General features: G+C 39.3%; 1 protein-coding gene and 2 pseudogenes across 1 annotated transcript; 2 read left to right on the top strand and 1 right to left on the bottom strand.

Moving 5' to 3' along the window:
- Nucleotides 1–101,689: 101,689 nt before the first annotated feature.
- LOC149198939 (Transducin/WD40 repeat-like superfamily protein) lies at nt 101,690–478,526 on the top strand. The gene is made up of 10 exons (XM_089402230.1): nt 101,690–102,252; nt 102,361–102,460; nt 148,995–149,055; nt 149,266–149,561; nt 243,302–243,441; nt 287,505–287,579; nt 288,334–288,424; nt 385,814–386,017; nt 477,879–477,923; nt 478,116–478,526. The coding sequence occupies exons 1-10, from the start codon at nt 102,007–102,009 to the stop codon at nt 478,199–478,201; spliced, it is 1,344 nt and encodes a 447-aa protein (XP_089258356.1). The 5' UTR covers nt 101,690–102,006; the 3' UTR covers nt 478,202–478,526.
- On the top strand, nt 152,423–153,551 carry LOC149198941 (threonine--tRNA ligase, mitochondrial 1 pseudogene; annotated as a pseudogene).
- LOC149198940 (putative trehalose-phosphate phosphatase C pseudogene) lies at nt 340,432–342,254 on the bottom strand (annotated as a pseudogene).
- Nucleotides 478,527–576,716: the final 98,190 nt, after the last annotated feature.

The following is a 576,716-nucleotide window of genomic DNA, read 5'->3' as shown; positions in this document are numbered from 1 at the left end:
ACCCTAGCTAATATGATGGTCATGCATTGATGCAATTATTGATATATCTCTATATGTTATTATGGTTATGTCATACATGCATCACGTTGATTTGATAATCTTGTAGACAATGTATCCTACCTGAATTATGCTAAGATACATTTATTTATGGTGATTTTGTTTAGCTGGCATAGTATGCCTTGGAGGAAAGAGATCGAATGGCTAGCAAGGTGGTACACTGCATAGAATCTCCCTATGAACCAAATGGGAAACGTGGTGTGGGGCACTCTTCTCACTTGGCAGACACATTGAGAAGCCTGAAGGAAGAAGTAAGGAGTTTCAAATCAGACAATGACAAAATCATGTAGGCACAAGAGAAACATGCAGAGGTGAATGCAATATTACTTCAGAGTTTGTCAAATTTGTAGCGACAGGGAGCTCTTCGAATCAGCCATGGACATGAGGAAAAAACTAATGGGGCATATGGCAGCAGGTCTCATAGTAGACATAGGTCAGGTAGATCTAACACTATCAGAGATGGCAAGATGTTGGACACTCTGAATAGGAGGGGTGGCAAACACATGTATTACTCTAGTTCTGGTTCTGATAAACATCATGATCGTCATCATTATCATCCGTAAATAATGAATGATAGGGGATAATTTCCAAATGAGTTCAAGAAGGTGAAGCCACCCACCTTTGATGGAGAGATGAAGAAATCATAAGATGCAGGCACTTGGTTGCTTATCATGAGGAAATTCTTTAGATTTTATTATTACTCAAAAAACATGAAAGAAAGGATAGTGTTTTTAGTCTCAAAGGTAAAGCGGATATTTGGTGGGAAGACGTGAAGAACATCAAGGAAATACATGTGGATGTTTTGACTTGGCATGCATTTGAAAGGCTCTTCAAGAAGAAGTACTTGTCAGAGAGGTACTATGATGACAGAATTGAGGAGTTTTATGAGTTGTGGATGGGTTCTATGACAAATGAGGAGTATACTAGCAGATTTTTGGAGTTGTTGAGATATGTGCCTTGCCTCAAGGAGGAGAAGGCCAAGGTTAAGAGATTCATCAGTGGATTTCCAGTTGCATACAGAGACCTGATTGAGTTCGATGAGCCTAGATCGTTGGAGGAGGCCATCTAAAAGTTGAAGCATTGTTATGAGCAGTCAAAGCACAACGTTGAGCCGAAGCATGACTCGAAGAGAAATGACAAAGCTAAAGGAAAATGGAAACAAAAGCAAGGAAGACCTCAAGATACAAGTGAGAAAGATAATGAAGTTCCTTACAAGAGATTCAATACAGCTGAGAAGGGACATGGAAAGCAACAACTTAGAGGCAGTGGTAGGGAACCATTGCAGTGTTGGATATGTGGTAAGTATCATCATAAAAATGATTGTCTGTAGTATCAGAGTGGTGGTAGACCCCAAATATACAGTGCTTAGGAGGAACATATAGACGGTGATGTTGGCCATATCATTCCTCAGATCTATGCAGTTGTGGACAACAGGTAGGGGGATCATCAGACATCAATCATTGAGATGGACAGTAAGTTTTATGATCAAGTTGTTCTATTTTGATTGATCTTGGATCTAACTATAGTTATATTAGTCCTAACCTGGTGCATAAGTGTGGTTTGAGGAAAGAAGTGCATGAAAAATCTTGGTTGGTACAGTTGGCTATAGGTACAAAGAAGCAAGTTCACCACTGGGTAAGAGCTTGTGCATTTGATTTAAATGGTATGCCCATAGCAACGTATTTGAATGTATTTCCATTGGGATCGTATAGTATGCTTTTGGGTATGGATTGGCTATACCTTCACAGAAACAAAGTGGATTTCTTTGACAAGGCCATTGAGTGTGTGGATGATAGTGGGGAAAAGAGGACCTTGTAGGGAAAGAAGAAGCCTACATTAGTGAGGATGGTTACCGCTATGCAAGCTAAGTGTAGTTGTAGAAAAGGTTGTGTGATTTTTGCAGTACACATTTCCAGTGACAAGGGTAAGAAGGTTGAGGATGCATATGTGTTAAGCAGGTACCCAATTTTGCAATAGTTTCAGGATGTATTCCCTGAGGACACTACAAAGTTGCCACCTCACAAGGAGGTAGAATTTTCTATTGAGTTAGTGCCAGGGGCAGCTTCAACATTGAAGGCACCTTACAAGATGAGCACACTTGATTTGGTAGAGTTGAAGTTGCAACTAAAGGAAATGCATTGATTACAGGCAGCTGAATAAGGTAATGATCAAGAACAGGTACCCTTTGCCGAGAATTGATGATTTGTTTGATCAGCTGAAGGGAGCGTAAGTGTTCTCTAAGATTGACTTGAGATCAAGATACCATTAGGTACGCATCAAGGAAGAGGATATCTTCAAGACCGCATTCAGGACCACGTATGGGCATTATGAGTTTGTTGTTGTTCCATTCAGTTTGATTAATGATCTAATTACATTCGTTTGTTTGATGAATAGTGTGTTGCGTCCTTATTTAGACAAGTTTGTTATTGTATTCATCGATGACATACTGGTATATTCTAAGAATGAGGAAGAACATGTCAAACATTTAGCAGCAGTATTGAGGTTGCTAAGAGAGCATCAGTTGTATGCTAAAATTAGCAAGTGCAGCTTCTTTCAGACTGAGGTACATTACTTGGGACATGTTGTCTCCAAGGAAGGCATAAAAGTAGATCTAGAAAAGATAAGGGCCATCATGGAATGGGCAGCTCCTAAGAATGTAGATGAGGTGAGATCATTCATGGGATTGGCAAGTTACTATAGGAGGTTCATCAGGAACTTCTCACACATTGCATATCCTATCACATCATTGCAGCAAAAAGGTAAGAAGTTTGAATGGACGACGGAATGTGAAGATAGTTTTGAGCAACTTAAGCAGTTTTTGACACATGCACCAATGCTAAAGATTGTGGATCTAGACAAGGAGTTTGTAGTGTGTATAGATGCTTGCAAGAGGGGACTTGGTGGATTTCTCATGCAAGAAGGACAAGTAGTGTGCTATGAGTCACGGAAATTGAATGAGCACGAGAAAAACTATCCAACGCATGATCTTGAGTTAGTAGTGATTATACATGCATTGAAGATGTGGAGACATTATCTTATGGGTAGGAGGTTTACATTGATGAGCGATCACAGTGGGTTGAGGTATTTGTTTGACCAACCGAATCTAAATTCCAAGCAAGCTAGATGGTTGGCTACCCTTAGTGAGTTTGAATTCGAGATTAGATACATCAAAGGGAAGGAGAATCTGGTTACATATGCTCTTAGAAGGAAGGTACATGTAAATCATATAGAAGCTATAAGCTCCTATGGGACAAAGTTATAGGGTAGGATCTTGCAAGCAGGACAACAGGATGACAAATACATGGAGATCATGCATATGTTACAACATAGTACATGCACATGTACAGGTACAGGTGATCAGGATGCAGATTATCATCTCACTGTAGATGGCTTGGTGAGGTTTTGAGACATGATCTATGTGCCAAATTACAGTGAGCTTAAGAAGCATATCTTGAGGGATTTTCATGTGAAACCATATTCAGTTCATCCATAATATCAGAAGATATTGATGGCAGTGAAGAAGTTTTACTATTGGCCGAATCTGAAGAAGGAAGTGACAGATTTTATGGCTAGATGTTTATACTGTCAGTAGGTAAAGGCGAAATGTAAGCATCCAGGTGGTCTACTACAACCTATAGAGATTCCAAAACAGAAATGGGAGGTCATTTCCATGGATTTCATTACCGGTCTTCCAAGGAAAGTGAAACAGCATGATTCTATCATGGTCGTGGTTGATAGGTTGAGCAAGGTAGCACACTTCATTCTAGTGAAGACTACATATTCAACTAGTGAGGTAGCACAAGTGGTCATTAGAGAGATATTGAGACCACATGGTGTTCCAAAGAAGATTGTGTCGGACAAGGATGCAAATTTTACATCCAAGTTTTGGAAGGAGCTATTTGCAGGCTTGGGTACAAAGTTGGCCTTCAGTACAACTTATCATCCGTAGACAGATGGTCAGACAGAGAGGGTCAACAAGATCTTGGAAGATATGTTGAGGATGTATGTGATGCAACAGCAAAGGAAATGGGTAGAGTATCTACCACTGGTTGAGATGGCATACAACAATGGTTATCAGGAGTCCTTGATGATGAGTCCTTTCGAGGCATTGTATGGACAGAGTTGTAACACTCCCATTAGCTGGAGTGATCTAGTGAACAAGGTACTTATTGGACCAGACATGCTGACGGACATGGAGCAAGAAAGGCAGGTTATAAAGAAGAATCTAAAGACAGCACAACATAGATGAAGAGTTATGCATACCAGCACAGGGTGTTCAAAGAGTTTCAAGTTGGGGAGCATGTGTATTTACACATCAAGCCCAAGAAAATATCTTTGAGGATTGGTTCATGTGCCAAGTTGGCACCATGGTATTGCGGGCCTTTCGAGATCCTTGAGAGGATTGGACCAGTGGCATATCAACTTGCACTGCCTCCAATAGTGAAAGTCCATGATGTTTTCCATATTTCATTGCTTAAGAAGTATATAAAGGATGTTGATCATGTTATTGATTGGTCTGTATTGCAGGTGGAGCAAGAAGGAGAGTTCCAGTCGGAGCCTCAGTGCATATTACAACGAAAGCATCTCATGCTTAGGAACAGATCCATAGAGAAAGTTAAAGTGCAGTGGAAGCAATTTAGGCCTTAGGAAGCTGCATGGGAGATGGTGGGTGAGATGCGGGCCCTATATCCTTCATTGTTTCCGGTTAAGGCAAAGCAGTTTTGGTTTGATGTTGGTTTATGTTTGGCATATGTTTGTTGATGTTTTGATATGTGTGTGTGTATGTGTGTGTGTGTGTGTGTGTGTGTGTGTAAATACTGCCATGAGATAATTTATAAAGCTCCAAGAAGCAGTATGGTTGTTATCTTGTCATGTTGTCATGATGTTTTTCTTTTGAGCAGGTCTTTCATTGTAAACATTGCAACAAGCTAAGTTATAAAGTTTCATAGGCAGTATGTTTGTTTTTAGCGGTTTGGCTGAGGTCTTGGTGTGGTTTAACACCGAGGAAGGTGTTCCCCAAGAGGGAGGGTTCTGTAACAATCGTGGTGAAAATTTCATGTAATAAAAGTTAATAAAGGCAAAATAAGACCACGGTTAAGGGACACTTATTCCAAGCTGAATGTTGGGCAAAGATATCCTAGTTGGCATCAGTGGATGTGTGTTTTGGCTAAGTAAAAATGAAAAAAGCTAAGGCAAGGGCATTAAAAGGCAAAAAGGCATTTTGGCACATTTATTTATGAAAATAAAGGAAATTAGGAGAAAAGTAAGGTGAAAGGTCACAAGTTGCATGTGAGGAGGAAATTGAAGGAAAATAATGGAAAATGAAGAAAATAGAGGCCTCATTCATAAAAAGTATTCTAGATCGGTTGGTAACCTTTTGCCAATTAAAGTTTGGAGCTCTCTCATTAATCTCATTATTCACTCTCTCTCTCTCTCTCACTCTTGGTCACTTAGAGTTTCTTGGAGCACACTAGTTTGGAGCAAAGGAAAGGAAAGGAAAAGCAAGCAAGGATCAAGGAAAGGAAAGCAGGATCAAGAAACTTCAACAAGAATACTTGCAAGTAACCTTTTTCATGTGTGATTTCCTAGTTGGTTTGGACATGCATGGCTTTTTAGGTTGGTGTATGGTTCTCCTTTTGTTGGTGGCATGGTTTTGACGAGTTATGATAGTGGTTTTCAGTCTAGCCTAGCCTTTTTTTGGGATACCATGGTGTGTTGGGATGTTTATTTTGGTTTTTTGAGCTTTGGAATTACCGGATGGATTTCCGAATCCAGGGTGGAGGTGGTCTCAAGGTTCATTCCCAAAGGGCTAGGAATCCCTTAACCGGTTTTGGCGAAATACATGGTAAAGCCCGAGGGAGCAATCTTGGTTTAGGGCCTAATGATCTAGGTTTGGATTGTAGTAAAGCTTGAGAGACAAGGAGACAAAAAATTCCTCAAGGATAGTGATGGATTCCAGATGGCATTCCAAGTTCTGTTTGGCAGTGATCAGAGCACCGATTTTGGTGTGATCACGGTTTGATGAGGGTGGAGGTGGTTTAACCTCTGGATTCCCTTGGTTGTTCTTGGATTGGTTGTTCTATGAGATCCCATATTCATGCTTGGAATATGACACGGGGTGACTGGCTGAAAGAGAGATTTGGTTTAGCCACGTCTATGGTCAGGTGGTACATGGAAGTCCAGAACCTGGTTGGATTTGCCTATTATTAATAAAAGCTAAATTCTCTTACTTTTGCACTGATTTATATGTGGATTTAATGATTGCCATATCTCTGATATTTCTATGGTTTTATGTTTGTTATAAGCATGTTTAAATGATTGGTTCATGTCATGGTTATTCACGTATTTACTTGTAATTGTTAAATTGATGGATGCATACCTAATCGATGATTTAATAGTTCAATGGAGAAGGAGGTGATCCTTCTAGTTATATTTCATAAGTTATTTCAGTCATTTATGCTTTGTCTTGTATCCTAGACCTGTAGGTTGCATTGATACCAAGTGTTTGATAGAATGTCTGTCCCGACTGGGGATGCTCAAGCCTAGTCTCGAGGTTGATTTTTGATTGATCAGCATTGTTATCATGTTTTTAATGAATTCTAGAAGTTACAACAAGTTCTGGGCAGAGGCCAGGATTTTGGGCTAGAAAAGTGGCTTAAATCCCGGGGTCGCTGGCACATAACTAGCAATTTTGGTCCACAGTCACTAGCAGGCAGGCCTGTGAGAGTGACTTTGGGTTGTTGGTTGCTCCCTTGCCCATAGTATGAGAGAGACTATGGCCTAAGAGTTGTAGAATAGCAGTGGGACCCAGGGACAGGTTGTCTCAGTGGCTTACTTGTCTCCTAAGGGTTCTGTTGATGATGTTGCATGACTGTATGTGATGTTCCATTGATTCCACTTCCTTAAGGTGACATAGGAGGTCGAATCTTATCATAGTAGCCTCTCTTCTCATGTTTACCCCTGTTGGCATGGTTATTTTGGGTAGACTTGGGAGGGGATGTTACATATCTGTTGTATATACGTTCCAAAAATAGGAAAATAGTTTTGTTGATAAAATTTAAAACTCTGTATATGTTGCTAAAATAGATTTTTGTAGACAAAAAATTACTCGTGACAAAGGAAAAACTCAAAGGAGGCATGTTGAATGAAAAATGCAGGGAGCCAATTGCCTTTACATTACGCTGTGGACATGAAAAAGCTAATGTTGAGAATTTGTTTGTCTTGTAGAACCCAAAAAAATATAGTAGCTGAAAAGAAAAAGAACTGAAGCAAACCGACAAATATATGCTCATCAGATAATATATGCTAATAGAAATGAGAGTTGTGTATGAAGACTGATGTGATAATTATGCCCATGGGCATATCTAGTGGAGCTTGATGATGCCCTCATAGTTTTCTTTCATTTCCCACTGTCCTTTATTCAGTGCTAATCCTATCTTAGAAAGTTGATTAACTGATCGATTTTGTTTTGTGTAGATGCATGAGAAAGATATGTGGGAAAATACCTTGTTTTTTAAAGAACATTTTGATATAATGGAAGGATAGTGTATTTTCCTAGAAACAACCTTTGGAACAGATTAGAAGAGCTAAAGGTTCCTTTTGAGTTGAGAGTTGCTGCTATAAGGTTATACGAGAATGTAATTGCCAAGTTAAAGAGCAATCAGGGGTGGTCGAAAGATATTAAGTGTAATATCGGAGTTAAACAAGGTTGTCCTCTCTCCCCTACCCAATTTGGCATTTACATTAACAAGCTAGAAGGTTGTTTAGAGGAAGCAGGATGTGCTGGCACGATCTTAGCTGGGATAGTCATCATCCTTCTTCTCTACGCTGACAATATTGTTCTTCTTGCAAGGTGCCCATCTGATCTTGATAAGCAACTTATACTTCTTAAGGATTTCTGCTCTACCATGGGTATGATTGTTAACACTGACAAAACAAAAGTTATGATTATCAAATCCAAGAAGGACACTTATGCTAATTTTATGATTATCAGTTTCAAAATCTTTGTTGCAATATTGACCTTCCTAGCCTTTTACGTTGTCAAAATTATAGTGAGCTCGTGAGGCTTCTCTCCAAGCTTTTTGAGCATAGGAATAAAATCTTAAATCAAACTAAATAATTCGTTTCTTTAGGTCCGATAGACCAAAGTTTGGTCTCAATGGACATTCACCATCATCATCATTATCATTTTTTTAGCTTATAGGTTCCTTGCATCCATTTGATAACAACCAAGGAGTCTCTGTATATATGAATCTCAAAAAGATGTAGTAGAAATAATTTTAGAGCTAAAATCTCTGCATGGTTATTTGAAGCATGCCCAATGTTACATGAGAAAGTGAAGAAATGAGAGCTGGTGAGATAGATGGTGCTTCCTTATCCTCCTATAGATGGAGTTTGTTATGATGCCCCATCAAAGAATGCCCATGGTTTGTCTTTAAGAATTTCCACTTCATTCCTATGCCAAATTTGAGTAGGAGCAAGAGGTTTCATAATAGGTGATAATAAAGCCAAACTATTCACAACCACTCTAAGAAAGGATTGTCCTTGAATTTTGAAAATGGAACTATTTCTCTCTCACCAGATGCCCCAACAAACAATCAGAGGGAGTGCTCTTATGCTTTTAGGAAGTTTCTTATCCAACCAAGTTTTAGGCACATCCACTGAGACCGCATTCCATCGATGTAAGTTACCAATAGTTTTCTCAATTTCACTCCCAACTTTGACAGTAAAGGGGAAATTTATGAAAAGATGAGGAATGTCCTCAACATTTTTCATACAAAGAGGGAATTTGTTGGTCCCAGAGAAGGACATTTTTTATTGGGCGTGTGTTATATTATTTCCACGACTAGCTCAATGTGTTGTACGTTGTGTCGAGCACAGCCAGAGGTTCGCAAGGGGGGCGGCAGCCCTTTTGCAGGGGGCGCTACTACCCCCTTGCACGGGGTCCGGGGAAACTCCCCTGGATTTTTTATTTTTTTTTACAGGCCCAATGATGGGGAGCAGACCCAAAGATGGTGGGCGAACCTACCCATGGTTTTGTGCGTGGGTTTTGCACATGGTTTTGGGCATGATGGTTTTCTTCCCATGATATTTTGTAGATCTGGTCAAGGGAACTACGATTATGTTCTAATAGAGGGCTATGGATTAGGGTTAATGAATGAAGATAGTTATCGATCAAACGAGAAAATTACCTAGTACCCATTTTTTTGAGATAGCAAAAAATCACTCGATTTTGAAAAATGGTAATTCAGAATACACCTTTTTTTAGCATATTTTTGGTACTTTAAATTTTTTTATGTATCAAGTATGAACAATTTTTTTAAATGTTAGTGATTTTCATGTTGATTTTGAAAAGTGTTGATACAACATCAACACATTTTTTTAGTGAGCTTATTTTTGACACTTTAAATTTTTATATGTATCAAGTGTGAACAATTTTTTTGTTAGTGATTTTCATCTTGATTTTGAAAATGCCGATTAGCATCAACCCTTTTTGTGAAAAAACAAAAACAAAATTAACTTGTAAAAAATTAAAAAAAGTTGAATAAAAAGTTAACTAAAAAGAAAGATATCAAAAAATAAATAAATAAATGGATCTTTTTCAAAAAAAAAAAATCTAGAACATTTTTTTTAAGTTCAGAAAACAAAAAAAAAAAATTAAAACCTCATTAAATATATATATATATATATATATATATATATATATATATAATTTAAATTAAAAAATATTAAAATTAAATAATTTAAACAAACAAAATTAAAAATAAAATATAAAAAATAAGATTTTTTTATAATAATCTATAAATTATAAATTATAAAATAAAATAAAAAACAAATTTAAATTAAAAAATAAGAAAAAAAACATTAAAAAATTAAAAATTAAAAAAAATGTGCCCTCCCTCCCTCCGCCTCACCCCACCATCGCCCTACCTCCCTCCCCCTTCCCATGCCCCTTCGCTCCAAGCGGGCGAGGAGGGCGTGCGGGGAGGGCCGAGTGGGGAGGCGAGGGGGGTAGGAGGGAAGGGGTGGACGGGGGTGGGGAGGCGAGGGAGGGGGCAGGGAAGGGGTGGACGGGGGTGGGGTGGGGTGGGGAGGAGAGGTAGGGGGTGGTCAGGGAGTGAGGGCGGTGGTGCGATGAGGCGGGGGTGGAAACGGGGAGGGAAGGAGGACGGCGGTGGGGTGGGGCAGAAGGAGGGAGGGCACATTTTTTTTTTTTTAGTTTTTAGTAAGCGTGTATTTTATATTAATCACATCAGTATTATTTGGTCAACCTTTCGAACCAGCTAATGTGGTTCATCCTCGTAATAAAAGTGAAAAAATCTATAGATCCTAAAGAATAAATAGCAAGGAAGCATCAAAGTCCAGAATTAGCCGTTAGGAAATTATTATTTAATAATTAAATTAATTTATTTTTAATTTTTAAATTCCAATTAAAACTAGTTGTTATAAACTAGTCGTTAATTGTTTATATAAATATTTAATTATTTATTTATAATATTAAAATTATTATACATATATTAATTATTATAATATCAAATAAGAACTTATTTATTAATATTATAAAATTATTATATATGTACTATTGATTCTATTAACCAATTTTTATTTATAACATGTCGAATAAAAAACATATAAATAATGATGTTGATGATGATGATGATGGTTAACGTCCACTGAGACCAAACTTTGGTCTATCAGACCTAAAGAAACGAATTATTTAGTTTGTTTTAAGATTTTGTTTCTATGCTCAAAAAACTTGGAGAGAAGCCTCCCGAGCTCACTATAATTTTGACATCGTAAAAGGTTAGGAAGGTTAGTATTGCAACAAAGATTATGAAACTGAGATCTAATGTGGTTGTACGTGGGGCACTCTAAGAGGAAGTGATTTTCATCCTTGATGTTCATATTCTCACAGAGATGGAAAATCCTTTCCATCCATGGTATTTTAGGAACTGTCCAACGACCGATTTCACTATGGAGCTCATGAGAGTTCGTTCTAATCTTGGCTATATTAATTTTCTTCTTTGAGCTAGTTAAAATAGAGGGATACTTTTGATCTTCTAGGTTGGGGTTGATGACCTCCTTATAATATCTTAATTTTCTTTTAGCTGCTAAATCTTTCTCACACCACATTTTCTCTTTGAACTTAGAAGTAACAATATTTTTAATGTTATTAATGTTTTGCAATGCAACATTATCATCAATATCCCAATGGTTTAGCCAGGCCCTGGGGTCCTTATACCAACCTCGTTTGAGCCTTAGGTGGTTTTGGCTGGAAATTAAAGCTAGCTTAGGAAGTATATGGTCTCTTATGTTATTGAGTTTGTGCTTGTACAACAGAAGCCTAGTCATAGATAGGCTCTCAATAGGGGAAAGACCCACTTCTATAAGGAGAATAGGATAGGGTGTATTGCTTTTAATTTTGAGGCTATACGTTATAAAACGCTTCTGGATTTACTAAATCTTTCTCCAGGATTCTCTAGAAATGCTGCAACCCCAAACCTCACATCCATATAAGATAACAGAAGTGACTAAAGTTTCAAAGAGGAACTTCTTTCTATCCCACATTACAAGGTTTGTTGTTTTACAATTATTTTCAAGACCAAAATAAGCTTTCCACCCCTCATTAATCCTTTTCTCAATGCTATAGTTCTAGTTGAGCTTGTGATGAATATCAATTCCTAGGTACTTGTAAGAAGACACTTCCTCCAAGTTACTATTGTCATACGTAAAATTAGCGTAAGTGTCCTTCTTGGATTTGATAATCATAACTTTTGTTTTGTCAGTGTTAATAGTCATACCCATGGTAGAGCAGAAATCCTTAAGAAGTCTAAGTTACTTATCAAGATCTGATGGGCACCATGCGAGAAGAACAATATCGTCAGCATAGAGAAGAAGGATGATGACTATCTCAGCTAAGATTGTGCCAGCACAGCCTGCTTCCTCTAAACAACCTTCTAGCTTGTTGATGTAAATGCCAAATAGGATTTATCATTGCGGCATTCCTCCACAATGATCCTAAGCGTAACGAGGTGGTCTATTGTTGAGTGTTGCCTTCTAAAACCCGCTTGGCCTTTAGCCTTCTTACCTTCACTTTCAAGCCATATGCTCAACTTCCTTTCCAAAATAATACCATATAACTTGGCTAAGAGAGGGCTGATCATAATTGTCTGATAACTAGAGGGGTTATTTGTATCCCCACTTTTAAAAATAGGGATAATGAGGCTCTGAGTCCATGGTTTAGGGAACCCTTGCTTGACCGCTTGATTGAAAATCTTGTGGATGTGGGGGATGAGGACATGACCTCCGATTTTTAAGATTTTCACCTGGTAACCTTCAATGTCCTTAGCTTTCCCATTTACCAGGCATTTAACCCCAAAATCAATGTCTTCTAATGAGAAAAATTCTTTCGTTTTAAGCAGGGTTTCAAAATTATCCATGACATTTGGATATTCATAGAGCTTTTTAAGATAGGAATTCCAATCATGTAAAGCAATTTTATTATTATCTTTAGTATTCCTAGTTAGAATCTGCCTCTAGAATTTATTAGGAGCTACCTTAAAGAGGTGTAATATAATCTACCACACTGCTACCAAGCCCATGGATGCTGGTCATCTGGCTAGAATTGGGCCACTTTTTTAGACCGTTGCAAATTATGAGATCCTGAGGACTACAGAGCTTGACTAGCTTCGACCCAAACAAATTCTCCCCGAGGTCTTCAAAGTTCCTTTTATACCGGCTAGCCAGAGTAAGGTCTTTGTCTAACCAAAGAGGATTAGGGTTGGAATGATTGCTTAGAAGGATAGCTTGGTTTCTTGAAGTTCGAGCATTAAAGTCACCCATTAAAAGGATATTATCTTCATTCCTTAGGCTAGAAATATCATTATCTAAACCATTGTAAGGACTATTTTATCTAGATTCTTTTTCTTATAGAAGTTAGAATCGATGGGGAAAATAAAAAATTGCTATGTAGGTCTTTTTATCATTAGTGTCAGTAATCTCTATCCTACTATATTGGTTGTAAGGGTCGTTTTTATAAATCCTAGCATGGGGGGAGATGTTCTTCTTAATGTAACAAGCTATACCCCCAATGCCTCTACGGGAGGATCACTTGTTCCAGGTAGACCATAGTGCAAAGCCATCTATGTTAGGGACCTTAGATTCTTTGTGCTCCCAAGTTTCAACAAGCAATATAATATCAACATCATTCAAGATCCAACTTAGCTTGGGGCCTTTGTTCCATGGAAAGCCCCGATAGTTCCAAGAAAGAATCTAGAGCATGTTGAATTGCTATTTATTACTATCTTTTTGGTTTCTATCTCGAATAACGACTTTTCTATTTATGATTATTGCCCATTTTCCTTCCTTCCTAGCTTCTTTTACCTTTTGAACCTTCTTTCTTAATTCTGCTTAATCTTCTAGAATGAGATCTTCATTTATAAATATTCTCGTTCCTTTTAGACTTGAGGTTTTACTAAGTATGTCATACTTATGGTCAATAAAGCTCACATTTATTCGGATTAGCCTTCCTTTATTCTTAGTTCATTTCCCCAACCTTGTTGCTTCTGTGAGGCACATTGTTTCAATTTGTAATCTATTGTGTAATTCTGTTTGGGCTATGGCTAAAGTACCCTCATCTACCTCCTCTTTCAAACCGAATTTTTTAAGGTTCAAGGCCCTTTTGTTATGCTCATGGTCTAATTCTATCAATTTTTTCATTTCATCTTTAATTGGTTTGATATCTAATTTACCTGTCACACAATTTAGGGTGAGGCGACTATTAACTTTTTCTTCTAGTTCTTTAATCATGTCCTTCATTTTAAGATTGTCTAAAGTATTAGCCTCTCCTTGTTGGGATGTTTGGTTCGCATCTTGGTTTTGTTTTTCTATAACCTGCAACCTAGTCTCCATTGCCTCCATTTTATTCTCCAATAGTTCTATTTTATTTTCTATTTGTTTTCGGATCTTGTCTTCAAGAGATGTGAATTTATTTTCCAGCATGGCTTCTAACTCTGTTCATAACTTGACTTCTCTTTCTTCTCTACGTTTCTCTAAAGACTCTGTATACTAATAAAGGATTTGTAGAGTAACTGTGCTAGGTCTACCTTTGGTAATCTTTGGTAGCTATGGTGAATTATTCATACTTGAAAATATATGAACAAATATGTATTAGAAAAAAGATAAGGAACTAAATAGATTAATAAAATATAATAATTTATTAATAATATTAAATTATTACAAATAAAAAAAAAAAAAAAATAATATATATACATATATATATAAACTGTTTGGCAGTTTTTTCCAGATCCCCCTCTAATCTGCGGTTTCTTCCAGATCTACTCCAGATCTGTGGTTTCTTCCAGATCTGCGGTTTCTTCCAAACGGTGGCCAGCTATATATCTTCCAAACGCGTGGGCTATATATCTGCGGTGTGATATCTGCGGTTTCTTCCAAACGGTGGCCAGCTTCTTTTCAGCTTCATGTGTATCTTCTGATTCTGATGGGTCTTGCGCAGTGCGAATTAGTGCCTGAGCTTGGAACGCTTCAAAATTTTGATTACTCTAGCAATAACCTCACACCATCGACTACAGATGGATTTTAACGCTTTCTTCCTCTGGAGAAATTATTGCGAATGCGTGGGCTCCAGATCTGCGGTTTCTTCCGTCTCTGCATGAGCAGATCTACGGTTCCATAAATTCTTCTAATGCAGGCACTAAGAAAGTGTGGGCTCCAGATCTGCGGTTTCTTCCGTCTCCACATGAGCAGATCTGCGGCTTTTGCTTTTGTTTACAATTTAGTTATTGGACAGATCTGCATGTATATGCGAGATCACCGTAGATTTGGTTAGATATGCATGTGAAGAACCCAGATCTGTGAGCTATTAGCTATTGGAGGTGTTTTCTACTATTTCTTCCGTCTCTGCATGAGCAGATCTACGGCTCTTGCTGCTGTGTACAATTTAGTTATTGGACAGATCTGCAGTATATGTCAGATCACCGTAGATTTGGTTAGCTCCTGTGGCCTTCTCTTCGGCAATCTTTTATACTCAGCAGGAGAGCATTCTCCAGATGGCTCCTAGCTTCGCGAAAATAGTTGTTGGCTCAGTTCCGTACGCCTCTGGGGGGCAAGCTCCAGCCCATATCGTCAGTGAAGCCCCAACTCCCACTGTCCAAGTGGTCCATGCCTCACTCGATGAGGCTTTGAATTTCTCTAAAAGTGCTCTAATATGTCGATTCAATGGTTTTTGGCTGCAGCTGACAGCTCTACACAGTCGGATCTTGGAGGTATGGAAGCCTCTAATCCCTGATGCAATTAATATCTACCCCTGTGCTAGGAGTTTCTTTATAGTAGATTTTGAAAACCCTGAAAGTAGATAATGTATTCTAGATTTTGGCCCTTGGTTTTGGGAAAAATCAGGCCTATTCATGAGGCCATGGAACCCATCATTCGATCCCTCAACAACAGTCATAACCTCAGCACCAGTTTGGGTGAGATTGCCAAACCTACCCTTGCATCTCTGGAATTTCTCTTCACTAAAAGCCATTGGAAATGCAATTGGAAAATTTTACTGCAGGTGCCCAGAAACAGAGGAATATGCCAAACCACCTACGCACGCATATGTGTGGAAATGGACTTCAGCACCGGATTCCTAGCTGAAATACACCTAACAAGTAAAGACTATGTGTGGAACCAGAAACTCGATTATGAAAGTGTCCTCTTCAGGTGTCGATCCTGCTTTGAGATAGACCACCTAGCCAAAAATTTCCCAAAAGCATCCCAGAAAAATTCTGCTAGAAAAAATCACCACAGATCTACATGGTGGGAAGGAGCACAAAAAGAACACTACATTGTCATCAAAGAGGAATACTCTCGAGAAAACTCTGAATCACAAGAAATCGAGCAAGAAAGAAACAACTCTCAAGACAAGAAAGGGGGAAGCCTCGCCCAAAAACAAAAGAGTGAACTCGACAACCCCTCAAGCATCAACAGTTATGAGGACTCGAATACCGCACAAAATAAATCTTCATTTAACAGCAAAGCAGATCTCCTAGACCAAACTTCTTCTCCGACTATCTTCAAAAGGACGAACACAGTAGATCGCGAAGCTAAGACACCAATGTCCCAAGAACCAGAAGAGATGAAGGAGATGCAAGATAAAGAAAGTTGGAAGACCGTAGAGAAAAAAAAGAAAGCTACAACACCAATCTTGCCAAGAAAGACGAGGAGCCAGACAATTAGAAACTAAGAAAATTATAGGTCCGATAGACCAATTTGGTCTCAGTGGACGTTAACCACCACCACCACCATCATCATCATATATATATATATATAATCTTACTTGTTTTGAATTTTAATCTCTTTTTTTGCAATTATTTAACCTTATTTTTAAATGAGGTTTTTATTTTTATTTTTATTTTTAACTTAGATTTTTTTTTAATCTATTTTTTTCTTTTTTATTTATTTAAATTTTTCATTTTTACAAGTTAAATTTTTATTTTTATTTTTTTGTCATGAGTTGTCCCCTTACCACCTTGGTTAGGCCTCGGGGTGGCTAGGGAATTTATTTATTTTTTTAAGATTTTAAATTTTTTTAATGTTTTATTTTTTTACTAAAAATGGGGCCTTATTAACTGAACTAGTACATTACATATGTTATAGGGTAAACCAAAATCCCTTTTGTTTACCAAAAAATGATCCTGAGGCATGTGGGTTATGGCCCACAAAACCTATCGGAAGCGTTATTGACTTTAAACCTTTAAAACTCGAAACGATTCACTCTATCGGAATATATGGATTACACAGGAAAAACACAGAAACTCGACCCACAACACTTAAGGTCGAACTTCAAACATTTTACACCCGCAAACATAAATATCGGCGGGTCCGCACTTCCAGTCCATCGTCTGCCCCCTACGCTCTCCGAACACTGATCTCCGATCGGCATAATCTCTGTCGTCCATCTCTTTCATCGATCCAACGGCTGTCGGCATAACGCTTAATCGCATATAAGTGTATCACCAATCAAACAACTTGCACGATGGAACCTCCACCATTGATCTACACCTCGTGGATCCAACGGTCCGCGATGATTTCGGGTGGATAAGTAGTACGAGGATTAACCGCCGAAAAAGTGGTTTCCTCTCTCCTCCTCGCTGCTACGTGTCACTTGATGAGTGGAATCGGAGGCCTTCCTCGAAATACCGGTTACCACTTAGACCTTGCCCGAAATACCACTTATGGTTCGAGAAACCACTTCCCTCGCGAATTAACTTTCGCGCTCTTCCGCCATGCGAAGACCGTCGATCTATCCCATTGGACAGTTCTCGTTCCTTTCCGCCTACGTTGTTGATCTTCTACTTATTGATGGATTTACGCTCAAACCCCAGTTTCTCTACCATACTCCGTTTAACACACAAAAACTTATTAACAGTAGTTCGTTAATCAATGGATCACCATTGATCCTTATAGTGATCGATGGTCGATCAAACCTGCAACACTGGCCCATTCAAACGCTTTATATGAAATACGCACACAGGCTATCTATACAGTGACACACAGGCACACAATTCAACACGGAAACACATACTTTCCAGAATCGGTCCACACGCCACTGCATCCCTGGTCTTCCTCTGTTGATTTCAACCAACTGCTCAAATCCAATGGAATACTAATGCTAATACAATCTGCAAACTGCTGCCAAATAACAGGCAAACAGTTTAGGCTTCCCTATCCTCCCGCCTGTCTCCTGAGCCTCTTTGATCCATCCTGTCAATCCATCGATCCCTATCTTTGGCAGCCTGACAGAGACAATCCTCTAACAGTTTGCCTGGTGGTAACAACTCCCAAACATGTCGAGTGTCCCTTTCCTTATTAATCACTCCTTCATTCGCCAAACGATCAGCTAACATGTTATCTTTTCTTTTCACATGGACAAAGCTTATAGTTTTTAAGGTTTGCAGGTGGGTGTAGATACAATGAAAGACCTGCAATAGCCTCCAGTGTTTCGACACTTTATCCGATGATGTACCATTGCATATTTTCTTGGCCGCTCTAATAATCAATTCTGAATCTGCTTCAATGATGACATTGTGTGAATTTGAATCCACCAATATTTCCAAGCATTGCTCTAAGGCCATGAGTTCCGCCATGTTATTAGTGGCCTTCCCCAAGTGGCCATGAAAGATCTCCTTTATTTGACCCTGTTCATCTCTTATAACACCCCCAAAACCAGCTAACCCTGGGTTGCCCTTAGATGCTCCATCTATATTGACCTTTAAGAAGCCATGTGGAGGAGACTTCCAAATATTTATATCTGCATTTGTTTGGCGCACACCTTTTATTATGCCTTGAGGGCTTATAGACTAGAGACCCAAATGTAGTAGAATACATGCATCTTGGGGCAGAGGAGGGTCCTTAGAAAGTTTCCTCAACAAGTTGTTGACTGTGTCTTTGAGCTGCCTTAAAATTTGGTCAATTATATGTTGGGGCTTGCTTGCTTTGTTCTTGAAGATCCGATTATTGTGTTCTTTCCAAACATCCCAGATGACAAAGCCTGGAACCAGAGTCTAGGCTTTATTAATGATTTCATTCCCTGAGAAGTTTTTCCTCCAATTCTTCAAAGTGTTGGAGATGCTGAGTCTATCCCTATCAGTGTGCCTAAAGATTGAGGCCACCCATTCCCACACAGTAGAGGTGAAAGGGCAGAGGTTGAGAAGGTGATCCATCATCTCCTCTTGTGAGCCACAAAGGTAACATTTGGATGGTCCAGTGAAGCCTTTTTTAAGGAGGTTCTCCCAAGTTAAAATTTTCCTTTGATGAACTAGCCAAATAAATAACTTTATTTTCATCTAGTGGGGGCTCTACCAAAGATTCTTCCAAACTTGATCAGGGTTTAGGTAATTAAATCCTATTACTACCTGTTTAGCTTCTTTGAGGTTAAAGTTTCCTTCTGTGTTATTCCCCATCTTAGTTGATCAGGCAAGGAGGATACCAGAATCCTCCTATGCTCTAGATCCTGAGCAAGAGAGTCTGCCTGGGCCTTCAGAGGGCTCTCTTCACTGTGGCCTAGATCCTTCCAAATTCTCCATTTTCCATTGTTCCTTACCTAGTCCCAGAAGTCATTTACCATAAGTATACCTTTGTTGTCTGTGTCATTTTTGAGAGCTGTTAATTCCTCCTTGTACAAGTTGGGTTCCTGTTGCCAGTTATCCTCCCAAAATCGTGCTAGCTTCCCAGCTCGAATCTCCCAGAAACTATGTTGCTGAACAATGCCTTTATTTTCCCAGGCAAGTTTCCAAATGTGAGAGCCCTGAATCTGCCTTGAAATTCTAATGTGATCCTTCTCCTGCCAATTCTTGGCATATTTTTGTTTCCAAAGCTTAGCCTAGGGAGTTGTCGATTCCTTGATCCACCTCCACCAGAGTTTAGCTCCTGAAACTCTGCTGAGGGTTTCAGGATCATGAAGCCCCAAGCCACCATGGCTCTTGGGTTTGCAGATCTTGTCCCAGGCTACTAAAGCCCATTTCTTTTTCTCTTCTCCTCTGCCCCATAGAAAATCCCTTTGTATGCTCCTGATCTGTTGCTTAATTCCTTTAGGAGTAGGAAGAGCTGAGAACATGAACACAGGAATTGCCTGCAAGACAGCCTGTGTGAGCACAAGGCACCCCGCTAAATTTAAAGACCTGCATGTCCATTTTCTGATCTTGTCCTGAAGTTTATCTATTATTGGCTCCCACACTTTCTTGCTCAGAGGTTTATCTGTGAGCGGTATGCCTAGATACTTGGAAGGTAGTTGGTCCCTTTGAAACCTAAGAATTCTGCTGATGTTTCTCTGAATAGCAATGTGAGTGTTAAAAAAAAAACTTTTGATTTGTTGAGGCTTACCTTTGTACCAGCTGCCATAGCAAAGTCATTTAAAATATGTTTGATTGTTCTGGCTTCCCTGACTATGGGTATGCCCTGCAGCATTGTGTCATCCACAAATTGTTGATGAGTGTTTGCCGCTCCATCCAAGGTGAATTTGATACCCTCGATTCTTCCTTCATGTTATAGACATATTTGGGCACTGCAACCCCAATCAAATATGTCCATAAACCAAGGGCTTCTAAGTCCCTAAAAGTGTTGTTTCATACCCTAAAGGAGCAAGGTCAACTGATTACAACATCTCCCAGAAGTTCTCCCTGAAAAACTACTCAGAACTGGTCAAAACTGGACCATCTCACCTGCTCCATGGTCAAGGTGCGATGCATCTCACCTAATGCACACGGGGGTGCTATGCATACTGAAAATATCTTCTATAGGGTGCGATGGGCGAGAGTAGACAAATGGCAGAGACAGTTTGCAAGGTGGATGATCATGGAATCTTCCAGAAACTTCTCCTGTGACACTTGCCTCTCTGAATTCGCCCAGGTATGAGTAAGAGATCATGAAATATCCAAGTGGAACCAAGAACTTTTAGAGAGATGACATTAATCAAAACCCCAGAAGCTGACTTACCCACCTGGAAAAATCTATATATGGATCCCTCATCCTAGAGATCCAAAGGCTGGAATTTTGTATTTTTGTAAGGAAGTGTTGTTGGTTTCTCTGTGCAACATTGTTGGGTGATCTAAGCTTTTCATGAGGTGAAGAGGGCTTTCATGCTGGGAGGATGGCGTTGGGTCAGACCAATGGGTTGTAATCCTCTCTTCTACTACTTCTATCAATAAAGCTATTTGAGTTTTCCTCCATATGTTTGTGTATCTCTGAATCTTGTCTTGATATATGCATTTGTATGGTTAATATATATATGATCCTATATTTTTTATGGTTATAGATCTCTATGCTTTGATGGTATCATGTTGCTTTGACTCCACAGGTGTTCTTTGAAGCGGAACAAGGGAGGAAAGAGTGGTGGATTTCTGTCAAAGGGGAAAGGAAACAAGCAAGGAGCCAAGCGAAAGACTGAGGTTGGTACTCTCTGCTTCTTTCTCATCTATCTCTCATAAAGGAAAACACAAGTAACTTTAGTTTTTTTGTTTCTAAGATAGCTACCCGTCTTAGTGGGACTAGCAGCTCTGAATGGACACTAGTTTTCCCGATAAAAAAATGGTGACTCCGCTGGGGAGCGAATAGCTTGTTTGCTTGTTTATATTTGTTTGCTTTATAAACTACAGACGGAGCCTGAAGTTAAGCCAACTAGCCTTCGAACTGCATTTGCTATGCAAGTGAAAAGTAGATCAATGTTGCTTCAGTCCATCTCTGAGTTTTGTTTATAAACTGAACAACCAACTTGCAAACATCCTAAGTGCCCTGGTGGTAACTCAAGTAACCTCATTAGATTAGCCCCTACACTTTGTATTTACTGACTATCATTAGCTCAGCCTAAATCCCTGAACTAAGCTACAAACTGTGACCAAAAACCAAGTTAAAGTCTCGTCCCTGGACCATCGCACTATCTCCTTTTGACAGTCTGGATGCATCACACCTCCCGTGTGCAGTAGGTGAGATGCATCCCTGTTTCCCTGTGTTACAGGTGCAATGATCAGATAACACTGTTTCTACCTCCAGATTTTGGTTTTTTCTTCATTATCTTCAGCTTTATTCAGGAGTTTTGTTGTCTGTGATCAGTATACCACTGTTGAAACTCCCTTCCTTTGCATTATTCAGCCTCCATTATACAAAGAATTGTGAATGTTTTTATGTATTTTTTTCCATTTACAGTTCTCCTTTACAAAAAAGTAGCTTAATCGAACTGTCGTCTTTTGATTTGGAAGTGTCGAAAGTGTCATTTTCAGTCAAAGAAAAGGATCCTACTCTTTTTGATGGTTGATTACACTGTTACTCTTGTATTTGATTTGAATTAATAGTATTTCAAGTGTCGAAAGTAGTTTTCAAATTGAAGTTGAAAGTGTCGCTCTTAGCCTTCCTTTCGTTTTTTAAATTCGAAATCGCAAAGTGTCGTCTTAGCCTTCCTTTCGTTTTTTTAATTTGAAATCGCAAAGTAGTCTTCCTTTTGTTTTTTGAATTCAAAATCGCAAAGTATCATCTTAGTCTTCCTTTCATTTTTTCAATTTGAAATCGCAAAGTGTCGTCTTCGTCTTCCTTTCGTCTTTTGAAGAGAAAATTGTTAGTACGGTCGCTTTGAAAGAAAAGATAGTTCAGATTTGTACTTAGCATTATTTTTGTCATTCACACATTAAGAAAGCGAAAAACAAATACATGCATGTGCATTTTCATTTAGACTGCTTGTTGGTTTTGATTTAGGACAGTGCATCTAATGTGTGCTCTCTACTCTATGTTGAAAGAATTTCGCTCCTCTTTCCTTAGTAGCTAGGATTTTCATTGCAAAAAGAAGAGTAAACAACTGTTTATCATCTTAGATTGCATATTTAGGAATTGTATATCTACATCACGTGGTGAACCTTAAAGGCAAACTTCTTAAGAAAGATCAACTGTAAAATAAATTCAATGAACATAAAAATTCTTTGGAACCTAACGCACAACATTTAGAAGTCTAGGCTAGAGACGTATTCCGGCGTCGTAAAGCTTGGTAACTATCACTTTCATCGTAGGTTGAGTGATTCCTCCTCTTGGAGATGACAAGTGCAAGTATGGACTTGTTCTCCCATGTACCGTTGAGTATATATTGGGAGACCATAATAGGCTATATCCTTTATCCTTAGGAAGCCATGTCTGCCGCCTTATCGATCGCAATGCACTGAACACAGCATTCGGGAAGATTTATTGTTGTACCGTAAAAAGTATTCTGCAGTTTTGCGATTGGTTTGGTAATCCCTCTGTCTAGATTTCTAGAGTAGTCACTTTCGTTCCTTTTTAGACTCCTTAAAAGAAAAGGTCCATCTGAGCACTTGTCACTTCAGGCTCATTAAAAATCGAAGGCAACTAGAGTCATCTTTAGTTTTTTCTCGACTCTTAAAAATTGAAAAAGCAAGTTGTGTCAAAGCGTCATAAAATTCATTTAATTCGGAATAAAATTTCCCTTTCTATTTTTAGTTGATCAAGTAATCCGCAATAGTGGAAGAAAGTCAATCAAAACCCCATCATTCGCGGAGACTAATGAGTCAATCGTCTTTGACTCCGGAAACGAAACCATTACAGGCCAAGCGAACTCATTTAACTGGGTCAAAGTCTCTTGATTTGTTTGAAAATTATGTTTCAACATCCTCAAAGACTCCAGTTACTCTTACCATTTCTGGTATCCCTGCCTCTACAGAAGAAGTTCTACAGTCACAAGAGGACATTAGAATTGATCCTAGTGTAATAGTAAACACTTCTATTCCTGAACCAGCTCCATCTAGGGCCGATTCGAAACGTGTCACCCCTCCAACATCTGTTGCTGCAGAGTCTACGCCTTCTTCGGCACCAGAGATATTTTACGGACCTGACGGTCTACCTCTTCCACCTAGATTGATTGCTATAGAAGAGATTACGGAGGATCTTCCATCCAGTACCCCATTGCATTTTGGAACTGGGATCCACCTATATCCTTCTACTTCAGAAGTTAGTCTCCCTTCATCGCAAGTTCCTGTAGAATCGCTAGGAAATCTTTTGGATAGACTCGATATGTCTGAACAACCGTCGACATCTAGGACTGTGTCATCTGACACAGCAGCAGCAGAACCTCCTGCTGCTACTCCGACAATGTTCGTTGGTATACCATCTGTCCCAACTAGTTCTCAACCACTAGATGGAGTCCACTCAGGGACTGTTTTAACAGTATGGTCTGTTCCCATTTGTTCGTCTGAAACCTTATCTGGAATCTCTTATGTTGAGTCTCAGCAAATTGATCCTTCACAACAGTATCAATTTGGGCAGTCTAGTCTCCAAAGGCCAATTTTCCCTTTGAACACTAGATTGCAACCATATGGGGGGCAATATGCCTTTTCATTGTTCCCTCCGGGAGAACAACCATATGAGAGTTCACAACAGAATTTGGGTCAGGCTGGAATCACATCCAGTGGTTGGATACCAATACTACCTCAACAACCAAGGGTTGTATATTCTATACAACCAAATCAACCTATGTCGAATATTACCACTACATCGGCTATTGTGACGGTGTCGCAAGTACAAGCGCTGCCTATTGTATGTCAACCTCCAGTCTCTCAGGTCGTAATACAACAGCCTTTTGTATCCATGACACAACCACAATCGCCGATTGGTGGCTCCTTAATTGGAGCGACCCAGGCTCAAACGGGTACTATCACCCCTCATCTTGGTCAAACATCCAGTATTGGAAAACAACAAATGGCTTCACAACCATGGCTGGTACAATATCAACAACCGCAATTCCAACAAGCTTACCAAGAACCTGAGCAACAAAGCTTTGCGGGTAATGGGCAGTCGTATATTCAAAACGGTCACCATCCATCATATCATAATGGTTATGCCCATCAACCTTAAAAAATTTATCAGCATCAAATACATTATGCTGGTATGCAAAGACCCACTGCTCAAGCGATCCCGTCCTATCCTGGGTATGCTTCGCCAAACCTGAATCAACAGTTGCCTTTCGTAGCAACTTTAGAATTACCAGATCTGAATCAGCTGACAAATGATCCAATTGCTTACGCCCCTTGGTGGCCGGTGATTCCTCATAAACTTCCATTAGATATTAGTAAATTCAATGGAAATTCGGGTGAAGATCCGTCGAATCATGTGATGACCTTTCATCTGTGGTGTTCGTCCAACACTCTCAATGATGATTCGATTAGGCTTCGCCTTTTTCAGCAAACGTTAACTAGTCCGGCAGTGAAATGGTACATCGAATTGCCTAGAGCTTCATTCGATAACTTCAGCACCCTTGCCACCACCTTTTTAACCCATTTTCAGTTACCAATAAGGTACGAAACAGGAACGGAGTTTCTTACCAATTTTAAGCAGACGACAGCCACTCACATATCTGATCATATTCATGAGTGGTGATGTCGTCGTCGAATGGTAAAAACATTTGTTCCTAATCAGCTGCTAACTGAATGGTTTATTAAGTCATTGTTACCTTCTATTACAGAAGATGTGGCTAAGGGGGGAGTTGTCACTGAAGAGCAAGTCATTGCTCGTGCGCAATATCTAGACTTGATCTATACTCTGTCTGGCACACTCTATGACAAAATTCCTGATGCTCCTAGACCATATTTTTCCATTCCTCCTCATCCTAAATAAAACAAGGACTCTCATGCCGGTGACGGCGTGATTGGAGCCTCAAATACGCAAACTACAAAGGCCTCATCTAGTAAAGCCCTTACAGTTTCCAGTAAAAAGGCAAATGACAAACTTCATGCCTCGGAGGTTAACACCGTGTCGACCGACAAAGGCAAAGAACCAAAGCATCTAGGGGGCAAGAAGAAAGGGAAAAGCAAAAAGAAGAAACAGGATGATTCGCCTCCTGAAAACCTTGCTGGGCAACAGAAACCTCGTCATCCATGTTACATATGTGACGACGAGCATTTCACGAAAGATTGTCCACATAAAGTTGAGGTTATGAAATTTTTAAAAACTTCAAATACCCCAGCAGTGTTGACTAATCCATTTCTGAGCCCAGAAACATACCTGGTTGCTGTTGATCATGCTTCCCCATCCCAGGTGCTTATGTCGTCCATTTCGAAACAGCAAAATGATGCTTTGATATCGACAAGGAATAAAGGTTATGGGAATCCACAGATGTCGAACAACAAGGCTACAGATCAACCTAGTAGTTCGACAACAACTTCGACCGAAGTTGTGCCACCCATCATTCCTAAGTTAACAATAAAACCGCTAAAGGGAGTAGTATACAAATCGACATTTAATCCTCGTGCTCGAGCAACACAGAATTATAATATAGTACAGGATCTGGCCCAATCGCCATCCGCTATGTCGACACTTGAAGTGTTGCAAAATTGCCCCTCCCAAAAGCAGGCTCTATTATCAGCGATAGGTGGGATTGACCGGGCGGATTCCAATCTTGTGGCCTTTAATCATAAAGGATATGAACCTCAGTTACCAACTCAATTCGCTTTCCTCATTCAAGTGAAAGCCCTCAACAAAATTGTTCATCGAACAATTATTGATGAGGGGGCATCTACATTTATTATGTCAATGAGTTACTGGAAAACTTTAGGATCACCACCCTTGTCAAGATCATCAACAACATTAAAAGCATTTGATGGACGAACATACACCCCGTACGGGATATTAAGTAACTTGCAAGTTGAACTGGGGGGAAAAACAGTAGAAATTGATGTTGAAGTTATCGATTACAACATCTTAATGGGAAGGCCCTGGATTTACGTTATGGCAGTTGTTGTGTCAACATACTTCAGAAAGATTGAATTTCCTTTTCAAGGAGGAATCACAATCGTTGACCAACAAACCTTCCTCCCCAACAGTTCACAAGTTACGGGAAGCATTCCAATGATCCATGGAAGCTCTCATTCGCTTCAAAATATCGGAGTAGGCCTCCTAAAAGACCCTACTTTGATGGGTACTTTTGCCCTACCGCCTTCGAGTAATCTGGCGGAAGTGGTCACGATGGAAACATGCAATATGATATCTTCTATATCTAAAAGATTCAGAAGATTCTCGAACATTTTGTCAGCATGGATCATCGCCAGGTATTTCCCCCAAGCCCAATAGAAATATTGTACCAATCAATTTTCTTGGCCTGGGGGGCAAACCCAAATCAACGCTCATCAAGTGTTTGGATAGATAGGTCTAAGGAATATGGTATCTCTTCAGATCCTTGGTCACATGTACATTCTACAGACGAAGGAATCATTCAGTCAATGATGATAGGAGAGGCACCATGGGAAGATTACCACCATCATTCCCATCTTCTGGATTACCACAAAGATTATTCCAGCGACCTTAATCATCTTTCAGTTTTTTATTTTCTATCAAATACTGTAAATATGGTGGATTCCGAGGACGGTTCCTATCCTGTGTCAACCTCATTAAAAAATGAAACAACTCCCTTTCCAAATCGAGTCTTTGATTACGATCTCATAAAATCCAGGTTAAGTCTTTCAAAGATCTTGAAGGTAAACCTTCATCCCAACCACCAAGTTGAATGCAATGAAGCTCGGGGGGCATGCACCTCGATTTGCGTCATTATGCTGGGGGCATGCGAACTTATCACGAGCAGTTTTACGCGAAGTTCAAGCTCGTTAAAAAATAAATCTAGCAATGAGCATATGTTCCACCAGAGTTTAAGCTCATTAAAAAATGAACCCACCTTCGGTAAATAACCATTGCGATCGCATTATCATCGGCTTTTGAACCTTGGTCGTGTTCTTTCCATCGCCTCCACTCTTTTTTAGCCAATCATATGCCTCCATTTGATTGTTTACCCCTTTTGAGGAACAGCTGAGACGAGTGATCCTATTAGCCACCTTCTTTACACTGTCGTGATTGAAAAAAGTTCCAAACATTACCTGGAACCAACTGCTATCCGAAAACATCACTCGTTCCTCAAAAAATGAGTCTCCTTTAAGCTCTTTTCATCTGACTCGTAAAATATGAAAAGATTGCCAAGCAATTGGCCTCTCCAGCTTGTTAAAGTGACCAGAAGTGCTATCCCTCCTCTAGATTTTAATCTTTTTGGACCTGAAGGATCATTACACAAAAAGATCGAGCGTTTGTCTTGTTCAGCTCTTTAAAACAATCGAAAAGTCATCCCTTTCATATTATTTTACACTTTTTCGGACTTAAGGGATTATATTACGAAAAAGGAATGTTGGATTTTCCTTTCCGTCCCTTTTCATACTCTCTAAAATTGAAAAAGGACCAAGTTATCTTTGTCGTTAAACTCGTTAAAACAATAGCGACAAACTTGTCCATGCAGGCAAGGGCGAGTTTCACTGTCGCTAAGCTCGTTAAAACATAGAGACGGGTTTGCCCAAAGGCAAAATTATAGAGAAGCATATGTTATCCTCCTCAAGCTTGACATAAATAAAGAGGTACTGGTCAAAAATTACTCGTGAAAAATTAGGAAGAAAACTTGAAGAAACTTTATTGGTAGTAGGTCACTCTTGAACATGACACTTTCACTCCGTCACCATGATTGAGTCAGGTTGGGTTATTCCGTTCACTAGTCATATCACCATTGGTCCAACGTACCATCCATTTTTGGGGTTAACGCTACCAATCCATTTCAGTGTCGCCGATATGTTCAAGAGAAGTTGCTCAGAGAATTCACCAACCCAGCGTGTGTCTCATCCGTTGCAATACCTTCACACTTCATTCATTCATGAATGCCACCCTGAACCTTGTATCATCAGATCGTTTTCACCTCCACAAAATCATTTGCTTCGTTCTGTGTCGTAGATGTGGGATTCATTAATGCCCTCCTATGACGAGTGACTTCTTGTCGACATCAATTCATTTTCCAAGAAGTCGACCTAGGAACAACCCTTTCAGTACTTTGAAGCTTGCATGCCTCAATGGCAAGTTTCTCACTTCCGATGACAGGTTTACATTAATGGCCTTTGACCGAAAGATTTTTCGTGGTGTTCGACATTGACTCATGTATTCACACCACGTGAATTGTACTGCAGTACCTTGAGGGTCATTATCATTATCGGTGATTCCTCTCGCGCCTGTTAACAGCTTACATCATTGGCTGGTAATCAGGTGATGTCTTTCCATGTTCGATGCCAGAACATCTTTTCACATGGATCGACTTGTACTTCGGGAAAAGATTGAATGAGTTTTGAAGACCCCGGATCTAGTTTCATCCATCTGGGCTGCGATACATTCAGGAAAATAAAAACATCAAATATACATCATTGTTGCACAGATAATCATCCAAGCCAAAGGATGATGGCTCTACCAGAATCATCATTCTGCCACACAGACGGTTGTCTGTCCTATGTAAATGAGAATGAATTTATAAAACTCAGCATGGGAATGCCTGCCTTAGCTAGATCATGAAAATATTATGAAGATAATGTATTGTATTGTATCTTATTACAGGTCGCCTTCCAGTTCGAAAAACCTCGGATCCTCATGATAAAGCATTTCACCCGACATCTGAAGATTTACGACCTCATGCTTTAGGGGGCAACTGTTATAGACATATTTGGGAACTGCAACCCCAATCACATATGTCCATAAACCAAGGGCTTCTAAGTCCCTAAAAGTGTTGTTTCATACCCTAAAGGAGCAAGGTCAATTGATTACATCATCTCCCAAAAGTTCTCCCTGAAAAACTACTCAGAACTGGTCAAAACTGGACCATCTCACCTGCTCCATGGTCAGGGTGCGATGCATCTCACCTAATGCACACGGGGGGTGCGATGCATGCTGAAAATCCCTTCTATGGGGTGCGATGGGCGAGAGTAGACAAATGGCAGAGACAGTTTGCAAGGTGGATGATCATGGAATCTTCCAGAAACTTCTCCTGTGACACTTGCCTCTCTGAATTCGCCCAGCGATGAGTAAGAGATCATGAAATCTCGAACTGGAACCAAGAAATATCAAAGAGATGACACTAATCAAAACCCCAAAAGCTGACTCACCCACTTGCAAATATCTATATATGGATGCCTCATCCTAGAGATCCAAAGGCTGGAATTTTGTATTTTTGTAAGGAACTGTTGTTGGTTTCTCTGTGCAACATTGTTGGGTGATCTAAGATTTTCATGAGGTGAAGAGGGCTTTCATGTTGGGAGGATGGCGCTGGGTCAGACCAATGGGTTTAATCCTCTCTTCTACTACTTCTATCAATAAAGCTATTTGAGTTTTCCTCCATATGTTTGTGTATCTCTGAATCTTGTCTTGATATATGCATTTGTATAGTTAATATATATCTGATCCTATATTGTTTATGGTTATAGATATCTATGCTTTGATGGTATCATGCTGCTTTGCTTCCACAGGTGTTCTTTGAAGCGGGATAAGTGAGGAAAGAGTGGTGGATTTATGTCAAAAGGGAAAGGAAACAAGCAAGGAGCCAAGCGAAAGACTGAGGCTGGTACTCTCTGCTTCTTTCTCATCTATCTCTCATAAAGGAAAACACAAGTAACTTTAGTTTGTTTGTTTCTAAGATAACTACCCGTCTTAGTCGGACTACCAGCTCTGATTGGACACTAGTTTTCCCGATAACACTTCAGCATTTGCCATTTTAATCGCTCTGTCTGGCACTTCCATCGTGAGAAAAAAGAGGAAGGGTGAGAGCAGATCCCCTTGTCTGAGACCTCTGGAGGGTGTGAAGATTCTTGAATGAGTGCCATTAAGAAGGATGGAAAAACTGGTCGTGGTAACTAGTGCCATAACCCATCTTATCCAGTTGGTCGAAGCCATATGCTCTTAAAATTGCCCTTATATAAGACCAACATAGCTTGTCATAAGCTTTCGCTAGGTCCAGCTGAATGATTATACTAGCTTGTTTGTTGCTTTTGAGAGAGTGGACCACCTCATGCGCTTGGATGATGGTTTTCAGGATTTGTCTTCCTTCCACATAGCCCATTTGCTACTCTGAGATGAGAGCTAGTAAAAGGGGCTTGAGTCTATTGGCGATCACCTTGGAAATAATTTTATACACCACATTGCATAAAGCTATGGGTCTGAAACCATCCGATGTCATGGCTTTTTCTTGTTTTGGGATCAAAGTTATGAAGGAAGCATTACAAGCCTTAAGAAACTTTTTGGATCATCTTGAGTCTTCCACCACCTCAAGGATATCATGTTTGACTGTTTTCCAGCAGGCTTTGAAGAAGTCTACATTGAACCCATCCGGACATGGAGCTTTTCCATTTTGCATTTCATTGATCACTTCACTAACATCCTCTTCCGACACTGGCCTGCTAAGGTTGTGGTTGTCCTCTCTGGTAACCAGCTGAGGGATATACTAAGTGAAATGGCTGATGAACCTGGATCTATCCTCTAGAGGCTCCTTTGCTATACTGAGGAAATGTTGTACAAGGACAGATTCCATGTCTTCATGAGAGACGAGTTCTCTCCCTTGAGAATCTTTAAGCTTTTTGATTTTGTTGTGTGCCCTATGATCCATGGTGGATTTATGAAATAACTTCGTGTTTCTTTCTCCCTCGAATCCTTGATTTCTATCTCCAGAAAATCTCCTCTTGCAAGCACCTATCTTCCCATTCTTCCTGCAAAGAATCAGCTAGCTTTTTCCGCTCCTCAGTAAGGCCCTCTGTGATGTTGATCTGATTGATCTCCTGGTTTCTGCTCACCTTCTCTTTTGGCTTTGAAGATATTTCCAAATTCCTTTTTGTTCCAATATTTAAGCCTGGATTTGATATGTTTAAGTTTATGTTGGAGTAGGAACATTCTAGTGCCTTGAATGTTCAGATCCTCTCTCCACCATTTGTCAATATTACTTGTGAATTCAGGGTGAGAGAGCCAAGCATTTTCAAACCTGGAATGTCTATTCCTTGGTGTACCCATAAAAGTGGCTTCCAGCTGTACAGGCCAGTGGTCCGAACCTCCAAAGGGAAGAATAGAAGCTGTCATGGTAGGGCCTGAGAGAAAGAGGTCCTCTGAAATAATAAATCTATCTAATTTAGAGGTGACTTGTGAAGCCCCTCGCCTTTCGTTGTTCCAGGTGAAGGTCCCATTTATTGTTTCAGTGTCCACTAACCCCATGTTCATTATGAAGTTCTAGAAGGCCATGGAGCCTCTGCCTAACTATCTGATACCGCCTTTTTTCTCTGTAAGAGATCTTATCATATTGAAATCTCCTGCAATGATCCAGGGCATATTAGGGTGTCTTCCTCTTAGTTCCTCAAGGGAAGAGAGAAGCTTGAGTTTGTCTTCTTGCTTTTGAGGCCCATAGACATTTGTGATCATGTATATCTCCTTATCACCTAAAGGTTGACATACCAAAGAAAGATAGTTCCTAGATGCCTCAGCATCTAGGATTCCAAATTTATGGGGATCCCACAGCGTGAGAATCCCCCCCCCCGGTTGAGTTTTTTGCTTTAACCTCTACATACTCATACTTGATTAGCCATTTATTATGGATTTCTCTAATCTTATCCATTGAACATTTTGTCTCCTGAATAAAAACCATATCCAGTTTTTCTTCTTTTATTCTATTACTAATATTTCTTTGTTTCCTTATATTTCCTATGCCTATATTATTCTAGGTTGTGAGCTTCATTAAGAAAGGTTTTTAAAGGAATAACTGGTGAGATCTTTCATCTTACTTGAGTTAATCAATAGTTTCCCACATTCGTTCAGCAACTCCTTTTATCTTTTTCTTCCTCTTTTCCTGCATGGGTCCTTTAGAGATTGTGCATGTATCTCCTCCATCATCTTGACCCCTCTATGCTCTTGGATTTCATGATTTCTTTTGACTCCAGATCCCTTCAATTGTGATATCCATAGGAAGAGTTGTTGAACCCTATCATATTCCTCTTTTGGTAGGGAGTCCACTCCTTTGGTCGTCCCTTATTCCAGAAATTTCTCTAGATTTAGATTTTCCCTATCTAGAATCTCCTGTAGCTCATGGTCCTCCTTTCCCACCTCACTTAGAGTCATCTCATGGTCCCTATTTTATCTCCATACTACTTGGAATATCCTCCTTTTGCTGGCTGTTATCTATGATATCTTCCATGTTGTCATCCCTTTCCTTCTCAGTGATAATGTTCTCCATTTCCTAGTTTGTTTCTTTATTTCCTTCTTCTTCTTCTAGGACCTTAAAGCTATTATGGCTCGGTTGTCTCTCCTCATTGGTCTTCTTTTGCAGCCGCTTTCTGCCTTTCCCTTTGCCCCCAATCTTGGTAAAACCCTCGGGATTTTTATCCACAGTGGTTTTCACATTTCTCTCTGCGTTGTTTGTTGGGCAGTCTCTATATAGATGCCCATGCTCATCGCATTTGCGGCATCTATATAGGATGCGCTCATAGTTCATCGCCTGCACCCACTCTTCATCATATACTTCTAAAATTATCACTTTCGGAAGTGCTCCAGATAAGTCCATTTCCACACATATCCAGGCAAAGGAGGTGTATTTTCCTTTCAGAGTCGCATCTGAGATCTTTAGAAAATGCCCCAGTTTGTTGCCTATTGTTTTCAGAGATTCTGGTAGCAATAATCCAGAGGAAGGGAGTATAGTCTGATCCATACCGGTGCCGATGTGAATGTCTCGCGTTACCAGACAAAGTTCATCATCCATGGCCACATGTAAAGGCCTGTCGCAACATGGAAATATGGTCCTCCTTCAAACACTTTGTCTTTATCCTCTAGGCTTGTGAATACTACTATGAATAAACCCTTAGATCCCAGATGAAGGTGTATTTACCCTTTTGGCTTCCACTGGCTCCTTATCCATACGTGCAGCGCCCTCTCCATCGACCATATCCCCATGAATTTGCATATGACTGCATATTCCGTCACATGATCCCTATGCGCTTGTAGCGTTGGGTCGCTTAAGATGACCCGAGGAACGATGTTCGACTTGGGTTTGCAGACCCCAGTTGTCCTAATGGGAGTAGGTTTTTTACTGCTACCCCCTTTTTCCTCCTCCTTACTAGCTTCCTGCTACTCGCCTTCCTATTCATGAGGTTTGTTTCTTCCCAATATTTTTGTGTTTCTTGCCTCTGTTGCCTTCTCCAGAGGTTTCTTGAAACGCTGCTTTCCCACGTCCTTGCTTCTATCCGTAACTACTTGACTGTAGGAGGGAGCAGCACTCCCCCGTGTGTCTCGCCATGGTGCCCAACGCCAACCCTAGATCAAGTTGCAGAGCTCAATCAATCAATCTGATTTTCTATTACCTTATAACAACCTTAAATCATATATTTTTTTATGTTTTATTACTTCTTATTATTTTTTAATATATATATATATATATATAGAGTTCGTGTTAATGTTTGTCTACCAACCTGATCTCATTATGTGCAATTTGATAGTTGATTTTAAATTTTTCGTTATAATGAATCGAGTCCGCCCAACAATGTGTTAATTTCATGGTTGGTCTTTAAGTTTTCATTACAATGGGTTGAGCTCACCTACACTGTGTGTCAATATGATAGTTGATTTTTATTTTTATTTTGCAATTTATCAAGTTAACTTAGGCTAAGATTTTAAAATCTCTATACATTTAGCATTTAAAACAAAAAAATTACTCTTGGTATAATAACTATTTCATTTAGGTGTTCATTTTTAAAGTTTTTTTAGTCATAAATTTTTTCCATAATGTCATGCTTGAAATATTTTGAAAACATAAGATTGCTTTGTAGTCATAATCTTTGGATTTAATTCCATTGTTGAAAATTTGTCAAGATTTTAATGTTTTTCTAACTCGTTATATTCTATCTTTAATGCTATGGTTGAAAACAGTTATAAGCATTTTTCTTAACACCGTGCTTCAAAATTGTTGGAATTTTAAGATTTTTCAAAGAAATGATATTTTAAATTTAATTTCATGCTGAAAAATCATCGGAATTTTAAGGCTTTTCAAAGACGTGATATTTTATCTTTAATGTCATGCTTGAAAATCATTGGAAATTCAAAGTTTTTCAAAGTCATTCTATTTAATTTTTAACGTCATTATTAAAAAATGTTGAAAATGCACCCTGAAAAAAATAAAGACGTTATTCGACATCAACACTTTTCGATTTCAAGGTGTTTTTTGCACCAAACAAAATGACTTTTATTGTTTTTTACTGTTATTTTTAAAAAAATATTGAAATTTTACTCTGAAAAAAAAAATGGTGATGCAGAATCAACACTTTTTATTTTTGGGTTGTTTTTTCATGTTTTTTGGGGGTTTTGGGCTCGAGCACCCGTTTTGAGGTAATAGTTCCCTTTTGACCGGTAACTATGTTAATGTTTCAACATGTATATATATGTATTGTAAGATTGAAAGATATATAATGAAAAAATAATTTGGTAGTCCCGGTTTTGGGATCTAGGGGAAAATCTTTGAGTATATTCGTTTTATGTTCTTGCCATTTTATATTTTTATGTTTTAAGAATTCATTTGCAGGTAATTTAGGAACATAGTTAAAACCTACATTTGGAATTATAGATGTTCTGACTTCAAGGGGACGCCTTTGTTGCTGAGCAATTTTGCTCAGGCTTGTGGTAGACCCTGTTCAGTGGGGGATTTATAGGATCAATTCTTGTAATGATAGAAGATTGCGAACAATGGAAAGATAGAGATCAAGAAATTTAATGGCCATAGTTTTGAGTTGTGGAAGCTCAAGATGGAGGATTTGTTGGTGGATCGAGATTAGTGGATTGTTGTAGATCCAGACATGGTACCAACAAGAATGTCAACAGAAGACTAAGCGAAGTAAGATCAGAAGGAAAATAGCACAATGCGATTGTGTCTCTTAGATTAAGTATTGTTAAATGTATCAGGGGAAGCTACAGTGGAGGATTTGTGGGACAAGTTAGGGACTTTATACCAATCTAAGTCTCTGGTAAACAAATTGTTCATGCGGGAAAAATTGTATAACTTGAGGATGAAGGATGGAGACTCGCTGACAGAGCATCTAAACGCCTTTAATACTGTGGTAAGCCAATTGTTATCTGTTGATATAAAATTTTCAGATGAAGATATGTGCAACAGTTTATTTTGTTCTCTACCAGATTCGTGGGATAGTCTGGTTGTTGCAATAGGTAGCAATACAACTACCTTGAAGTTTGATGAAATAGTCTCATCCTTGTTGTCGGAGGAGATGAGATGGAAAAATATGGAGAGCCAGAATGGAGATGCCTTGTTTGTACAAGGACAATCCCATAAACGAAACAAAGATGAATCCTCGAATGGGAGATCTAAATCTCGAGAAAAACCTGTAAATGTGTGTTGGAAATGTGGAAAGGAAGGACACTGTAAAAAGGACTGTAAATCTAAAGTTCTTGAGAAAGGAAAGGGATTTGATGATGTTCCTTCTACAGAGGCGAAAACCACCTCAGACGAAGGTGGGGATGTGTACTTGGCTTCTTATTCAAGTACACATGTAGATCATGAGGCATGGTTGATTGACTCAGGTGCATCCTTTCACTTCACTCCCCATAAGGAGTGGTTATGCGAGTATAAGAAATATGATGGTGGTGATGTCTTCTTAGGGGATGACAGGAAGGCCATAATTATTGGATGCAAAAAATTCAAGTTGAAGTTGCAAGGTGGAAGGGTTAGAACCCTTCTTAGTGTTCTGCATATTCCTGCATTGGCTAGAAATCTGATTTTTGTAAGCAAGATGAATGATGTAGGTGTAAAAATAGTGTTCAAGAAAGATACCTTCGAGATGGTTCGAGGAACACTGGTATTGATGCAGGGAGTTCAGATTGGAACTGTGTTCAAGCTTTTGGGTAGCACTATTATTGATGGGTGCAACAATGTTGTGGTTCCCGAAAGTGGAGAATAAAATCTAAAGGTCTATGGAGAAAATACCATGTTATGACATCAAAGACTTGGACATATTGGAGAGAAGGGCCTTCGAATACTACATGGTAATGGTATGGCAAAAAGTATGTCTAATTTCTCTTTGGGTTTCTATTTTTGTGAACATTGTGTATATGCGAAGCAGAATCGAGTGAGTTTCCCCTCTGGTGCTAAAAGGGAAAAAGGGTTATTAGAGCTTGTGCAAAGTGATGTGTTTGGACCTATTTCAGTTCCATCACTGGGTAAATTTGTGTACTATGTCTCATTTATAGATGACTTCTCTAGGAATACATGGATATATCTCCTCATGAAAAAATCTGAAGTCTTTGGCAGGTTTAAAGAATTTAAGGCTCTGGTGGAAAATCAGACAAAGAAGAAGTTTAAGGTGTTGAGGACAAATAATGGTGTGGAGTTTTGCAAAAAGGAATTTAAAGAGTTTCGTAAGAAGTGTGGTATAACGCGATAGAAGACTACTCCATACACATCTAAGAAAAATGGAGTTGCAGAAAGAATGAATAGGGCGTTGATGGAAAATGCAAGAAGCATGCTTAGTGGCTTAGTGGTGTCGGGTTAGGACAAGAATTCTTGGAAGAGGCAGTGGAGACTGCATGTTACTTGGTTAACATATCACCTTCATCAATGTTGGAGGATAAGACTCCACATGTGTTATGGACTAGTAAGAAACAATCTCTTTCACATATGATGGTATTTGGCTATGATGCATACGTACACATTCCAAAAGAGAAAAGAACCATGTTGGATAGTAAATCTGAAAGGTGCGTCTTTATTGGGTATAAGAATGGTTTCGAAGGTTATAAGATTTGGAACCCAAAAACAAGGAAGGTTGTGTACAACAGAGATGTGGTGTTTAGAGAGGTGAAAGATGTTATTAAACATGAAGTCCTACCAAAGGAACCTGAGAAGGTAGAGTTTGAGCTAAAGGAGGAAGAGTCAAACTCTACAACAAAACAAGAATCAGAAGAGGAAGAGCCATAAACTCCAATTTTGAGAAGATTAATTTGAGAGAGAAGGCAACCAGAAAGGTACAGTCCATATGATTTATGTTCAAATTTGTTTTATCTATTACTGATAATGATCCCATAAGTGTCAGGGAGGCAGTGGATTCAGAGGATGCAAACTCTGGAAAGAGGTCGTGGTTGATGAAATGACATCTTTGGACAAAAATGAGGCTTGGGATCTGGTGTTGTCGGTTGGAAGGAAACCCATTGGAAGCAAATGGGTGTTTATTAAGAAGATGAATGTTGAAGGCAAGGTGGAAGAATACAAAGCTCGACTGGTAGCAAAAGGTTATTCCCAGGTGTCGGGAATTGATTTCGGTGATATTTTTTCTCGTGTTGCCAAGTTAGCTTCTATTAGATTACTTTTATTTGTTGTTGTTGCTTTTGATTTTGAGGTAGAACAAATGGACGTGAAGACAACATTTCTTCACGGGGATCTGAAAGAAGAGATCTACATGAAGCAAATAGAAGGCTTTGCAATGAAGGGTAAGAAATAATTGGTATGCAAGTTAAAAAAGTCTATGTATAAGGTAAAACAGTCACCAAAGATGTGGTATCAGAAATTTGATACATATATACGGGGACTTGGCTTCATAAGAAGAAAAGCAGACCACTGTGTGTATTTTAAATTAATTGGTGACCGTGTTATTTATTTGGTCTTGTATGTGGATGATATGTTGTTGATTGAAAATGACAAATAAATTATCCAGGATTTGAAGACCCAATTGTCCTCCAAATTCGACATGAAGGATCTTGGTGCTGCAAACTGTATTTTTGATATGGAAATTAAATGAGATGGGGCAAAGAGGAAGCTTTGGTTAAACCAGAGGAAGTATGTTGAGACGATATTGTAGAGGTTTAATATGCAGGATAGTAAACTGACAAAGGTTGATATTCCTGTAAGTGTAAAGTTATTTGCTGAATAGTGACCCAAGACACAAAAGGAGAAAGAGGACATGTCCCGAGTTCCATACGCGACAGCTGTTGGTAGCTTGATGTATGCAATGGTCTGTACTAGACTAGATATTATACATGCAATAGGAATATTGGATAGGTTTATGTCAAAACCAAGGAAGGAGTATTAGACAATAATGAAGCGGGTTTTCAGGTATTTGCATGGCACTAGTGATTATGGTATGTGTTACCAAGGAAGACTAATATTGGATAGAGTTTTGGACATCCGTGGATTTGTTGATGTAGATTGGGCTAGAGATCTAGGTTAGACACTATCTACAAGTTGGTATGTGTTTAACCTATTTGGAGGAGCAATTAGTTGGATGAGAACGAGACAGTCTATAGTGGCTCTTTCAACTACAGAGGTTGAATACATGGCAGCCACTCATGCAAGTAAGGAAACAGTTTGGTTGCAAAGATTATGTTCAAGTATAGGGTTAGTACAACGGGCTATAAGGATAGACTGTGACAACGAAAGTGAAATTTTCATGGGAAAGAACCATGATTATCATTCAAAGACAAAGCACATTGATATTTAGTATCACTTTGTGAGGGATATGGTTGAGGACAAAAAGGTGTTGCTGGTAAAGGTGGACACTTTGAAGAATATTGCAGATGCATTGACGAAGCTCGTGAGTACTGAGAAGTTTTCTTGGTGTAGAGAAATAATCAGCGTTGCAGGCTTGGACCAATGACTAAACTCTCATGTGACCCCCTGTGTGGAAATAAAACAACAAGTGGGAAAATGTTGGGTGTATGTTATAGTCTTTCCATGAACAATGTGAAATGTTGTACGTTGCGCCAGGCGCAATGCCCCATGAATTTTATTATCATTTTATGCGGACCCAATCATCTAAGATGGACCTTATTGAGCCCTGTAGAATTTTTATATGTAATGTTTGAAGATGAATATGGTCCCACATAGAAGCATTTCTCAACATGCTCAAAATTTCGCTATCTCAGATACTCATGAGATCAGCGCCAAGAAGAAGAGCTCGTCACGCTAATTTCGACAGTAGATCCGATTTCAGAAATGGCCTTCGTATGAGAAAGAAAAGGCATCTTGAAGTTTTCCTACAAATAGGTTAAAAGTCAAAGTCAACGTAGTAAAAGTCAAAAGGTGAACTCCTGGTCAAAGTTTTGGCAATATGATGCATGTGTTGTACTTGATGGCAACCCACTTGTATATGGTAACTATATGAATCTATAGGAGAGATATCAGATGTGACAGAATGCATGGCAGTTATGTTTACAGATGTGACAAAATGCATGGCAATTCAAAGGAATCAGTTCAGAAGTAATGTACAATGGAGAATCACATTATAATAGGTCTATTCAGAGGGAACAAGGTAATGGTACAAAAGAATAAGACGAAGGAACAAAGGACTACAGATCAGAATCAAATTATTGAAGAAAAGGGACATTATCAGGTATGTTAAGTTGTATACACGGGTTCACTATACAAAAAGAGTGTGTACACGCGGGTTCACTGTACAAAAAGAGCGTATACATATGCACGCACTTTCATAGAAGAAAAAGCGTGTATGGGATGAAAAATTAAGGAAATTAAGGTGAAAGAATACCAAGGGTCAATACCATGGTATTAGCCCACAATATTGAGCAGAGTAACGACTATTTGATCCTGTCCAAGAATACCACGGGTCCTAAGTGGTTTTGGTCCGAGGTATTGAGAAAGGCCTAAAACTATATAAGGAGGAGAAGATCAAAGGGATAAGTGCACAAGTAATGAATATCCTATGAAGTGTTAGATCAAAAGAAAATATGCATGTTATGGGTTTCTGATGCTTTGCTTGATCTAGACTAAGTATGCACCTGATTGTTTGATGATGGACGAGATCTAATGATGGATCAAGATCATAATGACTTATCTTATGTGATCTGATAATGGACATGCTAGATCTGAATGTTAACGAATGTTTTATCCTTTATATGTCATGATCTGGGTATGGTTGAAGTCTGGAATGGTTGCGAAGTCATAAGTAAGTATTTGCAGATCTATACACTGGTTCGCTTTGGTGAAGTTGCACATACATGCTGGTTCGGCGCTTCCAAGTAGCGTATGCAAAACAAAAGCTTGATGTTCAGGGATGACTAATCTATCAGATAAATGTTGTTTTTCTGTTGTTGTTTGTCAATGATGTCTTCTTAGATCTGAAAGTAGAACTGAATGTATAAGGAAATTGAGTCTAATTGATTAATTGATAGAGAAAGGAGGGCGATCCTTGTTGCTATCTATTTAGAACTCTGTAATATGACAATAGATCTTCAGAATGTCACTGAATGGTATAGTTTGTGGTTCAAAGGTTTTATGATTCAGTATCTTTAGAGGCATACGCAAGTTGGGAAAAAGGAAGTAGCGTATACCCACAGGTTTTCTTCATTGAAGGAGCGTATACATTTTGACACATGCCTTTTTGAGGTTGCAGTTAGTTCTGGTTGTCAATACAGTGTTCTGGGTTCATATCTGTGTACTGGTTACAGTGATCTGTCTGTTCCAGTTGAATTTGATTAAGTTTAAATGAATGGTTATTTCTGTTGTGTCAAAGGTTCAATGATTGTTTGATTCAGTTGTGTCAGAGGTTTAGAGGTTTCAGTGATTGATTGTTTCAGTTATATCAGAGATTGATGATTGGGTTTCAGTGATTGGTTGATGCAGATGTATTTGATGGTTGTATTGCAGTGGTGATTGATTTTGAGCTTCAATGTTACTAATGGGTCCAGTGTGAAAATTTGATGAAACGTGGCCTTCATATTGTAGTATTGTGTACCAGGAGTATCTAGTCTGAAAATTAATGAAATGTGGTCCCTAGAGGATACTAAGGGTTGGAGCCTTCAGTGAGGAAGTTGAATTTTCCTACCAGTAGTGGCTGGTGATTTGATCAGGGGGTTGGAGCTCCCTTCCAGTAGCAGCTGCAGAACAAGTGAAGGTTGTAGCATTTTATAGGTTGGAGCCTACATACTAGTAAACATATCGGCTAGTACAAGAACTAGAGGGGTGTAGCTCCCTCCCATTAGAAGTTGGAGAAAGAGAGAAGGTTGTAGCCTTCTGCAGGTGGGTGCCTGCGTACTGGTATGAGTCTGCACCAATATAAGATTGTACACAGATTTTCTTATTAATAAAAGAAGACAGAGACGACAACAACAGGTGGTTTTCACCTACATTGGGTTTCCACCTTAGATCTTGGTGTTCATGTGTGTTGCTTATGTGTGATGGTTTATTCTGTTATTACTGCACATGGTTACTATTTAATGTTTAATAAAGTACTGATGCACTGATTAAAGATCAACATATGATGAATTAAATGAATCATAAGTTCATTAGATATACATTGGTTACCTTAAGAACAGTTGTGTGGACACGCGAGTTCCCTTCACTGAAGTAGTGTATATAAATCTGATTATGGAAATGAAAAAGTTATTGATTTGTAAATACGAATTCACCCCCCCTCTCAGTATTATTCCCAACACAAAGTTCATGGTTCTGTTGACACTTGACGCTCCCAGATTCCGCCAAGTGGATCCTTCTGGTTTATCGAATTTTTATGTTTATGATTGGTTGGTTTATTTTAATTTAACCAATAATGGAGTGCCACATGGGCCAATGATTGGCTACCACGTGGCCTCCTCTTGGCATACTAAAACTTTGGTTATGAGTTTACAGGGCCTCCACGGGATTTGAACCACGAACCAACACTCAAACATCCAAGCTCTCTACCATGCCACCACAACTTTGCTTTGTTAAAGCACTGGGCACAGTTTTCTATTTGAATGGGAGTTGTTTTATATGTGGTTAAAATTTGGTGAATTTCGCCACACTTGGCATCCCCTCCAACCTAAATCAAAGGTTTATCGAATATCAACATGGAAAATTTATATTATACGTTGCAACCAAGTCCGATGGCGCGGAATAAGTTATATGGCATCAGAGCATATCAAAACTTGGAGCGGGAAATGTGGCAGCGGAGATGACATATGGCACAAAGAAACCATTATATTAAACCACCAATCCAATGATCTCCAAACTTGGCATGAGACCATCGCATTCCAGTGGCATGGTATCACAGTTGACGGTGAAATCCAAGTCAGATGTGCCACAGTTTAATGTTATGCCACGATACAACATTTCAACTATAGTTATTATATGCAAAATATGTTATAACTATATGTTTAAATTGACCAGAGGTAGTTATGGTGTGGAGAGTATAATATGCCACCAGTCTCATATGGTGTGGAAGGTTGAACCATGGCGTAGACCTATATGCCAAATATGTTCGTCATTTAATTAAAACCATAGGTTTTCAACCATAAAACGCCACATAGATTAAAACAAACTCTGATATGTAATGCATTAATGCTATATGGTTTTTAACCATATGGAAATGCGCCATTTTTAAAACCATGTTGTAACGTTGGCAAACCATATTGCGCCAACTTCATATCTGTTAAAACAGATTACTATGTATTGCTATTTTGATTTAATTCGAATAGCCAAATTTGTAATGTTATTATAGCAACCAAGCTCGAAAATCTTATAAAAGGTGGGCATAGCACTAAAGAATGGACAAGCCAGTCGAAGCCATTCCAAGGCCATTTAAAGCCTTTCGAAGCCATTCAAAGTCAGATCTGAAGCCATTCAAAGTCAATGGAAAGTGCAGCCTAGAGTAGTATTGAATTCTAGCTTTGTGTCCTAGAAGGAGTTGAGAAATTGCACCTTCAGAACGAGAAGGGAGTTGTGAGGAGCACAACTTGAAGCTGGTGGTGCGAGCCATGTTATAAACTCATTTTGTAATTAGTGTTACGAAGTCATATAGAGACCGAAATGGGCACTTGAATAGCCGAAACCGGGGTTCTTGTGTAGTCCAAACTCATCGGAAGAGCCTGATCGTCAGTTGCAATAGATGATTCTTTAAGAAGTCAGTCCATGAACCGTGGTCTCTTCAACACAAGTTGAGACAAGTATTTTAATGATGTATAATTGATGCATGAATGCTCCATTTCAGTAGAGGTTTAGAGTCCTTGTAAGAGACTCTTGGTTTTGTTGTACATGACATGTAGATTGCAGATTGTCAAGTATATTGAGAGAGTTCTATGTAGGAGAACATTTCCGTGCAAAGGAAATAGCCACAATTGTAAAACAACAAATTGATGTACCTCTTTTCAATAACTGAAATATGAGTGACCTAGACTTTTGAGCAAGGCCCAAAAACATAGTCCAGGAGGGGTGAACTCTGTCACCAAACTTCGTGTTGTTGTTTACATGATTATTTATGTTATGTTCTTAGTGGTTAATTGCACTTGTGAATTAATTCATGCATGAAGGAACTCTAAATTATCAAGAGGTTCTAAAAGACCCATTTTCAATATTGTCAAAGTTAGAGAACGATCTTCTTTTGCAATTTTCAGATCATTTTTGGTATCAAAGCAGGTTCTCACTAAAGTGCAAGAATGGGTAAAAGCATTAGGCAGATTCGATTGCAAGAACTAGAAGAGTTCAACCAACAATATCAACAGGAGAACACTACATTGTGACGCATGGTGCAGGCATTAAAGGAGGACAAGCAAATACTGCAGGCGAAAATCAAATCCTTGCAGAAGAATCGAAATAGGAGCAGTCCTTCAATTCGAAGTCCATGCACTGTAGGAAAAAATGAAGTCTTGTCACTTCATCAGGAAGATGAAGACAATTCATCTCTATCTACCACTCCAAAGGCAGAGTCAGTGGAAGAAGCCATTAGTATGTTTTCCTCACCTTTCAAGGAATTTCCTTATGTACCAGCATCTACAGGAGATGATTCTGAGATAGAGAAGGATGAGGATTCTAGTGAAAATGAGATTGGAAAGTTCAAGAAACATACCAAAGGAATGGGTATGAGGTTGATGAATAAGATGGGCTATCATCAAGGACAAGGCCTCAACAAACATGGCCAAGGAAGACTCCAACCAATCTCAGTGCAGGAAAGTCTGCAATATGAAGGATTAGGATATGACCAATCACTATGTGAATATTGTGGGAAGAGAGGTGACATCACAGAACGACGTTGGTCCTTACATCCTGAGCTCATGCCAAAGAAGATTCATGATCAGAAAGGTAAACAGACGAATCATTCCAACAGTGATTCAAAAGGTGAGTCTTACAATCAAAATTTTATGTTGAAAGTCATTAAAAGGATATATCCATGTAATTTATGTGGGAGTAACACACATTGTGTGGAGGAATGCTAGAATCATAAGGTTTACATAAAGAAGGTGCATGCGACAAAGAGTCATCTGCGGAAGGATGACGTGACCCTGCAAGTAAAAAAAAGACTGGGAAAGACTTTGATACAATTAGGCTATAGGTTTTAATCCTGTACAGAAATTACATGCATATGAATTCTAAAACATATAAAATAAACAATGCGAGAGCATAACACATATACACAAAGATTTTCCCCTGGATCCAAAAACCGGGACTACCAACTTGATTTTTCATTGTGTTCCTTTCAATGTTACAATACATATTTATAAATGCTGAAGCATCCAATACCATGGACCAAAAACCATCGCGTCCAAAACCATGGATCGAAAACCATCGCGTCCAAAACCATGGACCAAAAACCATCGCGTCCAAAACCATGTGCGAAAATCACGCAGAAAACCATAGGTAGGTCCGCCCAACCTAATATAGGGTCCAAAAAGCAAAATTTTATGACCCCATAGAGGGGGGTTACCTGCACCCCTCAAACTCCCTGTGACCCCCCCGCTACGCAATCGACGCAATGAAGGGGGGGGGCTCTGCCCCCCCTCTAACCCCTCGGTTAACTACATGGGCTAGTCGTGGAAAGAATATAACAGAACCCAACATTCTCCCACTTGTTGTTTTATTTCACAGGGGGCCACAAGAGAGCTTAGTCATTTATCTAGCCCTACAACGCCCATTGTTTCTCTACACCAAGAGAACTTTTCAGAGCTCACATATTTTGTCAATGCATCTGCAATATTCTTCAAAGTGTCCACCTTTACCAACAACACTTTTTTGTCGTCTATCATATCCCTCACAAAGTGATATTGAACATCAATGTGCTTTGTCTTTGAATGATATGCAGGGTTCTTTGCAAAGAAAAATGCACTTTAGCTGTCACAGTCTATCCTTATAGCTCCCTGTACTAACCCCATACTTGAACACAATCTTTGCAACCAAACTGCTTCCTTGCTTGCATGAGTGGCTACCATGTATTCTGCCTCTATAGTTGATAGTGCCACTACAGATTGTTTCTTACTCATCCAACTGACTGCACCTCCAAATAGGTTAAACACATACCCACTTATAGATCTTCTCTAATCTAGATCTCCAGCCCAATCTGCATCAACAAAGCCACGAATATCCAACACTTTGTCCAATCCTAGTCTTCCTTGGTAGCACAAACCATAATCACTAGTGCCACGCAAATACCTGAAAACTCACTTCACTGTTGTCCAGTGCTCCTTCCCTGGTTTTGACATAAACCTGCTCAATAATCCCACTGCATGTGCAATGTATGGTCTAGTGCAGACCATTGCATACATCAAGCTACCGACTGCACTTGCATATGGAACACGGGACATGTCCTCTTCCTCTTCTTGTGTCTTGGGAAACTGTTCAGCAAATAACTTCACACCTACAAGAATAGGAACCTTCACCAATTTACTATCTTGCATATTAAACCTCTGCAGTATTGTCTCAACATACTTCCTCTGGTTTAACCAGAGCTTCCTCATTGCCCGATCTCTTTTAATTTCCATGCCCAAAATATAGTTTGCAACACCAAGATCTTTCATGTCAAATTTAGAGGACAATTAGGTCTTCAAATCCTGGATAATTTCTTTGTCATTTCAACCAACAACATATCATCCACATACAAGACCAGATAAATAACACGGTCACCAATTAATTTAAAATACACACAGTGATTTGCTTTGCTTCTGGTGAAGCAAAGTCCTCGTATAAATGCATCAAATTTCTGATACCACTTCCTTGGTGACTGTTTTAACCCATACAGAAACTTCTTTAACTTGCATACCAGCTCTTTCTTAGCCTTCACCGCAAAGCCTTCAGGTTGCTTCATGTAGATTTCCTCTTCTAGATCCTCGTGAAGAAATGTTGTCTTCACATCCATTTGTTCTACCTCAAAATCAAAAGTAGCAGCAATAGATAAAAGTAATCTAATAGAAGTTACCTTGGCAACAGGAGAAAAAATATCACCAAAATCAATTCCCGACACCTGGGAATAACCTTTTGCTACCAACCGAGCTTTGTATTTCTCCACCTTTCCTTCTACATTTGTCTTCTTCGTGAACACCCATTTGCTGCCAATGGGTTTTCTTCCAGCCGGCAACTCCACTAGATCCCAAGCCTCATTTTTGTGCAAAGATGCCATTTCATCAACCATGGCCTCTCTCCAGAGTTTTCCATCCTCTGAATCTATTGCTTCCTTCACAGTTTTGGGATCATCGTCAGTAATAGATAAAGCAAAATTTGAACAGAAAGCAAATGGACTATACATTTCTAGATGCCTTCTTTCTCGAACTGATCTTCTCACACCCAGAGTTTGTGGCTCTTCATCTTCTGATTCCTCCTCTATTGTAGAGTCTGATTCTTCCTTGTTAAGCTCAAACTCTATCTTCTCGAGTTCCTTTGGTTGGACTTCATGTTTAATAACATCTTTTACCTCTCTAAACACCACATCTCGGTTATACACAACATTCTTTGTTACTAGGTTCCAAAGCTTATAACCCTTTAAACCATCCTTATACCCAATAAAGATGCCCTTTTCAGATTTACTATCCAACTTGGTTCGTTTCTCCTTTGGAACATGTACATATGCATCACATCCAAATACCCTCAAATGTGAAAGAGAGGGTTTCTTACCCGTCCATGCCTCTTGTGGAGTCTTATCCTCCAATGCTGATGAAGGTGATCCGTTGACCAGGTAACATGTTGTCTCCACCACTTTTGCCTAGAATTCTTGTCCTAACCCGCCACCACTGAGCATGCTTCTTGCCCTTTCCATCAACATCTTGTTCATTCTTTCTGCAACTCCATTTTGCTCAAGTGTGTATGGAGTAGTCTTATGCCGTGCTATACCACACTTCTTACAGAATTCTTCAAATTCCTTGCTGCAAAACTCTCCATCGTTATCTGTCCTCAACACCTTTATCTTCTTCTCTGTCTGGTTTTCCACTAGAGCCTTAAATTCTCTAAACCTGTCAAAGACATCATAATTCTTCTTAAGGAAATATATCCATGTATTCCTTGAGAAGTCATCTATAAATGATATATAGTACACAGACTTACCCAGTGATGGAACCTTCACAGGTCCAAACACATCACTATGCAAAAGTTCTAATATATGTTTCTCCCTCTTACCACCAGAGGGGAGAATCACCTGATTCTACTTCCCATATACACAATTTTCATAGAAATCAAAATCCAGATAGTTATTACTCATACCTTCTACCATGCCTTTACCATGAAGTATTTGAAGGCCCTTCTCTCCAATATGTCTAAGCCTTTGATGCCACAACATGGTCTTCTCTCCAGAGACCACTAGATTTTCTACTCCACTTTCAGGAACCACAGAGCTGTTGTACCCATCAACAACAGTGCTACCTTGCATCTTGTACAGAGTTCCAATCCGAACTCCCCACATCAATACAAGTGCTCCTCGAACCATCTTGCAAGTATCCTTCTCGAACACTGTTTTTACACCTGCATCATCCATCTTGCTTACATAAATCAGATTTCTGGCCAATCCAAGAATATGCAGAACAACCGGAAGTGTTCTAACCCTTCCACCTTGCAACTTCAACTTTACTTTTTCAAGACCAACGATTCTAGCCTTCCTATCATCCCCTAAGAAGACATCACCACCATCGTATTTCTCATACTTGCAGAAGCACTATCTATGGGGAGTGAAGTGGAAGGATGCACCTGAGTCAATCAACCATGCCTCATGATCTACATGTGTACTTCAAGAAGCCAAGTACACATCCCCAGCTTCATCTGAGGTGGTTTTCGCCTATGTAGAAGGAGCATCATCAGATCCCTTTCCTTTATCAGGAGCTTTAGATTTACAATCCCTTTTGTAGTGCCCTTCGTTTCCGCATTTCCAGCACACTGTTGTACCTATGAGATAGTAGTAGGTCAGCTACCAATGTCAGAGCATCTAAAATAATTGTTTTGGGGTTTTTGGTTTTAGTTTTGAAAGACCAATGAATGAAGACAGATGTAGAATTGAAATACCTTATCCTTTGGGTTATATTAATATCTCAGCAAAGGGCTGCTATAAAGCTTTACACAATGATATAGATCAAAAATAGTGGTGAGAAGAAGACAACAAATAATATGATTATCACAATTTCCAGACTGTAAAACAGAACAATCATAAGTATGAAAACCTTCTAAACTATGTTCCAAAGGTTCAAGGCAATATACTTAAGCTTACATAAGATGCTGATGATTTATTGATTAGAGGGGATTAGCTAAACAAACAGTTCGTTAATCCATTCTCTTAATAGATTATCACTTCAAGAGCTTATAGGAATAAATTAAGACACAATTATTCATACCTAGATATCTGTATAAGTCATAAGCATATGAAGAAGAACATAATGATTGAAAACTGGAAAAAATTATAGGATAACACAAACTGTGTAAAACCAAATTTAGAATCCTCTGCTTTGTATTAAGGTTCCAGAAAAACTGAGTACATCAAGTGTCTAGAAAAGCTTCCTTCAAAGGTGTAACCAGGTTCAAAGTAGAATGAACAGTCACTACTTAACAAGTAATGAATAATAAACCTTGAACTTCGAACCCATAACAACTCGAGAAGAGAGTTATTTATACGATAATGAAACTAAGGAAATATCCTAAAACTGATTAACGTTTATTCTAGGAAAGGAAAGATCTTCATACAAGAAGATAGGGGCAACTGTTGAACTGCTTCTTACTGCCCCTTTTATTCAGGTTGTGCCGGCTTTGTTGTTTGATTTTTTGTATCCTTTACGTTGGTGAATTCCTTCATTTGATCTTTCATCTGATACTCTTTAAACTCTGTGAATATCCTTTGACCCTGCTAAGTAACCTTTACTGTGTTCCTTTTTACTTTTACTGTGCATTTTATGTTTTTCACTGTGTTTTTCAACAGTAAATCCTTTTAGATTTATCTTCAAACTGTATGCAGGCTTTTTCTTTGTAAGCCTGGAACAGAAGTCTTTACCTACAAAACACATAAATTTGCCATGTTTTCCTTTCTCTTTTCTCCTGGCATCCCATGTTAGAATTAGATCACCTTCCTTAAAGTCCCTTTCCCTGGCTCTTCTGTCAAACAGGGTCTTCATCTTATTCTGATATTTCATCAATTTGTATTGAACTTCATCTTTGTTTTCATTAAGTTCAATAATCTGATTTATTCTTCTTGAAAAATCATCAGGTTCATCTATTGAATCCTGTAGGAATTTTAAAACAGGGAAGGCCAAATTGGTAGGGAAAGCTGCATCTTTCCCATAGAATAATTGAAATGGAGATTTGCCAGTTGATCTCTTTGGAGTAATTCTGTTTGCCCATACTGCATAAATCAAATGTGAATTCCAACTCTTCTTATGATTAGCTAGAGTCTTTTTTATTACCTTTACCAAACTTTTGTTTGATGACTCTACAAAGCCATTACCTTGAGGGTAGTATGGAGTTGAATGATGTTACAGAATCTGATATTTCTAGCAAAAGTCAATCATTTAACACTAGAAAAATTTGTTTCATTGTCAGTGATAATTTGAGTTCAGCAACCAAATCTAGATAAGATATTATCCTCAATAAACTTAATTACTACTGAATCAGTGGCATTTCTGACTGGAATTGCTTCCACCCATTTAGTAAAGTAGTTTGTTGCAGTGAGGATCCATCTATGTTGATTACTTGAAGTGGGGTGAATCTCTCCAACAAAATCTAATCCCCATTGAGAAAAAGGTGTTGAAACTGTTGATGGAATGAGTGGAAGAGTTGCTAATTTTTGTTTACCAGCAAACATTTGACAAGGAACACAACCTCTGACCTTTGCCCCTACTTGTAAGAACAATGTGGGCCAATAAAATCCTCCCCTCAGAATCTTGTATGTTGTTGCTCTCCAAGCATAATGTCCCCCACAAAATCCTGTATGAAACTGATCAATGATTCCTTCAGTTTCTGATTTTGTTAAACATAATAACAAAATATTCAATGGATCTTTCCAATATAAATTTACATTTATAATGCAATACTTGTTAAGATTAGGTATGTTCTATGCTAGAGCAATTAATTTAAATTTTCACAGTTAGCAATCACATCAACATTATGATAAACTGTAGATAGAACATAAATATAAATCGCAGAAGACAAGCCAAGGAAAGAGGACACAAGATATGGCGCAAGCCAGGGACAAACCCCACAATGTGTGGGGAAACCCTCTGATCAAATCTTCTTTTATCTTCAAAATTCAGCAGAGAGAGAGAGAGAGTACATTTACAACAGAAGTCAACACTTTGACTTATCCGGATCTGAGCATAGATCATTTCCTATTATGATGAGATCAGTTGAAGACATTCTGCTTCAACTGAATCTCCTAGGTGACGACTTCACCTATCCATTTCGTTCATCTGTTGCACCTTACAGTGTAGCATCATTATTATGCATCCTGCATATTCATGTTGCTCATGATCACTGCTGCCCATACATCAAGTTGTCCATGACTTCATACTTCAGCTGCTCATGCATCATCATGCTTCATGCTGCCCATGCTGCCCACGATCTCATAATGCTGCTGAAGGATTTTATAGATCCTCTTTGCCACAGGAATACGTTGATAATACATAAGCCAAGGATCTCCTCATTGAACCCTTATCTCATCATTGAGTCATAGCAAGACAATAATTTGCTTGACTGTGGCTCCCAGCAGCTTCACGCCTTTACTGTGGCTCCATGCATTGTTCATGCTGTGGCTTCTATGTTGTATTCTCCATGCGTATATCATGCATAGAGTCTTCATGCTGTTCTTATACCATGGTGCAGATATCAGTCACCTTTGACAACGGATAGGGTTTATGTCTGCGCGTATAGTATCCATGCTGTGCATATACTATGATGCTCATGATGCTCGGCATATACATAACAACGTATATGTTAATGTCTGCGTATACCATGATGCTCTGCACATACATAACATATGTTAATGTCTGCGTATACATTCCATGACTGCGTTATTACTGTATACATGATAGCGTTGAATGACATCATTGAATTTCCTTAACTGCGTTATGACATCGTATAACCTCATTATGTACAACGTGTAATCCATCGTGGACAATGTGAGAGCTATATATAATCTCCAGCGTAAGAATATCTCTGTCTTCCTTTGCCTGCATATCTTTATGACTTGCATATGCGTCTTCATTGTCAGCAGAGACTACGTTATTACTGTATACATGATAGCGTTGAATGATATCGTTGAATTTCCTTAACTGTGCATTATGTAATGTAGAAGAACAACTCTTTCAAATATTTCCTGTCTTAGTTCTGCGTTTCTCTTACTGAATCTCCAACAACCTTGGCTTAGTTTTGTGCATAAGCAATTTTTATATCTTGACCACGCATGTCCCTACAAACCCCGATTGTTGAACTGTGTTCTATTTCTGAGTCTGTAATGCACACTCTCCTTTGTCGTATATCGTTGGCTTGCGTTTTAACCTTGGGTGGACTTCGTGCGAACCCGCACTACCAATGCTCTGCGCATTTGAATGACAATTCATTTCATGCGTATTACTTGGCCTGTGTCCATTACAACGTTAAGATTCTCCTCCTGATCAGCGTATAATTGTTGCGGCTCTTCAATATGACAACGAAGCAGATTTATCATGAGACAGTCTTGCGTGTAAGGAACAGCCTATTCCCAGATCTGCGTATCAATGTACAACATCAGCTTATTCCCTAATCTGCGTATAAATGGTCTCCATTAACACCGTACAAGATCTCTGTGTGCATCCTCATAAGCCTGCGGCTGCGGCTAGGGCATTACAGCAGTTAGGGCATCATAGTGGCAACTACTCTTATCATTTTCTCCTTCTCCAAAAACCCAGACGTAGAGAGGAGATCACCTAAAGAGTGTGTGTAAATGATATCAATTCCTCATCTATTTATACCAAAACAAGGGTGATGAATAGACACGTCGATTTGGCTTCTAGAGCCTACATAAGAGCTGGTCGGCTTGACTATAATTACATAAACAAAATAAATTCATATCTCCATAAATACTTATCGGAATCGGATGATCTTTGGATCAATCCTACACCTCTCGACGAGAGGGATCCAATAAAAATATCAGCTACCATAAATAAGCCGACCCACATGGAGTTTGGCCCTAGTTTCCAATTTAACACTCCCTCTCAACTAGGGAGAACTCCATCCGCTGATCCATATGTCCGATTGTACTATCTCGGCCATCAGTGCCCTGCACTGCTTTGCCCAACTCTGCTGGCTCTACTCAGCTCTGCTGGCTTTGCTCTGCTCTGCTCAGCTCAGCTCTGCTAGCTCTGCTCTACTGGCTCTGCTCTGCTCTGCTCATCTCCGTTGAACTATGAAGAAGAAGAATTGATCGAGAATGAGTCATATCATTCTCCACTGACCTAAAGTCAGTCTCAGAGTGCATACCACTAGTCCCAGACCAGTCTCAATTAACCCGAAGTCAGCTTCATAGTAAGTACCACTCCTACCACTGGTCCCAGACCAGTATCGCAGTCTCAGAGAGTGTACCACTGGTCCCAGACCAATCTCAACCGACCTGAAGTCAGCGTCATAGTGTGTACCACTCTCATTGGTCCCAGACCAGTACTGCACTGACACGAAGTCAGTCTCGGAGTATGTACCACTGGTCCCAGACCAGTCTCAGCCGACCCGAAGTCAGCGTCATAGCATGTACAACTCCTACCACTGGTCCGAGACCAGTATCATTGATCCCAGATCAATGGAGGACATCCTAGCGTAGGGAGTACGGTAGATACAACGATGCGTCCATCGGTATTACTATGGTCCCTAACTTCATTTCCCTGCTCATTGATCAGATGAGAGGTACTTCCCATGACTCCGAGACTGCATGGGTAGGAAGCCTCGACAGGAGAACTTAATCAATCCTGTCCTCATAGGAGAACACATCAATCCTGCTACAATTGCCATGGAGAACACATCAATCCAGGCTGCCATGGAGAACACATCAATCCAGGCCTCACAGGAGAACACATCAATCTTGCTACAATCGCCATGGAGAACACATCAATCCAGGCCTCACAGGAGAACACATCAATCCTGCTACAATCACCATGGAGAACATATCAATCCAGGCCTCACAGGAGAACATATCAATCCTGCTACAATCACCATGGAGAACACATCAATCCAGGCCTCACAGGAGAACTAATCATCCTGCTACACAAGAGAGCGAATCATCTTGTTTCAGTGCGCACCACCAGGGGAGGGTGAGTCACCCTGTGGTCGTATGTTGCTCCAATAGAACTGCAAGCCCCCCAAAGCTCCTAGAGCTCAATGTATGCAGCATGCAGGACCCTTTTACAAAGGTCTCTCGACGACTCCAAGTCGTTCGGGAAAATCACAAATTTGATCTTTCCTCAGGGCTCTGTCCTGTACATCATCTCAGTGTGATGGAGCCTCCTTGATCATCGACTTACCATATCCCAAATAAGGCAGTAATTGATGTCTATCTGCTGGAGCAATTGTCAAATACGGGATTCCTCAATAATCGAATCCCATCTCTGGTTGTCACAGAGATTCACAGTGGTATTCATCATGTGTACAAACAGCTCACTGAAGAGCTTCAGCAACCAGACTGCCTCACAGAAGGCCATACTATCAGTAATGTATTCTGCCTTGGTGGTGCTCAGAGTCATCGACTTCTGCTTCCTGCTCATCCAGGATATCAAGGCAGATTCCAAATAGCACTGAGAAGTGCTCTAGTGATCCTCCATACTTCCTGCCCACTCATCATTCGAATAATCATGTGGTTTCATATTTCTGGCAGTGTATCTCAATTCATGAGAGATTGTGCCCTGAAGATATCTTAGAAGATTCTTGGCACCAATCAAGTGAGGCTCAACCAAATATGAGCTCACCATGCTAACTGCAACACAGATGTCCGGACGGAGGTTCTCCAAGAATATCAATGCGAATGAGTTTATGAAACTCAGAGGCATTTCCCAAATCTGGTCCGACATCATTACCATATAACTTCTGAAAGTTAAGATCCTCAAGGCAGTCACAAGCTTGCACCTTATCTTCCCACATTCAGAATCCAACTCCCTCTGTCTCCTATAAACGAGAGGGTCTGCACCTGTCAGACATAGGTGCCGGTACGAGAGGTTTATCATCCACAACCTTCGAGTAATGGTTTGGATCGGTTTCACTCCTAGTGAATCTCAGCTGCATTAGACAGCTATCAATCCTCTCATATTATGCCTGAGGTGTTTTTCTTCAAGCCATAGAGGGCTTTCTTCCACCTGTATACATGAGATTCCTTGATCATGATTCTCAAACTCCTCGGGTTGTTCCAAACCTGTGAACCTGCTGCATGAGGGAAATGGTACCCTTATAATATTTTCCTTTGGTACATTTCAGACATGTACCTTCATGCTCCTTTTAGAATTCAGGCATCCAAGTCACCATCTGACTCACAGACCTCCGATGCTGAGTCAATGGACATGGTCCCCAGTGGACTTCCTGCAACTTGATACAACCCTGAACTCAAAAACATCTTTAAAATATCTATTTTCAAACACGTACCTTTCCATCGATAAGTGCCACCCTGTAACCTTTGACTCCCATTTCGAGATGGACATCAGGTTCGATCAGGTACATAAAATAGATTTTGGGGTTCCTTGCTTTCCTGGAAGAGTCGACTATTTCCTTGATGACCTGCATTACCCAGTCATTCTTTTGATCATTGAAGATGTCCCAGGAATGATTGTTATCTTCATCAAGAGATGTGTCTCTGCCATTTGGACACTCCTTCGCATAACGGCCGAACTTATTTCAACAAGGCATTCGCCTTTCCTTCCACCCTTAGATCTGAACTTCCCAATGAAGTGATCATAAGATGGACCATCAAAATCTTCCGCTGCGCCATTCTGATGACATTCTTTGCTTTGAATTCACCCTCGGTGAATTATGAGGAACCCATTGATCCTTCTGTCTTGTCCCAACTGTCTTCGGTGATTACTATTTCACTCTTGCTTGGGCATTGTCTTCACCTCAGCTCCGATACCATGTTAAGATTAGGTATGTTCTATGCTAGAGCAATTAATTTAAATTTTCACAGTTAGCAATCACATCAACATTATGATAAACTGCAGATAGAACATAAATATAAATCGCAGAAGACAAGCCAAGGAAAGAGGACACAAGATATGGGGCAAGCCAGGGACAAACCCCACAATGTGTGGGGAAACCCTTTGATCAAATCTTCTTTTATCTTCAAAATTCAGCAGAGAGAGAGAGAGAGTACATTTACAACAGAAGTCAACACTTTTACTTATCCGGATCTGAGCATAGATCATTTCCTATTATGATGAGATCAGTTGAAGACATTCTGCTTCAACTGAATCTCCTAGGTGACAACTTCACCTATCCATTTCGTTCATCTGCTGCACCTTACATTGTAGCATCATTATTATGCATCCTGCATATTCATGTTGCTCATGATCACTGTTGCCCATACATCAAGTTGTCCATGACTTCATACTTCAGCTGCTCATGCATCATCATGCTTCATGCTGCCCATGCTGCCCATGATCTCATAATGCTGCTGAAGGATTTTATAGATCCTCTTTGCCACAGGAATACGTTGATAATACATAAGCCAAGGATCTCCTCATTGAACCCTTATCTCATCATTGAGTCATAGCAAGACAGTAATTTGCTTGACTGTGGCTCCCAGCAGCTTCACGCCTTTACTGTGGCTCCATGCATTGTTCATGTTGTGGCTTCTATGTTGGATTCTCCATGTGTATATCATGCATAGAGTCTTCATGCTGTTCTTATACCATGGTGCAGATATCAGTCACCTTTGACAACGGATAGGGTTTGTGTCTGCGCGTATAGTATCCATGCTGTGCATATACTATGATGCTCGGCATATACATAACAACGTATATGTTAATGTCTGCGTATACCATGATGCTCGACATATACATAACAACGTATATGTTAATGTCTGCGTATACCATGATGCTCTGCACATACATAACATATGTTAATGTCTGCGTATACATTCCATGACTGCGTTATTACTGTATACATGATAGCGTTGAATGACATCGTTGAATTTCCTTAACTGCGTTATGACATCGTATAACCTCATTATGTACAACGTGTAATCCATTGTGGACAACGTGAGAGCTATATATAATCTCCAGCGTAAGAATATCTCTATCTTCCTTTGCCTGCAGATCTTTATGACTTGCGTATGCGTCTTCATTGTCAGCAGAGACTACGTTATTACTGTATACATGATAGCGTTGAATGATATCGTTGAATTTCCTTAACTGTGCATTATGTAATGTAGAAGAACAACTCTTTCAAATATTTCCTCTCTTAGTTCTGCGTTTCTCTTACTGAATCTCCAACAACCTTGGCTTAGTTTTGTGCATAAGCAATTTTTATATCTCGACCACGCGTGTCCCTACAAACCCCGATTGTTGAACTGTGTTCTATTTCTGAGTCTGTAATGCACGCTCTCCTTTGTCGTATATCGTTGGCTTGCGTTTTAACCTTGGGTGGACTTCGTGCGAACCCGCACTACCAATGCTCTACACATTTGAATGACAATTCATTTCATGCATATTGCTTGGCCTGTGTCCATTACAGCGTTAAGATTCTCCTCCTGATCAGCGTATAATTGTTGCGGCTCTTCAATATGACAACGAAGCAGATTTATCATGAGACAGTCTTGCGTGTAAGGAACAGCCTATTCCCAGATCTGCGTATCAATGTACAACATCAGCTTATTCCCTAATCTGCGTATAAATGGTCTCCATTAACACCGTACAAGATCTCTGTGTGCACCCTCATAAGCATGCGGCTGCGGCTAGGGCATTACAGCAATTAGGGCATCATAGTGGCAACTACTCTTAGCGTTTTCTCCTTCTCCAAAAACCCAGACGTGGAGAGGAGATCACCTAAAGAGTGTGTGTAAATGATATCAATTCCTCATCTATTTATACCGAAACAAGGGTGATGAATAGACACGTCGGTTGGGCTTCTAGAGCCTACATAAGAGCTGGTCGGCTTGACTATAATTACATAAACAAAATAAATTCATATCTCTATAAATACTTATCGGAATCGGATGATCTTTGGATCAATCCTACACCTCTCGACGAGAGGGATCCAATAAAAATATCAGCTGCCATAAATAAGCCGACCCACATGGAGTTTGGCCCTAGTTGCCAATTTAATAGTACTTGACTGATTTTAACTTTAGGGTTTTACATTGGGTCTTGGAGAATGATGCTGGACACTCAAAATGGATCAAGAAATTTACAATATCTTGATACCAGTTTGACAACAAGAATTTTTCATCAATGTGTATATGACTGATCTACTCTGAAGGTAGAGGTTCTTGTGGATTCTCCCCTTTAGGATGAAAGGAAGGTTCTCCCCTTTAGGATGAAGGGAAGGTTCTTGTGGATTCTCCCCTTTAGGATGAAGGGAAGGTTCTTGTGGATTCTTCCCTTGTATTTCTAAAACAGAATTGATTCCAAGTACTTTGCAGTTGGATTCAGCTAGAAACTTGGCTAATCCTTGACCTTTTACTAGCTTGATAGTCTTGATAGTTAGATCAAATTCCAGAATTTGAGTGATCCATCTACCTCTTTTCCCATCAGTGTCTGGTTGGATTAGGACAATTTTCATAGAACTATTAGGGACATAAGCAGTAATAGGGGAATGTAAGACATACATTATGAATGATTTCAGGGTTTGAATGAGGGCATAGGCTTGCTTCTCAATGATGTCATACTTAAGCTCAACATCTCTCATAACCTTGCTGAAAAAGGCTATGGGTTGATCATGGGAATCTTCATTTTTCAAAAACATTCTATTCAATATTGTTATGTCCATATCCTAACGTAACATTTTTTCAAATATTTTTTATTTTTTGACTATTATATTCTATCTTATCAAAACCAAAAAATGCTACAACATTGGCTCCAACTGAGGACTACTTTCTCTTGTAGAATGCAGAGAACATGCAGATCCATGTGCCTTCTCCTCGGGCTATGGAGTCCTTGCTGTAAAGAAAATCACAGTGAAATCTTGAAAAGTAAAAGAAAACCGGAGTATTTACAATGAAAACTATTTCAACTTCTTAGTACTGAATGTAATGTTTGAGAAACCTTCCATTTACAGGATAAGTGGAATATAGCCCCTCAAGATTCTGCAGCACAAAAGTGTTGTTACCCTTCACTTCAGCAATTGCTAAAGGTCCAAACCATAGATTGTCAAATTTGCCATGCTTTCCTTTCTCTTCTCTCCTGGCATCCCATCTTAGAACTAGATCACCTTCCTTAAAGTCCCTTTCCCTCGCTCTTCTGTCAAACAAGGTCTTCATCTTATTCTGATATTTCATCAATTTGTATTGAACTTCATCTTTGTTTTCATTAAGTTCAATAATTTGATTTATTCTTCTTGAAAAATCATCAGGTTCATCTGTTGAATCCTGTAGGAATTTTAAAACAGGGAAGGCCAAATTGGTAGGGAAAGTTGCATCTTTCCCATAGAATAATCGAAATGGATATTTGTCAGTTGATCTCTTTGGAGTAATTCTGTTTGCCCATACTGCATAAATCAAATGTGAATTCCAACTCTTCTTATGATCAGCTAGAGTCTTTTTTATTACCATTACCAAACTTTTGTTTGATGACTCTACAAAGCCAATACCTTGAGGGTAGTATGGAGTTGAATGATGTTACATAATCTGATATTTCTGGCAAAAGTCAATCATTTTAACACTAGAAAAAGTTGTTGCATTATTAGTGACAATTTGAGTTGGGCAACCAAATCTAGATAAGATATTCTCTTCAATAAACTTAATTACTACTGAATCAGTGACATTTCTGACTGGAATTGCTTCCACCCATTTAGTAAAGTAGTCTGTTGCAGTGAGGATCCATCTATGCTAATTACTTGAAGTGGGGTGAATCTCTCCAACAAAATCTAATCCCCATTGAGAAAAAGGTGTTGAAACCGTTGATGGAATGAGTGGAAGAGCTGCTAATTTTTGTTTACCAACAAACATTTGATAAGGAACACAACCTCTGACCTTTTCCCCTACTTGTAAGAACAATGTGGGCCAATAAAATCCTCCCCTCAGAATCGTGTATGTTGTTGCTCTCCAAACATAATGTCCCCCACAAAATCTAGTATGAAATTGATCAATGATTCCTTCAGTTTCTGATTTTGTTAAACATAATAACAAAATATTCAATGGATCTTTCCAGTATAAATTTACGTTTATAATGCAGTACTTGACTGATTTTAACTTAAGGGTTTTACACTGGGTCTTGGAGAATCATGCTGGACACTCAAAATGGATCAAGAAATTTACAATATCTTGATACCAGTTTGACAACAAGAATTTTTCATCAATGTGTATAGGACTGATCTGCTCTGAAGGTAGAGGTTCTTGTGGATTCTCCCCTTTAGGATGAAAGGAAGGTTCTCCCCTTTAGGATGAAGGGAAGGTTCTTGTGGATTCTCCCCTTTAGGATGAAGGGAAGGTTCTTGTGGATTCTTCCCTTGCATTTCTAAAACAGAATTGATTCCAAGTACTTTACAGTTGGATTCAACTAGAAGCTTGGCTAATCCTTGACCTTTTACTAGCTTGGTAGTCTCGATAGTTAGATCAAATTCCAGAATTTGAGTGATCCATCTACCTCTTTTCCCATCAGTGTCTGCTTGGATTAGGAAAATTTTCATAGCACTATTAGGGACATAAGCAATAATAGGTGAATGTAAGACATACATTCTAAATTATTTCAGGGCTTGAATGAGGGCATAGGCTTGCTTCTCAATGATGTCATACTTAAGCTCAGCATCTCTCATAACCTTGCTGAAAAAGGCTATGGGTTGATCATGGGAATCTTCATTTTTCTGTAATAGAACGACAGCAAGGGTTGTTTCAAAGGCAAAAGAGAAACCAAATGGCTTAGTATAATCAGGGCTGGCCAAGGTAGGAGCTTCAGAGATTGCCCTTTTTATTTGTTCAAATGCATGCCTAGAAGAGGGAGTCCATTTGATTTCATGGTCCTTTCGGAGCATGTTAGTTATATCTTTTACAATCTCTGCATATTTGGAATAAACCTCTTTAGAAAATTGATCTTGCCTAGAAAAGCTTGAATCTCCTTCTTGTTTCTAAGTAAGGCCAATGTTTCAATGGCAAATACTCATTTGGGGTCAATTACTACTCCCTCCTTTGAAATTATATGGCCCAACAATTTTCCTTCTTTGACAGCAAACAAGGACTTCTTAGGGTGCAATGGTATTCCAAATTTTCTACCCCTGTCAAAAACCTTCATCAAGTGCTTTAGATGTTTCTGATCAAATTTAGAAAACACAGTTATGCCATCAAGATAAATAACCACAAATTTATTTACCTGACCCATAAAAGATATGTCCATAGCTCTCTGAAATGTTGCTCAAACATTGGTTAAGCCAAATGGCATCCTAGCGTACATGAATGTACCCCAAGGTGTACTAAAGGTTGTCTTCTCTTTGTCTGTTGTATCAACATTCACCTGATTGTAACCTGAAAAACCATCAAGCATAGAAAGTCTTTGTGCTCCTGAAACCATTTGAAGTAACTGATCCATTTTGGGCAAAGGATAATTATCTTTTAATGATGCCTTGTTCAAATTTCTAAAATCCACACAGAGTCTTATTTCTCCATTTTTCTTTCTAACATGAACTAGATTTTCAACCCAATTAGAATATCTAAGAGGGAAGATGATTTGAGCATCTAGCATTTTCTTAATCTCCCTTTCTATAGTTGGTAGAAGGGCTGGATTTATCCTTCTAAGCTTCTGTTGATAAGGTTTTGCTTCTGGCTTCAAAGGAATCTTATGTTGTATTAATGAAGTATCATAGGTCTTTAGATCAGCATAAGTCCAAGCAAAAACATCCTTATAATTTTGCAGTAACTTAAGATATTGAGCTTTGATCTCATGGTCTAGAGATACACATATTTTGATGTTTTATGTCATCTTCTGAGGAAATGGACTGAGGGTTTTGAAAAACATCATTTTGATCAAACAATTTTTCTAAAGGAATGAGTCCTTTTGGAATAAAATTGTTATATAATTAAATAATGTCATGATTAGCAATTTGGGTTTTAAAATCTGAAGTATCATTTCCATCTGCATTTTCACTTATTTCAGTTCTATCTTCATCAATTTGTAGAAATGAAAAATCATCTATTACTTGTAGAATGATTTCAAATGTTCATCATCTTCAAACAATGTTTCAGATTATCTGAGATAGCTGGCCTATATTTGACTTGTATCTGATAGAGTACATCAGTATGATCATGAATTTTAAAAGAGCTAGCAGAGATAGCTAAGGCATCTGCATGAATATTCTGATCTCTGGGAATATGAGTCAAATTAAAAGCATCAAAGAAGTTTTCAACTAAATCCCATACTTCATTTCGGTAGGACCTAAGTCTAGGGTGCTTGGTCTGGCAAACATTTCTTACTTGCTTAACAATAAGTTCTAAGTCAGCAAAGACACCTAAGTTTTGAACTTTTAAGCTTTTGGCTAATTACAATCCTAAAAGGAAAGCTTCATATTCAGCCACATTATTTGTAACTTCGAAGTCTAATTTACATGATTGGGTTATATTTTCTTTTTCAGGTGAAATTAAAACTACTCCAGCTCCTGCCCCATCTTTCGTGCAAGAGCCATCAAAGAACAGTTTCCAAATATCAGTTTGGTTTGGTTCAAGACTTTCAACTACCTCTTTAATTTTGACTTGAGTTTTATGTTGGTTTGAAGTGAGTTGAAAACAACCAAAGTCTTGATCTATTGCATAAATTGGATGGTTCCTTGGCTGGTCAGTCTTACAAACAGTATGTACAAATCTTACCTCTCTATATAATCTTAATTGCTCTCCTCCATAAACAGGAATAGTAGCATATGACATATCCATCTGTAGAGTTCCCCCTAATTTGGCACAACAAGACCTAGAAAGGAGCATTCCAAACTTGGGAGGGATATGTTAGGATATTCCGACACATAGGAAATAGTTAAGTTCAACTTGGTCTAGTATAGAGTTAGGTAAAGTGTGTTTCTTTACCGTTGTACATTTTGTAACTTACAATCCGACGGTCACGATATGTAGTGATCCGACGGTTCACTCTCTCCTCGGTATTACCGACACTTGATCCGTGGCTTGACACCCGATTGGTCCATGAGTTCTATTTAAAGCGCATGGAGGGTCATTGTTCGGGTAATCCGTGCATGAGAGAAGCTTATGTAAATTTTCATTCTTTGATTAATAAATTGCCTGTAGTAGCCACGTTGGCGCAGGCCGTGGACTGTTTCCCTCTTTGAGGGTTTTAACCATGTCAAAAATACTGGTGTATTGATCTAGGATCTGGTTGTGAGCGGTGTCCTTTTGGTGTTCTTTCTGAGGAACTTACCCTGTAAGTTCCTACATGGTATCAGAGCTATTTGAGGGCCGCGTCCGTTGGTGATCCAAATCTGAAGCCGGTAGAACTGCATGCGGCTGTCGTTTCCTAGATCTATTGTTTCTGACTGCTTTCGGGCCGAGAGGACTGCTCTGTTGCGTTCGGAGCATCTGTTCCAGTGAGGAACCCCTTTCGTTTCACGCGAAAAGGTTTCCGGTAGCCCTAGCTGCGTCATTTTTCAGATCGGGAGGTATACAGTGTTTTTGCAGTTTACTGTTATTTTCTCTCTGCTTATTTCGGTTTCGGTTTATTTAGCCTTTTTTTTAACCGGATCTATACCTTTCATTTCTGCGTATGCTCTTTGCCCTGCGACTCTGTGCGATCTGGGCAAATCAGAAACAGAAAGGAAGGATTTTTCTCATGCGTATGCTCTTTTCCCTGCACCTTAGTGTGATCTCGGAAAATCAGAAACATTGAGAAAAATATTTAGTTTTTCGGCTAAAGCTAACTTTGAGATTTTTTTTTTTAAAATATCTAGCTTTTTGGCTAAAGCTAACTTCGAGCCGCAAGGTTCGTTTTTCTTTGCATATTCGTGTTGGGTTTTGTGTTTTGTGTTTTGTAGGGAAAAAGAGCTTTCTCAAGGCAAGCACGCAAACCAAGCCCCCCCCCTCTCTCTCTCTCTCTCTCAAATTTTTTGTATAGATCAATTGGTTCAAAGCTATTTTAAGAGAGTAGAGGTCTTGGGTTCAAGTCTCCGTTTTGTGGGGGCGGATTTTTTCATTCCCGCACATTAGCGCACTTTGCCGGCAACTTCAACAATTTTTTTTCAAAAAGCCATAACTTCTTCATCCGGAAGCCTTTTTCAGAGCCGTTTTTTTTAAAACAGCCTAATTTTTCGAGATCTATCCATTGGAACACTTACTTTCAGCATCTTTAGCTTCAGTTTTTTTAAAATGGAGAGTCCATGCCAAGTCATTCTTGACAGCACTAACTACTTCCAATGGATAGCCTACATGGAAGATTTACTTAGAAGTAAAGGTCTCTACAGAATAGCCACAGACCAAGAGAAGAAACCAAAAGATGAAGACAAGGCTGCAAAATGGGAAAATAGACAAGATCAAGCACGTGGTTTGATAGGGATGTCTATTTCTCCTGATCTTAGATTCCATATTGCAGAACTTGAGACTCCTCATGAAGCATTGGAAAAACTCACTAAAGTTTTTGGGATTAAAAATGAAATTAGAGCCCATCAACTTGAAAATGAGTTGCTTACATTGAATCCTAATAATTTTTCTTGCATTTAAGATTTCTTGTCCAAATTCAAGACCCTTAGATATCTTTTGGAAGGTGTTAAGGTTAAGAAAGAAGATAGTAACCTTATTTATTCCATCCTTGCTAAGTTGGGACCAGCCTACTCTGTATTTGTTTCCACCTTCCATTCTACAAGGGAAGCTTTCATTTGTCAAGGAAAAGACTACAAGGCCCCTTCCTTTGACTCTTTTTGTGATTCTTTAATAAGAGAACAAGAGAAACTCTTACACCTTGGTCTTCTTAATCTTGGAAACTCTTCCACGAAAGCGTTAGCCGCCCAGCAGCAACCAAATTCAAAGAATCCTAAGAAGTCATATCCTCAAAAGAATGGTCCTAAACCAACTCAGCCTCAAAATGAAAGATCATTTCAGCAAAATGATAAGACCAATAAAAACAAATGGAAGAAGACTGATAGACATTGTAACTTTTGTAATCGAGATGGCCACTTAGAATCTAAATGCTTTAAGAAGATGGAAGCCTTGGAAGCCGCAATGAAGAAACATAACATCCATGTGGAGCATACTTCAACTTCAACTTCCGGAATGGCACTTTCTGCATGTGTTGTCAATCATCTCAGTCTGGTTATGCATTAAATGTATCTTCTTCCTCTCCTTCTCATGAGTGGCTCATTGATTCTGGAGCCTCTTATCACATGGCCAAAAACCAAGCCATGTTTTCTTCTTTAAATGATTGTAACACCAAAAATATATATGTTGGTGATGATAGATCTCTTAATGTTGTAGGGACTGGAACTGTTCATCTAGACAATGGTCAGTTTAATGATGTATTATGTGTTCCAACCTTATCCTGCAACCTTCTATCTGTATATCAGATAACTCATTCAGGTGAAGGTAAAATTGTTGAATTTTCACCTCATGATGTTGTAATCAAGGATCTAAGAGATCCTAAACAGATTCTAGCTACTGGTATTGCTGATGATTCCACAAGGTTGTATAAGTTTCACAACTTTGGGTCATCAAATCTTCCCTCAGTATTTGTTGCTCATAATGATGAAGTGAGCAAACTTTGGCATGAGCGATTTGGTCACTTAAACTATCGCTCCCTTCAGCATCTATGTAAAGAAAATATGGTGACAGGTCTTCCTATGGTATCTTGCAGAGATGGTGTTTGTTCCGGATGTGTACTCGGAAAACATCATCGGGACAGTTTTGACAAACGTGCCTCTTGGCACGCCTCAGCCCCTTTACAGCTTGTGCACAGTGATTTATGTGGTCCACTTCCTGTTGCTTCATTCTCTGGCTGCAAGTATTTCTTAACTTTCATTGATGATTTCTCCAGACGCACTTGGGTATACTTCTTAAAACTCAAGAGCGAAGTATTTAACACTTTTTTGGCCTTCAAAGCCTTTGTTGAAAAACAATCTGGACATCAAATTCTTAAGCTAAGAACTGATAATGGTGGAGAATATGTTAAAAACACATTCATCAACTTTTGCACCGAAAATGGAATTCAAATGCAACATACTGTTCCATACACTCCACAACAAAATGGTGTAGCTGAAAGAAAAAATCGCACCTTAAAGGAAATGGCTAATTGTATGCTGCAATCTAAAGGACTCAGTCTTAGTTTTTGGGCCGAAGCAATTAATTGTGCAAATTATATAATCAATCGCACTCCTACTAAGGTTCTAGAGAATATCACTCCAGAAGAAGCTTGGAGTTCCATTAAACCAGATGTAAGTCACTTTCGTGTTTTTGGAAGTGAAGCATGGGCCCATATTCCAGATGAAAAGCATAAAGCTTTAGAACCTAAGAGTGAGAAATGTACTTTTGTTGGATATTCTGAAGATGTAAAAGGTTATAGACTTATTCCATTTAAGTCCAAAAATGTTATCATTAGAAGAGATGTAAAATTTAATGAAAATAAATCGGCCTGCGAGCCTAGTCCGGCGGATGTGCCACCTCTTCCTATCTCTTCTACTTTTGAAAACATTTCTTCTTCAGATGATGAAAGTGAGGATGATAATCCTCCCCCACCTTCTCAGGATCCTCAACTTCCAAGATGGGTCCGTGCTACTCGGGATGCAGCAGGTGATCTTGCTGGTGATCCTACAGATCAGCGACGTACACGTTCTCAGTTTGAAAGAGCCTCTTCTTTACTGGCTCAAGCTCCAGTAAATCATGATCCTGACACTTTTGCAGAAGCTTCAGGCCATCCACATTGGGAAGCAGCTATGAATGAAGAATATCATTCATTGTTGGCAAATGATACATGGGATCTTGTTCCTCTACCAAAGGGACGCAAACTTGTTAGATGTAAATGGGTTTACAGAACCAAGTATGGACCAGATGGGAAAGTTGATAAACATAAAGCTCGTCTTGTTGCTAAGGGCTTTTCACAGGTTGAAGGCATTGACTACACTGAAACCTTCTCCCTGTTGCAAAATGAACTCTATCCGCCTTGTTCTTTCCCTTGCTGCCTCTTTAAAATGGGAAGTCCATCAGATGGATGTTAAATCTGCCTTCTTGCATGGGGACTTGCAGGAAGAAATCTATATGGAACAACCCATTGGCTTCATACAAACAGACTCCAGCCTTGTTTGTCGACTTAAGAAATCCCTTTATGGTCTCAAGCAAGCTCCTCGAGCTTGGTATGCCAAAATGGATGGCTTTCTTTTAGAATCTGGCTTTTCTAGGTGTTATTCTGACAATACTGTCTACACCAAGAAAGTGGGCAACTCTTTTATCATCCTTGTTCTTTATGTTGATGATCTTATTCTTACTGGTAGTGATCCCAACCTTATAAACCATGTGAAGTCCAGCCTTAAAAAGAAATTTGAAATGACAGACTTAGGACACTTACACTATTTTCTCGGTCTTCAAGTCTTGCAATCCAAGGAGGGTATTTTCCTTTCCCAGTCCAAGTATGCTTGTGATATTCTTCGTCATTTTCACATGGAAGACTGTAAGCCAGACCCTTCTCCCTTTCAGTCTGGAGTCAAACTTTCAGTCTCTTGTACTTCTCCTGAAGTTGATGCTACCTTATACCGTCAACTTGTAGGAAAACTCTTGTATTTAACCCATACTCGTCCTGACCTTTCCTTTGTTGTTGGCCTTGTTGCTCGTTTTATGCAAAACCCCGTGAAAGTCATTGGAAAGCAGCCAAAAGAATACTTCGTTATGTTCGAGGTACAATACAGTTTGGGATTCATTACAGTGCCAAAGCAGCTCCTCTATTAGTTGGTTTCACTGATTCTGATTGGGCTGGTGACCCTGATGATCGGAAGTCTACTGCCGGTTATGTCTTCACTCTTGGTTCAGGACCTATTACATGGGCTTGTAAGAAACAGGCTGCCATTTCTCTTTCGTCAGCAGAAGCAGAGTATCGTGGTGCCGTGGAAGCTAGTAAGGAAGCCTTGTGGCTTCGTCAGATCCTATCAGAGTTTGGCTTTGAGCAGCAGCATCCAACCACACTTTGGTGTGATAATCAAAGTGCCATTCACTATGCAAAGATCCAGTCCAGCATCAGCGCAGCAAACACATTGAACTACACATGCACTTCATCAGAAAGCTCATTCATGACCATGTTCTTGAAGTGCAATATTGTCCAACAGATGATCAGGTTGCAGACATCTTCACAAAGGCTCTCACAGAGGCGAAGTTAACTAAACTTCGATATATGCTTGGAGTTCAGGAAGTTGTCACTAAGGGGGGATAGGCTCTAGTGCCTCCTTCCTTCTCCTATTGTGTCATATTTGTAAATCCTTCAATCCTATCCCAAGTTGTTCTTAAGGGGGGATGTTAGGATATTCCGACACATAGGAAATAGTTAAGTTCAACTTGGTCTAGTATAGAGTTAGGTAAAGTGTGTTTCTTTACCGTTGTACATTTTGTAACTTACAATCCGACGGTCACGATATGTAGTGATCCGACGGTTCACTCTCTCCTCGGTATTACCGACACTTGATCCGTGGCTTGACACCCGATTGGTCCATGAGTTCTATTTAAAGCGCATGGAGGGTCATTGTTCGGGTAATCCGTGCATGAGAGAAGCTTATGTAAATTTTCATTCTTTGATTAATAAATTGCCTGTAGTAGCCACGTTGGCGCAGGCCGTGGACTGTTTCCCTCTTTGAGGGTTTTAACCACGTCAAAAATACTGGTGTATTGATCTGTTATCTGGTTGTGAGCGGTGTCCTTTTGGTGTTCTTTTTGAGGAACTTACCCTGTAAATTCCTATAGGATATATGTGACAACAATATCAAGTACTACACTTTTCACTGGAATTTGGGCAAGGGCAACCACTAGATCCTTGATCAATCCTAAAAAGGGCACCCTTTTAGAATCAAAGGTGTACAGGTCATGGTAGGATTTAGTTATGTCGAGTTTCAAATGGTCCATGATAGATTTTGGCATAAGATTGTGTGATGCTCCTGAATCAAGCATATAATTATACAACATGGAATCATTTGTTTTAAGAGTTACATGGAAATGAGGCACTATCTCATCTATCATGTTTGAACTAGGGCCAAAAAATACTGCTGTTTTTCATCTTGCAAACTTATAACATCACCTTCAGCATCAACCGAGGTATTTTGTATCCATTTTGTGACTTGGATTTTGTAACCAGGGTTTTTAGAAAGTTCTGACAATGGAATTGGGATCTTAACCCTCTCTAATTCTTTTTCAACATTAAATGTAGTCAAAATGTTTTTACTAGTTTGGGTAGTATCAATTGACTGATCTAAGGGCTGAATAAGAGTTGTTTGAGCTTCAGCAATTTTGGTACATGGTTCAATTATTGGAGTTTCCTTTGGAGGTCTCCTAGGACCAGGCCTAGGCCTAAGATCATATCTCTTGTTTAACTCTGCAATTAAAAATTCAGAGAAAGCATGATATTTAGAGACTTGTGAAGCTTCCTGATCTTCTTGAACCTGATTTTGTTGTGAGAGAGGAATGATGGTTGTTTGATTGGAAGAAGAATCCATACTATTAATATCTTCAGTAATTGTCATAGTATTATCATCAGGTTGTTGGTCATCTATCAATAGAGGAGTAGGAACCTGTTGATCATTGCTAGGTCTCTGAAGAATTTGTAGTGGTGGATTTCTTTTATACTGACCTTGATTTTGATTTTGGGGTCTAGCAACTGTTTGTTGTATTGTCCTAGGTTGGGTCTCAATCTTTGAAATCCTATTTGATAGGTTTCTAAGAAGAGATGTTATTTCATCTATTTTTTAGTCTTCTGATTTAGTCTTAGAGGAACTAGAGGCTTCTTGAACAGATTTGAGTTTTCTTTGGGCTTTTTCTTCCTTAAGTTTTAAAGAAGTTGAGGCTACCCTATTTGCTTCTACTTCTATAGCGTTTGTTTGCATATCTTCAAGATTTCTTGAATTTATCTCTCGTAGCATAACAACAAAGTCATCATCAAAAGCTTTAGAAAATCTAGACTTAGTTGTTGCTACAGGGGGCTTACAATCAGCAAGCATTTTGTGATAAAGTTTATTGAATCTTTTGATAAAATCTAATACTGGTTCACCGAAGTTCCTTTTAAGCTCTTCAAATTCTATGAGGAAGTAAAGAGGATCCTTTTTCACACCCCATTGATTTTTAAATATGGTTGTAAGCTCTTCCCAATTTCTAATGGAAGCTGCTTGTAACTGCCTAAACCAAATCCTCACATTTCCTTCAAGTGACTGTACAAACAATCTCATATAAACGTTTTCTTGTTCAATATTCATGTTGTCTGCAAAGTCTAGGAAAGCTTGAAGATGGTCTTCAGCTGAGGGACCAGTTTCTCCATTGTACTTGGGAAGGTATTTTAAGTATCCAGTTGGGAATGCATCAAGGTTATTAGGTAAGACTAAGGCAGCATATCTAGCCTGTACAATAGGTCGGAAAGCCATGACAACAGGTGGTGTATGAAGTGCTTGAGGTGTATGAGGTTGTCCAGGTGGAGTATGAGGTGTTTTTGTGGATGTAGAGGATGAAGAAGAAGTAGAGGAAGAAGATGGTGATTTAGGAGTTGATGAACTAGTTGGAGGTGAAGGAGGAGGAGATCTCTTGAAAGACTTCAAAGGAGTCTTAAGAACTAACTTTGGGACCTGTAAAGGAATACCTTCTTTTGTTTCAAAGAGAGGATTAGAATATATAGAGAAGGTCTCCTTAGATTGTTTAGAAGAAGAAGCTTCAGGTCGGTCAAAAATGGAAGGAAAATGATAGGTGGTAGGGGATATGAAATATGTGGGTTTATATTCTGGTAGATTAACACCCAAATCAGATTCAGTTTTAGGTGATCCTGGTGGTAGTTTGGGTACTGGATGACATTCTAATGAATGAATAAGGTAGGCTGACTTAAAATCAACTCCTCTGTTTAGAAGTTCAGCAACCATAGGTGATAAATGGGAGTAATCAGGATCAGATGGGATATTACTATAGGTGTCAAATGATTCCAATTCTTCAGACTGTAGGACTGAAGAGGAAGAAGAAGATGGATGGTGTCCCCTTTTAGAACTGGCTTTTTTCAGAAGCCTTTTAGGATCTAACAGAGGACTAACTATGTCAGCTTTTGAACGAGATCTGGTATGTTTAAAAGGTGCCAACTTGGGAGCGTGGAGTCACCTAGGTGAATGATTTTGACCTTTCCAAACCTTTAATCACCTTAAAGGAAAAGAGTGAAGGAATATCGTTGTCCCAAGGGAAACTTAAATGAAATTTGATTCCCCGATAATGGCACCAGTCTGATGTTGTACCTCTGAGATAGTAGTAGGTCAGCTACCAATGCCAGAGCATCTAAAATAATTGTTTTGGGGTTTTTGGTTTTAGTTTTGGAAGACCAATGAATGAAGACAAATGTAGAATTGAAGTACTTAATCCTTTGGGTTATATTAATATCTCAGCAAAGGGCTGCTATAAAGCTTTACACAGTGATATAGATCAAAAATAGTGGTGAGAAGAAGACAACAAATAATATGATTATCACAGTTTCCAGAATGTAAAACAGAATAATCATAAGTATGAAAACCTTCTAAACTATGTTCCAAAGGTTCAAGGCAATATACTTAAGCTTACATAAGATGTTGATGATTTATTGATTAGAGGGGATTAGCTAAACAGACAGTTCATTAATCCATTCTCTTAATAGATGATCACTTCAGGAGCTTATAAGAATAAATTGAGACACAATTATTCCTACCTAGATATCTCTATAAGTCATAAGCATATGAAGAAGAACATAATGATTGATAACTGGAAAAACTTATAGGATAACACAAACTGTGTAAAACCAAATTCAGAATCCTCTACTTTGTATTAAGGTTCTAGAAAAACTAAGTACATCAAGTGTCTAGAAAAGCTTCCTTCAAAGGTGCAACCAGGTTCAAAGTAGAATGAACAACCACTACTTAACAAGTAATGAATAATAAACCTTGAACTTCGAACCCATAACAACTTGAGAAGAGAGTTATTTATACAATACTGAAACTAAGGAAATATCCTAAAACTGATTAAGATTTATTCTAGGAAAGGAAAGATCTTCATACCAGAAGATAGGGGCAGCTATTGAACTGCTTCTTGCTATCCCTTTTATTCAGGTTGTGCTGACTTTGTTGTTTGATATTTTACCCCTTTAAGTTGCTTGATTGTTTGTATCCTTTACGCTGGTGAATTCTTTCATTTGATCTTTCATCTGATACTCTTTAAACACTGTGAATATTCTTTGACCCTGCTAAGTAACCTTTACTGTGTTCCTTTTTACTTTTATTGTGCATTTCAGGTTTTTTACTGTGTTTTTCAACAGTAAATCCTTTTAGATTTATCTTCAAACTGTATGCAGGCTTTTTCTTTGTAAGCCTGGAACAAAAGTCTTTACCTGCAAAACACATAAATTGTTAAGAAAACCTAGGTGACGGAGGAGGACATCAATGGATTTATTGAGCTCGAAAGGATATGGAAGGAGTCCAGAGCATATCAGAAGGTAAAACAATGGCTTTATTGGTCGCAGAGGCTTATGGAGGGTTTACTGTGAAAACGGGTGAAACAAAGCCAAAATGGTGATTTTTATGTTTAAACTGAAAAATGGCTTCTTCTTCTTCTTCTTTAAATATGGGGCAAAGTGAACAGTGGTCATTTTGTCCTTATGCGGAAGTTGGTTTTGGTTTTCATCGTATCGCTTTATGAGACGCCGATTTTGAGAGGGGTCACCCGAAATAATCTGAGCCTGACATGTAGCAAAGGGAGGTCAGTGGAATACCGCTTTTCGGGCGGGTAATGCTCGTACAAAGAGCCAACCCGAAATCACTGAGGGTTGTTGGATTTGAATGCCTTAGATCAGACAGTGATGGAGTGAAAGAGCAGCGTGGAAGGGCACATTCGATTAATTATGGCGGCATGGCTTTATTTATGGGTTAAAACTGAGATTAGCGAGGTTCTTTGTTTAAATCATAGAAATGATTTAACAAAGAAATCCTTCGCAAAACATGGTAATGCGGACTTGAAAAAATATGAACTCGAGCGGATAAATGGCGTTGGGTCTGGGTTCCCATCGCATATCAGAGATCACAATAGCAGAGGGTGTGGTTTAGTTGGGACTTGTGATGAGGGTGGATGCGAAATGGGAGATGAATTATGATATATATTGCATCGGGTCCATCGCGCATCGCATATCGCAGTGCAGAGCATATATGTTACAGTTGGGACTTATGATGGAGGCAAATGCAAAATGGCATTGAACTCTGGTATATATTTGCGTCGATTCCGGGCCCATCGCAATTGCATATCGATTTGCGGGAAGAGTGGATGCACGTTAAAAAGCTTGTGATCTGCCGATGCGATGTTTTATTAAATATATAGTTTTTATAACAAAATTAGTGGTTTCGGGTTATTTAATAAAGGGATTAATAATATATGGGAAAAGAGAACTTTTAGGGGTTTAATACTATAAGATAGAGTTAATATGAAAGATGATCGGAAAGGGGAAATAGACTAAGTATAATTCTTTTTATGAGTTATTTTCTTTCACATATATGCATCAATACTTAGGCTAAACAACTTTTTGTGGGTTTTTGGGTAAAAGGAGATTTAGCATGGGGCTTTTCACTTTTCCTAAGCAAGAGGAGTTTTAACCTTAGGAAAAGGGGTTTTTATGGAAAATGAATGAATATGAACTGTATGAAGGTGGGAAAGGGAAATTAATAAATATAGGGATGAATAGGGATGAGGGAAGTTAATTAATTGATCTTGTAGACCTTCATTTGCTTTGTGTAATTGCCTCATGGACATAGAAACATATAGTAAAACATGATAAATGTACATTTTGTCCAATCAGTCATCATACTTCTGCAACCTTTCTCTACTTACCCTTTGCTTATCCTATCATGTTTTCTTCATTTAATGAGTGCATTTAAGCTAGCAAACCCTTTTCCTTTCTTTTTATTTTACAAAAGCAAACTATCTAATTCTAACCTTATAACACCCAAGGGCTCAGATTAAACTGATGAGCACCTTATTATTCTCTACCTAACCACTGATCTACCAAGATTAAACAGTTTGGCCAGATCTTTATTCTCTAACTATAACATCAAATTTAAAGCATGAATCAGTCAAGATTAAACTATTTGACTGTCATGGGTTGTGGCATTTATGACAAGCTGTACACAAACATTATTTTGCAAAAAAATAGTAGTGGCATTTAGACTTGCTCACTTTCAGAGTTTATTTGTTTTCTTTTCTTTCTAACCTAACATTTTCTTTTTGCCTTGATTTTTTAAGGCATCTAACCTAACATTTTCTTTGATATGGACATCATCATCAAGATATTTTTTCAAAAACATTCTATTCAATATTGTTATGTCCATACCCTAACTTAACATTTTTTCAAATATTTTATTTTTTATTTTTTGACTATTTTATTCTATCTCATCAAAACCAAAAAATGCTACAACACACACCACCTTTACAGGTTTTCCTGGAGATTTAGATCTCCCACTCGATGACTTATTTTTGTTTCTGTTCTAGGACCGTCTTCGTACAGACAAGGCATCACCATTTTGGCTCCGTATTTTTCTGTCTCATCTTCTCCGTCAGCAAGGATGAGACTATTTCATCAAACTGTAAGACAGTTGTACTGCTACCTATTGCAATAACTAGACTATCCCACAAATATGGTAGAAAACACAACAAACTGATGCACTTATCTTCATCTGAAATTTTAATATCAACAAATAATAACTTACTTACCACAATATTAAATGCGTTCAGATGCTCTATCACTGAGTCTCCATCTTTCATCCTCAGGTTATGCAACTTTTTCCGCAAGAACAATTTATTCACCAGAGACATAGATTGGTACAAAGTCCCTAACTTGTCCCACAAAGCCTTCGTTGTAGCTTCCCCTGATACATTCAGCAATACTGAATCTGAGGCAAACAATCGTATTGTGCTCTTCGCCTTCTGATCCAAATTCTTCCATTCTTCATTAGACACTCCCGTTGGTTTAGTACCCGGATCTACCGCGATCCACTGATCTTTAAACACCAATAGATCCTCCATCTTGAGTTTCCACAACTCAATACTCTGATATTAAATTTATCAATCTCTATCTTTCCACTACTTGCCATCTTCATTCACCACTAGAATCATTCTCGCAGATCTCCCACTGAATAGGTTCTACCACAGGCCCGAGCGAAACCCCTTAGCAACAAAGGCGTCCCCTTGAAGCCAAAAACAACTCTGATACCAAATATAGGTTTTAACCATGTACATAAATTACCTACATACGAATTCTAAAACACATAAAATAAACAATGCGAGAGCATAACACATAAAACACATATACATAGAGATTTTCCCCTGGATCCCAAAACCGGGACTACCAGCTTGATTTTTCATTATGTTCCTTTCAATGTTACAATACATATTTATACATGCCAAAGCATCCAATACCATGGACCGAAAACCATTGCATCCAAAACCATGTGCGAAAATCATGCACAAAACCATATGTAGGTTCGCCCAACCTAATATAGGGTCCAAAAGGCAAAATTTTCTGACCCCATAGAGGGGGGTTACCTACACCCCTCAAACCCCTGTGACCCCCCCTGCTACGCAATCAGCGCAACGAGGGGGGGGGCTCTGCCCCCCCTCTAACCCCTGGGTTAACTATGTGGGCTAGTCGTGGAAAGAATATAACACAACCCAACATATGCAAAAGCTCGACTTCGTCGAAACTGAGCTTGGAAAGATCCAACAAAAAGATGACCAGAACAAATTAAGGAGAAAGAGTTTGTTTACAATGCAAGTTGTAAGGACATTCGAAGAGCACATGCTCGATGATTCCATCAGAGTCGACACCAACACCAAAAAAGTAAGAGGAAGAAAAGCAAATTGGGGAGGAAAAATGCAAGTCTCCAAAGAAGTCTCCTACTTGGAACTAGGCAGATTTCCTGCCATATGTGTAATTGCCTAGTTGAATCTGTAAATAGGGTCTAAATGGTTTTTATATTGATGCTTGAATGTAATAAATTCATGTTTGTAATAAACTTTTGGAGGTCCAAAAGTCCTTTTTGTTGGGAGGTATGATCCAGGATGGATCTTGTTGAGTCCCGTCGAAGTTTGCTATGTAATGTTTGAAGACCAAGATGGTCCTAGATAACAACTATTCTCTACAGATCCAACTGGCCTTTATCCTGTTCCAACTACTACTGCAACAGGTCATCCTACTGCTCCAGGTCCTACGGGTGGTCCAAAAGACTATACAGGTCCTCCTCTGAAATTACGGATATGGAAAACCCCTCCTCCTTGGGCCTGAAGTAAAAGGCCCTTCAGAAAAGCTATAAAGCCCTCCGGGAGGAGGGGGAGGGAGCGTGAACCTAAAACATCTAGAACATATCTAAGATATGAAAGAATTAAGGATACCTACAAAAAGGACTGATCCAATCCAAGTGCCAAGATGAAGAGTTTGTCACACTGATTTTGACAATATATCTGGTTTCGGAAATGGCCTTCGTATAAGAAAGAAAAGGTATCTTGAAGTTTTCATACAAACAGGTTAAAAGTCAAAGTCAACGCAGTAAAACTCAAAAGGTCAACTCCTTGTCAAAGTTCATGGTTCCATTGACACTTTGCACTCCCAGATTCCGCCAAGTGGCTCCTTCTAGTTTGTCGAATTTTGATGTTTATGATTGGTTGGTTTATTTTAATTTGACCAATAATGGAGTGCCACGTGGGCCAATGATTGGCTGCCACGTGGCCTCCTCTTAGCATACTAAAACTTTGGTTATGAGTTTACAAGGCCTCTTGATCTAGGTGGATATTGGTGGCCACCCGCCATTTCCACTTGGACCCCCACCATTGCTTCTTTCAGTTTCCTTAATTGTAGCACAGTTTACTATTTTTAGCAATTTTTCGAGTCCTAAACTTTCGGAGCCGTTTTGAAAACCTAAACGACATTTTTTTTGGAAATCTACCACCAACGATTTTCTGTCTAAAATCGTCTTTTTCGTTGTAGTCCTCAGAGAGATATTTCCAACGGGCTATCATGTGCATCAAATGGAGATAATATGACCAAGTCACGACCCCGGGAAGTTGGCTATCCAACTCACCCCAACGGGGCCCATAAACTCTTGGTGTTACATCTCCTCGAGTTAGGGTTTTCTCTTATTGTTCAACAATAAAAAGGCCCTTGAGCCTCATTGTAGTTCAGTTCAGAGGCATGTAGCCGCCACATCTCTTCTCAAAGATAAGCTACCATCGCCCTAACTAGTGTATTTCCATTTCTGTTTGTAAGCATATTTCATTATTTTACATTAATGAACTGAAGTACTATTTCCGTTGCATATCTGTGTTTATGGTTATCTCTGTAATTTGTTGTGTTCTTGTTTAAATCCAGATCAGTGGTATCAGAGTGGTTTGCTTTTTTTCTCTGTTTTTCTTTGCATGTCCCCAACGAGGTTAGGATATAAGGAGTTAGGGCTTGAACTGGTCGAACCTTTGCAAGACCAACCTCGCAAATCCCGACGGCCTCCCATGGCGGATGAAAAGAAAGACGAGGGGGTAGGAGATCCTATCAAAATCTTGCTTGAGGAAGCCCTCGAGTGACAAAGGAACGCGATGATGGACAACTTTGCCCAGATCCTTCAGTGGCTACCCAGGGGTGATGCGTCGGCTTCCAACAACTACTCTGGAAACGCCACACCGTTTAAGGTACAAGCTAATTTTGAAATCCCCATATTCGAGGGTCAAATAGACATAGATGCCGTCAATAAATGGTTAAATCTGCCAGAGGGTTATTTTTTTGTTCATGATTTTTCTAGTCGGGAAAAGATTATTTTCGCTCTTCTCAAAGCAGCCCCCCACATCAAGGACTAGTGGGAAACCTACTGCGAGCAGAAGGATGAAAGTACAGGCTCACTATTTTCAGCCGCACCCACTTGGAATTCATTCCGGGATGCCATCAAGGAGCAGTACTACCCTGTCGGAAGCTATGAGGATCAATACATAAAGTGGACCACGCTGCAGCAGGGAAGGGACCAAGATGTGCCGGAGTTTACCAATATTTTCCATACCCTTTGCACAAAGTTGGGTATCAAGGATTCGGAGCAGCATTTGGTACTCAAATACTGCGGCTGCCTGCACAAGTACATCTAGGAAGAAATAGAATTCCTGAACATCTCCTCACTCGGCACGGCATACCGATATGTCGTCAAGGTCAAGCAAAAGTTTAAATAGAAGAAGCGAGACTTTGGATCTACGAATCCAAAGCAAGGGAAAGGTGCCCCCAAACCACAGAACAAAGGACAAAGCCAAGGCAGGGTGGCCCAAGACAACCCGCCAAAGCTGCAAGCAAAGAACAGCGCCGCGAAGCCGAAAAAGGACACGGGAAAGTGGTGTGAGTTCCATAAGAGCTCCACTCACAACACAAGTGAGTGTCGGGCCAAGTAGTCACTAGTGGCCGAGCTAAAGGTTTCAGAATCAGATGCATGTTCCAACTCTGAGTTAGAACCCGACAAGGGTAATGACAAAGGGAAGTAGATTATCGATGCGAAGCCCAACACCACCATTGCCACCACGAAGATCTAGAAGGAGGAACCTGAAGATCCAGAGGAGGAGGAGCATCTCTTCCACTCTCAGATGTGGGTAAAGGGCTCCCCGCTATAGTTCATTGTCGATAACGGGAGCCAAAAGAACCTCATTTCGGCAGAGGTCGTGAAGTGGCTGGGCTTACCGACCACAGCACATCCACAACTGTACACCATGGAGTGGCTTCACCAAGGACGAGATCTTCGCATGAGCCAGCAGTGTCACCTTCCATACAACATCAAGCCCTTCATGGATGAGGCATTGTTTGAGATTGCTCCCCTTGAAGTTTGTGATGTATTAATAGGACAACCATACTTGTGGAAACGAAATGTTGTGTATGAATCAAGGCCCTGTGCTGTTATTGTTACTTTGAGAAATAAGTTGTATAGGATACCGAGGTAGCACCGCCGACCGCCATCTCTTTGGTTACTAGAAAACAATGCAGTAAGCTCATTTCCAAAACCGAGAAATTTGTTTTCCTGATGAGACGCCCTCAAGGAAAGAAGAAGACGGTGGCCACGATCTCTAGAGAGGGCCCCTCCGTGTGACAACTACAGATGGACAAGGTCATGGAGTAGTACGAGGACATCTCCACCTCCCCCGCAGGGGTTCCTCTGCACTGTCAGGTCAAGCACTGCATCGATTTGACCCCAGGTGCATCGCTGCCCAATGGACCAATCTATCGACGCTCTGTTCTAAGAACGATGCAATCAAGAGGCAGATTCAGGCGCTGCTGCAGAAAGGTCACATCCGTCCAAGTTCATCGCCCTGTGGGTGCCCGACCGTGTTGGTACAGAAGAAGGATGGGACGTGGAGACTTTGTATTGACTATCGGGCGCTGAACAGGATCACTGTCTGATCTAAAAATGGGGCTCTTAGGCTTCTTATCGAACTTACAAGAACCTCTCCCACTTCCAAAGCTTTAAATTTCCCAAGTCTGTTTGATTAACCAATGTGGAAATAAGAAATGCTTGTAAATATGGGTGTATGCTGGTATTTGTTTTCAGCTAATTATTTACTTTAAAAACTGTTGTTTGTACTGATATGGGAAGGTACTTAAACTGATATATAAATGCATATAACAATAGTTAAAGCAGCAGTAAAAACAAACACATAAGAAAACAATATAATTGGAGTTCACCCTGATATCTTTAGCTACGTCTCCTTGAGCTCTAATCAACTCGATTAGGCTCTCTGGGATTATGGCTTCAATTCTTTTACAAGTGCTACACTTAACTCGAATGTTTTATACAGGAACATTGGGCTCAGAACATCATCTTATCCCTTGGCTCTTGGAGCTCTTCGGCTTTCTAGCTCTGGCTCTTAGCTCTGGCTTTGGCTCTTGCTCTGGCTGTGGCTCTGACTCTAGCTCTGGCTCTGTGGCTCAAGCTCTGGTTCTAGCTCTCAGCTCTCGCTTCTGGCGCTTGCTCTGGCTCTTGGCTCTAGCTGTGGCTCGTGGCTCTTTGCTCTGGCTCTTGGCTCTAGTTGTGGCTCGTGGCTCACTGCTCTGGCTTTTCTAAGCTCTTTCTCTCAGCCTTTGCATGCCTCTTTGAGTCACTCGACCTCCAAGCAACTCCAACAATAATATATGTTGCTCAATTGAGCTCTTTGGCTTTTCACTCGACCTCCAAGTGGCTCCAAAGATTCTCTGCGCATTCCATGTTTTCTCGCTCTTTTTTCTCTTCGTCTATGCTTTCAGCTCTCTCGTTCCCTACCTCCATCCGTTTGAATCCCTTCTTTCGGCTATTATAGTCGATGCAACACACCTCACAGGGAAATGGCCACCTGTTCCATAACGGATAAGTGTCAGGTTCACCAGAAACACTCAATCGTTTGAAATGGTCTTTATTTTTGTTTACTCCAAGAATGCCCACAAAACACGAATCTCTGCCAACTCATCATCCACGTCGGACTTCAAACCTTTATGTGTCGTAGCTTATTTTCTCCATCAAATCCGGTCTCCCATCGGGTGCAACTTCCGCCGTTAGATCTGGGGCCTCCAAATCCGATGGTTATCGCTCTTATCGCACGGTTGACTTGCTCGGACGTTAGCTCGCGATGAGAGTGGGTTTCTCTCTCATTCGCCGGACATGCGTCATTCGCTAGGTCCTGTGACAAACCCGCTTATCGCCCGAAATGCCTCTGATATACCACTGGTTTTGGAGCACGGGACCTGCCGTCTGTTTTTAACGCTTTTCCCATGGTTCTCTGGCTTCCCTTTTGACCGAGCGCTCGGGGCCTTTCCATTTCGAGGGGTTTTGCCCAGCGATGCGCTAATCGCACATCAGAAACGACCTCCATTTTCTGATCTCGATTTTCCAAGTGCTAGTTTGCGCCACTGCACGGTCTCCATGGGCCTCGGTCAGCGTGCTTTGACCGAAGGTCCTTGTTGCTCTGTGCTAGCTACAAATTGTTGTTGTTCAGAGGTTATTTCTGATAGGCTTCAACATCCACAAGACTTTAAACTTCGGTATGAGTTTTTACAGAGTTCGAGTAGCTTTAAGAGAGTTTAAGGATCCAAATTCGAATCACGCCTTCCCACTAAAAGGACTTTTGGTCCACCAAAAGACTGATATACTAATCTGAGCAGTAAATGAGAGTAACAACACCCTCTTCTTTCAGCCTCCCTACGCTTGCTTGCGCATAGTGCCTCTGAACCAAAATCTCTGACCACTTCCCTTCTTAGATGGGATGGTCATCTTAGGAAGCACTGTTTTCCTCCTTGACTTCATGCAGAACTTCTGCTATGAAGTTTACAGAAGGTAGTTTGAACTTCTTTGCCTTGATCCTTGATCCAAGGTGGCTCAAACAAATGTGAAGTACATATGCTCCACAAAACTTTCATTTGTACCTGTTTGAAAAGCTGCCAACAACAACTATTAACAAAAGCAGGCATACAGACAACAACTGCATGGGCTAACTCCTGCCTTAACAAAGAAACATATTTCACATCTTGTGAATCCTTCCCTGTCTTATATCTACATACAAATGATTAACTAGATAACAAGCCATTAAAACATGCCTTTACAACAAATGACCCTTCAAGTCAAGCATGTAGGAAAAAGACCTTTAGGACTCTTTTCCAAAAGATGAAACACTTCATCCTTATCTCCATTTTGGAAACCAAATTAACTTCCCCCAAGCCAACATTACATGCATCTCATACTCACGCATGCATTCCATCTATCAACTTTCTCTTAAGTACATTGTACTTTCGAAGCTAAGATGAACACATTGTTGCAGCAATAGAGTGAGTTTCCTACTCAACTTCTTTTTATTACCATTTGGTAAGATCTTGCAACTTGCATTTATTCCACAAGAAATGCAAACAGATGCATCACTAGACATGCAGCCTTAATTGGATAAGAATTCTAACCATTTCTTACCAATCCATTTCAAAGGTCCCTCCTTTGTTTGCACATCAACATCAATATGTGAATCATCCTAAACCACATCAATCATGGAATCTTTATTTCCATCCCTGCCATTTTCTTTTTCCACCTTCTCCTTCAGCTTTGGTGGAAGCAGTGCTGGATTGAAAGTCCAACACCTTTCAGTAAGATGCCCTTGCTTATGGAAGTAAGTGCAACACAGGTGCATCCTTTTGACAACATTATTTGCCTTGTCCTATGGGCCTTTGGCTGCTTGCTTCTTTTCCTTCAAAATTTTCCTGTATGTGGCCATCCTCTTCCAACACCTAGAAACATAATGGTTATCCAAACCACAAAAGGAACATGCAATTCTTTTTCCATGCTTTGCAAAATCAAAAGGAATGTGTTTAGAACCAGATTTATACCTGCCTTTTTCACCTTTATTGCCTTCATGAGGAGGTGAAGCAAATGAAGAAGTGGCTCCCTTTGGAACACCATCAATTTCTTAAAGGCTGTTAGAGTTTCCACTACTCTCTGGTTCAAGTGTATGCTTCTGAACACTTGCATCCTGCGAATGATGTTTCGAGCTATTGCATTCCTCCTAAATACAATCCTCACACTTCTGAGGTATAGGACCTACAATGAAACTCCTTTTTGGAACTGTTTCAATGGCCTTCATGACAACTTTGGAATTCTCTCCATAAGACTGTCCATAGCCAAGACCCAAATACTTAGGCCTTTCCTCAACCATTATTGGCTCAACAATACCTTGTGCATGTTTGCCCAATCCTTTTCCTTCATAGCCCATCTTGGACATTAGCTTGGAACCTATGCCTCTGGTATGTTTTTCAAAAGAACCAATATAAGCATTCTTAGAAGAATTTGAAGACAAACAGGAATGGTTTACCTCTTCTTCAAGCTGATACTTGGCCAAGGCTTCTTTTGCAACAAAGAGTTGTGACTCCAACTCATGCATCCTTTTCAGGTTCATACTTGCAATATGAAGTTGCCTCTCCATTTCTTGCAATTTGCCAGAAAGCATCTGCTTCTCTTCCTCCACGGAATTCAACTGCTCTCTAAGTATGCTACTCTTCCTTCCATCCTCATACATTTCTCTCACCATATCCATCATGGTGGACAAATCTTACTTCATGTCTCCATCAAAGGAACTTCGGGAGCAAGGAGAATTTGAGAACTCACTTGTAGAAGTTGTCATTTTCAAAATGCACAAAAGAACTTCAAACAAGATTATTAAAGAGTTTATCCAACAATCTTTTTGCAACAACCTTTTATGCTTCAAGGATTGCCCTAAGGTCCTGTGGGATAGAAGAATGCCTTCAGCCCTTCTTCCTTCTTGTCCTTCCTGGATTGAGCTATCAATAGCTTTCCCTTCACCTCTACAAACTCAAACAATAGTCAGTCTGCAACCAAGCATACAATCGATGAGGCAATCAATCCTTAACTGTCAAAACACCTTTCAGACAAGCAATCTTTGCCCTGTCAATCAAGCATTCTATTACAACCTTCTTTGAAGGTGGGGTTAATCAATCTTAAGCTCTGATACCACCTGATCTGAAAATGGGGCTCTTAGGCTTCTTGTCTAACTTACAAGAACCTCTCCCACTTCCAAATCTTTAAATTTCCCAAGTCTATTTGATTAACCAATGCGAAAATAAGAAATGCTTGTAATGCTGGTATTTGTTTTCAGTTGATTATTTACTTTAAAAACTATTGTTTGTACTGATACGAGAAGGTACTTAAACTGATATATAAATGCATATAACAGTAGTTAAAGCAACAGTAAAAACAAACACATAAGACAACAATATAATATGGAGTTCACTCAGATATCTTGGGCTACGTCTCCTTGAGCTCTAATAAACTAGATTAGGCTCTCTGGGATTATGGCTTCAATTATTTTACAAGTGCTACACTTGGCTCTGGCTATGGCTCTGACTCTAGCTCTGGCTTTGTGGCTCGGGCTCTGGTTCTAGCTCTCAGCTCTCGCTTCTGGTGCTCACTCTGGCTCTTGGCTCTGGCTCTGGCTCGTGGCTCTCTGCTTTGGCTTTTCTAAGCTCTTTCTCTTGGCCTTTGCATGCCTCTGTGAGTCACTCGACCTCCAAGCAACTCCAACAACAATATATGCTGTTGTCAATTGAGCTCTCTGGCTTTTCACTCGACCTCCGAGTGGCTCCAAAGACTCTCTGTGCATTCCGCGTTTTATCGCTCTTTTTTCTCTTCGTCTGTTCGTCTATGCTTTCAGCTCTCTCGTTCCCTGCCTCCGTCCATTCGAATCCCTTCTTTCAGCTGTTACAATCGCTGCAACACACCTCACAGGGAAATGGCCACTTGTTCCATAATGGATAAGTGTCAGGTTCACCGGAAACACTTGATCGTTTGAAACGGCCGTTATTTCCATTTACTCCAAGAATGCCCGCGAAACACGAATCTCTGCCAACTCATCGTCCATGTCGGACTTCAAACCTTTATGTGCCATAGCTTATTTTCTCCATCAAATCTGATCTCCCATCGGGTGTAACTTCCATCGTTAGATATGGGGCCTCCAGATCCAATGGTTATCGCTCTTATCACGCGGTTGACTTGCTCAGACGTTAGCCCGCGATGAGAGCGGTTTTCTCTCTCATCCTCCGGACACGCGTCATTCACTGTATGACATCGCTGGGTCCTCTGACAAACCTGCTTACTGCCCGAAACACCTCCGATATACCTCTAGTTTTGGAGCGCGGGACCCACCATTTGTTTTCATTGCTTTTCCCATGGTTCTCTAGCTTCCCTTGGGACCGAGCGCTCGGGGCCTTTCCATTTCAAAGGGTTTTGCCTAGCAATTGTGCTAATCGCTCATCAGAAACGACCTCCGTTTTCTGATCTAGATTTTCCAAGTGCTAGTTTGCGCCACTGTGCGGTCTCCATGGGCCTCGGTCAGCGTGCTTTAACCGAAGGTCCTCGTTGCTCTGTGCTGGCTACAAATTGTCGTTGTGCAGAGGTTATTTCTGATAGGCTTCGACATCCACAAGACTTTTTAAACTTCGGTATGAGTTTTTACAGAGTTTAGGTAGCTTTAAGAGAGTTTAAGGATCCAAATTCGGATCATTGTCCGTAATAGGTACCCGATCCCACGGATTGATGACCTCCTGGACCAACTAAAGGGGGCAAAATATTTCAGCAAGATCGATTTGAAGTCAGGATATCATCATGTACCAATCGAACCCTCCGATGTGTGGAAGACTGCCTTTAAAGCCAAGGAGGGCCTTTTCGAATGGTTGGTTATGCCTTTCGGATTGACGAATGCTCCTGCAACCTTCATGAGGCTAATGGATGACATCTTATGGCCAATCACCAACTCATTTGTAGTGGTATACTTGGATGACATCCTGATCTTCAGCCAGAGTTGGGAAGAGCACCTCTACCACATCCGACAGGTTCTCCAAACACTGCGGCAACACAAGTTATGTGCCAATTTGGAGAAATGCACTTTTGGCATGACCCAGGTTCAGTATCTAGGATACATTATTGATGAACAGGGGGTGCATATGGATACAGCCAAGATCCAAATTCATTCGGGATTGGCCATCTCCTACCACTCTGACAGAGCTTCGCAACTTTCTAGGTCTTGCCAACTTCTATCGCAGGTTTATGTTGAGATTTTCTCATATCACTTGGCCCTTGAGTCAAGTCACCAAGGGAGGAGCGAAAGCAAAATTCTTTTGGTCTGGATCTCAACAGAAGGCATTCACAGAGTTGAAAGATCACCTTTGCTCGGCACCAATGCTCACATTACTAGACTTGCAACAACCATTTGGGGTCGAGACAGATGCCTCTGACTATGCTATTGGGGCGGTCCTTACTCAACACGGGCATCCAGTGGCATATCACAGTGAGACACTTTCAGACACAGTCCGGAAGTATCCCACTTATGACAAAGAGATGTATTCCATTGTGCAGGCTTGCCGACAATAGAAGCATTACATTTTTGGGAAGGAAACGATCATCCACACAGACCACTGACCCCTGCAGTGCAAACAGACCCAAGGGAAATTGCAGAATGATCACCATCAGAAGTGGTCCACATACCAGCAACAGTTCCATTTGAATATCAAGTATAATAAGGGCAGCACCAATAATGTTGCAGATTGCCTCAGTCGACCACCGATCATGGCGTTAACCATCGTGCTCGACTCTTGTGGGCACAAGACTTCTGATTGGCCACTTCTCTACAAAAGCGACCCAGAATTCGGCCACGCATACCAGACACTCTTGGAGGGTCAGCATTTTCCTGATTTTCACCTCCAGGATGCCCTGTTATGCCACCTGGGTCACCTTTGTGTTCCTTCAAGCGAGCGTGCCAAGATGATTTAGGAAGCACACTACAATCGCGTTGCTGGGCATTTCGGGGTCGAGAAAATGGTGTCAGTACTGCAAAAGTATTTCTATTGGCCGAATCTTCGACATGATGTCGGGAAGTACATCAAATCATGCACTTCCTATACCATTGCCAAACCGACCATCAAGAAGCAAGGCCTCTATATACCGCTGCCTACCCCTATTTGACCTTGGGAATCCATCTCCATGGATTACATGTCAAGCCTTCCTTCCACTAAGCACAGAAACGACTGTGTTTTTGTGGTCGTCGACAGGTTCTCGAAGATGGCCATTATGGCGGCCTGCAAGAAGAATATCATAGTCGAAGCCACTGCTAAACTCTTCTTTGAATGAGTGTGGGTACACTTTGGGATCCCACAGTCTATCATCTCAGATCGGGACAACAAGTTCCTCAATACATTTTGGTCTAGTCTCTGGTCAATGTTGGACACCAAACTCACTAAGTCCACAGCCTTCCATCCTCAAATTGATGGCCAAATAGAGGTTGTCAACAGGATGATCGTACACATTCTGCGCATGTACAACTCAAAGCATCCATGCACATGGGACGAGAGCCTCCCTTATGTTCAGCACAGCTACAACCGGGCTCCCCCCATGACTGGCCACAACCCTTTTCAGGTGGGATTGGGATTCCAGCCACTATGTCCCATTGATGTGGCCATGCCATTTGCAGCTACTCACGTAGATTCGGCTAATGTCCAGTCCGAAACAGATAAAGCAAACAGCTTCATTGAGCACATCCAACATATTTGCCAGCAGGTCCATGACATTATGGAGAAATCAAATGCCAAGTACAAGTAGCGACATGATCAACATCCGGTGCCACACAATTTTCAGGTGGGCGACAAAGTCTGGTTGCATTTGCAAAAGGAATGCCTTACCGAAGCCTATCAGAAACTCATACCACTCCAATATGGTCCTTACACCATTACCAAGGTTGTGGGAGACAATGCACTTGAGCTCAACATTCCCCCATTCCTTGGCCTGCACCCAGTGTTCAATGTGGATCGCCTTCGACCATACTTTCCACCATTACTAGACACATCCAACATTGCAGAACATCTCACACCCATAGAGTTAAATCCAGATTGCATGGAACAAGATGCAACTGATCGGATCATGGACACATAGATCAAGCACACTCGCCAGCAGAATATCCAACTGTATCGAGTTGTCAAAGTAGGCTAACTCCTTCACCAGGGCAAGTGGCTCACCAGGGACCAAGTTCAGCAGAAGTTTCCTCATCTCATGGAGGAACTCAACACAATGGGGACCATTGCTTCCTAAGGGGGGAGGAATGATCCAGGTGGATATTGGTGGCCACCCACCAATCCCACTTGGACTCTCACCATTGCTTCTTTCAATTTTTCAGTTTCCTTAACTGTAGCACAATTTACTATTTTTAGCAGTTTTTTAGGTCCTAAACTTTCGGAGTCGTTTTGAGGCCCTAAACGACGTTTTTTGTTAAATCTACTGCTAGCGATTTTTTGACTAAAATTGTCTTTTACTTCGTAGTCCTCGGAGAGATCTTTCCAGCAGGCTATCATGTGCGTCAAACGAAGATAATATGACCAAGTCACAACCCCGGGAAGTTGGCTGTCCAACTCACCCAAACGGGGCCCATAAACTCTTGGTGTTACATCTTCTCGGGTTAGGGTTTTCTCTTATTATTCAATAATAAAAAGGCCATTGAGCCTTATTGTAGTTCTATTCAGAGGCATGTAGCCGCCACATCTCTTCTCAGAGATAAGCTACCATCGCCCTAGTTGGTGTATTTCCATTTATGTCTGTAAGCATATTTCAGTATTTTACATTAATGAAATGAAGTATTATTTCTGCTGCATCTCTGTGTTTATGGTTATCTCTGTAATTTTTTGCGTTCCTGTTTAAATCCGGATCACCTCCACAGGATTTGAACCACGAACCAAAGGCCAAACATCCGAGCTCTCTACCATGCCACCACATCTTTGCTTTGTTAAAGCATTGGGCGCAATTTTCTGTTTGAATGGGAGTTGTTTTGTATGTGGTTAAAAGTTGGTGGAGTCCACCACACTTGACAGCCTCGCCAACCTAAAGCTATGGTTTATCAGCTATCAACATGGCAGAGTTATATTATATGCTGCAACCAAGTCCGATGGCGCGGAGTAAGTAATATGACACTAGAGCATATCCAAACTTGGCGCGGGGAATGTGGAAATAGTGGTGACATATGGTGCAAAGCAACCTTTGTGTTAAACACCAATCCAACAATCTCCAAACTTGGCATGAGACCATCATATTCCAGTGGTATGGTATCACAGTTGACGGGGAACTCCAAGTTAGATGTGCCACGGTTTAATGTTATGCCACGATCCAACATTTCAACTATAATTATCATCTGCGGAATATGTTATAACTATATGTTTAAATTGGATAGAGGCAGTTATGGCGTGGAGAGTATAATATGCCGCCGGTCTCATATGGCGTGGACCGTTGAACCATGGCATATACCTATATGCCAAATACGTGCGTCATTTAATTAAAACCATAGGTTTTCAACCATAAAGCGCCACATAAATTAAAAAAACTTCGATATGTAATGCATTAACGGTATATGGTTTTTAACGATATGGAAATGTGTCATTTTTAAAACCATGTTGTAATGTTGGTGTTATCACTGAAAATGTTGTTGCCAAAAATTTTTAGCCTAGCTTAAAGACAGGGTGTTTTCGCAGCGCCAGAATTCTTTTAGCAGCTTCGCAGCGCTACATGTTTAGGCGGTTTCGTAGCGCGCTACAAAATTGGGGATTGGCTCGAGCTTTCAGCAGAAGGTTCATATACTAAATTTTGATGATAAGGTTCCTGCCCGAATGGTGCTTACTACTATTGACACTGCAGTGTTTAGAGCCACACCAGAGCCTTCTTGGTCCATCACAAACAGTTGTTCAGTTGCAGCTCATTAAGATTAATCTTCAAGAGGAAACATGTTTAATAATTACTTCTTTTGTGGCTGAGGGCATTATGGTAAATCCTGGTGATGTTTTACCCAATACTTCGGTGAATGCTCTTTACTTCGGTCTCAAGGAGATTGACCTTACAATTCCGGTAGATGTAGCAAAGCTAGATCAAGACATTTGCAAAATTGTTGATAACTGCTACACAGGAGTAAGACTTCATGTTCAAAGATTGATTTTTATACAGTCATCATATGTGTCATTTGAACTTCTCAATCTTGAAAAAGATCCAGCTTGCTTTTCTCTTTCCAGAAACATGTTCCTACAGTTTTAGCAACTTGTAAAAGGCGAAAAACTACACTTGTGACAACCTCTTTACCTCCACATGTTCTACCACGCACTGTACATACACTGTTGGAAACAGCAGGAAAAGATGCCCAGTGGAGCTCAGGAAAAGAAGAGCATTCAACTAACATTTTCTGCTAAAGGTACCGGGGGAATATCATTATGTGTAAGGAATGGAAATGAGTTGCCCTTCTGTATCACTCATGTTCCAAGTTGGCGGTAATGCAACCTGTCATAATATGGGTGCTTGCAAAGAGACGGTTGACAGTTGTACAAGCAAAAGTTGCGGTGGTTATGAGGTGAACATAATGCACTTTCAATAGGAACCGCCATTCCAGCTCGTTTGTCTGGCACCAACATAAGTGATAATACAAATGGCGCTGGAGGAGATAGGATTCTCTTGGAGGAAACAACAGAACTGTAATGATTGATTCTGAAAGAAGAAGTGCATGATCTAAGTGACCCAAATCCTCCAGCTGCAGCGAAGCTAGATGGTCCGGGTAGTGGAAAGCCAACACTCCATGTAAAGTCACCCATACAAATTCGGGAAACAGCTAATGGTGGAATAAATCTTACAGGTGTAACAGAGATAGATGTCACCGCTCAAGAAGAAATGGCTTCTGTTTTAGCTCAAGGGTCGTTGTGTCGAGCTACTGGAAGCACTAACATGAATAATCAATCCAGTCGTTCTCATGCTATCTTTACAATCAACATGGTGAATACGAGGAAATGGGATGCGACATTAAGTGGTGATCCAGGTACTGCAGAAGATCGGTGTGAAGATTTTCTATGTGCAAAGCTTCACTTAGTGGATCTTGCAGGTTCTGAACGAGCCAAGAAGACAGGTGCGGATGGTCTCCGTTTCAAAGAAGGTGTTCACATTAACAAGGGTTTATTGGCACTTGGAAATATCATAAGTGCATTGGGAGCGCATAAGCAAGGGCCTGCAACTTTAGTCTTCGGAACCAACAGAACCGTATTTGTCATCTCAAAATTGTGTACAATAATAATGGGTATTTGTTACAGTCAATATGTTCAGTTGATGCAGAGTGTGATAAGGTATTGATTGTATTTTTATTCTGAACCGTGGGTATCAGAGAAAACGCAGAACTAGGTATCAGAGGTAGCCAAGAAGGTAATAGCAATCGGTTTGGATCCTCGTATGGTGTTGGAATTGCAGCGCAGGGTACAAGGCACAAGCAGTGCCATTCGGCTGCAGGCCATTCAAGGAGATGTTCTCAAATGTGAACTGCCTTATTTCGATGTGTGCGTGTAGCAAATATTCCTTACCAGATATCTTCTCCGTTTACATTTAAATTGTTATCACACAGACCAATTTTTAGATGTGCCATTATCATGTTCCAAAGAGAGTTTGCTATGAGACTTGTTGCAAATCCAGGAGATAATTTGTATTGCCGGCTTTCAGTGAATACTAAATTGCTAGCTCGTGTTTCACATCTCTTCAAAGTTGGCAAGAACAATTTCAGGCCTCCTCCAAAGGTTGACTCCTCGGTTGTACTTATTGAACCCTGTAATCCTCTTCCTCCAATTAGTTTCAAGGAATGGGATGGCATGGTCCGTCTCTGTTTTAATTGTAAAAATAAGACTTTAGGGGCGATCTTTAGGCAAAAGGCTATCTTATCACTACTGAAAAAGAACTTCAAGACATTTCAAGCTTTGCAAGAAGCATGCCAGAAGACAAATGAGTCTGAGAACAATTCCAGAAGATATGGATATTCTCGATGAAAAATTGCTTGAGAATATTGATGATACAACTGTCAAAAGTTTGAATGGATGCAGAGTTACAGCACAGATCCTTCAGCTAGTACCCAAGATTGAGAACTTCCGTTCCACCCTGAGATGTATCAAGTTTTGGGCAAAGAGGAGAGGAATATATTCACATACTTTCGGGTTTCCTGAAGGAATACACTGGGCTGTGCTTGTTGCACGGGTTTGCCAAATGTTTCCAAATGCCACCGCCAGTATGCTGGTTTCAAGATTCTTTTGGATATATGCACATTGGCAGTGGCCAACTCCAGTGACATTGGTGGAGACCCAGCCTGATTATTCTGATGGATCAGATAGACATCACCATATACCAATTATCATACCAGTGTACCCCTATAGTTGCCGCAGTTACAATGTTACAAGAAGCACCCTACAAAGACTCAAGTCAGAATTTTCACGTGGCTGGGATGCAATAATGAAAATGGAGTTAAATTGGAGCACCTTGCCAAATAGTGGTGACTGGAATGTACTCTTTGAACAGTTTCCTTTCTGCTCTAGTTATGATTTTTTCATTCAAATCCATGTTACAGCTTCAGATGAAGATGATTTTCAGAGTTGGAGAGGGTGGTTTGAATCACGTTTCCGTCATCTTCTCTTGAAGTTTGAAAAGCTTCCAGCATACTGTGATCCAAATCCATACCCATATTTTGACAAGAATCTAAAGGAAGCCACCAACAGGGTAGTTTTTCCATAATGACCAATAGCAACAGCTGCAACCAGTGGGTTTGTCTACGATGGCAATATCCTTCAAATGGTGAACTGTGAAGCCTAGCAAACAGCAGCTATTCAATTTTGTGAGGAGTTTAGAGAAAAACTGTGTTTTTTTTTTAAATCACACAGCAGTTTCGTAGCGCGCTACGAAACTGCTGTAGGTGGTGTTTTTAACATAAACAGGCAGTTTGGTATACAAGCGGGAATTTTAAAAAAAGTGAGACACCTGTCCATCATTACAGCCTACAGCACATTAAGAACGTGGCAGCCCGCTCTTTTTATTAAAGGATAAAAGCATACTCCTTAGGATTTGAATATGTTGAGGCAAATCAAAGACCGACAAACAGGGGCCTATGTTTCAGGGTAACAGAAAGATATGTCATTAAAGACAAACATGGAGCATTAAAGTTTCATCACAGCCACCGCCAGAAAGTAAGCAGATGTCAAAGAATGAAGTTCATTGTAATTAAGGCCATCAAAGCTACCGCTATAGTAATCCACTTGGCAGAGAGTGAAGCTTGGTTGTAATAAATGCTTTTTCCAGCATGATGTAGAATTAGAGTTTTAATTGTTTTAGGAGTCCAGAGCTATCAATTAGTAGGAAAGTGGCTTTTATTAGTTAGTTTAAAAGTGAATAGGTGCCATTAGGAAAGGACTTCGAATTCCCCTCAGAGGAATCGGAGTCAAGTAGGAGAACTTTATAAATAGCTGAAAGAGAAATAAACAAAGGGTTGGATGTTTTTAGAAAAGACTGTTTTGGTTTATGTGAAGCAGATTACAGTAATAGAAAAACAGCTGTTGTTTCTTCTCAAGATTCTCAATAGATCATATTGTTCAAATGTATGGTGGTATATTCTCTTAGTGTTCTTTTTACAGTATTGTTACAGCATAATCACTCAGAATTCATGTTTAATGCTCTGACTTCCTGTATGCTTGGCAAGCTGTGGTTTTGTAAAGTATGTTTGAACATCTGATGTAAAGAGCCTTGACTTCCATGAAAAGACAGTGCTTTTGTTTACTGAAATGTATGAGACTCCATAAGCCCAATGGGAAGCAATTCTGTCCAGCCAGCTTATTTTTCATGTGTCTTGTAAGAGTTAGCCATCTTGTTCAATATCAATAACCTATGAGAGAGCCCTCTCAGACTAAGGAGGCTAAGCCTTAGTTAAGAGCCTGGTTTGAAATAGTTTCATGAAATCTTGCTAGGTAGCAGCCCTTAGTACACGATTTTGTGATAACATTTTGGTGCGTCTGCCGGGAGACTGAAGATTACTCACTCCCGTAATTTTAAGATTGAATTTCTGAAGGTAGCAGGAGTTCAAAGAGGTTTTCGAGGCTGCAAATCTACCTTGGCGACTCCATTGTTGAAGAATTCAAAGTTCATACATTCATGGTGATTCCACTGGAGTTATGAAGGACCCAGAAGCTGCCGTTCTTAGTTCAAGGTATGCATGCATAGATTTCTCAGGAATTCATGGTTTCCCAAATCATTTTCCCAAGGATGCATATTTTCTAAGGAATGGTCCCAAATTTAATGGAAAAGATTTGAGTTTAACTCTGAAGCATATCTTAGATTTCTGTCATTTTGCTGAGCTTCTTAGAGTTAAACATTAGGATGATTGCATAAGGTTATTCTATGATTCACTTCAAGGGAAATGCAAACAATGGGTGGAAAACTTTCCTGTCAAGACCTTTGGCTCATGTTTTTGGAGGAATGGATAGATAGGTCAGAGTTGGTGGCAGACTCTCCCTCAGTTGCAGATTTTAAACAATGGAATAATGATTATAGCAAAGAAGAAACAAATGAATATTTTTCTTTGTCCTTGTCCTCATATTTAAAATCCTTTGACTGCAAGGCAGAGGATAAGATGAATTTTTTTGATGAATTTGCCAAAGACATTGAGAAAGACATTGAAGGTTTAGAAGGTCAAATTCAGGCATATAGTTTTCATGATCATGATCATTATTTTCAGAAGCTTTCTGTGACAGAACACAAGGAAAGAATGCTGGTTCCTTTTTCTTTTACGCTTGAGGAGATGCACACTGCTGTTGTAGATCAGTTTGCACAGCCAGAAAGTTACAAGAAAAATCAAGCTGATCGTGTATTCTGGGATCCTATAGCTGATTACATGGAAGAGTTTTACTCTCCAATGTTTCAGTTTACTTATAAAGATCCGAGACAATTCCAGTGGCAGCAGTCATCACAATACCATTGTAGCTCTGAACTCCGATGCAGCCAAAGGACTCAAATGTCAGATAAGGTAAATGATTGGCTACATTGGAAATTTCATATTGATTGAGCAGAAGGAAGTTGAAATTGTTAGGGTAGGTAGGTATAGGTAAATACAAATAAGCTCAAGGTCAACTGAGCATTTTTCAGTAGATGTAGCTTTCTTTCTCCTACAGTCATGCTTGTTAAGCAAATTTCTGTTTGTCATAAATGGGTAAGGCACTGGACCTGCGAGTTCTTAGTGTACCACAAGGGCACACTATCCCAAGTGGAGCCACTGTTATCACTGAAAATGCTGTTGCCAAAATTTTTTAGCCTAGCTTAAAGACAGGGTGTTTTCGCAGCGCCAGAATTCTTTTAGCAGCTTCGCAGCGCTACATGTTTAGGCGGTTTTGTAGCGCGCTACGAAATTGGGGATTGGCTTGAGCTTTCAGCAGAAGGTTCATATACTAAATTTTGATGATAAGGTTCCTGCCCGAATGGTGCTTACTACTATTGACACTGCAGTGTTTAGAGCCACACCAGAGCCTTCTTGGTCCATCACAAACAGTTGTTCAGTTGCAGCTCATTAAGATTAATCTTCAAGAGGAAACATGTTTAATAATTACTTCTTTTGTGGCTGAGGGCATTATGGTAAATCCTGGTGATGTTTTACCCAATACTTCGGTGAATGCTCTTTACTTCGGTCTCAAGGAGATTGACCTTACAATTCCGGTAGATGTAGCAAAGCTAGATCAAGACATTTGCAAAATTGTTGATAACTGCTACACAGGAGTAAGACTTCATGTTCAAAGATTGATTTTTATACAGTCATCATATGTGTCATTTGAACTTCTCAATCTTGAAAAAGATCCAGCTTGCTTTTCTCTTTCCAGAAACATGTTCCTACAGTTTTAGCAACTTGTAAAAGGCGAAAAACTACACTTGTGACAACCTCTTTACCTCCACATGTTCTACCACGCACTGTACATACACTGTTGGAAACAGCAGGAAAAGATGCCCAGTGGAGCTCAGGAAAAGAAGAGCATTCAGCTAACATTTTCTGCTAAAGGTACCGGGGGAATATCATTATGTGTAAGGAATGGAAATGAGTTGCCCTTCTGTATCACTCATGTTCCAAGTTGGCGGTAATGCAACCTGTCATAATATGGGTGCTTGCAAAGAGACGGTTGACAGTTGTACAAGCAAAAGTTGCGGTGGTTATGAGGTGAACATAATGCACTTTCAATAGGAACCGCCATTCCAGCTCGTTTGTCTGGCACCAACATAAGTGATAATACAAATGGCGCTGGAGGACATAGGATTCTCTTGGAGGAAACAGCAGAACTGTAATGATTGATTATGAAAGAAGAAGTGCATGATCTACTTGACCCAAATCCTCCAGCTGCAGCGAAGCTAGATGGTCCGGGTAGTGGAAAGCCAACACTCCATGTAAAGTCACCCATACAAATTCGGGAAACAGCTAATGGTGGAATAAATCTTACAGGTGTAACAGAGATAGATGTCACCGCTCAAGAAGAAATGGCTTCTGTTTTAGCTCAAGGGTCGTTGTGTCGAGCTACTGGAAGCACTAACATGAATAATCAATCCAGTCGTTCTCATGCTATCTTTACAATCAACATGGTGAATACGAGGAAATGGGATGCGGCATTAAGTGGTGATCCAGGTACTGCAGAAGATCGGTGTGAAGATTTTCTATGTGCAAAGCTTCACTTAGTGGATCTTGCAGGTTCTGAACGAGCCAAGAAGACAGGTGCGGATGGTCTCCGTTTCAAAGAAGGTGTTCACATTAACAAGGGTTTATTGGCACTTGGAAATATCATAAGTGCATTGGGAGCGCATAAGCAAGGGCCTGCAACTTTAGTCTTCGGAACCAACAGAACCGTATTTGTCATCTCAAAATTGTGTACAATAATAATGGGTATTTGTTACAGTCAATATGTTCAGTTGATGCAGAGTGTGATAAGGTATTGATTGTATTTTTATTCTGAACCGTGGGTATCAGAGAAAACGCAGAACTAGGTATCAGAGGTAGCCAAGAAGGTAATAGCAATCGGTTTGGATCCTCGTATGGTGTTGGAATTGCAGCGCAGGGTACAAGGCACAAGCAGTGCCATTCGGCTGCAGGCCATTCAAGGAGATGTTCTCAAATGTGAACTGCCTTATTTCGATGTGTGCGTGTAGCAAATATTCCTTACCAGATATCTTCTCCGTTTACATTTAAATTGTTATCACACAGACCAATTTTTAGATGTGCCATTATCATGTTCCAAAGAGAGTTTGCTATGAGACTTGTTGCAAATCCAGGAGATAATTTGTATTGCCGGCTTTCAGTGAATACTAAATTGCTAGCTCGTGTTTCACATCTCTTCAAAGTTGGCAAGAACAATTTCAGGCCTCCTCCAAAGGTTGACTCCTCGGTTGTACTTATTGAACCCTGTAATCCTCTTCCTCCAATTAGTTTCAAGGAATGGGATGGCATGGTCCGTCTCTGTTTTAATTGTAAAAATAAGACTTTAGGGGCGATCTTTAGGCAAAAGGCTATCTTATCACTACTGAAAAAGAACTTCAAGACATTTCAAGCTTTGCAAGAAGCATGTCAGAAGACAAATGAGTCTGAGAACAATTCCAGAAGATATGGATATTCTCGATGAAAAATTGCTTGAGAATATTGATGATACAACTGTCAAAAGTTTGAATGGATGCAGAGTTATAGCACGGATCCTTCAGCTAGTACCCAAGATTGAGAACTTCCGTTCCACCCTGAGATGTATCAAGTTTTGGGCAAAGAGGAGAGGAATATATTCACATACTTTCGGGTTTCCTGAAGGAATACACTGGGCTGTGCTTGTTGCACGGGTTTGCCAAATGTTTCCAAATGCCACCGTCAGTATGCTGGTTTCAAGATTCTTTTGGATATATGCACATTGGCAGTGGCCAACTCCAGTGACATTGGTGGAGACCCAGCCTGATTATTCTGATGGATCAGATAGACATCACCATATACCAATTATCATACCAGTGTACCCCTATAGTTGCCGCAGTTACAATGTTACAAGAAGCACCCTACAAAGACTCAAGTCAGAATTTTCACGTGGCTGGGATGCAATAATGAAAATGGAGTTAAATTGGAGCACCTTGCCAAATAGTGGTGACTGGAATGTACTCTTTGAACAGTTTCCTTTCTGCTCTAGTTATGATTTTTTCATTCAAATCCATGTTACAGCTTCAGATGAAGATGATTTTCAGAGTTGAAGAGGGTGGTTTGAATCACGTTTCCGTCATCTTCTCTTGAAGTTTGAAAAGCTTCCAGCATACTATGATCCAAATCCATACCCATATTTTGACAAGAATCTAAAGGAAGCCACCAACAGGGTAGTTTTTCCATAATGACCAATAGCAACAGCTGCAACCAGTGGGTTTGTCTACGATGGCAATATCCTTCAAATGGTGAACTGTGAAGCCTAGCAAACAGCAGCTATTCAATTTTGTGAGGAGTTTAGAGAAAAACTGTGTTTTTTTTAAAAATCACACAGCAGTTTCGTAGCGCGCTACGAAACTGCTGTAGGTGGTGTTTTTAACATAAACAGGCAGTTTGGTATACAAGCGGGAATTTTAAAAAAAGTGAGACACCTGTCCATCATTACAGCCTACAACACATTAAGAACGTGGCAGCCCGCTCTTTTTATTAAAGGATAAAAGCATACTCCTTAGGATTCGAATATGTTGAGGCAAATCAAAGACCGACAAATAGGGGCCTATGTTTCAGGGTAACAGAAAGATATGTCATTAAAGGCAAACATGGAGCATTAAAGTTTCATCACAGCCACTGCCAGAAAGTAAGCAGATGTCAAAGAATGAAGTTCATTGTAATTAAGGCCATCAAAGCTACCGCTATAGTAATCCACTTGGCAGAGAGTGAAGCTTGGTTGTAATAAATGCTTTTTCCAGCATGATGTAGAATTAGAGTTTTAATTGTTTTAGGAGTCCAGAGCTGTCAATTAGTAGGAAAGTGGCTTTTATTAGTTAGTTTAAAAGTGAATAGGTGTCATTAGGAAAGGACTTCGAATTCCCCTCAGAGGAATCAGAGTCAAGTAGGAGAACTTTATAAATAGCTGAAAGAGAAATAAACAAAGGGTTGGATGTTCTTAGAAAAGACTGTTTTGGTTTATGTGAAGCAGATTACAGTAATAGAAAAACAGCTGTTGTTTCTTCTCAAGATTCTCAATAGATCATATTGTTCAAATGTATGGTGGTATATTCTCTTAGTGTTCTTTTTACAGTATTGTTACAGCATAATCACTCAGAATTCATGTTTAATGCTCTGACTTCCTGTATGCTTGGCAAGCTGTGGTTTTGTAAAGTATGTTTGAACATCTGATGTAAAGAGCCTTGACTTCCATGAAAAGACAGTGCTTTTGTTTACTGAAATGTATGAGACTCCATAAGCCCAATGGGAAGCAATTCTGTCCAGCCAGCTTATTTTTCATGTGTCTTGTAAGAGTTAGCCATCTTGTTCAATATCAATAACCTATGAGAGAGCCCTCTCAGACTAAGGAGGCTAAGCCTTAGTTAAGAGCCTGGTTTGAAATAGTTTCATGAAATCTTGCTAGGTAGCAGCCCTTAGTACACGATTTTGTGATAACAGTTGGCAAACCATAATGCGCCAACTTCATATCTGTTAAAACAAATTGCTATGTATTGCTATTTTGATTTAATTCGAATAGCCAAAGTTGTAATGTTGTTATAACAACCAAGCTCCAAAACCTTATAAAAGGTGGGCATAACACTAAAGAATGGACAAGCCACTCGAATCCATTCCAAGGCCATTTAGAGCCTTTCAAAACCACTTGAAGTCAGAGGCGAAGCGCCTTTCGAAACCACTTGAAGTCAAAGGCGAAGCCATTCGAAGTCAGTGGCAAGTGAAGCCCATAGTGATATTGAAGTCTAGCTTTGTGAGCTAGAAGGAGTTGAGCAATTGTGCCTTCGGAACGAGAAGGGAGTTGTGAGGAGCACAACTAGAAGTTGGTAGTGTGAGTCATGTTATAAACTCTTTTGTAATTAATGTTCCAAAGTCATCTAGAGACCGAATTGGGCACTTGAATAGCCGAAACGAGGGTTATTGTGCGCTCCAGACTCATCGGTAGAGCCTGATCGTCAGTTGCAACAACTAATTCTTCAAGAAGCCTGTCCATGAACTGTGGTCTCTTCAACACAAGCTGAGACAAGTATTTAGATGATGTATAGTTGATGCATGAATGCTCCATTTCAGTAGAGGTTTAGAGTCCTTGTAAGAGAATCTTGGTTTTGCTATAAATGACACGTAGATTGCAGATTGTTAAGTATATTGTGAGAGTTCTTTGCAGGGGAACATTTTTGTGCAGAGGAAATAGCCACAACTGTAAAATAAAAAATTGATGTACCTCTTTTCAATAACTGAAATATGAGCAACCTAGAATTTTGAGCAGGGCCCGAAGACGTAGTCTAGGAGGGGTGAACTTTGTCACCAAATTTCGTGTCGTTGATTACGTGATTATTTATGTTATGTTCTTAGTGGTTAATTGCACATGTGAATTAATTCGTGCATGAAGGAACTCTAAATTAACAAGATGTTCTAAAAGACCCATTTTCAATATTGTCAAAGTTAGAGAACAATCTTCTTCCGCAATTTTCAAATCACCCAAGGATGGGGGAAGACCCAAATATGGTGGGCAGACCTACCCATGGTTTTGTGCATGGGTTTTGCACATGGTTTTGGGCATGATGGTTTTCTACCCATGGTATTTTGTAGATCTTGTCAAGGGAACTACAGTTATGTTCTAATCCAGGGTTATGGATTGAACTTTATGAATGCTTCGACATGTATACATATGTATTGTAACATTGAAAGATATATAATGAAAAATCAATCTCATAGTCCCAATTTTTGGATCTAGTGGAAAATGTATGAGTATATTTGTTTGATATTTTCACCATTGTATATTTTTATGTTTTAAGATACCAAGGTTATGAGATAGAGATTCAAGGTACCTGTTCCATTCTTCAACTAGAGCCCCCTCCAGTGGAAATTCCACAGACTGCTTCCAAGCTTGGGGACCCATAAAACCCATTTGAGTAGATGCCTGGTGAATTTTATTTATATAAAATATTGTGGCAAATGCACATAGATGAGTTACAAAAGTAGATAATCCTTGTAGTGCGAGGGAGTTGTAATAACTTGCTATTCATGATTTAAAATTTCAAAAACACCTAAAAAACCCATTCATAGAGAGATTTACCAGATACAAAAGGATTAGGACCCTCAAAATTAGGGAATTGGTTGGTTGACAATTTGCCCATAAATTAAAAAAATCATTTTTTCCCTAATTGGGTAGCCAAATTGGCTTGGGAGTCAGCTAATTTGTTGTTATGTCGTTGCACACAAAACCATTCAATCTTATAGTCTATTTTTTCAACCAAAATTCTAATTCTGCTAAGAATGACTTCTAATATGATATCTTTGCCTTTGTTCCAAATCACACATGTCTCAAGATGATAAAACAATCCCCTAGAACAAGAAAATGCATTGGATGGAATATACATCGTAGAAAAGTATACATCTTTGCTAATTTGTTGAAAATAACTCATAGTTGCCATGCATACCATCCTTCAATTATTAAAAACTACCCCTTGCACTTGCCTCCCCTCAAGAAAAACAATACTCATCTCTTTTCATAATTACATTACTTCAATTTCACAATACAATATTTAAGTATTCTGTAATATCCAAACTTTACTCCATTAACCCAAATTAAATTACAACCCTAATTTATTAATCAAAATGAGCTTCCAATAAATAAAAACCATTAATTAAAAAAACACATAATAAACCTATTTTTTATTTTTTATTTTATTCGAGATCTTTATTCCTAAACATCTAGTGTTACCCTCCATACCTCCCAACATAAGAGGTGTGCTCTCCCTAAACCTACTTAAAAAATACAACACATTTTGAATATAAATTTTATTTTCCTCACAATAATGAGGTGAATAGTAAAAACCCATTCATTTGTTTTCTATATACTCACTATAGTAATGTTTTATGCTCGAGGGGATGTATAAAAATCCGATCTTCTTTTATGGCAGAAAAATATCGTACATCCTACGACTCTCATGGGGTGAGAGTGATCTTTTTACTCTTAAGATAAGTATTTAAGTGCATGTAAATATAGATTTGAGTATATTGAATATATTTAAGACCGCAAAACCACATGTAAACTTTGATATTTTTAATGTTAAAGATTATAGGAAAAAATATAAAATTTCATAGCAATAAAAATATTTTGAAAACGTTACCCATAATCATTAAAATTAATTGTTTACTCACGTTATTCATAATGATTAAAATTAATTGTTTACTCACGCACAAAATTACAGACTATAAAGAAAGGCATGGAAAGGAAGGCTAAATCAGGATTTTTGTTCAAATTTGATTTCTCCTCCACGGACTGGACGCGTATGTGAGAGACCCTTGCCACCGCTTAAATGTCACCGGCATTTTGTTAGCTGAAAATTTGATCTCTTCCTAGGACGACGAAGGAAACCAGAGGCGTATCTGCGTTCATTAATCTGGATTCATTTGTAATTAAAAAGCGTACAGCTCTGGTTGCCTAAAGTTTGCAGACGCTAGTTTTCTGCAAAACGTTGGAATCAATCGATCCGACAAGCGATCAATTAAGAAAGATCAGTATTTGACGCGAGTATTGATCTTATTGGCAATGACTTCTTCAATGGAAACACAAGCATTTCCACCGGTGAGCATTTTACTTTCAGGTCTAATCGGTGGGTTATCGGTAGCATTATTTTTCGCTTTCTATCTCAGAAGAAAACGCAATGAAGTGAAGGCGGCGGTGGCCCAATTGCCTCCGGAGGTCACCAATAATGACAGAGCTTCCAGGCCTTCAACCCACGCCAAGAACAAATCTCATTCTCACTCCAAGCCTCATGCTTCTGCTGCTGACAAGGTGAACACCAAATAAACCCGAAGTTTTTTAAGTAAGTGAATTTAGAACCTCAATGCTTCTGTGATTTAGGGCTTTGCTTATCGTTGATTGTACACGTGGCAAGCGCAGGGGCGACGTCACCACCCCCTGGATCTGAACACGCTGAAGGGACATGGTGATGCAGTTACATGGCTCTGTTTCACATCAGATGGCCGAAGTTTGGCAACAGGATATTTTATTTGTTTTCAACATGCCGCAAATGGGATTAGGGTTTGTTACGGTATATAAATTACTTGCTATTGAGCATTCCATATCAAGAACTGGAAACTTTTTACAATGTATATGTATTCTTAAGTAGAAGGCCGAACCTCATGCTGTTTAACCGGGGTATTCGGCAAGGTAACCACTATAAATATTTTTTCATTTCAATGTCTTGTTAATAGATTCGTTAAGCGAAGGGACAACAAGGTGGGTGCAGAAATCGAGAAAACACGTTGGGTACGATCAGTAGAAAATATCTTTAACCAAATGATGGTTCTGTGAGTCCTTGTTTCAGAAGTTGCACGACGTTGACATTTTGGAGACCTTTTTGCTGCAATCATAGGACTCTATGAGCTGGTTCTTGGTTGTCTTTGCACAACTCATGCCCTTTTGGACTTTGTTAGCGGTACTACTGGGGTTAAGCAGGCTGCAGGGGTGTCCTCTCTCTCCAACTCTGTTTGGGATTTCCACGGATGAGTTAGAATCTTTTATTAGGGAGCACATACAAGATGAGGATGGCCGTTCTCTAGACCTATGATAAAATTCACTGAGAGCTCTTTCCCATGTTGACTTGGTATGGTTAATGATTCTAGAAGGCCTTTCGATCATCTCTCCTTTGTTTTGTTGGAAAACCAAACACTGCACCACATATTTTTGAACATTGGTTTCAAGTTCTTCCCCCCTAAAATCCTTCATCATTCTATGATAAGTTGTCAAAAATCCCAAGTGTCTCACTGTATGAGAAATATGTAGTTTGGAAAGAACCTTGTATTTGAGTTGGGAATTCTTAATAAATATTAAATATAGGTAATCATTATACCAAAATGAATCATTCTTCAACACAAATTTATTTGATGCACTAGGGTCCTATTGGTGGTGTTGAATGAGTTTCCCTGCATTATTGGGTTCTTGTCATTTTATCCTTTCTTCTTCTCCCCATTCAACTTGTAAAACCGATATAGCATAGGGTAAGATCTTTGTGTTTTTAACCTTCCTTGAATGTGCATCTACCACTACATTTTTTCCTGTTTTATTGTAGACGATTTCAAAGTCATAATCTAGCATCTTTGTCACCTATTTTGTTGCTCTTTTGAAGATAGTTGTTGTTCTAAGAAGTACTTTAGACCATCATGATTTGTTTTTACTTTGAAGTGTCTTCCTATTAGGTGAGGATTCCTTATCTTAACTACATACATCATGGTCAACATTTCCTTCTCACAATTGGGTTTGAGTAAATTCTTTTATTTAAGTTTGCGACATTCAAGGGCCTTCTTTCTTGCATTAAAATTGAACCAATTCTATGCCTTGAGGCATCACACTCTAGAGTCTGTAATAAAGGTTTTTGTGAAGTTAGGTGTGGTCAAAACAAGAGGTCCATAGATGGCCTTCTCAAGCCATTCAAAGGCTTGGGTTGCTTCTTGAGCGCAAGAGAAGGCATCCTTTTGTTGATTTGCTTCTCATTACATCTTGATTTGTGTTATTGCCAAGTCGTCCTTTAATAGCAAGAAACCTATTGTTGGTGCAGTGATCTTCCATTGCTTGAACCTTAGTTTTTCCTCTCAAGGGTGATGTAATGGATGGAGAATGATACCCAAATAACGCCTTAAATGGGGACATTTTGGATGAAGTATGAAAGGAAGTGTTGTTTCTCCATTGTGTCAAAGGTAACCATTTGACTGACTGATTATTAGATGTAAAGCAATATATATCATCTTTTAGACATGGTAAGCAATATATATCACAATCTCAATTTGCCCATCAAATTGGGGATGGCAAGATGAGTTGTGAGCTAATTGAGTACTTTATAGGCAAATAGGCCAATCAAGGTCCATACTTGATATGAAGGGATAGGTTTTGTAGATTTTCCACGAATTTATGAACCTAGTTCTATTCATGAGACACACAAATTCTCTACTAGAGTGTAGTAGAATAAGAACAAAGAATAAAACACAATCACACAATTCAAGACACAATTGTTTTTTTTACCAGGGAACTCAATCGGGAAAACTCTCTGCTTGGTGAGAGTTTTATTGATAGACAAACTAAGCAATTAATCTCTTACAAAATAATTGTCTCAATTTGAAAATAACCTAGTTTTCCTACCTTGAACCAGGCTTGAAAACCTTGCATGACTGTTGATCTTTGCTGCCATATACCAACATGTGCACATGCTTTTCTTGCGCACTATTCCTCTCACAAGCTCCACACACAAACTTGTGCTTCCTATTGCTTGGTCTCATCAACTTGTGCCCACTGAAACAATGATTAATCTTGTGCCTTCACTCCTTCTTTTAAAGGCAATTCAAATGGTTAAAATTAGTGAGTTTCTAATTAAGGAGTTTGCTTTTGTGATTGATTGAGCTAGCATGAGTTAATTGTTCATGCAACTCGTCCTATTTCAAGTCAACTACTGTTAAAAATAGCAAAGGAATGGATTCCTTGATTTGTGCCTTAATTCAAGGAATTAAATTTGTGATCTTAATCATGCACGAGTTCCAGTGATGAGGACGAGTTCAAGAAGCAGTTTGACTAGTGCGAGTTTGTGGAAGATCAAGTTAATTGTCTTCTAGTGTGATTTAAATTGAGAACTGAGTGAACAAGTGGAGTTAGCCTCCTAAAATTTAGGAGGATCCAGTTAACTAAGTGTGTTGACTTTTGTTAACTAGAAAAGCTCCAGTGCAACTCCTAATCTAGAAAACTCACTAACAATGGCCTAATCGAAAAACTTATAAGGAGAACAAAAGCACACAATTGATCAATCAAATCTTAAGCACAAATTTATGAGCAAGAGAGCTTGTGAGAGGAACAAGCAAGAGGATATATCTTGTGCGAATTGTTGGAGGAGAATTTCCCTTGGGAAATAGATCAGTAGTCTTTGGGGCAAATCTATGTGTGTATGTCTTCAACATGCTATGGTAAAATTATTTTAATGATTTGTGTTTAAATTTCTACAAAGTTTTAATTTGTTATTTCAATAGGCATTTGGATTTGTTGTAGCTTGTTTGTTTCTATATTTGGATTGGGAAACACATTTGATTAGGCAGATCTAGTGGATCCTTGCTTGGACACTAGACTCCCCTTTTGCTGTGCTAACCCATCCCTAATGAAACTAACAAAATCTTTCGAAGTTGTGTAGAAAATATTTTTTGATCAGATATTGACAACTTGGGGAAATTCTTGTTTGAATCGGCCAAGTATTCGAGCCAGGCATTTGGGGATGTTCTTGTTTGAACCATCCATCTACTTGACCCATAGCAACTAAGAACCCATAGTGGGACTTCTAAACGCACATTATAAGATTTCATTGAAGGGAGTTTCTTGCCTCTTACTCTACCTGAAAGAATGTTGAATAAATTAATTCACATGGAGCAAACAGCTCAATGATAATACAAAGATATTTACAAGAATAGAAACATCAGGTTTCTATGTAGAATATAGAACAAACAGTTTCATCTAAGAAACTGCTAAAAGAATAAAAATAGAAACATAGAGGCTCAAAAGTACTGTGAAGGTTAGCCATAAGAGCAAAATTGACTGTAGACTGTTGTCTGTTCTTATGCCTAGAAGTTCTACCTTCAAGGAGCTCATCATCCCGGAGATCACCTATGGTTTTAGCCCACCATTTAGGCCGAAGAGAAGAAGAACCAATATCAGGATTAGAGGAACCAATATCAGGAGGAAGAGAAGCAGGCTCAAGAGCAATAGGAACAGCAAGAGGGGGATTAGCTTCTGGAGGAAGCTCAGATAGAGTAGTATCAAATCCTGATGCTACATCATCCCTCCCATCAGATGGACTGACTGGAAGAAGAACACTGTGAGGCGGATCCTCAGAGCGCTGCTCAGAAGAAGAAGACTGAAAAAATCCTCTGTCTTCATCAAATACTACATCTCGACTGAAGCTAAGTCGACCAGTGGCTATATCTATCAGCCTATAAGCCTTGTGATGATCACTGTAACCTGTCATCATGAGTTTCTGACTTTTGGAATCCAACTTAGATCGCTTAGCAGATGGAATCCAAACATATGCAACTGAGCCAAAAACTTTGAGATGACTGATCTTAGGCTTACGACCAGACCACACTTCTTCAGGAGTCTTCCCTTTAACAGCCTGAGTAGGGGATCTGTTAAGAAGGTAAACAGCAGTAAATACTGCTTCAGCCCAGAATTTGTTTGGAACACTCCGGTGTTGTAACATGGAACGAGCCATTTCAACAACCGTGCGGTTGCGACGCTCGACAACACTGTTCTGCTGGGGAGTGTAAGGTGTGGTTAATTGACGTTTGATGCCATGAATATCACAGAAGTTGGCAAAAGCTGAGGAACAAAATTCCCCCCCATTGTCGGTCCTAAGGGTCATGATATTACAACCAGATTCGTTTTCAACTAAAGTTTTAAACTTCTGAAAGGTACTAAGAGCATCAGATTTATTTTTTAAAAAATACACCCACATCTTTCGACTGAAGTCATCTACAATAAGTAAAAAGTATTTGCAAGCAGTGATAGAAGCTGTATTCATAGGACCACAAATATCAGCATGAAGTAACTGAAGTACCTGGGATGCGCGCCAAGATTCTCCATTTTGGAATGAAGACCGATGTTGCTTTCCTGCTTGACAGGCGCTGCATACCCCCAACTGCTGAGTCTGAATATCAGGTAATCCTGACACAAGTCCCTCCCGAGAGAGCTGAGAGAGATACTGCATATTGAGATGCCCATATCGCTGATGCCATAGAGTACTGATGGGAGAGACACGTGCTGCTAGAGCCACTTCTGGAAAGTCACCGGTGTCAAGTAGCCTGTATAGACCATGGTCCTCTAGGCCAGTAGCAACTGTTAGACTGGTCTCCCTGTCAATGATGGAACACTTGTGTGCACTGAACACAACATCAAGCTGAGGAGAATTCCTCATAATCTGACTGACAGAGAGCAGATTAATCTCCATACCAGGAACATAGTATACATTGAGAAATATGAGCGTTCGTCCACCAGACTGAATTTGAACTGTACCCCTGCCAGCAACATTGTACTTTTCTCCTCCACCAAATACCACTGAATCACTGAAAGGTGAGAAGTCAATAAACCAGTCACGCCTGTGAGAGAAGTGGCGTGATGCACCAGAATCAATGTACCATGCAGAGGAAGGAACATGTTCTGAAGACCTTTTAGCCATAAAAGCGTAAAAGGCAGAATCTGTCTGCTCGGAATGTTCTGCAACATTTGCTGTCTGATGTGGCCCTCCCTGTTTCTTTTGTTCAGAAGCAATCCTCTGCCGGCAATCTTTCTTCATGTGACCGAACCTGTGACAGTAATTACACTGTACACTTTTCTTCCTGGCAGGATCAAAAGACTGAGATGAGCCTTTCTGCTGAAAAGACTGAGAAGACTGATATTTTGCAGCAAATGCATTTTCCGAGGATACTGATGAAGTACCACTACCAAACTGCTGTTTCCACCTATCTTGCTGCAGAAGTTTGGTACATAAATCTGGAAACTTCAGATCAACATTTGTGGTGGTAATGTTGAGAGTTTCGATGAAGTGTTCATACGATTTCGGTAGACTTTTCAGAGTAATGACTACCATATCTTCTTCCTCCATAGTCCGACCAATAGCTTCGAGCTGATCTCGAATGTCTTTAATTTTGTTGAGATGTTCCTGTAAAGACATATGGTCATCCATCATGATGAAGAACAACTGATTTTTGAGAAAAAATGCTCTGCTTTTGTCAGATGTCTCATGCAGTTCTTTCAACTGTTGCCAGATTTCGGCAGCGGTCTTGCCAGAAGGAATCTGTGGTAACTGATCATCAGCGACAGAGAGCTTGAGAAGCATAACAGCCTCTCGATTTCGATCATCAAATTTATCTTGATCGGTCCCAGCTGTACCGGGACGAAGCTCTTTGCCCAAAATGAGCTGATCAAGACGCCTGTATTCAAAAATGGTCAACATTCTTTGTTTCCAAATGTTATAGTTGCTGCCATTAAAGCGTTGATTTCCTTCTAACATCAGATTGGTGAGCGTGGCCATTTTCTTAAAGAAAATGCAGAAGACTGATACACAAAAAAACTGTAGCTGCCTGTTTATCTTGATGTAAATCAAAACAGATTTTGTTCTGGGAAAAAAATTACCCAGCAAAAAAAAAATTCTCCCTGTCTAAAAAAAACAATACAGCTGTAGCTGCACCCTTCTTTAGGCAAATACCACAAGACAGAACTTTAATGGATGTAACAGGTTCAAGTGTGAGATTCCAGTTCTGAGATTTGTCCTGAGGTAAGCACAAGTCTGACTGCTGCAATGTCCAGGCTATAAACAGATAGTTTTTCTTCAAATCTGAGTTGAAAATGGAGGCTGTCAGGATCACTATGGAAAAAATTTCGCTGACTGGAAAACAACTGCCGGCAGACAAGATTGTTTTTTTTTTTTTAAAATTAAATACATGGATTGAAACGGACCCACGTTCTCTTCACAGCTTCACGTCTTTCAGTTCTACGATATATCAGCAATGATTTTTAGGTTCTCACGGTTCACAAAACAACAAAACATATGGACCCACGTCTTCACGTCTCAGACCCACGTCTTTACGTCTTCACGTCTTCACGGTTTAATGTTTCACGGCTCTTAATCAAAATATGAACCCACGTCTGACAGACTCTGAGATTACGCAGCAGAGAGCATGTACTTAATACAAGAGCTATGGCAAAGGAGTTGTATTTCAACAAGGATGGCTCAGCGACAAAAAAAAAATTGCAGACGGGTGTGAAATATGTTCCCACGTCTTATGGCTTCTCGTCCACAGTGCCGCGGAATAAAAACTCGACAAGCGATTTGCTCTAAATCGAAGATCGAACAGCATATATATATGAAGTTTTATTCATCCACGCATTTTTTAAATAGTTTGACCATGAAAACGGATGGGTTTTGAGCATACCAAGGTGAGAATTTAAGCACGCAGAGATAATAGCAGACGCTGTATCTACAGGTGTATAACCCGCAGATGTATCCACGACTGTGAAGAAGATAACCGGTTTTGAAGCACGCAGAGATAATATCAAACGCTGGATCCACAGATGTATAACCCGCAGGTGTATCCACAGGTTTCACGACTTTGAAGAAGATAACCGGATTCGTCAGCAAAAAACAAAATCCCGCTCCCACGAAGAGAATAACCGGATATGTGTGCGATTGTGACAGAAAAACGCTTTGAAGAAGATAACCAGATTCACCGTGAGAACTAGGGTTGAATACTGAGATTTCACGGGCCACAAAAATAAACAAGACTTCAAAAACAGATAACCTGTTCAACCGATAAATCGACTGCTGCCCCCAGATTTCAAAATGCCGGATTTAATTTCAAGAAAATTTCACGATCCCGAGTACCTCCACAAAGTTAATTCCTCATAATAAAGATAATGCAGGAGAAGAATCCCTTTCTGTATCGAGATTGACGACTGTAAGCTTTTATCACAATGAGCAAAGCCGAAGCTAAGACTCAGTGAAGGCTGCCTGGCTTACAGAGGGCTCGACCTTAGAAAGAAATGAAGAGGATAGCTGATCAAGAAATCTACAGACCCTGAGAGCAGTTTCGAAATGAACTCCTGAATTTTTCAGACTATGAAAAATTATTTCGAAAAAAATCCCTGTGCTCTGATACCATAAAAGAATGTTGAATGAATTAATTCACATGGAGCAAACAGCTCAATGATAATACAAAGATATTTACAAGAATAGAAACATCAGGTTTCTATGTAGAATATAGAACAAACAGTTTCATCTAAGAAACTGCTAAAAGAATAAAAATAGAAACATCTAATAGACTGAGCATTACTAAATAGAGATATATTCTAATACTACCAAGATTACTCATTTTAAAATTAAGTCTTTTACTTATTTTAAAGTACTTTCAGTTATCTATCCTCTATTTTTAAAGCTATATTATCTGATCTATGGGCAGAGGTGTCCTCATACCCATAGCTTAGACTTGTAAATTATTTGTAAATGTTGTAAATATTTTCCAACTTTGTATATAAATCTAACCTGTTGTCCATAGTTTTGTTTATTTTGTGTGTGTGTATATATATATATATATATTGTTTTGAAACTAATTCAATTTTCAGATATGAAGACAAAGAGAGGGATTTTTTTTCTATTTTACTTGTAGGTGGATTGGTTGGGCAATCAAAAGTCTTTTAATTAAAAACCCCTGCTCATTTCCATTAAAATCCTCTTATCTTCAGTTTACTCTAGCCACTAGGGTTTTGTAGGTCTATGAGCTTGAAATTGAAAAGACGCTGCAACCATAGGGTCATGTTCTAGTCACCAAAGCAAATGGTTTTAATATCTAATATTTTTCGTGGCTTATAATTTTGTTGAAGATCTTTAGGCTAGTCGCAACCCGTTTTTTGGCATAAATCTACTAGGCTTCAAGTCCCTTAGGGCTTTGATTTTGCATTCAAAATTTTATGCTAAACTCTTGGTTTGCAGAGATAATCGACTCTTTTTTAGGGTTTAAAGGCCACAAGCCTTTCTTTGAAGAAATCTTTTAAAAGCTCTTGAAATTTAAATTTTGGTGACCTCTTCCTTAACCTTTTGCAAGCCGTAGGCTTTTGTGGTCATTATCTCCACTAATCTGAAGCAAAATTTTGACCTAGCCCTTGTAGGAGAAACCACAATTTTTCCTTACATCTAGAGCGAAATACTTTAATCATTTGAAAAAAAAGAGGGTTTCAAATTCGAGTTTGCAAAGATCTTTAATTTGACGCTGTTGAGAAATCCAAATTGAAATTCTTGCAGGTTCGGAAAATATTTTTGGAAACACCAAACACCATTTTCTCCTTGGCCATAGGCCATAAGAGGTTCTCTTCTTCACTATGAATTTGTTTGAACGTCTAGTAGCTTGAGCCATTTTCCTTTCAGCGGCAAGCATAAGGGCTTCTCCTTTAATCCCTTGCATTCTTGCCTTGAGCTTTGACATCTAACATTTTGAGCAAAGGAGTTTGGAAGGTTTAGTGAAATTCTTAAGCTTGGATGTGAAAATTTATTGGAGCGTATTTGGAGAAAATCGATTTACTTTTGAGGCAAATTTTCATTATTATAAATTTTAATCATTATTAAATTTTTTCTTTTGGGAGAATTTTTTCTCATTAATATTTATGTAAAATCATTTTGAAATTATTTCTCTCATTTTCACCTTAAGGAAGGGGTATTAAAAAAAATCATCTTGTAAACCCTCCTTAAAGGTCTCAATGCCCTCACATCTATATATAATTCGCTTGTCGTCTGAATTCGGGGCTCCCTTGGGTTGATATCACTGTCTGCCAGCAACCACCACGTTCGGTCACCAATCGAGTTTCGTCCCTGTCACACAAGATGCGATCGCCACTTTCCATTACCTTGTTGTTTATTCCCACGCAGTCGTTACTCTGTTGCTACTCACCCATACTGACCACCCTTACACACACTGCCCACTCTCACCAGCAACCATCGTGCCGCCATCTGCTTTGGAGCGTTATCCGCTCAACCACCTCTGCACTCTGCTTCGAACATCCTTCGAGTTTCAGAGACATTTGCTCGAGAAAAACCTCCAACCTTCTCTCTGAGCGCTCGACATTCAACTAAGCAGACACAACCGCCACCAACCGCTTGTGCCAACATCACTGCTCCTAAACCGCTGCTCTGCCATCCACCAATGCCTAACTACCTGTCATCACATCGTCGCCGAGCCCTCTACTGCTTTCCTCGACAACCTAACTCTCACCTGCCCACCCTACCACCAAATCACATTTCACATTCTCCTTTGTCTTTCGCGTTGCAGTTGGCACCCCGTCCTACGTACCTCCGCCTCTGCACAGTCATCGAGACGTCCTACGACTGCCACTTCCACTGTCTCTCCCACAATTCTTGTCATCTACCTTACCTACCCAACAACCACCTTTTGTATCCATTGCCGCTCAACAGCCACAGCTCGACCAACTACAAACTATATGCTGCCAGTAGATACTCAATATTAATTTTAACGTGTAACTTGTGGAGGCAGTGACACGTCATTGTTTAAAAATAAAAATAAAATCGATTAAGTTATTGAGAAGCATACAACATCGTGGGTACCCATAGCCTAACCAAAATCACCACAAAAATTTAAGAAGTCTTCGCAACCCTTGACAAACCATTGTGACTGTTGCGGCCCAATTAACTTACGATTCATCAACACCTTATAGTATATAAAAATAAAATTAAAAGTACTTAAGGTTAGAAGGGGATTCAAGTTTCCAAGGGAAAGTTATAAAAGAAACTTATTAAAGGGTTATTTAATCTAATATTATTGATTGAAAAAAAAATTACTTAGTATTATATTCGGGCATTATACTCCTAAGGTTAGGAAATTTTTGGAAAGGATAAAGAAATATCAATATTTTAAATTAATAAAAAAAAAGTGATCTAAAAAGTATTTAAATATTCAAGAAGCAAATGGAGTCTAATACAAAAATGAAGGCCATAAGATTCCTAGAAACCTTACCCAAAGATGGTAAAGCGCTATTTAACATTAAAGGAAATCTCGCAGGAAAAGATGTTATTATTTCTATTTTTCCGGCAGAAGATGCAAATTATATAACACCTAAAATCGCAAACCAATTAGTGATCCCGGAGACAAATAGAATTGAAAAATTAGACTTTTTTCACAATAAAATATATGACATAGCCAATTTGTAGTTAAACATTGAAGATTATACATTTGTATCGCAATTCTCAGTTCAAACCTTCTGGAACAATCAAGGTGATATTATTTGGGATCACCCTGGATGGAAATGGTAGGATCTGTCATCTTAAATACGAAGAAAAAGTTTCTAACATATTTTTACAAGAAGAAAATAAGACTCCAAGATGTTACACTGAAACCAAATTCAGTAATGCCAGAAGATATATCCGATATTTCAAAAGTAATTTCTCAAGAAGGAAAAAAAGTATTACAAAATATGCCAAATGGAATTGACAAAATCTCTTTTGACAAAAATGAAGAAGTTTCTCGACTTAAAAACCATAGTGAAAAATTACTAACGCAAATTAAGAAACTTAAGGATGATAAGAAAGCATTAAAAGACAAGTTGGAACAATTCACTCGAGAAGAAGTATCAAAATCCGCAGTCGTAACAGTTCAAGTTGATGACAAAACAACAAATATCGATCCAGTGAATGTCACAACTTAGGAAGAAGACAAGCAAGTTGAAGAAAATACGCGCTTGGACGTTGCAGTTCAGACGATAAACACCCCAAGTGAAGGTTTGGTAACGAACTCAACAACATCATCCCCTGAAATAAATAAAAAAATTCCACACACTTAATAAGGGAGTTTCAAACCAAAAAAGTTCCCTATCGGCACCCAAATCATGAGAATAGACAAATCAACCATGCTATGTATCGGGACCATTCAGACCAGAAACAATAAATTGATGTTCCAGAGAATAATGACATAACATCAATCCAGTGTTATGCTAACAAGTCGTTACAAAATTCCAGTGATCACAATACTACATAGAAGATTAATCTAGGATGGTATGATCCCTTCTCAGTGCGATGATTTTGTTTGTCACTTAGAAGATCATATCAGTGTGTATCGACAAAGATTATTGTTTCGAGAGAGAAAGTCATTTGAAGCTGAAAAAGAGATCAAACCTTTTTCATCGACAAGCTTTGAGGACAAAGCTTTTTGAGGAAGAAGACAATGTTACGAATAAAATATATATAAATAATGTAAAATAATGTAAATGATAATAAGTATAAATAATTATTAGTTAATTAGTAATTAGGTTGAAGAGGCATGTCTAAATAGGACATGACTTTCCATGAAGAGACACTTGCTTGGTATATAAGCAAGCCTCTCGTTCTTATTGTAAATCATTCATTATCATTCTTATTCACTCATTTTAATATATAATATTTGTATCCTCATGGATATATTTATATTCCAAGTCTTCTAGAGTAATTAATTTATAGAAGGAACTTTGTTTGTTTCAGAGCTGGTACGAAACACTCCAAAACAGTGGGGAGCTTTTGTAGGGACATTGGAGCTTTATGGGAGCTTTGCGGTATAGAATGTGGGGTTTCCAGTGCTGGTTTCACCTGGGAACGTTGATTGGGAACCTGTAGGGGCTCCCATTCATTGAGGAGTTTCCCTGTGGGGGCTGCCATTCATCGCATTTTGCGCCCATTCTTTGCAATATAGTATTTTTATGGGCCGAGTCTAGGATTAGTGATGGGCACACTGTATACAAAACATTATAGTATAGTATAGTATTTAAACGGATTAGTCATGGGCTGAGTATAATATAGTATAGAATCAGTGATGGGCATACTGTATACAAAACATTATAGGATCATTCTAAGACTTCAACTATTGTATATAAAATAATGTATAAACATATATGGTTAAAAGAATATTCTCTGAACTGAAATTAGTTTTTCGTTTTGCAATATAGTATTTTTATGGGCTGAGTGAATGTATAAATACTTTTGCATGCGGCACTGACTTTCCTTCTTCAATTACTCTTATCAAATTTGAACCTAGGTATTAAGCTTTTCTACGAATTTTAATTATATTAAATTTTAATTTTTAATATATTATATTATTCATTATTGCCGCTCCCAACTTGACATTTCCTGTAAATTTGGGCAAAGCTTCTAGCCGTACTGGATACTCGTTCCCACGTACCCAAAGTACCCACGTACCAGAAACCCGTGCAACATAGAATAAAATACATTTTTTTTTCTTAGGGGAGCTTGGGATCAATTCCCATGGCGTCCCACCCTCTAATTTGGTAGGGAGTTTCTACGAACTTGCTAACTTATTGATTAGGTCTCATTACTAACTTCATTTTGCATTTATTAATTGTGCTCATTTGCTAATAGCGTTTGAATCATTTAAATTTTGTCTTGATCTATCTATATGGTGGTTTCATTAGCTATTTAGTTTAATTTGCATTTTAATAATTTGGTCTACTTTGCTAATTGATATCTCCATTGGAATTATTTTATAGATCCAAATTGCATTGTTTATTGGGTAAACTTTTACTTGCTTCATTAATCATTGGCATAAGATAATCCTATTATAGTGGAATAAATTGTGCTCAAAGAGCTAGTTAGTGTTTTAATCAAGTGGAATGGTATTTCCTATTGATAAATTTTAAATACGTTCCCATTTTGGAGCATTTTTAATCTCATTGAAGCACTTGATTAAGACCTCATTACTAATTTGCATTTGATCTCATTTACTTATGCTTTATTGAGAAATCCATAATTGCTTTTTTGGAATCATATATATATTTTTTAACAAGATCGGGTACTTATATATTAAAAAAGCTTCAGAAGAGGGACAAGTCCCATTACATATGCTTGAGGTAGCACAATGGAATTGGTGCAAAATGGGCATGTAGTCCCGAAATCCAATTCACTGTTCTTGTTTTTTAAAATTTGAAAGAAATAACGGCTATATTGTCGTAAGAACTGACCTATAAGCAAACCGTATTTACAATGCATGTGGATTTATCACCAGAACTGGTTGATCGAGTTATCTGTGGGCTATTCTTTTTTATCATTGTTCTTGGTGGATGCTTCCCCTTGCATGCTTTGATTCAACGTTCTTATGTGACTGATTGCTTCTTCCAAGTGATTGCATTTCTCTTTGAGGCCTTCTATTTCCGCCTTGCAGAGGGCGCAACTGCTGTTGGTTACAACGCGATCCAATGGGTTTTCTGACATTGTTGAAGTGTCTTTGATTGGCTTGTTGATCTTGTTTCGGAACTTGAACAGCTTACTCCAGAAGGGAGAATGATGATCAACAAAAATTCTAAGAGTTAAAGACAGTCGAATCAAGATATTGAGGACAAAGGAGTAGTCCTGGGAGGGGAAAATAAGCAACAGATCTCCGGAAATTGAGATGAGCGGGAAGCAATTGATCACAGGGAAGGGGGAGAAGCTACCAGGGATGAGCTGTGGAGGAAAAGAGACAGAGGAGAAAGCGAGGGACGCGGGGGGATGGAAACAGAGTGAAGAGGGGACAATCCACAGAGAGTCAAACGCCGAGAAGTTCGAGTGAGTCTGGTTCACAGAGACATACCAGAAGTTAGAGGAAAAATAATAAATACAATCCCAGCAGGCGAAAACAATACCTCTCAGGACTGGCAGAGAGGAGATGACTCTTCCACCGGGACTGCTACAACGTCTAAAGCGCACAGCAGGCGGCCTGATTTGGAAGCAGCACGAACTCGAGCCTTTGCCAAGCAAACAAAGCACTCCAACCTTAATGCCACAGGCGATGAGATTCTGAAGGAACCATCGCTCCCCGGGCTGCTTATAAGCCCGCTCTTTCACCAGAGCCTCGAGAGGCGGATCATCCTGCACTGAATTGCACCTGTCCCGAGCGTCATTTCAAATTTTGCTTGTGCAGTCTCTGAAGATATCGATGCCTAAATTTTGAATGTCCTTCCCACGAGACTCTCCCAGCTCCGTCATCCAATGCAGATCTTCTCTATGCCTAGAGATATTCCTGACTGTTCTAAAGATATGATAGAGGGTAATGTCAGTGCTGAGTAGTTCGGACATCCTGCTGCTTTGTTTGTGGGAAGCAGTCTTTTTGCTGAGGTGACTGATGGAACACTGAGTCACATGCCCAACCACGAGGAGGGACAAATTATGGAATTGATTTTTCATATGAACTATTATTCTCTTGAACCTGCCCAATAGGTCTGTTTACTGCATTATTGGCTAGAGAGTCGGCCTTAGTGTTAAAATTTCTCATGACATGTTTATATTGGATGATCCCCAGTTGTTTTGTGTTTTCCACGATCCTTTGCTTAATTCTATTGAGGGCCTGGTTTTTGAAATCTCCCCCTGATTCCATAGCTGCGATTATTATTGCTGAGTCGCCTATTATAACTGGGTTTTTAGCTTGGAGATTTTTAAGAATGCAAGTGCCAAGGAGCAAACTATAGGCCTCTGCTTTGTTGTTTGTCATATTGCCCAGTCCCCATTCGTAAGTAGTGATAGCTTTCCCCTCTTGATCAGAGATAGTTCCCCCGGCTCCTGCTTTACCGGGGTTATTTTTGGAGGCACCATCGAACTGAAGGGTGAAAGTCTTTTGGTCTTGTATCCACTGTTCTATTTCATTTTGGGTTCCCCTGAGTTTCCATTCTTTTTTCCTTTTTCCTGACTTTGCTGCCACTTGTTTGTTCATTGAGTAAACCAACGGGAATTTGTTGAACCATTCTTCCTCATCTTTCTGCCAGTTGATATGATCGATTTTATACACTGAGTTGGCGCTGATCATTTCTGCAACTAGCCCCAAAGTTTTAGCCAGAATGAGTGTTGGGTTTGGCTTTTGGTTTTTGAAGATACAACTATTTCTAGAGAGCCAAATTTGCCAGCAAAGAGCAGATGGGATGCATTTCCAGATTCTAATAATTATGGATTTACCTTTTTTTGCATATGGATAGCCTTTTTCCCAGTTTCTATTTAGAGTTGTGAGCTGATCAAAGTTTTCCATAGGTAACCTCAAAGGACTTGTAATTTGTCGCCAACAGTGCTGAACAAAGGTGCATTCAAGGAATAAATGTTGACTGCTCTCCTCCTCATTGCGGCATAGACAACACATTGATGGCCCTTGAATCCCTTTTTTCTTGAGATTTTCAGCAGTGAGAATTTTACCCTTCAAGAGGGTCCAAGCGAAAATTTTTATTTTTGGAAGGCATTCATTCTTCCAAACTGCTGACCGAAGGTTCCAGTTTTCAAGGTTGTTGCTAGATTGTAGGAGCTGATACCCGGCTTTCACTGTAAACTTCCCTCTGCTTGGATCCCAAACAAAGCTGTCTTGGGAGGTTTTATTTGTTGGGGCAGCTCTGGTCAGTGTTATTTTCAAATCAGCCCACTGATTTTTTAAGTGGTTTGGGAGAGGAAGGTCCTTCCAGGCGGACCAACAATTTTGATCCCAGACCGAGATGTCATGGAGGGAATTTAGGCTTTTTGCCTCCATCCAATTTTTCAAGAGTCTATACTGCTGATAATGACTTCGTGGCTCCGAACCCATTATTCTATCTGTCCATAGATTTATATCTTTTCCATTTCCAGGGATCTTTGAAATATAATTTTTGATTTGAGGAATGACCTTTTTGATAAGTCTCCATGCTTGAGTGCATGGTCTTTCCGCGATCAGATCAGAGAGAATCTTTGAATGCTGTCCATTGAGGTATTTCTTCAGTAGGGCCTCGACCCACCAGCTGCCTTTTTCCATTAGCATTCTCCACACAAGTTTAAAGCCCATCGCTTTATTTGTTAAACTTGGGATCTTGATAGATATGCCTCCTTTTTCGAAGGGAAGGATCACCTGTTCCCAGTGAACCAGACTGAATTTTTTTGTGTCTTGTTTCCCTCCTTGCCAGAGAAAGCCTCTCATGATTAGCTCCATTTGTTTATGGATGCTAGCTGGAGCCAAAGTAACAGCATACTGATAAATAGGAAGGGCTGAAAGGAGAGCTTTAATGAGGATGGTCCTGCCCGCTAAATTTAACCACATCAGCCCCCAGCTTTGAAGGTTCCCTCTCATTTTTTCTATCTGCTTGTTCCAAGTCTCGGACTTGACCGCTTCCTTTGCCAGAGGAAGACCAAGGTAGGAAAAATGGCTCCAGTTCCTTTGGACCGGGATATCCATGATTTGTGAGATCCTTTGCATTACTTGGAGCGAGACATTCCAAGTATATATTCTGCACTTCTTATTGTTAAGCAGTCCCCCTGAGACAGCCAGGAAGGTATCAAGAATTTTCTTGTATCTCCTAGCTATTAAGTTTGAAGCTCCTCCAATTAGGAGAGTATTATCAGCAAAGAGCGAGTGATTGATTTCTTTTATTCCTCTTGCTATGCTGATGCCAGTTATCTCCCTTTTTTTCCTTTGGTTTTCCAGATGTATGCTTAAAGTTTCCGCCATGATGATGAAAAGGAAAGGGGAGAGAGGGCAACCTTGTCTCAATCCTCTGGAACTTCGAAAGTAGCGGCTGGGCCTTCCATTGATCAGGGGTGCTATCCAAGGATTTGAAATGCATTCCATTATGATATTGATGAATTTGTTAGAGATTCCAAACTTCTGTAGTACAGCCACAAGGAATTGATGGCTGACCCTGTCAAAGGCATTTGCCATGTCAAGTTTAATGACCATGCCTTTTTCTTTTCTTTGTAAACTGCTGTGGATGGCTTCTTGCACCAGAATAACATTATCTGTTATCTGTCTTTTTGGGACAAATCCTCCTTGATTCTCTAAGATGAGAGTGGGCAAGAGCTTTTTCAACCTATTTGCCAAGATTTTTGTGACAATTTTATAGGAGACGTTACAGAGAGAGATGGGTCTGAAATGGTCAAAAGAGAGGGGGTTTGGCTCTTTGGGGATGAGCGCCAAATGGGAAGTTTTTGTATTTTCTCCCATCTTGTTTTTTTTGAAAACATTTTTAACCATCCTGATAAGATCTTTCTTTATTATGTCCCAATGAGTCCTGTAAAAGGCAATGGTGAAACCATCTGGCCCAGGAGCCTTGTCTGGCTGCATACTCCACGTAGCTTCTCTAATTTCTTCCTCAGAAACATCCTGTTCCAACTCGCTGTTTTGCTGCCCGCTGATTTTACATTCCAACAGAAGGAGAAAATCCACGCTGTCCATAGGCTGGGCAGCAACAGATAAGAGGGATTTGAAATGGTTATGGGCTGCTTCTTTGATTTCCTCTTGCTCTCTTACTTCTTTCCCCTCAGCAAGGATTTTGTCTATTTGATTGCTAGCTCTTTTGAGCTTGAGATTATTATGGAAGAAAGATGTATTTATGTCTCCCGCTTTGAGCTAGAGGCACCTCGATTTTTGTCTCAGGTCCTCCTCCTCATTTCTGTTCTGATTGTATAATTCCATGAAAATTTCTTTTTCCTGGGCTTGCTCTTCCTCTAATGTTTGCTGGCTTTCCTTTTCCTGGTTCCATTTTTCCAATTTTCTGTGCAGCTCGATTTTTTTTTATTTTTCTCTGTTATCGCATTCTCTTTTGCCCACTTTTTGATCGCTGTTCTTAAAGTTTTTAATTTGGATTCCCAAACAAAGTGGGGGGATCCAATAACTTCCATCTCCCAAATGTCTTTGATGATCTTGCTGAAGTCCTCCTTGCTGTCCCAATTTTTATTATATTTGAATGGGATTGGCCCAAAATTTTCTATTTTGTTTAGAATCAAAACCACTGGTTTGTGACCTGAGGCTATGGCATGGACGATCTTGCTTTTTATGGATGAGAATCCTGCTGCTATACTTTCATGAATTAAGATCTTGTCTAGTCTTTCTTTGATATTATGAGTTCCTGCTCTTTTGTTGCTCCATGTAAATTTTCCATTACATGGCGGTATATCAATGAGTTTATGGGCTTCTATTATTTCTTCCAAAGCAACTCTTGATGGGTCAGTGAAATATTTTCCTCCCATCTTTTCTTCAATGTTCCTTATTAAATTCAAGTCACCTCCCAAAACTGTCTTACTTCTTTGGCATTCCTGCATCTCTGATTTAATAGAGTCCCAACAATAGGCTTTGTCCCTGTAATGATTTGGAGCATAAATGTTTAACACTGTGAATTCTTCATTTGTGATTTTGTTTTTGAGATCAGTTCTGACCCACCAGTAATTTGATTTTTGACTGATGAGGTCCCATTTCCTCTTGTTCCACATTGTACCTATTCCTCCTGAGGCACCCAATGAGTCTGTTGCTGTTCCTTCAAAGCTTTTATGTTTTTTTATGAATTTTTGAAAATCTTGGTTGGACATTTTGGTCTCTTGGATCAAAAAGATATCTGGCTATTCTTGACTTATGATATCCCGCGCTGCGTTGGATTTTAGAGAGGAGCCCAAACCCCTATTGTTCCAAAAGACCAAAATCATTACTCATTTGATTTTAGGTGAGCCCTGCTCTTCTCCTTTATCTTCTCCTCGCTTCCTCTTTGCTTGGCCAAAAAAGAGTCCATCGGTTGTTGAGTACCTGTGGCCATTTCTTTAGCTGTTGTTTCATCTCTTATTTCTTTATTCGACTTCCTGCCAGCTTTTTTTGGTTGCTCTGAGGTGTTGCTTGCTTCTTTGACTTTGTTTCTTGTAAGTATACGGTCTATGGTGGGAGGAGGTGAAGGAAAGTTCTGAGTAGGGGAGTGTATAACTGCTAGAGCTTTGTCTTGAGAAGGAGAATGGGGGGATGAAGGATCTTCTTCTTCCAGGGATTCGAAAGGGTTTGATGATGAGGGTATTGGCTGGGTCAAGATGGGAGGGGGAGAGGAGGTTGCAGCCTGGTTTTCTAGGGGTTGCTTTGGTTTTGGACCTGGTTGCTTGGGGTTTGTTTTCTTTTTTTTTTTAACTTGCTCCCATGTGTCTTCATTGGCTTCTGCATTCTCAGTCATTTCAGTTTCTTTTAGTTTACTACACCTATTAGCAAAATGACCATATTCATGGCATACCTTACATTTGAACGGGATTTGTTCGTAGTCCAGCTGCTGAATATGGGTCCATTGGTCCACTTTGATCTTGATTGCTTCCGGGAGGCCCTTCCCTAAGTCGACTTCAACACAGATCCTGGCGCATGCGTGCATGTTGTCCTTTGGTTCGCATCTGTCAATGTATTTTCCAACAACATTTCCTATTGCTTTAACTGATTCATCTCCCCAACAATGGAGAGGAAGGTGAGGCAAACGAACCCAAACCGGGACTGCATTAGGTATATCCATTTCTGGGTCAAAATCTGGTGACCATCTGTTCAGGTAGAGACCTCTCGAGTCCATGAAGTAAGGGCCGTTTCTGAAGATGAGATTCCGGTCTTCTTTGGTTTCGAAGAGGAATGTATAGTATCCTCTTCCACAAAATCTTATTGCGATTTTCCCTTGAATGTTCGCATTCCAGTTATGCTCCACCCATTTCTGAACAGCTCTGGGAGAGGGCCACAGTCCAGTAAATTGGCCAACCAAACCTCTCTCTGCTAGAGAGATCGCTGCTTTCCTTGGAAGACAAGGAGGAAGAGAAATTTCTGGGATATCAGCCAGTTTTTTAACAAACTTTGAAGCTGTGGGTTTGTTTCGTGTGATACCATTTTTAGAGATTAGAGAGGCGAAAATCACGGCTTGTTCATTCGAGTCATGCAGCTGGGAGGAGTCACTCCCAGCCATGAGAGCCAGGGGGCCAAAAAAGATCCAGCAGCAGCACTGGTCGGAGGAGGGAGGTAGAGCCCGTTTGCGGGGATGCCAGGAGTGGAAGCAGAAAGCCCAGCAGCAAGGGCTGCCAGGCAGAGGGCCTGCAGAGGGTTGCGAGAGCCAAGGCTAGGCAGGGGCGTGGGAGCTCCAGTTCAAAAACGCGCAGTCATCCGAAGAAACATTCTTGAGTTAATTTCATTTTTTCTCATATTAATACTCTAAAACACATCCTAATTTGAATAAATTGAAATTGAAATTGTATTTTGTTATTGATACATAAACTTTTCACTTTTGAAGCATTGTGGTTGATCTCATTTGGGGCATTTGTTTAACATTTTGCATTTCCATCTAGATTTTAGTTTTGCATCCTTAAAATGTACCGCCAAGCATAAGATTGGTTGAATAGAGAGGTAGGCCCTTACTCAATGGTTAAAACAGGTGACTTTGTAGTTCTCTTGTGGGCAATCCCCTGTAGGAACAGAGACACTTGGGTTGTTAGAAAAAAAGGAGGTATCGTTAATGAGGCCTTAGCTTCCTTCCTTGAAACTTCTTTCTACAACCCTGTTTAAGACTAATTTCAAAACAATTGAGGAGAAGGATTTCATCTATATTAGGAATTTTCAATAAAATCAACCAGGTTTTTGCATTTCACATAGGTACATCTTACATCTTCATTTTGTATTTCAATTGATTATCTAAAATTGGAATTGTGAGCTTAATTTATTTACTTGCTATTCTTACACTATTGTACTTGTCAATCTCATGCTTGTTATGTCTTGAATGTTGTGTCATTGTTGAGCATCCTTTTACTTAGAGTACAAGCTTACATTTTCTTGCAAGTTATATTTTATTGCTCATATTCTAGTTGTTTTAATCTCTTGATTTCTTGTACCAACACTTTTTCTTGCGGCATTGCTTATTTTGTAATTTGAAATATCATTATCTTAGATTGTAAGTGTTATAATTCACCATTGAGCGTTTTTTTCAATGTTGCACAAAGCGCGATCGAGATTTAATCGGCGCCGGGAAAAAAGCGGAAAAAATCGTTAAAAGCGGGAAAAAAGCGGAAAAAAGCGGGAAAAAAACGTTTGGCACAAAAATATTCATTTTTTTTCATTTTTTTTCAATTTTTTTAATATCTAAACCATCTACAACATAAAATAAATACATTGACACATAAATATGATAAAAAAACTAATATATAAGATGTTTAATATCATTTCTAGCGCTAAAATCACACATAACATTGAATCATGTCCTGAATAGTAAGTCCTGAGTCCCAACTCAGCCTCAAAATATCAACAAAAAATATGATAATGTATCTCATTATGTCATAATGTCATATACAATAAAATGAAAGTCTAATCCTATTGATTTCCTCCAGCTCCTCTCCCTCACCTCTTCTCCTCCTCCTCCGCGCGCAAACAGCAAAATGACATTAAAAAAATCGATTTTCGCCTATTAAAAGCCCGTTGCCCCGTGCCTCTGCGATTTTTTCTATAAAAATCGCTATAAAAAAAAGTCCGCGATTTTTTGGTATAAAAATCGCGATTTGATCGGGCAGAGGAAAAAATCGCGATTTTCCGATAAAATCGCGATTTTAACAACACTGGTTTTTTTAAGGCACTTCTATGTCATATTTATCCTATGTTTCCCTCTCTGATCTTAACTAAATCTATCTTTCACATTGCTCATAAATAACTACACTTGCTCTAATTAATATTCAAGTTACACTAATAATAATTACCTTGCCCTTAGTCTCCTAGGACTTGTTGTTCGAACAAGTTTTCCCCTTCATCATCATCTTTAGGGACTACGCCCCTTAGCTAGTCTAGAGATAGAGTGAGTAGGGATTAGGTGACAACCCCTACTCAGAGGGTTGCGCCTCTAAAATTACACTTGCTGGGATTAAGATTTTGCCCACATTGAGGTGTAAATTTTAGGTGGCAACAAAGCCAAAGTAAATTTGCCAAACAATTGAAGAGAAATATATATGTTTTAAAAAGAATGATTTAAAAAAAGGGCTCGATTTAAAAAAAAAGAAAAGAAAAAGTAAAGGGTAGTGGGTGGTGGGGGAGGGGTGATAGTATTGACGACCCACCTAGCTAGTGTAATAGTTGGTATTCGCAAGATCGAGCAACTTGTAAGGCGACGTTAGGGATTGTCGGAGTAATGCTAAAGTAGAGCTGACAACCCAGACCAACACATATCTAACAATGGGGGAAACAACCACAAATTTGTTAAAGCAAACAAACAACGACCGATTAGTCGTAGAGTTGTCAAGAGATTTCGGGACAGGAGAAGGATCGAGCCGCAAGATTAGGCCAACAACGAGGTCGCAGAGAAATCGTGAACAACAATAGCGGTAGAGACTTAAATGCACCACTGTCAAGCACTCAAAGATCAGGATGCTGATGTGATAAGCCGCGGGTAGCAGGTGCTCAATTGATTGACGCGTCAAACGTGAGTAGGTGCACCACGCGTAGTGGGCGGAGACTAGATGAGGTTTGGCAATTTGGGTCACCTAGTAGGGGTATAGGATTAGACGTTGGGAAGGTGACAAAGCCCGATGACGACAACAATAGACAACTACCAAGCTTGCAAGCCACGATCAATAGCTCCATGAGAAGGAAACCAGGGTGGCACATGCACATACAAAGGTCAAGGTGGCAGCTTGAGGCAAGTTTGCATGAGGTTGTTAGCTAGACAGGCCCAAGGCTGCCGGGAGCAGTTGTTGACCACTGACACATGGGACAGTTTGAGGCTAAACCAACTCCAAAGAAGAAAAGTGGCAGGGCTAAGGGTCGTGACGACAAGCCGAGGAAGTAGTTGTGAGAAGAGTAGGTCCATTCGTGGCAGAATTGTGGAAGAGGCCTGTTACCCACCACCTGTGGGTAGTGCATATAGGATTTTTGTTTTGTTTTTCTCCTAGATGGTCGTCCTCAACCGACAGGCAACAACTCCTTGTAGCCCCTAGATAGTTTGATGTGCCATTTTCTCCACCACATGAGTCAACCATGTTTTCCCTCGCCCATCTGTTATAAATGTATGTTTGAAGGTGAGCCTCCTGAGCCCAAAGGTATGACTTTTCATTGGTTTGGTTGAGTAATTTTGTTTACTTTTCATGGGTAGTTTTGGGCATGGATTGGTGGGGGGATTTAGTGGAAAGAGTGGGTTAGTTTTGTATTCTTGTCTCTACTGCTCGATTCCGTGGTTACCCTTGTATCCTAGTCCCGTGGGATCTCCTTTACTAGCCATTGGCTTCAGGGTTGGCACTATATGGGAAATCTTGATTTTGGTTGTGTGGTCTTGCTTCCGGACTCCATATACATCACCCCTTTCCACTCATTTTAATTGCATTCATCATTTTTCCCATCCTTGTCTGCATGTGTCCATTGGGTCCACATAGGGTTAGCCTCCCCCTCCACTTGTCCACAACTTGGGTCAGGCCTCGAACGATGCCCGGGAGGTTGATGCAGCTAAAAAGAAAATAAAAAAGCTTAATTTGACCGCTCTCAACAGGAAAGGTACCACAAAATGCAAAATATGGTCGGGACACAAATTTAGCGCGTGGGAAAAGTCCAAACATGAGCTCTACCCCTTATCCATGGCCATCACCCTAGTTCTTATGGGCCCTAGATGAGCCCCCTCTATCATTAGGGAACCCTTGATTTTGGTTGCGTGGTCTTGCTTCCGGACTCCATATACATCACCCCTTTCCACTCATTTTAATTGCATTCATCATATTTCCCATCCTTGTCCACATGTGTCCATTGGGTCCACATAGGGTTAGCCTCCCTCTCCCCTTGTCCACAACTTGGGTCAGGCCTCGAACGATGTCCGGGAGGTTGATGCAGCTAAAAAGAAAATAAAAAAGCTTAATTTGACCACTCTCAACAGGAAAGGTACCACAAAATGCAAAATATGGTCGGGACACAAATTTAGCGCGTGGGAAAAGTCCAAACATGAGCTCTACCCCTTATCCATGGCCATCACCCTAGTTCTTATGGGCCTTAGATGAGCCCCCTCTATCATTAGGGAACCCATGATTGTCCCAACCCCTGGTGGGTGATGAATCGCCCCACATTAAGGGGGTAGCCACTGCTACATATTACACATCATGCTCTCATCCCCTGGAGCCTAGAGTAGCTATGAAGAAAAATCAATAAAAGGAAAAAGGCATATGAAGAAGGGTGGAAAAGCAAATGCCGGGGTAACACATGTACCACGATTTGCTCCCTCCTACACCTACATACCGAGGTGTGGGCTTCCCTTATTATAGCTATTCATGAACCTTGACATGTGATCTGGATGATTCCTCTGATCCTTGCTTCATTCCATTATTGTATCATTTGCCACCTACCACTTAAAGGATGTACCATGGACATGTCCCCTGCTTTATATTGATTTTTGGTAGCATCGGATGTGCCCTAAGTCTCAAATTTCGCAGGGAGGCTTAGACACATGCATTTTCCAATACCCATAAATCGCTTTGGGAAATTCCACCCGTAAACAGTTTATTAAAATAATTAATTATTTTTAATGGGTCCCTAAGTCTAAACTTAGGAAATTAAAATAATTAATGGGTATTAATCTAAATTGTGGGTGAAACTTCTTGAAGAAGGCGAAGATCAAGTCAATATAATCCTAGCCATTAATTAGAATCTAATTTGGGCCGTTGATTGATCAACGAGAGGATTATAAGGGGAGACTTGATGGGCACTTGGAGAACACATAGAGGAGGGATCGGAAGTTCGATTTTATGAAGCAGAGCAGTTGCCGGAGAGATTTTCGATAGTGATCTTTTGCAGAGAGGGGCAAAGATAGTATCTGGTGAGGAGTTTTTTCGTGGGCCAGAGAGTGTAAGGCAAAGAGGACAGAACGACGTCTAGAGAGAGGTCGACGCTGGCCCATGTAGTGCTGACCCAGTGGCAGCGTAGAGCCTAGAGGGAGATCGAGTTTCCTGCTGAGGAAATCGAGTTTCAGAAGCTAGGAGTTGGGGTGTGAGACTGGGAGGCTAGAAAACGAAGTTTCTGAGCAGTAGAGGATTTAAAGGAAGAGCAACGCAGTCCCCAACAGAGGTGCCGTAGAGACTGCGTAGGGTTGACGCAGTTTTGCGCAGAAGGGACACAAAGCCTCTTTCCAGTGAGGTCAGGGTCGAATTCTTCCAGTGATAGGGTGAGAGCATCTCACTACTTGTTTTGTCTAGTTTCTCTCTATATCAGATAGCCACTTGGGCATCCAATGAACTGTACTTAGAAGTTACTACTGCTTAATAATAAAACCCTCAGCTGCTGCACCGGTTTTCCCACACTGGGTTTTTCCGGGGACATTTGTCCAAAGATAACTGTATAGATGTGTTGTATATTTCTTTCTTGCTCAGTTTCTTGTTTCCACATTTTATTTAAATGGTGAAGGCTGCAGTGTATTAGTTTCGGTGTTTACTGTAGGAATAGTAAATAATTTGTATTGTAGTTAACAAATAGGAGGAACATAAATCAGTTGCTGCAGTAGTGATTTGGGAGTCCGAATTTTTACACTTTAGAGGTTGAAACCACTTGATAGGGTCCTTGGTTAACCCACTATTGAGCTTGGGGACACTTGTACATGTCAAAGCTCACTATGGAAGGGCATGCCACCATGAAGTGCCCCATTGATCCCATGATTTGTAAGCTTTATTACTTGAGTATTCTAATGACTTGTTGTATTGGAGGGCAAGGGGACGCATTGGATCTTATGTAGGATTGTAGGTGGGTCTTCATTTGGGGCTTGGTCTCCTTATACGGGGTCTTAGCCCTCTAGAGGGCCACATTGACACTTGTAGGGTGAGCATTGAGAACCATGGGTCTCCGCCATAACAAATATTACTTCATGGATCCCCAGCACCGATCACTGTTTGCTCATGTTCCACCTTTTTGGATGAGAATGATGCACTTGGTTCACAATGCCCAACTGGCTCCACACTTCCACCATACACTTGGAAGATGTTCTAGGGTCTAGATGATGTCTCCCGTTGTAGAGGGAGGGATCACATCACCATCCTAGTCCGTACATATGGTCTATAGACATTTTCGATCCACCTGGAGATCCATGAGGATGTCCTTGTGCCCCCACACCCACTTGGGAGCACCACAGGTTCTTGCTTGGAAAACAAGGGGCCAACCCCTTGTCCACTATGTTGGGACTCCATTTTTACATCAAGGCACCCCTTAGACTTCACTAGGCCTCCTCAAAGGCCCAACGACTTAGTTTATTGATCATTCAACCCTCTTGAGAGGCTTATTCTTATGTTATTGAGCTATTTGGTGGGCTTGTCACAAAAAATATTGTTATTATGCATATTATTTTATTTTAGGGGCTCAATTAGGCCAAATTAGCTAAATCTAACTCATTAGACATTGTATAAATAGATGAGAGGTGATTCATTCTCATCATCAATTGGATTGGGTTATTTGCTCTTGTGAGATTTTTGCTATCCCTTTTGGAGAATGAGTTTGGATGTTATGGATGAATTTTGATGTTTGGATATCTCTCTTGTGTGGGAGCTTCATTATTGGCATAATTTGATGATTGGATATACTCTTTTGTACATGTAAGTGCTATTTTCATGCTTATTCTTGTTTTTTACTTTTTCACATGAATTTTGCGGGGATTTTTGCTATACAAGTCTGAAATTTACTGTTTTTTTATACGAATTAGTGGAAATTGTGATCTTTTATAGTGTTGCATCATCTCATGGGCCATGTATGAATGGGTGAATGTTCCCATAGAATTTGTGATAAATACATCTCGATAAGTCATCAATTCTTGCAAATCGAAGTATAAAGTCTTTGAAGCAGCTGCGCTCATGCCCTAATGCCATGCGAAGTTGTTTTAAGGCCTCCTTGATTGGGCAAAATCTTTCCAAACCATAAATTCTCCTTGATTCCATCTCTCCCAAAGGACAAGGCACTAATCCTCCATATGTGATCACTTTTAACGCTTATTCTTTTCACCTCCCTCTTTTTCTAGTCCTAACCTACATAGGTCACTTAGGGCATCAATTATCTCACAATCTAGCCATTCAAACACTTCAATTTTTGGTCCACAACTGTGCTGAGGTTTGCTCTAGAGGTCTTCCAAATTTGAAGCAAATCTGATGGTGGGATCTCGAGATATAACAAGCTCTAACTCAAGGACCATTTTTTTGCCCTAGTTTCCTCTTGGTTAGTGTCCTCATTAGGATCATTTAATTCAAACCTCAAAGAAAATTTGTTCTTTGATTCTCTTCTCCCTATTTAGGTCAACTCTCTCATTGGGTGATCAACTCCATACCCTTGACCTAATTTTGGGTTCGCTTGGTCCCGTGTGGTCCCACTTCTTATCAAAGCTAATCCTTTAAAAACCATTTAGAAACCAAGTTTCCACAAGGATTTTGAGGTCTAGGAATCTCCTTTGCAAGTCATACCTTCAAACCCTAGCCCCTAAAATCCTCCTAGCCCTTCCTAGAGAGCCTTTCACCTTGCTTCCCAAGCAAGCAAGCCACATATTTGAGCCTCTCTTGTGAATAGGCTTTTGGGATCACCTTTCATCCTATCATTGATATATTCATTATAGTGATCCTTATTATATTGGGTCTCCTCCCATCGATGGAAGTTCGTAAAGAGTAGGGAGCCTTAGTTGAGGTGACAGTAGGCTATTGCTGCATTGTTGCCCCTTGACTTAGTAGTTGCTCTATAGGATCCCCTCCTGGGATCCCTACTAGTTTGGGTGGTAACAAGGCCCGTGTAGGATAATCAATTGGGTTGAGGGCGGATTGTAGGCACATGGACAACTTCTAGGAGTTGCGGGGCGAGGCGACGTGAGGTAAGGCGCAATTGATAGCGAGAGTTGTAGGCATATAACCCTGTTGGTGCGTGGGTGAATCTGGCATAAGGACACCCACAGGGAAAGCTGACAGTAGCAATAGGGGCATCTACATAAACAAATATAAGATAGTAGAAGGTTGTGGGGTTTCAACAACTATAAACATGACGAGGAGCACAATTTTCTTCTTCATCAATTGAAGTTGTTTTTGGCAGTTTTTAATCAGTTGGATAGGGATGATGACTGGTCTTAAGTTTGAAGATTGTTTGGATGGCTTCTTTAAACTACAACATTTGGAAGGAGAGGATTGCGTTGGTGTTAGAGGAGAATGAAATCTAGGAGTTTGTGTCACAAATTTAGATTCGTCCTACCAATGCAGCACTTCTAGCCACCCATAGTAAGAAGGACATGAAAGATAGGAGGATATCTTGGATGGAGTGAAGGACCACATTATTCCTCATATATTTGGGAAGAAAATTTCCAGAAAAATGTGGGAGGCATTGACCAACTTATACCAAAGCGGCAACTAGAATAAAAAAATGGTGCTGAGAGAGAAACTCAAGGGTACCAGGATGTCCAAGAATGAAATCTTTTCTTCTTGTCTTACGAAAATATCTCGAGTATGAGATGAGCTTGTTGCATTAGGGGAGACAATGTTAGACTCGGAATTGGTAAGGACAACTTTGAATGAGTTCACAAAGCGGTGGGGCACCTTCATGAAAGGAGTTGTGGCACGGGAGAATATCTCAACCTAGGATAGGTTGTGGGATGACTTCATCGAGGAGGAGACTCGTGACAAGGCACTACTTGGCAACCAGGTAAAGGGTGAAAGGGATGAGGAGAACATTGCTCTTTCAAGTCATGCATGAAAGGGCAAGGGGCTGCCAAACTGAACAAGAGAGGGAGGATCCTCTAAGGATGGGAAGAAAGACATGAGCAAGGTCAAGTGCTTTACATGTCACAATCCATGACATTATGCAAGCAAGTGTCCAAACAGAAAGAAGGGCAAGGGAAAGATAGCCATGACAACCACTGCACAGATGGACGAGTTAGATGAGAAGTTTGAGAGGAACTTTACCTTTGTGTCATGCCTTTTTTGAGACCATCACGAATGATGCATGGTTTGTAGGTAGTTGATCATCTCGCCATATGATGGGAATGAGGGAAGTGTTCCTTAGTGTTTCATAGACAGGTTCATACATGCATGTGAAAGTTGGTGTATACCATACATGGTGAAAAAGGGGTTGGAACAGTGTTATTCCATCTAGAATCAAGAGGACCTTTGGAGGTGGCAAAGGTGTTATATGTCCCAAAGCTAAGGAAGAACTTGCTCTCAGTCTTAGCTCTAGAGGACAATGTTATGAATAAATATTCATAAAACTACATATATAAATATTCACAAATAAAATATTAACTTAAATGTTAAAATCATTAAATGTTAATAATTAATAATCTAATTAATTAAATGTCCATTAATTATGAAAGGACATTGTTTATTAAAAGGCATGACTTTTAAACCTTGTGCCCTGTCAACACCTATTAAGGTGAACCACCCAAGGCATTGTAACCCATCATTAAGGAATCAATATTCAGGTTTAATAAAAAATAATTATAAATTTACAAGTGTAAATATGAAGAAAATACAAGTGCATATGACTGATTCTCTTGTTCCAGTGGTATCAAAGCAGTGCCTTCCTCGGCTAGTGGTTGCACAAATTCACTGTGTCATTGCCATCAAGTTCACTCGTCGTCCGCTCACTCTCCATCGTTCCCCGTTCGCTGTTACTCCCTGGTCACCACGTCGTTCCTTGCCACTGTCATTCCACCATTTACTTGCGACCTCCATGACACCCTTCCCACAATGTTTGACCCGACCACGATTCCCCTCTGTAGTCACCATCTTACTGCACTAACCCTGACCCGATGAACACGCCGACTTCATCTCCTGCCACCGTGACCTATGATCCTCCAACCACAACACAACAACCACCCGACCAGTGTTGTCAGTCTCGTCCACGCTTGTACTTGTCTCGTTCAAACCGCTGTCTTCCTTGACAGTCCAACATCTGATATCCCAAGTCACGTCATCTGTCATGTCTGTCCAAGTCAACCGTCATTCCATTTCATTTGATTGATTTATAGTAGGTATAATAATAAGGTTTAATTATTAAGAATTATAATTAATGTAATTCATAATTATAATTAACTCGATCGTTCCATGCATTCGAATCGGTGTATATAGTGATAGTGTTTAATTATAATTAATATAATTCATAATTATAATTAAAAAAAATCCTAATGAAAATTATTTAATTATTAATTTTTTTTTGGTCTACTAAGAAAAAAGGAACAAATGGGGAGTAGCAATGACGAAGCAAATTCAAGGAAATTTGAGGAGGAAATCCACAAACTATGCCAACACCTTGACAATGTCGAAAAGAAGCAGGAGGAATTTGGGAAAGGCCAAGAAAAGATAATTAGCAATCAAGACCAAATAGCGATTAATATAAAAAATAGAGAATAGATGAGCTAGTTTATGGGAGGAGTCAAGCCACCTTTTAGCCCTTGAAGCACACAAGAGTCACCACAAAGTCTCAAGACGCCAAAAGGCGAAGTTTTCCTAAGCCTCGAATTTTTGTCGATGCATGAAATCCCACGAATACCGAATATGTAGTTCTAAGGAAGTCAGTACTATACAAAGTTTCTTGAAAGAGACTACCACATTATATTATATTGTTTTTCATTCATTGAATCCATTGTTTCAATTAATTTTTGACTTAGGAATCACTTATTGGTTAGCACCTTCGGTACTAACACAATTATTATCTTAACTAGGAGCAATAAAGATAATAATGTCCCTTCCTACACATGTTCCTTTGATTTTAAATAGTTCATGAACAATTTTGCTAAATGTTTTTAGGAAATCTTCCATTACTGGTATGTATTTTGCGTTCGCTCAAATTTTCGTAATAATTCACCTTAAGATTGGTACTTATAACTTGTTTACCGTCCAAACGACATGATGCTTTTGCAAGGGAAGTGGTATTGTTTTTTTTTTAACTCTGCTCAATATGACTCTTTTATACTTTATTAAAGATAGTTACCTTTTTTTTTCAATCTTAAAAGGTGTCTAGCATAACCTCTAATGTTCACACACACACACATAAGATCCATTCACCTTAAAACAAGTGTTCCTTCACTCTTTTGATATTTGCCTTGTATACTTTCTTTATGTAAATAACTTTATATTTCCCTCATTACCTTATATTTTACTCACATACAGATAATATATATTTCGATTATTTTACTCAAGTTGTACTCAATTTATGAACCCTGAAAGTGTTTTTGGGATGGCGTTGTCACCTTTTATTGCTTGGCTTGAAAGGGTGTGATTATTGGTCAACTGACTCATGAAATTCACAACTGAGTAGTCACGACCTTCGACTTTTCTTATTAATGTATTGGCCTTGGCGGCTCAACTATGACATGTATGGCATATTTTGTTAGGTCCCTATAATACTAGTGTATTCCCTCATTGTTATTGTCAATGTACCCCCTTATTGTATTGTTGTGCCCCATGTAGTCCCCATATTGTTATTATTGTGCCCCATATTGTTATTGTTGTGCCCTTACATTATTATTTTTATGTCGACTTTGATTATATTGTGACCCCTTAGACCCCTATATATAGAAAGGAGGTCTTGTCATTTGAATCATCCAAGAATTGTTCATTTATGTAATGAAAAGGAGGTTGCCCCCTCGAAGAGGCTGATTTTGAAGTTGTTGATCTATCTTTTCTTCTATTGGTTGCATAACATTTGGTATCAGAGCTTTGGATCCTAGGGTTTTGCTATACGACAGAAACCAACCTCAGAGAAAGAAGAAATGAATCCAACGATATCTTGTAATGCATTGGCGGGAATTACCACTCCTCAAACTTTCAAGATAGAAGGGCATATTAAAAAGAAAAAGGTCATAGTTTTGATTGATTCAGGTAGTAACCATAATTTTATTCATTAAAAGATAGTCAAGGAATTGAATTGCTTCCTATATCCAACACCAAAGTGTCAAGTGATGATTGCAAATGGAGGAACCATAAATTGCCCTGGAAAGTGCTATAATATCAAGCTATCCATGGGAGAACTCATAATACATATTGAATAGTTCAATGCTTTCCATTCCAATGCGGGGTGCTGATGTTGTACTAAGAGTCCAATGGTTACAATCTTTGGGTACTATAACTTTTAATTTTCAAGAACTTTTTTTGGGAAGGAAAGGATGTTGAATTAAGAGGCCTTGTAGGGAAACTAGGAAAGATAAGCATCTCTAATAGCACGACCAGGCTTCTAAAGAAAGAACAATGGGGCATAATTGCACAATTATGTTCACTAGAGGTTCAAACAATGAAAGCATTTATTTCTCTAGATATCCAAAAAGTCTTGGACAATCAATTCCAAGGTATTTGAGACCCCCGAAGGCCTCCCACCTATTCGTGATCATGATCATGCTATCCATTTGATTCTAGGAAGTGTTCCTCCAAACATCAGGCCTTACAGATATCCCTATGCCCAAAAGAGTGAAATTGAACATATGGTTGCAGAAATGCTAGAGGCTGGTATAATTCAACCTAGTCAAAGTTCTTTCTCCCTGCTCCAGTAGTATTGGTGCACAAGAAGGATGGATCATGGCGCATGTGTCCGGATTATAGGGATTTCAACAAGCTCACTATTAAAGATAAATTTCCCATTCCTCAGTCCTGTCATTGATGAATTATTGGATAAATTACATGGACCAATTTACTTCATCAAGTTGGATCTTCGTCCAGGATATCATCAAATAATAATGAAGACCGAAGACATTCCGAAAACAACATTAAGAACTCATGAAGGTCATTATGAATTTTGTTATGCCTTTTGGCCTTATCAATGCACCTTCTACATTTCAAGGCTTGATGAATTCCATTTTCAAACCCTTCCTTAGAAAATCTGTGTTAGTACTTTTTGATGATAGACTAATCTACAACAAGTCTTGGAAGGATCATGTTCAACAAGTTGATAGGGTGCTCAAACTATTGGAGGAGAAACAATTATATGCAAAAACATCCAAATGTTTCTTTGGAGTACAAGAGGTGGAATATCTGGGTCATAGTGTATCTCATGAGGGTGTTAAGGTAGACCCTAACAAAATTAAAGCCATTAAGTAATGGAAAATCCCCACATCCATAAAGTATTTGTGATGATTTCTCGGGTTGACAGGGTATTAGCGCAAGTTTGTTAAGAATTATGGGAGAATAGTTGCACCTCTAACAACATTATTGAAGAAAGATGCATTTTCTTGTACTCTAGAAGCAACTAAGGCCTTTGAACATCTTAAAGAGGCAATGTGCCAAGCACCAGTCTTAGCTACGCTGGACTTTACAAAAACATTTATTATGGAGTGTGATGCCTCGGGAAATGGAATTGTGTTGTCTTAATGTAAGAAGGAAGACCCATTGCTTTTGAAAGTCGTCCAATTAAAGGAAAGTATTTACACACAGCTATTTATGAGAAGAAAATGTTGGCAATACTACATGCACTTAAGAAATGACGACCTTACCTAATAGGAAGATACTTCAAGGTAAAAACAGGTCATGATAGTCTTAAGTACTTTTTAGAACAAAGATTATCTTCTGAAGAGCAGCAAAAATGGGTCACACACAAAGATGTTGGTTTTCGACTTTGAAATCATCTACAAAAAGAGAAGCAAAATGTTGTTGCAGATGCACTCTCAAGAAAGGATGAGGATGTGGAAGCATTTCTTTGTGCCATTTCTATTATCCAACCAGATTGGATAACCGAAGCAAGGGATGAATGGAAGAATGACAAAGAAGTGTGACACTCATTCCAACGTTGTAGCAAGATCCTAATACATCTGATACATTTAGCTGGAAAAATGATTCATTATGGTACAAAGATCGCTTATACCTTTGTAAGAATTCCCAACTCAAACAAAAGATTCTTTTGGAATTGCACATCTCTCCCTTAGGAGGGCACTTAGGAATTTTAAAAACTTACTACAGGGTTAAGAAGGAATTTTTTTGGGATGGCCTTAAATCTGATATTTAAAAGTTTGTGGCAGGATGTCTGGTTTGCCAGCGACAATAGACCAATGTCATCAGAACCGAACCGAAAAACATTGTGGACCACAAACCAGTTGGAACCAGTAAAAAACCGGTTTACCAAAAACACATAAAATATTCATATTTTAAAGAAAAACATATATATTCATGTGCATCCATATGAATCCAAACCATTTATATACAAATATGCAAAAGTTTTCATTTTCATAGCATGTAAGGGTGCACATAACCAAAATAGCATTGAGTGCAATCCTTCTGTAAACCGAAAATACATCAACAAATAGGCCTTAGATGGCCTCTAGCATCCAAAAAAATCGTGTTACAACAAATGTCTACATATCATCAAAATCATTGCCTATATTGGGGTCTTCGCCATCAATATAACCATTTAGGCATTAAAGTAAGATAGAAAAAACGTAGCATGTCATGTCACGATTTTGTTTGAGTGATGGGTACATTTTTAGTAGAGTCATGGTAGAGGAGTTAGACAACCAATGCCACTATCATCAAAGTACATGGAGGGCTTGGTGCTCTTTATTAAATACTAGCTCCATACCCTCGTACATGACAAAATCCAATGGAAACGTTGCAATCCCCCCAATCCTGAAATCCTGAAAAACTTTTAAGTCTGCTGGATTTTGAGTGAAATCTAAAATTCTACTTTCTCCATGTGAAATCCAATTACGTTGGAACCACTCTCAAACATCCAGAGTCATTTCATGGTAATTTTAAAATATTTATGTAAAATGATGAAAATGAAAATTTACTTAAGAATTTAACATTACCATGAATTGCATAGCCAACTAGGACCATAGACTTGATTATTACGCTGAGGGCCATAAGCTTGAATATTAGGTTAGCCTAGGGGAGAGTAATCAGTGTGCCAACTAACTAAAATATAAAACAAAATAAAGGCAATTTTTTTTGCACAAAACCGGCCCTGAACTAACCGATTCAGTGAAATAGGCCGGTTTGGTACCAAACCGGTCATTTCCAGTTCGGAGGGCCGGTTCGGACCGATTTTGCCTCCAAACTGGTCGAATTGGTCAGTTTTGCCGAAATTGGTTCGGTTCTGATAACATTGCAACACACTGCTTTGGTTGATGGTAGTGGTGGTGGTTAATGTTAGGATGGTTGCAACTGTGTTTATTTATTAATTCTTTTATTCATAAATACATCTTTTTTTTTTTAAATAATAAAACTTCGATCTTTATCTTTATTTTTTAAATAATATATCTTTACTTTCTTCTCTTTTTCATTTGTAATCTAGAATATTTGGAATATAGTAGAAGAATCCTTCTATAGGAGTATTTATATATATATATGTAAACTGTATGAATGAATGATATGGCTTGGTTACAAATGTAGGTCCCGTCTATATACCCGAGGGGTGTGCCTTCATGAACATTGACATCTTTTGAGACACTATTTCATAATTAGTAAGAAACAAGTGATCTACATACATCACCAAAATGAGTAGATTAGTGCCAACAAATATGTAATATAACTTAGAATCCGCTTCACTTTTAAGCCCATACTTTGCAAATATCCATCTATACTTGAATATCGTGCTTTTGTTGCTCGCTTGAGTTCAAGCAAGGCTTTCTTAAGCTTGCAAACATGGGATTCTTTCCCATTTATTTCAAAGCTTTAAATCTACTCTTTGTACACTTCTTCCACAATGATCCCATCAAGGAAAATCATCTTCATATCCATCTAATGTATCCTCCATCTCATGAACGAAACTAGGACATAACTGCTCTAATGGAAGTGTACTTGGCGAATGGAGCAAATGTCTCTTCATAGTCGATTCCCTTTTTCTAGAGAACACTCCCACCATCAACCTTTTTTTGGACTTCTCAATGTTGCCATCTACTACATGCTTGATCTTGTAGAGCCCCTTGAAACTCACTATCGATTTCCCCTTTGAACTTGGTACTATTGTCCCAAGCAACACTCTTCATGATGGAGATGTACTCCACCATGACATCCCACCATACCTGTTAGTTTGCTAACTTTTAGAAGTTGGAAGGCTTGGAATCTAGAATTTTTCTCATCAATGCCATGTATTTCAGAAACTTTGTCAGATGTCTGCTCTTTAAATGTGCTCCAAGTGCCTCAACATGCTACTAAGCATCCCTCAATGGCTGAATGAACCATAGAGGTGACTTGGTAGTAGTGGAAGGGCGTACCTCTCCCCCTTTTCAACTAAAGGCCTTTGTATTGCTTTGAATATCATTGGTGACCTTGGCTTGACCTTCAAAGCTTCTTGCTCCTCATCCTGTGTCACTAGAATAGAATCATGAGACTTCTTGGATGTAAAGTCTTCTTCAAACTTTACATCCTTGCTCGCTATTGTCTTCCTCTACTTTGGAATATAAACCTTGTAAGCTTTTGAATCTCACTATAACACAAAAATACACCCTTCTTATTGGAGGGTTTTAACTTGGTTCTCTTCTCTATCTATCAATACATGGATATAAATTGGACAACCAAAGATGCGGAAATGAATCTTCTTTGGCTTCGCATCAATGAATGCTTCTTTTGGTGTCTTGTCCTCCAAGATCCTGTGAGTACATCGATTATGGATGTAGATTGCTATGTTACATGCCTCTGCCCAAAGAAACATCGACAAGTCTTGGTCATGTATCATGGCCTTTGTAACCCTTATGATAGATTGGTTCTTCTGCTATGCAACCCCATTCTATTGTGGGTTCTTCTTCCTTGTTTGGCTTTCAATGAGAGCTTTGAACTCATGAAATTTTTGTTAAGAAATTTACTGCATAACATAAATAAATACCGAGATGAATAAATATAATATTAACCAGCAATAACCATAAACACATAAACACAAATGTTTATCCGGGAAAACCCCAAATCCGGGGAAAAACCCAATCATAATGAAATTTCATTATCCTTGGCCAAAACCCTGGCCAATCCGGCCAAGTGAGCCTTCACCGCTCACCTCCAGGCCTTGCATTACAATGAAGTCCTTCCAGCCTTTTATAAGCTCCATTACATATAATACCACGGGCAGAATACCATGGGTGCACAATACCATGTGCCCCAAAACCATCACTGTTTAACCTGGTCAACTTTGACTCTATCCTGAGTCAAGTTTACCTAACAATATTCCCCCCTTAAACTTGACTTGGGGTTCCTTGACTAACTCCAGCCAAACCTGCTAAGTGAGATAATCCCGCTCACTCTAGCTCTTACCCCCCTCAGAGTTTTTACCCGAGTATTGTTAACCCGACGTCCCCCTATCACCTAGGTCTAACCCAGACTTTACCGGTGATCACCGAGGGGTACACATGCCTTACCAGGTCTTACAGTAGTATGCCCATTTACATGCAATAATTTTGACTTCATTAAATTTTTTTTTGTTTATTGCTGCTGCGATTCTGATCCATCCTCTCTCAATTTGATTTTCTCAAAAACTTCTATCAAACCGCTCCAACTACAAGTCCGACGAGAACCTCATAGATTCCAGCACCGGTGGCCTCACATAGCAGAAAACGAACAATTTTCAAAGCTGCATGAACAATTTTCTTCTGCTGACCTTCTTTAAATCACCACATGGAACAATTCATCAGCATGTTCCAAACCGGTAAATATCGTAAATGCACTACCATCTCTGGCAGTTACGGCACTATCTTCCGCACATTCTCCTTGAGGTTCTTCTGCGTACGATTGTTCCACCATTATTTTCCAAACCCAGATTTGGAAAAACGCTGCATTGATATCATCAAGCACTATAAACCCCTGGCATCAAAGAATCCCTTTGAAGCCAATATCTGGCTCTGATACCAGTTGTTAAGAAATTTACTGCATAACTTAAATAAATACCGAGATGAATAAATATAAAATTAACCAGCAATAACCATAAACACATAAACACACATGTTTATCCGGGAAAACCCCAAATCCGGGGAAAAACCCAATCATAATGAAATTTCATTATCCTTGGCCAAAACCTTAGTCAATCCGGCCAAATGAGCCTTCACCGCTCACCTCCAGGCCTTGCATTACAATGAAGTCCTTCCAGCCTTTTATAAGCTCCATTACATATAATACCACGGGCAGAATACCATGGGTGCACAATACCATGTGCCCCAAAACCATCACTGTTTAACCTGGTCAACTTTGACTCTATCCTGAGTCAAGTTTACCTAACAATTTTCTAAAGACCTTATTTTTGGTCTTTAAGAAGTAGATCCAAGTCTTGTGAGAGAAGTCATCAATAAATGAAACATATTACATGCATTTTATAATTGATGCTATTGACATTGGTCTATAAACATGCAAATGTAACGCACTTAGAATCCCCTTAGACCCATGCTTGCTGCTTGGGAAAACAACCTTGGCATGCTTGCCAAACATGTGCCATCTACATACTCCTTGCTTCTTAATAGTGAGCTTTGGAAGTCTTGTGACTATCTCTCTTAGAATACACAACACCTTGTGAAGTAGGTCACTGTTATGCATCGGGGCTCGAATGGGTTCACCTTGCAACTTGTACAAATTACTTTTTCTAATTCCTATTACCTGAGGTGTATCTTGGATAGAATCCTTTGACATGACAAAGACTTGCTGGTTATTGAACTGAACTACGAACCCTTGTCTTTCATAACTGAAACTGAAAGCAAGTTCTTCCTTAGACCTAGAATAAACAAGAGATTGTTAAAATCTAAAGAATTACCTGAATTGAGTTGGATAGAACACCCACTACTGGGTATTTGGCATCATCACCAAGCTCAACTTGTACTCTTGAGTGTTGCTTCTTTAGACTAGAAAATAACTGTCAAGCCAATGTCATATAATGAGATGTCACATGGTCCACATACCATGCATCCCTGGGAACCATGCTATAAAAAATGCAAGATATCATTGAGAAATCCTTCTTGAACTTCGCAACAAACTCATTCATTTGATTTCTTGCAAGGCCACTACGTACTTGTATTGTTTCTTCTCATTACCCTTCGGACATTGATGCATAATGACCATGTTTGTGACAAATGAAGCACTTGATTTAACTCAAGTCCTTTCTCGCATGTGAGGTTGACTCTTTACTCTTTCCCTTACTTTTGATGGGTCTTTTACCTCTGCTCTTATTCGACGGGCCAAATAAAGCTAGGTTCTTATCACCACCCTTCTGCTGGCCTGCGACTCCATTCGAGTCTCCACCTAGATATAGTCATCTCACAACCTCTCAAAATTAGGAAGGTTCTCATGAGAATAAATGCATTTGACAAGTGGTTCATGTTGCCAATCAAACTAGTAGGGGACCTAAGAGGGGATCCTGAAGGGGTAGCTACTAGATCAAGGGAAACGATGGAGACTTAACCCGTTGTCACCTCAGCTAAGGCTCCCTACTCTTTACAGACTTTCACCGGTGGGAGGAGACCTGATGTATAGAGAGTCACTTGTGAAGGATAGATCAACAATGGATATGAAGTGACCTCAATGATCCTTTCCTAGAACGTAGTCAAGAGTGGGGCTTGCTTGCTTCTTAAGCAAGGTGCAAGGCTTTCTAGGAGGAGGAGGAGGTGAGGATTTAAGGGTTAGGTTAAAGGAGTGTGATTTGTGAAGTTGCTCCCCAATCCCTAAAATCTTTGCAAAACTTGGATTCCCGAGTTGTCTCTGAAGAATTGAATTTGATGAGAAATGGGACCACATGAGACCAAGTGTACCCAACTTAGGTTAAGAGGAGAGTGTTTAGCAACCAATGATGATTTTAACCTAAACAAAGAGAGGAAGAGGATCAAAGAAAGAATTTCCACTTAAAGATGTCAAAATGAGGTGCTAGCCTAAGGAAACCTAGGGCAAAGTTTGATCTCAGGGCTAGGGCTTGGGATATCTCACAATCCTATCGTCAGAATTTCTTCAAATTTGTAGGAGACCTTGAGGACACACTAGCACAAGAGAGGTCGAGATCGAACATTTTCTATGGGTATTTTGTCGGGGAAATGATGCACTAGGTGACCCAGGTGGCTAGACCTAGAGAGGAGGAAAAGGTGCAAAAAATATGCTTTACGGTGATCACCTGTGGGGGGCCAATGCCCAATCCTTTGGGAGAGATGTAGTCATGGAAGATCAAGAGTTTGGATTTATTTCCACTTGTCAAGGAGGCCTAAAAAGCAACTTCGTTGGGCATTAGGGCTTAATGGAAGATGCTTCAAGGCTTTATACTTTATTCAACACTAGAGAGGAGGAGGAAAAGGTGCAAAAAATATGCTTTACGGTGATCACTTGTGGAGGGCCAATGCCTAATCCTTCGGGAGAGATGTAGTCATGGAAATCAAGAGTTTGGATTTATTTCCACTTGTCAAGGAGGCCTAAAAAGAAACTTCGTTGGGCATTAGGGCTTAATGGAAGGTTCTTCAAGGTCTTTATACTTTATTCAATAATATTTGGTGACTTATCAAGACAATGTTTCTAGGAACATTCATTCATTCAAACATGGCCCATGCATGATATATCACTATTTAGAGATTCAATTTCCACAATTTCGTTCCAAGGAAAGCGCAAATTTACCCTAGAATAGCGAAAATGCCAATATCATGAATGCAACAATATAGAGAATCAAAATAGCATTAACATAGTACTTACATGTAAGAAGAATATATCCAATCACCAAGATATGCCAATCATAGAAGCTCCAAGACAAAGAAGATTAACCAAACATTGAAATTCATCCATTCATCCCAAAAATCTCATCCTCAAAAGGTAGCGAGGATCTCACGTGTTGATATGATCCAATCCAAGTGATGATCCAAAATGAATTCACATCACTTCTATTTATACACTTCATAGGAGTTCAAATTACCTAATTAGGCCTACATTAACCCCTAAAATGAAATAAAGTGCAAAATAACTAACTTTTGGTGACAAGGCCACCAAACTAGCTCAAAAACAAAATAATAAGCCTCTCAAGAGGTCAAATGATGAATAATACATGTCTTTGGGCCCTCCAAGAGGCTTGATGAAGTCCATAAATGCCATACTGATGAATAGGACTCTCAAAAGTGATGGAGAATGGGGTGCCCCCTTGTTCTCTAAACAATAAACTTTGTGGTGCTCCCAGTGGGTGTGGGGGCATCCAAATAATCTCATGGGTCTCCAAGTAGATCGAAGATGCCTGCAGGCCATTTGTAAGGTTTCAGATGATAATATAAGTAATGCCACATCAGCATACAAGTCCTGGGTCATCTGCCAAGTGCATGGTACAACTGTGGGGTCGACTGGGCATGATGAACCAGATGCATCTTCCTCATCCAATAGGTGAATCTCGAGCAATCTCCGACCATCTCTGGGGATCCATGGGTGCTGTCTACTGTTGTGGAGGCCCATGGCTCTCTACACACACCCTACATGTGCCAATGTAGCCTTCTGGAGAGTTGGGAATACATGTATTGCCGTGTTCATTAGCTCTTCATTTGCAACCTTCTCCCAACTGCTACATGTTAATCAGGAATCTGTCTCCATAAGGTAACTGATGATTGAGTCTGATCTAGTCATATCAAGTCCTTTCTCGCATGTGAGGTTGACTCTTTACTCTTTCCCTGACTTTTGCTGGGTCTTTTACCTCTGTTCTTATTTGATTGACCAAATAAAGCTAGGTTCTTATAAGTTATCAACACCGTTCTTGTTGGCCTGTGACTCCATTCGAGTCTCCTCCTAGATATAGTCATCTCACAACCTCTCAAAATTAGGAAGGTTCTCATGAGAATAAATGCATTTGACAAATGGTTCTTGTTACCACTCAAACTAGCAGGGGCCTAAGGAGGAATCCCAAAGGGGCAGTTGTTAGATCAAGGGGAACGATAGAGACTTGGCCCATTGTCACCTCAGCTAAGGCTCCCTACTCTTTATAGACTTTCATTGATTGGAGGAGACCCGATGTATAGAGAGTCACTTGTGAAGGATAGATCAAAAATGGATATGAAGTGACCTCAATGATCCTTTCCTAGAAGGGAGTCAAGAGTGGGGCTTGCTTGCTTCTTAAGCAAGGTACAAGGCTTTCTAGGAGGAGGCGAGGATTTAAGGGTAGGTTAAAGGAGTGTGCCTTGTGAAGGAGCTCCCCAACCCCTAAAATGTTTGCAAAACTTGGATTTCCGAGTTGTCTTTGAAGAATTGACTTTGATGAAAAATGGGACCACACGGGACCAAGTGGACCCAACTTAGGTTAAGAGGGGAGACTTTAGCAACCAATGACGATTTTAACCTAAACAAAGAGAGGAAGAGGATCGAAGAAAGAATTTCCACTTAAAGATGTCAAAATGAGGTGGTAGCCTAGGGAAACCCATGGCAAAGTTTGATCTCAGGGCTAGGGCTTGGGATATCTCACAATCCCACTGTCGGAATTTCTTCAAATTTGGAGGAGACCTTGAGGACACACCAACGCAGGAGAGGTCATGAGATCGAACTTTTTCTATGGGTATTTTGTCGGGAAAATGATCCCCTAGGTGACCCAGCATGGCTAGACCTAGAGAGGATGAGGAAAAGGTGCAAAAAATATGCTTTAAGGTGATCACCTATGGAGGACCAGTGCCTAATCCTTTGGGAGAGATGGAGTCATGGAAGATCAGGAGTTTGGATTTATTTCCACTTGTCAAGGAGGCCTAAAAAGCAACTTCGTTGGGCATTAGGGCTTAATGGAAGGCACTTCAAGGTATTTATACTTTATTCAACAATATTTGGTGTCTTATCAAGACAAAATGTTTCCAGGACATTCATCCATTCAAACATGGCCCATACATGATATATCACTATTTAGAGATTCAATTTCCACAATTTCGTTCCAAGGAAAGCAACAAATTAACCCTAGAATAGTGAAAATCCCAATATCATGAATGCAGCAATATAAAGAATGAAAATAGCATTAACATAGTAGTTACATGTAAGAAGAATATATCCAATCACCAAGATATGCCAGTCATAGAAGCTCCAAGACAAAGAAGATTAACCAAACATTGAAATTTATCCATTCATCCCAAAAATCTCATCCTCAAAAGATAGCGAAGATCTCACATGTTGATATGATCCAATCCAAGTGATGATCCAAAAAGAATTCACAGATGATCCAAAAAGAATTCACATCACTCCTATTTATACACTTCTTAGGAGTTCGAATTACCTAATTAGGCCTACATTAGCCCCTAAAATGAAATAAAGTGCAAAATAACTAAAGTTTTGTGACAAGGCCACCAAACTAGCTCAAAAACAAAATAATAAGCTTCTCAAGTGGTCAAATGATGAATAATACATGTCGTTGGGCCTTCCAAGAGGCTTGATGAAGTCCATAAGTGCCATACTGATGAATAGGACTCTCAAAAGTGATGGACAATGGGGTGGCCCCTTGTTCTCCAAACAGTAAACTTGTGGTGCTCCCAGTGGGTGTGGGGGCATCCAAAAAACCTCATGGGTCTCCAAGTAGATTGAAGATGCTTGCAGACCATTTGGAAGGTTTCAGATGATAATATAAGTGATGCCACATCAGCATACAAGTCCTGGGTCATCTCCTGAGTGCATGGTACAACTGTGGGGTCGACTGGGCATGATGAACCAGATGCGTCTTCCTCATCCAATAGGTGAATCTCGAGCAATATTTGACCATCTCTGGGGATCCATGGGTGTTGTCTACTGTTGTGGAGGCCCATGGTTGTCTACACACACCTTACATGTGCCAATGTAGCCCTTTGGAGAGTTGGGAATACCTGTATTGCTGTGTTCATTAGCTCTTCATTTGCAACCTTCTCCCAACTGCTACAAGTTGATTAGGAATCTGTCTCCATAAGGTAATTGATGACTGAGTCTGATCTAGTCATCTCTATGAATTTGAATTTGTTCAGCAAAACCATATTTTTGTTCATGTTCCCACTCTGGTAGAGACTTACTAGGGCATCGAATATCCTCTTTGTTGTCTTTTTCTCGGATATATGAGGGATCGAATGATCCGTTATGGCATCCAAGATCATTCACTTGGCCTTCATTTCCCTCTTATGAGCTGTTAACTGCTGTGGATATGTAGGCGAAGGCATAATGTTTTTGACAATATCCGTGAGATCATTATCTTATAGTAAGATTGCAACCTTCACTTTCCTTGATAAGAAATTTGAGGCACCATTCAATCTGTCTTCAAATCTGAGGCTAGCTGATGCCATATTTGAGATTTACTGCACAAACTATCGAATCTGAATATTAGTTTAAAAATCCTCTGATCCCTGCAGTTGATTTACCACTGCAAAACCTTGTGAATCTCTGTTATGAACAAAGTTCGTATAATCAGAGGAATGCTCTGATACCAATGTAACGAACAAAGTTCATATGAACAACAGGGGCACTTAGAATATATATATCAATGTTGTTAAAATCGCGATAATATCGCGATTTTATCGGTTTAGCGCGATTTTTTCATGGAAACGAGAATATCGCGAGTACTACTCGCGTTTTTTTTTATACGCGATTTTTTCGGAATTTAGCGTGGAGGGTCAGGGCAGCGCGGTTTTATAAGCAAAAAAATGATTTTCTTTTTTGATTTTAACAACACTGTTTTAAACCCTCGTATGAGTTTTAAGGCTGGAGTGGGAGTCCCTGGGCATATCGTGTTATGGATTCTCGCATAGAGCCATTCAAAATGCATTTGGACCAGTATTCAATTTATTGCTATTTTTCTTTAACAGTAAGCTCCCTGCGCCCTCCCTTATGTTTTATTGGTCAGAGTGTGGTCATTGGACATATCATTTTAATGATTTTCACCAATGCTGAAATTTGATGTTTACCCTGTGTGTTAACGCTCCAATATTTTTACTACATTTCAATATAGATTTCCATTGCTATTAACTTATTAACTTAGGTTAGTAGATTTACAAAATTTCACGAATATAATATGTATAAATTGGTGGGGTTTTTAATTTAATCATCGATATTAGCAATTTTTAACATATTATTTTAAAAATATTTAAAATAAATATTAGTTTTTAAAAATTACTCTGGCAGTTAGTAAAACCAATCTAGATTCGTCATAATCCTGGATACATTATTATATTTTTTGTTGATATTTTAAGGCTGAGTTGGGACTCAGGAGTCAGGTATTACTATTCAGGACATGATTCACTGTTATGTGTGATTTTAGCACTAGAAATGATATTAAACATCTTATATATTAGTTCTTTTATCATATTTATGTGTCAATGTATTTATTTTATGTTGTAGATGGTTTAGATATTAAAAAAATTGAAAAAAAATGAAAAAAATGAATATTTTTGTACCAAACGATTTTTTCCCGATAATTACGATTTTTTCTGATTTTTTCCTCGCGCTGATATTATCCCGATAACGATTAATGCAACACACACACACACACACACACACACACAGATATATATATATATATATATATATATATATATATGGGACCCTCATTTATAATCATCTCATATCTTCTGTACATTTCTTATATAATATATATTACTGGTCCTGCAATGGATACTTACATATACCGGATATTCTGAGTATTTCTGTTGCGTATACGAACTTTGCTCGTTACAATCTCAGTCAGAGAAATAGCTAAGATGCAATGTAAAAATTCCAATCCTGGATGTCTCTACGCCTACGGACCAAAATATATAAAACTGCAAGAACTAGGCCTTTGGGCCTTTCTTAACCTGTAAAAAGTCGCATTCACTCCTGCAAATTGCACCTGTGTTTACTACTCTTTACACCTTTTCAGATGATCCACCAGTCAAAACTATATTCCCATGGCTGCCACTCGTTTGGATAATTCTAGCTTGTCTGTAGGAGCGACAAGTATTTCTGCTCATTCTCACCTTTTTACGCATCAAACTGTGATTCAACAAAGTTGGAACCAGCAGAAAAATCAATGAACAATAATTCAATCTCTTGGATAGATTATAGCTATAAGTTGTTACTCGGAGGCCTTTCTGATACTTGATGAGTTACTGTGATTCTTCTTTTGAATAAATGTGGAATAGATTGTATTGCTTTGGAAATTGTGCTTGAAATAAATCAATCTCTGTTATTTCTCATTACGATACTGCCAAATGTAAAGTAATTGATGAATCTTCATTTAATGCATATGTTCAGCGTCTAAATTGATCCAAGTCCAAATTGTTTCACTGCAAAAGGCCTCATTTTGACTTGCCTTTATCTTGTGTTTGCACATTCTTTGGTTTTAGGGTATCAATTGATGTAGAGTCAGGTTCTGTCACTTCAGAATACCTCATCTTGACTTGCCTTTATCTTGTGTTGATCAGTTGTCCAGTTTTTTGAATACTAAGATCTACGTTTGTGGCAGCTTGTGCAGACAGGGTAGTGAGGGTCTTCAAATTGGATGATGCTTCAAGCAAAAGCTTCAAGTAGGAATGTTATGATTTTTATTATCTGCCAATCTTCTCTTTTGTTGTCATGCATTACATTAACATGGTTTGAAATTACGCTCTTCAATTCTTGATCATGAATTAACATTCATTTGCCTCCCCTTTCTATGCTTTGGATGAAACCTCCATTTAGTAGTTGCTGCTTTTCAAATATTCCTTTTGTTTGATAATCAATTGAGTTTTGGACAGATTTTTACGGATCAACATGCCAAGTGGAAGTCATCCTGTAGCTGTTGCATTTTGCAAGGAAGCATCACAACTAGTTGTCGGAGCACATAATATTTCTGGATCATCCTTATACATGTATGCAGAGGCATCAGGCAAACCATCTGAAGAAGCAAATCAGCAATCCAAACTACCCCTGCCTGAACTGAAATGGGAGAAGGACCAAGTGCATGACAAAAAGGGAATCTTAACTCTTTTTGGCACTTCTGCAACATATGGCAGTGCTGATGGCAGTACAATCATTGCTTCATGCTCTGAAGGTACATATTTCCTTAAACTTCATTGCCTTATGATGGATTAGTTTTCATAACTTTGTTGTTTTGAATCTTTGACTTAATCTAATTTTTTACAGTTAGTAGGAGTGTAACTTGTATTCTATTTTTTCTTCACTGTTAAACTGATGTGAGGAGAGAATAGTAGAAGGAAACTCAATGCTTGGTTGATACTCCTTATTTGACCTTGCATGCATAAAGGAGACCATGTCTAAAACTCAAATGCTTAAATGACCTAATCACTAATAATTTGCATTATTTTATTATCCTAACATATTCCGTTACTGGTACCACATTAGATAACTTCAGGCTAACACCTAACCCTAAATACTAATAATCATTGATTCGAACTCCCTCTTTAATGGCCATTTTGTTGTCTTATACATTAATCTCTAAAATTTACAAATATTTCTTTGTTAAGAGGTTTAGTGAAAATATCGTCATTTCATTCTTCAGATGAAAAATGTACTAGTTCAATTTGGTCTCTTTCTTCTTATAGTTTTGTTATTTGTTTGTTTCTTTTACAATAGCCTTGATCTGTACTTACCCTGCAGTGGCTTCAAATTTATGTTTTCTTTATAGACCTGAGAGTTAATCTCGGTAACATTAATATTTGAGTGATGACAAGCAACGGAATTTCTACTGAGTACTGGTTTTGGCCTTGAACAATAAGGAACCTTGTCCTATGTTCCCCTATTATACTCCCTGTAACAATTTACAATCATGTTTGATGACAGATTCTTTTCTCCATTTGACTCTGCTTTGCTCATTATCAATGGCAATTTTAACTAATTTCTGTTCTAGTGATATATTTTTCTGGGACATGCACATCTTCTCAGAGAAGTGATGATTTTTCATTATTGTGAATGGGAACAGAAGGAATGATTTAAGCATAATTTATACTGTGGTTGTTATAGACGCAGGGCATTTCAATTAGTGGAGGCAATTCAGTTTTCTTGCAGCTAAGGTGCCTTTGATTAGGTTTTATTTGTGTCATTTTTATTGATTAGTAGTGGAATGATTTTCTTGGAGAACTCTGATTTACTGCTTGCTTTACTGTTGTTAGTGTCTTTTTTCAAGGAAGACCTTGTGGGAAAACCCAAGGGATGCTTCTCCATATTTTTAGATGCCATCCTTAGTAAACTCATTGGCGACCTTGTGGGAAAACCCAAGGGATGCTTCTCCATATTTTTGGATGCCATCCTTAGTAAACTCATTGGCGGAGACTAGCGCATCGTACCTGGAAGTATTCAAACCAACATGGAGCTAGCAAAATGCCTGTCTAATTATTTGGCAATATTGTTGCATCCACAATGTTTATTTTAGATGGCCACCTTTGAAAACATTTGACCACAAGATAAGATAGATAAAATAAGATAATATTATTAATATCCAACAAGTGATCACTAAAGTAGGTCAAAGGGACTGCTGGGTACAATAATGTCAAGGCAAAGTGGCTATGCTGAAGCAGTTCCTATAAAAATAGAATGTAGAGAGCAAGAATGGCATTCTAATGTAAATAATGTGGAGACAATATGCAGACTCCATAACTAGAGGTAACTCTGAGAGAAAGATGTACAATTGTTATGAATAAAATATATTAAATATAAAATGATAATTGTAATAGTGATTAGTTAATTAGTAAGTAGGTTGAAGAGGCATGTCTAAATGGGACATGACTTTCCATGAAGAGGCACTTGCCTAGTATATAAGCAGGCCCCTCATTTTCATTTGTAACATCATTCTTATTCATACGTTTTAGTATATATTCTTGTATCTCAATGGAGATCTACATATTCCAAGTCTTCTGGAGTATTTAACTTGAATAACAAACTTTGTTCGCTTCATTTGGTATCAGAGCTGTTCGATCATTTGGCCGCTTAACTGCTGCACAAGAGTCTCGTCTTTCGATCTGGGTCCTTAGTCGTCGAAATTCGTCAACTTCGTTGCCATTGAAGCGTTTCACTACAAGCTTTTGGAATTCTCCATTTTCACCTATTGGCCCTTGGCCATTTAAAAAAAATAAAAATCAAAAGGAAGCAAAAAAAAGAAAAGAAAACTATATATATATATAATTAAACAAAAAAAAGAGTTGAAAAAATATAAAAAAATATAAAAAAATTATATACATATATTAAAAAAACAACAACAAAGGCCATCTACAGTTACCAGCCGCCGGATAGCGTCCAGTCGCAATCCATTACCTGACAGGCCGCTAGACGCCACACACAACCCGCCAAACAACTGACACCAAACAACTGAAGCAATACGTCTTCCTTGCTTGCTCATTGTCGCCTTCCTTGCTCATTCCACCGTTGTTTCGCCCAACATGGGTTTCCGAACAAAACATCGTTGCAAAACGCCTACGCCGCCGTCCGAAGCCGTAGCCTACCATTACCCCTGCTTTTGTTCGTGTTGATCTTCCTTAGCCCCACTGATTCCACTCGAGCCACTCTTCTGCCCACCATTGTAATTGTTGGACACCTAATCCTAAAGGGTTAGTGTGGAAGCCGAAAAGACTAAGCAGTCCAAGAGACCTTGGGATCTGAAACCCAAGAGTCACAACATTGTTTTATAAATGTACATCTCCTGTTAATTAAAAAAATGAACTCACATGATTTATCTTTCCTATTCTTTGCTGTCCATGTGTGTTTAACATGGTATCAGAGCCGCTTGTTTTTCTGTGGCCTGTTATGTGCATGTCAGTCCTGCACCTCTGCCCATAATCCTGTGTCTGAGCTGCCTTGAATAGCGCTGATGTGGTCTTCATTATCTCTGTCACTGTGTACGTTTCTGTTGCTAACGCGCTACTCCTGACTGACATCTCTGTATCTCTGCGCTTGTCAGCTATGCGTTTTATATATTCTGCCATTCTCAGTCTAACGCTCAGCCTGTCGCTCTCCCATCGGTTCCGCTGGTCGCTCTGCGCTAACTGTTCTAACGCCTCTCTTGATTATTTGACTTCTCAACGCTCACTGTGGTGACTGTGCGCTCAAATCAGTTATATCCTTGCTCCTGAAATTACAGTGGTTTGATGCTCTGCATTATTCTATGTAACACACTATCCTGCGTGCTACTCCGTGACCTGCACTCCTGGAATTTTGACAGTCTTTATTGACGTAATTACTCCTCTGACAATCTTAGCAGTCTTAGCCTTTGGAATCAGAGAAAAGGGGCGTAGAACTGTAAGGAGACTCTTCAGCTCCTCCCCCCGCTTCTCGTGTGTGAGGAGTGACGGCTCAGAGCGTTTGTCACTCGAGCCTAGTATTACTCGAGGCCATACTTGGTTCTGTTGAGCGCATGCTTGCAATACTTTTGGAGCATTATGCAGGGAAATGGCCTTTCTGGCTCAGTCCTCGGCAGGCAATTGTATGCCCGGTGTCAGAGAAATCTTCAGAGTATGCATTGAGAGTTCGTGATCAGATTCATCAAGCTGGTTATTATGTTGATGTTGATACGTCAGACAGAAAGATTCAGAAGAAGGTCCGGGAGGCACAGCTAGCACAATACAACTATATTTTAGTTGTTGGTGAAGAGGAAGCAAACACTGGACAGGTTAGTGTTCGCATCCGAGATAAATCAACACATGAAGTAAGGAGTATGGATGAACTTCTTAAATTGTTTAGAGAGGAGATTGAAGCGTTTCATTAGCTCAAGGCAGGCTAAGCTGCTTAGAAAATTATAAAATTTCAGAGTTAAAATTCTCCTCGGTCTTTATTTCTCAGCTAATTTTGTTGCCCTGAATTGGAAAGAAATTTTATATCATATTTGGAAGTGAAGAAATGCACAATGTAGTGTAAAAACCTGTGTTCTCTGATCAGGAAATGTATATCAAGGTTCAGGGTTTGACCTGAACCAAGTCAAAGTTCTTATTGATGAAATTTTGTGTATTGATGAGTAAAGTGACCACAGAAATATAAAAAATATTTTCCGATATTTTTTCTTGAATTGGCTAATAAGGGACGCCATTCTTGTTTAGTCTCCGATATTGATGCATCTTTGAGCTGCTGCTACAGTCCAGTCCCTTCTTTCTGAGGAACTGCCATGGAAGATTTACAACTGAAGAAAAACCAGAGATTCGTTTGATACTGAGCGTTATTATTGTTGTTGCAAGAGAAAGCAGGAGCGCAGAACTAAAGAACCTGAACAACACTTTTGAGGTAGCATGGTTACACAATGATATGTGAAACGTTTTTGTGCGCTGTTTTTTAAATATTGAAATGCGCGCTGTCCAGTGATATCTGAAACTATCATATGATCCTGCCATTAGTTTTTGCTTCTCAATTTTTGCACATTTGCCAAGCACTTGGGTGTGTATAAACTACATATCATTGTCAGCTTTAGTAGAGGAGGAAAAGTGATATTTACCCATGCCTTCCACAAGGATTCTGGAGAGACTACTTTACTTATAAATGAATAATATGCAGTGCGGCACACAGACTGGTTTTTGAGGACCCACAGAGTTTTTTGGATGCGTGGATCTATAATATCCTTGGAGGAGTATGCCAATTGTATTGTTTGATGCAAGGAGTGTTGTTGACTGTTTGCATTAAACAGAGATTAGATTTAGAGATTTGATATGACAGTATTGACACATTATTCTTTGTAAATGCCTATGATAAAGCATCTATTGAGTTGGTACTGCTGACATTGTTGATCTATAGACATGTATTGATGAAGTGAAGTATGATTTCACATTCTAGGGTTTCAGAGAGCTTGATTGTAATATTTTATACTGCACACTGATCATTTGCTGACATTTATAAAGGATATTGCTGTGTACTGTGAGTAGATATTATTTTTCTGCATTAAGACAGATGGCCAGAATCAGTGAAGTATTAGAGTTCATGAAAACTCTTATACAATCTACTGTTGATGACACATTACAAATCAGCAAAGGATCTCTCTCAAAAATTCAGACATGCTTATATAATGCACAGGAAAATATTGAGTTTTTGCAGCTTGAAACAAAGCTACAGCAAGAAGAATTAAAACAAAGGAGTCATCATTCTGAACCTGTTTTTGTTCAGAACAGTGAAATAGACTCCCATAAGCAGCAAGTTCATTCAGATCCAGAATACAATAAAGCAACAGTTGTACATACAGATGCAGAAACCCAGACTGCACTTCCCAAGCCCATCATCAGACCTTGGGAATAGCTTGTCCACAACAAGCACAAAACTGGTCTTGGATATGACAAGGACTTGTCCTTTCATATTCCAGAATCCAGACTATGCCAAGCCCATTCAGTTTCAAAGTGCTGGATTTATTCATGACAGTTCACCTGCTCCTCATGACAGTTCACCTCCAGCTGTTCCAGATTCTGCCCCTCTTCCACAGCAACAACAACAACAAAAACAACAGATCGTGAAATGCCAACACTGTGACCGAGTTGGCCATTTGAAAGATCACTGTTTTGATCTTCATCCATGTAAGCACTGTCATAAAACCAGTCATTCTTCACACAGATGCTTCAGAAATAAACGTCCTGCAAGAACAAAGATTCATCTTGGATGGATCGCTTCTTGGCAATGGGCATCAACAGCCAAGAAGATATTCCAAACGCATGTTAAAACTTGTTCTAGAGTATTGAACAGTCTTGCAGTTGAGTTTTCTCCATCATCTCACCTTGTATCTGACAGGGGGGGAAATGATGGTCATCTACAAGCTTCAAAGTCACATCAAGCGAGCCTGAGCCACAACCTGCCACACCAGTTTCAGAGTTGTAGCCAGAGACAAAGATGCCCGTGAACACAGATTGAGAACACTTCCTCTAGCAGAAGACTCCAGCTTCTTGCCAGTTTTGGAAGAGTTCCAGGAATTGCATTAAGCATTCCAGAGTTGTTGGTTATCCTTAAACCATCACAGGTTGAGACTTCCCTTTTCAGGTTGAAGTTTTACCTTTTATGCGGGGTGAGACCTCCCTTTTATGGTTGAAGGTTTCCCTCTTTAAAACAATAGGATCACTTCCTCTAGCAGAAAACTTCAGTTTCTTGCCAGTTTTGGAAGAGTTCCGGGAATTGCACTAAGCGTTCCAGTGTTGGTGGTCATCCTTAAACCACCGCCCTTTATACCAACATTTCAGAGAGCACATTCAGCCTAATGCTGCCATGTATTTTTTGCACATTTTGTATTACAGCTCTTTTCTTGGACTCATACATAACCCTTCGGATTAAGGGGGGGAATGTTGGACACCTAATCCTAAAGGGTTAGTGTGGAAGCCGAAAAGACTAAGCAGTCCAAGAGACCTTGGGATCTGAAACCCAAGAGTCACAACATTGTATTATAAATGTACATCTCCTGTTAATAAAAAAATGAACTCACATGATTTATCTTTCCTATTCTTTGCTGTCCATGTGTGTTTAACAGTAATTCCCAACCGCGTCTGCATCCCTGTGCTGGTTCACTCACCATTCGTCCTCTCCATCGAGCACCTGCTAACCGCCCTTGCTACCTATCCGTTGCACCTTGTCCTCAACCCTGTGCGCTGCAAAAACCATCCCTGTTTGTTCAGTACTCATCACCGTCCCAAAATTTGTTGACCGCCACCGCAGTTTGTCAACAATTGTCATCGTAACCCCCATCTCCTGTCACAGTAACTCCCGTCTCCACCTCTCGCGCTTGCCGTGCGTACCCCACATGTCACATTGTTTCCACTGCCCAATAGTGCGGTCCGTGCTCTGCAGATTATGATCACTGGCCCAGCCTGTCAGAACTCTACTTAGTCAAAATCCTTATCACCGTCGTGCCGCCGTTCTCGCGACAGTCCCCGTTGACATTTTATGCAGGAAAAATTTGTGCTGCAAGATGTGTGATACAGTGTGTGATATGTTACACTCATTGGGAAAATCAGATCACCTTATCACACGCTGATACATATATTACCATATTAAAACCCATATAATTTAATTAAATTTTATCAGTTAGTTTATATAAATTGATTAATCTATTTAATTAATTTAAATACCAACGATGTAATTTAATTAAATTTTATTAAGTAATTTATATAATTTGATTGATTTAATTAATTAATTTATAAATTATTTAATTAAAAAAAGTATATATTATTATTATTAAAAAAAATAAATCCATTTTTGAAGGAAAATGGGGTCTAATTTAGAAACAAATAAAGGAAAATTTTCCTATAAAGGTATTCAAATTGTAGATTTCAAATTATTTACATTAAAGGGGTGTATCCAAGGGAAAGAAATTATTATAGCTGTTAATACAAATGCTGAGAATAATTATATCAATATTAATTTGGCAAATCAACTATTAATTCTAAAGCCAAATATAGGCGAACGAGAAAGTCTTTTTGGCGGAAAAGAATATGAAATTAATGATTTACAAGTGACAATTGATCATTATGAGTACATATCTCAATTCCATGTCGTAACTAGGTTTGACAAAAAGGTTGACATAATTCTTGGTCGACCTTGGTTCAAGGAGTTAGGTATGTTCATTTTAAACACAATTTTTTTTTAGATGTTTCCTTACAAGAAAAAGATTGTCACGTTCCAAGACATGACAACATCAAATTGATAATGCCTTTAGCAAAAGATCTTAAGGATATTTCGAAACTAATGTTTCAAGAGAATTCAGAAACAGTATCAAAGAAGCAAAGAGAGCTTGAAGAAGTCATATCCAACAAAATTAAGGAAAATTCATGTTTGAAGGAGCATAATCAGAAGCTACTTACACAAGTAAGAAAATGTAAAGCTAAGAAACACCAGTTAGAACAAGAAAATGAGATTTCTGAAAAGAAACTCAACGAGATTCTATTAGGAAAAGAAGAGGAAAGTTTATGCGTAAGGAACCTTAACCACAGGTTATTAGAACAAATCAAGTGTTTAAAAGTTGAGAAGCTTGAATACCAACATAAAGTTGACTCAGAAAATGAGGAACTTTCACGTCTCAAAAACCATAATCGAATTCTACTCGTTCAAATTAAGAAACTTAAGGATGACAAGAAATCATTGGAAAACAAGTTAGAAGAACTTATCACGAAAGAAGTATTGAATGTAGTAGTCCAAGTTGAAGAGAAAGGAATAAATACTCATTCCAGTGAATATCACAACTCAAGAAGACGACAAGCTAGTTGAAGAAAAGATACACTTAGATGTCACAATTCAAACGATGAACATCTCAAGTGAAGGCTCTGTACCCAACTCAACAACACGCCACATGAAGTAAATCAGAATATTTCCAGACACATGATAAGGGAAAGACAAACCAAAAGAACCCCTTATCTACATCCGAATCACATGAACAAACGTCTCAAACAATCTACAAATCTGTATCACTCTGAACATAAAAATTATGTTCCGAAGACTATTAATGCCAGTACAATTCAGTCTTGTGATAACAATTCACACGAAGTATCTAGTAACCACAAGATTCCTCAGAAGATATAAGGACAATATGTGAGGGACAATATTCCCTAAGAGTCTTTGGCAAATAAATCTTTGATTTCAGATTCTCCAGTCTTGTTTCTTTTAGGTGGAGCTTCTTTAACAACATTCACATGTTCTCTTTCTCTCTTCTTATTCCTTGGATCTTCAGGACAATGACTTTTGTAGTGATCCATCTTATGACAGTTGTAGCATTCAATTTTGGATAGGTCAACTTTCTTCTTTGATCCTTTGAACTTCTTGAAGGTTCCCTTATTCTTGTGATCAATAGAATAGGCATTAGAGGTATTTTCTTCTTCATCCTCCTTGTTAATTACTAATGATATTCGAGCTTCTTCTTGACTGCATGCATTCCACATTTGTTCAAATGTTGGAGTATCCTTCCAACTGTTAAGTCCTGATGCAAAGACACTCCAAGATTTTGGTAGTCCTAGAAGAGCAGTAATTATGAGCTCCTTTTCTGGGAACTCCATCTGTTGCTTGGAGTTCATCTCTGATTCTAGATATCCTTATAAAGTAGGATGATACAGTATCATCTTTCGTCATCTTAATAGTCCTTAATTCATTCTTGAGGCTTGTTATTTGACCAATGTTCTTGATGGTGAATAATTTGGAGAGAGCCTCATACATTTCTTGAGCGAAATTTATGTTGGATATGTATGGAATTAGGTTGTCCTTAACTCCATCCACTATTAGGTTCATAGCCAAGATTTCGGTTTCTCTGGACTTTTATTTCTTTGCTTCATTTGTTTCATTTGTAGGCTTTTTGATTTTTCCTTTAACAAGATATAAAAATTTGTTCTTTTCGATGATGAGATCTATCCTCTTTTTCGAGGCTTTGTAGTTAGAGGCTCCTTCTAGTAGGCTTGTTTCTTTATATGGTCCATTTTAATGCCCTTTCTTTGATATTTTTTTCCCTCAATATATATTCAACTTGCCTTTTTCTTCCTTCTTTACCTTAGCTCCAATACCATGTTAGAAAATCGGAAAGGCAAAAATATTTTCTTATATTGATAATTACTTGTGATATTCTTATCTTCTTATTAACTTTATGTTTTTCTTTTATCTTCTTTTCATCAAGCAATCATCAAAGTAAAACATGAAGATCAAGGAAACCAGATGTAGACACTCAGCCAGGGCTAAAACCCCTTTATAGGGGGAACCCTCATTAGAACTCTTCCTTCAGTAAATTCAAATCAAGATGAGATAGACCAAGACCTTAGACCAAAAAACCTTCCTCCACCAAGTCAGCCTTCCAATATGATTCAACAACCTTCAATAGTTTCTTCTTGTCCAACAACTTCAACTCGGTGACAATCCAAAAATTCAACTTCCTAGCTTCAGAACTTTGACCCCCAGTAATAAAATTTCGGCCCAGCAATAGAATAGAAGTTTCGACCCTTCCAGCAGCTCAGTAGCTTCACACGTGTGAGCGGGAGAGAGAATTTCAACTTTTTGTGCTTGATAGAGGCTTCCTTCTCCTTCACTAACCCTTTTCACCTTATTCCTTGAATTTCACACTTTTTACTGTCCCTAGCAATTGTAGATCGAACTTGGTGAGTGAGTGCTCCAAATGAGGTCGAGTTGTTGCCTTTATATAGTAGTTTATGCCCTTTAGTTAGGCCGACTTGTTCAGTTTGAGGCCGACTTGGTGGAGGATGTCTAAATGACCTATTTTATATTAAAGTAAATTTCTTTCTTGACAAATAAAGCCCAAGAAGGGTCTTTTACAATATGACATGGACAAAGACACTTGACATAAACCCTAGAAGTCTTCAATGGATGCTTTGACCTAAAAACAATTGACCCAAGCATGAAACCCATGCTTTAATAAGTCTATTTTATTTAATAAAATTTCTTTTTCTTTCTTTTGACAAATACATTACATCATGACTTAAATACAATTATGAAGAGCAACACTAGTTACATTCTTCAACAGAACGTGGGGTCTCATTCTTGAAGGCCGAGGCACTGTCTTCATATCTGGGCAGTGTATCCTTGTGGAAAGTAGTTGGGATGTTCACTGTGTGTTTATACTTGTGTTGACAACCATCCTACACTAGATTCATCTTAACTTTATGCATTGAACGCTTGTCCAAATGACCTTGTAATGTTTATTAACTGTTGCTACATAATTTCTCGGTTGTTCGAAAAGGAGAAATAGTGACTTAAGGACCGTCCCTTCAAATTTTCAGTAATAAACATTATGTTGGGTTCTTATTCTCACTTTCAATGCAATATATATATATAGTGAGGAATACTATTTCCAAGTTTAGTGTGTTATTTTGACTGTTGGGTTGAAATTTGGTATAATTTATTTGTGCCATTGTTTTCATGTGTCCAAACAATAAACACAGAATACTCATAAAGGAACACATTAAATTTAGAGCATTTAGTGATATTTGGGGTCATTTTCCAAGAAGAAATTTTACATAGAGGTAGAGCTCATGCTTGGCTTTTGCCCATGTGCTAATTTGTAAGTCCCAACTATCTTTTGCATTTTGCTTTTTCTTTGTTTTTCTTGTGGCCATTATATGTTTTCTTTTGTTTCTTTTTGCTGCATCAACCTCCCAAGGTGCATTTCCAGGCCCTACCTAGGTATGAGGATGTATGGATGCCAAATCCCAATGAACCAATGGTTAGTTGAACTCGAAGAAGGGACGTGGAAGAAGGGCTTGTAATGCAACATGGAAAGTGGTAAGTATTGAATAGGGATAGATGGGACTATGCTATCTCAATCATAGTTTCCTAAGTAGTGTCCTTTCCTAAAGCCTTGGGCCATTAGGGGAGGTCCTATTGGACTGGGATTGAAAATTGACTCCCCATTTAAGGTGAGGGAACAAGAGTGTGGCTAAGACCCTTCTTTCTTAGAAGTTATCCTGTAATCCATGTCAAAATGCCCAAATACAATTAAGCAAAGCACCAATTTGCAAAATGAGTAAAATACCTTTTGATTAGAAGCCCAACTTCCAACATGTTATCTTGACAAATGGGCGAGGAGACATATGACTGATGTAGGTGGTGGAGATATGAATGGCACATCGCATTGGCTATAATGTGGTTGTCAAGGGTTGCCGGTTGGAAGAGATGAATAGGAGAAAAAATTCTCCTAGTGGTTGTTGGAAACACTAAAAGCGGGGTGAATCAATATCACCATTCAATAATGCACAACATAAAAGAAAATACACAAGATATTTTAGGTGGAAACCCATCCAGGAGAAAAACCACCAAACACTTCTGTTGTAGCGGCTACAACCACCCTCCAAAATTTTGGCTTGCATGCAAATTTCAGAGCCTACCTTGGATCCTGTGATCGATCGTTCCTTGGTCACTTGTTGGTAAGGTGATGATCTCAAGCCTCCTCCTTGATCTTAAGAGTTGTTCACGTTCTCATCTTTATGCAATATGTGTCATCTTTGGGCATAGGGATTGTTGTTTGTCACGCAAAGGGAATGTTGTTTTGCTTCAAGGGAAATCTTGTGCGTATGAGTTGTTTTCATTACATAGACATGTTTCACACTCACTTCACGCACTCTTGTCACGAAGGTTTGTGCATCAAGCAGAGTATGTTTTATACATTCTGGATGGTCTACGTTGTATCACTAAGTGTTTGTGTGTGATCATAGTCGAGTCCTATCATTGTTTACATCTGTTTCACTGATCTCACACTTAGCCAATTTCCCGAGCAACCTAGCCTCATCTAGCTTCCCGGAACTGTGCACTTTGCTTCTACAACCCTTAAGCTTTTTCCCTTGCCTGCTGGAACTGCGCAGTGCGCACAGACCCCAGCCTCCCTTGGCGTCCAAAACCGTGTAGTGGTTTCCTCCAGTGTCCTTCCCCAGCCGAAACCCATTGTCTTTAGAAACTGCGCAGTGTTGTCCCTCAGTTGCCTAGCCAACACTGCTCTCTAGAAATGCGCAGAGCATTCAGACAACCAACACTTCTATCCAAAAATGTGCAGAGCAGTTAAGCAGCCAACACTGCTCTCCAGAAATGCGCAGAGCAGTCTGGCTGCCCTGCATTTAGAAACTACACAGAGGAGTCCTCCGAGGACCCCATCTCGCAACAGTGTCTTGCATCTCAAAACTGCGCAGAGTAGGCCAACAACCTTGCTCTCAGAATGGCGCAAAGCAGGCAACCCTACCTTGCTCTAGAAAACTGCGTAGATCATCCTGATAGCAGCCATTGTCTGCTGAAATTGTGCAGATCTATCTCTCTCAATGATTACAGGAAAAAATGACATGCTAGATCACTCTCAATGAGTTGAGGAGAAGGAACAAGAAACCAGGGTATGATAAAAGACTGGGACCTCATGCAAACTCTGTCGGATGCATCATCATCTCGAGGGTGAGTTGGTAAGTAAAGAATATCTTTTGAAGTACATCTCTTAGTGAAGCTTGAAGGACTGCTTGTCATTGTCATATCATTCTGTCTTCAATAACATGCATGTTTGCAAGCACAAAATCATTTCATGTGTTTCCTCTACGTGTCTTGCTTCCTTTTCGCTTGTTTGACCAACTGTCTTCTTTGGCATGTTGATCGCTATGTCATGCTTGCGAGTTTGTTCTGGCAATTTTGAAGGTTTGTCTTTGTGTGTATGAGTTGTTTTTGCTCTGTCGACATTGGTTGCACTCACACACAAAGTTGTAAACACTGTTACGCAAGTGTCGTCACGGTCGTTCGAAGACATATTTCAACTGTTGCACTTGTCGCTCTCAACCTTCGAGTCAGTCTCATTGAGCACATGTTGTCTTGTTGGTTTGAGGTGTCTTGTCGTCAAGTCGTGCTAAGTGTGTGATCACATTGTCATGTATGCACGAGTACACTTGCTTTCACACTTGGTCAATTTTCTTGAAAATCTATTGACCGGACAACCCTCCGTCAATCGGACCTGATCTCATTGACCTTGCACTGCTACCTAGAACTGCGTAGAGCTTGAGGTTGTCCTCTGGGCAACCTGCTCTGCAGAATTCTGGAAATGAGCTAGTTGACTGACTCCCAAAACTGTGCAGAAGTTGTCCTAAAAACTGATCCAGTTTGCACTTCCCGCAAGACCTCCCATCAAGCCTCCCGTTGGTCAACCGAAAGAAATGACTTGAGCTGTGATCTAGGGTTTCACTAATCTCCAAATTGCGCAGAGCTGTCCTACCAGCCCTTCTTCCCCGCTTTGCAACCAGCTCAGGAATTGCGTAGAGTTGTCCTGTCCATCCCTTCTTCCCCACTCTCCAACCAGCGCAGAACTGTCCGGGCTTGGACTATCTCTCAGGATTGTGCAGTTTTGACCAGCAGCTCCCGCAACCTGACTTTGTGCTCCTCTAGAAAACTGCGCGGTTTTTTTGCCAGTGGCTCTTGCTGCCTGCATTGTCTTCCCTAGAGAAATTGCGCAGATCCCAATTGGATGACTTGCCCAGTGCTCCCTTCAGAAATTGCACAGTTCTGCTTCCCAACTGGGTTTTGCCCTGCAGCTGTCACTGTTGTCTCGGATTGTGAAAATCTGTCTCCCAGTGACATCTGCGCAGTTTTTCCTGACAGTGCTCCAGAGCCTCGCATCCCGGCTTGTGCTGTGCTCCTACAGTCTCAGTGCCTTGTCCCTCTCCCAGTCACTTGCACCGAAATGGAAAACAATGCATCATGATAGACTAGGAGATTTTTTGGATTTGATGTTGTCTCGTCATGAGTGATTGCAGGAACAGGTACATCGATGAAACATGGTGCGACGACGAATGGGATGGAAAAGAGGCGCATGCTAGAAGACTTGCTCACGGTCAAACGAACACATGAAGCACATCGAGCAAGTGAGTGAAAGGGACACATTCACATGCACCATCAAGCAAAGACCAAGACCATCGAAGACCTCGCACACTTTGCCATGCGGAGGTGAAGACATGTTACATCGAGAGCATATCATCACTCAGCAGCACAACAACTCGACACAGACACCACAGTCAGCTAGTACATGTCAACAGTGTCATGTCGAGTTGTGTCATGAGTTGTCTCGGTCACATCACTACTATGGGCCATATTTGTTGTAATCAATGTAATGTAAAGTGGAAGTCCAAGAGACCCACATATAAAGTCAAAAAGTCATAGGAAGTCAAACAATCACGAGGGAAGTCGAAGAGTCACAAGGGTTAGTTATACCCCCTTGGCTATATATACCCCTTCATTGTATGAGCAAAGGAATTTTCACCTTGGCTCCTCCCACATAGCCTTGAGAGTCTGTAGTCTGTTCTTTGAGGAGCGAGGAGTGGCTCCAATGTCCCACTACTGGGACTAGTGATGTATGGTGTACAAATGTGTCTTGGATCTTTTGCTTAATTCAGAAGCCTGTCTAAGGCCAGCACATTTTCACGCATGTTTTGTGTTAGTGTCAGTATTTGCATACTGCCATCAGTGATCAAAAATTTTCTTTTCATATCATATTAGTGTCCCATTGTGAAATTTTTATCATTCCACTTAGGTCATCATGTAAAAATTTACTCACTGATGGTAGCCTAAGTTAAAACCCCATCCCCTCTCAAAAATTGATATTTGCTGGCCCACCTTCATGTGTCTTGCTGAGCATACATTGACTATAAAAGCTCATTTCATCTTGTTTTGTGTCAGTCAAGTCCACCTAGAGTCCAGTCATTCAAGGTTCCATTAGGTCACTTGGTTTCATTTTCCAAGGTCCAATAAAACACCATTTCACTGCATAAGGCTAACAAAGTATGACAATAAAGCAAATAATATCCCCTTTTCAGTTGAATAAGGGTTTACAAGCATGTAACCATGGTTGCTAAAGTTCCAATTTTGATTTTAAGTAAGAATTTCATTCTAGTTTGTAATTTTATTTCAAAAAGAGAGATGTAATAATTGTTATTTATTTATTTAATTTATGTTTATCATATGTAATAAGTCACTGTTCTTAGCTGTTTACTCAAACTCCATTGCCAATATCATCCAAACAAAAGTCAAAAGTGAACATTGCCAAAGCTTCAGCATCATCCACGTGCAAAGAAAAAAGTTAGAAAGCAAATTAGCAAAAAGGTCAAAAAGGGGTCAAATGAAACATTAGAAAGTGGGTTTGAAAAGCAAAAGATCAAATTCACTCACCTATAAAGGACTTCTTGGCTTCAAATCACCTTCATTTGCCTCCTAGCACTGATTGAGCAAACCCTAAGAGGGCCTTTTCACAGTTTAGGGCAAAAATCAACGTCACAGAGCCGGCTGTGCGTTTCCTTCTGGCGCTGTGCGTTTCCTCTTGGCGCTGCGCGTTTACCTGGCGTTGCGCGTTTCCTTAAGGCACTGCGTGTTCCCTTAAGGCACTGTGCGTTTGCCTGAGGCGCTGTGCACTTTGCATTGGCACTGCGCGTTTGTCTAGCAATGCTCCAGTCACCTCCTCAGCTCCTCCAAAGCGCTTTCGACCTCAAAACAAGTAAGTAGCAGCTAAGGGATGTGCTTTTCCTCCTCCTTAAGTCAATTCCTAAGTGTTTGAAAGGTTTTGTTGAAGATTTGGTTTAATTTCACATTTAAACCCTAGATTCCCCCAACACTATCCTTATATTCACAATCCCTTTCATACACTCCCCTATACCTTTCTTCCCTTTCCCCAAACCTTTTATATCCCTTACTCGCTAAACCTTTATCCCCAAAACCCTAAGTCCTAGGTGCCACAATAACCTAGGCTCCCAAACCCCCTACATTCCAAATATTTTCCCCCCATCCCTAAACTATCATACTATTACCCTATATCCCTCTCCATTCCATGTGTCCTTTCACTCATCTCCCTCACATTACCCTTCCCCATTCCCTACTCCTAAAAAGCCACATTCCCACTACCTTATACCCCCTAGGGTTTGATACTAAACGCCATGGCAGAGTAGGAATAAATACCACATAGTGAGGAAGAGGAAATAGATAGAGAAGAAGACAGGGAACATAGGAGGCCACACAAAGGAGGTTAGATACATAGGTTTGAGCCCACAGATCTCAAGGAACTCTTAGCATCCCTTATGATTGTGACATCCTTCAAATGGCTAGGCTGATACGATTTCTGTGAGCAAGTTCAGGCAATCCAACATCATCTTGAGTTGACTAGGCTCTTCATCTCTAAACTCCAAGACAACCGGGTCACTCTAGCAGGTGTCACATTTACCCTCTCTACTGCCATTATGTCAGCTGCCATTGGAATCCCAGATGCTGGGGAAAAATGGTTTAAACAAGGTGATTTGGAGAGGCATTATTATGGGCCTTGCATGAAACCAAGGTACCGAAATGAAAGAAGGGGCTATTTTCCTTTTTCACACCTCCTTGACAGATATGCCCCAATGATGAAGATTATTATGAAATATTTTTCATGTGAAGGTAGATTCTCCAGGGTCTATTCTTACCATATCCGGCTTTTAATGCATTTCACTAGGGTAAAAATGCTCAATATACCCTACTATCTTTTTCGGAGTGTTGAGTTTATGGCCTACAATGTCCAAAGAGGGAGTACAAAGATCAAATGAAGAGCCTATTTCATCATTCCCTCGTTAAAATCATAGTCCTTTACCATCTCAGGGAACTCAACATTGCTTGGAGCACCTTCATAGCTAATCCCATATTCACTCATGCATCTGCTCAGAATGTTCAAAACATCCCTTCATCATCTCTTCTTTCCACCTCCATTCCTCCATCTCAGCCCATTGAGCATTCATCCTCATCTGATGAGTCAGCCACACCATCACCTCCATCATCGCCATTTCATGAGCCTATTCATTTACCTAACAGAGATGAAAGCAGAGACCAAGAGCACATTGAACATGGTGAGGTCAGCAAGTCTAAAGGGGCTGATTTGGGCACTGTGACACATACCTATTAGAGGGGACATAAGCAAGTGTTTGCCCCACAGATTGTGGGAGGGGCCTTGCCTTCTTCATCATCAAAGCAGGTACAAAAGGGCAAGGAAAAGGTGACAGAGGCAGAGATCCAGCAGCAGGAGGAGGACCTCCATGAGACAGAGCAAGCTTTTCACTTAGTTGACCTAAGTGAACACGATGACAGTGAAAACACAACCATTGTCATCAAAGAAAAGGAAGCACTCATCAATGAGCTCCAGGTCAATTTGCAGAGGGCAAAATATATCATCACATACTATGAGCAAGAAAACAAGCAGTTTGAGACCAAACATGAGCTCATGGAGATTCAGCTCATCAAGGCAAAGAGGGAGGCTGAAAAGGCCAAGATTTTACTTGATGGAGCATATGGAGAATATGAAGACTAGCTGGAGGAACAGGTGCCAAGAAGAAGGCCAAGGACTAGAGGGCTAAAGAGAGCATTGGAGCTAGAAAAACAGAGAGAGGCTGAACTAGCTAATGAACTCACCCTAAATGAACAATTTGCCAAAATGGTCAATGAGAACCAGGAGTATTGGCTTGAGAGGGTGAACCAGTGTTACTTGGGAGCGGGAGCGAAAACGGGTGCGGGAGTGACATTTTCAAAAGCTCCCGGTTTGGGAGCGAATCCTGGAGCGTTTTTTATATAATATATATATATATATATATATTTATATTTTTATATTTTGATACATATATGTCAACAAAAACATGTAGAATTATGAATTAGATATAAAAAACATAAAAAAACATAGATTGAACCATATAACAACAATCATCTAGAAGTTATAATCTTCATCAACCACGTCCACAAGTTAGTAGCATAGTAACATACAACATATTGAGTCTCATGATTCATCAATCTTAAAGTTTCAAGCTTTCAAAATTCAATATATAACAATTATCATCATTGATCACCAAAGTTGAACTTGTAAGCTAAGTGTAACCATTACAACAAATAATATCTAACATGAAATGAAATGTCATAAAATGAAATGAAACAACTTTCAACTTTCATGAAGCATCATATTCATAATTCATTACTAATGAGTTATAATTGCCAACTTCAAACGTAAATTGTCATATATGGTTTAAAAAAATATCATAATAAATATGAAAGAGTCAATAGTTATAAAAACTACTAGAAACTAGAAAAGACAAGTAAATCTATTATCTATTGCTTATGCTTGGGCCTCTTGCCAGCACGAGAAATGTCTAGATTTTAATCTTGTTGGAAAATTAGGATCTTTGTCATTATATCACCCTCTAAGCATTAATAGCCAGAGGTATGTTTGTCATTACCTCTGTATCTGTATGGGATCTTTGTCATTAATATCACCCTCTAAGCATTAACATAAGATAGAAAAAGCATAGCATGTCAAGTCAAGATTTTGTTTGAGTGATGCGTACATTTTCAGGAGGGTCATGATAGAGGAGTTCAATAACCAATGTCACTAACATCAAGATACATAGAGGGATTGGTGCTCTTGATTAAATACGAGTTCCATACCCTAATACATGACAAAATTCAATGGAAACATTGCCCTGAAATCCTGAAAAACTGATAAGTCTGCTGGATTTTGAATGAAATCTAAAATTCTACTTTCTCCATATGAAATCCAATGAGGTCGGAACCACTCTCAAACATCCCGAGTCATTTCATGGTAATGTTAAAAATTTAAGATGAAAATGAAGATCAAGGAGAATGTCACTTTTACTTCAAGAATTTAACATTACCATGAATCACATATCAATACTAGCGCCATAGGCTTGATCATTAAGTTGCCCCACTCAAAACTTATTCGTTTCTTTGAAAAAAAATTGCATTTGGAACATTTCTGCGAACAAAAATTGCAAAAAAGGCTAAACGCTCTTGAAAAGGCAGGGAGCGCGCTCCTGACGCGCTCCCGACCCGCTCCCGCCCGGAGTGCAGATTGGGAGCGGGATCGGGGGGGGGGGCGCTCCCCCGCAACACTGGGGTGAACACTCATCTTGAAAACCTCTTAGACAATGCCAAAAGAGACATTGACATTCAATGAAAGATGGCAAAGTATTATTGCCGAAGAAACCAAATAGCAAGGGCAAAGCTCAAAGCTGCTAGGGCAAGAAATGAAGTCCTAACTCACCACGAGGAGAAAAAGAATCTTGACATACTTGCAAAGGCTTCACTCCATGCCTAGCCACCTCAAACATCAGTGTCTTGAACAATTTTGAAAACCCTTGGCTCAATGTTTGTCATCTTGCCTTTCCTGTCTTTCTAAGGCAATTTTTATATCAGCAGTTCTGTCAAACGCGCAGTGCCTTAGGCGTTGCGCACTTTTTGGAGGAATGGCCAACACCATTGGATTCAAAAGGGCCAAGACATCCAGGAAAACCATATTTTTGGCCCTGGAAAGCAAAACTGGTGGGTGGAAAAGGCAAAAAAACCACCTAAAAATCATGTTTTTGCCTCTTTTCTGGAGCAGGCGCTGTGCGTTTGAGTAGTCTTGGGAGAATGGAAGTTTGGAGGGGAAAATCAAGCCTATTTTGAAAACCAAGGGCAATTTTGGAAGCTAGACAGGATAAGCTTTCCAATGAGCTATCATGGGCTAGATTTGGACATCAGGAAGGTAGGGAAAAGTCAGTTTGAAGATGGCGTTGCGCGTTTGACAGTCAGCCCAAATTTTCACTGTTTCTCTCCAATTTGATTTTTACCTATGGGAAATTAATGTTTTACTGATGTGATTGCTAAGGATGGTGTAATTATTATGTTTTTACCTATGAAACCGGATTCGCTCCAACTAGGTGACGTGTCTGAATCCCACGAATCAGACACGATTCGTTGGAGATTCGAATCTCAAAATGGGACACGATCAAATCCCGGTCGTGTCCTGTTAGGACACAACGTGTCCCATTTTGGGATTCAAATCCCAAGAAGTGAAAATTGCAGTACTCTATATGCATCGACTCTCGAGTCTAATTAATCTCAGCATTAAGGGTGGTTATGGACACTTTTCAAGTTTATGATGCTAGCATTAATAGATTCCTGTGTTGTAAAAAGAATGCTACAGTTCATAGCCTAGATCTTTATTAAATAAGTATACACTTGTGTGAAATCCTACATGTTGTGTCTACACTGCTGAAAGAATGGTGATCATAATCATGAATTAACTTTAGCTATACGTGCCACAAGAATGCATCACAGTCATTGAGTGGCTGATTGTAATTACTATGTCTAATCCTGGGCTGCAAGAGCATAGATGTATATATACCTAGTTATTTTATTAACTGTTCTTGAACACCTATTTGAAACCCAAATAATACAAATGATACCATGTGAAGTACGAATAGTTCACCCTGTGTGCAATTCTGGAAATTAATCTCTTGTTGGGCAGAACATCATATGTTGCTATAGTCTCTACAAGTTTAAGCATATAAATATTACAGTGCATAGAGATATGAATGTATAGTACGCCCTCTCATAAATATAGTTATATGTAATTATTATTTTCTATTTCTATTTGCCATTGGCATTGCACTACCTATGTAACACATTTTGATTTGATGACTTGATGAGAAAACTACAGTTGTCAGTGTCTTTATCTTACTATCTTGTAAGTTGTCTTTCATTTATGAATCATGATTTATGTGACATGTATTTGAATTTTGTATGTACTATGCATGCTATAATGTTACTAACTTACTTTGTAAATAGTAAAACTAACATCTAGATGAAGATCTATGTTTGAAATCAATGAATTGGTATCATTAATGAGAATTTGTGTAAGAAATATCTAATTTTTAATATATATATATATATATTTAATAAAATAATATATAACGAATCCTACGTGTCCTGTTCCGGGGGGTCAACGTGTCCGAATTCGACACTCGAATCCCCGTATCCTACGAATCCCAAATCCCTGTGTCAGGTGACTTAGGTTTTTACTATTACCTAGGGTAAGTGCATTAGGTAAATAGCCTCCATGACTTGTAATGAATCAGTTTGCTTGAGTTAGGGATGAGTCATTTTGACCACCCTACACTCTAGCTATCAGTTCAGTTTTTGTTGCAACTGCTCCTCCTCTCATGGATTCGACCCCTGAGGCTAGGATGAGTTGGTTTGAGGCCTATATTATGTAATTTCTCAGTCATTCTATAGGTTGGACTCTATTGGATGTTGTACTAGTGTTTTAGACTTTGGCATGGAATATATTGGATGAGTTGCAACTATTTTGGTGGGATTCCTGTGGCATGGTATTTTGATATTGTTTCTTCTTCAATTACATGTGTGTGAATGTTTTGTACCTTTCATGATCCATTTCACTTCTAAATATGTTTGATTTTCAAGGTGTGATAAGCAGAATACATCTTCTATGCTCTGTTTTGGGAAAATCATCATAATTTGTTTCATTTCTTTAGTTTAAAAAGAATTCATGATTTTCATGCTCTTTTTAGCACCTCACTAGTCTAAACCATTTCATCACTATACTACAAAGTGTTAAAGTAACTTGCCTACCTTGCCCCATCAGATGTCTGCAATTCTGATTCTCTTTTGCCCTGACCTAGTTCACTCTCTGACCTAATTCACTCATCCAGTGACTACCCCAACCAAATCAAATCAAACAAACCCTGAGCTACTATATCTAGCCTAAAACCCTAATCCATCCAGCCCTCCCTCGCCGGCTTGGTAGGGCTAGCTACCAAGTCAAAAGATTGGTCTGTGGTTACCTCAACTAGACTCTTCTTCAGCCTTGGAGATCCGGAGGACTGATAACATTTTGTATCCATTTGTAAGACTATTCTTTAAACGTTTGTAATGCATGTTTGCTTAACATGTACTAAGATAGTTGAACTACTTGGTTATTTTAGTACTCATATTGTTGAAGATGTGTTGTATTGTTTATCATTGCTGTCCCGTCCGTGTGGACTACTCCGCCGGACATTAGACAGACCATCTTTGTGTTTTCTTGGTTTTAACGACTGTCACCCCCATGTGGACTATTCCGCTGGATGGTGTACATGTTTTCCCTTGAACTTTGGTTTTCACGACTGCCGCATCCGCTGTGGACTATTCCGTTGGATGCTGGACAGACCCTTGTTGTTGTTTGCGTGTGTTTCTTCCTGGGTTGGGACTATTCCCTCTCATCAAGAGGCTCACTTTACCTCCCCCTTTTGACAGTAAGAGAACCTAGACACAGAGTTACATTAAGCACTCACCAGGCACACTCACCTTGCTTTCTTGAAGTTACAAGCATAACACTCTCATGTGCTGAACAACAAGAGCTAAGGCAAATCTCTAAGATAATGGCAACCGGGCCATCGTACCGGATGGGACTCCTACACCAAATGGTGTGAGGTCTAGTTGGGACTTCATACCGGGGAGATCCCTTGAATGTTGGCGGGTCCAACACCGTCAACAACTTCTTAATATAGGTCTTCAAATATTTGCATCAATAGGAAGCTCCAACTTCCAATATTTCTCCAACTGCAACTGGAAGGAGGCTCCAATCCCTTGATTTATCTGCTCTAGCTAAAAGGACGCTCTAATGCCCTGGTTTACCAACTCCAAGTAGAAGGACACTCCAAGGCCTTGGTTTATTAGTTCCCATTGGAAGGATGCTCCAACACCCTAGTTTACCAGCTTCTACTGGAAGGATGCTCGAACGCACTGGCTTTATCAACTCTGATTGAAAGGATGCTCCAACATCCTAATTTTATCAACTTTGACTGAAAGGATGCTCCAATGCGCTGCACAGGCTCTAACCTGCCTTAGCACCACCTCGCTGCCCTAAGATGTTCTTGGGCTCCAACACGAAGGAGATGTTGGACAGGTTTGTCATTGATGTCAATATGATGATCACCATTGTTGAAGCCCCATGTAAATGGTGTCATCTATGATGGCAAACCCTATTGATGACTACATGATTCCATAGCTCTAGAAGATGCCCTAGCCCTAAATTGTTGATGCAAGCCCTAAACTTAATGTTTGATATATGATGCCCTAGGCTTGTTGAAGATTCCCCAATCCTAATAAATGAAGAACACATGTGAAGGAGCCCTTATCTTTCAAGTCCTAAAAAAACTATGAAGAAGAAGCCCTAGTTTTGAAGCAGGGCCTAATGGAGGAAGGACATATAAAAGAAAAACCCTAGCATAAGCCATTGCATGAAAGAAACCCTAGGTGTATGAAGAAGAAGCCCTAGCATTATCCAAGACATATGATGAAACCTATGAAACCGGATTCGTCCAAAACCCTCGACGAATCCCGAATCGGACACGATTCTGTCCTGACACGTGTCACTCTGCACGGATTCGTCGTGTCATCTTGGGGCACGTCGTGTCCAGGGCGTGTTCGAAAAAGGGAAAACGTGTCACGAAATTTGAGAACGAGTCCTGGTTTCCGGTTAGTTTTTCGGGCTGCTGCTAGGTTAAAAAGCGCTGTTGTGTCTCCCATTTGACCGCAATTGCAAAGGAAACACTGAAACAGCGATTTGGCAAACCCGATTCACCAGTTGCAGCGAGGAGGACCGCATTGCAGGTTAGTTTGCAATTCACTGTTTTCGTTTTCAGTTGTGTACAGCCGCCAGCATGAATACCACCAAGCCGGCAAGCCCACGATTAATCTCTTACTAAGTTACTGGTATATATATATATATATAATTATATACCAAGTTGGTGAAGATTAGAACGAGCAGACATCAATGTATAACAACCTTGCAAACAGCCCATGAAAAAAAAGCATGAAACATAAAACAGGTAAATGGTTGAGGTAGGAAATATGAAAGTAAAGCAAATGCTAAAGAGAAACAAAGGGAAATGTGACAATGCATCCTGAACAGATTTTGATGGATATGTCTGGCCCATATCAGTCATTACAGGAGCTAAAAGGAAGAGACCATAGAGATAGGATAATGCTACAAAGGATGCAAGATAATCAGCAAGTTGAAACTAACAGAATTCGGGCATTGAAGCGGGCCATCAAAAACAGTTTCCATGAGAATCTGTAGTGGATGGATTGAAATCAAATATCAATAAGAAGATAACATGCGGGACAACAGATAAAAATGCATATCAGAAGTTAAAGAATCTGAGCAGATACTATCCTTTGAGTAAGCAGGGCAAAACAATAACTTCTGCCAATTAACTAGAAGTTAATGAATTTGAACAGATACAAAACTTTGGGTAAGTGGGTCAAAGCAATAACTTCTGCCAATTGACTAGATTAAACCATAAATGAGTCTCGGTAGAAAAAATTTCAGGCACCCATCTGCAACTCAATAAATATTGGCAACTTTTATATTGAAATTATGTGATTAATGGTTAACAAATTTGGCACCCTCATGTTCCATACAGAAATATATGAAGGACATCAGACATGCAAGCTAAGCAAGATTTTGCTTGCACACAAATCTAGATAAACCAACATACAGAAGAAGCTTCAGATTGTTGAGAAATCAATATAAATTAAAATTTGTATAAGAAATATGCTAATATCTAATTTTTAATGTATATATATATATATATTTTTTTTTAAATATATTATAAATTTATATATATATATATATATTCAATAAAATAATATATAACGTGTCCTAACGTGTCCTGTTCCGGGGGTCAGCGTGTCCCGAATCCGACACCACGAATTCCGAATCCTACGTGTCCCGAATCCCCGTGTCAGGTGACAGAGGATGAAACCCTAAAGGCTGCCATGGAAGACATTCTTATGAAAGAAAAAATATTATTATTGACATTAGAGACAATATCCTGGAAAACTTCTTGTACCAGTTTGTAGAGGGCTTCAAGCCCTTTCCAATAAGTACTTGCCCTCTAACTCCCTGTCATTGTGGAGATTTCGATTTTTGAAGTTAAAACATGTCGAAAATCAATAAAATGTGCAAGGCGACTTGAGTAGGCTCTAATGTGCCTTTTCCAATAGTCATGTCCCTTCAATATAGCAAACACGTATACGTACAAGCTCAGACTCATAATTTTGGGCATCAATTTGGAGCTGGTTATAAAGGAGAAGTGCGAGCTACAGCAGAGGAGGTCGAGTTTAGCTAGAAGAAAAAATTTGGTGCTATTTGGTGATATTTTTTTTGGGACTGTGTTGATTCTTGAAGGTTATTGGACTGATACTTGAAGGTTTCTTTGGGCCATTTGTGAAGAACTTTGGGAGTTCTTTTTCTTGCAGACCTGTGCTAAAATCAGACTGTATCTCTGCTCTCTTTTTTTTTTGAGACCTGTGATAGCCCTGTTATGTGCCCATTTGGATCTGATTTCAGAGTTTAGTAACTGTAATTTTTGGCCTGCAACTTTGCTCTGTAGCCCTGAACTCGCTCTGGCTCAAACCTGCACTTAATCCAGACCTACAGTGGCTGTACTGAACTTGGACTATGGCACTGTGGATCTAATTCAGACCTATAGTGGCTGCTCATAACTCGGACTCTGGCACTTGACTGTAGAATTTTGGAAAGGCTGTGACAACAGTAAATTATGGAGAAGTGTTGTCTCTAAACAAACTTAAGGAGGTTTAACACTTCGGACCTGTACTAGAATTGCCTTCAAACTCGTGGCAGCAGACCTAAGTTTCCTCTCTGTTATGTGTCTTGAACATTCATTGCAGCATGCAACTGCAGACATCAAAGACATCAGAGCATCATTGGAATCCACTTGAGAAGCTGACATAGAGGAGCTTTTATTAAAACTTTTGTTGGAGAATTGTTGAAGGCATTCCTTGAGGACTTGTTGATTTACTGGCCTGGAGTTGTATTGAAAATTTCTCATTGAAGTAGTCCTATTGAAGCAGTCATGAAGGTGCTGCATTGTTGAAGACTTGATGAAGTATTGTAGCAATTGAAGACACTTGCAAAGCTAGTCCTTTTAAGGAGCATATTGGAAACTATCTTGGGCATCTTGTAGACTTGTCAAAAGCCTTTGAAAGAATTCTTTAAAGGCTTGTTGAAGCAGATCTAGTGGAGTATTTTTGAAGCTCAGAGCAACATTGTGAGAGCATCATTTGAAGCAGGCAATTATGAAGTACCTTTGAAGATTCTTGTTCAGATCTGTTTTGAAGGCATTCCTTGGAGCAATCCTTGAAGAGCCCTTGAAGAAGCATTGAAGAATTCTTGAAATTTTTTTGGGGTGATCTGCTAAGTGATGACAAGACAGTATTGGAGACAGTTCCATAAAGCTAGATTGAAGCTGAACTTGAGAACTTGTTGAAGACATTCTTGGAGACACCTAGTAGAATTGCTGGTGTTGACCTTCATCTTTGGAGCTGAACTGAAGAATTGTTGAAGATCCCTTGCAGCAGCCATTGAAGATTTGAGATCTTGTTGAAGCAGTCCCCAGAGTATTGTTGAAGCCTATTGAAGACATTTGTTGAAGGATCATTGAAGACTCTCTCGTTGCCTTGGTTGAAGACATTCTTGGAGACATGCTTTGAAGACCTTGTGGAGATGACATTCAGGACTTGTTGAAGATGGTTTTGGAAGTCTTGAGGAAGCACTGAAATTACCTTGAAAATTGAAGCAAATTGAGAGGGTTGGAGCCCTAGAGGATTGGAGTCCTCACACAAGGTTGGAGCCTTGTGGAAAACCAGGTTGGAGCCTAAATTTGGTGAGAGGAATGAAGTCTATTAGACCAAGTTAGAGCTTGGTGTAGTACAGTTTGGAGCTTGGTTTGAAATCAAAGATTAGAGTCTTCATCTAAGGTTGGAGCTCTAAAGGAATTATAAGATTATTGTTGTAAAAGAGGATTGGAGTCCTTGTATCATTGTTAATCAAATTATTCTTTTATTGTATATTTTTGTGTTTTGATTTATTAAGTGATCTTAATTGGAATAAAATAACAATTGTAAAATAAATACTAATTCACCCCTCTTAGTATTTTCAACAGGAGACTCCACTCTCTGCCTCGCACCACCCTGCCACCCTTCAATTCATCACAACGGACCACGTTTCATAATTTTTAGACTGGATCCACCTATGCTCAATATCAATTACAGAAACAAACTGCAATACAATCTTTGCTCAATCAAATCTGCTTCTGTTTGATATGTACATCAAACCCTAACTTCATAAACTTGGTTATCTTTTGCTCAAGTTGCATCAACCTGTCATTAAACATCCAACCATATGTCATTGGTTCAACAAACAAGTTAGAAGCATAGTAAACACTGGCATTCATCAACTGCCCACATAGGCCAATAACATTGATCAACAGATTTTGTCAAATCCTAACTCAACAGTAGCATATCAAACATGCATCAATACTGTATTAGAATCCCTTGCATCAATGCACCAGTAGTATATCACACCAAACTTTTCTGCAATTCAAACTTTCTTTGTTGTCTCACATCCTAGCTGTTATGATTAACAAAATGTAAGCAAAATAAACAACTCGACAAACAACCCTATAGGGTCACTGCGATCAGCAAAATACTTAATTAATTAATAGCCCCAGACCTCTGTCCTTTGCCTCGACTCTCAACATACACATCAAACCCTAAAGGATCAATTCTTGCTCAACCGTATATCAGCATGTAAACTCAGCCAAACTAACACATACTAGTGATATGACAATAGGAGGTCTGCAAGTTAATGCTCGAACTCTTTGCAATGGTGAAATATCAACTCCTCTCTGGTGATGTAGCGAACAAGGTTCGTATACTTTAGCGGTATGTTCTGATACCAATGTAACGAACACATTTTGTATACTTAGAAGTTAAATACTCCAAAAGACTTGGAATATATAGATCTCCATTGAAGATACAAGAATATATATTAAAATGTATGAATGAGAATGATGTTACAATTGAGAGTGAGGGCCTGCTTATATACCTTAAGCAGGTGTCCCTTTATGAACGGTCATGTCCTTAGGGACATACCTCTTCATTAACTAATTAATCATTATTTATGGTGTGTTATTATTATTTATATTTATATCTTTATTTTATTCATAACATTGCCTTCCTCAAAACATTTTGTCCTCAAAGCTTACTAACGAAAGGGCTTGATCGCTTTTTTGGCTCAAACGTCTTTTTGTCACAAAACTGTCATCTTCATTGATATAAGTTGATATGATGCTCTTAGTGATAAGCAAAATTGTCGGATTGAGAATGGATCTGACCATCCTAAATCAATCTTCTGCGGAATCTTGCAGTTACTGGATACTTTGTGTGAACTTTTATCACAAAACTGAATTGCACTGACATTAGTAGTCTTCGGAACAAAAGTTTGTTGTTTTTGATCTGAGTGATACAGATATGCAGTTTGATTGAGTTGTCTGCTCTTGTGATTCGAATGTCGATAGGGAGTTCTTGTGGTTTGATTTCCCTTTATCATGTATGTGGCAATATTTTGATTTACTTCAGGTGACGGTGTTGTTGAGTTAGTTACAAAACCTTCACTTGGGATGTTCATCGTCTGGACTGCAACATCTAAGTGTGTCTTTTCTTCAACTGGCTTGTCTTCTTCTTGAGTTGTGATATTCACTGGATCAGTATTTGTTCCCTTATCTTCAATTTGGGTGACTACATCTGATGATTTTGATACATCTTTTGTGATGAGTTCTTCTAATTTATTTTTCAAGGATTTCTTGTCATTTTTAAGTTTTTTAATTTGCGTCAATAATTTCTCGTTGTGGTCCTTGAGGCGAGTAACTTCTTCATTTTTGTCAACGTTGATTTTTTCAGTTCCCCCTTGCATATTTTGTATTGCTTTTTTACTTTCTTGAGAAATTAGTTTTGAGATATCTAGTATGTCTTTTGGTATTTATTGAATCCAACTTCACTGTGACATCTTGTAGCGTTATTTTTTTTCTTTTTGTAGGAAAATGTCAAAAACTTCTTCTTTGTATTTAGGATGAAGGACCCTAGTGATTCTATCCAAGGCGAACCCAAAATTATATCACTATTGTCGCAAAATAAGGTTTTAACAGTGAATTGCGAGACAAAAATATAGTCTCCAATACTTAGTTGTAGATTGCTTATGTCGTATTGTTTGTCACTTGTGTCAACAAAATTCGTTTCAATTATATTCGATTTAGGAATCACTAATTGGTTAGCACATTCAGTACTAACATAATTATTATTTTGAGTAGGATCGATAGAGATGATAACATCATTTCCCACAAGTGATCCTTTGATTTTAAATAGCGCACCAACACATATACTAAAAGTTTTAGGAAATCTTCCCTTTTTCGTTTCTGACTTAGACTCAATTTCCTTCTCGTCAGTGATTGATTCCATTTTGTTCGTTGAATATTAAATACTTTTGACGTCAGCAATAAGTAAAGCTTTTTATTTTTCCTAAATCACATTTTTCTTCTCTATATATATATTTCAATATATAATTTTTTTTCCCACTACAATTAAGCTCTCTTTTTTTTTGCTGAGTAAGAGACGAACCTTCTATTAACCAAAGTAAGTTACATTATGTACAAGAAGCCCCAGAAAGTAGGGCGGCAAAGATGCAAAAGGAAATAAACCTCTGGGCCAAAGAAGCACTAACTTCTGCCCCTCTTACAGACACAACAACAAAAGAACGAAAGTCCTGAGAGCAAACGGGAAGAAGACCAAAAATCCATAGACTAGAGCCTTAGGATAAAGGTTAACAAGTAGCAAGGACAAGCAAACCCCGCCGAAGAGGATGAGAAAACGATCCAAAGGTTAGCGCGGGAAACACAAGATAAAGAAGCTTTGGGGTAAGCCACGCGTCATCCCCTTTGAGTAACCTGCTCAATTAATCCTAACCGTTGAGAGAGGCGTCTCGATCCAATGCCCCTCGATGATATTGCGAAGCGGAGAAGCACGGGGGTTAACCGCGCGATGAGAGCAGTTTTCTCTCTCATCACGATGCCACGCGTCACGCCCTGAGTGGAATCGCATGCTCCTACCACAAAACCAGATACCATTTAGAGCCTGCGCGATAAACCACTTGTGGTTTTGCGTTCGTGAAATCGCCAAAAGAAGATCCTCCGCGCCCTTCCGCCGGCCACGCTGCGTCCGGTCTATCCAATTGGAGTCGCCACCATAGACCCGCTGAGCCAAATGATCCCAATTCGTATCATTGTACGACTCTCAGCCTGCATTCATCAATCCCATGAACAAAAACCGGAGACAAATTAGGCGATGTCGTCACCGCCCCTGTCCCTAATGTCAGCCTTGTCCATCCACAAACCTCAATCTGTATTTGCCAGTGGCAATCCTCCCGCAGCTTCCATGCAGGAAGTAATTCCCATGGATGTCGCGAATCCCTGTCTTTATTGGCCACTCCTTCGTTGGCCAACCTATCTGCCAGCATATTCGCCTTCTTCCTAACATGGAAAAATCTTATTGTTTTAAGGATTCGTAATTGAGATTGTAGCGGCTTCCAGTGCTTTGACACTTTGTCGGGCGAGGTTCCATTTTGAATTTTCTTGGCTGCTTTGATGACCAGTTCCGAATCTGCTTCAATTATAACATTCTGTAAATTTGTTTCCACCAGGATCTCCATACATTGATCTAGCGCCAAAAGCTCAGCCATGTTATTGGTGCCTTTTTCCAGGTGGCCATGGAAAATGTACTTTGTCAGCCCCTCAGGATCCCTGATGACACCCCCGAAGCCAGCTTCCCCGGGATTGCCCTTGGAAGCTCCATCAATATTAACTTTGAAGAAGCCCTGTGGAGGGGGCTGCCATCCCCAATCCCTAGTGTTTATAGTTCTCACATTCTTCTTAACTCCTTGAGGGTTGAGGGATTGAAGATCCAGATTGGTAAGAATGTGCACCTCATGAGGTAGCGGAGGATTCGGGGGGTTTGTTCTCAGAATGATTCTAACAGTTTCCTTGAGTTGTTTTAAAATCTGATTGATGATAAGCAGGGGCTCCCTAGCTTTGTCTTTGAAGATCTGCATGTTCTGTTCTTTCCAAATATTCCAGATGACAAAGCCTGGTACAAGCATCCAGGCCTTGTTAATGATTTCATTGTCTGAGAAGTTCTTTCTCCAGTTTGTTAAAGTATTGGATATGCTGAACCTATCCCTGTCAGTCTTTTTGAAGCTATAAGCAACCTAGTTCCAAATTTCAGTAGAAAAAGAACAAAGATTTAGAAGGTGTTCAATAGATTCCTCCGGTGAGCCACAAAGGTGACATTTAGAGGGTCCAATGAAACCTTTCTTAAAAAGGTTATTGTTGGGTGTGGAGCCTGATTATCTTCTATATTCAAAGGTATCGCCACATAGGACCCCAGTTCGAAATGGGGGCGGCAACGCCGCCCGTAAAATATTCGCTGCAGGGGGGGTCCAGGGGGGGGCGGCTGCGACCTTTGGGAGCCCCCCCCTGGCGGGGGGTTTCGGGGGCAGCGCCCCTGAAGCTAAAAACAACTGTAAAATTGCCTTGTAAAAGTATAGTAATTTCTAGTCAATCTGGGCCGTTCATTAGGCGGATGATCTGACGGTAGAACTTATGTTTAGTTTAGGGTTTTTTTTTTGCCCTAGAAGGCAACCCCTCTCTTTGTATGAGGGTATTGTATTTGAGGCTGTGTGATAGATGTGTATTCTGAGCGAGAAACAGAGAGGTGAGACTGTGAGAGAAAACAGAGGATATTACAGCGGATTTGCTGTAGGTTGTGTCTCTTAATTTTGCTGGATAATAGAAAGGAAGGACTCGCTGTTCGGGGTGGACGAAGCCCAAACTGGGTGAACCACGTATATCTGTGTTTCTCTTGTTTTGTGCGTTTTCTGTGTTTATATTTCTGCAATATTTTATGTGTTCCATTGCTCCGTAATATATAATTTTCTAACAACTGGTATCAGAGCCGAAGGTCTATTTGGCTGATAAACTCGCAGGAAAGAAGGGTTCCTGGTTCGAGTGGGAGCAATGGTGGAAGATGGTAAGTTTAGGGTCGAGAAATTTAACGGCCAAAACTTCTCGCTGTGGAAGATGCAGATGGAAGATTATCTGTATCGGAAAGATCTATACCTACCATTGGGCGGAAAAACAAAGATGCCGACGGGTATGAAAGATGAAGAATGGAACCTTCTCGATAGAAAGGCACTCGGAACAATACGGTTGTGCCTTGCTGCATCAGTCGCCTTCAACATTTCGAAGGAAACCACGACAGAGGGTTTGATGCAGACGTTGTCGAAACTATATGAAAAACCCTCGGCCTCAAACAAGGTATTTCTTATGAAACGGTTATTTAATATGAATATGTCGGAAGGTGGATCTGTTGCAAACCATTTAAATGATTAAAATACAGTTACAAGTCAGTTAAGTTCTGTAGGGGTAAACTTTGATGATGAAGTTAGAGCTCTGTTATTCTTGTGCTCATTACCAGAAAGTTGGAATGGTTTGGTAATGGCCATTAGTAACTCCGTTTCTGGATCTAGTACTTTAAAGTTTGATGATGTTGTCGGTGCTATCCTTAGCGAGGAAATGCGACGGAAAAGCTCCGGTGAGACATCGGGAAATGCTTTGAGTGCAGAGTCTAGAGGAAGAAAAATGGAAAGAGGAAAGAGCTCAGGATATTGCAGTAAATCAAGGAAGGCAGATCCAAGTCCAGATCGGGGATAGTGTGTTGGAAATGTGGAAAGAAAGGACACTTAAAGAAAGACTGTAGATCTCGGAAGGGAAAAGAAGGAGATGCATAGCAAGAAAACAAACATGAAGCAAATGTGACAGGTGAGGTGTTACAAGATGCTTTGATTCTTTCTTTCGAAAATATTACTGATTCCTGGGTGTTGGATTCAGGGGCTTCATTCCATGCCACACCAGATAAGAAATACTTTCATGACTATGTTCAAGGAGATTTTGGACAAGTTCGTCTGGGTGATGATAAACACTGTAAAATCGTTGGAATGGGTAAGGTTCTTGTAAAACAGCAGAATGGAAACCAATGGCTATTAAAGGAGGTAAGGCATGTTCCAGATCTAAAGAAAAATCTGATTTCAACAGGGCAGTTAGGCGGTGAAGGTTGTGTGACAAATTTCACAGATAAAGCTTGGAAGGTCACCAAAGGAGCCCTGGTAATAGCAAAAGGCGAAAAGGTTGATACATTGTATTTATGCAATGGTATTTCTAACTCTGTTAATGCTTTAACTTCCAAAGGAGCAGATGCAGCATTATGGCATCATAGGCTCGGACACATGAGTGAAAAGGGGATGAAGATTCTTCACTCAAGGAATTTGTTGCCGGGTTTGAAGAATGTTGATTTGGACTTCTGTGAGAATTGCATTTATGGAAAACAGAAGAGAGTCAGATTTCTCAGAGTTGGGAAAGAAAAGAAGAATGAAAAATTAGAGCTTGTGCATACAGATGTATGGGAACCTGCTCAGGTATCATCTCTCGGTGGCTCTCGTTATTATGTTACTTTTATTGATGATGCAACTAGAAAAACTTGGATTTATTGTATTAAGAATAAATCTGATGTATTTGATACTTTCAAGAAATGGAAAGCTTTGGTTGAGATTGAGACAGGAAAGAAATTGAAGTGTCTTAGATCAGATAATGGAGGTGAATATTGCAGCAAAGAGTTTGATAGGTACTGTTCAGAGCATGGAATTCACAGAGAGAAGACAGTTCCAAGAACACCACAAGAAAATGGTGTGTCAGAAAGGATGAACAGAACAATCATGGAGCATGCAAGGTGCATGAGATTGCATGCAGGACTGCCTTTACAGTTTTGGGCAGACGCTGTAGATACTGCTGTTTATCTAATAAACAGAGGGCCTTCAAGTTCCTTGGATGGTGGTGTTCCAGAGGAAGCATGGACAGGTAAAAAGGTAAACTACTCTATTTTAAAGCCTTTTGGTTGTGAGGCCTTTGTCCATATTGATAAAGAAAATAGAACAAAGCTTGAGGCAAAGTCAAAGAAATGTACCTTTATTGGATATGGTGTTAATGATTTTGGTTATCGCTTATATGATTGCGAAAATCACAAAATCATTAGGAGCAGAGATGTAATATTCAATGAAAAGGTCTTGTATAAGAATCAGTTGCAGGAAAAGAAACAGGAAAAGGAAAACAATGAATACACAGTTCTTGATGAAATCACTGAAGAAGGAAAGGTGCCTGAAAATAATAATAATCAACAACCACAAAAACAACAACCACCACAACAACAACAGGCACCCCAAACACCTGAAAGTGGTGTTAGAAGATCTACCAGGATAAGTAGACCCCCTGAACGATACTCTCCTTCATTATATTATTTATTGTTGACTGATTCCGGTGAACCCGAATGTTATGAAGAAGCAATGCAGGTTGAAAGCAGGAAGAAGTGGGAGGTGGCCATGGAAGAAGAGATGGACTCCTTAATGCATAACCAGACTTGGGATTTAGTCAAGTTGCCTGTAGGAAAAACTACATTGAAGAATAAATGGGTTTACAGGCTGAAGGGAGAAGATGGAGGAAAACAGAGGTATAAAGCTAGACTTGTGGTGAAGGGGTTTGCACAGAAAAAAGGTATTGATTTTGATGAAATATTTTCTCCTGTTGTTAAAATGACTTCAATCAGAACCATTTTAAGTCTTGTAGCAGCTGAAGATTTGCATCTTGAGCAGTTAGATGTAAAGACAACCTTTCTCCATGGGGATTTGGAGGAAGAGATATATATGCAGCAGCCACAAGGATATGAGGTGAAAGGGAAGGAGAAACTAGTGTGCAGGTTGAAGAAGAGTTTGTATGGCTTAAAACAGGCTCCAAGGCAGTGGTATCTAAAATTTGACAAGTTTATGTCTGAACAAGGTTATACTAGATGTCACTGTGATCATTGTGTTTATTTGAAAAAGCAAAATGATGGCAGCTATATTATATTGTTATTGTATGTAGATGACATGCTTGTTGCAGGATCTAACATGCAGGAAATAAATGTGCTCAAAAGAAAATTGGCAAATTCAATTGCAATGAAGGATTTGGGAGCTGCAAAACAAATCCTTGGTATGAGAATAACTAGAGACATGAAAAACCGTAAATTAACATTGTCTCAGAATGAGTACATACAAAAGGTGTTGAAAAGATTTAACATGCACAATGCAAAACCAGTTAGTACACCTTTTGCTAGCCATTTCAAACTTAGCAAGGAAATGTGCCCAAAGACCCAAGAAGACATGGATTATATGTCTAAAGTTCCATATCAGTAGTTGGAAGCTTAATGTATGCAATGGTCTGCACAAGGCCTGATATTGCACATGCAGTGGGAGTTGTAAGCAGGTACATGAACAATCCAGGAAAGGAACATTGGATGGCAGTGAAATGGATTCTCAGATATTTGAAAGGTACCACAAATCAAGCATTATGCTTTGGTGGTTCAAACATCTCCCTACAAGGATATGTTGATGCAAATATGGCAGGTGATAGAGATAATAGGAGGAGCACTACAGGATATGTATTTACTGTTGGAGGAACAACTGTCAGTTGGGTTTCAAAAATCCAAAGTGTTGTTGCACTTTCAACAACAGAAGCAGAGTATGTTGCTGCTACAGAGGCTAGTAAAGAAATGATTTGGTTACAAAGGTTTATGGGTGAATTGGGTAAGGATCATGATATGGGCACGTTATACAGTGATAGTCAAAGTGCCATTCATCTTGCAAAGAACTCAGCATTTCATTCCAGGACTAAACACATACAGCTCAAGTACCATTTCATACGATCAGTGTTGGAAGATGGAGAGTTGAAGCTGGAAAAGATACACACTAGCCAGAATCCTGCAGATATGCTAACAAAAGTTGTAACCAGGGAGAAACTGAGAATATGCTCAGTTTCAGTTGGTCTTCAAGGATGATGATGAAGATGAGAAACAGCCTGGTCCAAAGAGGAGTCATTGTCCAGCAAATGGAGCAGCGGTGGAGTTGCTACAATCAGTCTCCAAGTGGGAGATTCTTGGGTGTGGAGCCTGATTATCTTCTATATTCAAAGGTATCGCCACATAGGACCCCAGTTCGAAATGGGGGCGGCAACGCCGTCCGTAAAATATTCGCTGCAGGGGGGGTCCAGGGGGGGCAGCTGCGACCTTTGGGAGCCCTAAAAACAGCTGTAAAATTGCCTTGTAAAATTATAGTAATTTCTAGTCAATTTGGGCCGTTCATTAGGCGGATGATCTGACGGTAGAACTTATGTTTAGTTTAGGGTTTTTTTGCCCTAGAAGGCAACCCCTCTCTTTGTATGAGGGTATTGTATTTGAGGCTGTGTGATAGATGTGTATTCTGTGAGCGAGAAACAGAGAGGTGAGACTGTGAGAGAAAACAGAGGATATTACAGCGGATTTGCTGTAGGTTGTGTCTCTTCATTTTGCTGGATAATAGAAAGGAAGGACTGGCTGTTCGGTGTGGACGTAGCCCAAACTGGGTGAAACACGTATATCTGTGTCTCTCTTGTTTTGTGCGTTTTCTGTGTTTATATTTTTGCACTATTTTATGTGTTCCATTGCTCCGTAATATATAATTTTCTAACGATTATCCCATGTGAGAATTTCCTTAGGATGCACCAGCTAGATGAATAGTTTTATTTTTATCCACTGAGGAGTTTGCCACAAATCCTGCCAAACTTTCTTAGCATTTACAGAGTTGAAACCTGTGATTACCTGTTTGGCCTCTTTGAGATTATAGTTGCCTTCATTATTATTTCCCCATCTTAATTGGTTAGGTAAGGAGGAGACCAGAATCCTTCTTTGCTCTAAATCCTTGGCTAGAGCCTCTGCCATGGCCTTCAAAGGGCTCTCCTCATTATAACTTAGGTTCTTCCATTTCCTCCATTTTTCCTTATCCCTCCCCTGATCCCAGAAATCTTTTACTAGTAAAAGTCCTTTGCTCTCTGTGTCTCTCTTGAGTGCTGCCAGTTCACTCCTGTTTATGATGGGTTCCTGTTGCCAGCTCTCCTCCCAGAAGCGAGCCCAGTCCCCTGCTCTAATTTCCCAAAAACAGTGTTGTTGAACAATACTTTTGTTCTCCCACGCAAGGTTCCAGATGTGAGAGCCTCTGATTTGTCCAGTCATTTTGATGTGATCCTGTTCCTGCCAGTGTCTGGCATACTTTTGCGTCCAAAGCTTGGCCCAGGGTGCTCTCGGCTCCTTGATCCAACGCCACCATAGTTTGGCACCCGAAGCTTTACTTAGAGTTTCCGGATCCTCCAGCCCCAAACCACCATGGCTTTTGGGTTTGCAGAGCTTGTCCCAGGCAACTAGAGCCCACTTACTTTTCTTTTCCCCTCTGCCCCACAGAAAGTTTCTTTGTATGCTTCTTATTTGCTGCTTAATGCTTTGTGGAGCAAGGATAGCTGCAAACATAAAAATTGGAATGGCTTGCAAAACCGCCTGAGTGAGCACCAGTCTTCCTGCTAAGTTTAAAGCACGGCAGGTCCAATTGCTGATTTTGTCCTGAAGTTTGTTTAAAATTGGTTCCCATATTTGCTTACATAGAGGTTTGTCAGTAAGAGGTATGCCCAGATATTTGGAGGGCAATTGCTCCCTTTGAAAACCAAGAATTCTGGTGATGTTCCTCTGTATAGCAATATTAGTGTTAAAGAAGAAAACTTTGGACTTGTTTTGGCTTACCTCTGTGCCTGCTGCCATAGTGAAATTGTTTAAGATCTCTTTGATTGCCCTTGCCTCCCTAACTGTGGGTATGCCCTGCAACATAGTATCATCCACAAATTGTTGATGAGTGTTAGCCTCTCCATTTGGGGTAAGCTTGATTCCCTGAATTCTGCCTTCAACATTTGCCAATTTGATTGCCCTCCCTAGCCCTTCCATCATGAGGACAAAGAGGAAGGGAGAAAGCGGATCACCTTGTCTGAGACCTCTGGAAGGTATAAAAGTGTTAGAGGGAGCTCCATTAAGCAGAATGGAGAAATTGGTCGAGGTGACTAGTGCCATGACCTATGACTAGTTGAGTTTGTCATAGGCTTCGCAAGGTCTATTTGAATGAACGTGCCTGCTTGCTTGTTGCTTTTGAGAGTGAATCACCTCGTGTGCTTGGATGATGTTGCTAAGAATCTGTCGTCCTTCCACATAGCCTGTTTGCTCTTCTGAGATGAGCAAAGGTAGCAGTGGCTTGAGTCTGTTGGCTATCACTTTGGAGATAATTTTATACACCACATTACATAAGGCGATGGGCCTATATCCCTCCGCACTAATAGCGTTCTCCTTTTTGGGGATTAAAGCTATAAAGGTCGCATTCGGAGCTTTCAGAACCTTTTTGTGTTGTCTTGAGTCTTCCACCACCTCTAGGATGTCCTGTTTAACTGTATCCCAGCAGGCTTTGAAGAAATCAACATTGAAACCATCTGGGCCAGGTGCTTTTCCATTCTGCATTTCCTTGATCACTTCACTGACCTCCTCTTTAGAGACTGGCCTGTTGAGATTGTGGTTGTCCTCCCTTGTGACCAACTTGGGAATTTGCTGAGTGATTTTATCAATGTACTTGGTTTTATCTTCCATTGGCTCCGTTGCAATGTCAAAGAAGTGGTGTACTAGGGTCGCTTCCATGTCCTTGTGAGCAACAAGCTCAATCCCTTGCTTTGTGATTCTGTTATGTGCCTTGTGGGCCATAGTGGATTTGTGGAAAAATTTGGTGTTCCTTTCTCCCTCTTTGGTCCGTTGGATTTTGGATTTTTGTCTCCAAAATGTTTCCTCTTGAAGGCAACGCTCATCCGATTCTCTCTGCAGAGAATCAATTAGGTCCTGTCTTTCCTCATTGAAGCCCTCTGTGATGTTGATCTGATTGATTTCCTGGAGTTTTTGTTCCGTACCTTTTTTGGCCCTGATGATATCCCCAAATTCATTTTTGTTCCAGTCCTTAAGTTTGGATTTGATATGTTTCAGACAATTAAGCTCTCTTTCTTTATTTATTTATTTTACTAAAATAATATTTTAAAAATTTCTAACAAGCTATTTTTTTGAATCCCTCACTTAATGAAGGATACCCTTCCCACTTGTTGACCACTACTGGTCAACTTCCCATGCAGTACACCCTCTTTTCTTGGCAGGTAGGGGTAGCACCTGAACGACGTGTCCGTGCCAGCCTACAGTCATCAGCAGCTTGATCATTTCAATTGTAAACCCAGTCTGCATGTATGAATTGTAAATAATCTAAGCAGATCAGAGTCATGTATGTAAAATTGCCTAGGTGGACCTAACTTTCTATGATAATCTATGTCCCGGAAGGTTTTTCGTCTCACTCGGCAGAGTTTTCCTTCAAACCTGACCCCAAAGCCGGGATGGATTTTGTCATTAGAACTTTAGGAGAATCCTAGTGTTTTAATCTGCTAGATTATAGTTGTGTCGCAGAACTGGGTGATTTATGAGGGTCTGTGTTAAGTGGGCTTGTCCCCTTGAGATGTAAGTTGTAAAAGTCATGATGTAATGTGTCTTGAGGGTCGAAAAATGTTTTAAATCCCCTCGTGAGTCCCAAGTCCTAGGTCCTAGGTGATGTTTCCAAAGGTTTAGTTCGATGATCCATTTAAAAAATGAAATAAAATAATAAAATAAATAAAAACTAAGAAATTTAAAAGTTTAAAAAAATGAAATAAAATAAAAAATAATAAAAAATTTAAAAATTTAAAAAATGAAATAAATAAAAAATAATAAAAAATTTAAAAATTTAAAAAATAATAATAAAATAATAAATAATAAGAAATTTTAAAAATTTAAAAAAATAATAATAAAAAATTAATTGAATAAATCGACGGATGAGATCAAGAGATGTCTTGATCTTCATCAACGGTCGAGATCTTTTCAACATGGATCATTCGAACTAGCCGTTGGGATCATTTCCTTTATATAGAGTCTTAGGTGGTCATTTTAGATTCATTCGATCTGTGAGTCAATACTGAAAAAGCTCTCTTGTAATCTGATTTCTGGTTAATAAAAGAAGACTTTGGGGTCCAAAATCTTGCTGGTGTTACTCTCTGGAATTGCTGTGAGATGTTTATTTTTCTGCATATTTCAGTTTTCAGCCATTAATAATAGCTTGTTTTCAGAGTATTGTGAGCACAGGTATCTTGTTCACTTGCTAGGGTTTGAGTGTTGTTAGGGTTTCTGAAATAATGGCAGGTATCTCCATTATTTCCTGAGATCTAGCAGCATTCTTGCTCTCTTTATTGATGGTTGCTTGAGATGTGCAGGAGATCTTTAGGTGAAGGATATTGGTGGGCGTTTGGGGAAGTTCTGGGCTGAACCAGCCGACTCCCACAGGCTTTTCTTTGCAGAGCCCAGCTGATCTTGCCCTGGGTTTATCATTTAAAATTTCTTTTCTGGTTTACATGAGAGATTTTCTGAAATATTATCTGATATTCTAAAATATTCCTGTTCTTATTTGTTGAATCTGGCTGAAGAGGGGCCAAAATTTGTAGATTAATTAGCTGTTTTGGGGTTTTGCTCATATAGGTTTAATTAGGGTTTTTAGTGATCTTTTACTTCTCAGGTTGCCATGAAACTGTGAGAGCTTGCAGTTCAGCTGTGTGACTTTTTGCCAACAAAGGGAGGTGCTGAAGCGTTAGTATCGTGGTCTGCTGATTAAATCATTGTAAACCTGTGCAAAGGATTGAAGGACGCAGTATTTTTAGAAAGCGTTGGAGGCTGCATGTTTCAAGAAAATAGCCGAACCTTAGTATCATTCGCCTTTCTACCACTGTGTCATCATCTGCGTACTGTCCAACATTTCTTTGGCTGCCGACAAAGTTCTCTGCTTAACAAAAGACAGTGAGTAAATACGACGTGGTGATCAGAGTTATTCTGGGACGGCTGACGAGTTTCCACAGGCAACTGGAGCTCTAAAACGATTTTTGATCAACCGTCATTCACGCCGGCAGCGGATTTCGATTTGATCTGCGGCTCATGTGAGATCCAAGCAGTCCCAAATCAAAACGCTCCGCTCCGTCTATCTTTCAGGTAACCTGCACATCGGTCCTCAGGCAAACAACGACGAATCCGTCTTTACTCTCGGGTCAGGTAGCATTTGGTATCGTTTTACTTGGCGTGAGCTTCATTCGATTTTAAGGGCGGTGTTCGATCGTTTTCATTGACGCATGTGTTGTCGTAGTTATTCTAATCTATGGTTTCAGGCGTAGGTTAAGCGTAGGTATGGTATTTTAATTTCCTTTTTGATTTAGTTCAGATTTTAGACTAAGCTTTAAATTTTTAGATTTTATTTAATAAAAATTTGAAAATCGTATTTAGACTTTCATTTTTATTTTTTATTTTTATGTTTTTATATAGATTAGGTTTAGATTTCAATTAGTTTTTTTTTAGGACTTAACTTTGGTTAGAATTTAATTTTAGATTGCAATTTTAGATTTGAATATAAATTAACGTAGAATTTATTTTGATTTACATTTAGTTTAGGTTGTGTTTTATTTAGATGTTAACTTAGTCTTTTAAATTTTGCTTTTAAATATAAAATATAAAAGGGTTAAATTTTTTTATTTAGATTTGTTTTAGTTAGTTTTTAATATGTTAGCTTTAGTTTTTTTTTTTTTTTTTTTTTTTTTTTTTTTAATATAGTTAGATTTTAGATTCAGGTTTTAGGAAATTTAAATTTTTTAATTTAGGAATTCATTTTTTTATAATAAAAAAAAAAAAATTTGAGAAAAGATTTAAATTTTTTTTGGAAAATTAGTTTTGTCAGTTTCAGTGGTTTCTCATGTTATATCTTTCATGCTGAATACGATATCTGGTTAATGATTCTTGTGGTGGTTTTAAAGTAATCATCTTTTAAGGCACTGGTCTGCTAAATAAATCAAATCTTTTAGGTGCTTATCTTAGTGCATCTCGTCTCCCAGCCCAACTGTTTGGCAGTTGGCCTCCATAACCTAACAGGGTCTACCCCCCTTAGCCGCGGGAGACAGGCTTAAACGGAGGGATCAGGGATCAGAGTGACAGCCCCCGGTCTGAGCGTTGTCGTGTCAATCTGCGCGACAACACCACTACTTGTTAATACTCATTAAATCGTTTCCACAACTTTCAAAATGACAAGGCGTGATGGTACAAATTGGACAAGACGGTGGATTCAAGACAATGAAGGTCAACAAAATGGAGGGTGGCTCGAATCGGTGGACTACAGCGGGTCGACAACGGAAGACAGACAGGGACACGATACTATGAAAACCCGAGGTTCCTCTACCACCGAATTTTCCATCTGTAAACAGAGAAAAATCCTCGAGCCCACCTTGAGCTTCTCAGAACCTTGTCAAGATTAGTAAGTATCAATTGCTCTCTGTGTCTTTTGATGTTTGATAACACCTATGAAAATAACGTGCGCTAGCTCTAGAGTAGCATTTACGGGGACTTAATGACGCATCGTAACCCCCGTGCAGAGGGGTTTAGTTGAAGATCAAGGAATATTTGCACCAAGTTTAGGGCTTCTGGCAGGAATTTGGTTGGAGAGTTTTTAAATTTGAGTCAGGGGTTAGATGTGAATATGACTTCACGGGGTCGATATGGAAAAGGTGCCACTGTGGCCAACGACAGGGTTGCTCAGGTTAATTCGTGCCCAAAAAACGTTCAACAACACTCTACGCTGAGAAATCATCAACAATGGGTTAGCAGGGTTCAGATACATGCTAGTGTGTCGGAGCTCAACGACTTTTGGGTGGCATTGTCCACCCTTTTATTTTTTATTTTTCTAAAATATTTTTTATAATTTATATTTATATTTTATAATTTTTTTTGAAATCTTTTTTAAGCTCTTCTATTTTCTAAAATTTATTTCTATTTATTTTCGATCTCTTTTTTTTGTTTCATTTTAATTTATTTATTTTCTTCTTTTAATTTTAATGGCCAAAGGCCTAGCGAAGCAGAGAAACTCCAAATTTGGTGTAGTGAATGCTTCAATTGAGATGACAAGATTGACGAAGGATTGATGGCCAACGGCTGGATCAGACTGGTTTTGTGCAGCAGTGGAGTGCTAAGAGGATCGAACAACTCTGATACCAATGTAACGAACAAGGTTCGTATAATTTAACAGTATGCTCTGATACCAATGTAATGAACAAAGTTCGTATACTTAGAAGTTAAATACTCTAGAAGACTTGGAATATAAAGATCTCCATTGAAGATACAAGAATATATATTAAAATGTATGAATGAGAATGATGTTACAAATGAGAGTGAGGGCCTGCTTATATACCCTAGGCAGGTGTCCCTTTATGAACGGTCATGTCCTTAGGGACATACCTTTTCATTAACCAATTAATCATTATTTTTGATGTGTTATTATTATTTAAATTTATATCTATATTTTATTCATAACAACTGATGTAAGCGTCAGATGATGTCCCACACTTCAGAGCTAGAATTTCAATAGTAACACAAACAAAACTGAACCATCATACCTTTAGGTAGCTGATGCCAAGTGTATGTATCATACCTCAGATTGGCTGAAGTGAAGTGTGCCAATGATTAATCAAGTACTTTGCCCTTACCATTCCTCAGACTCTAACTCACAAAGTTTTCACTGCTCAGATTTGATTTGCACTGCAAAGATCAGCTTTGATACTAGCCCTATGATACACAGGTTGAGATCTAGGCAGTGGCTCCTGGTTCAGACTCTGCTTCAACTATCCAAACAGACCTCAAACACTTTAGCTGTTCTGTTACAATGAGCTTCAGGAATACGTCTTCAATTTGTTCAATTGAAATCTCACAGGATAGACCTCAATAGAGCTTCTAGATGACTTTTAGAAAGAGGCCTTGAATGGCCACAAAAGCGTTGCAATACCCACAAACTTTGCCCTTGAATAAGCTTCAGATCACTTTAGATTATCACAAAAAAAAGCCAATGGTCAAACCCATAAATGTTTACGGATTGGTCTCAGTTAAATTTAGTCTTAAGAATAGAGTCATTATAGCCACAAACAAACCTACAGATTGACACATGATCATAACTCATATCTGTCTACAATAACTGCAGAGATAATAGTTCATGGCGCACGCATGTCTCAGATAAATACTTCAGGTTCCTTGAATCATCAACAAAAGGTGCCGAGTTTAACCCTCAGAAAAACCATTGTGTTATGGCATTGATGGACTAGATCCTAGTGCTCAGAAAGTTTAGATTTGCCTCAAGAAAATTATGAGAAAACTCCTTAGATAAGCTCGGATTAGGGATTATGATAGATGCCTGAAAACTCCACAAAAAAATCAGAACAAGGATGCGTCAGTTCTGCTTGCATTAGGGCTTAAATATTCCCACTATTTTAATATTGCAAAGAGTCAAAGTTTTGTAAAACTACAAATCTCCCTTCTACAATCTGCAAAAGATCTTAGATCTGATCCAAAACGTCACAGGTACTAGGCCGAATATCAATGTTCTATAGAACTGATCAAGAGGCTGAAATATCTCTGCCACCAAAACTGATCAAAAGTGTGAAAATATGTGTCACAGTGATGCCACAAAAATGGTCCTGAGAGAGGCCGATCATATCACAAATAGCTAGTTGAGACTCCTTCAGAAAAACCCTGCCTCAGAGCTACAATGAAAAGCCACTGAAATTTCACGAGTTCAAGACCAAAATAAAGGTTCAGATAGGATCTCAGTGTAGTAGTTCCTTGAAATTCTGCAACTGCTATGATGAACAATCTGAAACAACTTCGATTCACCGACGCATAATTTCTCTACTTTAAATTTGCAGTGGAATAGAACTAGAAATAAAAACAGTCGCACAAAATTAGACACACTTATTATTCTTGGGAAACCCAATTGGAGAACACACTTGTTCTCCCTTCTTAGACTAACCTTGAAACAGCCTACAAATAACCCTGATCCAGCTCCTCTTTCCTTGTGCTATTTTTCCCTATTTCCTAGTGCATAATAGGCTGCTATCTTTTAGGAATTTGCTCCTAAATCCTAGTGCAAACCAAGAAGGAAATTCTCTTCTCTAATTTGCGTACAAGCTCCTCCTTAATACACTCTCCTAGCAACAAGCTCTTTCTCACACGCAACCTTGTGCATACAAGAATGATCCAAGCTGTGCCTTCGTCCTCCTTATAAGCAATTCGACCATGCTATATCTGGCAAGTGCTAATTTAGAACAACAATTGTGATTGCTAAGTTAACTGAGTTTGAAGTGAACTCTCTCCACTCAATAACTTGGAGTTATAACTAGTCTCTGCCTCAATCAAAACTGAAGCTCCCAACTCGTCTTGTTCTAAATTAGAACTCACACTTGGAGAACAACATAACTGAGCCTCCAGTATCTGCGCACGAGTTAACTGCTTCATAAACTGGTCCTTGAACTCGTGAATGCTAATGAAGGACTGATCAAGGTCTTTCTTGATTAAGGCATGAGTCAAGAAGACCTTCTTCTCTACACTTTTCAACACTCAGAAGTTCAGAACTGTGCGAATATGCCACTAATATTTGCTTCTGTTGAAGGCCGAAATAAGGCTTCGGAACCTCTACATATGTTACAAAAGATTGGCCTCAGGATTCAATAATAGATGCCATAGGAAGATCTGAGATTAGGCCTAAAAGGAGATCTTATCGTAGTCCGAAGTATAACACAAAGGCACATTAATTGAAACCAAACATGCCCTACCACAGGGTCCAAAATTCCTCTGCAAATAGCCCTAGATCTGGTCTCAGTCTCCCACGACAAAAGCCTCAAAAAAATACCTGACTTGCCTAAGGCCTTAGTACCAACGAAAAACCTCATAAATCTATTGAAGAACCAATAAAGAGATAAAATTTGTAGTTCCCAGAACCTTCTCCAAAATTTGACCTACTGATTTAGATATGCATGACTACTACAGACCGTAGGAAATATTTTTCAAAGATGTGCAAATAGTTCTCTTGTTCATGGAGGGTAAACGACCCCTGTATTTATAGAGGCCATAGGTCATTCTAGAGGGGCAGGCTGACCAGCCTAAGGAGGCAAGCTGACCGTAAGTTTAAAAATTCAAATTTAACATTTTGGAGCCAAAATTCAAACCCTGACTTTAATCTCCAAAGTTTCATAATTAAATAAATCTTTTCTTCAGCAAATTAGACGGGTAGTCCGCATGTGAAGGGGTAATAGGCCCATCATTTTTATTTGAAATTTCCTGAAAAGAAATGCCACTCATCAAGCTGCCCGTATCCTTTTATTTTTGGGGTCCTTGACCAAATTTTGGGGCACAAACTTTAAGTGGGCATATTTCTTCAACTGAGAGGAACCACAAGGCGTGACACCTACTGTTGGAATCATAACGATGAATACTGTCAAATAACGATGGTATTATAAGCAAAAATCCTGTTCTTCATCCTCAAATTCTTCAACAAGTGCGAGGCAATATCGCTTGCCTTCGTCTCTTCCAAAGCTTCTTGTCATTAGAGCTTTCAATCAATGCAATCTAGAGGAATATTAAGAGCGTTCAAGGATTGATGCTGGCATCAATGACAACACTATTCAGCAATGGTCGCCCACTTTTGGTGGGTAACATTTAAAAAGTTGCTCTACTTATGCGCATGTTCTCTCAATGAAATGCCATAACACTAATGATTTCAAACTAGTAACTAAAAGCAACAAGAAGATGAAAACATAACCTCAATCAACCTTCTTCCTCATTGACATGGATGACCTATATGTAGCCCTTGTTTTTTAGACAAAGGTCGGGTGCTATATATTACTCTGAAAAAAGGAGGCAGATTGCCATACATAAGATGCTTCAAGAGCGATTTGAATCCAAGGAATCACAAAACAGTTTCTTTCCTTGATTCTGACTTTAGTTTCACTGTTCCTAGTGCTACTTATACTACTATAGATTTCTATAAACTGGTGACCCCAAAATTTACATCTGCAACACATTACTAATCAATCTCAATGTGGCTTATCTTCCTTGCAGTTGATCCTTCTGGATCCTGGTCAGCTGCCATCGGCTTTGCGCTGGAGGAGGATGTCGCATCTTTCTTTTCCATCATGTATTTGAGTATTGAGATTCTTTCTTCTGCATGACTGCATCTATTGCTCAAATCGTTGAACTGTTCATGAAGGGAGTGTACCCTGTGAAGAAAAAGAGCCATCTCCGCTCTATATTTGTCATGGAGGATTTTACATTGGTCTTCAAGCCTGGTTTCTAAGCTGCGCACTTGATCCTCCAACGCTCTCTGTTGAGCACGAACTTCTTCAAATTCGGCTTGCAGATCCCTGCAATGAAAACATTGCTCTTCCATTGTGCCCTTTAAGTGGTTGCTGGTACTGCGTCTTTGCTGATCTCCGTGCCTCTGAGGATTAGTCTTGCTGTTAGTGAGAGCAACACTGCTCTCAAGTATGCTAATAGAACTTGGGTGGAAATGCTCGGAATGACAGAGAGTAACACAGATAGCAAACTCAGCCGGGATTCCGCTCTGGAGCCTACGAAAATAAGATCCTACTGTGGTATGTTGAAGCTGCATACCGGGAATATATAAAGGAGTTCCCTGAATGCGGTGATGGGAGAGGGGGCAGCGCATCCCAATGTTCCTCTGCGCCTTCCGACACATATCTAGATCAAAATCTTGTGCTCGATGGCGAGGACGATATACATCGTTGTGAATCCTGGTTCCCATGCCTTGATCAGATTGACTGCTCGGATTTCTATTGCTTTTCCTTTCGACCTTGTCTATTCTGTCCTCTGCTCTGCTGATTTGCCTGCAGTTGCGGATTCTATTGGTTACGGTGCCCCATGTGCTGACTATGTGCGCATTCCTCATGGCAGTGGTTGGGTGGTCAAGATACCATTGCAGCTGAGTTGGCCTTTGGGCGGATCACAGACCTTGTTGGCATATTTATCTGCATCTTTATTGAGTCCTCGTAGGATATGATAATAACGGGCTTCCTCCAACATGTCATGAAGAATCTGGTTTCTGCTGTTGATTTGTTGCAATAAAGTATTTGGCGAGCTCTGTCTTTGCATCATGAGCCGAATTATGATTGCGGAGTCTCCAAAGACAATCGCCTTCTTGATTCCCAGCTTGATCAGCTGGGTGAGACCTTGGAACAAGGCCAGCCCCTCAGCCCTGTTGTTAGAAAGTTCACCCAGCCCCCATTCGAAATGCAAGATAGACTCTCCATTAGCATTGCATATGTGGCCCCCTGCGCCTGCTAGGCCAGGATTTGATTTTGATGCGCCATCGAAAAATAGGTAGAAGCTGTTGCAATTGCTAAGCCAGAGAGCAAATTCTTCTTCTTTGAGCCTCAGTTTCCAAACATTAGTTGGCTCCTTCGACTACAATTTTTCCTTTCTTGGCTCCTGGTCGCTGATAATACAACCATGTCCATAATTGATCAAATTTCTTTCTTCTACACTGTAGTTGGTGACCTCGATTTTGCCTTGGATGCGGGCTGTAACAGCTTCCACTGCTAGGCTCTTGGCTTTGTGACACATGATTCTAATGTTGTGTCCTTTGTCTTGAAAAACCTTCTTGTTTCTGGCTAACCAGATACCCCAAAGGAGAGTTAAAGGTATTGTGTTCCATATCCGCTGTGTTAATTTGCTATTCCTGCTTTTCCATGGGCAAAGTTTCTTCCAGTTGCAGACTGTTTCTACTATAGAAGCTTTTGGATCCCATGTGACATCCCTAGCTGAGGCCATATCTTTCCAACAATGTACTGCTACTTTGCAATCTATGAATAAATGTTGCATTGTTTCTTCTGCTTGGCAACAATTTGGACATCTGGAAGGCCCCAGAATGCCCCTTTTTTTTAAATTTTCAGCTGTAAGGATCTTACCTTTCAAGAGGAGCCAGAAGAAGAATTTAACTTTCGGGGGGGCTTCCGCCCTCCAGACCAATTTCCAGTGACTCCAGATGGCCTGAGGATAGGCTCTTTCGCACAGTTGGTGATACCCTGCTTTAGCTGAGTAAGAGGTTCCCGTAGGATCCCATCGATAGCTGTCCTTTGCCCCTCTTTGAATTGGAGCTTTACTGTGTAGATGGTTCTTAAGAGCGAGGACACTTGTTTCTAAATCCCTGGGGTAATCTGGTAGAGTCCAGCCTGTCCAAGCTTGAGTGGGGTTCCCCCATTGCGTAATTTGAGATAGGCTCCAAATTCCTTTGCTGTTCAGCCAATTTATGGCTGGAATTGCATCTATGTTGGTTCCGATGGGGCGCTGACCTAGGATTCTGTCATTGGAGATGCTTATGCTGTTCCCCTCTCCTGGAACTTTGGAGATATGCTGAACCATAAAGGGAATAATTTTTTTGCATAATTTCCATATGTTGGAGCTGTCTCTGTTGGGGATGTTGGTGTCCAAAAGCTGAAGCCTGTTGCTGTTTAAATACTTGGCTTCTAGAACTGATTTCCACCAAGCTGTGTCTCCTGAGATTAGCCTCCAAACAATTTTTGCCCCAAGAGCTAGGTTCAGAAGGTTTGGAGACCTTATTCCTAATCCTCCTTTCTCCTGAGGTTGAATAACATTCTTCCAGTTGACCAAGTTAAACTTTTTCTTTTCCGTTTTTCCTCCTTGCCAGAGAAAGTGTCTAAGGGCTTTTTCCATTTTATGATGGAAGGTCATTGGAGCTTGGATCAAAGAAAAGCGATAGATGGGTAAAGAGAGCAGACCTGATTTTAGAAGAACGAGGCGTCCTGCTGGGTTCAGCCACATAGATCCCCACTGCTGGATTTTCCTTTTGATTTTATCCAGGATTTCATTCCAAGAGTTGGCGTTCAGAGGTCCCAAGCTCACTGGCATCCCTAGATATGTGAAGTGGCTCCAGTCTAACTTGTATGAGACCCCTAACGTGTTTGCAATGCTGTGAATGGTGTGATTAGTTGCATTCCATCCATAGATGCAGCTTTTTACTTGGTTAACTTTTCCTCCAGAATAATCCATGAATTGATCTAGAATTTTTTTGAAGCGCTTTGTAATGGTGTTTGAAGCTCCTCCCATTAAGAGGGTGTCATCAGCAAATTGGGAGTGATTGATATTCTTTGTGCCCTGCTCGAAATGGATACCTGTTATTAGGCCTACTCTTCGGTTATGGTCCAAGGCTTTGCTAAGGGATTCTGCCATGAGTATAAATAAGTAGGGGGACAGGGGGCAGCCTTGTCTGAGGCCTCGAGAGGATTGAAGGCTGCACAAGGTCTTCCATTCATCAAAGGGGAGATCCAGGGATTCGAGATGCAAGCTTTGATCATGTTGATGAAGGAGGTATTGAATCCCATTTTGTGCAAAACAGCAAACAGAAAGGAGTGTCTGACCCTGTCAAAGGCATTGGCAAGGTCAAGCTTTAGGACGAAACCTTTTTCTTTTCGGCTAATGCTAGAGTGAATGGCCTCTTGAACGAGAAGAATGGAGTCAGGACCCAGCGTATCATCTTTAAGAGGTCCTTTTTGATCAGGTGCCAATATTCTCTGAAAAAACTAATTGGAAACCCGTCGGGTCCTGGGGCTTTATCCGGGTGGAGGCTCCAGATGGCTTTTTGGACCTCTTCCTCTTCTACTTCTTGAGTGAGCTTGCTGTTCGTTCCTGGAGTGACTGCTCTAGTCATATATTGGAGAAGGCTTGAGTAGTCTTCCTCACCTTTATCCTCTGCTAGAAGATTTTTGAAATGTGTAGTTGCTGCTGCTTTAATGGTGTCCTGGGTCTCATAACTGTTCCCCTCACTGTCTTTAATTGCACTCACTGTATTCCTTGCCTTTCTGACTGTAGCTTGCTTGTGAAAGTAAGAAGTATTTTTATCTCCTTCACGCAGCCATATCTGCCTTGATTTTAACCTCCATTTGATCTCCTCATCTCTAACTGTTTGTCGCAGCTGGGCATACAATTTTATCTCATCTTCTTTTGCTTGCTGGGAGAGTCCTACCTCTTCAATGTTTTGCTGTATCATCTCAAGATCTTTTTTGATATCCTTTTTTATCCGCTCAGGTTCCTGATAGTTAGCCTTTGCCCATGATTTGAGGGCCTGCCTCGTTTGCTTCAGCTTTGTTTCCCAAATGTATGTTGGGGATCCTTCCACATGCTGTACCCAGGCTTGCCTCACCACTTCTCGAGCTGCAGAGATTCGGTTCCATAGGGAGGAATATTTAAAAGGTAGGGGTCCCAGCTGGCTATGTCTTTGCAAGGTAAGCGTGATCGGATAGTGGTCCGAGGCGGAGATATTAAGAATGTCTGACTGACCGTTGGCGAAGGAGGATAAGAATGCAATGTTGATGAGAAAACGGTCAAGCCTTTCCATAATATTGCTGGCTCCTATACGCCTGTTGCTCCAAGTGTATCTTCGATTCTTAGGCTTTATATCTACCAGATCTTTCTCCTGCATGATATGCTCTAACTTGTTTCTAAAAGGGTCTGGACTGAAGTTTCCTCCTCTTTTCTCATTGGAATGCATAACCAAGTTTAGATCCCCTGCTAAGATGATGTTGTTGTCATGGTCTTCGTCTAAGCTTACTTCCAGGGTATTCCAGCTTGCTTCTTTTTCTTTGTAGTGGTTCGGTGAATAGACATTGTATATTTTAACCTCTGTTCCATTTTCCTTGCTTACCAGTTTTACACTTATCCAGTTCTGTTGGATTTTGGTGAAGTTGCAGCTCCACTTGGTGTTGTCCCACAATGTAAGGATGCCCCCCGAGGCTCCTCGTGCTTCACTGGCGCAGCCACAATATTGTCTTTGTTGATTAATGAGTCTGCTGGTTTCGGACTGGTCCAGCTTTGTTTCTTGGATAAGGATAATTTCAGGCTTTTCACTTTGGATCAGCTCCTTAAGGGCCGATTTTTTTGAGGGGTGCCCTAGTCCCCTGCTGTTCCAAGACAACATTTTCATCATGATTTACCGGCGTTGTGGAGAGGTGCTCGCCTCTCTTTGCCCTTGTTGTTGTTTTCCTTGTCCGAGATTCCAAGGATGTAGGATTCTATAGGCGTCTGTGATCCCATAGCTATATCTTTCTGTGTGCTTTCTTCCCTGTGCTGTTTAGCCGACTTCCTGCCTGGTCCATGCTTTTTTGGAATGTCGCTGGACGCACCATGGTCCTTTGATGTGCTTCTTGTGATCCTTGTTGATGTGGTATCTGGGGAGGGCTGGGAGGAGTGAGGGGGTGAGGGATGGAGATGCTGGTCAGAAGAGGGAGGGTCCTGCTCAGGCTCATCTTCAGAGAGGGATGCGAAGGGATTGGAAGAAGGAGGTATGGGGGGGTTTGAGGGCCGAGGGGAGGAGGAGGGAATATGAGAAGGGGGCTGCTGGGAGGACGAGGGGGGTTGTTGGAGGGTGATTGAGGTTGAGAAGGGTGTTGATGGGAAGGTCCCGGGGCTTCAGATTCTGCTTGCTTCAGGGATGTAGTCGTTTTTTTTCTTTTGACCGTTTCCCATTGCCCTTCTTGCTCTGTTGATTCTACATTTATAAGTTTGGGGCATCTATTAGCAAAATGTCCATATTTGTGACATACCTTGCATTTGAAGGGGATCTGTTCGTAATCCAGCTGTTGAATATGGCACCAGTCGTCCACTTTCAGCTTGATTGCTTCTGGTAGTCCGCGCCCCAGATCAACTTCAACACATATTCGCGCACAGGCTTGCATGTTGTCCTTGGGCTCGCTGCGATCTATGTATTTTCCAACCGCATTTCCTATAGCCTTGACCGAGTCGTCGCCCCAACAGTGGAGTGGGAGATGGGGAAGCCTAACCCAGACAGGAACAACACTCGGAATGTCAAGCTCAGGATCGAAGTTTGGGGTCCATTTGTTGAGGTAGAGGCCCCTGGAATCCATGAAGTAAGGCCCGTTTCTGAAGATTAGGTCCTTGTCCTCCTTGGTTTCAAAGTGAAAGGTGAAAAAACCTCTGCCACAGAACCTGATAGATATTTTCCCTTGAGTCTTGTCTGCCCAGTTTCACTCAACCCATCTTTGCACAGTTTTAGGTGAGGGCCATAGACTTGTAAATTGGCCGATTAATCCTTTCTCCGCTAGTGAGATGGCTGCCATGCGGGGAATGGTCGGAGGCAAGTGAACTTCCTGAATCACATCTAGTTTTTTAACAAACTTGGTTGCTGTTGGCCTTGGTCTTTGCTGAGGCAGCGATTTAACCAGATTTGAAAAAGCTTGCTGCAGATCCGGATCCCCACCAGGCGGATCCGGGGGATCCATGGGACTGATCGAAGGGCAGTAGAAGGATCGATAACAGGCCGGATTCAGGCTCAGGCGCGCGCGCGCGCAGAGCAGCAGCAGCAGCGGGTCTCAAATTTTTTCGGGTCCTTTTTTGCAGTTTTGACAGTGATACATTATGATAATAAAGATTACCTATATGTAGCCCTTGTTGTAACAAAAATATTTATGTAATTTCCTGTAATATGTTCTTATCAATATGGGATAAAATGGAAGCCACACATAAATAGAAAACCGTGACAGTCACATTTACCTTCATGAGATATTCAATTAGGCTGAAATAGTTGTTCTTCATTAATCCAACCATAATCTCCCTTATAATTAATCAATATTTATTGGCTTCTAAATCCACTAATTCCTCCTAGGAAAAACATTAAAATAATACATAAAGAGCTCTTCAAGGTAAAACGTCCTTACAAAATGATAAAATAATGTAGTCACAACGAATGTGGTGCCACATCTCTCATCCTTGTCCAAAATGCCTCCTTGGTCCAAGCTTGTTTTAACCATGCAAACAGTTTTTGTGCCATTTGTTCCTCTTTCTCCTTGGTGCACTCCCCAAGATTTGCCTTGAACAACCACTTCCAATAAATTATGAATATATGGAGTGTGTAACGAACAAAGTTCGTCTACTCAGAGGAATGCTTTGATATCAATGTAACGAACAAAGTTCGTATACGTAGAGGAATCCTTTGATACCAATGTAACGAACAAAGTTCATATACGAAACAATAATCTTTAGAATACTTCAAAGACAAAGACATTCATTGTAGGACAAGTAATTGTATGTTGAATATTATATTAAAGAATTGATGAGATGATCACAAATGAAGGTGAGGGTCTGTTATATACCCTAGGCAGGTACCTTTTCACCAATGGTCATGTCCTTAGGGACATACCTCTTCATTAAATAATTACTAGTTAATTAATCATTAATCGTTATTATTATTATTGACATTATTTTTATTATTATATATATTTTATTCATAACATTGCCTTCCTCTTCAAGAAGCTTTTTCCTCAAAGCTTGCTGACGAAAAGGCATATCATCTGTTCTTTGTCTTTGTAATCTTATTCACATCTTTTGGATTTCTTCAATCTGTTATCTTCGTTGATACAAGTTGATAAGATCCTTGGAGTGATATATAAAATTGTCGCATGGAGAAAGGATCTGACCATCCTAAATTAATCTTCTTTGGAACCTTGCGGTTTTTGCAAACTTGTGATGAATTGTTATCACTGGACTGAATTGTGCACACTTCAGTATTCCTTGAAACATAAATCTGTTGTTTTCATTCTGAATGGTTCAAATATGTAGACTAACTTAGTTGTCTGCTCTTGTGATGCAGAGGTCAACAAGGAGTTCTTTTGGTTTCCCTTATCATGAGTGTGGCGGTTTCATGATTTACTTCATGTACTAATGTTGCTGAATTGGTTACGAAATCTTCACTTGGATTTTCCATCTTCTGAGCTGCAACATATGACTATGTTTCTCCTTCAATTGGTTTGTCATTTTCTTGAGTTGTGATATTGATTGGATTGATGTTCATATCTTTTTCTTCAACGTGGACTGAAGACTTCAACACTTCTTTCGTGATAAATTCTTCTAATTTGTTGTTCAATAATTGATTATCATTTTTAAGTTTCTTAATTTGAGTGAGTAAACTTTGATTATGATTTTTGAGACGTAAGAGTTCCTCATTTTTTGAGTCAACTTTACTTTGACATTCAAACTTTTCATCTTTTAAACACTTAATTTGATCTAATATTTTTTTATTAAGGTTATTTTAGCATAAATTTTCCTCTTCTTTCTTTGATAGACTTTCATTGAGATTTTTGTTAGAACTTTCCCTTTTTTGTTCTAACTTGTGTTTCTTAGTTTTACATGTTTTGACTTGCACAAGTAGTTTCTGGATATGATCTTTTAAAGGAGAATTTTCTTTGTTTTTATTGGTTATGACCTCTTCAAATTCTTTTTGCTTCTTCGATATTGTGTTTTGATTCTTTTGAGGTATTGATTTCGTAATATCTTGAAAGTCTTTTGATGAGTGCAATATCGATTCTAACTTTCTTGTCATGTCTCGAAATGTGATTGTTTTTCCCTTATAAGAAAACGTCAATTGTTTTTGTTCAATGTTTAACGTGAACGTACCCAATTTTGTAAACCAAGGTTGACCAAGAATTATCTCAACCTCTTCGTGATACATTTTTACAACACAAAATTGAGATATGTACTGATAATGATCTATTGTTATTTGTAAATCATTAATTTAATATTTTTTCCAAAAATATTTGTTGTTTCGCCTACATTGGCATCTAAAATTAATAGTCGATTCGCTAGATTAATATTTATGTAATTTTCATTGTTGCTTGTACTAATAGTGATATTAACTTTTTTCTTTTGGATGACCCCTCTTAATGTAATCAACTCTCGTGATGTGTGATTAAAACACCCTTATAGGAAAATTGTTCTTCATTTCTGATTTAGTTTCCATTTGTGCGTTTGTCGACTATTTTATCAATGGTCCATTGATTTTTTTTATTTTTCTCAATATATATATATATATAATAGATTAATTATATAATTTTATCTTTAATGGACTATATATTAAGTTATATAACTCAATATATATTTAACTTATAAGTAACAACTATAACTGTGATTAGTGGTGGATGTGATGGTTTGAGGGGACAACACGGTTGTCGAGGAGAGAACAAGACGACACCAAAATAGAGAGTAGGTGGATGGTTAGCGATGATTGGGCAGTGTGAGGCAGTGAGGATTGACTATCGGTAGGAGAGATTGCGGTCGGAACTGTTACCCACCATTCTGTGGGTGATATACCTATGAGAATTTTTTTCTCCAAGATGGTCCTCACCCGGTAGCTAGTAGCCCCTTGTAGCCACCAACTAGCTCATTATGCCATTTCTCCGCCACCTGAGCCAGGTTTGTGGTCCCTCACCCATCTGCCATGATCGTATGTTTGAAGGTGCCCTCCCCCCGAACCTAAAGGTGTGCCTTGTCATTTGGTAATTGAGTATTGTAGTTTGCTTGTCATGGGCAGTTATGGGCATGGATTAATGGGGGGGTTTGATGGAAAGAACGGGCTAGGTCCGTGCTCTTGTCCTCTAGACCCCTTTTGGATGTTAACGTTGGATTCTAGTCTTGTGGGATCTCTTTTACTGACCATTTGGCTTTAGGGATGGTACTTTATGGGAAACCTCGATTTTGGTTGCGTGGTCCCGCTCCTTCATCCACATATATTGCTCCCTTTCCACTCATTATAACCCCATTCATCATTTCTCCCACCTGGGTCCATATAGGGTTAGCCTTCCCCCCCCCCCCCCCCCTTGCCCACACCTTGGGTCGGGCCTGGAATGATGCCCTGAAGGTTTATGCAACTAAAAAGAAAAGTAAAAGCATAATTGGCCACATTCAACAGCAAAATGTACCACAAAATGCAAAAGATGGCGGGACAAACAAATTTAAAACATGGTTAAAAGCCAATACATGAGCTCTACCCTATCATCATGGCCATCACCCTAGTTCCTACAGGCCCCATATGAGCCTCCTTTATCATATCAGAACCCATGACTATCCCAACCTCTGGTGGGCAATGAACCGCCCTACCTTAAAGGGGGTAACCATTGGCATATCTCACACATAATGCTCTTACCCCTTGAGCCCCGAGTAGTTAATTAAAGAAAAATCATAAGAAGGCAAAAGACATATAAAGAAAGGTGGAAAAATCATGGTTGGGGCACCTCGTGTACCGTGATTTCTCCCTCCTATACATTATATACCCAAGTGTGGGTTTTTGTTTTCTTAACTACCTTTGTACCCCAGCATGTGACCCAAGGTTGTCCTTTTCATCCCATGCTCCATTCATCTCTTTGTCACATACCACCACCCTTTAAAGGATGTACCTTGGACATATTATCCCCTTTAGAAGTAGAAACCACCGAATAGGATGTTTGGTTAACCCCATTTGGAGCTTGGAGACATTAGGACATGCCAAATCTCATGATGGAAGGGCATGCCATTATGAAGTCCCCACTCGTTGTCCATGGTTTGTAAGCTCTTTTATGTGATTTCCTTGACAACTTGTTGTATTGGAAGGCTAGGGGACACATTGGATCTTATGCAGGATTTCAGGTGGTCCCCCATCTTGGGTTTGGTCTCCTTATACGGGGTCCTAACCTCCAGAGGGTTACATTGGCACATGTAGGGTGTGCGTTGAGAGATATGGACCTCCATAGTAGTCCATGGACCCCCAGAGATGTTTAGATATTGTTCAAGATTCACCTATTGGACGAGGAAGATGCACTTGGTTCACCTTTGCCCAGCCAACCCCACAGTTGTACCATGCACTTGGAAGATGACCTAGGACTTGTATGCTGATGTGGAATCACTTACACCATCATCTAAGCCCTTATAGATGGATTACATACATCTTCGACTTACTTGGAGACCCATGAGGTCACTTGTGTGCCCTCATAGCTATTGGGAGCACCACATGTTTATTATGTGGAGAACAAGGGTTCAACCCCTTGCCCATTACTTTTGGAAGTCCAATTCGTCATTTTGGCACTTATGGACTTCACCAGATCTCTTACAAAGCCCAACGACATGCATTATTGATTATTCGACCTCTTGGGAGGCTTATTATTTTGTTTATGAGTTAGTTTGGTAGGCTTGTCACCAAAAGATAGTTATTTGCACATTATTTTAGTTGATGGGCTAATGTAGGCTCAAATTAGGTAATTCAAACTCTTGATGAGTGTATAAATAGGAGAGACACAAATTCATTTTGTATCATCACTTTGGATTTGATCAATCTCTCTCTTGAGAATTTCACATTTCTTTCTTGGAGGATGAATTGCAGCATGGATGAATTTTGATGTTTGGATAGGACTTTCTTATCTTGGAGCTTCTTTATGGGAAAATATGTTGATGATTGGATATGTTTTCTTACATGTATGTGCACACATTTAATGCTATTCTCGTTTTACTTTGTCATATGCACTGGAATGAGATTTTTGCTATACTAGGTCTATTTGCTGCATTGCATAATTGTGAAATTATTGTTTCTATATAGCATCTCTCAATGTATGGGCCATGTATGTTGAATGAAATCTCCTAGGGATAATTCTACCATTGAATTTATCTTGATAGGCCATCTCTTTTTGCAAAGCGAAGTATAAAGCTTTAAGGTCACTTCTTCTTGCCCTAAAGGCCAAGTGAAGTAGTCCTTGAGGCCTCCTTGACCGAGAAACAAAGTCCTTTTTCATTATTCTCTTAGACTCCATCCTTCCCAAGGGATTAGCCACTGGTCTACCAATTGGTGGTCATTCAAAGAACTAATTTTCTTCACCTTTCCCCTTTTCTTCTAGGTCTAGCCAAGTTGGGTCAGCTAGGGCATCACTTGCCGAACAAAGTAGACATAGAAAAAGTTCGATTTGCTAGCCTCTACAGCTGGTGTGTCCTCAAATCTCTTCCAAATTTGAAGAAATTCCGACAGTGGGATTGTGAGATTTCCCAATCCCTAGCTTTGAGATCAAACTTTTCCCCCATGTTCCCTAGGCTAGCACCTCATAGGATCAATTTGACACCTTTAAGTAGAAATTATTGTTTTGATCCTTTCGCTTTCCTTTTCTGGGTTAAGATCATCATTGGTTGCTAAACTCCCTCCCCTTAACCTAGGCTGGTTCCACTTGGTCCGGTGTGGTCCCATACCTTTGAAAGATTAATTCTTCAAGAACCACTTGGGAAACCAAGTTCAATAAGGATTTTAGGGTTTGGGAAACTCCTTTACAAGATATATTCCTTAAAGCTAGCCCTTAAATCCTCACCTCTTTCTCCTAGAAAGCTTGGTACCTTGCTTGAAGAGCAAGCAAGATCCATTCTTAACCACCTTCTAGGAAAAGGATCATCAAAGTCACTTCACATCCATTTGTTGATTCATCCTTCACGAGCGACTTTCCATATATTGGGTCTCGTCCTGTCGGTGGAAGTCCGTAAAGAGTAGGGAGTCTTAGGGTCTCCTCCCATCGGTGACAGTGGGCTAAGTCTTCATTGTTGCCCTTGGTCCAACAGATGTCCCTTTAGGAGTCCCTTTTAGGCCCTTTGCTAGTTTGAGCGATAACCGGGATGAGCATAGTTTTAAAACTTCGACTCCAACTCCGAATTGGTCGAGGGTCGACTTCGACCCCAACTTCGACTGGGCCTAGTTGATTTCAATGACTCGGTCTTCGTAAAAAATACATTAAATATTTTTTTTAATGAAAAAACATAATTTTAAAGATTTTTATTCATGTTTCCAAACTCAAAGCATTAGAATATAGAGAGAAGACAACATATGATCAAAGTATGCGCATGGATATATCTATTATATCAAAATGGCACCCAGTGCATTATCTAATACATGTAGAAAAACACATAACCAAGGAGGCTCTAAATGGCCTCTACAACAAAACTTCACTAGTCACTAGTCACTACTGCTAGAGAAGCCAACATCATTTGGCTCAGACTCTGAATCAGAGTGATACGGGGAAACCCATGGCTCCTCCTCATCAAGATCTCCAACTGCAGCTGTAGAAGCAGTAGCACTAACACGCTGAGAAAGACGAGTAATGTGCTTGCGTTGTGGCTGAGTAGAGGAAGTGCCTGCAACTGGAGGACTTGGGCTGGGCTTGGTACTAGTGGATTTGCATTTAACTGAACATTATGTTCAAGTAATGCCTCCATCTCTAAATCCAAATCAAGACCAATATCCTCATCAGGGTCAAACTCTGCTGGTTGACTCTCCACTACCCAATCTGATGTTGGATCAATATCTTCCAACACAGTGGGATCTGTATCAGGGCTTTTGTTTAGCAATTGGTTGTGTCTTAGCCGAAGGTTGTATTGGACATAGACTAGATCATTTAATCGTTTTTGTTCCAAATGGTTTCTCTTCTTAGTCAGAATCCTCTCAAAGAAAGACCAATTGCGCTCACACCTAGAAGCACTGCAAGTTTGACTCAAAATACGGGTTGCAAACTTCTGCAATTGAGGACAATGGCTACCAAATGCCTCCCACCATTGTGCTGATAAAACATAGTTGTGTAATGAGTTAGCTCAAAAAATTATATTCAACTTTCAAATTATAAAGTTATAAACAATTTAACAAAATAAGGATTTGAAAATTGAACTTGTTTACTTGGCTCAGTGAAAGCTTCTGCCTCTAGAGCTTTATAATGATACCTTGGGTTCAGAAAAAAGTCCGCTGCATCTATAGGGCGATATAGTTGATTGTTCCATCTTTGATCAATGATTTCCCAAATGGGCACATACTTAGCCACTCTATCCTGATATGCTGCCTTTATTTTCTCCTTTGCTTGATCCATAGCCTCATAAATGAAGCCCATAGCCAATCTTTCCCCATCCACCAACAACAACACCTTAACTAGTGGCTGAACAACTTTCACAATCTCTGTTGCCTTTTATCAAAATATTTCTTCATTAACTTTTTATCTCAGATCTTTGCCATCTTGTTTGCGAGCGCATTGACATTCATTCCATTCATCACTATAAAACATCCTCTGTAAGTTTCTATGTTGGGAAAGTGTAGATTGCAATGTCAAAAAATGAGTTGCAAATCTAGTGATGGCAGGCCTAACAATATCCTTGCCCCCTGTGTTTTTGCTCATCATGTTCAAAATCCATGAGTGATTTTAGATATATTTTTTTATGCTTTTGGCATGCTCTATAGTGTTCTTGACCCAATCTATTTTACCAATATCCTCAAGCATGAGGTCTATGCAATGTGCAACACATGGGGTCCAAAAGATGGTTTTGTGTTTTTCCTTTAACATTTTACCAGCAAGAACATAGTTAGAGGCATTACCTGTGATGATTTGAACAACATTAGCCACCCCCACCTCTTTAACAATCTCATCCTAAAGTTGAAACAACAAGTGTGCATCTTTCACCCTAGCAGATGCATCAACTGATTTTAGAAACATGGTTCATTGTGGGCAAAATATAAGAAAATTTATGATGGTACGGTTTCTTTGATCAGTCCATCCATCTGACATGATGGTACATCCTGTTTTTGCCCATGAGCTTTTGAAATCTTTCAAATATTCATCAATGGACAAAACCTCTTTTTGCAAAAGAGATCCCCTTAACTCATGCATAGTAGGGCCTTTGAAGCCCTTTCCAGTAGCAAATATGGCATCAAACATAGGTTCATAATATGGTGAACGAGAAGCATTGAAGGGGATATCAACATCATATCACCATCCAACTATATAATCAAAGGTTGTTTCTCTCAATTCTTTCTTCCAATGGTCATCTAAAGTAGGTTGCATTTTGTTGAAGGAATCGTAACTAGGTACGGTCTTCATAAACATACTTTTGATATTTGTATTTATTCAAGAAAAGAAATATTATTTTTATAATATATGTCAATGAGTTTCTTGCTCATTGAAGTAGGTCTAACATGTTAAAGTGCTATAGGTGAGTCAAAGAGTCAAAAGAATTATGTTGAAGACCTTAAGGGTATGTTACATTATGTATATTTATGTATAGGAGTCAAAGAAGACACCTCCAAACAAAGTCAAGTCTCCTCCTAGCAAAGACACCATCAAAGAATCAATGACACCATTAAAAGCACCCATCGAAGCAAAGGAAGTCAAGTCGACCTCAAGGCAGCAAGTCGGCCTAAAGGAGGGACAATCCTCTATATATATAGAGGCTGTCCACTCCTTCAAACGACAAGCAACTAACTTTGAAATCAGCGAAGATAGAGGTCCAAAAAAGAAGTCGAGAAAGGGACGAAGAAGGAGCCTCTAGTGCAGCGAAGAAGCAAGAAGGAAGAGTGGAGGTTTTGGGATTATTTTAGGGCCAATACCAACCACACGTTCGAAGAGAAGGAAGGGCTATCTGCGGTGAGGACAACAACAAGTCACCTCCCATCATATCTCATTGTTTGGGCTACAAACTAGGCCTACTAGGCCTCCTATCCAAGCAAAGAAGGATGGACCTCAAGCGAAGGAAAGAGGAGCCATATAACATCAACAAGACCTCTCACATGTGTGAGAATCAGGGCTTTAGTGCTGTCACACTAAGCCTACCACTATACATCAAGAAGGGACTCGGTTGATCAAGAGAAGGAAGGAGTATCCTTAGGTGAAGGATATCGCTAAGTACAAAAGATAAGTATCTCTTCTAGAAGGTCTAATAACAATGGAAGGAACAATGAAGTGCCGGAAGAAGGATGAAGTGCCGGGGAACGAAGTGCCAGAAGGAGGTGGAGAAAGTGTCGGGGAAACATAGTGCAGAGAAAAGGAAGGACTTTACTTGTGCTTGGAGGATCTTCTAGTCAAGGGTCTAGGGTTTGGGATTGATCAAGAAAGAAGCTTCAATAAGAGAAAATTTACTGAAGGGTTTTCCTCTCAAGAGAAGAGAGGTTTTGGCCCTGACAGAGAGGCAACATCTTGTGTTCTTGTTTTATGTTTTGATAACAGTTTGATGAAGCACACACACATGCATTAATAAGAGAAGTAAAAGATTAAGCTAACAAAAACAAATTGTAAAAAGACTTCACAAATTGTTATCTAGTCCGAAGAATCACTCTACACCTAATTGCACTAGATTCTTCAACATGGTATGGGAGCTAAGGTGACACATCAAGGAAATGGCATCTCAAGAACACTCATCAAAGAAGGACATCTACAAGGTTGAAGCATCATGCCAGGAAGTCTCAATCACTTCAAGGACAAGAAGGTTTACAATCCATTATTCATCAAGGAAGTCTACAAAGCTATAAGAAAGACCTTACATAAAGGCACCTACAAGAAGAGTAGATCAAAGAGGGACCTGCGTCAAGCTACAAATCATCAAGCAAGCCCACTTGGAGAAAGAAACTTGTAAAACATCAAGATCCAAGGAAGGCAAGCCATCAAGACTTCAAGGATATAAGAAGTCAACTACATCTCAAAATCTATCAAGTATATGTCCCCTTCTGAATATACATCAATGTCTTTTTGCAAGGAAAGAAACAAATTGGTAGGTATCAATAACTTTCTTGAATGGAAGAAGATCACTGATCTACTTCTCAAGGAGAATGAACTTTTAGAACATATCAAAGGGAATATTACTATCCCTGCTAAGGAACAAACTCAAGCCTTAGCAAAGTACAATAAGAATGAGACAAGAGCTCATAGGATTCTAATAGAATCTATCAAGGACTCTCTCATTCCTTATGTCTCCAAAATTGAAGCATCAAAAGAAATTTATGATAAGCTAGTAGAGCTATTCTCGGTAATCACAACTGGAGAAGTGATATCTCTAAGAAATGAACTGTACAAGATGAAGATATCAAAGGAAGGAATAGCTCCCTACTTCATGAGGAAATGGTCATACGTGAATGGCTTACTTACGCAGTTGGCCCAAAATGATATCTAATATAATGCACTGTGTAAACCCCCATACTTAAATTCAAAAAGACTAAAGGGATCTCTACGTGAATGGTTCATGAGGCACAATACTTGCTAAGGTTTTGCAAATGGGGTAGCAAGCTAAGTGGGCTTGATTGTGGGAAAAACTCCATAGTTAAGTGCGCTTGAGCCAGAGGCGATCTGGGATGGGTGACCTCCCGGGAAGTCCTGGCTACCGCGTGCAAGCCCCGGAAGTGATGATTGATGCTATGTGATTCATTTTACCAGTTTCAATCCCACTTCTTCACCCCTGTGAGCATCACCCGATGCAATGAGTGCTACTGAGCATCACCCGATGCAATGAGTGCTAAGTGAACTATTCAAAAATCATGAGAAATTAGTCAGTTACGACTACCTCTCATGGAAATGGTCATATGTGAATGACTTACTTAATGCAGTTGACCCAAAATGATATCTAATTCATGAAGATCTCTGAGATGAGGGATCAACTTCAAGAGCTTGGGGAAGTCATGTCTGACAGAGAAATGACCGCTGTAGTACTCAATGCTCTACATGAGGATTGGGGCAACTTCACATCAAGCATATATGCCAAGAAGGAAGCTACCACAGTTAGTGAAATGTGGTCTCTATGCAAGACAGAGGAAACCAAACTTAAAGCAAAAGAAGATGTGGGATCAAAGGAGCAAGCATAAGCTACCATGGCCAAGAGAAAGGGAAAATTTGGTCCACGAAGAACAAACAACAAAGACATGTCCAAAATCCAATGATTTGGATGCTAAGAATATGGACACTACAAAAGGAATTGTCCTAAACTTAAGAAGGACAACAACAATAAGAGAGAAAGGGAAGAAGCTCATATGACTCGAGAAATAAAAGAAGAAGACAAGAAGCAAAAGAAGGAAGATCCTCTGGATCTCTACTATGACTAAGTCAACCTCGTTGCTTAAGTCTTCTTTAGAAGTTTTGAGTAGTATAGGAGCATGTAGGAATAGAATAAAATTGCATGACTAGAAACATCTTCTAGAATCTAGAAGCATGATGTACATAGAGTTCAAAATACTCATGTAGAAGGAGCTTTTATAAATAGAACAAAATGCATGGTTAGAAATATCTTCTAGAATATAGGAGCATGGTAGATATAGCTCAAGATATTCATGTAGAAGGAGCATACCTAGTATAGGACCTCATTCGCAGTGAAAGAAATTTGATCATGATTAAGAATCTTAGAATACCTCCATCATCAAAAGAAAAGAAACATTTGCAGGGTAAGGGTCTTCAAGATCCTATGATAGAATCTTCAAAGAAGATTTATAAACAAAAGCAGATGTCTCATTGGGAATCCCATTGTTGGGATTCAAGAAAAAGGATGATATGCAGGCAAGCTAAGATGAAGCAAGAAGGGCCACACCAAGGGCAACCAAATGAAGCTAAGATGATCAAAGGAGAATCAAGATGAGGTATGTATGCATCAAAGTTTAGTCATGCTATTATATGTATATTATTGAGTCATGGGAATAGTTCTATGACATGATCAAGTATGAAAGAATCTCTTTCATCAATGACATACTCGAAGGCATGTACTACAATGCAATGAAGGTCAACAAAAGGAAATACTCACGTAAGGAGTATAAGATTGTTGACTAAGGAGCAAGTGAAGAAGGGATGCTGACTAGTCCTAGAAGAAAGCAATGAAGAAATGCTCCCACAAGGAGCATAAGGTGGTTGATCAATCTATCCATGAAGAAGCAAATGAAGAAAGAGATCAAGCATGTGAAGAACACCATGATCACAAATAATCACTATTTGACAAAGATCCATTGAAGACATCTCTCGAAAGAAAGCAGGACAACTCTGACTAAGAAAGGAAAAGATCAAAGGATCCTTGACACCTATGAAGCCCTTGGAGATATGATAGGTGTAGATAACCGATTCTATTCTACGAAGATGTCATGATGAAGAACCCATCCAACAAAAGCACCATTTAATGTTGAAGCAATATCAGGATGAAGGGCTACTAGATCAAAGCATGGGAACAAGCAAGTACAAAGAAGCACCCATGTTAAGAGTTGTCTGAAGCATAGACAAGATGACAAGGAATGACTAGATGACAAGAGAACTTGATATATGACGAGAAGGCCACTTTCCACAAAGGAAGCAATGAAATGACAAACCAGCAATGATATGACAAACCAGGGAGGAAAGTGATCGATGGATGGTGCCCTACCAAGAAGAAGTTCGAACAAAGACTCCATGACGTCAAAGGAAGGAGATCAAGCAGCTGGAGGACCCACGAAAAAGAAGTTGCTGATGAATGGACAAGTCCCTAGCTAAGAGGGAGTTATAACAAGTTCCCAACTACAAAGGAACTTGGACAAGTACCTTGCCAGAGGATACTTGGGCATGTCTTCCTCAATTGAAAGGAAGAGATAGACACAACATTCTTGTTTTCACTTGAGAAGAAAGAATGGGAGGATTGGGTAATCATCTGGCATTCAATACTCTTTGAGGATGTGTAGGGTATCCAAGACAAGAGTAGACAAGAGGACCAATATTCTTTGAGGGCTGGGAACCCAAGATAAGAATAGTCCTAGAAGGTCATACTCAGTGAACACTCGGGTTGGTACTCAGTGAACACTTGGGTTGGTATGTACCTTGAGAGACAATGACTATGGTGTCTTTATGTCATTGGTCTTGCCAACATTGTGCTTTAATCTATTGAGAGATAGAGCTGTCAATCAAGGCCTTGCTGTGGATACAATGTTGGTTACTATGATGCTATAACAGATGGATTGCCAATCCAGTTTCTCTTATGTGAATTCTTCAAGATTGATAATAGCCAAACACCTTGTAATGTTGTATGAATACCTCCCTAGTTAAGAGGGAGTGTTGAAGGAAATGTAACTAGGTTCGGTCTTCATAAATGTACTTTTGATATTTGTATTTATTCAAGAAAATAAATATTATTTTTATAATATATGTCAATGAGTTTCTTGCTCATTGAAGTAGGTCTAGCACATGTTAAAGTGCTATAGGTGAGTCAAAGAGTCAAAAGAATTATGTTGAAGACCTTAAGGGTATGTTACATTATGTATATTTATGTATAAGAGTCAAAGAAGACACCTCCAAGCAAAGTCAAGTCTCCTCCTAGCAAAGACACCATCAAAAGAAGCAATGGCACCATTAAAAGCACCTATCGAAGCAAAGAAAGTCAAGTCGGACTCAAGGCAGCAAGTTGGCCTAAAAGAGGGACAATCCTCTATATATAGAGGCTGTCCACTCCCTCAAACGACAAACAACTAACTTTGAAATTAGCGAAGATAGAGGACTAAAGAAGAAGTCGAGAAAGGGACGGAGAAGTAGCCTCTAGTGCAACGAAGAAGCAAGAAGAGCGAAGGTTTTGGGATTGTTTTAGGGCGAATACCAACCACACGTGTGAAGAGAAGGAAGTGCTATCTGCCGTTAGGAAAACAGAAAGTCACCGCCCATCATGCCTCATCTTTTGGGTTACAAACTAGGCCTACTAGGCCTCCTATCCAAGCGAAGAAGGAAGGACCTCAGGCAAAGGAAAGAGGAGCCATATAACATCAACAACACCTCTCACACCTGCGAGAATTAGGGCTGCAGTTCTGTCACACTAAGCCTACCACTATACATCAAGAAGGGACTTGGTTGATCAAGAGAAGGAAGGAGTATCCTTAGGTGAAGGATATCACTAAGTACAAAAGATAAGTATCTCTTCTAGAAGGTCTACTAACAGTGAAAGGAAGAACAAAGTGCCGGGGAAACATAGTGCAGAGAAAAGGAAGGACTTGACTTGTGCTTGGAGGATCTTCTAGTCAAGGGTCTAGGGTTTGGGATTAATCAAGAAAGAAGATTCAATAAGAGAAATGTTGAAATTTGGTACCGAAGGACAGGTGGTTCCCTAAGGCTTTGATCTTTGGTCTAGGGAAAAGAGTCCAAAAGAATTTAATTTTTCTCCTAAAGTAACTTTATAATTTTTATAAAGTTAAATCTAATTTGAAAGTGACTTTAAGTGATAAAGTTACTAAGTCTAATTTTAAAGTGACTTTATAAAGTCAATGAAAAATTAGAAAGGAAAAGTGACTTTGGAAATAAATGACTAAGTGGGTCTTTATTAAAGTGGGGTGAATTAAAAAATAGAAAGTGAGATTTAAATGAGCATTTAATCTCAGCCATTGATCTAAATCTATTTCAGCCATTGGATTTAGGGATCACCCAAAAGTCATTTAGGGTTGGGTTAAGGGAGGAAAAGGAGGGAAAAAGATCATTCATTCTTTCATGAGCAGATTGAGAGAAGGAGAGCAAGAGAGCAAGGGAGATTTCTGGGCGGTGTAACAGCAAAGCTGAAAGCGGTGTTACAGCAAAGCTGCACGCAGAGTTACAGCAAAGCTGAACGCAGAGTTACAGCAAAGCTGCACGCAGAGTAACAGCAAAGCTGCACGCAGAGTTACAGCAAAGCTGAACGCAGAGTAACAGCAACGCTGCACGCAGAGTAACAGCAAAGCTGCAAGCGGTGTCACAGCAAAGTTGAAAGCGGAGTAACAGCAACAGCAACGGTGTAACAGCAACGGTGTTTCAGCAAGGCTGAGATAAGTTGTAAAAGTCTGTTTGTTGATTTTTTGCTGAACATTTCTCCTACTGTAAAAAGGCATTTTCCAGAAATAAAGAAGAGCTCTCAAACTGGTTTTCCCCAAGAGTTGTAGGGGGTTTTTCCAGGGTCAAGTTGACCAAAAATCTCTGTGTTTAAATGTGTTTTAATGGCTGTTTATTACTGCTGATTTTTATTTCTGCAATTTCCAGCATTCTGTAAAATTTCCAGAATTTGTGTTTTCAGCAATATTTATTTTTTCCAGCTTGTTGAATGTATGGTTATGGGAAAGGGCATTTAACTATATGGGAGAAATAAGGAGAAACTGAAAACCGGGGTGGGAAATCAGAAAATTTTACATGGTATCAGAGCTTGAGTGCTGAAGGGCAGTTTGGGACAGCAAAAGAGAAAAATACAGCTGCTGATTTTTTCACTCAGAAAATTCCAGCAAGCTGATTTTTCATAAACAGCAGGTTTATCTTTACCACAGCAGTGCTATTTTTCAGTTTTAGGACAGCAAGATGTCATTGGGATTGAGGGTGGAGGATAGGTTGGATGGGCATACAAATTACAGCGTTTGGAAGGAGAGAATGCAGAGTATCTTTGAGGAGGCAGAAGTCTGGGATATCATGGTGCATACAGCACAGCACCCTGTTGTTGTGCCTACTGATGCTACTCAGTTGGCAGCTTATAATAAAAAGAACAACAAGGGTAAGAGGCTGATTCTAGACGGAATCAAAGACCATTGCATTCCTCATGTGAGAGGAAAGAGCAATGCCCATGAGATGTGGACATCATTGTCCAATCTCTACCAGAGTACCAATGAGAACCGGAAGATGGTCCTGAAGGAGAAGTTGAAGAACATTAAGATGGGGAATGATAGTGCAGCTGGATATCTCACAAAGATTACCAATGTGAGAGATGAGTTGGCAGCGATTGGAGAGGCCATTCCATCCACTGAGTTGGTGCGTATTGCAGTGAATGGCCTCCCCCGTTCATGGTTGAACTTTGCTGATGGGGTTTGTGCACGTGAGACCCTTCCCACATGGGAGAGGTTTTGGGATGATTGTATTCAGACAGAGATCAGGAAAGGACAGCTTGGGGCAGCCAAGCCAGTTGAGCAGGATGAGGACGTAGCACTGATGGCAGGAGGCAAGAAAGGCAAAGGGAAGAAGCAGGCTTCCACAAGCGGTGGTGGAGGCAAAGGCAAAGGTAAAGGTAAACAGGGTAACTCACAAAAGGACTATTCCAAAGTGAAGTGTTGGAATTGTCAGAAGATGGGACACTATGCAGTTGTGTGTCCGGAGAAGAAGAAGAAGAAGGGGAAGACCCAGGATGTGGCAGCGTCAGCTGAGATTGAGGACTTTGCAGGTCGTTTTGACTGGGAGTTTGCGTTCACTACATGTGAGTCCTCTAGTGCAGGATCACCTGCCACACAGGTTCAGAGGGAGCATGCTTTTCCCTCGATTAGCGGAGCATCTACAGGTATCTGGTATGTGGACAGTGGGGCTTCACGTCACATGACAGGAGTCCGGGAGTACTTCTCAGAGCTTTCAGAGAGTGGCACTGATATTGAGGTAGTACTCGGTGATGACAGAGTTGTTAGAGCAGTCGGGGTGGGGACAGTGACATTTCAGAGGGAGTCCAAACCTCCCTTGAAGGTGTCAGAGGTTCTTTATGTGCCAGGGATGAGGAAGAACCTCATATCCGTCTCAGCTTTGGAGGACAGAGGATATGAGGTACTGTTCAGGGAAGGACAGGTGTTGATGTATCCCAGGGGCTCTCCAGCTGATTCAGCTAGAGTGATAGGTGTACGCCATGCAAAGGTGTACAAGTTTGCATTCCAGCCCCCTTTGGCATTGAGTTGTAGTACCGACAGCAGAGCTAGCAGTTCTGAGCTGTGTGAGATTTGGCACCGCAGGATGGGGCACATGTCTCATGGAGCCTTGAGGACATTGTGGGAGATCACTACAGGTGTGCCAGATTTCAGTACTGATCACTTTGATACTTGCAGAGGTTGTGCGATGGGCAAGTTTGCCAAATCCCCTTTTCCCAGCAGTGACAGCAGAGCGACTGGGATACTTGATTTGATTCATTCTGATGTGAGCGGTCGGATGTCTCATGTTTCCTTGAGTGGATATGAGTACTATGTTCTATTCATTGATGATCACTCCAGGAGGACCTGGATTTATTTCTTGAAGACCAAGAGTGAGGTCTTCAAGCGGTTTCAGGAGTTCAGAGCTCTTGTGGAGACTCAGACAGGTCGAAAGATCAAGTCCCTGAGGTCGGACAATGGAGGAGAGTACACCCTTGGAGAGTTTGTTGACTATTGTGCGGAGGCAGGCATTAGGAGGGAGTTCACTGTTCCTTACAACCCCCAGCAGAACGGGGTTGCGGAGAGGAAGAACAGATCCATCATAGGGGCTGCCAAAGCCATGTTATATGATCAGGGGTTGCCATTGTTCTTGTGGGCAGAGGCCTGCAACACAACTGTTTACTTGCAGAACAGGAGTCCGCATCGTGCCTTGGGGCACATGACTCCGGAGGAGGCTTTCTCTGGGAAGAAGCCTGATCTTGGTCATCTTCATATCTTTGGATGCATTACATACTCCTATATACCCAAGGAGAAGAGGACCAAACTAGAGCCCACCGCAGAGAAGGGTATCCTTGTGGGCTACAGTGAGACCTCAAAGGCCTTTCGGATTTACATTCCTGCACAGAGGAAAGTTGTTCTCAGACGGGATGTGAAGTTCGAGGAGGACAGGGCCTTTAGGAGGTCACGGGAGTTAGAGTATCTGGATCAGCCAGACCCTCAGCAGCAGTTGAGTCAGTCGCAGGGATCCAGTGGGCAGGGATCAGGAGGATCCGGAGGTACATCTATGAGGATGTCAGGTCCATCAGTGAGCAGTGGCTCGCCGAGCCAGAGGGGTGGTGCTCCGGGTAGCATGCAGAGCAGTTCACAGAGCAGCTCACTAGGGAGTCCACTGATGGACAGTTCACACGGTACCTCAGCTTCTACAGGTTCAGGCGCAGGCAGGAGGACAGCAGACAGACAGTCAGGAGTTCAGGCTACTGATGGGGATGAGGAGGAGGAGTTTCATTCTCCTATGGGAGAAGCATGCTCAGGGAAGAGGAAGCCCAAGTGGCTTCAGGACACCTTGAGAGATGCCACATCTGTTGCTGAGCCGAAGAGGCCGGTCAGAGAGAGTAGACCACCTGAGAGATTTTGTAGCTATATGGCGATGGTGACCAGCATCCTTGACTCTGAGCCTTCTAGCTATGAGGAGGCAGCTAGCCAGCAGGTCTGGAGAGAGGCCATGCAGGAGGAGTATTCTTCTATCATGAAGAATGATGTTTGGGAGGTGGTGCCGAGGCCTGAGGGCAAATCCGTGGTTACTTCCAGATGGCTTTACAAGGTAAAGCATGCTGCAGATGGCAGCATTGAGAAATTCAAAGCAAGGTTTGTGGCTAGAGGGTTCTCACAGGTAGAGGGAGTTGATTATGAGGAGACCTTCGCTCCCGTGGCTCGATATACTTCGATCCGCTCCATTATATCGATAGCAGCAGAGATGGGTTGGAAGATCCACCAGATGGATGTGAAGACCGCATTTCTCAATGGCTTCATACAGGAGGAGGTGTACATTGAGCAGCCACAGGGCTTTGAGGTGCATGGGAAGGAGTCCCATGTGTGCAGATTGAAGAAGGCCCTTTATGGCCTGAAGCAAGCTCCCAGAGCTTGGTACTCCAGGATAGATGTATACTTGCAGGGGATGGGTTTCACAAAGAGTGAGGCAGATCCGAACCTTTACTTTATTGTGATTGGTGAGGAGCCTCTCATTCTGGTGCTGTATGTGGATGACTTGATCATTACAGGTGCAGAGAGACTCATAGAGCACTGCAAGAGAGATCTTGCGGCGGAGTTTGAGATGAAGGACATCGGCTTGATGCATTACTTTTTGGGTTTGGAGGTGTGGCAGGAGGAGGGGCATTTCTTCCTGGGGCAGGGGAAGTATATTGTGGACATCCTTAGCAGATTCCACATGGAGGATTGTAGACCCATGTCGACACCGATGATCACCAACTGGAAGAAGCTTCATGCTTCGGATTCCGAGTTGGTGGATCCCACATTGTACAGGCAGCTGATTGGTTCCTTGATGTATTTGGTCAACACCAGACCAGATATCTGTTTTGCAGTCAACACGATGAGTCAGTTTATGTGTGAGCCTAGGAAGGTTCACTGGGTGGCTGCAAAACACATTTTGCGGTACTTGCAGGGGACAGTGGATTATGGTCTGGACTACAGGCAGGGAGATGGAGTGAGATTGGCAGGATACACTGATTCTGATTGGGCAGGTTGTGCTTCTGATAGGAAGAGCACTTCAGGGTGTTGTTTTGGGTTGGGTTCAGCAGTAGTGTCATGGTTCAACCGGAAGCAGCAGTCAGTAGCACTGAGTTCAGCGGAAGCAGAGTATATGGCAGCCAGTCTAGCTAGTTGTGAGGCCATCTGGCTTCGCAAGATGTTGTTTGGCTTATTTGGTCAGCCGTTGAGACCTTCAGTGATTTACTGTGATAATCAGAGTTGTATTAAACTCACGGAGAATCCAGTATTTCATGACAGGTCAAAGCATATCGGGATCAGATACCATTTCATCAGAGACCATGTTCAGAAGGGAGCTGTGAAGCTTGAGTATATTTCCACTAATGAGCAGGTTGCAGATATTTTTACCAAAGCCTTACCACGGGGCAAGCATGTCTACTTCAGAGACAAGATGGGTGTGGTGAGGAACACCTTCCTCGGTAAGAGGGAGTGTTGAAATTTGGTACCGAAGGACAGGTGGTTCCCTAAGGCTTTGATCTTTGGTCTAGGGAAAAGAGTCCAAAAGAATTTAATTTTTCTCCTAAAGTAACTTTATAATTTTTATAAAGTTAAATCTAATTTGAAAGTGACTTTAAGTGATAAAGTTACTAAGTCTAATTTTAAAGTGACTTTATAAAGTCAATGAAAAATTAGAAAGGAAAAGTGACTTTGGAAATAAATGACTAAGTGGGTCTTTATTAAAGTGGGGTGAATTAAAAAATAGAAAGTGAGATTTAAATGAGCATTTAATCTCAGCCATTGATCTAAATCTATTTCAGCCATTGGATTTAGGGATCACCCAAAAGTCATTTAGGGTTGGGTTAAGGGAGGAAAAGGAGGGAAAAAGATCATTCATTCTTTCATGAGCAGATTGAGAGAAGGAGAGCAAGGGAGATTTCTGGGCGGTGTAACAGCAAAGCTGAAAGCGGTGTTACAGCAAAGCTGCACGCAGAGTTACAGCAAAGCTGAACGCAGAGTTACAGCAAAGCTGCACGCAGAGTTACAGCAAAGCTGAACGCAGAGTTACAGCAAAGCTGCACGCAGAGTTACAGCAAAGCTGAACGCAGAGTTACAGCAAAGCTGCACGCAGAGTTACAGCAAAGCTGAACGCAGAGTAACAGCAAAGCTGCACGCAGAGTTACAGCAAAGCTGAACGCAGAGTAACAGCAACGCTGCACGCAGAGTAACAGCAAAGCTGCAAGCGGTGTCACAGCAAAGTTGAAAGCGGAGTAACAGCAACAGCAACGGTGTAACAGCAACGGTGTTTCAGCAAGGCTGAGATAAGTTGTAAAAGTCTGTTTGTTGATTTTTTGCTGAACATTTCTCCTACTGTAAAAAGGCATTTTCCAGAAATAAAGAAGAGCTCTCAAACTGGTTTTCCCCAAGAGTTGTAGGGGGTTTTTCCAGGGTCAAGTTGACCAAAAATCTCTGTGTTTAAATGTGTTTTAATGGCTGTTTATTACTGCTGATTTTTATTTCTGCAATTTCCAGCATTCTGTAAAATTTCCAGAATTTGTGTTTTCAGCAATATTTATTTTTTCCAGCTTGTTGAATGTATGGTTATGGGAAAGGGCATTTAACTATATGGGAGAAATAAGGAGAAACTGAAAACCGGGGTGGGAAATCAGAAAATTTTACAAGAAATCTTACTGAAGGGTTTTCCTCTCAAGAGAAGAGAGGTTTTGGCCCTAGTAGAGAGCCAGCATCTTGTGTTCTTGTTTTATGTTTTGATAGCAATTTGATGAAGCACACACACATGCATTAATAAGAGAAGAAGAAGATTAAGCTAACAAAGACAAATTGTAAAAAGATTTCACAAATTGTTATCTAGTCCCGAAGAATCAATCTACACGTAATTGCCCTAGATTCTTCAACACATTTAACCTCTATTAGCTTGAGGACCATGTGCACTGTCAGAGGGAGAGGAGGGTGTGATTGTGAAATAACTTTTGATATCACCCCTTTTTAATTTACCCTTACCATTTTCTTGAATATACTCCAAAGAGGGAGGAACATAGCGAAAGGGGCTGGATGCATCAGCGCAAGGGATAGATGAAGAGCCCTCATAATCAAAATTGGGGTTGGAAACCATCATGTGTTTTATACTCTTCCTCCCAATTTCAGTCTCTATTTCTTTTTGCCTAGATTTTTCTTCCTCAAACTTCTCAATTTTTTCTAGCAACTCCTTCCTAATATCCCCAATTTGTTATGCTGGTGCCGCACATGGAACAATTTGGCCTCTAAGACTAGCCAAGTGTTGTTTCTGCCTATGAATGCACCTTTCACCTCCCTTATTTCTTTTATGACAATTTGCAATGCATTTGATTATCAATTATGTCAGCATATGCCCAAGCACTGTCTTTCATTCTAGGAGCTATTTTCTGATATTCAGACTTGGAAATGAATGGACAAAAATCTGAAAATGAAAAGAAAAAAAAAACAAATCGTCAATGTTCATTTCTTTTACAAAATTACTCTTTTCAATTTCTAGATTTGCAAAAAGAAAAAACAAGCAGAGGCAGATTTGAGAAGTGAAAAAAATACCTCTAAGCTCTAGCCTCCTCAATGTTGTTCCAACAAACCAACTCCTCAATGCTACTCCAATGACTGCCCAAGAAGCTCCTCACTGCTACTCTAATGATTGCCCAAGAGACTCCTCATTGCTTCTCCAAAAACCAACTCCAACTCTTCACAAATTTCTCACAAATGCTCACACAAATGCTATGAAATAGCTGTGAGGAAATGTGAAGGGGTTGGGTAACTTTTATAAGCTTGGGAGAGGTTAGATGGAGGGAAAAAAACATAAAACCCAAAAAACATCTGATTTGGAGTCTGCTTTTCCCACCTTTTTACACCACTGACTAACTCGACCTAGTTAAGAAGAGCTCGGCCGAGCCGGCTGGTCCGTTACCGAACCGATCGAATCAGTGATTGGCTCGGCCGGTTCGGTAACAAACCAGACTTTGGTCCGGTTTTTGTATCGAGTCGGCCCGAGCAGGGGTTCGACTCGGTCAACTCGGCTGTTTCTGTTTCGGTTTAGTCGTTTTTTAAAACACTGGGGACGAGTGGCACGACAAAGTGACAAGGACACGAAGAAACATATGGTGGAGGGTAGGTAGTGATCAACAGTGAGAAACAATGCACAAATTTTTTACGAATGTAGGGAACATAACACAAATAGGGGAATAGTTTGGTTTGAGGGTGGTTTTCGTTGGGTGATAAGGAGTAGTGTTGTCGCTGCACGGTGGTTGGAAACACAGTAGAAAGAGTTGGCCTAGGCGGTTGCAGACACAATGGAGCAGTGGCTGTGGTGGTTGTAAACTGTTGCAAGCGGGGGAGTGATAGACTCGAGCGACAGGGGCAGTGGCAGCGTTGGCTAGTCTTTCTTGTTGGTAGTTGTGTGAATGTGGCAGTGGTCATTTGTAGGCATATAAATGACGACGATTTGGATTTTCGGCGGTGGCAAGGTTGGTCGACAACAATGATGAGGGAATGCGCAGTTAGGCTGCTGGTTGGTATCGACGAAGCTTGGAGGTGGACTCTGTCACGCGAACGATTTACTGGTTTGAGTGGCGATAATTTGTTGTTGATTTTTTTGGTCGTTATAATGATTTTTGTTTTCTTTTATGTAATATTTTTTTAATAGTATTCTTTTATATATCTATTTTTTAAATAATTATATTTTAATATGATTTTTTAATATAACTTTTATTTATTTATTTTTTAATTCATGTTTTCCATTTTATTTTTTTATACATATAATCTTTCTATTTTCCTTTTTTTTAACTTTTTATTTTGAATTTTTTTTATACAATAGTCTTTTTTTTCTTCTTTTTTTTATTTGATTTTTTTTTGACTTTCTTTTTTTAATGATATATATATATATATATATTTATTTATTTATTTATCTCTTTTTTTTATAATTTCCCTTTAAAAAAAAATTTAAATACTCTTTTTTGTTTTAAATGGCCAAAGGCCCGAGGATGAAACTTGCAAAAATGGAGAACTTCCAACTGCTTTGGTTAAAAACCTTGATTGAAACGACAAGGAACTTGACGATTACATGATGGCCACAATCCTGGCTATCACAAAATGTGGCTCTGATACCAATGTAATTTAAATGTACAGAGTTCGTCTACTCGAAGGAATGCTCTGATACCAATGTAACGAACAAAGTTCATATACTCAGAAGAATCCTATGATACCAATGTAATGAACAAAGTTCACATACGCAACAATAATCTTCAGAATACTTCGAAGACAAAAACATCCATTGTAGGACAAGTAATTGTATATTGAATATTATATTAAAGAATTGATGAGATGATTACAAATGAGGTGAGGGCTTGCTTATATACCCTTGAGGGTAAGGGCCTATATGATTACAAATAAGGATGATTACAAAGGTACTTTTTTTTAAAATGGCCAAAGGCTCGAGGTTGAAACCTGTAAAAATGGAGAACCTCCAACTACTTTGGCTAAAAGCCTTGATTTAAACGACAAGGAACTTGACGATTACTTGATGGCCACAGTTCTGGTTATCAGACAACGTGGCTCTGATACCAATGTAACGAACAAAGTTCGTATACACAACAATAATCTTCAGAATACTTCGAAGACAAAGACAGCCATTGTAGGACAAGTAATTGTATATTGAATATTATATTAAAGAATTGATAAGATGACTACTAATGAGGGTGAAGGCTTGCTTATATACCCTAGGCAGGTACCTCTTCACCAACGGTCATGTCCTTAGGGACATACCTCTTCATTATCTAATTACTAGTTAATTAATCATTAATCATTATTATTTACATTATTTTTGTTATTATATATATATTTTATTCATAACAGAGTGCTCCTTAAGAGGAGTCAAATTTCCATGATATGTGGAAAATTTCAGGTGTCAATTACCCTAGCTATGGTGCTCTCCATGAAAACATTGTAATCAAGAAAATAATACAAGGATTCCCTAGAAGAGGAGCACCCTTGAAATATGTGCAAGAAGGATGCTTTGGGCCACTTTGACTTTTAACCATATAGTATAAAATAACCCATGAGAAGGTTGCACCCTTGAGATGTGTGCAAGAAGGCGACCATCGGACCACATTGACCAAACCAAAATAATATATAATAGTCCATTGAGGTTTTGCCTTTAAAAAATGTGCCAATATTTGTTTCCTTCTTTGGATCTAGAGTCACAAACAATAAAATAATCTTCCAAAAGCTGGTTTCCCTAGATAAATGTGCCAAGATGCCAAATAGGGGAGTGCTCCACTAGATCAAGGAGTGCTCTTTCAAATGAGCCAATGAAACCTCCAAGATTGGAAAACATGGATAAAACTACAATAAATAAGAGTAGCTTGTTACAACAACCTCCTCAATGATGGAGAGACCTCAAAAGTGTGTCAACAGCATTAATCCATGTGCAAATAATCATCTCTCCTCAAACCAAGGGTCAAAAAGGGGTCGACCTAGGAAAATGTTCAAGGGTAAAATGTCCCTCCAAATCAATGTGAACAAAAACCCAAAACCATGTGTGAATACCATCAAACACTTCAAAAACCCTGGATCGAGAAGGCGACTCCTTTGAAATATGTGCATAAGTGGACAACCTCTTCATAAGTACATCAACCACCAAAGGAAAGGTCAACTGATGTACCTGTTGGAAGTTGAGTGACCTTGGAACACTTGCAAAGCGGAACACCCTTCAAGATATGCCAAAATTTCCATGGAATCTTTAGAGGAAAGGAAAATTGGAGGCATCCCTAGGTAAGGCATTTTTCTAGATCACGTATTAACCATTAAAGCTTTGTTCTCACCTCAATGCATGTGCCCTAGGTAAATGTGCCCCATTGAGAGTGTACTTCCTCTAGAAGCAATAATCCAAATAATAGGTCGTTAACCTTAGGATTTAATGCCAATATGCATGTGAGGAGGGCATGGTTTGCCAAGGGGAGGCAAAAAACCAGTAGGTGCTGAATATGTGGGGTTAATTTAGCCATTATTACATTGAAGTGGCTGTTTACGATAATTGAAGTTATAAATATAACACCTAGGGATAAAACATTAATGCAAAGTTATGTCATTACATAAAAAAGAGGGTTATATAGAGCGATAAAGATGATTTATTTAAGCACACAACAATGTTTCTCTGGAGTGATGTTCTACCTTTAGCCAAAGTAACCTTCTGGATTGGTTGTTTATTAAGAATCTATATCTTTTCTTCATATTAATACTCCTATGGTTTGGATTGGATTCCTTCTCTTTTTGAAAAACATTAGGTTATTAACTTATTTATTACATGCTGGCCGCTAGTCTATGCAACAGATATCTGTTATATGGCAAAATGATGAGCAGGCAGAGTCTGAGAATGACACATTTCAAAATGTGATATATCCTAATCTTGCTGTGAAAGATACACAGAATAAAATAATCTTGCAACTAATAAAAATCAATTTTGCATATGGCCATGTACGTGTCCTGACTCCTAATACTTTGGAGACATGAAGCTATTACCATAAAGCCTATACAATGATTTGTTTCAAGCAGATAAGATAAGATAGACCTATTAATGTCCAACAAATGACCAAAAATAGGTCAACGGGACTGCTCAGTACATAAGTGGGGATACATAGCGGGCATGTGAAGGCCTTGCCTATAAAAGCAAAAATCAAAGCTAATCTATTGCAGTGCCAAAATGAAATACAATGCTCTGGGGAGAACCAAAGCACTAACATTAATTCCCTGTTAACTAGACATATATTAAGTACATAGAACATGCATAGGATGTTACTTCATGGAATATGAAATGTAAGCATGAAATTTTGATTATGTTGCTCTCCAAAGAGGTAGAGCCTCTTTTTTTAGCCCTCGGAGAGTTCAAGATGAGATTAAAGTGGCTTAAATGGTAAACCTAATTGTATACCCCAGCAGATGACCTTCAAATCAGTGATTACTTATTATGACAATGATACAATCCATTCAATCAACACAAAAATTAGGAATAGACCACAAATAGGATGTTGAATTGCTTGAACCTTAATGATTCTATCTATGAAGCTATTCGTTTGTTTTTAAAATCTTAATGGGCAGGAAACATTCTTTAGTTGCTAACATAACTCAAATATTTTTTTAAGCTTTTAATTGTAAGATGCCATGTATTTTTGAAATTGTTGATTTTTCATGATTTCCTAGATTCATAATTTACTTCCAATGATTTCTTCATTAATTTATCTTGTGTCACATTCATCATCAAGCAATTATACATAGAAAATCATCAACAGTAAAACAATAAAGACAGTAGGATCATGAAGAGACAAGAGACACAAATTTTACCCTGGAAAAACCCTCTTCTAAGGAAAAACCCAGCAACCTTTTCTTAGAGAAATTATCCATCTCAACAAGAGATGCAATCTGATCTTTCCAATCAAATAAAATCAAACTGACCAGTAACCAAACCCAGGTCCCACAAATAGCCTCAGTCAACTGTGGTCAAACTGCCCAGGAATAGGCAGAATTTCGGCCTCCTGTTGCTTCCCAGAACTTGGTCTTCCTAAAAGCTCAATCTACCCAGAATCTTTGTCTGCTCATGCATGCGAAGTCAACACAAGTCAAATAGAGCTGGAATAGGCTTGAACAGATTTCGGTCTTTTTCTTCCTTCTCCTTTGTATGGGTGAACAGAAACAGATGTATTTTGATGATCTGAGTTGGTGTCCAGTGGAGGAGCTCGAATGATGACCTTTTTATATATAGGTCTTGTTGTCGCGCGGATTGACACGACAACGCTCAGACCGGGGGCTGTCACTCTGATCCCCGATTCCTCCGTTTAAGCCTGTCTCCCGCGGCTAAGGGGGGTAGTCCCTGTGAGATGATGAGACCAACTGTCGACCAGTTGGTTGGGAGACACGAGATACGCTATAAAAAGGACGCGATGGATTTGATTAATTGAGCAGACCAGTGCCTTAAGAGATTGAGTTTAAAACGATTACTTGTTAAATGATATAGAAATATAAGCCGTGAACAGCAATCATTTGTCATCAAAAGGTATCAGCCAAATCACGATGACCAGAACGATATCCAGCAACTGAAAATTTAGAAAGATGAATGCTTTAAACCACCACGAATCATAAATCATTAACCAGATATCAATTTCGTATCTCGACTTGAAAACTTAGATCTCAGCATGAAAGATATAACATGATAATTCCCGAAAATAACTGGATCTGAAAAAAAAAAAAAAATTTTTCAAATTTTTTTGTGCTAAAATGAAACCTAAAAACCCTAAACCCTAATAAAAACTGCATAAAGCAAAATCTAAAACCCTAGAACAGAAAAAATTGAAACCCTAAGACAGCTGATTAATTTACAGATTTGGCCCCTTAACAGCCAGATTCAGCAATAAGCACGGAAAACATTTTAAAGAACAAAAATTTCAGATCGTCACTGTGAAGAACTTCAGAAAATCTCTCATGCAAACTTAGAAAAATAAACCGAATGATAGACCCAGGATCAAGTCCAACTGGGCTCAGCAAAAAAATGCTTGCGGGAGTTGGCTGGTTCAGCCGAGAACTTCCTCGAACGCCCACAAATTTCCTTCAGAAAATGTTTTCTGCACAGCTCAAAACAACCGTCAACAAAGAGGGCAAAAATGCTGCTAGATCTCAAACAGTAATGGAGATACCTGCCATTACTTCAGAAACCCTAACAGCACCCAAACCCTAGCAAGTGAACAAGATACTTGTGCTCACAATACTCTACGAAAAGCTATTATTAATGGCTGAAAATAGCATATGCAGAAAATGAAATGATCTCACAGCATTCCAAGAGAGTAACACCAGCAAGATATGGACCCCAAAGTCTTCCTTTATTAACCAGAAACAAATTTACAAGAGAGCTTCTTCAGTATCTGACTCACAGATCGAATGAATCTGAAATGACCAGCTAAGACCCTATATAAAGGAAATGATCCCAACGGCTAGTTCGAATGATCCATGTAGAAATGATCTCGACCGTTGATGAAGATCAAGACATCTCTTGATCTCATCCGTCGATTTATTCAATTAATTTTTTATTATTATTTTTTAAATTTTTTAAATTTCTTATTATTTATTATTTTATTATTATTTTTTAAATTTTTAAATTTTTTTTATTATTTTTTATTTATTTCATTTTTTTAAATTTTTAAATTTTTTAAATTTTTTTATTATTTATTATTTTATTATTATTTTTTAAATTTTTAAATTTTTTAAATTTCTTATTATTTTTTATTTTATTATTATTTTTTTAAATTTTTAAATTTTTTTATTATTATTTTTTTAAATTTTTAAATTTTTTTTTTATTATTTTTTTTAATTTCATTTTTTTAAATTTTTAATTTTTTTTTTTATTATTTATTATTTTTTTATTATTTTTAAAATTTTTAAATTTTAATTTTTTTTTTTTATTATTTTTTATTTATTTTATTTTTTTTAAATTTTTTATTTATTTTATTATTTTATTTCATTTTTTAAATGGATCATCGAACTAAACCTTTGGAAACATCACCCAGGACCTAGGACTTAGGACTCACGAGGGGATTTAAAACATTTTTCGACCCTCAAGACACATTACATCATGACTTTTACAACTTACATCTCAAGGGGACAAACCCACTTAACACAGACCCTCATCAATCACCCAGTTCTGCGACACAGCTATAATCTAGCAGATTAACACACTAGGATTCTCCTAAAGTTCTAATGACAAAATGCATCCCGGCTTTGGGGTCAGGTTTGAAGGAAAACTCTGCCGATCCATGGATCGGTGAGACGAAAAACCTTCCGGGACATAGATTATCATAGAAAGTTAGGTCCACCTAGGCAATTTTACATACATGACTCATATCTGCTAAGATTATTTACAATCAATACATGCAGACTGGGTTTACAATTAAAATGATCAAGCTGCTGATGACTGTAGGCTGGCACGGACACGTCGTTCAAGTGCTACCCCTTTCTGCCAAGAAAAGAGGGTGTACTGCATGGGAAGTTGACCAGTAGAGGTCAACAGGTCTAATGAGCCCCAAGAGGTGTGTTACCTTGACAGAGCCTACTTGACTTTTGGGGGCAAAACAAATTTAAATTTAAATTATGAATTCCCTCTCTTGTTTTTGTGGGCTAATACAAATGGAGAATATTGACCGTAGTTACAAAATTTAACACTCTCTCTTAGCTAGGGAGGTATTCATAATGACTTCTCTAAATGATCTCTTGTTGAAAAATGTCTCTTTTCCAAGAAAAGGTTGAATGAGCTAGCTATGTTAATGAATCCACCCACCTTATGTTCTATACTAGAACCACATGGAAAGCATCCCGCATTAGCATCATGCAAAGGAATTTAGTCACCCCCTAGATACATCCCCTTTGAAAATGGATCTAGTAACCCATTGGTCAAAGGCCTTCTAGGGTCTTGCTAGGCAAATACGTTTTGGCCATCTGGGGTCAAGACTAGTTCTTGTTTCACCAATCTACCAAGTCGTCACTTGGAATCAGGCACCCTTTGACAAATGGTGAAGCCCTAGGCCCATTTACCATTCCCACGGGTCGTCACATGCCATTGAATGGAAAATGACTTGCCCGATGCTAAAGGCACTCACTCAACCCACCTGGGGAGCACTCTAGGCAATTCTCCCTAGCCACATAATACATTACGTGGCCCCTGGTCAACACCTTGACTTGTCAATATCCTGAACTAGGGAGAATGTCGGTTCCTTGATGCTACAACATCAACGCTCCCTGTAATTGAGGGAAGCATTCTCAACTAATCTAAGCTTGTCCCTGAAGTATACAAACTTCAACCCGGGATAGTGGCTTGTGAGAATATCAACATCTTGCTCGTCTGTATAAAAGGAGCCTAATTGCTTCCTTTTGTACGATATCCCAGACATAGTGGTACTCACTGTGCTTTGACCTGTCATCATGGTTGTCTCCTGCACCATATCAAACAATCTTGCGAGTAGCTTACACTTGCTTCACAACTTGCCAAGCTAGCTGCAATATACAATATCTCTGTAGTTCCGAGCGTGACAAATGTCTGCTTCCTTCCCAAGTAGAATCCAAATTGAATCATCATCTTGATGTGCTCTTCCTGTCTTCAGCACTGCCCAATTTGAATTTGTATATCTCTGCAACTGTACTTCTCAATTCGCATCCAAATGTACCGTGCCGATACCTCTACACATGTTGTGCCACATGCCCACAACTATTTTCCGTTCACCCAGACTAGGGGCTCCCTTTCATACTGAAACAGATCCTGTTGTGGCAATCGTGGCTTCTTCCTCTGCCACAAAAGCAAATCCTTTTGCCATTGCCGCTTCTTCTATTACGTGAGTCCTCCTGCTTTTGTTAGAAATAAATCATCTAATAGCAAGATCCACTAGGACTCATCAAGTGATCACCACCATGCTCAAGGTCTGTACAAAGCCTTCTTAGACTACAAACACAAGATTCCCTCTTATGTATCTCAAAGCCTTGAGGTAGCTCTATGTACACTTCTTCTTCCTCAATTACTCCATTGAGGAAAGCGGTCTCCACATCTACTTGATGTAATTTACAACCCATAATAGAAACAACAAAAAAATCATTTTAATAGAAGTGTACTAGACAATTGGAGCAAATTTCTCCTCAAAGTCCTCTCCCCCTTCCCGGGAGAATCCTTGCTTTGTACTTTTGTATGTTGCCATCACTATTGACTTTCCACAGATCTCGACATAATGACATCCTTCAAACTTGCTGGTTTGCTTGCTTCCTTTGAACTAGGAGTCCTTATGGTCATAAAGCATGATATTAGTACAAGTTCTCCCTTTGAAACACAAATCAATGATCTTGGGTGAATCTTCTTGCCACAAACTTTGCTTTGTTCTTCCAATGCTTCCATTTGCTGCTAGAGCCTTGGAAACCTTCACTCTGTACTTGCAATCCTCATTAGGAGGCCATGTAGGAAACAATTATAATCAAGAAAAGAAACAAAGACAAGAGCATCGCTGCTTGGGAGCGGGAGCGGGGAGCGACATTTTCAAAAGCTCCCGTGTTGGGAGTGAATTTTATATATTATATATTCTTATATATTTTGATGCATATATGTCAACAAAAGCATGTGGAATGATGAATTAGTGATAAAAAAACATAAAAACATGGTTAAACCATATACCATCATTCATCTAATAGTTATAATCTTCATCAACCATAGGTCCACAAAGTACAAGTTCTCATTTATATAGCATATAAGGGTGTACATAACCAAAATAACATAGAGTGTAATCCATTTCTAAACCAAAAATACATCAACAAATAGGCTCTAGATGGCCTCTAGCATCCAAAAAAATCATGCTACAACAAATACCTACATATCATCCAAATCACTACCTATCTTGGGATCTTTGTCTTTGATATCACCCTCTAAGCATTAACATAAGATAGAAAAAACGTTGCATGTCATGTCAAGATTTTGTTTGAGTGATGGGTACATTTTTAGTAGGGTCATGATAGAGGAGTTCAACAATCAATGTCACTCACATCAAGGTACATAAAGGGCTTGTGCTCTTGATTAAATACAAGTTCCATATCCTAGTACATGACAAAATCCAATGCAAACATTGCAATCCCCCAATCCTGAAAAACTGAAAGTCTGTTGGATTTTAAGTGACATCTAAAATTCTACCTTCTCCATATATGAAATCCAATGAGGTCGGATTCACTCTCAAACATTCCGAGTCATTTCATGGTAATGTTAAAAATTTAAGTAAAAGAATGAAAATGAAAGATAAAGGAGCATGTCACTTTTACAATAACTAAACATTATCACGAATTCCATATCAATATTAGGGCCATAGGCTTGAATATTAGGCTTCCCCACTCAAAAACTCTTGTTTCTTTGAAACAAATTTGCATTTGGAACTTATTTGTGAATTTTTTTGTGTGAAGAAATCCAGAGAGCAATTTTTTTTTTTTTTTCTTTGCGGGAGCGTGCTTTGGGAGTGCATTCGAGAAGGGGGGGGGGGATCGCCCATAGCTCTGGACAAGAGGCTGACTTAAAAATTAAATTGATAATAATCAAGGAAGACATATATAGATTACTTATCTTTTGAGGATTGTAGGGAATTGTCAACTCCCTCTTGCTACTTGCCTACTTGCAAAAATCACTAAAATCTATCTGCAAACTCGTTATCCTTGTCTTTGTGAAAATTTCTAAACCGCGAATCCCTACTACAATGTTATGTAAAAAATTAGTTAATTTTAGGTTATTATTTAATTTTAGGTTTAATTAGATGAAAGGGCATGATCATAAGATCATGCCCTTTCCCAAAGGGTACCCATGGCGGTATATAAACCAGGAAACCCCATTGTAAACAGGATCATCTATCTATTCATTTTTAATAAGATATTTTACACACATATTTCTGTTTTCAAGAAGTTTTCTGCTTCATTGGTATCAGAGCCTACGACCCTCGGTCTGCAACCCCTTCTTGTCCGCTGCGATCGATCTGCAAGTCCTCGCTGTTCTGTTGCCATCACCGTCCCTGTCACCTGCTGACCATACGCCGCACACCACGTCCCTGTTTCTCGTTGCCTCACCCTGCGACTGTTGTGGCCCTACCACAGCTCCCTCTGTCACCCATACCCCACTGCCCTATCATCACTCTCTACAACAATCATCAAACTATTCGCTGTCCGCTGTGCTGTGCCATCCGCTACCAGTCAAGTACTATTCGTATAGACACCATCTCCCAACAGTTCCGTCAAGAACTGTGGTCACACAGCGTGCTGACCACTCCCGACAGAAAGTCCTGTCCACCCTCTTGATACGCAATTGTTGTCAAAAAAGCGTTACAGTGGTCCGTTGTCCCACACCCGGATCCGGGTGTGCTTGCTGCACCGCGTCCATCAGTCGTTGATGTTCCCCGTCCCCTGTCCATAGCTCATTCGCTATACGTCAACCACTATTGCCGTTACCAAGAATCAACTCTCTGCAGTAATATCCGCTCGAAGGTCGAAGGGTCAAACCAAACGGACATTTCGAGTGGACGTGACTGTCCGCAGCAGATATATATCAAGTATATATATATATATATATATATTCAGATATATATATATATATATATACATATATATATATATATATATATATATATATATATATAACTTTTAATTAAATATAACGTGAAATATATATATATATATATATATATATTACGGTAATTTATATATAATATATATAACATATATATAATTATATTATATATTATATATAATATATATAATTTAATTAATTAAATTTATTTTAATTAATTAAAAGTTATATATATAGATATAAAAGTTAATTTAATTAATTAAATTTATTTTAATTAATTAAAAGTTATATGTATAAAATTTATTTTAGTTAATTGAAAAAAAAAAGAGGAAAAATATTTTAGCTGGCAAATAAATACACGCCCCCGCAAACCCGCTCAAATTCGACAATGACAATGGCGGATTTCCAAAAAATATTGTTGGATACAGAGCATAAGATAAATATCAACCACGACGAGGTCAGTAAAAGATTAAATGAATTTCAGATCAAGCTTGGGGAGCAAGCTGATGAAATAAAAAATCTTCACGATACGACAATTCGAATAGAAATAAAGATGGAAAATTACCATGTCCAAACAGAAGCAGGCATCAGAGAGGTCTTAACAATGCTGAAAATTCTGTGTAAAAGGTCGAATTGTACACCCGAACAACTACTAAAAGAAGGTGAAGAGAATCAAGAACACATCTCGTCAGATTCAACAAAGTCAACAGACTCTCATGAAAAAGTTGAATCCCAAAAAAATTAGCGACACCCCACCAAGAAGCGAGTAACACAGCCTTTACAAACAAGCAACTCTAGGATAACTTTACCAATCAACACCCTTTTTTCGCTCAACCATTAGCAACATACCAGCGAAGGGCAAAAGTTGAGATGCCTAAATTCGATGGAAACGAAAAAAACAATGTTGCATGGATAAATAAAGCAGAAGAATACTTTGAGATATATGACATCAATGACGATGACGAAAAGCTCAGGCATGCATCCATGAAAATGGAGGGAGAAGCATATAACTGGTATATGTGGTGGAAAAAGACAACACACGTCATTAGTTGGAGGAAATTTAAAGATGCATTCTTCAAAAGATTCCAAGGTGTAAAGGAAGAAGAGTTCTTTTCAAAACTCATCAAATTACGACAAAAATGAAGTGTGGACAGATACACTCAAGAATGGGAGACCTTAGTAACACGAGTACCTGGGTTATCAGAATCTCGTCTAATTCAGTCATACATCTTGGGACTCAAAACCCATTTACAAGCAGAACTTGAGATGCATGACATTACATCTATAGAAGTAGCAAGACGAAAAGCAAAAACAGCCGAAAAGAAATCCGAACCAATATTTTGGTCAAAAGCGGAAAAAAACTTATGCAAGACGAAGGATACCCCAGTATGTGGACTCAAATAATACAAGATATGTTCCACCACATCGTCGTGAAGATGAAAAATCTAATGTGGAAATGCAAAGGATAAAAGAGGGTAAATGTAAACGTTGTGGTGAGAAGTGGGACCCCAAACATAGATGTGCTAAAGGAAAAGAACCAAAGAACCTATATAATTGTGAAGCAACCAATGATTCAAACAGTGAAGATTATGACATAGAAGACACAGAAGACGCCCCAGAATTCTCACCAGAATTAGATGACGGAAGTATTCCGCAAGTGTCATTATCAGCTATGACAGGTATATCACAACCTCAGACATTAAAGTTAAAAGGACACATAAAGAAGAACAACATAGTGGTTCTCATCGACTCAGGTAGCACACACAATTTTTAGATGCAACCGTGGCAAGGAGACTCAATATTTTTTCATTTCCCTTATCAAACATGAAAGTGATGGTAGCTAATGGTAAGAAGATTGAAAAGGTAGGGAAATGCCATAAGGTCAATTTGCAGATTCAAGACTTTAATCTAGAGTCTCCATTCTTCACAGTACCGTTAGGAGGAGTAGATGTAGTCTTAGGTATCCAATGGCTACGAACTTTAGGTACTTATGCCGCCAATCGTCAAGTACAATTTATAAAAATCAAATGGGGAGGTCAGAAGTACAAGCTACACGGATTCCAAGCACCAGAAAATCAAGTTATATCATCATCTCAGATGATGAAGCTGAGTCGAAAAGGAGCACCTACTTATGTAGTACAATGTCACCAATTAGAAATGTTATCTGCAAATATGACCAGTGAAGAGTCACCAGAGATACAAGATCTGATGCGGAAGCATGAAAAAGTATTTCAAGCCCTACCTATGAAGATACCGCCTAATAGGGAAATTGAGCATACAATAGAAGTCAAGGCAGGGTCAGACCTTGTCAACATCAAGCCATACCGATATCCACATCACCAAAAAACGGAACTTGAGAGATTAATCCAAGACCTTTTAAAGTGTGAGACCTTGATCATCTTGGAATATCTGATCAAGTGGAAGGACTTAACCGAAGAAGACGCTTATGGGAGAATGAATCATTCTTCAACAACATCCGTTGTTACTTATGCTTTGAGGACAAAGCATTCCTTCGAGAGGAAGGCAATGTTATGTAAAAAATTAGTTAATTTTAGGTTATTATTTAATTTTAGGTTTAATTAGATGAAAGGGCACGATCATAAGATCATGCCCTTTCCCAAAGGGTGCCCATGGCGGTATATAAACCAGGAAACCCCATTGTAAACAAGATCATTTGTCTATTCATTTCTAATAAGATATTTTACACACATATTTTTGTTTTCAAGAAGTTTTCTGCTTCATGCAACAACTGATTAAGCTTCTCCTATTTGTTAATTACTAAACAAATTATTTATTGCTTCCTACAACAAATATCGAAGCTAATCCATTGCAGCCTTCACCTTATTAAATTATATGCGGAAACAAGAAACCGAGCAAGAAAGAAAATACAACACAATACACCGTTATTTTTGGACAAAAGTCCCCAGAAAAACCCAATGCCGGAAAATCGGTGCACCAACTCTGAGGGTTTTTATTATTAAGCAGAAGTTATATCTGAATACAAGCTCTGGATGCCTTGCTGGCAATCTAGTACAGAGAATATCACTCGGCAGAAGAAATTAGTGAGATTACCTCACTCTACATTGCAAGTCCTGGCTGATCCGACAGCTGAACCAACGAGTCCCCGACTACTTCTGCGTTGCCCCTACGCAGTCACTGCGTGGGATTGCGTCATTGCCTCTTGGAACTGCGTCACCAACTCCACTGGATCGATTTGCTTTCAAGAGCCTTGACTTCAGCCCTGCTGGCTTAGAGTGTCAGACTCCCAACAAATTCAGACTTATGCTACTGAAGCTCTGGATGGGCCCAGCCTGAGCCCTTCCTGGCTCTGCGTCACCCTCTTTGGGCACTACGCTGCCTCTTCTGCGTCTTCCTCTGCCTCTCTGTTGAGTATTCTTGGCTCCGGAGAAGATTCTCTAGCCAAAACTATCTCTGCCCCTCTCTGCATGATCACCACGAAATTACTGCGCCGCCCTGCCTCAATAATTCGATTTGACTGATCAACTCTCGGTGTGATTTCCAAATGACCCTGAAGCCTCCTTAAATAATCTCCTCGTTGACATTCAACGACCCAGATTAGATCTTAATTAATGGCTAAGATTATTTTGACTTGATCCTCGTCTTCTTCTAGAAGTTACACCTACAGTTAGATTAATACCAGTGTTGTTAAAATCGCGATAAAATCGCGATTTTATCGGAAAATCGCAATTTTTTCCTCTGCCCGATCAAATCGCGATTTTTATACCAAAAAATCGCGATTTTTTCCTCTGCCCGATCAAATCGCGATTTTTATACCAAAAAATCGCGGACTTTTTTTTATAGCGATTTTTTCCAAAAAATCGCGATTTTTATAGAAAAAATCGCAGAGGCACGGGGCAGCGGGCTTTTAATAGGCGAAAATCGATTTTTTTTATGTCATTTTGCTGTTTGCGCGCGAAGGAGGAGGAGAAGAGGTGAGGGAGAGGAGCTGGAGGAAATCAATAGGATTAGACTTTCATTTTATTGTATATGACATTATGACATAATGAGATACATTATCATATTTTTTGTTGATATTTTGAGGCTGAGTTGGGACTCAGGACTTACTATTCAGGACATGATTCAATGTTATGTGTGATTTTAGCGCTAGAAATGATATTAAACATCTTATATATTAGTTTTTTTATCATATTTATGTGTCAATGTATTTATTTTATGTTGTAGATGGTTTAGATATTAAAAAAATTGAAAAAAAATGAAAAAAAATGAATATTTTTGTGCCAAACGCTTTTTTCCCGCTTTTTTCCGCTTTTTTCCCGGCGCCGATTAAATCCCGATCGCGCTTTGTGCAACATTGATTAATACCCATTAATTATTTTAATTTCCTAAGTTTAGACTGAGGGACCCATTAAAAATAATTAATTATTTTAATAAAATTGTCTCTGGGTGGAATTTCCCAAAACGCTTTCTGGGTTCTTTGGAATACATGTGCATAAGCCTCCCTACAAAATTTGAGACTTAAGCACATCCGATGCTACCAGAAATCAACAGTCTTCGTAATCAACATGTTGCTTTTCTTTCCTTCATGGGCTAGAGTTTCTTCTTTCAGCTGAAACTTCGATCTAGGTCTAGCTCTAGGGTTTTATCCACAAATCCTAGGGCTTTCTTATTCAAGACTTCTAAGCTTCTAGTGTTTACAAACCTAGATTTCCAGTTTTCATCTACACCTTTTGTAAGTTCAACAGACTTTGTCATATGCACATTTTTTTTCCATATCCAAATGTACACAATCATAGAGTCCCCATGCCTTTGCATATGAAATGAAATCCATCATGTTATCAATCAATCAAGCATGTTCCATCTTGGTAATGTATCAAGATTATTGGTCCATGCCTCCTTTTCACATTGTAAAAAAACAACATCCTCTGACTAGCATCAAGGATAAATGTAGCAGGTCAAGTCATAGATACAAATCTCCAAATAGGGTATGGCATACCAATGTCCTCTATGACATCTTACAAAGTTACAAGGGAACTTGCTTCATCAACCAACTCTTAATAAATGAACAATCTTCAAGTGGCATGGGCAAGGTCCAGACTTCCTTCAGAGTTATTAGCAAGTTCTGTCCATAGGATTTGTTCACAGAGATGATTGCTCTCGGCCCTTTCAAACAAAGTAGCTCGGCATCTTCAAAACAGTTGTAACAATAGCAACAATTTGTCCTTTACTAGGACGACTACAGTTCTGAAAGTCTTCAAGTGAATTTCGGTCTCCAAAACAGATGAGCAACTCGGCCTCTTTTTCATTTATGAATGCACTTTCAAGTACCATGTCAACAAAAACTGAACTCTGCCCCTTTGCATGATAAGCATGAACTCTTTTCCAATTTGAATCATGAGGCAAGTGTATTCAGTGTCCATTCTGGCAAGAATTAAGTAATGATAACTTCAATAGCTTCTTTGCAGGTCTGGGGTAATTTGATCTTCATCTGCCCTCCAAACTGAGGCTTCCTGGCCACCTTGATCTTGGACTGAGGCCCTTCGGTCCTCCTGCAACTAGGGCTGAGGCCATCAACAGAATCTCGGCCAGCACATGGACACAAATTTCAAAATTTCACTTAAACCTTCGAGGCCTTTCAATCCTTTCTTTCTAACCTGTGGCCTAATCCTTAAGGGCTCTTACTATCTCGGTCCAGTTAGAATATTAACTTGAGGTCTATAGGCCTCCTTCTAGGGCTTTGGCCCTCTTTCTTCAAACACCAAACAGGGCTTGGCTCTCAAAATCATAATTTACTCCTTTCAATCATAATGGAATTCGGATGAGAGCCTCCTAAACATAGTCTGTTCCAGACTTTGACACAAGTAGTGTTTGGTCCTTACAAGACAGAATTATTAGGTAGACAAAGATACAACCTGGGCAGCTTTTTCTTCAACATTTAGCCTTCCTCAAGCAAGTGGCTTGGCTTTCTGCAAGTTTCTTTAATGGCTGCTGTTAAACCTCGGCTCTGATACCATGTTGATTTTTCATAATTTCCTAGATTGATAATTACGTCCAATGATTTCTTCATTAATTTATCTTGTGTCACATTTATCATTAAGCAATTATACATAGAAAATCATCAACAATAAAACAATAAGGACAGTAGGATCATGAAGAGACAAGAGACACAAGTTTTACCTTGGGAAAACCCTCTTCTAGGGAAAAACCCAGCAACCTTTTCTTAGAGAAATTATCCAACTCGACAAGATGAATAGACACAGTTTGATCTTTCCAGTCAAATAAAATTAAACTGACCAGTAACCAAGCCCAGGTCAAACCTGATCAAACTTCCCACAAATAGCCTCAGTCAACTGCAGTCAAACTGACCAGGAATAGGCAGAATTTTGGCCTGTTGCTGCTGCCCAGAAATTCAGTCTGCACACATGTGCAAAGTCAACAGAAGTCAAATAGAGCTGGAATAGGCTTGAACAGATTTCAATCTTCTTTTCTCCCTTCTCCTTTGTATGGGTGAATACAAACAGATCTATTTTGATGATCTGAGTTGGTCTCCAGTGGAGGAGGTCGAATCAGCTTTTTATATAGGTCTAATGAGCCCCAAGAGGTGTGCTACCTTGACTGATCCGACTTGATTTTGATGGAGCCGACTTTACTTTTGGGGGTAAAACAAATGTAAATTTAAATTACAAATTCCCTCTCTTGTTTTTGTGGCCTAATGATAATGGAGAATACAGACTGTAGCTACAAAATTTAACAGAAATGAGCATGTTTTCTTCAATATTCTCAAGTTATAATGCCATTTTGATTGTTAGAGTATTGTGCAGGTTTCATAGTGTCATTTGTACGATACACTGCTAGCTAGTGTTGCTAAATCCTCTAGAGGAAAAATAATATGATTGATAGGGTAAGTCTAAGTTTCACTGAAGCAGGTAAGGGTGTTGATTCAATGTAGGTACAGACATCAAACTTTGGCAAGGAGAGAATGGAAAATTCTTGGGAGCTACGGACACAAATCAGTTGAAAAATAACATGGCTGTTCTTTCACCAAATGGGCGCTTTGTGGCTGCTGCAGCTTTTACGGCAGATGTGAAGGTTAGCTGTCTGTAAGGTCTTTCCTAGCAGTAAATTCAGTACCTGTGTTTGATTCAGTTATGAATTTGTTAAAGGGTGATGGTTGACGTTGTACCCTGTAATGTCATTGTTCAAAAATCACTTAACCAAATATATGATTTGATAAGCACATGGTCAACATTCCCTATGAGATGATCGAGACATCGATGTAAGCAGGTGTTGCCAGTGTCGGCTTTAACCAAGATGGAAACAAAAATTCAATGGAATAATCTCTGTTCAAGGAACTTGGAATAGTAAAATTGGTACAGCTTAAGGCTAACTGCTTAATGCTCTTGTAGGGCTTATACAGTAGTCCTTTTGATGGTCAAAGAGAAGACTGCATTAAAGCCAATAATCATAGAGAGATTGACTCTGGTTTGAATAAAAATATAAAAATAATATAAATATAAATAATGAAGATAATTGTAATAACAATTAGTTAATTGGTAATTAATACTAAGGAGGCATGTCTAAATGGGACATGACTTTCCGTGAAGAGGCACTGCTTAGTATATAAGCAGGCCCCTCACTCTCATTTGTATCATCATTCTTATTCATACATTTAATATATATTGTTGTATCCTAAATGGAGATCTACATTTTCCAATTCTTCAGGAGTATTTAATGTGAAGAACGAACTTTGTTCGCTTCATTTGGTATCGGATTAGTTCGATCCTTTGGCTGCTTCATCGCTACACATAGCTTGTTCTCCGATCCAAGTCTTTTGCCATCGAAATTTGTCAACTTCGTTGCCGTTGAAACGTTTCACTATAAGCTTTTGGAAGGTCTCCAAGTCGCCAGTTGGCCTTTGGCCATTAAAAAAAGAGAGAGTATATATATATATATATATATATATATATATATTGAATAAATAAAAAAATTACAGAAAAAAATCATTTATTATAAAAAATAAAATTAAAAGCTGCCACTGCCCCGCCATCGGGCCTCACGCCATTTCTGATTATCCGCTGGCCATGCTGCAGTCCTTGCTGCACCTTCTGTCACGCTACCTCCAATACGTCAGATGACCAACCGCATTCGCCTCCCACTGTAGCCACAAACGTATTCATTACTTGGAACGCTCGAATCGCTGCTCTGTTTCACCGGCCGAGCAGTGTCGCCCGACTGACTGCCAGGCTCCTCACCAGCGTCTTCAGCCTCTCATTATTGCAGTGGCTTCCTCCTCCATCACCCTTTGTTACCACCACCCTTTGGTAAACACCATCTGCCGCATTACTTTTAATTATTATAGTTAGCACACCATCATTATCACAGTCGTTCCACCATTTAACCATCTACGTTGTCTCTCATTATATGCCACCTCCATTGCCAACTACCGCCGCAAAAATTAAATAAATTTCGCTGCCGCTAAGAAAACAAAAAAGGAAAAAATTAATCTGTGCAAAATTCGCTCACTGCCGCTACAAAAATCCACTTCCACACTGTATTTTGGCCTATAATAGTATTATTGGCTAAGAACAGGATTGTTCAAAGTGAATGGTGAGAGAAAATATCTTGACCTGAAAAGGCGCGACTCTTATACTACAAGTGTGACTATTTATCAATACATAATTTCATATACTTAAAAGGGTTGTGAGTTAAACAAAGACCATAAGGAGATATAATGGAATATAATTAAATAAATTAAATTATATATATAAATATATTAAAAAGTTTCAAAGATTCAAGTGGAACAAAAATCTTCTGATACGTACAATTATATATATAAATATTTTATTAAAAAGATGGATAGGCAGAGGATGAATGATTACAACATGGTTCCTGGCTTATATATCACCATGGACACCCTTTGGGAAAGGGCATGATCTTATGATCGTGCCCTTTCGTCTAACTAAACCTAAAATTAAATAATAACCTAAAATTAACTAGTTTTTTACATAACATTGCCTTCCTCTCGAAAGAATTCTTTGTCCTCAAAGCACAGGTAATGACGGATGTTGTTGACAAAATGCTTCATTCTCCAAAGAAGCGTTTCTTTAGGTAAGTTCTTCCACTTGATCAGATACTCCAAGATGATCAAAGTCACTCACTTTAAAAGATCTTGGATTAATCTCTCAATTTCCGCTTTTTGGAGATGTGGATATTGGCATGGCTTGATGTTGACGGGGTCTAACCCTACCTTGACTTCTATTCTATGCTCAATTTCCCTATTAGGCGACATCTTCATAGGTAGGTCTTGAAATACTTTTTCATGCTTTCGAATCAAATCTTGTATCTCTGGCAGTGTTTTTAAAACCGGAACCGGTGACCGGACCGGTCCACCTAATGAACCGGTTTACCGACCGGAACCGGTCTAACCGGGACTGGTTTGGTCTAAACGAACCGGTTTTTAAAAAATACATTAAATAATTAATTTTTAATGAAACAAAACTATTTTTAAGATGTAAAACCATGATTCCAAGCCAATAGAGACAAAATATGCAAAGTTTGCTCATTTATATACCATGCAAAGGTGAATATATCAAAATGGCACTGAGTGCAATACATATCATCGACAAAATAGCAAAATACATAAGAAATGAGGCTCTAAATGGCCTATAAAGTCCAAAAACAATGCTGCAAGCTATGAGGCCATTGGCCTACTACAAGTCTACAGTGTACACATGATCAATCATCAAGTCCATCACCACTACTAGACACGGGATCATCATCAGGAGCTACATAGACATCATCTAATTCAGATTCTGAGGATGCCTCAGCCTGATCTACAACATCAGTATCAATGCCACCAATGACAATAGAAGTGGACCTAATGGAAGCACGAGTTTGTCGACCTGCACGACTAGTGCCTTCCATTGGTTCCTTGCCTTTCCTTGATGCCGCTACTGATCCTGGTTCTAATGCCGCCACATAATCTGCCTCATCCCCCGCTAAAGCCATGTCGATATCAAAATCAGCCTCAAACACAGGATCTTCAGTCTCCTCCACCCATTCTGATGTTGGATCAATATCGTCCAACACAATGGGATCTAGATCAGGTGATTTGCTCATCATTTGGTTCCTCCTCAGTCGAAGGTTGTATTGCACAAAAACAAGATCATTTAACCGTTTTTGTTCCAAACGGTTTCTCTTCTTCGTGTGTATGCGCTCAAAAACAGACCAATTGCGCTCACAACCTGAAGCACTGCTAGTTTGACTGAGGACTCTAATTGCAAACCTTTGCAATTGAGGACACTGGCCACCAAATGACTCCCACCAATGTGCTGCAAAGAAAAAGACAATAATTAGTAACTTAGTTTATAATTTGAATTGTAAAGAACGTAAACAATTTTAACTTGAAATGAAAAACAAAATGGAAATTGGAATTGCTTACCTGGTTGGTCCACATCTCTTGCCATCTTTGCCAAGTTTTTGCCAAAAGTACCACTTGCCATATTGAAAATAGTAAGCTGTCTATGTATTTCCAACTGGTCTACATGGTTAGGGACCATGCGCTCCAAGCAATCAATCAATCCAGCTCTGACCTCCCCATCATGCTGATCTCCTAGCCGATTTTTATAGTGATACCTTGGGTTCAAAAAATACCCGGCTGCATGTATAGGACGATGGAGTTGATTGCTCCATCTGTTATCAATGATCTCCCATATACGGCCATATTTAGCTAACCTGTCCTTGTAAGCTGCCCGTATCTGCTCCTTTGCCTGATCCATAGCTTCATAAATGTAGCCCATGGCCAATCTTTCCCCATCCACCAACCTTAGCACCTTAACAAGGGGCTCGATAATTTTCACAAGCTCTACAGACCTTTTCCAAAAATAAGTGTCTAACACTTTCTTTTTGGTGTCTTTTCCATCTGGTCTACGAGCCCACCGAGATTCAGACCATTTTTCAGAGGAAAACATTTTCTGCAAGTTTTTATGTTGACCATTGAGACATTGCAACGTGAGGAAGTGAGTTGCAAATCTCGTAATTGCAGGCCTAACAAGCTCTTTGCCTCCAGTGTGTTTCCTCATTAGGCTCAATACCCATGAGTGGTTGTAAATGTATTTTGTAATGCACTTGGCATGCTCTACAGTGTTTTTTACCCACTCCACCTTGCCTATATCCTCAAGCATGAGGTCTATGCAATGTGCAACACATGGAGTCCAAAATATGGTCTTATATTTGGCCTCAAGCATCTTTCCAGCAAGAACATAGTTTGAGGCATTATCAGTGATGACCTGCACAACATGCTGCTCCCCAACTTCCTGAATAATGTTATCCAAAAGCTCAAATAGAAGGCTTGCATCCTTTACCCTATCAGATGCATCAACTGATTTCAAAAACATGGTTCCTTGAGGGCAAGAAACAAGGAAATTAATGATAGTGCGGTTCTTTCCATCGGTCCATCCATCTGACATAATGGAACAACCTGTTTTGAGCCATGACTCTTTAAACTCAACCAAATACTCATCAATGGAAGATATCTCTTTTTGCAAAAGAGCTCCCCTCAAGTCATGCATACTAGGGCCTTTGAAACCCTTTCCTGCAGCTATAACAGAGTCCCACATAGCTTGGTAATAAGGTGAGCGAGCAACATTAAATGGGATATCTGAATCATACCACCATCTAGCAATGTATTGGTGAGAAGTTTCTTTGCATTGTTTTTTCCAATGTTGATCCAAAGTGGGTTGAGAACTTGGCTGGGAGGAAGTGGGATTAGATTTAAAAGAGGCAATGTTGGCAGAAGATGAGAAATAACTTTGGATGTTTGCTCTCTTTGTTCCTTTTGATGGTTGGCCAACTCCAACAGAAGGATGAACATAGTGAAAGGGGTCATTGGTGGAAGGGATAGAAGTGGAGTCTTGAATCTCATAATCATCATACCCACTCTCTTTCATAAGATTCATGGCTTCTACTAATTCCCTCTTCCTTGCAATTTCATCTTGGATGGCCTTCTCCCTAGCCTTATCCTCATAAAATTTTTCAAGCTTGGCAATGTATTCTGCCCTAATAGGACCTAACAGTTCTTTTGGTGCATCACATGGCTTTACTTGGCCTCTTACCCCAACCAAGTGTTGTTTCAACCTAAGAATACCCCCACCTCCAATAGATTTATGGCATAATTTGCATATCATTTTTCCATCAATTACATCACAATGAACCCATGCATCGTCCTTTCCTTTTGGAGCCATGTTTGCTTGAAATAATAACAATTTGCAAAGAAATCTGCCATTTAAAAAAAATTGCAGCTAAGCAAAATGGAAAACCAAAGATAAATGTAGAAAAACAAATGCACATGCAAGGCTCAAGCTACAAAATTTGATAGCATAGAGCTAGAGAGTTTATAGCATACATGATAGATCATAGAAGTGAGAAGTTTATAAGTATAACACATTAAAAAAAAATTCATGGACAACAGACTCAAATGAGGAATTATCAAGTGCAAATCCTTACCTGGAAATGCAAACTAGCTCCCTTAGCCTCCTCTTGAAGATGGCAACTCCACTGACAGCTACACACTATCTCCAAAATAGCTCCAACTCCAACTCCAAGATGACTACTTCAGCAAAAACTCCACACTCTCCAAGCTCACAAACAAACTGACAAACACTCACAAACACTCCAAATCAGTTGTGTGAGACAAATGAGAGTGAGAGGGGTCTCTTATAGCAAGTGTGAGGGTGTTTTTGGAGGGAAAATACCTTTCCCTGCCCCCCAAAACCCCTAAACCACCCCTAAACCACAAAACTGCTGCGCTTTTTTCTTTAATCGGCGGGCTGTCCATAAACCGGCCGGTTTAGGACGGAACCGGCCGGTTTGCTACAAACCAGCCGGTTCCGCCCTAAACCGGCCGGTTTGCTACAAACCAGCCGGTTCCGCCCTAAACCGGCCGGTTTGACCGGTTAGGGCCAGATTTTGGGCACATGAGGCTCTAAACCGGGTTTTTTAGGCCGGTTCCGACCGGCCAGGCCTCCAACTGGCCGGTTAGACCGGTAACCGGTTTTTGTGGCCGGTTTTTAAAACTATGATCTCTGGTGACTCTTCTCTGGTCATATTTGCAGATAACATCTCTAACTGGTGACATTGTACTACATAAGCAGGTGCTCTATTTCGACTCAGCTTCATCATCTGGGATGATGATGTAACTCGATTTTCTGGTGCTTGGAATCCATGTAGCTTGTACTTCTGATCTCCCCATTTGAATTTTATAAATTGTACTTGATGGTTGGCGGCATAAGTACCTAAAGTTCGTAGCCATTGGATACCTAAGACTACATCTACTCCTCCTAACGGTACCGTGAAGAATGGAGACTCTAAATTAAAGTCTTGAATCTGCAAATTGACCTTATGGCATTTCCCTACCTTTTCAATCTTCTTACCATTAGCTACCATCACTTTCATGTTTGGCAAGGGAAATGAAAAGATGTTGAGTCTCTTTGCCACGGTTGCATCTAAAAAATTGTGTGTGCTTCTAGAGTCGACGAGAACCACTACCTTGTTCTTCTTTATGTGTCCTTTTAACTTTAAAGTCTGAGGTTGTGATATACTTGTCATAGCTGATAATGACACTTGTGGAATACTTCCATCATCTAATTCTGGTGAGAATTCTGGGGCGTCTTCTGTGTCTTCTATGTCATAATCTTCACTATTTGAATCATTGGTTGCTTCACAATTATATAGGTTCTTTGGTTCTTTTCCTTTAGCACATCTATGTTTGGGGTCCCACTTCTCACCACAACGTTTACATTTACCCTCTTTTATCCTTTGCATTTCCACATTAGATTTTTCATCTTCACTGCAATGTGGTGGAACATATCTTGTATTATTTGAGTCCACATACTGGGGTATCCTTTGTCTTGCATAAGTTTTTTCTGCTTTTGACCAAAATATTGGTTCGAATTTCTTTTCGGCTGTTTTTGCTTTTCGTCTTGCTACTTCTATAGATGTAATGTCATGCATCTCAAGTTCTGCTTGTAAATGGGTTTTGAGTCCCGAGATGTATGACTGAATTAGACGAGATTCTGATAACCCAGGTACTCGTGTTACTAAGGTCTCCCATTCTTGAGTGTATTCATCCACACTTCCTTTTTGTCGTAATTTGATGAGTTTTGAAAATAATTCTTCTTCCTTTACACCTTGGAATCTTTTGAAGAATGCATCTTTAAATTTTCTCCAGCTAATGACGTGTGTTGTCTTTTTCCACCACATATACCAGTTATATGCTTCTCCTTCCATTTTCATGGATGCATGCCTGAGCTTTTCGTCATCATCATTGATGTCATATATCTCAAAGTATTCTTCTGCTTTATTTATCCATGCAACATTGTTTTTTTCGTTTCCATCGAATTTAGGCATCTCGACTTTTGCCCTTCGCTGGTATGTTGCTACTGGTTGAGCGAAAAAAGGGTGTTGATTGGTAAAGTTATCCCAGAGTTGCTTGTTTGTAAAGGCTGTGTTACTCGCTTCTTGGTGGGGTGTCGCTGATTTTTTTGGGGATTCAACTTTTTCATGAGAGTCTGTTGACTTTGTTGAATCTGACGAGATGTGTTCTTGATTCTCTTCACCTTCTTTTAGTAGTTGTTCGGGTGTACAATTCGACCTTTTACACAGAATTTTCAGCATTGTTAAGACCTCTCTGATGCTTGCTTCTGTTTGGACATGGTAATTTTCCATCTTTATTTCTATTCGATTTGTCGTATCGTGAAGATTTTTGATTTCATCAGCTTGCTCCCCAAGCTTGATCTGGAATTCATTTAATCTTTTATTGACCTCATCGTGGTTGCTATTTATCTTATGCTCTGCATCCAACAATTTTTTTTGAAAATCCGCCATTGTCATTGTCGACATTGAGCGGGTTTGTGGGGGCGTGTATTTATTTGCCAGCTAAAATATTTTTCCTCCCCCTTTTTTTTTGTTAAATTAGCTAAAATAAATTTTATACATATAAATTTTAATTAATTAAATTAACTTATATATATATAACTTTTAATTAATTAAAATAAATTTAATTAACTAAATTATATATATTATATATAATATAATTAAATAAAGTTATGTAATATATATATATATATATATATAAATTAATAACGATATAACTATATATTATATATTATATATTACTATCAAACAATCACGTTTCTTGATGGAACCCGATGACTGTCCAAAAAAATATCGAAATACCACCGCAGTTTATCACGGATGGCTACGAGTCGCTGGTGGGTGTGAACAGGTGACAGTGCGTGGAACCCGTTGACTGTTCCAAAAAAAAAAATCGAAATATCACCGCAGGCTATAATGGATGGCTACAGGTTGAATCAGGTGATGCGGACGGCTACAGTGGACAGCGAATCAGGTGATGCGGAAGGCAAGTGATGTGGGCACGATAATGGTGGCAGCCGAACGTTGTAAGGCAGCAGCAGAACGGTGTAAGGCAGCAATAGCAGAAGCGTGTAAGGTGACAGAGGGAGCTCGGGAGGGACGAAGGATTGGGGACGCAAGCAGTAGGTGGGGCGAAAACTTGGTGTTTGGACAGCAGGGGAGCACGACAGGGACGTAGGGATTCAAGCAGCAGGTGGAGCGAACGGTTGAGGTGTGTGAGCAGCAGAGCATGTGAGGTGAGGGAACACAACGAAGCTCTGATACCAAAGGAACAAAAATCTTCTGATACGCAGAATTATATATATAAATATTTTATTAAAAAGATGGATAGACAGATGATGTGATTACAACTGTGGTTCCTGGCTTATATATCGCCATGGACACCCTTTGGGAAAGGGCATGATCTTATGATCGTGCCCTTTCGTCTAACTAAACCTAAAATTAAATAATAACCTAAAATTAACTAGTTTTTTACATAACATCAAGTTATATTAAAAAAAAATAACAAAAACAAAGAGAAGAAGAAGAGGAGTATCATATTATTAAAAAAAAGGCATTTTATTATATTTTGAAAAAAGTGATCTTATTAAGAATAAAGGTTCAAAGGATCTAAAATTAATGTGGAAAAAAAAGAGGTTTATATATACAAAACAAATAAAAGGTAAAAGAGAAATATTATTAAAGTTTAAAAAAAGAAAAGAAGAGATTATTAAGAAGTCGTAGTTTAATTATAAAAGGAAAGGTTAAGAGTTAAAAAGTGTGGAAGGTATCTTTATACAAGAAAAATAATATTTATTTATAAGGGGTTCAAGGTCCAAATAAAAGGAATTCTATTATATCTTAAAAGGAAGAAGGTCATTAAGTTTCGAGGGGAGATTTAAAATAAAAAGAAAAGAAAAAAGGAGTTACATTTATACGGTAAGCTCATCTCGAAAATAGTGAAATGGATACAAGTAATGAAAGATTTCCTAAAACCTTTGGTATATGTGTCGGCGCGCTGTTTAAAATCAAATGATCAATTCCAGGAAATGATGTTATCATCTCTATTGATCTTACTAAAAAAAATAATTATGTTAGTACTAAATGCACTAACTAATTAGTGATTCTCAAATCAAATATAATCGAAACGAATTTTGTTAACACAAGTGACAAACAATATGACATAAACAAACTACAACTAAGTGTTGGAGACTATACTTTTGTCTCGCAATCCACCGTTAAGACCTTATTTTGCGACAATAGTGATATAACTCTGGGTTCGCCTTGGATGAAATCACTGGAGTCCTTCATCCTAAATATGAAGAAGAAGTTTTGACATTTTCATATAAAAAGAAAAAAATAACATTACAGAATGTTATAGTGAAGCCAGATTCCGTAACACCAGAAGATATGCAAGATATCACAAAAGTCATTTCTTAAGAAAGTAAAAAAGTAATAAAAAATATGCAAAATGAAACTGACAAAATCACTGCTAACAAAAATGAGGAAGTTTCTCGGCTTAAAGACCATAGTGAAAAATCACTGACACAAATTAAGAAGCTTAAGAAGGATAAGAAGTCATTAGAAAACAAGGTACAACAACTTATCGAGAAGGAAGCATCAAATGTAGGAATTCAAGTTTACGAAAAAACAACATATACCGATCCAGTGAATGTCACAACTCAGGAAGAAGACACACAAGTTGAAGAAAATACAAACTTAGATGTTGCAATTTAGACAATAAACATCCCAAGTGAATGTTCTGTAACCAACTCAACAACATCCTCACCAGAAGAAAATAAAAAAAGTACCACACGCCCAATAAGGGAAAGTCAAACCAAAAAGTTCCATATCGACATCTGAATCACGAGAGTAGACAACTCAATCAAGCTACATATATGTACCATTCAGAACAGAAACAACAAGTAGATGTTCCGAAGAATATTGAAGTAACCTCAATCTAGTGTTATGATGACAATTCGTTACAAAATTCCAGTGATCAGAATATTTCATAGAAGATTAATCTAGGATGGTCTGATCCCTTCTTGGTGCGACAATTTTGTTTGTCACTTAAAGGATCATATCAACTTGTATCGACAAAGATGACTGTCCCGAGACGAGAAGACATTTGAAACCAAAAAAGAAATAAGCCTTTTGCATCAACAAGCTTTGAGGACAAAGATTTTTTGAGGAGGAAGCCAATGGTACGAATAAATATATATAAATAATATAAATATAAATAATGAAGATAATTGTAATAACGATTAGTTAATTAGTAATTAATACTAAAGAGGCATGTCTAAATGGGACATGACTTTCCATGAAGAGACAGTGCCTAGTATATAAGCAGGCCCTTCACTCTCATTTATATAATCATTCTTATTCATATATTTAATATATATTCTTGTATCCTAAATGGAGATCTACATATTCCAAGTCTTCTGGAGTACTTAATGTGAAGAACGAACTTTGTTTGCTTCAGAAACCAAGGTACTTTAAAAACAATTGCAACATAATAGAATCATCCAAATACACAAGCTTCTTATTAGGAAGAGATTTTGTCAAGATGTCAGCTACTTGTTCATCAATGGAGATATACCGTAGCTGCAACACACCACCCTACACCAACTTTTAAATGTAGTGATACTTGTTGTTTATATGCTTTGTCTTTCCATGAAACACTGGGTTGTCAGAACATAGGTATGCTAGTATGGACCAACCAAACAAACTAACATGGAGGTGAAGACTATTCCTTGGATGCGATGGATGATATATATGTCCAACCAGAGAAATGTGTGTTGGGAATATTGTCATTGATGGCAAACGAGCATTGAAGGAATGCAAGGAGCAGCACAAAGAACAACAACACAAGGAGCAACAAGCAGTAAGAGAAGGCAAAGGAGCAGAAGAAGGAGGAAGAGTTGTGATACATTAAAATGTTTTGATAATGTTGCAGAGTTTACTATATTACATAATCTGTTGTGATGTAAAACTGTTCATTAAGCTTAATTATTGTGATTCAAAGGCAAGACTCCAAGGTAAAGGCAAAGATTTGTGTGATGCATCAATGAGAAAGAGATTGGTATTTGATGTTGGCATTAGGTTGATTCATTTAATGATTACCTGTGGCTAAAATGAATATTGAATGAATTATTTATTTTTTGTTCTAATATTCAAGATATGAAGAGTTTAGAAACGAATGAGTGGAAGGCAAAGAGTCGAGTCTATTTACTTCATATTCCTGAAGTAAATAGTGAAAAATTACTGACACAAATTAAAAAGCTTAAGAAGGATAAGAAGTCATTAGAAAACAAGGTACAACAACTTATCGAGAAGGAAACATCAAATGTAGGAATTCAAGTTTACAAAAAAAGAATAGATACCGATCCAGTGAATGTCACAACTTAGGAAGAAGACACGCAAGTTGAAGAAAATACAAACTTAGATGTTGTAGTTTAGACAATAAACATCCCAAGTGAATGTTCTGTAACCAATTCAACAACATCCTCACCAGAAGAAAATCAAAAAATTACCACAAGCCCAATAAGGGAAAGTCAAACCAAAAAAGTTCCATATCGACATCCGAATCACGAGAGTAGACAACTCAATCAAGCTACGTATATGTATCATTCAGAACAGAAACAAGAAGCAGATGTTCCGAAGAATATTGAAGTAACCTCAATCCAGTGTTATGATGACAATTCGTTACAAAATTCCAGTGATCAAAATATTCCACAGAAGATTAATTTAGGATGGTATGATCCCTTCTTAGTGTGATAGTTTTGTTTGTCACTTTAGAGGATCATGTCAACTTGTATCGACAAAGATGATTGTCCCGAGACGAGAAGACATTCGGAACCGAAAAAGAGATCAAGGCTTTTGCATCAACAAGCTTTGAGGACAAAGTTTTTTTGAGGAGGAGGGCAATGTTACGAATAAATATATATAAATAATATAAATATAAATAGTGAAGATAATTGTAATAACGATTAGTTAATTAGTAATTAATACTAAAGAGGCATGTCTAAATGGGACATGACTTTCCATGAAGAGACAGTGCCTAGTATATAACCAGGCCCTTCACTCATTTGTATTATCATTCTTATTCATACATTTATATTCTTGTATCCTAAATGGAGATCTACATATTCCAAGTCTTCTGGAGTATTTAATGTGAAGAACGAACTTTGTTTGCTTCAGAAACCAAGGTACTTTAAAAGCAATTGCAACATAATAGAATCATCCAAATACACATGCCTCTTATTAGGAAGAGATTTTGTCAAGATGTCAACTACTTGTTCATCAATGGAGATATACCGTATCTACACCACACCACCCTACACCAACTTTCAAATGTAGTGATACTTGTTGTTTATATGCTTTGTCTTTCCATGAAACATTGGGTCTTCATAACATAGGTATGCTAGTATGGACCAACCATACAAACTAACATGGAGGCGAAGACTATTCCTTGGATGTGATGGATGATATATGTCCAACCAGAGAAACGTGTGTTGGCAATATTGTCATTGATGGCAAAGGAGCATTGAAGGAATGCAAGGAGTAGCACAAAGAACAACAACACAAGGAGCAACAAGCAGTAAGAGAAGGCAATGTTACTTGGGAGCGGGAGCGGAAGCGGGGAGCGGGAGCGGAAGCGGGAGCGGGAGCGACCATTTTCAGAAGCTCCCGGTTTGGGAGCGAATCCCGGAGCGATTTTTTAAAAATATATATATTTTTTATATTTTTTAATTTTTGATACATATATGTCAACAAAAACATGTAGAATGGTGAATTAGATATAAAAAACATAAAAAAGCATAGATTGAACCATATAACAACAATCATCTAGAAGTTATAATCTTCATCAACCACGTCCGCAAGTTAGTAACATAGTAACATACAACATATTGAGTCTCATGATTCATCAATCTTAAAGTTTCAAGCTTTCAAAATTCAATATATAACATTTATCATCATTGATCACCAAAGTTGTACTTGTAAGCTAAGTGTAACCATTACAACAAATAATATCTAACATGAAATGAAATGTTATAAAATGAAACGAAATGAAACAACTTTCAACTTTCATGAAGCATCATATTCATAATTCATTACTAATGAGTTATAATTGCCAACTTCAAACTTAAATTGTCATATATTGTTTAAAAAAATATCATAATAAATATGAAAGAGTCAATAGTTATAAAAGCTACTAGAAACTAGAGAAGAGAAGTAAATCTATTATCTATTTCTTATGCTTGGGCCTCTTGCCACCACGAGAAATGTCTAATTTTTTAGTCTTGTTGCAAAATCAGGATCTTTGTCATTAATATCACCCTCCAAGCATTAATATCCAGAGGTATCTTTGTCATTACCTTTGTATCTGTATAGGGATCTTTGTCATTAATATCACCCTCTAAGCATTAACATAAGATAGAAAAAGCATAGCATGTCAAGTCAAGATTTTGTTTGAGTGATGCGTACATTTTTAGAAGGGTCATGATAGAGGAGTTCGACAACCAATGTCACTAACATCAAGGTACATAGAGGGATTGGTACTCTTGATTAAATATGAGTTCCATACCCTAATACATGACAAAATTCAATGGAAACATTGCAATCCCCCAATCCTGAAATCCTGAAAAACTGATAAGTCTGCTGGATTTTGAATGAAATCTAAAATTCTACTTTCTCCATATGAAATCCAATGAGGACGAAACCACTCTCAAACATCCTGAGTCATTTCATGGTAATGTTAAAAATTTAAGTAAAAGGATGAAAATGAAAATTAAAGAAAATGTCACTTTTACTTTAAGAATTTAACATTACCATGAATAGCATATCAATACTAGGGCCTAGACTTGATCATTAAGTTGCCCCACTCAAAAACTATTTGTTTCTTTCAAAAAAAATTGCATTTCGAACATTACTACAAAAAAAAAAATGCAAAAAAGGCAAAACGCTCCCGAAAACGCTCCCGAAAAGGCAGGGAGCGAATTTTTTTTAGGGAGCGCGCTCCCGAAATCGGGAGCGATTTCGGGAGCGCGCTCCCGACCCGCTCCCGCCCGGAGCGCGGATCGGGAGCGGGAGCGAGGGGGGGGGGGGGCGCTCCCCCGCAACACTGAGAGAAGGCAAAGGAGCAGAAGAAGGAGGAAGAGTTGTGATACATTAAAATGTTTCGATAATGTTGTAGAGTTTACTATATTACATAATCTGTTGTGATGTAAAACTGTTCATTAAGCTTAATTGTTGTGATTCAAAGGCAAGACTCCAAGGTAAAGGCAAATATTTGTGTGTTGCATTAATGCGAAAGAGACTGGTATTTGATGTTGGCATTAGGTTGATTTATTTAATGATTACATGTGGCTAAAATGAATATTGAATGAATTTTTATTTTTTGTTCTAATATTCAAGATATGAAGAGTTTGGAAACGAATGAGTGGAAGGCAAAGAGTCGAGTCTATTTACTTAATATTCCTATGTGGGATACGAACAACCAGAAAACTATCTCTATAAAATATGTGATTTTGGAAGGCATAAGTGAGGTTAAAGAATGGATGAATGTGGGGGAGCTGATTGAACTATTATGCATTTGTTACCTGACACTTATGAAGCTGATGTGAAACAGATTTGAAGGGAAGAAGATGCAGAAATGAAGATGGAAATATGTAAAGTTCATGACCAGGTAAACCAATACATTGTTATTTCGTGTTTGCATAAGGGGATGGTAGTCTCCTTTCAAGTTGAAGCTAGTTGGAGCTGGTTGAGGTAGGAGCCTCTTGTGGGTTGTAGCTTACAGAAAACATATGGGAGTTGGAGTTTCCTTGCATATTGCAGCTTGCAGAAAATGGAGGTAGTAGCCTCCTGTAGGTTGGGGCCTACAGAAAATCAGATGTAATAAGGAGAAAGATCTTGCCTTTGCATCACAACAATAATAAAACCGTGGTTTTCTCCCTTTTTGGGTTTCCACATATAGCTGGTGTCAATGTGTGCTGTTATTATGTGTTCATGTATCTGGTTTGATTTGCTTATTACTTGCTGATCACATATTCATATGCTGGTTATTATTTGTTAAGCTGCTCATGTTATGTATCAGTTAATGATATTAATGAAAAGAAAATTAATGTCCATGTATATACTAAATTGATTCACCCCCCTTCTCAATTTAGTCAAGTTTTCAACAATTGGTATCAGAGCCGGTTCCTTCTGTATAAGTCTAACAACTTGAAGGTAGATCTGGTTGAGTCATGGACTATCAAAGTGTACCTGTGTTGAGTACAACAAACTTTCATGAATGGAGAGATAAGGTAAAATCTGAACTGATAGCTTATGGGTTTGGTGTATGGAAACTTGTATGTGATGGTTACTACAAGGTTCTCCCTCTTTGCAAGAACAACAGTGGAATGCTAAAGCAAAATGTATCTTGTATAACAATCTTCATAATAAGGATCTAGATACAATAATAGATTTAACTTTTGCAAAATAAATCTGGGATATATTGCAGCTCATGCATGAAGAACAACAATGTAGAGAACAAACAGAGAAAAATGAAAGGGAAAAAACCCTGTCAAAAGGAAAGTGTTCAGTGAAATAAAGTTTCTGCTAGTGTGAATGGACCTTATTACCTTGAAGAAAAGACAGCTGAAGAACAAGCCAAGCTTGACATAGCCTTGACTGAAATAGAACGATTGAAGAATGAAAACAAATATTTGAAGAAATCGGTGCAGATATGTGATGAGAGCAGTGTTTAAAAACCGGCCAGTCTGAACTGGTAACTGGTCAAACGGGCCGGTTAGCTAGCCCACTGGGTCAAACTAGAAGAAAAACCCAGTTTGACCCTCCATTAAGCCAAAAAAGTGGACAAACCTGTCCTAACCGGCCAATTTAGGATGGAACTGGCCGGTTTGTGGTCAAACTGGCCGGTTCCTTCCTAAACACGCTGGTTTATTGACAGGGCAATTGTAAACCCCACAAAATGCATTTTTGTGAGTTTTGAAGCTGTTTTGAGGGAAATTTGGGGTTGTTTTCCTCCAAATATAGTCCCTCCAAGAAAAACATGTCTACCCTCTCATTTTCTTGACACATATCAACCCTAACAATGTTGGCAATTAATGGTAATGTTTGTTGAAGTTTCTAAGTTTACTTAGTTTAGAAACCCTTCATGGACTTTTTATGATTTATTCCTACCTACTTGTTATTTTTCTTTAACAGGTTATTTACAAAGTAAATACTGAAAATAAACACCAGTGCATGCTCAACATATTACAAGTCAGCAACTAAAAGAAACAAGAACAAACACACCACATGACACCATTGTTTTTGGACCATTGTCCTCGGAAAAACCCAATGCGGGAAAACTAGTGCAGCTATCTAAGGGTTTTCTTATTAAGCAATATCAGAGTACAATCTGGGTGCCGAAACTGGCCTACCCAACAGAGAATTTCCTTAGCAGCTATACTTCACAGTTTGAGAGAAATCTCTTGGCTGAAACCTTGAAAAGTCCTTCCGGCAGCTCTTCAGCACAAAACTTCTCCTGCAACCCTAGCGTCTGCCCAATTTGGACTGTGTCAGCGCCTCTCTGTCTCACGCTGGCTCTGCGTCAGCCTTTCTAGGCCTGCGTCAACCCCAAGAGGCCCTGCATCAGCTGCGCTGACCCCTCTGGTGCTCTGCGCAACACTAGGTTGCCTCTGCGTGGCCCTACGTGAGCCCTTGCTGGCTCTGTATCACCATCCTTGGCTGCTGTGTTGCTCTCCTGGCACAATTTCTGCGTTCTCTGTTTCTCTGTACTCAATGCCTCTCAGCTGCTCTCTCGATCACTAATTCTATTTCTCTTAGCAAACCCCGCTCTAGAGAATAGAATGACTGATCATCTGGTGTCCTCTCCAAGTGACCCTCAAGCCTCCTCTTATACCTTTCCTGTTGACATCTCAATGACCGAGATTAAGTTTCTAATCAACGACTAAGATTAGATCTGGCTTGATCCATGTCTTTTGGACCACTCTAACACAGATTCATATTAATACACATTACTATTTTATTTTCTCTAAGTTTGGACTTAGGGACTCCATTAAAAATATTAATTATTTTAATATCTCCTGATCTGTTTAGAATCTACCCAAACCCTTTCTGGGTATTAGAGATCTCATGTGCCCCAACCTCTCCACCAAATTTCGTGGCTAGAGCACATCCGATGCTACCCCATAGAATGCATTTTTGTGAGTTTTGACGCTGTTTTGAGGGAAATTTGGGGTCGTTTTCCTCCAAAAATAGTCCCTCCAAGAAAAACATGCTTACCCTCTCATTTTCCTGACACATTTCAACCCTACCAATGTTGGCAATTAATGGTAATGTTAAATTCTTAAAGTAAAAGGATGAAAATGAAAATTAAAGAAAGTGACATGAAAATTAAAGAAAATGTCACTTTTACTTAAATTTTTAACATTACCATGAAATGACTCAGGATGTTTGAGAGTGGTTTTGACCTCACTGGATTTCAAATGGAGAAACTAGAATTTTAGATTTCACTCAAAATTCAGGAGACCTAATGGTTTTCAGGATTTCATGGTTTGGGGATTTGCAATTTTTCCATTTGATTCTATCATGCGTGAGGGTATGAGATTGACATTTGATCAAGAGAATGAGCCCTTTAAGAACCTTGATCATGGTGACATTGATTGTTGAACTTTGTTGATGTTGGTGGTATTGATTGTTGAACTCCTCTATGATGGCCTAAACAAGAATGCAACCTTCACTCAAAGGAAAACATCTGGTTAGGCATGCTAATCTTTTTCTACCACATTATAAGGTTGAGGAGATGAAACCTTCACTCAAGCCAAAATCATTGGTTAGGCAGCTAAACCTTTTCAATTTCTATCATGTTATAAGAGGTTGAGCAATTCAAGTCTAAAGACTTTGAGCTAGACGATGTTTATGCATCTCTTGTTGATGATGTTTATGTATTTCTAGTAGCTTTGAACCAATGATGATTTTCATGAGTGACCATGTTGATCATTGATTTGTAGTTTTGATGTCTATTTTTGCCACTACTACTAAACCTGTAGAGGAGTTTTAGGAGTCCTCAAACTCGGAGCCATATTATTTATGTAGCTCATGTTGATGATCTCTTGTCTAGTAGTTGTGATGAGTTTGATCATGATGAGGAGTGATCATGTTGTTGATCACTGATATGTAGACTTGTAGTAGTTCAGTGACCCCATAGCTTAGAGCATTGTTTTCTGACTCTAGAGGCCATTTAGAGTCTCATTGATTATGTACTTTGATATATTCACCTTGACATGGTATATAGATGAACAAACCTTGCATATTTTGTTTCTATTAGCTTGGAATCATGGTTTTAAATCTTAAAAATAGTTTTTCATTAAAAATTAATTATTTAATGTATTTTTTTTTCAACTGGTTCGTTTAGACCTGACTAGTCCCAGTTCGACCGGTTCCGGTTCAAAACCCGGTTCATTAGGTGCATTGGTCCGGTGACCGGTCACCAGCTTCGATTTTTAAAACATTGGATGAGAGAAAGAAAGAGTACAAGGAAGAAATTGTTAATTTGAAGACAATGCTTGAAGAGGCAAGGAGAATAGAAGAGGTGATGTGCAGTAAATTCAATGAGAGAGACCTGCAGTGTAAAAGATTAGAAGCTGAGGTTGATTCGGCTAGAAGTAATTTAGAAGAAAATAATAGGTTGTGTAAGTAGCTAGAAGAGGATCTTGCCTCCATGAAGAACATAACAAAGAAAACCATTAAATATCATAATGAAGCAACCCTAAAAGGACCTACAGAAGATGAGTCTAACAACACCATGTTTTGTAAAGAAAACAAAAATAAGCAGCAATATCAAAAGCCAATAATTGAGATGAATAAGTTCGGAAGATCTCAAAGGAGATTCTTTGCTCCTGGGAAAAACATCACATGTTTTTCTTGCCATAAAGATGGACACATAGCAGCAAAATGTAAGACCAAGATGTAGCAAATGAGAAGGCTCCCTCAAGCAAGCAAAAAAAAAAGACAGTCATTCATCAGGTACACAAATCATTTCCATGGTTACTGTTATTTGTGCAATGAATTTGGACATAAACTTGTTGAATGTAAACTATATGCAAAAAGGGGCACAAAAAGTCACACACTAGCTCAACCATACCTTGGTCAAATAAGATGCTATTTATGTCACAACCTTGGACACAACCAATGACTTCAGGCTGCCATATACCCTAAAGAATCCTAAACAGATGATTGAAGCAAATCAAAGCAGACCAAACTCTGAATCAAAAATAAATGTAGAAAGCAACCTACCAAAGTGTGGAAGAGGAAGAATAAAGAACAACTAGCAACGTAGTTTTTTCTCAGGGGGAGCTGCTCAAGGAAACATTGAAGAAGCAAGTCAGTGGTAGAGCGACAATTATGAAATGTGAAGTTTCTCCAGGGGAGAGTAGCCGTTCATAAAAAAGATAATAACCAATATGAGATATTTGAATGCTTACCATCAAATAACTCTCAGATTTCCAGCTTATTTATCATCAAATAAATCATGAGAGAAGCAATTTGTATTGGTGAAATAAAGAGTTAGTATCTATTGAATGTAAGCCTCACTAAAGTTGATGGATTAAAAGATGAAAATGAAAAAGTACTATTGGCTCAATGCTATGTTAGAAGATGGGGGTCAGCATCTCAGAAACCAAACTGAGCATCGAACATTCACCTAACTGAAAATTGGACAAACATGCACAACATGTCAAAGAAAATGAGTATAATGTATTTATTGCAACATATATGAATGAATATAATACAATGGATACAAATGATAGTTACTATGAAGCCCCTCTTTCCCTAGAATCAATCTCGAATGGAATGGATCAAGTGACCTCTCATTGGCTCTGGAGATTAAAAAAAAAAGGAAGGGTGTGATTTTCCTATTTTGAAAAATGAGTTGAGCCCTAGAAGTTGGCACAAAATTACTGCTCTCATTAGAGTGTGCAACAATTCTATACTTTAGAACCAAGATAGGTTGACATCGTAGTGAAAAGGTTCCTTGGATAGGGAAGCGAATTGAGGCCAACGCAACATTTAGAGGCATGTTGGATCATCTTGTCGCAGGAAGTGGATCACTGCTATGAGGACATCGAAGGACATGCACTGAAGAGACATGTACCTTTCTGCTTTAGATGACTTCCAAACTAAGAATATAGATGGAACATTGGAAAGTTTCATGTTGGTTCCAGTTGCTCAAGCTGCAAATGTCATTCACAGAACCAAATATTTCAAGCCAAATTTTGTGATTTTTGTCAACGATTTCCTGTTTCGTTAACAAGTACATAAATCCAAACCAATTAGGTTACTTTAACTCTTGGAAGCGTGCAGAGTGGCGGATGCATATAAGATGATCAAGATGGGTAGTCAAGTGGAAAAATTGATTGATAACAGTGAGATAACAGATTTCAAATTGAGAGAAATGGAGATGAATATAAACATGAATGCAAAAGGAATTGAGCTAAAATGGATGAAGAAGCCGAAGTCTTGTTTAATTACAAAACTCAGGGCACTGATAGAATGACAAGAAATGTGTTACTTAAGTCTGGCAGCGTTTAATGGTTGATAGATACACACAGATTCACTAATATGGAGGAGAGAGTTAAAATATTTTAAGTCTGAGGAATGTCTGTACTCCAGATATTAGTTTCATAGCAGTTTCAAATAATGAATGCCAAATCAGTAAATTTGTCTAGGGACGCAGTGGAGGTGTGGATCCAGAGATGTTATTGTTGTGCATTACATGAGTTATTATGATGAATTTTTTTTATTTTGCCATCAACGTTACAATAGCAGGTTGATATGGTGGAGATGTGGGCGATATGGTCGTTACATTTTTTGTGGATGTCAGTGTCAGAAGTACAACCCAAGAATAGATATTATGCAACCTCAACGGACTTGAGTGCAAAATTGTCCCAATCGATTGCATAAACCTGGAACATTTCATTGTATGCAGACCCCATTATGATAATAAAAGCATTATTCAGCCCGACAGTAGGAGCGTTATTACACCAATGCTAGCAATATCATGGTATGAATATACATTACATTGCTTTTCATTAATACTATAGTGATTCAAAGAAGCGTTGTAAATTCGATTGGCGCCTATTTGAAGTGTTGTATAGATTAATTAATTGTCAGGAACAGTCACATATATTGTGTGGTGGTGCAACTTTGAGGTACAAATATGAGGTTGGAATTATATTGATAGCAAGGCCGCAGAAAGCACAGGATTCTGACATGCAACGTTAACCTCAGAATATTGATCTTGTTATTTTGGGGGGTGTATTTGTTACAAATTGAAAAAAAAAGGCCAAGTGACAGGTATTTTAGTAAGAGAATTGCAATAGTAATGATTTTTTTTAATATCAAGCATTACAGACAACAAGCCAGTCGAACATCAAAGACGTTCTCCACAATTGTCGAGAGTTGATGTATATCATTTACTGATGTGACAGTATGACAAACGCCTTAGAGGTATGATGACAGTGTAGATTTGAGCACTGCAATGGCAATGGTTAAAATTTGCGAAAATTGAATGTTGCGTATGGACTCCACAGCGTGGGATACTTGTTGCCCTGCTTTGATCTGCATATTTTACCATTCCCACCAAACTTAAGATGATCGTAGTACGTTCATATATTGGAGAAGTAGAATTCATTTAAGGAGAGAAATTTACTTATGGAGCAATTCATTTATAGAAAAAATCTCATTTATGGACTGTTGGAGCGTTAATATAAGAAAGAAAGAAAGAATGGAATGCGGATGCCCTGGAATAATACATACACATTGTATATACAACACTTGAGAGCTGAAGTTGGTACTGTCGGTGATTAATTTCAATCTGTTTTGCGCCTTTTCAAAGGGCGTGGAAATCTCTATTTTGGATTTTTTCAAGCGGTCAATTACCTGCAGATTATACTAAATTAAATTTGCAGCGTTGTAGTTGATTTGGTGGTCTTAGACGAATGAAATGCCGGCAACAGGGCTCGCTAAAGCAAGTGTCTTTTCACCTATCGAAGCTTTTGAATGGATATTAATACTAATGTAACAAAGGCGGGTGGGCCGGAAGCATAATATAACGGAAGGGGAAGGCCAGATTGTTTCATGGGGAAGAATGCCCAATATTGATGCCTTGCATTGTCATGGTTGGAGCTTGTTCGGAGCCATGTTGTTGACTTAGGCATTGAACGACTTCTTCTGCAGCGGGTTCATGGAACAACTTAAATGATAAATAAATTGTTTCAGTGAATGGAAATTATAACAAGCTTCTATATGTTGCGCCAACCAAGATTTCGATACAAACTTCCTTTGTGTTCCGCTTAATTTCTTCTGGAGGTTGCCTGCACGAATTGATAACATATAAACATCTGAGGATTTGATGGCGATATACATATACATCAGCGATATTATTAGACGGAGGTTAGCCCAGATCTTTGTGGTCGCATGGAATAATAATGATAGAAATTATTGCATGTATGCTTTAATTGGCATAGATATACTAAGCGTTGATATTTATCTTAAAAGGTGGCAATTTTAAATACAAAGATATAATGTATAGCCATGTATTCAACAACGCTCTTAATCATAATATGCAGTGTTAATCCATATTATGGTTAATATCTAGCCTTAATATTTATACAAACCATGGGCTGATTTAATGATGAATGGAATTCACATGTAGATATATTTGGTGTTTCTTTTTATCATGGTGCATAGCTTTGGTGAATATTATCTTGGTGAATAGGGTTGGTTAATATTATCTTGGTGAATTTGTTGGTAAATAGTGAATATTATCTTGGTGAATAGGTTGGTGAATATTATCATGATGAATAGCTTTGGTGAATATTATTTGGGTGAATAGGTGCGTTGGTATATTGCCAAAAGTTCTTTGCAATTTTTGAGAGCGTTAATGCTTGTATACATTGGCAGCATTAATATTTAATTATTGGGCAGCATTCACTGATATATTTATCATGACAATCCCTGAATGGAGAGCATATTATTTGGAGCTTATTGTTTATATCTATATATATAATTGCAGCTTATATATGATTTGAAGTAGCATTGTCTATTATTCAAAGCAGCATTAATATTGACATCATTGCCAGGGTTAACATTCATATTGACAACATTCAATCATTGCCAACATTATTTTCAATGCAATATCATGGGTTATTTTCAACAAATGGAACGTTAGTTTCAATGCAATGCATCTATTACAAATACTGGGTTACAAGCTTTTTCAAGAGGAATTGCACAAGAGCAGCGCTTACAAGAGGAATTATCTATGCAGAGTTTACAAGAAGAATTGTACAAAAGCAACATTTAGAAAAGAATATTTTACAATAGGAATTGCACAAGAACAACGTTGAATATTATGAATATGTTCAAGCCAGCATTGATACATTATTTATGCAGGGTACATATTTATGCAACTTTGATGCATTATGGAGAAAAGTTTTTTAATTGAACTGACTTTTGCTTTGGAGCAGCTTTCAACATTTTGGAGTAGGGTTCATTTAAAGGTGGCATTTATTTATTTAGTGAGAGCCTCCATTTGATACATTGGAGAGAGTCTCATTCCTGCTTTAATATGTTTCTTTGGTATCAAATATGCTGCATTTGTTTAACATCAAGCAGTGCTCAATATAATGAATTTCTCATGCATACCTTGTTTTCCTTACAAAGTGTTCTCTCAATAGTATTCTTGCTTTCAGAGTGTTCTCACAACAATATTTTGCAGTGCTCTTACAATGTTAAAATTTTCTGAAGCGTATTTGGAGCAATATTTATATGTCATATGGAGTAGCATTCATTCAATATGGAGGAGCCCTAATAAGCCATCTGGAGTGGCATTCATTCAATGATAGTGTCAACATTGTTTATGCAGACCAAGACATTGCAGGTTATAGAGAATTAATGCAATGATGACAGCTACACTAAGGACTCTTTTACAGGCTACAAGGCATCTGTAACCCCCTTGCCATTGATGTCAAAGGGGGAGGTAATCAGAGGAAAGAAGACACTTCGTAGAATGAAAGGGGGAGGACAAATTTGTTGCCATCAATGCCAAAGGGGGAGATTGTTGGCAATATTGTCATTGATGGCAAAGAAGCATTGAAGGAATGCAAGGAGCAGCACAAAGAACAACAACACAAGGAGCAGTAAGAGAAGGCAAAGGAGCAGAAGAAGGAGGAAGAGTTGTGATACATTAAAATGTTTTGATAATGTTGCAGAGGTTACTATATTACATAATCTGCTGTGATGTAAAATGTTCATTAAGCTTAATTGTTGTGATGCAAAGGCAAGACTCCAAGGCAAAGGCAAAGATTTGTGTTATGCATTAATGAGAAAGAAATTGGTATTTGATATTGGCATTAGGTTGATTCATTTAATGATTACATGTGGCTGTAAGGAATATTGAATGAATTATTTAGTTTTTGTTCTAATATTCAAGATATGAAGAGTTTGGAAACGAATGAGTGGAAGGCAAAGGGTCAAATCTATTCACTTCATATTCCTATGTGGGATACAAACAACCAGCAAAACTATCTCTATAAAATATGTGATTTTGGAAGGCATAAGTGAGGTTAGAGAATGGATGAATGTGGGGGAGCTGATTGAACTATTATGCATTAGTTACTTGGCACTTATGAAGCTGATGTGAAGCAGATTTGAAGGGAAGAAGATGCAAAAATGAAGATGGAGATATGTAAAGTTTATGACCAGGTAAACCAGTACATTGTTATTTCATGTTTGCATAAGGGGATGGTAGTCTCCTTTCAAGTTGAAGCTTGATAAATATCTAGTTGGAGTTGGTTGAGGTAGGAGCCTCCTGTGGGTTGTAGCCTACAGAAAACATATGGGAGTTGGGGCTGCCTTGCATATTGCAGCTTACAGAAAAAGGAGGTAGCAGCCTCCCATAGGTTGGGGCCTAAGGAAAATCAGATGTAATAAGGAGTAAAAGCTTGCCTTTGCATCACAACAATAATAAAACTGTGGTTTTCTCCCTTTATGGGTTTCCACATATATCTGGTGTAAATGTGTGCTTTTATTATGTGTTCATGTATCTGGTTCGATTTGCTTATTATTTGCTGATCACATATTTATATGCTGGTTATTATTTGTTAAGCTGCTGATGTATATAATTAATGTCCATGTATATACTAAACTGATTCAACCCCCCCCAACCCCCCCCCCTCTCTCAGTTTAGTCAAGTTTTCAACAATGTGGAAATAATCTATTTGGATATTGAAGGCATAGCCTTCTCAAGATAGTTGGAAATTGAAGGCTATGCCTCTAGGGGACATTGTATTACAGTAGCATACCTTTGTTGAGAAACATGGATTCTTGTTATTATGCAAATCTTCCACTAGAAGAAAGAACAGATCTGCATGATAATTATCGCTAGATGCCTTTCTGTTTGGGTTGGTGCTTTTCTTCCCACAGTGGGGTATCCCTATGGTTTCCCTATGATGCCTTTTAATGGATAAATCTGTTGGTAAAATCAAAAGAAATCAGCACATTAAAGCTGCCCTCAACTGCCCACAAAGCACCAGGGAACAGGGTAAAATTTGTATAGTAAATTGCATAAAGTAGGGCTAGTTTCTTTAATTAAGTTTTCAGCAGAAAAATGGGAACGAATAGATAATAAAATGCACTTTTGAGTGAAAGAATGATTCTAAACAAATGCGGAATATGCACCATGAGGGGAAGGAAAACTCAAAACTAGTGCATAAAATTAACAACATAATCCCTGCGGCATGATTTCTCTGAGGAAACAACCACGAAAGTTAAAAAGTGAGAAAAAGCATAGTGAAACTTTATGTTATATTAGCATAGAGGTTGGAATCTATCATAGATACAAACAAACCTGCGGCTGCTCTGTCAATCCCTGGAAAGCAGTAGCAGAAGTGTTGTTAAGTGTGGAACGATGGAAGCGGGATGGAGAAGTGCTCCTGCAGTCTGTCGAAAAGAATCCATTTTCACCATCATAATCTGCCCCTCTTTTATAGATAACAAGAGTTGAAAGAGAAAATAGTTGAACTCTGGAAGAAAGATTAGCAGAGATCATAGTGAAAGACAAGTTGGCTTGCAGGAAAAGCACACTAAATATGCTGGGAATGATCCGTTGTTCTGTACTGCCCACACAAACTTCCACTAGGGCTTTTTTCTCCAAAAATACCACTGCCATTTCTGCTGTTTTACTTATAATAACTTGTATGTATGCTGGAAATAGGCTCAGGAGGGAGCAACTATCCTTGGAACCACTGCTGCTTCTAAGAATTAGGCTCAGATCTGTTAAAAATACCATCCTACAGCACTGTTTGCATGGTTACAGCACCAGCTCTGTCCAATACCCACAGGTGGGGCACATTTTGTCCAAATTAGATCATTATAGCCTTCATTAAGGCGCCTTCTCTCCAAGAACACTGCTCTTTCTAATTATAAACAGTGAAGACCACTGGATAATGTTTAATCTCTTTAACTGAGTGTTCCCTCTCCGCAAGATTGGCTGTTTGCTAATAATAAATGCAAGACATGCTGTAACAGTCTCCATCAGGGTGCTTTACTCTCAATGTATTTGGTATTTTTAATCATAAAAACAAACCTGCATGTAGGAGTCACTGTTCGGGTCAATTTCCACAGTCAGCAGATCGCATGCATAGAAATCAAACTGTATTGTCGCTGCTTTCTAATCACAATCTGTAACGAACATGGTTCGTACTTCACAATAATTTTCAGAATACTTCGAAGACAAAGACATCCATTGTAGGATAAGTAATCATATATATAAAAATATTTGAATACAAGTGAGATGATTACAAAAGAGGGTGAGGGCCTGCTTATATACCTAGGCAGGGATCTCTTCACAAAAAATCATGTCATTAGAGACATGCCTATTCATTACTAATTAATTATTATTCATTATTATTATTATTTATATTATTTGTATGTATTTTATTCTTAACACAATCAACCTGGTGAAAACAGTCCCTTGGAGAGCTCCCCTAGTTGCTTCCGTTTTCTAATAAACTATAACATCCATCCACAAAATCTACTAAAACTGGGTGGAACAGGGTACACCCTCAATAATATCACTGTTATTATTTGTATGTATTTTATTCTTAACACAATCAACCTGGTGAAAACAGTCCCTTGGAGAGCTCCTCTAGTTGCTTCCATTTTCTAATAAACTATAACATCCATCCACAAAATCTACTAAAACTGGGTGGAACAGGGTACACCCTCAATAATATCACTGTTTTAATGATAATGGCAGCCAGCATGTGTTTAGTATATTGTTATTGATGTCAAAGGACAAGTGTAGGATGTAGAGTGAATGCAGATATTGTTATTGAGGTCAAAGCGAGTATAGTTGGAGGTCATTGATGTGATGATGCCCACAAAATGATATAGGTGATGATGATGATGTAGCTTGATGGTGTCCGTAGAATGATGTAGCCTAATGAAATCCTAGCTCTAGGGTTTGGATTCCCTGGACGATGTGCACACCCTGCAGTTGTTGAGGATTTTTGATGATGTGGATTAGTTAGTTTGTCTTGGAGATCCTCGCCATTGGATTCTCCTTGTCATGCTGATTCTGTTGGTATGTGGTGTGGTCCGTGGGCCCTCACAGTTTAAGAGAAATGCTTTGTCCAAGTTTGTAACCCCAGCGAGTGGTCTAACGCCCCAAAGGGTAGATGATGTGGCAATATTGGTTTATTGAAGAGGCAAAATTATTATTGATCTATTATTGAAGGACTCTCCATAGGTCATTATTAAATTATATTGGATCAAGTGTTTTTTTTTTTTTTTAAATTTAATAGTCCAAGGCGTAAAGGATTTTTTTGCACCACACAATTGAAAATTGAAAATTGATTTTTCTTCCAAACCCTAAGTCAACTTTAGGCTCAAAATTTAAAATTCAAAATCAAATGGTTTTCCCTCCTAATTTATGAAGTTGGCTGCCTCCTATGAATGCCCATCAAATCTATATAAGTGGACTTATTCTTTCTCCAAAATGCAAGCAAGGAATTCGTTCTTTGGAAAATTGTCTATGATACTAAGGAAAGAAGTTTGCAAACACTGATTCGGAGGTGTTGCGGTCTTAAAGATCAAGGGTTCTGTGCTTTCTTTTCTTTGGATTCAAGGGTTTCACCCTTTTGTCTTCGCAAGTGATCATTATACTCTGCGGCTCTAAGAAACAACAAGAGTTTTTAATTTTAACTAAGCGAGTTATATTTACTTGGCTTCTACTCTACTCAATATTTGAAGTCCCGACCTGCCAAGGGTTATTAGTAATTGCGACCTCTATTTTTGATGGATGAATGATACTCTAACTATCTGGAACAATTTGTAGATCTCGAAGGCATGAAGAACGCACTTCTGAAACAAACTTAAGTCCCGAAGTTCATAACTGTGAGGGTTTCGCTGAATTTGAAGAAAATTTTGGAAGGAATAACTCTTCCCTGCAATTTTTGGCCCTTATTAGGGCATGAATTGTCAAGCCTTCGATCTGTAGAGAAAACCTCTGAAGCAGTAGGTCTCACCTTACCTGTGTATGCGCAATAATTCACGGCATAAAACCTATATTATAAATGATATCGAAGACTATTCTTGCTACTTGAAATTCAAAGTCCATGCATAACAACTTTTGTTTCTATGTCCTCTATGACCAACAAATAAACTATCTGGGGTTGGCATTTTGTTTTCATTAATCATGGGATTTGCTGGTCAACTTGACCTTTCTTATGCTTTGAGAAGTTTGATGATAATTTGAACATTAATTCGGCCTTCTTTTTAAGAGAAAAATAATAACAAACATTATATTAAAGATAAGTTGTTAAATTTTCCAGAAATCCACAGAACCGCTATGTTAGACAAAAAGGATCATAGAAGGAGTGAGGATCAATTGAAGCAAATAAAAAATAGAGCAATCCCTCAGCAAGACAAGGGAGATCCCCAAGCAACTCAAAATAAGCCTACAGACAAATCACAGAGATCAAGAATCAAAGTCCAACAACGCATCCAAGGAATATCGATTGAAAGAACATCATGCAAAGGGAAAGCATTTATTCGACCTCACTGAGGCACATTTGAGAGACAGATTCTAGAGCACTTTCTCAAGTAGACTTTGTTAGTTTTTGTAGCATTTGATGTGTTCTAGCCACAAAATTTTGTGGAGAGGCTAGAATACATGAGATCTCTAAAACCCATAAATCGTTTCTGGAATTTCCACCTAGAGATGACTTAATTAGATTATTATTTGTTTTTAAATATTTCCTAAGTCTAAATGTTAAAATTGTTAAATAGGGCCAAACTCCACATGGGTCATCTTATTTATGACAACTGATATTTTTCTTGGTTTCCTCTTTCCGAGAGGTGTAGGATTGATCTAGAGATCATCCGATTCCGACACGCACAAATGAAGTTATGAATTTATTTTGATTATGGACAAATTGTCAAGGTCGGCCAACAAACTTATGTAAGGCTCAGAAGCCCAACAGTCACGTCTATTCATCCTCAACGTTTGCTATAAATACATGATGATTTAGCCTCATTTGGACACACTTCACTTCACACTTCTCTCTCCCTCTCCTCATTGATTGGGTACAGGTTTCTGGGTCTGTCTCTCTCCACACGTCCGAAATTTCAGGAGAGTGAAATTTCAAGAGGCCAAAATTTCAGAAGACCGAATTTCTAAACAATTTTACCCAGCATTGAACAGCATGCGTTGACCTCCTTTGACTGCGTTTTTGTGAGGGCCATCTCTGTTTGGGAAGGCCGCATTTCTGGGCACAAAAATCGAGGCTAAACATTCACTATTGAACAACGTTGACTGCAGCTAGGGCTGACCGCAGGTGTGCTGTTTTACTAGATTTTGACTAGGCTGAATTTTACTGTTTCGAGCGCTGTTTTATCTTGCTGTTTGGAGGCCGAAGTTGACCGATTCGCTGAAAGCTGACGCAGAGGGCAAAAGCTGGAACTATCGGGAATAGTCGGAACTGCAGGGAAAGCTGACGCAGAGGGCAGAAGCTGGATTTGCCGGGAACAGTTAGAGCTGTCGGGAAAGCTGACGCAGAGCGCAGAAGAGGCTGACGCAGCCCTTAGAGGCTGACACTAGGGTTTTTTGTGGGGCAGATTGGAGTTGAGGAGCTGTCGGAGTGTTTATCTGGAGTTTCAGCTGGAGCATCTGTCTCCGAAGGAGAGGTACTACTGCCGAGATTTTTCTCTGTTGGGTGAGCCAGTTTTGGCACCCAAATTGTATTCAAAAACTACATAATAATAAAACCGTCAAATAGCTGCACCGATTTTCCCACATTGACTTTTTCCGAGGACATTGGTTTAAAAACAACGGTGTCACTTGTGTGATTGTTTTGTTTCCTATAGTTGATGATATGTAATGTGTTGAGCATGTACTTGTATTTATTTTCAGTATTTACATGGTAAATAACTTGTTAATTAACAGAACAAGTAGGCAGGAATAAATCAGTAAAGTACATGAAGGGTTTCTAACAGTTAGATCACAGGAGAACTGAGGACATCAACTGAGCATAGCAGCAGTAGCAGAAATCAGTTGTCCCGAGTGACAAAGCTGATCCTTGTAGAAGGCGACAGAGGAAGGAGTGGCGCAGAGGGACTGCTTAATCATTCTGGGCCAGAGAAAGACAACATAGAGGCTAAGGGAGGCAGAATCAGGCTCATGCAGAGGCCAGGAGGGCTGACGCAGTTGGCTGGGGGAGCTGATTTTTCGGTGCCGGGATTGCGCAGAGCCTAGTGGCTCAATGCTTCAGTTGCTGGGGTATAGGAAGCTGTGGGTAAGTTTCAAAGTGAGGCTGGTGGGGTACTGTAGTTAGAACAATACCTAACAGGGTAAGGCCGAGGTAGAGGGAGTTGTTGTCAAGGCAGATTTCCAGTCAAGGAATCTAGATCAGTGTTGCAGTTGCACAGACGATCGGAGAAGGGTAACTTGACGGTTGGCAGAAGGATTTCCAGGAGGGAAATCGAGACTCAAAGGGAGTCTAGAAGAGAACTTCTAGACAGGAAGTAGAGAGACTCAACAAGAGTCGAATTGGGAACTTCGAGGCAGGAAGTAGAGAGAGTAGTAGTCAAACCGAGAACTTCTAGATGGGAAGTAGAGAGACTCGGAGGAGTCGAACCAAGAACTTCCAGACGGGAAGTAGAGAGACTCAGCAGGAGTCGAACCGAGAACTTCCAGGCGGGAAGTAGAGAGACTCGGAGGAGTCGACACAAAAGAGCAACGAGATGGCCATTAATGGATTGAGGGATCAGGACAGGTTGGACGAAGCATCCAACTTTCTCATCTGGAAGGCCAGGATCCTGTCTGTTTTGTGTGCCATGAGTGCTCATGTGCCACTTGAGAAGTGGTGAGACATCGAGCTATAGTCAGGAGGACTATAGGCGATGAGGGGTAGGATTCTTGAGGTACCCAACCTCTTGGATTATACTTTGCTACAGGAGCCCCGAAGAGGAGTAGCAGGACTTGCAGATGTCGGTAGAGATGGATGCAGATGAAGCAGCAGAGAGTGCTACAGTGCAGGATTCCCAGGACAACGTGAGGCAGCAGTGCGAGAAGCATGGGAGTGTTGCACCAGTGCAGGATGGCACAGAGAGGTGTGCAATGGTGTGAGATACATGGAGTAGTTGTAGTGGCACAGAGGTCAGAGAGGGAGCACTTGTTAGCGACAGAGGGAGTTTTAGCATCGTGGGTGTCTCTAGCCTGACAGAGATGTTGGATTTGGGAGATCAGTTACTTACTTCTCAGTAACTGAGTTGCAGTGCAGCAGTTAGCAGTGGTAGTGCTATGGGCAACATGATACAGCAGGATGAGAGGGAGTTGTCGTATGGATGCAGTAGTGGTAGTGGAAAGGTCATGGGTAGAAGTACGAGATGCAGTAGTGCAGATGATGGGCAACAGGCTTAGCATCAGCACAAGGACCGATGCCGGATGATCAGGGTGATACTCAGTGAGGAGTATTGCTAGAGCGCAATCCTTGCTAAGAGGGAGTGTTGATTTGGGGTAGCATCGGATGTGCTCTAGCCACGAAATTTGGTGGAGAGGCTAAGGCACATGAGACCTCCAATACCTAGAAAGGGTTTGGGCAGATTCTAAACAGTTTGGGAAATATTAAAATAATTAATATTTTTAATGGAAAATTAAATATTAATGTGAATTAATATAAAACTGTGTTAGAATGGTCCAAAAGTCATGGATCAAGCTAGATCTAATCTTAGCCGTTGATTAGGGACTTAATCTCGGCTGTTGATTTGTTAGTGAGAAAAGTATAATAGGAGGCTTGAGGGTCACTTGGAGAACACACCAAGAGATCAAGATTTCGACTTTTTGGGGCGTGGTTTGCTGAGAAAGTTGAGAGAGTGATCAGAGTTGCAATTGAGGGGCAGTGAATATAGAAGCAGAGAGGTAGAGATAGTGCTGGGAGGATCGACGTAGCAACTGGGAAAGCTGACGCAGAGGGCAGAAGCCGAAACAGTCGGGAAATTTGATGCAGAGGGCAGAAGTCAGAACTGTCGGGAACAGTTGGAATTGCAGGGAAAGATGACGCATAGAGTAGAAGTTGGAACTGTCGGGAATAGTTGGAACTACTAGGAAATGCCAGAACAACCGGGAAAGCTGACACAGAGGGCAAAAGCTGAAACTATCGGGAACAACTGGAACTGTCGAGAACTGCCGGGAAAGCTGACAAAGAGGGCAAAAGCCGGAACTGCCGGGAACAACCAGAACTGTTGGGAACTGCCGGGAAAGTTGACGTAGAGGGTAGAAGAGGCTGACACAGTCCTTAGAGGCTGACGATGGGTTTTTCGTGGGGCAGATTAGAGCTGAGGAGCTGCCGAAGTGTTTATCTGGGGTTTCAGTTGGAGCATCCGTCTCCGAAGGAGAGGTACTACTGCCGAGATTATTCTTTGTTGGGTGAGTCGGTTTTAGCACCCAGATTGTATTCAGAAACTACATAATAATAAAACCCTCAAATAGCTGCACCGGTTTTCCCACATTGGGTTTTTCCAGGGATATTGGTCCAAAAACAATGGTGTCACTTTTGTGCTTGTTTTGTTTCCTTCAGCTGATGATCTGTAATGTGTTGAGCATGTACTTGTATTTATTTTCAGTATTTACATGGTAAATGATAAAATTAGGGAATCTAGATTAATTTATCTAAATGGCTCTACAGGTGAGATACTTGGAGAGTGCCCAAGCACTACACACAATATACACTATCAGGAGAACAACCTAGTATATATAGGCTTTCACACAATCAGGTGGTTTGAACCACTCCCTAGATATTAGGATCTGAGACCTAATCTTAGAGTCCCAATCCTATCTTTAAACAACTATATCTTTCTCCATTAATTCTAACACTCCCCCTTAATGGAGAAAGAGTTCACTAAAAAACTCACACGACATACGATGCCTGCTGGTCTTAGTCTCAGCTAGGCTTATGTTAAGTTATGGTATGTTCTATGCTTATAACAGTTTACTTATTTTTCTTATTATATTCCACCGATTAGCAATCACATGTACATAAAGTAAAGTGCAGATAGAACATTAAACGATCGACAGAAAACAAGCCAAGACAAGAGACACAAGATGCAGCGGCTAGCCAGGGACAAACCCTACAATGTGTGGGGAAACCCTTTGATCAAATCTTCTTTTATCTTCAATAATTCAGCAGAGAGAAATAGTACAATAAATCTGATTCAGATTAGCAGTAGCAAACCCTAGATCAGCAGCATCAGTATTAGCGGCTTCATTATCAAACTAGGGCAGACGATATCTCACAAACTGACCGTCGGATTGACTTCATTCCACCACCAAAAGTTTCGGCTTCCAGAGGAGGTTTAGATGAACCTACAGCGCAGTTCAAATGAGGAGATCTTCTAGGCCACGCAAGTCAATCTTTACTTCTGCAGTTGCAGCGTCAGTTTCAGCAGTTTCCGGCTTCAAACTAGGGCAGTCGATATCTTGCAAACCGTTCGTCGGATTGACTTCATTCCACCACCAAAAGTTGCAGCTTTTAGAGGAGGTTCAGATGAACCTACAACGCAGTTCAGATGAGGAGATCTTCTAGGCCACGCAAGTCAATCTTTACTTCTGCAGTTGCAGCTTCAAATTCAACAGCTTCTGGCTTCACATGTGTGAGAGAGAGAGACCTATTTCAGCGCAGTAGAGAAGAGACTCATATCTGCGCAGTAGAGAGAGAGAGATGTGATGAGATGAGTGAGTCCAAATGAGGAAAGTCCTCTTATATTTATACACAACGTTGGTGGGTGAATAGATGCGACTGTTGGGCTTCTAAGCCTACATGAGTTGTAGGTCGTCTTGATAATAATTCCATAATCAAAATAAATTCATATCTCCATGAATACTTATCGGAATTGGATGTTCTTTATATCAATCCTACACCTCTCGACGAGAGGAATCTAATAAAAATATTATCAGCCATGAATAAGATGATCCACATGAAGTTTTACCCTGGTTGCCAATTTTAACACTCCCTCTCAACCATGGAGAACTTCATCTGCAATCTGTCTATCGGTCGTTACTATTCATCCATCAAATGCACTGCCCTGTACAGCCTGACCCTTGCCCTGCTCTGCTCTATTCTGCCTGTTCTGCTTTGTCTTGTTCTGCCTGCACTGATCTGTACTGTTTTGCTCTGTTCTGCTCTCCTCCTGCATTGTTCTGTTCTGCTCTGCTTTTGTCCGAATTATGAAGAAGAAGAAATGATCGAGGATGTATCATACTGACTCAAAGTCAGTCTCAGAGTATGTACCACTGGTCCCAGACCAGTCTCAACCAACCCAAAGTCAGCGTCATAGTGAGTACAACTCCAATGGTCCCAGACCAATATCATCCTCCACTGACTCAAAGTCAGTCTCAGAGTATGTACCACTGATCCCATACCAGTCTCAACCGACCCGAAGTCAGCGTCATAGTATGGTACAACTCCTACCACTGGTCCAAGACTAGTATCATTGATCCCAGATCAATGGAGGTCATCCTAGTGTATGGGGTACGGTAGTTACAACGATGCGTCCATCGGTACTACTATGGTCCCTAACTTCATTTCCCTGCTCATTGATCAGATGAGAGGTACTTCCCATGAGTCCCAGACTGCATGGGTAGGATGCCTCGACAGGAGAACTAATCAATCCTGTCCTCACAGGAGAACACATCAATCCTGCTACAATTGCCATGGAGAACACATCAATCCAGGCCTCACAGGAGAACTAATCATCCTGCTACACAGGAGAGCGAATCATCCTGTTCCACAAGAGAGCGAATCATCTTGTCCCACAAGAGAGCGAATCATCTTGTTCCAGTGTGCACCACCAGGGGAGGGTGAGTCACCTTGTGGTCATATGATGCTCCAGTAAGAACCGCAAGCCCTTAGAGCTCCCAGAGCTCAATGTATGCAACATGCAGGACCCTTGTACAAAGGTTTCTTGCCGACTCCAAGTCGTTTTGGAAAATCACAGATTAGATCTTTCCTCGGGGCTTTGACAAGGTGTATCAACCTGTACATCATCTTAATGTGATGGAGCTTCCTTGCTCATCAACTTACCATATCCCAGATGATGTCTATCTGCTAGAGCAATTGACGAATACGGGATTCCTCAATAATCGAATCCCACCTCTGGTTGTTACAGAGAATCACAGTGGTATCCAATGTAAATCCAAACAACTCACTGAAGAGCTTTCGCAACCAGACTGCCTCACACGAGGTTATGCTAACAACAATATATCCTGCTTCGGCGGTGCTCAAAGATACCAACTTCTGCTTCCTGCTCATCCAGGATATCGAAGAAGATCCCAAGGTGAAACAGTACCCGGAAGTGCTCTTACGGTCCGCCACACTGCCTGCCCAATCAACATCAGTATATCCAAGTAGTCTCACATCTCCGGCAGTGTATCTTAATCCATGAGAGATTGTGTCCTGAAGACATCTCAGAAGATTCTTGGCATCAATCCAGTGAGGCTCAACCAAATATGAGCTCACAATGCTAACTGCAAAACATATGTTCGGACGGAGGTTCACCAAGAACATCAATGCGAATGAGTTTTTGAAACTCAGAGGCATTTCCCAAGTCTGGTCCGACATCACTACCATATAACTTCTAAAAGTTAAGATCCTCGAGGTAGTCACAGGCTTGCAGTCCATCATACCGAATCTTTCCAATATATTTACCACATAGTTTCCTTGAGATAGGAAAATTTCCCTTGGCTTCTGCCACACTTCAAGTCCTTGGTCCTTATTTCAAATTCAAAAGCCATCTCCCTCTAACATTTGTGAATGAGAGGGTTTGCACCTGTTAGAAAGAGGTCATCCACATACAATACCAGTATGAGAGGCTTGTCGTCTTCAACCTTAACGTAAAGGTTAGGATCGGCTTCACTCCTAGTGAATCCCAGCTTCATCAAGTAGCTATCGATCCTCTCATACCATGCTCGGGGTGCTTGCTTCAGCCCATAGAGAGCTTTCTTCAACCTGCATACATGAGATTTTCGATCATAAATCTCAAATCCTTCGGGTTGCTCCACGTAGACCTCTTCTTTGATCGAGCCATGCAAGAACGCAGTCTTGACATCCATCTGATGTAGGTTCCATCCTTGTGAAGCGGCAAGGGCTATGATCGAGCGGATGGTCGTATATCTGGCAACAGGTGCAAATATCTCATCATAGTCTATACCTCCCTTTTGGGAGAAACCTCAAGCAACAAAACGAGCCTTATACTTTTCCGTGCTTCCATCTGCTGCATGCTTTATCTTGTAAAGCCATTTGGAAGTAACAACAGTCTTGTCCTGGGGTCTGGGAACTACTTCCCAAACATCATTCTTTATGTAGACTCATATTCTTCGGTCATAGCATCCTTCCATACTTGATGCTTGACGGCATCTGAGAATGACGAAGGCTCATTTTGTATGATCGAGCTCATGATGGTTAGGTATCCTTGATACTTATTAGGTTTCTTACTTTCACGAAAGGTTCCTCGGGGTGTAGCATGTCCTTCAGCATCATCAAGTAACCCCTTAAGCCATGAAGGCCTCTTCCTAGAAGAGGAAGGCTCATATGGAGGAGGATCAATCGGATCCATGGGTTCTTCTACATCAGGCATTGATTCATCATCCTTTTCTTTCGGTTCCCTGGTGTCGGCTTCTTGAGAGCTCCTCAAAGTCGGAAGATTGTTCACCTTGCGGTGAACTTTTCTTCAGGAGTCTTGGAACCCAATGCTTAATGAGGGCATCGATTTTGTACATATACGGCGATGATTGTAGTTTCAGCCCATAGAAACTTCGGAAGTCTTTGATCATGTAGCATGGCCCGGACAGCTTCCATCATCGTGCGGTTCTTCCTTCCCACCACACCATTCTGCTCAGGAGTATGTGGTGTAGTAGTCTCCCTCTTAATGCCAACCTCAGGTATGCCTAAGTGAACCAATTGTAATATATCGGAGGTCTTGCTTTGGCTTGAGGGGAACGGTCCCCTTTTGAGCTTTCCTTCGACACATCCCGGACATACACCTTCTTTCTCTACTTGGTATTCGGGCATCCCTGTCACCATTTGTTTTACACCAAGTAGAGCTTTGTAATGAAGGGGGGCAAACCTCTAATGCCAAAGTTCGGACTGAAGAGATGTGTCATAATACATGACACACCTAGCGGACTTCCATCGACCTGATATAATGAATCAACACTAAACCCAAGAGTAAAGGCATCTTTAACATTATTTTTCCATATACGTACCTTGCCATCGCTAAAGGTTACCTTGTAGCCTTTGTCTTCCATTGCCGAGATGGACACTAGGTTCTTTTTGAGGTCAGGTGCATTTAATACATCCTGGACTTTCTAGCCTTCTTGAATGGTTGTCCTCTTCCTCGATTCCCAGCTCTCCTCTTACCTTTGCTATTGAATTTTCCATCCCTTTGATTACCATGAGAGGGATTTTGATCATCGTCCCGGTGTGAGTCCTTCCTATCAGGGCACTCCCTTGCATAGTGGCCTGCTTTATCGCAGATGTAACATCGTCATTTTCTTCCAGCCTTAGGTCCAGCCTTTCCTTTTGATTTAGTCCCAGAATTATTTCTTTTCTTAGCATGAGAAGAAAAGGCAGCAGGAGGACCTTTAGGCATGTGCATTTCTTGCTCTTCTTCCCTTGTTTCTTCTTGCATGCATCTAGCCATTAATTCCTCGAAACCAGGGATTACATTATAGTTTAGAAGAGTAGTCCTGAACACGTACCATTCGGATGGTAATCCTCCAAGAGTTGTGAGTGCCATTTCTTTGTTAGTAATAGTTTCCCCAATAGATAGTAGATCGTTCTTGATCTCGGTGATTCTTAAGAAGTATGCTTGCATACTTTCATCTTTACCCTCCTTGATTTCCCTCAACTTATTTCTAAGAAACAAAACTTGATTTGCATCATTAACTTTAAATAAACTCACCAGTTTGTCGTAGATTTCCTTGGAGGTGTCTAGATCAGAGATGTAGGCCACCAAGCGCTTGTCGATAGAGTCCCGGATGATCTTTTTCGCTTTAATTTCTCCGTTCTTCCATTTGTTCCTGGCAGCAGGAGGTGCATTTGATGGAGGCTCAACAATATTGCCTCTTACGTGACCCAACACTCCTTGATCCTCAAGGGTTAGATCGATAGACATCTTCCATCCGTGATAGTCAGTTTTCTCACGGAGCTTGTCTTCAGCAGGAAAGAGTGTTGAGGACCCCATAGTTATTTTAGAATAGCCTTGCCAATCTTCTCTTCAATGATTGCTCTCGCTCTTGCTCGGGCTTTGTCTTCACCTCAGCTCTGATACCATGTTAAGTTATGGTATGTTCTATGCTTATAACAGTTTACTTCTTTTTCTTATTATATTCCACCGATTAGCAATCACATGTACATAAAGTAAAGTGCAGATAGAACATTAAACGATCGACAGAAAACAAGCCAAGACAAGAGACACAAGATGTGGCAGCTAGCCAGGGACAAACCCCACAATGTGTGGGGAAACCCTTTGATCAAATATTCTTTTATCTTCAATAATTCAGCAGAGAGAAATAGTACAATAAATCTGATTCATATCAGCAGTAGCAAACCCTAGATCAGCAGCATCAGTATTAGCGGCTTCATTATCAAACTAGGGCAGACGATATCTCACAAACCGACCGTCGGATTGATTTCATTCCACCACCAAAAGTTTCGGCTTCCTGAGGAGGTTCAGATGAACCTACAGCGCAGTTCAAATGAGGAGATCTTCTAGGCCACGCAAGTTAATCTTTACTTCTGCAGTTGCAGCTTCAGTTTTAGCAGTTTCCGGCTTCAAACTAGGGCAGTCGATATCTTGCAAACCGTTCGTCGGATTGACTTCATTCCACCACCAAAAGTTGCAGCTTTTAGAGGAGGTTCAGATGAACCTACAGCGCAGTTCAGATGAGGAGATCTTCTAGGCCGTGCAAGTCAATCTTTACTTCTGCAGTTGCAGCTTCAAATTCAACGTCTGGCTTCACATGTGTGAGAGAGAGAGACCTATTTCAGCGCAGTAGAGAAGAGACTCATATCTGCGCAGTAGAGAAAGAGAGATGTGATGAGATGAGTGAGTCCAAATGAGGAAAAATCCTCTTATATTTCTACACAACGTTGGTGGGTGAATAGATGCGACTGTTGGGCTTCTGAGCCTACATGAGTTGTAGGTCGGCTTGATAATAATTCCATAATCAAAATAAATTCATATCTCCATGAATACTTATCGGAATTGGATGTTCTTTATATCAATCCTACACCTCTCGACGAGAGGAATCTAATAAAAATATTATCGGCCATGAATAAGATGACCCACATGAAGTTTTGCCCTGGTTGCCAATTTTAACAGCTTACAATTAAAAAACATGAAACAAACTTGGTAACAGAGTTTTCATCTTAGTCTTCTTGCTTGAGAGTCCATGCTTGTTCTTCTCAAGATTAGGATAGGCTGGATAGGAGAATTTTCCCTCTCACTATTTCCAGTGTCAACCATCTGAAAGTCAGCTATGATGTCTTCATCATTCATTGATGTAACGTCTGCACACACAGAAATATTAATGATATTATCACAATTTAAATTTAAATTCTCTCCAACTTTGTCTTCTCTTGCTACCTCTTTGCAATTAGCTTCATGGTGTTCGTTCAGTTGATCTTCAACACTTTGTTCCTCTTCACACCCTTCCTGAAGATCAACTAGGGAATCTTGCACAACAGACTGTGCCTCTTGATTCTTGTGATCATCAAAAGAACCACATTTTTCTGAAATTTCTTTTGACTCGAACATACTACCCAAGCCAGAAATGCCTCCAAATGGCCACATAAAAAAAACATCATCAAACAGATCCATATCAAAGACGTCTCAACAGACTATTCCACAATGGCACATGAACAAAATGTTCCGTGTATTACCAAGCCAAAAACGGGAGGGCAAATGTTTAACAGTGCAACAACTGTCAAGAGTAGCCGATCGATCTCACGTTGTGATTAGCAAAAAAATAATAATAAAAAATCCGTCAATGAATGGTCCGATTCAGGGATCTGTTCACACCTCTTCCACGATAGGTGCTCCTGCAAGGATGACTGCCCCTCCTCAGCTATAGGGTTTTAATTCACCTCTTGCACGGCAGTCTCAACCTGAAGGTTGGATACCACCAGTGCAACAACCACGCTAGATGCAACAGCAGATGCAAACTCCATTTCAACATCAACATTCACAACCACAACAATCTCATTCACAATTGTAGCCTGCTCAACAATCCTTGCAATATGGTCAACAGATGCAGGTCTCACAACCACTTGCCTTTTACTAAGTGCAGGATTGCACTTGACTCTGGAATTTTCTCAAAAGCAACTCAAGGAGGATGCTTCTTCTATTTTCGCAGATACAAAGTCTCAGAGATTTTCTGTTTGAAAGTTTAGGTAGCAGTAATGGCGAAAATTATATGATCTCCTGGTCGTCGTATTCTTGCCATAGATGAGTCCAATGCCACAAGAATTTTGCTGCCAAAAAAAAAATTAAAATTTAATTACCTTCTCTCACAGGATCACAAGTGCTTTCGTTGATGATAGATCTTTTGTTCATCGCAGACTCCACGCTCTTAGCTACACAGATCTGAGTATCTCGGCAAATCTTGTTCGCTCCAAAGTTCCACTCTCAATAAAAAACAATATTCTTGGCTCATACCTTATAGCTTCAACATGTCTCCATCCGGTCATTCATACAACGACAAAGCTCGGCTCCACGATATCTTCACAGTAGAAGCAGCCACACAACAAACAGGCCTCTGACCTAGAGCTCCGATACCAGGATAAAATTAGAGAATCTAGATTAATTTATCTAAATGGCTCTCCAGGTGAGATACCTGGAGAGTGCCCAAGCACTACACACAATATACCCTATCAGGGGAACAACCTAGTATATATAGGCTTTCACACAATCAGGGGGTTTGAACCACTCCCTGGATATTAGGATCTGAGACCTAATCTTAGAGTCTCAATCCTATCTTTAAACAACTAACTATATCTTTCTCCATTAATTCTAACAGTAAATAACTTGTTAATTAACAGAACAAGTAGGTAGGAATAAATTAGTAAAGTACATGAAGGGTTTCTAACAATTAGACTTAGAAATTCCAAGAGTAAAAACTAGGGTGAAGACGATGATGATTGGGTGGAGCTCATGTATTGGCTTTTGCCCATGTGCTAAATGTGTTTGTCCTGACCATTTTTTACATTTTTTGGTACATTTTCTTGTCGGATGTGGCCAATTATGCTTTTACTTTTCCTTGCAGCTGCATCAACCTCTGGGGCATCATTCTAGGACCGACCCAAGGTGTGGGCAATGGGAAGGGGAATGCTAATCCTATGTGGACCTAGGTGGGAGAAATGATGAATGAGGTAATAATGAGTGGAAGGGGAGTAATATATATGGATGAGGGAGCGGAACCACACAATCAAAATTAGGGTTTCCCATGTAGTACAATCCCTAAAGCCCAAGGGTCAGTAAAAAAGATCCCACGTGTCTAGGGTCCAAGGTTAACATCCAAAAGAGGTCCAGGGGAGAAGATTAGAGACCTAGCCCTCTCTTTCCGCCGAATCCCTCCATTAATCCATGCCCAGACATGTCCATGATAAGCAAACTACAATACTCAATTACCAAATGACAAGGCATGCCTTTAGGTTTGGGAGGCCTACCTTCAAACATACAATCATGATAGATGGGTGAGGGACCACATGGCTGGCTCAGGTGGCGGATAAATGGCACAATGAACTAGTTGGTGGCTTAAAGGGGCTTCTGGCTGTTGATTGAGGACCATCTCGGAGAATTTTTTTCACCTGGGGATATCACCCACAAAATGGTGGGTAACAGGGCCAAGTCAACATTATAAAAGGAAGTCAAGTGAAAGAGAGGGCACATCAATTGTTTTATCAAGAAGGATTTTGAGAAAGAGAGAAAAAAGGACTTTTTGATTCTCTGGGCATGGAGAAGAATTGCAGCAGCTGTGAAGGAGAGGGCAGCCATTAGTTTGCTGGGTTTGTGGGCCATACAGATGGTACTGTCGAGCATAGAGGTGAACTGGGGCAGATTTTCGAGAGCTGGAACTTAAGGTTTGCTGGGTTTGCAGGCCATGCAGGCCATACGATCCAGCATAGAGGTGATCCAGGGCAGATTTCTGAGAGATGGAACTTCAGGTTTTCTGGGTTTGCAGGTCGTACAGACTGTACGGTCCAGCATAGAGGTGATCCAAGGCAGGTTTCGGAGAGCTGGAAATTCAGGTTTGCTGTGTTTTGTTTATATTTTTTTTATTAGAGCCATTTTTCTAGTATTGGAGCTCCTGCAAGTTTGGAAGTTGTTATTTGAATGATGAACTGTTGTTGAGCAGAAGAATTGTGCATGCATGAGATTTGCTTTATAAAGGTTTTCCTCTGCTTTATTTGGTTAAAGAATTCCAGTAATGTAAATCTTGATCTGATTTATTTACCTAGGCACTGGTTTTCAGAAATTAACAGTTTAGATGTCAAAATCCTGTTGGTATCGAGCTTTTTTACCATTTATATTATTATGGTAACAATCCACTGCCAAACTGTAGAGACAACTAAGTTCTCTAGTCTTATTTGACAGCTCATTGTGTGAACAAATGGTCCAGGTTAAATGAAAATCTGCTCTAAATTTTATCTGTAACTCCAATTTGATATGTTGATAACACTTGTCGTAAGGAAATCAATGATCAAATCTTGACAGCATACGAAGTGACTTTGTATGCTTCAGTGTATTTAAAAATTAAAACATGCATTCAAGAAGAAGGTATTAAAGTGGATCAGTAGTTAACATGATTTGTCATCTGTCATGGGAAAACTCTTAGGGAGAAGTGAGATAATAATTCTTTCATGAAGAAGTTCTTACAAGTCAACATGCATGTTATATGGTAACTTTAAAAGCATATGTTGTATATGTCTGAGTGTCTGACATGAAAATATTTTCTTAAAGCAAATGTGTCAGTTCATTACATATATTTCTATTTTCTTTTGAATGGGAATCTGAGGTCATAAATGTGGTCGAATTCATATTTGTTTCTTTTTAGCATATTTAGTAAACGTGACCGAACTGTTCATCTTTGATTTATTTTTATATTGAAGGTGTGGGAAATCGTTTATGGGAAGGATGGCTCAGTCAAAGAGGTTGTGAGGGTTATGCAGCTTAAAGGTCACAAGGTGTGCTCTGTTCTATCTTGGAATCATGTTTTTCAAATTTCCCATTTAGCTCTATGTAGTTTCTATATAGCATATTGCATCAACTGCAGCATCAATGATAGTGTGGAACTAGTTACAGTAGCATATAGCTCCAAATATCCTAATTAGTGTGATCTGCTACTTTAACTTTGATTTTACTTTATTCCTTTACTTTTGGACAATAGATAATTACTAATATTTTAATCGCCATTATCACTATTGAATGTCACTTTCTTCATGAGTTTATGACATTCCAAGGTTACCATGGAATAATAAAATTGAATTTTTGAATTTTGTGGAGGTGAATGCTTTCCACAATATCCTTTAGTGCTAGGCCAGCATACAAAATGATTTTAATGCTATCCTAAAGTTTGTATCAAGGTTAAGTACATAGGGCTATGCGTTCTCATCATCCAAGGTTAATAGGTCTTCAATTCAGTGGATAATCACTATTTTTGTACTATCCATATTTTATGTGTGTCAGTCGTCAAATATTATGAATCTTCTAGGCAGTAAGAGATAAACTCATCGAATCTGTATGTAGATTTTGGACTTGATAGTATTAGGCTTTTGGATTCTTTGAACTATTGCATGTAGATATCATGCAAAGGATAGGAAAAGTGCTTGCATACCCATTGCACATTCATTGAAATTCTTGCAAAATATTTTGAAAATTCCTGATATGAGAACCTGAAACCATCAGAATTTTTCTGAAGAGGTGTATTTGAATTTCCAGAGCGCAGTGACATGGCTTTGCTTCACATCAGATTCAGAAAGGATTCTGACTGCATCAAAGGATGGTTCAATGAGAATATGGAACATTAATGGTATGTAAAGTTAAGTTTGGATAGTAATGTTGAACGCTTTTGGTTTGACAGAGTCTTGTGCTTTGTTATAAGCAATCTTTGTTAACAATATGATTGGCTGTATTTGATTTCAGGATATTATGAAACATATGAATTAGATCCCTTCTGTCCTTTGTTATCTTCTCTCAGTTGTCGACAGTTAATGTATTTTGACAGACAAATTCATTTCACATGCAATCTGAAAGACATTTCCTAAGTGCCCTTGAAAGCCGAAAGTCTATCTATATGATAACATTTGATAACTCCTACTGAACAACGCAACTGAGAAGGCTGCTCTTTCATATTAATATGATTCCCTGAACGTTTGCTTTGACTATTTTCTTGATATAAGACACAAACAGTGTCTGGCTCTTATTGTCTATGAGGATAATGATTACTGTCCTGCATAATCCTAAGGTTATTTACTGTCATAGATGCACTAGCTTTGCACATGTAACGGTCAACAAAGCCTTCTGAAGGATAAAAACTGGAATATGAGCTGAAACACAGCCACAATAGAAAACAGAATTCCCTGCCATGAAATCTTGAAGAGCACAATAACCACTATATAAGAAGATTGGAATTGTGCGTGAGAAAGCACTGGAAAAGACCAGTGTTATCAAGAGCGGACCGTGTTGAAGAATCAAGGGAAATTATGTATAGTAGGATTCTTCTAGACTTGATAACAATTTGTGAAGCACTTTTACAATTTATCTTGTTAGCTTAATCTTCTTCTCTTCTTATTAGTGTATGTGTGTTTATTTCATCAAACTGCTATCAAAAACACAAGAAACAAGAACACAAGATATTGGCTTTCTGCCAGGGCAAAACCTCTCTCTCTTAGAGAGGAAAACCCTTTCGTAAATTTTTCTTATTGAAGCTTCTATTGATCAATGCCAAACCCTAGACCCTTGACAAGAATATCCTCCAAGCACAAGTCAAGTCCTTTCTCCTTCCTGCACTTCGTTCCCTGGCACTTCGTCCTGCTTTCTGCACTTCTTCTTCTTACAACTGTTGATAGTCCTTGTTGCACTTGCTCTAGAAGAGACACTTTTATCCATGATCTTTAGTGAGACCCTTTACTTGTGATGATCCTTCCTTCCTCTTGACCAACTGAGCTCCTTCTTCAAGGTGTAGTTGCAGACTTGATATGACTGTCCTGCAGCCCTAAATTCTTGCACGTGTGGGAGGTTTCCTTGAGTATTTGGTTCCTTTCTTCTTCGATTGAGAGAGTCTTTTCTTCTCTCTAGTGGGAGGCCTTATAGGCCTAACTTTCAAGCCCAAACAATGAGAAATATGAGACTGTTACATTGCCGCTGTTATGACTGCAGAGCTACCTCCTTTTCTCGCATGTGTGACTGTGTTTTACCCTAGAAACAGTCCTCCAACCTTCGGTGATGACTTCTCCTTCTTCGCTGCACTAGAGGCTCCTTATACTCGTCCTTTTTCACCCTTTTCTCGGTCTTCCTTGCTCACTGATTTCAGAGGTGGATTGCTTGTCGTTTGAGGGAGTGGACAGCCTCTATATATAGAGGACTGTCCCTCCTTTAGGCCGACTTGAGGCTGACATGATGACTGTAGGCCGACTTGAGTTTCCTTCATCATTTTTGCTCCTTTGATGATGTCGTTGCATGGAGAGGACTTGTCTTTGCTTGGAGGGATATTCTTTGACTCTTATACAAATATGTACATGGTGTAACATGCCCTTAAGGGTCTTCAAACTTTCTTTTGACTCTTTGACTTACCTATAGCACTTTAACATGTGCTAGACCTATTTCAATGAGCAAGAAACCCATTGATAAATATAACAAAAATAATATTTCTTTTGTTGAATAAATACAAATTTCAAAAGTACATTTATGAAGACCGAACCTCGTTACACTTTCTTCAACACTCCCTCTTAACTAGGGAGGTATTCATAAATCATTACAAGGTGTTTGGTTATTTTTCAATCTTGAAGAATTCACAAAAGAGAAACCGGATTGGCAATTCATTTGTTATAGCATCATAGTAACCAACATTGTTCATATCGAGGCCTTGACTAACAACTCTATCTCTCATAAGATCAGAGCACAATGTTGGGGAGACCAATGACTTATAGACACCTTAGTCATTGTCTCTCAAGATACATACCCACCTGGGTGTTCACGAATTATGACCTTCTAGGACTATTCTTGTCTTGGGTTCCCAACCCTCAAAGAATATCGAGCCTCTTGCCTACTCTTGTCTTGGATGCCCTACACATCCTCAAAGAGCATTGGATGCCAGATGATTACCCAATTCTCCCATTTTTTCTTCCCAACTGAAGACAAGAATGTTGTGTCTATCTCTTCCTCTTAATTGAGGAAGACATGCCCAAGTTTCTTCCGACAAGGAACTTGCCCTAGCTCCTTTGTAGTTGGGAACTTGTTTGAACTCCCTCTTAGCTAGGGACTTGTCCATTCATTAGAAACTTCTTCTTCGTGGGTCCTTCAACTGCTTAATCTCCTTCTTTCCTTTGATGTCATGAAGTCTTTGTTTGAACTTCTTCTTGGTAGGGCATTGATCACTTTCCTTCTTGAGTTGTCATGTCATTTCTCCCTTGGTGGAAAGTGGCCTTCTTGATATATATCAGGTCCTCTTGTCATCTAGCTACTCCTTTGTCATCTTGTCTATGCTTCGGAATACTTTTCACATGGATGCTTAGTTGTACTTGCTTGTTCCCATACTTTGATTTAGTAGCCCTTCATGACTTCATCCTGATATTGCTTCAACATCAAATAGTGCTTTTGCTGGATGGCTTCTTCATCATGACATCTTTGTAGCGTTGAATCAATTATCTGTACCTTAATATCTCCAAGGCCTTCATAGGTGTCAAGGGTCCTTTGATCTTTTACCTTCCTTTGTCAGAGTTGTCATGCCTTCTTTCGGGAGATGTCTTATATTGGATCTTTGTCAGATAATGATTCTTCGTGTCCATGGTGTTCTTACATGCTTGATCTCTTTCTTCATTTGCTTCTTCTTGGATAGTTTAGTCAACAACCTCATACTCCTTATGAGATCACTTCTTCTTTACTTGCTTCTTGGATTAGTTAACAACCTCATACTCCTTATGAGAGCATTTGTTCATGTTGACCTTCATTAGATTGTAGTACATGCCTTCGAGCATGTCATTGGTGAAAGAGATCCTTTTATACTTGATCATGCCATAGAACTATTCCCATGACCCAATAATATATATAAGATTTTGATAGGATCTCTTGCTCCCTCTTCTTTCTTGTCATCCGCCATGGGAGGCCGTCGGGTTTTGCGAGGTTGGTCTTGCAAAGGTTCGACCAGTTCAAGCCCTAACTCCTTATATCCCGACCTTGTTGGGGACATGCAAAGAAAAAAACAGAGAAAAAGCAGACTGCTCTGATATCACTGATCCAGATTTAAACAAGAACACAACAAATTACAGAGATAACCATAAACACAAAGATGCAGCAGAAATAATACTTCATTTCATTAATGTAAAATACTAAGATATGCTTACAAACAGAAAATGGAAATAAACAGCTAGGGCGATGGTAGCTTATCTCTGAGAAGAGATGTGGTGGCTACATGCCTCTGAACTGTGTTACAATGAGGCTTGAAGGCCTATTTATTGTTGAGAAACAATGGAAAACCCTAAACATCCAAAAACCTAACCCTAGAAGATGAAACGCCAAACTGTGGGCCCCGTTTGGGTAAATTGGTACATCAACTTCCCGGGGTCGTAACTTTGGCATACGATCTCCGTTTGACGCGTACAATATCTCGTTAGAAAGATCTACCCGAGAACTACAACTTTGGGAAGAGCAACATCATGGACCAATGTTGCTCTCAGTTTTCCCAAAAAATGTCATTTAGGGCCTCAAAACGGCTCCGGAAGTTTAGGACACGAAAAACTGCTAAAAATAATAAACTGTGCTACAGTTAAGGAAACTGAAAAGCTGAAAGAAACAATGGTGGGGGTCCAAGTGGACTTGGCGGGTGGCCACCAATATCCACCTGGATCAAAGGCCAACAACAAAGGAAAGGTCAGGACGAGTATGGGTTAGATACAAAAGTTTTCCTACAAGCTGATGGTATAAGGTAGCATCAACTTCAGGGGAAGTACAAGTGACTGAAAGTTTGGCTCCAGATTGAAAGGGAGAAGGGGCTGGCTTACAATCTTCCATGTGAAAGTGGCGTAGAAGATCACAGGCATACTTGGACTGGGAAAGGGAATACCTTCCTTGGATTGCAAGACTTGAAGACCAAGAAAATAATGCAAGTGTCCTAAGTCTGTCATTTCAAGCTTTTTGTTAAGGCTGGACTTCACATGGTTTATAAGGTTGGGATCACTACCAGTAAGGATAAGATCATCAACATAAAGAACAAGAATGATAAGAGACTTACCCACTTACCCACTTTCTTGGTGTAGAGTCTAGACAGTATTGTCAAAATGACACTAGAAAAGCCAATATCTAAAAGAAAGCTATCTATTTTGGCATACCAAGCCTGAGGGGCTTGCTTGAGACCATAAAGGGATTTCTTAAGCCGAGATACAAGGCTAGAGTCTGTTTCTATAAATCCAGGAGGTTATTCCATATAGATTTCTTCATGCAAGTCCCCCTGCAAAAAGGCAAATTTAACATCCATCTGATGGACTTCCCATTTGAAAGAGGCAGCAAGGGAAAAAACAAGGCGGATAGAGTTCATTTTAGCAATAGGGGAGAAGGTTTCAGTATAGTCAATGCCTTCAACTTGTGAAAAACCCTTAGCAACAAGGTGAGCTTTATGTTTATCAACCTTTCCATCTGGTCCAAACTTGGTTCTGTAAACCCATTTGCATCTAACAAGTTTTCGTCCCTTTGGAAGAGGAACAAGATCCCATGTATCATTTGCCAATAATGAATGATATTCTTCATTCATAGCTGCGTTCCAATCTGGATGGCCTGAAGCTTCTGTAAAGGTGTCATGATCATAATTTGCTGAAGATTGAGCCAGTAAAGAAGAGGCTTTATCAAACTGAGAACGTGTACGTCGCTGATCTGTAGGATCACCTACAAGAGCACCTGCTGCATCCCGAGTAGCACAGACCCATTTTGGAAGCTGAGGAGCGGAAGGAGGATCCTGAGAAGGTGGGGGGGGGATTGTCATCCTCGCTGTCATCATCTGAAGAAGAAATATTTTCAGAAGATGAAGGGATGGAGAGAGGTGGCACATTTGCCGAACTAGGCTCGTAGGCCGATATATTTTCAGCAAACCTTACATCTCTTCTAATGATAACATTTTTGGACTTAGGTGAAAGAAGTCTATATCCTTTGACATCTTCAGAATATCCAACAAAAATACATTTTCCACTCTTGGGTTCTAAAGCTTTATGTTTCTCATCTGGAATATGGGCCCATGCTTCACTTCCAAAAACACGAAAGTGACTTACATCTGGTTTAATTGAGCTCTGTTAAAATTGGCAACTAGGGCCAAACTTCATGTGGGTCACCTTATTCATGGATGACAATATTTTTACTAGATTCCTCTCGTCGAGAGGTGTAGGATTGATCTAAAGATCATCCGATTTCGATAAGTATTTATGGAGATATGAATTTATTTTGATTATGGACTAATTGTCAAAGTCGGCCAACAACTAATGTAGGCTCAGAAGCCCAATAGACACAACTATTCATCATAAATGTTTGCATATAAATACAAGATGTCTCCTCATTTGCACACTGCACTGCTCATCACATCTCTCTCTCTCCTGCGCAAAAAAATAGTCTCTTCTCTCTCCTACGTAGAAAAGACTCTATCTCTCACACATGTGGAAAAGGGACGCAAATTTTAGGGCTACAACTGTAGAAAGGAACTTTGACCAGCGTTGACCAACATTCTTTCTCTCTGGACTGTGCAGTAGGTGAAGCTGACTCTCTCTGAAAGGCCGCATTTTTTGGTGAAGGAATCAAGGTGATTCGACCACCAGTTTGACAGATATTGACTGCCCTAGTTTAGGGCTTATCTAGGGTTTGCTGCTGCTGATATAAATCAGATTTTTGTACTATTTCTCTCTGCTGAATTATTGAAGATAAAAGAAGACTTGATCAAAGGGTTTCCACATATTGGAGTTTGTCCTTGGCTAGCCACCACATCTTGTGTCTCTTGTCTTGGCTTGTTTTTTGTCGATTGTTTAATGTTCTATCTGCACTTTACTTAATGCACATGTGATTGCTAATCTGTGGATAATAATAAGAAAGATAAGTAAACTGTTCTAAGCATAGAACATACCATAATTTAATATGGTATCAGAGCTGAGGTGAAGACAAAACCCAAGCAAGAGCAAGAGAAATCACTGAAGAGAAGGTGGGCAAGGCTATCTAAAAAGAACTATGGGGTCCTCAACACACTTCCCTGCTGAAGACAAACTCCGTGAGAAGTTTGACTACCACGGATTGAAGATGTCTCTCGATCTAACATTAGAAGAACAAGAATTGCTGGACCATGTGAGAGGCGGAGTTATTGAGCCTCCATCAAATGCATTCGCTGCTGCCAGGAAAGGGAGAAGTCAAAGCAAAGAAGATCATCCAGAACTCTATCGACAAGCGCTTGGTGGCCTATGTTTCTGTGCTGAACACCTCCAAGGAAATCTACGATGGACTGGTGAGTTTATTTGAAGTTAATGATGCAAATCAAGTTCTGTTTCTTAGAAATACGCTGAAGGAAATTAAGAAGGGCAAAGATGAAAATATGCAAGCATATTTATTAAAAATCACCGAGATCAAGAACGATCTCCTATCCATTAGGGAAGTAATTTTTGATAGGGAAATGGCACTCACAACTCTTGGAGGACTACCATCTAAATGGTAGATATTCAAGACTACTCTCCTCAACAATAATGTAATTCCTAGATTTGAGGAATTAATGGCAAGATGCATTCAAGAAGAAGCAAGGATGGAAGAACATGAAATGCCAACTCTTAAAGGTCATCCCGCTGCCTTTTCTTCTCATGCTAAAAGAAGAAACAATTCTGATGCTAAATCCAAAGGAAAGGCTTGACCAAAGGGTGGAAGAAAAGGACGATGTTACCATTGCAATAAACTAGGTCATTATGCAAGGGAGTGTTCTGATAAAAGGAACTCACAACGGGATGATGATCAAAATCCCTCTCAAGGCAATCAAAGAAATGGTAGGTCAAATGGCCGAGGTAAAAGGAGTGCTGGAAATCAAGGAAGAGGACAACCATTCAAGAAGCCAAGAAATTCTAGGTATGAATCTAACACTGTTGACAATAAGCAGGATGAATATTATCTACTAGCTGCTTTATCTACCTCAGCTCCTTTGGACTCGCTGGGAAATTGGCTTATTGATAGTGGTGCCTCAAGGCAATTCACTGGTTACAAAGAAGTTCTCCATAATCTGATAGAGAAAGAAACCAACCTAGAAATTGCCCTTGGAGATAATATGAAATATCCCGTGAAAGGTGTAGGCAATGTCTCTCTTAAATTTAATCAAGGTAATACAATCCACCTACAGGATGTATTATATGTACCTGATCTCAAAAAGAACCTGGTGTCCATTTCAACAATGGAAGACAAAGGCTACAAGGTGGCTTTCAGCGATGGCAAGGTACGTGTATGGAAACACAATATTAAGGATGCCTTCACTCTTGGGTTTCAAGTTGATTCATTATATCAGGTCGGAGTAAGTCCGCTAGGTGTCATGTCTTGTGACACGTCTCTTCAGTCCGAACTATGGCATCAGAGGTTTCCTCACCTTCATTATAAAGCTCTACCTGATGTAAGAAAAATGGCGACCGGGATGCCCGAGTTCAGATTAGAGCAAGAAGGTGTATGTCCCAGATGTGCCGAAGGAAAGCTAAAAAGGTGACCACTCCCCTCAAGCCAAAGTAAGACCTCTGATATATTGCAGTTAGTTCAGTTAGACATATCTGGTATGATGCCTGTGAACTCTTTGGGAGGATATTTATATTACCTCAGTTTTACAGATGATTATTCTCGCAAGACTTGGATATATTTCTTGAAAGAGAAGGATGAAGTGTTCTCTTGGTTTCGACACTTCAAAGCCTTGATCGAGAATCAAACCAAAAAGAAAATCAAGATCCTAAGGACTGATAATGGGACTGAATATGAATCCAATGAGTTTCATGACTTTTGCAAAGAGGCTGGCATTAAGAGGGAGTCCACTACACCCTATACTCCTGAGCAGAATGGTGTGGCGGAAAGGAAGAACTGTACGATTGTGGAAGTTGTTCGTGCTTATGCTCCATGATCAAAGACTTCCGAAGTTTCTATGGGCCGAAGCTGCAAACGCGGCCGTATATGTACAAAACCAATGCCTCCATCAAGCATTGGGTTCCAAGACTCTTGAAGAAATGTTCACCGATAAGAAACCTGATGTATCTCATTTTAGAATTTTTAGAAGCCCTGTATATTTTCATGTGCCGAAAGAGAAAATGAATAAATTGGGTGCATCTGGAAGGAAAGAAATCTTTGTGGGCTATAGTGAAAATACTAAGGGCTATAGAATCTATGTAGCCGGTCAAAGAGAAGCCGTGATTAGTCATGATGTCACCTTTGATGAAGATATGGCCCTCAGCATGGTGAACAATCTTCTTACTGTGAGGAGCTCTCAAGAAGCTGACACCAGGGAACTGAAAGAAAAAGATGACGAAACAATGCCCGATGTCGAAGAACCCATGGATCCTATTGATCCTCCTCCACCTGAGCCTTCATCTTCTAGGAAGAGGCCTTCATGGCTTAGGGGGACACTTGATGTTGTTGTAGGACACACTGCACCTCAAGGAACCTTCCGTGAAAGTAAGAAAACAAATAGGTATCAGGGATACCTGAGCATCATGAGCACGGTCATTCAAAATGAGCCTTCATCATTCTCAGATGCCGTCAAGCATCAAGTATGGAAGGATGCTATGACCGAAGAATATGAGTCTATTATGAAGAATGATGTCTGGGAAGTGGTTCCCAGGACAAGACAATTGTGACTTCTAAATGGCTTTACAAGATAAAACATGCAGCTGATGGAAGTATAGAAAAGTATAAGGCTCGTTTTGTCACTCGTGGCTTCTCACAGAAGGAAGGTATAGACGATGACGAGATATTTGCACCTGTTGCTAGATATACCACCATCCGCTCGATCATAGCCCTTGCGGCTTTACAAGGATGGAACCTACATCAGATGGATGTTAAGACCGCGTTCTTGCATGGTTCGATCAAAGAAGAGGTCTACGTGGAGCAACCCAAAGGATTTGAGATTTATGACTGAAAATATCATGTGTGCAGGTTGAAGAAGGCCCTCTATGGGCTGAAGCAAGCACCCCAAGCATGGTATGAAAGGATTGATAGCTACTTTATGACGCTGGGATTTACTAGGAGTGAAGCTGATCCTAACCTTTACTTTAAGGTTGAAGATGACAAACCTCTCAAACTGGTGCTATATGTTGACGACATCTTTCTAACACGTGCAAACCCTCTCATTCACAAATGTAAGAGGGAGTTGGCTTCCTAATTTGAAATGAAGGACCTAGGACTGATGTACTATTTTCTAGGATTTGAAGTTTGGCAGAAGCTAGAGGAAATTTTCCTATCTCAAGGAAAATATGTGGTGAAGATATTGGAAAGATTCAGTATGGTGGACTGCAAGCCTGTAACTACCCCGATGGAGCTTGACTTCAAAAAGTTAAGCGGTAGTGCTGCTGGACCTATTTTACGAAATGCCACTGAGTATCGTCAACTCGTTGGAGCATTAATGTTCTTAGTGAACTCCAGTCCAGATATATGCTTTGCAGTCAACACGTTGAGTCAACATATGGTTGAACCTCACCACATACATTGGATTGGTGCCAAGAATCTGTTGATATATCTTCGTGGCACAATTACTAATGGGTTAAGATACATTGCTGGAGATGTGAGACTACTTGGATATACTGATGCTGATTGGGCAGGCAATGTGGTGGACCGTAAGAGCACTTCTAGGTGCTGTTTCTCCTTGGGATCTATTTCGATATCCTGGATGAGCAGGAAGCAGAAGTCGGTGGCTTTGAGCACCACCGAGGCAGAGTATATTGTTGCTAGCATGGCCTCCTATGAGGCAGTCTGGTTGTGAAAGCTCTTCAGTGAGCTGTTTGGATTTACATTGGATACCACCGTGATTCTCTGTGACAACCAGAGCGGGATCTGTTTAACAGAAAATCCCATATTTCATGATCGCTCCAAGCATATCGATATCAGGTACCACTATATTTGAGATATGGTGCACCAAGGAGCAATAATGCTCCAACATATCGGTACTGAGGAACAGGTCGCCGACATTCTAACAAAGCCCCTAGGAAAGGTCAAATTCTTGACTTTCCGAGAACAACTTGGTGTCGTTCAGAGACCCTCTGATGAGGGTCAAGTATGATGTACTGAGCTCTGGGAGCTCCAGAGGGGCGCGGGGTACTTCTTGGAGTGACATATGACCACAGGGTGACTCACCATCCCCTGTTGGTGTACTTTGTACAGGGTAAAAGGTTCATCCTTCCTCTGTGACACCTCGTGGCAACTATGGAACATGATGATTAGTTCTCCTGTGGGCTAGGATGATTCGTTCTCCATGGCAACTATGGAACATGATGATTTAGTTCTCCTATGGGCCTGGTTGATGTGTTGTCCATGGCGATTGTGGAATAGGATGCTTCGTTCTCCTGTGGGCTATGATGATTAGTTCTCCGTGGTATCCATCGGATAGGATGATTTGCTCTCCTGTGGACATGATGATTAGTTTTCTTGTCGAGGCATCCTACCCATGCAGCCTGGGACTCATGGGAAGTACCTCTCATCTGATCAATGAGCAGGGAAATGAGGATAGGGACCATAGTAGTACCGATGGACACATCGTTGTATCTACCATACTCCTTATGCTAGAATGACCTTCATTGATTTGGGATCAGTGATACTGGTCTGGGACCAGTGAGAGTGGTACACACTCTGAGACCGACTTCGGGTCAGTGGAGGATGGTATGATACATCCTCGATCATTTCTTCTTCTTCATAATTTGAGCAAAGCAGAGCAGAACCGGGCAGAGAAAAGAAAAGCAGGGCAGAGCAAGTAGGGTCAAGCCATACAGGACAGTGCATTTGATGGATGGACAGTAGTGACAGTCCAACAGATTACAGATGAAGTTCTCCCTAGTTGAGAGGGAGTGTTAAAATTGGAAACTAGGGCCAAACTTCATGCGGGTCACCTTATTCATGGATGGCAATATTTTTACTAGATTCCTCTCGCCGAGAGGTGTAGGATTGATCTAAAGATCATCCGTTTCTGATAAGTATTTATGGAGATATGAATTTATTTTGATTATGGACTAATTGTCAAAGTCGGCCAGCAACTTATGTAGGCTCAAAAGCCCAACAAACACATCTATTCATCGTCAACGCTTGCATATAAATACAGGATGTCTCCTCCTCATTTGCACACTTCACTTCTCATCACATCTCTCTCTCTCTCCTGCGCAAAAAAGACTTGATCTCTCACATGTGTGGAAAAGGGACGCAGATTTTAGGGCTGCAGCTGCAGAAAGGAACTTTGACCAGCGTTGACCAACATTCTCTCTTTGTGGATTGCGCAGTAGGTGAAGTTGACTCTCTTTGGAAGGCCGCATTTTTTGGGGAAGGAATCAAGGTGATCCGACCGCTAGTTTGACAGATATTGAATGCGCTAGTTTAGGGCTGATCTAGGGTTTGTTGCTGTTGATATAAATCAGATTTTTGTACTATTTCTCTCTGCTGAATTATTGAAGATAAAAGAAGATTTGATCAAAGGGTTTCCCCATATTGGGGTTTATCCCTGGCTAGCCGCCACATCTTATGTCTCTTGTCTTGGCTTGTTTTCTGTTGATCATTTAATGTTCTATTTGCACTTTACTTAATGTACATGTGATTGCTAATCTGTGGATAATAATAAGAAAGATAAGTAAACTGCTTCAAGAATAGAACATACCATAATTTAACAAGCTCCATGCTTCTTCTAGAGTGATATTATTTAAAACCTTAGTAGGAGTGCGATTTACTATGTAATTTGCACAGTTAATTGCTTCTGCCCAAAAATTAAGACTATGTCTTTTAGATTGAAGCATGCAATTAGCCATTTCCTTTAGGGTGCGATTCTTCCTTTTAGCTACTCCATTTTGTTGTGGAGTGTATGGAACAATATGTTGCATTTGAATTCCATGCTCAGTGCAAAGGTCAATGAATTTGTTGTTAACATATTCTCCGCCATTATCAGATCTTAACTTAAGAATTTGATGTCCAGATTGTTTCTCAACAAAGACCTTAAAGGCCAAGAACATGTTAAATACTTCACTCTTGAGTTTTAAGAAGTATACCCAAGTGCGTCTGGAGAAATCATCAATGAAAGTTAAGAAATACTTGTAGCTAGAGAATGAAACAACTGGAAGTGGACCACATAAATCACTATGCACAAGTTGTAAAGGGGCTAAGGTGTACCAAGAGGCACATTTTTCAAAACTATCTCGATGATGTTTTTCGAGTACACATATGGAACAAACACCATTTCTACAAGATACCATAGGAAGACTTGTCACCATATTTTCTTTACGTAGATTTTGAAGGGAGTGATAGTTTAAGTGACCAAATCGCTCATGCCAAAGTTTGCTCACTTCATCATCATGAGCAACAAATACTGAGGGAAGAGTTGATGACCCAAAGTTGTTAAACTTATACAACCTTGTAGAATCATCAGCAATGCCAATAGCTAAAATCTGTCTAGGATCTCTTAGGTCCTTAATTACAACATCGTGAGGTGAAAATTAAACAGTTTTACCTTCACTTGAATGAGTTATCTGGTATATAAATAGAAGTTTGCACGATAAGGTTGGAACACATAATACATCATTAAATTGACCATTGTCTAGATGAACAGTTCCAGTCCCTACAACACTAAGAGATCTGTCATCACCAACATATATATTTTTGGTGTTACAATCATTTAAAGAAGAAAACATGGCTTTGTTTTTGGCCATGTAATAAGAAACTCCAAAATTAATGAGCCACTCATGACAATGAGAAGAAGAAGATACATTTAGTGCATAACTAGACCGAGATGCTTGACAGCTACATGCAGAAAGTGCTATTCCTGAAGATGAAGTTGAAGTTGCAGAGTGCTCCAAATGGATGTTATGCTTCTTCATTGCTGCTTCCAAGGCTTCCATCTTCTTAAAGCATTTGGATTCTAAGTGGGCATCTCGATTACAAAAGTTGCATTGTCTATCAATCTTCTTCCCTTTGTTTTTATTTGCCTTATCATTTTGTTGAATTGATTTTTCATTTTGAGACTGAAATTGCTTAGGACTCTTGTTTGGTTTAGGACCATTGTTTTTAGGATTCTTTGAATTTGGTTGTTGTTGGGCGTCTAAGGCTTTCTTAGAAGAGTTTCCAAGATTAAGAAGACCATGGTGTAAGAGTTTTTCTTGTTCTCTTAGTAAAGAATCACAAAAGACATCAAAAGAGGAGGGACTTGTAGTCTTGTCCTTGAGAAATAAAGGCTTCTCTAGTAGAATGGAAGGTGGAAAACAAACACATAGTAGGCTGGTTCCAACTTAGTAAGAATGGAATAGATAAAACTACCATCTTCTTTCTTAACCTTAACTCCTTCCAATATTAAGGGTCTTGAACTTGGACAAAAAATTTTCAATGGAAGAAAAATTATTGAGGTCCAACGTAAGCAACTCATTTTCGAGTTGATGGACTCTAATTTCATTTTTAATTCCAAAAACATTAGAGCTGTTTATTGCTTCATTAGGGGTATCAAGTTCTGTGATATGGAATCTAGGGTCTGGAGAAATAGACATCCCTATCAACTCACATGCTTGATCAACTCATGTGCTTGATCTTGCCTATTTTCCCATTTGGCTGCCTTATCTTCATCTTTAGGTTTAGTTTCTTGGCCTAAGGCTACTCTGTAAGACCTTTACTTCTAAGTAAATCCACAATGTAGGACCACCATTGGAAGTAGTTGGTGCTGTCAAGAATAATTTGGCATGGACGTTCCATTTTGACAGAAATTGAAGCTGTAGATACTGAAACTAAGTGTTCCAATGGAAAGAATTTGAAAAATTAGGCCGGATAAAGAAAAACGGCTCTGAAAACGACTTCCGAATGAAGAAGATATGGATTTTTGAAGAAAAGTTGTTGAAGATGCCGATGAAGTGCGTGAATGTGTGGAAGTGAATCATAATGTTATATTAAAAAAAAAAATCCGCCTCTTTTCAAAACTTAATATAATTAGCTCAGTTTAAAAAAAGATTTTATGTGACCCACTTTTATAAATAAGTGAAAGTCACTTTTACAATGGTACTTTATGAGCTACCCACTAAATAAAAGATAAAGATAAAGAGACTTTAGAATTATAAGTGACTCACTTTCTATAATGGGTGAGAACATTTTTACATAAAGTAACTTTAAAACATAAGTTACATGTCGTTTTTGAAAAGGTAACTCAACAAAAAAAAAGACTTGAACTCAAGACCTCTATTCTCATAAAGTAACTTTGGACCAAGTGAGCTAGTTTAAAATGTTAGTAATTTTTGGAAAAGAAGAAGGGGTCTTTTTTTTAGTAATTGAAGCTTTGGAGTGCGTGTTTACTTGAAAAACCCTTTTTTGCCTACAAAACAAAAAACCACACAACCCAAAATGGACATACAAAAAAATACCAATCATTGTGGCTTGAAGTTAGTTTTCGCCGGAAACTAAATATTTTCCTCAATGTTTCTGATTTTCCGAGATCACACTAAGGCGTGGCAAAAAAGAGCATACGCATGAGGAAAATCCTTCCTTTCTGTTTCTGATTTGCCCAGATCTCACAAAGTCGCGGGGAAAAGAGCATATGCAGAAATGAAAGGTATAGATCCGGTAATAAAAATAGAGAGATAAATAAACTGAAATAAACAAAGAGATAAATAACTAAAATTGCAAATAAAGACTGTATACCTCCAGATCTTAAAAATGACGTAGCTAGAGCTACCAGAAACCTTTTTCGCGTGAAACGAAAAAGGGTTCCTCATTGGAACAGATGCTCCTAACACAATAAAGAAGTCCTCTCGGCCCGAAAACAATTAGAAACAATAGATCTAGGAAACGACAGTCGAATGTAGTTGTATCGACTTCCAATTTGGATCACCAATGGATGCAACCCTCAAATAACTCTGATAGCATGTAGGAATTTACAGGGTAAGTTCCTCAGATAGAACACCAAAGGACACTGCTCACAAATAGATCACAGATCAATACACCAGTATTCTTGACGTGGTTAAAACCCTCAAAGAGGGAAATAGTGCACGACCAGAGCCAACGTGGCCACTTCAGGCAATTTATTAATGTAAAAGAAAGAAAATTTACATAAGCTTCTCTCATGAACGGTCACCTTAGAAATGACCCTCCATGCTCTTTAAATAGAGATCATGGACCAATTGGGTGCTAAGCCACGGATCAAGTGTCAGTAATATCGAGGAGAGAATGAACCTTCGGGTCACGTCATGTCTAGAACATATCGTGATCGTCGGATTGTAAGTTACAAAAGTACATAGTAAATAAACACACTTTACCTAACTCTAGACTAGACCAAGTTATACTTAACGATTTCCTATTTGTCGGAATATCCTAACAGATATTCCCTTTGATGTGATCTAGACGTTCATTCTCTTTGAGAAGTAAATCTGATCCGAATTGGATCCTAAAACACTCTCTAAGTTTTCGTGAATTCTGTAAAATTCATGCCAAAGTTTCAAAGTCTTACAAAGATCGAGTTTATCAGAAATATCCTCGTAGCAGTTGCAATTTGTGATCAGCGTGGAGCAACGAGGACCCTCGGTCAGGCATGCAGACTGTCGGCCCATGGTAACGCACGCTGTCACGAATTAGCAAAACTGGAGGTCTTTTTGAGAAACGGGGGTCGCTAATCGCATATCGCCGGGCAAACCCCTCAAAGAAGGAAAAGCCCCAAGTGCCCGGACCCGAAAAGCTATAAAATGTAATGGATATCGCGTCGATTCCGTCAGAGGCGGGGTCCCATAAAAACTGGTAGGATATCAGAAGGGCTTCGAGCGGCAACTGAGTCCCGCCTGATGCCACACACTGGGTGCCACGTGTCCAGTGGAAGAGAGAGAAAACCGCTCACATCGGACGGGGAAACATCATGTTACTTACCCGCCTGATATGGACGGAGACTGTAGGATCTGGAGGCTCCAGATTGACGGTGGAAATGAGTTCCGATGAACGACTGGACTTGACGAGGTAAATAGACAGAGTTGTATAAGATTTGAAGTCCGACGTGGACGATGCGTTGGCAGAAAGACGTGTTTCACGGGCATTCTTGGATTTAATGGAATAAATAGTCATTTCCAAAGACATCCAAGAGAACTGACACTCAGTTTGTTATGAAATAGGTGGCCACCTCCCTGTGAGGCGTTATACAGTGATGATGACGCAGAACAGAGGAATTCAAACGGACAAAGGCAAGGGAACTGGAAAGCTGGGAAGCGGAAACAAATAGTCAAAAGGCAGATTGGCTTTAAAGCCACGAACTGACAGAGAAGAGGAAGAGTTAGTTAGACACAGAAAACTAAGAGCAGAAAGAAGGAGCCGAGCTGACCTGTAGAAGAAAAAGGCAACATCGAGCCAGACAGAGCTAGAGAGAGTCAGAGAGAGTCTATGTATTCTAGGGAAGGCTTGAGAGGTTCAAGCGAACTCCTCTGTACATGCTTGTCATGTATGAGTCTTAGATTGGGCTCATACTACTGTGACCAGTAGAGGTCGGGTTTCAGTGAGGAGAGTCTGTGTACTTCGGAAACTTGGGGGATCCAAGTACAGTCTTACTGACTTATATCTTTTGTGTGAGACTCAAATTGAGCTCATTGTTGTAAAAAATTTGCTTGAAAACATAATAGGGAGGCCACCACTGGAGGCTGGACCAGGAGACATTGCCACCACTGAAGGCTGGACCAGGAGACATAGTCCAGGAGTGTTGGGTGAACTCCTTATTAAACTTGTTGTATTTACATGTTTGCATGTTATGTTTTCTCTAACTGCTTCAGTGCCTGTGTATTTCGCAATCTTATCGATCCGTTGCATAAAATAAAATAGACACATCCATGCACATGAGTTTGTAATACCTTAACTGTTTTGTCTTGGATCAATTTCAGATCAAAATCAGTCATCTTTTTCCATGCAAGGAAGTTATTGGTCCCAACCAATTTGTTGCTTTCCTTGCAAAAAGACATTGATGTATATTTAGAAGAGGACATATACTTACTTGATAGAGTTTGAGATGTAGTGGACTTGCTTTCTTCTTGAAGACTTGATGGCTTGCCTTCCTTCTATCTTGATGTTCTTCGAGTTGCTTTCTCCAAATGGTTTTGCTTGATGATGAGATTTTGTTAAAATTGGCAACTAGGGCGAAACTCCATATGGGTCATCTTATTTATGGCAACTAATATTTTTCTTGGATCCCTCTCATCGAGAGGTGTAGGGTTGATCTAAAGATCATCCGATTTCGATAAGTATTCATGGAGTTATAAATTTATTTGTGTTAATAGACAATTCGTCAAGGTCAGCCAACAACCAAATAAACCCCACATGTGCTCAACATTTTAGTATAAAAGGAGATGACTTGAGAGTCATTTCATACACTTCACTCTTGATTTCTCTCAACTTGTTCTGGATTTTAGTGGAAGAGAAATCTAAGAGAGGAAGCCCTTAAATGCAAAAGGTAAATGAGCCCTAGTATGAAGCCCTAGACGTAGTCTCTACAAGCCCTAACGCAGTCCTAAGGAGGATGACCTAACGCAGTCCTAAGATGGAGGATCTACTCAGCTATGGAGGAGGTCTTAGAAGGCCTAGCCATAGTCCTAGCAAGCCCTAGCCTATGACAACTCTACCCATCCATTTGTGGAGGAAGAAAGCTCGTTGAAGGAGGATAATTCCTGTGGTAGCCACAACAAGAAGAGGTTGGGACAATGTGTAAAAGGAGGACTATTTTGGGTCTATTTTAGGGGTTTGAAGTTCTGGAGAAGGGGCCGAGTTCCCTTTGCTAGAAGAGCTGCAACCATAGGACAATTTTGAGGGTAGTTTGGAGTGGTGCAGATCCATGGAAAGTCAACCGCAACCCTACACAGTCTTGCTATAGGGTGCCACAGTAAATTACAGGGAAACCGAAGGGTAGACAAGGGTTAGGGCAGCCCAGAATTGAAGAAGCCACCTGCGGCCCCTCAAAGAAGGACAGTAGCATCACTTGGGAGTGTTTTTGGGCACAAAAAGAAGGCCGGTTAAGGACTGTTGTGTGCCCTAACCAGGCCTAGTTTGCTGCAACCAAACAGACCTCAGAACAGTGCGCTGTAGCATGCATCTTAGGTGCTTGATGTGTGTGCAACTAAGGTCTATGGCAGGCCACATGCCTAGTCACTCCTAAACAGGTCATCATGGAAGTGTTAGGGGCTGCCATATGCCCAGAACAACAGCATGAGGAGGTAGCCATGTTTAAGGTATGTTTTGGGCATGATTGTTGGGTTGCTATAAGTCAATGGGACAACAAGCAATCATAGGAGCAACCATGATTAACAAATGGTACAGCTAGGCAATGGTGCTTGTTGGAGCATAGCAAATGGGACAGTAGTATGTGAAACATGTAATGGCAATGTCATTAACAGTGGGACAACAATATGCCACATGGGACAACAGTGGCTAGCATGGTGCAGCTATGGCACATGGGACAACTGTGGCAGCATGGTGCAGCAATGGCACATGGGACAGCAAGTACATGATGCAGTACAATGATGGGTACAATCATGATTGATGAAGCATGATGGGTGCAGCATGGTGCAACACAGTGAGGTGCAACATGATGATGAGGAGCAACACAATGATAGGTGCAACATGGTGATGGAATCACCTGGGAGAATCAGTTGAAGCAGCATGTCTTCAACTGAGTTCAACTACCTCATGTATCATCTACTTAGAGATGATCTATGCTCTTATTTAGATGCAGCATAGTGATGATGGGTGCAGCATGGTGCAACATAGTGAGGTGCAGCATGATGATGAGGAGCAACACAATGATTGGTGTAACATGGTGATGGAGTCACCCGGGAGAATCAATTGAAGCAGCATGTCTTCAACTGAGTTCAACTACCTCATGTATCATCTACTTAGAGATGATCTATTCTCTTATTTAGATAAGTCAAAGTGTTGACTTTTGTTGTATATGTACTATCTCTTTCTCTCTCTCTGTTGAACTATTGAAGAACATATAAGAAGAATTGATCAAAGTTTTTCCCACATTGGGGTTTGTCCTTGGCTTGCGCCACATCTTGTGTCCTCTTGTCTTGGCTTGTTTTCTGCGCTCTATGTTTATGTTCTATCTGCAATTTATTTTAATGTTGATGTGATTGCTAATCTGGAAAAGATATTGAGCTAACTTTGAAAATTGAAATAAATTGCTCTAAGCAAAGAACATACCTAAAATTAACAAATTTGCTTGATGACTTGACTTTGTAGTGCTTTTCCTTTTGAAGATGGTGTAGCTTGATGTAGGTCCCTCTTTGATTTGTTCTTCTTGTAGATACCTTTATATAAGGCTTTCCTTCTTGCTTTGTGGCCTTCCTTGATGAATGATAGATGTTAGACCTTTCTTATCCTTGATGTGATTAAGACTTCTTGGCTTGATGCTTCGACCTTGTAGATGTTCTTGAGATGTCTTTTCCTTGATGTGTAACCTTAGCTCTGATAGCATGTTGAAGAACCAAGGGCAATTATGTATAGTAGGATTCTTCTAGAGTTGATAACCATTTGTGAAGCACTTTTACAATTTATCTCGTTAGCCTAAGCTTCTTCTCTTATTATTAGTGTATGTGTGTTTACTTCATCAAACTGCTATCAAAAACACAAGAAACAAGAACACAAGATATTGGTTCTCTACTAGGGCAAAACCTCTCTCTTAGAGAGGAAAACCTTTTCGTAAATGTATCTTGATGTTAGTGGCATTGATTGCTGAACTCCACTTGATCCAGATTAGATCATTATATTGTTTGTCATCCATCTTAATGAATTTGGAGTGGAAAAAGTGGGGGAATCCGCTCATAAGACCATTTTTACTGGCGGGACCCAATTTGGCAAAATGGGGTTTGAAACCTTACGGGGGTGTTTTGAGTCATCAAACAATGGGGGTAAAATTTTGCCTCTCTAGCGCCGTGCCATTTCATGTTATTCTACACAAAGATCTTTCCAACGGCGCAATAAGCGCGTCAATCAGAGTCCGTATGCAAAAGTTATGCCACCCAGAAGTTGACCTCCTTTTTTTCACACCTATAGTTCAGGAGGATGTCGCATCAGCCCCCATTATTCATAGAAAAGGCGCTAGCCATGTGTTTTTGATGTAAAAGTCTCTAGAAGGGTCTATATTGTAACTCTAGTTAAGAGTTGATGTAGTCAAACATAACTACTAGTTGTTGATTTGGGTTAGCATTGGATGTGCTCTAGCCATGAAAATTGGTGTAGAGGCTAAACCACACGAGATTTCCAAGACCCAGAAATGGTTTGGGGAAATTCCACTCGGTTAGAGAGATATTAAAAGAATTAATATTTTTAATGGGTTGCTAAGTCTAAACTTAGGAAAATAAAAATATTAATGGGTATTGGTATAAAACTGGGTGAGAAGGTTCTATATGATATGGATTAAGCCAAATCTAATTTTAGCCGTTGATTAGAGATTTAATCTCAGCTGTTGAAGACTCAACAGAAAAAGTATAAGAGGAGACTTGAGGGTCATTTGGAGATACACCAAGATTGATCAGTCAGTTTGATTTTTTGGAGTGAGGTTCTGTTGAGAGAAATCGAACCAGTGATCAGAGTTGTAGCGAGGGGCAATGAGTGCATAGTAGAGAGGCAGAGATAGTGTTGAAGCATCAACACTGAGGCAGAGGAGGCTATGCAGAGCCAGCAGGAGCCACACACAGGGCTAGAGGGATTGTGCAGAGGCTACTAGGGTTTGTGTGAGTGACACAGAGGGCTAGAAAGCTACGCAGAGCATCAGAAGGCCGACACAGAGGGTTCCAGGCTAACACAAAGGCCAGGAGGGCTGACCCAGAGAGCCTCATAGAGGCGTTGGAGAGTTTTTCATGGAGCAAAGTTGCTAGATATCTGCTTCCGAAGAGAGATATTACTGCCAGATTGATTTCTCTGTTGGGTGAGCCAGTTTGGCACTCTAGTTGTACTCAAGAAAGTTTCTTAATAATAAAACCCTCGATTGATTTCTCTGTTGGGTGAATCACTTTGGCACCCTAGTTGTGTTCGCATTATGATATAGGTATGGTACAGGTGTTGTCCTTGATGTGTCAGGCCAGGGTAACTCCAGCAATTTATGAGTGCAATACTGAACTGATTATTTCACATTAGATAACTATTATTTATATACACAAGAAACGGATCAGTTCATCTTCTAGATGACTGTCCGGCTTCACCTCATCCGTTTCGGATTAGGTGTCAACATTCCCCCCCTTAATCTGAAGGGATGTTGGTGAGTCCAAGCATCGTTCTGAATCTTTCAAGCTTTTCTCTTCCAAGCGCTTTGGTGAAGATGTCTGCAATTTGTTCGTTTGTGGAACAATGACGGAGATGGATTGTTTTGGCCTCAACATGATGTCGGATCAGATGATATTTAGTATTGATGTGCTTAGTACGATCATGGAACTTTGGATTCTTGGCCAACTTTATTGCAGATGTGTTATCAATCATGAGTGGAGTAGATTGTATTTGTTTTACTTGCAAATCTTCAAGAATTTTCCTGAGCCACACAATTTCTTTCGTTGCTTCAGCTGCTGCCACGTATTCTGCTTCTGTTGTGGAATCTGCTGGTACTGATTGTTTGCGTGATCTCCAGGAGACAGCTCCTGATCCAAGACTCATAGCATATCCTGAAGTAGATACCCCAGTTTCTTTGTCTCCATCGAAGTCTGAATCAGAGTATCCAATCAAGTTGAAGTCGTCCACCTGTGTATACTTGATTCCAAGGTCTTGAGTTCCCTTCAAGTACCTTAGAACTCTTTTTGCAGCAGACCAATGTCCCTCACAAGGCTTTTGCATAAACCTGGAGAGGATTCCAACAGCAAATGAAATGTCTGGTCTGGTAGTAGTGAGGTAGATGAGACTTCCTACAAGCTGTCTATACCTTGTTGCATCCTCAAATTCCTTTCCTTCAGTAGATGTGAGCTTCAAGTTTTGTTCCATTCGAGTAGAAAGGGGATTGCACTCTGTCATGCCAAATCTGTATAACAAATCTCCAATGTATTTCTTTTGAGAAAGAAATATGGACTTTGGATGTTGGGTTACTTCAATGCCAAGATAGTAATGAACATAGCCCAAATCAGTCATTTCAAATTTTTTTCCTAATTCTTTCTTTATGGATGCAATATAGCTTTCATTGTTCCCTGTCATTAAAAGATCATCTACATATACCACAAGATATACAACTGTTTTGCCAACTTTCTTGACAAATAAAGTTGCATCATCAAGATCAAAATGTTTGATGTTGAGTTTCAGAAGATGCTCAGTTAGTTTTTCATACCAGGCTCGTGGTGCTTGTTTGAGGCCATACAAGGACTTCACAAGTTTGCATACTTTGTGTTCATGTCCTTTCACAGCAAATCCTTCAGGCTGGGACATAAAAACATTCTCTTTTAGATCTCCATTCAAGAATGCAGTTTTTACATCCATTTGATGGACTTTCCAACCGTTCTGAGCAGCTAGTGCAAAGAGTGTCCGGATGGTGGCCCATTTTGCTGTGGGAGCAAAAGTTTCCTCGTAATCGACCCCTTCTTTCTGTGCAAAACCTTTTGCCACAAGCCTAGCTTTGTGCTTGTCAAGTGAGCCATCAGCTTTGTACTTGTTCTTGTAGACCCACTTGCAGCCAATTGGTTTGGTTTCAAATGGAGGATCAACCAGCTTCCAAGTGCCATTCTTTATGAGGGCATCATACTCCTTCTGCATCGCTTCTTTCCATTCATCATAAGAAGCAGCTTCTTTGAAGGAAGTTGGTTCAAAATCTGTAGACAAGTTCAATTCACAATCATAAGTAACATCCATATCAACAGGTGAATTAGAGTTATCTACATCACCTCCATCTTGTCGATTTGAATTTCGGGTTCCTGTTTTTCCAATTTCATCAGGATGAACAATTTCAAGTGTCTTTGTCAGCCACTTTGGGGGACCTTTCTGAGATGGTCCAGGCTGTTCTGTTGATTGAGTTGGGTCTGAATCAAGATTGAGTCTCCCAATTCTATCAATTACATCACTTAAAGCATCATCCGTTGTTGGAGTGTCATGCAGGGGAGATTGTTCTTCAGAAGAAGATTCCACATGTTGATCTAGTATAGGAATCCCCCCTTCAAGATGTGGAATCTGATTATCAAACTCTTGGAATGATTTTGGTTTTGTGAATCTATCCAAGCGATCAAGTTGCCGCTCAACAACGCTGTCAGATTTGGATGATTCAAGAAAAATGACATCTCTAGATAAAACAAACTTTTTATTTACTTCATCATAAAGGCGGTATGCTTTAGATGTGTTTGAATACCCCAGGAATATACACTTACGACTTCTAGCACCAAGTTTGTTTCTATGTACCTTTGGTATTAAAGCATAACAGGTGGAACCAAATATCCTGAGATGTTTTACCGAAGGAACATGTCCATACCACAATTCATAAGGAGTCTTGTTTCTTATAGCACTAGATGGACATCTATTCTTTATATATGCAGCACATAGAACAGCATCAGCCCAAAACATTGTCTTTACATTTTTGAAGAAAAGCATGGATCGTACCATATTCAAAATTGTTCTGTTCATTCTTTCAGCTACACCATTCTGTTGAGGATTATAAGGCACAGTTGTTTGATGTTTAATCCCATGTTGGCGAAGATAGTGTTCAAATTCATTTGATGTATATTCTTTTCCATTATCAGTGCGAATAGACCCAATATGAGATTGTGCATCATTTTCAATCCACTTATGAAAATTCTTAAATGTTTGAAAAGCATCAGATTTGTTCTTCAATAAGTAAACCCAACACATTCTGGTGTAATCATCAATAAATGTCATGATATATTTATTTCCATTTGCAGAAGGAACAGGGATTGGACCACATAAATCTGAATGAATAAGTTCAAGCTTCCTATGTGCTCTTGAATGTGAATCATGAAAAGACTGTTTGCTATGCTTTCCTAGAATGCAAGCATCACATTGTTTATGTTTTCTAGGAATTGTAGGCAAACCAGCAACACCATTTTTCTTCAACAAGCGGAGACTATCATAGTTTAAATGTCCAAATCTAGCATGCCATAATAAACTTGATGGAAGTGCACCTTCTTCATGATGAGAAATATATGAGAAATGCTGTGCATGAGCAGAGGTTCCTTGCAGTTTAAGGAGTCTTTCTTCTTCTATACCCCTCATGACAAGTGAGTGGTCAGATGCCTTTCTTACATCAAGCTTGCCATCAAACATGTGAATGGAGTGACCTTGCTGGCGGATGTGGACCAGGGACAGCAAGTTTCTCTTCAGCTGTGGGAGATATAGAACATGATCCAGAAGAAAGTCTGGAAGACCAGGCAGTTTAAGCCTGATTGTGCCAAGCCCTGATGGCTTGATTTTTGACTGATCTGCAAAGTATACTGCTCCATCAACATTGTTAGTGAAATCTTCAAAGAAATCTCTCCTATGAGTCATATGACAGGTTGCTCCTGAATCAAGCAACCAGTCATTTTTTGAAGAAGCAAGTGAAGCATTAAACAAGTCTTCATTTACTCCAATGTTACATTGTGCCTCAATATAGTGTGCAGATTCAGGTGCTTTACCTTTGTCTGAGTCATCAGTTTTACCTTTCTGCTGATTTCTTCTCTGCTCAACTTTGTCCCATGGTAGCTTGCATGTAGAAGCATCATGTGATCCATTTCGTTTGCAGCGAATGCAATGCAAATCTGCCTTTTCTGCTTGAGAATGTCTGCCCCCCCTGCCTCTGAAGTATCTTCCTCTTCCTCTTCGTCCACCTCTTCCTCTTGTAGAATCTTGAGCAGGCTGCCTTTCTTTATGAGCAAGACAAACAGTCTCTTCAGAAGATTCAGGGACTGTTTTCTTTCCAAAGGCTTTCTCTCTTTCAGCAAACTTTTTCACAAGAGTGTCAAAGGTTATATCCTTAAGATTTCCATTTGCTTGTAAAGACTCAAGATAATTAGAGTAGGTAGGATAGAGTGCTTTGAGAAAGGCAATAAGGGAGATATCCAGCTCAACCTTAGTGGATTTTATATCATGCATTATAGACTTTATTTCAGATGCAAGAGCAAGAGGATCATTATTTTTCAGTTCAAGAGTGAAGAGTTTAATCATGAGCTGAACAACTTCAAGTGCAGAATGTGTATCATAGAGTTCTTTAAGCTTTTGTAAAGCTTCAAAGGCAGTGGAATAGCATGAAATAGGACGACTTACTTCCTCATTTACAGATGCTGCGATCAATGCAAAGGCTTTGCTGTTCTTGTTTTCCCAAATGGCGAGTTCTTTGTCTGATGTGGGCTGCACAGGGTCTCTGTCTTCTTCTCCAACACACACTCCTTTCCACAGTTCATTGTAGATAAGGGTGTGTTTTACCATCCGGGACCATTCAGAATAGTTCTCCTTGCCAGTGAGAACTATTCCAACCATAGAAATGATTGAATGCATTCTGTAAAAAAAATCTCTGCCAAAAACTTCTGTAAACAAAATCCTTCTGAAAAAATATCTCTGCCAAAAACTTCTGTAAAAATATCCTTATATCATAGCCTTATGCATTTTATTTTTCTTCCTATGTTTGCAATATTACTATGTTTGAATGCATTCACTTCAAAACACATAAAGGATATATTACTTCAATATATATTAAGCAATACTAAAGCATTCTGGAAACATAGAAGCAATGCTCTCATATAAACTGCTCTCATAAAACGCATCTCCATATAAACTTCTCATATAAACTTCTCTTTTTAAAAAACTCAGGAAAGCTGATATGGAAGATCAATACCACTGTTTTGAAAATGAGGGCGCTCAGCATATACCACTGTTCACATATATATCACAAGAGTCTTCAATAAAAAAACCGCAGTTACCATATACCACTGTTCACATATATATCACAAGAGTCTTAAAAAAAAACCGCAGTTACCATATACCACTGTTCACATATATATCACAAGAGTCTTCAAAAAAACCGCAGTTACTATATACCACAGTCACCAACAAACAATACATTACAGGCTTTCATGTACCGGCTTCAATACAACGTAAGGCAGACAAAAACGCAGTCACTCAATGTATCAAAGAGCCAGAAGGTTGGCCGTATTCCATTCATCTGCTGGGGCACATCTACATACACGAAGAGGTATACTAACGCCTTTATGGAAAGACAATTTTGGGCACAAAATTAACAGTCATGAGCACGTGAATTGTCGAGCATATATGTTGGTACCATGTCATCAGTGCTATCTGAATGGGCAATACAGTATTGTAAGACAGGCAAGTATTGTTACATCGGGTTGAACACCAGGGGCTGCATCAAATAAGAAGCTTTTCGATACCACAGTATTAATACCACAGTCTTAGTACCATCACCATTCACCAAAGCTTCAAAACGCAGGCTTCTTCAAAAACGTTAAACGCTGGCTTCAATACATTAAAGGCATTAAAGGCGCAGTCACCACAGTTCTATATACCCACAGCTCTCTTTTTTTTTTAAAAACGCAGTCTCAGCTTGCATCAATACACCAAAAAACGCAGTCATGAAGGCACCAGCGATTACCTGGAAACGCATACCATTTTTCTTGAATGGAATGAGGTAGGTTTGAGCAGAAACGCATCAACGGGCGCAGTCTTCATGTCTCAGCAGTCTCAGCAGTGTCAGGAATCCCTCAGCAGAGGGCGCAGTCTCAGCAGGAGTTACACTATTTTAGGGACTGGGACCTGAGCTCTGATACCATGTCAGGCCAGGGTAACTCCAGCAATTTATGAGTGCAATACTGAACTGATTATTTCACATTAGATAACTATTATTTATATACACAAGAAACGGATCAGTTCATCTTCTAGATGACTGTCCGGCTTCACCTCATCCGTTTCGGATTAGGTGTCAACAGATGGCAACTCACTCAGATGACAGATCATAGTGCAGCAGGTCAATAGCAAAGAATTAATGATAAGAAAGAAGTATACGCAGGTTCACCGTGACAAAGGAGTGTATACACGCGGGTTATCAGACCAAAAGAAGCGTATAACTTATACACGCACTTTCACAGAGGGAAAGGAAAGGTGCGTACATGTTGGAAAACTAAGTTTTGGTCTGTGGTATTTCGCCTATGGTATTTTGGTATTGGTCCATGGTATTTGATCCGAGGTATTGATCCGAGGTATTGGGTCCAAGGTATTGGTCCTACGTGGTTTTGGACCATGGTATTGAGAGAGGCCTAAACCTATATAAGGAGGAGAAGATCATTAGGCCAAGGGGTGTAAGTGGAGCAAGTATTGAATATCTGATGAAGTGTGAGATCCAGTCTGCAGGTTATGGGTTTGTGATGCTTTGCTTGATCTGAACCAAGGATGCACCTATGTGGATGATGATGAATGATGGATCGGGATCATAAGGCTTGGAATGTATTATCATTATGTGGTTTGATCATGGATAGACTAGATCTGAATTATTGATGCATGTTTTATTGTATAAATGTTATGATCTGGGTATCACTGATGTCTGGAATAGCTACAAAGTTATGAGTAAATATTTGTAGATCTGTACGCGGGTTCACTTTGGTAAAAGCGTGTATACACGTTGGTTAGGCTCATCAGAGTAGCGTATACAGTATGAAGTATGATATTTGAAGTTGCAGTTGGATCTGGTTGTTGTTGCAGAGTTCTGTGTTTTGCTCTGTGTTCTGGTGACTGTGTTTTGTTGACAGGGTTTCAGTGATTCAGTGTTGGGTGATTTAGAGATTGATGATGCAGGTGTAGTTGATGGTTGTATTGCAGTGGTGATTGATTTTGTGCTTCAATGTTGTTGATGGGTTCAGTATGAAAATTGGATGAAACGTGGCCTTCAGATTTTGGTGTTGTGCTTAAGGAGTATCCAGTATATGAAATGTGGTCCTTGGAGGAAGAGAGAAGGTCGTAGCCTTCTATAGGCTGGCGCCTATGTATTGGTAAACATATCGGCCACTACAAGAGCTAGGGGGTTGGAGCTCCTTCCCAGTAGTAGCTGGAAAACGAGTGAAGGTTGGAGCCTTCAATAGGCCGGCGCCTACATTCTAGTTAAGATATCGGCTAGTACAAGAGCTAGGGGGTTGTAGCTCCCTTCCAGTAGTAGCTGGAGAACGAGAGAAGGTTGTAGCCTTTTGCAGGTGGGTGTCTGCGCACTGGTATGAGTCTGCGCCAGTACAAGATTGTAAACAAGTTTTTCTTATATTAAAAGAAGACGACAGTAGGTGGTTTTTGTCTCGCATTGGGTTTCCACCTTATATCATGGTGTTCATGTGTATTTCTTATGTGTGATGATCTGTTCTGTTTTTACTGCACTTGGTTACTGTTTATATGGTTAATGAAGTTCTGATGCACTGATTAAAGATCAACATATGATGAATTAACTGAATCATAACTTTATTGAATATACGCTAGTTGCATTAAACACAGTTGCGTGTACATGCGGGTTCCCTTAATTGAAGTAGAGTATATGAATCTGATTATGGAAATGAAAAAGTTATTGATTTGCTAACATTGATTCACCCCCCCTTTCAGTGTTATTTCCATCAATTGGTATCAGTGCAAGTCCTTTGGTAGAAGCTTGATCGCTTGAAGGAGATCCGTAGAACAATGGGAAAGAAAGCGCATCAGAAGAAGAAGACAACTCAAAGGAACGGTGACAACCTGCCGTTAGATTTTGAATCACCTCAGATTGAAGATGAACAAGCAAATGAAGCATCAGATAAAATCATAGATCAACAAGATCTATTTAACAAAAGGGAGAGTGCCCTCAAAGAAGAAGTTATCAGCTTAAAAGCTCAGCTGGAGTGTGTCTTCAGAGTACGTCAAATGCTGCAGGAGCAGAATGAAGAACAAGAAAATGAGATTCTCAAACTAAGGCAACAAGTGGAAGAAGGAAGAAAGTCTGAAGAAATCTTGAAGAAGCAATATCTGGAAAAGGAAGAACAACATCAGGTTGAGGTAAATATCTTGAAAGGTAAATTAGAAGAAAAAGATAAACTATTACGATTTCAAGACAATACTAAGATTTTGGATGATATTCTTAGTAGTCAAAGGTTGCCTGCTATCAAAACTGGTCTTGGTTTTTATGAATCTGTTGAAGGTGAATCTAGCTCACAAGGTGAGGCAAGGAACTCTAATGCAAAATCTGAAATGCTCAACAAGGAGATGAGAGGTCAACCCCATCAACAACCAAAGAAAGAAAGTCTTCAAAGAAAATCCTTTACTCCTAACTGTGGAAGTGATAGACGGTTATTTCCTCCAATGAATAATGGTGCATGTTTTATATGTCATAATTTTGGGCATGTTGCAGCCAGATGCAGAAGTAGAATGGTTCAAGACCATCACACAGAAAGATCATCACATTCCATGTACTTTAAGGGATATTGTTTTGCTTGCAATATGTTTGGTCACAAAGCCATTGACTGCTATAGAAGGAATATGAAACATATGAGATGTTATGCATGTAACAAGCTTGGACATATAGCAAAGGAATGCAGGAGAAGTTTTTGGGCACCATGCCAAAAAGAGAAAACATCATCACAGTCAAAGATATGGAAGAAGAAAGAAGTATAGTCAGAAAGATGTGGCAGAGCAAAGTATACAGACATGACAGACTCAGAGGGCGCTGAAAGTGTGAAATTTCAGTGTTCTAAATCTCATATGCAGGTTTCATGAAGACAAGTCACGTATATACGCGAGTTCGAAGCTTCAAAGTCGCGTATATGTTAGTTTGAGGAAAAACTGTCGGATAGACTCAGGAAAAAGGGTCTGATATGGTTCAGTCAATTATTTGCTCTGTTTGATGATGGTTACAATCTGCTGATGATGTGTGGAAATGTGTTGGTACTCATAAGATGTTGTTTAGTAGTGCTTTTGATCCTATCTTGATGATGATGATGCCTTGGTACTTCTTGCTGATATATGCATGATCAGATCTGACAGTAAACAGATGGAACAGGTTCAGGAGGGAGCATATGCTTCGAATAATGCATTGTTGGCATTATGGTTAGAAGTCTTTGGTGATGATGCTTATGTGGCTAAATGATACATCTTGCTACTTGTTTGTTGGTCAAGAGAATGGTATTGCAGATTATAGGTCTAGACGCTGTTGACAGATGCTTATGGTGCAGATCGTATATGGTGTATGATAGTTGCTGATGACTATCATGGTCTTGTTTAGATTGCTGGTCTTTGATATAAAAGTCATAAATATCATTTGGTGTAAAGGTCATGCAAACACCTAATTTGTACCCCCACTATTCATAGGAAGGATGATGTAATAATTTCTATTTTCAATCATGTATAAACATTTGGTAAATCTCCACTTGGTTGGGTGGATGAGTCAAAATGGTGTATCCCCACTTGGTTGGGAGATTGATGCACGTATGAGTCATTGGTGATAGGAGGGTCATACTCACTTAGTTGAGTTGTAGAGTCATGTTATTCTTTTGAAAAATATTTTCGCAGACTCTTCATGTGCTCAAGGGGAGCATGGACGGATTGGTACATCTTGGCATGTACAAAGGGGGAGTTCGATCAGAGAATTCAACATGTGCTCAGAGGGAGCATGGACAGATTGGTACATATCAGCATGTACAAAGGGAGAGCTCAATCAAAGATTTCAGCATGTACTCAGGGGGAGTATGGACAACAGAATGTATATCAAGGGAGAGAATATCTTGGTCAGTCCTTTGCCCTTGATGTCAAAGGGGGAGAGTGACTTGGTGTGGTTGTTGTCATCAATTCCAAAGGGGGAGATTGCTGGCATTATGATACAGGTATGATACAAGTGTTGTCCTTGATGGCAACTCACTCAGATGACAGATCATAGTGAAGCAGGTCAATAGCAAAGAATTAATGATCAGAAAGAAGTATACGCAAGTTCACTATGACAAATGAGCGTATACACGCGGGTTATCAGACCAAAAGAAGTGTATAACGTGTTAAAATTTGGGTACCAGAGGACAAGTGGTTCCCTAAGGCTTTAATCTTTGGCCTAGGGAAAAGTGTCCAAATTTATTTTTTACTTTTCTCCTAAAGTGACTTTACAAGTGGTAAAGTCAATTTAATTTAAAAATGACTTTATAAGTGGTAAAGTTACATTCTAATTTAAAAGTGACTTTGTAAGTGGTAAAGTTACATTCTAATTTAAAGGCGACTTTATTAAAGTGAATGAAGAATTAGAAAGTGAAAAAGTGACTATGGAAATAAAAGGCTAAGTGGGTCTTTATTTAAGTGGCTGAGTTAAAAAATAGAAAGTGAGAATTAAATGCACATTTATTCTCATCCCTAGATCTAAATGAATCTCAGCCATTAGATCTTAGGGTAACCCAAAAGGTCATTTAGAGAATAAAAGGAGAAGAGAAGAGGAAAAAATCATTCATTCTTTCATGAGAATTTGAGAGAAAGAGAAGAGAGAGCAAGGAGAAAATTTCTGAGTAGTGAGGAAGCGAAGGAGAGCAGCAAGAAGACATTTTAGCGAATCTGGGCAGCAACATTTATTGGCACGCATCCCAAGGGAAAATTGTACAGCAAGATAAAGGCACAAAAATTGAGGAAGAGGGATAGCAAGTTCTAGACGCATTTTTCGAGGCTGGCCGTACAACATTTAATGCTGTTTTATTGTTGTTTGTCAATTGACATGATTTTCGAGGCGGGGTTCGAGCACGGAAATCGAGATAAGTTGTAATTTGTGGTTGCTGGAATTTTTATTGTGTATTTCAGTTTTTCTGTAAAAGCATTTTCAGAAATAAAGAAGAGCTCTCAAACTAGTTTTCCCCAAGAGTTGTAGGGCGTTTTTCGAGGGTCACATTGACCAAAAGTCACTGTGTTATTTTCTATGTGGGGCTGTCATAATTTTGTTGTTTTATTTCTGCAATTTCAGCAGTTGTAAAATCTCTAAATTTGTGTTTTCAGAAAAATATTATCATTTCCAGATTTTAGAATTTTTATCATGCTTGGAGTTAAAACTAAATGCATGGAGTGATAAGGAAAACTGATAACTGGAGTGGGGGTTGAAATTTCTTCATAGTATCAGAGCTTGGTTGGTTGAAAAGTGCAGTTTGGGACAACAAAGTGAAAATTACAGCAAGCTGATTTTTACATAGAAAACAGAAACCTTTACCACAGATTTGAAAATTTCAGTTTGATAGGACAGTGAAATATGTCCTTTGGGTTTGAGAGTTGAAGATAGGTTGGATGGGCAGAACAACTATAGCGTATGGAAGGAGAGAATTCAAAGCATCTTTGAAGAAGCAGAAGTCTGGGGCATTATGGTAAATACCACACAAAACCCAGTAGCAGTACTTGCTGACCATGTACAGTTGGAGGAGTTTAACAAAAAGAATGCTAAGGCAAAAATATTGATTTTAGAAGGAATCAAAGACCATGTCATTCCTCATGTGAGAGGAAAGACTTATGCACATGAGATGTGGACAACTTTGACTAGTCTTTACCAGAGCTCAAATGAAAATAGAAAAATGGTCGTAAAGGAGAAACTGAAGGCCATTAAAATGGCTAAGACTGACAGCGCTACAACATACCTTACAAAGATCAATTTAGTGAGAGATGAGTTGGCAGTCGTAGGTGAGATCATTGCATCCACTGAGTTGGTGAGAATTGCTTTGAATGGTCTTCCCAAGACTTGGGAGAATTTTGTGGATGGCATTGTTGCACGGAAAAACCTTGCCGATTGGGAGAGGTTGTGGGATGATTGCCTTCAAAATGAGATAAGAAAGAACCATCTTGGGGCAACCAAACAAGTGGAGGAGGATGACAATGTGGCATTGTTAGCAAGAAGCAAGAAGGGCAGAGCAAAGAAGCAAGCTTCCAACAGTGGAGGCAAAAGCAAAGGTAAAGGCAAGCAGCAGAACAAGGACTATTCCAAAGTCAAATGTTGGAATTGTCAAAAGTTGGAACACCATGCTGTTGTGTGTTCGGAGAAGAAAAACAAGAAAGGGAAAGACAAACCCATGGCAGCTTCTGCAGAGATAGAGAGCTTCTCAGTGAGATTTGATTGGGATTTTGGGTTCATAGCTTATGAGGACACTAGTGCAAGATCAATTTATTTCAGTGTCCATGAAATCGAGGAAGGGAAAAAGATCTCATTCAAGCGACTGAAATTAGAGGGCCATGCACTAGCTTGGTGGGAGAGCTACACAAAAACCCTAAGGTTGGAGGGAGAACCAATAATGACTAAGTGGGAGGATTTCAAAACCCTCATTAAGTCACAGTTTTATCCCATCGGGTACGCAGAGGACTAGTGGATTCGATGGCATTACTTAAGGCAAAAGCCGAGCCAATGCGTGCAAGAGTACACCATGGAATTCATGATGATGGCTTAATGTTGGGTATCTCTCCAAAGAACCCAGATGTACTCCTCAAGTATTTGGGGGGTCTGCACCGCCATTTGCATGAGTAAGTGATGCTGTTTAAGCCCAAATCGGTGGATGAGGCTTGTGTATAGGTTCAATACCTAGAAAACATAGGCTTGAAAAGAACGCAATCAAGTGGATCGAAGCAGAAGGAGCAACAGGAAGCTTCTAAGGAGGGGAAGAAGAAGCAAAAAGGGGGGAAAGATAAAAAGACGACGACCACAACACACCAGTGCAAAGATCCTAGTAACCACTGCAACCATTGCAACATTGATGGCCATACAAAGAATAAGTGTTGGAGTTGCATCTAGAGCTAAACCCGAAGAACAAGAAGAAAGATAATAAGAAGAAGAATCTCATGGCTACGGTTTCGAGCAACCAAGTTGTAAGAAACTCAAACGTGGATGAGAAGATTGTCTGCATGTCAGTGCAGAAGGAGGTGAATTTGAGTAGCCTTCAACAACAGGAAGAGAAAGAAATGACCAAACTCCCATATAAAGATACAGGTCAAGAAGACAAATATTGATGCTCTATTTGACTCAGGATTGCAGGCGAATCTCATTGCGGCAGAGCTGGTTAAGAAGTTGGGAAGTTTGTGATCATCCAAACCCATATCCACTAGAAAGGGTAAATAGGGATGCATAGCTGAAGGTAACAAAACAATGTAAAATTATATTTTCTATCAATGTTGATTTTATTGATGTAGTAGATCTAGATGTGGTTCTCCTTGATGTATGTGGAGTCGTGTTTGGGAGTCCATATGTGTACATGCGAGATGTAATATTCATGAGGAGAAGCAATCAATATTGGCTCATCAAAGATAGAAAATCGTTCATCATCAATGCGCACAAAGGCAAGTCAAAAAATTCACTGGTAAACGCCAACCAAGCTAAGAAATTAATTAGTTCGTGCAAGAAGTATGTTTTATTGTTTTGAAGAAAAAGTCAGCATGAAGAGAGTTAGTGAGAGGCAAGGCATCCTTGGAGGGGTGTACTAAGAAACAAAAACAACAATTGGAGGAGTCGTTACAGGCATACAAGGATGTGTTTTGAGAGCTTAAAGGGTTACCACTTAAGAGAGAAGTGGAGCATGAGATTCAGCTATTTCCAGACTCCGCATTGCAAAATATTGGGCTATACAGGCAGTCTGTTATAGAAGCAAGTGAGGTGAAGAAACAATTGCAGTAGTTGCTAGAACAGCGTGTCATTCGACCGAGTACATCACCATGTGGGTTACCCAGCATCATTGTGTCGAAGAAGGATGGGACTTGGCAGATGTGTATAGATTACAGGGTGTTGAACAAAATCACGCTCAAGAACAGATACCCCTTGTCGAGGATAAATGATTTGCTAGATCAGTTGCAACAAACAAATTACTTCACCAAACTGGACTTGAATTTTGGATATCACCAGGTTCGAGTCAAAGAAGAAGATACATAGAAGACCGCTTTCAAAATCAGGCAAGGTTTTGTATGAGTGGTTAGTTTTGCCATTTGGCCTATGGAATACGCTAGCTACATGTATGAGATTAATGGATGATGTACTGTGCCTTTTTTTAGATTCATTTGTTATTGCCTATTTGGATGATATACTACTATATAGTGCTAACTGGGAGGAGCATATTTCACATTTGACGTAGGTGCTGGAAACATTGAAGAAGCACCAACTACTAGCAAATCTCAAGAAGTGTGAGTTTGCGTAGCAGTCTTTGGTGTATTTTGGGTATGTGATTGGTGGAGGAGAACTGAAGATAGATCCTTACAAGATGGAGGCCATCTTAAACTGGTCGGTGCTTACTAATGTTTTTGAAGTCAGGAGTTTCATTGGGGCAACACAATACCCAAGGAAGTTCATAGCCTCATTTTCAGCAGTAGTAGCACTGCTCCACGCCATAACAACAAGTGGTAGGAGTTTCCAGTGGGGAAAGGTTTGCAAAAGGCTTTCGAAGAGTGTTAGGTCCCTATACTACTAGTGTAACCCCTTATTGTTATTAGTACAATCCCCTTATTATATTGTTATGCCCATTTCGTCACCATATTGTTATTATTGTGCCCCGCAGAATCCCACTATTGTTATTATTGTGCCCTTATATTATTATTGTTATGTTGGCTCTGATTATATTATGACCCCTTAGACTCTTATATATAGAAAGGAGGTCTTTTCATTTGCATCATCCAAGAATTGTTATTTGTGTAGTGTAAAGGAGGTTGCCCCCTCGAAGAGGCTTATTTCTAAGGCGTTCATTTACCTTTTCTATTTTTTTGTGAGTTGGTTTCATAACATTTGTTACTAGAGCTTTGGATTCTAGGGATTCGCTGCTCCAAACAGGTCATCGTGGCATTTTTGATATAATTTTTTTTTTGAGACATTTCAGAAGCTAACAAAAAAACCCATTTGAGAAGAAATCGCGTTAAACCTCGGGTCCGAATTTTAGATATTGTGTTGCTTTATTTTCGGAGATATGATCTGAAGAAGTTAGGGTTTTTGCAAGCTCCAGAATTTCATCTAAAGCAGGTCATCATGGAATTTTCGCTATAACGTTTTCGCTACGAAGTTTCAGAACGTAAAAGAAAAACCCACTTGAGATGAAAGCGGTCTGAACCTCGGGTCCGAATTTTAGATCTTGTCTCGCTATATTTTCGGATATATGATCTGAGGAAGTTAGGGTTTTTGCAAACACCCGAATTAGATTTTAAACAGGTGACCTTGGGAAAATTGTCATAACTTTCTCTCTAAGCATCAGATTGAAATTTCGTAAGAAGTTTCATAAAGAGGACAAACTATTGTTTTCTGTGTATATTTTTCAAATCTGAAGGTCAAAACTGTGACACGTGGAACTTCATACAAGTTTGCTTTTCTGAAAAGGTATATAATTAGGTCATCTTGGGAGATTGTGCATAACTCTTTCTTGGAGAATCCAATTTTGATAAGACTGGTGGCATTGGAAAGTTGACGCAAAGGGCTACTGTAGGTCGCGATTTCAGAACTTAAAGATCTGAAAGTACAAAGTTACAGTCGTTTCAAGATCGAGCTCCTAAAATCGAGAAAAAGAAAGATGAGGAAGTTTGATGGCAAGGATCCGGTAAATTGGATATTACAGATGGAGAAATATTTTGATCTACATGGTGTACCACTGTTAGAAAAGTTATGTATTGGATCTTCATATTTAGAACTTGATCAATTTTTATGTTATAAAGGGCTTTGTTCTCCTAAACCACTTGTTACGTGGTCAGTTTTTACAGAGGAAATGATAGCACATTATGAGGATACAAAGCGAAACACCTTCTTTAGCTAATCGATAAATGTCAAACAAAAAGGGTTCAATGGTAGAGCACATTGAGGACATTCAAAAATTGAATATAAGGGTAAATGATATTCTAGAGAAGCAAAAAATAAATAGTTTTATCTATATGCCATGAATGCCGATATCGATGGTATGAAAGCATATTGGAAGAAAGGCATGGAAGATTTGAAGAAAGACATGGAAGGTTTGAAGGAAGGTGGGACAAAGATGCTACAAGAAAGGCCTCCTAATGACGAAAAGGATCAAGAAACATCAAAAGAAGAGGATATACACCGGGAACCAACCCTAGAGAAAGAACAAATGAATCTGACCATATCTTGTACTGCAATGGCAGGAATTACCACTCCTCAAACTCTCAAGATAGAAGGACATATCAAGAAGAAAAAGGTTCAAGAAGTGAAAGATCACATTGAGAAAGAAGAAATGAATTCGACCATATCTTGTAATTCACTGGCCAAATTTATCACTTCTCAAACTATCAATATAGAAGGACATATCTAGAAGAAAAATGTTCAAGGAGTGAAAGATTACATCGAGCATCAAGAAATGAATCCGACCATATCTTGTAATGCATTGGAGAAAATTACCACTCCTCAAACTCTCAAGATAGAAGGACATATCAAGAAGAAAAATTTTCAAGCAATGAAAGATCACATCGAGCATCAACAACAAGTTCTCCAACTTTTAAAGGATAATGCTTCTTTGGTGCAGAATCAAATGAAACAATAGGCAGATCAACATCGCAGTGAAAAAACTTTTGATGTAGGCGATTGGGTATTTTTACGGCTAGATCTCAAGCAAGCTATTTATGAGAAGGAAATGCATGAAATACTACATGCACTTAAGAAATGAAAACCTTACCTAATGGGAAAACACTTCAAGGTAAAAATGGATCATGATAGTCTTAAATACTTTTTAGAACAAAGATTATCTTTAGAAGAACAGAAAAATGGGTCACAAATATGTTGGGTTATGACTTTGAAATCATCTACAAAAAAGGGAAAAAAAATGTTGTTGTAGATGCACTCTCAACAAAGGATGAGGATGTGGAAGCATTGTTTTGTGCTATTTCTATTATCCAACCAGATTGGATAAACGAAGGAAGGGATGAATGGAATAAGGGCGAAGAAGTGTGGCCATTCATTCAAAAGTTACAGAAGATCCCAATTCAAACAATATTGTTAGAACTTGACGAGGAAGGAAAAATAAGATTGGAACCTGGAGTAGTCCCAGAAACAAGAACCCGACAGCTACGAAATCGATCAATTTCAGAATATCTCATCAAGTGGAAGAACTTACGCCTTGAAGATTCCACATGGGAGGGCAAGAATTTGTACAAAAGTGTCAAGAACTACTCAAGCGTTGAGGACAACACTTTTTGAAGGAGAGGGGCATGTTAGGTCCCTATACTACTAGTGTAACCCCTTATTGTTATTAGTACAATCCCCTTATTATATTTTTGTGCCCATTTAGTCCCCATATTGTTATTATTGTGCCCCATAGAATCCCACTATTGTTATTATTGTGCCCTTACATTATTATTGTTAATCCCACTATTGTTATTATTGTGCCCTTACATTATTATTGTTATGTCAGCTCTGATTATATTATGACCTCTTAGACTCCTATATATAGAAAGAATGTCTTTTCATTTGTATCATCCAAGAATTGTTCATTTGTGTAATGTAAAGGAGGTTGCCCCCTCGAAGAGGCTTATTTCTAAGGTGTTCATTTTCTATCTTTTTGTGTGCTGGTTTCATAACAAAGAGATAAATAAGAAGATAAGTGAGGCACCAGTTCTGGCATTACCAAACTTGCAATGACCCTTTGAAGTGGAGACAAATGCGAGTGGGTATGCTATGGGAGATTTCTTGATGTAGGGAGGAAGGCCTCTATGCTACCATTCTAAAGTATTTCATGGGGCAACCCTTAACTACCCTATCTACGACAAGGAGCTCTTTGCCATGGTGCAAGCTGTGAATAAGTGGAAGCACTATCTGATGGGAAAGGAGACAGTAATACACACAAATCACCCGTTGTTACAGTACTTGCAGGCCCAAAGTAAGCTACAATAAACTAGGCATTACAAGTGGATGGGGTTTTTGCAACAGTTTCATTTTGTGATCAAGTATAAGAAGGGCAACACCAACAAGTTGGACGACATGCTTTCAAGGCCACAAACATCAAAGATCACAATGTTGGGGACTCTTATGGACATGGAGCCATTCACCCATGATGCATACAGAGAGGCATATTCAAAAGATGAGGACTTCAATGAGTGGTATCAACAGTTGCAGAGTCAGAGTCATGTGCACGATAGCGATAACATGGTTGACTACCATCTCTAGGATGGGTTACTATATATAGGTTGGATAAGTTGTGTTCCTAAAGGTGAGCGATTGCAACTGATCTGTTAATTTTAGATAACAATGATATGTTCTATGTTTAAGAGCAATTTACTTCAATTTTCTTATTAGCCCAATATCAATTTCTAGATTAGCAATCATGTTAACATTGATAGTAAATGCATATAGAACTTAAACAATATGTAGAAGACAAGCGAAGACAAGGGGACAAAATATTCGGCGGATGCCAGGGGAAAACCTTAATGTGGGGAAAACCCTTTGATCAAATCTTCTTATCATTCCTCAAAAGTTCAGCAGAGAGAGAGAGAGTACAATATACAAAACTCACTTGCCCAAACACTGTCAAAACAATCCAGTCAAATTGCAGTCAACAGGATGCCCTAACCAGAAAGTCAACGTTGGTCAAACCAACAGAATGTCTCCTCCAAATCAACTTGGTCAAACCCAGTCAACTCGACCTTCAGGGACAGTCCAAATCAGCCCAAAACGGTCTGGAAATTCTCAGTCAATGTTGGGAAACACAGGTCAATGTTGCAGTTAAACTCGCTACAGTCAACGTTGGTCAAATTGCATAGAAAATCTCAATTTCTGTGCTAGAATATGTAGCCTGTCCAAACAGAGAATTGCTCACCAAAAACGCAGTGAAACAAAGTCAAACACTGCCCGTTCAATGCTGGTCAAAGCTGGTTGCAACTCAGTCAACGTAGCGAACATAAAAACCTAGTCAACTTTTCACACGTGTGGAGAAGAACAGGTTGCCTGAGATTCGTACGACTCAATCAGATGAAGAGAGAGAAAGATGTGTGATGATGAGTGAGTAAATGAGGAAAATGACTCTTCTATATATACACAACGTTGAGGGTGAAGGGACACGTTTGTTGGGCTTCATGAGTTTACATTAGACTTCTGGCCGACCTTGACAATTTGTCCTTAGAAGAAATAAATTCATAATTCCATTTATACTTCTCAGAATGAGATGATCTTTTGATCAATCCTACACTTGTTGGAAAGAGGAATTCAATAAAAATATCATCTCTATCATATGAGCTGTCCAAGGTGAAGTTCAGCCCTAGTTGCCAATTTTAACATGATTAGAGATGTTCAGACCTCTAAGGTTGCAGGGAACTTTGGTGTGGAAGACCGTGGCTAACTTGCAGAGGTATGTGTATTGGCCTAAGATGCAAGAGTAGGTAGCTAGGTTCATAAGGGGATGCATGCTCTGTTGTACTAGCAAGCCTAGTGACAGGAAACATGGTCTATATCATCCCTTATCTGTACCTACTCGTCCTTGGGAAAACATTTCCATGAACTTTGTGGGAGGTTTAGCAACAACTAGGAAGGGACATGACTACTTGTTCGTGGTAGTTGACAGGTTCAGCAAGATGTGTGTTTTGTTGCCTTGTAAGAAGACTATCAACGGGCAAGAAGTAGCAAACTTGTTCTTTGGACAGGTCTGGGTGCACTTTGGGATACCAAGGAGCATCATTTCAGACATGGATACGAGATTTCTCAGTGCATTCTAGACTACATTTTGGGAGAAGATGGACACAAACTTGAATAGATCTGCAACATTCCATCCATAGACAGATGGGCAGACAAAAGTAGTCAACAGGACTTTGGTGCAGCTCATGAGTGGATACAACTAGAAGCAACTGAAGACCTGGAATGAAAATCTAGTATATATACAACATTCCTACAACGGAGTAGTTCACACTTCTAGAGGAAAGTCCTCATTTGAGACTTGTTTTGGATATTTGCCACCATCACCTTCGAATATTGTATATGGGCAACAAGGAGGAGTGAGGGAAGATCTTACAAGAGATGCTTTGAGGGATGAGAATTTTATAGAGAAGATCAGTCAGATCCTTTTGCAGGTACAAAAAACATTGCAGAAGTCACTGGAGAAGTATAAGGATAGGCATGATCAACACAAAATAAAGAAGTCATTCAGGGTGGGAGACAAAGTATGGTTATAGTTGAACAAGGAGAGGCTGCAGGGGCTTGATAAGAAATCAAGGCCCCGAGGTATGGTACCTTTGAGATATTGGAAAAGGTGGGTGATAATGCTATCGACTTAGTTTACCACCATATATGCACATTTACTCAGTTGTGAATGTAGAGAATATGAAACTCTATGAGCCTTCCATGCTAGATTAGGAAGAGGAACAAGTCCTACCTTCTGTGGAGGATTTGGCACCAGATGCTCAGGCAGAGTTGACAAAAGATACAGTTTTGCAGAAGAGGTCTAGAACTACAAGACCTGGGCAACATGACCTTTGGCATACTGGGTTGAATGGACAACTTCCAGGCAAAGCTAAATGGTACACCAGAGAGAAGGTGGAGGAAAAATTTCCTCACCTCATTCAGTAAAAGCTTTTGGGGCCAAAAGCCTCCCAAAATGGGGAGGTGTGATCTGAATTAGATCATTATATTGTTTGTCATCCATCTCGATGCATTTGGAGTGGAAAAAGTGGAGGAATCAGCTCATGGGACAGTTTTTACCAGCAGGACCTAGTTTGGCGAAACAGGGTCTGAAACCTTTTGAAAGCGTTTTGAGACATCGAACGACGTTTTTTGGGGGTAAAACTTTGTCGCTTTAGGGCGACACCCTTTCATGCTATTCTACACACAGAGATCTTTCCAACGACGCAAGAAGCGTGTCAATCAGAGTCCATATGTAAAAGTTATGTCACTCAGAAGTTGACCACCTTGTTTTCACTCCTATAGTTCTGGGGGATGTTGCGTCATCCCCATTATTGATCGAAAACGGGCTAGCCACGTGTTTTTGATGTAAAAGACTCTAGAAGAGTCTATTTTGTATCTATAGTTAAGACTTGATGTAGTTAAACTTAAGCACTAGTGGGCTATCAAGCTGTGTTATAACCAAGCCACTAGGAGGAAGAGACATTCCACAGCTGAGCAAAGATAACCGAGAGAGATAGGAGGTAGAGCACGCAGAGAGGATCTGTGCACTGTAGTAGCCCATGGGCCACATACATTACTTCTTTGTATATGCAACGATATTTCAGACAAAGAAAGAGAATGAAGAGACCTCACCTTCCAGGTGGGTTTTCTCCTGAAAGGGTTTCCCAGAGAGCATATCTTGTGTCTTGTGTGTATGTGTGCTTATTTTGTTGTTCTCTACTTTTCTGCATAATTTCCATTTGCATGCATGCACTAATTATAGTAAAATCTACAGATCGATAAATTGAATAAAACTATAATAGTGTAGAACTTTGAATTTTTAATATAATATTGTTAGATCTATTGTGACGAACTCTCCAATGGAATATCCACGACAGTTTACAGATCACCTCTATCATGATCCTACTAAAATGTACCCATCACTAAAACAAAATCTTGAATTGATATGCTAAGAATTTTTTATCTTATTTTAATGCTTAGAGGGTGATATTGATGAGAAGATCCCAATAGGAAAATATTTTGATGATATGTAGGTATTTGTTGTAGCATGGTATTTTTTGGATGTTAGAGGCCATCTATGCCTTGTTTTTTGATGTATTTTCGATTCAAAGATAGATTGCACTCGGTGTTGTTTTCGTTATGTGCACCCTTACATGCTCTATAAATGAGAACTTTTGTAGAAATTTCTGTTTTCCTACCCCGGTTTTTAGTTTCTCCTTATTTCTCCCATATAGTTAAATGCCCTTTCCCATAACCATACATTTAACAAGCTGGAAAAAATAAATTTGCTGAAAACACAAATTCTGAAAATTTTTACAGAATGTTGGAAATTGCAGAAATAAAAATTAGCAGTAATAAACAGCCATTAAAACACATTTTAACACTGAGATTTTTGGTCTACTTGACCCTGGAAAAACCCCCTACAACTCTTGGGGAAAACCAGTTCGAGAGCTCTTCTTTATTTCTGAAAATTGCCTTTTTACAGTGAGAAATATTCAGCAAAAAATCAGCAAGCAAATTTACAAATTATCTCTTTTCCCGTGCCTCACAGCAATCTGGAAATTACAGCAAACAGGACAACAATAAATGCTGTACGACCTCCTCGATTTTCGTGCCCACTTTCAGCATTAAATACAGCTGTACGGACAGCATTAAATGCGCTGTGCGACCTGCAATAAATGTGTTGTACGGCCCTTGTTTTGCGTGCAAAAAAAATCAGCAAACTGCTCGATTTTTCTGCAAAGCACTCAAAAATCGTGCCAAAATCTGCCTTTCACTGTGTGCTGAACCAGCTGTACAAATCTGCTCAACTGCTGCCTTGGAATGTGTGCCAAGCCGTTGTCTCCTTCTCCTCCCTGCTCAGAAATCTCCCTTGCTCTCTTGCTCTCCTTCTCCCAATCTGCTCATGAAAGAATGAATGACCTTTTCCTCCTTTTCCTCCTTTAATCTAACCCCAAGTGACTTTTGGGTGATCCAAGTGACTTTTGGGTGATCCCTAAATCCAATGGCTGAAATAAATTTAGATCAATAGCTGAGATTAAATATTCATTTAAATCTCACTTTCTATTTTTTAATTCACCCCACTTTAATAAAGACTCACTTAGTCATTTATTTCCAAAGTCACTTTTCCTTTCTAATTTTTCATTGACTTTATAAAAGTCACTTTAAAATTAGACTTAGTAACTTTATCACTTAAAGTCACTTTTAAATTAGATTTAACTTTATAAAAATTATAAAGTTACTTTAGGAGAAAAATTAAATTCTTTTGGACACTTTTCCCTAGGCCAAAGATCAAAGCCTAAGGGAACTACCTGTCCTTCGGTACCAAATTTCAACACTTCCTTTTACCGAGGAAGGTGTTCTTCACCACACCCATCTTGTCTCTGAAGTAGACATGCTTGCCCCGTGGTAAGGCTTTGGTAAGAATATCTGCAACCTGCTCATCAGTGGACATATACTCAAGCTTCACAGCTCCCTTCTGAACATAGTTTCTGATGAAATGATATCTGATCCCGATATGCTTTGACGGTTGACCTGTCATGAAACACTGGATTCTCCGTGAGTTTAATGCAACTCTGATTATCACAGTAAATCACTGAAGGTCTCAACGGCTGACCAAATAAGCCAAACAACATCTTGCGAAGCCAGATAGCCTCACAACTAGCTAGACTGGCTGCCATATACTCTGCTTCCGCTGAACTCAGTGCTACTGACTGCTGCTTCTGGCTGAACCATGACACTACTGTTGAACCCAACCCAAAACAACACCCTGAAGTGTTCTTCCTATCAGAAGCACAACCTGCCCAATCAGAATCAGTGTATCCTGCCAATCTCACTCCATCTCCCTGCCTGTAGTCCAGACCATAATCCACTGTCCCCTGCAAGTATCGCAAAATGTATTTTGCAGCCACCCAGTGAACCTTCCTAGGCTCACACATAAATTGACTCATCGTGTTGACTGCAAACAGATATCTGGTCTAGTGTTGACCAAATACATCAAGGAACCAATCAGCTGCCTGTACAATGTGGGATCCACCAACTCGGAATCCGAAGCATGAAGCTTCTTCCAGTTGGTGATCATCGGTGTCGACATGGGTCTACAATCCTCCATGTGGAATCTGCTAAGGATGTCGACAATATACTTCCCCTGCCCTAGGAAGAAATGCCCCTCCTCCTGCCACACCTCCAAGCCAAAAAGTAATGCATCAAGCTGATGTCCTTCATCTCAAACTCCGTCGCAAGATCTCTCTTGCAGTGCTCTATGAGTCTCTCTGCACCTGTAATGACCAAGTCATCCACATACAACACCAGAATGAGAGGCTCCTCACCAATCACAATAAAGTAAAGGTTCGGATCTGCCTCACTCTTTGTGAAACCCATCCCCTGCAAATATGTATCTATCCTGGAGTACCAAGCTCTGGGAGCTTGCTTCAGGCCATAAAGGGCCTTCTTCAGTCTGCACACATGGGACTCCTTCCCATGCACCTCAAAGCCCTGTGGCTGCTCAATGTACACCTCCTCCTGTATGAAGCCATTAAGAAATGCGGTCTTCACATCCATCTGGTGGATCTTCCAACCCATCTCTGCTGCTATCGATATAAAGGAGCGGATCGAAGTATATCAAGCCACGGGAGCGAAGGTCTCCTCATAATCAACTCTCTCTACCTGGGAGAACCCTCTAGCCACAAACCTTGCTTTGAATTTCTCAATGCTGCCATCTGCAGCATGCTTTACCTTGTAAAGCCATCTGGAAGTAACCACAGATTTTCCCTCAGGCCTCGGCACCATGATAGAAGAATACTCCTCCTGCATGGCCTCTCTCCAGACCTGTTGGCTAGCTGCCTCCTCATAGCTAGAAGGCTCAGAGTCAAGGATGCTGGTAACCATCGCCATATAGCTACAAAACCTCTCAGGTGGTCTACTCTCTCTGATCGGCCTCTTCGGCTCAGCAACATATGTGGCATCTCTCAAGCTGTCCTGAAGCCACTTGGGCTTCCTCTTCCCTGAGCATGCTTCTCCCATAGGAGAATGAAACTCCTCCTCCTCATCACCATCAGTAGCCTGAACTCTTGACTGTCTGTCTGCTGTCCTCCTGCCTGCACCTAAACCTGTAGAAGCTGAGGTACCGTGTGAAATGTCCATCGGTGGACTCCCTAGTGAACTGCTTTGTGAACTACTCTGCATGCAGCCCGGAGCACCACCCTTCTGGCTCGGCGAGCCACTGCTCACTGACGGACCTGACATCCTCATAGATGTACCTCCGGATCCTCCTGATCCCTGCCCACTGGATCCTTGTGACTGACTCAACTGCTGCTGAGGGTCTGGCTGATCCAGATACTCTAACTCCTGTGACCTCCTGAAGGCCCTGTCCTCCTCGAACTTCACATCTCGTCTGACAACAACTCTCCTCTGTGCAGGAATGGAAATCCGAAAGGCCTTTGAGGTCTCACTGTAGCCCACAAAGATACCCTTCTCTGCGGTGGGCTCTAGTTTGGTCCTCTTCTCCTTGGGTATATAGGAGTATGTAATGCATCCAAAGATATGAAGATGACCAATATCAGGCTTCTTCCCAGAGAAAGCCTCCTCCGGAGTCATGTGCCCCAAAGCACGATGCGGACTCCTGTTCTGCAAATAAACCACTGTGTTGCAGGCCTCTGCCCACAAGAACAATGGCAACCCCTGATCATGTAACATGGCTTTGGCAGCCCCTATGATGGATCTGTTCTTCCTCTCCGCAACCCCGTTCTGCTGGGGGTTGTAAGGAACAATGAACTCCCTCCTAATGCCTGCCTCCGCACAATAATCAACAAACTCTCTAAGGGTGTAGTCTCCTCCATTGTTCGACCTCAGGGACTTGATCTTCCGACTTGTCTGTGTCTCCACAAGAGCTCTGAACTCCTGAAACCGCTTGAAGACCTCACTCTTGGTCTTCAAGAAATAAATCCAGGTCCTCCTGGAGTGATCATCAATGAATAAAACATAGTACTCATATCCACTCAAGGAAACATGAGACATCCGACCGCTCACATCAGAATGAATCAAATCAAGTATCCCAGTCGCTCTGCTGTCACTGCTGGAAAAAGGGGATTTGGCAAACTTGCCCATCGCACAACCTCTGCAAGTGTCAAAGTGATCAGTACTGAAATCTGGCACACCTGTAGTTATCTCCCGCAATGTCCTCAAGGCTCCATGATACATATGTCCCATCCTGCGGTGCCAAATCTCACACAGCTCAGAACTGCTAGCTCTGCTGTCGGTACTACTGCTCAATGCAAAAAGGGGCTGGAATGCAAACCTGTACACCTTTGCATGGCGTACACCTATCACTCTAGCTGAATCAGCTGGAGTGCCCCTGGGATACATCAACACCTGTCCTCCCCTGAACAGTACCTCATATCCTCTGTCCTCCAAAGCTGAGACGGATATGAGGTTCTTCCTCATCCCTGGCACATAAAGAACATTTGACACTTTCAAGGGAGGTTTGGACTCCCTCTGAAATGTCAGTGTCCCCACCCCGACTGCTATAACAACTTTGTCATCACCGAGTACTACCTCTATATCAGTGCCACTCTCTGAAAGCTCTGAGAAGTACACACGGACTCCTGTCATATGACGTGAAGCCCCACTGTTCACATACCAGATACCTGAAGATGCTCCGCTAATCGAGGGAAAAACATGCTCCCTCTGAACCTGTGTGGCAGGTGATCCTGCACTAGAGGACTCACACGTAGTGAACGAAAACTCCCGGTCAAAACGACTTGCAAAGTCCTCATTCTCTGCTGAAGCTGCCACGTCCTGGTTCTTCCCCTTCTTCTTCTTCTTCTCTGGACACACAACTGCATAATGTCCCATCTTTTGACAATTTCAACACTTCACCTTGGAATAGTCCTTCTGTGTGTTCCCCTGTTTACCTTTGCCTTTGCTTTTGCCCCCACCACTGCTTGCGGAAGCCTGCTTCTTCCCTTTGCCTTTCTTGCTTCCTGCTGCTAGTGCTACATCCTCATCCTGCTCAACTGGCTTGGCTGCCCCAAGCTGACCTTTCCTGATCTCTGTCTGAATGCAATCGTCCCAAAACCTCTCCCATGTGGGAAGGGTCTTACGTGCACAAACCCCATCAGCAAAGTTCAACCATGAACGAGGGAGGCCATTCACTGCAATCCGCACCAACTCAGTGGGTGGAATGGCCTCTCCAATCGCTGCCAACTCATCTCTCACATTAGTAATCTTTGTGAGATATCCAGCTGCACTATCATTACCCATCTTAATGTTCTTCAGCTTCTCCTTCAGGACCATCTTCCGGTTCTCATTGGTACTTTGGTAGAGATTGGACAATGCTGTCCACATCTCATGGGCATTGCTCTTTCCTTTCACATGAGGAATGCAATGGTCTTTGATTCCGTCTAGAATCAGCCTCTTACCCTTGTTGTTCTTTTTATTATAAGCAGCCAACTGAGTAGCATCAGTAGGCACAACAACAGGGTTCTGTGTGGTATGCACCATGATATCCCAGAATTCTGCCTCCTCAAAGATACTCTGCATTCTCTCCTTCCAAACGCTGTAATTTGTATGCCCATCCAACCTATCCTCCACCCTCAATCCCAATGACATCCTGCTGTCCTAAAACTGAAAAATAGCATTGCTGTAGTAAAGATAAAATTGCTGTTTATGAAAAAATCAGCTTGCTGGAATTTTCTGAGTGAAAAATCAGCAGCGGTAATTTTTCCTTTTGCTGTCCCAAACTGCCCTTCAGCACTCAAGCTTTGATACCATGTAGAAATTTCTGTTTTCCCACCCCGGTTTTCAGTTTCTCCTTATTTCTCCCATATAGTTAAATGCCCTTTCCCATAACCATACATTTAACAAGCTGGAAAAAATAAATTTGCTGAAAACACAAATTCTGGAAATTTTACAGAATGCTGGAAATTGCAAAAATAAAAATCAGCAGTAATAAACAGCCATTAAAACACATTTAAACACTGAGATTTTTGGTCAACTTGACCCTGGAAAAACTCCCTACAACTCTTGGGGAAAACCAGTTCGAGAGCTCTTCTTTATTTCTGAAAATTGCCTTTTTACAGTGAGAAATATTCAGCAAAAAATCAGCAAGCAAATTTACAACTTATCTCTTTTCCCGTGCCTCACAGAAATCTGGAAATTACAGCAAACAGGACAGCAATAAATGCTATACGGCCGCCTCGATTTTCGTGCCCACTTTCAGCATTAAATGCAGTTGTACGGACAACATTAAATGCGCTGTACTGACTGTAATAAATGCATTGTACGACCTGCAATAAATGAGCTGTACGACCCTCGTTTTGCGTGCAGAAAAATCAGCAAACTGCTCCTCGATTTTTCTACAAAGCACTCCTCAAAAATCGTGCCAAAACCTGCATTTCACTGTGTGCTGAACCAGCTGTACAAATCTGCTCAACTTCTGCCTTGGAATGTGTGCCAAGCTATTGTTTCCTTCTCCTCCCTGCCCAGAAATCTCCCTTGCTCTCTTGCTCTCCTTCTCCCAATCTGCTCATGAAAGAATGAATGACCTTTTCCTCCTTTTCCTCTTTTAATCTAACCCCAAGTGACTTTTGGGTGATCCAAGTGACTTTTGGGTGATCCCTAAATCCAATGGCTGAAATAAATTTAGATCAATGGCTGAGATTAAATACTCATTTAAATCTCACTTTCTATTTTTTAATTCACCCCACTTTAATAAAGACTCACTTAGTCATTTATTTCCAAAGTCACTTTTCCTTTCTAATTTTTCATTGACTTTATAAAAGTCACTTTAAAATTAGACTTAGTAACTTTATCACTTAAAGTCACTTTTAAATTAGATTTAACTTTATAAAAATTATAAAGTTACTTTAGGAGAAAAATTAAATTCTTTTGGACACTTTTCCCTAGGCCAAAGATCAAAGCCTAAGGGAACCACCTGTCCTCCGGTACCAAATTTCAACAACTTTTGCTTATTTGGTGTGAATATGCTCAATAATTGACAAAAGAAAACATATATTTTTATTAATGACTTGAATTATTGAACGATGCCTTAAAATGGCGAAGGCTTTGGATTAAATACGATCCAGGAGCCATTATATGAGGGGGCATGATCTTTGATTGTGCCCCTTAGTTTAGAAATTAAATTAAATAATTTATGCATAACATTGCCTTCCTCTCGAAAGAATGCTTTGTCCTCAAAGCATAGGTAATGAAGGATGTTGTTGATGGAATGCTTTGGTCGCCCAAGTGACTTCTTCTTCTGGTAGATCCTTCCACTTAATCAGGTATTCTTTGATTACTCATGATTACAACTTCTTTTCCTTAACGATGATGACTCCTTCTGGTTCTAAAATGATCTTCCCTTTGTCATCTAATGTCAGAAGTGTTGTCTGTGCCGCTTGGTGTTTTCCAAGTGCCTTTTTAAGGCAAGATACATGGAAGATGTTGTGAACATGACTTTTATCAGGAAGGCTTAAGCTATATGCTACTTGGATGATCTTTTTGTTAATCTGGTACGATCCATAGAACCTTGGTGTCAATTTGTAAGGTTTTTAATGCTTAATTTTAACAAATACTCGATTCCCCAACTTCAAATTCTCTTTCTGTTCTATTTCAATCAGCTTGCTGCTTCATACGATTTGTTGCAATATTTAGATTTTCCTTTAGTGCTTGGAAGACTTTTTGGGTTTCTTCTAATTGATCTTTAATTGATGGAAGTTTTGTCTCGGTAATGGCAATATCTTTCCATTTAGGAGGTTCATAACCATATAGAGCTTGAAATGGAGTCATTTTCGCTAAAGTGTGTTAAGTGGAATTGTACCACCATTTGGCGAGATGTAACCATTGAGCCCACTTATTTTGTTTGTTTGTTGCATAACAATGTAGGTAGGTTTCTAAACATTTATTGAAAATTGTTTGACCTTCTGTTTGAGGATGGTATGTTGAAATTTTGTTGAGGTAGGTTCCTATATGTTTGAAAAATTCCTTCTAGAAATTTCCTTTGAATTTGGTGTCTTTATCGTTAAGAATGACTTTGGGAAACCAATGTAGTTTCTAGACATTCGTGCAAAATATCTCAACGATTTGTTTTGTTGAGTTTGATTTCTACATTCCTATGAAGTGTGCATACTTGGTGAGTCTGTCAACTGCTACAAGAATTTTGTCTTTGCCATCAGATACAAGAAACTCTTCGATAAAATCCATTGATATTTCTTCCCACTTTTGGTTAGGAATATTTAAGGGATGGAGAAGATTGGGTGTCATAATGTTCTCACTCTTATTTCTCCGGCATTGTGAAGCATAAAAACTGATAGCTTGTAGACTTGAATGTAAAAATACACAGAGGTATTTGAAATAAATAATTTATTGTATATAAAATTGTATAAGTGATGAATGTTGCAATGAGGAACCACATATATATACCTAAGCAGGTGTCCTTTCGTGACTGGGCATGTCTTTTAGAAATGCCTTTTCACTTAATGACCATTTAACATAATCAGTTACGTGTTATGATTTATATTCATAACATAGCCACTTCTTTCAGAATCTTTGTCCTCAAAGCTTATTGTCGGCAGGTTCCTTCAGTTTTCATTTGTCATCTTGGCATATGTAACTCGACGCCATTCGCACCTTTGTCTGTATAATTCGCTTGATAAAACTGTCTTGAATCCAGGGTTCTGACCCTTTTACCATCAATTTTTTTTTTGTTGGCTATTTTTTAGGATGCATCTTCGATCCTTTTTTCCCTGAACTTTGATCTTCGATCCTTTTTTTCTTTTCCTTTTTTTTTAGGATGCATCTTCGATCCTTTTTTTCTTTTTTGTTGATGGATTAAAGGCCAAAATGCAATGTTCTGAAGAAAAAGGCACATTAAATTCGCGATTAAGACAACAGTCTATCTGGGTCAAAAAACGTTTTTTACGCTTAGCTTCTGGGGTCTGTGTTATTTTTTTATTTATTTTTCCTTGGGCCATTTTGGGTGTATGGTCTTTTTAACTCTATTTTTTTTTAATAAATTAAATATATTTTTTAACTCATTTTTTTTACAAATTATATATATATATATATATATATATATAAATATATATTATAAGTTATATCTATATATATATATATATATATAAATGTAATTATATAATTTTTTTTGTTCTTTTTTTTACTTTTACTTTATAACTTACCAAGCCACGATTGAATCACCGTTTTCGAATTGATACTGGGGCTTGTTTGTTGCCAACCATGAGACGTGTCCTTTGAAAACCCTCTGCTCGGACAGGCCATGACCGCTGACATTCTGACCGGAAGGATGTGTTAAACAATGACGTTGACAGTTCCAATTCCGAACTGCTCGGATGACATAATGTTGGACTACTTGGACAACACAGTGTTGGGGTGTTCCAAGCCCGGAGTAGACACTGCAGAACACAGTCGCGACCCACAGTCATAATATAATTCTTATGAAACAATGCCTGGAAACGAATGACACCCGAAACCTTCACAGCGGTTGACCCTTCGGCCGGCACATCATTTGACGGCAGGTTAGGGGATGACAACTTGATAACCAATTTTATTAACGTGTGCATGGTAGCTGTAACAGAGCTGCGCAATAGAATACGCCCAAAAGACGAATCAAAAATTGACGGAAACAATGCAAGCAGTGTCAGTGAAGTTTCTGCAGTTGGCCCATCCCATGCATGTAGAGGGCCCTAGATATCGGGACCACAGACTCCATCATACTGTCTTTGCCAACGAAAAGTGCGATTTGCAATCACCTTGTTAGTGTTCATGTTACTTTGAGTCCCACTACAAGTTTGCCAAATGGCCAAAGGGGAATGACTGTTCAACTTTCCTTCAACAACTTCTTGAGCAACTTGCATTATCGCTTTCCCAATGGTTGGGTCAAGACCATACTCCATATTAGCAGTGCATTTCTTTGAGCACCAAATGATTGTATAATTTGTTCAAGCATCTGCTCACGCTGTCCACAAATTTCAAAGTTTTGCAGTGACCGTTGAGTCTGTGCACCCCATAATTTGTTTGCTGGTCCATTGATGGGACCAAATGTGTTCCTCTCCTCTCTAAAAGTTGTCGAAAATGGTTTGCTGTATGTAAATGATATGCCATGCATCAAGGAAGATGCAGTAGATATAGATAGATGGCGTAGATATGCTGAAATGAATGCCATAATATCACACCACCTAGTGTCCCAAGCAATGTTTTGGAGTTCCCTGCTTGTGTCTTCCTCAGACACTTTCATTTTCTTTGTAGTATTAAAGCCACCGGAGTCGTCCTCTTCATTCGTCCTGTCCTCTCTAACATACAACGACATAACATTATTCGAATTTGATAAGCCTACCGAGTCTAGTAAATACTCAAGGGTGTTTTCCTTCTGCCATTCAATTGATGGACGAATCTCTAAAACCTTTTTCCCAAGGGTTAGATGTAAAAGAGTATAGTCCTTGAGCACACTTCTTACTTTTTTTACGAGTAAACTCAAGTTCTCCTCTAAACAGCGAAAACGAAAATGCGCCGAAGCACAAAATTTGTTATTTTCCACCAATGCACCCTGTATTCTCTTTAGTTTCTCTTTCAATAACCTAGATACCTCATCTATCATGGGATAAAACTCCTTAGCAGGCTGGAAGAAAGCAACTTCATTAACCTTTTTATCTCTAGTTTTTTTAGAACCATTCTTTGAGGCATTAAAAGCTCTGGTAGGTGTCATAATATCCATCCCATGGCTTCCAGCATAATATATTTATTCTAGTCGCACAAAATCATATACCTTATCTCTGCACCGCCCACTAATTATTGCATTTGGAAAATATTTTGCAACTTCCTTTACTGTGGAATGCATCGTATCAAACATATATGCCTGCTCAGGATCCTCTACAATAGGAGAATGTGTCTCGTCATAATCTAGAAAGACTACAATATGCATTCCTTTTGCTGCACCCATCATCTGCTCAACCTCCAAGTTTTCCAGATTTGTCAGCACCCTCACTTGAGGACCCCTCATATCAAACACTTAATGCACTACCTCAACTTGGGACCTAGTGGTGTGTGCATAAAATCCATGAAATTGGACTTGCGATTGTTCATCGAAAAATGTCCATTTAAGCTCTGCTTTGTCGATTACTAATGGGGACTTCCATAATGGACTTGTAACCTTGTCAAGGTTCATCTCGTTCCTTCGCTGAGCCAACCACAAGTCTATGCCCATACTCTGCTCTCTGACAACAGAAACTTCATCGAACTCTTTATGTACATGGAACTGGACCTTGAACTTCAGAATGATGGAGCTTGTGCATGTTTCCTTATCACTGGTGCTCTCGAACACTTCATTACCAGTAGAGGTTAATGTTGAAGTTACATGTCCCTGTACTTCTGAGATACCCACATTGTTCTCTATATCTTTATTATTTTCTTTGACGCTTCCTTTGCAAGCAATCTCTTCTTTAGCATTTTCATCTTCAGTTGTCAAATGCCCATTTTGATTGTCATTCATATCACCTTGAGAAGATCCTAATTCAACATGTTCAACATCATTTTGATCATAATTCCTGCTTCGCCTAGTTTCATTTCTTCATTGTCGATATTATGTTTCTTATTGTTATGATATTGTTCATCTTCTTGTTTTTTGAGATAGTTCATTTTTCTTGTTATCAATTTCCTTTCGACATGCTTTAACTTCTGCATATGATTTTTCTAAACGCTGAAATGCTTCTTGAATTTTACTAAACTGTTCTACGCATTCAGGACGTGAACGTAATGGCACATTATGCAGCGAACAACGTTCAAAGACCCACATGGTTATATTGTGCGGCATGGCTCTGATACCATTGAAGCATAAAAACGGGTAGCTTGTTGACTTAAATGTAAAAATACACAAAAGTATTTTGTAATAATAATTTATTATATATAAAATTGTATAAGTGATGAATGTTACAATGAGGAACCACATATATATACCTAAGCAGGTGTCCTTTCATGACTGGGCATGTCTTTTAGACATGCTTTTTCACTTAACCTAATGACCATTTAACATAATCAATATTTGATTATTTAATATTTTACATTTATTTTATTTATTTACTTGTTATGAATTATATTCATAACACATTGATCATACTCTACTACATATCTTGGAATTTCATTATTCATTCCTTTCCAGAAAAATGATTGGTGTGCATTATAGTAGGTTTTAAAGAAACCTGCATGTCCCGCTGATAGTGAATCATGGGATTCCTTGAGAACTTTGGTTTTAAATTTGGAATTTGGGCTTAGGTAAATTCTTCCCTTGTATCACAAAATATTGTTTTTACATTCAAATTTTGAATTTTGAGGAAGGTTATTGATTATAACACTTGTTTCTTGGTCTTTTGCATACTCACTTCAAGTTTCATTAAGCCATTATGGAACTACAACCGAAATTGCAAGTAATAACGATTCTTCATCTTTCCTAGACAGAGCATTTTCTACTACTTTGTCCTTCCCTTTCTTATGTAATATATCCATGTTGAAGGTGACAATTTTTTCGATCCATTTTTGCTGTTCTGCAAAAAGTGTTTTCTGCTGTATGAGGTGTTGAAGACTATTATGGTCTATTCGAATTAAGAGCTTACTTCCCAAAAGATATTGTCTCAATTTTGTATGAATTTACAGGGTAAGTTCCTCAGACAGAACACCAAAGGACACCGCTCACAAACATATCACAGATCAATACACTAGAATTGTTGACGTGGTTAAAACCCTCAAAGAGGGAAACAGTCCACGGCCTGAGCCCATGCAGCCACCTTAGGCAATTTATTAATAAAAGAATGAAAATTTACATAAGCTTTTCTCATGAATGGTTACCCTACAAATGACCATCCATGCTCTTTAAATAGAGATCATGGACCAATCGGGTGTTAAGCCAGTGATGAAGTGTTAGTAATACCGAGGAGAGGATGGACCGTTGGATCACTACATATCCTGACCGTCGGATTGTAAGTTACAAAAGTACATAGTAAAGAAACACACTTTACCTAACTCTACACTAGACCAAGTTATACTTAACTATTTCCTATGTGTCGGAATATCCTAACATCCCCCCTTAAGAACAACTTGGGATATGATTGAAGGATGTACAAATATGACACAATAGGAGAAGGAAGGAGGCATTAGAGCCTATCCCCCCTTAGTGACAACTTCTTGAACTCCAACCATAAATCAAAATTTAGTAAACTTCGCCTCTGTGAGAGCCTTTGTAAAGATGTCTGCAACTTGATCATCTGTTGAACAATATTGCACTTCAAGAACATGGTCGTGAATGAGCTTTCTGATGAAGTGCATGTGCAGTTCAATGTGTTTGCTGCGCTGATGTTGGATTGGATCTTTGCATAGTTGAATGGCACTTTGATTATCACACCAAAGTGTAGTCGAATGCTGCTGCTGAAAGCCAAACTCTGACAGGATCTGACGAAGCCACAGGGCTTCCTTACTAGCTTCTACGGCACCACGATACTCTGCTTCTGCTGAAGAAAGAGAAATGGCACTTTGTTTCTTGCAAGCCCATGTAATAGGTCCTGAACCAAGAATTAACACATAACTTGCAGTAGACTTCCGATCATCAGGGTCACTAGCCCAATTAGAATCAGTGAAACCAACCAATAGAGGAGATGCTTCTGCACTGTAATGAATCCCAAACTGAATTGTACCTCGAACATAACGAAGTATTCTTTTAGCTGCTTTCCAATGACTTTCATGTGGGTTTTGCATAAACCGAGCAATAAGGCCAACAACAAAGGAAAGGTCAGGACGAGTATGGGTCAGATATAAAAGTTTTCCTGCAAGTTGACAATATAAGATAGCATCAACTTCAGGGGAAGTACAAGTGACTGAAAGTTTGGCTCCAGACTGAAAAGGAGAAGGGGCTGGCTTACAGTCTTCCATGTGAAAATGGCGTAGAAGATCACAGGCATACTTGGACAGGGAAAGGGAAATACCTTCCTTGGATTGCAAGACTTGAAGACCAACAAAATAATGCAAGTGTCCTAAGTCTGTCATTTCAAACTTCTTTTTAAGGCTGGACTTCACATGGTTTAAGGTTGGGATCAGTACCAGTGAAGATAAGATCATCAACATAAAGAACAAGAATGATAAGAGACTTGCCCACTTTCTTGGTGTAGACAGTATTGTCAGAATGACACCTAGAAAAGCCAATTTCTAAAAGAAAGCTATCCATTTTGGCATACCAAGCCCGAGGAGCTTGCTTCAGACCATAAAGGGATTTCTTAAGTTGACATACAAGGTTGGAGTTTGTTTGTATAAAGCCAGTAGGTTGTTCCATATAGATTTCTTCATGCAAGTCCCCGTGCAAGAAGGCAGATTTAACATCCATCTGATGGACTTCCCATTTGAAAGAGGCAACAAGGGAAATAACAAGGCGGATAGAGTTCATTTTGGCAACAGGGGAGAAGGTTTTAGTATAGTCAATGCCTTCAACTTGTGAAAAACCCTTAGCAACAAGACGAGCTTTATGTTTATCAACTTTTCCATCTGGTCCATACTTGGTTCTATAAACCCATTTGCATCTAACAAGTTTTCATCCCTTTGGTAGAGGAACAAGATCCCATGTATCATTTGCCAACAATGAACGACATTCTTTATTCATAGCTGTGTCCCAATCTGGATGGCTTGAAGCTTCTGCAAAGGTGTCAGGATCGTAATTCGTTGAAGCTTGAGCCAGTAAAGAAGAGGCTCTATCGAATTGAGAACATGTACATCGCTGATCTGTAGGATCACTGGCAAGAGCGCCTGCTGCATCCTGAGTAGCATGGACGCATTTTGGAAGCTGAGGAGTTGAAGGAGGATCTTGAGAAGGTGGGGGAGGATTTTCATCTTTGCTTTCATCATCTGAAGAAGAAACATTTTCAAAAGTAGAAGAGATAGAGAGAGGTGGCACGTCCGTCGAACTAGGCTCGTAGTTCGATATATTTTCAGCAAACTTTACATCTATTCTAATGATAACATTTTTGGACTTAATTGGAATAGGTCTATATCCTTTGACATCTTCAGAATATCCAACAAAAATACGTTTTTCACTTTTAGGTTCTAAAGCTTTATGTTTCTCATTTGGAATATGGGCCCATGGTTCACTTCCAAAAACACGAAAGTGACATACATCTGGTTTAATTGAGATCCATGCTTCTTTTGGAGTGATATTCTTTAAAACCTTAGTAGGAGTGCGATTTATTATGTAATTTGCACAGTTAATTGTTTCTCCCCAAAAATTAAGACTAAGTCCTTTAGATTGAAGCATACAATTAGCCATTTCCTTTAAGGTGCGATTCTTCCTTTCAGCTACACCATTTTGTTGTGGAGTATATGGAACAATGTGTTGCATTTGAATTCCATTCTCAGTGCAAAAGTTGATGAATTTGTTGTTAACATATTCTCCGCCATAATCAGATTTTAGCTTAAGAATTTGATGTCCAGATTGTTTTTCAACAAAGGCCTTAAAGGCCAAGAACATGTTAAATACTTCATTCTTGAGTTTTAAGAAGTATTCCAAGTGCGCTTGGAGAAATCATCAATAAAAGTTAAGAAATACTTGTAGCCAGAGAATGAAACAACTGGAAGTGGGCCACATAAATCACTATGCACACGCTGTAAAGGGGCTGAGGCGTGCCAAGAGGAAAGTTTTTCAAAACTATCCCCATGATGTTTTCCGAGTACACATTCAGAACAAACACCATCTCTGCAAGATACCATTGGAAGACCTGTCACCATATTTTCTTTACATAGATTCTGAAGGGAGCGATAGTTTAAGTGACCAAATCGCTCATGCCAAAGTTTGCTCACTTCATTATTATGAGCAACAAATACCGAGGGAAGATTTGATGAGCCAAAGTTGTTAAACTTATACAACCTTGTAGAATCATCAGCAATGCCAGTAGCTAAAATCTGTCTAGGATCTCTTAGGTCCTTAATTACAACATCGTGAGGTGAAAATTAAACGATTTTACCTTCACCTGAATGAGTTTTCTGATATACAGATAGAGTGTTGCAGGATAAGGTTAGAACACATAATACATCATTAAATTGACCATTGTCTATATGAACAGTTCTAGTTCGTACAACACTAAGAGATCTATCATCACCAACATATATATTTTTGGTGTTACATTCATTTAAAGAAGAAAACATGGCTTTGTTTTTGGCCATGTGATAAGAAGCTCCAGAATCAATGAGCCACTCATGAGAATTAGAAGAAGAAGGTACATTTAGTGCATATCCAGACCGACATGTTTGACAACCACATGCACAAAGCGCTATTCTTGAAGATGAAGTTGAAGTTGAAGAGTGCTCCAAATGGATGTTATGCTTCTTCGTTGCTGCTTCCAAGTCTTCCATCTTCTTAAAGCATTTGGATTCTAAGTGGCCATCTTGATTACAAAAGTGGCAATGTCTATCAGTCTTCTTCCTTTTGTTTTTATTTGCCTTATCATTTTGTTGAAATGATTTTTCATTTTGAGGCTGAAATTGCTTAGGACCCTTGTTTGCTTTAGGACCATTCTTTTTAGGATACGACTTCTAAGGATTCTTTGAATTTGGTTGTTGCTGGACTGCTAAGGCTTTCTTAGAAGAGTTTCCAATATTAAGAAGACCAAGGTGTAAGAGTTTTTCTTGTTCTCTCATTAAAGAATCACAAAAGACATCAAAGGAAGGGGACTTGTAATCTTGTCCTTGAGAAATAAAGGCTTCTCTTGTAGAATGGAAGGTGGAAACAAACACAGAGTAGGCTGGTCCCAACTTAGTAAGAATGGAATAGATAAGGTCACCATCTTCTTTCTTAACCTTAACACCTCCAAGAGAAGTCTAAGGGTCTTGAACTTGGACAGAAAATCTTCAATGGAAGAAAAATTATTGGGATCCAATGTAAGCAACTCATTTTCGAGTTGATGGGCTCTAAGTTCATCTTTAATTCCAAAAACTTTAGTGATCTGTTTCGTTGTTTCATTAGGAGTATCAAGTTCTGCGATATGGAATCTAAGGTCTGGAGAAATAGACATCCCTATCAACCCACATGCTTGATCTTGCCTATTTATTGAAAAGAGAAATTAACTCAGAAAAATATATAAAGCACACATATAAAAACCAGACACACAATATTGGCGGAAAAACGCTGAAGCCTCATGCTTCTCTCTCACTCTCATACATTCTTCATAAAAATAATTGAATATAGTGTTACAAATAAATAGATGAGAGATAGTGTTCTCAAGATAGTGCGTGCTATCTTAGACACTTTTGGTTGAGATAATTTCTCCTTTGGTTGAGATAATTTCTCACCAGACACACACCAATATAGGAGTTACCTAAACTAACTCCTATCTTAGAGGAACAACCCAAGAGTTAGGCACAAATTCCTAACTTGGAATATTTAATTAATTAATTTATTTTTGGATTTATTATTGTTTTATGAAAGAGTCAAACATTCCCCCCCTCAATGATAAATCCAAAAATAAGAACGAGAACCATCTTCCAAGTTCTCATGTTGATCCTCAAAAACATTGCCTGAAAAAACCGCCAAATCTGGATGCTGAAGAAACTGCAATATGAAGAGAGTGAGTCAGCTGCATGACTGATTCATCTCAGAAGGACGCTTGACAACTCCATCATGTGCCAAGCCGCAAAAGGATCCAACTGTCCTTTGCTTGAAAACAGCATCCGGTGTCCACTGACACAATTTGATGAACGCCCACTGGCGTGTTTGCTGATGATGATTGCCCACTGGCTGAAGATGTCGAAAAACAACTCAATGTTGCTTTTGCTATGATCAAAGCTGCTCACTGCTGCTTTGGTTGTTGATCGCCCACTGGCAAATTTGCTGATGCTCACTGCTGATGACAAATGCCCACTGGCTGATGACAAATGCCCACTGGCTGATGACAAATGCCCACTGGCTGATGAAGATGCCCACTCACTGCTTCGCTGATGTTGTCGAGACTTTCAGTTTGACAACCACTTGTCAATTTCATTGACATTTTCCCCCCTTTGTCAGCTGAAAGGAGAGACAATCTTCTCCAAAATATATTTGAACTCCCCCCCTTCAGGTGTAGGAGAGTTTCACTGTTGTACTCCCTCATTCAACTGCATGAGAGTACCATCATCTGTTCACTGCTAGCGGCACTATGTGTGATTGTAGTTGGTTGTAGAACTGAGACAATCGTTTGACTGTGAATGACCATTCCCAAGGATCAATCCATTCATAATGTATCTTCAATCTGGCTGATTTTTGTTGGTTGCGACATTTTTCTGAGGAATGATTGGGCTTGCCACAATGGCAACATGGATGGAGATCAAAACACTGATCTTCCATATGACCAGTTCTTTGACAATGAGAACACTTTGGTTGAACTTCAACTTCAGGTTGCGTGCAATTTTGTTTGTCTGCAATTTTCTCAGAACCTTCTGAGGTGAGTTGTTCAAGAAATCCTGCACTCACAAACTTAATTGGCTTGGAATAATCTGGGATTTGTAAGTTGGTGTCATCAGTGACATATCCTAAGCCTCGTCGATTCTTGTTATTTTGAATCTCTTCCCAGGGCTTGATGATGGGTTTGGAAGAAATTTGAATTTGACCATGAACAACTTCGACACTTGAAGTTGTTTGGATGAGTGATTTGGAATCAACATCTTTATCTTCATCTGTATGTTTGAATGACTTGGAAGAAGCACACTTTTCTTGCAGCTCATCTCTTTGTAGTTGCGACTCTAGTTGAAGAAACTCAATGGTTTCATGTGTTTGTTGTAGATGTCGTGAAAGATCAGCAAGAGTTTCTTTGCTGATGTGCACCATGTCTTCATCACTGGAGATGATCAAACTATGAAGAATGTGTAACCACTGAATATGTTGCGCCATCTAAACTTGCTCACTTGAAATCAGGCTCTCTTGTCGTAGCTGTCGTGCTTTGAACTGTTTCACTTGACAGGCTTGCTTGCTATGGGACTTGAGTGGCACGCTTTGATTTGTTGCTTATTGTACTTGCTGAGAACACTTGCTAGAGTTGTAGAACTTTCTTGCTTAGACTCTGGAATTCACACTCGCTTGATGACGATCGCGTTTGTGTGAATGCTCACTTGCCTTACTTGATGACTTCACGCTCACTTGAATGAATAGCCACGCTCGCTTGATGTTGATCTCAACTTGCTTGATTGGTGTTAGAGTTGAACTTGTTTGGTTGCTTTGATGGTTGTTTCAATGATCTTCACTCTGGCTCACTTGAAGGTTTGAACCTTGTATAGTTTTGACACAAATTGCTTGAATGAATACTCACGCTCGCTTGCAGGAGATGTGAACTTGTTGTTTGTTTGCTTTAGAGTTAAAATTCATGCATTCACTTGATTCTGCTTAAAGGAAGGGTGTCGAACACTGTCGAAAATGCACCCAATGACTCACTACAATGAATTCAATTTGACTCAATTCAAGACTTGGGTGTCGGCTTCAACCGAGAATGCACCCTTACAATTCAATGTAATTTGAGTTTGGTTACAAGTTCAATAATGTTGATGTAGAATGTGCTCTGAAACGTTGAAGTTTACAGATTCATTAACTTGATTGTAGTGATGTAGACATTGCTTTGAAATGCTGGAGTTTGCAGGTTCATGAACTTGATTGTATTTGAGTGAATTTGTTTGTTGAGATAGAATGCCGATGTTGAAAACTTTGATTATTTGTTGTAGTGTTGATCTTGCAGTTATGTGTTGTGCTTGCTTTATGTATGCGATGAAATTATTGATGTGTCACAACTAGACACAGATCAAAAAGAAAAAACATGTATCCATAAAACACATGCGCCATCAAGCACACATAGTGTACCTTAGATTCCCTTTTTCAATTTCGTGCGGATCTAGGACACATCAACACTAAAAAAATGATATCTTTATTAATCACTGAGTACATCTGAAGCAATGATAATGCCAAGTTGACAACCCTTTGAAACAACTCGCCTTCAAAATCTGAATGGATAGTGACACAATCCCTCTCAAAGTAAAACAATACTTTGAATTACAACAACTTTTCCTTATCACTCCAAATACAAAATAATACACTTATATCTCCACAAAATATTCTTCAAATTTACAAAATGTAATGCACCTTATCACTCCAAATACAAATAGAAACACTCCTTGTTTCTTCAATTTCAAAGAGCGAAATACCAACCCTTCAACTCACAATCTCACCACTTTCATGCACATAAAAATGCATCTCCAATTTCATGTCAAGTAAATCCACTCTCACTCATTTACCTTTCTTCCATTAAAAAACAATTTTATGGATTTTATAAAATCACTTTATGAAAAAGTGAGTTTACGTTTCAAATGCGAATATAAAAATTATAAAGCACGACTCATGGTATGCTTATGCATGTAAATGATTGAGAGGTCAATTATGCACTCTAAAAATAATTCGTTTACCTTTTTAGAAAGGAGCATTAAGCTTATGTAGGTTTTTTACAACATCCAGCTTTATCTTCATCACAGTGGATTTCTTCAGGCAGGTTCAACCATACAGCTCATAGTGCTACTCCCCCACTCACACCAAAACAAAATTAACTATGCTTTTAGATCACAGAAAAGGCAGAAAATTGAATGTTCCAGCAGCTGCGTTTATGAAAGCACAATGTGCAGAGGATCAAACGCGCCAACCCATTAGCTGAAAAAGACCTGACCGCTATAAACATCGCCAACGGCTCGGGCACATTGGTCGTTAACCAATTGACCCATGAAGTCATCCACGTGGGCTCTTGAAAGCATAACAATTCTTAACTTCAGCGGCACCACCTCACTTCTGCTATACTTCTCTGGGCATGAAAAACAAAATGTTGGTACAACTTCAGCTTGGAGATGGGGATCCAGGGCTTACCAACACTGAGGCCTCTGTTAGAAATTAGGGCCCAACTGCAACGACTTTTACGAGCATATCTCATCTTTGATGAAGGAATTGTGTAGGGCAGAGAATATTAAGATTGATTTCATTAATTTAGCACTCTGGCTATATTGAGTCTGACTGAACATTAGCTTCTTATGCAGTACTAGAACCTCCACTTTCCTCTGCAACCCTCTTGAACCCCGAGCATTGTGTTCTGTCAAAAACATGAACCAGAATCTTCAACTGGCCCTTTTTAAATGCAGCGGCTCACACCTGCATAATGGCATGGTTGTGGTCTCGTGCATCAAGTGAAGGGATTGAGGCCTGCAATGGAAGCGACATCCAAAAATGCTCTTCTTTATAGATCTGTGAAATAAAATGTTATACCAGTACAACAATCAACAACCTCTGTTTTCAAATTTGTCTTTGCAATTTGCTTGAGGATGGACAAAAGCAAGGCTAGAATATGAGTAGTGTTAAAGACGTGACTATCTCCAAGGTACCGCGTGTGAATCTGCACACCCCTATCAGGTCTTCAACAGTGAATGACAAGCTCTGTGAAATCCCGCTACATTATGGGATAGAATTGCTTCTCCTGCAGGCAAATCTCACATATCATGACTCTCGTCTACAGGCTAACGCGGATTTGTCAATGCGTAGTCTTTGTTAAAACAAGAACAAACGTTCAAACAAGAAAAATCACTCGAATGATGGACGAACAAACACAACACGAGAAACTATTAAGCCTGCATATCCCTATGCCCTCCCTTATGGGAGTGAGGACTAAAAGGGCTCTCCATTTGCTTCCAAATATGCGCCTTCAACAATGGATCCATCAGTATTCAACTAACCCCAATGCAGATTATGTTCTGAATCATTCCAAGCGCAACGCCTCAGAAGGAAAACCATCAACTACCATCCAACTGGCGATCTCACTTCTTTATTTATTACGGTGGGCACAATTCTCTACCGAATGCATCTTCAAAGCTCTTCTTTCCAGCGATTTACCTTCACATGCAGATCATATGGCCCTCATTTGATTTGGCAATGATGGAATCTTAGGCATATTACCGACGTTCTATTACAGCTATAAACAAACTATAACCCAGCAGCAAATCTTTAACTGTCATAAATCTCGAACGCAGTATCAAACCAGGCCGAAAAGAGAGAAAAATTCACCATCCCGCGGCTTTAAAATACTGAACACATATTTAAAGCAATTCAATAAAACAATTCGAGAAGAACTTCAATTGTTGACCTTGTTCTATTTGTGCTATGATCCAAGCTCTAATTCCTTCACGCAGGTTACCATGATCGAAGCTTCTTCGACGCACGCAGCTATTCATGCAATTGCCCAATGATGGCGAATCTAGACCAGTCCTCAAGCAATAAGAAAATACACTGATCTAAACTTTGGTGGCTCTGATACCACATATTGAAAAGAGAAATTAACTTAGAAAAATATATAAAGCACACATATAAAAACCAGACACACAATATTGGCGGAAAAACGCTGAAGCCTCATGCTTCTCTCTCACTCTCATACATTCTTCATAAAAATAATTGAATATAGTGTTACAAATAAATAGATGAGAGATAGTGTTCTCAAGATAGTGCGTGCTATCTTAGACACTTTTGGTTGAGATAATTTCTCCTTTGGTTGAGATAATTTCTCACCAGACACACACCAATATAGGAGTTACCTAAACTAACTCCTATCTTAGAGGAACAACCCAAGAGTTAGGCACAAATTCCTAACTTGGAATATTTAATTAATTTATTTATTTTTGGATTTATTATTGTTTTATGAGAGAGTCTAACACTATTTTCCCATTTAGCTGCCTTATCTTCATCTTTCGGTTTGGTTTCTTGGTCTGAGGCTATTCTATAAAGACCTTTACTTCTAAGTAAATTTACAATGTAAGACCACCATTGGAAGTAGTTGGTGTTGTCAAGAATAACTTGACATGGACTTTCCATTTTAATTTTTAACAGAAATTGAAGCTGTAGATGCTGAAAATAAGTGTTCCAATGGAAATATATCGAAAAAATAGGCTGATTAAAAAAAAACGGCCCTGAAAACGGTTTCTGGATGAAAAAGTTATGGTTTTTTGAAGAAATGTTGTTGAAGATGCCAACGAAGTGCGGGAATGTGCGGAAATGAATGATAATGTTATATTTAAAAAAAATCCGCCTCCTTTCCAAACTTAATCTAATTAGCTCAACAAAAAGAAAGACTTGAACTCAAGATCTCTATTCTCATAAAGTAGCTCTGGACCAAGTCAGCTAGATTAAAAGGTTAGTAATTTTTGGAAAAGAGGAAGGTTTTTTTTTTGTTTAATTTTGTAATTCAATCACTAAAGCTTTGGGGTGCGTGTTTACTTCAAAAAGCTTTTTTTTTGCTTACAAAACAAAAAGCACAAAACCCAACACGGACATAAAAAAAGAACCTTACAGCTTGAAGTTCGCTTTAGCCGGCAACTAAATATTTTCCTCAATGTTTTTGATTTTCCGAGATCACACTAAAGCGCGACGGAAAAGAGCATATGCATGAGAAAAATCCTTCCTTTCTGTTTTTGATTTGCCTAGATCGCACAGAGTCGTGGGGCAAAGAACATACATAGAAATGAAAGGTATAGATCCGGTAATAAAAAGAGAAAGAGCTAAATAAACCGAAATAAACAGAGAGAAAATAACTAAAAACTACAAATAAACACTGTATACCTCTAGATCTTAAAAATGACGTAGCTAGGGCTACCAGAAACCTTTTCGTGTGAAACAAAAGGGGTTCCTCATTGGAACAGATGCTCGTGACACAATAGAGCAGTGCTCTCGACCCGAAAGTTGTCAGAAACAATAGATCTAGGAAACCGTAGTCGGATGCAGTTCTACTGGTTTCAGATTTGGACCACCAATGGATGCGACCCTCAACTTGGCTCTGATACCATGTACAGAGTTACAGGGTAAGTTCCTCAAACAGAATACCAAAGGACACTGCTCACAAATAGATCATAGATCAATACACCAGTATTGTTGACATGGTTAAAACCTTCAAAGAGGGAAACAGTCCACGACCTGAGCCAATGCGACCACTTCAGGCAATTTATTAATAAAAGAATGAAAATTTACATAAGCTTCTCTCATGAACAGTAACCCTGCAAATGACCCTCCATGCTCTTTAAATAGAGATCATGGACCAATCGGATGTTAAGCCACGGATCAAGTGTCGATAGTACCGAGGAGAGAATGAGCGGTCAGATCACTACATATCATGACCGTCAGATTGCGAGTTACAAAAGTACATAGTAAAGAAACACACTTTACCTAACTCTACACTAGACCAAGTTATACTTAACTATTTCCTATGTGTCGGAATATCTTAACAAATTTGGCTAATGCATGCATAATGGCGAGCATTTCCTTGTTGTATGTAGACTTGAGACATTCTCGCTTATTGGGTTTCCAGCTTTCAAATGCGATTGGATGACCATCCTGCATCAATACTACTATTCCAAAACCTGTAGCGCCACATTCAATTTCAAAGGCTTTGAAAAGTCTGGAGTTGCTAAAACAGGTGCATTGGACATAATTTCCTTTAAGTTTTCAAAACATTTTTCTACCTCATCATCCCATTGAAAAGAGTTCTTTTTCAAAAGTTTTGTTAGGGGTGCAAACACATGAGCATAATTTCGAATAAATCTTTGATAGTATCCTGTCAACCCTAAGAATCCTCTTAATTTGGAGATGTTAACTGGTCTAGGCCATTCTTTTATAGCTTTGATCGTATTAGGGTCTACTTTTCCTCCTTCCTTGGATATTATGTGTCTGAAGTACTCTACCTCTTCCTTTACAAAGGTGCATTTGGACATCTTTGCATAAAACTGATGTCATTCTCATATAGTGAAATGTTGCTCCAGATGTTGTAGATGCTCCTTCCATGTTTTACAATAGATTAGAATGTCATAAAAAAATACTAACACAAACTTCCTTAGATATGGGCGGAATGCTTCATTCATGGTAGCTTGGAAGGTTGCTGGAGCATTAGTTAATTTGAAGGACATTACCTTAAATTCATAATGATCTTCATGTGTTTCAAAGGCTGTTTTGCTATGTCTTTTAGCCTTACTCTGATTTAGTAGTATCTCAATCTCAAGTCCAATTTTGAGAATTATTGGGCTCCATGAAGTTCATCTAGAATTTCGTCTATAAATGTTAAGTTATGGTATGTTCTATGTTTATAACAATTTACTTCTTTTTCTTATTATATTCCATAGATTAACAATCACATGTACATAAAGTAAAGCGCAGATAGAACATTAAACGATCGACAGAAAACAAGCCAAGACAAGAGAAACAAGATGTGGCGGCTAGCCAGGGACAAACCCCACAATGTGTGGGGAAACCCTTTGATTAAATCTTCTTTTATCTTCTATAATTCAGCAGAGAGAAATAGTACAATAAATCTGATTCATATCAGCAGTAGCAAACCCTAGATCAACAGCATCAGCGTTAACGGCTTTATTATCAAACCGACCGTCGGATTGAATTCATTCCACCACCAAAAGTTGCGGCTTCCAAAGGAGGTTCAGATGAACCTACAACGCAGTTCAAATGAGGAGATCTTCTAGGCCACGCAGGTCAATCTTTACTTCTGCAGTTGCAGCTTTAGTTTCAGTAGTTTCCGGCGTCAAACTAGGGCAGTTGATCTCTTGCAAACCGTTCGTCGGATTGACTTCATTCCACCACCAAAAGTTGCGGCTTTTAGAGGACGTTCAGATGAACCTACAACGCAGTTCATATGAGGAGATCTTCTAGGCCACGCAGGTCAATCTTTACTTCTGCAGTTGCAGCTTCAGTTTCAACAATTTCCGCCTTCAAACTAGGGCAGTCGATATCTTGCAAACCGTTCGTTGGATTGAATTCATTCCACCACCAAGATTTGCGGCTTTCAGAGGAGATCCAGATGGACCTACAACGCAGTTCCAAAGAGGAGATCTTCTAGGCCACGCAGGACTATTAGAATATATCTCTATATCTCTATTTTAGTAATGCTCAGTCTTTTAGATGTTTCTATTCTTATTCTTTTAGCAGTTTCTTAGATGAAACTGTTTGTTCGATATTCTACATAGAAACCTGATGTTTCTATTCTTGTAAATATCTTTGTATTATCATTGAGCTATTTGCTCCATGTGTATTATTCATTCAACATTCTTTTATGGTATCAGAGCAAGGTTAAGAGATTTTTTCTTGAACAATATTTCTCTTTGCATCGAAATCTCTTGAGTCCTTTCTAAGGTCGAGCCCTCTGTAAGCCAGGCAGCCTTCACTGAGTCTTAGCCTCGGCTTTGCTCGCTGTGATAAAAGCTTACAGTCGTCCATCTCGATACAGAAATGGATTCTTCTCTTGCATGATCAGTTTATTAAAGAAATAACTTTGTGGCGGTGAATATCTTCGTGGGAGCGGGATTTTTTTTTACTGGCCAGTTTTTCTTCACCTGGCAGCTACTCGACCACATCGAGGAATTTCTCAGCATTCATGATCCAGGTGTTTTCTCTCAAAACTCACTTGTGTTTTTTGAAAGACAGAATCGTGGTTTGAAAATTATATCTGCGGGCAAATTCATGATTATTAGCTTCAAGACTGTCAAACCAGTGGATACGCATTTTTTTTTTAAAAACTCGTGGATATTCTTTCTGAAAGCCCGAGGATCTATATTTGAAGTCTGTGGATTCTCATTTGAAATCTGAGAAGATATATATTGGAGTGGATATATATTTCTGAAACCCCGTGGTTATTTAAATTTCCGAATCCTGTGATTATAATTTTTTGCAGTCGTTCTGACCATATGCCGTCGTGATAACCCAAGGATATATAGTTTGTGAATCCGCGTATATACCGTTTTTGAAACCCGTGGATTTATCAGTCAAACCCGTGGAAGTATATTTATAACCAGTGGTTCATTATATTTCACGTCACCTGTTTCTTGTGAAATCGCTGTATCTTGCAAATATTATGTAAACCCCGTGGTTCATTACAGCTCTGTCATACGCATCCGTATCCGTGTTGTTCACGTAATCTGTGTTGTTCCCGTATCCATGGTGATTATATAGATCTGAAAACCGTGATTTATTTCCAGCCCGTATGTGATAAACCGTGTCAGGTGTTTTTTGAAAAATCCGTCTGTTGCAGCCCGTGGCAGTTGAAACACGCTGAGACGTTTTCAGTTGAGACGTAAAGCCTTGATCGCTCACGTCGGCCATCATGGTTAGATAGTGGGAGTTAAATTATCAACGTCACCAATCCGTGGTGTCTGCCGGAAATTGTTTTCCGTGTTTTTGGTTGCCGGCATTCTGTAGAGGAAATACGCAGCCAGCAGTTGAGAATAGCCCACGGCCTGAGCTGACATAAGGGAATATAACTCCCTTGTGACCAGAACTCGAATTCTGTTAGCAGAAGCTTGCTCCAGCAGTCTATACTTCACTCAGCTATCAAGGGAGGCAACTCGACTCTTGTCTACTTCTCAAGAAAAACTCGACCCAGCTAAGAGTCTGTCCAGCAGAGAGAGAATTGTGGTTCCAACCCTGAAATATCACAAGAACTCATCAGCAGTTCCGGTTGTTAGAAATTTTATCAGCGGATTTTGTTTGGTATCCTGTGGAAAAATTTGCATGCTCCTGTGGGAAAATAAAATTCTCAGAAATTTATATTTTTTGTGCTAGCAGGATTATCATTGATTTAGACTGGAGAGATACCTCTGTTGAGTAAATTTTTTTTTAAAGGACAAATTCTGTTCTCTAATTTACATCAGATAAACAGTCAGCTACATTGTTCTTGTGTGTCATACTTCTGTAGTTTCCTGGTGAAAATGGCCACACTTACCAATCTGATGTTAGAAGGAAATCAACGGTTTAATGGCAGCAACTATAACATTTGGAAACAAAGACTGCTGACCATTTTTGAGTACAGGCGTCTTGATCAACTCATTTTGGGAAAAGAGCTTCGTCCAGGAACAGCCGGGACCGATCAAGATAAATTTGATGATCGAAATCGAGAGGCTGTTATGCTTCTCAAGCTCTCTGTAGCTGATGATCAGTTACCACAGATCCCTTCTGGCAAGACAGCTACTGAAATCTGGGAACAGTTGAAAGAATTGCATGAGACATCTGATAAAAGCAGAGCTTTTTTTCTCAAAAATCAGTTGTTCTCCATCATGATGGATGAACATATGTCTTTACAGGAACATCTCAACAAAATTAAAGACATTCGAGATCAGCTCGACGCCATTGGTCGGACCATGGAGGAAGAAGATATGGTAGTCATTACCCTGAAGAGTCTACCAAAATCTTATGAACACTTCATTGAAACACTCAACATTACAACTGTTGATCTGAAGTTTTCAGATTTATGTACCAAACTTCTGCAGCAAGATAGGTGGAAACAGCAGTTTGGTAGTGGTACTTCATCAGTGCCCTTGGACAATGCATTTGCTGCAAAATATCAGTCCTCTCAGTCTTTTCAGCAGAGAAGATCATCTCAGTCTTTTGATCCTAACAGGAAGAAAAGTGTACAGTGTAATTACTGTCACAAGTTCGGTCACATGAAGAAAGACTGCAGGCAGAGGATTGCTGCTGAACAAAAGAAACAGGGAGGGTCACATCAGACAGCGAATGTTGCAGAACATTCCGAGCAGACAGATTCTGCCTTTTACGCCTTTATGGCTAAAAGGTCTTCAGAACATGTACCTTCTTCTGCATGGTACATTGATTCTGGTGCATCACGCCACTTCTCTCACAGGCGTGATTGGTTTATTGACTTTTCACCTTTCAGTGATTCAGTTGTATTTGGTGGAGGTGAAAAGTACACTGTTGCTGGCAGGGGTACAGTTCAAATTCAGTCTGGTGGACGCACGCTCATATTTCTAAATGTATACTATGTTCCTGGTATGGAGATTAATCTGCTCTCTGTCAGTCAGATTATGAGGAATTCTCCTCAGCTTGATGTTATGTTCAGTGCACACAAATGCTCCATCATTGACAGGGAGACCAGTCTAACAGTTGCTACTGGCCTCGAGGACCATGGTCTATACAGGCTACTTGACACCGGTGACTTTCCAGAAGTGGCACTAGCAGCTCGTGTCTCTCCCATCAGTACTCTATGGCATCAGAGATATGGGCATCTCAATATGCAGTATCTCTCTCAGCTCTCTCGGGAGGGACTTGTGTCAGGATTACCTGATATTCAGACTCAGCAGTTGGGGGTATGCAACGCCTGTCAAGCGGGAAAGCAACATCGGTCATCATTCAAAAATGGAGAATCTTGGCGCGCATCCCAGGTACTTCAGTTACTTCATGCTGATATTTGTGGTCCTATGAATACAACTTCTATAACTGCTTGCAAATACTTTTTACTTATTGTAGATGACTTCAGTCGAAAGATGTGGGTGTATTTTTTAAAAAATAAATCTGATGCTCTTAGTACCTTTCAGAAGTTTAAAACTTTAGTTGAAAAAGAATCTGGTTGTAATATCATGACCCTAAGGACCGACAATGGGGGGGAATTTTGTTCCTCAGCTTTTGCCAACTTCTGTGATATTCATGGCATCAAACGTCAATTCACCACACCTTACACTCCCCAGCAGAACAGTGTTGTCGAGCGTCGCAATCGCACGGTTGTTGAAATGGCTCGTTCCATGTTACAACACCGGAATGTTCCAAACAAATTCTGGGCTGAAGCAGTATTTACTGCTGTTTACCTTCTTAACCGATCCCCTACTCAGGCTGTTAAAGGGAAGACTCCTGAAGAAGTGTGGTCTGGTCGTAAGCCTAAAATCAGTCATCTCAAAGTTTTTGGCTCAGTTGCATATGTTTGGATTCCATCTGCTAAGCGATCTAAGTTGGATTCCAAAAGTCAGAAACTCATGATGACAGGATACAGTGATCATCACAAGGCTTATAGGCTGATAGATATAGCCACTGGTCGACTTAGCTTCAGTCGAGATGTAGTATTTGATGAAGACAGAGGATTCTTTCAGTCTTCTTCTTCTGAGCAGCGTTCTGAGGATCCGCCTCACAGTGTTCTTCTTCCAGTCAGTTCATCTGATGGGAGGGATGATGTAGCATCAAGATTTGATACTACTCTATCTGAGCTTCCTCCAGAAGCTAATCCCCCTCTTGCTATCCCTATTGCTCCTGAGCCTGCTTCTCTTCCTCCTGATATTGGTCCCTCTAATCCTGATATTGGTTCTTCTTCTCTTCGACCAAAATGGTGGGCTAAAACCATAGGTGATCTCCGGGATGATGAGCTCCTTGAAGGTAGAACTTCTAGGCATAAGAACAGACAACAGTCTTCAGTCAATTTTGCTCTTATGGCTAACCTTCACAGTACTTTTGAGCCTCAAACATATTCAGAAGCTAAGGGTATATCTGAGTGGGAACAGGCTATGGAAGCAGAATTTCAGAGTCTTCAGAAGAATCACACATGGGCTCTTTCTGATCTTCCCGCAGACAAAAAACCCATAGGCTGCAAATGGGTGTATAAAGTCAAATACAAAGCTGATGGAACCTTAGACAAGTATAAAGCTCGGCTTGTGGCTCGAGGATTTTCACAGCAGGAAGGCATCGACTATGAGGAGACTTTTGCTCCTACAGCCAAGATGAGTACTATCAGGCTTGTGCTTGCCCTAGCAGCTCAGTTCAATTGGAAAGTTCATCAGATGGATGTAAAAAGTGCGTTCCTAAATGGTGATCTCCAAGAAGAAGTCTACATGACGCAGCCTCCAGGATTCAAGGTTGCTGGTCAAGAACAGAAAGTGTGTCGGTTAGTTAAAGCCATTTATGGATTGAAACAAGCTCCTCGGGCTTGGTACATAAAAATTGATCAGTATCTGACAAATCAAGGTTTTCAGAGGAGTCCATCTGATGCAAACCTGTATATCAAGCATACTGATGATGATATCTTGTTTGTAGTTGTCTATGTGGATGATCTTATCATTACTGGCAGCTCTGCACATTTGATCCATGGGATCAAACAAGATCTATGCAGAACTTTTGAGATGACAGACTTAGGACTTCTTCATTACTGTCTGGGGGTTGAAGTATGGCAGACTGAAAATCAGATCTTTCTTTCTCAGTCCAAGTATGCCAAAAATCTTGTGGAAAGGTTCAGAATGCAGGATTGCAAACCGGCCACGACTCTTATGGAACCAGGGCTCAAACTTTCAGCACAGTCATCCTCTCCTCTTGTGGATGAAACTTTATTCAGGCAATTAGTGGGCAGTCTCATCTATCTTACTGCTACCAGACCTGACATCAGTTTTGCAGTAAGCTACATTTCTCGCTTTATGTCAGCTCCTAAAGCTGATCATTGGATAGCAGCAAAGCGGGTGCTACGATATGTGCGTGGTACTTCTGATTACGGCCTCTTATATACTCACAGCTCCACTTCTACTCTCAGTGGCTACACTGACTCTGACTGGGCCGGTTCGGTTGATGACCGTAAATCTACAGCTGGGTATGTGTTTAGTCTAGGATCTGGAGCTGTTACTTGGACTAGTAAGAAGCAACAGGTTGTGGCTCTCTCCTCAACAGAAGCAGAGTATCGGGAGCAGTTAAGGCAGCCTGTGAGGCAGTTTGGCTTCGTCGTATGCTTGTAGATATGCATGTTTTTCAGACAGGGCCTACTTCTTTGTTTTGTGATAATCAGGGAGTGCTCAAACTTGCCAAGAATCCTGTCTTTCATGAACGAACAAAGCATGTGGAAACTCACTGCCACTACATTCGACAGTTGGTTGAAGATGGCTCAGTTCAGTTGCACTATGTTCCCACCACAGAGCAGCCTGCCGATATCTTTACCAAGCCTCTTGGTCCTGATAAATTTGTAAAATTTCGCGGGTCTATTGGTGTTGTAAATAGATTGAGCATTAAGGGAGGGTATTAGAATATATCTCTATATCTCTATTTTAGTAATGCTCAGTCTTTTAGATGTTTCTATTCTTATTCTTTTAGCAGTTTCTTAGATGAAACTGTTTGTTCGATATTCTACATAGAAACCTGATGTTTCTATTCTTGTAAATATCTTTGTATTATCATTGAGCTGTTTGCTCCATGTGTATTATTCATTCAACATTCTTTTAAGGACAATCTTTGGATCTGTAGTTGCAGCTTCAGGTTCAACAGCTTCCGGCTTCACATGTGTGAGAGAGAGACCCATTTCTGCGCAGTAGAGAAGAGACTCATTTCTGTGCAGTAGAGAGAGAGAGAGATGTGATGAGAAGAGTGAGAGCAAATGAGGAAAAGTCCTCTTATATTTATACACAACGTTGGTGTTTGAATAGATGCGACTGTTGGGCTTCTGAGCCTACATGAGTTGTAGATCGGCTTGATAATAATTCCATAATCAAAATAAATTCATATCTCCATGAATACTTATCGGAATCGAATGATCTTTTTATCAATCCTACACCTCTCGACGAGAGGAATCTAATAAAAATATTATCAGCCATGAATAAGATGATCCACATGAAGTTTTGCCTTGGTTGCCAATTTTAACACTCCCTCTCAACCAGGGAGAACTTCATCTGCAATCTGTCTATTAGTCGTTACTATTCATCCATCAAATGCACTGCCCTGTACAGCCTGACCCTTGCCCTGCTTTGCTCTATTCTGCCTGTTCTGCTTTGTCTTGTTTTGCCCTGTACTGATTGGTACTGTTTTGCTCTGCTCTTGCATTGTTCTGTTCTGCTCTGCTTTTGTCCAAATTATGAAGAAGAAAAAATGATCAAGGATGTATCATACTGACTCAAAGTCAGTCTCAGAGTATGTACCACTGGTCCCAGACCAGTTTCAACCAACCCGAAGTTAGCGTCATATTGAGTGCAACTCCACTGGTCCTAGACTAGTATCACCCTCCACTGACTCAAAGTCAGTCTCAGAGTGTGTACCACTGGTCCTAGACCAGTCTCAGCCGACCCGAAGTTGGCTTCATAGTAAGTACCACTCCTACCACTGGTCCCAGACCAGTATCGCAGTCTTAGAGAGTGTACCAATGGTCTCAGACCAGTCTCAACTGACCCGAAGTCAGCGTCATAGTATGTACCACTATCACTGGTCCCAGACCAGTACTGCGCTGACACGAAGTCAGTCTCGGAGTATGTACCACTGGTCCCAGACCAGTCTCAACCGACCCGAAGTCAGCGTCATTGTATGGTACAACTCCTACCACTGGTCCCATACCAGTATCATTGATCCCAGATCAATGGAGGTCATCCTAGCGTAGGGAGTACGGTAGATACAACGATGCGTCCATCGGTACTACTATGGTCCCTAACTTCATTTCCCTCCTCATTGATTAGATAAGAAGTACTTCCATGAGTCCCAGACTGCATGGGTAGGATGCCTCGACAGGAGAACTAATCAATCTTGTCCTCACAGGAGAACACATCAATCTTGCTACAATCACCATGGAGAACACATCAATCCAGGCCGCCATGGAGAACACATCAATCCAGGCCTCACAGGAGAACACCTTAATCCTGCTACACAGGAGAGCGAATCATCTTGTTCCACAAGAGAGCGAATCATCTTGTCCCACAAGATAGCGAGTCATCTTGTTCCAGTGCGCACCACCAGGGGAGGGTGAGTCACCCTGTGGTCGTATGTTGCTCCAGTAAGAACTGCAAGCCCTCAGAGCTCCCAGAGCTCAATGTATGCAACATGCAGGATCCTTGTACAAGGGTTTCTTGACGACTCCAAGTCGTTTGGGAAAATCACAGATTAGATCTTTCTTCGGGGCTTTGACAAGGTGTATCGACCTGTACATCATTTTAATGCGATGGAGCCTCCTTGCTCATTGACTTACCATATCCCGGATGATGTCTATCTGCTGGAGCAATCGACGAATACGGGATTCCTCAATAATCGAATCCCACCTCTGGTTATTACAGAGAATCACAATGGTATGTGTTCAAACAGCTAACTGAAGAGCTTCCCCAACCAGGCAGCTTCATACGAGATCATACTCGTAGATATGTATCTGGTCTCGGTGGTGCTTATGGCAACTGACTTCTGCTTCCTGCTCATCCATTATATCGAAGCAAAATCCAAAGAGAAACAACACTAAAAGTGCTCCAGTGATCCTCCACACTACCTGCCTAATCAACATTCGAATAATCATGCAGTTTCATATTTCCGGTAGTGTATCTCAATCCATTAGTAATTGTGCCATGAAGATATCTTAGAAGATTCTTGGCATCAATGTAGTGAGGCTCAACCAAATATGAGCTCACATTGCTAACTGCAAAACATATGTTCGGACGGTGGTTCACCAAGAACATCAACGCGAATGAATTTTTGAAACTCAGAGGCATTTCCCAAATGTGGTCCGACATCACTACCATATGACTTCTAAAAGTTAAGATCCTTAAGGTAGTCACAGGCTTGCAGTCCATCATACCAAATCTTTCCAATATCTTTACCACATATTTTCCTTGAGATAGGAAAATTTCCCTTGGCTTCTGCCATACTTCAAGTCCTTGGTCCTTCATTTCAAATTCAGAAGCCAACTCCCTCTTACATTTGTGAATGAGAGGGTCTGCACCTGTTAGAAAGAGGTCATCCACATACAACACCAGTATGAGAGGCTTGTCATCTTCAACCTTAAAGTAAAGGTTAGGATCGGCTTCACTCCTAGTGAATCCCAGCTTCATCAAGTAGCTGTCGATCCTCTCATACCATGCTCGGGGTGCTTGCTTCAGCCCATAGAGAGCCTTCTTCAACCTGCATACATGAGATTTTCGATCATAAATTTCAAATCCTTCGGGTTGCTCCACGTAGACCTCTTCTTTGATCGAGCCGTGTAAGAACGCAGTCTTGACATCCATCTGATGTAGGTTCCATCCTTGTGAAGCGGCAAGGGCTATGATCGAGCGGATGGTCGTATATCTGGCAACAGGTGCAAATATCACATCATAGTCTATACCTTCCTTCTGGGAGAAACCACGAGCAACAAAACGAGCCTTATACTTTTCTGTACTTCCATCTGCTGCATGCTTTATCTTGTAAAGCCATTTGGAAGTAACAACTGTCTTGTCCTGGGTTCTGGGAACTACTTCTCTGACATCATTCTTCATGATAGACTCATATTCTTCGGTCATAGCATCCTTCCATACTTGATGCTTGACGGGGTCTGAGAATGATGAGGGCTTATTTTGTATGATTGTGCTCATGATGGTCAGGTATCCTTGATACCTATTAGGTTTCTTACTTTCACGAAAGGTTCCTCGGGGTGCAGCGTGTCCTTTAGCATCATCAAGTAGCCCCCTAAGCCATGAAGGCCTCTTCCTAGAAGAGGAAGGCTCATGTGGAGGAGGATCAATCGGATCCATGGGTTCTTCTACATCAGGCATTGATTCATCATCCTTTTCTTTCGGTTCCCTGGTGTCGGCTTCTTGAGAGCTCCTCAAGGTCGGAAGATCCTTCACCTTGCTGAGAGCCATATTTTCGTCAAAGGTGACATTATGACTAATTACGACTTCCCTTTGACTGGCTACATAGATTCTATAGCCTTTAGTATTTTCACCATAGCCCACGAAAATTCCCTTCTTTCCAGATGCACCCAATTTATTTCTTTTCTCTTTCGGCACATGAAAATATACAGGGCTTCCAAAAACTCTCAAATGAGAAACATCATGTTTCTTACCGGTGAACTTTTCTTCAAGAGTCTTGGAACCCAATGCTTGATGAGGGCATCGATTTTGTACATATACGACAGTGTTTGTAGTTTCAGCCCATAGAAACTTTGGAAGTCTTTGGTCATGTAGCATGGCCCGGACAGCTTCCACAATCGTGTGGTTCTTCCTTCCTGCCATACCATTCCGGTCAGGAGTACGTGGTGTAGTAGTCTCCCTCTTAATGCCAGCCTCAGATATGCCTGAGTGAACCAACTGTAATATATCGAAGGTCTTGCTTAGGCTTGAGGGGAATGGTCCCCTTTTTGAGCTTTCCTTCGGCACATCCTGGACATACACCTTCTTTCTCTACTCAGAATTTGGGCATCCCTGTCACCATTTGTCTTACACTGAGTAGAGCTTTATAATGAAGGTGGGCAAACCTTCGATGCCAAAGTTCGGACTGAAGAGTTGTGTCACAAGACATGACACCTAGTGGACTTCCATCGACCTGATATAATGAATCAACACTAAACCCAAGAGTAAAGGCATCTTTAACATTATTTTTCCATATACATACGTTGCCATTGCTGAAGGTTACCTTATAGCCTTTGTCTTCCATTGCCGAGATGGACACTGGGTTCTTTTTGAGGTCAGGTGCATTTAATACATCCTGGACTTTCTAGCCTTCTTGAATGGTTGTCCTCTTCCTCAATCCCCAGGTCTCCTCTTACCTTTGCTGTTGAATTTGTCATTCCTTTGATTTTCCATCAGAGGGATTTTGATCATCGTCCTGGTGTGAGTCCTTTCTATCAGGGCACTCCCTTGCATAGTGACCTGCTTTATTGCAGATGTAACATCGTCCTTTTCTTCCACCCTTAGGTCCAACCTTTCCTTTTGATTTAGTCCCGGAATTATTTCTTTTCTTAGCATGAGAAGAAAAGGCAGCAGGAGGACCTTTAGGCATGTGCATTTCTTGCTCTTCTTCCCTTGTTTATTCTTGAATGCATCTAGCCATTAATTCCTCGAAACTAGGTATTACATTATAGTTCAGAAGAGTAGTCCTGAACACGTACCATTCGGATGGTAATCCTCCAAGAGTCATGAGTGCCATTTCCCAGTCTATCATAGATTTCCTTGGAGGTGTCCAGTTCAGAGATGTAGGCCACCAAGTGCTTGTTGATAGAGTCCCGGATGATCTTGTATTTTGACTTCTTCGGTTTTCCATTTGTTCCATGCAGCAGCGGATGCATTTGATCGAGGCTCAACAATATTGCCTCTTACATGTTCCAGCACTACCGGATCTTCTAGGGTTAGATCGATAGACATCTTCCATGCGTGATAGTCGTCTTTCTCATGGAGCTTGTATTCGGCAGGAAAGAGTGTTGAGGACCCCATAGTTCTTTTAGGATAGCCTTGCCAATCTTCTCTTTGGTGATTGCTCTTGCTCTTGCTCGGGCTTTGTCTTCACCTCAGCTCTGGTACCATGTTAAGTTATGGTATGTTCTATGCTTATAACAGTTTACTTCTTTGTCTTATTATATTCCATAGATTAGCAATCACATGTACATAAAGTAAAGTGTAGATGGAACATTAAACGATTGATAGAAAACAAGCCAAGACAAGAGACACAAGATGTGGCGGCTAGCCAGGGACAAACCCCACAATGTGTGGGGAAACCCTTTAATCAAATCTTCTTTTATCTTCAATAATTCAATAGAGAGAAATAGTACAATAAATCTGATTCATATCAGCGGTAGCAAACCCTAGATCAGCAGCATCAACATTAGCAACTTCATTATCAAACTAGGGCAGACGATATCTCACAAATTGACCGTCAGATTGACTTCATTCCACCACCAAAAGTTGCGGCTTCTAGAGGAGGTTTAGACGAACCTACAATGCAGCTCAAATGAGGAGATCTTCTAGGCCACGCAGGTCAATTTTTACTTCTACAATTGCAGCTTCAGTTTCAGCGGTTTCCAGATTCAAACTAGGGCAGTCGATATCTTGCAAACCGTTCGTCGTATTGACTTCATTCCACCACCAAAAGTTGCGGTTTTCAGAGGAGGTTCAGATGAACCTACAATGCAGTTCATATGAGGAGATCTTCTAAGCCATGCAGGTCTATCTTTACTTCTGCAGTTGCAGCTTCAGTTTCAGCAGTTTTCGGCTTCAAACTAGGGCAGTCGATATCTTGCAAACCGTTCGTTGGATTGACTTCATTCCACCACCAAAAGTTGTGGCTTTCAGAGGAGATCCAGATGGACCTACAGTGCAATTCCAAAGAGGAGATCTTCTAGGCCACGCAGGTCAATCTTTGGATTTGCAGTTGCAGCTTCAGGTTCAACAGCTTCCGGCTTCACATGTGTGAGAGAGAGACCCATTTCTGCACAGTAGAGAAGAGACTCATTTCTGCGCAGTAGAGAGAGAGAGATGTGATGAGAAGAGTGAGAGAAAATGAGGAAAATTCCTCTTATATTTATACACAACGTTGGTGTTTGAATAGATGCGACTGTTGGGCTTCTAAGCCTACATGAGTTGTAGGTCGGCTTGATAATAATTCCATATCAAAATAAATTCATATCTCCATGAATACTTATCGGAATCAGATGATTTTTATATCAATCCTACACCTCTCGACGAGAGGAATCTAATAAAAGTATTACCAGCCATGAATAATATGATCCACATGAAGTTTTGCCCTGGTTGCCAATTTTAACACTAAAGGGAATCAAAATCCTATTCTTAATTGTTATCTTGTTTAGCCCTCGATAATATAAGCATAGTCTAAAGGATCCATCCTTTTTTCGGACTAGAACCACTGGAGGAGCAGCGTAAGGGATTTTACTTTTTGTGATGATTCGACAATTTAAAAGATCTTGGACTAATCTTTCGATTTCAATTTTTTGATGATGTGGATACCTATACGATTTGATGTTAACAGGGTTTGACTTTGATTTAACTTCGATTATGTGCTCGATTTCTCTTTCAGGGGGCATCTTCATTGGAAGATCTTGGAACACATTTTTGTGTTATTAAATAAGTTCTTGAACTTCAGGTGGTTCTTCACTAACCGATTTCGAAGCCAACATTTCTATTTGATGACATTGCACTACATATGCTGGTGCTCCCTTTCGAATCAACTTCATCATCTGATAGGATGATACATGAGTTTGTCACCTTATCTTCACGCCGACATGAAGAGAGGACTGTGTGCTTGTCATTGGAGGGCTACATAGACTTATATGCAATTTTACATATGCTCAAAAGAGCTCTTCATACATGACATGGACTTATTTAACTCAGTGATAAATCCTAAGGCTCTAAATGTGAGCGTTCTAAAAAAAAATTACTTGCTCATGAAACCCATGAAGCAAGGCTTACAAAAATAATTTTATTTTCTTCATTTCATCGTTTACAAAGATCATAATTACATGTCATTATGAAGACCGAACTTAGTTACACTTTTCAACATGTGGTCCCTCACCCCTCTGCCATGATTATATGTTTGAAGGTGGACCTCCTGAACCTAAAGGTATGCCTTGTCATTTGGTAATTGAGTATTGTAGTTTGCTTATCATGGACACTTCTGGGCATGGATTAATGGGGGGATTCGGCTGAAATAATGGGCTAGGTCTGTGCTCTTGTCCCGTAGACCCCTTTTGGATATTAACCTTGGATTCTAGTCCCATGGGACCTCTTTTACTGACCATTTGGCTTCAGGGATGGTATTTCACTGGAAACCCTGATTTTGGTTACGTGGTCCCGCTCCTTTATCCACATATATTACCCCCTTTCCACTCATTATCACCCCATTCATCATTTCTCCCACCTGGGTCCACATTCCTCCCTTGGGTCCACATAGGGCTAGCTCACCCCTTCCCCTTACCCACACCATGGGTCAGGCTTGCAATGATGCCACAGAGGTTGAGGTAGCTAAAAAGAAAAGTAAAAGCATATTTGGCCACATTCAATAGGAAAATGTACCACAAAATACAAAAGATGGTTGGGACAAACACATTTAGCACGTAGGCAAAAGCCAATACTGTAGGAATTTACAGGGTAAGTTCCTCAGAAAGAACACCAAAAGGACACCGCTCACAACCAGATCTCAAATCAATACACCAGTATTTTTGACGTGGTTAAAACCCTCAAAGTGCAAGGAGGAAAACAGTCCATGGCCTGTCCCAACGTGGGTACTACAGGCAATTTATTAATCAAAGAATGAAAATTTACATAAGCTTCTCTCATGCACGGATTACACGAACAATGACCCTCCATGCGCTTTAAATAGAACTCATGGACCAATCGGGTGTCAAGCCACGGATCAAGTGTCGGTAATACCGAGGTGAGAGTGAACCGTCGGATCACCACATATCGTGACCGTCGGATTGTAAGTTACAAAATGTACAACGGTAAAGAAACACACTTTACCTAACTCTAACCTAACTCTATACTAGACCAAGTTGAACTTAACTATATCCTATGTGTCGGAATATCCTAACATCCCCCCTTAAGAACAACTTGGGATAGGATTGAAGGATTTACAAATATGACACAATAGGAGAAGGAAGGAGGCACTAGAGCCTATCCCCCCTTAGTGACAACTTCCTGAACTCCAAGCATATATCGAAGTTTAGTGAACTTCGCCTCTGTGAGAGCCTTTGTGAAGATGTCTGCAACCTGATCATTTGTTGGACAATATTGCACTTCAAGAACATGGTCATGAATGAGCTTTCTGATGAAGTGCATGTGTAGTTCAATGTGTTTGCTGCGCTGATGCTGGACTGGATCTTTGCATAGCTGAATGGCACTTTGATTATCACACCAAAGTGTGGTTGGATGCTGCTGCTCAAAGCCAAACTCTGATAGGATCTGACGAAGCCACAAGGCTTCCTTACTAGCTTCCACGGCACCACGATACTCTGCTTCTGCTGACGAAAGAGAAATGGCAGCCTGTTTCTTACAAGCCCATGTAATAGGTCCTGAACCAAGAGTGAAGACATAACCGACAGTAGACTTCCGATCATCATGGTCACCAGCCCAATCAGAATCAGTGAAACCAACTAACAGAGGAGCTGCTTTGGCACTGTAATGAATCCCAAACTGTACTGTACCTCGAACATAACGAAGTATTCTTTTAGCTGCTTTCCAATGACTTTCACGGGGGTTTTGCATAAAACGAGCAACAAGGCCAACAACAAAGGAAAGATCAGGACGAGTATGGGTTAAATACAAGAGTTTTCCGACAAGTTGACGGTATAAGGTAGCATCAACTTCAGGAGAAGTACAAGAGACTGAAAGTTTGACTCCAGACTGAAAGGGAGAAGGGGCTGGCTTACAGTCTTCCATGTGAAAATGACGAAGAATATCACAAGCATACTTGGACTGGGAAAGGAAAATACCCTCTTGGGATTGCAAGACTTGAAGACCGAGAAAATAGTGTAAGTGTCCTAAGTCTGTCATTTCAAATTTCTTTTTAAGGCTGGACTTCACATGGTTTATAAGGTTGGGATCACTACCAGTAAGAATAAGATCATCAACATAAAGAACAAGGATGATAAGAGAGTTGCCCACTTTCTTGGTGTAGACAGTATTGTCAGAATGACACCTAGAAAAGCCAGATTCTAAAAGAAAGCTATCCATTTTGGCATACCAAGCCCGAGGAGCTTGCTTGAGGCCATAAAGGGATTTCTTAAGTCGACAAACAAGGCTGGAGTCTGTTTGTATGAAGCCAATGGGTTGTTCCATATAGATTTCTTCCTGCAAGTCCCCATGCAAGAAGGCAGATTTAACATCCATCTGATGGACTTCCCATTTTAAAGAGGCAGCAAGGGAAAGAACAAGGCGGATAGAGTTCATTTTGGCAACAGGGGAGAAGGTTTCAGTGTAGTCAATGCCTTCAACCTGTGAAAAGCCCTTAGCAACGAGACGAGCTTTATGTTTATCAACTTTCCCATCTGGTCCATACTTGGTTCTGTAAACCCATTTACATCTAACAAGTTTGCGTCCCTTTGGTAGAGGAACAAGATCCCATGTATCATTTGTCATCAATGAATGATATTCTTCATTCATAGCTGCTTCCCAATGTGGATGGCCTGAAGCTTCTGCAAAAGTGTCAGGATCATGATTTACTGGAGCTTGAGCCAGTAAAGAAGAGGCTCTTTCAAACTGAGAACGTGTACGTCGCTGATCTGTAGGATCACCGGCAAGATCACCTGCTGCATCCCGAGTAGCACGGACCCATCTTGGAAGTTGAGGATCCTGAGAAGGTGGGGGAGGATTATCATCCTCGCTTTCATCATCTGAAGAAGAAATGTTTTCAAAAGTAGAAGAGATAGGAAGAGGTGGCACATCCGCCGGACTAGGCTCGCAGGCCGATTTATTTTCATCAAATTTTACATCTCTTCTAATGATAACATTTTTGGACTTAAATGGAATAAGTCTATAACCTTTTACATCTTCAGAATATCCAACAAAAGTACATTTCTCACTCTTAGGTTCTAAAGCTTTATGCTTTTCATCTGGAATATGGGCCCATGCTTCACTTCCAAACACACGAAAGTGACTTACATCTGGTTTAATGGAACTCCAAGCTTCTTCTGGAGTGATATTCTCTAGAACCTTAGTAGGAGTGCGATTGATTATATAATTTGCACAATTAATTGCTTCGGCCCAAAAACTAAGACTGAGTCCTTTAGATTGCAGCATACAATTAGCCATTTCCTTTAAGGTGCGATTTTTCCTTTCAGCTACACCATTTTGTTGTGGAGTGTATGGAACAGTATGTTGCATTTGAATTCCATTTTCGGTGCAAAAGTTGATGAATGTGTTTTTAACATATTCTCCACCATTATCAGTTCTTAGCTTAAGAATTTGATGTCCAGATTGTTTTTCAACAAAGGCTTTGAAGGCCAAAAAGGTGTTAAATACTTCGCTCTTGAGTTTTAAGAAGTATACCCAAGTGCGTCTGGAGAAATCATCAATGAAAGTTAAGAAGTACTTGCAGCCAGAGAATGAAGCAACAGGAAGAGGACCACATAAATCACTGTGCACAAGCTGTAAAGCGGCTGAGGCGTGCCAAGAGGCACGTTTGTCAAAACTGTCCCGATGATGTTTTCCGAGTACACATCCGGAACAAACACCATCTCTGCAAGATACCATAGGAAGACCTGTCACCATATTTTCTTTACATAGATGCTGAAGGGAGCGATAGTTTAAGTGACCAAATCGCTCATGCCAAAGTTTGCTCACTTCATCATTATGAGCAACAAATACTGAGGGAAGATTTGATGACCCAAAGTTGTGAAACTTATACAACCTTTTGGAATCATCAGCAAGACCAGTAGCTAGAATCTGTTTAGGATCTTTTAGATCCTTGATTACAACATCATGAGGTGAAAATTCAACAATTTTACCTTCACCTGAATGAGTTATCTGATAGACAGATAGAAGGTTGCAGGATAAGGTTGGAACACATAATACATCATTAAACTGACCATTGTCTAGATGAACAGTTCCAGTCCCTACAACATTAAGAGATCTATCATCACCAACATATATATTTTTGGTGTTACAATCATTTAAAGAAGAAAACATGGCTTGGTTTTTGGCCATGTGACAAGAGGCTCCAGAATCAATGAGCCACTCATGAGAATGAGAAGAAGAAGAAGATACATTTAATGCATAACCAGACTGAGATGATTGACAATGACATGCAGAAAGTGCCATTCCGGAAGTTGAAGTTGAAGTAGGCTCCACATGGATGTTATGTTTCTTCATTGCGGCTTCCAAGGCTTCCATCTTCTTAAAGCATTTAGATTCTAAGTGGCCATCTCGATTACAAAAGTTACAATGTCTATCAGTCTTCTTCCATTTGTTTTTATTGGTCTTATCATTTTGCTGAAATGATCTTTCATTTTGAGGCTGAGATGGTTTAGGACCATTCTTTTGAGGATATGACTTCTTAGGATTCTTTGAATTTGGTTGCTGCTGGGCGGCTAACGCTTTCGTGGAAGAGTTTCCAAGATTAAGAAGACCAAGGTGTAAGAGTTTTTCTTGTTCTCTTATTAAGGAATCACAAAAGGAGTCAAAGGAAGGGGCCTTGTAGTCTTGTCCTTGACAAATGAAAGCTTCCCTTGTAGAATGGAAAGTGGAAACAAATACAGAGTAGGCTGGTCCCAACTTAGTAAGGATGGAATAAATAAGGTTACCATCTTTTTTCTTAACTTTAACACCTTCCAAGAGATATCTAAGGGTCTTGAATTTGGACAAGAAATCTTCAATGCAAGAAAAATTATTAGGATCCAAAGTAAGCAGCTCATTTTCAAGTTGATGGGCTCTAATTTCATTTTTAATCCCAAAAACTTTAGCGAGTTTTTCTAATGCTTCATGAGGAGTCTCAAGTTCTGCAATGTGGAATCTAAGATCAGGAGAAATAGACATCCCTATCAAACCACGTGCTTGATCTTGTCTATTTTCCCATTTTGCAGCCTTGTCTTCATCTTTTGGTTTCTTCTCTTGGTCTGTGGCTATTCTGTAGAGACCTTTACTTCTAAGTAAATCTTCCATGTAGGCTACCCATTGGAAGTAGTTAGTGCTGTCAAGAATGACTTGGCATGGACTTTCCATTTTTTAAAAAAAACTGAAGCTGAAGATGCTGAAAGTAAGTGTTCCAATGGATAGATCTCGAAAAAATAGGCGGTTTAAAAAAAACGGCTCTGAAAAAGGCTTCCGGATGAAGAAGTTATGGCTTTTTGAAAAAAAATTGTTGACGTTGCCGGCAAAGTGCGCGAATGTGCGGGAATGAAAAAATCCGCCCCCACAAAATGGAGACTTGAACCCAAGACCTCTACTCTCTTAAAATAGTTTTGAACCAATTGATCTATACAAAAAATTTGAGAGAGAGAGAGAGAGAGAGGGGAGGGCCTCGGTTTGCGTGCTTGCCTTAAGAAAGCTCTTTTTCCCTACAAAACACAAAACACAAAACCCAACACGAATATGCAAAGAAAAACGAACCTTGTGGCTCGAAGTTAGCTTTAGCCAAAAAACTAGAAATTTTTTTTTTTAAAAAAAATCTCAAAGTTAGCTTTAGCCGAAAAACTAAATATTTTTCTCAATGTTTCTGATTTTCCGAGATCACACTAAGGTGCAGGGAAAAGAGCATACGCATGAGAAAAATCCTTCCTTTCTGTTTCTGATTTGCCCAGATCGCACAGAGTCGCAGGGCAAAGAGCATACGCAGAAATGAAAGGTATAGATCCGGTTAAAAAAAAGGCTAAATAAACTGAGACCGAAATAAGCAAAGAGAAAATAACAGTAAACTGCAAAAAAAAACACTGTATACCTCCCGATCTGAAAAATGACGCAGCTAGGGCTACCGGAAACCTTTTCGCGTGAAACGAAAGGGGTTCCTCACTGGAACAGATGCTCCGAACGCAACAGAGCAGTCCTCTCGGCCCGAAAGCAGTCAGAAACAACAGATCTAGGAAACGACAACCGCATGCAGTTCTACCGGCTTCAGATTTGGATCACCAACGGACGCGGCCCTCAAATAGCTCTGATACCATGTAGGAATTTACAGGGTAAGTTCCTCAGAAAGAACACCAAAATGACACCGCTCACAACCAGATCTCAAATCAATACACCAGTATTTTTGACGTGGTTAAAACCCTCAAAGTGCAAGGAGGGAAACAGTCCACGGCCTGTCCCAACGTGGGTACTACAGGCAATTTATTAATCAAAGAATAAAAATTTACATAAGCTTCTCTCATGCACGGATTACACGAACAATGACCCTCCATGCGCTTTAAATAGAACTCATGGACCAATCGGGTGTCAAGCCACGGATCAAGTGTCGGTAATACCGAGGTGAGAGTGAACCGTCGGATCACTACATATCGTGACCGTCGGATTGTAAGTTACAAAATGTACAACGGTAAAGAAACACACTTTACCTAACTCTATACTAGACCAAGTTGAACTTAACTATATCCTATGTGTCGGAATATCCTAACATATACATGAGCTCTACCCCATCATAATGGCCATCACCCTGGTTCCTACAAGTCCTATGAGCCTCCTTCATCATATAGGAACCTAGGATTGTCCCAATCCCTGGTGGGCATTGAACAACCCTACCCTAAAATGGGGTATTCATTGCTATATCTCATACATCATGTTCTTACCCCTTGAGCCCCGGGCAGTTAATCAAAGAAAAATCATAAAAAGGCAAAAGACATATAAAGTGTTGGAAAATCAAAGTAGTTATATTAGAGTTTGATTCTCCTTTCTTGATATTTACTTGTGAGTTTGTTGGCTTCTTTTGCTTCTTTATTATCTTATCTTTCATCAAACAATTACCATATTATGTGTGTATGAAGATCACAAAACAAGAGACACAAGATATAGGCACTATGCCAGGGCAAACCCCCCCCTCGAGGGGAAATCTCAGTCAAGATAATTCATTCCTTTCAATAGTATTCTTTGAGACTCTTCACCCTAGACCAAGACCAAACTATCCCTCCACACCAAGCCAGCCTACCAGATCTTCGACCCCTTCCAACAACTTTGACTAGGCAGCAACTTCTGACAACAGGCAGCATCCGACAACAACGAAACTTGGAAGACTTCGATCTCTCAATCCAGAGCACGAAACAGAGAGAGAGAGACACCAAAATTTCGATTTTCTTCTTCTCCTTAGACTTCCCCAAACTCGCACTTCTTTTGGCTTCTAGACAACGGACTTTGCACTTCTCCAACTACTCTTGAGATATCGAACTAGCTTGAGATATGATGCTCCAAATGGCTTCGACTAGCTTGTATTTATTGTGGGTCGAATTAGGGTCCTTAGGCCGCCTTAATCTTCCTTAGGCCAACTTGATGTGGAGGATACATAAATCATATTTGACGCAAGACTAAACCTTATTACATGATTCAAAAGCCCAAGAAGGGTCTCTTTAAAGGTACATTGACTCTATTGACTCAGAATAAATCCTAGAAGTCTTCAATGGAGACTTTGACCTAAAACATGGTGACCCAAGCATGAAACCCATGCTTTAATAAGTCAAAATAATAATTAATAAAAAATATGTTCTTTATTCTTTTGATAAGTACATTACATGATGACTCAAGTACATTAATGCAGACTGAATATAGTTACATTTTCCAACACTCCCTAACTAGGGAGGTATTCATGTACAAATACAATGGAAGATCTCAAACTATATGAACCATGAAGAACTTTAGGCACCACAATGCCATGGACTAGATTCCTGACCAGGGCAATCTATCCATTGGTCTCTCAACAATTTAGGCACCGCAATGCCACAAACTATATTCCCGACCAGGGCAATATATCCATTGGTCTCTCAACAATTTAGGCACCGCAATGCCATGGACTAGATTCCTGACTAGGGCAATCTATCCAAGCGGGAATAAGGTAGACTCAAGCTTTCAACCCCTCTAGGTACCATCAAGGTTACGTGCTAACCACCAACCCAAATATCCCAGTGTGTATCCAAAAATAGAGCTCAATAACGAACACCACCTTTCCAACTTCGGGACATCAATGCAAAGTGCCAACTAGATGTCCTCCCAGGCAATGCTTCACTCACAAAGCCTAGCCACTACTTGATCAAGCAGATCAAGGATAACCAATATCTCCCAATCAAACTGATTGGTAACCAACATGCTATCAAAATCTTCGAGAGATTCACCTGTACAAACACAGCCTCAATAAATAATATACTTTCACATGTACATAATCAAATACAAACCTCCGAGGTCTTTCAGAAAACTTGATGTTGCTTCTCAACTTTCCATAGTTGGGCTATCAACTGAATCTTTGACAGAATATTCCTCAATCATACATTTTTCTTTCCTTCTTCATATGCAACAACATGTTCTTCAATCAGATCCTGCTTCCTTCTTTTAGCAACACCTCAAATGCATTCTCCAATTTCCTTCTCCTACACATGGCCTTCACTAAAACTTACGACTGTTATTCTTGGTCTAGTGCATGACACGTGAAGCAAAGAATCATCTCTGTTACTCCCTCTTAAACAAAGAGGATCTAATCATTCTATACAAGGAATATTTTCAACCATCCTTTTATCCTAGGGAGATTCCATCCAAACTCCCTCTTAACTTAGGGAGTTCTACTTCTTCTTTTCATCATCAGAGAATCTTTCGTGGCTTCCAACCATCTCATCAGAGTTACTATAATCTTCATCATGCTTATCAACGAGCATCTTCACCAAATTGAAGATTGTGTACCTGCACAACGTAGCAATTACAACCAAATCTATAGAAGCATGAAGTTAGCCATATCAGAATCACAAAAGTATTTCAACTTTATACATATAAAATACCCGGACTTAATTACAAACAAGAGACATATACTCTTCAACATCTTGTTGGGGACTTTGTCATAAACCCTAGACTACATCATAACAACTTTCGTTACATCTAGGGTTTCAATGTTTCTTCCAAAGGTATGACATACCTTACTACAACATATAGCAAACCTTAGAAACAATTCAAAGAAATATAAATCTACAAAGCATCTAACAATTTTTCAAAATTCATATGTTAGACTTTTAGCTAGGGTTTCATACAAATCCTAGATTTCATACAAAATAATCAATTAAAACCAATCACAACTTAGTCATTAACATGACCAACTTCCACTAGGGTTAGTTGCAAAACCTAGATTTTCAACCAAACATCAATCCCAACTGAAACTTAGATTTCAACAATCTTACACAAATATCAAATTATCATATTGTCACCATTCATCAAAGATTTTCACTTCTACTAAGGTTTAACTCCAAAATCTTAGAATTTCACAAATAATATCATTTTAGAAAGACAAACTTTGACTAGGGCTTGTTTCCAAACCCAAGGATTCATGAACACTAACAAACAGGTGAACTCATACATCTAGGACTTCATCATCATGCATAGGCATTTCATATCATGTGTTAGTCAAACCCAACTTCACAACAAACTTGATTAGACCGGGGTTTGATCAGACAAACACACTTATACCAAGGAAATAATTTCTAAGACATTATAAGGGTCTTGCTTGCACATACCATCAAACCCTAATGAATTAGGGTTTCAATATAGAAACTTAGCAAACCCAACATTACCAATATTTCAAAGGTCTGGGATGTTAGGCTTTATTATTCAATCCTAACAAGTTAGGTGTTCTTAATCATACCAAAATCCCAAACATGACATTATCAACAAAAACGTCAAATAGTATTTCTCAATAACACTAAGCAATTTAGGGTTTCAGTCATTCACATTAGCATACCTTGAGGTTAAGGTTTTCAAGAACCTGTCTAGGGTTCTACAAAATCAATTAAGAATATGAGTGGGGGTGGGTAGATTTATCAAGTGATGAATCACCCAAAACAAGAATCACTATGATTCAATATAGCTAGACACAACAATGTTAGTAATAGATTGTCAAATGAATAAACAAAATAAATTGATGTTTTAAAGCATACCTTTGTTCTTTGACAAACCTTGTCTTGAGAGGTCCTCTTTCATACTCCTTGAGAATATAGCAGATGTCTTTCAGAACATGAATATATGTTGGACTTCCAAAGATTCAGAGGTGATCCACACTCGACTTCTTTCCTGTGAATACTTCTTTGGGTGTTGTATTATCAAGACTCTTATGAGGACTTCTATTTTGAATGTATACAACTGTCATAGCTGCTTCTCCCCATAAGAACTTTGGTAGATCTTGATCAAGGAGCATAGTTCGAATGCCTTTTTCAATTGACCTATTCTTCCTTTCAACCGATCCATTTTGTTCAGAATAATAGAGAATAATGAGCTCCCTCTTAATACCTGTTTACTTACAATATGCAATCAATTCCTTGGAAGTGTATTGCCCACGATTGCCACACCTCTGAGTTTTTATCTTTCTTTCGGTTAGCATTTCCACTTCAGCCCTAAACTCCTTGAACTTATCAAATACTTCATCTTTTGTTTTGAGAAGGTAGAGCCATGTCTTTCTAGGATGGTTATCAATAAATGTCACATAGTAGAGATGACCTCCAAGTGATTTGTCAGACATGGGCTCACAGACATCATAATGGATGAGGTCTAATATCTCTTTAGACTTAGTTTCACTATTGTGAAATGGCCTTCTTGTATGTTTCCCAAATAGCATCGCTTGCCTTCATGATCCAACTTCATATTAGGAGTTGACTAAGAGTAGGGATGACCTTATAATGTAGATGACCATACCTCCTATGCCATAGTTCAATGGGACTTATTTCCGTATGAACCAAAGCTTAAGGAGGTGGTGTAATGACCCTGTAAAGACTTCCTTCACGAGCTCCGATAACCCTAGCTAGAGACTTTTCCCCATCAACAAAACCAATTCTTTCCCCTTTATCTTCTAATAGAAAGCAAATTCTTTTTCAAACCTGAAACATATAGAATGTTGTTGAGATGCAACTTCGATCCATTATCCAGCTTCAACGATGTTGATCCCAGGCCTCTAACAACATAGCTTTTGTTGTCACCCAATTCCACTGCATGAGAAGATGGCTCCTTTGATAGTGTATGAAGTTGTTTACTTTCACCTGTCATGTGTTTCCATGCTCCACTATCAATGATCCATGCATTGTCATCAGTAAGAGAACCTATAAGAGCAACCAAGAATCCTTGACTTTTGACCTTGTTGAACAAGTAGTAATTGACCTTCTTGATCCAACTTCTAGCAGTGTTGATAGCCATTCTTATGTAGCTCATCATAGAGGGGAGAATCCATGCCAACAAAGTGATCTCCGGCTCTTCCTGACCTTAGCTCCGATACCATGTTGGAAAATAAAAGTAGTTATATTAAGGTTTGATTCTCCTTTCTTGATAATTACTTGTGAGTGTGTTGACTTCTTTTAATTCTTTATTATCTTATCTTTCATCAAACAATTACCATATTATGTATGTATGAAGATCACAAAACAAAAGGCACAAGATATAGGCACTATGCCAGGGCAAAACCCCCCTCAAGGAGAAAACCTAGTCAAGATTATTTTTCCTTTCAATAGTATCCTTTGAGACTCTTCACCCTAGACCATGAACAGACCTTCCCTCCACACCAAGTCAACCTTCCAGTTCTTCGATCCCTTCCAATGACTCCGACTAGGCAACAACTTCTGTCAACAGGCAGCTTCCGGCAACAACAAAACTTGGAAGACTTCGATCTCCCAATCCAGAGCAAGAAACATAGAGAGAGAGGGGCACCAAAATTTCGATTTTATTCCTCTCCTTAGACTTCCCCAAACTCGCACTTCTTTTGGCTTCCTAGCAACAGACTTCACACTTCTCTAGCTACTCTTGAGATATCGAACTAGCTTGAGAGATGATGCTCCAAATGACTTCGATGAACTTGTATTTATAGGCTTCTTGTGGGTCGATTTAGGGTCTTTAGGCCGACTTGATGTGGAGGATACATAAATCATATTTGACTCAATACTAAACTTTTTTACATGATTTAAAAGCCCAAGAAGGGTCTCTTTAAAAGTACAATGATTCTATTGACTCAGAATAAATCCTAGAAGTTATTAATGGGGACTTTGACCTAAAACATGGTGACCAAAGCATGAAACCCATACTTTAATAAGTCACGATAATAATAATAATAATTATTTTTCTTTATTCTTTTGACAAGTACATTAAATGATGACTCAAGTACATTACTGAACACTGAACATAGTTACATTTTCCAACATAAAGAATGGTGGAAAAATCAATGCCAGGGCACCTCATGTACCATGATTTCTCCCTCCTGTACATTATAAACCCAAGTGTGTGCTTCCATTTTATTAGCTACCCTTGCACTTTAGCATGTGGCCTAGGGCTGCCCCTTCTCATCCCCTACATCATTCACCTATCTATCACATATTGCCACCTTTTAAAGGATGTACCTTGAACATATTATCCCCTTTAGAGGTAGAAACCACCTAATATGATACTTGGTTAATGCCATTTGGAGTTTAGGAGACATTGGCACATCCTGAAAACCATTAGGGAAGGGCAGGCCAGGCCATTATGAAGTACCCACTTGTGGTCTATGGTTGGTAAGTTCATTTACTCGATTTCTCTAATGACTTGTTATACTGGAAGGCTAGGGGACACATTGGATCTTATGCAGGATTGCAGATGGTCTCCATCTTGGGTTTGGTCTCCCTATACGAGGTCTTAATCCTCTAGAAGGTTGCATTGGCACATGTAGGGTGTGTGTTGAGAGCCATGGGCCTCCACAACAGTAGACAACACTCCATGGATCCCCGAGGATGTTTAGAGATTGCTCGAGATTCACCTATTGGACGAGGAAGATGCACTTGGTTCACCTTTGCCCAGCCGGCCCCACAGATGTACCATACACTTAGCAGCTGACCTAGGACTTGTAGGATGATGTGGCATCACCTACACCATCATCAAAGCCCTTGCAGATGATCTACAGGCATCTTCGACTCATTTGGAGACCCATGAGGTTATTATTGTGCCCCCACACCCACTGGGAGCACCACAGGTTTATTGTTTGGAGAACAAGGGGCCAACCCCTTGTCCATCACTTTTGAGGGTCCTATTCTTCATTATGGCACCTATGGACCTCATTAGGCCACTTGGAGGGCCCTATGACATGTATTATTCATCATCTGACCTCTTAAGATGCTTATTATTTCATTTGTGAGCTAGTTTGGTGGGTTTGTCTCCAAAAGTTAGATTATTAGCACATTATTTTATTTTTGGGGCTTATGTAGGCCTAGGAGACTAATTCAAACTCCTCATTAGTGTATAAATACAAGTGAGATGAGTTCATTTGCTCATCATCACTTTGGATTGAATCTCTTCTCTCTCTTGAGAATTTCACACTTTTTCTTGGAGGAAGAATTGGAGCTTTATGGATGAATTTGATGTTTGGGTTTGGTTTATTTTATCTTGGAGCTTTTCTATTGTCAAATTGTGGATGGTTGGATATGTTCTATTACATGTAAGTACATGCTTTTAATGCTATTCTTGTTTTACTTGGTCATATACATTGGATTGGAATTTTTGCTATTTTTAGGGCTAATTGCTACATGCATTTACTGCTTAAATTGTGGAATTTTGTTTGTATATAGTATCTCTCATTGTATGGGCCATGTAATTTTGAATGAAACCTCCTAGGGATAATTCTATAAACAAATTCATCTTGACAAGCCATAACCTTTTCGCAAGTCGAAGTATAAAAGCTGGAAGGTTGCTTCCCTTTGCCCTAGAAGGCTAGCGAGGTAGTCTTAAGGCCTCCTTGACTAAGAAACAAGGTCCTCATTCATATTTAGCCTAGACTCCATTCTCCGAAGAGTAAGGCACTGATCTACCATGAGGTGGTCACCCAAAAATCAACTCCTTTTCACCTTTTTCTAGGTCTAGCCAAGTTGGGTCACATAGGGCATCATTTTCCCGACAAAGTAGCCCTCAAAAAAGTTCAATCTCGTAGCCTCTCGCGCGCTGGTGTCTCCTCAAGGCCTCCAATTTTGAAGCCATTCCGACAGTGGAGTTGTGAGAAAAGCCAAGCCCTAGCTTTGAGATCAAACTTTGCCCTAGTATCCCCAAGGCTAGTGCCTCATAGGATCAATTCAACACCTTTAAGTGAAAATTCTTTCTTTGATCCTTTCCCCCTCCTTGTCTGGGTTAAGAACATCATTGGTTGCTAAATCCTTGCCTCTTGACCGAGGCTGGGTCCACCTGGTCCCACTCCTTTGAAAAGACAAATTTTCAAGAACTATCTGGGATACAAATTTTAATAAGGATTTTAGGGATTGGGAAACTCTTTCACAAGTCATATTCCATAAACCTAGCCCTCAAATCCCCACATCCTTCTCCTAGAAGACATTGTACCTTGCTTAGAAAGCAAGCAAGCTCCATTCTTGACCCTCTTCTGGAAAGGGATTATTTGGGTCACTTTATATCCACTTGTTGATTTATCCTTCATTTGTGACTCATATACACCGGGTCTCCTCTCATCGGTGAAAGTTCGTAAATCGTAGGGAGCCTTAGCTGATGTGACAGTGGGCTAAGTCTCCATTTTGTTGCCCTTGGTCTAGCATTTGACCCATTAGGAATCCTCTTTAGGTCACCTGCTAGTTTGAGCGGTAACAAGACCCATTTTGACTCTAGGCATGGGGTGATAATCACTTTGATACCATGCCAAACTTTTAAGGACACAAGAAAGACGAAGACATGATTAGAAATGGACTCATGTAAATTATATGATTTTATTACAGTGAAGTCATTTGATACAATGGGGGTGCCTCTCTTTTTATGTCATTCATTGGATAATTTTGTTTTCTGTACAACCCAACCACCTCATTAATAATTCTTTATTAATTATGCCTAACATATTAATATTAAAGTCACTATTGCCTTTATCAAATTATAATAAAGGACTTCTTATCAATTATAGCAGAGGTTGATACTCCAACAGTACTGTTCTATGTCCAGGTGTGTGGAATCCTGTCATGTGTGCATTGGTTATATTGATAGGATAATTGGCACCAACTCTTCATATGCTAGTGGGAATGCCTTATCATTCTTTGAATCTCATGGAGTTTGTAGTTTGTTATTTCCGGGGACAAGCCTTGGCTCATTTGCAAAGTGGATTGTTCTTTGAGAATCCTTTTTGTACTAGTGGATGTTCTATACTCATTCCCATCATAATGGAAAGTTTCTAATGAGGCAGAATTTTTCTATTGTTAGTCTGAGGCACTCATATTTTGAAGGGCCGTTGCTGATGTGCATGTCCACACTTTTGGTAGAAAGAAGTTGGTGCTGACTGACTGCTAAAAAATGTGTTATGTTCTTATTGTGGGCATTTAATTCTAAAATAGATATGTTTATTTCTGGATGACTTCTAGAAAATAGGTTATGTTCTTATTGTGGGCATTTAATTCCAAAATGTATATAATTATTTCTTGATGGCAGTTCGATACCATCTTGATGAAGATCCCAAGTGTTTGAAGGTGTTTCCAATACCGTTGCAAAATGAAAAGGGTTTAGTGCTGCATTATGACCGAATGGCCCTCTCACCAGATGATAAGGTCATTGCTGTGACACATGGTTCTATGTTACAATGGTTAAGTTTTGAGACTGGAGAAATTCTTGATACAGCAGATAAAGCTCATGATGGTAAGTAGCGAGTAACCTTTTTTGTATTGGATTTCGTCTTTCTGCTCTCTTTCATTTCCTTTGCTTTATTCGTGTTTAATTCACATGCCATATTTCTAACCAGAATTTTATGGGTGGCCAAATGAGTTATATTGCTAGCTGGAATGTTAAGATGCTTAATACTTAAAATGACATTTGGCTTAGTAGCAGTAGATATGTGTGTACCATGTTTTCATGTGTGCAGGTCTAACACAAAATAACAAGTAAAACAATAAAATTTAATATTTGGTATGCAAAGGTGCATTTGTTTGTTTTCTCCTTATGGTTGGACTGAAGTTTTATCTACACAAGATCCACAAATCTATGGTACAATAAGAAAATAGTTTGAACTTTGTACATCGTAATGCAGTTTTTGTCCTTCATTTGACCATATGCCTTATATGTTCATTATGCACAGAATTAAATTGAGAAAGTGATGGGTATCGTAGGGAAGAAAATATTAACTGAACTGTGTGGAGGGGATAGCAAGAGAGACTGAGTGAGAGAGGGCTTCGCTGAGGAGGTCGAGGGCATGCGTTTTTTTGTTATTCTAAATTGTTTTAAATATTGTGGTTAACAAACCTTCTTTTGATGTGTTGGGGATAGTTGGAGGCATTATCAAACAAACCTGTGCCCACAAACCTGCATGACACTTTTAGATAGTCAACCCTGTCATGATTGAAAGTCTCTTCATTTGGACTGGTGTTTTCCAGTCTTTGGAGAGGGTTGGGGGGATGGCGGGGGGGTTGTCCCCAGATGAGGTGTGTTGTTATTCACATAATATTCCTGCTTAAAACATCATTTTGATTAGCATACAACACAAATTTACTTTTGACTTGTTGATGAACAACCAAAAGTGAAGTAATTCCTAAAATAAATTTGTAATGGTTAAAATCAGATTTCTAGAAGTGATAGTAGTAATGAAATTGAAGGTGATTCAAGAAATGAATGTGCTTGTCGCCTAAAGTGTACACCCAAGGCGCAACGCTCAGAGCAGGGGCTGTCACTTTCGGGGTCTTCAGCTATTTTGATGTTGCGTAGGCTGTCATAATATCCAAACACATCTTGATGGAAATTTCTTTCTTCATCTTCTCCAACAACACCAAATCTGGCCGCAACACTTTCCAAGACATTCAATTCTTGTTTTCATCAGTCACGAATAACCATCTGTAGTGCTTTAGCCTTTCTCCGATCTTATTCTTTCTTCCAACTCTTCATTATAGCTGTCACAATATGCCCCCCCTCTCAATTGGGGAGATATACATTTTTCTTTATCCAAACTTCTTCTTTACTAGGGTACAAATCCATCAACAACTCAGCCACACAAGCTCTTTCTTTCGTATCATCATATCATCAAAGAACTTCAACCTTTCTGTAACGACCTATCTATAATATAGAGAACACAAGAATATTAGCATGCATATGATAGCGACGTATGCATGTATCGCATACACCACACTAGTTGATGATGATGATGAAAATGATGGTTACTGTCCACTGAGACCAAATTGGTCTATCGGACCTATAATTTTGTCTGGCTCCTCGTCTTTCTTGGCGAGATTGGTGTTGTAGCTTTCTTTTTTTTCTCTACGGTCTTCCAACTTTCTTTATCTTGCATCTCCTTCATCTCTTCTGATTCTTGGGACATTGGTGTCTTAGCTTCACGATCTATTGTGTTCGTCCTTTTGAAGATAGTCGGAGAAGAAGTTTGGTCTAGGAGATCTGATTTGCTGTTAAATGGAGATTTATTTTGTGCGGTATTCGAACCCTCATAACTTGAGGGGTTGTCGAGTTCACTCTTTTGTTGTTGGGCGGGGCTTTCCCCCTGCTTGTCTTGAGAGTTGTTTATTTCTTGCCCGATTTCTTGTGATTCAGAGTTTTCTCGAGAGTATTCTTCTTTGATGACAGTGTAGTGTTCCTTTTGTGCTCCTTCCCACCATGTAGATCTGTGGTGATTTTTTCTTGCAGAATTTTTCTGGGAGGCTTTTGGGCAATTTTTTGCTAGGTGGCCTGTCTCAAAGCAGGACCGACATCTGAAGAGGACACTTTCATAATTGAGTTTCTGGTTCCACACATAGTCTTTACTTGTTAGGTGTATTTCAGCTGGGAATTTGATGCTGAAGTCCATTTCCACACAGATGCGTGCATAGGTGTTTTTGGCATATTCCTCTGTCTTTGGGCACCTGCAGTAAAATTTCCCAATTGCATTTCCAATGGCTTTTAGTGGAGAGAAATTCTAGAGATGCAAGGGTAGGTTTGGCAATTTCACCCAAACTGGTGTTGAGGTTATGACTGTTGTTGAGGGATCGAATGATGGGTTCCATGGCCTCATGAATAGGCCTGATTTTTCCCAAAACCAAGGGCCGGAATCTAGAATACATTGTCTGCTTTCAGGGTTTTCAAAATCTACTATAAAGAAACCCCTAGCACAGGGGTAGATATTAATTGCATCAGGAATTAGAGGCTTCCATACCTCCGCGATCCAACTGTGGAGAGCTGTCAACCGTAGCCAGAAACCATTGAATCGGCAGATTAGGGCGCTTTCAGAGAACTTCAAAGTCTCATCGAGTGAGGCCTGGACCACCTGAACAGTGGGAGCTGGGGCTTCACTGACGATATGGGCAGGAGCTTGGGACGGTATTTATATATTGAATTAATTATAAATATTAAATATCATGACACTCCTTCAAATAGAAGTTATATTCACCCATCAACATCCATATTGCTTAATGCGTCATGATTAATGGGCAAATACCAATGATATAAATTTAAAATGTATAACGTAAAAATAATTATAAAAGATAGATGTTAAAAAATTAAGCTAATCTTAAAATATGGTTATATAATTATATATTTTAGAATATTAATAAATTAATAAAAAAATAACAATAAATTAAAGATAAAGTATTTAATATGAACCTAAACCTTTATATTAAAAACAAACAAAAAGGATATTAAACCAAAAATCAATATACCATTAAAAGAAATATATATATCACGTGACATGGGAAGGGTGTCACCATAAGGAGAAGCGGTGGGTTGCAGGTGGAGGGAGCGACCACCGCCAAGAAACAACATATAGGGAGCAGGGAACAATTTTGAAAAGGGGGAGAAACAGGAGGAAAATTTGTACACAGAGTTTATCATCAGGAACAATTGAGCCTTGCTTGTTTTGAGGTTTCTGGGCATGGGGGAACAGTCTGCTTCAACTGAGAAGCTTACTAGACTAAGTAGCGAGGTTCTACTCAGTTTGGCTGGGTAGTTTCGGTCTTTTGGTAACCGAAGTAGGAGCAGCTTGAGGCATCATCAACTGCAGGAATACACGTAGGTGCTCTCATCAATTTTGTCAGTGAAATTTGTAAAATTTCAGGCAATTTTATCACAGGCTCATGATGATTTTAAGAAACCCTTTGCTGTTTTTACAATGACTGTACAGGCTTTACATGCAGTATCAATGCAGAATATAAGAGTAATAGCATATGTCTCCTGAAAGTTAAAGCCTTATGAAGAACTCTATGTTACTCATGATTTAGAGTTAGCCGTTGTAGTACTAACTTTAAAGATTTGGAGACATTATCTAATGGGGCGAAGTTTTATGCTTAAAATCGACCATCAAAGTCTTCAATATTTGTTCACCCAAAGAGACTTAAATGCTAGACAAAGATGATAGAGTGAATTCCTAAGTGAATATGACTTTGGAATATCATATATTAAAGGAAAAGAAAATGTAGTGGCAGATGCTTTAAGCAGAAGTCCCTAGATATTCTCCCTCATACCTATCGAAGTAGACTTAAGGCAACGAGTACTAGAACATCTCATAAAGGATAGCTGATATTTAAAAGTAAGATCTAGTCTTGATAGTAAAAAGCCAAAAGAATCTAAGTTTGAAGGATATGAACTAGTAGATGATGGAATCTTACGATTTCATAGAAGGATGTATATTCCTAATAATAGGGATCTTCGAGATACCATCCTTAAGGAAGCCCACAGAGCAGTATATTGTGCACATCTTGGAGTAAAGAAAATGTATACGGATACCAAGAAACTTTTCTTCTGGTCGGGCATGAAATGTGATATCATTCAGTTTGTTGCAAGACGTTTGGAATGTCAACAAGTAAAAGTAGATCATTGTCATCCAGCGAGTTTCTTACAACCTCACGACATTCCTATGACCAAATGGGAGATCATTTCTATGGATTTTATCACTAGGCTACCTCTTACTTCTCAAAGACACAATGCCATTCTGGTAGTACTGGATAAATTAACGAAAAGCGCCCATTTCATTCTCGTAAGAGATACTTACGAAGTTGTTGACATAGCTCGAGTATTCATAAACGAAATTATCAGATTTCATGAAGTACCTAAGAAGATTATATCAGATAGAGATTCACGAATTACTTCAAGATTCTAGACTTGCATGCAGTGAGCCTTAGGAACTCAATTAAATTTAAGCACAGCTTATCATTCTGAAACTGATGGGCAAACAGAAAGGGTAAATCAAGTACTTGAAGATATGTTGAGCATGTATGTTATAGATCAACAATCACACTGGGGAAAGTACTTATTCTTAGTCGAATTTGCATACAATAACAGTTACCACAGTTCAATCAGAATGCCCCCTTTTGAAGCATTATATGACAGACCTTGCAGAGCACCGTTAGGTTGGGACAAGTTAGAAGATCGAGTGATAGTAGGGCCAGAATTAATCCAAGAAATGGAAGAGCAGGTAAAACAAATTAGACAGCGGTTAAAGGAAGCACATGATAGACAAAAGAGTTATGTTGATGCTCACAAAACTGATAGGAAGTATGAGGTAGGGGATCAGGTTTTCATCCGCATCAAACCGAATAAAAATACATTTCGATTCAGAAAAGGGACAAAGTTATCACCCCGTTTTATTGGACTATTTAAAGTCATGGAAAGCATTGGACCTGTCGCCTATCGTCTTGCACTGCCACCTCACTTGCATAAAGTTTATATTGTATTTCATGTATCTGTATTAAGGCATTACATAGCTGAGCGATCTCATAACCTTCAATGGAAGGAACTGCAGGTATCGGACAAAGGAACCATATCAGTCGAACCATTACGTATATTGGAACGTAGGGTTCGATAGCTCAGGAATCATCTGGTAGACCAAGTCAAGGTCCAGTGGGACAAGTATAGTCCTGGATCAGCTACTCGGGAAGATACAGAGATCATATGTCAAAAATACCCCAACTTGTGTCAATTTTGAAGAACTTTAAACCATGTTTTATATATATTTACTTTACTTTAAATTAGAGACTCAGAACCATTTTGAAATGATCATATGTAAACGTGAATTTTAATGACATAATATCTGTTTAATTCCGCTAGTACATGGATACCAAAACGGAATATATTATTGATCTTACTAAATTATAGTTATCAAAGTAAAGTTTAAATATTTGAGTAACTGAGAATTAAGATATTATAATTTTGTTTCATTTATGCATATCAATATGATTGATGAGATAGAAATCAAAGAATGATTACATTTTAATATGAAAGCTAATGACATGAATAGAATATGGCAAAGTATGTTATATTGTAGTTGACATGTATGAATTATACATAAGCTATTTGTTTTTGAATATGTTAATGCACATTTTATAAATGCATGGACAAGTGTTTATGATTGCAGATAATATCCGTTACCAAAATGACCACGTGATGACAAAAACTTCAGAACAATTAAGGCTCAAAGAGATTCCATGATAGGGTATTAACCTTGATTCTACTGGGAGGGGTGGAGGTGTTGCCCACTGTTTATCCTCCGAACCCTGGAGTCATGGGAGGACTGTGCGAGTCACGCTCCCCTAGACGTGTGATGATGACTGCCAGATGCCTACTAGGGATCAGGTCGGTATAGTTGACGCTATCATCCTTAGAGTTTATGAATGGTTAGGTCAGTATAACTGACGCCATGGCATACTCCAGTAGAGGACGGATAGGATGGGAGCAGAAGAGATTAGGAAGGATAGGCTGATTTTGTGATAGCCTAGGGATCCTGATGAAGTAAAACATGATCATTAAAGTTATAAACCTAAAAGTATTCAAAACACCAATTTTATAGTGCCCTCACATTAAGTAAGAATTTAACCTCAATACACAATCCTAAGAAGAATGTACTAATCGCTATCATAAATATTCATATAAGATAAAAACTCTAACTTCGGGACAAAGTTTTCTGAAGGGGGGTGTATGTAATGACCTCTCTATAATATAGAGAACACAAGAATATTAGCATGCATACGATGCATGCATATGATAGCTATGTATGCATGTATCGCATGCACCGCACTAGTATTTATATACTAAATTAACTATAAATATTAAATATCATGACACTCTTTCAAATAGAAGTTATACTCACGTATCAACATCCATATTGCTTAATGTGTTATGATTAATGGGCAAATACCAATGATATAAATTTAAAATGTATAATGTAAAAATAATTATAAAAGATAGATGTTAAAAAATTAAGCTAATCTTAAAAGATGGTTATATAATTATATATCTTATAATATTAATAAATTAATAAAATAATAAAAATAAATTAAAGATAAAGTATTTAATATGAACCTAAACCTTTATATTAAAAACAAACAAAAAGGATAACAAACCAAAAATCAATATACCTTTAAAAGAAATATATATATCACGTGACATGGGAAGGGTGTCACCATAAGGAGAAGCGATGGGTTGCAAGTGGAGGGAGCGACCATCGCCAAGAAACAGCATATAGGGAGTAGGGAACAATTTTGAAAGGGGGGAGAAATAGGAGGAAAATTTGTACACAGAGTTTATCATTAGGAACAATTAAGCCTTGCTTGTTCTGAGGTTTCTGGGCATGAGGGAACAGTCTGCTTCAATTGAGAAGCTTGCTGGACTAAGTAGCGAGGTTCTGCTCAGTTTGGTTGGGTGGTTTCGGTCTTTTGGTAGCTGAAGCAGGAGCAACTTGAGGCATCATCAACCGCAGGAATACATGTAGGTACTCTCATCAATTCAGTCAGTTAAATTTGTAAAATTTCAAGAAATTTTATCATAGGCTCATGATGATTTTAAGAAACCCTTTGCTGTTTTTACAATGACTGTACAAGCTTTACACTTTCGGAACATCATTCCTTCTTTCTTCACATGAAAACAAGATCATCTATTAATCAGTGATGTAAACTTCAATGCCATCAAGATTGTTACAACTCCCTCTTTCCACCATGCTCCAAAACTGCCCTTCAAAAGGTAAGGTCAACAAGGCCAACAAGTCTGCTCCAACAAAGCTTCTTCAAGAGCACATCAAAATTGTCTTCAATGGTATTCTAACAAGGCTGCGCCAAGCTTCAACAATGCTCCACTATATCTGCCCAAAAGGAGTCTTCAACAGTGCTTTAAGATTGCCTTAACAAGGTTGTTGTAGACTTCAACAAGGCTTCACAAATGCTTCAACAATGTTCTAATGCCCTTCAACAAGATGATTCAAAGTGTCACAAGGGCAACTCAATACGAAAAGTCAGTCACTGTCCTTTGGCAATGGCCGCAGATCAAATCCACTTGGTGCCACTACATAACTGTCATGTTATAGTATGTGCACCAAATTTCACTCTTTATTTACTTCCAAGTACAATGATAAACAAGTTATGTCAATTTTTCCACAGGACTGTTCTTTGGTCTTCCACAGGCAGTTTTCCAACTTCAGGTTCGAGGTACTGTGTCTTATTACCACAGGTTTGAGTCTCTTCTTAGTTCAACAATTTCTTGATGGTAAGCTATATGTCCGAGATAGATAGGTTTGCAATCTGTAACAAACTAAATTTATATGAAAATAAACACAAATAATGTAAAAAACAACAAATAAGATTAATGATTAATTAGTTAGCAATTAATGAAAAGGTATTTCCATAAAGGACATAATTGTTCGTGAAAGGGTACTTACCTGCTATATATATAGGACCCTCATTCTCATTTGTATCATCCTACATCAACTATTTTATACAATATACAATTTAGAATTACTGTCCTACAATGGATGTCTTTGTTTACGAAGTATTTTGAATATTTCCGCTGCATGTACAACTTTTGGTCGTTACATTGGTACCAAAGCCACATCTGATTTGGCCTTTGGCCTTTAACTCGTCATGAATTTTGTTGCCGTCGGCGTCAATCAAGCATTTGCTATGAAGAAGGAGGTTCTCCATTCTGGTGGTTTTGCCATTATTAAAAGAAAATCAAAAGAAAATTTTATAAAAATAAATAAAAAAAGAAGGGAAGGACAAAAAATAAAAATCTTATAAAAAAAAGAGATTAAAAAAATTATTGAAATTAAAAAAAATAAAAAAATAAAATAAAAGAGTTAAAATAAATAAATTAATAAACAAAAAGTCTATACATATTAAAAACATAGAAAGTCAAATACAACAAAAAAAAACAGAAAATAGAATATATTGGAAAAAGAATTAAAAAAAGGGGGCTTGCATCTCACCTCCAACATCGAATGCCATTTTCCCTAGACGACACATCCTCATCTGAGCCATTGTTCTCTCTGATCTCTTTTGCTTTCTTTTGAGCTGTGACCATGACCACATTCACTGTCACCAAATGTGCTGTTTGAAGCCATTGTTGCTAGTTTGTGAATGCATCTTGCACAGGCACTGATCTCTTTCGCTTTTGTCTGAGCCGCAGCTCACCACACAGACATTGAGCACCTCTCGCCCTGAGCAAAGCCACAGCCACTGCCACCATAACAACAACGACCACCCGCCAACCACCCACAACTGTGCAAACACAATCAACTTGCAGGCCCATCTGTAGTCAATTCTTTGCCAGCTTTGGTTGACATTGCCATATACGTCTTGCGTTCGTCCACCATCTATCACCATCAAACAATTCTCCCACCGCACACCTCACACAACAACCTTCCTCCACATCTTCTTTGCCCATCGACTGTGCTCACCCTGTTTTCTTGTCTTGGTTGCTATCCCCTACTCTCATTATCGCTCAAAACCCATTATTGTCCACCAACGGTCCCTGCCAATAAGCATTTGATTCTTCTGACGCCAACGTCCACAACTCCCAACAAATTACTGTAACTGTGACCTCCCTCTCTGTTGGTCGACAACATCTGACATATTTGCTGCCCCCAACTAGGTCATATCATTTGAACACATAATTGAAAATGAACACATCATTTGGGTTGAACGCACCATTTCAATTTGAAACGAGTTTTTATTTATTTATAAAAGTCATTATATAATTAATTTATTATAATATAGTTTTATAAACTATACATTACATATTTAATTTAATTATATAAATTTATTAAAAAAAATAAATTAATTAAACTAAAAAAGGGGTTATATTAAGAGAAACAACCAAAGAAAAAAGAAGACGATTACATAATATCTAAAGTCATCTCGACAAAACAAAATGAGATCAATCGTTGAAAAAAAAATGATGGAGCTCAATTCTAAAATGACGAAGGAAGAAAGGTTTTCCTATAATGGTCTTTTAGTTATAGATTACAGAGTAATTACATTAAAAGGAAGTATCCAAGGAAGAGAAGTTAATGCCGCCATCAACCCAAACAACGATAAAAATTATATCAACATCAACTTGGCAAATCAACTATTAATTCCGGAGCTAAGCATTTGTGTAAAGCAAAATATTTTTGACCAAAAACAATATAAAATTAGTGATCTACAAGTGTCAATAGGTCATTATGAGTACATATCTCAATTTCATGTTGTAAGAATAGATAAAAAGGCTGACATCATACTCAGTCAACCCTAGTTTAAGGATTTGGGTACATTCATGTTAAACATAGAGAAACAAGTTTTGACGTTTCCTTATAAAGGGAAGAGGGTCACGTTTCAAGACATAACAAGTAAATCAAAATCAATAAAATCTTCATTAGAATACCTTAAGGATATTTCAGACTTGATGTTTCAAGATAACAAAAAAACTATATCAAAGAAGTAAAAAGAGCTTGACGAGGTCATCTGTAGCAAACACAAAGAAATTTCGCGCGTCAGGGATCACCAAGAAAAAATGCTTGAATAAGTCAAGAAGGCTAAAGCATCAAAGAAGGAACTCATGGAGCGTTTATTAGAACAAGGAGAAGAAAATTTACGTTTAAAGAGCCTTAACCAAACTTTAGTAGAACAAATCAAGTGTTTAAAAGACGAGAAGTGTGAAGGCCAAAATAAAGTTGACTCAGAGAATGAGGAATGCTTACGTCTCAAAAATCATAATCAAAGTTTGCTCAAATAGATTAAATAATGTAAGGACGAAAAGAAATCATTGACGAATAGGTTCAAAGAACTTGTCACAAAGGAAACATCAAAATCTCCAGTTGTAAGTAGTCCAAATGGAAGAAACAAACATCAATACTATTAATCTCGCAGTTTAGGCAAATCGAAACCCTATTGAAGTAAAAACCTACTCAGAGGTTGTCGTTGAAACAAAGGACACCCCAAATAAGGATTGAATGGTTAAGTCAACAACAACAATCGCTGATGCAAATTAGGAAACTGCCATAAAAATGTTTAAGGAAGTTCAAACAAGAAAAATTGCTTATCTACATCTGAATCACAAGAGTAGACACCTTAATAAATCTACAAATCTATATCATGCAGAACATAAACAAATTTATGTTCCAAAGAATAATGAAATAAGCTCAATCCAGTCATATAATAACTATTCACCACACATCTCCAAGGGTCAGAAGATTTCCCAGAAGATTAATCTAGGATGGTCTGATCTGTTTTCAGTACGACAATTCTATTTATCGCTTAGAACATCATATCGTCTTGTATCAACTAAGATGAAAGCTCAGAAATAAGAAGATATTCCGATCAACAGAAGAGAACCGATCCTTCATCAGTAAGCTTTGACGACAAAGCTTTTTGAAGGGGGAGGCAATGTAATGAACTAAATTTATATAAAAATAAACACAAATAATTAAAAAAAAAAAGAATAAGATTAATGATTAATTAGTTAACAATTAATGAAAAGGTACATCCCTAAAGAACATAGTTGTTCATGAAAGGGTACTTGCCTGGCTATATATACAGTGCCCTCATTCCCATTTGTATCATTCTACATCAGCTATTTTATACAATATACAATTTACAATTACTATCCTATAATGGATGTCTTTGTCTACGAAGTATTTTAAATATTTCTGTTGCGCATATGACTTTTGGTTGTTACGCAATCCTTCTACAATTTCAAGGTGTGGCTTGTTTCAGCTGTCATTCAAGAACCGAGCTGTGGCTGTTCATAGATACCCACAGTCTGCAATTCGAGCTTGAGACTAGGCCTTCTCCACTGGTCGAAGTCTGCAGTCATGACGTGGCTGTCCATAGGGATGAAATTGCAGGTTGTAATAGGACTGTAATTTGAGCTGCAGAGGTGAAGTCCTCCAAAAACGTGTCCAAGCCTAAGACTATTAACTAGTCTTTAATAGGGTCAGAGATAAGTACGTTGAGCCCTTAGCAATCTGAATTTAATGTCACAAGTTTGCTGGAGCTTCCGAAGTTTGTTTCTTGAGATTTAAATGATAACCCAATCACAAAAAATTAGCCCAAACAGAAATCACAATGTTCTCCTTTGCTTCCTGTCTTATCTCCGTGTTTCTTCACCAAATTACAATGCTCTTATTCTCTGAAATGATCACCGAAATAATTGACTGAAACGAATGAGCTTAGGTTTATATTTATAGTGGTTTGTCCTCAATGAAAAGACGTGGCAGTTGGAGAATAGGCCAACATGAGAGCCGACATGAATGAAAGCCGACTTGCAATATATTATATGTATTTCACTGTGGTTTCGTAGCTAGGTTTTAATACTTATAACATGGTTTTTATCTTAAGGTTGACTCCATATTGCAAGGGGGATATATATCACGTAGTGGATTTATCTCCTTGTATTCTTAATATATTTTTAAACAATCATAGCCATAACTTAATTCACCTAGATCCCCACTTATGTTTTCTAGATTTGGTCTTCATGTTAGGGTTTATTATGATATGATTTATGGAATAGATGATTAGGGCATAGGATGTTATTTAGGAATTTGTTTCGAAGGACAAGGTTAGGGATTCATTTATTCAAAGGCTGTGGATGTGAAGGTCATCTTTATATGCACGACATAGGTTAGGGTATGGCTAGGGTTAGGTGCCTAGGAGGGTTTCATGGAAAAGGCTCCTTCATTCATCATAATGCATTATTAGATCATGCATCATCATATGCATCATTAGGTCATGCATCATTAGATTATGCATTATTAGATCAAGATAGGGATATCAATTTATCTAGGAATATATGCATCATGTGACTTGAACATGCATCATCTTCATGCTTAGGGTTTTCTAGGGTTTTCATGAGGAGGTTAGGCTTATTCATGTATCACAAGAATGTTTTCTATCTCCAACAATCCCATATTGACATCAATAACAACTTTGACCAATAGTCTTCCCCTTTGTCATTGATGGCAATATTCTTGCCAATCAACAATTTCTCCCCCTTTGTCATTGATGGAAATATTCTTTCCAATCAACAATTTCGCCCCCTTTGATGTCAATGGCAAATGGGGTGCCCAAGTACTCCCCCTATCAAGCTGCTTCTTGACATGCTGCTCCATCGTATTTTCTTCATGGATGATAGTTCTCCATGATAGATATGTTGCTCCCCTTGCCATAGTGCTCTTCTTTTATGTAATTTCTCCTCCTAAGCCTTTGCATGTATTCATGGAAATGGATGAGGTAGATGATCAATCAGCTCCCCCTGCTTGCATAAAATCCTTTAGCTCTTAAAGACAAGAAAGATTGTTGCCTTGTGATCAAGCGGAAGACATCATCATTGGTTTCAAAGGAAAATGCCTTTTTACAGTAAGAGAAATATTCAGCAAAAATCAGTAAGCAAACTTTTACAACTTATCTCAGCTTTGTTGAAACTCAGCCTTGCGGAAACTCCGCCTTACGGAAACTCCGCTCTGCTGAAACTCCGCTGTACAGACTTGCTGAAACTCCGCCCTGCTGAAACTCCTCTGCTGAAACTCCGCTGCTGAAACTCCGCTCTGCTGAAACTCTGCTGCTGAAACTCCGCAGCTCACTGTCTAGAAATCTCCCTTGCTCTCTTGCTCTCCTTCTCTCAATCTGCTCATGAAAGAATGAATGACCTTTTCCTCCTTTAATCTAACCCCAAGTGACTTTTGGGTGATCCAAGTAACTTTTGGGTGATCCCTAAATCTAATGGCTGAAATAGATTGAGATCTAAGGTTGAGATTAAATGCTCATTTAAATCTCACTTTTTATTTTTTAATTCACCCCACTTTAATAAAGACCCACTTAGTCATTTATTTCCAAAGTCACTTTTCCTTTCTAATTTTTCATTGACTTTATAAAAGTCACTTTAAAATTAGACTTAGTAACTTTATCACTTAAAGTCACTTTTAAATTAGATTTAATTTTATAAAATTATAAAGTCACTTTAGGAGAAAAATTAAATTCTTTTGGACACTTTTCCCTAGGCCAAAGATCAAAGCCTAAGGGAACCACCTGTCCTCCGGTACCAAATTTCAACACTCCCTCTTACCGAGGAAGGTGTTCCTCACCACACCCATCTTGTCTCTGAAGTAGACATGCTTGCCCCGTGGTAAGGCTTTGGTATTTCATGACAAGTCAAAGCATATCTGATCCCGATATGCTTTGACCTGTCATGAAATACCGGATTCTCTGTGAGTTTAATGCAACTCTGATTATCACAGTAAATCACTGAAGGTCTCAACGGCTGACAAAATAAGCCAAACAACATCTTGCGAAGCCAGATAGCCTCACAACTAGCTAGATTGGCTGCCATATACTCTGCTTCCGTTGAACTCAGTGCTACTGACTGCTGCTTACGACTGAACCATGACACTACTGTTGAACCCAACCCAAAACAGCACCCTGAAGTGCTCTTCCTATCAGAAGCACAACCTGCCCAATCAGAATCAGTGTATCTTGCCAATCTCACTCCATCTCCCTACCTGTAGTCCAGACCATAATACACTGTCCCCTGCAAGTACCGCAAAATGTGTTTTGCAGCCACCCAGTGAACCTTCCTAGGCTCACACATAAACTGACTCATCGTGTTGACTGCAAAACAGATATCTGGTCTAGTGTTGACCAAATACATCAAGGAACCAATCAGCTGCCTGTACAATGTGGGATCCACCAACTCGGAATCCGAAGCATGAAGCTTCTTCCAGTTGGTGATCATTGGTGTCGACATGGGTCTACAATCCTCCATGTGGAATCTGCTAAGGATGTCCACAATATACTTCCCCTGCCTCAGGAAGAAATGCCCCTCCTCCTGCCACACCTCCAAGCCCAAAAAGTAATGCATCAAGCCGATGTCCTTCATCTCAAACTCCGTCGCAAGATCTCTCTTGCAGTGCTCTATGAGTCTCTCTGCACCTGTAATGACCAAGTCATCCACATACAGCACCAGAATGAGAGGCTCCTCACCAATCACAATAAAGTAAAGGTTCGGATCTGCCTCACTCTTTGTGAAACCCATCCCCTGCGAATATGTATCTATCCTGGAGTACCAAGCTCTGGGAGCTTGCTTCAGGCCATAAAGGGCCTTCTTCAGTCTGCACACATGGGACTCCTTCCCATGCACCTCAAAGCCCTGTGGCTGCTCAATGTACACCTCCTCCTGTATGAAGCCATTGAGAAATGCGGTCTTCACATCCATCTGGTGGATCTTCCAACCCATCTCTGCTGCTATCGATATAATGGAGCGGATCGAAGTATATCGAGCCACGGGAGTGAAGGTCTCCTCATAATCAACTCCCTCTACTTGGGAGAACCCTCTAGCCACAAACCTTGCTTTGAATTTCTCAATGCTGCCATCTGCAGCATGCTTTACCTTGTAAAGCCATCTGGACGTAACCACGGATTTTCCCTTAGGCCTCGGCACCACCTCCCAAACATCATTCTTCATGATAGAAGAATACTCCTCCTACATGGCCTCTCTCCAGACCTGCTGGCTAGCTGCCTCCTCATAGCTAGAAGGCTCAGAGTCAAGGATGCTGGTAACCATCGCCATATAGCTACAAACCCTCTCAGGTTGTCTACTCTCTCTGACCGGCCTCTTCAGCTCAGCAACAGATGAGGCATCTCTCAAGGTGTCCTGAAGCCACTTGGGCTTCCTCTTCCTTGAGCGCACTTCTCCCTCCGGAGAATGAAACTCCTCCTCCTCATCATCATCAGGAGCCTGAACTCCTGACTGTCTGTCTGCTGTCCTCCTGCCTGCACCTGAACCTGTAGAAGCTGAGGTACCGTGTGAACTATCCATCAGTGGACTCCCTAGTGAACTGCTCTGTGAACTGCTCTGCATGCTGCCCGGAGCACCACCCCTCTGGCTCGGTGAGCCACTGCTCACTGATGGACCTGACATCCTCATAGATGTACCTCCTGATCCTCCTGATCCCTGCCCACTTTATCCCTGCGACTGACTCAACTGCTGCTGAGGGTCTGGCTGATCCAGATACTCTAACTCCCGTGACCTCCTAAAGGCCCTGTCCTCCTCGAACTTCACATCCCGTCTGACAACAACTCTCCTCTGTGCAGGAATGTAAATTCGAAAGGCCTTTGAGGTCTCACTGTAGCCCACAAAGAGAGCCTCTCTGCGGTGGGCTCTAGTTTGGTCCTCTTCTCCTTGGGTATATAGGAGTATGTAATGCATCCAAAGATATGAAGATGACCAATATCAGGCTTCTTCCCAGAGAAAGCCTCCTCCGGAGTCATGTGCCCCAAGGCATGATGCGGACTCCTGTTCTGCAAATAAACCGCTGTGTTGCAGGCCTCTACCTACAAGAACAATGGCAACCCCTGATCATGTAACATGGCTTTGGCAGCCCCTATGATGGATTTGTTCTTCCTCTCTGCAACCCCGTTCTGCTGGGGGTTGTAAGTAAAACAGATCGAAACACTCATGTAAAAGAATATTGAATGAATTGATTAACCAAGAGCAAACAGCTCAATGATAATACAAGGATAGCCCTGGTTCCATAGGAGTCGTGGTCGGTTTGCAATCCTGCATTCTGAACCTTTCCACAAGATTTTTTGCATACTTGGACTGAGAGAGAAAGATCTGATTTTCAGTCTGCCACACTTCAACCCCCAGACAATAATGAAGAAGTCCCAAGTCTGTCATCTCAAAAGTTCTGCATAGATCTTGTTTGATCCCATGGATCAAATGTGCAGAGCTGCCAGTAATGATAAGATCATCCACATAGACAACCACAAACAAGATATCATCACCAGTATGCTTGATATACAGGTTTGCATCAGATGGGCTCCGCTGAAAACCCTGATCTGTCAGGTACTGGTCAATTTTCATGTACCAAGCCCGAGGAGCTTGTTTCAATCCATAGATTGCTTTAGCTAACCGACACACTTTCTGTTCTTGACTAGCAACCTTGAATCCTGGAGGCTGCGTCATGTAGACTTCTTCTTGAAGATCACCATTTAGGAAAGCACTCTTTACATCCATCTGATGAGCTTTCCAATTGAATTGAGCTGCTAGGGCAAGAACAAGCCTTATGGTACTCATCTTGGCTGTAGGAGCAAAAGTCTCCTCATAATCGATGCCTTCCTTTTGTGAGAACCCTCGAGCCACAAGACGAGCTTTATACTTGTCTATGGTTCCATCAGCTTTGTATTTCACTTTATACACCCATTTGCAGCCTATGGGCTTTTTTTCGGCAGGAAGATCAGAAAGTGTCCAGGTGTGATTCTTCTGAAGACTCTGGAATTCAGCTTCCATAGCCTTTTCCCACTCAGATGTACCCTTAGCCTCTGAATAGGTTTGAGGCTCAAAAATACTGTGTAGGTTAGCCATAAGAGCAAAATTGACTGTAGACTGTTGTCTGTTCTTATGTCTAGAAGTTCTACCTTCAAGGAGCTCATCATCCCGGAGATCAGCTATGGTTTTAGCCCACCATTTTGGCCGAAGAGAAGAAGAACCTATATCAGGAGTAGAGGAACCAATATCAGGAGGAGGTGGAGAAGGCTCAAGAGCAATAGGGACAGCAAGAGGAGGATTAGCTTCTGGAGGAAGCTCAGATAGAGTATTATCAAATACTGATGCTACATCATCCCTCCCATCAGGTGGACTGACTGGAAGAAGAACACTGTGAGGCTGATCCTCAGAACGCTGCTCAGAAGAAGAAGACTGAAAGAATCCTCTGTCTTCATCAAATACTACATCTCGACTGAAGCTAAGACGACCAGTGGCTATATCTATCAGTCTATAGGCCTTGTGATGATCACTGTAACCTGTCATCATGAGTTTCTGACTTTTGGAATCCAACTTAGAGCGCTTAGCAGATGGAATCCAAACATATGCAACTGAGCCAAATACTTTGAGATGACTGATCTTAGGCTTACGACCAGACCAAACTTCTTCAGGAATCTTCCCTTTAACAACCTGAGTAGGTGATCGGTTAAGAAGGTAAACAACAGCAAATACTGCTTCAACCCATAATTTGTTTGGAACACTCCTGTGTTGTAACATGGAACGAGCCATTTCAACAACCGTGCGGTTGCGACGCTCGACAACACTGTTCTGCTGGGGAGTGTAAGGTGTGGTTAATTGACGTTTGATGCCATGAATATCACAGAAGTTGGCAAAAGCTGAGGAACAAAATTCCCCCCCATTGTCGGTCCTAAGGGTCATGATATTACAACCAGATTCTTTTTCAACTAAGGTTTTAAACTTCTGAAAGGTACTAAGAGCATCAGATTTATTTTTTAAAAAATACACCCACATCTTTCTACTGAAGTCATCTACAATAAGTAAAAAATATTTGCAAGCAGTGATAGAAGCTGTATTCATAGGACCACAAATATCAGCATGAAGTAACTAAAGTACCTTAGATGCGCGCCAAGATTCTCCATTTTTGAATGAAGACCGATGTTGCTTTCCCGCTTGACAGGCGCTGCATACCCCCAACTGCTGAGTTTGAATATCAGGTAATCCTGACACAAGTCCCTCCCGAGAGAGCTGAGAGAGATACTGCATATTGAGATGCCCATATCGCTGATGCCATAGAGTGCTGATGGGAGAAAGACGTGCTGCTAGAGCCACTTCTGGAAAGTCACCGGTGTCAAGTAGCCTGTATAGACCATGGTCCTCTAGGCCAACAACAACTGTTAGACTGGTCTCCCTGTCAATGATGGAGCACTTGTGTGCACTGAACATAACATCAAGCTGAGGAGAATTCCTCATAATCTGGCTGACAGATAGCAGATTAATCTCCATACCAGGAACGTAGTATACATTTAGAAATATGAGCGTGCGTCCACCAGACTGAATTTGAACTGTACCCCTGCCAGCTACATTGTACTTTTCACCTCCACCAAATACCACTGAATCACTGAAAGGTGAGAAGTCAATAAACCAGTCACGCCTGTGAGAGAAGTGGCGTGATGCACCAGAATCAATGTACCATGCAGAGGACGGAACATGTTCTGAAGACCTTTTAGCCATAAAGGCGTAAAAGGCAGAATCTGTCTGCTCGGAATGTTCTGCAACATTCGCTGTCTGATTTGGCCCTCCCTGTTTCTTCTGTTCAGAAGCAATCCTCTGTCGGCAATCTTTCTTCATGTGACCGAACCTGTGACAGTAATTACACTGCACACTTTTCTTCCTAGCAGGATCAAAAGACTGAGGAGAACCTTTCTGCTGAAAAGACTGATAGGACTGGTATTTTGCAGCAAATGCATTTTCCGAGGGCACTGATGAAGTACCACTACCAAACTGCTGTTTCCACCGATCCTGCTGCAGAAGTTTGGTACATAAATCTGGAAACTTCAGATCAACATTTGTGGTTGTAATGTTGAGTGTTTCGATGAAGTGTTCATAAGATTTTGGTAGACTCTTCAGAGTAATGACTACCATATCTTCTTCCTCCATGGTCCGACCAATGGCTTCGAGCTGATCTCGAATGTCTTTAATTTTGTTGAGATGTTCCTGTAAAGACATATGTTCATCCATCATGATGGAGAACAACTGATTTTTGAGAAAAAATGCTCTGCTTTTGTCAGATGTCTCGTGCAGTTCTTTCAACTGTTGCCAAATTTCAGCAGCGGTCTTGCCAGAGGGAATCTGTGGTAACTGATCATCAGCGACAGAGAGCTTGAGAAGCATAACAGCCTCCCGATTTCGATCATCAAATTTATCTTGATCGGTACCAGCTGTACCGGGACGAGGCTCTTTGCCCAAAATGAGCTGATCAAGACGCCTGTATTAAAAAATGGTCAGCATTCTTTGTTTCCAAATGTTATAGTTGCTGCCATTAAAGCGTTGATTTCCTTCTAACATCAGATTGCTGAGCGTGGCCATTTTCCCAAAGATAATACAGAAGTTTGACACACAACAAAGTGTAGCTGCCTGCTTAAAAATCTTCTTTCAAGATGACTGTACCAAATTGTTAATAAATTCTGTTGTGAAAGAAATAGACTTGCCCACAAAAAAAATACTCAGATCTGATCACGCCACTTTAAAAATGACTGTGATGCTGGTTTGATCACGCTTAAAAAAAATAACTGTAATGCTTACTTAAAAATGACTGTGATGCTGGTTTGATCACGCTTTTTAAAAAAAATAACTGTGATACTTTATTCTGGTCCCACCGCTTCAAATCAGATCACAATAATCTTTAATCCACTTTCTAAGCAAAAACCGTGAAGCTGGAGAATACCTTTACTTGAAACTGCCGTCACGTGACCTGAATGATCTCGCTGCCGTCACGTGATCTGAATGATCTCGCTCTGTTAAAAAAACCTTTGATTTCTCAGCAAATAACGGTGGCTCGGATCTCGTCCTGCACGTCTTAGCTAGAATATATATATGAATTGCGGGCACAGTCGGGTCTCGCTCTGTTTTAAAAAAAAAACTTTGATTTCTCAGCAAATAACGGTGGCTCGGATCTCGTCCTGCACGTCTTAGCTAGAATATATATATGAATTGCGGGCACAGTCGGGTCTCGGACGGACTCTATCTGGAGAACACCGTGAGCCAAACGCTTCGGACGCAATCAATGTAATACCACGGGACGTTAATGCAATACCACGGGAGCTATATTGCCGTAACTTTGATTACTGATATATTGCCGTAACTTTGATTTGATTCAGGCGTGCAATTACTGATATATTCCCGTGAGCGAAGACTGAGCGTCGAACTGTGTGAGCGAAGAGTGTGTTGCCACGTTCCCGTATGGCAAAGCAAGTCGAATTTTGGTGCCGCTGGAAAGTGCCGGAATTTTGATATGTTTCTAGCGTGCCTTGATTCGAATGGATCCGGAACCCTCCTCAGAACAGACCCCACAGCTCTATTTCGAATCTTGATTCTTCAAAAGCGTCGGCGGTCCTGCACGGCTTCCAAATTCGTTGATCGGATGGCCACAAAATAAACACGACTTCAAAACAAATAAACTGTTCACGATTCTGAGCACCGCCACACAGTTAAATCCTCATAAGATGATAATGCAGGAGATGAATCCCTTTCTGTATCGAGATTGACGACTGTAAGCTTTTATCACAATGAGCAAAGCCGAGGCTAAGACTCAGTGAAGGCTACCTGGCTTACAGAGGGCTCGACCTTAGAAAGGAATGAAGATCAAGAAATCTGCAGACCCTGAGAGCAGTTTCGAAATGAACTACTGAATTTTTCAATCTATGAAAAATTATTTCGAAAAAAAAAAAAAATCCCTGAGCTCTGATACCATAAAACAGTTCGAAACACTCATGTAAAAGAATATTGAATGAATTGATTAACCAAGAGCAAACAGCTCAATGATAATACAAGGATATTTACAATAATAGAAACATCAGGTTTCTATGTAGAATATAGAAACAAACAGTTTCATCTAAGAAACTGCTAAAAGAATAAAAATAGCAACAGCTAAAAGACTGAGCATTAAATACTAAATAGAGATATTCTAATAGTAAGGAACAATGAGCTCCCTCCTAATGCCTGCCTCTGCCCAATAGTCAACAAACTCTCCAAGGGTCTACTCTCCTCCATTGTCCGACCTCAGGGACTTGATCTTTCGACCTGTCTGTGTCTCCACAAGAGCTCTGAACTCCTGAAACCGCTTGAAGACCTCACTCTTGGTCTTCAAAAAATAAATCCAGGTCCTCCTGGAGTGATCATCAATGAATAAAACATAGTACTCATATCCACTCAAGGAAACATGAGACATCTGACCGCTCACATCGGAATGAATCAAATCAAGTATCCCAGTCGCTCTGCTGTCACTGCTGGGAAAAGGGGATTTGGCAAATTTGCCCATCGCACAACCTCTGCAAGTATCAAAGTGATCAGTACTAAAATCTGACACACCTGTAGTGATCTCCCGCAATGTCCTCAAGGCTCCATGATACACATGTCCCATCCTGCGGTGCCAAATCTCACACAGTTCAGAACTGCTAGCTCTGCTGTCGGTACTACTGCTCAATGCCTAAAGGGGCTGGAATGCAAACTTGTACACCTTTGCATGGCGTACACCTATCACTCTAGCTGAATCAGCTGGAGTGCCCCTGGGATACATCAACACCTGTCCTCCCCTGAACAGTACCTCATATCCTCTGTCCTCCAAAGCTGAGACAGATATGAAGTTCTTCCTCATCCCTGGCACATAAAGAACATCTGACACTTTCAAGGGAGGTTTGGACTCCCTCCAAAATGTCAGTGTCCCCACCCCGACTGCTCTAACAACTCTGTCATCACCGAGTACTACCTCTATATCAGTGCCACTCTCTGAAAGCTCTGAGAAGTACTCACAGACTCTTGTCATGTGACGTGAAGCCCCACTGTCCACATACCAGATACTTGAAGATGCTCCGCTAATCGAGGGAAAAGCATGCTCCCTCTGAACTTGTGTGGCAGGTGATCCTGCACTAGAGGACTCACACGTAGTGAACGCAAATTCCCGGTCAAAACGACCTGCAAAGTCCTCAATCTCTGCTGAAGCTGCCACGTCCTGGTTCTTCCCCTTCTTCTTCTTCTTCTCCGGACACACAACTGCATAGTGTCCCATCTTTTGACAATTCCAACACTTCACCTTGGAATAGTCCTTCTGTGTGTTCCCCTATTTACCTTTACCTTTGCCTTTTCCCCCACCACTGCTTGTGGAAGTCTGCTTCTTCCCTTTGCCTTTCTTGCCTCCTGCCACCAGTGCTACATCCTCATCCTGCTCAACTGGCTTGGCTGACCCAAGCTGACCTTTCCTGATCTCTGTTTGAATGCAATCATCCCAAAACCTCTCCCATGTGGGAAGGGTCTCACGTGCACAAACCCAATCAGCGAAGTTCAACCATGAATGGGGGAGGCCATTTAGTGCAATCCGCACCAAATCAGTGGGTGGAATGGCCTCTCCAATCGCTGCCAACTCATCTCTCACATTAGTAATCTTTGTGAGATATCCAGCTGCACTATCATTATCCATCTTAATGTTCTTCAGCTTCTCCTTCAGGACCATCTTCCGGTTCTCATTGGTACTCTGGTAGAGATTGGACAATGCTGTCCACATCTCATGGGCATTGCTCTTTCCTCTCACATGAGGAATGCAATGGTCTTTGATTCCGTCTAGAATCAGCCTCTTACCCTTGTTGTTCTTTTTATTATAAGCTGTCAACTGAGTAGCATCAGTAGGCACAACAACATGGTTCTGTGTGGTATGCACCATGATATCCCAGACTTCTGCCTCCTCAAAGATACTCTGCATTCTCTCCTTCCAAACGCTGTAATTTGTATGCCCATCCAGCCTATCCTCCACCCTCAATCCCAATGACATCCTGCTGTCTTAAAGCTGAAAAATAGCATTGCTGTAGTAAAGATAAAACTGCTGTTTATGAAAAAAATCTGCTTGCTGGAATTTTCTGAGTGAAAAATCAGCAGCTGTAATTTTTCCTTTTGCTGTCCCAAACTGTCCTTCAGCACTCAACCTCTGATACCATGTAGAAATTTTTCATTTCCCACCTCGGTTTTCAGTTTCTCCTTATTTCTCCCATATAGTTAAATGCCCTTTCCCATAACCATACATTTAACAAACTGGAAAAAGTAAATTTGCTGAAAACACAAATTCTGGAAATTTTACAGAACGCTGGAAATTGCAGAAATAAAAATCAGCAGTAATAAACAGCCATTAAAACACATTTAAACACTGAGATTTTTGGTCAATGTGACCCTGGAAAAACCCCCTACAACTCTTGGGGAAAGCCAGTTTGAGAGCTTTTCTTTATTTATGGAAAATGCCTTTTTACAGTAAGAGAAATATTCAGCAAAAATCAGCAAGCAAATTTTTACAACTTATCTCAGCCTTGTTGAAACTCCGCCCTGCTGAAACTCCGCTGTACAGACTTGCTGAAACTCCGCCCTGCTGAAACTCCTCTGCTGAAACTCCGTTGCTGAAACTCCGCTCTGCTGAAACTTCGCTGCTGAAACTCTGCAGCTCACTGTTCAGAAATCTCCCTTGCTCTCTTGCTCTCTTGCTCTCCTTCTCTCAATCTGCTCATGAAAGAATGAATGACCTTTTCCTCCTTTTCCTCCTTTAATCTAACCCCAAGTGACTTTTGGGTGATCCAAGTAACTTTTGGGTGATCCCTAAATCCAATGGCTGAAATAGATTGAGATCCAAGGCTGAGATTAAATGCTCATTTAAATCTCACTTTTTATTTTTTAATTCACTCCACTTTAATAAAGACCCACTTAGTCATTTATTTCCAAAGTCACTTTTCCTTTCTAATTTTTCATTGACTTTATAAAAGTCACTTTAAAATTAGACTTAGTAACTTTATCACTTAAAGTCACTTTTAAATTAGATTTAACCTGAATAAAATTATAAAGTCACTTTAGGAGAAAAATTAAATTCTTTGGACACTTTTCCCTAGGCCAAAGATCAAAGCCTAAGGGAACCACCTGTCCTCCGGTACCAAATTTCAACAGAGCCATTAAGAAATTCTTCATTCTTGCCTTCCATATATCAAAGTTTCTATTGAACAATGGAGCTTTCCCAATTTGATTATCTTCAGTTTTCACGGTTGAAGAAGAGACATCTTTAGAAGGATTGGAGGCTTTTTTCCTTGGCTTTGCCATTTGTGTTCTAAGGATCTACCTTCAAGCTATTAGGTTTTGAGTGAAGGTACTGGCTCTGATACCAATTGTTGGAAATACTGAGAGGGGGCGTGAATCAACATTTCTTTTCAATTGTTATTTTTACCAGTTAGATCACTTATAATTAGAACACAAAATGAACAATAGGAATAAATACTTTTATTAATCAGGAATAACGAGGACTTCAATCCTTTTCTTTACAATAAATCAAGTACAATATAGTGTAGGGCTCCAACCCTAGATGAAGACACCAATCTTCAAATCTATTAGGTACCAACCTATACTTTGCCAAGCATTGACTTGGACTTCACGAGGCTCCAACCTCTAGGGCTCCAACCCTCTCTTCTAAGGCTCCAACCTTGTCACTTTGAGGCTCCAACCTCTAGGGCTCCAACCCTATCTTCCCAAGGCACCAATCTTGTCTCTATGAGGTTTCAACCTCTAAGGCTCCAACCCTATCTCTGGTACAAGCTCCAACCTGGTCTTTGCCAAGCACCGAATTGAACTTCATGAGGCTCCAACCTCGTCTTCTTGATGACTCCTATCCTTTAGGGCTCTAACCCAATGATTCAATTTGTCAAGATAAGTTCAATGATTCTTCACGACTCCTAATATCTTCTGCAACGAGCCCTAACAAAGTCTTCAGATTTGTCTCTAACAGTGCCCTCACTTATCTCCAAAGTACTTCATCAATGACAAGCTTGTCTTCTTAGGTGTCACCACTGCTCTTCATGATACCCTCACAAGTTTCTTAAGGTTGCATCATGAGGGCCTTCAACAGTGCATCATGGGGTCTTCAATAATGTCTCCAAGAGGCTTCAATTCCACTGCTACAGGGTCTTCAAGAGGCTGTTGAGCACTGCTCTTCAATGGACGTTCTCTGCTCCAAAACTACCCTTCAAAAGGTAAGGTCAACAAGGCCAACAAGTCTGCTTCAACAAGGCTTCTTCAAGAGCACATCATGTTGAAGAATCTAGGGCAATTGGATATAGTAGGACTCTTCTAGACTTGATAACAATTTATGAAGCATTTTTACAATTTATCTTGTTAGCTTAAGGTTCTTCTCTTCTTATTAGTGTATGTGTGTTTACTTCATCAAACTGCTACCAAAACACAAGAAACAAGAACACAAGAACACAAGATGTTGGCTCTCTACCAAGGCAAAACCTCTCTCTCTTAGAGAGGAAAACCCTTTCGTAAATTTCTCTTATTGAAGCTTCTATGACCCTTGATAAGAATATCCTTCGAGCACAAGTCAAATCCTTCCTTCTTGCAATTTGTTAACGACACTTCGTCTCCCTTCTTTCGACACTTCGTTCTTCTTCTGACAACTGATGATAGTCCTTGTTATGTTAGCTCTTAGAAGAGATACTTTATCTTTGATCCTTAGTGAGGTCTTTCACTAATGAGGATACCTTCCTTCTCTTGACCAACCGAGCTCCTTCTTGATGTGAGGTTGTAGATTTGATGTGACAGTATTGCAGCCCTAGTTTCTCACACGTGTGAGAGGTTTCCTTGTGTATTTGACTCTTTTCTCCTTCGCTTGAGAGAGCCTCTTCTTCACTTGAGTAGGAGGCCTTATAGGCCTAAGTTTCTAGCCCAAACAATGAGAGATGAGAAACTGTGATGTTGCTGTTGTATTGACCATAGACAACCGTCCTTTCCTCGCATGTGTGACTGCAATTCACCCTAAAAACAGTCCTTTAAACTTCAGTTATGTCTCCTCCTTCGCTGCACTAGAGGCTCCTTATACTTGTCTTTCTTCACCCTTTACTTTGCTTTTCTTGCTCGCTGATTTCAAAGGTATGATTGCTTGTCGTTGGAGGAGTGGACAACCTCTATATATAGAGATTTGTCCCTCCTTTAGGCCGACTTGACTTTTCTTCTTCAGAATTGCTTCTTTTGGTGATGTCGTTGCATGGAGGACTTGTGACTTTGCTTGGAGGTATTCTTTTGACTCTTATACAAATATATACATGGTGTAACATGCCCTTAAGGGTCTTCAACATTTTCTTTTGACTCTTTGACTTACCTATAACACTTTGACATGTGCTAGACCTATTTCAATGAGCAAGAAACTCATTGGTAAATATAGCAAAAATAATATTTATTTTCTTGTATAAATACAGATATGAAAATTGCAGTTATGAAGACCGAACCTAGTTACACTTTCTTCAACACTCCCTCTTAACTAGAGAGGTATTCATAAATCATTACAAGGTGTTTGGATATTTTTCAATCTTGAAGAATTCACATAAGAGAAATCGGATTGGCAATCCATCTGTTATAGAATCATAGTAACCAACATTGTTCATAGCAAGGCCTTGACTAACAACTCCATCTCTCATAAGATCAGAGCACAATGTTGGCGAGACCAATGATATATAGACACCTTTATCATTGTTTTTCAAGGTACAAACCCACTGGTGTTCACTGAGGGTGACCTTCTAAGACTATTTTTATCTTGAGTTCCCAACCCTCAAAGAATATCGGTCCTCTTTCCTACTCTTGTCTTGGATGCCCTACACATCCTCAAAGAGCATCAGATGGCAGATGATTACCCAATCCTCCATTCTTTTTTCCAAAGTGAAGACAAGAATGTTGTGTCTATCTCTTCCTCTTAATTGAGGAAGACATGCCCAAGTTTCCTCTGACAAGGAACTTGCTCAAGCTCCTTTGTAATTAGGAGCTTGTTAGAACTCCCTCTTAGCTAGGGACTTATCCATTCATCAACAACTTCTTCTTCATGGGTCGTTCAACTTGTTGGATCTCGTTCTTTCTTTGATGTCATGAAGTCTTTGTGTTTGAACTTCTTCTTGGCAGGGCACTGGCCATCGATCACTTTCCTTCCTGGTTTGTCATGTCATTGCTTACTTCGTGGAAAGTGGCCTTCTTGATATATGTCAGGATCTTGTGTCATCTGGCTACTCCTTTGTCACTTGATTATGCTTCGGGATATTTATCACATAGATGCTTAGTTGTACTTGCTTGTTCCCATACTTTGATTTAGTAGCCCTTCATGACTTCATCTTGATATTATTTCAACATCAAATAGTGCTTTTGTTGGATGGCTCTTCATCATGACATCTTTGTAGAGTTGAATCAGTTATCTGCATCTTAATATCTCCAAGGCTTTCATGGGTGTCAAGGGTCCTTTGATCTTTTACCTTTGTCAAAGTTGTCATGCCTTCTTTCAGGAGATGTCTTATACTGGATCTTTGTCAGATAATGATTCTTCATGTCCATGGTGTTCTTACATGCTTGATCTCTTTCTTCATTTGCTTTGTCTTGGATTGTTTAGTCAACAACTTCATAATCCTTATGAGAGCATTTCTTCATGTTGACCTTTATTAGATTGGATAGTCAACAACCTCATACTCCTTATGAGAGCATTTCTTCATGTTGACCTTTATTAGATTGTAGTACATGCTTTCGAGCATGTCTTTGGTGAAAGAGATCCTTTTATGCTTGATCAAGTTTTAAAACATTTCCCATGATTCGATAATACATATGATGACATGACTTAAACTTTGATGCATACATACCTCATCTTGATTCTGCTTTGATCATCTCGACTTCATTTGATGGTTCTTCTTGATTGGTGTAGCCTTTCTTGCTTTATCTTTTCTTGCCTGCATATCATCCTTCTTTGAGTCCCATGAATGGAACTCCCAATGAGACATCTGCTCTTATTTATGAACCTTCTTTTGAAGATCTTGTCAGAGGATCTTGAAGACCCTCATCCTGCAAATGTTTCTTCCTTTTTTCAATCTGGATGAGGTCTTATAATAGGCATGCGTCTTCTACATGAATATCTTGGGCTATATCTACACCATGCTCCTATATTCTAGAAGATATCTTTAACCATGCATTCTATTCTATTTCTACATGCTCCTATACTACTCAAAACTTTGAAAGAAGACTTTTAGGTAAGGAGGTTGACTTAGTCATAGTAGAGATCTGGAGGATCTTCCTTCTGCAATTTGTCTTCTTCTTTCACTTCTTGAGTTATGTAAGCTTCTTCTCTTTTTCTCTTGTTGTTGTCCTTCTTAAGTTTGGGACAATCTCTTTTGTAGTGTCCATATTCTTGACAACCATAACATTGAATTTTGGACATATCTATATTGTTTGTTCTTAGTGGACCAAATTTGCCAAATTTTCCGTTTCTTTTAGCCATGTTTGCAAATGCTTGCTCCTTTGATCCCACATCATCTTTTGCTTTGAGTCTAGTCTCCTCAATTTTGTATAGAGACCATAGTTCTCTTTGTGGGGTAGCTTATTTCTTGGCATATATGCTTGATGTGAAGTTGCCTCAATCCTTGGGTAGAGCATTGAGTACTACAGTTGTCATTTCTTTGTTAGACATGACTTCTCCTAGTTCTTGCAGTTGATCTCTCATCTCAAATATCTTCACGAAGTAGGGAGCTATTCCTTCCTTTGATATCTTCATTTTGTACAAATCATTTCATAGAGATATCACTTCTCCACCTGTGCTCACTGAGAATAGCTCTATTAGTTTATCATAGATTTCTTTTGATATTTCAAATTATGAAAGAGTCCTTGATAGATTCTATTAGAATCCTTTGAGCTCTTGTCTCATCCTTATTGTACTTGGCTAAGGCTTGAGTTTGTTCCTTAGTAGGGATAGTGATATTCCCTTTGATGAGGTCTAGAAGTTCATTCTCCTTGAGAAGTAAATCAATCCTCTTCTTCCATGCAAGGAAGTTAGTGGTCCCAACCAATTTGTTGCTTTCCTTGCAAAAAGACATTGATGTATGTTCAAGAGGGGACATATATACTTACTTGATAGAGTTTGTGATGTAGTAGTCTTGCTTTCTTCTTGAAGACTTGATGGCTTGCCTTCTTGGATCTTGATGATCTTCAAACTGCTTCCTTCAAATAGACTTGCTTGATGATGAGATATGCTTGGAGAGTGAGGCTTGACTTGTAGTGCTTTTTCCTTTGTAGATGATGTAATTTGGTGTAGACCCTTCTTTGGATGGATCTTCTTGTAGGTGCCTTTATATGAAAGGCTTCTCTTCTTGCTTAGTAGTCTTCCTTGATGGATAGTAGATAGTAGACCTTTCTTGTTCTTGATGAATTTGAGACTTCTTGGCTTGATGCTTCAACTTTGTAGATGTTTGTGATATGTCCTTCCTTGATGAGTCACTTCATCAAGGAAGGACAAGAGATGCCCTTTCCTTGATGTGTCACCTTAGCTCCGATTCCATGTTGAATGATCTAGGGCAATTGGATATGTTAGGATATTCTGACACATAGGAAATAAAGTATAACTTGGTCTAGTGTAGAGTTAGGTAAAGTGTGTTTCTTTACTATGTACTTTTGTAACTTACAATCCAACGGTCACGATGTGTTCTAGACATGAAGTGATCCGATGGTTCATTCTCTCCTCTGTATTACCAACACTTGATTCGTGGCTTAGCACCCGATTAGTCCATGATATCTATTTAAAGAGCATGGAGGGTCATTTGTAGGGTGACTGTTCATGAGAGAAGCTTATGTAAATTTTCTTTCTTTTACATTAATAAATTGCCTGAAGTGGCCATGTTGGCTCTGGCCGTGGACTGTTTCCCTCTTTGAGGGTTTTAGCCGCATCAAGAATACTGGTGTATTGATCTGTGATCTATTTGTGAGTAGTGTTCTTTGGTGTTCTATCTGAGGAACTTACCCTGTAAATTCCTACATGGTATCAGAGCTATTTGAGGGCTGCATCCATTGGTGATCCAAATTGGACGCCGATACAACTGCATTCGACTGCGTTTCCTAGATCTATTGTTTCTAATTGCTTTCGAGCCGAGAGGATTGCTTTATTGTGTTAGGAGCATCTGTTCCAGTGAGGAAACCCTTTAGTTTCATGCGAAAAGGTTTCTGGTAGCTCTAGCTACGTCATTTTTAAGATCTGGAGGTATACAGTCTTTATTTGCAGTTTTAGTTATTTATCTCTCTGTTTTTGTTACCTGATCTATACCTTTCATTTCTGCGTATGCTCTTTGCCCCGCGACTTTGTGAGATCTGGGCAAATCAGAAACAGAAAAGAAGGATTTTTCTCATGCGTATGATCTTTTCCGCCACGCCTTAGTGTGATCTCGGAAAATAAAAAACATTGAGGAAAATATTTAGTTTCCAGTGAAAACTAACTTCAAGCCACAAGGTTTGGTTTTTTTGTATGTCCGTGTTGGGTTGTGTGGTTTTTTGTTTTGTAGGCAAAAATGGGTCTTTCAAGTAAGCACGCATTCCAAAGCTTCAATTACTAAAAAAAACCACCTTTTTTTCCAAAAATTACTAACTTTTTAAACTAGCTCACTTGGTCCAAAGTTACTTTATGAGAATAGAGGTCTTGAGTTCAAGTCTTTCTTTTTGTTGAGTTACTTTTTCAAAAAGCACATGTAACTTATGTTTTAAAGTTACTTTATGTAAAAGTGTTCTCACCCATTATAAAAAGTGAGTCACTGATAATTCTAAAGTCTCTTTATCTTTATCTTTTATTTAGTGGGTAGCTCATGAAATACCATTGTAAGAGTGACTTTCACTTATTTATAAAAGTGAGACACATAATTTTTTTTTTTTAAAGTGAGCTAATTAGATTAAGTTTGGAAAGTGGGGGGATTTTTTTTTTAAATATAACATTATCATTCACTTCTGCACATTCACCCGCAAGCCGTTTTCAGAGCCGTTATTTTTTAATCTGCCTAATTTTTCGAGATCTTTCTATTGGAACACTTAGTTTCAACATCTACAACTTCAATTTCTATTAAAATGGAAAGTCCATGCCAAGTTATTCTTGACAATACCAACTACTTCCAATGGCAGTCCTGTATTGTGGATTTACTTAGAAATAAAGGTCTTTATAGAATAGCCTCAGGCCAAGAAACTAAACCTAAAGATGAAGATAAGGTAGCCAAATGGGAAAATAGGCAAGATCAAGCACGTGGGTTGATAGGGATGTCTATTTCTCCAGACCTTAGATTCCATATCGCGGAACTTGATACCCCTAATGAAACAATGAAACAACTCACTAAAGTTTTTGGAATTAAAAATGAAATTAGATCCCATCAACTCGAAAATGAGTTGCTTACATTGGACCCCAATAATCTTATTTCCATTGAATATTTTTTGTCCAAGTTCAAGACCCTTAGACTTCTTTTGGAAGGTGTTAAGGTTAAGAAAGAAGATGGTAGCCTTATCTATTCCATTCTTACTAAGTTGGGACCAACCTAATCTGTGTTTGTTTCCACCTTCCATTCTACGAGAGAAGCCTTTATTTCTCAAGGATAAGGCTACACGTCCCTCTCTTTTGATGCCTTTTGTGATTTTCTAATAAGAGAACAAGAAAAACTCTTACATCTTGGTCTTCTTAATCTTGGAAACTCTTCTAAGAAAGCCTTAGCTGTCCAACAACAACCAAATTCAAAGAATCCTAAAAAGAATGGTCTTAAACCAAACAAGGGTCCTAAGCAATTTTATTTTGAAAATGAAAAATCAATTCAACAAAATGATGAGGCAAATAAAAGCAAAGGGAAGAAGATTGATAAACATTGCAACTTTTGTAATCGAGATAGTCACTTCGAATCCAAATGCTTTAAGAAGATGGAAGCCTTGGAAGCAGCAATGAAGAAACATAACATCCATTTGGAGCACTCCTCAACTTCAACTTCATCTTTAGGAGTAACACTTTCTGCATGTGGTTGTCAAGCATCTCGGTTTGGTTATGCACTAAATGTATCTTCTTCTCATTCTCATGAGTGGCTCATTGATTCTAGAGCTTCTTATCACAAGGCCAAAAACAAAGCCATGTTTTCTTCTTTAAATGGTTGTAACACCAAAAATATATATGTTGGTGATAGATCTTTTAGTGTTGTGGGGACTGGAATTATTCATCTAGACAATGGTCAATTTAATGATGTACTATGTGTTTCAACCATATCCTGCAACTTTCTATCTGTATATCAGATAACTCATTTAGGTGAAGGTAAAAATGTTGAATTTTCACCTCACGATGTTGCAATTATGGACCTAAGAGACCCTAGACAGATTTTAGCTACTAGTATTGCTGATGATTCTACAAGGTTGTATAAATTTAGCAACTTTGAGTCATCAATGCTTCCCTCCGTATTTGTTGCTCATAATGATGAAGTGAGCAAACTTTGGCATGCGCAGTTTGGTCACTAAAACTATTGCTCCCTTCAAAATCTATGTAAAGAAAATATGGTGACAGGTCTTCCTATGGTATCCTACAGATATGGTGTTTGTTCCGGATGTGTACTCGGAAAACATCATTGAGATAGTTGTGAAAAACGTGCCTCTTGGCACGCCACAACCCCTTTATAGCTTGTGCATAGTGATTTATGTGGTCCACTTCCAGTTGTTTCATTCTCTGGCTACAAGTATTTCTTAACTTTCATTGATGATTTCTCCAGATGCACTTGGGCATTCTTCTTAAAACTCAAGAGTGAAGTATTTAACATCTCTTGGCCTTTGTTGAGAAACAATCTGCACATCAAATTCTTAAGCTAAGATCTGATAATGGCGGAGAATATGTTAACAACAAATTCATCAACTTTTGCATTGAGCATGGAATTCAAATGCAACATACTGTTCCATATACTCCACAACAAAATGGTGTAGCTGAAAGGAACAATCACACCTTAAAAGAAATTGCTAATTGTATGCTTCAATCTAAAGGACTTAGTCTTAATTTTTGGGCATAAGCAATTAACTGTGCAAATTACATAGTAAATTACACTCTTAAGGTTTTAAAGAATATCACTCCAGAAGGAGCATGGAGCTCAATTAAACCATATGTAAGTCACTTTCGTGTTTTTGGAAGTGAAGCATGGGCCCATATTCCAGATGAGAAACATAAAGCTTTAGAACCTAAGAGTGAAAAATGTATTTTTGTTGGATATTCTGAAGATGTCAAAGGATATAGACTTCTTTCACCTAAGTCCAAAAATGTTATCATTAGAAGAGATGTAAAGTTTGCTGAAAATAGATCGGTTTACGAGACTACTTCGGTGGATGTGCCTCCTTTCTCTGTCCCTTCTACTTCTGAAAATATTTCTTCTTCAGATGATGATAGCGAGGATGACAATCCTCCCCCACCTTCTCAAGATCCTCCTTCAGCGCATCAACTTCCTAAATGGGTCCGTGCTACTCGGGATGCAGCAGGTGCTCTTGCAGGTGATCCTACAGATCAACGACGTACACGTTCTCAGTTCGATAGAGCCTCTTCTTTACTAGCTCAAGCTTCAACGAATTATGATCCTGACACCTTTACAGAAGCTTTAAGCCATCCAAATTGGGACGCAACTATGAATGAAGAATATCGTTCATTATTGACAAATGATACATGGGATCTTGTTCCTCTTCCAAAGGGACAAAAACGTGTTAGATGCAAATGGGTTTACAAAACCAAGTTTGGACCAGATGGAAAAATTGATGAACATAAAGCTCGTCTTGTTGCTAAGGGTTTTTCACAAGTTGAAGGCATTGACTATACTGAAACCTTCTTCCTTGTTGAAATGAACTCTATCTTCCTTGTTCTTTCCCTTGTTGCCTCTTTCAAATGGGAAGTCCATCAGATGAATGTTAAATTTGCCTTCTTACATGGGTACTTGCATGAAGAAATCTATATGGAACAACCTCCTGGCTTTATACAAACAGACTCCAGCCTTGTATCTCGGTGTAAGAAATCCCTTTCTGGTCTCAAGCAAGCCCCTCGAGCTTGGTATGCCAAAATGGATTGCTTTCTTTTAGATACTGGCTTTTCTAGGTGTCATTTTGACAATATTGTCTACACCAAGAAAGTGGGTAAGTCCCTTATCATTCTTGTTCTTTATGTTGATGATCTTATCTTTACTAGTAGTGATCCCAACCTTATAAACCGTGTGAAGTCCAACCTTAAAAAGAAGTTTGATATGATAGACTTAAGACACCTGCATTATTTTCTTGGTCGTCAAGTCTTGCAATCCAAGGAAGGTATTTCCCTTTCCCAGTCCAAGTATGCCTGTGATCTTCTATGCCACTTTCACATGGAAGACTGTAAGCTAGCCCCTTCTCCCTTTCAATTTGGATCCAAACTTTCAATCACTCGTACTTCCCTTGAAGTTGATGCTACCTTATACCATCAGCTTGTAGGAAAACTTTTGTATCTGAACCATACCTGTCCTGACCTTTCCTTTGCTGTTGGCCTTATTGCTCGGTTTATGCAAAATCCACATGAAAGTCATTGAAAAGCAGCTAAAAGAATACTTCGTTATGTTCAAGGTACAGTTCAGTTTGGGATTCATTACAGTGCAGAAGCATCTTCTCTATTGGTTGGTTTCACTGATTCCGACTGGGCTGGTGACCTTGATGATCGGAAGTCTACTGCAGGTTATGTCTTCACTCTTGGTTCTGGATCTGTTACATGGGCTTGCAAGAAACAAAGTGCCATTTCTCTTTCTTCAATAGAAGCAGATTGTCGTGGCACCGTGAAGCTAGTAAGGAAGCCCTATGGCTTCGTCAGATGTTGTTAGAGTTTGGCTTTCAACAACAACATCCGACTACACATTGGTGTGATAATCAAAGTGCCATTCAACTATGCAAAGATGCAGCCCAACGTCAGTGCAGCAAGCACATTGAACTACACATGCACTTCATCAAAAAGCTCATTCATGACCATGTTCTTGAAGTGCAATATTGTTCAACTGATGATCAAGTTGTAGACTTCTTTACAAAGGCTCTCACAGAGGCGAAGTTTATTAAACTTCGATTTATGGTTGGAGTTCAGGAAGTTGTCACTAAGGGGGGATAGGCTCTAATGCCTCCTTCCTTCTCCCATTGTGTCATATTTGCACATCCTTCAATGCTATCCCAAGTTGTTCTTAAGGGGGAATGTTAGGATATTCCGACACATAGGAAATAGTTAAGTATAACTTGGTCTAGTTTAGAGTTAGGTAAAGTGTGTTTCTTTAGTATGTACTTGTGTAACTTATAATCCGACTGTCACGATATGTTCTAGACATAAAGTGATCCGACGATTCATTCTCTCCTCGATATTACCGACACTTGATTCGTGGCTTAACACTTGATTGGTCCATGATCTCTATTTAAAGCAGTGTTTTAAAAACCGTTTTTAAAAACCGGTTACCGGTCTAACCGGCCGGTTAGCAAGCCTGCCGGTCTAAACCGGCCAAAAAACCCGGTTTGAATGCTGACTTCTCCATTTTTGTGCCCTAACCGGTGAAAACCGGCCGGTTTAGGACGGAACCGGCCGGTTTGTAACAAACCGGCTGATTTTGTCCTAAACCAGCCGGTTTTAGGCACAACCACCATAAAGTTAAAAAAACATGTTTTTGACTGTGTTTGAGGGTTTTTGGGGGGGGACTAAGGGTGTTTCAACCCTAACAATGTTGGCAATTAATGGTAATGTTAAATTCTTAAAGTAAAAGTGACATTTCCTTTAATTTTCATTTTCATCATTTTACTTAAATTTTTAACATTACCATGAAATGACTTAGGATGTTTGAGAGTGGTTTCGACCTCATTGGATTTCATATGGAGAAACTAGAATTTTAGATTTCACTCAAAATTCAACAGACTTAATGGTTTTCAGGATTTCATGGTTTGGGGGTAAACAATAAATGCAATTAGAGCTCCAAATGATGAGAAAAACTCCTAATCTAGATCCCATTGTGTTGGACGATATTGATCCAACATCAGAATGGGTGGAGGAGACTGAAGAACCTGTGTTTGAGGCTGATTTTGATATCGACATGGCTTTGGCGGGGGATGAAGCAGATTATGTGGTGGCATCAGAACCAGGATCAATAGCGGCATCAAGGAAAGGCAAAGAACCAATGGAAGGCACTAGTCATGCAGGTCGACAAACTCGTGCTTCCATTAGGTCCACTTCTATTGTCATTGGTGGCATTGATACTGAGGTTGCAGATCAGGCTGAGGCATCCTCAGACTCTGAACCAGATGATGTCTATGTAGCTCCTGATGATGATCTTGTGTCTAGTAGTGGTAATGAACTTGATGATTGATCATGTGTATACTGTAGACTTGTAGTAGGCCAATGGCCTCATAGCTTGCAGCAATGTTTTTGGACTTTATAGGCCATTTAGAGCCTCATTTGTTATGTATTTTGCTATTTTGTTGATGATATGTATTGCACTCGGTGCCATTTTGATGTATTCACCTTTACATGGTATATAAATGAGCAAACTTTGCATATTTTATCTCTATTGGCTTGGAATCATGGTTTTACATCTTAAAAATAGTTTTGCTTCATTAAAAATTAATTATTTAATGTATTTTTTTAAAACCGGTTCGTGTAGAGAAAACCAGTGCCGGTTAGACCGGTTCCGGTCTGTAAACTGGTTCATTAGGTGGACCGGTCCGGTCACCGGTTCCGGTTTTAAAAACATTGATTTAAAGAGCATGGAGGGTCATTTTGAGGGTGACCATTCATGAGAGAAGCTTATGTAAATTTTCTTTCTTTTACATTAATAAATTGCCTGAAGTGGTCACATTGGATGAGGCTGTGGATTGTTTCCCTTTTGAGGGTTTTAACCACGTCAAGAATACTGGTGTATTGATCTGTGATCTATTTGTGAGTGGTGTCCCTTAGTGTTCTATCTGAGGAACTTACCCTGTAAATTCCTATAGGATATAGTAGGATTCTTCTAGACTTGATAACAATTTGTGAAGCACTTTTACAATTTTTCTTCTTAGCTTAATCTTCTTCTCTTCTTAATAGTGTATGTGTGTTCACTTCATCAAACTGCTTCCAAAACACAAGAAACAAGAACACAAGATGTTGGCTCTCTACCAAGGCAAAACCTCTCTCTCTTAGAGAGGCAAACTCTTTCGTAAGTTTCTCTTATTGAAGCTTCTATTGATCAATGCCAAACCCTAGACCCTTGACAAGAATATCCTCCAAGCACAAGTCAATTCCTTCCTTCTTCTTGCACTTTGTTTCCCGACACTTTGTCTCCCTTCTTCCGGCACTTTGTTCTTCTTCCGACCACTGATGATAGTCCTTGTTATGTTAGCTCTTAGAAGAGATACTTTATCTTTGATCCTTAGTGAGGTCCTTCACTAATGAGGATACCTTCCTTCTCTTAACCAATCGAGCTCCTCGTTGATGTGAGGTTGCAAATACTTTATCTTTGATCCTTAGTGAGGTCCTTCACTAATGAGGATACCTTCCTTCTCTTAACCAATCGAGCTCCTCGTTGATGTGAGGTTGCAAACTTGATGTGACATTATTGCAACTCTAGTTTCTCGCACGTGTGAGAGGTTCCTTGTGTGTTTGACTCTTTTCTCCTTTGCTTGAGAGAACCTCTTCTTCGCTTGAGTAGGAGGCCTTATAGGCCTACGTTTCTAGCCCAAACAATGAGAGATGAGTAATTGTGATGTTGCCACTGTAGTGACCGCAGAAAACCCTCCTTTCCTCACACATGTGACTGCCATTCACCCTGAAAACAATCCTTTAAACTTCGATTATGTCTCCTCATTCGCTGCACTAGAGGCTCCTTATACTTGTCTTTCTTCACCCTTTACTCAACTTTTCTTGCTCGCTGATTTCAGAGGAATGATTGCTTGTCGTTGGAGGAGTGGACAACCTCTATATATAGACATCTGCCCCTCCTTTAGGCAGACTAGGAGACTGTAGGTCAACATGACTGTCCCTTTGTGGGAATTGCTTCTTTTGGTAATGTTGTTGCATGGAAGACTTTTGACTTTGCTTGGAGGTATTCTTTTGACTCTTATACAAATATATACATGGTGTAACATGCACTTAAGGGTCTTCAACATTTTCTTTGACTCTTTGACTTACTTATAGCACTTTGACATGTGCTAGACCTATTTCAATGAGCAAGAAACTCATTGGTAAATATAACACAAATAATATTTCGTTTCTTTTATAAATACAAATATCAAAATTACATTTATGAAGACCGAACCTAGTTACACTTTCATCAACAAATCAAAATTGTCTTCAATGGTATTCTAACAAGGCTGCTGCAAGCTTCAACAATGATCCACTAGATCTGCCCAAAAGGACTCTTCAATGGTGCTTTAAGATTGCTTTGATAAGGCTGTTTTAGGCTTCAACAAACATTCACTAATGCTTCAACAATGTTCCGATGCCCTTCAACAAGATGCTTCAAGAATGACTTCTAAAGATGCTTCAAAGTGTCACAAGGGCAACTCGATACAAAATGTCAGCCATTGTCTTTTGAAAATGGCCACAACTCAAATCCACTTGGTGTCACTAAAAAACTGTCATCCCATAATATGTGCACCAAATTTCATTCTTTATTTACTTCGAAGTACAATGATAAACGAGTTATGTCAATTCTTCCACATGACTGTTCTTCGGTCTTCCATAGGGAATTGTCCGACTTCAGGTCCGAGGTACTGTCTTATTATCACAGGTTTGAGTCTCTTCTTAGTTCAACAATTTCTTGATGGTAAGCTATATGTTCGAGATAGATAGGTCTGCAATCCTTCTACAATTCCAAGGTGTGGTTTGCCTTAGCTGTCATTCAAGGTCCAAGCTGTGATTGTTCATAGATACCCACAGTTTGCAATCCGAGCCTGAGACTCGGCCTTCTCCATAGGTCGAAGTCTACAGTCATGAGGTGGCTGCCCACATGAACGAAATTGCAGGCCTGAGATGCTGTCCGAAATTGCGAGCTGTAACAGGACCGTAATCGGAATTGCAGAGGTGAAGTCCTCCACGAATTGCTGTCGAAGCCTAAGACTGCTCACTAGTCTTTAATATGGTTAGATATAAGTATGTTGAGCCCTCACCAAATCTGAATCTAATGTCACAAGTCTGTTGGAGCTTTCGAAGTTTGTTTCTTGAGATTTAAATGATAACCCAATCATAGAAAATTAGCCCAAACAGAAATCACAATGTCCTCCTTGAATTCTTGTCTTATCTCTGTGCTTCTTCACCGAATTACAATCCTCTAATTCTCTGAAATGATTACCGAAATAATTCACTGAAATGAATGAGCTTAGGTTTATATTTATAGTGGTTTGTCCTCAACGAAAAGAAGTGACGGTTGGAGAATAGGCTGACACAGGGTTGCGGGGGAGCGCCCCCCCTCTCGTTCCTGCTCCTAATTCACTCTCTTAGCAGGAGCGGCTTTGGAGCGCGCTCCTGAAAACGCTCCCGAGGAGGGATTGTTTTCGGGAGAGCTTCCCTAAAGAAAAAACGCTCCTTGCCTTTTTGAGAGTGTTTAGCGTTTTTTGCAATTTTTTTTTGCAGTAATGTTCCAAATACATTTTTTTTTTCAAAGAAACAAATAAGTTCTAGGTGGGGCACCCTAATGATCAAGCCTATGGCCCTAGTATTGATATGCAATTCATGGTAATGTTAAATTCTTAAAGTAAAAGTGACATTCTCCTTAATCTTCATTTTCATCCTTTTATTTAAATTTTAACATTACCATGAAATGACTTGGGATGTTTGAGAGTGGTTCTGACCTCATTGGATTTCATATGGAGAAAGTAGAACATTCAAAATCCAGCAGACTTATCAGTTTTTTAGGATTTCAGGATTGGGGAATTGCAATGTTTCCAATGAATTTTGTCATGTATTAGGGTATGGAACTCGTATTGAATCAAAAGCACCAGTCCCTCTATGTACCTTGATGTTAGTGACATTGGTTGTCGAACTCCTCTATCATGGCCCTCCTAAAAATGTATGGATCATTCAAACAAAATCTTGACTTGACATGCTGCGTTTTTTCTATCTTATGTTAATGCTTAGAGGGTGATATTAATGACAAAGATCCCTATACAGATCTAGAGGTAATGACAAAGATACTTTTGGATATTAATACTTAGAGGGAGATATTAATGAGAAAGATCCTGATTTTCTCGTGGTGGCAGTAGGCCTAGGCATAAACAATAGATAATAGATTTACTTGTCTTTTCTAGTTTCTAGTAGTTTTTATAACTATTGATTCTTTCATATTTATTATGATATTTTTTTAAACAATATATGACAATTTAAGTTTGAAGTTGGCAATTATAACTCATTAGTAATGAATTATGAATATGATGCTTCATGAAAGTTGAAAGTTTTTTCATTTCATTTAATTTTATAACGTTTCATTTCATGTTAGATATTATTTGTTGTAATGGTTACACTGAGCTTACAAGTACAACTTTGGTGATCAATGATTATAAATGTTATATATTGAATTTTGAAAGCTTGAAACTTTAGATTGATGAGTCATGAGACTCAATATGTTGTATGCTACTATGTTACTAACTTGTGGACGTGGTTGATGAAGATTACAACTTCTAGATGATTGTTGTTATATGGTTCAATCTATATTTTTAATGTTTTTAATATCTAATTCATCATTCTACATGTTTTTGTTGACATATATGCAACAAAATATAAAAAAATATATATTATATAAAAAACACTTAGGGATTCACTCCCAAACCGAGAGCTTATGAAAATGTCGCTCTTGCTCTCGTTTTCGCTCCCGTTCCCAAGTAACACTGGGCTGACATGAAAGTTGACATGAACAAAAGCCGACCTGCAATATATTATATTCATTTTACTGTGGTTTTGTAGTTGTGTTTTAATACTTATAACATGGTTTTATCTCAAGGTGGACTCCATATTGCAAGGGGTTTACATTAGGGGAATTTTGAGGTTTAAAATGGGCCTCCTAAGAAAAATGTATAACCAAAATAAACTTTATAAGAACCAATAGGATTCAAGATGGTGATGTAAACCATGGGGTATGATTCACCATTTTTGGAGTAAAAAAGTAAAAAGATTAAAAAATAATAAAATAATAAAACTACTTTTTTCAATTCGTATTTTCAACTTATCTCCCTAAGGTTTTACTCAAATTTCGAGTGAGAGTACTTGTTGGATGCTAAATTTAATTCCTCATCCAAGGAGTACCCATGCTACATATTTTCGATGGACCCTGCTACACGAAAAATGAGAAATACATGGAAAAACGTGATTACAATGATGTTTTTCATGTATTTCTCATTTTTCGTGTAGTAGGGTCCATCAAAAGTATGCAAAATGGATACTCCTTGGATGAAGAATCAAATTTTGCATCCAACAAGTGTTGCCGCTCGAAATATGAGTAAACCAATAGGGAGATAAGTTGAAAATACGAGTTGTAAAATAGTTTTTTCTTTTTTCCCTCTAAAGTTTGATGTTCTAATCAAATCTCATTTTATTATTTCAACTATTATTTTATAATTTCCTTAGGAGAACCATTTTAAACTTCAAAATTCCCCTAATGTGTATCACGTAGTGGATGTATCTCCTTGTATTCTTAATATATTTTTAAGCAATCATAGCCATAACTTAATTCACCTAGATCCCCACTTATGGTTTCTAGATTTGGTCTTCATGTTAGGGTTCATTATGATACGATTTAGGGAATAGATGATTGGGGCATAGGATGTTATTTATGAATTTGTTTCCAAGGACAAGGTTAGGGATTCATTTATTCAAAGGCTGTGGATGTGAAGGTCATCTTTATATGCAAGATATAGGTTAGGGTATGGCTAGGGTTAGGTGCCTAGGAGGGTTTCATGGAAAAGGCTCCTTCATTCATCGTAATGCATTCTTCGATCATGCATCATTAGGTCATGCATCGTATTATTAGAATAATGCTATTTTAGTGTTTAATGCTCATTTATGTATTTTATTTAGATAAGATCGTCTGTGATCTTATTAGTAGTTTTCTTATTAGAAACTTGCTGTTTCTATTTCTTAGTAGAAACCTGCTATTTCTGTAAATACTTTTGTATTATTTATTGAGCTTCATTGCTCATTGTAAATCAATTCAATTCATTCATTGATTATGGTATCAGAGCTCGGGTATTTTTTTCGAAATAATTTTTCATTGTTTGAAAAATTTCGTGCTTCATTTCGAAATTGCTCCGTAGGAGTCAGATTTTTTTTTTTTTTGGAATTTGCTGCATCATTGCAAATGCCATTATTTCATCTGAGTACTTGCTTTCTCGCTGTTTGAGTTGCCCTTCGGTGGTCTCGTGAGGGTTTCTAGTGTCTTCTGAGAGATTCAATACATTGCCCTCATGCTTCGTGCTGGCCAGGCTCGAACTACTCCCATCCCACCTCATTGGACCCCCAAACTTTGGCTGGTTTTGGCTTTGGCGTCACAATTCTTGAGCCGCAGTAGCACAATCTCGCCCTGAGAAGCCACACGGGTGCTTGGTCGAATTTGAAGTTATCATTTATACTTTCATGGTTGACACATGCATTGAATCTTCCACTGTCCGACTAGTTTCCGTGGTAGCGAAAGGTGTGTCGAATGCGTGATTTGATTTGGGAAGACGAGAGGTCAAATCATAGCAACTGAATCCATGGGGGATCAAGAACTTGGACCAGACCCTTAAAGGATGCTGTTCGACACTGTTCGAACTCGGATTTTTCGTTTTTGTTGCACCTGGTGGCGAACTGCTGGATAGAAGCACTGCGTCTACAAGATTCAACGGTTGTTTTTTGGTAATAATTCGGCTTTTCACGGTTTTTTATTTCTTTATGGATATTTTGGGCATGGCGGCTGGATAGACAAGAAAATGTCTAGTTTCTGTTGTATTTTCGGGCCATTTCTCGTAAGATTTCAGAGCTTTTATCTGTTAGTTTCTGGTATGGTTTGAGAACTACAGTTCTGAGGCCTTTCGGTGGAAACAGGAGGAGAAATCTAGTTTTTTTTGCTGTTTTGGTGGCTCCTTTTGAAACTTTTGTCTTTAAAATTTCGTCGTCTGAAAGATTTCCATGGAAGAAAGCTCCATCTTTTTAGCTTCTGTTGAAGTTTCATGTTTCATTTGACCGAGATTTGCTGTCTTTCTGTGCCAGCCATTCTTCTGCTCTTTTTGTGCAAAACCCTTGAAATTGAAATTTGCAGAGCGAACGCAAGATATACACCGCATGCAGGCAGTCTGAGCAGAGATGTGCTATAAGGGCAGGTTAAGTCAACGTAAATTCTCCAGATTGCATAATCGGTGGGGGCCGAGGGCATTTCCTTTTCAGCCTTTTCAGAAGTTGGCGATTGGACGTGTATTTTCAGTGCATGCAAATGCATGTTTATGCAGGCGTAATTATTGAGCGTGGGGAATTTTTGCACCTGTTAGATTTTGTTCGGATCAGCCGACATCTGCATTGAAATCCGTGCTGGACTCCTGTGTTGTTTTCTGTGTCTTGGGAAACGTGCAGATGGCCTCGCTAACCAACCTGATGTTGGAAGGCAGTGAGTGCTTTAATGGCACCAATTATAACATCTGGAAACAAAGAATGTTGACCATTTTTGAATATAGGCGTCTTGACCAGCTTGTTTTGGGCAAAGAGCTCAGTCTTGGTACACCTGGTGCAGATCAAGATAAGTTTGATGATCGAAATTGAGGGCTGTTATGCTTCTCAAACTCTCTGTGACTGATGATCAGTTACCACAGATTCCTTTCGGCAAGACAGCTGCTGAAATCTGACAAAATTTGAAGGAATTGCACGAGACATCCGACAAGAGCAGAGCTTTCTTTCTAAAGAATCAGTGGTTCTCCATCATGATGGACGAACGTATGTCTTTACAGGAACATCTTAACAAGATTAAAGATATTCGAGATCAGCTCAAAGCCGTTGGTCGGACCATGGAGGAAGAAGATATGGTAGTCATCACTCTGAAAAGCTTACCAAAACCTTATGAGCACTTCATAGATACACTCAACATTACCTCCACTAATGTTGATCTGAAGTTTCCGGAGTTATCCACCAAACTCCTGCAGCAGGATCGTTGGAAACAACAGTTTGGTAGCGGTGCTTCATCAGCCTCATCAGAAAATGCTTTTGCTGCCAAATATTAGTCCTCTCAGTGCTTTCAGCAGAAAGGTTCTTCTCAGCCTTTTGATCCTGCTAAGAAGAAAAATGTGCAGTGTAATTACTGTCACAAGTTCGGCCACATGAAGAAAGATTGCCGACAGAGGATTGCTTCTGAATAGAAGATGTAGGGAGGGTCTCATCAGAAAGCGAATGTTGCAGAACATTCCGAGCAGAAGGAATATGCCTTTTACGCCTTTATGGCTAAGAGGTCCTCAGAGCATGCCCCGTCTTCTTCTTGGTACATTGACTCTGGTGCATCACGTCATTTCTCTCACAGGCGTGACTGGTTTACTGACTTCTCATCTTTCAGTGATTCCATGGTATTCGACAGAGGTGAGGAGTACACAGTTGTTCGCAGAGGTACAATTCAAATCCAATCTGATGGGCGCACACTCATCTTCCTGAATGTGTACTATGTTCTTGGTATGGAAATTAATCTGTTGTCTGTCAACCAGATTATGAGGAACTCTCCTCAGCTCGATGTGGTGTTCAGTGCATGCAAGTGCTCCATTATTGATAGGGAAACTTGTCTTATGGTTGCTGTTGGCCTAGAGGATCATGGCTTGGTGATTCTCCAGAAGTGGCTCTAGCAGCTCATCTTTCTCCCATGAGCACTCTGTGGCATCAGAGATATGGGCATCTAAACATTCAGTATCTCTCTCAGCTATCTCGGGAGGGACTTGTGTTAGGGTTACTTGATATTCAGACTCAACATTTGGGAGTGTGCGGCGCCTGTCAAGCTGATGAAAACGAATTCTAGGGTCTCTTCGTTTTCAGTATTTTTACAAGTCCGATCTTGGGACTTGTGGGTTATGGGTCCACGAAACCTATCTAAGACTTCTCACAGTCTCCTCAACATGATTGCACAGCACTTTCCGTTGATCCAACCACAATGAAACACATCTCTCGCCAGGCAGTTGCTTCCCCATCTCGTCAGTTCGCGACTGTCTTTATCGTCTTCATCTTTGTCACCGTCCCCAAAATCTTCACTACCATCATCCTCGTCCTCACTCATGGGCGTGCGACCCCAGCGTAATTTCTACAGTTACTTGCTGGGCATCCAGATTTTAAGAGCCCGATTGCAGATATCCTTTACAGGCCGCCCAGTTTAGGTTTGAGAATGCTCTACATGGGAGCCTTCGTTCTTCTAGCAGCACTGGCATATTATCCTCTCTCAAACCGAGGTCTCCAATCATCTTCATCCTTCTTCGCAGATGGCCATATTCCCTCTCATGCTTTTCTCTAGTCATATCTTCTTTATCTCTGAGATCCCTATTGCTTTGGGTCACTGCCTTTGGGTCTGACAACACTAGTTGCTCTAGATCGTGGGCGGGTTCCCACCAGATCAACACCCGCTTCTTGTTCTCTGTTAATATTGTTCTTCCCTTCCCAACTTTTTAGCAGTGAAACCATGTCAACCACGCACGTTCGATCAATGGCTTTTCGTGTTTCTCTATCGCGTGGGATATGGTGCATGCCAATCCGCTGAATGCCAAGAAAACGATATCAACGTCTTTCGCGAGCTCTGCTTGCAGTCTGCTTCCTTCGACTAAGGACAGATCCCAAACCTTAGCACCGTTTACAGTGTTGGCGAGTCCTTCAAAGGCGTCCCAGGGCACTCTCGCGCCTTCACGAGGCCCTGCACTAAGCATGCTTGCCAATCTGCGAAACCGGCCAGTATTTGTTACACAAATACGCCATGGATTCTTCATTGTTATCGGCTTCCAGGGATTAAAAGGAAAACAAACAGTTAAGGTGGGGAATCAATCAATATCAATCACAAAATTGCCGGAGAGGCCTGACAAATAAAATAAAAAACACAGATAAACTTAATTTCACTTCAGAGTATTTCTATTATTTACAAAGTCGATTACAAATTTAAGGCATCTCAGCCTTAATCAAGATTTCTCCAGCAACTACATCTTGCCCCCTCTCTCTCACACAATCTTTCTTTTTTTCCTCTCCTTCTTGATTTTTTTCATGAATCTTTCATTTTTTATTATACATACATTGAGATACATTCAGTTTTAACTGATTGTTAACTAAAATTAGTTTATTAACCGAATCTTGTTCAAGATTGGCCTGGCTGTCCATGTGGTTGTCCACTTGTCCTCTTTCTCTAATTTTCTTTCATTGAGGTGTCCAGATGCTCCTGCATCACAAGCTGGCAAGCAACATCAGTCTTCATTCAAGGATGGCGAATCTTGGCGCGCATCTAAGGTACTCCAGTTAATTCATGCTGATATTTGTGGTCCTATGAATACATCTTCAGTTACTGGTTGCAAATATTTTTTTCTTATTGTAGATGATTTCAGTTGAAAGATGTGGGTGTACTTTCTAAAACATAAATCTGATGTATTTAGTATCTTTCAGAAGTTTAAGTCCCTAGTTGAAAAAGAGTTTGGCTGTAATATCATAACTCTTAGGACAGAGAATGGGGGGGGGAGAATTTTGTTCTTTTGCTTTCTCCAACTTCTGTGATACCCATGGCATCAAACACCAATTAACTACACCCTACACTCCTCAGCAGAACATTGTTGTCGAACATCGCAACTGTACGGTTGTTGAAATAGCTCGTTCCATGTTACAACACAGGAGTGTTCCGAACAAATTTTGGGCTGAAGCAGTGTTTACTATTGTCTATCTTCTTAACCGATCACCTACTCAGGTTGTTAAGGGGAAGACTCCAGAAGAGGTTTGGTCTGGCCGTAAGCCTACGATCAGTCACCTCAAAGTGTTTGGCTCGATTGCATATGTTTGGATTCCAGCTGCTAAGCACTCTAAGTTGGATTCCAAAAGCCAGAAACTCATGATGATAGGGTACAGTGATCACCACAAGGCCTATAGGCTGATAGATATAGACACTGATCGTCTTATCTTCAGTCAGGACGTAGTATTTGATGAAGACAGAGGCTTCTTTCAGTCCCCTCCTTTTGAGCAGTGTTCTGAGGATCAACCTCACAGTGTTCTTCTTCCGTTAGGTCCACCTGATGGGAGGGATGATGCAGCATCAGTATTTGATGATGCATTACCTGAGTTCCCTCCGGAAAATAATCCTCCATTCGCTGCTCCTATTGTTCCTGAGCCTCCTCCACCTACTCCAGATATTAGTTCTTCTACTCCCCGGCCTAAATGGTGGGCTAAAACTATTGATGATCTCTGGGATAATGAGCTCCTTGAAGGTAGAACTTCCAAAAATAAGAGCAAACATCAGCCTACAATGAATTTTGCTCTTATGACTAACCTACACAGTGTTTTTGAGCCTCAAACCTATTCAGAGGCTAAGGGTGTACCTGAGTGGGAATAGGCTATGGAAGCTGAATTCCAGAGTCTTCAGAAGATCTCACTTGGACCCTTTCTCATCTTCCTGCAGGGAAGAAGCCCATTAGCTACAAATGGGTGTATAAAGTGAAATACAAAGCTGATGGAACCCTAGACAAGCATAAGGCTCACCTTGTTGCTCGAGGGTTCTCACAGAAGGAAGGCATAGATATGAGGAGACCTTTGCTCCTACAACCAAGATGAGTACCATACGACTCATCCTTGACTTAGCAGCTCAGTTTAGTTGGAAAGTCCATCAGATGGATGTAATGAGTGCTTTTCTGAATGGTGACTTATAGGAAGAAGTCTACATGACGCAGCCTCTAGAATTCAAGGTTGCCGGTCAAGAACATAAAGTCTGTAGATTAGTCAATGCACTTTATGGTCTGAAACAAGCCCCTTAGGCTTGGTACATGAAAATTGATAAGTACCTAACAAATCATGGCTTTCAGAGGAGTCCATCTGATGCAAATATGTATATCAAACATACTGGTGATGGTATTCTATTTGTGGTTGTCTATGTGCATGAACTTATCATTACTGGCAGTTCAACACATTTGATCCATGGGATCAAACAAGATTTGTGCAACATTTTTGATATGAAATATTTGGGACTTCTTCATTATTGTTTGGGGGTTGGGGTCTGGCAAATTGAGAACAACATCTTTCTCTCTCAGTCCAAGTATGCCAGAAGTCTTGTGGACAGGTTCAGAATGCAGGATTGCAAACCTGCCACGACTCCTATGGAACCAGGGCTCAAACTTTCAGCTCAGTCATCCTCACCACTTGTGGATGAATCTTTATTCAGGCAATTAGTGGGCAGCCTCATCTACCTTACTGCCACTAGACTTGATATCAGTTTTGCAGTGAGCTACATTTCACGCTTCATGACAACTCCTAAGGCTAATCATTGGATAGCAGCGAAGCGTGTGCTGCGTTATGTGAGTGGCACTCCTGATTATGGACTTTTGTACACTTGGAGTTCAGATCCTACACTCAGTGGTTACACAGATTTCGACTGGGCAGGTTCAGTTGATGACCGTAAATCTACAGTTGGGTATGTGTTTAGTCTGGGATCCGGTGCTGTCACATGGACTAGTAAGAAGCAGCAGGCAGTGGCTCTCTCCTCGATAGAAGTAGAGTATCGGGGAGTAGTTAAGGCATCTTGTGAGGCAGTTTGGCTTCGACATATGCTTGCGGATATGCATGTTTCCTAGGCAGGTCCTACTCCCTTGTTCTGTGATAATCAGGGAGTGCTCAAACTCGCCAAGAATCCAGTCTTCCATGAACGAACAAAGCATGTGGAAACCCATTGTCACTACATTCGACAACTTGTTGAAGACGGATCCATTCAGTTGCTGTATGTTCCCACAACGGAGCAGCCAACAGACATCTTCACCAAACCCTTGGTCTTGATAAGTTTGTAAAATTCACAGGGTATATAGGTGTTGTAAATAGATTGAGCATTAAGGGAGGGTATTAGAATAATGCTATTTTAGTGTTTAATGCTCATTTATGTATTTTATTCGGATAAGATCGTCTATGATCTTATTAGCAGTTTTCTTATTAGAAACTTGCTGTTTCTATTCCTTAGTAGAAACTTGCTGTTTCTGTAAATACTTTTGTATTATTTATTGAGCTTCATTGCTCATTGTAAATCAATTCCATTCATTCATTGATTATGTATGCATCATTAGATCATGCATTATTAGATCAGGATAGGGATATAAATGTAGCTAGGAATATATGCATCATGTGACTTGAATATGCATCATCTTCATGCTTAGGGTTTTCTAGGGTTTGCATGAGGGGTTTAGGGTTATTCATGTATCACAAGAATATTTGCCGTCTCCAACAATCCCATATTGACATCAATGACAACTTTGACCAACAATATACCTAGGGTTTCATTCCTAGGATTTTACATTGACTATTACCAGGGTTTTGTCATAAACCCTTATTCAGCAGAGCTTAAAGAGCTAGAGTTTTATCATATAATAAAAAACCCTAAAATGCTAGGGTTTGATATCAACAAACCTTAAATATCAAGAGATTAGGATTTCATTATAAGTTCTCAAACTTTATAAACAAACCTTAAGTAGGCGAGGGTTTCATCATTAACATCAACATACCCTGAGCATCAAAAGGCTAGGGCTTTATAATGAACCCTAAAGGTTAGGCATTTACCAAAGTGAACAAAAGATAAAGAGTACGAAAAGGGTTGATTTAACTTAATGATTAATCACCCTGAATAAGAACCTTTATGATTCAAAACCCTAGACATGAGAGAGTGTTAAAATTGGCAACTAGGGCCAAATTCAACTTTAGACAACTCATTTGATGGAGATTATGATTGCATTAAATTCTTCTTTTGGAGAGGACCAAAATTGATATAAAGTTCATCTAATTTGGACAATCAGAAGTGTGTTTTTGAATTTATGTCCACATGCAAAATGTGCAGGTCGGCCACACCATCATGTAGGCTCATGAAGCCCAATGGACGTGTCACTTCACCCTCAATGGCTTGTTTAAATACAAGTGACCTCTCACCTCATTTGGCATCATCATCACTCACACATTCTTCTCTCTCCTTATCTCATTGGTTCGTACAACTATTGGGCATTCTCTCTCTCACACGTGGCAAGGAGGATGAATTTCAGGACATAATTGTAGGGCTGAAAAATTTAGAATTTTCTGCAGTTTGACTAGGGTTTGACCAGCATTGACTTTGACTTTCTGGGAATCCTTTGACTTTGATTTTCATGGTGAATTTTTGTCTTAGCAGGCCATATTTTTGGGCATGGGAACCAAGGCAAAAGGAGGACTTTGACCTGTGTTGACCGCAGGGTTGACTTCAGCTTGACCAAGATTGACTGTAGATGTTATGACTATTTTGGGCTGACTTTCACTATTGATAGAGGCCGAGTTTGATTGCCTTTGACTGGGCTTCAAAGGGCAAGTTTGATTGCTGCATTGACCATCTTTGACTTTCTGGTTAGGGATGAATTTGACTATAGTTGACTCTAGATTTCACAGTGCTGTTTTGACTTTGATTTGGCAAGTCAATTTTGACTTTTTGTACTCTCTCTTTCTTTGCTAAACATTTGATATAATAATAAGAATTGATCAAAGGGTTTTCCCCACATTTGGGTTTTTCCCTGGCATCCGCCAATCTGGTGTCCCCTTGTGTTGGCTTGTTTTCTGCATTCTATTTTATTTTCTATCTACAGTTATTGTCAATGTGATTGCTATTGGAAATTAATTTGGAAATTGTAATTGGGCTGCTTAAAGTACATTGAAGTAATTTTGGTAAGCATAGAACATACCATTGTTAACTAATTTTAACAGTTAGTAGTATAAAGCAAATTTCAAAATGTTCATACCTTTTAATATGACGAAGACTAGCTACAAATCATGTGGTCTTAAACATACCTTAAGTTGCTCTTTTTACAAACTTTGTAGGGTTTTCTTATTGAAGGGGTTACTCTTATCATGACAACATCTTCATGGTTCATTTCCATATGAGTCAACCTTTATTAGAGTGCCCAAGAATTTAACTCGATTTATCAAGTCACCATGCCAACCTTATTTTGCTTCCTTTAATATATACCTACAATATTTATTGACAAACACAACCAAAATATTGAAGTACAATAACGTGATGATTATCTAGGGTTTCCATTACTTTTTAGAGAATGAATTCCTAGGGATTTTGAGTACAAACCCTAACTAGCTCTAAAGAGCAATATGTCAAAACCTAGACATCATTCAATTCTATTTTTGCAAAGGATTGTCATATACCTACAAACCCTAGATATCATGAGTTAGGGTTTCTTAGAGGGAACAAAAGAATTGGGATAAGGTTTTTCATATGTTCTATCTAGGATCTATAATCCCTAGAAATTAACAATCTTCAACCCAATAAGAACTTACAGGCCCTAGAATCATGTAGGCAATTAAACCCTAAAATAATCTTGTAATAGAAGCTATATATACATCTGTCTTTTATGATTGAAGGATTGATGTTCCATTGAGCTTATTGCTTTCCATGCAAACTAAAGACATATTGTTAGATGATTGAGACATAAAGAACAAAAACAATACTTACTTGACTTTGATGAGATCTTCAAGGCTTTTTCCACATGCTGGTGCAAGACAATCTGAACAAATTCTTTCTATTGCTGTAGACTGCTCCCTTAATAGAGATTCTCTTGTCGACTTTTCTGCCACTTATAGGTCTTGGCCTTGCTATATTAATATGCACTAGTCTCTTTAGATCTTTGATAATTCCATCGCTAGTGTATGGAGCTATATAAATGTACACGTCTCCTTTTAGAGATGATTGTAGTGCTTATGGTGACTGTAGCTTCTAATTAGTCCTTCCAATGAGCTTAAGAATGATTTTATTAAGTTCGGTCCTTAGTCCTTTCACTCAAGTGAACCTTTTGCTGACTATAAAGACACTCCAATCTTATGATTCGGTCACCTTTATAAATTTTGTTGAAATATGTAACTAGGTTCGGTCTTCGTAATGACATATGTAATCGTGATTTTATGTATTTGATGTAATGAGAAAAGTAAATTTATTATCATTGTTCTTGAGGCATTGGTTTCATGCTCAAGGAAATTTATTTTTAGGTCAATCTTCCATTGAGCTCCTAGGGCTTGTCATTGAGTCTACAAGTCATTAAAATTATTGTCATGTATGAAAGACCCATTTGGGGCATGTCACATATTGTAAAGAAATTTATTTGAGTCAATGTTAGAGTCAAAAGACCCTCCAAGACCTCGTCTCAAGTGCTACAACAAGTCGGCCTTCAAAAGGAGTAATTAGCCTATCTAGAAGGACATGTCTGCCTAGGAATGATGACGAGTTGGCCTAATAGCATGGGAGAGGAGCCTATTGAAGCGATCAAGGTTCATTCTTCACGTTAAATACTCTAGAAGACTTGGAATATAAAGATCTCCATTGAGATACAAGAATATATATATTAAATGTATGAATAAGAATGATGATACAAATGAGAATGAGGGACCTACTTATATACTAGGCAGGTGCCTCTTCATGGAAATTCATGTCCCATTTAGACATGCCTCTTCAACGTAATTACTAATTAACTAATCACTATTACAATTATTTATATTTAATATATTTTATTCGTAACCTTGCCTTCCTCTTCAAAAAGCTTTGTCCTCAAAGCTTACTGATGAAAGGCTTGTGTCTCTTTTTTTTGCTTCGAATGTCTCCTTGTCTCGAAACTATCATCTTCGTCGAAATAAGATGATAAGATGCTCTAAGTGATAAACAAAATCGTTGCACTGAAAATGGATGTGACCATCCTAAATTAATCTTTTGTGGAATCTTGTGGTTACTAGATACTTCGTGTGAATTGTTATCACAAGACTAATTTGTATTGACATTAGTACTCTTCGGAACATAAGTTTTATGTTCAGATTAATACAGATTCGTAGATTGATTGAGATGTCTGTTCCTGTGATTCAAATGTAGATAAGGGGTTCTTTTGGTTTGTCTTTCCCTTATCATGTGTGTGGCAATATTCTGATTTACTTCATGTGACAATGTTGTTGAGTTGGATACAAAGCTTTCACTTGGGATGTTCATCGTCTGAACTGCGACATCTAAGTGTGTCCTTTCTCATCAACTGGGATTTCTACATTTGATGCTTCCTTCTTGATAAATTGTTGGACTTTGTTTCCAATGACTTCTTATCCTTCTTAAGTTTCTTAATTTGTGTCACTAATTTTTTACTATGGTCTTTAAGCCGAGAAACTTCTTCATTTTTGTCAATAGTGATCTTGTCAATATCACTTTGCATATTTTGTAGAATTTTTGTTACCTTCTTAAAAAGTTATTTTTGAAATATTTGATATATCTTCTGGCGTTATTGAATTTGGCTTCAGTGTAACATCTCAGAGTGTTATTTTCTTCTTCCTGTAGGAAAATGCTAGAAACTTTTTCTTCGTATTTAAGATGACGGATCCTAGCATTTCCGTCCAAGTGAGCCCAAAATAATGTCACCTTGATTGCTCCATAGGGTTTGAACTCAGAATTGCAATATAAATGTATAATCCGCAATTTTTAATTGTAAATTAGCTATGTCATATTTCTACATTCGATGCTTCCTTAATGTTAAATAGCACTTCAGCATAGCGAGTAACGTTTCAAAAAATCTTCCATTGCCAGTTTCTATTTCACTTTGTTGATAATTTTGTCAACAATACTTTGACCAACAAGTTTATAGTTTCCATATGAGCAATCTATTATTTTCCAAATATAATAAGTCCTTTGATAAACTTTGAACACATTTTTTTTTAATTAATTACTGAACTTTTTTTAATTTTAATTTTCTCAAACCTAAACTTTAATTTCACACTCCCCACACCTCTTTTCCTTCTTCCACCTCTTATTATAAATCTTTATTCACTTTTTTTATAATCTATTTTTAAAATTTTACCAACACCTTATATATATATATATATATATATATATATATATATATATATATATTTATATGATAATTTTTTTCCTTATTTTTATCTCTTTTTTTCCTTAGAAGCATGAGACAGGCTGTCCTGTAGCAAAGGCACAAATTTGAAGACATCTGTTGATCAGTTCATTGGATTATCATTTGGGAAGCTATGATTGGCTGCACAGAATTGGTATTATTGTTGTTGTAGTCTAGTGATTGTTCTTGGGCTGAGGCAGAAAATAATCCTGGCATTGGTGGCTAAGTATGAACTTTGTATTGGACAGTGCACTGGGTGCCTTTTTGATATAATGGATATATTCATGAGCCTACATTGATCATATGTTGTCTTCTCTCTATATTCTAAAGCTTTGAGTTTGGAAACATGAATGAAAATCTTTAAAATTATGTTTTTTTATAAAAAAGAATATTTAATGTATTTTTTACAACGACCGAGTCATTGAAATCAAACTGGCTGAGTCAGAGTCGGAGTCGACCCTCATCCATTTCTGAACCGGAGTTGAAGTTTTAAAACATTGGTCCACATAGGGCTAGCTCTCCCCTTCCCCTTGGCCACACCTTGGGTCGGGCTTGGAATGATGCTTAAGAGGTTGATGCAGCTAAATGCTGATTTTTGGTAGCATCGAATGTGCTTTAGCCATGAAAATTGGTGGAGAGGCTAAAGCACATGAGATCTCCAAGACCCCGAAATCGTTTGGGGAAATTCCACCCAGATGGAGAGATATTAAAATAATTAATATTTTTAATGGGGTTCCAAAATGTAAACTCAGGAAAATTAAAATATTAATGTGTATTAATATAATATGGGTGAGAAATTTCTAAATAATGAGGATCAAGCCAAATCTAATCTTAGGCGTTGATTAGGGACTTAATGTCGGCTGTTGAATCGTCAACAGGAAAAGTACAAGAGGAGGCTTGAGGGTCAGTTGGAGATACACCAAGACACCAAGAGAGATCAGTCAGTTCGATTTTCTGGGGCGAGGTTTGCTGAGGAAATCGAACAAGTGATCAGTTGCAGTGAGGGGCAGCTCGATAGGAGGCCGAAGAATACATATCAGAGAGGCAACAGAGTGCCGGAAGAGGTAGTGCAAAGCCTAGGAGGGCTGACACAGAGGCAACAAGGGTTGACGCAGAGGCTAAGGAGGCCAGCGCAAAGGATGCAAAGGGCCAAAGACACTGACACAGAGGCCGTAGAGGCTGACATAGTTGATGCAAAGAACTTTAGAGGCTGCGTTGAGGAAGTCTGTGGAGCAGATTGAGAGCAGATTAGTTGGGAGAGGGTGACATAGTTCCAGGAGAGTGCGTGGAGCAGCTTTCACTGTCCAACACAAGGAACATCCACAGTCACTGTGGGATTGTTCATCTGACTACTGATTTGCCGGAATATAAGTCTCCGGATAGAGGTATTGCTGCCAAGGATATTCTCTGAAGGGTGAGCCAATTTTGGCACCCTAGTTGTATTCAGAATCTGCTTAATAATAAAACCCTCTATATGCTGCATTGGTTTTGCCGCATTGGGTTTTTCCGGGGACGATTGTCCAAAAATAACGGTGTCCCTTGGGTTGTATCAGTTTATTTCAGTTGTATATCTGTATATTTGTGAAGGGCGCATTTGTGTTTACTTCGATATATATGCATTTAAATAACTTGTTACTGCAAAGAACAAGTAGGAGATAGTAAACCAAAAAATGAAGTAGGGGTTTCTGATGTGTTAGATTTAGGAATTTTCACATGGTATCAGAGCGATTGCAGATCAAGGAGCACTGAAGACACAAGTAGAAGAAATTTGAGGATTTGCAGTAGAGAAGCAACTGTCTTGAGAGACAACACTGTTCCAGTGTTGAAGAGGCAAGAGGAGTGACGCAGTGCTAAGAGGGTGACACAGAGGCTCACGTAGAGCTTGCTTCAGCATTATGAGCCAGGAGAAGAGCCAACACAGAGGCAGAAGGGGGGCTAGATCAGGCCTATGCAGTGCCCGATCATCTTTCTCTGCCAGGAAGGATTGACGTTGAGGCCAAGAGGAGCTGATCCAACACTCACTGTGATTGCGTAGAGCTAGAAGGGCTCAGATTCTTCAGTTGCCAGGGCTAAGGGAGCTGTGCAGATTATGATTTGAGGAGCTGGTGGGACGCTGTTTCTGTTTGTGCAGAATAATGTCTAAGGAGACGGAACCAAGGTAGAAGGAAGCACTACCTTGACGGATTTTCTAGCCAAGAAAATCCAGATTCGAGTTGTGGCAGCAAAGGGGGATTGGAGAGGAGTGATTTGACAGTTGGTAAAAGGATTTCTAGGAGGGAAGTCAGGACTCAGAGGGAGTCCAGAAGAGGAGCAGAGATGGCAGTAAACGGATTGAGGGATCAGGATAGATTGGACGGGGCTTCCAATTTTGTCATCTGGAAGGCCAACATCCTTGCAATCCTGGATAAACATCGCATCAAGGACTATGCCTTGAAAATCGTAGCTGTCCTAGTTGACCCTAATGCAAATGAGAAGTATGAGGCGACCATGGCATAGGTGAAATGCATGATCCTAGACAAGGTCAAGGATCATGTCATACCACATATTGCTGAGAAGAACACAACAAATGAGATGTGGCAGACGCTGACCACCTTATACCAGGGCTCTTCTGTGCTACGAAAGCTGTTATTGGAGAATCAACTAAGGTCATATCAGATGCAGAAAGGAGAGGAGATAGATCACTTCCTCCTTAGGTTGCAAGGAATTCACGACCAGCTTACTTCTGTGGGGTCTACATCGGATCCAGAGTTTATGGTCAGGACTACTCTAAATGCAATCTTCGAGGATTGGGAGACGTTTTTCCAAAGCATTTTGGGCAAAGCGACTCTCCCCAGTTGGGAAGAGATGTGGGCAACTCTTCGACAGGAAGAGATTAGGAGGTTGACCAAGGTGGGGAATAGTGGTAAGGGAGTTCGAGTCAAGAAAGAGGAGGAGGATGCGGCTCTAGCATCTGCGGGACAACAAGGGAAGAGGAAGAAAAATGACATCTCCAAGGTCAAGTGCTTCAACTCTAGGGCGTTGAGACATTATGCATCTTAGTGCCCCAGGAAGAAAGGCAAGGGAGAAGCTTTCGATTCAAAGGTAGCTCCAGCAAAGGCGGAGAAAGATGTCGAGACTGATGACGATTGTGCCATGAGTGCTCATGCATCTCTAGAGAAGAGGTGGGGAGACATTGAGTTGTAGTCAGGAGGACTAAATGCAGGGGTAGGATCCTTGAGGTGCCCAAACTCGTGGATCACATTGGGCTGCGGGAGCCCTTAAAGACAGTAGCATGATGACAGGTGTTGGGTGGAGTAAAGTGTGGTGAAGCGGTAAGGCATGGCGAGAGTGCAAAAGTCTGTAGAAGCGCAACAGAGGGTGCAACAATGCGAGAGGCACAAAGGTGTTTGCAGCAGCACAGTGGCAGCAGAGGGAACACAGGATAGCAACAGAGGTGGCTTCAACATCACGAGGCTTCTAGACTGAACAGGATGTTAGAGGTTGGGTGAGATCAGTTACTTACTTCTCGGTAACTGAGTTGCAGTGCAGCAATTAGCAGTGGCAGTGCTATGGGCAGCATGTTGAGAGGGCACTGTAGTACAGATGTAGCAATGGCAGTGGCAGTGTCATGGGCAACAGTACAGGGAGCAGTAGTGCAGGGGATGTGAGGGAGCAGACTAAGCATTAGCACAGGTACCGATGCAGAGGATCAATGCGATGTTTCAATGGTGAAGCATTACTAGAGCACATTCCTCGCTAAGAGGGAGTGTTGATTTTTGGTAGCATTGGATGTGCTCTAGCCATGAAAATTGGTGGAGAGGCTAATAAGGCACATAAGATCTCCAAGACCCAGAAATTGTTTGGGGAAATTCCACTCGGATGGAGAGATATTAAAATAATTAATATTTTTAATGGGGTTCCTAAGAATAAACTTGGGAAAATAAAAATATTAATGTGTTAATATAATATGGGTGAGAAAGTGTTGATTAGTGACTTAATCTCGACTGTTGAATTGTCAACAGAGAAAGTATAAGAGGAGGCTTGAGGGTCAGTTGGAGATACACCAAGGCACCAAGAGAGATCAGTCAGTTCGATTTTTTGGGGTGAGGTTTGCTGAGGAAATCAAACAATTGATCAGTTGTAGTGAGGGGTAGTTCAGCAGGAGGCCGAAGAATACATATTAGAGAGGCAATAGAGTGCCAGAAGAGGCAACACAGAGCTTAGGAGGGCTGACGCAGATGCTGAGGAGACTAGCGCAGAGGACGCAAAGGGCCAAAGACACTGATACAGTTGACATAGAGACTTTAGAGGCTACGCTAAGGAAGTCTGTGGGGCATACTGAGAGCAGATTAGTTGGGAGAGGGTAACGCAGTTATGAAGAAGGTGACGCAGTTGTAGAAGAGTGTGTGGAGCAACTTTCGCTGTCCATCACAAGGAACAATCGCAGTCACTGTGGGATTGTTCATCCGGTTGTTGATTTGCCAGAATATAAGTCTCTGGATAGAGGTATTGCTGCCAAGGATATTCTCTGAAGGGTGAGCCAATTTTGGCACTAGTTGTCTTCAAAACTTGCTTAATAATAAAACCCTCTATATGTTGCACCGGTTTTCCCGCATTGGGTTTTTCCGGGGACAATTGTCAAAAAATAATGGTGTCCCTTGTGTTGTCTCAGTTTATTTCAGTTGTTGATCTGTATATTTGTGAAGGCTGCATTTGTGTTTACTTCGATATTTATGCATTTAAATAACTTGTTAATGCAAAGAACAAGTAGGAGATAGTAAACCAGAAAATGCAGTAGGGGTTTCTGATGTGTTAGATTCAGGAATTTTCACACTAAAAAGAAAAGTAAAAGCATAATTGGCCACATTCAATAGGAAAATGTACCAAAAAATGCAAATGATGGTCGGGACAAACACATGTAGCACGTGGGAAAAAACCAGTACATGAACTCTACCCAATCATCATGGCCATCACCCTGGTTCCTAAAGGTTCCATGAGCCTCCTTCATTACTAAGAACCTATGATTGTCCCAACCCCTGGTGGGCAATGGACTGCCCTACCTTAAAAGGGGGTATGCACTGCTATATTTCACACTTCATGCTCTTACCCCTTGAGCCTCGAGCAGTTAATTAAAGAAAAATCATAAAAGACAAAAGGCATATAAAGAAGGGTGCAAAAATCAAGGTCAAGGCACATCATGTACCACGATTGCTCCTTCCTATACATTATATATCGAAGTGTGGGCTTCCCTTTGGCTAACTACCCTTGTACCCCAGCATGCGACCTAGGGTTGCCCCTTCTCATTCCCTACTCCACTCATCTCTTTATCACATGCCACCACCTCTTAAAGGATGTACCTTGGACATATTATCCCCTTTAGAAGTAGAAACCACCTGATGGGATACTTGGTTAACCCCATTTGGAGTTTGGAGACATTGGCACATGCCAAAGCCCATTATGGAAGGGCATGCCATTATGAAGTCCCCACTTGTGGTCCATGGTTTGTAATCTCTTTTACTCGATTTCCTTTATGACTTGTTGTATTGGAAGCCTAGGGGACACATTGGATCTTATGCAGGATTGTACATGATCTCCATCTTGGGAGTATGTGGTCCTAACTCTCAAGAGGGCTACATTGGCACATGTAGGGTGTGTGTTGAGAGCCATGGGCCTGCACAACAGTAGACACAACACTCCATGGATCGCCAGAGATGCTCAGAGATCGCTCGAGATTCATCTATTGGACGAGGAAGATGCACCTGATTCACCTTTGCCCACCCAACCCCACAAATATACCATGCACTTGGAAGATGACCCAGGACTTGTAGCATGATGTGGCATCACTTACACCATCATTTGAGCTCTTATAGATGGTCGACAGGCATCTTCAACTTACTTGGAGACCCATGAGGTCACTTGTGTGCCCTCACAGCCATTGGAAGCACCACAGGTCTATTATGTGGAGTACAAGGGGCACTTATGGACATCATTAAGCCTCTTAGAGAGCCCAATGACATGCATTATTGATCATTCGACCTCTTGGGAGGCTTATTATTTTATTTATGAGCTAGTTTGGTGGAATTGTCACCAATGAATAATTATTTGCACATAATTTTAGTTGATGGGCTAATGTAGGCTCAAATTAGGTAATTTGAACTCCTAATGAGTGTATAAATATGAGAGACATGAATTCATTTGTATCATTCTTCTCTCTTGAGAATACCACACTTTTTCTTGGAGGATGAATTGGAGCATGGATGAATTTTGATGTTTGGATTGGAGTATTGTATCTTGGAGCTTCTTTATTGTCAAATTATTGATGGTTGGATATGTTCTATTACATGTAAGTACACATATTTAATGCTATTCTTGTTTTAATTTTGTCATATGCTATTCTTGATTTTCGCTATACTAGAGCTAATTTCTACATTGCATAATTACGAAATTGTGCAATTATTGCTTCTATATAGCATCTCTCAATGTATGGGCCATGTATGTTGAATGAAATCTCCTAGGATAATTTTAGTGAATTTATGTTGATAAGCCATGTCTTTTTGCAAAGCGAAGTATAAAAGCTTTGAGGTCACTTCAAGCGAAGTCCTTACAATCTCCTTTACTGAAATACAAAGTCCTTTCTCATCTTTCTCCGAGACTCCATTCTCCCAAAGGGGTTAGGCACTAGTCTACCAATAGGTGATCACTTAAAGAACACTTCCTCCACCTCTTCCCTTTCTCTTTTAGGTCTAGCCAAGTTGGGTCACTTAGGGCATCGCTTTCTCGACAAAATAGCCATAGAAAAATTTCGATCTCCTAGCCTCAACTGTGCTGGTGTGTCCTCAAGGCCTCCTCCAATTTTGAAGCCATTCCAATGGTGGAGTTGTGAGATATCCCAAGCCCTAGCTCTAAGATCAAACCTTGCCCTAGTATTCCCCAGGCTAGTACCTCATAGGATCAAATTGACACCTTTAATTGGAAATTCTTGCTTTGATCCTTTCCCCTTCCTTGTCTAGGTTAATAACATCATTGGTTGCTAGATTCTCTCTTATTAACCTAAGCTGGGTCCACTTGGCCCCATGTGGTCCCATACATTTGAAAGGTCGATTATTGAAGAACCAATCGGGAAGTCAAGTTCCATAAGGATTTTTGGGATTGGGAAACTCCTTTGCAAGGCATATTCTTCTAACCTAACCCGTAAATCCTCACTTCCTTATCCTAGAAATATTTGTAACTTGCTTGAAGAGCAAGTAAGATCCATTCTTAACCCCATTCTAAGAAAAGGATCATTATGGTCACTTCACATCCATTTGTTGATTCATCCTTCACAAGTGACTTCCATATACCAGGTCTCCTCCCATCGGTGAAAGTCTGTAAAGAGTAGGGAGTCTTAGCTGAGGTAACAATGGGCTAAGTCTCCATTGTTTCCCTTGACCTAGCAGTTGTCCCTTTAGGAGTCCCTTTTAGGCCCCCTGCTAGTTTGAGCGATAACAGGTCTTGGTGAGGTTCTTTGGTCATGGGTCTAGGTCTTGGAATTCGTCAATCAAAGATTTTATAAGAAGAAGAATTCTTGCGGGTTTTCCTCTCAGAGTTGGAGAGGTTTTGGCCATGGCTGTTTGTCTATATCTTGTGTCGTTTGCCTTTTTTCTCTTTATGGTCTGGTAGTTGTTTGATGAAGAAAAACACTAATAATACCAAGTGAAAGAAGAAGTTAATTAAGTGACGTAAAAATATATCACAAACAATTATCAAAGAAGAGAAATCACCCTATGTTGTTGCCACTAGATTTCTTAACATTATGCACAAAATCTTACGATTCAGATCTCTAATTTAGACCCTAACTTTTATACACATGACTTCTTGAGCTTGGCTACTTCAGGTGCATAATCAGTCCTTTAGCCTCTAAACAACAGTGATATTTCAGTTGCCAATGCTTCTTGACCTTAACTCTAATACCATGTTGAGAAATCCTCAGGGCAACTTGTTATGTTGATTTCACTTAACTTGATAGTTGCTTGTGTTATTCTTTTACTTGATTGATTAAATTCTTCTTCTGCTTATCATTATTATCATCAAACAACTACCAAAACATGAAGATCATCAAAGACAAAAGGACACTAGATGTAGGCTATAAGCTAAGGCCAAAACCTCTCCTAGAGAAGAAAACCCAAACAAATCTCTTCTTTACTTCAGGAACCACAACAAATGCAACAACCATGACCTTTTGACCAAGAATATGACCTCTTCCAATCCACCACGCCAACTTTCAAAGAAGACTAGTCGAGATCTCCAAATATCCAAGTCAAATGGAATTTCAACCTCCTTTGCAATTTCTGAAGTTCTCGACTTGTATCTTTAGTCCTGCAACTTCATACTTTTTCTTTAGTCCTTTCACATGTGTAGATACAAGAATAATTTTACTCCTCTCCTTTTTCTCTAGCCTTCTTTCTTTTTGTAATGGAATAGGCCTTCTTCACTGAGCTTTTCACACTTCATTCTTCTTTAAAATCGTAGATCGAATTGCTTCTTGGATGTATATCAAGCTAGGCCAAAATATCTGCGTATATATAGCTTTTAGTGGGGTCGAATCATATTTAATGGAGCTGACTTGCTTGATGAGGAAGCCGATCTGCTTGATGAGAAAGCCGACTTGGTGGAGGAGGGACTAGATACAAATATATTTTTCTTTCTTTGAGATAGAGAGCCCAAGAAGATTCTAATACATAAAATATTCACAATGACTTATGACTCAATCGTAGAAGCCTTCAATGGAGGCTTGAACTAAAAATAAAATTACATAAAGCATGAAACCCATGCTTATAAATAATTTTCTTTTACAAATAATTTTCCTTTTCCTTTCTTTTGGCAAAGACATTACAACATGATTCAAATACAATTATGAAGACCGATACTAGTTACATTTCTCAACACCTCTAAAGGCTTGTGGTTAGGCCAAACAAGGTCAATTAGGCCTGTAGCTAGGTTTAATAGGCCAAGATAGGCCCGAGACCAAGCAAAAATGGCCTAAAACTCTTGTGGCTACCCAAAAAAAGCCTTGAAACTAGACTTCAACCCTCCAAAATATTTTCAATGAACCTAAAATAAGCAACTAAGCTAGATTTTGGCAAGGAAAATGATAGAAATAGGCACAACAAATTTATTTGCAAATTATTTGAATGATAAACCCTTGTGAAAATTCGAATATGCAATGGAATCAACCCTCTTAGGGTTTGTGACCTTCAAAAATGACTATTTGTTGAAGGAAAAAGGCTTGATGTAAGTGGATCTATGCCTTAGGAGGCTAGATCTAGCCCTAAAACAGTTGAAGCCCTGAAGGACGAGATAAATAGGCTAGACGACCAACCTTTATGGTGAAGAGTGGAGCCCAAATCTAGAGGTCTAGGCTAGGTGAGGGCTAAAACCCTCTAGGAATCGATCTCTCCTTCAGATCTGCAAAAATCAAATAAAAACCCCAACAACTACATATAAAAAAATGAAAAAATATGAACAAGGGTTAGATAATTTTTTTACAAAATTATGTACAATATTCACAATGATTTATGGCTCTTATAAGCAAATCTATCGTTATTGCACAAATAAATTTAAATAGATGAGATAAATATTTTTTATGGTGAGCAATAGCCAAAATCTCTGCAAATCAAATCGTTAGATAAGCCATGCAATCTAACAAAGTGCGCTCTTGAGCTTTCTTAAGTTGAGAGTGGGTTGGTCTAGCTGAAGAATTCCCCTCACGCTCAAGATTTGAATACTAGAAGTCTCTACACAAATGTGATCAAATTATTAGATCAATAGAGGCGTATATAACATAATAACTTTCAAAATCTAGAGATACTTGCTAGATAGATCAAATTAAAATGTTTCTCTAAAACCCATCAACTAATGCAAGGTGCCTGTGCAAATAGTTGATCCAACTGGTCAATGAAATAATAACTTACATAATTTTATTCAGTAGAGTATTAAACACATAATCCATAAAACGTTACTAAAGAAGCTGAAGAGGAACACCACTATGAATAAACCCCAAAGACTTTTGCTTTATATTCTAGAGAAAAGTATTACAACCAATAGAGCTTGACTCTGTGCTCAATTACAATTTTTTTCCATATCAAATGAGGAGTCAATAGCTCTTCCTTCTATAGAAAATGGAGAGATCTACATCCCCATCCAAGTGGAAAACGACTAGGTCCAAAGAAGTGCACGAAATTGACTTGATCCCAAAGAATAACAACTAGTTGATGCTTGATTTATACCAAAATTTAATCTTTTTCCATGATTTGGAAGATGAAATTCGAATTTGTTGATAAAGCCTTTTTATTTTGGTCCAAAAAATATTATTTTGAAGTTTTTTCCTTGAAAAATCCCTTTTGACTTGACCACCTTGTTGCATAAGTTTAGTTTTTCTTAAAAAAATGATTTTCCTCCTTGATGAAGGACCTCAGAAAATTAATTTATTTTGGACCCATGAATTTTTGAGGGATTTTTCTCGTTGGGAATGAGTCTTTGACATTTATTTTACCTTGGGAATGCCCACTTTCTCCAAAATTCGTTTTTCCACTTGGAGAGAATTTTTATTCTCTCATTTATACTTTTTGACCATTTTCTGGCTAGGCTTTTGCCAGAAAATAAATTAAAATGGCTCGAGAGGGGATTAGGCATATTTTCACCCTCTAGGGTGTAATTTTTTTTTTTTGGTGATGATGTCTAATTATGAGTAATCATCGACCAAAAATATTCCTAGACAACACTTTTTTCATCAAGATAATTTTACATAGACATCCCATTAGAAGGGGAATTTTACAATTGACACATGACCTCTAGACTTAACAAAATTCTGCGACACATGACATATGATATAGTATGATAAAAATACATATCATAACACATGACTCGATAGCACTAGGACTCACCTAAGACCTTACCATCGAGCCCCACTTTAGCTTTGGGGTATGTGTGGGAGAAAAACTCTGTTGATTATTTGGGTTCGAAAACACAAATAATGGGCGGAGGGTAGAAAACTCCCTAGAGTGAAATCTTTAGCAAGAAATCTTAGACTAGCTAGATGTTTTTACATGGCTTCATAGTCATACTAGAATCATTTTTACAATAAAGGTCCAGAGGGCTGCAGAATTTGGGATTACAATAACATATTGGAAGTTGTATGATGATGATGATGATCTTGAAATTTTTTTATTTGCTGACATGTACTTTGCTTCTTGGGGGTGTTGATACAAGTGTGATCAACATCTGGTTCTACTTGGGGACACATTGCTTTAGTGAAGCAATGTGAGAATCCAAAATCTGCATCCAAGAAACAAAGTCAATCAAATAGATATCCATTCGAATACAAATCATACTCATCATATAATATCAAGTGCTGGAATAGAAAACTTCTACTCTAACAATACGTAAATGAAATTTAATCTAACGACATAAAATGTAAATGTTGAAATGAAACCCAGTCTAATAATATAAATGAAACCTAATCTATGAGAATAAGGTTAGAAATATGATACAGAGGATGCCCAATGACATAAGATGTGTTCAATGAAGTCCATTTTGAGAACCTGCCTACTCACAAGCGGACCCATGGGCTGTTTGTCTGATGTGCCCTGTCCAATTCTAATTATCTTAGGATGCTGAATCATTCCAATGATGTGCTGTATGTGGCCATCAAATTTATCAAGTTTCTTTCTTTGAATTTTCTGACTTTTACCCTGTTGAGGTCTGACACTGCTTATCACTGATGATTTATCTTTCATATCCTTTCTCTTTTTATGATTTATTCTTTTCTTCCTAGTTGGCTAAGGTGATGATGATGCAATTGTGGCCAAAACCCGGGTTCTTTTTGGAAAAGGCTCTGATGGATGATCCAAACATTCTATGCTATGCCAAACTTCTTTATTCTGTGCTACCATGGGCTCGAGGAAATTTGTCAACACTGCATTACTAAGTGATTCCCCAGTGGTTGTGTTTCTTGGCTTTCTAGGATCTTCAACATGATATCTCCTCTCAAGCTCCCTCTAAAGCCAGACCATACCACCACAAGATGAAGTAATAGTAGTATAAGATAAGTCCAACTGAATTCTGCCTCCAAGGTCAGTTGCAAATTTTCGAGATAGAAGAATTCCCCATGCATCAAGCACATCTATCACAACAGTATCCATATAATCTTTGGGATCCTGTAGAGGTCATGGGAAAGTAAGGCTTTTGTCAGTTTCATGATTGATATCATAAATGGGTCCTGCTACTTCCAATGAACCTTCTTCATGCATGAGAAAACAATGATCCTCCCTTTCGATGGTGTGAACAGATATATCATTATGAGTAATGTCCTGGAGAAAAGGAAAATCAATTTCAACCTCATTTTCCTTGTTAGTATCATAATTAGGGCTATTGTTGAAATGATAGTTGATATCCCATTTTTCCTTGTTTATATAGAAGAATTCAGAAATGTTGATATCACAAGGATCCACATTAGCCATATCCTCTAGCGTCCTTTCTTGAATGAGAGACCCTACCTCATCAGGTTCATCTTTGTGGATTTCAATACCCATACCCAAATCCTGATCTTCCAAAAATTCTTGACTTGCTTGGTCACCCTGATTTTCCTCAAAACCATCTTGTTTGCTAGGCAAGTAAGACTCTTCCTCTGAGGTTTTGTCATATGTAATGAGAGGAGTACCCCCATTGTCATCCCTTGGCTCATGTTGATTATGCAAAAAGGGATCTATTTAATCTCGTGCAAAGGGAGCTTCTTCTCTTGGATAGAAAAGCCACTTTCTTGGCATGGGGTGCTGCTCCATCTTCTTAGGATAATCATAATCTATCATAATCAACAACACTTTTAGGGGGAAGACTGTTATACCAATATTTAACTTGATCTTCAAGCGATAGTGCAAATAACATCATAATTGTATTGTCATTCTCGATTCTATATGGTGCCAGGTACTAGAAGAAATCATCTATGTGGGCATTAGCATCTTGATCGAGACTTCCTTTGAACCTAGGCATGCAATTCTGAATCCATCTCTTTATCTCTGGAAACTTTAGAACTTTTCTAGGATCAAGGTTATCATAGGGAGATGGAGGGATATCACGCTCTTGATAGAAGTCCATTTTGCATATTTTTGCGTACCAAGAAATGTGGAGTTGCTAGGGTGAATTTTGATGCCTTGATAGATGCTTGCTTCATCCTACAAGCATCAACTTTTGAATTTTGTGAAGAGCTAGGGCTTCGTTCTTCCAGTGGAGTAGCCAAAATGATATATTAATAATTTCATAAGGGAACAAGACATGCCTCGTGTCCCCAACAATGACACCAAAAATGTTACCGCTCAATCTAGCACGGGTCCTAGGAGGGGCTTTGATAGAGCAACTACTAGGTCAAGTGGCAATATTGGAGTAATAGCTCACTGTCACCTTAGTTAAAGCTCCCCGCTCTTTACAAACTTTCACCGATGGGAGGAGTCTCGGTATAATGGAAACCACTAAGAATAATGTATCAATGATGCAGAGGTAGTGATTTCAATAGCCTTTTCAAAGGAGAGGCTCTATTGATAGGGTTTACTTGCTCAAGAAGCAAGGTAAATGGCTCTCCAAGAAGGGCTAGAAGGAGACCTAGACCTAGGGTTGAGGAGTATTTGTTGATATGAAATGCCCTAGACCTAAGAATCCTAGAGGAATAAGGTTTTCTAAGTAATCCTTGTAAAATTGGAGTGACAAGGTTGTGGGACCACAAAGAAACCCTAGTGGACCGGGATGAAACTTCAAACAAAGGGGTCTTGACCAAATAAAGGAGAAGAAAAGGATCAAGGAGATGTAAGACTTTAATTTTCAATGCAATGATCCTTGAAGAAGCCACTAACAAAGTGAGACCTAGGGAGAATGGTTCTTGAACTAGGGCTTGGCAAAACTTGAGATTCAACTATTGGAATGGCTTCAAATTTGGAGGACCTCTCAAGGACACACCAATGCAGTTCTTGACCAAGTTTCATCAATTTTGGATGGCTACAATAGATTTCGTATGATGCCCTAGGAGACACTAGGGTTAGGGCTTAGAAAAAGAAGAGAGGAGGTGAGAAAGATTTTCATTTGGTGATCACCTAGGACTAGACCAATGCCTAGCCTATTGGGAGAATGGAGTCAATGAGATTTGATGTTAAGGATTTTTATACCCAATCTAGGAGTTCCCCAACAACTTCACATGGCCTTAAGGGCAACAATTAGGTTACTAGGAAATTTCATACTTATTTGATGCTGCAATTGATGACTTGTCAAGGCAATTATGAACAATCATGTACCCCTAAGACATTCATTCACTATACTTTACATGACACATATGAAAAACCCTCACAAAGACAAGATTCAATAAATTCACATTTCATTAGGGTAGCTACTCCAGCTTCATGAGCGAAAATTTCCATACATTACACATGTGACATAAATGAGAAATAGATCATGAAAAAGACACTTACAAGTATAGCGAAATCTTCCAATCATCAATAGAGACAAAAATTGAAGCTCCAAGATTAAAGACAAGCCTTCCAAACATCAAAATGCATCAAGATATCCAATTTGTCCTTCAATAGGTCTAGCGGAATTCTCAAGAAGAGATAACGAGCCAAGTCCCAGTGATGATCAAATGAAATTGTTAAACACACACATGGTAGAGACAAAATAGGAAAGATAAACATGAGATCATATTTCTTATTCACAATGATACATATTTATAATACATAGGAGCGATAGGAGCTTCCACACCAACCCTTAGAGGATTAGGTTTCCAACATTCCCCCCCTTAATCCGAAGGGTTATGTATGAGTCCAAGAAGAGAGTTCGTATTGTAGCAAGTCTGAATTTCTGAGAGAGAGCCTTTGTTGGTTTGGAATGTGTCATCAGAAGTAGATAGTATCAGAGTTTTCAAGAACTCCAATATTGCATTAATTCTGGTCACATTTTTATTGAACAAATCAGATAAGTCTCTTGATTTATATGGCTAAAATGGGTGCATGGCAGTAGTCAAATTTATGCAGAGTGTGAGAGCATGGGCTTATGAAACATTTGGGATTGAAAATGCTATTTTATTGGTGGCTATTCCACAACAGAGAATGCTTTTAGCTAGAGACAAATCACCATACAATGCAACTTTTGACAATGATGCAGCCTAAGCCGCACATACCCACAGTGTGCATGTCATATACATGTCCTAGGAATTTTAAAATTCCATACTTAGTAAAACCTTCACAAGTCAAGGTTTAATGCTCCTTCAATAAACTCTATGCGGAAACGTTTGATTTAACTATCCAAAGTCTGGACCTTTATAAACCTTTGAGCAGAACCTTATAAATCCTTCATAATCTTTGGTTAATTCTTATTACTCGCACATATTAACCATACCATGGATTTTAGACTTTGGTTAAAACTCAACTTAAACCATAATACATTAATCCTGCTTATTTCTATTATAATTCCCATATAATAGAAATATTTCATAAACCACACTTAAACCTTACCTTTCTTCCATTCCACAAACCTTTGCACATATATCGATGCTCTCCTTAACGCATTAAATCTTCGCCGTCAATCTCATTCCTCAATCCGACGGTTATCGCGCAATAACTCGCACCAACTAGCCTGGCCAATCTCCATTGTTTATTTCTCCTACCTCAATCCAACGGTGATCGTGTAATCTCGCGTGAAATCTTGCACGACCAATACCAGGTCGAGAGCGCGCGAGAAAAGTGGTTTCTCTTTCCATCGTGTGCTACGTGTCAACCCCTCAGGTTAATTGCGTGAAATTGTAGAATACCATTTAGCTTTTAGGGCGCGCGAGAAAGTAAAAGTGACATTCTCCTTGATCTTCATTTTCATCCTTTTACTTAAATTTTTAACATTACCATGAAATGACTCAGGATGTTTGAGAGTGGTTCCGACCTCATTGGATTTCATGTGCAAAAAGTAGAATTTTAGATTTCATTCAAAATCTAGCAGACTTGTTAGTTTTTCAGGATTTCAGGATTGCAATGTTTCCATTGAATGTATTAGGGGATGGAACTCGTATTTAATTAAGAGCACCAATCCCTCTATGTACCTTGATGTTAGTGACATTGTCTGTCGAACTCCTCTATCATGACCCTCTTAAAAATGTACACATCACTCAAAACAAAATCTTGACTTGACATGCTATGCTTTTTCTATCTTATGTTAATGCTTAGAGGGTGATATTAATGACAAAGATCCCTATACAGATACAGAGATAATGACAAAGATACCTCTAGATATTAATGCTTAGAGGGTGATATTAATGATAAAGATCCTGATTTTCCAACAAGTCTAAAAAATTACAGATTTCTCGTGGTGGCAAGAGGCCCAAGCATAAGCAATAGATAATAGATTTACTTGTCTTTTCTAGTTTCTAGTAGTTTTTATAACTATTGACTCTTTCATATTTATTATGATATTTTTTTAAACAATATATAACAATTTAAGTTTGAAGTTGGCAATTATAACTCATTAGTAATGAATTATGAATATGATGCTTCATGAAAGTTGAAAGTTGTTTCATTTCATTCTATAACATTTCATTTCATGTTAGATGTTATTTGTTGTAATGGTTACACTTAGCTTACAAGTACAACTTTGGTGATCAATGATGATAAATGTTATATATTGAATTTTGAGAGCTTGAAATTTTAAGATTGATGAATCATGAGACTCAATATGTTGTATGTCACTATGTTACTAACTTGTGGACGTGGTTGATGAAGATTATAACTTCTAGATGATTGTTGTTATATGGTTCAATCTATGTTTTTTTTAATGTTTTTTTATATCTAATTCATCATTCTACATGTTTTTGTTGACATATATGTATCAAAATATAAAATATATATCTATATCTATATCTATATCTATATATATATATATAACGCTCCGAGATTCGCTCCTAAACCGGGAGCTTCTGAAAATGTCACTCCCGCACCCATTTTTTCTCCCGCTCCCCTTTTTCGCTCGTGCTCCCAAGTAATAGTGTTTTGCATGTTTTCCACCCTTCTGTCGACACATGCCTTGAGGTGATCCGTCCATTTCTTAACTTAATCTCCTGCGATAAGATCTCCGTCGCTCATCTTCCATTAACCCTGTCCATTGATCCGACTGATCCAACGATTATTGTGCATTGTCACCTGATTCACTGGACCTCGAGATGGAAGGATTTCCAACCTCCAACAAAGTATCAATTCCGCCTGTTTAGCTTCTTGGCCCGCTTAAGGGTTTCGGTCTTGGCTTCGAGCTTCTTGGGAAGTCACCTGTGGACGAGAATGTCGCAGTCCATGGATCTTTTAATGTGGCAGCAGGGGCAACGTTCATATAATTGGACGGGGTATATAGTAATATGATTCAAGGCAACCATAGTCACTGTGTACAGTCGTGGTGTACATGCCAACACAATTTCATTGATAATTTCACTGACATGGAGGAGGTATTGTGGTGCGGAGTTAGGAGTATTAACTGTGTGGAAGGAGAGGCGTTAACCAAGAAACAATCATGGTAATGCAATATTATGAACATAGTAACACTGCATGACAATCACTCCATGTCAAGCAACACAATGTTCATCCAAAACGCAATCAACACATTACCATTCAACGCAGAATATGTATCGAATATGTATGGCTGCAATACATACTTACTTCACTCATGGCACTCACCACGGTCATCTCAGTCTTCCAGTAGGAAAGGTTTATGTGCATTCAATGGGCTCCAACAGACCACATTTTCACTACAAACACTAGGCATAGGAAAGTGCGGGTGAGTTATCTTCATGGAATGAATCATCTCATGTTCAAAATGCAGAGAGGCCACAGGGCAGGAATATGCCTTGCTCTGATACCATGTTAAACACACACATGGCAGAGGCAATAGGAAAGATAAACATGAGATCATATTTCTTATCCACAATGATACATATTTATAATACATAGGAGTGACCCTTGGTTTCATATTCCAGGTGGTCCCTTGGACTCCTTTTGGCTATTCAGCTTCCACACCAACCCTTAGAGGATTAGGTGTCCAACAAAAATGAACATCACATCAATATATATCCTCCTCTAAGGGCTTTGATTTGCCTAATTAGGCCTAATAATTCCTCAACTAATAAAATAATGTGCAAAAACAACATTCCTTGGTGACAAGCCCACCAAGATAGCTCCATAATACAAAAATAATCTTGTCAACAGGGAAAAATGATAGATACAATAGGTTGAAGGGCCATTGAAGAGGCCTAGTGGAGTCCAATGTGTTCCCAAATGAATGGATAGGTCCCAAACATAGTGATAAAGGGGGTGGCCCCTTGATATCCAAGCAAATAACTTATGGTGCCTCGAAGTGGCTATGGGGACATAAAACATCCTCATGAGTTTTCAAATGGATCGAACAAGCCTGTATCCCATCTGTAAGGGCCGAAAGAGTGATGCAAGCCCTACCATTGTCTCCCATGGTGAGGCACATCCTCATCTGGGCCCTGGATCAGCTGTCAATTGTGTGGTGCAAGAGTGTAGCCGACTAGGCAAGGTGGTCCAAGTGCATCATTATCGTCAATAAATGGAACACGAGCAAGTTTTGGGTGGAACTGAAGGATCCCATGATGTGGCAATCTGCTCTCTGCTATGGTGGAGGTCCATGGCTCTCAACGCTCACCCTACAAATGCCAATATGACCCTCTAGAGGGCTTGGACCCTGTATAGGGAGACCAAACCCTAGATAAAGACCCACCTACAATCTTGTATAAAATCCAATGCATCCCCTCACCTTCCAGTACAACCAAACATTAATGCAATTGAGTAAATGAGCTTACAAATCATGGAAAGTGGACACTTCGTAGTGGCATGCCCTTCCATAATGGGCTTTAGAACGTGCAAGTGTCTCCAAGTTCAAGAAGAAGGTTAACCAAGGACCCTATTAGGTGGTTTCAGCCTCTAAGGGGGTGACATGTCCATGGTACATCCATCAAATGGCAGGTGGCATGTGATATAATGATGAAGCAATGTGGGACATCAGGGGGAGGCTATAAGTCACATGCCACAATATAAGTGTAGCTATGATGGGGGAAGCCCACACGTGGGTGTATGAATGTAGAAGGGAGAAATCATGGTACATGAGTTACTACGACCTTTGTTTTTCCTTCCTTCTTCATATGCCCTTTGCCTTTTATTGATTTTTCTTTTATAACCGCTCGAGGTTCCAGGGGATGAGAGCATGATGTGTAAGATATAGCGGTGAATACCCCCTTTAGGTGGGGTAGTTCATTGCCCAGCAGGGGTTGGGACAATCATGGGTTCCTCAATGATGAAAGGGGCCACTATGAGTGGCCCTAAGAACCAGGGTGATGGCCATAGTGATAGGGGTAGAGCTCATGCTTGGCTTTTCTCCACATGCTAAATTTACATATCCTGACCATCTTTTGCATGTTTTGGTATGTTCCCTGTTGAGAGTGGCGAAATTATGGTTTTTCCTTTATTTTTTGCTGCATCAACCTCCAGGTCATCGTTCCAAGCCCGACCCAAGGTATGGACAAGTGGAAGGGGAAATATGGTGAAAGGGTTATAATAAGAAGGAGGGAGAGATGTATATGGTGTCAGACAGTAGGACCACATAACCAAAATTCAGGTTTCCCATGTAGTGCCACCCCTAAAGCTAGTAGCCAATAAAGGCGATCCCACAGGACTAATACAAGGTTAAATATCAAATTGGACAGTCGAGACAAGAGCACAAACCAAGCCCACTCTTTCCACCAAATCCCTCCACTAATCCATGCCCACAAATGTCCATGATAAGTAAACAAAAATACCCAACTACACAATGAAAAACCATATTTTCGGGGTTGGAAGGCCCACCTTCAAACATACAATCATGACATATGGAAAAGGGAGCATATGACTAGTTCAAGTGGTGGAGATAGTGGCACATCGAGCTATCTAGTGGTTGTCTGCTGAGGACCATCTAGGAGAAAAGTTTTCTCCCTTGGATATCACTCACAGGTGGTGGGTAATAGTGAGCAATAGCCAAAATCTCTGCAAATCAAATCATTAGATAAGCCATGAAATTTAACAAAGTGGGCTCTTGAACTTTCTTGACTTGAGAGTGGGGTGGTCTAACCGAAGTATTTCCCTCCCGCCCAAGATCTGAATACCAGAAGTCTCTACACACTTAAATTCAAATTATTAGATCAATAGAGGCATAAATAACATAATAACTTTCCAGATCTAGATATACCTGCTGGATAGATCAAATTGAAATGTTTCTCTAAAACCCATTAAGTAATGCAAGATACCTATGCAAATAGTTGATCCAACAACTGACCAATGAAATAATAACTTACAAAATTTTATTCAGTAGCGTATTAAGCAGATGATCTAGAAAATGTTACCACAAGAAGCTGAATAGGAACACCACCATGAATAAACGCCAAACACTTTTGCTTTATATTCCAGAAAAAATTATTACAACCAACAAAGCTTGACTTAGAGCTTGATTACAAAATTTTTCCATATCAAATGAGGAGCCAATAGATTCCTTATAAAGAAAATGGAGAGATCTAGACCCCCCTCCAAGTGGAAAATGGCTAGGTCCAAAGAAGTGCATAAAATTGGCTTGATCCAGGAGAATAACGACTAGTTGATGCATGCCAAAATTTAATCCTGTCCTTTGATTTGGAAGACATAATTCGAATTTGTTGATGAAACCTTTCTTTCTTGGTCCAAAAAATAGTATTTTGAAGTTTTTTTCCTAAAAAAATCCCTTTTGACTTAACCACCCTGGTCCATAGGTTCATTTTTTCTTAAAAAAAGGATTTTTTCCTTGATGGAGGACCCCATAAAATCAATTTCTTTTGGACCCACGAATTTTTGAGGGATTTTCTCCTTGGGAATGAGTCTTTCACATTTATTTTACCTTGGGAATGCCCACTTTCTCCAAAATTTGTTTTTTTACTTGGAGAGAATTTTTATTCTCATTTTTATTTTTTGACCATTTTGGGGCTAATTTTTTGCCAAAAAATAAATTAAATTGACGCTTGACGGGATTAGAGATATTTTCACCCTCAATGAGGGTGTAAAAAAATATTTTGGCGATGATGTCTAATTATGAGTAATCATCCACCAAAAATATTCCTAGACAATGCTTTTTACATAAAGGTAATTTTACATAGACATGCCATTAGAAGGAGAAATTTTACAATTGACACATGACCTTTAGACTTAACAAAATTCTGTGACACAAGACATGTGATCTAATATGATAAAAAGACAAACTCGATAACAATAGGACTCACCTAAGACCTTACCAACGAGCCCCACTTTAGCTTTGGGGTATGTGTGGGAGAAAAACTCTGCTGATTATTTGGGTTTGGAAATGCGAATAATGGGCGGAGGGCAAAAACCTCCCTAGAGTGAAACTCTTTAGCAAGAAATCTTAGGCTACCTATATGTTTTTAACTTTTTACATGGCTTCATAGTCATACTAGAATCATTAAACATTTTTACAATAAAAGCCCAAAGGGCTGCAAAAATTGGGATTACAATGACATATTGGAATCTGTATGATGATGACGATCTTGATTTTTTTTATCTGCTAACTTGTACTCTGCTTCTTGGGGGTATTGACACAGGTGTGGTCAATACCTTTTTGCTGCCTAAACCCACACATGGGTTAACGTGGAGAAAATCTTTAACTACGATTGTTGTGGTCTTGGGGACAAGTTTTCAGTTGAGCAGCCGTCACTCAAATCTCAACTCCCCTCTCTAGGCTAACTCCTAACAAAGCCAAAGGGGATGGACCCTATGAAAATAACTAAGTCTTAACAAGCTTTAGCAAAAGAAAAAGTTAATCCCAGGAGTTAATCATATCTAGCCAAGATACATTCAACCATCAATGTGTAAATAACAAAAAACTATTTCAACCATTTAGGTGGAATTAACAAACATAAACCACCATGATCATTTATCACAAGAGGTATAACAACAAGCATCAATAAGCCAATTACTTTCAAAGCATAAGATAAATAACGAGCAAGTACCAGTGTCCATTGTGAAAGATAAATGCTTGAAAGAAACTGCTTGGAAAATGTAAATGCCCAAAGATAGATATGCTTTTGAAAATTAAAGGCAATAACCAAGTACAATACCTGCTGAAATCATAATGTATTGAAGTGCCTCTTGGTTTGTTTTAAATTAAGTTAGATTGTTATTTGAGTTAAGGTAGATTCAGTTATGATTGCAAAAATCAAACCCAATGCAACATGTCATATGCTGCTGTTATAAACATGAATATATTTCGAAACTGGAAACACATGATTCTACTCTACACACATAATATTTTGCTGAGACAAATTGTACTAACAGCCACATAAATTTTAACATGGTGATTTTTTGGTCAAATGACCCTAGAAAAACCCTGAAGGGAAAACTAATGAGGGATATTTTTATTTCAAATAGAAATTTTACAACATTTATTACAACACTTAAAAATTGACTTATCTCATGGTCAGTTTACCTTGTTTTTCATGCTGTAGCAGTCTCCTAGAATCTTGTGCTTGTTTGCCTCGTTTTCTGTGTCTAGATGTGCTCAGAAATTATTGTCTGATAGCACTGATAGGCTGCAATAAATGATGTGTCAGTATACCTATGATTGTGAGCTTGCCTCCTCGAAAAACACATTGTTTTAACAGTAGTAAATTCGACCCCTCTAATAGCGATAAATGCACTGAGACAACTCCTTGATTTTTGGCCCAGCCTGCCTTGAAAATTGTGCTAGAGCTCAGTCAAACACTCAGGAAGATGCCTCAGTATGTGTGCCACCTGCTGTCCTTGGAATACATGCTGATTTCCTTGCTACTGTATCAGCTGCTGTATCCTCCTTCCTCTATTGTACCTTTTTCTCCCTGTGAAAATTCCAAACTGGAATCCTATTACAGAAACTTGAAATTATTTTCCTAATTATTAATTTAATTTAACAACTTATTTACTTTGGTCCTGATGATGAACCACACTGGTTGGTTCGAAACGTGTTGGCAAAAAACTGTCTTATGTGATATCTACCGAAAGACATTTCTTAATTTATTTACTGTTTGCTACAACAAATACTGAATAAATCACACTGCAATCTACACAATTAAAACTGTGGAAGAATGAATGTTAGAAATGTTAGCGCACACACATAAAAACTACACAATTATTTTTGGACAAATGTCCCCGGAAAAACCCAACTTGGGAAAACCGGTGCAACAATTGAGGGTTTTATTATTACGCAACAGTGAAATAATATGAGTACAACTGGATGTTGAAACTTGCAATCCTACAGAGAAATACTGAAAAAAATGTGGAGAGGAATTTTCCTCACCTGACAGGGAATCTCTCGGCACAACTTGCCTTCAGAATTTTGGCCCTCTGAGTCTCTGCGCTAGTGTCTGCGTTGCTCTATGTAGCTGGTTGGACATCTAGCGTCGGACTAGACTTTGATGAAGTCGTTATGCTTTCTGCTGATTGCAAAGTCGCTTCTCCGACACTCTGGGATTTCTTCTGGACATCTGGAACTGAAAACGCCAATCTCTCTCAGCAAATCGACTTTTCTTGTGCAGGTTACTGCGCTGCCCTAATATCAGCCTCTCTGTGGCTCTCTTGTCCCTCTGCAAATGCACTCACCGGATCTAGAAACCTTCCTCTGACTTCATTGTCTCTGCCCCTCTCTCACTACTTCGATCTCAGATTCTCTCTCTGACGACTAACTGTTGCTACTTTGAAAATCGATTTGCTCATGAAATCGAACCTCTCAAGTGTTTTCTCCATCACCACATCAACCTCCTCTTATAATCCTCTATTGGAGCACCAATGACCAATATTAAAACATAATCGATGGGTAGGATCATCTTGGAGTCGATCTATGTGAGTTTCTAGATCATTCACGCCTTGACTTAATTAATATTGATTAATTAACCATATTCTCTAAGTTTAGACTTAAGAAATTTTTATAAACTGGTTAATAATCTAATTACGTCATTTCTAGGCGAAATTTTCAGAAAAGATTTCTTGGTTTTGGAGATCTCATGAATTCTAGCCTCCACAAAATTTCAAGGTTAGAACACATCCGATGGTACAAAAACTAACATTACGTCTTAGCGAGGAATGTGTTCTAGTGCTACTGCACATCTTGTAGCAACACCAACCAAAGTGCAACTCTGATATACGTTGCATTTGTGCTGCTGCAGACAGTGCCATACTGCTGCCAACACTACACCTGCACTGCAACTCCTCATCTGTTGCTGTTGCAATTGAAAAGCATCCAAAATACTGAATCAATTGTGATCAATATGATGCATCACCACCCAAGTCTCTGACTGCTGCTTAGTATGTGCACTGTCACTGAAGAATCTGTGTTGCCACTAACTCTGCACTGTGCCAACTGTAGTGTTGCCAACTCTACACTGCGCTCCTAAAAATTTGACTGCTACTAGTCTCTGTAACTGTCACTTTGGCATCTGACTACAACAACTGTCACTGATCCATCTTGCTACTGAATACTGTGGGCTCCCGTACCAAGGTATTGATCCAAGAGGTGGAATCCTCAAGGATCCTGCCCATTTGTAGCGCTCTGGGTCTACAACACCAAGTCACCCCAACTCACTCCTAGAGGTATATCAGCGAACATGGCGAAGTCTTCCTCCAACCTGGAGGAAATCCTATCGATCTCTGCTGAAGCTGCTTGCTGGTCCTGCTTCTCCTCCTTGTCCTTCTTCCTGAGAGGACACTGGGTACTGTAGTGACCAAGCTCACCACATCTGAAGCACTTGACCTTCGTCTGGTCCTTCTTCTTCCTCTGCTTCCCCTGTCCTTAACTGGGACCCTTAAATGCGAGGGCCACATTCTCGTCATCCTTCACCTGCTTCTGTCTATTGTCGTTGCCACTGATGGAGCTCTTTAGAAGAGCTTGCCTCAATTCATCCTGCTACAAGTCAATCCATATCTTGTCCCAATCTGGTAGCTTGTCTCTGCCTAATATACTTTGGACAAAGACTTGCCATTCCTCGAAGACGCTGTCGAGTGCCAATCTCACAAGCTCTGTGGGTTGAGGTGCTGCCCCAACAACTGACAACTGGTCACAGACCTCTTGAATCTTGGTGAGGAATGGGTCTATGCCTTCCCCCTTCTGCATCCGGATGAGCCTCAACTTCTCCTCTAGATACATCTTCCATTGCTTGGAATCCCACATTTCTTTCGCAGTATATTTGCCATCTATGTGAGAAACCACATGATCACGGACACCATCTAGGATCAAATGTTTCGCCCGTGCCATCTCCTTTCTATACTCCTTCAGCTGATCTGCATCCTAGGGAACTGCTACCACTACATCAATATATGTCTTCAGGCCATATTGTTAAAATTGGCAACTAGGGCCAAACTCCATGTGGGTCAGCGTATTTATGATAGCTGATATTTTTATTGAATCCCTCTCGTCGAGAGGTGTAGGATTGATCCTAAGATCATCCGATTCCGATGAGTATTTATGGAGATATGAATTTATTTTGATTATGTAATTATTATCAAGCCGACCAGCTCTTATGTAGGGTCGAGAAGCCCAAACATCATGTCTATTCAACCTATACGTTTTTGGTATAAATAGATGAGGATTTGATGTCATTTAAATACACATTCTTGAGTGATCTCCTCCTCTCCACATCTTGGGTTTTTGAAGGAGTGAGACACCAAGAGTAATACGCTGGCCTTATGGTGATGCCCTAGCCGCAAGTTGATCTACGCAGCAAACAGAGACACCTAGCCATGCCCTAGCCGCAGGTTGATCTACGTAGCAAACAGAGACACCTAGCCATGCCCTAGCCGCAGTCAAGGGAGCTCCTATGTGGTTAAAGTGAGGCCTAATCTACGCTGTCTAGGAAGCCTCTATAACGCAGCTAAGAAAAGAATTATTGCTGTCAAGAACAGGCCCTAACACACTGTCAAGAAGCCTCCCTAACACGCTGTCAAGAAGCCTTATACACTACGCTGTCCAGAAGTAAAACGCAGTCAAAGGAAACATGTAACACTTGGCCTCCGAGTATAGTAGTCGCAGTCATGAAGGCATCTCAACGCAATCAATGAAGCTATCTTACATGCTGTTCTTGAAGACATTTATACGTTGGTCATTATGGAATATTCTTACACTAATCATGGAGACCTATATATAGTTCATGAAGAGAAAATATACGATATTCATCATAAGGATATTCCAATGTAAATAGAGACATATACGTTGATATATATAGTCACCTATTCCACTGTAAATAGTAACACCTTATACGCAGGTAGAGGAAGGATTGCTGTAGGTAACAGCATGACAAATTAGGTCTGTTGGCAGCATGATGTATGAATGGACTGCATGATGTATAATGATGCACGATGACATGGAGCATGGACAACATCATGATAAATGAGATCATGGACATGAAGGACAGCATGATGATGGATAAGATCATGGACATGGGCAGCATGAAGTTGAATGAGAACATGGACATGATGGACAACAACATAATGATGATGCACATCTGCAAGGGCAGCAACATAATGATAATACACATCTGCAAGGGCAACAACATAATGATAATACACATCTGCGAGGGCAACAGCATAATGATGATGCATATTAGTATGGGCAGCATGATAAGATCATGAACATGAAGGGCAGCATGATAATATCATGGACATGGGCAGCATGATGATTATCATGATTAGTACAGCATGGTGCAGTATGTAGTGGTGCAGCAAGAGGACCAGATGTAGCACAATGATAGGTGAAGGAGTCACCTTGAGAATCAGTTGAAGCAGAATGTCTTCAACTGATCTCATCGTTATACGAAATGATCTATGCTAGATCTAGATAAGTCAAAGTGTTGACTTATATTGTGAATGTACTATCTCTCTCACTTTCTCTGCTGAACTTTGAAGAACATAAAAGAAGAATTCATCAAGGGTTTCTCCACATTGTGGGGTTTGTCCTTGGCTAGCGCCACATCTTGTGTCCTCTTGTCTTGGCTTGTCTTCTGCGATTTATATTTATGTTCTATCTGCAGTTTACTTTACGTTGATGTGATTGCTAATGTGGAAAAGAAATTGAAATAAATTGCTCTAGCATAGAACATGTTAGCGCTTGAAATTTCACCTAGGCTGAGATAGACCAATCTCAAGGCTACATCAAACCATTCAGCCTCGTAGCTAGCCCTACGAGGCAGGAGAAGGCTCTCTCCGGTCAAACTCGGTAGATCTTTCAATAGGATGAGCTGACCCAATTAGGAACACTGATATTAGGCTAGTAAACTGATAAGGAGGGTTGATTTAAAGTTTTTTGGGGTTTTTGGTGGCAATTGGAGGGAGTGCAATTCAGGGTGCGGGGATTGAGCTCAGTTTTTTGCAGGTGGGTCTTTGGGGCAAGGTAGGAGTTTGTGCTGATGCCTTTAGCTGAGATGGATGATCAAGGAGGAAAGAAGAGAAGCTAAAGAGGGCAAACAATGACTTTGAATCCTCTTTAGACAGTGGAAAACATAAACATTAAACAAATTTGAAAGCTGAGCATGACATGCATGAATTCAAACTTTATCACTTCATTTGTTTAATTAGCAGCAGTAAAGAAAGGGATGGAACACATAAACACACTTACAATTACAATAAGAGAACACACCATCAACAAAAGAGTCCACAAGAATCCCAATGATGTCTGCAAAAACCCTGGTCTTCCTTTTCCTCAAATTGCAGGGATACAAGTAAAATATACAATAGGAGCTTCTCCCTCAAGAGTCCAACCATGAAAATGAGCAAGAGAAGGCATAATATAGATGATCTAACTCCTTTCCCCACCTCTAGGGGTCGAGCTCAGCTTCCTAGGAGCTGTTTCAACTAATTCTAAACTGAGCACTAGATAATAGGCAGTCAAAACAACTTGCCTCTAAAACTTAGGAAACCTATCCATGCATTAAATATTTACCATTTACATCAAAGAATCTTCTAGAAGTGATGAAGGAGAGTAAAAGTATCTAAGTGCCATGAAAATTACACAAAAATCCATCATTTACATGCCTCAAAAGTCAACCAAGATGAAAACAATGTTTTGCTGGCCGAACTGGTCAAAACAGGCAAATTTCCCTGACAGGTCGTGCACATCACTCTGACAGGTCGCGCACATTCACAACTCTGTTTGAGGGCCTTCCCGGTGTCCAAATCAGGTGCAAGATAGCTCGTTGGAAAGGTCTGCGAGTCTACTTTCCAACCCCACCGAAATTTTTGAATTTGGAGTTGATTTGACCCCTCAAAAGTCATTTCTCCAAGACAGCTTTCTGCAACTCAAAATAGGGGCAGAAAGTCAAAATTTGCATGTATTTTGAGCTTTTGGAAGCCCAAATCTCCATAAAATCTGAAACCCATCCATAGGCAAGTGTATTTTTGCATGACAATTCCAAAAATGCAAAGTTTTCCCCGTTCTGAGTTGCCCCCATGTAGGGTCGCGCGCGGGGTGAGACCCGTCAAATGGCCAAAACCTGTAAAATTCCCAAAAATGCCAAAAATGCTTCAAAACTCTCAAAATTTCTTGGGTTTGCTGCTAGGAGGATGCTAATGAGTATCATGGTGAGTGAGAGAGGCCTCAGCCAAGATACGGAGGGGATCGGGCTTCTTTCTCCTTTTTTGTGCCTTGGCCAAACTCCTTGGATCCGGCGATTGTAATTTTGGCATTTCTCTAAAACCATGACACCTGTGCAAAAAGTGAAGGAGGTTTTTCTTCTTTGGCATGTTATGGACAAAAACCTCTCTCAGTTTTCCAAAATTCATCTTTTATTGCTCTGAAACATCATTTGAGTGCAACTTGTCCCGATGTGTGAAACAAGAGATTTTGTCGAAATGGAGCGAAATGAAGGGGATAGGGGGCTTCTAAATTCTTGGGGAAATTTTTGGGAGTGGGGAGGGATGTTAGGAAGCAGGGGAAAGTGGAATCTCAGAGATTGAGTGAGGGGAAGGGGTCGAAAAGGGCAAAACACAGGCCAAACCTAGAAAATTGCCAGGTTGTAGCTAGAAACTAGGGTTTGTGCAAAAATGAGGAATTTGGGGGATCTCAGTGATGGGAAGTGTTTGATAAGGTACATGAAGGATAGGGGAAGGTGTATGAACATCTGGAAACAAGTTTTGCCGATGATTTGACCGCCCAAGAGAAATTGGCTTTCAAAACCCTAGGAGAGGGAAATGACCTTACTTAGGCACAACTGAAGCATGAATAAGGTGTAAAATGACTCATTTGACACTGACATGATAATGACAACCCTCTGAATGATGATAGGCTTAGCTGAATGATGACATGGACTGACATTTGGGCAAACCCTAGACCTAATGCCTAGTGACCAAATTTTGCTTGAAGACTCACTGAAATGACAAAATTTGACCCTGACACTTCAAAATTACTTTGTAAGAGCATATTTGATCACTGGAGGAAGGCTAGAAAGACTGACACTAACATTGGCTCCAATGGGGATGGTAGCTCCTTGGAGGTGCCAAGAACCTTAGACCTCTGGGAGAGCAGACCAGTGCCTTACAACCATTGGGCGATGGAGTCATTATTTCGGCAAACGACACAAGACTTTGACACATTTATTGAATGAAAACTTGACTGAAAACTGACTGAAACTTAACTGAAGCTTGACTCAAACCGACTCGATGGCAAACTGAAATAATTTGAAAAAACTCACTCAATAGACCAAACTCAAATGACTCATGACTGTCTTAACTAAAACAGGAGAAGGGCAACAGTCCATCAAGATGTGAAGTCATGATGACAACCACCGGGGTTTCTTACAAGACTATATATATCAAACTATATCAAAATGCCAATGCAACCAATCAAGCAGATGCCTTCTTGATTGATTCTCCTGATTAGGTCTCCTGGTCAACAATACAAACCTATCACTGGGCATCCAAAAACATAGCTGACCATGATCTCCTTCATCACTGAACACTGCAATAAACACTATCACTGTTGACTATAACAAATCTGCCATTGGATCCTGAAAAACATGAAGATTTGCCACTGCCACCTCCTGCTGAAAGAACAAGGTATCCTTTGCTTCAATTTTTGATCTACCTTCATCATGTGCTTCAGTAAAAGTATGCTCATGGGCTTCAAAAATCTCTGAACAAATGGATGAGCAGATCTCTTCTTGGAAAAACATTTCAGCACATGAAACATATGAAGAATCTGAAAGGTAATCCTGTATGCTATGATCTTCGGTAGTCAGACAATATGGTGGGTGATCTTCATATGATATGACAGCCGGATTATCATTATCTGTTTGCTGATCTACAAGACAATCATCTTCTTCAACAGAGGAAGAAGTTTCCCCAACACTTTCGTGACCATGTGCACACTGCCGATTTGCTTTAGCTTGGGTTGTAACAAGACCTTTCAAAAGCTGATCTATCTCCTCTTCAGACAAAGGAGACAATGCCTTTTGTTTTCTTTTGCTCAAACAAGTCTTGTCTTCTTGAAATAACATTTCAAAACATGAAAAATCTGAATGACAGTCCTGATCTTCTGAAACTTGGAAACATTGTTGATCATCTTCATATGACATGGCAATCAAACTATCCAAATTATGATTGAAAGAAGAGTTTTCACTTACTTGAACAAAGATCTCATCTTGATGTTCATGAGCTGGCTGAATTACCTCCTCATGCAGGCTCTGTTCTGATGGCATAAGGACATTTGGATCAAGAACTTTGTCCATGATCTCAACAACAAAACTCTCATTTTCAGGATTCGGCACAAGGTATTCTTGGTCACCATGATTTGAATTTTGATCTGAAATAGCTGAGTTGACTGCATTACATTCTAAAATTGAATCTTGGCTATCTTGCACGCTGTCTTCTTCTGTAGGCAGATCTGAAACAAGCTCTTCTCTTTCATCAATTACAGCCATATGGTCATCTTCAACCTGCTGATCTTGACAAGTATCCTCTAAGATTTCTATGTGCTGCTGAAACGGCTTTTCATACAGGGCTTCCATGATCTCTTCATCCATGAAATTATCATCTTCATAAAACTTCTCAAGGCTTTCAATAAAACTATAGGCATGCTTGCAACAGTCTTGAACTAAATTCAATGATGGATAAGAGTCCTTATATCTTTCAATGAACATAGCATGAAAATCCTTTAAACAATAAATACAAGCAGGCGGCAAACCTTCATACCATGATTGGGTTTCACCTTCCAGAGTGGCCAAGAATATCTTCATCAAGCAATCTTCAGGAAAATCGACCTTGAATTTGCGAATATGCATGTGAAATCTAACCAGATGTAGAGCAGCATCCTTCTTACCATCATCATTAAATGTAGGCAGATTCCTTGACCAATCTACCTTCGGAATTTTATTCGGAAAACCTGGAATGTGATCTCGACTCAAGGGAGCGTATCTTCTTGCGATCCGATCCATCTTGAAAATCTCAAAGCTACTGATCTTCCTGCAGTGAAGTCACCATGAAGCATAGGTTACTGGATTTCTTCAGTGAAAGGAGTCGCCAAGTGAATGATTTCAGCCTTTCAAGTGTCTGATCGTTGTCCACTATCAACAATCAGATCTGAACTTGATATATGTACTGGGGTAAAATGCAAATGAAGTGCTGTATTCACAAGCTCACGGAGATTGACTGAAGCAACGTTTATCTACTAACGCTGATGTAAAACAAGAGCGTTTTCGAAGGCTACCTGGCGTAACTTCAGGGTCCGTCTAAGACTTACGAAACAAACACATCAATCCATAGACAAGTTGTTCTCCCCAGTATGGTCGCCAATATGTTAGCGCTTGAAATTTCACCTAGGCTGAGATAGACAAATCTCAAGGCTACATCAAACAATTCAGCCTCGTAGCTAGCCCTACGAGGCAGGAGAAGGCTCTCTCCGGTCAAACTGGGTAGATCTTTCAATAAGATGAGCTGACCCAATTAGGAACACTGATATTAGGCTAGTAAACTGATAAGGAGGGTTGATTTAAAGTTTTTTGGGGTTTTTGGTGGCAATTGGAGGGAGTGCAATTCAGGGTGCGGGGATTGAGCTCAGTTTTTTGCAGGTGGGTCTTTGGGGCAAGGTAGGAGTTTGTGCTGATGCCTTTAGCTGAGATGGATGATCAAGGAGGAAAGAAGAGAAGCTAAAGAGGGCAAACAATGACTATGAATCCTCTTTAGACAGTGGAAAACATAAACATTAAACAAATTTGAAAGCTGAGCATGACATGCATGAATTCAAACTTTATCACTTCATTTGTTTAATTAGCAGCAGTAAAGAAAGGGATGGAACACATAAACACACTTACAATTACAATAAGAGAACACACCATCAACACAAGAGTCCACAAGAATCCCAATGATGTCTGCAAAAACCCTGGTCTTCCTTTTCCTCAAATTGCAGAGATACAAGTAAAATATACAATAGGAGCTTCTCCCTCAAGAGTCCAATCATGAAAATGAGCAAGAGAAGGCATAATATAGATGATCTAACTCCTTTCCCCACCTCTAGGGGTCGAGCTCAGCTTCCTAGGAGCTGTTTCAACTAATTCTAAACTGAGCACTAGATAATAGGCAGTCAAAACAACTTGCCTCTAAAACTTAGGAAACCTATCCATGCATTAAATATTTACCATTTACATCAAAGAAGCTTCTAGAAGTGATGAAGGAGAGTAAAAGTATCTAAGTGCCATGAAAATTACACAAAAATCCATCATTTACATGCCTCAAAAGTCAACCAAGATGAAAACAGTGTTTTGCTGGCCGAACTGGTCAAAATAGGCAAATTTCCCTGACAGGTCGCGCACATCACTCTGACAGGTCGCGCACATTCACAGCTCTGTTTGAGGGCCTTCCCGGTGTCCAAATCAGGTGCAAGATAGCTCGTTGGAAAGGTCTGCGAGTCTACTTTCCAACCCCACCGGAATTTTTGAATTTGGAGTTGATTTGACCCCTCAAAAGTCATTTCTCCCAAGACAGCTTTCTGCAACTCAAAATAGGGGCAAAAAGTCAAAATTTGCATGTATTTTGAGCTTTTGGAAGCCCAAATCTCCATAAAATCTGAAACCCATCCATAGGCAAGTGTATTTTTGCATGACAATTCCAAAAATGCAAAGTTTTCCCCGTTCTGAGTTGCCCCCATGTAGGGTCGCGCGGGGTGAGACCCGTCAAATGGCCAAAACCTGTAAAATTCCCAAAAATGCCAAAAATGCTTCAAAACTCTCAAAATTTCTTGGGTTTGCTGCTAGGAGGATGCTAATGAGTATCATGGTGAGTGAGAGAGGCCTCAGCCAAGATACGGAGGGGATCGGGCTTCTTTCTCCTTTTTTGTGCCTTGGCCAAACTCCTTGGATCCGGCGATTGTAATTTTGGCATTTCTCTAAAACCATGACACCTGTGCAAAAAGTGAAGGATGTTTTTCTTCTTTGGCATGTTATGGACAAAAACCTCTCTCAGTTTTCCAAAATTCATCTTTTATTGCTCTGAAACATCATTTGAGTGCAACTTGTCCCGATGTGTGAAACAAGGGATTTTGTCGAAATGGAGCGAAATGAAGGGGATAGGGGGCCTCTAAATTCTTGGGGAAATTTTTGGGAGTGGGGAGGGATGTTAGGAAGCAGGGGAAAGTGGAATCTCAGAGATTGAGTGAGGGGAAGGGGTCGAAAAGGGCAAAACACAGGCCAAACCTAGAAAATTGCCAGGTTGAAGCTAGAAACTAGGGTTTGTGCAAAAATGAGGAATTTGGGGGATCTCAGTGATGGGAAGTGTTTGATAAGGTACATGAAGGATAGGGGAAGGTGTATGAACATCTGGAAACAAGTTTTGCCGATGATTTGACCGCCCAAGAGAAATTGGCTTTCAAAACCCTAGGAGAGGGAAATGACCTTACTTAGGCACAACTGAAGCATGAATAAGGTGTAAAATGACTCATTTGACACTGACATGATAATGACAACCCTCTGAATGATGATAGGCTTAGCTGAATGATGACATGGACTGACATTTGGGCAAACCCTAGACCTAATGCCTAGTGACCAAATTTTGCTTGAAGACTCACTGAAATGACAAAATTTGACCTTGACACTTCAAAATTACTTTGTAAGAGTATATTTGATCACTAGAGGAAGGCTGGAAAGACTGACACTAACAGAACATACCTAAAATTAACACATATTCATCTAGAAGGAAGGACATCCTTGCCTTCTAGATGACATAGTTGAAAACTCCATCCAACCTGTCTTAATCACGAAGCCCAACAATGGCCATCTCAACAAATGTCAAAAACCTCCTCTTTCCTTCTGCTCAGTTGTTGCTCTACTATTCGCACTCCCTTCTGGAGTGAGAAGATCTGCTCACAACGATGGCTGATCTACGAGGAAAAATTAAACTTCTTGAGACTAGAAGTTCCCTGAGGAAAGTTTTCTCTTTGTGTGTGCTCTTCTTCCTTCCACTCGACGCTGGATTTGCTCTAGGAAGCTGCTGCAAAAACTACTGCGTCCAGCTAGAGATCTGCTCAATGAAAAAATCGAGGTTGCTCCCTCTGCCTCTAGAATCACTCGATCTAATAGGATCGATTTTTTCTGTCCCACTCAGAAAAATCGAACCTCCTCAAGTGACTCGGTCTCATGGCAGAATGATTGCACCACTATTGGGAATTTCGGCCTGATGCCCACAATGAGCAGTGAAATTCCTTCTCTCTTCGCCTCTGAGATCAACTGCGGTTTGATAACATGTGAAAATTTCCAAACTAGAATCCTATTGGAGCAATTGGAAATTATTCTCCTAATTGTTAATGTAATTTAACATTTATTTCACGGTTTTCTACAACAAATATTGAACAAATCACACTGCAATCTACACAATTAAAACCGTGGAAGAATAAAAATTGTGAGAAATGCTAGCACATACAAAAACTACACAATTATGTTTGGACAAATGTCCTTGCAAAAACCCAAATTGGGAAAACCAGTGCAACAACTGAGGGTTTCATTGTTAAGTAGCCGTGAAATAATCAGAGTACAACTGGAAGCCGAAATTGGCAATCCTGTAGAGAAATACTGGCAAAAATCTGCAGAGGAATTTTCCTCACCCCACAGGGAATCTCCCGGCACAACTTGCCTTCAGAATTTTGGCACTCTAGGCCTTTGCGTCAGCCTCTGTGTTGCTCTACGTAGCTGGCTAGACGTCTAGCCTCAGATTGGACTCTGATGAAGTCGTTCTGCCTTCTACTGACTGGAAAGATGCTTCTCTGATGCTCTGAGACTCCTTCTGGACCTCTATAACTAAAAACGTCAATCTCTCTCAGCGAATCGACTTTGCCTCTAGAGGCTACTGCGCTGCCCCAGTGTCAGCCTCTCAATGGCTCTCTTGCCTCTCTGCAAGTGCGTTCACCAGATCTGGAAACCTTCCTCTGGCGTCTCTGTCTCTGCCCCTCTCTCACTGCTTCAATGTTAGGCTCTCTCTTTGGCAATTGACTGTTGCTACTCTGGAAATTGATCTGCTCATGAAATCGAACCTTTCAAGTGTTTTCTCCATTGCCACATCGACCTCTTATAATCCTTTGTTGGAGCACAAACGACCAAGATTAAAACATAATCGATGGCTAGGATCATCTTGGAATCGATCCATGTGATTTCTAGATCATTCACACCTTGACTTAATTAACACTGGTTAATTAACCATATTCTCTAAGTTTAGACTTAAGAAATATTTAAAAACTGGTTAATAATGTAATTAAGTAATGTCTAGGTAGAACTTCCAGAAATGATTTCCGGGTTTTGGAGATCTCATGTATTCTAGCCTCTCCACAAAATTTCAAGGTAGAACACATTAGATGCTACAAAACATAACACTCTCAACCTTCTTAGCTTCTTATTTCTAAATCTCATGAAGAGAGTGTACAAATGGTGCTTTTTCTCCTTTACCTTTTCCCTTTTGTTCTCTCATTAAGAAGAGAGGCCTAACCCTAAGATCTAATGGTTGAGAGATCTTAACCAATTAGATCATGGGTGGAGATTAATCTCTTGTTGACTCATGAGACACCTTTTCCCCGTAGTCTCCTTTTCATTAATTACTCAAAAGGTACTTTATGATTTGATGTTTATAAAACCACTTTAACGAAAATGAAATGAAATGATATTTTAACGTCCATGAGACTAAAAATAGTCTATGAGACTAATAGTTCTCTGCTTTTCGTCTTTTGCAATTCAATCATTTTCTTGTTCAAATTGATGATGAGCTGGCCCAACTTTCCAACAATCCCCTCACTGAAAAGACAATGCCAAGAAACCGATGGTAGAATATTCCCATAACTTTCTCTGATGTTTTTGAATGCATCACATTCCAAAATAAAATGTTTTTCTGATTCCACTGCCCTAGACGTGCAAAATGTACACACCTGTTCTTCCCAAGCTTCTTTAGGCTTTTTCCACCGTCTTGTTTCCCAATAGCATAGATTTATCTTATCTCGATTTGTATTAAGGTTAAGAAGTTTGCACCAAGTTATTTTATCATTTGGTGCTTAATAGGTACCAACAATTTGTTACTTAATAGGTCAAAGGTTAAGATGGTCCATATTAATTACATTAAAATATCAGGTCAACCTCAACTATTGCAATGCGAAAGTCACTACCCAACATGGTGTTGACTCTAAACGGTTCTCTTTCATAGTACTTTAAGAGAGCCGATGACAATGAAGGTTCAGTGGACTCAAAAGAGCTGGCTGAAATCACCATATGTTCAACCAAAAAAGAACAAAACAAGCCACACCCCATATCATACAAGGTCGTATTTGACAAGTTTGCATCAAAAAATCTTAATTTATGTCAGAAAATGAATAATCTTTAGTAGTTGTAAAAAATGTTAAAACCAATTCCAAAAAATACTTATTCAAGCTCTCGATTCAATTTAGAATAACGGAGAACCATGAACCAGACTCTCCTTCAAAGAACTGTCATGCATTCATAATTATTAGAATTTATTTTCCCATTGTGCAAGTTTCACCCCATGCAAAATTAAAAAAATCAATCTCACGGTTCAATAAAATGCTTCTTGGGGTATATGAACAAATTTAAGCCACATTGTGTTAAGCACCTGATGTCAATCAAGTTTTATCCTGTTAAAGCTGCAGCACCAGAAATAATCTCTGACAATTATGTTTATAAAGTCACTTTATGACTTTATTTCCCTTAAATTCGCTTTATGTTTATGAAGTCACTTTATGACTTACAAACTCACTTTAATTTTATATCCCATAAAGTTAAGGGAAGAGGGGGGGATCACATAAGGATACTCTTTTCTAGGCTAGACACGAAGCCTTAGGAACACTTGTCCTTGGTACTCCTTTTCTAACAGTCTAGTTGGATCTTTAATCCTCCAGTTGCACAAGTGCTATTGGGGTTAACAGGTATGCAACTGGTCTTACAGAACTACAGAGAGTGGAGAGAAGCTTTGTTGGGTGGGGTGGGATTTTCTCTGGATTAGAGCTGGCTAGAGAAGAGTTGATGGATGTACAATCTCGTTTTAGTTTCATTTCATATAGTAAAAGATAAAATGGCTTTAATGTTATTATTGTTTAAATTATCATATTATTCGGATATCTTGGCTCTAGTGGTTTTTTTCAGTATGATAGCTTTATCATGTTAATCAATTATTTTCGGATTCAAGTTGACTGTTGTAAAATTTTACACGAGGCTGAAGCGATTATGCCATTCTCCTTTTGTAGTTTCCATCTTAATATCCGAGAGCTATTAAATGTAAGCTGTTTGTTTTCTGTGTACATCAAAAGAGTAGTCTAACTTGCAATAATTGATGTGGTTCAGGGGATATCACATGTATGGCTTGGGCACCTCAGCCTCTTGCAACAGGTAAATGGTTATACCGTTGGCTGTTCAATATATTGACATTCCCGTTTGGTGTCTTTATCATTCTTCGTCTTAAATACGAAAGACAAATGATGAACACTATATATGCATAGTTCTGTGCCACAGAAAACTATTATATAATAATTATATTTTCTTTCTTTTTTCTGGAGCTAAGTTATGATTTGAATTTTGCAGAAAATGGTCTCGCAACAATTTTAGCTACAGCCAGCAATGACAAAAAAGTGAAGTTTTGGACTGCCCCTAAATTTCCTTTACATTGAAATTGGTCCGTGTTTTACTAACAGCCATTGCTCAGGTCCTTGTATATTCGTCACTCATCACCAATTTGTATCGCGTGAATGATATGAGAGATGTTCATTAACGAGTTTTACTGAGAAGCATATGCATTTACAGCATGAAAGATACGGTTATCAAATCAATTTTAGGAAATTGTTGGAAGAGGGTTTTTTATGGATATAATTAAGAATAGACATTTCTCATGAGATGTAATAGTGCTTAGCATGCACTATTTGCCGCTGTAAGAATAAGAATTTTGTGATAGTTTTCAACACATACTCTCATCTTTCTTCATTTTAGCATGCGATACGTGGATACAATTTTGTTAGTATTATTTTTACCTTTTTCTATCAAACGAAAATGCTTTATGTGCCAGTGTTAACGGACAGAAAAGTTTAGTTTGAAATTGGGTTTTTGATTTAGAAAGTTTATTTATATATCTTGATATGTACACCGGCAAGGCTTAAAGCTTGCAATGATTATGATTTGAAAATTTTATCCGGAGACTCAAGTTATAGATATTCACAATGTTCTTGACTCCAGTTTTTAAGAAGCAAAAGGGACGAGTTTAAATGGCAGATGTTTCTTCAATATTATATATTGCTGATTTATAAGCCGATCAAATAAGCAATATACCATCCCCAGCTATTTATACGCAAGTCTTCAGAGGAGGCAGAATGATGCACCAACCTATGCAAGAAATAATAACATGGAAACTTCTGTCCTCTACTTAAATTAGACATCACCAGAAAAGCATGTTTCAAAACTAAATACAATGGGATACTGTAGGATGGAGGCTGTTGAGGGTTATATCACTAATCATCTTGATTAAGAAGGTACATCCATGCTATTACTGTTGAAATTCTATAGCATGTGCAGTGGAATACAATTTTCTGAACTGATAATTTCCTAATTAATTTTCAAACAGTGTTTTTTCATGACACTATTATCATTAAATAATTATATCTAGAAGATTTCAATTGTAAATGTTGCAGAAACAATAAAGATCATAGAAAGATAGCCATGTACAATAGACACTATTTTTCACCTTGGAAACCCAATCTGGGAGGAAACCCAACAACTTTCTTGAGGAAAAATTGTCTTTTCATCAAGGTTTACAAATTAGATCTAGATATTTGTGCCAGCATTACAAGTCAATCTTTCCAGTTAAACCTGGTCAAAGCTGCTGCTGATCAATGCTAGTCAAAGTCAAAATCAACTGCAGTCAACTTTGGTCAAACTGCAGCTTGCAGTCAAACTCACATGGGTGGCCCATAGTGAACTTGCATGTGTGGCTTGTGTTCAACCTGAGATGCAGTCAAACCCTCGTATGTGTGGCTACAGTCAAAACCTTACACGTGTGGCTATATAGACAGTGGTCAAACCTAGTCAAATCCTCACATGCGGTTGTACGGATGTCGAATTTGGTCAAACCCTTCACACGTGTGGCCTCCAAGAGAGAGAGAATGATGAAAAAGTGAAATATGACCCGATTTCTCCTTCGCTGTATTTGTTAAAATTGGCAACTAGGGCCAAACTCCATGTGGGTCATCTTATTAATGGCAGTTGATATTTTTCTTGGATCCCTCTCATCGAGAGGTGTAGGATTGATCTAAAGATCATCCCGTTCCGATAAGTATTCATGGAGATATGAATTTATTTGTGTTATGGGCCAATTCGTCAAGGTCGGCTAGCAAGCAAATAAACCCCACTTGTGCTCAACGTTTTAGTAAAAATAGAGGTGGCCTTCAAGTCATTTCAACACACTTGGGATCACTTCCTCTCTACTTGTCGTTGGGTTTTAGGAGGAGAGATCTTAAAGGATAACGCTGCTCTAATCTAGAGGGAGTGCCTTAGGTTCTACGATGCCCTAATGAAGAAGCCCTAGACGGAGGAGGAAAGGAAGATCTAGCATGGTGAAGGAGGCCTAACAACAAGCCCTAACGTTGCCCTATGGAGAAGCCCTAATGCTGCGCTATGAAGAAGTAATAATACGCAACGATGGAAATGAAGGCAGAAACCCTAGCCGCAGGTCTAAGCAGAAGAGATACCATAAACCTAGTTGCTACGCTGCTTAATGGAGATGGCACCTAAACGCTGTCCTAGAGGAAGTGCTTTACACATGGAATGCCCTTGCTATCCTAAAAGGAAAATCCCTTATCCTATATGCAGTCATGAAAGGAATACCATCGCTATCATGGAAGGAATGCTCTCACACGTAAACGCTGAGATAAAGAAACCACACCTTCCACTATCCTTAACGTTGTTCTAAATAAGGATGTTCTATCTACTATTTGGATTGAGTCACAGTCATGAATGATAGATCCAAGTCTTATGATGAATGTTGTAACATTATAGACAACATAGTAGTATGGACAGCAAGATGTATGGACAACAAGATGTATGGTGCAACAGTATGGACAACAAGATGTATGGACAGTAAGAAGTATGGTGCAACAGTGGGACAACAATGCTACATGGTGTTGCAATGATAAGCAATGGGACAACAAAGGCAACTTGGTGAAATATAGTACAACAATGGGACAACAATGTTCAATGGCATATAGTGCACAACGGGACAACAATGGTACAATGATACAACATGGGACAACTAGTATTTAGTGCAACAAATTCATGGTTCTATTATGGTACGGCAAAGCACAACGAGACACAACAAGACAACCATGATATTGTGCAGCAGTGGCACAATGGTACAGTAGCATGCAAGGGACAACAAACTAACATTGGGGCATCTGTATGGTACTTAACAGCAAGTACACCAAGCATGCAATGGTACAACAAGCATGCAAGGGACAACAAACAAGTAATGGGACAACTAACATGGACAACATGGTTCAATCATGACACATGGGACAACAGTACAACATTAGGTGAAGCAGTCATAAGGTCTAGCATTGTGATGATGGGTGCAACATGGTGCAACACGGTGAGGTGCAACACGATGACGAGATGCATCATGATGATAGGTGAAGGAATCACCTTGGAGAATCAGTTGAAGCAACATGTCTTCAACTGATCTCATGTATCATCTTTTTAGAGATGATCTATGCTTTCATCTAGATAAGTCAAAGTGTTGACTTTCAGTGGGAGTTGAAAACTTGATGTAATTATCCCTTTTAAGGAAGAAGACAAATATTAAGAAGCGTTTGGTGGTTTTTGACCTGGACAAGGTTTTCCACGTAAAAATCTTCATGTTTACTGTCTTCATCTTGTGCATTTTTGTATGGTATTTTTTAACTGCCTGTGATCTTTGATACTTAATAATAATAATACTGTTGAAGATCAACTAATGTTTTGAAAAAGATTAATAAAGTGCTAATTGCCAAGAAATATTGATTTATCCCCCTCCCATTGTTTCCAACAAACAAGACTCTCATTTGTAAATCATAGCATATCATTTTTACTCATACATTATCCAATATTATTAATTCCTAAATGTATTTCTTTGTTGTATTTCAAATATTTTGGATATCTAACTTGTGTGGTAGGTTTCACTATCACATTTGGTATTAGAGATTCATTTATGATTATGGACAATGTGACAAATAAGTGTTGTTCAGTCATATACTATTCCCTCCATATTCCTACTACATATTACGCTGTTTCCCTAACCTTGTTTGTGCGTCCACCAATTTTGTGCATTGTCATTGTGGTTTGTACCACAGTTATTATTGGATTTGTGATTAATCAAGCCAATTAGTGTCCAACATAACCGATTGATCATTGATAAAAAAATCTATCAAAGTTTGACTCACCACCCAATAAATCATACAACAAATCCACCATACATAGCCACACATTCAACTGTATACAAACTCTATGTACAATATAGATCCATATCGACTTGAATGAAAACATTTCACAATTTATCTATTAATTGTTGTACCAATTTGAAATGTTTCTGTGTAATTCGCCATATACAACATAACCTGTTAATTTTAGGTACGTTCTATGCTATAGCAATTTATTTCAATTTTTTTTCCACATTAGCAATCGCATCAGCATAAAGTAAACTGCAGATAGAACATAAATATAAATCGCAGAAGACAAGCCAAGACAAGAGGACACAAGATGTGGCGCTAGCTAGCGATAAACCCCACAATGTGGGGAAGCCCTTGATCAATTTTTCTTTTATGTTCTTCAAAGTTCAACAGGGAAAGTGAGAGAGATAGTACATTTACAATAGAAGTCAATCACTTTGACTTTTGATATCGGCATGAGATCAGTTGAAGACATATTGCTTCAATTAATTCTCTAAGGTGACTCGTTCACCTATCATAGTGTTGCATCTCGTCTAATTGTTGCACATTACTGTGTGCCACCTTGCTGTACTGTCACATGTGTTGAACCTTGATGACTGAGCTGCTCTCATCTTCATGCTGCTCATCATGCAGCATCTTCTATGGTCTTATTCATCATCATGCTGCCCATGCTCATGATCTCATTAATCATTATGTTGCCCATGCTCATATCATTATGCATCATTATGCTGCCCATGCTCATATCATCATGCTGCTTATTATGCTTCCCATTTTCTCATACATCATGCTGCCTTCCTTCAGAGATAGATGCTCCAGCTGTTTCGACAGTTCCTGGAGTTTCAGTTTTTTTTGGTCGTTCCCGCATTTCCGGCAGTTTCGACAGTTCTGACTTTTCTGGCTTTTCCAGCTTTTTTGGCGTTTCTGGCTTTTTCGATAGTTTTAGCTTTTCCACCAGTTCCGGCTTTTCCGGCTTTTCCAGCAGTGCCGACTTTTTCGACTTTTCTGACTTTTCCGGCAGTTCCAGCTTTTCTGGCTCTTCCCGCTATTCTGGCAGTTCCAACTTTTCTGGCTTTTCCCGCAGTTCTGGCTTTTCCGGCTTTTTTGAATTTTCCTTAGGATCTCTCCTACTAAAACCCAAAGACAAGTAGAGAGAGGAGGAGATCCAAGTGTGTGTAGAAATGACTTGAAGTCCTCTTCTATTTATACTAAAACGTAGACGTTGAATATGTTAGCGCTTGAAATTTCACCTCAGGCTGAGAAAGGTAAACCTCAAGGCAACATCAGACCACTTAGCCTCGTAGCTAGCCCTACGGGGCAGGAGAGGGCTCTCTCCGGTCTATCTCGATAAAGATCTTCAATGGGCGAGATAACTAATAGGGTAACACTGATTTTAGGCTAGTAAACTGATCAAAAGGGTTGATTTGGGATTTTTAGGGTTTTTGGTGGCAAATTGAGGGGGTGGCAATTTTGGGTGCGGGGATTAGACACAGTTTCTGCAGGGGGTTCTTTGGGGCGAGGTAGGAGACAGTATTGATGCCTTAGATTGAGGTGAATGGATGAGAAAGACAGGTGAGGAGCTTAGGAGAGCAAACAATAACTTTGAATTCCCCTTAAACAGTAGAAAACATTGAAATTAAGCAAACTTAAAAGCAGAGCATGACAGTCATGAGTTCTACTTTAACACTTCATTTGCCTAATGTGCAGAAGGAAAAGAAAGGAAATGATTCACATAACACACTTACAAGTACATAGAGAAACACACCATCAATACATGTAACCACAAGAATCCCAAAAAGGACTGCAAAGCCTTGGTCTTCCTTAGCCAAAAATTGTAGAGATACAGTGAATAATACAATGATAGCTTCTCCCTCAAGAGTCCAACCTTCCAACCTCTGAAAATGACTAAGAAAATACATAATATAGGCAATCTAACACCTTTCCTTGCCTCTAGGGGTCGAGCTCATCCTTCTAGGAGCTGTTTCAACCAATTCTAAACTGAGCACTAAAATCTAGGCAGTCAAAACAACTTGCCTCTATAAGCTAGGAAACCAATTCATTCATTAAAGCATGCTATTTCATGAATGAATCTTTTAGAGAAGGTAAATAAGTGTCATATCAATCATGAAAATACATAAATTACATCAAAGAGGGTGAAAAATCCCATCAAAAGTCAAAACTAGTAAAAGTTGGGCGAATCCATGAGCTGTAAGTGAAAAATTGTGAAAATTGCCTGATGGGTCGCACGCCTTTGAGAGCACTTTTGGGGCACTTTCAGGTGTCCAAATGAGGCAAGAGTAGGCTTGTTGGAAAGGTCTGTGAGTCTACTTTCCAACCCAACTGGAATTTCTGAATTTGGTTGTCATTTGCCCCTCCAAAATTGCAATCTCCCAAGACTGCTTTCTGTGTGTCAAAAATGTGGCAGAAAGTCATTTTTTGCTTGTTTTTTTACTTTCTGGAGGCCCAAAACTTCATAAAATCTCTTGGCAATGGGTGAGCATGTGTAACTTTTCATGACAAATCCAGAAATGCTGAGTTTTCCCGGAACGGAGTAGCCAAATGAAAGGGTCGCGCGGGGGGTGAGACCCGTCAAGCGGAAAAACCTGTTTTTTGCCTTAAAAACCAAAAATCACCCAAAATGCTCAAAATTTCTTGGAATTTGTGCTGGGAGTCCCCAATAAAGTACCATGCTCAGTCAAAGAGGCTTTGGCCAAAATTTGGAGTGGATCGGGCCTTTTCCGTCGTTTTAGTGCCTTGGCCAACCTCCTTGGATCTGGCGATTGTAATTTTGACATTTCTCTAAAACCATGACACCTGTGCAAAAAGTGAAATAGGTTTTTCGTCTTTGGCATGTTATGGACAAAAACCTCTCTCAGTTTCCCAAAATTCATCTTTGATTGCTCTGGAACATCATTTGAGTGTGACTTGTCCCGATGTGTGAAACAAGGAATTTTGTCGAAATGGAGCGAAATGAAGGGGATAGGGGGCTTCTAAATTCTTGGGGAAATTTTTGGGAGTGGGGATGGATGTTAAGAAGCAGGGGAAAGTGGAATCTCAGAGATTGAGCGAGGGGAAGGGGTCCAAAAGGGCAAAACACAAGCCAAACCTAAAAAATTGCCAGGTTGTAGCTAGGAACTAGGGTTTGTGCAAAAATGAGGAATTTGGGGGATCTCAGTGATGGGAAGCATTTGATAAGGTACTTTAAGGATAGGGGAAGGTGTATGAACATCAGGAAACAAGTTTTGCCGATGATTTGACCGTCCAAGAGAAATTGCCTTCAAAACCCTAGGAGAGGGAAATGACCTTACCTAGGCGCAACTGAAGCATGACCAAGGTGTACAATGACTCATTAGACACTGAGATGATAATGACAACCCTATGAATGATGATATACTCAGCTGAATGATGACATGGACTGACATTTGGACAACTTTAGGAGTGAAAGCAAACCCTAGAGCTAATGCCTAGTGACCAAATTTTGCTTGAAAACTCATTGAAATGACAAAATTTGACCTTGACACTCTGAGACCACTTTGTAAGAGAATATTTGATCACTGGAGGAAGGCTGGAAAGACTGACACTAACAGAATAAACATGACTGTTGGGCTTCTGAGCCTACATAAGTTGCTGGCAGACTTAACAATTTGTCCATGACATAAATAAATTCATAACTTCATAAATACTTATCGGAATCAAAGGATTTTTAGATCAATCTTACATCTCTCAATGAGAGGGACCCAATAAAAATATCAGCTGCTATAAATAATATGACCCACATAGAGTTTGGCCCTAGTTGCCAATTTTAACACTCCCTCTCAAGTAGGGAGAACTCCATCCACTGATCCATATGTCCAACTGTACTATCTCTACCATTAGTGCCCTGCACTGCTCTACTCTGCTCTGCTCAGCTCAGCTCGCTCTGCTCAGCTCAGCTCAGCTGGCTCTGCTTTACTCTACTCAGCTCTGCTAGCTCTGTTGGCTTTGCTCAGCTCTGCTAGCTCGGCTATGCTCTGCTCAACTCTACTGGCTCAACTCAACTCTGCGCAGCGTTGTTGGCTCAGCTCTACTCTGCTGGCTCTGCTCAACTCTGCTCAGCTCTGCTGGCTCTTGTCTGCTTTGCTCAGCTCTGCTAGCTCTTGTCTGCTCTGCTCAGCTTTGCTGGCTCTTGTCTGCTCCGCTGGCTCTGCTCTGCTCAACTTAGCTCTGCTGAACCATGAAGAAGAAGAATTGATCGAGAATGTGTCATACCATTCTCCACTGACTCGCAGTTAGTCTCAGAGTGTGTACTACTGGTCCCAGACCAGTCCTCAACTGACCCAAAGTTAGTGTCATAGTAGGTACAACTCCTACCACTGGTCCCAGACCAATACTCTACTAACTCAAAGTCAATCTCAGAGTATGTACCACTGGTCTCAGACTAGTCCTCAACCGACCCGAAGTTAGTGTCATAGTAGGTACAACTCCTACCACTAGTCCCAGACCAGTACTCTACTGACTTGAAGTCAATCTCAGAGTATGTACCACTAGTCCCAGACCAGTCCTCAATCGACCCGAAGTCAATGTCATAGTGGGTACAACTCCTACCACTGGTCCCAGACCAGTACTCTACTGACTCGAAGTCAGTCTCAGAGTATGTACCACTGGTCCTAGACCAGTCCTCAACCAACCCAAAGTTAGTGTCATAGTGGGTACAACTCCTACCATTGATCCTAGACCAGTATCATTGATCCCAGATCAATGAAGGTCATCCTAGCATAGGGAGTACGGTAGATACAACGATGCGTCCATCGGTACTACTATGGTCCCTATCCTCATTTCCCTACTCATTGATCAGATGAGAAGTACTTCCCATGAGTCTCAGACTGCATGGGTAGAATGCCTCGACAGGAGAACTTAATCAATCTTGTCCTCACATGAGAATTAATCATCTTGCTACACAATCGCCATGGAGAACACATCATCCAGGCCTCACAGGGGAACTAATCATCTTGCTACACAATCATCATGGGGAACACATCATCCAGACCTCACAGGAGAACTAATCATCCTGCTACACAATCGTCATGTAGAACACATCATCCAGACCTCACAGGAGAATTAATCATCTTGCTACACAATCGTCATGGATAACACATCATCCAAACCTCACAGGAGAATTAATCATCCTGAACCATGAAGAAGAAGAATTGATCGAGAATGTGTCATACCATTCTCCACTGACTCGAAGTTAGTCTCAGAGTGTGTACCACTGGTCCCAGACCAGTGCTCAACTGACCCGAAGTTAGTGTCATAGTAGGTACAACTCCTACCACTGGTCCCAGACCAGTACTCTACTGACTCGAAGTCAATCTCAGAGTATGTACCACTGGTCTCAGACTAGTCCTCAACCGACCCGAAGTTAGTGTCATAGTAGGTACAACTCCTACCACTGGTCCCAGACCAGTACTCTACTGACTTGAAGTCAATCTCAGAGTATGTACCACTAGTCCCAGACCAGTCCTCAACCGACCCGAAGTCAATGTCATAGTGGGTACAACTCCTACCACTGGTCCCAGACCAGTATTCTACTGACTCGAAGTCAGTCTCAGAGTATGTACCACTGGTCCCAGACCAGTGCTCAACCAACCCGAAGTTAGTGTCATAGTGGGTACAACTCCTACCATTGATCCTAGACCAATATCATTGATCCTAGATCAATGAAGGTCATCCTAGCATAGGGAGTACGGTAGATACAACGATGCGTCCATCGGTACTACTATCCTCATTTCCCTACTCATTGATCAGATGAAAGGTACTTCCCATGAGTCTCAGACTGCATGGGTAGGATGCCTCAACAGGAGAACTTAATCAATCCTGTCCTCACATGAGAATTAATCATCTTGCTACACAATCGCCATGGAGAACACATCATCCAGGCCTCACAGGAGAACTAATCATCTTGCTACACAATCATCATGGGGAACACATCATCCAGACCTCACAGGAGAACTAATCATCCTGCTACACAATCGTCATGTAGAACACATCATCCAGACCTCACAGGAGAATTAATCATCCTGCTACACAATCGTCATGGATAACACATCATCCAGACCTCACAGGAGAATTACTCATCCTGCTACACACGAGAGCGAATCATCATGTCCCAGAAGAGAGCAAATCATCTTGTTCACAGGAGAGTGAATCATCTTGTCCACAGGAAAGCGAATCATCTTGTGTCACAAGAGAGCGAATCATCTTGTCACAAAGAGAGCGAATCATCCTGTCCACAGGAGAGTGAATCATCCTGTCCCAGTGCGCACCACCACGGGAGGGTGAGTCACCCTGTGGTCGTATGTTGCTCCAGAGCTCCCAGAGCTCAATGTATGCAACATGCAGGACCCTTTTACAAGTGTCTCTCGAAGACTCCAAGTCGTTCGAGAAATCACAAATTTGATCTTTCCCCGGGGCTATGACAAAGTGTAGCAACCTGTACATCATCTCAGTGCGATGGAGCCTCCTTGCTCATCGACTTACCATATCCCAGATAAGGCAGTATCTGATGTCTATCTGCTGGAGCAATCATTGAATATGGGATTCCTCAATAATCGAATGCCACCTCTGGTTGTCACAGAGAATCACAGTGGTATTCATCATCTGTACTCACTGAAAAGTTTCCACAACCAGGCAACTTCATACGAGGTCATACTCGTAGTTATGTATCCGGTCTAGGCGGTGCTTATAACAACCGATTTCTGCTTCCTGCTCATCCATGATATCAAAGTAGAATCCAAAGAGAACCAACACCGAGAAGTGCTCTGATGATCCTCCACACTCCCTGCCCAGTCAGCATTCGAATAATCATGCAGATTTCATATTTCCGGTAGTGTATCTTAATCCATGAGAGATTGTGCCCCGAAGATATCTCAAAGGATTCTTGGCACCAATCCAATGAGGCTCAACCAAATATGAGCTCACCATGCTAACTGCAAAACATATGTCCAAACGGAAGTTCACCAAGAACATCAACGTGATTGAGTTTATGAAACTCAGAGGCATTTCCCAAATCTGGTTTGACATCACTACCATATAACTTCTGAAATTTAATATCCTCGAGGTATTCACAGGCTTGCAGTGTACCATTCAACATTCGGAATCCAACTCCCTCTTACTTCTGCAAATAAGAGGGTCTGCCCCTGTGAGAAATAGGCCGTCCTTATGAGGTGCGAGTATGAGAGGTCTATTATCCACAACCTTCGTGTAATGGTTTGTGTTATCTCAAAATCAGGCCCTGGAAGGCTGCAGACCAGGAAGACTTCAAGTAACTATTTCAAACCGACTTTAGGCTGAGGCTTAGCCTCCTCAACCTGAGAGGGCTCTCTCTTGATGCGTTAATGATTTTGATTAAAGATAAGATGGCTAACTCTTATAGAACAACTGTGAAAAATATGAATGGTGGAAACACATTAAACAAAACTATCCATTGGGCTTATGGAGTCAACAACACCTCAATATAACAATGAACTCAACCTTACATGGAAGTCAGGGCATTCAGCATTTAAACATTCAGAACATAAACTCATATGGGACCACACAGTTTATAAATGTATACAGGAAGTCAGAGCACATTCAGTGAATTCTGAGTGATTATACATCCATACCACTGTAAGAATTAAGAAAAGGACAACATCACATATTCTGAACATAAAAAATCCTTCATGAATCCTGAGAAGTAAAGTTCAGCATGTATATTACTGAAAATGAGTCTTACATAGGCCAAATACCAGCTTTTTCATAAAATTTCCAACCCTGATTACATTGCTGTTTCAGCTATATATAGAGCTCTTATTCTAACTAATCGAGATTCCTCCTTAAACATTAAGGGAACTCGAAAACTACTTCTGATGACACCTATTAACCCTTTAACTAACTAATAAATACAACTGACTACTAATTGACAGCGCTAGAATCCTAAAACAATTAGGATTCTAATTCTACATCATGCTGAATGTAGCATTTATTACAATCAGGATTTATTCCCTAACAAGTGGTCTCTTTTAGTTTGGCTGTGGTAGATCTTCAAGGCTCCATGTCGGTCTTCAATGTCACACGTTTTCCATTGTCCTGAAACATAGGAAATTATCCCTGTTTTACTGGTCTTTGGTTTACCTCAAAATGTTCGAATCCAAAGAAGCATGTCCTTTACCCTTTAATCACCCAAAATAGAGCAGATTGCCACGTCCTTGATGTGTTGTCCACCGTTTTCATGTACCTGTGTGATGACAAAACCTTTCAAAAAGATTTGCCGCTTTGTCAATCATAATTGATCAACTGAATTGTAACCTGCAGCTACAGCAGTTTCGTAGCGCGCTACGAAACTGCTGTGTAATTTCAAAAGCACAGTCTTCTTCCTTGCCTTTAAAAATTCACTTCGCATAGTTGATGCTTTGGACAAGGTTATGGGAACAACCCGTAAATGAGCATGGTTATTAGCCTCAACTTTTCTGCACAACGTTTAACAACATTTACGGCTAGTGCAAGGGCAGCTGGTGAAGCTTTTTTGCTTGTCTCTTCTCAAGCTATTCAGTAAAACAGATAACAATTGTTGTGATATGTCTTCACTCTCATTCAAACCAAACTCATAATTGTTTGCATTGAAGCAGATACGTTTTCAGTGTGATTCTCACTAACACTGGCAAGGAAATGTTGAAACATGTCAAGGATGAGATTATCACACTGAAGGTTCAACATGACAACGCATGACCTGACTTTTGCGACAGTTTCTAAAATTGTTACCCTCCTTCCAAATGTGGGACTATTCATTTGATCTAGTCCCTGAAGGCTGCCAACAATTAACTGAAATATTTCCCTCATTAAATCATCATTATATGGTGCTTCAGGTGCCATTATTCTAGTGATTTCACTAATGCAAGTAACAACAATGAGCCTGACATCTTTGTCTTGGTGCCTTAGAAGCTCTGGCTTTACCAACACACTTATGGATGGAATCACTGCATTCTGCATTATCTCAGAAGGTTACTGTTCTACCATAGATAAATAGTCTTCCACTTTATGAAATTCCTGAACTGTACTTGAAACATTCGGCAGAGGCAACTGAAGTGGTTGTTGACAAATATCATAAATAATCTCATGGTATTCCTTTTGGAAATCACTCTGAGAATCTCCTTCCGCTGACATCTCTGCTGTCAGATACTTCTTCCTTATGCTACTGCCGGCGGTTGTGATTAATTGAAATCATTACCAAACCTCTCTACTTGCACGATTGTCGTGTATCTTCTGCACATTCTGTAAAAAGCCGAGCATTGACACAGATTGCACAATTTTTCCAAGGTCCATTTCATCTGCAAGAATAACATTTGTATCATTCCTCCAGCTGTTCACAAGAAACTTCAACCCTTCTAATTGGTAATCATGAAGTGTGCCAGTACCAAGACACCTAACGACCTAATGATGAGGATAAGCGGTCGGATATGATAGACGAAGTGTATAGGTTGACAACTGTTGATGGATTTTGATGGATATGACAGCTGTGAAAGAATGGCTATGGATTCGAACAAATCCCCAGTTTCGTAGCGCAGCCAGTGCAAAATATGAATTATGCGCTACGAAACTACTAAAACATGTTGCGCTGCGAAACTGCTAAAAAGGATTTATGTGCTGCAAAACCACTTTAAAATGATTACAGGCGCTACGAAATCACCTAGACAATTTCGGCTTTGAAATGAGTTTGGACATATGATATCCATGTGAGATGTGAGACCAATGATAGACTAAAACAGAGAATTGACCCCTTTATACATACCAACAATACTCTTAACAAGACTCCTATTCAAACTATTTAGACTCTAAAACCAGAAGAAAAGACTAGACCCAAAATTGACACCAACACTTTGGCAAACAAACGAACTGATGTGAACAATTTAGAAATTTTTCTTGAGTGATAACAGTGGCTCCACTTGGGATAGTGTGCTCCTGTAGTACACTAAGAACTCGTATGTCCAGTGCCTTATCCATTTATGACAAACAGAAATTTGCTTGACAAGCATCCCTTTCAAGCTTCTGGGGCCTTCACCTCGGGCTTGAACTTGATAATCACCATAGGAGAGAGAAGTCTATATCTACTAAAAAAAATTTGCTCAGTCAACCTTGAGCTTATTTGCATTTTCCTACCTACCTACCCTATCAATTCAAACTTCTTTCAGCTCAATCAATGTGAAATTTCCAATGTAGCCAATCATTTGTCTTATCTGATATTTGAGTTTTTTGACTGCATCGGAGTTCAGAGCCACAATGATATTGTGATGACCAGTGCCACTGAAATTGCCTCTGATCTTCATAGAAAAACTGAAACACTGGAAAGTAAAACTCTTCCATATATTTGGCTATAGGATCCCAGAATACATGATCAGCTTGATGATTCTTGTAACTTTATGGTTGTGCAAACTGATCTTCAACAACAGTGTACAGTTCCTCAATCGTGAAAGAGAAAGGAAGCAACACTCTCTCCTTATGTGCTGCCATAAAAATATTTTGAAAAGAATGATCACAATCACGAAGACTATATGGTTGAATTTGACCTTGTAAACGTTCAATATCTTTCTCAATGTCTTTGGCAAATTCATCCAAAAATTTCATTTTATCCTCTGCCTTGCAGTCAAATGATTTTAGATAAGAAGACAAGGACAAAGAAAAACTTTCAACTATTTCTTCATTAATATGATCATCATTCCACTGTTTGAAACCTTGAATTGAAGGAGAGTTTGCTACCGCATCTGATCTATCCATCCATTCCTCCAAAAACATAAGCCAAAAGTCTTCAAATGACTTAATGAATTTGGTATGAAAGCTTTCAATCCATTGTTTACATTTCCCTTGAAATGAATCATAGAACAACATAATGCAAACATCCTCATGTTTAACTCTAAGAAGCTCTGTAAAATCACAAAAATCTGATATATCCTTCAAGGTTAAACTCAAATCTTCTCCATTGAATTTTGGACCATTCCTTAGAAAATATGCATCCTTGGGAAAATGATTTGGGAAACCATGAATTCCTGAAAAATCTATGCATGCATACCTTGAAATAAGAATGGTAGCATTTGGGTCCTTCATAACTCCAGTGGAATCACCATGAATGTATGAATTTCGAATTCTTCAACAATGGAGTCGCCAAGGTAGATTTGCAGCCTCAAAAAGATTTCTGAGCTCCTGTTACCTTCAGAAGTTCAGTCTCTTGATTTCGGGAATGAATAATCTTCAGACTCCCGGCAGAGGCACCAAAATGTTATCTCAAAATAAGGCCCTGGAAGGCTGCAAACCAGGAAGACTTCAAGTAACTATTTCAAACCGACTTTAAGGCTGAGGCTTAGCCTCCTCAACCTGAGAGGGCTCTCTCTTGATGGGTTAATGATTTTGATTAAAGATAAGATGGCTAACTCTTATAGAACAACTGTGAAAAATATGAATGGTGGAAACACATTAAACAAAACTATCCATTGGGCTTATGGAGTCAACAACACCTCAATATAACAATGAACTCAACCTTACATGGAAGTCAGGGCATTCAGCATTTAAACATTCAGAACATAAACTCATATGGGACCACACAGTTTATAAATGTATACAGGAAGTCAGAGCACATTCAGTGAATTCTGAGTGATTATACATCCATACCACTGTAAGAATTAAGAAAAGGACAACATCACATATTCTGAACATAAAAAATCCTTCATGAATCTTGAGAAGTAAAGTTCAGCATGTATATTACTGAAAATGAGTCTTACATAAGCCAAATACCAGCTTTTTCATAAAATTTCCAACCCTGATTACATTGTTGTTTTAGCTATATATAGAGCTCTTATTCTAACTAATCGAGATTCCTCCTTAAACATTAAGGGAACTCGAAAACTACTTCTGATGACACCTATTAACCCTTTAACTAACTAATAAATACAACTGACTACTAATTGACAGCTCTAGAATCCTAAAACAATTAGGATTCTAATTCTACATCATGCTGAATGTAGCATTTATTACAATCAGGATTTATTCCCTGACAAGTGGTCTCTTTTAGTTTGGCTGTGGTAGATCTTCAAGGCTCCATGTCGGTCTTCAATGTCACACGTTTTCCATTGTCCTGAAACATAGGAAATTATCCCAGTTTTACGGGTCTTTGGTTTACCTCAAAATGTTCGAATCCAAAGAAGCATGTCATTTATCCTTTAATCACCCAAAATAGAGCAGACTGCCACGTCCTTGATGTGCTGTCCACCGTTTTCATGTACCCGTGTGATGACAAAACCTTTCAAAAAGATTTGCCGCTTTGTCAATCATAATTGATCAATTGAATTGTAACCTGCAGCTACAGCAGTTTCGTAGCGCGCTACGAAACTGCTGTGTAATTTCAAAAGCACAGTCTTCTTCCCTACCTTTAAAAATTCACTTCGTATAGTTGATGCTTTGGACAAGGTTATGGGAACAACCTGTAAATGAGCATGGTTATTAGCCTCAACTTTTCTGCACAGCGTTTAACAACATTTACGGCTAGTGCAAGGGCAGCTGGTGAAGCTTTTTGCTTGTCTCTTCTCAAGCTATTCAGTAAAACAGATAACAGTTGTTGTGATATGTCTTCACTCTCATTCAAACCAAACTCATAATTGTTTGCATTGAAGCAGATACGTTTTCAGTGTGATTCTCACTAGCACTGGCAAGGAAATGTTGAAACATGTCAAGGATGAGATTATCACACTGAAGGTTCAACATGACAATGCATGACCTGACTTTTGCGACAGTTTCTAAAATTGTTACCCTCCTTCCAAATGTGGGACTATTCATTTGATCTAGTCCCTGAAGGCTTCCAACAATCAACTGAAATATTTCCCTCATTAAATCATCATTATATGGTGCTTCAGGTGCCGTTATTCTAGTGATTTCACTAATGCAAGTAACAACAATGAGCCTGACATCTTTGTCTTGGTGCCTTAGAAGATCTGGCTTTACCAACGCACTTATGGATGGAATCACTGCATCCTGCATTATCTCAGAAGGTTACTGTTCTACCATAGATAAATAGTCTTCCACTTTATGAAATTCCTGAACTATACTTGAAACATTTGGCAGAGGCAACTAAAGTGGTTGTTGACGAATATCATAAATAATCTCATGGTATTCCTTTTGGAAATCACTCTGAGAATCTCCTTCCGCTGACATCTCTGCTGTCAGATACTTCTTCCTTATGCTACTGCCGGCGGTTGTGATTAATTGAAATCATTACCAAACCTCTCTACTTGCACGATTGCTGTGTATCTTCTGCACATTCTGTAAAAAGCCGAGCATTGACATAGATTGTGCAATTTTTCCAAGGTCCATTTCATCTGCAAGAATAACATTTGTATCATTCCTCCAGCTGTTCACAAGAAACTTCAACCCTTCTAATTGGTAATCATGAAGTGTGCCAGTACCAAGACACCTAACGACCTAATGATGAGGATAAGCGGTCGGATATGATAGACGAAGTGTATAGGCTGACAACTGTTGATGGATTTTGATGGATATGACAGCTGTGAAAGAATGGCTATGGATTCAAACAAATCCCCGGTTTCGTAGCGCAGCCAATGCAAAATATGAATTATGCGCTACGAAACTACTAAAACATGTTGCGCTGCGAAACTGCTAAAAAGGATTTATGTGCTGCAAAACCACTTTAAAATGATTACAGGTGCTACGAAATCACCTAGACAATTTCGGCTTTGAAATGAGTTTGGACATATGATATCCATGTGAGATGTGAGACCAATGATAGACTAAAACAGAGAATAGACCCCTTTATACATACCAACAATACTCTTAACAAGACTCCTATTCAAACTATTTAGACTCTAAAACCAGAAGAAAAGACTAGACCCAAAATTGACACCAACCCTTTGGCAAACAAACGAACTGATGTGAACAATTTAGAAATTTTTCTTGAGTGATAACAATTTGGATCAATTTCACTCCTAGTGAATCTCAGCTTCATCAAACAGCTATCAATCCTCTCATACTACGCCCGGGGTGTTTTGCTTTAAGACATGGAGGGCTTTCTTCCACCTGTATACATGAGATTCCTGTTCATGAATCTCAAACTCCACGGGTTGTTCCAAACTTGTGGACCTGCTACATGAGGGGAATGCTCCCCTTGTAAGATTTTATTTCTGTACATCTCAGACATGTACCTTCATGCTCTTTTTGAATTCAGGCATCCCAGTCACCATATGACTCACAGACCTTAGGTGTTGAGTCAATGGACATGGTCCCCAGTGGACTTGATACAACCTTGAACTCTAAAACATCTTTGAAAAATCTATTTTCAAACACTTACCTTTCCATTGATGAGTGCCACCCTGAAACCTTAAACTTCCATTTCTGAGATGGACACCAAGTTCTTCTTGCGATCAGGTACATAAAAGAGATTCTGGGGTGCCTTGCTTTCTTTGAAGAGTTTACCATTTCCTTGATGACCTACATTACTTATCATTCCTCTGATCATTGAAGATGTCACTGGAATGATTGTTATCTTCATCAAGAGATGTGTCTCTGTTATTCAGACACTCCTTTGCATGATGGCCGAATTTATTGCAACCACGACATCTGCCTTTCCTTCCACCCTTAGATTTGAACTTCCCAATGAACTGATCTTCCGCTGTGCCATTCTGATAATATTCTTTGCTTCCACTTCACCCTTAGCTAACTTAGAAGAGAGATGTGGAACTCATTGATCCTTTTGTCTTGTCCCTATTGTCTTTAGTGATTGTTCTTTCACTCTTGCTTGGGCATTGTCTTCACCTCAGCTCCGATACCATGTTAATTTTAGGTATGTTCTATGCTAAAGCAATTTATTTCAATTTCTTTTCCACATTAGCAATCACATCAACATAAAGTAAACTGCAGATAGAACATAAATATAAATCACAGAAGACAAGCCAAGACAAGAGGACACAAGATGTGGCGCTAGCTGGGGACAAACCCCACAATGTGGAGTGTCAGGCCAGGTTAGCTCAGAAATTAATGAGCGCAAAACAACTGAGTGTTTTTTATTCATTCAACTATTATTATTTATACAAATACAAAAACGGATCAGTTCATCTTCTAGATGACTGTCCGGCTTCACCTCATCCGTTTCGGATCAGGTGTCAACATTCCCCCCCTTAATCTGAAGGGATGTTGGTGAGTCCAAGCATCGTTCTGAATCTTTCAAGCTTTTCTCTTCCAAGCGCTTTGGTGAAGATGTCTGCAATTTGCTCGTTTGTGGAACAATGACGGAGATGGATTGTTTTGGCCTCAACATGATGTCGGATCAGATGATATTTAGTATTGATGTGCTTAGTACGATCATGGAACTTTGGATTCTTGGCCAACTTTATTGCAGATGTGTTATCAATCATGAGTGGAGTAGATTGTATTTGTTTTACTTGCAAATCTTCAAGAATTTTCCTGAGCCACACAATTTCTTTCGTTGCTTCAGCTGCTGCCACATATTCTGCTTCTGTTGTGGAATCTGCTGGTACTGATTGTTTGCGTGATCTCCAGGAGACAGCTCCTGATCCAAGACTCATAGCATATCCTGAAGTAGATACCCCAGTTTCTTTGTCTCCATCGAAGTCTGAATCAGAGTATCCAATCAAGTTGAAGTCGTCCATCTGTGTATACTTGATTCCAAGGTCTTGAGTTCCCTTCAAGTACCTTAGAACTCTTTTTGCAGCAGACCAATGTCCTTCACAAGGCTTTTGCATAAACCTTGAGAGGATTCCAACAGCAAATGAAATGTCTGGTCTGGTAGTAGTGAGGTAGATGAGACTTCCTACAAGCTGTCTATTCTTTGTTGCATCCTCAAATTCTTTTCCTTCAATAGATGTGAGCTTCAAGTTTTGTTCCATTGGAGTAGAAAGGGGATTGCACTCTGTCATGCCAAATCTGTTTAACAAATCTCCAATGTATTTCTTTTGAGAAAGAAATATGGACTTTGGATGTTGGGTTACTTCAATGCCAAGATAGTAATGAACATAGCCCAAATCAGTCATTTCAAAAAAATTTCCTAATTCTTTCTTTATGGATGCAATATAACTTTCATTGTTCCCTGTCATTAAAAGATCATCTACATATACCACAAGATATACAACTGTTTTGCCAACTTTCTTGACAAATAAAGTTGCATCATCAAGATCAAAATGTTTGAAGTTGAGTTTCAGAAGATGCTCAGTTAGTTTTTCATACCAGGCTCGTGGTGCTTGTTTGAGGCCAGACAAGGACTTCACAAGTTTGCATACTTTGTGTTCATGTCCTTTCACAACAAATCCTTCAGGCTGGGACATAAAAACATTCTCTTTTAGATCTCCATTCAAGAATGCAGTTTTTACATCCATTTGATGGACTTTCCAACCGTTCTGAGCAGCTAGTGCAAAGAGTGTCCGGATGGTGGCCCATTTTGTTGTGGGAGCAAAAGTTTCCTCATAATCGACCCCTTCCTTCTGTGCAAAACCTTTTGCCACAAGCCTAGCTTTGTGCTTGTCAAGTGAGCCATCAGCTTTGTACTTGTTCTTGTAGACCCACTTGCAGCCAATTGGTTTGGTTCCAAATGGAGGATCAACCAGCTTCCAAGTGCCATTCTTTATGAGGGCATCATTCTCCTTCTGCATCGCTTCTTTCCATTCATCATGAGAAGCAGCTTCTTTGAAGGAAGTTGGTTCAAAATCTGTAGACAAGTTCAATTCACAATCATAAGTAACATCCATATCAACAGGTGAATTAGAGTTATCTACATCACCTCCATCTTGTCGGTTTGAATTTCTGGTCCCTATTTTTCCAATTTCATCAGGATGAACACTTTCAAGTGTCTTTGTCAGCCACTTTGGAGGACCTTTCTGAGATGGTCCAGGCTGTTCTGTTGATGGAGTTGGGTCTGAATCAAGATTGAGTCTCCCAATTCTATCAATTACATCACTTAAAGCATCATCCGTTGTTGGAGTGTCATGCAGGGGAGATTGTTCTTCGGAAGAAGATTCCACATGTTGATCTAGTATAGGAATCCCCCCTTCAAGATGTGGAATCTGATTATCAAACTCTTGGAATGATTTCGGTTTTGTGAATCTATCCAAGCGATCAAGTTGCCGCTCAACAACACTGTCAGATTTGGATGATTCAAGAAAAATGACATCTCTAGATAAAACAAACTTTTTATTTACTTCATCATAAAGGCGGTATGCTTTAGATGTGTTTGAATACCCCAGGAAGATACACTTACGACTTCTAGCACCAAGTTTGTTTCTATGTACCTTTGGTATTAAAGCATAACAGGTGGAACCAAATATCCTGAGATGTTTTACCGAAGGAACATGTCCATACCACAATTCATAAGGAGTCTTGTTTCTTATAGCACTAGATGGACATCTATTCTTTATATATGCAGCACATAGAACAGCATCAGCCCAAAACATTGTCTTTACATTTTTGAAGAAAAGCATGGATCGTACCATATTCAAAATTGTTTTGTTCATTCTTTCAGCTACACCATTCTGTTGAGGATTATAAGGCACAGTTGTTTGATGTTTAATCCCATGTTGGCGAAGATAGTGTTCAAATTCATTTGATGTATATTCTTTTCCATTATCAGTGCGAATAGACCCAATATGAGATTGTGCATCATTTTCAATCCACTTATGAAAATTCTTGAATGTTTGAAAAGCATCAGATTTGTTCTTCAATAAATAAACCCAACACATTCTGGTGTAATCATCAATAAATGTCATTATATACTTATTTCCATTTGCAGAAGGAACAGGCATTGGACCACATAAATCTGAATGAATAAGTTCAAGCTTCCTATGTGCTCTTGAATGTGAATCATGAAAAGACTGTTTGCTATGCTTTCCTAGAATGCAAGCATCACATTGTTTATGTTTTCTAGGAATTGTAGGCAAACCAGCAACACCATTTTTCTTCAACAAGCGGAGACTATCATAGTTTAAATGTCCAAATCTAGCATGCCATAATAAACTTGATGGAAGTGTACCTTCATCATGATGAGAAATATATGAAAAATGCTGTGCATGAGCAGAGGTTCCTTGCAGTTTAAGAAGTCTTTCTTCTTCTATACCCCTCATGACAAGTGAATGGTCAGATGCCTTTCTTACCTCAAGCTTTCCATCAAACATATGAATGGAGTGACCTTGCTGGCGGATGTGGACCAGGGACAACAAGTTTCTCTTGAGCTGTGGGAGATATAGAACATGATCCAGAAGAAAGTCTGGAAGACCAGGCAGTTTAAGCCTGACTGTGCCAAGCCCTGATGGCTTGATTTTTGACTGATCTGCAAAGTATACTGCTCCATCAACATTATCAGTGAAATCTTCAAAAAAATCTTTCCTATGAGTCATATGACAGGTTGCTCCTGAATCAAGCAACCAGTCATTTTTCGAAGAAGTAAGTGAAGAATTAAACAGATCTTCATTTACTCCAATGTTACATTGTGCCTCAATATAGTGAGCGGATTCAGGTGCTTTACCTTTGTCTGAGTCATCAGTTTTACCTTTCTGCTGATTTCTTCTCTGTTCAATCCTTTCCCATGGTAGCTTGCATGTAGAAGCATCATGAGATCCTTTTTGTTTGCAGCGAATGCAATGTAAGTCTGCCTTTTCTTCTTGAGGGTGTCTGCCCCCCCTGCCTCTGAAGTATCTTCTTCTTTCTCTTGAAGGCATACTGTAACAAAAAACTTCTGCTGATAGAAAAAAAATACTTATGCCACAGCAAGACTTCTGCTGGAGAAAAAAAATCTTATGTCATAGCCTTATGCATTCTGTAAAAAAAATCTCTGCCAAAAACACTTCTGTTGAGAGAGAAAAAAAAATCCTTATATGATTGCCTTATGCAATTTTATTTTTCTTCTAACATTCCAACAGTATATATATATCACTGCTCACATATATATATCATTGTTCAACAAAACAAGGGCGCTCAATACACTGTTCACTGCTCACATATATCAATCAAAGGGCGCTTAAATAGTGTTCACTGCTCAAAGACTGCTCACATATATCACTATATTACTGTTTTAAAAAGAATGAGGGCGCTCACTGCTTTTCCATATATCAATATATATCACAGTTCAACAAAAAATGAGGGCGCTCAGCATATACCATTGTTTTGGAAAAAAGGGCGCACATATATATCACAGTTTTGACAAAAAAAGCAGTCACCAATATATATTCACAACACAGTGAACATATACCACCAATACCACCAATTTATGGGGTTGTAATGGAAGTGTATTACTGTTGTTGTTGCGACCCGTGATAGGTTTTGTTGATGGCGTGTTATTGCTGCAAGATAGATATTGGTATCAACGTGACCATTCTTAAAAGTCCCTCGAGCTGGCTATTGTATCCACAAGTTTTTCAAATAAAAAAACATCCAATAACACATATATATTCTATTCGAACCAGCAAAGGTATCTCTAATAGCAGGGGACAAGTTCTGCCAGAAAAAACCTTAAGACCGTGCTCAAAAAAACGCAGTCTCAATATATATCACTGCTTTGATATTAAACGCAGGTCTCAATAGCACACCATTAACGCAGTCTCAAGTCCCACACACCATCACTTCTTTCACCAAATCTATGATACCATAACATTAAACGCAGGTCTTCAATACGTTGTCAGGTCTCAATACATTAAACGCAGGCTTCAATGCAGTCAACGATTTAAAAAACGCAGTCTTTCTTAAAAGACGCAGTCACCAGCACCATATACCACAGCGTTTAATAAAAAGACGCAGTCAAGGCATTACAAACGCAGTTTTTCTTATACAAAAAACGCAGTCTTCATTAAAAATACAGTTACAGCCTCAATACAAGATCACAACCTCAATGTCAGATCAATACAACAACGCAGCTCTCAATACATTAACCCAGCTTCAATACATTAACGCAGCTTCAATAACGATACTATTTAGAACAGTCTTTTTTTTTAAAAACGCAGTCCATATGAACAATAGCCCAAACGTTAAACAACACAGTCCACAGCTCATACCTCCAAAAACGATACCTCAATTCAACGTACTGGCAGCAACGTACTTAATGGCAGAGGGCGCAGAGAGCATATGCAGGGCGCAGATAGCATATGCAGCGCTGGTGCGCCAGGGAGCAGAGGCAGCAGAGGAGTTACGCTATTTCTGCAACCTAGGGACCTGGGCTCTGATACCATGTCAGGCCAGGTTAGCTTAGAAATTAATGAGCGCAAAACAACTGAGTGTTTATTATTCATTCAACTATTATTATTTATACAAATACAAAAACGGATCAGTTCATCTTCTAGATGACTGTCCGGCTTCACCTCATCCGTTTCGGATTAGGTGTCAACATGGAGAAACCCTTGATCAGTTCTTCTTTTATGTTATTCAAAGTTCAATAGAGAAAGTGAGAGAGATAGTACATTTACAATAGAAGTCAATCACTTTGACTTTTGATATCGGCATGAGATCAGTTGAAGACATATTGTTTCCATTGATTCTCTAAGGTGATTCGTTTGCCTATCATAGCTCTGCATCTCGTCTATTTGCTGCACATTATGTGTGACACCTTGCTGTACTGTCACATGTGTTGAACCTTGATGACTGAGATGCTCTCATCTTCACACTGCATCTTCCATGGTCTTATTCATCATCAAGCTGTCCATGCTCATGATCTCATTCATCATTATGTTGCCCATGCTCATATCATCATGCATCGTTATGCTGCCCATGCTCATATCATCATGCTACTTATTATGTTGCCCATGATCTTATACATCATGCTGCTTTCCTTCGGAGACAGATGCTCCAGCTGTTTTGACAGTTCCCGGTAGTTCTAGCTTTTCCGACAGTTCTGGCTTTTCCGACAATCCCTAGTAGTTCTAGCTTTTTCGACAGTTCTGGCTTTTCCGGCAGTTTCGACAATTCTGACCATTTCGGCTTTTCCGACTTTTCCGGTGTTTCCGGCTTTTCTAGTAGTTCCAGCTTTTCTGGCTTTTCTGACAGTTCTAGCTTTTCTGGAAGTTCCAGATTTTCGAGCTTTTCCGACTATTCTCGCTATTCCAGCATTTCCGACAGTTTCGACTTTTCCAGCTTTTCCTTAGGATCTCTCCTCCTACTAAAACCCAAGGACAAGTAGAGAGAGGAAAAGATCCAAGTGTGTGTAGAAATGGCTTGAAGTCCTCTTCTATTTATATTAAAACGTAGAGGTTGAATAGACATGACTGTTGGGCTTTTGAGCCAACATAAGTTGCTGGCCGATTTAACAATTTGTCCATAACATAAATAAATTCATAACTTCATAAATACTTATCGGAATCAGATGATCTTTAGATCAATCCTACACCTCTCAATGAGAGAGATCCAATAAAAATATTAGCTACCATAAATAATATGATCCACATGGAATTTGGCCCTAGTTGCCAATTTTAACATAACCACAACAAATATTAACCACCATGCGGTACGCCAATCGTTGGCTTACTTCTTTTACATCATATCCATTGAATGTTACTTTATATCCATGATTGACTTATTGTATGGTGTTCAATATTTTCCATATAACCACCGCTACCATTTCATTTCGGAGTTGTCTATAATGCGACTTTTTGGAGATTCCGGTGACGGAATTCGGCGGAAGAAATTGAAGTTAAATCTTGATTTGTTGCAGTTAAAATGGTTTTTTAACTGCATATTTGGATTCAACACCCTGAAAAACCCCTAGGACGCTTTTATTGTGCAGAGACTAGCTATCAAACTTGCGATTCCAATAAATTCCTGCCGGATTTCGACCGGAAAAACCGGCCGAAAAAGCTTTCAAAAAGTCGCATTATAGACAACTGCTTTCATTTCCTTATTCATTGTACAATGGTACACCCATCTGTTGTGTCAGCGACTGTTTGCAATAAATTCCATACACCATCTGTATTACAACAATCACAATTTAATTAGTTGTACTATCATTTAATTTTCACTTGTAAATCCTTATGCATAGATTCTCCAAGTTAGTCATGTGGAGAGTCAATGTACTTCTTTAATCTCTTATTTTCAAATGGGTCGAAGACATTATAAGACTTCAATTTTAAAGTTGAAAAAGGTAGAGTATTGTTATAAAAATTAAAAGGGAATATTTCAATTGATAAAAGGTAGTTCTTTTATAAAGTATATATTTTTTTTTATGATAGGTATATTTTTTGATATTAATATATAAGGTATTAAAAAGGTTTGCAAATAGTTAATTCCTGGATGATTGAGTATCATTTTTAAAATGAAGAAAGAAAGTTCTTTTATAATGGTTGTCCACTTATATTTTGCAGGATTTTTATTTCAAGGGGGAGTATTTAAGGAGTTTAATATCATTATCGACGTGAACGAGAGGGAAAAACATATATATTAATATTGATTGGGAAAGTTAATTATCATATATATATATGATTTTTTTGATGTTTTCTTATTAGAAGAATATTACATTTTAGGATACTATAATGAAGTCAAGGTTGATGTTACTTTTATTAAAAAAAAGGAAAATATATCAAAGGAGATCTTTTAAGAAAATCAAGTCAATATTATGGACTCAAAAAAAATTTGATGTTATCACAAATTAAAGCAAAGAAATTTCTCGCTTAAAGGACAACATTGAAAAGTTATTTGTCCAACTCAAGAAAACAAAGGTTATGAAGTAGTGCAATAAACAATTGGAACACAAAAAAGAAGATCTCAAGAAGAAACTCAATGAAGAAAATTCTTGCTTGAAGAGCCTTAATCGAAAGTTGTTAAAAGAATTTAGACCATTAGAAAATGAGAAACTTATGTATCGAAACATTAAAAATAAAATTGATGAATCATAAGTTGAAGAACTTTCACGTCTCAAGAATCATAATCAAAACCTATTTACAAAAATTAAGAGGCTTAAGAATGATAAGAAATTGTTGGAAAACATAGCAGAACAACTTATCCAGAAAGAAGTATTGAAATCTTTAAGTAAAAAAGTCCAAGTTGAGGAGAATAGAACAAATACAAATTCCATTAATATTACAACAAAAAAAGGTGCTAATCTAATTGAATTAAAGACATTTAGATGTTGAGGTATAAATAACGAAAAAATTGAGTGTACTTACTAATAAGGCTCATTAATTAATAATGCAACACCAATATAAGAAGAAAATAAAACACCAAAAACAAATCATAGAAACACTACAAAGGAACCTGATCAAAATTCTAATCACAAGAGTAAGTACTAGTTAGTATAAGAACATCATTCAAAAGAGAAAAAAATATTGTACATTAACTAGTCAGTATATCAACATCACTTTGAATGGAAACGATTAGACCATTTATTGATACTAGTATGATCATATTTGATGTTAAGAATTCATCTTGGGAAGCTTATAAATGAAACATTTTATAGAGGATCGAGTTAGGATGGTGAGATCATGTTATAGTTTTTTGGAAACCTTTGAGCACTACTAAGAGGGGGGAGGAACAGGGTGAATTAGTAGTGTGATCTTCTTTATAATTTTACCAATTTAAACTTTAACTGCATCACACATATATTCACTATCAACACAATAGATTATCTCATGAACATATACCATATAAGCAGCTAAAACAAGATAACCATGAGAGAAACAATAAATATCACTTCAAAACACATCCACACAAGATACACAAGATATCTGGTGGAAAACCCTTCACCAGGAAAAAAATCACCCTTACTGCTGCTGCGCTTCTCTGAATCTTGTATTAATCAAAATGTGTCTTTTACATAGATTTCTGACTCCCATAAGCTAGGAGACTTGACCTCATATACATCAACTGACTCTGATCAACCTAGAAACTCGATTATACTGATTAGCTCGGAAGACTATGTTCTCCACAGATCTATGAACTACCATTTGCTGAAAGCCACCATGATTAGTTGATCCTCTCTCAACTTTGATTCCTCTCCCAACTTCGATTGGACTATCCGACTACCATTGGATTGAGAAACTGTTCCTTTCGCTGAAGCTTCGCAATCATTGTTCCACATCCATGAAGTCACAACTCCTCTACTCTACCTTCTTTCATCTATTTTCAAATTGGATCACAAGGCTCTATGCTCAACTCGATTCATCTCTGCAATATGACCTCTAGTAGCAAGATGATCTCATCAAATCAAAAATCACCACAAACATATGCTCTCCACACAAGCAAAATAGTGGCCACAATGTATCCAACAAAATTGAATAATATCACTAACATAATATCAAGCCCTCACTACAAAATATAATTGCTGCATAATTCAATCAACAACATAAGACACTATGGCTATGTTCCAAATGCATTAGAAGCTCCTGCAAAAACAAGTGTGAGAGTCACCAACAACAATTATCTAGCAACATACAAAACTCTCCAAAATAATCTCCACTACAACAACTTCAAATCTTATCTATTCTGCAGCATGATTCAGTTTTGCTCACTATACATCCATTAACACTCATACACTGAAGAAATTCTTCTCAAAACTAGGTTTGAAGCCTATTTCATCAATGCAACCTTCACTCATTCACTCACACACCATTCAACATCACACAACTCTCAAGTGATGAATATAAAACATGTAGGGCGAAATTGAGCTTGGGGCTAAGATCAAGGGTGCACAAATTGGACCAAATCATTCCACTAAGACCACTACTTATGCACTAAATGAGTTCACATCATTAGAGGACCTTTTCAAACCATTCCCGACCTTTACAACTAATTCTAGAATCCTAAATTTCTATGCTAATTTCCTTCTGGTTTGCACAAAGAATGCAGAGAAATTCTCGTGAAAATCCTTAGTCGCATGCATAACACTGGAAAAACTCAACATGAACCTTTAATCGCTCCCATAAGCCTATCTGCTAGTGACTGGAGCCTTTAAATCTCTCTCACAGGGTTTCCTCCATGCCACTGGGGCTAAAGATGAAGAAAAGCATCAAGCCTTAAGTTTAAAATCTCTGCCACTTGTTGGATGCTCTTCTTTATTTCCTGTACATGCCTCCAAACTTTTGACATAGCTTATGACACATATGCGAGTGGATCAAACATGTCTTCCAAGTGTCACTGCCAAGTTGACCTAAAAGGGCCAATAAACAAGGTTGGTAAGAGTGCTAACTAGTCCTCCACTCTCCAACAATCATCTCTACAAGCTGCAACACCTTTGACAAACTTGCAATACTTTGTAGCACATATCCATGATCAAACATAGGGCCATCACACCACAAGTCATCTCCATGAGCATAACCATGATGATCACATGAAGTTCTGCATCATCCACCTGTAGCAATTGTTAGCACTCCGTAATTTCTTAAGGCCGTGAAAGAAACCTAGAGGTGACCACAAAACCACTTTTAAGTTTATAAGCTAGCCCTTATAAACTCAAAGAGGGATCTTTCTATCATATTTAGCTTTGTTTGTTTTTATAATTTTAGGCTAGATGTGAAAGTTCAAGGTTTGGTTTTTGAATATATTGTTTGGTTTTCTAGTCGATAATGTAAGAAGGGACCATTGGGCAATGGAGTCAATTTTATTTAGGTGGATCCTTTCAGCAGTGAAATATGAGTTTAATAGTGCAAGGTATGCAGATTCTGTTGACCTAGGTTGTCATTGATGTCAATATGGCAATACTTTGGATACTAAAGGATGACATAAAGCCAAGGGGAAGCAGAGCAGATTCATGGAGAGATAGGAGCAAGGCCATCAGGATAGCCAAGACATAAGCAAAGAGGAGTTACCTAAGGAGGTAGATCAAAGCATATCACATGATATCAGAGCAAGAGAGGTGTTCATATATGCAAGGAGGTCTTTGAAAGACACTTCCAAGCCAGAGGAGCAGATGGAGAAGAGAGGAGCATACAGAGCCACCAGAGGAGCCATATATATGTATATGTCATATATATATGCCAATGAAGAGGAGCACACAGATAAAACAGAGGAAACACATAAACAAAGCGATTAGAGAGCTTATACGCATGCATTTAACAACTATCGGGAGCAGAAATCACATGTATGCATGCAATTGCACTATCAGGAGTCATCGGGAGCCATCGGTGGGCATCTATGGCACATTACACTATCGGGAGCGACGATATGCCTCAAACTCATGTATTTACCCATCGGCGGCAAAAACCATATATACATGCACTTAACACTATCAGAGGCGCAAACGGAGGCCAAAGCATACATATTACAAATACACTATTGGAGGCGGAGCAGTATATTATATTGGCGGGTTCTATTAAGTGTCACACCCAAAACTGCGACTGCCGATATGCTGCGACTGCGACTGCCGATATGCTGTGATCGCTGATAGAGATTATCGCATCGGGAATTCAGAGCGAAGTCATACAGTGGTAAGCGGCCCCTTGGCGATCGTCGATATCGATGAACGTTGCGGACCCGATGTGACATCACAACTTGGCTTAATATAATATCGCATCCGCGGTAATCGCAATGTATAAAGGGCTGTCACCCCCGAACCACTGATTGCGATATATATATATGGACCCGACGGAGGCATTAAAAATAGTCTATAATAATATCGCGTCCGTCATATCGGGAGTTATGTATCGCAGCGCTTAAAGCCTTGTCACATTAAAACTGCGATTGCGATAATAACACGGACCCGCTGCACATTATGAAATGGTGTATTATATATCGCGTCCGCCTATCGGACCTTGCAAAGCGCTGATTGCGATAAAGCATGCGGACCCGCTTCAACATTGTAACATGGCTTAATGATTATATCGCATCCGCAGGAGGATCGGCCATCAGCCATCGGCGATGCCATGGGCTCGATGTATAAAGGACCCCAGAAACCTTGATTGCCGATTGCGATATATGTAGCGGACCCGATACGGAATAGATGCGAGTAAAATAACTCTTGAAGTCCGCCCTTTAGCCTTTTTGCCTGTTTTTGCTCATATTTCCTATGTATTTACGTATTTTCCTTGCGCGCGGTTTGTAGGGCCAAAATGCATATGATAATGGTTCCGATAGTTCAGGAGGTTGAATCATGGCGATTATGATTGCGATAGAATGTGGTTGTCCGTTAAATGAAGCGGTCCCTGTGTATGCCTGCTATCATGAGAAAACAGGAGTGTTGTCACAGTTTTTTGAATATGTGTCCTCTGCGTATGACTTGGACCTGGCCATTGAATCAACGTGTCCTTTGAGCACGAATAGACAGAGGAAACCGAAAGTTGGGACGCTGAAGAAGCAAGTGAGCACAGAGGAAATGACAATGAGCGTTGAGAAAGTCTAAGAGGCGGTGTAAGCGGAAATGAATGGACGAAGGCATGGTAATGCATAAAACAGTAAAAACAGAGGACTGTGGTGGCCGTTGTTGTTGCGAAGAACCAGAATATGAGGTAGCAGAAGCAGTAGAGGTGGTTAAGAATTGTATGAAGTTGCTGGTGAACGCTGGTGAAGGCTGCTACAACTATTGAACACTGTTGAAGTAGTTGGAGAAAACAACAGAACAGAAAGAGGGTCCAGAATAACAGAAAGAGGGCCGCAGGGCTAACAGGACAGTAGACAGTCGAAGGGGAGAAGTAGCTAGCAGAGAACATAAGCTTGAACAAGAAGTTGTTCTTTATGTAGAGCTTAGTGCAGCTAACAGTAGACTGACTAGAGCTTTGTGAAGACATTATCAGAGAGCATGAAGGCTATTGGAGACTATGCGTGGGTAGTGTGTAGAGTTGTAAAGACTCATTCATAAGAAGACTGGTTGTCATTGATACTGTAGTTTGGAGACTACAGTGAAGCTGTAAATAGACAGAACTCAGCAGAGAAGAGTTCTGAGAGCAGAACATTACTATCAAATGAATCTTGACAAGTAAGAAGGATTGGAGTCCTTGGGGTTGGTGCCTCAGAAGCAAGAAGGATAGGAGTCCTTGGGGTTGGTGCCTCAGAAGCAAGAAGGATAGGAGTCCTTGGGGTTGGTGCCTCAGAAGCAAGAAGGATAGGAGTCCTTGGGGCTGGTGCCTCAGAAGTAAGTAGGATTGGAGTCCTTGGGGTTGATGCCTCAGAAGTAGGAAGGATTGAAGTCCTTGGGAGTTGGTGCTCCTAAGTCCAAGATTGGTGTCTTGGCAAAATAGAGTTGGTGCTCTGGAGGTTGGAGCCTCACCAAAGTCCAAGTTGGAGCTTGGCAACTGATTGTAACCATCTATATATTGTATCTATTTTACTGCACAGTTTATATTAATAAAAGCATTTATTCTTGTTGTTCATCTTGTGTTCTGAATATATATGTTTTAACTGGTGAAACAATAGTGGGAAAAAGAAATACTGATTCACCCCCCCCTCTCAGTATTTCCAACATCGTTGGTGTTAATGTAGCTTTTCTTTGATGTCAATCGTTGATATGGCAGTGACTAGGATGGAAAATATTCTTGAAGATTCCAGAGGATGACTACAACTCTTGTTTAAGTTGTCAAGACACAAATGAAGTGTCAAATCTGTATCTTGATCATAATGAAAGACCTACATATCACTGTACTTGATGAAGGCCTAGAAGAAATACACATGATGACATGTCCTACCTCCAATGATGTGAAGCTTGATGTCCTTACCTCCAGTGATCCTAATAATGAAGACTACATAATGATGGTGACCATATGTTGAAGAAGACAAGGTGATGAAGAAGGAAATCAAGGACATGATGATGGTGAATCTATGAAGAAGAAGGAAAGTACATGATTATGAAGACAATCAATGAAAAAGTCCAACCATGAAGAAGCCTAACACTCAAAGGCATTCTTCCTTGCTTCCATTTCTACACTCAATAACAACCAGTAACATTAAAAAATATTTTTCACCTCCTTAGAGGAAGAATCTCACCATGAGACCTACACCATCTTGAATAACATAATTTTCTCTTTCCAACGTGATTTTACTTGGCCCGAAAATCCAAATAGTTTGGGAAATATGGATTTTACAAGTTATGGGTATAAATCTGGTCCTTGAGCCGACCTGTGCTAGTGCTACTCATGTCGGCCTGCCTAAGTGACATGGCTCTTCACTTTGGTGTTGAAATGATCTATATATTAGAGCTTAGATCACATTGTTTTACCATAAGCTCGACATTCAGTTCATCACTACAACTTGGAAAAAAATAGAGAAGAATAATACAATTTCACATCTTGTGAACTGTCAAGGAGTTGATGACATATCTCAGATTACTAAACTGTGTCTCGGTGGAGTTGTTGCAGTGATAGTTAAGGAGCTGTGCTACTTCGGACTTGTGCAGGGTACTCAACAAACTTCGAATCTGTGCCTCTTACCTCAGGTTGGATAATACTACAATTTCGGAGCTGTATTTTATTCTTGTTTCGCACCTGTGGTCTTCTCTAGTCTCAAACCTGTGGGGTAATTTCAAACCTATGGTATACATCAACCTTGTATCAACGTTCAGTTCGGTGTTAACACTTGTTGGAGATTAATAGCTCGAACTTGTTGCTTCCCTTGTTGAAGATTAACCTATGGACTAACACCTCATATTACAGTCATCTGTGGTTTGACCTACACTCTTGTGGAGCTCATCTCTTGGACCAACAATTGATCATTCATTTGGAGGCTAGACTTGAATAATTAAGATATGTGACACTTCAAAATAGTGAAGAAATTGTGAGCCTTCAACAATAAGGAATGATGCGGGATTGCTAAGTTGATGGTGCATAATCTAGATAGAACAATGAACATTTTGGACAGTGAAGGACTATTAGTGAAGGAGGTGTAAAGGTTCTATCCTATAGCTACATGTATGTATATATCTGTGGTAGAGAAGCAAAGGAGGAGATAACTCAAATCTAAGGCATAAAACCTCCTCCAAGTGTAATTTGAAGATTAATCTTGGAGCAATACTTTAAAAGTAGTTTTGAAGTGCGGTCTGTAGGAGCAATTTTTGGGACAAACTAAAGGAAACCTTGAAGTGGACTTAGAAGGTTTCTTGAAGCCATTTTGAAGACACTTGATGTTGTAGCCCTCATGAAGTAACTCTGGAGATATTTAATTTGGGTGACGATGAAGAGTTGTGGAGACATCTTCTAAAGAGATTGAGGTTGTCATTGATGATATGTCGTGGATACTATGATGAAGCTAAATATTGATAGGGCTCAATGAAGAAGACATTAGGAGTCATGAATTACTATCAAACATAGCTAGACGAAGTATAGCAGTGGGTTGGAGCCCAGAAGGTTGGAGCCTCGAACAAACAAGGTTAGTGCCTTGAAGGATAGGGTTGGAGCTCTAGAGGACTAGATTCCTCAAGAAACCAAGTCAGTTCCTGAAGCAGATATAGGATTGGAGTCCTTGGGGTTAGTGCGTCAGAATTGATAAGGTTGGTGCCTTGGAAAGTCCAAGTAGGTGCTTGGCATATCCCATGTTGGAGTCTAGGTGTCTTCATCTAGGGTTGGAGCCCTATCTATATTGTACTTGTTTTATTGTGAAGATTACATTAATAAAATCATTTGTTCCTATTGTTCATTTTGTGTTCTAAATATACGTGATCTAACTGGTAAAAGTAACAATTGAAAATAAATAATGATTCACCCCCCCCTCTCATTATTTCCAACAATTGGTATCAGAGCCAGTACCTTCACTCAAAGGCTAACAAATTTAAGGTTAATCATTAGAACACAAATGGCAAAGCCAACGAAGAAAGTCTCCAATCCTCCTAAAGATGTGTCTCCCTCAATCACCGAAATTGAAGTCAATCAATTTGTGAAGGCTCTTGTTCAATGGAAACTTTGATATATGGGAGGAAAGAATGAGGAATTTCTTAAAGACTCAAGGAATTGAAGTCTGGAAATCATTGATTTCTGATAACATGATGGATGGAGAATCCAAGGAACATAATACAAGAGCAATGAAAGAAATATTGAATGGGGTACCTGATTCTATGAAGGCCAATTTTGAAAAATGTTCATCAACAAAAGGCATATGGGATAAACTTCATGATCTTCCTTCAAAAGGAGTGTTTACAATGATCTCTAGTCAAGAAAATTATGCAAAGCAAGAAGAAAATCAAGAGCCCATCAAGGAAGCTGAAGATAAGAGTGATAACATCAAGGCTAAATAATACCTAGAAGATGAAGAGAATGAAGAATATTTTGAGGAAGATCTCACTAAACTTATGGCTTCCATAGAAGAGATTAAAAATTTGAAAAATGAAAATGAGGAACTTAAGAAGAAAGCGCAAGTTGGTGATCAAGACAAGACAAGGAGGAAGTTGATATTGTCAAGCTTCAAGTATAGGAAAGAGTTAAGGAACTCACCAAGATTAAGGAAGCATTTCATCAAAATAAGAGAAAGCATCATGAAGAAGTCATATCCATGACAAATCAATTGGATAAGGCAAAGAAATGGAAAGATACCTTGTCAAGCCACCTTGAACAAAGGCACAAGAGCTTGAAAAAAATTGGAGCAGAGATTGGTCAATACAAGGAAGAGGTCTCCTCCCTTAGATCACAACTAGAAGAAGCAAGGAAACAAGCACAAGAAGCTGAGAAGGTGATGGAAGCTTTGACATTCATAGAAGGACAAGTTGATGAAGCAGAAAAGGAAAGAAACACCATGATATGCCAACTAGAAGAAAATGATGATGACATCACCAAGTTAAAATCATAAATCACTTCTCTTAAAACCCAATCATGTGAAGCAACCAAGATGATGGAAGAAATGAAGAAGAAACTAGTTATGAAAGATGAAGATTTTGGAAAGTTGAAAGGAGAAATTGTCTTTCTTAAAAAGGAAATTGACTTGCTGAATAGGAACTTGAAAAGCTCTCAAACCCTAGATGAAATCCTAAGTCATCAAAGGTCTCCCCTCGCTAAATCAGGTCTTGGCTATGCAGGTGAATCCTCAAGCAAGAATGATAATGCTTCAAACAACAAGGATGTGAGGAAGCCTAGAAGAAATTTTGATGCTCCCAGCAAAGGCAAGAGTCAAGTTGACATTGGAAGAAATCATACTCCAAGAAGAAATGCAAATGGTGTCAAGGATGCAAGAGGAAATGGTTATTATCAAAGGATTCCAAGGCAAAAATACTTCAGAAGTACATCAAGGAAACCTTCTTCTCCCAAGTACCAAACTAATTTTCTTGGTTATTTCTATTCTTTTATAAACTTTGGGCATGTTAGAGTCGGTCTAGTAGCCCTCCACCAGAGATCAAAGCTCTTTGCATTTCATGATTAGGTGTCCCATCAGTGTGATCATGTTGCATTCCCTTAGGCATGCCATAATCCTGGTGGAGGGAGTTTGTGTCTTTTATTCCCCTCTTGTTTGGCACTGCTGGTTCAGGTTTGTTTAAGTTAATAAAATCTTCAATGGGTCATTCATCTTGCTTTAAGTTTCGAGGTCTTAGGTCTAGGGTTGAGTCCATTTTTGTCTTGAGAGGTCATAAAGGACCAGCAGGCCAGAGGGATGTCCTTCATAAAGCATCATTTCAATAATTCTCACTATTGTACAGCTAAATTTTCACCTTGTTTTCAAAACTCTGTTTTTGAAAAACAAAGGTCACTATCTTGTTTTTGTAAAAAATTCTCAAAATTTCAAATTCCTCAAATGTCGAAGTGCAGCCTTGGTCTCCTTTGCCAAAGCATCTTAGAAGCTATCCCTGCAAAATTTTTCAGAAGAAATCATCATTTCAACCAATTTTTCAAAGAAAAGAAACCAAAAGTCAAAGCTAATTAATTCAAAAAGTGTCAACACTCAAACATTATAGAGTGGGTTTTGGGCAAATGAAAATCTAAAGGAAGCCTATAAAAGCACATCACTCTTCATTAGCAACTCATTTGCCTCTCACAAGCTAAGTGAATCCTTGCAAAGGCGATTTCAAGAGTGTTTGAGCAAATTGGGCAGTTTCAGGGGCGCGCTACACGTCAGGGAGGGCGCACTACGCGTCAGGGGCGCGCTACGCGTCAGGGAGCCTTTCTCAGTGTTATTTTGCACGTGCGCTATGCGTCAGAGGGGCGCTACGCGTTGGGCAAGGCGCGCTACGCGTTGGGTTTTCTGCTCAACAAACTGCCAGCAAGCCATCAAATCGATTTTTCTCTCAAGCAGGCCTCTCCTCCATGGCTTGATTTGGTTTTGCAAGGTGAATGAGAACTTAATATGTTTAAATGCCATGAAAATGAGAAGTCAAAACCCTACTTTGATGTGGAAGATTTGAAGTCTTTATGGTGCTAGGGTTTCAAATTTCTTTTGTTGTCCAAGGTTGCCCATTTGTAATCCCTCCTTATTTCCATCAACATTCTCCTTCAAAGTTTCCCATAAAATTTCATACTCTAAAATCCCTAAAACTTACTACATTCCCAAACCCCATTTCCACCTTAAAGTCCCACAATATTATAATTTCCCATGTTGCTTTCCCTAAATTCCTTATTTATGTTTATTGTCCCTAATTCCCTCATGTTCCCCTATCCCTAACAATTCCCTTGTATTTATGTCCCCTTGGTGACAGCATTTGAAAAAGTCAAACATCAATCAATTGGGTGCAAAGTCAGCATTACATTTCAGCTATCTTGCCTTCAAAACCATGTCAGAAACCGAATCAGATTATCAGCAGAGTTATGATAGTGATTCAACACCAAAGGTAGAAGTGCCAAGGAGGCATCACAAGGGTGGTAAGGGTGGTCGGCATGTCAGGGAGGAGACCACTTCTCTGGCTCATTTGCAAGCTTGTCCACTTGCAATGACATGTTTTCAGTATCAATCATGCCTTGGATATTGTGAGCGAATTTCACAAATTCAACATCACAGAGAACTAGTCCGCTTGTTTGTCCTACATTTGCACAATGGTCATGTGAACCTTGCAGGAGTGGATTTCACTCTATCACCTGAAATTGTTGCTCAAGCCACCGGGATACCAAATGTTGGGGAGGAGTGGACCAAGCGCAAGCAGCTAGACAGATTTCATTATCAACCATACATCAAACCTGGATGCATGAGACACCTAACTTCTGTTTTTCCTTTCAGATTCCTAAGGGATGAGTATGCACCCTTGATGAGGTTCATTATGCACTATTTCACTTGTGAGGGCAGATTTTCACGTTTATATTCGTACCATATCCATTTGTTGATGCATTTCACCCGGGTACGAATGATGAACATTCCATTTTTCATGTGCCGAAATATAGAGAAGATGGTGCCCGTAGTGCAAAGGAAGAACCCCGCACATCAACACAAAAGTATATATCATTATGCACTGATCGAGATCATAGTGATGCATCAGTTGGCACAATAGGGTATTGCTTGGGAGGATTTCATTTCTCGCGACTTCTTCATGGTGCCACAGCCATCTCCTGAGATTGACAGGGATACTATGATGAAGCTGAAGATTGACAGGGCTTGGTGAAGAAGACATGGGATCCATGAGTTACTATCAAACATATCTAGATGAAGTATAGCAGTGGGTTGGAGCCCAAAGGGTTGGTGCCCGAAAGGTTAGAGCCTCGAAAAAACAAGGTTGGTGCCTTGAAGGATAGGGTTGGAGCTCTAGAGGATCAGAGTCCTCAAGAAACCAGGTCGGTGCCTGAAGCATATATAGGATTGGAGTCCTTGGGGTTGGTGCCTTAGAATTGACAAGGTTGGTGCCTTGGAAAGTCCAATTAGGTGCTTGGTGTTAGCACTCTATAATTTTTCGAGGTTGTAGAAGGAAATCACAAAGGTAACCACAAACTACTTTGGAAGCTAGGATCTAGTCCTACCAGCTTCAGAGAGGGCTCTCTCTCTGAGATTTAACTTTGTTGTATTAGATATTAGGCTAGTTGTCAATTTCATATTTGGGTTTTTGTGTTTTAGGGTTGAGATAGTGGAAATTAGGACATTGGGCAATGGAGTCACAGGTTTAGGTTGATCAAATGCAAAGTTTACATGCTAAACTTACAAGGTAGGGTAGGCAAGTTCATTGGATCCTTTAATATCTATGGCATGGAGGAGAAGAAAAAGATTCAACAATCCAATTAAAAGCAGAGCAATTAAGAATTATGTTTTTAATTTTCAGTAGAAAACATGGAAATTATTCATAGCCAGGATTAGAGTGTATCTTGAGCAATTAAGAATTATGTTTTTAATTTTCAGTAGAAAGCATGGAAATTATTCATAGCCAGGACTAGAGTGTATCTTTCAACAAACTCTGTTCTTCAACTTTCTATTGAATAATTCAGATCTTAGGAATAACATATGTATAACAGAAAGTAAACAAATTAACAAGGAGAAATGCACTTCACCAATGAAAATGACACAAGAATCCTGTAGTGATGGCACTGTCTTATTGAAAATAAGATCAATGGTGGCTTTGTGAGCATATTTACAATACTAGTCGTGTTCTTCAAACAAATCTCAACTCCTATTACTTCAAAATATGAAGTATTTATAAAAGTCATTACAACAAAAATTGAGTGGGAAATATCTAGAATTAATTTAAAAAATATCTTCAAACTTATTACAGAAATAGAACCAAAATATAGGAAATATGAAACTTCACGATTGTCAAGGATGGTTGTTGATTACTGGACCTGAAAAATAGTAGTAGGCTATTAATGACTGGACCTGTAAAATAGCAGCAGGCTATTGATGACTAGACATGAAAAAGAGCAGTAGGTTGTTGATGTCCTTCTGGAAATCTTTGTCTATCATATTTTGAATACTTTGTTTTGTCACAAAATATTTAGATTTAAATAATATATTTAAATTAATATTTCCAAATATTTAAATAAAATTCATAATTCAAAATTCAAATTATTTATTAGAATGATTTATAAATCCATCATGTTTTCGAATCCATGTGTTGTTTCAAAAATCCATGTGGGCAGAAAAGAATCACAGATATTTGAATTTGTAGACCAATGCCTTATCCATTGGGCCGATCCTAAATTTGCAACCCGTTTTTCCATAAAAACTTTGTGACTAAAAATCTCAAACTGAAATCAAAACCTTTCTGCAAACTGAAATCTGAAACAGACTACACTGAAATCTGAAATGAAATCTAAAACCAAAACTGGAAAGAATGCTTGAAAAAATGCTCAAAGCACTGAGCTTATTTTCACACTACTACCTACGCTATACAGCTGAAAATCATGCTGAATCAAATAATACAAAAATGCCAATGAAACCAGTCAAGTAGCTGCTGAAACAAGTGGACTGCTTCACTGCTTGTTAGCGCAATGAAAAGGACAACTTGATTATTTGCCCATAAAATCAATTATGTAATATATAATGGCAATTTCTGATGGATGTAGTCCTTATAATGAAAACATGGTTGAGCACTTAAGCTAAAAAAAACCTCCATCTAGTTTTCTACAGGATCATGAAATTCTTGATCTATTAGTTTACCCTTTAGGCCTTCAACGATCAGTTGAGCATGGATGATTTTATCATTTGTATCCTCAAGGTTAAACCCTGATTCCCACTATTCAGTTTTAGCCTTGTGTTCAAAAACAAAACTCTCATCAGTCTGCAAATCAAAAGGCAACACAATCTCCCCTTGTTTTGGAGAAGGAAGATTTTCCAAGAATTTTTTAGGATCTCAGAAATTATAAGATTGAATCTGAAAATCCAAAAGTTCAATATCCTTCTCGAATCTTTCAACAACTAACTTAAGAAAACAAACTTTACTTTCAGGAGAAAATTTTCTCAATTTCAAACAATGAAACACGGCCGTTGAAAAATTGTCACCAATTTGAAAATAAGCTAATTTATCCCTGACTTATTTTAAAACTTCACAAGACAACGGATTTGCCACATACTCTGTCATCTTGTTTAGCAAGGAGTCTAATCAACTTGTAGTGGAGTCGCCATGAATGCTCTAAAATCTGGATTCTTTGATAGTGGAGTCACACTAAAAACTTTGAAGCTTCAGATAACTTAACATGGAGTTTCCAGGTGAATGATACAACCTTTTGTGTCTGATCACTATCCATCATCAGTAATCAGATCTAGAACTTGATACACTTTTGTGAGGAACATGAAATGTTCGTCCCCAGTATGGTGCCAGAGTGTTAGCACTTTGTAATTTTTTGAAGTTGCAGAAGAAAATTACAAAGGTAACCACAAACCACTTTGGAAGCTGGGATCTAGCCCTACGAGCTTCAGAGAGGGCTCTCTCTGTGAGATTTAACTTTATTGTATTAGATATTAGTCTAGTTATCAATTTTAGATTTGGGTTTTTGTGTTGTAGGGTTGAGATAGTGGAAATTAGGCCATTGGGCAATGGAGTCACAGGTTTAGATTGATCAAATGCAAAGTTTACAAGCTAAACTTACAAGGCAGGGTAGGCAAGTTCATTGGATCCTTTAATATCTATGGCATGGAGGAGAAGAAAAAGATTCAACAATCCAATTCAAAGTAGAGCAATTAAGAATTCTATTTTTAATTTTCAATAGAAAACAAAGAAATTATTCATAGCTAGGATTACATTGTATCTTTCAACAAGATGTCCTTCAATGTTCTATTGAATAATTCATATATTAGGAATAACATGTGTATAACAGAGAGTAAACAAATTAACAAGGAGAAATGCACTTCACCAATTAAAATGACACAATAATCATGTAAGGATGGCACTGTATCACTGACAATATGATCAATGGTGGCTCAATGCTCTATTGCATAATTCAGATATTAGGAATAACATATGTATAACAGAGAGTAAACAAACTAACAAGGAGAAATGCACTTCACCAATGAAAATGACACAATAATCATGTAAGGATGGTATTGTATTACTAAAAATATGATCAATGGTTGCTAACATATGTATAACAGAGAGTAAACAAACTAACAAGGAGAAATGCACTTCACCAATGAAAATGACACAATAATCATGTAAGGATGGTATTGTATTACTAAAAATATGATCAATGGTTGCTCTGTGAGCAGCTTTACAATAATAGTCATGTTCTTCAAACAAATCTCAACCCCTATTACTTCAAATTATGAAGTATTTATAAAAATTATTACAAAAAACTTTGAGTGGAAAATTTCTAGAATTAATTTAAAAAATATCTTCAAACTTATTACAAAAATAGAACCAAAATCTAGGAAATCTGAAACTGCACTATTGTCAAGGATGGCTATTGATGACTGGACCCGAAAATAGCAGCAGGCTGTTGATGGTTGGACCTGAAAAATAGCAGTAGGTTGTTGATGACTAGACCTAAAAAATAACAACAGGTTGTTGATGACTAGACCTAAAAAATAGCACGAGGCTATTGATGTCCTTCTGATGATTTGATGACTTATTAGAATGATTTATAAATCCATCATGTTTTTGAATCCATGTAATCCATGGCTTGTTTTCTAAATCTATGTATTTTTTCTCTTCCCATGGATTTTGAAACCCATGTGTTGCTTTCAAAAACCATGTATTGATTCTCCTTTTACCTTCCCCTGTAAATTTCCTTTTACTCCTATAAATCTTTGGATGGATTTCCAAAACCATGTGTTGTTTCACCTTCAACTGTAAATCAATTTCACCATATACTTGTAAATTATTTTTACATCTGTAAGTCTTATTTTACTTATCCTCCTATTCGTAAAACTCATTTACTTGAAGCTCATTTTTACTTGTAGCTGTAAAATTATTTTACTCTGCATGTCATTTCATTTCACCCACTTGGACTTCCATCTGTGACTTTTCTCTAAAATCTCATTTCACCTTATCTATTTCTCTCAGCCTCCCATCCACATCACATTTATTTCATAATCACATGAAATTCCAAAGTCGAAACAATTAATGGATTTGGGAGGAGGGGGGTGAGTAGTAAGAGGTTTAGGGGGAGGGGGGTTCGATAAAACATGAATTGTAAAGGAGGGTAAAAGTGAAAACCATTTTTCACAGTCGCTTTGGTTAAATGTCGAAGGGGATGGTCCCGAAACATATTTAAAGTAAAGGAGGGTAAAAGTGAAAACCACTTTTCGAACCCCCATTTGGTTAAATGTTGGATTTTGGTGAGGTATAATGAATAAACAATTTTTTCATGTTTTTTTAGAGTTTTGATTATTCATTTATTTTTTGAATTTATTTTAATATTTCAAAATAAATGATTTCTTACTTAGGCCTTCTTCTTTGCTTTTTGGTGCAGACTTCAACTTTCTTTGTCTTTGATTCGGATGTCAGTTTGAAGTACCAGATCGTTAGAAAGTTGCTCCTGAACACTAATGATCTGATCCAACCATTCCTATACAAACACTTCCATGATCTTCATACTTGGCTTCTCCTTGGAAATAATTTGAAGGGTGAAATATTATTTACAACATTTTGAACATAATAATCAAACAATCCTATAAAAATTTATAGGACCCTAACACTTGGCATATCGGAGGTTGGAGCCTGGGTGTCTTCATCTAGGGTTGGAGCCCTATCTATATTGTACTTATTCATTATAAAGATTATATTAATAAAAACATTTATTTCTATTGTCCATTTTGTGTTCTAAATATAAGTGATGTAATTGGTAAAAGTAACAATTGAAAATAAATATTGATTCATCCCCCCTCTCAGTATCTCCAATAGTTGGATCTTATATGCTTGATGAGATGGGAAAGAAGAAATGACTAAGTATTATTTAAAAATAGAGCAATTAAGAATTCTATTGCTTAACTTCAATTGAAAACATCGAAATTGCTCAAAAGATAGAATTGAGTGTATTTAAACAAATTCAGATTCTTTATTTTCTTTGAACAAAACAGATCAGAAACACATGTGAAATTACAAAGAAAGGGAAACAGAATAACAAGAGAGAATATCACTTCACCTACAAAATGTGACACAAGAGTCTTGAGAAGCTTCTGTATTACTAAAAATTTGTCCATTAGAACTTGTGGAGCAACTTTACATCAATAGTCCTTTTCTTCCATACAAAAATCAACCCTTACTACTTCGAAATATGAGGAATTTATAGAAAAGTTAGGCAAAATCCAAAATTATCTAAAACTGTTTACATAAATAGCACAAAAATTTAGGAATCTGAATTTCTGTGTCTGAATGGCACTATTTTTATGGCTTATTGTTGGTGGTTGGACCTGAAGAATAGCAGTTAGCTGTTGATGTCCTTCTGGATAATCGATGACTGTTTACTTTAGAAACTCACGCAATTTTTCCCACCTGTTCATTTGGCCGTTTAAACTTGACTAATTTTTGGTAAATCTCATCTACCTCTGTGAAACAAATGACTAATTTCATGTTTGATCAATAAATCATAGCTTAGGCCTTCCATGAACACCTTTCTTGTGAGTGTGCCCTTGATTTTAGCAAATTTTGACCTGTCTCTATCAAAGGTGTACAATATATGTTGGTAATCTTCATGCTTGACCAATTTATCTACTATCCCTTGTAATTCAGGGAGACCTTTCTGGTGTAGTATGTTGAATTTCATATGAAATTTCTGAGTGATGTTTTCAAGGCTATTGCATTTAGTCTCCAATTGCAGCATCAAATTCTTTTTACTGAGAAATTTTCTCACTATCAAAATGGTATCTGTTCTGTCTTCTATGTCTAGTTCTTCCAACTCTTCTCTAGATTTTTAATTTAACAATCTTATTAGAGGTATAACATCACTTGGTTTGGTGCCAAGGTCTTTCTTCACATCTGCTATAATTTCTTTTGATTTATGGAACAACTCACCTTGTTCAAATATGATTTCAATAGATGGCCATATCTTTGTGATAGCTTCATTGATCTCCATCTAGATGTTTTCTTTGGCTTCTGCAATGGTATCAGCTATGACAGATTGGTTCTCTAGATATTCTATCCTCTATGTGAGCTTGTGTGTTTTCTGCAATTCTGCTAGATATACATTGTCTATTTTGAGCTTTTGTTCCTGCAAATTATTTAATTTCTCAGTTAATTTCTCAATTTCTTGGTCTTTAATAAACATATTTTCCATGGCCTTAGCCAAATCTGCTGGTGTACTGTTAGACTGTCCTTCTGTTGTGACAATTGTTGTTGAAGTTGTTGCTGATGTTGATGCCTCGACTGTTGATGTACCTGCCACTGGGATTACAACCAAAGGAATTGCCTGTACTGCACTAGCTTGCTTCTCTTTTTCTTTTAGGATTGTTTCGAGCTCCTTTTACATTTTTGAAATTTGATTGTTCTATTCAATGATGATCTTGAAAAGATTCTCCTTTTCCTTCTCCTTCTCTCCATATTCCTTGTCTTGTGGATCTTTAGTGGAGGGGAGATTAAGTTGTTTCTTCAACATTGCTATATCTGCATTCTTGTTCCTAATGATTTCTTCAACTGCTTTTACATTGTTGGGATCATATCCCAGTTCAATGAAGATATCCTCCAAAGAATTTATCTTTTTGTCTTTTGCCTGAGAAGAAACTCTTTCTAACTTTAATTGTGCTTGAATATTATTTACTGGAACCTTAAGCTTAGTTTCTTCCATAGTTGTGTTTGTAATGGTGTTGTAAAGCATTTTCCAGACTATTTGTGGAAGTCCATCTGGTCAATGGGATGGATAATAATTGTGTCAAAGGAGAAGGTAGATTGATTATAATCTTCTGCTGATTTGTGCTAAGAAAATTTAGGCTCCAAGAAGGAAACCTACATTTTTCTCTTCTCTGCATCAAAAGCTAACAAAATCCTGTGCTGGGTGGTGGCTATCTATTTCCAAAACTGTGAAAATGTGGTGGCCTTGAGTGCCTGGTTCTTTGCTTTGATTTCCCGGTAAATGGAAAAAATGCTTTGATCCTTATTGCTCTAGTTTTCCTCTCTTGATAGTGATGAAATTGGTGTATCTGTGGTCATTGGGTCATCGAAGAGGTAGGAATAATCTCCTCTCTCCTTGACACTGAAGGGATATAGAGACCTATTAGAATGGTGGGTTGTTTCTATTATGTATCCTGCTGCTAAGTTTCTCCTGTATCTCTAGTATTTTGTTTCTTGCTATATACTATAAAATCTTTAGCTTCTATGTCTGTTAATAAAGGGGAGATACTTTCCCTTGGTCTTTTCTTTGTCTATTCTCGAGGTAATGGAGTCTCTAATGTAGATAGTATCTTCTCTTCGGCCTCTTGCAGAGTATTCTCCTGCCATTCCCCCTAGTTCATAAATTGTTCTATTTTTGGTCTAAGAGTATGGGTGTAGGGAGCATACTTCTGTTCCATTCTGAATTTAGAGACTATCTCAAAAGGGTCATAAGAACAATTAAAGCTATGTTTTAAATTCATCTGCTTTAGGATAGCCTCTGCCTCTTGTCCTAATGACCTTGCATTGCATATAAATGGCTCAACTTGTGTTTTCATTTTGAACTGTGCCTTCTTCTTGGCTATGAGGAAGTGCAGTTAATCCATGTTGATCATTTTCATACTAAACTCTAAGGAAAATATTTGAATAGGTACAAATTTAGGCAGTTTATAGGGAGGAAATTCACAACCATATATTTTGATCTTTGTGTAAGATTGGTATAAATACCAATCCATGTTACATAGAATTTGTCACACCTCCTGCACTTCCCTGTGTCATAACCTTGACAACTATGCAGTGATATCCAGCCCAGATCCTCCCTGAAGAACTAATGAAAACATGCCTTGAGCCTTCCCTGAAGGAAATGAGCTAAAAACCCTAGTTTCTAGGTCAACGCGACTATGACACAACTCAGTTGTGCTGATGGTAAGTTACACCATATGAGCCTCGCGCTTCCAGCACAAATTTGTCCTAAATACTCGCGTTGATCCCTAAAAGGAAAGTTTTCCTAAAGAGGAGTAGAAGCTTCATGATCTATAGGCTTCCAGAACATCGAGCTAGATGATGTTCATTGTGGATGTGGTCGAATTCTCCCAATATTACCCTTTGATATTATCCCTGTGAACTTCCTCCTTGAGATTAAGACCTTCCCCTATATTTGGTGAGATCTTGACTCCCTCTCCCTGTCTATAAATTCATCTCCCTCCATTCCCAAATGGTTGGTCTCTTATTATTTTCACCCTTACGCTGAGATGGTGCCCTATGCTATTCATTTTGGTTTGGAGAAGGAGTGCTTGGAGAGATTGAGCTTGGACTTGGACATTCACTCAAGGAGGGCTACTAACATCAAGGCTTGGGTTGTATGCTTCCTCTTTTTTTTATTAATATATACAACTGCTGGTTCACTTTCCATAGATTCTTGTGTCAATGCTTTTTTTATCTTAATGCTCATTGATTTGTTAAGTGGATTACATTTTATTATGCTTGTTGAACTTTTATGATTTTTCATATATTTGGCCTCTTGTGCAGGTATTCAAACGCTATGAGCAGCAAGGACTGAGCCTGAGGAGAAAGTGATCAAGATCTTCAACAAAGGAGTGCATTATAGCATCAAAGCGAGGTAGGTCTCCTTCCTCTTCTCTTATTTCGATTGTAATATAGGAAAGTGTCTTGTAGATTATCTTGTTTGTTGTTAGACCCACTCATTGGGCTAGATGGATCGTCTCTATCCACATAAAGGATTTACCTAATCAAAAAAATGGCGACTCCACTAAGGAAGCTCTAACCTTTCCATCCATTTCTTCGATCTGATCCTCTGATTAGTTTGACCAACCATCAATTTCTCGGCTTGTGTGCATCAGTGTAGGTTTATACAATCATTGATTATTGCCTTAGAGTGCTAAGTCTAGATTGTTTTTTGAAATATTTTTTGTTTTTTTCCCATATTCCTCGCTCAACGACAGTTTTATTAGTGATAGTCACGTGGGAAACACTTGTTTTTGCCTGTATAGTCACGTTGAAAACCCTATTTACCACTATTTTCTCGCGTTGAAAATCAACACGGGTTTTGCTATATAAAGTAGTGCTGATGACCTCGACCAGCGTGGGTTTTTCTATGAAAAGTAGCGCTGATGACCCTATCAGCACAGGTTTAGCTATATAAAGTAGTGTTGATCCTTGAATGTGAGAAATTTTAGGGTTTCTGCCTTAGAATCTAGTGTGTCTTGGCCCCTGAGGTCTTTTCCCATCCTGTATGCTTGGATTTGTCAGTTCTTTGATTGATTGTCTTGATTAATTTGTAAAATTTGTCTCATTGGATATGAAGTGAAATTTGACTGAGTTATAGGGTTTCTAGTTAATTGGTCATTGCTTGCTGCTTGTTGGTGTCATTAAGATGTTGGATTTGCTGATTGCTTGAGTGTTGTTTTCTGTGGAAATAATTGAAAACATCATTGTGCATTTATTTTAGCTTGTCTTTCAAAATTTACTTTTCAGGAAAATGCTTTATATTAGTTGCATTGAAAAGTTATTTTTGAGATTCATCATTGAAAATAGATCACATTTTTCGGTGATTGAAAGCTAAATACTATATTATGTGCATCAAATCATTTAAAATGAAAAGAAAAGTATAATTCATATGAATGCATCTTAGTAAAGTCAAAATCATTTTTCTTTCGAAAAGTTGCATTTACGATAGTGAAAAGTGGAAATAATTTTTACTTTTGGCATTGCGTCTGGAATACGAAAGTGAAAGTTAGTGGAAGGCATGTTGTTTGATGCATTATTGATTGAAATTTCTTCCCTTTATTAGTCTAGCTTTCATTGAAGTGGAAAGTTTTCTTTTCTCATATAGTTGCATCGTAGGGATTCAGGGGACATCGTTTTGGGCCTTAAAACCAAAACTTAATTAAGGATAAACTTAAAATTTACCTTAATTAACCTAAGGAGCATTTGGAACTTAACAAAAACATTTATAGGTCTAGGCTAGAGATGTGTTCCAACATCTATAAACCTAGTAGCTGTCGCTAACTACCTGCATTGTATCCCAGGGGTGAAATCTCGTTCTAGTACGGAAGTATATTGGAGGTTCTCCAGTACTCTAGGGTATATCGGAGACAATCTAGCATGGAAATTATATGGGAACGATCTCATTGAAAAATTATGCATTAGACAACATTAACATGGACCTGTGCTCCCCATACTGTCGAGTATATATTGGGAGACTCCATTAGGTTGTTATCCTTTAGCCACAGGTAACCGATTCGACCACCTTATAAATATGATACATTAAACACAACATTCAGGGAGATTGGACATCGTACATTAAGTCCTTGGTTTCGACTAATGTGTATATAGTGGTTCACGGATACTTGGTAAACCCTTTTGCCTAGATTACCCTTTTTGATTTATTTTTGTTAAAGTTCTAAAATCAATTAATTGACCCCAGAAAAACATCCTTCCTGTGGAAATACTCTTTAGTAGATATTAGATTGATACCAATGGAAACATCTTCTAGGTCTACCAGTCAAGGAAATCCCTCTAACGGGAATCCTAATCCTTCTCCTTCTTTTGGAAATACTAGTGCTCCTTATATGGCAACGTTGTGCCTTCCTAGATTGACCATTGGTTTGCCAGTTTGGTTTTTTCGGCCTCGGTGTTTCCGAGTGTCCAAATTGATTTTCAACCAAGTTCTCCTCCACTTGAACAATGCCAACCTCATGTTGATCCTGATGTTGACCCCTCACCTTTTTCGCCTATTTATTTACCTCATTCTTCCTCTTCACTTGGTGAAAGTCTGGATTCTAGTAGTCAGGAAGCTAAGAAGAAGAAGAAGAGGATGATGAAGAAGAAGTAAAATAAGCAAGGGGGCAACCAAGCAACCATTTCTACAGATCCAACTGATGTAAAAAAATATTCCAACCAACCCCAAAAAGAAAAATTCCCTTGCATGTTATGTAAGGGTGACCACCTTCTTCGAAATTGTCCTGGTATTCCCAAAGTCTTAGAAGTGTGGTCACATCGACCTTTCTCATCAGCCTCTGGTGATCATGCAGGTAATAAACCTTCAACTAGTAATAATAAGGTCCATGGGAAAAAGGGAAAAGTCAAATTTCCCTGTAAGTTGTGTGAATGTAATCATCCCATTCACCTTTGTCCTATTCTAGATGAAGCTTCCAAAGAGTTGGAAAACCTTACAGCTTCTAGCCTCGTCTTCTGGTTGGTTATCAAAATATTTCCCCTAATCCTTCGCTAGTTGATCAAGTGATTGATCAAAAACCATCTTTGGTCAACCCTACTCTCTCTGAAAGTAAGTCTCGTGATTCCATTCTCGACCAACCATTGGTTGAGAAAATGATAAAATTGGCTCCACCTTCAGTTAATCATACCTTTTCGGTAGAGAGTGAACCTCGTACCACTAAGGTTCTTCTGGTTTCTTTAGTTTCGAATGAACTAGAGGGAAATCCTCTCATTCCCGAGGTGCATGAGAGTAGTTATCCTGTTCCCATAGAGCAAGAGGGAAACTCTCACATTCCTTTGACACCCCCTCTGAGTATTTTAGTCACTTCTTTTGATTGGAGTCGACTGGCAGGATATCGTCTTCCGTATTATGTGGCTTTCCAGAGTACAATACATGCTTACCATATGGTTGTACCTAGAATATTCATAGACGAGGGTGGATCTGTTAGCATCCTGTACTCAACTACATGGAAAGCTTTAGGTTCTCCTCAACTTGTCCCCGTCACCTAGAATTTGTTAGCTTTTAAAAAAGGAACCAATCAACCATTATGGATCCTCTCTAATTTACCTATTACTTTGGGAGGAAAGATCATCTATGTAGATGCGATGGTTTTCCAAGGCCCTTTAGATTTTAATCTACTCCTTGGTCATGACTATGTTTATGTCATGGGAGCTCTTGTTTCTTCTCTCTTTCGAGTGATGTGTTCCCCACATGAAGGAAGCATTGTGATCATTGATTAACTTACATTCATTGGTCCTGAATCGGCTCCCAATAAACCATCATCCCTAAATGGTTCTTATATACAAGCAGTATCACCCCCGCCACATGTTAATTACGTGGCCATCTGTTCCATGCCCGCATCTACTGATGATCTAGTAGGTGATGTAGTACGCCATGTACTGGGGGCATTGGAGCTCGATTTTTCATTTGGATCCCTATACATGTATCCCTTCAAGAATTTTGTTCTCCCATCTAATGAGAACCTCTTGGAAGCCATGTCCTCTTTTGGTCTATGATCAAGGGTATGGAGCAGAGTTCCTTTTCTTGTGTCAAGCCGCTAAAAAATGAAACAAGGACCATAAGGATAGTTCTTTTACTATGTCAACCTTGTTAAAAAATGAAATAGGTCCCTATGAGCATGGTTCCTGTCAAGTTCATCAAAAAATGAAACAAATCCCCTTCCAATTCGAGTCTTTCATTAGATCTCGTAAAATCCCAGTTGAGTCTTTCACTTGATCTCGTAAGTGAACCTTTATTCCATCCACTTGTTAGTAACTAGTAGTCTACCTAGGTGAATGAAATGAAGCTTGGGGGGAGTGTTCCTCGAATTGAGTCATTATGCTGGGGGTATGAAAGCTCATCTCAATCATAGTTTATCTTTGTTTCAAGCTTGTGCAAAAGTTAAACCAAATCTAAGCATAGATTTTTCCCATGTTTCAAGATTGTAAAAAATTAAAGCATTTTCAAGTATACTCAAGCATAGTTTCCCATGTTTCAATCTTGTGTAAAAATGAAACCATTCCCACTTTACATCTCATGATTGCTGTTTTTATCAGCCGATTTTTGCTATATGAGCCTTGGTTTTTTCCTTTCCATCATCACCATCTCTTTGGCCAATCATACACTTTCACTTGGTTGTTTTACCCTTTCCTGAGGAAAATCTGCGATGAGTGGTCTTATTAGCCAACGTCTTAACCTTTACATGTTTTGAGTAGTTTCATAATCACTAGAACCAGTTTCTATCCTTTTATACCACTTGTTCCTCCAAGAGGAGTCATCTTTAATCTCTTTTCTGACTCTTGAAAAATGAAAATATTGTCAAGTACTTGTCGTTTCGAACTTGTTAAATGAAATGAAATGACATCTACTCAATATAAGTTTAACCCTTTTCCAGGTTGAGTTAGGCTATTTTATGAAAAAGGAATACCTTAGTCGAACATGGCTATGAGCTTCTCTTGTACATTGCTTTCTACCTTTTCGGGTTCAAGAGATGAATTACAAAAAATGACCTGATGGAGTTTTCTTTTTTCGCCTCTTTTTCAAACTCTCTAAATATGGAAAAGACACCGAGTTACTCTTCTGTCGGGCTTGTAAAAATTAAACAACGAAAGACTTGTCACCATGACGAGATTGAGTTTCTCCTTCCTAGGAATCGTAAGACTTAATAGGATGGATTCAATCAAAGAATGAACTTATACAACAAGCATATGCTATGCCCTTCAAGCTTGTGATTAAAAAATAATTGGGGTACTCACTATAAATAGTGGGGAAAAAGGGAAATTGAAGCATCTCTTGTATAGGCAGCATGCTGCTCTTGAACATGACACTCATTTGTTTCTCCTGTCGGGTTTGGGATATCCTCACTCAGTCACTTATCCTCCCAGGTTGGATGATTGATTTTTCCTCTCATCTAACTATTCCACTTCGTAGTCATGACCCTTGGTCCTATGTTGAGTCAAATGTTGCCATAATCCGGAGTCATGTTGCCGATATGTTCAAGAGAAGTCCTATCTGCAGTTTACTACCTATACATTATCTAAACTTTTGCCACAATCCTGGATCATACTTGCTTATTCCACTTTATTCCTTTTTTTGTGTCGATGATTAGGGAATCATTATGGCCCTGCTTCAATGGGTCATTTCCTATTAACTTTAGCTCATTATCCAGGAAGATGCATAGAAACTCCCTTTCAGTACCTTAGAGCTTACATGCCTTAATGGAAGGTTATTCGAATTTGATGATAGGTTTTCATCATTGGCCTTCGATCGAATGATTCCACGAGTGTTTGACTTCAGCTTCATTTTCACATTCATGGATTGTATTGTCGTACCTTGAGATCCATTGTCATTATTGGTGGTTTCTCTCATACTTGTTAACGGTTCAAATCATTGGCTGGTAATTAGGTGGTTTTTTAGCATGTTCAACTTCGACACATTCATTCGCATGTTAGAATTCGTACTTTGATTGAGTTGGGATGGAGCGCAAGACCCTGAGTTTTTTATGATATAACTCAAGATGCGTGGAGTTATGTATTATTCATGATTGTATACATGTTTCCTCTATATGGATGGTTGTGACCATACAGTGGGACCTTATATCTATGATGATGATGATCCTCCTATATCGGGTGGTTGCGTTCATACCGAGGATCTTAGACTTCCAGATGATCCTATTCATTTGGATGGCTGCCCCTACCATGGATCTTTTCACATGCTCCTTTCTATCCGGATGTCTGTGTCCATACTGTGGATTTATGTTTTGATATATATGATAGAGGTATTAGATATGTATATGCGTCTTTGATTTGCAGGTCTCTTGACGGTGTTTGTTCTCGTCCTTGCAAAAGCTCGTAAAGCATCTCAACCATCACTCCCTGTTCTACCTTCATGTTTTAGGTGGAATTTGTTATACATTATTTTTTCACACCTCCTACACTTCTCTACGTCATACCCTGGAGTGCCATAACCTTAACAACTATGCAGTGTACCCATCCTGATATGTAGTCTAGATCCTCCCTAAATGATCTGAAAATGGGGCATTTAGGCTTCTTGTCTAGCTTACAAGAACCTCTCCCACTTCCAAAGCTTAAATATTCCCAAGTCACAACTGATTAACCAATTCAGAATTAGATATGTGCTTGAAAATAAGCTGTATGCTTATGTTTATTGTTGACTATTTATGTGTTTTAAACTTTATTTTCTTGAACTGATATAACATCAACTAAAGCAACAGATATAATCCAACAATAAAACAACACACATAAAACAACAATTTAACTAGGATTTCACCCAAAACTCTTGGGCTACATCTCCGTGAGCTCTAGTTAACTCAAGTAGGTTCTCTGTGATTATGGCAAAGTCCTTTTACAATCTCTTGGCTCAAATCCACTATTTTACACAGAAAGAATGGGTTTAGGCACCATTTTATCGCTGGCTCTTGAAGCTCTCAGCTTTTTGGCTCTTAGCTCTCGCTTTGGCTCTTGGATTTGGCTCTGGCTCTTGGCTCTGGCTCTTGGCTCAAGCTCTGGCTCTTCGGCTCTGGCTTTGACTCTGGCTACTTGGCTTTCTTTTCCTCTGCTTCCTGCTTTGGCTTATCTTTCTGCGCTTCTGTCTTAGCACTGCCCTCAGCACTTGCCTCAGCACTGCCTCTCAATCGTTCTCTTAGACTCAGCAACCCCTCTGTCTCTATCATTGAATGGCTTTTAAGCCTATCAGCGCTTGTCTGTTCGTTTCAGCTCTCGGGCTATCTAGCTCTTGGTTGCTATCCCTTCATCTTCCTTTTGGAGCGTTTAACATTCATAACGTCCCAAGGTATGGTGGCCACCTGTTTTGCAATGGAAAAGGCCACTGGTGCGTTGAAATCCTAAAGATATCATTTCTCTATTTACATAGAGAAGTACATCAAAGATGCTGAAAAATTCACATAAACGCCTTTTATCGGACTTGAAAATCCCTTGAATCTGCTTTATAACTCCTATTGGGTCTACCTTTATGTCGCTTATCGCATCCCCACCGTTGATTTGGGAGATCTGAATCCAATAGCTGAGGTTCATTTTGGGCGGCTCACTCGTACATGGGTTAATCGCCCAAAAAGGGTGGTTTTCTCTCTCCAGGGCTTGGCCATGTGGCAGCTAGTGTATGGGCTCGGGCAGAGCCCGACCAAAACCAATTGCCGTCTATGACTACCCGAAATCCTGCTTGTTTCCTTTGTCTTAAAAAAATACAGTAAACACTGAAAAACCCCATAAAATGGCTTTAGACGAACTTGAAATATTATATATTTGTATTCCTAAACCCTTTTGAGTCGAGTTTCATTGCATCAGTGCTTTCCTTCGTATTTCGTTTAATAAATCAAATATGCGAAAATACATAGAAAATTGTTGTTTGATGGATCTCAAAATATATCAAATATTGTTTATAGCCCCATCAGGTCCGGCTATTGCATCACATATATACATAATGGCCCCACTCCTTTGTCATGCTCTGACACGATATTGTGATGCGACTTGTCGCAAATGCATATCGCATAAGCCTGAGGTCTTTCCATATGGTATGGCCTATGCCAACGCTGATTGTGATCCGCCGATATTGGCGATCGTGATATCGCATCGGCCTGGTCCTATCGCATGTCTGCCTCTAATATCCTCCGCCTGTCACCGCCGATTCGATATGCCGATCGGATCTGGAACGTTGATCGACCATATTCAATGGCTCCTGTGTGTTGCTCCTTTGACTGCCGATAAGCCTGTTTTCCAATATTTCTTCATATTTTTGGGTCCCGATAGTGTTTTTTGCATTTTTTTGAAGGTTCTCCTTTTGCGATAGTTTTGGTATTTATAAAACTTAGATGGTTTTTAGGACCCATTTTTAGGGGATTTTGCCCCTTTTTCCAAAGGATAAAGGGCAACTTCATTTTATGATAACTTCCACATCCTAAGTCCATTTTTACCCATTCAAGTTGCAGTAGATTCAGAACAAGATGATCTTTGCAATGGGGCTAGTTCCAGGAACTTCCTTGGACTTTTATTTTCCTCAGTGAGGAACACTTAGACTTAGGAGTCGATCCAAAATCCATTTTGGATCACGCCTTCCCACTAAAATAACTTTTGGTCTCCAAAAGATTGACATACTGATCTGAATAGTACCTGAGAGTAACAACGCCCTCTTCTTTCAGCGTCCACACACTTGCCTTGCATAGTGCCTTTGAACCAAAGTCTCTGACCACTTCCCTTCCTGGATGGGCTGGTCTTCTTGGGAAGAACTGTCTTCCTCCTTGTCTTCCTGCAGAACTTCTGCTGAAATGGTCATAGAAGGTGGTTTGAACGTCTTTGCCTTAATCATTGATCCAAGGTGGCTCAAAAAAATGTGAAGTTCATCTGCTCCACAATTTTCATTTGTATTTGTTTGACAAGCTGTCAACATCAACTTTTAACAACAACAGAAATACATACAACAACTGGATGGCCTAAACTCCCGCTTCAACAAAAGAAACAAATTTCACAGCTTGTGAACACCTCCATGTCTTACATCTGCATACAAATGATGGATTAGATAACAAGCCCAAAAAACATGCCTTTAAATGACCCTTCAAGTAAAGCATATAGAAAGAGACCATTAGGACTCTTTTCGAAAGATGAAACACTTCATTATTATCTCCATCTTGGAGATCAAGTTAACTTCTCCCAAGTCAACATTGCATCACATGCATGTCAAAGCAATCAATCCTACAAGTTAATTACACATACATGTTCAAAACAAGGAAAACATCAACATCCCTGTGTTCATGCACATCATGCTTATGCATGCATTTCATCCTTAAACTTTCACTTAAGCACACTGTACTTTCGAAGCTGAAATGAAATATAATGTTGCAGCAATAAAGTGAGTCTCCTACTCAACGTTTCCATTCACCTTCTTGGTAAGAGCCTGCAACTTGCATCTCATTAACAAAGAAATGCCAATAGATGCATCAATAAACATGCAACCTTAATTGGATAAGAACTCTAGCCATTTCTCACCAATCCATTTCAAAGGTACTACCTTTGTCTGCACATCATCATCAACATGTGAATCATCCTGAGATACATCAGTCATGGAATCTTCCTTTCCATTTTTTCCATCTTCTCTTTCCACTTTCTTCAGCTTTTGTGGAAGCATTGCTGGATTCAGAGTCCAACATCTTTTAGCAAGATTCCCTTGCTTATGGCAGTAAGTGCAACACATGTGGATCCTCTTGACAGCATGATTTTCCTTGTCCAATGGACCTTTGGCTTTTTGCTTCTTTTACTTCAAAAGTTTCATGTATGTGGCCATTCTCTTCAAACATCTAGAAACATGATGGTTATCCGAACCACAAAAGGAACATGCAATTATTTTCCCATGCTTATGTGGGAATTTATCATGCTTTTCACAATCAAAAGGAAAATGTTTAGAACTAGATTTATACCTTTCTCTTTCACCTTTATTACTTTCATGAGGAGGTGAATTGAGTGAAGAAGTAGCTCCATTTGGAACACCATCAATCTCTTCAAGGCTTTCAGAGTTTCCACAACTCTCTGGTTCAAGTGTGTGCTTCTAAACACCTGCATCCTGCAAATGATGTTTCAAGCTATTACATTCCTCCTGAATACAACCTTCACACTCTTGAAGACCTACAATGCAACTCCTTCTTGGAGCTGTTTTAATGGTCTTCATGGCAGCTTTGGAACTTTCTCCATAAGCTTGTCCATAGCCAAGACCCAAATACTTAGGCCTTTCCTCGATTATTATTGGCTCAACAATACCTTGTGCATGTCTACCCAAGCCTTTTCCTTCATAGCCCATCTTGGACATTAGCTTGGAGCCTATGCCTTCGGTATGTTTTTCAAAAGAACCAATATAAGCATTCTTAGAGGAATTTGAAGACAAACTAGAATGACTTACCTCTTCTTCAAGATGATACTTGACCAAGGCTCCTTTGGCAACAAAGAGTTGTGAGTCCAACTCATGCATCCTTTTCAGGTTCATATTTGTAATATGAAGTTGCCTCTCCATTTCCTGTAGTCCGTTGGAAAGCAACTGCTTCTATTCCTTCATGGAATTCAACTGCTCTCTAAGTATGCTTCTCTTCCTTCCATCCTCATACATTTCTCTCACCTTGTCCGTAATGATAAAAAAATATTGCTTCAAGTCTCCATCATAGAGTCTTGTGATGAAGGAGGAATTTGAGGATTCACTTGTAGAAGTTGTCATTATACCAATGAACAAAAGAACTTCAAACAAGATTAATAAAGTGCTTTATTCAACAATCTTTTGCAACAACCTCTTGTGCTTCAAGGATTTCCTTGAGGTCCTTTGGGGTAGAAGAATGCCTTAAGCCCTTCTTCCTTCTTGTCCTTCCTAGACTGAGCTATCAATAGCTTTCCCTTCACCTCTGCAAACTTAAACAATAGCTAGTCAAGCATACAATCAACCTTTGACTGTTTAAACACCTTTTAGACGAGCAATCTTTGCTCTATCAATCAAGCATTCTGATGTAACCTTCTTTGAAGGTGGGTTCAATCAATCTCTAGCTCTGATACCACCTAATCTGAAAATGGGGCACTTAGGCTTCTTGTATAGCTTACAAGAACCTTTCCCATTTCCAAAGCTTAAATATTCCGAAGTCACAAATGATTAACCAATGCGGAATTAGACATGTGCTTGAAAATAAGGTGTTGTGTGTTGTTTTATTGTTGCATTATATCTGCTACTTTAGTTGTTGTTATATCAGTTGAAGCAAATAAGACAACAATTTAACTAGGAGTTCACCCAAAACTCTTGGACTACGTTTCCGTGAGCTCTAGTTAACTCAAATAGGCTCTCTGGGATTATGAAAAAGTCCTTTTACAAGATCTTGGCTCAACTCCATTGTTTTACACAGAAACAATGGGTTTAAGAACCATTTTATCCTTGGCTCTTGAAGCTCTCGGCTTTCTAGCTCTTGACTCTTGCTTTGGCTCTCAGCTTTGGCTCTGGTTCTTGGCTCTGGCTCTTGGCTCAGGCTCTAGCTCTTCGGCTCTGGCTTTGGCTCTAGATCTTCGGCTCTGCCTTCTTTGGCTTTCTTTGCCTCTACTTCCTGCTTTGGCTTAGCTTTCTGCGCTCCTGTCTTAGCACTGCCCTCAGCACTTGCCTTAGCACTGCCTCTCAATCATGCTCTCAGACTCAACAACCCCTCTGTCTCTGTCATTGAATGGATTTTAAGCCTATCGGCGCTTCTCTGTTCATTTAAGCTCTCAGGTTCTCTGGCTCCCAGTCGCTGTCCCTTCATCTTCCTTCTGGAGCATTTAACAATCATTGCTAATGTCCCAAGGTATGGTGGCCACCTGTTTTTCAACGAAAAAGGTCACTGGTGCGATGAAATCCCAAAGATATCATTTCTCTGTTTACACTGAGAAATCAACCGAAAACGCTGAAAAATCCACATAAACGCCTTTTATCGGACTTGAAAATCCCTTAAATCCTGATTTGGAATTTATCCAGGACAAACAATTAAAGGTATTACAGACTCATGTGCATGGATGTGCCTATGTTACTTTATGCAATGAATTGATAAGATTGTGAAATACATAGACACTGAAGCAGTTAGAGAAAACATAATAGGCAAACATGTAAACACAACAAGTTTAATAAGGAGTTCGCCCAATGCTCCTAGGCTACGTCTCCTGGTCCAGCCTTCAGTGCTGGCCTATCTATTATGTTTTCAAAGCAGAGTTTTTTTACAACAATGAGCTCAATTTGAGTCTCACTCAACAGATATAAATCAATAGGATTGGACTTGGATCCCCCAAGTCTCTGGAGTACACAGACTCTCCTTATTAAAACTCGACCTCTACTAGTCACAGTGGTATGATCCCAATTTGAGACTCATACATGACATGCATATGCAGAGGAGTTCGCTTGAACCTCTCAAGTCTTCTGTGGAGCACATAGACTCTCTGACTCTCTCTGGCTCTATCTCGATATTGCCTTTTCTTTGCAGGCTAGCTCGACTTACTTTCTCTTTTCTCTGCTCTTAGCTTTCTTACTTCCTCTACTTTGTCTCTCTCCATTCATGGCTTTAAAGCCAATTTTCTTTCTGAATGTTTGTTTCCGCTTCTCGGCATTCTGGTTCTCCTGCCTCTGTCCGTTTGAATTCCTCTATTCTGCGTCATCATCACTGTGTAACGCCTCACAGGGAGGTGGCCACCTGTTTCGTAACGAATTGAGTTTCAGTTCTCTTGGAAATGTTTGAACGACCGTTATTTCCATTTAACTCCCAGAATGCCTGCGAACATGATTCTTCTGCCAACTCATCATTCATGTCGAACTTCAAACTTTATACAATTCAGCCTATTTACCCCGTTGAATCTGGTCATCCGTCGAATCACATTTCCATCGTCGATCTGGAACCTCTAGATCCTACGGTCTCCGTCCATATCGGATGAGTAAGTAGCATGACGTTTACCCATCCAGTGTGAGCGGTTTTCTCTCTCTTCTGCCGGACGCTAGGCATCCAGTGTGTGGCATCAGGCGGGGCTCGGCTGAAACTGCTTATCGCTCGAAGCCCTTCCGATATCCTACCGGTTTTTGTGTGGGACCTGCCTCTGACAGAATCGGTGCGATATCCGTACGGTTTTTGACTTTTTCGGTCTGGGTCGCTCAGGGCTTTTTCTTCTCTGAGGGGTTTGTCGCTAATTGCATATCAGAAACCTCCCCCATTTCTAAAAAAGACTTCCCGTTTTGTTGTTCCATGGCAGCGTGCATTACCATGGGCCAACGGTCTGTGCGCTTGACTGAGGGTCCTCATTGCTCAGCGCTGCTCACAAATTACAACTGTTCAAGGATATTTCTGATAAGCTCGACCTTTGTAAGACTTTGAAACTTTGGCATGAATTTTACAGGGTTATGAAAACTTAGAGAGTAATTTTAGGATTCAATTCAGATCACGGCCTTCTCGCTGAAAAAGCTTTTGGACCACCAAAAGTTGGTTTTTAAGCATCAATCAAGTGAGGGTATAGATTCCTCGCTTGCTCAATCTCTATCCATTTTGAACTGCTTGGTTTTGAACCTTTGATTCCAATCCTGAGGTAATCAACATCCCCTCTGTGTGTAGTTCTCACCTTCTTGTCTAGAACCGTATCTTCCTACAACTCATTGAGATATTCAAGCAACAGATCATCAATAGAAGGCAATTGAATCTGCTCTTCGGGATCTTCAATCAATGAAGATTCAAATAGTCTCAAGCTATCTACATTAACAACTGAATAGATGTGCATATAAGCTAGTAAATCAAGGTGAAAAGCATTCTCACCACTCTTCTCAAGTTTATTAAAAGGTACATAACTTCTTAGCTTTAGCTTCTTACCTTCACCTTGCATTCCGTCCTTGCTGATATACAACCAGGCTTGATCACCAACTTGAAAAGTATGCTCAATTTGATGCTTATCATGGCTTGCCTTGTACTTGGCTTGGCTCTTTTCAGCTATTCCTATACTGCCTGGTGAATCTCTTGGATTTGTTCAATGAACTTGGTTGCCTTGTCCACATCATTGTGTCCATCAACTGCTGTGTCTTTACCAAAGACAAAATCCAAGGGAGACCTTGGTGTGAAACCAAAATAGGTCTAAAAAGGAGATCTTTGTGTAGAATAATGTTTAGCTTGGTTGTAAGCATGCTGCACATAACATAAATGTTCATCCCAAAGTTTGGGATGCTTGCTTCAATAGCATCTGAGCAACTGGATCACTGTCCTGTTGACCACTTTTGTTTGGCCATCTGTTTGCGGATGAAAAACTGTGCTCTTCTTTAGTCTGGTGTCCATCAATTCCCACAAACTCAACCAAAATTTGCCAACAAATAGGGTATCTTGATCAGATACAATGGAAGTAGGTAATTCAAATGAACCCATACATGCTGAAAGAATAACTTTGCAGTTTGTTCAGCTGTAATCTGTTTGTTACAAGGTATTAAAATACACATTTTGCTGAACCTATCCACAACAAAATATAAATAGTCATGAACTTTTCTAGATTTAGGCAGTCCTCCAACAAAGTCCATGGAAACACTTTCCCAGGGATGAGAAGGAACTAGTAGTGGTGTGTACAAGCCTCGTTTTCTATTGCTGGGCTTGCTTTTAGCACACATGGTACACCCTCTTACATATCTAGAAACGGTTTCATTCATTCTTGGCCAATAACAAAATCTTTGCAGCTGTGCAACTGTTTTACTTACACCAAAGTGACCTGATATTAGAGAAGTGTGTGCTTCTCGAATTATCTTTACTCTTTCAGTTTGTGGAATACATAACTTTCCGAAATGATATAAGAGTCGGTCCTTAACATGATAATCCAATTCTTCTACTTGTTTGCCATGACTTAAAGTTGAATATACATCTTTAAAATCTATATCTTGAGCATACTGTTCAATGTAGCTTTCATGCAATACTGAATTATGCTTAAGTATAGTAGATGCATTTATGATTGGTATGGACAACATATCTACAACTTTATTGTGTATGCCCTTTTCTATATCTGATGACAAGATGAAATTGTTGTAGAAAACCCATCCACCTATAGTGTCTTGATTGTTGCAACTTAGTTTGTGAGTGAAAATATTGAAGTGGTTGATGATCAATATGTATAACTATCTCTTTTCCTATTAGGTAATGTTTCCACTTTTTCACACTCTGTACTAATGCATACAATTCTTTATGATATGTGGGATAGTTAACTACTGCAGAATTAAATGTCTTAGAATGATAACATATGGGTTTACCGTGCTACATCAACACTGCTCCCATGGCATAGTCACTGGCATCCGTTTCAATCTCAAATGGTCTTTGAAGATCGGGCAATCCTAGTACTGGTGCTGTACTAATCTTCTCTTTCAAGGTGTCGAAGGCTTTCTGCTATTTTCCTCCCCACTGAAACACCTTGTTCAATCCTGTTAAAGCATGTAAGGGAGCTGCAATTAAGGAAAAGTTAGAAATAAACTTTCTCCAATATTGTGCTGCTCCTAGGAAGCTTCTAACTTCTTTAGCAGATTTGGGTTTAAGCCAGTTTACAATGATTGTAACCTTAGAGGGATCTATCTTCAATTCACCACCCCCTACAATATGACCCAAATAATTCAAAGATGTTTTGCCAAATTCACATTTTGAGAGCTTAACATAAAGATTTTCTCTTTTCAAAACATCTAGAGTCTTCTTGACATGCTTTAAATGTTCTTCCCATGTTTTACTAAATATAAGGATGTCATCCAAATATACAATGACAAAATCATCAATAAAAGGTCTGTGTACATCATTCATTACTCTCATGAAAGTAGCATGAGCATTAGTTAAACCAAAAGGCATAACCAACCACTCATACAATCCATGCTTTGTTTTGAAAGCAGTCTTCCATACATCTTGCTCTGCAACTCTAACCTGATGATAGCCACCATGCAAGTCCAACTTGAAAAAATAAATAGCTTCTTTCAACTGATCTAATAGATCATCTATGCGAGGAAGGGGATAACAATTTTTGATCGTTATCTTATTCAGTGCTTGGTAATCAATGCACATTATCCATGAGCCATCTTTCTTTCTCACCAAGACAATTAGAGACCCATATGGTGATGTGCTAGGTCTTATGAACCCTTTCTCGAGCAACTCCTGTACCTGCTTCTTGATTTCTGCATTCTCTAAAGCGGGCAAACTGTACATTCCAATGTTAGGCAATGGAGCATCTTGCTGCAAATTAATATCATGTACTATTTCCTTTTTGGGTGGTAGACCTTTAGGTTCTTGAAATAGTATATCATATTCTAAAATAACTTTTTCTAAATCAGCTTGATGTTTAGCATCACAACCCTCAAATACATTGGTTTTATCAAGTTTCTTTTCCTTTACAGCCATCAGTAAAAATTGTTTGCATGAATTTACAATTCTTTTCAACTACCTTGAGTTTATGAGAGTATAATTATTCTTGAGTTTATGAGCTCTTACACTATATTCGATTCCATCTTTAATGAGTTGATACTTGTTCTCTACTCTATAGAAAATAGCTTTCCTATCATACAAGTAAGGACTTCCTAAAACAATTCCACATATATCCAAAGGAACTATATCTAACTCAACCTCATATACAATGCTAACCCAAAAGAAAACTTAAGTTTACATTATCTAGTCACTTGTAGCTTTTCTTTATCACATAACCAACCTAATGGATATGGTTTCCTGTGAGGTGTGGTTAGTAATCCCAACTTCTTTACAATTGCTTTAGAAATTAAATCTACTTGTGAACCACTATCAAACAAAGTATCAATCTTTTGACGCTTGGAAATAACTCGAATATGAAAAAGCTCATGTCTTTTCCTCTCATTTTCTTCATTATCAGTAGATTGTGCAGAATTACTAGTAGATGCTTTAGAATTTTTACCTTTTATACTTGTGGCTGCGATCATTGTTTCATCTCCTGATTCTGACTCTAAATCTTTTTGAATAGCTGCAACAATATTCTTCTTCTTACCATCGTACTTCTTAGGTTTTAGCTCCAAATGCAGAATCTAGTAGTGTTCATCATCATGCCCATCCATCTTACAGTGAGTGCATGAAGATTTGGTATTTTGTACAATATTTTTCTTCCTCTCTTTCCATTTATGTTTTCTCTTTTCCTTATTCTTGCTTGCAGTGGGTTTTGATGATCCCCCAACTTCTGGGTTCACATTCTTACCTCTAGCCTCTAGATGTGTAGCCTGAATAGATACCTCATCTATGCTAGTGGGATTAACCATGAGAATGGTGTGCCTTAAGTGGCTGTGTAGACCACCTATATACTTTAGCAGAGTTTCAGGTGAGTCTAAAGAAATTCCTAGAATCAAAGCTCTTTTCCTAAATTCTTGAGTGTAGTCTTGTACACTTTGCCCTTTTAATTGGTGAAGAGTTTGCCAGCTCATCATGGCTCACTACATATAGGCTAGTGGATAGAATTGCTTTTTAATTGTAGAAACAAATTCACTCCAGACAGAAAGAATTTTACCATGCTTCTTCATGTCAGCTTGTGTCCTGCCTTCCCACCATACCAAGGTAGTGCCTCCAAGGCATAGGCTGGCCAGCTGAATCTTACTCTTGTCTGAATTGATGCTCTGCACTCTGCAATATACATCAATTTGTCTAATCCAATTATCCAGCTTCTCTACATTCAACTCTCCATCTAATTTAAGATTTGATCTAGTTAGCATTCAACAACAAAATCTAGCACAAGCTTGTCTAACCTAGTAACCTAGAGCTCTAATACTACTTGATCTGGAATTTATCCAGGACAAACAATTAAAGGTATTACAGACTCATGTGCATGGATTTTCCTATGTTACTTTATGAAACGGATCGATAAGATTGCGAAATACATAGACACTGAAGCAGTTAGAGAAAACATAACAGACAAACATGTAAACATAACAAGTTTAATAAGGAGTTCACCCAATGCTCCTGGGCTACGTCTCCTGGTCCAACCTTCAGTGGTGGCCTCTATATTATGTTTTCAAACCAGAGTTTTCTTACAACAGTGAGCTCAATTTGAGTCTCACTCAACAGATATAAAACAATAGGACTGGGCTTGGATCCCCCAAGTCTCTAGAGTACAGAGACACTCCTTACTGAAACTCGACCTCTATTAGTCACAGTGGTATGAGATTAATCTGAGACTCATACATGATAGGCATATACAGAGGAGTTCGCTTGAACCTCTCAAGCCTTCTCTGGAGCACACAGACTCTCTGACTCTCTCTGGCTCTGTCTCGATGCTGCCTTTGCTCTGCAGGTCATCTCAACTTACTTTCTCTCTTCTCTGCTCTTAGCTTTCTTACTACCTCTGCTTTGTCTCTGTCAATTCATGGCTTTAAAGCTAATCTACTTTCTGACTGTTTGTTTCCACTTCTCGACGTTCTGGTTCTCTTGCCTTTATCCGTTTGAATTCCTCTGTTCTGCATCATCATCACTGTGTAACGTCTCACAGGGAGGTGGCCACCTGTCTCGTAATGAATTGAGTGTCAGTTCTCTTGGAAATGTTTGAACGACCGTTATTTCCATTTAACACCCAGAATGCCCGCGAACATGATTCTTCTACCAACTCATTGTTCATGCCAGATTTCAAACTTTATACAATTCGGCCTGTTTACCCCATTGAATCTGGTCATTCGTTGGATCACATTTTTGCCATTGATATGGAGCCTCCAGATCCTACAGTCTCTGTCCATATCAGGCGGGTAAGTAGCATGACGTTTACCCCTCCGATGTGAGTGGTTTTCTCTCTCTTCTGCCGGATGCGTGGCACCTAGTGTGGCATCGGGTGGGACTCAGTTGAAACCATTTACCGCTCGAATCCCTTCCGATATCCTGCCGGTTTTTGTGTGGGGCCCGCCTCTGATGGATTCGGCGTGATATCTGTACGGTTTTTGACTTTTCGGGTCCGGGTTGCTTGGGGATTTTTCTTCTCTGAGGGGTTTTCTCGGTGATATGTGTCACTAATCGCACATCAGAAACCTCCCCCGTTTCTCAAAAAGACTTCCTGTTTTGTTGTTTCGTGGCAGCGCGTGTTACCATGGGCCAACAGTCTACGCACTTGACCAAGGGTCCTCGTTGCTCAGCGTTGCTCACAAATTACAACTGTTCGAGGATATTTCTGATAAGCTCAACCTTTGTAAGAATTTGAAACTTTGGCATGAATTTTACAGGGTTATGAAAACTTAGAGAGTAATTTTAGGATCCAATTCAGATCAAATCTGCTTTATAACTCCTATCGGGTCCGCCTTTATGTCGCTTATCACATCCCCACCATTGATCTGGGAGATCTGGATCCAACGAATGAGGTTCATTTTGGGCGGCTCACTCGTATGGGGGTTAACTGCTCGTAAAGGGTGGTTTTCTCTCTACAGGGCCTAGCCACATGGCACCTAGTGTATGGGCTTGGGCGAAGCCCGGCCAAAACCACTTACTGCCTATGGCTTCCTGAAATCTCGCTTGTTTCATTTATATTAAAAAAATACATTAAACACTGAAAAACCCCATAAAATGGCTTTAGACGGACTTGAAATATTATATATTTGCATTCCTAAACCCTTTCGGGTCCAGTTTCATCGCATCAGTGCTTTCCTTCATATTTCGTTTAATAAACGAAATATGCGAAAATACATAGAAAATTGCCGTTTGACGGATCTCAAAATATATCAAATATTGTTTATATCCCTGTCTAGTCCGACTGTCGCATCGCATATATACATAATGACCTCGCTCCTTTGTAATGCTCTGACACGATATTGCGATGTGACTTGTCACAATTGCATATCGCATAAGCCCAAGTTCTATCCATATGGTATGGCCTATGCCAACGCCGATTGCGATCCGCCGATATTGGTGATTGAAATATCACATCGGCGCAGTCCTATCGCATGTCTGCCTCCGATATCCTCTGCCTGTCACCACTGATTGCAATATGGCGATCGGATCTGGACCATTGATCAGCTAGATTCGACGGCTCCTGTGCGTTGCTCCTTTGACCATCAATAAGCTTGTTTTCCACTATTTCTTCATATTTTTGGGTCCCAATAGTGTTTTCCGCCTTTTTCTGAAGGTTCTCCTTTTGCGATAGTTTTGGTCTTTAGAAGACTTAGAGGGTTTTTAGGACCCATTTTTAGGGGATTTTGCCCCTTGTTACAAAGAATAAAGGGCAACTTCATTTTATGATAACTTCCGCATCTTAAGTCCATTTCTACCCATTCAAGTTGCAGTAGATTCAGAACGAGACAATCTCTGCAATGGGGAAAGTTCTAGGAACTTCCTTGGACTTTTATTTTCCTCAGTGAGGAACACTTAGACTTAGGAGTCTATCCAAAATCCATTTTGGATCACTGAAGAACTAATGAAAACATGCCTTGAGTCTTCCTTGAAGGAAATGAGCTCAAAACCTTAATATCTGGGTCAAAGCGACTGTGACACTACCCACTTGTGTTGATGGAAGTTTGCACCATATGAGCCTCATACCTATCCCTAAAAGGCAAGTTTTCCCAAAGAGGAGGAGAATCTTCGTGATCTATAGGCTTACAAAATGATGAGCTAGATGATGTTCATTGTGGATGTGGTCGAATAATCCCAATGTTACCCTTTGATCTTATCCCTATGAGCTTCCTCCTTGAGATGAGGACCTTCCCCTATCTTTGGTGAGAACTTAGCTCCCTCTCCTTGCCTATAAACTCATCTCCCTCCATTCCCAAATGGTTGGTCTCTGATTATTTGCACCCTTATGTTGAGATAGTGCCTACATGCTATTCATATTGGCTTGGAGAAGGAGTGCTTGGAGAGCATGAGCTTGGACTTGGACATTCACTCAAGGAGGGCCACTAACATTAAGGCCTGGGTTGTATGCTTCCTCTTTTTTCTATTAATACATAAAACTTCTAGTTCACTTTCCATAAATGCTTGTGTCATTGCTTCATTTATCTTAATGCTCCTTGATCTGTTAAGTGGATTACATTTGATTATGCGTGTTGCACTTTTATGAGTTTTTGTGTCTTTGGCATCTTGTGCAGGTATTCAAATTCCATGAGTAGCAAGGACTGAGCCTAAGGAGAAAGTGATCAAGATATTCAAGAAATGAGTGCATTATAGCATTAGAGTGAGGGAGGTCTCCTTCCTCTTCTCTTATTTCTATTGTAATCTAGGAAAGTATCTTGTATATTGTCTTGTTTGTTGCTAGACCCACGCATTGCGCTAGAGGGATCGTCTCTGTTCGTAGAGAGGATTTACCTAATCAAAAATCCCCTCTCATGGTCTCATCACTCAAATGTAAAATTCTCTTTATCTTTGGATGTATTCTAGGTTCTACATCACTGTTTAGCAAACTTGTTGGACACCTAATCCTAAAGGGTTAGTGTGGAAGCTGAAAAGACTAAGCAGTCCAAGAGACCTTGGGATTTGAAACCCAAGAGTCACAACATTGCATTATAAATGTACATCTCTTGTTAATAAAAAAAGCATCACATGATTTATCTTTCACATTGTTTGCTATCCATGTGTGTTTAACATGGTATCAGAGCAGCTTGTTTTTCTGTGGCCTGTCCTGCACCTCTGCACATAATTCTGTGTCTGAGCTGCTCATACCTGAGCGCTGCCCTGACATATTCATTTGAATGCGCTCTGACTCCAAAACCGTTTCATATCCTCTGCACTCCCTGGGCTGTGCATATTCCTCTCCTGACATGCTGCCTCTGCCTCTGCCATATAACGCATCTGTCCAAGCCGTTATGAGACCTGCGTTCTCTGTCCATATACGCACCATTTAAAAGCGCTGCACCACCTGGGATTTATCATTATTCCCTGACAAAACTGTGTTTAATGATACGCTGCTCAATTTTCATTGTCTCAGAGGCCCCTGCGCTTCAAAGGGTTTGGTCTCTACATTCATAGCTGTGGCCGAAGGTCTCGAAGAACAGTATAGCAAAGCCAAAGGCAAAGGCATTCATTGCATGCTGTAGGGTTATTATGGTGTACTTTGCTTCTCAGGCTTTCCAGCACAAGAGGAAGAAGAAAGCACGCAATTACTGGTAAAATCCGCTGCTTATGCCTAGAGCTTTTCTTGTTTTTGGATGCAAGATTACGAATGCGCGGTGTTTTGTTTTGAATCTCTTCCGTAAAGTAACAACCTTTTAGGAGTTTTTTTGGGGTTTGTTCCCAGCACAGACGCTGGCTTTTCTCGTGGTTTGAACCGTTCCGCTTGGGGAAGGTTTTGTGTTTGAGGAAAGTTTCAATCTTTGAAGCTTGGAAAGTAGTATTTTTCTGAAAATTTTGTGGAGTTGAGCCGTTATTGAACGGTTTTTCGAGGTGTGAAGTTCTTGAGGAGATATATTGCAGTTCATCGTGGTGGAAGAAAGAGGTCCGGTGAAAATCTCGTCTGCTGAGTGGCTTCTTTACGAGAAATTGAGTCTCGGTTGTTTATTTTGAGTGAAATTTGTGTTTGCAAAGCTTTTGAGCTACCCGAAGCTGATAATTCTCGGCATTTAAGCTTTTCCTTTAAATTTCGAGCTCAAATCCGTGATTTTTAGGGATCTCTGTTTTGACGAGTACTTGTGAAGATTTTCTGCAATTCTGGTTGCAGTTGGATTGTTAGAAGCAAGGTCATCGAAGTCTTGTTGTTCAGGCCGTTCTTTAAAGCAATTTAAAATTTTCACTAATTATTTTGAGGAACCTTTGCAGTCCCTTAAATTTCTTGCCTGCAATATGGATTGCGGAGATATGGACACGCTGAAGGCTGAGAAGATGATGGCCGTTTGTGGTGACTTATCAAAAGGAGGTCATGAGTTCGATAAGACCGCATGAAAAGGAGAAACGAGAAGCCGTATTGCTCATTCCATTGCCGCTGTTCGAGAATACTTCGAGCATCTGAAGAGACACCAGAACGTTAATGCGAGAATGCCTCTGTCCGCCTGCTTTGGAACGGTGGTTTGAAAAGTCGTTTGGAAGGCTCTTCCCTTTTTGTGGCTTGGCTGTAAATTAGAGCACTGGGCTGAGGATGAGTTGAGCGAGTTTTGATATGCGTTTTTAATGAATTGATGCTATGATGATTCGGTGCAGCGTTTTCATGCTCAACATATATGCGCTCTGTTATATGCTCAACATAGATGCGCTCATTAATTTCTGTGTTAACCTGGCTGTGAATTTGTTCTAAATTTCTCATCGAAATTAGTTTAGTATTTGGTATGTGTGTTCAACAATGTCTGAAACCTGGCACCTAATACTATGTGTCCGCTCCATCCGTGATCGTTTCATCTGAGGGTTATCTCTGGTTGGCATGTAACTGTCTCTGGCTATCTCAACATAGAACTGTCTCTCCTATTTTTGCCCTGTGTATATAGGAAATATCAACATAATGAGCGTATTATAACTAAAGCTACTTTTTAGTTGGAAGATTGATGGTGGACTTGCTAATGCCTAAGAAGAGATATTAATGGATATCTATAGATCAAAATCTCTGAAAGAGAATACCTAAAGGTGTTCATGTGCACTAAAGCATTTATCAAGAATCGAACTCTCATCATCATCGGTGCCTCTGTTGCATTATTCATTCTGTTCATGATTATGCCCTTGCTTCGCTGCGACAGATGTAAATTTATCTATTGATGAAGTTGCCTCTATAACTCGTATGAATCCAGAGAGGGAGACGTTTCATTTGAAATGATCATAAAAAGAAGCAGCATCACCGTGCCCCTTGGTATTATTGTTAAAAGGTGGAGACAGTAATCCCTCATCTCCATCACATAAAGCTGATTGACTCGACATTGTCTTGATGTTACAAAATTCTGATAGAAGGTGCTCTCAACGCTCTCTCAAATGAATCGATTCTCATTTTTTCCCAAAAGTTTTCTATATTTGAAGAAGTGAATTCAAATGCTCCTGCTAAACATAGCATGCACAGTACAGTAGAGAAGACCTTTTATATTGAGCCTGCATAACAGCTATTTGCAGAAAATCATTTGTTATCATATTGAAGTGGACTATTGTTTTCTTTGAAAAAAGTGGCAAGATCAGAGGATACTGATTCGTACCCCAGTCAAGGCATATGAACATTCAAGTCCTGTCCATGACAGTGTTATAATTGTTGAAGTTTTGTTAGCCATCATTTCTGATTCAAAAGGGAAGGAGTATTTGAAGGATCCAAGCAAGTTTGCAGTTGCTGCTGCCCTAATTGTGGCATTGAACTTAAAACTCATTATAGTGCATTGTTTCCTTGATTCAACTGCTTCATAAAGATTTTGGTGAGCTGATTGTAATCTTTTATGCTGCACACTGATCATTTGCTGACATTTATAAAGGATATTGCTGTGTATTGTGAGTAGATATTATTTTTCTCCATTAAGACAGATGGCCAGAATCAGTGAAGTATTAGAGTTCATGAAAACTCTTATACAATCTACTGTTGATGACACATTAAAAATCAGCAAAGGATCTCTCTCAGAAATTCAGACATGCTTATATAATGCCCAGGAAAAGATCGATTTTTTGCAGCTTGAATCACAGCTACAGCAAGAAGAGCTACAGACAACCACCCATCAGCAGCATGTTAATAATGGTACAGTTCATTCAAATAAAGCAGCAGTTGTATATGCAGATGCAGAAACTCAGTCTGCACTTCCCAAGCCCATCATCAGACCTTGGGAACAACTTGTCCACAACAAGCACAGAACTGGTCTTGGATATGACAAGGACTTGTCCTTTCATATTCCAGACTATGCCAAGCCCATTCAGTTTCAGAGTGCTGGATTCATTCATGACAGTTCACCTGCTTCTCATGACAGCTCACCTCCAGCTGTTCCAGACTCTGCCCCTCTTCCACAGCAACACCAACAACAACAGATCGTGAAATGCCAACACTGTGACCGAGTTGGCCATCTGAAAGATCACTGTTTTGATCTTCATCCATGTAAGCACTGTCATAAAACCAGCCATTCTTCAAACAGATGCTTCAAAAACAAACATCCTGCAAGAACAAAGATTCATCTTGGATGGATCGCTTCTTGGCAATGGGCATCAACAGCCAAGAAGATATTCCAAACACATGTAAGAACTTGTTCCAGAATATTGAACAGTCTTGCAGTTGAGTTTTCTCCATCTTCTCACCTTGTATCTGACAGGGGGGGAAATGATGGTCATCTACAAGCTTCAAAGTCACATCAAGCGAGCCTGAGCCACAACCTGCCACACCAGTTTCAGAGTTGCAGCCAGAGACAAAGATGCCCGTGAACAGATTGAGAACACTTCCTCTAGCAGAAGACACCAGCTTCTTGCCAGTTTTGGAAGAGTTCCAGGAATTGCATTAAGCATTCCAAAGTTTTTGGTCATACTTAAACCATCACAGATTGAGAACACTTCCTCTAGCAGAAAACTTCAGTTTCTTGCCAGTTTTGGAAGAGTTCCGGGAACTGCACTAAGCGTTCCAGTGTTGGTGGTCATCCTTAAACCACCGCCCTTTATACCAACATTTCATAGAGCACATTCAGCCTAGTGTTGCCATGCATTTTTGCACATTTTGTATTACAGCTCTCTTCTTGGACTCATACATAACCCTTCGGATTAAGGGGGGGAATGTTGGACACCTAATCCTAAAGGGTTAGTGTGGAAGCCAAAAAGACTAAGCAGTCCAAGAGACCTTGGGATCTGAAACCCAAGAGTCACAACATTGTATTATAAATGTACATCTCCTGTTAATAAAAAAAATGGCATCACATGATTTATCTTTCACATTGTTTGCTGTCCATGTGTGTTTAACAAAACTGGCTACCATGTGTACAAATTTATCTACAAAATCACTGAATGTAAATTTAGTGTTGTTCTTCCTGACCAAGGAGGTTCAGTGAATGACTAACTGAGGGTTCCCTTGATTGTATGTCTTCTGTAGATGGAAAGGGAACTTGTCTGATGAAGAATAAATAAATAAATACACCAAAATGGATGCATATCTAAAAACTCCTTCGGTTGAGAAATTCATGAATTGCTCATGAATAATCTTTGCCAAAAACTCATTGTAACATAAAATGTTTAGTGGCTTTTCACCACTCAAAAATATAGAGAGAAATATGAAAAATGTTTTCATCTACCTAGAGGTTAGAGTAGTATCCTAAGATGTAAAAAATCATGGAGATTATCCGTTTGGATTTCTCCAGAAAAATAGTAGCAGGGTAGGGAGGGTTTGTTTTGGGTAATTGAGAATTATCAGGCAAGAAAGTTTTAAACACTTTGGCACTCTGAGGAAAATCCAGTTTGTTATATATCTCTGTAAGGAAATCTAGGTGAAAAGGCTGCCTAGGGTCCGTGTTTATTATCTAGAGAATTTCTAAAATTGAGTGGCCATTAATGGCAAAGAGGACTCCACCATTTTGGGCCACTACCGTTCTTTATCTTGACATATAGAGAAATTGGCACTTGGTTACAAATTTATGGAAATAGTAAGTTTGTGGGAAAATGTATTGGGGTAGGAAAGAGTCCCACAATCCCAATTCATCATGGAGGTCTCGATGGTTATGTTTGAGTCAATTGTGTAGCTCGTATAAGTCAAATCCATAATTCGTCTCTGTAATCTGATAGAGCTTATCAACTAAAGGCTGATGGTCCAAATCTATGGTTGGGGGCAGCATGGGATTCTCCTAGGGAACAAATTTATTCTTGGATGACATAATTGAGAAAACTGAGGCGTCAGTTTTCCTATAAATACCTGATTAGAGAGTTGGAAGGTTGAGCGAGGAATTGGAGAGGACTATGAATGCATTGAAGCTTCTGAAAATGGTGGGGCTCTGAGAGGAGACACGATGTTGATTAAAATAGTTTTCAACAAAAAAATAGCCAAGGAAGGTTCAATGTCTGTGAAATCAGATGCTTATAAAAAAATAGTTACCCTTCATAAAAAGTCGTTTATTTTGGTGCGAGCAAATGGAGTTAATGAATAATGAACTTCTATAATGGATAAGGAAAAAACAGATATATTGTAATGGGGGGGGGGATGTAGACACATGGCGTTCGAGGATTGGGGGAGATATGTTGATGTGTGAGCGTGGGAGGAAGGAGTAGGGATGGAGGGGTAAGCATGAGCATGGTGGAGAGGGAGGAGGTATGTGGTAGTAGGGGAGTGGATAAGATGGGGAAATGGCGTGGTGGAAAAGTGTGGATAAGACCAACACGTGGCTAATGGAGGGGAAAGCGGTTTTGAGGGGAACCCAGACGGGGTAGTGACGGGAAGTGGTTTCAGAGGGGGGCGAGGGGGGTGCACGAGAGGGTGAAACATAGAGGGAAGCGAGTTTGTGAAGACCACTTCCTTGGACCCCCTATCTAATATTGTTTTGAAGGGGTCTGGGGGGCAGAATGGTGTGGCCATCGTTGATATAGGTGAGCCACATCCGATCTGTTGGTTTATGCTGTCAGATTACCACAAAACGACAAGGTGTCATATCAAACACATTTTATTACATCTCGACAAAAAAATTTTGTCGTCTTTTGACTTTAATAAAATCAAAATCAAACCTTTATGCCTAAAGTACCTTATTACAACTTGGTAATCATGATTAAATGACACAATTATGTATTCTAAACTAAATTAATCTATCTTTAAACCTGATTAATTAACTTTGAATGAGATTAATTTATCCCAAAGGCGCATTTTGATTTTCCAACCTTTTTATTGTTTTTTCTAAGGTTTTTCAATTTCTTTTTATGTTTTTGCTAATTAACCAAGATTAAATAATTTGGTTAATCCCTTTTTATTCTACCTATTCAATTTCAACCAAGATTACACTAGATGGTTGATTTATTCACTAATCTAGACTAACTTTATTTAACTTAGTTTAATCATGTTTAAACAATATGATTAAACTAGCTAATCTATTTCTAACTTTGAGGTGGCATTTGAACAAGTTGCACACTTCCTTGAAAATTCCAAAAGTATTATTGATGTATTATTTTTTTTGGAGTGGCATTTAGACTTGCTCACTTTCATATATATATATATATATATATATGGGGTATTTTCATCATCACTTTTTCTTTGTTTGTTTTTCTTTCCCTTTTTTTTTTTTTTTTTTTTACATATACATTTTTTTATACTCTTTTGTTGTTTTTTTCTTTTGTTTTTCTACACACACACACATATATTTCTATTTTTGTAAATCATTTTCAAAATACAATATTATTTACAATTTCGCCAACTAAAAGATAATAGCCAATCATCATTTGATCCTATGAATCATAGGACCCTAATAGTGGCTCCAACTGGGGATGACATCCTCCCTATGAGGTGTCAAGAACATTGTAGATCAGTAGTAGTCCATTGTCTTCAGTCTTCATTATGCATATGAATTGATCTATTATTGTTGTAGATATGAAAGTAACTCATCAAGAGCTTATGGCTTTCTCTTCGGGCTTTAACTTCTGATGTAAGCCACCCACACTGACAATAGAAAAATAGAATGGTATTCACAATGATTAATAAAAAAATGATTTATCCTTGAGGAAATTAATGTTTGAGCATTATACCATTGACGGGTCACCCAGGCAATTTTGCTCCAGACAAGTCTTTCCAAAAAAATGCATTGTTCCCTCTGTAAGCATCAATTGTATATGGTCCCTTCAACAAATTATCGAAGTTACGATGCTTACCTTTGTCCTTATTCCTTGAATCTAACTTTAGTACAATGTCTTCTTGTTGAAAATCGTCAACTTTAATTCTTCTGTCATAAATCGTTTTGATGTTCTCTTGGATGACTTGGGTTCTATTGTAAACTTTCTCTCTTGATTATTATAGTTGTATGGTTTGGTTTATCCTCCTTTATAGATCACTAAGCTCAACTTGTGACTCCTGTAGTAATTTGAGAACAAGGATTCCTAACGATGTGGGGAAAACATCTACCCCATAAAATAATTGGAATGGAGACATACCGAAAGACTTTTTAGTACTAATTTTGTCAGCCCACAAAGCATTGATTAATTTATTATGCCAAGACTTCTTGTTAGCCTGCAACAACTTCTTGATGATATTTACCAAACTTTTATTTCAAGCCTCTTGCTAAGCCATTTCCTTGTGGATGATAGGCAGTAGAGTGACCCAATCTTATGTTGTATTTGTTGCAAATGTCCACCATCTTCTTTGATTTGAAGGCGGCTACATCATCAGTAATAATCTTATTTGAGCATACAAATCTAGAAATAATGTTACCTTCCATGAATTTAATGATCAGTGCATTTGTGGCTTGTCTTGTAGGTATAGCTTCAATCCATTTTGTAAAATAATCAGTGGCTGTAAGAATCCACTTATGTTGGGCTGAGGAACTGGGATGAATTTCTCCAATGAAATCCAAACCCCATTGCTAGAAAGGAGTTTCAACTGATATGGGCTTCAAGGGTAGGGGTAATAATTTTCTTTTTCCTTCAAAGATTTGGCACTGATGACATGTGGTGACTTTCCTATGGACATCTGCAAATAAGGTGGGCCAGTAAAAACCAACCCTTAAGATCTTGTTTGTTGTAGTCTTCTAGTACAAGTTCCCTCCACAATCTCCTTCATGGAATTCCTGCATAACTTTATCTGCTTCATATTTTAGTAAATAGTTAAGTAAGATTCCTCTTGCATCTTTCCAATACACATTATTATCCAAAATACAAAATATCATAGCTTTCAATTTAAGAAATCTAGCTTTAGACTTAGTCAAACCTGGAGGAGCTTGTAAATTTTGCAGTACAAAAACAATGTATTCATAACATGGAGAGGTAGCAAAGGATTCTGATACTTGTGGAGTTGCATTCTCTTCCTAGTCATCCAGTTCAACTATGAAATTTATATCAAGTGCATGGAAATTAGATGCTGCCATTAGTTTTTCCAATCCCTAACCTTTGATTAAATTAGTGAGTTTGATTTCAAGATCATATTCCAAAATAAAAACAATCCATTTTCCCCTCTTGCCATCAATATGATAAATTAACTTCAAATTAATCTTTGCTTAAATATTTGGCCCCCTTGAGCTGGTCTAGAAGGTCATTAATCCATGGGATTAGATACCTATTCCAGAAAATGATCTTATTCTACGCTTGATAGTCAATACAAAGTCTCCAGGTGCCGTATTTATTTTGTACCAACATGATCGATTGCCCACATGGTGATGAACTTGGCTTGATTTTTCCTTTCTACAATAAATCATGAATCTGCCTCTTAATTCCATCATTCTCGAGAACAAAGCGTCGGTAGATCGGTCCGTTGGGTAGCGGTGCACCTGGCGTTAGATTGATGGAGTGCTTGACCTGATAGTGCAGATGTACCCCTGTGGGTGAGGTGAAGATGTCCCTATTACTCCTCGACGACCTTGTCCATCTGCTACTACCATACAGAGGAGCCCTATCTATAGGTTGTGGATGTGGCCACAATCTTCTTCTTGTCCTAAGGGAGAATCACAAGGAAGACAAATTTCTCGGTCCGAGAAATGATCTTGCTACATTGCTTCATAGAGATCAAAGAGATGGTGGTTGGTGGTGCTACCTCCAGTATCGTGTATAACTTATTTCCCAAAGAAATAATGACAATGCAAGGCCTAGAATCATACATAACATGGATCTTCAAAAAGTATGGTTAGCCTAATAATAAATCAAAAAATTCAAGAGGAGAAACATCAGACAATACCTCATCCGTGAAGGGTTTGATGTTGTAATGAAGGTGGAAGTTCTGGCTGGTGCAGATATTTCATCCTTGGTGAAGCCACCCATTGGTGTACGATTACAGGTGTGGTGTGGTCGGTAGGCCCAAATGCTTCACGATCTTTGCTAAAATGAGGTTTGTTGACAATGAACTCTAGCGGAGAACCCTTCACCCACATCTATGAGTGGAAGAGTCGCTCCCCATCCTCTGGATCTTCGGGTTCAATATTATAGATCTTCATGGTGGGAATAGTGGCACTGGGGTCTGCATCAATAATATGATTCCATCCCCTTGTCGAGTTCTGAATCAGAGTTGGAAAATGCATCTGATTCAAAATCCTTCAGCTCGACCATCGGTGACTGCTTGGGTCGACACTTACTTGTGTTGTGAGTGGGGCTCTTATGGAACTCACACCATTTCCTTGTGTCCTCCTTTGTATTCATCGTGTTTTTATTTTCTTACAGCTTCGATGGGTTGTCTTAGGTCACCCCACCTTGGCTTTGTCCCTTGTTTTGTGGTTTGGGGGCAACTTTCCCTTGTGTCGGATTCCTAGATCAAAATTATCACTTCTTATATTTAAATTTCTGCTTGATCTTGATAGCATATAGATAAACAACGCTAATTGAGGAGATGTCCAAGAACTCCATCTCTTATTGGATGTACTTGTGTAGAAAGCTATGGTACTTGAGTAACAAACATTGCTCATAATATTTGATACCTAACTTCATGCAAAGGTTATGAAAAATATTTGTGAACTATGGCACATCTTAGTCCCTTCCCTACCACAGTGTGGTCCAATTTATGTATTTATCTTCATAGCTCCTGATAGGATAATATTATTCCTTGATGGCATTTCAGAAAGAATTCCAAGTGGGTGTGGCTGAAAACAATGAGGTTTCCTTCTCGTTCTTTTGTTCACAGTAGGTTTCCCACCAGTCCTTGACATGGGGTGCAAATCTAAGGAGTGTAGAAGTAATATTTTCCCGATTGGAAAAGACATGAACTAAAAAATATCCTTCCAACAGATTTAACAATCTATCTATGATGTCTATATCTATCTGGTCTTCAAATATGGGAATGTCAAAGTTGATTTGTGCCTTAAACAGAGTGGTGCCTCTAGAGTGGATTCTGGAGTAAGATGCATCACCTGTGGGTAGACAACAAAGGATTTGGGAAAATTTATCCATCATCAATTTCCTCTGTCGATCAAGTTCTTCCTTGAGAAATATTATGAAAGGATCTCTTGCTCTCTCATCTTTCTTTTCTTCTTCCATGGGAGGCCATCTGTGTATGTGAGGCTGGCCTTGCAAAGGTTCAACTAGTTCCAGCCCTAACTCCTTATACCCTGGCTTCGTTGGGGATGTTGTATCTTTGGAGGCAGTTCTAATATCGGGAACTGTGCAAAAGCATCTATGTAATGGATTTCATTTAATTTGAAGACCAATGAATTAAACCATTAACACTTGTACAACATAAAAGCTTTTGATATTTTCTAAGTGGTGATTTTCACTCCTAACAACATATAATTATTCAATTGGTTTTGACAGAGGAAAGGAGAAGATATATGATTATTAAAAATTCATTCTAAACCATTAATCAATTGGATATAGTAGATGAATATAGAGAAACATCTACATCCAACACATACATTCAAGAGATGATAGAAGACAACAATTAAATGATGCGAAGGCACTAATTTAAACAACCTGTTCAATTAGCTAGTCTCAATGATGATGATAAATTTGTAGCGAACTGTCAGGGAAGTTAATATTTAACTTAACCTTGCCCTAAATCCTATGTTACCTTGAACATATGATGAAAACCAAAAATGAATACACTAGAAAAACTCACATGAACACAATGCTGTTAAAAGTCAGAATCCTTTGATTATATTCAAAAAGTTCCACAGAAGTATAATGATGTTTCTTGGCTATCACAAAGGTTCAACAATATTTACTTCAAATTAAAATGTATATATAGAGTGTAATTCAAAAATATCTATTTTAATACAATCCTTTACAAAAATAAAGTCTTATCCAAAATAATTTGTATATATCTAATTAATACAATATAAAAATAGAAATATGAAACTAAATATGTAAAATTAACACTCTATTTGAGGGTGATGTTTGCAACTGCTACCTAGAAATATGTATCTTCTCTTTGTGCTCATGTATTTGCTATACTAACACTCGAAAAATTGCATACTATTCCTGCTGTTTTGTGCTGCTGTTTGGAATTCTGCATTCAGTCCACTCTAGAAGTTCAAGAAATTTGTCCCGTTTGTCATCAGATGAACATGAAATCCTGTAGGCTTCATCTACTTCTGTTTAATTTTCAAAGGTTGGCTTAGTAATAAACAAATGATGGACTTCATGTAAGATAAATAAGTCATATTCTAAACCTTCTATAAAATATTTGTCACTTATGATTCCTTTAACCTTATCAAATTGTATCTTATCTTTTTCCATGTCATGTAATTTGTACTGGAAATTCTCAAGTGGAATAAATTGGCCACTAGAATACCTTAAAGAAGGAAGTCCCTTTTGCTAGAGGATATAAATTTTCTATGGAACTTTTTAATTTGAGCTTCCAAGTTCTAACATTTATTTTCTAGATCCAACATTAAGTTCCTTTTTGTCAATACCTTTTTGACCTCTAGGACTATGTTTGTACTGTATTCGTTTCCCAACTCTTCAATTTCATCTTTGGTGTTTGAGTTCAACACTTTAATGATCCTTTGTGCTTCTTCTGGTTTGTGATCAAGTTCTTCTTTAATTTCTATTATGGATGCTTTTGCTTTTTGTACCAACTACTCCTGTTAAAAAAAAAAATTCAATGGATGTCCACATCTTTGAGATGGTTGAATTAATATCTATCCATATTTTCTTCTTTGCTTCGGATAATTTCTGTGCACTGATTGACTCATCCATGTATTTTTCAAGCTGTTTAGTTGGCTTGAAATTATTCTGCACCTCCATAATATACACATTATCTGCCTTAATTTTATTTTCTTCCATTCTCTGTAGGGATTCTTTCAATTTCTCTATTTCCACATTTCTTAAGGATAAATATCCCATAGTCATTGATAAATTCTCAGTTGATTCTTTACCAGTTGATTATATTTTCATTGTAGAGGTTCTTACACTAATTTGTTGTTCCTTCTCTTTCAAGATATTTTCCAAATCTGCCTCCATTTTCTGAATCTGAATATTCTGTTCAACTATCATTTTCAACATATTTTCTTTCTCTTTCTCTATCTTCCCCACTTATCAAGTTTGGGGATGTTCTATTGTTGGTAATTTTTACTGCTTTCTTAGTGCATGAGTATTTTTATTCCTATTTTTGATGATCTCTTTAGAACCATTAACATCATTAGGATCTAATCCTAATTTTATTACCAAATCTTCTAATGCTTTTATTCTTGTATCTTTAACTTGGGAAGACATATTTTCTAGCTTGAGATGTGAATGAATATTGTTTAAGGAAGTCTACAATTTTGATGCTGCCATGGCAGAGCTTGTCAATGAGGGGGTTGTACTAATAACAATAAGGGGTTACACTAGTAGTATAGGGACCTAACAAAATGGCAGCTTGTATGGAGGTAATTCACAACCATAAACTCAAATTTTTGTAAAATTTTGGTAAAGATACCAATATCCTAATTTTGATTGCTCATTGAGACGTAAAATCCTTTTGATTTGAATTGATATCATGAGAGCTACATCATTGCTAAGAAGCCACAATGATATGTATAAAAATTGATTAAACAAGTCGCTGAAAGAACACTGCTCTGAATTTTTCCTAACCAATGAGGTCTAGTGGATAAGTAACTGTGGCCTTCCCTATGAATCTGAATTTTGCAATGGAATTCTAAATCTTTCTAAATGATGATACAAGAATAGATATACCAAAATTGACTGATGTTTAAAAGACCCCTCAACACTAAATTTTAGGAATTGTTCATGGATAACATCTGATAAAAACTGACCAAAATTAAAGAAAGCTGAGGGGATTTTTCCAGATTAAAATATTGAGAGGAATCGTAAAATGACTTCATCCACCCATTTATCATTTTGGTATCCTAAAAGAAAGCAAACCATGGAAACAACCTGCTTGGACATTTATGGAAAGATGGCAGAAGAGTATGGTGGATTTTTTCAAGGGAATTCAAAATTTTCAGGAAGAAAGGACTCGAAAATATGGGTTTGCTGTTGAAACATAGTATTTGATAAATTTCACAAAGTCAATTTCCATCATATCTTGACAAATTGACTTTGGGATAACATAAACAAATTTTCATTATTTCAGGCAATTATGGCCCTCTGACTTGGTAAATATTAGCTTTCACACCAGTTGAAGAATTCGAGGAATTGATGGGCTTGAGGGAAGTATAATTGGGGCAACATGTGCTCCCAAAAGTAGAATTCTCTGATGGCATCTTCGAATTTTTGAAATGCCCAATTATGGAGTTCATAAAGGTCAAATTCACACTGGGTTTCTGCAATCCTAAATTGGGTACAGAGGGTAAAGTTTTACTTTCGATAATTACTTTGGATTTCCCTTTTTGACTCACCAATTTTAGAAAATTAAAGAACAAATAATGATTAAGGAAAATACCTGGTGAATTTGCGATTGGTAGCACTGGTAATTGCTACAATTTGTTGATTTGGTGTCATATAATTTTTTGGATAAGTTTGGCAAATGAATGATCAATAACTTGATAGTAACAATTTAAGTTTATCATGAGTTTTCAATGGTTTTATTTTGTTTGTAATAAGGAATTACTGAGAGGGGGGGTGAATCAGTGATAGTGAGGTTCTTAAAACTTTTAAGAGTAAGTCTTTAATTCTGTAGTCTACTACCAGTGTTGGAAATACTGGGGGGGGGGGGGTGAATCCATATTTCTTTTCAATTGTTACTTTTACCAGTTAAATCAATTATATTTAGAACACAAAATGAACAATAGGAATAAATACTTTTATTACTGTAATATTTACAATAAATCAGGTACAATATATATAGGGCTCCAACCCGTTGCCAAGCACCAACTTGGTCTTTTATGAGGCTCCAACCTCTAGGGCACCAACCCTGTCTTGTGAATGCACCAACCTTGTATTTAGGAGCACCAACTCCAAGGACACCAATCCTTCCAACTCTAAGGCATCAACCCCAAAGGCTCCGACCCTATCTTGTTAAGGCACCAACCTTGGATTTAGGAGCATCAACTCTAAGGACACCAATCCTTCCAATTTTGAGGCACCAACCCCAAGGGTTCTGAACCTATCTTTCAAGGCACCTACCTTGTTTGTTCGAGGCTCCAACCTTTAGGGCACCAACCCTCTGAGCTCTAACCCACTCCTATATTATGTCTAGATATGTTTGATAGTAATTTTCTACTCCCACGATATTCTTCGTTGAATTTTGTCAATCTACAGTTTCACCATAGTCTTCATGTTACCTCATCAATGAAAACCTGTCTTCATATTAAGGAGTCTTCACAATTCTTCATATTGTCCAATAGAGTTTGCAAGGTTTACCTCATGATGATCTCAACAATGCATCATGATATTCAATAAAGTCTCCAACATATTCTGATGTTTTTCAATAAGATATCTGCGCTAGATCTTTGCAACATGTCACTCTCTACAGTATGACTTCACTTTGGGTCTAATCATTCCAAGATGAATCAAGTCAAAATATTTTCCTCTCGCTCTGTCTTTAGCTTCCTTCTTCGCTCAGCCTTCGGCTTCTGCCACACCTTCTGCATATGCCAGACCTTCGGCTTCTCGACCTTCGACTTCCTTTGTTTCTTCAAGTTCATGAGTTGTGAACTTTTCTTCTTCTCTGTGATAAACACCTGAGTCATCTTCTACAAGTGAGGCATTTCAACTTATATATATATATATATATATATATATATATATATATATATATATATATATATATATATATATATATATATATATATATATATATATATATATATATATATATATATATATATATATATATATATGATTTTTTCCAATAACTGAAACGACATGTTCATTGGTGGAGGGGCCGGCTTATGCATAAGGTGGTATATTAAAATATCGGAGGGACTTTTTAGTATTCAACCAATTACAACATAGACTTGTTTTATTTACAGAAAAATCCATGGGAGAGACTATACCCAAATAGGTCCCACATCCACGTTATCAATTGCAATCGCAACTTTCGGGGGTCCCGCAATCACAAATCTTAACATCACCAATGTAACATGGCCGATATTCATACTATTGATGAAATGAACACGATATAATATTAAACCATTGTTAATGAATCTGTCGGGTCCACAACTAATATCTCAATCGGCAGTCGGGTTCACAAGTCTTATCTCAATCGGCGGTTGGGTTCACAAGTCTTATCACAATCGGCGGTTTGGCTGTGAGAAAATTTATGATTTGCGTAACTTCCCCGATACTTGGACGCCATATTACATAAACATAAATTTTAATGGAGCTATCGGGTCCGTGTATTATATTGCAATCGATGGATTTGGGGTGGTGATACATAATGCACGCTTATGCGATATTGTATTAAGGCGTATTGTAATGGAACCATCAGGTCCATGATACATATCGCAATCATAGTTTTCAAATGTGACTTCCTTTGTGATACATTACTCTCGATAGGCAGATGCGATATTACATTTGAATTGTTATCATAAACTGTTTTGGGTTCGTAACTCAAATCACAATCGGAGATTTCAACTTGGCACGGCTTTAAAAAATTGTGGTATGGTAGATGCGATATTTGTTTAGAGTGTGTCCTAATAGGGCCATTGGGTCCACAACTTATATCGCAATCGACAGGTTTTGAGCCGTGGCATATAATAGAAAACACCGATATTATATATTGTCGATACGATTTCTCTGATAACTCTATTTATGCTCCTCCACCACAATGCTCCTCCATTGTTTTCTTCCTTTTGGTTATTCTTAGGCATACATTACATGCGATGCTTTCGATATGGCTCCTCTGGTGTTTTCTTCATTGCTCCTTCGATATCGTTGTTGCTCTTTGTTCTTCTGATAGCACTTACCCTTGGGCATATGTGATAACCTGCTTCCTTGATGGCTTCTGATATCTTTCCTCCTCGGTTCCACTGTTTCTATTATGTTTGTATTCAATCCTTGGATCCTCCATGAGAATTATTATGATCAATTTACATCAATGGGCAACTACACATGTCACAAGAATTTGCAGTCACAAACACTACCATATTGACATCAATGACAACCTAGATTAACAATCTCCCCCTTTGTCATTGATGGAAATGTTGTACCTATTTCCCATAGGAAATCCTTGGCTACAAAAACTACGCCAGGAAACCAACTCAACCAGCCTTTAGGTTCAAGATGGCGCTTGAACCAGAGGGGGCTCCTTCAGTTGTTACGAGCCTTTGTTTAACGTTGTTCACTTGTCATTGAACAAAACCCCTTGAAGCACAATGGCCAGATTTATGGTTTAATTGGGAATGGTTGGCGATCAATGATAATCCCTAATCATGATTAAAGGCCTCTCTCACAGGCTCCCTTCTGAAAGTGTCAGCTTCTAGCCTAACAGAATGACTTATCTTTTTCAAGAATTATGGTAGAAGAATGTAAGGGGATTCCTAATAATTTAGCAGTCAGACTGACTACTTAACAACTAGGGAAATTTAGATGTGTGTAGAATATTTCTACAGCCCAAAAAAAACATATTCAAAGGTAACAGAAGGCCAACGTGAAACTAATTCCAAGAGGAGATATTTTAGACAGATAGTCTAATAAGCTAAGCTCTTTTAATGGCTATCATAAAACATAAAGAAAAAACCAGTCAAAGAGGAGTTATCTTGGACAAACAATCCAATAAGTTGATCTCTTTCTAAAGGTTATGATTTTGCATGGAATTTGAGAGATATTAAGACTTAATCTACCTTACCCAAACCTTCCTACAATTGCTTTGAACATATGTAGAAACAAGTTATGAAAACACTAGAAAGGCATACAAGAAACACAAAATTCTGTCATAACTAGAGCTGGTAGGCTTTCATTAGAATTATACAATAGAAGCTATTACATAGTTTAGGAGCCTTGGAATCAAAATCCAACCCATATTACTTCAATTGCTGAAGTATTTATACAATTTCCTCTCAAAATATCTTGATAAAAATATCAAGAGCTATTACAAATATTTGAAAACTGTAATACAAAAATAGAACACAAATAAATGTAACTAAAACTATTTAAAGAGTTCTTCTACTATCCTTGAGGATTTCTGTTGATAAAGAAGAGAAATTTTAATTTGGTTGCAACTCATATTTGATGAGGTGGCCTCCAAGTCACTAACTCTCTTTGAGCTTTTTCCTCTCAAATTTCTGAAAAGTAGGATCCAATCATCCATTTTAATATCTCAATCCGTGCTAGCTATGTGAAAACTGAGAGAGGTTTTTGTAGTATAGTATCTCAAAAACAAAATCCTCCTCTAGTTTCCCAACATTCATCTATGATTATCCACAATAATTTCTGTAAAAAGGAGGCTTAAACAGGACATTGCACAGTCGGAAAAATATGCTAAACATGATGAGAGTGTATCTCCCAACCCCTGACACATGTATGAAAAGTGAGATGTGTTTTTGTATTCTGGAACCTTATGAACCAAAACCTCTTCCATTTTCCAAATATTCATCTTTGTTTAGTCACACTATCCTCTGCAAAAAGGTGACTAAAACAAGAAATTTCTGGAAAACATGCCTTCAAAGATGCATTTGTATCTCCCAATCCATAATAGATGTTACAAAAATGAGAGAGGGTTTCGTACATGAGGATGTTATCAACTAAAACCTCTTTCAATTTTTGAAAATTCATTCTCATTGGTTTGTAAACCATGTTTGCATTTACTTTATTACATCATTTAATCATGTTTAAATGCATGATTAACTAAATCAACCAACTAATGAAACTTAAATTTACATTTTGAGGGTGCATTTACTCTTGCAGACCCATTATTATTTCTAAACTACTAAAAAATATTATATCAGCAAATTTAAATTATCAAAACTAAGCATATTACAATAGTAAATATTCTTCTTCTCTCCCCCTTTGACATCAATGGCAAAGGAGTGCACAAGGATCCCCCTGTTGAATTGCTCCCCCTGTCAAACTGCTTATGTTCTTTATGAACATTAGATATTTATGGGTATGTTACTCCCCCTGTCATGGTGCTCTTCCTTTTACTCAAGATAGAAGGATCGCCGCCTCATCATCAGGTAGCACATTATCCCCTCTTCATGTCTCAGCCTTTCTTCATCATGGCTTCAATGGTGCTTAAAGATGCTCCACCTCAATGCTTCAAAAAAGACTCCAAATAGTCATACACCAAATGTCAAAGTCCAAGTTTTTACGCTTCTGCACCGTATTTTGTTGTCTCCACAGTCATAATTAAGAGGCCTTCACAGTCCGAATCAAGTGAAAATTCCACTGAACTTGTTATTCTCGCTATCTTTCTTCAAATTAGGATTCCTTTGTATCTCTGTGCTTCTCCTTAAGTTGATGAGCTATATTTGACAACACAACATTCTCCCCTTTTTCTTTTTTTTTGATATCCAATCTGTGACTTTCTTTTAAATTCTTTCTACTGGTTGACAACTTTTTGCAATGCTTCAATTATGTTAGATGCTAACAACTGCTCTTACTTCAAGCTCCTTTCCCAGACATGTTTGTTTGTTTGAAGGTTTCCTCTATTACCGTCCTTGATTTACCTGTTCTCACATCATATCCCTGAGCTGAAACATTCAACTTCTATAATACCATCAACATAGTTATTTTCCCTATTTTTATAACATTAGATGGCCTTTTCTACTGCTCCAATTCTTTCTTAGTGATCAAGTGGATTTTTTTCAACAATAGTCCAAAGTGTTGGAAATACTGGGGGGGGGTGAATCAGTATTCCTTAGAAATTAACACTTTTAAATCTTTTCATAGCATTAGTTAATCTTAAATTATTATTAATTTGATTCTGTAATAACAGTAAACAAAAGAACACAGTAGACATAAGAATTTTAGGTGGGAAACCCACTCCAGGTCAAAAACCACCAAACACTTTTCTAATAAATTCTTTAATATTCAGCCCCAACTAAAATGAAAGCAACAACTTCCTATAATTCTTGAAAATCATTCTTCTCCAGCTCCCACTGGAAGGATGCCCCAACGCCCTGGTTTCTTCAGTAGTCAACTGAATGGATGCCCCAACATCCTAGACCAACCTACCACCCTGAAGTGTTCATAGGCTCCAACCTGTAGGTGCCTTCATGCACCTGCTTAGCACCTCCTTGCCACCCTATAATGACTGAAATGAGACAAGAGTGTGGATTCTCATACCAGGGACAACGATCCACGATAAAATATGATTTACAATGATTTTGACCATACACCCAATCACACTATAACTGCAACCCAACCATGACGTCATCCCAACAGAGACTCCTATAACTCCCAATAATGTCTTTTCGACTCTAGGCAGATTGACTCTTTTACAATAATGACTAGATAAGAGACTTGTACACACCTCCACTCCCCCTTTCTACTTGAGTAGATAAGAGAAAGAGTCTAATGAAAAATTGGGATAATCCCAAGCTTTTGGCAAAGATACTCAAAGGCTTCACGAGGTAATGGTTTGGTAAAGATGTCATCAATTTATTCCTTTGTTCCAACACATTCAAGCTTGATATTCTTTTCAACGACCTGATCTCTAACGAAATGATATTTAATTGGAATGTGCTTCGTTTTGGAACGAATCATAGGATTCTTGGATATACTAATGGCATTGGTGTTATTGCAAAATATGGGAATAGGCTCATCAAACTTGACTTGAATATCTTGCAAAGTTTTCTTCATCCAGAGAACTTGTGTATAACAAGCTGTTGCCGAAGCATATTCTGCTTCTACTGTGGATAATGAGATTGAAGACTACTTTTTACTTAACCATGAAACAAGATAACCACCTAGATAGAATTTTGCTCCACTGGTGCTCTTACGATCATCAACACTCCTTGCCCAATCTACATCTGTATAAGCTTGGATGACCAGATCATTTCCTTTAGGATACCATAGGCCATATTCCACTATGCCATTAAGATACCGAATAATTCTTTTGATGGAAATAATATGAGATTCTTTTGGTGCTACTTGGAATCTTGCTACTTGTCCAACTGCCTACATCACATCAGGCCGGGAGGCTATCACATATAAGAGACTACCAATCATGGATCTATACAACCTTTGGTCCACATCCTTTGATGAATTTTCTTGCAACATGTTACCATGGGGGTAAGGACTGGCTTGCAATCTTCCATATGGAATTTCTTGAGCATTTCTTTGATGTACTTGGTTTGATATATGAGTATTTCTTTATCCCAATGAGAAACCTAAAGCCCTAAAAAATATGTTAGTTCACCATTCATAGACATTTCAAACTCACTTTATGTTTTTGTGGAAAACTCTTTACTTAATCTGTCATCATTGCTTTCAAAGATTATATCATCCATATATACTTCGATAATTGTTAGGTTATCTCGACACACTTTCACATAAACATTGCTATCATCACTTCCTTTCTTGAATCCCTGTTGATGTAGATATCCATCAAGACGAGCATACCAAGCCCTAAGAGCTTGCTTGACACCATATAGAGCCTTCTTTAATCTTGATTTTTATCGAGAAAGCATAAGTGATAAATATCCTCATAGCTTCCATTCTGACAGTGAGAGCAAATGTTTCTTCAAAATCGATTCCTTCAACCTGTGCATTGTGAAAATTATATTACTGCAACAATTGATTTATTTTACCTACTTATTTCTGGATAAGTTATTTACGAAATAACCCTTTAGTAAAATTGAAAATAAATTTTGCTGCAGATATCACACCATAATACAAAATCAAACACATGCATAAGATTCAATACATTGACATAGTTATTTTGGACAACAGTCCTCGGAAAAACCCAATGTGGGAAAACTAGTGCAGCAAGGGAGGATTTTATTATTCAGCAAATCTTCAGTACAACCTGGGGACCAAACTGGCTTACCCAACAGTGAAAAAAAATTCTCCATCACTTCTCCTAGTCCCAACATTAGCCTACCTGACCTTTGTGTAGCTTCCAAACATGTTGCGCCAGCCTATGCTTGTCTGTGTCAGCCTTGGGTCTCTCTGCATCACCCACGCTGACCCTTTAGTGATTGCACAGTCTCCTGTTGGCTCAACCTCTGCCTATTTTTCCCCGTGTCTACCTCTCCTTCCTCTGCTTTGGTCTTTTGTAGATGATTCTAACTCTCTACTCCGTAATTTCTGCCTCCTACTGCTCTCTAGGCCACTAGTTCGAATTTCTCAGCTAACTCCGCTCCAGAAATCAAATTTATTGGTCTCCCTTAGTGTGTTTTCCAAGTGACCCTCAAGCCTCCTCTTATACTTTTCCCGTCGACAATTCAATGGCCGAGATTAAGTCCCTAATCAATGACTAAGATTAACTTTGGCTTGATCCATGACTTTTGGACCTTTCTAACACAGTTTTATATTAATTCACATTAATATTTTATTTTCCCTAAGTTTAGACTTAGGGAATCCATTAAAAATATTAATTATTTTAATATCTCTCAAACTATTTAGAATCTCACCAAACAATTTCTAGGTCTTGGAGATCTCACACGCTTTAGCCTCTCCACCAAGTTTCGTGACTAGATCACATCCGATGCTACCCCAAATCAACATGCATATACTTTGCAAACTAATCTTGCCTTGTTGCTGGTAAACTTTAATCCTTCAACTGTTTTTCTCCCCCTGAACCTGTAATGAAACTTCCATCTTGTTCAAACTACCTTTCCGTCAATCGTAGAATTGTGCCATATACCACTGCATAGACTCCTCCTCTACAAATATTAAGGAGTCAACATGCCAGATTGTTCAAAATAGTGAGTCACCTAACGGGCCTTCTTGACATGAGTCATTATCTAAAGCAACTACTAATTCCTTGTGACCTTTTTCTTTTACAAATCCTGAAAGCATAACACCTGAAACCTTGTTATCTGCTTTGGCTTCCTGTACCTATTTCCTTTTCCAGAATTTCTTATTGTTGCAATCTCGAGCGTTGTGCCCATAGTTATGACACTTGAAGCATTCAACGTTGTCCATAGGTGATTCCATCTGATATCTGCAACCGCAAGTGCTATGACCATAGTTATGGCATTTGGAACATTCAATGTTTGGCCCATCTAGTATGTATTCTCTTCTGACAAAATCATCATGGAACTTATCTCGTGATCCTGCAAACTTGCTTCTAGGGTTTTCCAGATAATGATTGTACCTATCAAAAAATTCACAATCCCTAGCCGTATGTCCATAGTTAGCACATAAAAAGAAATAGCCATTAAATAAATGTGCGTACCGTTAGACTCTGTCTTCTCAAAGTCCTCTGTCAGAGTCAAATTTGACAGGTGGCAAAGGAAGAGTGACATATCGCATACAATCGGATTATGTATGAAGATGAGGTGCATGATGTATTGTATCACGGGATGCCCTCTCCTTTGTCACCTTTAGAAAATTTCGATTTGATCTTTGGAATTTTCTCCGTTTTCTTTATTATTTTCTTTTCTGGTTCGACTTAAGTGCAATTAGAAAATAGTATACATGGACATTGCGCTTTAATGGTATTGGAAAGGAAGCATTTTTGGCCATGAATGCAAGCAAAATGAAACGCTTCTAGAGATATGACACTTATCAAAAGCCAAAATAAACAGAGACATCTGTCATAAGCAGAGATATAGGAACGAATTTGCCTATTTTGATCCTCAGTCCTGATTCTATGGGATCTGCGCTCCAGTTTTGCCTCTTAATTAGCCAATCATCAGAAGATTTAGAGGAACGCTGTTCTATTTGTAGAATAGATGAAACACTTTTTTTTAATTTTTGTAATTTCAGTTTAAACAATGCCCCTGTTTTGGGTCGATCTGTTTTCTACAAACAATCTTATTTATTATTGTAAATTCTTTGTAAAGGAGGGGGAGAATTCTGAGAGAGTGCTGAGAGGTGTGCGTGTATGAGAAAACAGGGCTTCCATTGTACAGTCTTTGATAGAGATTTTAATGAAAATACACAGCTCTGGCTTCTGAGATTCCTGTGGTATGAGATTTAACATTTGTGTCCTCCTTTGTTTCATGTATAGCCTGTTATGTGTTCATGTCATTTCATGATCGTTTCCAATTGAACAAATGAAGTGTTAAGGTAGAATTCATAATTTATATGCTCTGCCTTTAAGTTTGTTCATATTTAATGTTTTCTTCTGTTTGACAAGGATTCGTCCTCTATGCCCTTGTTAGCTCAGCAGTCTTGCCATTCCATTTAATCTCAAATTTATGTTAAACTTTCTTGCCTACCTTGCCTCAGGAGACAATCTGTGTTTTTGATTACATTTCTCTGTTCAAGCTGTTTCTTTGCCCCATGCAGCCCAGAAAAACCCCATCATTTTATTAAAAACCCTTTTTTTATCAATTTACTAGCCTAAAATCAGTGTTCTTTATTGGTCATCTCAGCCCTTTGAAGACATTTTGCCGAGATAGACCCGGAGAGAGCCCTCTCCTGTCCTCGTAGGGCTAGCTAAGAGGCTAAGTGGTTTGATGTTGCCTTGGATTTTTCCTTCCTCAGCTTGAGGAAAATTCGAGCGCTAACATATTGGCGACCATACTGGGGAGAACATTCGACTTGTTGATTGTCTTGTCCCAGTACATGAAATCAAATTGCAGATCTGATGCTGATGGTGGACAACAGTCAGACACATATGCAGGCTGAAGCATTCACCTGGCGACTCCAACTCGATCCAGACAGTCCAGTGCTCGCTGATCCAGTTATGCAATGGTAGGGTATGTGGCAAACCCTGCACATTGTGAAGCTATAAAAGAGGTTAGAAATGAGTTAGCAGATTCTGAATTTGATGAAGATTTTTTCAGTGCCGTGCTTCATTGGTTGAAATCTCCAAAGTTCCCTTTTGAAACTAAAACTAGATTTTGTGAGTTAGTTGTTGAAAGAATCGAGAAGGAGATTCAATGTTTAGATGAGCAGATCCAGTCATATGATTTCCAAGACCCTAAAAAGTTCTTGGAAATCCTTCCTCCTTCGCAACAAGAAATCATAGACTTGCCTACAGATGTTTACATTGACAATGTGCAGCTGGAGGTATGTATTGCAGAGTTGGGGCAGCAAACAGAGTTTGGCTATTGCGATCCTATTGCAACATACATGGAAATGTTTTTTAGTTTGACTGATAGATCAAGCTGTCTTATACATAGCCAGATTCATTACGTGCATGAAGGGCTGCCAACAATTACATCTGTGTCCTGGTGGAAGCATCTTCAAGCGGCGTCATTCTCAGGTTTACTTGAATGGTTGATTTGGCATTTTAGTATTACCTGACTAACTGTTTTTACAGCAAAGTAGAGTAGATTTTGTAAATAAATAAGCAGCTAAAGGGCAACATTTCATTATGAGTTTCATTTATAGTTGTAGTGTGAAGTTTGCTGAGCAAGTTTTTCTATCATTTTAATCAAGTTTCAGTCCATAAAATAAGTCGGAAGTCTCGTGTTGTCTGTTGAAATGATGACTCTATAGCCCAATGGACGAAGGCATTGTCTGCTCACCCAAAGATCTGCAGTTCTTGGCACCTCCAAGAAGCGGCAGCTGCCATCCCTAGTGGAGCCGATGTTAGACTCCATCTTCTCAAAGTCCTCTGTCAGAGTCAAATTTGACAGGTGGCAAAGGAAGAGTGACATATTGCATACAATCGGATTATGTATGAAGATGAGGTGCATGATGTATTGTATCACGGGATGCCCTCTCCTTTGTCACCTTTAGAAAATTTCGATTTGATCTTTGGAATTTTCTTCGTTTTCTTTATTATTTTCTTTTCTGGTTCGACTTAAGTGCAATTAGAAAATAGTATACATGGACATTGCACTTTAATGGTATTGGAAAGGAAGCATTTTTGGCCATGAATGCAAGTAAAATGAAACGCTTCTAGATATATGACACTTATCAAAAGCCAAAATAAACAGAGACATCTGTCATAAGCAGAGATATAGGAACGAATTTGCCTATTTTGATCCTCAGTCCTGATTCTATGGGATCTGCGCTCCAGTTCTGCCTCTTAATTAGCCAATCATCAGAAGATTTAGAGGAACGCTGTTCTATTTGTAGAATAGATGAAACACTTTTTTTTTTTAATTTTTTTTTTAATTTCAGTTTAAACAGCGCCCCTATTTTGGGTCGATCTGTTTTCTACAGACAATCTTATTTATTATTGTAAATTATTTGTAAAGGAGGGGGAGAATTCTGAGAGAGTGCTGAGAGGTGTGCGTGTAAGAGAAAACAGGGCTTCCATTGTACAGTCTTTGACAAAGATTTTAATGAAAATACACAGCTCTGGCTTCTGAGATTCCTGTGGTATGAGATTTAACATTTGTGTCCTCCTTTGTTTCATGTATAACATGTTATGTGTTCATGTCATTTCATGATCGTTTCCAATTGAACAAATGAAGTGTTAAGGTAGAATTCATAATTTATATGCTCTGCCTTTAAGTTTGTTCATATTTAATGTTTTCTTCTGTTTGACAAGGATTCATCCTCTATGCCCTTGTCAGCTCCTCAGCAGTCTTGCCATTCCATTTAATCTCAATTTGATGTTAAACTTTCTTGCCTACCTTGCCTCAGGAGACAATCTGTGTTTTTTATTACATTTCTCTGTTCAAGCTGTTTCTTTGCCCCATGCAGCCCAGAAAAACCCCATCATTTTATTAAAAACCCTTTTTTTTTATCAATTTACTAGCCTAAAATCAATGTTCTTTATTGGTCATCTCAGCCCTTTGAAGACCTTTTGCCGAGATAGACCCGGAGAGAGCCCTCTCTTGTCCTCGTAGGGCTAGCTACGAGGCTAAGTGGTTTGATGTTGCCTTCCTCAGCCTGAGGCAAATTCGAGCGCTAACACGTACCTGAATGGTTCATTCAAATGTGATGGTCCTTGACAGTTGTACCTATCAATAACTTTAAAATCCTTGCCCATATGTCCATAGTTAGCGCATGAAAACAATAACAATTAAATAAACAAACATACCTGGAAGATTTTTCATTCTTCTTTGGTGGTAGTGTTGTAGTTTGTTGTGGTCCTTTGTTCTTGATTGCTTTGGTCTTGTTCTTTGGAGTTGCAAAATTCTTCTTTGGATTTTCACTTTGATCCACTTCCGTCTTAGAATCATCCCGCGAAGATGTGGAGCTTATACCTTCATCAATTGGAGCTTTACCATCTTTAATTGCCTTCATTTTTTCTTCTTCATCTATCTTATCTTGTATGTGTTCTTTTTGCGATCCCTTGAGTTTGTTTATCTCATAATGGGTTGCATCAAGTTCTTCTTTCTTTTGAGCAAGATCTTCTTGAAACCATGTTTTCAAGATCTTCCTTCTTTTTTCTGCCTCCTCAACTTGTAGCTTGACAAGAGTGGTCTTCTCTACTTCTCTGTTGAGAACTTGTATCTGTTCCTTTTGCTTCTCATTTTCAATCCTGAGCTTGCTTATTTCCACTGAAGAAGTTTCTAATTCCTTTTTCTTTTGGTCAACAATGGATATGTATCTTTTATCAGATTCCTTCCTTCCAATTTCTGCTACTTGCATCTATTGCATGATCTTTCTAATCTATGCAAACACTATGTCGAGTTCTTGTTGCTTCTGTTGGACTTCTCTCTCGAGGTCTCATGTCATTGTATTATTGATTTCTTCCAATTGAGTTCTACGACTACAAATCATCTTCTTAGACTCTTCATTTTCTTTGATGAGTTCTTTTGCTATCTTTAATTCTTATTCCAAAAGTCTTGTCTTTTCCTTTTGACTTTCGACTTCCTTTATCACCTTGATCACTTGATTTTGAAGCTCCATTTTTCTCATTTCTTCCACTTCTTCATCATAATTAGAAGGATCCAAATTTTCAATAACATCTTGACCTTATTGCTTTGTTGAATAGGGATTATGAAGATTTTCCCAAAGAGCTTTAGCTGTTGAACATTGACCAACTTTTGTTTTCACAAAATTTGGAAAAACATTCAAAACTACATTCATGGCCTTTGAATTGTACCTTTTAGCTTCATCGGTACATGTGTCTCCAGAAAAAAATGATCCCCATACTCCATGTGCCTGCAAATGTACTTCCATCATGGATTCCCATATCCAGTAATTATTTGCATCAAAATCAGGGGTTGGTACACAATACTCACTTTCTTCATATTTTGTTGTACTTGTACATTCCTTTGAAATCCTTGTAACCTGCTTCTTTGACTTTCCCATCTCTATGCTCTGAAAAATGACTTCCAGCGGTTAAGCTGTTACTAAAGGAACCAAGCTCTGATACCAATTGTTGGAAATACTTGGGGGGGGGGGGGGGGGGGGGGGTGAATCAATATTCCTTAGAAATTAGCACTTTTAAATCTTTTCAGACCATCAGTTAATATTCAATTATTATTAATGCTTATGCAGTAATAATAGTAAATAAAAGAACATAATAGACATAATAATTTTAGGTGGAAAACCCCCTCCACGTCAAAAACCACCGAATGCTTTTCTAATAGATTCTTTATTCTTCAGCCCCAACTGAAATGAAAGAAACAACTTCCTAGAATTATAGAAAAGAATTCTTCTCTAGCTTCCACTGGAAGGACACCCCAATGCCTTGGTTTCTTCAGTAGTCAACTGAATGGGTGCCCCAACATCCTAGACCAACATACCACCCTGAAGTGTTCATAGGATCCAACTTGTAGGCAACTTCATGCACTTGCCTAACACCTCCCTGCCACCCTGTAATGACTGAAATGAGACAAGAGTGTGGATTCTCGTACCAGGGACAACGATCCACAATAAAATATGATTTACAAGAATTTTAAAAATACACCCAATCACACTATAACCTGCAACCCAACCATGACATCATCCCAACAGAGACTCTTATACCTCCCAATAATTCCTTTTCGACTCTAGGTAGATTGAATCTTTTACAATAATGACTCTTCCAATGATGACACTTTTACAAATGAATCTTTTACAACTTTACAATGATGACTCTTGGCCTTGGCACTTCTTCACAATATATGGATGGATTTCGTGTCTTAAAGGATGTCCCGCTACAATGCTTCATTTGATTTGATACTTTTGCTCTTGAATTATTGCTTGAAGTTGTACTTGAATCTTCTTCTAAGTGCATGCAAAATTTTCCTAGCGAAACCAATCCCAAAACAAAATAAAATACACTTCAACTTACCTCTACCTACAAAACACATGTAAGTTCATAATAATGAATAAATACAAATTAAAATTACAATGCGTATTTGAAGTGTGCTTGTCACTTTTGTTGTTGACTTGTTGCAGCAGTAGACAAAGACTCCCACTCTTGATATAGGCTTGGACTCTATGCAAGACTATATCCAGAACTGACCTAAAGATATATAATAAAAACTAATGATAGACCCTAGACTTGTGAAGGACAAAGTTCTAAGTACAACAATAGAAACCATTCTATCAACTATGAAATTAAAACATCATATAGATTTAGCAAACTTGGTGTAGCATCAAGAATATGTAGCATAAAATGTGTAGTATCAAGAATAGGACATCCGAAAAAATAATTGTGACATATAGAGACATAGAGATATAACCAATAAACTGTATATAATTACGTTTTCCTGCAAAAACATATGTAGGATGATACTAAAAATTAAAATGTAAACACTAATCATACATACCTTGCTGTAGGATACTTACCCTTGACTATTGATGTGTGGTCCTTATTGCAGTGATCCTTGAATGCATGCTTTTTTTTTCCTTCTAGGAGCTTGATATTGAATCTGTTGTATCTGCGTAATTTTAGATATCCAGGGTCTAAAATTTCTTCCTATGGTATCCCTCTGAGTCCTATTTCCAACCCCGTAGGTCCGATCAAGATTGGATTCTTCAAGAAAGAGTTATGCCCAATCTCCCATGATGACCTAATTATAGACTCGTTAAGTAGAGCGAACTTGTACAAAGTGCTACATGTCACCGTTACAACCTTCGACTCTGAAAACACTACTCAGCAAACTATAGTTTGTCCTCTTTCTGCGACTATTTATGAAATTTGAATGTACTGCTCAGAGTGAAAGTTATGATGCTTTTCCGAACATCACCTATTTGACATGCAATTCGGGAGCCTGCAAAAACCCTAACTTCGTCTCATAATATCTCTGAAAATATAGCGAACCAAGATTGGAAATTTGGTCATGAGGTTCACCACAATTTAGAGTAACATGGGTTTTAATTTCTGCTTCAGAAGCTTTGCAGAAAAAAAGTTATAGTGAAAATTCAACGATGACCTGTTTGAAGCGACAAAATCCCTACTAGAGGAGGATATGAGGGTCATTATTTATATGAATGTCTTGAGATCCTTTGATTATAACCATTCTTCTTGCATCCTTGACATCATCTACATTTATTCTTGGAACGGGACTTCCTTCATTGTTGCCTTGACTCTTATCCTTGCCTTTGCTGGAACTGGGAGAATTAATATTTCTTTTTGGCTTCCTCACATTATTTTTGTTTGAAGCATTATCATTCTTGCTTGAGGATTCTCCTTCATAGCCAAGGCCTAATTTATGAAATGGGGATCTTTGATGGCTGAGCATGTCATCCAAGGCTTGAGAGCTTTTCAAGAATTTGTCCATCCCTTCAACCTTTTTTCTGAGGGAGACAATCTCTTCTTCCAATCTTTCGCAATCGTTATTCTTCTTAGCAAGTTGTTTCTCAAACTCTTCCTTGATGCGTATTACTTCATTTGCTTCTATTTTAAGGGAGATGATATATGATTTCATTATGAAGATTTCTTCATCTTCCTTAGCTAGACTGCTCTCCATTTCTTCCATGATCCTTGTAGCTTTACATGTTTCGGCCTTGA

This window comes from Pinus tabuliformis, chromosome 2_1 (assembly GCF_031772625.1).
Source record: "Pinus tabuliformis cultivar Carrire ecotype Pingquan chromosome 2_1, CPIR1, whole genome shotgun sequence".
NCBI classification, from domain to species: Eukaryota; Viridiplantae; Streptophyta; class Pinopsida; order Pinales; family Pinaceae; genus Pinus; species Pinus tabuliformis.
Note: the sequence above shows the minus strand (reverse complement) of the source record. Positions and strands in the feature narration are given on the sequence as shown.

Excerpts from the sequence above, each read along its gene's own strand:
- LOC149198939 (XM_089402230.1), top strand. The coding sequence starts at position 102,007 with ATGACTTCTTCAATGGAAACACAAGCATTTCCACCGGTGAGCATTTTA. Across the intron at positions 243,442-287,504 it reads CTTTTACGGCAGATGTGAAG|GTGTGGGAAATCGTTTATGG; the intron begins GTTAGCTGTCTG and ends TTTATATTGAAG. Across the intron at positions 477,924-478,115 it reads ACCTCAGCCTCTTGCAACAG|AAAATGGTCTCGCAACAATT; the intron begins GTAAATGGTTAT and ends TGAATTTTGCAG.